Source organism: Lutra lutra, chromosome 9 (assembly GCF_902655055.1).
Source record: "Lutra lutra chromosome 9, mLutLut1.2, whole genome shotgun sequence".
In the NCBI taxonomy this organism is placed as follows: domain Eukaryota; kingdom Metazoa; phylum Chordata; class Mammalia; order Carnivora; family Mustelidae; genus Lutra; species Lutra lutra.
In genome coordinates this window covers 108335600-108835390 of record NC_062286.1, presented here as the reverse complement: position 1 = coordinate 108835390, position 499791 = coordinate 108335600, and the positions used below count along the sequence as shown (strand labels likewise).

The window sequence follows — 499791 nt, the reverse complement described above, 5'->3', positions numbered from 1 at the left end:
GTGATGGTGGCAGAGACCAGAGAGATAGTGATGAAAATGGTGAGAAGTGGTCAGATCGTGGATCTAGTTTATAAGGAGAAATGGTAGGACTTGCTGATGAATTGGATATGGTTGGTATCTAAGCAATTGGAGTTGCTGCTAACTGTAATGGGGAAGGTTGAGAGGAAGCAGGGATTTAGGGGGTGGGAGCAGAGGGGAAATTTAGAGTTCTGTGTTGGACACTGTATTAGTCCAGGGTCTCAAAGAAACAGGTCAAGTAGAGTATGTGTATATAGAGAGATTTATCTTAAAGAATTGGCTTGTGCAATTATGAATGCTGACAAATCTGCAATCTGCTGGGCAGGAAAGCTGGCTGGAGATCCAAGGAAGAGATGATTTTGCAGCTCAAGTCTAAAGGTGGTCTGGAGACAGAATCCCTTCTTCCTCAGGGGAACCTCAGTCTTTTCTCTTATGGTATCAAGTGATTGAATGAAGCTCAGCCACATTGTGAAAATAATCTGCTTTATTCAAAGTCTATTGATGTAAACGTTGATCACATCTTGAAAACATGCCTTTACCACAACATTTAAACTGGTGTTTGGCCAAACATCTGGACAGCATAGCCTAGCCAAGTTGACACATAAAATTAACTATCATGGACATGTTAGATTGGAAATGCCTTTATATATCCCAGTAGGGATGCCTAGTAGGCATTTGACCTACTTGAGGTGAACCTGTGGGTTCATCAACATATGCCTTTCATTTAAAGATACAAGATGGAAATATTAAGTGTAGGATGAGAACAAGTTTGAAGAATTCCAACTTTTAAGAGTTAGGACGGATGAGGAGCAACCACCAGAGGGAAGTGTGAAGAAGCCAGAGAGTCACCAGAACAGGGTAGGACTCTGGTAGCCAATAAGTAAAATGCTTCCAAGAGGAAGAAATGACCACTGTGTCACACTTTTGCTGATAGGTCAGGTAAGACATGATAATTTTTGCCATTGGATTTGGCAACTTGGAAATCACGGACAACTTCACTTATTAGGATTCAACCAGAGAAGTGGAGATAGTAGGAGAAAAACATTAAGAGACCTTTGCAAGGAATTGACTTATGAAATTGTGGGGGCTGACTAAGAAGTCTGAATTCCAGAGGGCAGATCATCAGGAAAGATAGGCTGAAACTAAAAGGCATGGGCTAAAGCTTGTGTCCACAGGCAGATTTGTTTTCTTCAGGAAGCCTTATGACCTTCAACTGATTAGATGTGGCCCACCAGATAATCTAAAATATCTCCCTCACTTAACATCAACTGATTTAATCACACCTACAAAATATCTTCACAACAACACCTTGATTTCTGTTTGATTGAATAACCTAGCTTAAACTAGTTGACACATCAAAAGACCATCACACCTCAACAAGACCAGCCTCAGGGGACTATGGGACAAAGAGCCCAATTGAAGTGGGTTCAAGAGAATGGGAGGAGAGAACGTGGAGATAGTTAGTGTAGATAATTGTCTCAAAGATCTGTACTATGAAGGGAAGCAGAGAAATGGAGGAGTGACTGGAAGGAAATTAGAATGTGGGTTAAGAGGCTAAGATAGAATATAATGTAAGACCATTGGTGGAGAGGAGCTTGAGGAACTAGAGGCTTTGGTGTTATAAAGTCATCTCAAAGGACACTGAAGCCACCTAAAAGAAGTAGGAATGACAGAGAGTGACAGTGAGTTGCTAACATATTCAGGGAACAAGACGTGCTTAGGTTTGGGTAGGGGTAACAGTACATGGTGGTATAAGAAAGGAGATTTGGAGTTACAACCTGATGACATCAAAGTCAAAGCTGGGGGAGTAGGAGACCAGAAAAGAAGTGAATCATCTGGGAAAACTGCAATGAGGAGCAAAGAGGATACATACCCCCCTTTAAGCCCAACACAGGGAGTTGGGGAGGTGACTACTCTCTCTTGAGAGGGATGCACAGAGAACCATGTCCTCATGTGAGATCCAGATCTGAGCTAGAGCAAGAGGTGTGGGGAATTTTAGAGAAATTGAGGATTTAGGGGAAATGCTGATAACTGAGTTTCAGAAGATGGGGTGGAGAGGGAAGATGACATCAGCAGGGGTTTTTCAGAGCTGTATTGGGAGCAGCCAGGGGTCTACTGCCCTGGGCTGTCTGACATTGACAGGGGTAAAAATCACATGAGAATACTCTTGGTGGCTTCCAGGCAGGTGATGATCATGAGGCTGTGAATGCTGAGGATCAAATAAGGATGAAAGTCTTGCCAAGAGCACAAGTTCTGGGGCCCAGTTTCCTGTTTTCACTCTTGCTGCAAGGGATATCCAAGATGGAAGCCAGGGAGTGGTAGACCAGCACTTAATCCCCCTGGGCCTAGGTTTCCTTGCTGGAACAATAATTTGGCTGCAGAAATTCTCTGCAACAACTTCCAGCTATGCCAACCTGTGATTCTTCTTTAAAATAGTTCCATAACTTGTGTTTGGCATAAGTGTTTGATTCCCGGAACACTCACTTTTTTGCATTTTTTTGGTCCTTGTGAAAATCATTTTTAATGCCTTCTTGGCCTGTCCCATGACAAGACTGAAAGAACAAAAACATGTCATCGGCATCAGGCTCCTCTCCAGATTTCAAACATTTAATACAAAAATGCAAAGTACACTTACATTTAATACAAAAGGTAAAGTACCTCATCACTATTTGTTATTGGTTAATGTTGAAATATTGATAATTCTAGATATATCCATTTAAATAAAATCTATTCTTAAAATTAATTCTACCCTTTTATTTTTTACTTTTTAAAGTGTGGGGGTACCTGGGTGTGCAGTAGGTCAAGCATTAAACTCTTGGCTTCGGCTTAGGTCATGATCTCAGGGCGGTGGGATCAAGCCCTGCACTGGGTTCCACACTCAGTATAGAGTCTTCTCAAGATTCTCCCCTCTCTCTCTCTCTCCCTCTGCTCCTCCCGCTAATGCTCTTCCCTGCTCATGCTCCTCCATGTCTCTAAAATAAATAAATAAATCTTTAAAAAATAAAATAAAATGTCACTGTACCAGACTCAAAAACAGGGTAAATGGTGGTTACCAGGGAGTAGGAATAGGAGAGATATTGTTTAGGGGTCCAAACTTTCAGCTAATCATTAAGTAATTCCCTGAGATCTAGTACACAAAACATAGACAACAATGTTGTATCATAATCATCAAACCTGCTAAGGGACTAGATCTTAATTATTCCCACCACACACAAAAAAATGATAATTATACGAGGTGATGGAAATTACAGTCATATTACAATATATAAATGTATCACATTAACACATTGTACCCCTTAAATTTATACAAGGTTATATGTACATATATTTCAATAGAAAATAAGTAAATAACAATTGTAAGAATACAATGTGGCTACTGGAATATTTAAATTTACAATTGTAAAAAAAATAAATTTACATTTGTAGATTGCAGTATATTTCTATGGATAGTATTGCTGTTGAGATTTCCACCAGGCTCAGAGCAAACCATTCATGTGGCACCGCAGTTTGCAGAGTGTGGTCCCCTCTGACCAGAAGCATCTGCATTACTTGGGGGTTTGTTAGAGATGCAATTGCTCTGCCCCTCCCCAGATCTACACAATCACAGAATCAGCATCTCGTCCAGGTATTTTCATTCAATGGCTGCCATGGTTAGCCACAGAACTGCAAGAACACTAGGCTAGTGCTTCTGGAATTGCAAAAATAAATCTTTGCAGATGACTAGGTTTATTAAGTGGCTAGGTGATATAAAATATTAGTTTTCACGTTCAAAATATTGAAAAAATAGACGTGAATATTGAAGCCAAGCCAAGCTCTTGGGCCCTGGAAGAGGACTGCTTGGGACAAGGGAGGGGAGAGAGAAATCACTAGGCTTAAAATGAGAGATTGAGGACTGTGGCATTGTAAGTGAAGATTCATTTAATTTTATTCTAAACGTTTGGTTCTACATCTGAACCCCACCCTTTGTGGTTGGGCATTATTCTCAACACCATTTTACTAGGTGAGGAAACTGAGGCACAGTCAGGGTAATTAGCTGGCTCAAGGCCACTTCTGCTGGGGCCAGAGTGAATCTGGCTATAGAGCCAGTGGTGTTCTCCATTGTACTCACAGTCTTGCATAGGATCCAAGCTGTATCTCAGTGAACCTGTAAAGGGGGTTATTTCTATATTAGTTCTTCTTGGCTATTAGAATCATCTGGGACATTTACAACTGCATTCCTGCCAGGTTCCACCCACTAGAGATTTTCATGTCATTGCTCTGAAGTGGTTTCAGGGGTGCTAAAGAGTTCCCCGGGGACCTCAGAAACACCTACCATTTGACGGAGGATCAAGATGAGGCTGGGAGACACAGGCAGTATGAGTTAGCAGGGGTAAACTGGGGCTCTGTAAATTAGGCCAGGGCTTCTCCGGAAGGTGCACCGGAAGGTGCACAAGTCCCCAGGTTAGATGCAGGGAGTGGGTGGGGCTGGAGCTTCTGCAGTGTCCAGGTGAGGGCGATGCTACTGGTCCACAGACTTCAGCGTTTGGACAGTGTGCTACCTGGATGCCCTGACCCCTGGGGCACTTTCCAGGCAGAAAGTGGCCTTAGGAGTGAGTCCCCACTTCTCCAGCAGGTGGGGAGTAGGCTCTGGATACTTAACCCAAGTGCGCTATCAGAGTGGGGATTCCTTGAGGTGGCAGGTCTGATGGTCTGAGCACCCGACAAGGTCCAGTTAGCCTGGGCTGAACACTGAGAGCACAGTCCACGTAGAAGTTCCTGAGACTTGCGGGAAATTCTGGGAAGCTGAAATGGAAAAATCCCCACAGTTATAGCCCTGAAACAGGAACCCCAGTGGCCTCACCCTTCTGTTCAATCGTCCTCCTCTCCCCTAACCTGAGCCTCGAGTTCTCCCTGGGCTTCTCACCCCCTCCCACTCCTGTCTGAACTGTGGGACAACGTGCAGGGATGGGACTACCGACTTTGTCTCCCCTAAGGCACACGGTTTTCTTGGCTAGAGGTAGGACAGCCGGGATGCAAGCTTCTCAATGTGTCTTTCCTCTCCTCAACAACCCCTGACTCTCCACCCCGGTCCCGCCATCTCCCTCCAAAGTTCCCAGCACTCGGCGAGAAGCTGCCTTTGGACGGACCCGGGATGGAGGTTTTTTCCTCACCCACACGCCCCCTGCGGCTTGCACACCCCGGAAGAGTCCCTTCCGAGCCCCGTCCTCCTGCAGCCTTGCGCAGGAAAGGATGCCAACGGTGCGGTGCCGGCGGACGCTGGGGCCCCCAGGAAGGAGGCGGCGCGGTGCCTGGAGCTCCGGAAAACCGCCACCGCACTCACAGTCACGCAGTCCTCGGGGACCGGGGACGAGGCGCCTGTGCCCAAAACAGAAAACGGAGGAAGGGATAACTTCGTGTTTGGGGTGAGGGGCGGGGGCGGGAGGGGGCGGGCGGGATTCGAGCTTTTTCTGCAAGATCTTGCATCGTAACTTAACCAAACCAAACCAAATCCAGCGGCCAGAGCCTCCCACCCAGCCTACGGAGGTCATCCGGCTGGGTCCCTACGCGCACCCTCTGCCCACCGGCCTCGCCAGCCCAGGTTCCGGCCCATCAAGTCGGGAAATGAGACGATCCATCAGCTGGTCCTGACTGCGGGCCCGAGGCGTCCCCCATCTGTGCGCTTCACAGTCACCCGGGAATAACCGCGTAGCAGCAGCCACCGAGACTCCCGACCTCCGGGTGACAGAGGTGGCCAGCGTTGCTCTTGGTGGCTTTGGTGCTCTTGACTCTGAGGCCCATTTGGCTTGGCTTGGGTTTCATGAGGCTGCGAGGCTGTGGGCGAGGTGGTGACTATGACCTCTATAGATTGGACTCTTTCTTTGACAATGGGGGTGGGGGGGCCCGGGAGAATCAGAAATACAAAGAATGTCCCAAGAAGGACACAGATCTGGGCCGGGAGACAGCACTTGCGGGTGCCACCTGGGCTGCTGGGCCGGGGGAGACCTCTGACAGCCAGACCTGGGCGGCAGGAGGCCTGGGGGATTTTACAGGCAGAGGAAGGCTGGGACATCCGCAAATTTGCTTTTGAATTAAAAAATAACCACAGAGTCGCCCTGGAGAAATAACTGAAGGTTAATGTTATTTTTAGTGTTATTATCCGGGATTTAATGTAATTTTTATTTTGAGGGGACTCTCAGGAGGGTCTCCACGGTGCTATTCTGGATGGGGCCTCTCAGAGTTCTTATCCAGCCCTGTCCACCGAAGAGGAGATAGGCGGGGACTGGCCACCCTCTGGAGCCACCAGAGAGCTGGTCCTGTGTTCCATCGGCAGCATGGACTTGCATGCAGGAGGGCTCCACGGAAGGGGCAGTGGGTGCACCCAGGGGCGTGGGTGCAGCCTCTGGGCCTCAGACTTATTGTTGAGAAGCAGGCTCCCGGTTTGTCCCTAAGGACTCCCATTAAGGTAGAAGCCTGGGCTTTTCTTCCAGTTGCAACCCGGGGTGGGGAATGCCCTCTGCTCCACTGCCACCCTCTTTCCCAAGTTGATTGATTGATTGATTTTCTTTTTCCCTCCTTTTTTCCCCCCTGAAGCTGAACAATACCCTAAGCTCACAACGCTGGGAACTGTGAGTCAGTTTACCATCTCACCTTCGCCTTCCGGGTCTGGAAACTGCCGGCTCCAGGGCGGCCGCCAGCCCGGCCCTCAGAGGCCGCTTTTCCCAGGGCGCGCGCCTCTCCTCTGCCTGCGCACCTGGAGCCTTGTCTGCGGTCTCAGCTTCGATCGCCTCTCAGTAGAGTCTTTTCTCCGTGTGGAAAATCTCGCACAGGTCGGGAGTTGTCCACGGACCCGGCTGCAGCGTAGTATCCCGTGTACCCCTGGCCCTGGAGCGCGCCTCCTTCCAACTTCTGTTCTGGAAGCCAGACCACAGGGGAACTTCGGGGGCCTTTCCCTCTGGTGTGGATATTGTGCTGGCGGTTTGGTAAGGAAGAAAGGGAGAACTGCGATGCCTTGTTTACCTGGTCTCCCCTCTCACCCAAGTTCAGCATCATACTCCCCCTCCCCCCGCCAATTCTCCGGGCTTTTCTCGGGATGGGGGAGGGACCCGAGAGAACCAAGGATCAGAGAATGCCAGGGTCTCACCTCCCACCCACCTCTCCCCAACTCTGGGTTTGCCAAGACTTCCTGCGGCATAGGAGCTCCGAAGACGGTCGCGGAGGAACCAGGGATTCGCTCTCTGCTAGAGACTTTCAACTACTCTCCACGCCCAAACACAAAAGACCCTGCAGATCCAGGAGCCCGTGGCCGAACTCGCTCAATCCTAGCACCTTTGTAATTGATCCCCTTTCTCCGCTTTGGAGCCTGTGTGGACCTCACCTTTGCAACTGGACAGGGGGTTCTGTCCCCTGTCTACACCAGGAGCGGCTGCGCCAATGTATCAGGAGTCCAACCCAAGTGCCAGGCGCCAAGGTTTTTCTCAGATTGAGGTCGTTGTGAGCTCCGGGCGCTAGGAGCCGGGCAGCAGCTCGCATCTCCCTTCGCTCAGGCAGAAGTTCCCATGTCTGGAGTCAGCAGCCTGCGGGCCCCGCGAAGCTCCAAGTCCTGCGCAATCAGCCCACCTGTGTCGGTACCACCCAAAGGTAATGCCACAGGTCACAGTCCATACATCCTGACCAGCACACACTTACCGACGTCGAGACAGTACGCTTTAATAATGGAATTCCCAGCAGGTTTTTCCCTAAAGGAATTGTGCAGATCACCTCCCAACTAAGGTCACTCATGGAAGCATTGTGTTTAGTCCGGGAGGGATCCTTTAGGAAAAGGCATTTTGATGATGAAAGTGGCGAAGCTACTGCACAGAAGTCCGTCGCTACTAATAACTATCATATTGCTTCCTAGTTGCCATTCCAAGCACCTTGGCAATACGCTGAAGACTTCTTCCTCTTTCCCTTTCTTGGTTCCTGGAGCATCTTTGTGGTGTTATCACAAAAACAGCCACAGACACATCCCAAACTTACAACATCAGAACAATGGAGGACATTCCAGAACTCCAGCAAGGCTCTCACAGAAGCTGGGAGGAAACCGCAACAGACTGGCTACCCCACTCTCACCCTCCTCTCCCAAAAGCAACTAATATAAATCGTCCTCAGTCCCAACACATCTTCAAGTCAATATGCAGATAAGATCAAATAGGCAATTAAAAGAGTAGTTAGCTGGGGATCAAGAACCCAAGTAACACATCATAAAAGAGATTTTAAGGAATTGCATTATCACAGAATTCAGGTAGCAAACTGTTTTAAATGAGCCACAGCTGGCCTAACCTTAGGCCCAGTGAGGTAGTTATTTCCTGGAGAGAAAAACTTCTAAAAGAATTTTTTAAAAATTCTCAGTTGACACTTGTCTTTTGCAGAAAATTTCCCTGCGCCCAAGTTAAGATTTTCCTCAATGCTCGGAAAGCAGAGAAGACTGTGTTCCACGGCCTAAAAGCTTATATGTTGGAGCTTAGTGGTAACTAATTTAAAAGCAGGTTTTAAAAAATCGTTAAATAATTACTGCTTCATTTGCTACTGAACTTTTCAGGAATGATTACCAGGCCTTAACCATCTGCTTACTCAAGGTTTGTTTTATGGGCTTTGTCCCCGGCGTTCTCTCTTATGTGAAGGCATTTATTCTAAGTGAACCCATCAAAGGACATTTCCTAAGAACTTATCCTGAACATACTTTGCTAATGAAAAGGCCATTATTCTGGTGCCTTGCCTCCTCCACTGGTTACTCTCATTGCAGAAACAGCTCTTGCTTCATTAAAGTAGGTGCATTCCAGACCAATGAGATGAAGGGATGAGGAAAATTTTTAGCAAAGTCATGCAAGCTGAGTGCATCAAAGCCCAGACTTAATTTTCTGATTCTTTCCAAATATTCTAGGGTATGGAAACTTATGAACAAAATATTGTTGTGTACACTTAATTTTCAGTTCCTATCCCCAAAAGGTTTCTACCCTAGAAAGGGTTTCAACAATATTTAAAGGCAGTAAATAAATTAAATGAAATAACTGGTCAGTGATAAGCTAAACACAAGAAATGGTCAGTAGTAATTCTGGCTTAACCTTGCTGTGCAGTTTGTCTAATTTAGTTAAATTATCCTTGCTTCCATTATCCATGTGTACTCCTACTGTGTGTGCACCTGTCTGAGTGTGTGGTGTATGTTTTGGAAGCTTTGGGGGACAATAGAGCCAGAGTACATTTTTACATTTTGCTGTAAGGTGGACTGAAACATCAAGAAGCCAAATTTCAGCTGTAACAAGCCTAGTTCTCTCTTTTGAAGCTTATAAATATGGTTTCTAATTAGCATTTTTCCTGATTTTTGTAATTTTGTTGCTTCGTCTACAGATACAAGTCAATTGTTTGTGTGGTCAAGTATAAAGAAGTACACCCAACAATTTGAATATTTAATTTTATTTAGGATACGTTTTACATATGCCTTTTTAAAAAATATATATGCCATATGTAGGGTATATTATAAAATAAAGAAGTTAAATAGGGGCTGTGTAGTTTATAAACTATCGTGGAGTTTTGGACTTAATTTCTTTTTCATTGAAAAATTGACAAACATGGAAGGATGAAGAGTTACATCTTGGTACTGGCTTTCCTATTTAAAATATATTTCTTCCATTGGTATCCTTCCTTGGCTGTCCCCCCCCAGGTCAATCTGTTCATGTTTTTCAAGGCCCACCTTCTCCAAGAGGCCTTCTTCAACCAGTTAGGATAGCTGTTTTACCTAATCTTTCCCTAAGCATCTATGCCTACCTTGTGCCAGGCAACCTACATCTTCATGTATCTACATCATCATGTATCATGTATCTTTCTATTTTCTCCCATCTATACTGAAAGGTCTATACACACAGGGCCCTTTTCTTCCACTTCTGTGAAATAGTAACCACCCAATGGCATGAGATTCATTAAGGCTAATTCAATAAAGAAATATATGAATTGAAAAGAATCCTTTGAAGGACAGAGAATCTAGAGAAGATTCCAAAGGCAACACGGTTAGGTCATACTTACTTCTGACATTTGTTTAGACCACCAGCAGCAATGACGGAAATGACACAACCATTATCCACACAAGTGTACGTGTTTATGTTTATGTCTTCAAAAAATGAAGAATGAAGCAAATTTTGGAAAACATTGTTACTATCTTAATGTATTATTTAATGGTAAGCTTTACTCCTTTATCACCTCTTTGTTGATTTCAAAGAAGTGAAGATATTTTTAAAGGATGATTAGAGGGACACATGTGTGGTGCAGTTGGTTGAGCATCCAACTCTTGGTTTTGGTTCAGGTCATGATCTCACAAGCATGGAATCAAGCCCTGCCTTGGCCTCTGTGCTGAACATGGAGTCTGCTTGAGATTCTCTCTCCCATACCCTCTGCCCCTCCTGCTCATGTTTTCTCTCTTTCTGAAATAAATAAATAAGTCTTAAAAAAAGAATGATTAGAAAGTTATTTAATTAATGTAGATGAAAGTTGTAGGAAATATGATTCAATTCTTATTGTAACATAAAATTCACTGGGGATAGCTTAATAAGTTAAGGGGTCTTTTGTAAGCTACCTTTAAAATTAAACACCTAAAAGGAAATTTAATTACATTTTGAGGATAATCTTCCCAGGAAGAAAGGGTTAAAACTGCCTCCTTTTTTTCTTTTAACTCATTTAGGCACTCTCTGGTGTCAACAAAGAGATCATTTATGTCATGTATGAAGAAACCATTTCAAAGGAACGACCATTTGATTTAAAATGAAATCAATAATCAACTACAACAGCTCAAGATTGATGATCCATGTTACTTCCCATGTATATTTTCTTATTAAAGCAGATAACCATCAATTAATTCAGTTGATCTCTTAATAACCTATAAATGAGGACATCTGCAATAATGTATCACAAGAGAAATTGTCATAATCTTTTACAGACATCTCTTCTGCTTGGATAATGGTATTTGTTTATCTTTGGGTTCCCAGAGCATGAAACATAGTGCAAATAGTAGGTATCCAGTTAATGTTTATGACTAAATTAATCTGTTATTTGTTTTGAATGATATTATACTCATTGGCTCACTTGGCCCAACCAGCCATCTCCTGAGGTATTATTCCAATCTTTTAGTTGAGGAAAATGGTAATCTGTAAAAGGTTATGAAAATAATAAGTAATGAATCTTGGACTAAATTCTTTCCATTTCTTTCCTCATTAAAGTACTGGAGGAAAAGATGGAGGGACAGAGACTATAAATGTTTCATTACATGTGACTCATTTTAAAAATTTTTACAGTACTGCAGGAAAATGTGTAATAACAAGTGCTAACATGAAGAATTGTAGGGCATGTAAATTTTGCAAATTCTAATCATAGCCAATAATAATTGACTTTTATCAATCACAGTTTGGCCTCAATTCTTCTGTATATAGACATTTATGCAAAGTTCTTGAGATATGCTTGAATGAAATATAAAATAACAGAGATAAAATTATGATATAAAATATAGTATCAATTTAAATATTACTTCATAATTTGAATTGCTATTGATCTAAATAGAGATTTGGATTTCAGCTTGTTATTTGGTCATTGAATAAGGATTTTATGGAAATAAACATATGGTATATTTTGTAGTCAAAGTATTATATAAGGAAAAATGAAGATGATCCCTATGAAGTTAAAGCATGTGATTTTTCTATTTTAATTCTAACTGACCATGTGACATTTGGGAAGGTCATTTAATTTTCTGAGCCTCAGTTTCGGGAAGGTACAATCACAATAAGGCATATTTTTCCTTGCCTACCTTCTAAGGTGGTAGGGAGAATCAAACTTGGCAATGCACATGAAAATACTTTGCAATTTCCCCCTTAATATGATGTTATGACGTTATTTATTTTATGACATTGTATTACCGATTATTGACATAATCACATATCCTGTAAGACACAAAATATTTGGACATCAATACAATTGATGAGGACAACATGCTTACTGTTGAAAAAGCTTCATTCTGACTTACAAAGCAAAAAAATTTAAAAAGCAAGCTACCATTTTATGTAAATATAGGAATTAGCCCAGTAGTATTTGTTTTTTTTCATCCCATTAGAGGCTGGAGAGTAGTATCTGCTTGTGTGTACGTTTGCATAACTATATAACATTACTGTCCTAGGAGATCCTAAAGAACCCTCACAACCTTCTGGTTCACTTACTTTCTTCTTGGCCGAAAAGTTGCAGTATATTGAGAATAGGTGACCCCAAAGTTTATAGCCCTCATGCAGTCAGAGAGCAAAACTAACAGAAAATAAGCCAGACTACTGCACTGACTGACGGCCTCATTTAGGGAGGCGTCCGTCAATTTAACTTTAAACCCATTAGCTCATTGAGAGCAGGGGAGAGAAGGGGATGTCTCCAAATGCAGGAAACTGTTGCCATAGCATTTTCCTTCTCTATTTCTGCCTACTTCTCCTCCCCCGAAGCAGCAACAATTTGTGCTCTCCCATTTTCTTTCAGCAACCAAATGCATTTTCAGAAACCAGGACTCCAGGGATGTGATATCTACACCACCTAATAACTGTACCTGGTAGGGATATTGAATAAGTCTGAGAGTGTTGTTAAGTTTCTCCGGACAGAATCATCTTTGCGGATGCAATTGCAGAACAGGAAACAGACTCAGGGAAAATTTTAGCCCCCCCAAAATCTTATTGGCTATCTACCCAAGCTAAGGCACAACAATCACTCCTGCAACACAACAGATCCCTTTCAGTACTCGCAGCCGTGGACAGCTCCCTCACCTCGCGGTCCGTTCCTCCGCAGTGAGCCTCCTCGCGTTCAGCCTGCACGGGTCGGTGCGGCACCCGCCACCAAGTCTTCGCCAGCGCGCAGGGAACACGCGCTCCCTCCCTCCTCCCTCTCGGTGCCCCCGCCCCTCGCTCACCCCGGCTCACTCCAGCGGCGACTTTGAGGGATTCCCTCTCGGGCGGCCTCTGCTGCAGCACATCTGGCCTCATTCTCTGCACGGCGAGCATGGATCTCAGAGGAAGAGCCTTTCCCAGCGTCTACAGACTTCGAGTTCTCCTGATGCTGTTCCGTGAGTAGTGTCTGGGAGACGGCGAGGACAGGGTGCACTATTTGTTGAGAATAGAACAGGCAGAGTAAAACCAGTAGCTTAAGGTCAAAACGTGGCCCTTACATTTTGCTATTTTCTTTCTGGGGGTTGGGAGGGGTGGGGGTGGAGGGCCTTCCCGCCACTGGCAGGGAATTCCCCAGAGGGCCACACACCTGTACCGCACAGCCCAGACACAAAGCTATGCGAGCCTGCTTCGTGGGGTCAGAGCATTGACAAGAAAGATTCGGTTTAAAAGCCTAAGATGAAGGAAAAAAGCCTTACAAAATAGTAAGGCTTTACATTTTTTAATTTTTATTTTTATTATAAATTAGCAGCAGTGGAGTTAAAATTGTCGGCGCTAGGTTAGAGAAACGGCTCGCAGAGTACACAGCAGCAGGCAAGGAACTTTATCACCCCAAAGCCCGCAGACCACGATATTTCCACCCTTGTGCCCGCGACGCGTGGGCTTGCTGAGCCTGGAATCGATAGGATTTGGGGGGGGGGTGTTTTTCCGCAGATACAATGGCTCGAATCACAGCAGAACAAGAAGTGGAAAATCTCTCAGGCCTTTCCACTAACCCTGAAAAAGATATATTTGTGGTGCGGGAAAATGGGACGACGTGTCTCATGGCCGAGTTCGCAGCCAAATTTATTGTCCCTTATGATGTGTGGGCCAGCAATTATGTCGATGTAAGGAACCTTTTCCCTCCCGGCTTGCTCCTAGGGCTCCAGGGGCGAAGGGTACCCTCCCTCAAGGCCCCGTGAAGACCTGGGTCGCCCGCCTTTCCCCTCTGCGCCCCTGCAGGCTGTTCCCGAATGCTGCATGGGGGTTCCGGCTTGTAACGCCTTCTGCTCACCCTGCCTGCTTTGAAAGTAAACCCCCTTTCTCTGCTTCCCTAACCGCCGGGTCTGCACGTAGAGCATCTAACCGCATGTTCCCGGACCTGGGAGCGCGCGCGCAAAGGAGCGCCCAGGCGTGCAACCCCGAGTTTGGACGCACTGCCCTTTACAGCCCCGCGGAGGCCGGGCTCTCTGAGGGGGTGCGGGGCGTCTGTGTTCCCAGCTGATCACGGAACAGGCCGATATCTCACTGACCCGGGGAGCGGAGGTGAAGGGCCGCTGTGGCCACAACGAATCCGAGCTGCAGGTGTTCTGGGTGGATCGCGCCTATGCGCTCAAAATGCTATTTGTGAAGGTAACCCGGAGCGGGGCGCTCAGAGGCAGTGCTGCCTCGGGGTGGGTGTCGGCGGGGGCCGCCCCTCGGTTTCCTCACGGAGCAGCCGTGGGGGCGAGTGACACGCGCCTCCCCCGCTCGGCAGGAAAGTCACAACGCGTCCAAGGGACCCGAGGCGACGTGGAGGTTGAGCAAGGTCCAGTTTGTCTACGACTCTTCGGAGAAGACCCATTTTAAAGACGCAGTCAGTGGTGAGTAGAGGCCTCAGAGCTGGGAAGGGAGACTGGGAGACCGCGGGCACTGCAGAGAGCACAGCCCTGGAGAGATTCGGAAATTTTATGGAAACTGATCCTAACTCTGCCCTCCCAGGCCACGTCCTCCCTGGGCTTTCTCACCAACGTAGAGGAAAGCGAGAGCACCAGTGCGTCTGTGCCCTGGGCCTTAGGCCTTGTACATGCGCAAGGAACCAAGGACCAGCCCGTCACCTAGTCACCCATAGCTTGATCCTGGATGAGTGGTCTCTGGAGGGCCTGTCATCTCCTGGCTGCTTCAGGACGATCTCTTATGCTTTGTCCTTTAAAGGAGCACGGAGAAGGGCAGAGCTGGTTTTTTCCCTGCACCCTGGTTTTTCTTCTCATGCGGGGAAACTTGAAAGGGTCCGTGTGGCTTCTCTTGCTCAGGATTTGATAGCCTCCAGTATCTTTCTGCTCCTGTCCCCAGGGCTCACACTCCATCTTCCGTCATGGACTGCAGCCACCCCAGAGCGGATTCTGAATGTGTCCTAATTTATTAGCTTTTCCTTCCCATCACTCCCACAACTCACCCAGATCCTCCAAAAATATCGTGGCAAGAACAACAGCCATCCCCCAAATAAAGTTCCCATGTGCAGGCACCATCAAAGACCACATCTGAATTAATTAATTACCTAACTTATTTATTTATTTAGTAAACTGTCTAATCTCCTAATGAGGCCTTCCATCACCTGGGCATCTAGGTTCAGAAAAGATTTTTATTGAGCACATGAAAGAATGTTCATGTCATTTTTCTCCCTTTCTACCTAGTTTTAATCATTATAGTAAAAAGCATTTTCTTTTTTTCATCAACTCAAATACTTCCCCCAAGTACAGTAGATGCCTCCTCCCACCACTGCAAAAAAAAAAAAAAAAAAATGGAAAAGAGGAAAAAACAAAACAAAACAAAACAAAACAAAATCCACAAACATGTGCCAGAAAAAGAGAAAAAGGGGGCAGACCTCCAAAGAGTATATGTGTGTACCAAGACATCTGCCCAGCACACCAGCAATTAGCCCTGCTTTATTGAGGAAAATATTTTATTCTGTGTGGACCAGTGTGAAATGTGGAAGATCAAGTCACTCTTTCTTTGGAATTTCCATTGACAGTGTTTATATAGTAAAAAAAAAAAAAAAAAATGGTTGGATGTTTAGGTAACACTCTACTCTTCCAGACAAAAAATTTCTAATCAGTGTTTAAGGAGCTCATGAAACAATGGGTGTACTTGTCCTTTGTCACCGCTTGATTCCTCTAGCAGAGCCCCAGCTCCTGCAAGGCAACACAGGGGATTAGAATGGTGACTGGAGCTGAGAGTCAGGAGCCAGCTCTCTGGCACAGGAGATTAGGAGGTTAGGATTCTGCCAGGAAGCGGGTCCTAACATTTGCTCTGGGTCTTCCCTGTAGCTGGGAAGCACACGGCCAACTCCCATCGCCTCTCTGCCTTGGTCACCCCAGCTGGGAAGTCCTATGAGTGTCAAGCTCAGCAATCTATTTCACTAGCCTCCAGTGATCCACAGAAGACAGTCACCATGATTCTGTCCGCAGTCCACATCCAGCCTTTCGACATCATCTCTGATTTTGTCTTCAGTGAAGGTAGGTTGGTGGGGATTGCAGTGGGAGGAGAAGGCTGGAGCCAAGGGAAGGCTGACATCATGGGGAAGGGGACCTGCGGGGGTCCCAGGCTGTTACTACTTGTATTTTCTTTAGGCTGACATGACACTTCCTTTCACTGTAATATTTTAGGAACAGTATCAACTTCCTTCAATGGCTTCTTCTCCTTTCCTCCTTCTCTCCATTCCTTCTTCTCTCACTTTCCCTTCCCTGCTCCCTCTGTCCCTTTCTTTATGTTTTCATCTTTCCTTTCCTCCCATCCTTTACCAAAGAGGAACCCTGATGGAGAGAGAGGTAACAGGGTCCATTTGGAAAACCTGTATATAATTTTGATGCAAGTTTTCCAATGAAAAAGCAGCTAAAATCTCAAGTACTTCTGTAGTGAGCCTTGGATTGCAGAAGGTCCTCTGCTTCTAGAGGTCTCAGTTTCTCCATATTATCTCAGGCACTTTCAGCTGTAGGTTTTACCAGTCTTTTTTCATGTGGCTAGAATGTAGTCAATGATGTGTGTGCGTGTGTGCACGCGTGCACTTGCACACACTTGCACACGTCACAGAGAGACAGAGAGACTCAGGAAGACCTGTGCCCCTCCAACACTCACCCTTGTGGGGAGGAACCCTGTTGAGGACCTGGGAAGGGAGGGTCCCTGATCTTTTCCTTCTGGGGTGTGGAGAAGGACTTCTTCTCAGTCTGTGCTGGTCTCTGAAAGTGGGTCAGGCAGGATATAGGTGGGCAGGTTCACGATGTCCACATTCTCTTGGTTCTCTGCAGTCCTCCAGAGGTTGGGCACATTTCTGTAGCTTATCTGAATCTAGCACAAATTTACACTGGGCAAATGTAGGGTAAGTAAAATTTTAAATTCGTTTGTTCTTTCTTGTCTGGAGAAGGTCGTTAAGAAATGGGGAGAGATTCTGGTTGTTTTATAGATACCTTCCTTTGGGCTGGGAGTCCCCAGGTGAATACAACCATTGGTATATATGGACTATCAGGGAATCCCCATCTGTATCATACACAAATCATTAAATCATTTCCCGGGGAATCCAGCTTTCATAAAATTCCCCTCCCAACTCAAAGTGTACTGAATACAATCTACCGCACCTCTACAAGGATGGTTAAGGACCCCTTGAGCATTCTTAAGTTAAATAGTCTTTGACAGAAGACCCAACTTCTTCCTTTATTTTTGTATTTTTACCACCTAATACAGCATTTGGCACACTGTAGATGCCCAGGGAAATCTGGCCGAATTGATATTCTGAAGCCATGGACACAATTAACAGAGACTTCCAAATGCTTGAATGCCAGATGAAGCAGAATTTAATATATTTTCTATTCGATGCAACACTTACTTCCACACACTTAGGGAAGAATGGACCATTCCATTTTAATGGATCTTCCAGAAAAAGTAAAACTAAACTCTGAGTATCAAAACCATTACATTACAAAAAAATCTGATTATGGAAGTATTTCTAAAATGTAACAGTCAGTGTCTTTCTTAAACTGAAAATACTAACTATAATTAAATGCAATTGAGCTATGATTACTGATGACCAGGAATTCAGGAGGAACATAAATTGGACTGTGTAGAATCAGTCCCCATGGTCCCTCCGATAGATACTTTTGAGTTTATAAGGGGCCTTTGTATAGTCTCTATTTACTCTTTGTAAACAAACAAACAAACAAATGGTTAGCTGTTCGCAGGCATGTCCTTACTTTTCGGTGCTACTAGTGCTCTGATGGCTGCCTTTAGGTCCTTCCCACAACCTCACTTTCACTCATTCTCCCTTATTTCCATATTGATTCTTACAGTCATTTTCGAACTGAGAAACCAAATCTCATTGATGTGTGGGATCCTATGCAAAGTGAAAATAAATGGGTACTGAGTAAGAGCCAGAAGTATTTTCCTGAACATCAGTGAAGTTCATGGCATGGCCTTAATGGCCATCTTTTGTTTGAAAAACAGTTTTTATCCACTTCCCCGTCCTGGACTGGCCCGGGTGCTGGGTAGACTTTAAGAGTTTGTAAGCATATAGAACTTTCTAAAATACAGATATATTAAGCATCAGCCAATTGTACTTATCTCACCCAGGCTTTTCTGGGTAATAATTAGGATGTCCCCTCCTGTAGGGTGCCCTGGGGCTCAAAAATCCTGCTCCTGGGAGGAGGCAAGCCTCATTCAGAATCAGTCACTGGATCCCTGTGCCTTTGTATGGCAGGGGCACTTTTGTTTTTCCGCTCCTCCCATCTGTGCCTCTCAGCACCTGCCCCCCACTGTGTTTTGTAAGAGATCATTTTATTTGATTTGGTAGAGTCCAAGGCATTCCTTTTGGGGTGCTATTTTGGGACTTGGCACTTGCCTCTCCCCTTTCCCAGAATAGAAGGTCAGGAGGCTCTGATGTGTTGCCCCTACCCCAGTGGGGGAGGCAGCAGTATTTGATCATACATGTGCATGCTCACTGCAGGGGTCTGTGCCTGTGGCTGGCAGGTGTGTGCAGGACCTCCAGCCAAAGGGTTTCCAATGAAGGACTTAATTCTCTGTGTAAGGGGGCCATACTGACTCTGAAATTTCATACCTGCCTGCTTAATAGACTCTGAGAAAAACAAGGAAGGGTCAGTGAAATGGATGACTGGATACCCACGGGGCTGAAAGCAGCTCTAGTAGAAGTTGACGTCTCTATCCCATAAATCCCTTTAGTGCTTTGAGCTTGGCTACAACCCTGATCCTCAACAGAGCTCTCTTAGCCCAGCACGTCTCCAGCTGCAGTGTGCACACGGATCTTCTGCTGCATTGTGCACAACTGTGGTGATCTTGTTACCATGCCGAGTCTGGTTCAGTAGGTCTGGGGGCGGGGCCAAAGGTGCTCCATTTCTAGCAAGCTCCCTGGGGATGCTGCTGATCTTTGGAATACTGTAGGGGGTTTGAGGGATCTTGAGCTGATCAAGGAGAGGCAGTAACATACAAGCTTGATTTGGTGGTACTTGGACAGGGTTGCATGAGAGGGGAAGCTGCTCAGAGCATGAGACTGTCCAGAGGGAGACGTATGGGGACCACCATCCGGAAGGGGAGGAGGGCAAAGGACATCCCGGGGGGGATAGGGGGCATACGTGTCTAGGTGATATAGTTCAGCAGCATGATAAGGAGTCTCTGGGTCAGAGAGCTCTGAGGAGCAGTGGAAGCTAAGGCCTTATACCTGTAAGGCCCTCGCTTATCAATGGGTAACAGCAGGCTCCAAGTAGCTGAAGATGTGTTTGTTTGGGCCGGTTTTTAAATAACTAGATGTGTAAAAATTTGAGTTGGGCATGGCAGGCTTTCGAACTAATGGTCTCAGCCTGCAGTGAAGAAATGAACCACCTAGGGGCCAATACACAGAGGCTACTTTGGCTCATTTCTGTAACCAACACACTTTCATGGCCAATGACCAGCCTGTAGTTCAAGGCACCTCCTGCTCCGCGGTTGGTTGGATTTGATTAATGTGTCCTTCCACAGTGAAGTCCCTGTAGTGCGTCTCTCTGAGCGCCCTAGAAGATTTCTGGCTGGGATGGGATGAGGAATGCCGCACTGATAGGCAAAAAAGTCAGCCTGAGAACTGTAATGGCTTGAATGAAAGGCGAATTTTACGTATGCGTAATCACAGAAGAAACATACGGAACACAGAGGGTGTCTCTGTTCCCCTTTAAAGAAGATTCAGGTTTAACAGACATTTAAAAGTGACCACATAGAGGCTGGTCCCTTTTCAGTTCTCAAGGGGGAGAAATCAGCAAACTAACCAACCAACCTGTAACGAAGGCGCTGAGATCCCAGATTACTGCAGAGAAACCGAGGCTCAGAGAAGTGAGATTCTTGGGGAAATCCACCCTCCTGGTGGCTGCTGGGGCTGGGCAAGAGCCTTTGGCGATCAGATCCTGTGCTCTTATCCTTTCAGAGTTTCAGCTCCTCCTGCTGAGCAGCTATAATACACACGTGAACGTGGGAGGCGCCTTTACAAAGGGTGTCAGGTCGCCTGAATTCGTGAGTTTTTATTAGTATTCCTAACAGTGTGATTGGGAGATGCCACCTGATCTGTATTTTACCCAGATCTGTGTTTTAGCGGTAATGAACATGCCTTACTTGCTCTGTACACCAGTCCTTAGTAGAGCCCCCTGTGGCTAGCTGTCACACCTCACCTCAAGTGCAGGAAGGTTTAGCTCATGATGATTCAGAGCCTTGTATAGACCTGTGGTTTACTTAGCATCTACCAGCCAAAAAATGGGTCACCCTGGGTGGTTGTTCCTCAGGATCTCCTGGGTAAGCATCAAGGGGGAGATAATCCTGTTAAGTACTGCTAAGAACTATGTCGAGGGCTGGGATGTGAAGCCCTCATGTGGGGCCTTGGAGTTAAGCCATTTGTAGAATTCAATATTCCTGGTGCTGTCCTGGAACACAGTGTTTCAAGCTGGATTCTCCTAAGAGCAGATCCCATGCAAGTATGTAAGTGCAAGTGGTTTATTTAGGAGGTGATTCTAGAAAGCACTGATAGGACGCTGAGGAGGTGAGATAGGAAGGCAAGACTACCAGTAACAGGAGCATTAATGAGCAGGTGTCCACTGTGGGTGCTGGGGGTCACACAGCTGGAACCTCTGGGAGTGTAGAATCTACCTCCGACTATCTGGCCTGAGATAGTGGGAAAATGGCATTTACCCACTGACTCTCATCCCATCATTGATGGCTGCTGGGGTTGGGGGCAGTGTAGACTTTCTTAGATTTCTAACCTGCCCTGTAGGCAAAACCTGCTGGAATATGTGGGACTAGTGAATGTCAAGGCAATAAGACACTGTCTAGGTCTGCTGCACCTAGGTACTGGGATATATGAGCTTACCCTGCCATGCCATATGCCTCGTGCACAGTAGCATCTTTCAATAATTGCTCTTATTATCTTTTTTTTTTTTAATTGCTAGTGCTTACATCTTGGTGAGAAGAACTGCTTGTCTTCAGCCAGGGGTCTCCAAAGCCCACTCATGCTAACAGTCTCTCAGTATACAAAATACATTTTGCTGAGGTTATTGGAGTCTAGAGCCAGTCCAGAGAAAATGGGAAGAGGGGTAAGCCCTTCCCTCCAGCTGCCCTGTTAGTGTGGAGGAAGCCCAGCCAGGAAAAGATTTGTCCTTTCCTCGAACAGAACAGTCTGTGCTGTTAACAGAGCTTGAAAAAGCGGGCAGCTTGCCTTTTTGCCCACTGCCCATCTCAGTGCTGTCCATTTGGGATGCAATGAAGAGTTTTGGTAGTTGGACAGCCTCTGGGAGTAAATACAACATTGAGATGGTCATCAAACCATCCAACACACGAAAAATGGTGGTCATCAAACAAATAAATGAATAATAATTAATTAATTAGTTAATTAATTAATTAAAACATGGACTAAATAACAGAACCTAAGATGAATCAGGATTTTAGTGGGGGCATTAGATTTATGGTTGAGGGAATCTTATTTGGCCACTGACAACTGGCAACAGATTACCCTTCTGCTGTCTGTTCTGTCTTCATCTGGTTCTTTCCAATGACTAGACTAGACTGGTTCTTGCCTTTTCCAGCCATATGCCATTCTAGGACCCTGAGCCCAGCCAGGGCAGAGGCATGAGGGACCCCAAACCCTGTGGAGATGAACAGGGAGTTAGGGCCTCTGAGCATTCAAAGTCAGATTCAGTGTAGGCAAAGCCAAAGAATATTCTTCTCCCAGGCAGAGATCTAGGGCCTTCCTTGTTTTAGAAGGAATTGCACAGAATCTTAATCCTGGATTCCATAGGGGCTGTGGATAGTATTCTGGAGTGTGTGTATTTTAATGGGAAAAAATTGCATCTTTATTTTACCAATTTCTAATTTTTAATATCCCTTTCAATTATAAATGAAAGTAACAACTTGCAGTAATATTAGTGGTAATAATTAATTAATAATTAATAAATAGTGGTAACCTTGTCACCAAGAGAAATCATAGATATTTTTATCCCACATTCATGGGTACAGAACTTGCAAAGTGGTAGTGATGCTTCTCATTACTTTGCATTTACTTTGATACTCCTCATTACTCATTATTTCTCATTACTTTACCCCAGCCAGTATGTGTACTTATAAAGGAGTACACACATGACTTTCTCCCAACTTATTTAAAGATATTTTGATAGCTGAATTTCAGTGTATCTGTTTCCTTTGTAGTCCTATGTGTTTTCTTTTTCTGCATTTGTAAGCAGGATTCTGAAAAAGGATGATGGTTTCATCATTACTGGTATAAAAAAGGTGGCACCTCTTGTCTTAGTGGGTCATGGCCAGTACCGTTATAAGTGAAAGAGAATGGACTGGCATGGAGAAATTTTTAGATGCACAAGGTCAGGAGACGTATTGTTTTGTGAAGCTCTGGTTTTAGTTATGTGTATATACCTGTGTTCTGAGTTGAAGTGTAAAACATTTTTCCCCTCTCTGGGTCAGAAGCAGAGTTTGGAAACACTAGCTTGAGCCTGAACGTGGAGAGTGTGATCTATGATCTATGGGCTCACAGCCTCTCATTTAGAACCCCTGGGGATAGATGGGTTTCAGACTTCAGGATTTTAGATTTTAGGAAGACAATATTGTAGTATTGTCCATATATTATGGAAAAGCCCAGAAGAGTCCAAGCAGGCCCTGTAATCAGATATATTAATATACTCTCTTCCCTCTGGAGAAACTGGTGAAACTTCTTGCTAAGTACAATGAGAATCATGAGCATCATGACATTGGTTCAAGTCCAGTGTTGCTGCCAAATGAGTAATACAGAGTACTTTGAACTTCCAGAGCTCTGTGGATTTTGGAATGGTGGATAAGGGATGGCAGACTCACTAATTCCCCCTTATTTGACCACCTAGTAGATATGGGTGGCTGAAGATGGGGATTCAGTATTTTTCATGATAATTTTTGACATTCCCTTATTTTCCCATGATTATTATTATTATTTTTAAGGGGACCCTATGGCATCCCTTTATTTCCCATGATAATGATAATAATAATTATTATTATTTCCCATGATTATTATCCCATGATTAATAAAATTATTATTATTTATTTTCCCATGATTACTATTACTATAGTTTAATACTCCCTTTATATACCCCTTTCTGTGGTGTGTTTAGTTCAGGTTTTTCCTAAGACAACAAAAAATATTTCTTAAGAAGTAAACCACAATTATAAGGCTAAGTGAAATAAGTCAGAGAAAGACAAATAGCATACAATTTCACTCATACAAGGAATTTAAGAAATATACAAACAGGGGTGCCTGGGTGGCTCAGTGGGTTAAAGCCTCTGCATTCGGCTCAGGTCATGATCCCAGGTTCCTGGGATTGAGCCCCACATCGGGCTCTCTGCTCAGCAGGGAGACTGCTTCCCTTCCTCTCTCTCTGCCTACTTCTCTGCCTACTTGTGATCTCCATCTGTCAAATAAATAAATAAAATCTTAAAAAAATAAAAAAAAAGAAATATACAAACAAAGAGAGAAAAAAACCTAAAGACCAGACTCTTAACTATAGAGAACAAACTGATGATTACTGGAGGAGAGGTGGGTGGGGGGCTGGGTGACAGGGATTAAGAAGTGCACTTGTCATGATGAACACTTAGTAATATATAGAGTTGTTGAGTCACTCTGTTGTACGCCTGAAACTAATATAACACTGTATGTTAACTATACTAGAATTAAAACAAAATTAAAAATTAAAACAAAACAAAAACAAAAACCAAAAAAAGAAGTCAATCACAATAGTTTTTTAACCATAATATTCTTTGTCAGAATACATTATGCTTTTCTCCAGTGCCTTCCTTAAAGGATGAGATATGAGATGTCATTCCCCCCGTAACTATACCAAAGTTATTATCCATTTAAAGATAATACTTTGGGCAGTATGATTCTGACACCAGTTCTGATGTGCGGGTGTTTTTCCCAACCACTATGAAATTCTCTGACAGCAGCTGGGTGTTCTGCAGTTCAACTTACTGCTGACACTGTCTCTCTAGAGATACCATCAAATACCACTGGTTAAGGGCTTCTTCCTACAAGACTGCTCCCCATCCCCACTTCACACACAAACTCCAAGTCCAAGTTATCACCAGGACTTCTGATCACCTTGCTATTGGAGGTTTCCATGACCTTCTCCTTGAATTCTAGAGAGGCACACAGAACCCAGAGAAACATTTTACTCACTAGATTACTGGTTTGTTATAAAAGGATAGAACTCAGGAACAGCTGTTGTAAGAGACACATAGGGGAAGGCATTGGGCAAGAGGGTGGAGCTTCCATGCTCTCTCCAAGCCCACCACTCTGCCCAAATCTCCATGTGTTCACCAAGCAGAAGCTCTCTGAATCCCATCCTTTGGGGTTTTATTGAGACTTCCATAGGCTCGAGTGATTAAATCACTGGTCATTGGTAGTTGAACCCCATCTCCAGGCACTTTCTCCTTTCTGTAAATCAAGGGAGTGGGATTGGAATTTCCAACTGTCTGATCAAAAGGTTAGTTCTCCTGGCAACCAAACCCCATCCTTAGGTGACCTAGGTGTTTTCCCAAATTGACCACATTAGCATAAGCTCAGGTGTGCTTGAAAGGGGTACGTTATGAATATCAGGGTGTTAAGTTTGCAATAAGCACATAGAAAATGAAGAAAGCCACAGTCTACATTAACATTACACAGGCAACAGTTGTTATGAGGAAAACAAATAGCCTTTGTTGGTAACAAAATCCCTGCACCAGGAAACCCCATTTCTACTCATTTTTCTCTTTAAAGAGGCAATATGGTATCATGGGGAAAAATCAGTCTTCTGGGTATGGAGTTCTGGGCCCATAGCTGTCTCTGGTATACCTTGTAACAACAGCTAGATTTTTCCCTGGAGAAATGGGTATGTTGGACAGCAGGCTGATGCTCAAAGTGTGGGACTCATTAGAGCTGAACTAAATAGTGAAAAAGAAAATTCCCTACTAATTCTTTTTAGTTCTCTGGTTGCAATAGAGAAAGGTTCAGTTCAGTGCTAATAATGGGTACTTAACATTTCCCTGAATTTGTCAAAATGTCTTTTTAAAAATCTTCTTTGTAAAAATATCTTTTTTTTTCAGTTGGGGAATGTATGTATGTATATGTTTACTTATTTATTTTAAATAGTTTTATTAAGGTTATAATTGAAATACAATAATCTGCACATACATAAATGTATGATATGATAAAAATTGACTTCAGAGGGCACCTGGGTGGTTCAAAGCCTTTGCCTTTGGCTCAGGTCATGATCCCAGGGCCCTGGGATGGAGCCCCACATTGGGCTCTCTTCTCAGCGGGGAGCCTGCTTCTCCCTCTCTCTCTGCCTGCCTCTCTGCCTACTTGTGATCTCTGCCAAATAAATAAAATCTTTAAAAAAAATTGACTTCAGAATACACCTATGAAGCCATCACTACCATCCAGAAAAATCAACTTATCCATCCCCTCCAAAAGTACCCTCCTACCTCTTAGTAATAAATACATACCCCACTGAATTCTCAGAAACTGAACATACCTAGGTGAGCAGTATGTAGAGCCATGGAGCCCAGAAGCCCTCCTTTCTGCCCACCCTGTGATTTTGTAGCCTTTAAATGCCAGTAGCTCAGGTCTGCTATGGACCTGACCCCAACTCTCCCCCCAGCTCCTTTTTGCTAAGTGCCACCCTGCTGTGCTGTTGAGTTAGGCTGTTGGAATTCAGATTGGGGCTTCATTTCCCCTGGGCAAATGACTTAGCCTCACTCCACCTTATCAGTAAAATGGGTACAATACTATTTATCTCATAGGTTTGTCATGGGGATTAAATGAAACAATCTTTGTTCTTAGAACTGGAAGTTAATTTAGAAACCAAGCATGTGAAGTATGCAGCTTTTCCAAAGCTGTATGTTTGTCTGCAGTCTTCTAGGTTCTACTTAATAGAAAAGATTCCTGAGGTTCTGACCTTATACTCCTTTCTGCTGGGCTGAGGAGAGTGGGAGGAAGGACTGTGTCAACGTGGATTCTGGAGTAGCCTGGCACACAGTTGGTGCTCAATAAATGTTTACTATGTCACCCTGACTTAAAAACTTGGTCTTTATGAAGAGATATCGAAGCCTATTTTCTCTAATTGTGGTCAGAAGTTCAGGGAAAAGGCCACCAGTTACCCAGAAGGAGCAAAGGCACCTGAGCAAATGTCTCCTGGTTTCTAGGAATAAGCTTTTTTTTTTTTAAATTTTTTTATTTTTTCAGCATAACAATATTCATTATTTTTGCACCACATTTTTTTTAAAGATTTATTTATTTATTTTAGAGAGTGGGGGTGGGGAGAGGCAGAGGGAGAGAGAAAATCCTCAAGCAGACTCCTTACTGAGCACAGAGCCTGACATGGGGCTCGATCCCAGGTCCCTCAGATCAGGACCTGAGCTGAAATCAAGAGTCAGCTGCTTTGCCACCCAGGTATCCCTCTAAGAATGCAGTTCTGCTCTAAACTGTGTGATCCCCAGGTTTCTCCAAAAATTGCTTTTCTGGTTCTAGGTAAAAACGGAAGCATAGGGTTATTAAACTCTCTTGAGGATAAGGGTGTAACATGGAATTAGCACCAATGTGCTGGTAACATTTTCTTTCCTGAACTAAGTGCTGGTTACATGGGATGTTCACTAGTGAAAATCCATCAACTTCTGCACTTTCTTTTGTTAAAATTGTAGTATAAGTTACATATACTAAAATGAACAAATCTGAAGTATTTAGCTTAATGCATTTTTACCTCTACTTGCAACCATGTAACCCTTACCTAGATCAAACTATAGGATATTTCCATCATACCCGCAAGTTCCCTTTCCTGTTCCCCATATGTAAGTACTTTTCTGATTTCAATCACCATAGACTTACCTGTTCTTGAACTTCACATAAATGGAATCATATAGTATGTACTCTTAGAGTATGTGTCTTAGAGTTTTCACTCAACATAATGTTTTTGAGATTCCTCCATTGTGTTAAGTGTAGCCATAGCTCATGCCTTTTCATAATTGATTAATATTCCATTGTATGAATAGACGGGTCTGTTTTTCCATTCCACCTTGATGGACATTTGGGTTGTTTCCATTTTAGGCTATTGTGAATAAAGTGTCCATCAACAATTGTGCTCAAGTCTTTTTGTGTACATATGTTTTCATTATTCTTAGGTAAATATCTAGGATTAGAATGCTGGGTTATAACATAGGTGTACATTTCCCATGACTAGAAGCTCTTAGAAGTAGTTGTACCATCCTCCACCAAGGAGGTATAAGAGTTCTAGTGCCTTCATATCATTATGAACACTCGTTATTTTCAATCTTTTTGAAAGCTGTATATTGTGTGCAATTCTCTATGTGAACACACACTTCAATAAAAAGTCAAAAAATTAAGCCAGCAATAAAAATGGTGGTTGTGTTTAACGCTGAAGCTCTGAAAGTGCAAATCAATCATCTGGGTGTTTCACTGGCACCTGCTAGGAATCCAGTGACTGAATGTTGCCTTATTTAATTGATGCCTTTTAATTTTACAGTGTGCAGAAATATTAAGTGGTACATCCTTATCATTGGTCAGAGAAACATTATGTCTAAGTAAAAGTTCTCCCCAAATGTTCATCGAGAAATCTTTTCACCTCCACTTCCAACTAAAAAGGATTTTAGCTTTGAGAGGAGGACTTGTGATTAAAAATATCTTGACAGGAGCTGATCACTTCTTCTTTCCCATTTCAGAGCATAAGTGCCCGGTGGATGAGCGAGAGCAGTTGGAGGGAACCTTGCCCCTGATTTTGGGACTCATCTTAGGCCTCGTCATTGTGGTAACACTGGCGATTTACCACATCCACCACAAAATGACGGCCAACCAGGTGCACATCCCTAGGGATCGATCCCAATATAAGCACATGGGCTAGGGGCCATTAGGCAGGCAGCCCTGGAGACCCCTCCCCCAGTTGGATCAGGTAAAGAAACAAAGCACTTTTCCACCTTGTACATGGGATACACCAACATAGCTACAATGCAACAGGCCTGGGTGTCCAAGGCTTGCTTGGCCTGCATCCATGCTTAAACCCAGGGATGGTGGGAGGGATTCTTTCGGATTCATGGGGTGAATGGCAGATCTTCTCTCCACACTGGGGAATGAGGAGGGAGGGGTCAGCCAGCTTTCATGCTCATGGTGGCTTGGCTTTCTCTCTCCAAGAAGCAACACATATAACTCAGAGGAGTATCTTGCTCTGAAATTTAAGGATGAAAAGACACTTCTTTTGGAAAGACACCCCTTTAGTTTCAGAGAAATAGGGGGTGCTTTGCTCCCTTGGCCTACCTTATACAGCACACAAAATACAGCCTCATGCTCCCTATGACAAGACCCCTGAAAGTGATCCATGCTTCTGGCTGGCATTCTGCATGTCTAGTGATTGTCTTGGGAATGTTTCACTGCTACCTGCACCCAGTGACTTTGCAGCACAGACCCCATTTAATGTAACTATGCAAAGTTGTTTGGGCTCTAGTATGTCAGGTCCAAGTAAGGGGACCTGAAGAATCAATCGTGTGAGTTTGTTTTTCAAAATGAATTAAAACACACTACTGTCTAACATGTGGCTGCTTTCTTGAAACAAGAAGACAATATGGTTTCTAACATGGGTTCTTTGGCACCCAGAGAAGCGAGGGGTATGGTGAAGATGGGCTTTCATTTCTGAAAGAGGAAAGCAAAGAAAGGGCAGGGAAGCCAAAAGAGGGAGGTTGTTTTTTCAGGTTAAAAAAAAACCCATCGATTTATTTTGGCAAACATAGTTTTAATAATGGCCCTTCTTGAACGACTGGTCTAATAAGGCTTCTTATGCTTTCTGGTCTTGAGTTTGGCATTTCACTTCAGATAAAAACGCTGAACCTAGGGAACCTAGGTTGAGTTGTGTTTGAAGTAAAATAGAACTTGCTGGAACTTCCCAGAGAAATGTGCAGAGTTTAAATTTCACTCACTTTCTAAATAATCATTTTTATGAAAAATCTGAGTCAGGAGAGGGGAAATCCTTTTCTCTGATGTTAAGGATGGGAATCTCCCCACCCACCATACGATCTCTAACATGAGAGGCAACTCATGAGTTCATCTCCCCAAATCCTCAACTGTTGAGAGGAGCATATCCTTAGGAGTTCATTATCCCAGGAAACCTTGGTAAGTATTGGTCAATTGCTGTTCTATTACCTGTTTGTTTGCTGCTGCTCTGTCAGTCTGTCAGTCTTTTTCCCCTGCATCATCTGTCTTCAGTGTCTGCCTGGTACCAGGGAGGAAGACAGTTGCACATTGTGCAAGGAAAAGGAAATACCTTCTATCAGCTGCCATCTTGTCACCCCCATGTCCCAAAGCTACCAACTCTTTCTTTTTTAGCATCTCGTATATTTTTTAAAGACTTCCTATTTATATGGAACCACCCAAGAATTTGGGGGTAGAAATGGACACTTAGATGTATCAATGAGTTACCTTTGCTTTCTGTAACTCCTTCAGAAAAAATATTTCGACCTGATTCATATTTCTGTATACTCCATATTTCCTTTTTTTCACTTTTACAAAAGTAAATTTGTGTCTTGAAAATTTCACTTTCACAAAACATGGGACTCATGATGAGTTTTGGAATTGTCATCCACTCAGCAAACCGTCAACAAACAGGTTTTGAGCACCTACCGAGTGCAGTCTCTGTGCCATGGATACAGTAGTACACCAACAACTCAGAGTCTCTGGGGTATGACTGACAGACACCTGTCCACCAGTTGTTCCAAAAAGAACTAGTGCCCTGGCTCTTTTTCCAGTGTTATCATATGGCTGCATCCCTGTGGTTAAACAGATCAATTAAATCCTTCCAGAATCCAACTTTCTGAATTTTCAAATTTTGGTGTTTTTTTTTTTCCCCCTTGCGACATGCAGTCTATATGAAGACACATTACCAGGACTATTATTGCTCTTAATCACAGCATCTCCATTTAGTTGTCCTAAAATTAGGTCTCTAGCTTAGCCTAATTTCTTTGGACCTCATCTTATTTCTCTCAGTCCTGCCTTTCTCTTATCAACAAAGCAGAATAAAGAGGAGCCTCGGGGTCACCCCAGATGCAGTGGTCTCTAGGTGGAGACCATAAGTTGTCTAGAGGGACTGACTCAGCCCCTGGACTCAGCCCCGGCTCCTCTTTGGCCCTTCCCACTGTCCTGCATTTCACAGCTGCCCCTGTACCTGGGGCAAGCCGAGATGGTGGCTCACGTCCCCGCATTGTTTCTCAAGCTCAGAGAAGATAGAGAAAACAAACAAACAAACCACAGATGCTCCATTACCCCCTTAACTGTCATTTTCTTTTTTACTGCAGTTTTAACCACAAATGCCTCTGGGCACAAAAGGATGCTGGGTCTGGTTGCTAGTCTGTCTGCCTGGAAAAGCCCAGCCAGATGAACCATATGCAGATTTCTTTGTTGGAAGGAGGAAGAGGGGTTGATTTAAATTCTGAGTGCCTTTCTTTGCAAGATTCTCCACTCACCCCATTCTCAGGAAGTAGCTCCCAGGGAAGCTGTCTCAGGGGTAGGGGAGACTCTGGTCTCCAGCCTGAGAAAGCCCTCTAAACTATAACCACTCTCTTCTCACCTATTGGCCAATCTTTTTGTTAACAAAGGCTTGGCAAAGCCCATTAGGTGTGGGAGACAGTGGAGAAACACAAATGGAGAAATGGGTTGGGGGATGGGGAAGAGGTAGGACAGACCAGCAGTGTTTCCTGGAGGCAGCATGCTGTGTGCTCAGGAGGTGTTTCTCTGGGGAGGTGGTCCAAGCTGGTACTGGGCACAAACACGTCCCTGGAACAGAAACCTGAGGGACCAGAAACCAGCAGGTATAGCTTTGCATCAGTGTGTCTCCAAGTGCGGTTTGCACAGTGTGCATCAGTCATCCCAGGGGGCTATTGAAAAGCATTAGTTCTAGGGGTGCCTGAGTGGCTCATTTGGTTAAGGGTTAAGCATTGGACTTCAGCTCATGTCATGATCTCAGAGTTCTGGGCTTGAGCCCTGCTTCAGGGTCCCAGATCAGCAGGGAGTGGAGTGTGGTTGTCCCTTTCCCGTGCCTCTTCCCATGCTTGTGCTCTCTTTCTCTCTCTCTCAAATAAACCAATAAAATCTTTAAAAAAAATAAACAAGAAGAAAAACGTCAGTTCTAGAGCATCATCCCAGACTGATCGGGGACCTCTCTGGTGAGACCTAGAATCTACAATTTTATTATGCTTCCCAGACAATTTTGATGCAGTGGGATGAAAACCGGTGAAAAAGCCTTGCTCTCAGCCAACCTGCAGTGTTGGACGCGTCACCAGGCTTCTCTGTACTCTCTAATCTGAAAATGGACCTTGCTCCCCAATCCTTGCAAAGTTATCTGGGGATTCATGATAGTACATTTCAGTTTCTAGCACAATACCTGGCAACCTGGAAATGCTCCATAAAAGCTAGTATTAATGACTGCTGTACTAGCACAATTCTTCACATGTGCATTCAAAGTTCACCTGCCATCCAAGTTCAGGAAGGATCCAAAGGGACTGATGAAGGGATTTTTAACCTGGTGTTCACAGTTTTCCACACCAGTTTATTGTGAATTCAGAGTATGTTTCTAGGCAGCGACTTCCCCCCCCCCCCCCGCCTCCCCCACCCCGCCCCACTGCCCAGTAAACCACTGGGGAGGGGGGTTAATTTACAGGGGTGGGACTATCAGAGTGCATGGACTGGGATGGGAAAAAAAAAAACACCTTTAGTTTTTACCAACCTCAAATGAAAGGCTGCATTTCCTTCAATTACAGACATAGTCACCAAACCACTATAGTATAGGCGAGAACTGTCATTTCTCTGCATTTCTCTGAAATCACTGCATTACACCTGTTGGAGAGATCTCAAAAAATCACATAGGCTTATTACTTTGAAATTATGGTAGTTACTAGACCCATCATAAGAACTTGTTATTTAAGAGACACCTGGGTGTCTCCATGAGTTGGGCGTCTGCCGTAAGCTCTGGTCATGATCCCAGGCTCCTGGGATCAAGTCCCACATTAGGCTCCTTGCTCAGTGGGGAGCCTGCTTCTCCCTCAGCCTGCTTCTTCCCCTCTTTGTGCTCTCTCTCTGACAAATGAATAGATAAAATCATTTAAAAAAAGATCTTGTTAATTAATACATAATAATGACAAAATTAAAATATTTTGATAACTATACTTCTCTTGGTTCCCTATGTATTTTACTTTCGCATTTAAAGACATTTTCCTGGAGAGTCCAAGCTAAGAGGGTCCAGGGTATAAAATTAGGCTAAGAACTCCAAGGCTAATGGCTACTTCAGTTGTCATGTAAAGTGATATTTACATCACCTCACACCTGTTAAAATGGCTATCACCAAAAGACAAGAAATAGAAAGTGTTGGTGAAGATGTACTTGTTGGTGGGAATGTAAAGTGGTGCAACCACAATGGGAAATAGTAAAAAAGGTTCTCAAAAAATTAAAATTGAAATACCATATGATCCAGAAATCCTCCTCCTCTACTTATCCCAAGGAAATGAAAACATTAACTTGAAAAGATGCCTGCACAGCCATGTTCATTGCAACATTATTTATAATGGTTGAGATCCAAATGTTACCCAAGTGTCCAATGATAGATGAATGGATAAAGGAAACATAATGTGTGTGTGTGTACACACACACACACACACACACACACAATTTCTCAGCCGTTAAAAAAATCCCAAAAAAGGAGGAAATCCTGCCCTTTGAGACAAGAATGGACTTTGAGGGCATTATGCTTAGTGAAATACTTCAGATAATGACAAACATTCACTTATATGTGGAGTTAAAAAAAATTGATAGATACAGAAAACTGATGGTTGCTGGAGGCAGAGGATGGGGGGTTGGGTGAAATGGATGACAGGGTCAAAAGGCTCAAACTTTTTTTATTTTTATAAAATAAATAAGTCCTGTAAGATAATGTACAGCATGGCTATGATTAACCATACTGTATTATATATTTGAAAGTTTTGAAGCATAAATCTTCAAAGTTTTCATAAGGAAAAAAATTGTAACTATGTTGTTGATAGATGTTAACTAGACTTATCATTCCACAACATATACATATAGCAAATCATGTTGTACAAATGAAACTAATATGTTAATTATCTAAAAAACAAGTGACTGAACTTGTCAGGTTGTCTGCTAGGGAAGGATTTGCAAAGACTCATACCACCAATGAGATAACAAGTGTTTGTTGACACTGACTGACTGTGGATTTTCTGGACCTTGGTCTGGATGATGAGTGAACAAAATAGGTAAAAAATCCCTGCCCTAACAGTACTGAAATGTGTGTGTGTGTGTGGTCTATTTAGGCAGTATGATTCATTTACTGACACTGCCTAACTTTGGGAACCTTGGTTACCTCAATTAAGATGGATCATATAAGATCTTGGAGTCTCTTTTTGCTTTAAATTTTTTCAATTGCTGACAATAATCAAGCATACTTACCAAAACATTTGCTACATGAGCAAACCTTTCAGGATAAGGAATCCCTTTGCTTTTAAAAGTGTATTTTGTTCCAGAAATTGGCAACCCATAGAGTTTCTCAACATGTCTTTTTTTGTCCTTCGTTAGATCTATTTACGTAGATGTTGGTTTCTCACCCATATTCTCTCAGCCCTTCTTGGAGGCCATTTGCTGACAGTTTCTGTACAAGCTTCCCATATCTCTCTCTCTGTCAAAGGGTACAAACTTTGTCCTTATACAGGGCAAGACAGAAGTTTAAGAATTGATGTACTATGAGCAACTCTCAGCCAATGAGGCATAGAAGATGGTAGAAAGGGACTACTTAAGCATCATCGCCTCCAAAAGGACAATTCTACAGTGTCTCTCCCAGAAGTTTTTCAGTGGGACTGAGCTCTGGTTACCCAGAGTGGTAAGCCATTCATTAAAAAAGGCTTTAAAAAAAACTTCTCTCCCTTTTTCATCTCACTTCTCCACTCTGCCATGTTGAGTGAGTTTCCTGGGATCTTCTCTCAAACAAAGTACTTGTATCTAAGCATCTATCTTAGGCTCTCCTTTTGGCAGAACCCACAATAAGTTAATATATTTCTTTGGTCTGGAAATACGGCTGAAGAAGCACACACGTGAAGGCTCAAGTTGACCGACTTTCCCAAACAATTTGGATTTGTACTACATCGTGTCACTTTCACAGAACTGGTCCTGCTTGTACATTTTGTACCTGCTTCAGACTGAATTGATTTTTTTTCTCTGCCTGGAATCTCATTATTGTTTCTTTGATGACACAGTGTGATTCGTTTGACTGGTTTGACCAAAGAATCTGAACTCATTGAGTTGTTAACTTCATGGAATGATTTTATTTTTTTTTTTTCAGTAAAATGCTACTGAGTGTCTTCTTCCCAGTGGGTAATGGGGATACAACCATAACTCAGTCTGATTCCATCTGTTTAATCCATTAAAAAAGTCAATCTTATTCTAATTCAAAATGACCCCCCTCTCTTTTGCTTGGGCTAAACATGTATCAGAGAAAGAGGTAACAGTAGATAAGTAGTGGCAGGAGACATGGTATGCATTCTTGTTCTTCTTTTCTTTCTTCTAGATTCTTCCCCCAAACCATGGGGGGGGTCTCACACTAACACATGGCCCAAATCTATGGGGAGCAGCCTGGAAGGGAACTGCCAGTAAACAGCTGGCTGAAGTCAGCTGCCTTGGAGATGCTGCTGGAAGAAGGGGAGGTGACTGACTGTCATTTGAGTCAGCCTAAGAAACTAAGGCCCCTGCTATTGAGACTGGTCTTGGTGTGGATGGTCCCAGTAGGTTTTAGAGTAAGGTTCAGCTCCACCCTGAGCCCATCCCCCTACAGAAAAGTTGCCTTATCTCCCGTTAGTTCCCCTTGTGATGCCTGTTTCCAATGCACTGTCCAAATTAGGCATATAATTATTTGGTTAAATGGTTTGAGATCTTCCCTTTTCCCTCTCCATGGCCCAATGCAGACAAAGAGACCTGGTGTCTTCTTCCACATCTTGCAATGGCTTCATACCTGGGGAAAGATGCTTCCATCTTACTCTTCCCTGGCACATGATATACTACATCATTTCTCAGACTGCTACCTGTGGCTATTTTCTTAGGGTTTCCTCCTTCTGAAATTTCCAGGTTAAGAAATGAACTCTTACAAAAAAAAAAAAAAAAAGATTTCACTTATTTATCTTTGGGAGAGAGAGAGAAAAAGAGAGAGAGAGAGAGCAGGGGGAGGGGCAGAGGGAGACGGGGAGAATCTTGAGCAGACTCCGCACTGAGCTCGGAGCCCAATGTGGGGCTCAATGCCATGATCCTGAGATCATGACCTGAGCCAAAATCAAAAATCAGTTGCTTAACTGACTGAGCCACCCAGGCACCCCAAGCAATGAACTCTCTATATGCAAGCGTCCTTCTCAACATCATGGACTAAATGTTAATGCCTCCCTGGTCCCCCAAAGAAGAGGAGACACCCAACACTGTCTTTCTGTCTACTAGAGAGCCTTCACTACACCTGCTCTAATCCATGTCTTTATGTCTTTTGTTGGTAAAAGTCTCTGGATCAGTTCAGCATCTCTGAAAAAGAGAAGTGGAGAGTGGAAGTCTTTAGTCATGAAGCTGGCTTTCCTTGCATGTTGCCTTCCGGACTTCAGTACTTTTTTTTCTCAGTTGTGGTATCTTTACCACAGTCTTCCACTCTATGTGACCTCTAGGGATGGGAATATTTATCTTCTGTTCATGTCATCATGATGTTACATTCTAACTTTATTCTTACTCATTTGCATTCCCCAAGATCACAGAGAAAGCATTCTTGATTATTGAAGAAAACAAATTTAGGAAATCATTGGATTTTCTAATAACATTTGGGAAAAAGGCAAACATTTATTTTTATTTGCAAGTGCAGTTTCTGCCAATAGTTAGTGCTCACAAAACCTTTTAAGCTACAGTAACTTTTGTTAAACTCAATGAATATTTATAAAATACCCAGTGATAAGAAAATTACAGAAAAATTTCCATTACACTGTTGAAAATGTTTGGAATCCAAAATCCATAATTTTCTGCAATGGTTTTTAATATTTGATCTGGTTAAAAAAAGATTTTCTTTTTCTTTCTACTTCTACATAGTCCTGGTTAAATTAATATAATATGTTCATGAACTTTTAGGACGGCCATTTTCTGGATTTAGATTTTTATTCATACATTTTATATTAATATTTTAATATTTTACATAAAACATTGATTTGTTGTGTTTTATGAAACAAAATTATAGATCCTATTCATGGTGAGACATTTCCAGTTTGGGGGAAAAAATAATCTAATCTGTAGAAGGTCATTTTATGCCTTTTTTTTTCTTTTTAGCTATAATAAATAATTAGCAACCTATTCATTACAAAAATTCTTAATTATGCTTAGACCAACCAGAGAATTTTCACGAATTTAAATTCCTATTTGTTACAGTATGTTGAAGTCATTAAGAAAAGCCTCTGGTTTTCCAGTTTGGTAACAAATGGCTTTTTTTTTTTTTCTGATGCATAATTAATAGAAACTAATGATGACTATGTAGCTCTTCCAGAGTTTTTAAAGGCAAATCTATATTGGCCTACAGTTAACATGCAAATTCATCCAACAAGCAACACAAAATGTATTGTAGTAGTCATTCATTTTTATCAACATTCAAGAAGATCTAGTCAGCAGCACAACTCCCCTATGTCGGAAACACATTATAACAGGGTCACAACTGAAGTCAGAACACACCTGGTAAAATACCCCTTTCCTAATTCATCCTCTAAAGTCAGTTCTGACTTCCAGCACGATACAGGAACAATAGCAATTAATACTGCGGTACGAAGGTAAATACAGACAAGAGTTTGGTGTGCTAGCATACAGAGTTTTCAAAACAGTGACAAACAAAACCAAACATCTTGCCCTGTTCTCTCTCCTTTCCCTTGGTGAGACTGGAATTCTCAGTCTTCCTTCAACATTCAGTTTGGGGAACTGGGTCCAATGATCCTAGCACTGAAAACTGTTTCCTTGGTGAGAAATGTGGCCACGCTTGGGGAGGGGGAATATCACACCCACTGGAGAGAGGGCATGGGGAAGGGGAACACCCTGCTGTGCAAACACTGGTCTGCAATTAATAGCCTTGAAGGAAAATTTGAATTTTCCAAAGATTAAGCTTTATCCCAAGGAGTGGCTTGGTGGCTTACTGTGGCTCCAATTTTGTTATTTTTGGTTGGATAAATGAAATGTGCACCTCCATCACCATCACTCTTAAATCTTCCTCCATCACATAAGACACTTGTTAAGATAAGAAAGATATTCTACTAAAGCTGACGGTGATTGAGAATCATTCAGTATTCAAAGTTCCTAAAGAATCGTTGGTTCTCTGAAAGGGATAAAAAAGTAGGAAAGGCTTTGTTCAAACTCTTGCTAGTAAACAGGTATTACTTCAACTGATACTATGGCTACATGACATCAAAGTACTATAAATTATCAAAACTATTGTACAGAAAAATTACAAATTCATTGCAAAATACATTACACTGCTACCATTAAGAAAAAAGTGCTTTTTGTTTTCCTTTCTTTTTTTTTTTTTGCCAGAAAATTATTCTTTCAATATAGAAAATCCTATGCATTACCCTGCATGTGGCTAGGATATGTCGTAACGGAGTTTGTACTGAGTCCTTCTGATTTGCTGGATGAAGGGCTGAAAAATATAATAATGACTATTAAAGCCGTGTTCCAAATGACCACGCCAGCTGTCAGTGGAGAGATGCCTGTTTTAAGACACAAGAAGATGCCCTGGTCTGTTGAACCCTGCCTGTCATCACATTGTCCCACCGATCAGCTGGTTCGAGTACACAGGCCTTTTTCATGTTCCTCACGTTCTCCTGAATTATTGTCATGTCCTCATCTAGCTCTTCCACCTTGATTCCACCAGTAGAATCCTCTACTCAGTGATGTCTGTATTGTCTCATAAGGGGAACGATGCAAGATGGCGGACCTGCCAGTTTCAAGAATGGATGTCCAAGGAGTTCCTGGGCTGTGGCTCTTTGGGAGGGTTCCCTCACCAGCATCAGGTCTAGGAATCCCCGGAGCACTGAAGAAACCTGTGAGAATACAAGATCCCATCCTGAGGACTAACACAGAAACCCAACCCAATTCCCCAAAGTGGTTTTCCAGCCACTTCCCAGTTAAGTCATCCTATCAAACAATAGCAAATTCTAGAAAGTCAGCTTGAGAAGAAAGTAGTTATGGAAGCAGTAAGCATATCTTACAAACATTCAAATTAAGTGTATGTCTTACAGTGGTGTGTGTGTGTGTGTGTGTGTGTGTGTGTGTGTGTGTGTATGTACACACATATATACATATATCTATTTACTCTCCAGTCCCACCACAACACAGAACATTTCTACCACTCCAGGGGGCTACTTTGGGTCTCCTTCCTGTTAATACTCATCTTTCTCCAAAGGTTCACCACTGTCCTGACTTCTAGTAGCGTAATTTTGCCTCTTTTGTCCTTTCTAGAGATGGAGTTATGTACTGTCAGCTCTTCTCTGTCTGGCTTCTTTTATTCAATGTTGTGTCTGTGGGATTCATCCCTGAGGTGTGCAGTAAAATCTTTAACCTTCTCACTGCTGTATAGTATTCACTGTTAAATTATACCACATATTATTTATCCATTTGGAAAACAACCTTGGGTGGTGTTTAATTTCTGACGATTAGGATTAAGACTGCTCTTGTATGTGACTTGGAAGAACACCATGCCATTTCCATTGGGTGTAGGACTATTTTGATACCATGCTATTTTAACCACTTTTGATTATTTAAACTTAGTCCAATGCAGTAAAACTCTTAATCTCCTGTTCAATTCAAGCAGTTTCCTGTTTTCCTAAAAGTTTACACAACTATAGGGGTGATTCTGTAGGGGTTCTTCCTTAAGCTTTAGGGGTAAGGGGAGAGGGTAATTCTCCCCTAAAAGGCAGACTCAGTTCCTCCCAGTGCCATGTAGTAGAGGGGAGGGCTAGGAGTGGTGTGTGTATGGTCATTTTTTATATGACCTTGTGGAAATGGCCACTCCCTTTTAGCAAGCCCTTCCCTCCACCCCTAACCAGTAAGCAGTTCCCAGACTGCTGTTTCTTTGACTCAGCATCATTATTTTCTGAGCTTGAACCTACTTGGCAATCCTTGGAAAACAGAAAGACCCTACTTGATTCCTTAACCATGCTCTTCATTGCCCTGTGTGATCTGGCCCCTGCTCCCCTCCCTGACATGTCTTACCCTTTACCCTGGCTCACTTTGCTCAGCCACAGAAGATTTCCATCTTGGCATAGGGCCTTTGCACCTGTTGTTCCCTCTGCCTCAGACATTTTTCTCCCGGATCTTTGCATATCTTGCTCCTTCCTTCTATTCATATTCCAGTTCAGATGATCTGTCCCCAGAAAGGGCTTCTTTTACCCTTCAACCTAAACAAGTTCCCAATCCTCTCTCCTGCATACTTCATTGCATTACAGTGTTTGCTTTGCTTCGTAGCATATATCAGTCTCCGAAATTATTTTGTTCATCTGTTTGTGGTTTACCATATGCCTCCCCAACTAGAACATGAGGCCTTATGCTGCAATATTCCCAGTAATTAGAACAGTCCCCAGTATGTCACAGGTGCTCAGGACGGGAGTTCTCGTGGAATGCCTGATTTATTCTTCTGGCCAACCCTACAAGAGATGAGCCAGTTGTAACCCATTTTACAGACAAACTTCAGAGATGGAGAGGCTGACTCCCTTGACCATTGAGTGAACAGGAAAAGCAGAGATCTGAATCCAGGTGATTCGAATTCCAAAATCCAGATCCATCAACCAGGATCTACTCCTAGGTATGAAATGCCAGTCTTTGAAGCTACAGAGAGACTAAAAATGTCTAAGAATGATCTTTGAGCTTCAGCAACAGATGGTGCTTCTTACCTTGTGTAGGTCCTTCACTCTTGGAGGTAAACTGTCCCGAATCCTCCGCATGGCCTGGAGGGGAGGCTCATTGAAGTAGGGCGGTTCGCCATCGATCATTTCTATCACCATGATCCCGAGGGACCAGATATCTACCTGTTAGGCACAATCCAATGGTTATCTCAGGAAAGGAGAACATTCTGAAATGTTGGATGTTTCCAGGGGACCCAACAGATTCATACCCATTTATAAATTAAGGTGGTATTTGTAAACTTTCAAAACTTATAGCCCAGATTTACAGACTGAAGTGCCCAGTTACCCAGTTTTTGCTAATGGTCTTCATTTGCTTTATTTTTATTGTTATTTTTATTTTATTTCAATTCAGTTTAACTAACATACAGTGTATTCATTTGCTTTTTAAAGACAATTTCAGTGAAGATTCTGCCATTTAGGTACACATGAATATCTTAACATGCTCGAGTTCAGAACTTTTTTTTTTTTTAACTGCTAAATTAGGTAGTTCCCTATCTGGGCAGATAAGAAAAACACTCAAATGTTATGTTATGAACACAGAGAAGACAATTGCATTTAAATCATAAAAAAATGCATCTGACATATTCAGAACAAACTGCAAAAAGCTACATTGCCCAATAACACGATATATGCTGATCCTTTTATTAATTTTTTAAAATAGCTCTTCCTTGGGTGTGGTGCAAAAATAATGAATATTGTTATGCTGAAAAAATAAAAATTAAAAAAAAAATAGCTCTTCCTTCCCTACGTCAGGATTCTTTCCTTTACATTTTATCATTTTGAAGTAGTGTGCACAAAAACCCTGCTTTACAAAACCATTTTCAGGTAACAGGGAAAAGAAAAGGAAGAGCCGACAAGCAATTCTTTCTGAGTGCAGAATGGGAAGTCAGGACAATGAGAAGCCATAGCTGGGCTATTGGTTCCCAGGTACAGCCACTTCCCAGTCCCAGGCTCATTACACCTCTTATCAGTGAGCTGCATTCCTGTTATAACCCTTGCTGGGATCTTCACTGAGAATTTATGCTCTCAGGACCACAGTGAGACAAGTCGAGTACTCATTCAAGGGCAAGCAAACAAGGGAAAGAGAGCGGAGCCTCCCTTCATTTATGCTGATATCCTTAGTTCACTGGTCCATGCCACCTCTTCATGCTCCCCTCTCTTAGAATCGCCTTCTGCACCAGAATGTGTGGAAACGCTGTGTGCCCGGCTGGAACGAGCTCCTTACTGCCATGTGTGTGGAGACTTGCATGCCTCAGGGCTTTGCTCACAGTGCTCCCTCTCTAGAACACTTTTCCTCCACTCCTTCTGGCCCCTCATTTTCACATACCCAACCTTATCCCTTAACAGATTACGAGCAATTGCTTCTTTTCCAAGGGAAGCAGAAATTGTGCCCTATTTTTAAATGCGTTATAATATTTGTATATAATTTTTTTCTAGGGGAAAAACATTATTGCTCAGCCCCAAATATTACCTCTATTCTGCAGAGCTGTCTCTGACCCTTTATCCTTTGAGTCATGACACCTGCTCATGTGTGCATTTCTGGCCACATTTCAAGTTGTGTTGCCCTCTTTAGGGTATGCCTGCCACTGAGGGTGGGGTCAGAGTTTGCCTGATTCCCCCTACCCCGGTGTCTGCTTAGGACCTCGATAAATACCTCTGGATCAACGTTATGCCAATTTCCTCAATGGTGGCCGGTCCCCTTCCTGCCACAACCTACTCTATGACAAGTTTAGTGAATGGGGGTCAAATATGGAGTCAAACATCATCGCCCTGATCTGTGGTCATTAACTCTCTCAGAACCACTGCATCCTTGAGTCTGTCCAGCCACCCTCAATGACTGCTACCCCCTTACCTCTGTCCCATAAGGTAGCCTAGAAATCACCTCGGGTGCCATCCAGTAGGGAGTGCCAACCAGTGATTTCCTCTTGGGCACCTCTTTAGAAACTTGAGCACAAAAACCAAAGTCCGATAACTTTATCTAAAAAGGAAAGGAATGCAACGAGGTTAACAATCTAAAAATACCAGCTTCCAGATGGAGAAATACGGCTTCAAATTTAAAACAAAACAGTCTCATGAACAGGCCTTGGAAAAATTGGTGGTTGTCAGACCATTTTATTAGAAAGGCAAGATCCATTTTTTAAAAAGATTTTATTTATTTATTTGACACAGAGAGAGAGAGAGATCACAGTAGGCAGAGAGGTAACAGAGAGAGAAGGGGAAGCAGGCTCCCCACTGAGCAGAGAGTCCGATGCAGGGCTCGATTCCAGGACCCTGAGATCATAACCTGAGCTGAAGGTAGAGGCTTTAACCCACTGAGCCACCCAGGCACCCCAGGCATGATCCATTTTAATGGAGAAATCTCCCATCTTCCACCAGGGTTCACTTGCAAATGGAAAACCAATATATATATATATAGTACAAATTACACTCCAAATGACAAATTTGTTAAAATTCAAACCCACAACTATAATTTAATGTACAGATGATGGTTTAGTGTAAGTAATTGCTAGGGTTTTGTTTGTTTGTTTGCTTTTTTAAGTAGGTTCTATGCCTAGCATGGAACCCAACACATGGCTTGAGCTCACGACCCTGAGATCTGAGATCTGAGCTGAGATCCAGAGATGGATGCTTAATGATTGAGGCCCCCAGACACCCCAGTAAATTGCTATTCTTAAGGTGAGTTTTGTACATACTGCTGCTGTTTAGGTGGTTTTGCTTTGAACACATTCAGATTTCCAAGTACCATGAGAGGATTAAAATGATCAACCCCATTTCTGTATTTGAATTAAACCAAGACCCTATTATGTGGAACACTGAGATATCATTTGAAGTATTGGCTCTTCTTTTTGTTTTCCTCCTTTGCTCCCAACAAACTGAATTTGCCAATGTAAACGTCAGTGTGGGCAGAAATACAGGTGTAGAAACTGGGTGTTAGCACTTGGTCACTCGGGGTTTAAGTGGCCATCCTAATGACCCCATGTATATATATGTTATTTATCCTAGATGTCATCAGAGAGAAAAAAAAAAAAAGAAAACTGAAAATCCTTGCACAGAATTTTTACGATTATCCTTAAGAACCATTAGGCTCCCTGCAGGTTTATATACTCTGGAAAACCAGGATTCAGTTTATTTCTGGGGGCTGTGACTCCTGTTGATGATGGCTTGTCTGAACTTCAGATGGCCTCACTGAAGAGGACTAGGGTTTCGGGTTCCTGGTGATGATAGAAAATATGCAATGAAAATGATGGTTCAGAGTGGGTGTTTGAAGGTTAATTTCCATAGATTAAATGTATGGTCTCTATGGCACAAGTTCTCTCTTAATTCTCTTCAGAACTCCCTGAACTTTTTCAACACTTTTCTCTGGCTCTTTCTCTGCTGCCTGTACCTTAAAGACTGGGCTTCTGAGGGTTTGTGTCTTAACCCTCACCTCTTGTCTTTATATGCTCTTCCTGGATAGTCTTTCTTCTCCCATGGTTAATGCAGGACCTCTCTCGTCCTTCTCGGCCTGTATTTCCATTGAGTCTGTGTTTCCACATAGAGTTAATTTTTATGAAAGGTATAAAGTCTGTGTCTGGGTTAATTTTTTGGATGTGGATATCCACTTGTTCCAGCACTATTTGTTAAAAAGATCATCTTTGCTCCATTGTATTGCCTTTGCTCCCTTGTCAGAAATCAGTTGACTCTATTTATGTGGGTCTATTTCTGGGTTATTTGGTGCCATTGGTCCATCTGTCTTTCCTTTTGCCAATACTACACTGTCTCAATGACTGTAGCTTTCTCCCATCCAAGTACTAACCAGGCCTGACCCTGCTTAGCTTCCAAGATCAGACGAGATCGGGCGCATTCAGGGTGGTATGGCCGTAGACTGACTGTAGCTTTCTAATAAGTCCTAAAGTCAGGCAGTGGTAGTCTTGGATGACTTTGTTCTTCTTTACTATGTTTTGGCTATTGTGTTGGTCTTTTGCCTCTCCCCATACACTTTAGAATCAGTTTGTCAATTTCTACAAAATTATTTGCTTGGATGTTGACTGGGATTGCACTGAATCTACAGATTGAGTTTGGAAGAAACGACATTTTGGGAATATTGAGTCTTCTTATCCACAAACATTGAGTATCTCTCCATTTATTTAGTCCTTTGATTTCATTCACACTTAGGTAGTTTCCCTCAAATAAATCTAGTATATGATTTGTTAGATTTATGCCTAAATATTTTAGGGTGTTTGTATAAGTGGCATTGTGTTTATAATTTCAAATTCATTTTCATTGCTAGCATATAGCAAAATGACGAACTTCGGTCTAAAACCATATATCCGTCAACCTTGCTATAACTGTCATTAGTTTTAGTTTTTCTTGTCAATTCTTTTGAATTTTCTACATGGGTGATCATATCATCTGTAAACAAAGACAGCTTTATTTCTTCCTTCCCAATATGTTTACCTTTTATTTTTCCTTTTCTTGAATCACTGCATATTCTAATACTTGGGGGAACATCTCTGTCTACTTCCTAGTCCTAGAGGGAAAGTATATTCAACTCTTAATTCAAGAATATGAAATTCATATTTCAAGGCCCTTGTCATTTCTCACTTACTCCAGAATTTTTCTCAGGAACCCATATTGATCTCTCCTCTTCAAATGTGAGAGAATTTAACGTTCATTCAATCTTGAACTATTTTTTTGTTAAGATTTTATTTATTTATTTGACAGAGACAGGTCACTAGTAGGCAGAGAGGCAGGCAGAGAGAGAGAGAAAGAGGGAAGCAGGCTTCCTGCTGAGCAGAGAGCCCAATGCGGGACTCGATCCCAGGACCCTGAGATCATGACCTGAGCCAAAGGCAGCAGCTTAACCCACTGAGCCACCCAGGTGCCCCAATCTTGAACTATTTTCTGATGCTGATTTTGTCCCTCCGGCTAGAAATGAAAGTCCTCAGAGGCAGAAGCTCTGCCTCCTAATTGTGAAGCCTCACTGTGTTCCTTAAAATCTGGGAAAATAGTAGATACCCAAAAAACACATATTACTAGATTGATCTTATTTTATAATGACACATACATATATGATAGCAAATCATGTGGTAGAAGACACACTGGTACTCTTTCTGAAACCATTATTACTTGCTGAAGACACCTACTTCTAGACTCAAAGTTGGAACACAGATGAAATGGGGGTAATGTTTTGGAAATTGTATCTTTTTCTATTTCCTTGTTCATGATCTCCTCTCTAATCAGGCCCAGGTTAGTGGTGGTGTGGGTTGGGGTGGGAAGAGATTGGATTGTTCTGGATGGAATGCTAGAGAAAACTGGCTTAATGGTAAAAACTTACTTTACTCAATTGCTTTGGCATATCAAGAATCAAACCCTAATGTGTCAGATCACAGATTTCCTATGTGGTACAAAGAAGAGAGCCCTGTGGCCATGGTAGCTGGTCCATAATCCTTGTTGCTTTCCTGTCAGAGGAGTCTACAGTTCAGAAGTGAAAAGCCTATAGTCCATCCCTTTCAGCCTATGATTGTTTGCAGGCGAAGACAAAGAGAAGTCATTCGATTTAGGTCCCAACTCTTTATTATATTCACTTCCAGCACCCCAAGCAGATGGCAGTGACCTTCAGAAATACCTGAGTAGCATACAACCCCAAACAAACAAGGGAGAGGAACAGCCACATGCATCTGTGTTCAGAGGTAATATTAAAAATATTTAATAACCAGAATCATCTAGATCAATCGGAGTCTAGAAATGAAGTTGAGCTGTGTCCTAGAATTATCCTACAAGCTTTACCATCTTTAATGAGGTAAGGGCATCCCAGTAAAGAGCTGTTGTAATGGGGGATACTCCAATGACTTGAAACAGTGGGTATTAATCAACAAGCATGAATATATTGCAATATTTTAATAACGGCTATAGACATACTAATGAATGCTGGCTGAATATTAGCTGTAGCTATGCCCAATGTGGCCTCTGGGAGAGATGGCACAACAGAGTGGGTGGCCGTGAACTTGAGGCAGTGCTATTGGCTTCCATGGTCTCTGTTGTGCAGGGTTCCAGAAGATCCTCCAGATCTCAATGAAGGAATGGAAAAATGCCTGGCACAGGCCTGTGGTTGACATGAGGAGCCTCAGGATGGCTTTCAGGACAAGAGGCTGGAGTTGTGACATGGAGCGGATGCACTCTTCTGAAAAGCCCAGAGCTGTGGGACCAAGGGTCACCAGTCCTGGTAGCAGAAGAGGCCAGTTATGCCAAGGCAGGGACCAAAGAAGAACAAGAAGATGGGTCTTACATCTGTCACCTTGAGTTCTCAAAAGCCACATTTGTCCCTTATTCTCCCAGACTCCTTGAGAAAGAGAGGGGTGGGAAATGAGAAGAGGAAGTAGATGGTGGCCGAATCTTAAAGTCTGAGGTTCTAAAGCTATCAATTAAGGCTTACCATAACGTGGTTGAACTTTAATAGACAATGTTTATTTAAGTAAACTGAATTTAATAGATTAAGAGTTGCCTTTGTTTGTTTGTTTTAGTCAGTAGAGATTTGTGAAGAAGTCTAGATCAGTTTTAAGATACAGATAAACTATAATTGGGTGTGCATGTGTGTGGTTATTTCCAAAGCTTTAATGCGAATAAATTCATAACCCTACTATGCAGACAGTGGGGGAGGAACAAATTCGCTAAAACATTTTTTTTTTGCCTGTAAATTTAAAAAAACCTGAACTAAGCAGGTGAATGTATCAGCATTTTGACGTTGGCAGCTTTTAATTTCAATACCTCTGGTGTGGCTTTCTTTTTCCAGACAGAAAAAAAGACCCCAAATCTGCCAGACTAATAATTATCTCCCGACAATATGTAAGCTGAGAAACTGAAACTCAACACAGGAAGCTAGGTCTGTTCCTCCGCTGTAGATGTGAAAGCACTTTTATGTGAATTTTTTACTCCTCCAAGGACATAAAAGAGACAATTCTCTAGAAGAACATAATTGCACACAATACTCATCCAAACCAATCTGCAAGTAGATAATGAGAACTCAAATAATGAGTACAATAAAGCACCATAGGCAGATCTTCAAAGCAAATCACACAGACTTTAAGCTGAGCCTTATTTCACGGAGAATGGTACAACACGGTGGATTAGGAAATGCTTTGTCTCACTAATGCAGCTAGGCTAAGAGAAGTGCAGCTAGCACACCGCTAGCCCCTTAAAAGGAGGTGATGCAGCTTCTTCCCCAGGGGACAGAGGAGAAACTAGAGCTTAGGGCTTAAAGCTGCTCTTTAAAGCTGAAATCCTAGTCATCTCAGCCGGTCCTGGCTAGGAATCAGGGGCTGCACAAAACCATGGCTGCAGGAGGAGAAGGCTGGGAGAGTCTATCCACAAAAGAACTACAGGTTTTAGAAAGAGGGTAAAACCCTCATTTTTTAAACTGCCTTCACTCTGAAGAATTCATGCATCTGCTCCAGGTTTTTGCTAAGGCAAAAAGATGGATCCGTTTGTGCCTGGTTTCTGGGTGCTTCTTATAAGGCAATGATACTCAAAGTGGGTAGCACTGGCATTCCCTGGGGACTTGAGAGGGATGCAGTCTTTTGGGCATCACCCAGGCTGGCTGGAATCAGAATCTCTGGGGAGCGGACTCAGGAATTTGTTTTTAAGCCAAAAACTCCATTGGTTTTCATGCTCACTATAGTTCTTAAATTTGTTTTAAGAAGAGCAATGATCAGGGACAAAGGAGTGGAGAGAGGTACTAGAAGGGGCTAGACTGATGAAGGGGTCTCTAGTTTTGGACCCACTTCTTCAACTGCTAAACTGAGGAGGAGAGGGAGGGCATTCAGAGCACCTAAGCTGGATCAATATGGAGGCCTCAGCCAGTTCTCTGCCATTTGACAGAGTGGGACAGGATGGGAACTTGCCCAAGACTGTAAAACAATAGGAAGACGATAGAGAGGAGGACTCACACCCAGTCTCTTGACTTCTCAGTCTGTGCATCTTGCAGGGAAAGGAAGAGGCCTAGAGTCTGGGAATATCTCAGATGCTGTGGTAAAGGAATCAATTTACGCATGCTGTGTAATATGTTCACGTCTCTCTTCATTTATGAACAGCTTCTGGGAGATAAACTTCAGGTCTTCTTCTAACTGTAGAACTCTACGTATTCAAGACACAAAAACACTCAAATGCCTAACGGTGCCAAAAGACAAATTTAACAGGCCAGGTGGAGACTATGAAAACTAGGGGTATATGTCTTTGGTGAAGAGACACTGTCCTGGCTGTCAGGGCCCAGGAAAGGGGGTGTGGAACAGTCTCAAGGCCCTAGTTGCCTTCTATGGCCCCATAGCTATCCTTTACCTTGGTTTGCAATCCTGTGAAAGAAGAGGGCGCACACACATTACACTGTACATTGGTTTAGTCCCCTCTCCCTCTGAGCACGTCACAAGACAAGGAATCAGCGCAAGTCATTTATTGGGGAGATACATGAAACACTGGTAATGAAGTGGGCAGGGAAGGCAGCCAGGCCCCAGCAATGTGGGAACCAGAGCTTACTCCTGACGAGGAAGTCTGGGAGGCTGGGTAGAACATGTCTATCCAAGGGCAAGGCAGCTGGGGTGTTTATACCCCAGCTTCCATCAGGTGATCCTGGGCTGCCCCAAGGGAGGGTGAACGTTAATTCCCTGGAATTTCTAGCCTGTTCTGGACTGGGAGACCAGACCACAGAGGCTGGAGAAAGTCTCCAGGAAAAGAGATGCCAGGGGTGGCACTGGGAGGGGGAGTGAGTGAGCACTGGAGGAGGAAGTCTGATGAAGATGAGGCAGCAGCAGCATCGGCTTAAACGCCAGTCACCCTAAGCACACCACCGCCAGGACCGCCATGTGTGAAGGCAGGCACAGCGTTGTCAGATACTTTGATTTTTTTTTTTTTTTAAAGGAAGATGGGAATCTGAAATTTTCTGTGACATCTCCTGATTCTTAAATTGTGGCAATAAATTTTTAGTCAAAAAAGGGGGGGGGACTATAAAAATCACTGTGTATGTCCCTTTTCAAAATAGGCACTGGGCTTAATAGGTCAGGGGTTTGAATTCCATTCTAGCTGGTGAATTTGATAAAAGTTAAATCACTCCCTGTCAAGTGGCTCCTAAGTATCATATCTCAAATGTAAGCCTCAGGCCAAAAAACAATTGTAAATGAATTTATTCTACCCTTAAGTTCCAGGGTGGGGGGATCAAGCTTTTTGAGCTTCTGTGTTGGAACCGGTTTACTTCTGATGGTTTTACACAAATTATTTCATGTAATTCTTGCAACCACCTGTGATATGCTATTTATTTTCTCTTTCAAACTCCAAATACCATATCCCCCCACTTAACACAAATTAGTGACTCATTAGCTATCATTTATATCATAGACAAACAGTCAACAATTTACTCTGATCACAATTTCCCTTCTAGTCCTTTTTAGAGGCCACAAAGGATGTATCCTTTTTTTTTTTTTTCTTTTTAAAGTAGGGTCCACCCCCAGCATGGAGCCCAGTGTTGGGCTCAAACTAACTCATGACCCTGAGATCGAGAGTCAGATGCTTAACTGCCTAAGCTACCCAGGCACCCCCAGAAATTTATCCTTTGAAAAAAACTTAAGCAATTCACTGTCTCTTTTAGTTTTTTTTATTTTAAAATAACTGTAGATTCATAAGAAGCTGCAAAGCAATGAGTAACCAGTCCTTCCTAATGTTGGCATCTTGTAAAACTATAGTACAATATCAACACCAAGAAACTGATGTTGGTACATCCCATAGACATTGTTCAGGTTTAATCATTTGTACATGAACTCATTTATATATGTAGGATGTGTACCTACATCCCTTTGCAATGTGACTCTGCATCTTCTCTCATCAAGAGGTGGAATCCATTTTCCCATCCCTTGCATCTAGGCTTGGCTGTGTGACTCACTGTGGCCAAAAGGGACATTAGCAAACAAGATATAAGGATAGGGTTCAAAAGCGTGCCATGGAGCTTGCCTCTCTTGCTGGTCTGAGTAATCTTGCCATAGGCACCATGGGAATAAGCCTGGGAGAATCTGCTGGGAGATGGGGGACCCATGACAAAGCTCTGGGCAAATGAATGAGACCATCAACAGCAGGCTGACCACAAATGCAAAAGTGAGCTTGGCTGATGGCCATGGAGTAGAGACAAGCTGTTCCAGCAGAGGTCAGTACAAACGCTGACTCACAGAACTGTGAGCAAATACGTGATTGTCCTTTTAAGCCATTGAGTGTAGAGTGGTTTGTTACGTAGCAAGAACTGACTAATGCATCCTCCCATACCCTCTTTCTAAAAAAAAAAAAAAAAAAAAAAAAAAAAAAAAATCAGCCTGAGTAATGCAAAAAGCAGGACTTAAACTACCCATTAAAAATAATCCCAAGTTTGCAAGTACAAGTACAGGGAAATATGGGGAGAATGGGAAATGCATTAAGGGTGATCTTTATTTTGTCCTTTATACTTTTCTGAATTTCCTGAATTTTCCACAGTAGAATTGACAATCTCTTTAAAACAGAAAAAAAGCTGAAGTGTTGGGAAGAATTTCTTTTAGCTGCCCTCTGATTGTCCCTGGGCAATTCTGCTGTGATGTGAACATTTCCCAGATGGCTGAGATTGCTGGGTTGTAAAAGACAGGTGTACTAATGGGATAACTGGCTCCCTGCATGCCAGTGCCATTACCTGTGGTGGGAGTTTCTAGGAGATTAAAAGGGTCTAGATGATAAAAATCTATGCTTCAAAACTCTACCGTCTAACTAAGACTGCTTTGAAATGCCAACTCATTCTTTCCTTGGCTACTGTAGTCTATATTCTTTGTAACCTGGTGTGGCTGATGAGTTTCTGCAGACTCCCTTGAGCTGGCTGTGGGGATGGGAAATGCAGCAGTCTGGGCCTCGGGATAAACTGGGTTGATGGATATCTTTCATTTGCCTTTCCAGATCTATTCTCCTCCCCTCTGAGCCCTGGGACGCCAACCTGTGTTGACCGCACTGATGGCTTCTGATTGGGTTCGACCAATGGGAAGTACAAATAGGAGACTGGAAGGAAAGAACGGAGGTAGTTCAGATATTGATCCTCCCAGCTCCCATCATGCAGCTCCACTGTGGCCTGTCTTCCACTGAAGATCAGAGTTCCTGCCAGGCATCCCTCTTCATATAATAATCTCTGTTTTCAGATTCCAGTAGCCCGTTCCTGGCCTCCCCTCCTCAGGCATGAGGCAGTAAGAGTGGCACACTATTCTAGAATGTCACGTGAATTGTCATGTACTCCTCCTTCTGACTTGTCTACATGTGCCCACACCTTTATTAAACTCTCCTCAAGCTGTCCACTGGAGTTTGCCTTCTCTTTCCTGCAGGAACTCTGAGAGATACTGCAGACATGCACAACTCCACAGACAGGGTAGACAAAACCCCAGAAAAGTCATCTCTTTTTCTCCAACAAAAATAAGAACATAGAAGAAAACGGAAAGAAATTTCCATAGTTTCTATCCCTTCCTACACTCATTGTTAAAGTGAGAAGTCATCCATCAAATTCAGATCACAGATAATCCTGACTAATAGGATGACACAGAGGATGGTAATTTCCTTTTTGGTAAGCTTTCTGGGAAGGGCAGTGGGTGACTGTGACCAGGGAGACTTAGAATTATGAGAAAGGGTTCTTAGGAGGATAATGCCCATGACAGACAAAGTGGCAAACTAAACTATAGAGAGGCCAAATAGGAAATCTTACCCGGCCATCACTTGTCAGGAGGATGGAGTCACTCTTTATGTCCCTGTGAATCACTCCTTGATTGTGAAGGTAGGAGAGAGCTCTTAGAACTGATAGACAGACGGTAGCTATCTGTTCTTCATTCATTCTGGAAAGGAAATAACATTTAAGGAGCAAAGACAGGTTTGAGAACATCTTTGAAATGATCAAGAGAGGTAGCTCCCTTGGGGTCTAGTGAACCAGTCTATGCTCTCCGACCCATGTCTGGAAAATCTACAGGCAAGCACAAAGAAGTCTTGGGATCTGACTCCTAGAACCTAAGGTTTGGCAATGAGGATGACAGAGGCCAAATATAAGCCAAAGGAAATGGTTTATTTGCTGGCTTTTGGGTCATTAATACAAATGTACTTCCTTAGACTCTCATGGGTAATTTCTTAGGTATTGATAAACCTCCAGGGTTCTACAGAGAGACTGCACTGCATAGAGCCAAGGTTCCAAGTATGCCTGATAGGTGACCTTGAGCAAGGCTTTTTAACTTCCTCAGGTCTATTTTTTCCTCATCTTGGAAATGAGGACACCTACAGTTAAAAGTTGGACTTGGACAACATGGTCTTTGGATCTCTAAGATCCCCTGCCTTCAGGAGCTGAAGATTCCTGTTGCCCTAGGTCCATTAAGAAGGAAACTGGACTTAGTTACTAATAACTAAGCATGACTGGATGATTCTTGAAGAAATTGACCTTATGAATGAGAAAGGCAAGCACAGTGTTGGATATGTGCTCCCACATTTCATGGCTGCACCCTTCTAAAGAAGGGTTCTGGCTTCAGAAGAGACTTAGGTCAAGTGACCTGCCCAAGTTAACCCAGCTAAGAAAGTGACCAGATTATGAATGCAACCCCACCTCTTTTTGAGTTCAGACCCATGCTTTTCCAATGTCCCCACTGTATCACACTGCCATTGCAACTCATATGAATGGATTTTCAGCCATGAAGAACCTATGTGGGAAGAATTACTTGGACATCAGTACCATCAAAACAACCCCCAGAGGCCTAACTCATCTGGGTATAAAACTTCCCTCGCACAGAAACAGTGTGAGGTTCAAGCCAGATAGCAAATGTGAAAGAGCTCCTTAAACAGTCATGCCAACAGAGGAGACTGTCAGGAGAGACAGAGGGTGTAACTGACAAGAGTCCAAATTCAAGGATAGCCTTGGAAAATCACCCCGGGGAACTCATAATTCAGCAGGACAAGGAAATGGATGGCCCTGAATATGTGTCAGTCTTATTGATGCCAGCAAACCATGTCTGAGTAAAATTAAGAGTCCAAAGTAAAATCCAAGGAGGTGGCCAATTAGGAGAAGGTCAAAGGTGAAAAGAGAATGGGTACCCTTTCTCTTTGAAGACGCTTCTTCCAGCAATGCCTCATTCTCCTACTAAGGCAGGCAAGAAGAAAATGTTCTTGTCTGAGAGACTTCTGTGCTCTTGGTTTTGTGTGAATGGGTTGGTCATTGTGCTGGATTGTGAAAACAATGGCTAACAACTCCCACATCTGCCCACCACAGAGCCCTCGGAGACTTAGAGCATCATCAGCAGGGATAAGCTCAAATATACTTTAAAAATAATTCAGGAGCAGGAATCACCTTTTTTAATAAAATTCATTTTTCTAGGATTTCATGGGATTCCAGTTATTGGAAGCAGGCATTAAAATAGTTTACAGGTCAGCGACAACAAAAGTTAATGGAATCTGAGCCCCTATCAGTGACTGGAAAAATCACCTTTAATTGGCATATGTGACAAATAGTACTGATTCTGAATTCAGTGGCTTTGAAATGTATAAGACCCACTGTAGAAAGACTGTGCTTTCCTACTTCTGCAGAGAGGAAGCCTAAATTGGGATTAAAGTTGCCTCAGTTCTGGAATCAAATCCAAACTCAAATCCTGGCTCTGTTTCTTAGAGGTTACAGGAGTTAATGTTTGAAGTGTTCGGCACTTTCCTTTGCCTTCTAGGACCCTCTGTTCCTGGAAACCAGTAGGATGTCATTTAACAAGATGCTAGGTAGGGCTAAAACATTGGTATCCATAGGAAATGCCCGAGTACCTGGTTACCTTGTGTATGGTCAGTCGGGTAGAGCCTGAGATTCTGCATTGCTAACAAGCTTCTAGGTGATGCTGATACTGCTATTCTCCAGACCACACTTTGAGTAGCAAGGGGTTATTTTATTAATCAATCAATCATTCAGTAAAGCCTTTATTGAATATCTACTATAGGAAAATCTCTCCAAACAACTCAAGAATTAAATTCTAAACTTAAGATTCAAAGGATTTCAAGTTCTAAATATTCAAGAGTTCCTTGACATACAACTTCTCTCCATTCCCTGGAGCTCTCTGCCTTCAACAGGAAATTATTGACAAAACTGGATGGAGAGGATTAGAGAACACAATGGATTCCAGAGAGGCTAGCTCTTAAGTGGATCCCAATGACACACAATAAAAACTGAAAAAAACTGTGACAAAAGAGAGAGCTCTGGAGAGACATGTGTAGTTACCTGAAGTTTTTGGGGCAGGAAAAAAAAATCCTCTCCTCTGGATATATTTTTATTAATTGTTTTAGATGCAAGTCACATTTGTCTTAAGCTTAGGTTTCTTCAGTATATTTGTTCCTTTAAGTTAAGATGCTCTTATATATTTTGGGGAGGGTTGGGTCACATGGGTTTACCAACAGGGATCTGCCATCTGAAATGTTAGTGATAAACCTTCAGTGTCTTCCCTTATGTTCTTTTGTTTTTAGGTGGTCTACTGAGACTGAGAGCTGTAGAAGGTCATGATTGAAACACCACCTGATTTTAGGGAGAAACAGCATATTCTATCTCTCACAGTGTCCCTCAATACCTTCTTGCTACCTTGCTTCCCCCCTATTTTTCACCTAGATTCACTTACAGTTTAGGCACCATTTCGGTGATATCAGCTAACATCCAGTGCCTTTCCTTCCTGACAATCATCTCTTATCCGTTTGGAGCGTTATTTACTACCAAGAGCAAATTTATAAAGTTTCCCAAATGTAACATTTGTTTGTTTGTTTGTTTTTTAATATGTCTGTTCCTTAGAACCTTGCTTCTCCAATGTGGTCCGTGAACATGGAGGATTGGCGTCATCTGGGAGCTTGTTAGAGTAGAATCTCATGCCCCCTTCTATTGAATCAGGATCTGCATTTTACTAAGACCCACAAGTAATTTGTATGCATATTAAAATCTGAAGAACACTGTCTTAGCACATATTTTGTCTGCCTTCAATGCCCATTTCCTCCCACTTGTCTTCTTAGCAAACTCCTACACAACTCTCAAAACTCATCTTGGTTAACCCCTTATATTGGAAATCTTTATTTTCCCTGTTAGAGATACTTGGGTATTCTTTGCTGCTTCAATATATCTTTCTACTACTGCACAGATATTATAATATATTTATTTCTAACCTGTGACATCCTTGAGGGAATATATTTGAGACTTTAATTGTTTGTATCTTTTGTGTCCCCAGCACTCAGGAAAGAGCCTGGCACATAAAAGGTGATCAAGACACACTTAATTCAATGACCACAACTGACACATCAGGGAAGCAAGTAGTAGAGGTAATAATGATAATTAACCATTGTTACTTGCAAGACTATTTAAAAACAGAATCGAAGAATTTCAATTATGTAGGTTTCTTATTATAACATAAAACTTTGACTCATCTTCCATCTGCCTCTTCCTCACTCAGGTACCCTTGGTGGTATTACTACAGAGCAATAGCATAGCAACTCAGAATAAAATTCAGTTTTAGCAAAATACCTAAGAATGGGAAATTCTATTGTTTGACACCAAAAGTCCTTTGTCATCAATTTGCTGACTTAAAATCATTAGGTGTTAAAGAACTTCTGGAGGACAAGGAGAATGTTAACTGAATGAATGAACTAAACATACATGATATTAAAATAGGCATTTAGGGAATTTAAAGAAAAAGGGTCGTCATACTCCCTGACTTCAAAGGGCTTCCAATTTATAAAGAGTTTGTAAAAATAGTCATTGAGGGCTTACCCTGGATAAGAAATAATAATCATTTGGAATTATTTGTCTGGAGAATGAAGAGACATACCTGGTATGAGTGACAATGTCTGTCAAGGCACCACCTTCTAGAAATTCCATGACCACCCAGAGCTCATCGCCGACAAGGTAGCTGTTGTACATGTCAACCACGTTGTCATGGTGGTAATCCCGCATTATCACAACCTGGGCAAATGGAAAGATGCTTTTTGACTTGTGATGGTGAGATTTGGCTTTCTGTTCTCTTGTGGCCACAACTGTGCTGTGAGTATAACTGATTAAGAAATACTGATGGGGGGATTTATTCAGGAGTCTACAATAGACAAAAAGACAGGATTGAGGGTAGCTAGCAACAATGAAAGGAATCCAATTAGTCAATTCAGAGAAAATGATAGAGCAACCAGATGCTAGGTTTGGGGATAATGAGAGTGAAAACAGGGAGAACTCTGGCAAGGTTTGTACTTACAAGAGGGAGTTTTGTTGACTGTTTGCGTTGAGGGGGAGGGTATAAACAGATATCCCTAAGGGTCTCCTTTAGAATGCACTGTTCATACTCCACCATTGTTTAACCTGGCAAAAGTCACCAACTCTAAATGGCAAATGAAGAGTAGGTCTCACAAGTGAATGAAATGAACAGTAGGAGTGGGGCCACATGAGGCTAACTTAACATCTTGGGAGGAGGTCTGGGTTGAGTGTGAGAGAGGTTTGGGTTGAATACAAAGGATAGGTCTTGAAGGTAAAAGCAAACATGATTCAGGTATATACAAGGTTAACTTGAACTTACCAGAGAGAGCTTTCAAGAATTGTTGCCCCGTGGCTGCTTCTGGTGACATTTTCAGATTTAACATTAATTAATAAATTACAAAATTATCTACATTATGTTGTCCTGGCTGTTCTGGCACTGTGATTGGGAAATAAGTTCCAGAAATCAGTGTTGTGGAAGTGACAAGCTGAAGCCCACTCACCTGGGGCTGTCTTTGCGATGTGGAACATAGCGAGAAAATGAACACCCCTGGGGGTTGAAGCCATATGTGGCTTCATGTGAGCCTCCATAGAAGAAGAATCCAAAGTCATTCTTGATTGCATTTTTATAATGTCTGTTAGGAGATGTGTGTGGTCCATCCTTTGCTAGAGACTGACATATTATCTAACATTGGAATCCTGACTTGCCATCTTATTCAAGACCTAGATTTTCCATCCACGGAAGCTCATCTCTCTTCCCTAAATGCTCATAAAATCAATAGAGGAATATTACTCCAAAATATTTTATGTCCCTAGACATAGGTATTCATGTTTTTCCTCCTATGTGCATTTTAGAACTTTCAAGTAATAAATGTAAAAGGCAACTAAACTGGAAAAATATGTTCAACAAACACATAGAAAAGGGTTAATTCCTTAATATATCAAGACCTCTCACTTATCAATAAGACAAATGTTACCACCCTAATTGGAAAGTGTGCAAAGGACATATAGTTTAATAAAACAAAAATGGCCTAAAAACATATACAAGTAATTTTACCCTCACTAGTAATAATAGTGTTAATTAGAGCAGGAAGATTTACTCATGTCTACCAGATTAACAGAGATAATTTGACAAGTATCCAGTGCTAGGGAGAATGAGACAGGACCGTCAGTGAGGGTCCTCATTGTTAAAAACTTTCTGGAAGTCGGTATTATATATTACTTTCTCTAAAGAGAAAAAAATACAGAAAGGAAATCCTGAAATATTAATGTGGGCTATTTCTTGGTTGTGAGATTATGGGACATTTTCTGTATTTTCGCTATTTTCCACAGGAAGAATTCATTAGTGCATGTATCTTAAAGTTCTAAAATAGTGGTTATCCACTGGTAAACTAACCTCTGTTTACTGAGATTAAAAAAAAAAATGGCTACAAAGGGCAAACATGGTATCACAATCATGTATATACACCCTTGTGGATAGTGTAACATGAGTCTTTGGAATCTGCTAGAATTCAAATCCCAACTATGCCATTGACCTGCTGTGTGACCCTGGGCTAGTCACTTCACCTGAGTCCAGATTTCATCATGGCCATGGTGGTAGCATCTTTCTGTCTCACAGGTTGTGTGAATCAAGCCAAGGTCAGTGCTTAGCATGGTGACTGATCCACATGAAGCTCTTTAGAGAACCATAACCCGCAGAGACAAAGACCAGAGGGAAGGATTATGGGAATGTGATCTTTGTATTTATATTTTCGGTGCTTTCTGAGGTCCTAAACCCTACAGGTAATATTTTTGAAATGGGAAGTAAACGTTACACAGGAGAGAAAGAGTGATCCGAACACACCATCTACCTCATTAAAAAGTAGTTCCCGCCTCTGTTGCTTCCGGAGGTCCATCTTCTTCACGGCGACTTGTTTCCCTGTATGTTTCTCGGTTGCGATGCACACGATGCCGGTGGACCCTTCTCCGATCTTGATAAAGTTGTCCAAATATTCCCTGGGGTCTCCTGGGCTGACCACCAGCTGTAGAGCAGCCCGAAACTGTTCGTGGGACACCCTGGAGGGCTGCTGGTCTGAAGAGGAGCCCCAGCTGGGTGGGGGATAGGTGCTGGATGAGATACTCAGGGAGCTCAGGTAAGAAGCCGTGGAGATGTACTGGGAACTGGTCTGCAGGGAGGGGTGGTGGTACAGGGTGGCCTTGTGGTACCCAGATGGGTACTGGTGGCTGCTTGAGGAATAGCCTGCTTTGCTTTGACTTTGAGGTAGTTTGGCGGGGCCCCTGGGGTAGGTGTCAGACCCTGACAGTGGAGGGCTGAGGACCATCTGTGCTCGATCGTAATCCACCTGGGAAGACAGACACAGATGGAGAGGATTCACATGCTAGGTCTGAATGCCGCAGTGAGCCAAGCCACAGCTGGCCTGACTGAAGAGCACCGTACATGAGATGGTTGTGGGTGATGCTTGCCTTGTGAGTTCCGAGCTTGCTCTTGCTCTTGCTTCTTGCCCTTTACCTACCCTACAACCACCCCATCCAGCCGCTCTTTTCTCCTTTCCCTACTAAAAATCCAGAAGCATGGATGCCTGGGTAGCTCAGTTGGTTAAGTGATTAAGCATCGGCCTTCAGCTCAGGTCATGATCCCGAGGTCCTAGAACCGAGTCCTGCATCGGGCTCCCTGCTCAGCAGGGAGCTGGCTTCTCCCCCTACTGCTCCCTCTGCTAGTACTCTGTCAAAAAAAAAAAAAAAAAAACTTAAAAAAAAATAAGAAAAATCCCCAGAAGCAGACGATGAGGCCTGAATTTAAATGCAGGTAGTAGAAGGTGATTCTAGGAGTTATGAAGTGAAGACAAAGAAGGGGAAAACCAATGAAGGGTGAGTCATTGAGTGTGATGGCTAATTTTTATGTGTTACCTTGGCTAGGCTATGGCATCTGGTTATTTGGTCAAAAACTAGTGTAGATATTACAGTGAAGTTATTTATTTACTTTTTAAAGATGTGCTTAACATTTAAATCAGTAGATTTTGAGCAAAGCAGATTGTCCTCCATAATGTGGGTAGGCTGCATCCCATCAGTTGAAGGCTTTAAGTGGAAGGATTTATGTCATCCCCAGAGGAGAGACTCTGTGTACACATACACATCCCCTTACGTTATCTCTCTGGTGAACCCTAATACACACAGCACATCACCAGTCAAGCAAGTGGAACCTAATTCCACCAGGTAAGCGGGTAAGCGTCCACTCTGGGAGACTATGTTAAGCATGTACCTTGGAGCTGTCCCATCTGAAGGGCCAAGAGCTGGGGTATTTATGAACTGCCTCCCTTCAAAACATTGTTTAATACCAGAGGAGAAGGGAGTTGAGGGAAATTGGAAGGGGAGGTGATCCATGAGAGACTATGGACTCTGAAAAACGATCTGAGAATTTTGAAGGGGTGGGGGGTGGGAGGTTGGGGGCACCAGGTGGTGGGTATTGTAGAGGGCACGGATTGCATGGAGCACTGTGTGTGGTGCAAAAATAATGAATACTGTTATGCTGAAAAAAATAAAAAAATTAAAAAAAAAAAACAAAAAAACAAAACAAAACATTGTTTAATACCTACTTCCATGAATATTAATTTCCTGGCATTTCTGACTTCCCATGTCCTGGGATGAGCAGGCTCCAGTGGGTAGTGACAGCTCTTAGACCAGAATTTCTCAATCTTGGTACCATTAATTCTGGGGTCCAGATAATTCTCTGATGTGGGTGACAGCCCTGTGTGTCCAGGACGTTCAGCATCTTCCCTGGACTCTACCCACTAGATGCCAGTAGCAGCCACTTCTGCCAGTTAGGACCAAAAACATTGCTTGAGATGTTACCAAATGTCCCCAAAATATGGGCAAAATTGCTCTTGGCAGAGAACTACCACCTTAGACAAAGAAAAGCAGTGTTGGCAGACAGAAACAATAGGTGGATGAAGGGAAAAGGTTGGGGCACCAACTGTACCCACTGCTCCTAAAAAAGGACCTTCTCCACTCAGGTGAAGCATAGGGAAAGTTTTAGTTAAAATGTGCCTTATCCAAGGTGTTATTTGGTGTTTAGACCCTATTTTCTTTTTTAGGATTAAAAGATCCCATCTGTCATTAAAGGATGTTAGTCTTCAGTGAGAAATCTCGGGGGTAGAATGCTTTCCCCATGCCTTTGAACTCATATACTAGAGGGGAGTATGGGCCATACACATCACCTAGCAGGTATAGGTAAAAGGGAAAATATGACTCCCTGTGCTAAGCAGCTTTTCAGTACGGACCATAGGGTAAACACACGCAATGTTCTCATCAAATAAGTGGAAATATAATTGAGACTAGCCAAAATTTGCAGGAGCATGTGTGTGAAAACCAATTTGGTCATTCCTTGAAAGGATTCCGGCAGAGAACATTCTACTCTAGTTATGAAGACTGGGTTGAGGGAACTCAGTGGAGAATAGGGAGGGCAGGCAAAGCAGGGATGGAGGAGTCAGTGAGGGTTTTATAGGACACTAGGTGTACATTCCAGCAATCACTCCCTGGGAGGGATCAAGAAGGACCTCTGACTAGCTCTGGAACAACTAGGGTCACATATGGTAAATATACCACATCATAACACATTCACCTCTTTGCCCAGGACCGAAGGCACTAATCAATCACTGCACTCTTGTGTGATATCCTGATGACAACACAGTGCTGGGTACACAGAAGGTGCTCAAAAAGATTTTTGACTGGACTTCAGGCTCCTTATTAACACAGCACCCTAGGAAGTCTCTACCGCTCTACTGGGATGTACATGAAATGACATGGACATGTCTCCATGCCCCATCCATGCCAAGGATCTAGATCTACTCTAATATGGTAGCTACTGGCCACATGTAGCTACTTTTATGAAATAAATAAAAAAATAAAACTAAAATAAAAATTTGGGTCCTCAGTCATATTAATCACATTTTAAGTATCTAATAGGCATCACATTGACAGCATGGATACACAACACTTCCACCACTGCAGAAAGTTCTATCTTTCCAAATAAGTGCATTGTTCCCATGTAGTACATTCATTAGTTCATTTAGTCCACAAATTAATCCTTGAGCTACTATTATGTGCTAGGCATCATTTCAGGTTCCAAGGGAAGGTCCAGCAATAATAAAAATGGATGGTATTTGTGCCCTCATGAGGTTTATATTCTAGAGAAGGAGACAGATAATAACCAAGAAAACCAGTAAGTGTATAGTATGCAGTCCAGTAGTAATAGAGATATGAAGGGAAATAGAGGAAAGGATTTAAGATGAATGAGTAGAAATCTGGCTGACACGAGGGAACAGGAGAGGGGTCATCTGGGCAGAGGGCACACACAGGATTCTAGGCAAATACAGGCTTCACAAACAGCACAGGGAATCTTCTGGTATGAACGATGGCCAGAAAAGAAGCCAGAGGGATGATCATGTAGGTCATAGCAAGGGCACTGGTAGTCACTCTGATTAATGTGGGAACCACTACAGTTTGCTGAGGAGAGAGGAGAGATATGAGCTTGATGTTGATCTCTGGGTGCTAGAGGGGAAGAGACCTTTGGGGCAAAGGTGGAAATAGGGATGCCAGTTAGCTTGTTGTGGTCAATGTGAGTTGAGATTAGAGAGGGTGCTCTAGTTGGGATAAGAAATGCTGGGGCCTATGGTAGGATCTGAAGATAGAGCTGGCATGATTTTTGGTGGATTGGCTTAAAATGTGAAAGGAAAGAATCAAAGATGACTCCCAGGATTTTGGCCTGAGCAACAGGCCATTTAATGGTCTGAGGAGTAGCAGGGCAGGGGTAGGCTCATGAAGTGTGGCAATCAGCCTCCATCCAAGATGGGGTCTGAGGATCCTTGTGTCATCTCCTCCTACACCATATCAGGCTCCTCTGTGAGATCAAAAGAATACAGTGGAAGTGATAGCCAGTGACTTCTGGGACCAAGAAAGATATCGTGGCTCCATTGCCTTCTGTCTTGGATTGCTTGCTCTGACTCTCTCCTGCTATCACGTCATGAGGACACTCAAGAATCCTATAGAGAGGCTGAAGGGCAAAACCTCCTGCCAAGAGTCAGAAACTGAGGCCTTCCTCCAACAGCCACGGGAACCATCCTAGAAGTGATCGTCTGGCCCCAGTCAAGCGTTCAGAGGAGTAGCCCCAGCAGACATCTTGACTGCCACCTCTTGAGAGTCTCAAGGCCAGAATCATGCAGCTAGTTTAGTCACAGAAAACTGACCCAAAGAAACTATGTGAATGTTTATTATTGTTTTAAGTCATTAAGTTTTGTGATAATTTGTTTCAGAGCAAGAGGTAACTACTGCATGGTAAAGCCAAGAATTCTGGCATGGCCATGTTCAGATTGGGAGAACTATCAAGCATCCATGCAGAGATGTTGCTGAGGGGACTTAGACATGCTTTGAGTCTAGGAAAGAGCTGAAACTAATGCCATGCACCTGGGAGTCATTGGTGAGAATCATACCATTAGTTGGTATTAAAAGCCAAGATGTTGCATGTGTGAGAGAAGGTCCAAGAATTCCAACATTCAGAGACCAGAAAAAGCAGAAGGATGTTGCATAAAGGAGCAGAGAACTGGCCAGTGATACAGGAAAGAAACGAAGGGGCTAGGGGGTCCTGAAACCAAGGGAGGAATACATTTCAAGAAGGAAGGAGTAATGAGCAATTTGGATGCCAGAGAGAAGTGAAGTAGGATGGGGTATATCGGTCATTGGACCTGGCAATATGGCGGCTGGCTAGAAGAAGGCAGGTGTCTCAAGCTCCTTCTCCAACACACAGCATGAACAAATGTCTATTCCATGATCTGGCAGCAAGAGCTGTACACAGTGGGCTCCTTAACATTGTTGCCATGGCACCGTTCTCACTTTTGTCCCATTCACTGGCTCCCAAGTGACAGTGTAGCCCTTCCCAGTCTGCAGAACACCATCATCAACTCAGCTGAGCTCACCAGTTAGACAGCCTTGCACCAACCAGCAGAAACCAGCAGGAACCAGGCTACTGCAAAGCCAGCACCCTGTCCTGATTGTTCAACAGAGAACACATGCTTTTGAGGGACATACATAGGGTTCAGCTCTGACTCTGACAGCTTTGTCAAATCACTGAGCCACTCTGAGCCTCAGTTTCCTTATCTGTAAGAGGAAATCATAAATACCTCCCTCATAGGGCTTTAAGGAGGCTAAACTGTGGCAACCCAGAGTGACCTGGTGTCTAAGAAAAGAGGCTCTTGGTTCAAAAACCTTGCTGGCCGTTTACCAGTTGCATGACATTAGTCAAGTTATTTCAACTCCTGTGCTTCAGTTTTCTCACCTGTAAAATGGGAGTCATCACAATAATAATGACTTCTTTAGTCACGTTGAGCTCTAAAGGACAAAACACACATCAAAAGATTTTGATCTGGCCAATACATTCAAGGCTCTGGTATCATTATAGAACGTCCTTAGCAGAGTGGGAACATCAGAGAAAATAAAGAGTAAAATATTAAAAAAACAAACCCAACCAGCCAGCATTTATTGAAGATAACGTACCGGTAGCGTATGTATTCCTAAACACCAGTCCTCAAAACAATCAGAAAAGGTGCTTTGAGTTATAATATATTGAACACCACATTATAATTAAGATGCTGTATTTGGAATGACGCTGATGTTTTGCTAAGCCTTTGGATCTGGGCTATACACAGGAAAAATGGGGGTGTTTATGTGAGGTGGGGAGGGGGAAGAAAATGTCAGTGTAAATTAAACAACTGGGTTCTTCCCTTAAATTAAGTTTGAGATTAGCTAGGCCCAGGCTAATTACAAGGCCAGCATGTGAGGCAAGTGGGGGCCATGACTTTTATTTCTGAAAGTATGTCCTGGGAGCTATCACACGCCAGCATCCCCCAGTGTCTTCCATGGAGGATTGGCGCCTGTACGTTAAGTGAAATTGAATTCATTCCCCACAAGCATGTATAACTGATCTCTGAAGATATATTAAAAATAAGGAAGCTGTATCCAGGAGGAGTCGCAGACATCGCTCCACATTGCCTCGGGCCACTTTTCTTCTTTATCGACTGTCAACAGCATTATCAGCGTCTGCTCTTGGCAGCCAGTGTGTGGCATAAAGAAGAGGAGCCTCGCCTGCATGAACGGGACCATTTCCAGTCATAGAGGAAAGGCTGAGTTGTTCACTGGGAGCTAAAGGTCTTGGAAAGTAGGTCTTCGTGACAAAACCGTGCTTTTGTTTTTCATGGCTGCCAGTAAGAGGCACAGACTCAAAGAAATAATGATGGATGAGGAGGAACCACTCTCATAGGGATCATTTTTGGAACCAAGCTTGAGGTGTACCTATGGAAGGAGAATTGACTGCCTCCCCATTGAGAGAACATGGGGTCCTCCCTCCGGGCTTCCATCCGCTCAAGGAGAAGATGGCAGACAGATAGCTGACTTTGGGAAGGCGAAGGGGATGAGTGACCCTGTTCAGGCCCACCATGTTGCTGACTTACAGCCCTCAGTTGGGTCTTAGCTATTGCTAGCCTGCATATTTGTGGCACCCTCATTCTTTTTCTGAGAGCCAAGAAGGGGGCAATTTGTCCCATTTAATTGTTGATAAAATGGAGGTTCAGGGAGGTGAAATTGCCACCAACCAGCAATCCAAGGTGAATGGCCCCATAACCCTAAGAAGATTGTGCAACCTAGTTCTTCTGCTCTGGTCTGTCCTTCACTCTCAGGGAGGGTGTCTACATGTCCCAGGTGCAAGGCACACTGGCATCGCAGGCTTGGTTTCTTGCCTGCTTTGGCATTTCTACCATTAGCTGTCACTTCCTCAATCTGTATTATCAAGGCTGGGGCACTCATTCCTGGAGAAAATGCAGGAGCATGTCACTGGGAGCCCAAGGACGGCCCCTTCCATTCACCAACTGCTCTGTTAGGAGTCTATCCTTGTAGGAGTGATACATACGAGTGTTAATTCTATTTGACATTCGTTGAGTGCTTTCCACGTGTGTGGGAGACTGTTCTCAGCACTTTATATATGTGAATGCATTTAAACCTCAAGTTAAACAATGAGACAGGCCTCATAATTGTCCCATTTTACAGATAAGGAGACGGAGGCAGAGAGAGTTTAAGCAGCTCATGCAAAGGTCCCAAAGCTATTAAGAGGCACAGTTGGGATTAAATCCAGATAATGTCACTTCAGAACTTGGGCCTTTGATATGTTCAGACTTATCCTTCAATGATAAGAAGGTAGACATGGTCAGGACAGAGGTGGGCATGGTGTGGAAAGAAAACTACAGAGCCAAAGTCTGGTTAGGATGTTTCCCTGGGGGCTCAGCTGTCTTCTGGGGGCAGCTGGGAGCAAGATACAAGAAATCCAAGGGCCAGAAAATGATGAATGATAATGCCTGGCTGGGGGAACAGGGTGGTAAAGGAAAATTAAGTTGTTTTGTTTGAACAGTCTTGGTTTAGAGGAACCAGCTCCAAATACACAACAAAGAAATAACCATCATGGCAAAATGAGCTGATCATCTACATACAGAATTTATTGCTTTCATTTTCACATTGGCCAGATCAGAACTTTGTGTTCAGATATAATAATACACTTTCTTCCGCTAAGAAGCAAGCAAACCCAAGCTTTCTTCCATAACAAGGCCTCCTGGCCCTCTTATGTGGCTCTTAAACAGTTCTAATTATTTCATTGTCCTACGCTAAATCATCATGATGTCCTATATTTGGAAGTAGGTGAAAAAAATCTGATGTATCCATATATGTTGTTTTGCACAGACATGAACCAGAGTTCATGCATGTAAACACAGGAGTAAAACCTGACCTGGTGATTGTTTTTACAACCTGACTTTCAAATATATTCTAAAAAAAAAGAGAGAGAGAGAGAACATTTGGAATATAGTTTCCTGAGACAGAGGTAGGGTTTAATTGTTGAGTGAAACCATAATAGAGTGGAGTTGGAGCCAGCGAGAGATACAGATATTTAATGAGCAAATCCAATGTACCTACCACCACCTGCACCATTTCCAAAATATCGATGTACGGACATGGTTCACCTTTGAGGACTTTATCGCAAGGGCATGGGATGGGGATGGGGACGGGGAACAGGGGTAGGAAAGTCACTATGCAGGAGGGAGGACAATAAACACCAGAAAGGCGTTCTTCCTAGCCCTCCTAAGAGAATGGCCTGGGGGGATTTTGTGAAAGAGTAACTTCATGGAAATGGGACCAGTGACTTTCAGGGGATTTCCATATGGAGAGATGTAAGCAGAGAAGACCAGGTCCTTTTGCAGTTTATCCCCCATCCTGCCTAACGACATAGTGGCAGTGCTCGAGGGCCACTAATAGTCACCGAAAATCAAATACCGTCTGAAAAGGACTTATCTCTACAGGAATCTTTAAACGTACGAAAAGAACATCTACGCAGTCTTGGTTTCCCTTCCTCCTTGAAACGGTTAATCACATACATTCCTAGTTTAGTTTCCATTTTCGTTGCCTTTTAGCATACCATTCCAAGGGGTTCTTTAAGAATGTGCTTTTTCAAGTCGAGTCAAACCCCATCAAAAAATAATGGCACAAAACAAACAAAAGGCTCCATGATCTGGGAATAAATAATCCGGGGCTAACGACTCAGCTGGACTACCCTTCCACAATGGGCACCAAGTCCCCAAGGACGGGGTCAGACACAGGCTTGCGATGTATCAAAATTATAAATAATTATAGCAATGAATTCATCTAATCAATCAATTTCACCAGTGGTACGCAGGGGTGGACGGGGGATAAAACTCCACATAGCTATCAATTGCTCCGATTACAGCTGGCTGTCAGCCAGAATTCCCCTGATCCATGTTCGTTAAATGCACATTAATCTGAATTTGGCAGTGTAATCAAGGACCTAACTGAACTGTGAAATTGAATTCTGCAGTAGAACATCATTTGACCATTTTATGCCAAGGCTGGGGGGAAAAAAAGGTTTGGTTGGGGGTAGGGCGAGAGAAAGAAAAGGAAAAAAGGAGAAAAAAAAATATCCTGCCGCAACATCTATTTGTCATAGTGGCTTTCTGTACTGGTGACAGGGAGGCTGTGGCGAGATCACGCTGGGCTGGCGGGGGGTGGGGTGGTGGTGGGGGAGGGGCCCAGTGAGCATGTGTCCGTGCGGGAAGGATCGGGGCGCAGGATGCTCGGTGAAAGATGGCGAGTCTCTCTTTCCACTGCCCACAGAGCTACAAGGGACGGGAGGCGGCTGCTGGCAGCTGCTTGAGCGTGGTGCTCCAATCCACCTTTTCTGAGTACAATAAAGCAGAGACTGCTCAGCTCAAAGAGGAAAAAAGCCAGACCGCGTGTTGTTCGCTGTACATAAATCAAACGTGGGATAAAAGCGAATCACAGACCCCTATTATCTGAACAGGGAAAGGACATCTTAAATTGTCCTTACTTGACTCAAAGGAAAATATATGAGGACCAGCCTCGGCTTTGGGAAAGGAAAAGGACTGCCTATAAGAATTCCAGAGAGAATCTGTAACTAGCTTTCTCTGCAGGGATGTTTTAGAGGCTGGCAATTAGGGGAAAGGGATTCATTCAGTCCTGTGTCTTGAATATGTATTTACTCTCCTGTGTCCCTCTGGCTGTGTCTTGCTGTGCTGATTCTCCCGGCCGGCCGTGGGCAGGACTGACACTGATGGGGGCTGTTCCCCGCCTACCCTCAGGTGGGGGTACATTGCCGCATACTCATGGAACAGTGGCTGCTACTTCTCCTGGAGGCAAGGCTTCAACGCGTGCCTGTCCACAGTCAGTCTCCTCCGAATTACTTATTTTCATTTACACAATGGAGTGGCCCTGTTTCACCGATGACAAAGGGACACAATGCACGCTATGAGCTGCCATTGGATTTCGGTTAAGAAAGGCAATCAGCACGTGCTGTCACTGCCAGGGAACAGAGGTCATGAGCCAGACCTCTGGGGACCTAAAGAATCAGGTGTCTGCTTAAGATTCTAACGCGGGGGACTTGAAAGTAGCTTAAGTTCGGGATAGTCAGACGCCGGCTGGATTTCCAAATTGCATGTAGCAGACAACCATTCACCATGTTTAGTGTTTGGCAAGGAACTCTCCCAAACCGTGACACTGGATTCCTAGTTAGGCATGTAGGAACTTAGACCTTGTGACGTGAAGTTGGAAGAGTTGTGCTTTTCTTTGCCTTACAGAATATACGGCAAAAGGACGCTGAGAGAGTCTGGACACATGGCTTATGACCTGTACACGTAGGCAAAGCCTAGTTAAAGAAATGAATAGGTCTGCGCTCAGTCAGCAGGCTCAAGCGTACAGGTCTCTTCCTCCACCTCTGGACTGGTATGTCCAATTAACACCCCCCCCCCCCAACACATGCTGTTCCAAACTCAAAGAACGCATCTTCTGTTCAAGAGCAGACGACTCAGACCTGAGATCTGCCCCCATCTGCAGCAGTGAGGGTGGGGAGGGGCGGTGTCTGTACCTCTGGGGACGGCCTGCCTGCTGCGGAATATGGTTCAAGTACATCAGGGCCTCTAAGACAGCCGGGACAGATACTGCCAGGTCAAATTAATTTCATTTTAATTTGGTAATGGAAAACTCACTCACAGTGACTAAAACACAATTTACTTTAAGCCACGAGAACATTCGCGGGAAGATTTGTCTATTTATATGCAAAGGCCCCATGAAGCCTGATGGATGGACAAGTCTTCGAGATGTTCTGAATCACCTCGTTGGATGTTTTCAGGTTTTATGAACCTTAATGAATATCCTATAAGAGCTTATACATAAAGAAAAAAGTCGAAATAATACCCATGGTTAAGTGATTAGCACCTCTCTCTCCCACTCTCTCTCTCTCCCCCACCCCACCAACCTTTAATTTTTGCTGTAGCCCGTAAGATTTCCCAAGTATTGCCATCTTGTGACCCACTGGGCCCTAACAGGATCTCAGCAAGAGTTCAGCTGGGATAAGGAACTGCAGTTTTGTCCCTGGACCTTGGCTGAATCTGGGTGTGCAAGTGCTACAGAGAACAGTGAGTCCTTCAATTACTGGTGCAGGAAGGCTGAGCACACCGCCTCAGCTGCTTTTTCCTTCCGGGGAAAGCAGAGTGACAGCTAAGCAGTGGAAAGAACCATTGCACTGGTGACCCCAGAAGAAAGATCTGGGGAATCCTGCCAGTTTTTCTTACACCCTCTATCTTTGCTCAGATCCCTTTAATATGTCATCTGTTTGGACTGTGCTGGGATACAGCACTGGTCACTTGGCTGCCTGGGACACAGGAGATGGTAGGCGTAACATGGAGGGGTTGTTTGGAAAGAACCTTCATCGTAATGACAGATGTAGTTATGGATGGTGCTTCTTGCTTGAATGCTGCTGGATACTCTGGTCTCTCTTAACATCCGGGAAGTCTGAGAATTTCATGCCCATTCTAGAGGTAGAGCAAGCAGTAGGGTGATGGGGTTGGGGTCCTCAGGCTAGCTCACTGAGGTGTGGTGGGGCCTTGAGGAAGTCACACAGCTACTCTGGCCTTCTGTGACCCGCATCTCTGAGGTGAGGACGGCAGAACTTATTAGTCTATACAGAATGGCTGTGAGGTCAAAGTTACATGGAACTTGTTCTCATATGTTGATAATATGTAAAAGGTTCCATGGCTGGCGTTAGCAGATCTGGGGACATGTTTTCCAACCAGAAATATGTCGGGGAATTGGGGCTAACACTGAGCGTCTGCTGTGTGAGGACTCCTTTACATTTACTCATCTGTTTTCATCTGTAGAAGAAGGTCAAAATAGTCATGGAAACACTCTACAGAGGAGGGAACTGAGGCACACACAAGATCCTACAGCCAGTAAGTGTGTGAATCCAGGGAACTGGATTCTAGATAATGTCTCCTGTAATGGGTGAGAACATCTGGTTGTCATTCAGAAAATGGAGTAAGACCATCAGTCAAGGTAGAGTGAATGCGTACGAGTGTCTCAGGGAACTTCACTCTTAAGGCCTCCTTTTGGTCTGTGGTCCTAGCTTTTCACATGGTCTGGGTGAGGCTAAGGAGATTCTCAGAGGATTTCCCCTCACTGAGAACAGAGAGAATCAAGCACATTCTCTGTGTGCCCCAAATCTGTCTGTGACTCATCACCGATTCTTCACCAGCGAGATGAGGGCTGCCTGTGGTGTGCACCTCTGGGCCCCGAGGCCTCATACCCATCTTTCTGGTCCTCAGTTTTCTTCTGGGGAAAAAGGAATGTTCTGGAATATATAGACTGTGCAGTTAGATGGACCTAATTTTGGGTCCTGACTCAGCTGTCTGCCTGTAAAGAGCTAGCCTCTGAGTCTCAGCTTTCTAACTGTAAAAGGGAGATGATCTTGAAGTCTTCCAGCATTGCCGTGAGGTCTAAATCGCGTAGTGCTTACAAAATCCTTAGCTGGGTGCCTGGAGCACAGTAACCCTCAGCTTCATGTCACAGCTGTCTCCTGTCCACACGCTAGACTTACAGATTCTTGTGTCGACTGTGTGCATTCGTAAGTAGACTTCTGCTAATTATCAACTTATTTAACCCTCACACAACATGATTATTCCCATTTTATAGACAGAGGAGTGGAGTTTAAGCCATTTACTCACCCAGGTTTAAGCCGGGGGTAGTTTATCTCTAGGACCTACACCCTTGAATGCCCAAAGTACTTGCAAAATGGTTAGCTATGGAACAGTGATTTCTCAGCTGGGGCCAGCTTTGCTCCCTGCTGCCCCATAGGTCATTTGACGGTGTCTGGAAATAGCCTGGATGTCACAGGAAGGGATGCTACTGGCACGCAGGGACAGAAGCCAGGGGTGCTGCTTACCCTCCTCCAGTGCACAGGGCAGCTGCCTACAAGACAGAACCATCAGGCCCAGCATGTCCACAGTATGGAGGCCGAGAAATCCCGCTATTGAGTGGGACAGGACCACATTCCCCAAGGGAGCTTCATGGCTGCAGGTATTTAAAGGAGTTTGCAAGGTGAGGTGAATGCAAAGGCTATTCCTGGGCCACGGGGGATGTGTCTAATGTCTGGTGTAGGGGTTGAGCCTGGAGAGCTGGATGCCAGCTCAGCAATGAGTTCAGATGACTGACTGGGCTGTTTCTGAGTCCCTCCAAGCCCCCAGATTCCTCAGAGGTGCAAAGCAGGCAAGAGTTCCTGCCTTCCAGGACTACGAGGCTCAACAAGGCAACATGTGTGTCTGGCACGCAGTGAGTGCTTAGTGAGCTGGCAGAACTGTGATTATGGGGGGGGGGTGCAGGGACGGGGGGGGGCTTCTTGGGGCTGGAGCTAGAGCGGGGACGGATTGCTGGGTCAGCACCAATACACGCTAGCTGGAGGCTGCCTGCTCCCTGGAGAGCAGTGGAATGAGCAAAATCAGATGCCTGGTGACACTGTCTCTAGCCAGTTTCCCTCCCTGTGAAGCAGACTTGTCTGCAGGGGATGGTGGAAAGCATCCTCTCTCCACATCAGGCTGTTTTTATAGTTGTGTGATGTGGATGGATTTTGTTTGGCTTCATTTGTTGCCCGAGGTTTTATCTGCCCAGCCCTAGCACCAGACATTCAGAAGTAGGGAGATAGACGATACCTACAGGTTTATAACATCCTTGATTCCTGTCTTGTGAATGGGAAAATCAGGTAAGTTGACAGCACTGGAGGAGTTTTTTCTATGGGTTAATGGTATTTTCTTCTCCATTAGGCCAAAATAGAAAACTGGTGTCTGTTACTCTCTTTCTCACTTACGCATACCCATCCCTCCTCATTTTTGCTCTGTCTGGAGACCCACACAAACTGCATGCTTTCATGTATTATCTGAGATATGAACATAACCCACCAGCTTCTAGGACTTTCCATGAGGCACAGCCAAATTATCTGAGTCGTGATCTCTATTTCTTCCCTCAATAGAAAATCCAAATGTGATTGGTAGATTTTTAAGAGTACAGCTCTAAAGTCACAGGCACCTAAGTCTTTTTAGAGAGATGTTATATTTTTAATCAAGTAAACATTTTAATTACTAACATGCCTCCCACCTCCTACCCTCCCACTAATTCTGCTTGTGATTTTCTCATGGGTCTCCTGTGAAATGGAACAGCAGCTTACATCTTTGGAGCCCTTGATTATGAGAGCTGAAAAACCCTTGGTAGAAGTTCCCAAGGGCTAGTATATTATTATTTTTTTTTTCTGAGCCACAACAGTTTCTGCATTGTTTCTGCTTTATGTATTTCTTTTCTGAGCCATAATAGTTTTCTGCATTGTTTCTGGGATTAACAAAACTAGATTTCAGAGCAGATCTGCTTTGCCTTATATTTGGAAGTCTGTAGGAAGAGGGATCTAGCAAGGAATGAATCAAATTATCCCCTCCCTCCATCCTCTTCCTATTCCTTTACTTAGCCTAGAGTTCTGGTGGTCACTGGGGCCTCTCATGGGTTTTACTGGCAAATGCAATTGAGCCCCTTAAATAACATATAAAGGGAAATAACATATAAATATAACATATAAATAACATATAAAGGGAAATATATAAATATAAATATATAAATATATATATATATTTATATATATTTATATATATATATATAAATAACATATAAAGGGAAAAATGCACTAGGAGAAAGACCAGACCTGGATTTCATCCTTGTTTTGCAACCAACTAACTATGAAAACTTAAGCATTCTACATGACTTCCCTGTCTTTGTTTTTCCTTCTGTGAGATATGTGGTCAGGGGTTGTGGGAGGAGTGGTGGTGGTGGTCCTATTAAATCCCAAATGCCTTTAGGGATTAGGCTAATGGGGAAAATGAATGAAGTGGGCTAGACAGGGCCTGTCCCCTCTAATGGGGAGTCTTTTTCTCTAGCCAATTCCATTCCCAGTGCTAGGTGAAAATGCGGACCCAGGGGTATCAGATCATTCCCTCCCCCCCCTTTTTAAAGAGAAGCCTAAAACCCAGAAGCTGAAGATTTTAAATGAAATATCTTGATTTATCAGAAGTTGGGAATGACTATTTGGTGGATAAAATAGATCAATGGATCAAATATGGCCCCAGGGCTGAAACGTTATTTCCTCTGAACAGAACTTCCTCTATGATCTTGACCTAAACAGCTTCCTACCACGAGTGCTCAAATACGTCACACACACAAAAAAGTCCTATTTGATCCTAACTAGCCATAGCAATCCTGATAAAGGAGAACAAAGCTTCCTGATTTCAAACTACATTACAGGGCTATAGAGATCAAAATAGGATGGTTCTGGCAAAAAAAGCAGACTCATAGATTAAGAGAACACATTAGAGACCAGAAATAAACCTACATATACATAGTCAGTCAATTTTTGACAAAGTTGCTGAGAATATAAAAATGCAGAAAGGATAGTCTTTTCAGTATACAGTGTTGTGAAAATTGGACAGCTACATGTAAAAGAAGGAAACTGGACGCCTGTCTTAAACACATACAAAAATTAACTCAAAATGCATTGAAGACTTGACTGTAAGACCTGAAACCATAAATTCTTAGAAGAAAAATAGGAGGTAAATTCCTTGGCATTGGTCTTGGCAATGATTTTTCATCTTTGACGCCAAAAGGCAACAATAGCAAAAGAAAACAAGTGGGACTACATCAAATAAAAAGCTTCTGTCCAGCAAAGGGCAAGATCAGCAAAATGAAAAGGCACTGATGGGATGGGAGAAAATATCTGCAAACCACATGTCTGATAAGGGGTTAAAAAATATATAAGGAACTCACACAACTCAATAGCAAAAACAAGAAACAAAAAACAAACCAAATAACCCAATCAAAAAACGGACAAAGAACCTAAAAACACATTTTTCTAGGGATGATATACAAATGGTCAATGGTACATGGAAAGGTTCTAGACATGACTCACCATCAGAGAAGAATCAAAACCACAATGAGCTGTTACCCCCTACCTGTTCGAACAGTTAGTATATTAAAATTTAACTTTAAAATGAACTTTATTAAAAACTTACCATGTAATCCTGACTTTTTTTTTTTTTTCCTTTTCAACAGGTTCTTGTAAACTTTGCCAGAAGGCAGGAACCACTGTATTCTTCCATCTAACGGCTTACAATCATATGCTCCTTAACAGAGGACTTCGTATAATATGAGCACCCAATATTTAATAGTAGTGTATCAGGATAGCTTTCAAATAAAGATTTTTTTTTTTTTGCCTTTTAATCAGAAACCCTGTAGGAGATCTCCAAAGACTTTGATTTTAATGAATAAACGTGCCTTGGCTTATATCCTTTGCCCTACCAGGTAGGGTTTCAATATGGATTCTCACTTAAAAGGCAAACCATCACATTAGAATCTGACTATGTGAGAATGAGCACCGCATTTGTGGGGTGCCTGCCCATGGGAGGGAAGAAGAACTTTACCTTTGGAATGCACATTGTGGGCTCGGACAAGCGAGGGTAGGTGTAGGAGTTGTATGAGTGTCCTTGGGGGTGGGTTTTAAATGCACTTCCTCCGAAGGGCATCATGGGTTCCTGGAGCCCTGAGCCTGACCTGGACCTCTGCCGCATGGTGGGCTGAGGGCTGGTCTGATGCAGGTAGGACGACTTTGGCCTCCTATCATAGTCATCCAGGCTGGGTCCCCACTCGCTTTCGCTGAACACTAGGCTCTCCTTGGAGCACCCACTGGTCCCCGCAGTTCTAGAAGGCGTGAACTGGAATGGGTAATCTAGAGGGGAACTGCTTGAGGCTCTCTGGTACTCCCACTTGAGGTCGCCGTATTCACTTGGTTTGCTCAGTGAGTCCAAGTGTGCGTGATAATCAAGGGGAAATCTGGAGAGATCGGATTTCCAAGGCTTCATCTCAGGATAGTGGACCTCTCCGTGTTTGGTCTTGGTAACATGCCCGTTTTGCTTGGCCACGTGGCTGCTCTTGTAAAATGGATCCAGGTCATCACCATATAGACTCTTTTCTCGATACTTCTCGGTTGTGTACTCAGCAGTGGTATCAGATTCGCTGGAATACTGTGAGAAGGTGATGAAGCCATTTTCTTCCCGATGGCCTTGACCGTGGCTGGAGGCTCCCTGGTCTGGGGTGGGCGGGCTTTCCTTCCTTAGGGAGTTGGAGCGAGTCACGGAGATGTTGTCAAAGTCCTCTAGCAGGCCGTTGATGGAGGTTTCCTTGCACGGTTTAGTTCCTCTAACGATTGTCTGGGAACGGTAAAGGGAATGCCATTTAAAGAAAACATTTCATGCTTTCAAACTGATGCTGGAATCCCGCCCCTACTCCATCTAATTTAAACCACAGAGGAAAAATGACCCCAGGGAATCCCCTCAAAAGTGATAATAAACAAAAATTGTTGACTGATTTCAGTGGTGAAATAAGTCACATATTCTTAAATTGCAAATGATCTTAAGCTGCAAATTTTCTTTTACCTCACTTGATCGAGAGATCAATTAAACATCGAAAAGCCGATTATTTGCGCATTCACTCACGCTTGAGGGTGGGGTGGGGCGGGGGGCGTGGGGACGGCTAAGATGTGGCAGAAAAATTTTTTTTTAATATTTTATTTATTTATTTGACAGAGATCACACGCAGGCAGAGAAGCAGGCAGAGAGAGAGGAAGGGAAGGGCTCTCCACCAAGCAGAGAGCCCAATGCGGGGCTCGATCCCAGAACCCTGAGATCATGACCCGAGCCGAAGGCAGAGGCTTTAAACCACTGAGCCACCCAGGCGCCCCAATATGGCAGAAAATTTTAAGAGCTCTGAGGCATTAGTCCTTCCGTCGCTAGTCGGGGAACCTAAGCTTGGTGAATTTTGGCCCCAACAAAGAACAATCCGAAACCGAACGCTTGGTCTCAGTGCCCTTCTTGGGCTCCTTCCTGCCCTCCTACTCCTGCTGTAGGTGGAAACCTTTTATAGGCTCTTTGTGACGCCTCCCCAGGCACACCCAGACGCTAAACTGCAGTGAAAAACATGTCCCAGTTCCTCGGTGAACACGGAGTTAAATATGTATCAAATAATGCCAGGTACTAAAAGGGAAGGAAACGTGCCCGAAAACCTTTATCCTCGATATTATAAAGTAACATTTTCTTTCTTTTTTTTTTTAATTATTAAAATATAGATTATTTATAAGGAAGCCTTGTAAACAGCATGTGGCTCCATTAGCCCCCAAATAACTTCTACTTTCTAATACTCATCTCTGAAATTCAAAACAAGTACACAAAACCCCAGAGGAAGCTTCTTAGCTCTGGAAATATTTACACATCCTGGGGAAAGCAGATGGGCTGGTTTGGGTAGATCCTCAAACTCAGTTTTATTTTAAAAAGAGTTTTAGAAATTTAACTTAAAAAAAATTATATTGGGGATCTGTGGGAAGGATGAGGGACACACGTCCAAACAGCATTTGACCAGGGCCCTCGCACAGTCTAAAGTAACATTTTCTTAACCACATCTTCCCATGTGTGTTTACTGGCCATTATTTAGTAATACCAGCTTTTATTGTAGCTAATTATGTTACAAACGGGGAAAAAAAAAGAAAAAAGAATAAACATCAAAAAGCCATTTAGAAGACTATATGACTGTATAAGCAATTATTGTCTTATTTGCCAGTTTAGGGGAAACCTCCTCCCCACCCCATCCCATCCTTAAATAATAAACCCTAACCACCTAACAATAGGCTGATTATAATTTTAAGTGTATAACTTGTAAGAAAAATCATATTTATTATTTTTTACATTCATTATTCAGATTATTTGCAAAACCAGCAAACACTGTCACATGAGTATTAACATACCCAGGAATGGGCACACTTTTTTTTTTAAGCGTTTTATGGAAGACATGAAAATTGAAGTTACCAGATTTTAAGGAGGAGGAAGGCCCTTTCTGAACTGTAAGTAAGTAAGAGCATGAAGATTCCTTGGGAGATTTCATTTGTGATCACATGTGATATTCTCATTAATCATCTAACTATAATGCCTCCTAGAGCTAGACTTTGGTATCATCATCACTGACGTCCGGACGGCTTAGTAATTGACACAGTCATACTTGAAATCTTAGTGACAAACTGCCAGGCCCAAATGTTCCCTTTAATGAACCTAAATAACACCGGAATACCAGGAACAGCAAGAAATCACAAACCATTTACAAAGCCAGTCAGCTGTGCCTTCACAATGACAAGGTTTGCCGCAAAAGAAGACGGGGGTGGATCAAAGAACAAAGAACAAAGTGTTGTGACTTCGGTCTTCCAGGATTTTAAGAGAAAAATACCTTTGAGCATGTAGCAAAGGAGTTCAAAATCATCTCAGTAGAAGAGAGGGTTTCAAACTAGAGGGAAAAGTCAAAGTTATAAAGCTTATACCTTATAAGATCAGTATTTCTCAAAGTCTCCAGGATGAAAGCCAAGGTTTTGTTTTTCTCTATCCAATCAGTCTGGAACTAAGACTTTTGGTCTATACTCCTCTTTTAAATAAACTTTTATTTTTTTAATTTTAATTTTTTTTTAAATATTTTATTTATGTATTTGACAGAGAGAGACACAGCGAGAGAGGGAATACAGAAGAGGGAGTGGGAGAGGGAGAAGCAGGCTTCCTGCGGGGTGGAGCAGGGAGCCGGATGTGGGACTCGATCCCAGGACTCTGGGATCATGACCTGAGTCACCCAGGTGCCCTTTAAATAAACTTTTAATTCTGGAATGTTTTTAGATTAACAGAGAGGTTGCAAAGAGAATATACGGAATATACTCATATATCCCTTACTGTACTTTTAACATCTTACACTGTTATTAACTAAACATGAGCTCCTTTCCTAGTGTTCCAGGGTCCCATCCAGGATATGATGTGTCATGTCTCCTTAGTCTTCTCTGGCCTGTGATAGTTTCTCAGATTTTCCTTGTTTCTGATGACCTTGCCAGTTTTAAGGAAGAGTGGTCAGGGGCTCCACAGAATATCCCTCAACCAGGAATATCTGATATTTTTCCCATGGTTAAACTGAGTTTATTGGTTGGGGGTGGGTTGTGCGGGGAGATCATGGAGTGAGGTACCAATTTTATCACATCATGTCCAGCGTGCCTATGATCAACGTGGCTTATCACTGATGATGGCGGCCTTGGTCATCTGGCCCAGGTAGTGTTCACCAGGTTTCCACATGTAGAGTTACAGTCCCCTCCCTTCCCTGCTTTCCAAACCATACCCTTGGAAGTAAACCACTCTCCCTCCTTGAGTTGGGTATCTACATAACATATGTGGAATTCTTCTGCACAGGAGACTTGCAAATTCTACTTACTTATTCAATTATTCAGTTTGGTCAGTATGGATAGAAATCATGGATATTTGCTTTATTCTTTGCACTATAACCCTAAACTATGTTTTGTTCTGTTGCTCTAATTGTTCCAGCTTTATTTATTAAGAGTTATTTCAGACTGGCTGCTCTGTCCCTTTCCCAAACCCCATCTTCTTATTTTTTGAGCCCTTCCTTACCTTTTGGCTCTACAAGATGCCCTGGGTTCATCTTGTCCGTTCCCTGCCCTTGCCCTAGAATCTACCATTTATCCAAGAGGCCTGGTTCCTTGAACTGGATAATGACACTAGAAACTAGTATCTGGCTGCTGGGTGTGCTCATTGCTACTGGGATGACACTGGTTTCAGACCGTCTCTGTGAACACAGCCAGGCAATCCATGGATATACACACTTCCCCCAGTAGGCACAGAAATTTCTAAATATATCCATCCATCTGTAATTATATTAAGCTAAACATGAATTCTTACTGTTGTCTCTGAATTTCATCTAGGACCACATGGTTCATTCCAGCTTTCTCTCTTATTTGTTGGTGAAAAACCTGAATCTTCACCTGCCATTCTTTTGGATATTCAATCCCAGTGTATAGATGTAGCCATTTCAGAATTATGATCCCACACCACCATGGGAAACACTGTTGACTGCGAGAGTACAGTGTTTAGTATGGGCTTTGGGCTTAAAGCTTCCATTCAAAGAAAGCCTTGTTCTCCAAAGTTACTTAGGTAACACCCTCTTCAATGACATTGTAACAGGTACATTCTTCTTCCACAGTTTGTATTCCATCCTGGGATCCTCTTGATCTCCTGGTTGGCTTAAAAAATTACTCTTTGTGCTGGAAAGTTCTGTGGGTATTGATAAATAGGAAGCATCATGTATCACCATTACAGAGTCATACAGATTAGTTCTACACCTGCCCCCTCAAATTCTCCTAAGCTTCCCCTGGTGAGACACCACCTCCTCCCCAAACCTTTGGTATACTGCTGATCTGTCTTCCACTGTTACGGATCTGCCTTTCCCGAATATCATATGAAGGGAATCAAACAGTAAGGAGCCTTTTGGTCTGGCTTCTTTCATTTACTATAATGCATTTAAGGTCAATCCAGGTTGTTCTGTGAATTAATAGTCAATTTTTCCCTATTCTTCTTTAAAATCACTGAATAGTATTCCATTATATGGAGTGTTATGACTGTTTGTGGGGGCGGCATATAAATGGATTGTCCAAAGAGGTGGTATTTTGTGTGAGCATCCCCCAGAGAGAAAAAGAACCAGGTATCATATATACATCAGGACCTCTTCTCAGAGCAACAACATCTATGCCCACCACAACAGATGAACTTGGGAGAAGCAATACCTTGCACAGGGAACAGTGAGCATAGGGGAGAGGAAAGGAAGAAATGGACATCTTTTGATGCATTGAGTACGAATGCTAGAAACTCACCCTCAAAACTCTCATGTCTATCTGAGCAGCTTCCAACTGCATCTCAGGTGTATCTTAGCTGCTTATAATTTCTCTTTCTATTTGCTCAGGGTGTTCTTCAAACTTTCCTAGACATAGGTACTCTTACTTTCTGTGGATTTAACAACTGGCCTCCTCTCTTTTTCAATAATGCTTTGTACAAATTTTTTAAAAAGACTTATTTATTTATTTGAGAGAGCGTGAGTGAGCAAGGGCATGAGGGAGGGTAGGGGTAAAGGGAAAGGGAGAGAGAGAGAACCCTAAGCAGAGTTCTTACTGAGCAAGAAGTCCAACGCGGGGCTCGATCCCATGACCTCTACATCATGACCTCAGCCGAAATCAAGTCTGATGCTCACCTGACTGAGCTACCCAGGCACCCCACGTTTTGTACACATTTTTAAGAAAATGGTATTAATTTGTTTATATCACAGTGGACCAACTAAGAGTCTTTTTAGCCAGAATTCTGGATAGAGATTGTACTCTTGCACATTCCTATTCTCTCTAACAACACCTGGCAGATTACTCAATGAAATGTTCTCAGGGATTTGCGGTCTTCCCCAAAAGTAGCTTCCTGGTATTTCTAATCCTGGGCATTCATACTGACTGATATGCCATGTGAATAATGACTATAAGGTATGCCAAGGCCTTTAAGTACCTTCTCAATTATTGGACCTGCCTGGATAATCCTTTAACCAAAATATTATCCAGACTTTCTCTGAACTTGACAAATAATCATTAACTATATTGCAATTTTTCATGTTCAATGTAATCTTCGGGTCTATATCCCAGAAAATAAAAATCATTTTTCTAAATTCTATCCATCTTAAACAATATTAATCTTTCTTGTCTGCTTCCATCCTTCCTATCTCTGAATACAGCTCTTGGATGACAGAATCACTTCTAGCATCTTAGTGCTGGAAAAAATCTAGAGATCATCGAGGCCTCCTCCTCTCTTTCCTGAGTGACACTAAAACTCAAAGCTGACTTTGCCCACTGACATGTAACAGATCTGGGATTCAAACCCAAATCCTCTCTTTTCCAGTCTAGTGTCCTCTCTCTCTCAAAGTACAGCAGACCCATGATGAATGCTGCATCACTTCGTTAGTCTAACTCTCTTTCTGAGATACTCTTCCGACTCTTTTGAGCTAAACAAAATAGCACCAGTTGGCAATGTAAACACTTAGTGTGTGACATCACAATCCATCAAAAACGGGTCAATAAAATATATATTTTCTACTGTTCACTCCATTCCCTAGCGATGAGTTGTTGAATTTATACCATATGGGCAATTCTAGGTTCTGGTTTTAATTTCAGCCACATTTGCTTTGTGATTTAGTTTCATCCTTTTTTCATGACCTAGTCTCCAATTTATAAAAAGGACACTATCACTTGATAGCTAGTGATAGCCTTCCCAGCTACCTCCAGGAACTGTAGAGGCTGATGGAGGGAGGGAATATATAACAGTTTTGAAACATGTCAATGTACACATGTACTGCCTTCCAGAGGACACAGATTTGTAAATCTGAGATGAGTAAAGAACATTAAACACAACTCATCAATGAAGGCTAGTTAAGCTATGGAAATTATGGAGTAAAGAAAAGATCAGAGATGAGCGAACTAAAAATCCTAAAAAGTTTTCAGGAAGAGTGAGTTACGAGCTAGGTCCAGGAGGAAATAATGGATACAGAAGGGAAAAAAAGAAAGAAAGAAAGAAAAAAAGAAAGAAAGAAAGAAAGGTGATTACCAGCTCATCACTTACTCGATGATGGAGGCACAGAGAGGATCAGAGTCTGTTAAGATGCCACCATTCTTAGGGCTATGTGGATAATTATAATAACAGAAGAAAATGTTCCCCACTCATACCAAATTAGCATTTCAATCACTTGTCCTGGGGAATTTGTATCCAGAGAACCTGTTAGTTCATCTTCAGCAAATTAACAAATGGCTATGATAGAACTGCACAGTTAGTCTTAGAAATTCACTACCAGGATACAGATATTTAGAAGGAAAAAATCCCTCCCCGTGTGATTCCTTTGTGATTAGAACATTATTGAATACTTCCTTTGAAACTACTGAGTCCTTTAAATTGTCCTGTTTTCCCACTAAAACTCTTCCGATTTCATTAATAAGCTGAATATGCAGGCTTGGAACACAGTCACTTTTTTCTGGGGAATACTGTGAGAAAGGAATTTAGATTTCTATCTATCATCTATCAATATATCCATCCAACCACCTATCCATCCACTCACACATCCATATAGTAACTGCTAAAGCTGTAACAGAGATTTAGAATGTGCCTATATCCATACTATCTGTAAGTATTTTTTAAATGACTAAGTGATAACATCATGAAGTTCTGTTTGGAAGAGTCCATTTTTTCTCTCATTAATTATGCTTTAAATATCTTACTGATATTACTCTCACTGAATAAGAAACACTTTTAAAAAACAATGTAGTACTTTTTATTCTTGTTTCAAATCAGGCTCACAGCTCTTACCAGCTATGTGACAGTGGGCAAGTTACCTAAGCTTTTAAAGCCATGGTTTCTGAACCAGAAGATGGCAAGAATAAATCTTTTCCTCATCGGGTTAATGTGATTCAATAATATGGGTAAAACAGTTGGCATAATTTCTAGAATACACTAAGTACTAGTAAATGGTAGATTTAACTATTTTATAAGTTAAAATTTACTTTTATTTTTTTTTATTTTTTGTGTCTTTTATTTGAAATGGTTTCTTTTTTTTTTTAATTTTTTTATTTTTTTCAGCATAACAGTATTCATTATTTTTGCACCACACCCAGTGTTCCATGCAATCCGTGCCCTCTACAATACCCACCACCTGGTGCCCCCAACCTCCCACCCCCCACCCCTTCAAAATTCTCAGATCGTTTTTCAGAGTCCATAGTCTCTTTAAATCAGATTGATAATAATTTAGGGGGAAAAGCCTCAAATAACAGAATAAATAAATAGCTTTATACAATGGAAGAATTGATGTTTTAGACCTTTAAAAACTATGATTTGTAACTTGGGATACAAAACACAAGCTTCCTCAGTTTAAAGATATATCATTAACTACAATTGTTATATATATCAAATAGGTATTCCTTATAGATCTAAAAAAAAATGGGATAGTTTCAAGTCATGGTTAGCACTCCATTGGTATCTTTCTTACAAAGGTAGTGTCTGAGTCATAAAAATTAACAAAATTAGACTTTCAACCATTTAAACTGAAAGATATATATAGAATAATAAAATTAATAGAAATACAATAAAGTATTGCCAGTGGTCATCTCTAGGTGGGGAGATTAAGGGTGCTATATATTTTAGACCTGTGTTCCTCAAGTCTTAATGTGCATACAAATCATGGGCAGATCCTGTTAAAGGGAGATTCTCACGCGTTAGGTCTGAGGAAGGGGCTGAGATTCTGCATCTTGAATGAGCTCCCAGGCAGTGATAACCCTGGTGTTTTGCTCTTCACACTGTGTACTCAATGGGGTTAGTATATTTTCCAGATTTTCCACAACTAGGGTAACTTTTTTTTTTTAAGATTTTATTCATTTATTTGACAGACAGAGATCACAAGTAGGCAGAGAGGCAGGCAGAGAGAGAGAGATGGGGAAGCAGGCTTCCCGCTAAGCAGAGAGCCCGATGTGGGGCTCGATCCCAGGACCTTCAGATCATGACCTGAGCCGAAGGCAGAGGCTTTAACCACTGAGCCACCCAGGCACTCCTCACAACTAGGGTACTTTTAAAATTTAAAAAAAAAAAAAAAAATTAGACTGGCATATACTTTTCAGTTTAATAGGATTCAGGATTATATATATGTGTGTGTGTGTATTAAATATATATATTTTATTAAGTATATAGTTAAATATATTTTGTATCTATATAGTTAAATATATTTGTATATTTTATAATAAATATATATTTATATCTAAATATATTTTGTATCTAGATAACATTATATATGCATATACACACATATATAGTATTACATATGTATATACTGTGTTAAAATTATTTGATGTTACAGTTGGCTGCTAGGAGCTACACTCTTCAACATTTTCCTGTTCCCTATAGGGGTGAAATGTTTCTAATGGTTCACTAAAATGAATACTTTAATAGGTTTCACTATTTTGGCACACCTGCCTCTATAGCATCATGATCTTAGTATCAAACTATAAATCTTAGTTATTGATGAAAAAAACCCGAGTGCCATGGAAGTAAAGTTGTGGTTGTGGATATTGGAAAATTTCAGAAAGAAATTTTATCTATAGCAAAAACAAAAAAACAAAACCAAAGACCAAAAAAACAAAGAAACACCCCAAGACACTGTAACAGGCCATATAAGGCATGGTCTTTTCTTGGATCCCCTTTTTAGCATTTGGAAATGTTTCCAGATGGTATACGTGTATTACTCTTAAAGGTAGTACACACTTTTCTCTTTCCATGAAAACTATTACATCAGTGTTAACAAGCAGGGGCTTGCAAAAAATATATATCTATTAAAAATAAATTGTTGACCTGCCTAAAAGGAAGACAAAAAAAGAAGAGTCAAATAACCTTATTCAATCAGGAAGACCAGTGCAACTAGAAGGTTTCACTTTAAGGAATCATAAACAGCCAAGCAATGATAATACAATCCAAACATCTAGAATTTTACATGGTTTAACCAGGCTTCAAAATGTAAGAACCACTATTTGCGGCCGTCAGTGTCTGATGTTTATGAAAGCAAGATTGTGCAGTTTTAGAGATCAATAATGTAATAACTACAAGAGTATCGGTGAATTTCATGCTGCGGAACAGCCAGGCATTAAAAATCAATGCAACCCAATCTATTTGAGCTTGACACCCCGGTTCTCATTGTCTTTCCATTGTGCCTGAACCAGCTCAGCGTCTGCTCTCTCGGTGACAGCGGCCATATTTCATGGCGCTCCTTCCCCAGGCTGCCGGCCAGTGATAAGCTATAATGGATCTGTCCGTAAGAACAGCTGTCTCCCTGTGTTCCGAGGAAGAGATGAAAAAGGGCCTCTGCTCTCACAGACTGTATTAACCTTGACAATAATGAAGTGTGTTAATTAACAGCTTTGCCCTAATAAGACCTTGCATTTCTTTAAAAAAACAAAACAAAACAAAACAATGTCTTCCATCGTCTTCGAGAATGTGTTCCATTTTGTCGTTCTGGGTAAATGCTTCTTTGGAGGTCAGTAAGCTAAATATTCCCATGACTCAAGAACAAACCAGGAGTCTCTCACAGAAAGTATCTACTTTTAACAATTTATCTGAATTCTCACCCTGTTTGCAGAGAACCGGTTCTCTTGTTTCATTAGGGAATGTGGCTGGAAAGAGCTGTGTACATAACAGACAGATTTGACATACTTGAATCCTTATGGCAAGAAATGTTAATTCTCAGCTGTGTTTTTCTAACACCAGAATACTATTTCTATTCTATTCTATTTTCTTTCATCTTTCTACATACATCTTTTTTGGTAACCACGGGGGTGGGGCTAATTGGGTGAAAAGCTAGAATCGCATATTCCTGGAAAACAGAAGCATCAGGACAGCACATCTCAAAGTGGCAGCAGTGGTGAAGATTTCTAGTCATGAAGATCTCAGTAAATATGTAATGATCACACAGTATCCAAATAAGCTAATTCCTTGATTAACTAAAATTACTGTTATGTTCTGCACAAACTATCAGGAGTTACAATGTATCTAAGAATGATTTTGTGAATTCAGTATACAGCAAGACTCCTCATGAACTGGAAAATGATCTTTTTTTTCCCCCTGCCTCTTTAAAGACAGGGAATCCAACACATTTAGTGACCAGTTGCATACAAGGATAATCCCTAAAGGTGACTTTCTGTTTATTGTTAATCTGGCAAAGCAAAAGCAGTGTACAGCCCTGGTACTTGCTTGGAATGTGAGGCAGTCGGGGGGCTGACATCAATGGGAGTCAGTTTGACTGCGGGTAATGATCAGAAATGTTTCGTGGATGTGTTTAAAGTTGGTTTTCGACTATGAGTATTCTAGTTGGGAACTTAACTAGTATTTGCTTGCTGTTTTCTGGTTCAGGGTCTAGGTAGCAATGAGTTCTAAGGAAGTATCTCTGTTCATGAACTTACTCATTTGCTTCAACAAGAAATCATTTCTAAGGGCAAGGAGTACTTGGAGATGAGACAAGGGTCCACCCGTCTACTTCTTAATGTGGGTAGTATGTATGAGAATTTACTAATACTCTTTAACCTTCTCATATGCTATATTCATACCCGAGCCTGTGTTCCTCAAAAGCAGAGCTGAGGCAAAGGCTTGCTTGCACTTGAGTAGTCCATTTTGGAAAATGAGGTTAGGAATAGTTAGGAGGTGCCACAGAGATGGGGAAGTCAATTCAAGGGTGTGTTATCAAGCTAGCTCTCTGTGGACCATGGGACTTGGTTTTCCTGAGGAGCTGTGAAGCCCATCTCAGAAATGTTCAATCATAGGAATGAAGATGGAAGGATTCATCAACCTGCTCCCATCTTCTGTGTCAGAAAGGTTAAGGGGACTCCCACGTGTGCCCCCTGAGGTGGCGATGAGGAAACCGCCATGTCTGGTAGAAAGGTAAGTGGTATAACAGAGGGGAGCAGCAGGTTGCCTCAGCAATTTCCGGAGGGAAAAAGGCTGGCCTGAAAGGCATGAGATGGGACACAAAAGGCAACCAGCACACCATTTAGACATAGATATCACAATTAAAAAAAATTAAAAATGAAGACAGGACGCCCTTCTCGAAAACCCATGGGCATGGATATCAGTATGCTTGACTGATGCAGCAGAGAGGTTCAGTGGCTACCACAGAGCTATACTCCCCTTCCGTTGTGTAAAGGTATTGCTGCAAAGCTGTTCCCAGCCAGGACCACATTTTCCAGCACCCTTTGCACCTGGACAGACTGAGGGACCAATTCTCACTCATAGAATGAGAGCCGGGTATAATATGTATCCCAACCAGGCCAGAGCCACAGAGAAATGCCTTTTCTCCTCTTTATTCTCCTGCCTGCCAGCTGAATGGAGAAGACCTGGCAGGCTCCTCTTGGTGGTGAAGGGATGCCGGAGCCATGTGGTAGAATGTGCGTTACTGAATGACCACAGGGCATATCTACCATGCTCTCGGTAGGAAAATCCACATTGGATATTAAGAGAGACATAAACTTCTATTTTATTGAGCTTATTTACTAAGATGTAAGGGTTAATAAGTTACAGAAGCTAGAGTTTGCTTAACTAATATAATAATGATTAGAGCAAGTCCAGAATTAGAGAATAGATCAGGAATTAAAGAGCATAGGTAGGAACAGACTTGACCTTAGTGTTCTGGTCACATGTGCCCACGCTGACTATAACCGGCCACATCAGCTGCAGGGTTACCCAGGAAAGCACTGTGACTTATGAACCTTAAGCTCAGTTTCCAGAATAAATTCACCCACAAGCCTTTGTCTCAGCTCTACTTTTGAGGAGCCCAGTCTAAGATGTGACTAGAGCACATGGAAAGTTTAGGGAACATGATATAAGAAGTTAAAAGAAAGGACACTAAGCATCTGAACCCGAGTAGAGCACTGAGAGCTGTGAACAGAAGTGCTTATCTCAGCTGGATTCGAGGGTTTCAGTAAGACAGGAACCACATCTGAACAAATGTTTTATTTTTCAGTATTTCAGGATGAGTTATAAACTCACTGAGGGGAGAGGAAGAAGGCACACTCGTTAAAGCCTATCACACTGGCCAACCTTAGAGTTTGATATCAGTCTCTGTGATGGGTTGCTTCTGCAATGGGCACAAGTATTCCCCCTTTCTACGTAATGTGGATTTATAGTCCTTCAGACCAGGAGGTGTTGAATTCTATGTTCCCACCCTTGAATCTGAGATGGCCATATGGCTGGCTTAGACCGAAGGGAGTGGACAGAAGAGGCATTATACCAATTATTAGCTTGGGCTGCACGGAGTCTTGGCAGCTGCTACCCTCCCTGTCCCCTGCCTCTCCTGGCCAAGCTTGGGCCAGGCTTGGGCTGGCCTGTTGGAATATCAGAGATGAGTCATCCAAAGTCAGCCAGCACCAATTCAATTCATTCATATGCCCCATCTCTCCATGCTGTCCAGAGCAGGGCGACACAGAAGGGGAGTCAGAAAAGCTGGGAGTGGGGCCCATTTATACAAGGGCACATGAACCAGACTGCCAGGGGACGACAGGCTGGTGTCCCTATGGATAGGGCATAGGGATGGTAATCCTTAATGTGGCCTGAGAACAAGCATGTATATGAGTAGAAATTCCTTAGAGATGACTCCTGGGGTGGCAGCCTTCTCTGAAGCCTCAGTGAGCCACTCAACACCTGCTTTTGCTCATAAAGGATGAGTCAGCATGGAGTTCCAACAGGGCCTAGCCAAGGCTTATCTCTGAGTTGCTTTTCGGATGGCTAAAATTATTTGTAATTGGCATAACTTCATGGTTAGAATTTTGGTTCTGTTTATATAGACCATAAAAAAAAAAATCAAGGGCACCTGGGTAGCTCAGTTGGTTAAGCAACTGCCTTTGGCTTAGGTTATGATCCTGGAGTCTGGGGATCGAGTCCCGCATCAGGCTCCCGGCTCAGCAGGGAGTTTACTTTACTGCCTCTGACTCTCTCCTCTCATGCTCTCTCTCTCAAATAAATAAATAAAATCTTTTTTTAAAAATCAGCCCCAAATGGGCATTTTGGCAAGTGTGCAGTTTCCTATTACCACTTAAAAACTTTTAAGCCATTAGACAGCAGGTTACTTTGGCAAATTTCAGTTACTATTCCAAGATTTGTTTTATTCTATCTTTTCAGAGTCTAAAACTTCATATGTTAACACATATATATAACACATATATTATGAACTTTAAAAATGTGGCTACCAGATAGAACATATGAAATTAAATATGGCTTCACATTATATTTCTAGGGGACAGCATTGATCTAAAATGGGAGATGGCAGGCTACGGTCTGTGGGCCCAATCCAGCCCGTTTTTGTAAAGACGTTTTTGTTGGAACACAGTTACGTGCATTTATGCATCATCTGTGGCTGCTTCTGGACCACAAGAGGTGGAGTGGAGCAGTCACGACAGAAACCACATGGCCCATGGCCCTCCACAGGAAAAGTCTGTTGACTCTTGAACTAGACTCTTAGCAGTTGTCCCTGTCTTTTTTTTGGCCTGGGGGTGGGCTGTGCTGTTCTAGTAATTGATTTATGGGCCGCACCAAAAACAAAACCAAAAAAAGCCTCCTGGTGATTTGGGTGTGCCGAGTGTCAGTGGGATAGGATCCCTCGACACCAAAAAAGGACTCGGCTCATTTATACTCTATACTTCTATGGCAAAGGGGGACATGAAACACAGGTCATCTACTCCTGATTATGTTTGTGGGCCAAGTTAATTGACTAGAATAAGAGATCCTATCCCTTGTCAAAGGAATTTTCAAGCAACAGCAATCAGAGACGCAAGCTGGCTGGGTTCTTGTTCACTGTTGGGCATCACAGATACAATGACAGAGACAAGTGCTGAGCACACTCCATGCAGGATCTGAGCTTTAAATAATTTGTGAGATCAATGAAATGACTGCCAATATTCCATGAACTGGCTTCAAACACCTTCTAGTTGCCCACATTGACCTAAACACTGTGTGCCGAGACAATCAGAAGTGGTTTCCCATATTCAACCTTCACAAGACCCTGAGATAGATGACATTATTACCCCTGGGTACACAGGAGGGAAATGAGGCTCAGAGAGACCAAGCAATTTGTGTCACTCAGTTGGTAGAGTACTGCTTCTCAATATATATGAAAATCATAGTGGAACCCTTCAGCATCCTCAACTTTAACCTCTCAGGGTGTGGGAGAGGAAGCAAAGCACACAGGGACAAGCTCCACCCCCTCTGGGAGATAAGGAGAGGAAAGTAAGCACACCCAAGGCAAGGTAATAGAAAATATTTCCAGAAACAAACTTCCTTGGGACACCTGGGTTCCTCAATCAGTTAAGAGTCTAACTCTTGATTTCAAATCAGGTTGTGATCTCAGGGTTGTGAGATCAAGCCCCGTGTTGGGCTCCATGCTGGGTGTGGAGCCTGCTTAAGATGCTCTCTCTCGACTATGGACTCTGAAAAATGATCTGAGAATTCTGAAGGGGTGGGGGGTGGGAGGTTGGGGACACCAGGTGGTGGGTATTGTAGAGGGCACGGATTGCATGAAGCACTGGGTGTGGTGCAAAAATAATGAATACTGTTATGCTGAAAAAATAAAAAATTAAAAAAAAAGATGCTCTCTCTCCCTCCTCTTCTGCCCCCTCTATAAAAAGAAAAAATATATTTTTAAAAGATTTTATTTATTTATTTGACAGAGATCACAAGTAGACCGAGAGGCAGGCAGAAGAGAGTGAGAGAAGGAAGCAGGCTCCCCGCCAAGCAGAGAGCCCGATGTAGAGAGCCCGATGTGGGGCTCAATCGAAGGAGTCTGAGATCATGACCTGAGCTGAAGGCAGAGGCTTAACCCACTGAGCCACCCAGGCACCCCAAGAAAAAACTTTTTAAAATTAAAAATAAAGAAACAAACTTTCTTATGGAAAGATGTTTAAATCTCAGAATTATGGGAATTGGGGGAAAAACAAGGTGATTGCTCTTTGAAATAATTAGCCTTAACAGCAACTTCAAAATTCTGTCACCACAACAAAGGAAACATCTTGTTACATCGACTTTGCTCAAGATTCTGACATTTGAAAATTTAATAGCGAACAAAATGTGTAGTCTACACATCAGTTGCTATCCTCCCCCTGTAAAAACAAACCAACTAATTACACGATTCTTGAAATACAGCTACTCTGCAAACCCAAATGTCAAAAGTTTTTCTTTCTTATAGACTATATAAAGATGCACAAGGCATATTTAATTTGGTAAACAAAATTTTACCTTTAAGTGTCCAAAGCTTCCATTTTTTTCCACCTGACATTTTAAGCAATTTTAACAAATATGAAAAGGATCTCTTCGAGGCATAATAAATGTTAAGAAACTTGTTAATCTGGAAGTAAAACTGCTAGGCACTTAAATAATATTTTAGGGTATAAAGTTGGTACTGTCATTATGCACTTAATATTTCAGAGATGGACTGGGTCTTCGATGGCAAGAAATAATTATGTTTCCCCATGAAAAAAAAAACGTAGACAAAACCTGGGCTCTAAATAGTCCAAAAGTTTCAGAAACATTAAACTTCAAGTCCATTAAATATTAAGGTCAGCTTTACCAAACATTCCTAGCTGTTAGTCACTCATTGCTCTTTAGTGATGGAAGTCAGACAGATGATGGTTACCTCCAGGGGAAGGACGGTCACTGGGAAGAGGCCCAAGTGAATTTTCTGGGTGATGAAATGTTCTCTATCTTGATCTGGGTCATGGTCATTCCATGAATGCATACATATGTAAAAATATAGCAAGCTGCACATTGATGATCTTTTATGTAAGTTATTCTTTTGTTAAAATACATTGGGGTGACACCCAACCAAGTGGTTGCTTGTCTTTTTCAGCATATATGTGGTACCCTGAGGGCAGCCTCTGCAAAGGCGGGGGTGGGGGCACTGGATATATCCCAGAATCAGTGTTTGCCAGGTGTTGGCAGTAGGTGTAGGGTCAGTATGTGCTACGGTGTGGATGAGCTGTGGAGTTTAATCTGAAAGGCAATTCATAAAGAAGGGGCTGAGAGGTAAGCATAAGGCAGCAGCACTGGTAGACTGGAGGGCCAAGGGAAGGAGAAGAACAACTCTTATGGGGTATGGTTTTGAGTGAGTGACCAAGTCAGAGAGGAGGCAAATCTGATCAAAGATACAAGACTGCACACTGAATATTCTAGTAACTTAGCAAGTGCCAAGGAAAGAATGCTCTTACAAGTGGGGAGGCCATTTTCATCCTTAATTTCTTCACCTTTCCCATTGGTGGAGCCTACTGCATCTCTCCCTGCTAACTTGACTTTGCCCAGAGAAACCTGGAAGCCTGTGAGTTCTCTCCAGGGGAGGTACTAATTCCTCATTTCTTTGGTTTCTACAAGCCATTTACGGAATAGAATCAAGTGGTTTCTCTTTCCTTTTGCAACATGAGATCTCTTTTCCCTCAAAGATCTCTCGCTATCTCCATCCGGCCATCTTTCCATCTATTCAAGATATAAGACTATCCACATTTCAAAGCTTTTATCTCTTTGAAACTCAACGAAGGGTTTAAGAATGCACCATGGGGTTTTCTAACAGCGGAGGCAGTGGAAGGCTCTGCTCTACTGGTGGCTTCAAAGGCAGTGGCTCTCAGCAGTGGCCACATGCCGGAGTCACCTGGGGGAGTTTATGAACATTCGTGAAGCCAAGGCCTCTCCCCACACCAATTACAGCTCTGGAGGTGACTCCAGGTGACATTAATTTCTCAAGCTCCCAGGTGAGTCCCACATGCAGCCAAGCCTGGGAATCACACTCTAGGAGAGCTTCTCCCCTTACTTCTCAAAGTGTGTTTGCAGATCAGCTGCCTGGGACTCCCTGGGAAGCCTGTTAGGGTCACAGATTCTCAGCCCCTTCCTCCAGAGCTACTAAGTCAGGATTTGCATTTCAAGGAAACTTCCAGTGAAGCCTGAGCTGCACTGGTAGACCATTTGCCTGAGGTCCCCTTTTCACAACTGAAATGATTTCAATTCAATAGATAGTTTGAACAGTCAGTCAATTCTCCATGAGACCTACACTCATAGATGCACACTATATCGTTTGCACATTTAGATGTGTTATGCATATCTATAGATCTGTATTATCAAAGACAAAAATATTCCTTAACCCTTGAATTCCAGATTAATAGGGTCATTTCTTTATTCTATATACAAAAAAAAAAAAAAAAGAAAGAAAGAAAGAAAAGGAAAGAAAAAAGAAAAAGAAAAAAAAAAGGAACTGTTCCCAAACAGAAGGGAAAGACAACTGGGGAGCTCCGGGCACATTTAAGGCTAGAATGCCACAGTGTGAAAAGAGTTTACTGGATAATTTTGTTCCCTCACTCAAGGATATTAACAGAACAGAAAGAGTCCTTCCATTAGCACAGAGAGATAATAATCCACTTCTCTCCTCTAAGTGGGATGCCAGCTCCCTGGACAGATGTAGAGGGATTTTACAACTCCCCTTCTCTGAGTTATAGCTTAGATGAAGCTGGAGACACACACACACACACACATCCCAGAAGAGGCTCAAACAACGTCTTTCCTTTTCCTATCCATTCTTTCACATTATGAACAGATTTAACAAAAAGACAGTACAAGAAGCATGAAATCCACTCCTGCTTTTGCCCTGGGAACCTTCTTTTTTTTTTTTAATTTTTTTATTTATTTACTTGACAGACAGAGATCGCACATAGGCAGAGAGGCAGGCAGAGAGAGGAGGGGGAAGCAGGCTCCCCGCTGAGCAGAGAGCCAGATGTGGGGCTCAATCCCAGGACCCTGGAATCATGACCTGAGCTGAAGGCAGAGGCTTTAACCCACTGAGCCACCCAGGTGCCCCTGCCCTGGGAACCTTCTTGAAGACACAGTTCACTAATGTCATTCCCTGTCCCTACAGAAAGACCTCAAGGAACTTTTCTTTACAAATTAGAGTTAGAAAAGCTTTGCTTTCTTGCAGGAAGGACTTTCTCCCACTCCCTTTTCCTATAGATAAGAACTTTGTAACTATTGCATTCCTAGGAGGGGAAACTTGAAAAAAAAAATCAAATTCATTGCTTAACTATTGTTCATGCTCATGTTCATGTGGGAAGTTAGCACATTTGTGTTCTTTTTTATGGTCTTTTCTCTCTTCCATGATTTATATTTTTCTGGTCCTTCATCTTTGATTGTATTTATAATTTGCCACATTTTTTATCATTTGGGATTTCCCTATATATTACTGCCAAACCTTTTTTGGGAACAAAGTTTTTTTTTTTTTTTAATTCCTCACAATTACCAGTTCCCGTGTTTAACCATCCTTCCTTATAAAAACACCTTTAAATAATTGTCAGCAATTTGTAAATCCCTTAATCCTATGGGAGCAAGGTCATCAGTTAGGGTCTTCTGGTGGTGGTTTTCACTCGTTTGGAAAATACTAGCCTATTGCACAGAAGGAAAATGTAATAAAAAGCAGTCAATACGGGCGTCTGGGTGGTTCAGTCAGTGAAGCATCTGCCCAAGCTCAGGTCATGATCCCGGGGTCTTGGGATCGAGCCCCACATTGGGCTCAACTGCTCAGCAGGGAGCCTGCTTCTCCCTCTCCCTCTATATGCCACTCCTCCTATTTGTGCTCGCTTTCTCTGTGTCAAATAAAGAAAATCTTGAAAAAGAAAAAAAGCCACCAGTATCTTCAGCATATTAGAGGTGGGCTATGGAGAAGTAGTGGCTCAAGGAGCTGTCAGAAACATGCCAAGACTGTACCCACGAACACATAAATAAGAATCTTTGAGATGGAGCCCAGGCAGGAGTATGTTTAAACCTCTCCCAGCTAATTCCAATGAATAGCCAACATTGAAAACCAGTGTCCCGGGACAGTGCATCTTCCTGGCTTCCATGAATGCAAATGCCCTGGGCATCTTATCAATTTGCAGACTCTCATTCAGCAGGTCTGGCTCGGGGCACAAGATTCTGAATTAATTTCTTCCTTCCTTCCTTTCTTCCCTTTTTTTAAAGATTTTATTTATTTATTTATTTATTTGACAGAGAGATAGCACAAGTAAGCAGAGTGGCAGGCAGAAGGAGAGAGAAGCAGGCTCTCTGCTGAGCAGGGAGCCTGATGCTCGACTCGATCCCAGGACCCTGGAATCATGACCTGAGCTGAAGGCAACTGCTTAACCCACTGAGTCACCCAGGCACCCCAGATTCTGAATTTCTAACAAGCTCTCAGGCGAGGCTGATGCTGCTGGTCTGCAGAGCACACTCCAAGTTGCAAGGTCCCCAAGAAGAGAATCAAGTTCCTCTTCCACGGGCTGAGCTGGGACTTACATACCGCCAGGAAAAGACCACCATCGTGTCGTAGAGAGAACACTGGACTGAGAGCTCAGCAATCTGGGGTCTAGTCCAAGTTCCGTGGTTGGCAGCTCTGAAGCCATCGTCAAGTGCCTTTACCTGGCTAGGTCTATGGTTCCCTTCTCTGCTGAAATGATCTGCTTGGCTCCCTTCAGGCTCCCAGATTCTGCTGTCATGAAGACTCTCTCCATGTCTCAGCTTCTCCAAAAAAAATTACAGCTCCTACAAAGCACTAAATCTGCAAAGGAGCTGGCTTGACTGCAAACAATAATCGGAGAGATACTTAATGTCTGGGAGAGAATGGTATGGGCACTAAGTGCAGTCTGTGTATACTTCCCTACACTTTGAAATTCTGAGAATAAGCACTTCCCCTGTACTCTAAACAACTCTTAGATTCATGAGCCTGTCCTGTCACAAACGATCTGGTGTCGTGACACCAAATTCTCTAGTAACACTGTCAAATTGCAGGACATTGCTGCAAAAAAGTTGCCAGCTCTCCTCTCCTGTCTGTATCCTGTCTGCATGCAGACCCTGCAGCTCCTCCCATCAGGGGGTGGGGTCTGTTTCCCTTCCCTCTGAGCCTGGCCTTGACCACATGACTTGCTCTGGCCAACAGAGCACAGCCAAAGCGATGCTGTGCTTCTTCCAGCCTCCATTTCTGGAGACTGGGCGGTTGTGGGCCCTGCCCTGCTGCCTGTGCTAGCCTGGGGAAATGACGAGACTCGAGAAGCAGAGAGAGGGGATCCCAGCTGAAGACACCGTAGCCCAGGCAGCCCCCAGTTCCCTCAGCAGCTGACTACAGACCCATGAGTGAGCCCAGATGAGACTAGGAGAGCTGCCAGGTGAGCGAAGCCAAATTTCCACCTTGCAGAACTGTGAGGGACAAGTGCTTATTGTTGAAAGCTCTTTAAAAAACTACAGCAATAAAACAAGATTTAAATTTACCTTTTTAATTCTGTTTAAATGTGTATAATCCAGTGGCATTAGGTACACACTGCTGTTCAACCACCACCACTATGCATTTCCAGAACTTTTTTCATCATCCTGAACAGAAACTGTACCTGTTCAAAAATAACTCCCCCTCCCCTTCTAATCTATTTTCTGTCTCTATGAATTTGCCTATTCTTGGTCCCCCATATAAGTGGAATCCTAGGATATGTGGCCTTTTGTGTCTGGCTTTTTTCACTTAGCATGGTTTCAGAGTTCATTCATGTTGTGGCAGGTGTCAGAATTTCCTTCCTTTTTAAGGCTGAATCATAGTCTATTATATGTATAGACCACATTTTGTTTATCCATTCATCTGTTGATGGATCGCCTTTTGGCCATTATGAATAATGCTGTTAACACTGGTGTACAAGCATGTATTTGAGCCCCTGCTTTCAGTTCTCCTGGGTATAGAGTGATAAGCAGAATTGTTAGGAGTGTGTGGTCAGTCTTATGTGTAACTTTTGAGAAACCACCAAATTGTTTTCCACAGTAGTCATACCATTTTATATTCCCAAGACCAATGCATGAAGGTTCCAATTTCTCCATATCCTTGAAACACTTATTTTCCATTAAAAAATATTTATCTAGCTATGTATAGCTCTCTTTATGTAAGAGCTATCCTAATAGGTATGAAGCGGATCTCATTATAATTTTGATTGGTATTTCCCCAGTGACTAGTGATGTTGAACTGTTTTTTCAAGTGCTTATTGGCCATTTGTTTACCTTCTTTGGAGAAATGTCCTCTCTAGTCCTTTGCCCACTATTCAACTGAGTTGTTTGTTGTTGAGCTGTGGAAGTTCTTTATATATTCTGGATGTTAATGCTTTATCAGATATTTGATTTGCAAATATTTTCTCCCATTCTGTGGCTTGTGTTTTCACTTTCTTGATTGTGTCTTTTGATGTACAAAGTTTTAAATTGTGACAAAGTCCATTCTTTTTTTCTTTTGGTGCCTCTGCTTTTGGTGTCCTATCCAAGAAATCATGACTAAATCCATGTCATGAAGCTTTTCTCCTGTGCTTTCTTCTGAGAGTTTTATAGTTATTTATTTTTTTGTGCTTATGTTTTGGTCTTTGATTCATTTGGAGTTAACCTCCATATGTTGTGTAAGGTAAGGATCCACCTTCAGTCTTTTGTATGCAGATATCCAGTTTTCCCAACCATTTGTTTAAAAATATTGTCCTTTCTCTGATACATGGTCTTGGCACCCTAGCAAAAATCATTTGACTGTAATATATGTAAGGGCATGTTTCTGGGCTCCATATTCTGTTCCATTGGTCTAGATGCTTATCATTATGCCAGCACCATACTGCTTTGGATTTTATTGTTCTTTAATAGTAAGTTTTGAGATCAGAACATATGAGTCCTCCAACTTTGTTCTTTGGAAGAATGTTCTGGCTATTCTGGGTCCTTGAGACTCCATAGGAATACAAGGATGCATTTCCTTTTTGTTTGTTTGTTTGTTTTAGAGACAGCAAGTGAATGATGGCAGGAGGGGCAGAGGGAGACAGAGAATCTTAAGCAGGCTCCACAGCCCAGCAAGGAGCTCAGTCTCACCACCTGAGATCATGACCTGAGCTGAAATGAAGAGTCAGACGCTTAACCAACTGAGCTAGCTACCCAGGTGCCCCTAGGATGTGTTGCTGTTGTTGTTATTGTTGTTGTTTTTCTACTTCTACAAAAAAGTGCTGTTGAGATTTTGATGGGGAATGCACAGGTTCTGAGGATGGCTTTGAGAAGTACTGCCATCTTAACATTCTTCCAATCCATCAACACAGGATGTCTTTCCACTTATTTATGTCTTTCATTTCTTTCAGCAATTGTTTTGTAGTTTTGCGTGTGTTTGAAGCTCTTTAGCTTCAGAGGGCCTTGTTATCCAAACCTTATTTATGATAAGAGCTGACTGATCCTTTGTTTATATTAGACCATGACAGTGACTCTAACCCCACAGATTTCTCCACTGGCTAGAAAGCTCCCAGCAAGGAAGTAGCTGTCCTCATTTGCAAAACGGGTTGGAGGTGGGGTGCTCCTGGGTGGCTCAGTCGGTTGAAGGTCTGACTCCTGATTTCAGCCCAGGTCCTGATCTCAGGGTCATGAGATTGAGCCCTGTATGGGGTCCACGATGGGTGTGGAGCCTGCTTGAGATGTTCTCTCTCCCTCTGCTCACATGCTCTCTTGCACGCATGTGCTCTCTCTCTTAAAAACAAACAGGTTCTGAGGGCAACAGCTTCTTCCTTGTCCTCATGTTTCATGTATCCATGGAGGGTCTTCCACTGGCGTGATGCTTTTTTTTCCCTCTTGCCTTCCCCACTCATTTGTCTGGATGTGACTTATCTGATGGAGGATGGAGAAGGACTATGGCACATGCATGGCACTAGGCACTATCTTCTCCTTTCTCTGGACAGTCCTCCCATCTGCCTGGCTTGTGTATTCTGCTACTTTCATGGGGCAAGGACACAGAAATTTCTCTCCTAGAATTTGGCAGTCTCACTGACCCAGCGCTGACCGATGAGGACTGTGCCAAAGTGATTCCCCCTGCGGCAGGCTGGGTCAGTATCAGCTCTGCAGAACGCTCTCTCATATGTAAGCTGCAAGGTGAGGTGGCGGTGTGTACTGTCGGAGGCCTCATTAGTAAAGGGAACTTCATAATCACAAAGCTAATATCTGCATCACAATCTATCTTTCCTGAAGGCTAAATACAAGGGAGAGTCTGCAAAGATACGCACACTGCCTTAACCTCATGAGCAAGTATAGTAATTTTAATCAGTCCTGTAAGTGAGAAAAGCATTTAGGAACTGGGGGAGGGAGGAGCTGCTGGTGGGTTGGCAAAGGGAGGACATCAGGAGAGAAAAAGTGTCCAGGGGTGCCTGGTTGGCTCAGTGGGTTAAAGCTTCTGCCTTTAGCTCAGATCATGGTCCCAGGGTCCTGGGATTGAGGCCCCAATTGGGCTATCTGCTCAGTGGGGAGCCTGCTTCCTCCTCTCTCTCTGCCTACTTGTGATCTCTGTCAAATAAATAAATAAATCTTTAAAAAAATAAAAAAAGTGTCCAAATTGGAATGTGTGGATTAGTTACTTTGTCACTCTTTACGGATCTCTCACTATGTGCTACCCTCTCTCTTGCTTTTAAATTTTCCAGCAGCCCTAGGGGGCAACAACATATTAAACATCATGTTACAAATGGAAAAGAAAAGTTACAAGATTATCCAAGATTCTAGAGTTTGCTAAGGGTTGTCAAAGGCTGAAATATTGTGCAATTCTTCACTCCCTCCCTATAACGATTAGATACTCCGCTCTTTGCATGTGCCTTTTTAGTTTCCCATTAGAGCATGTGCAATATATATCTCTGCTCCATTGACTGTGAGCTGGACCACGTGTCTTGCTTTGACCACTGGAGGGTTGGTGAATGACACAAGCAGAGGCTTCTAGTGCTTGTCTGGTTTGGCTTTGTTCTTTGAGTTCTTGCCATCTTCCATGAAAAGAGCCTGATCTGGGTAGTTGCTTACCCAAGAATCATGCCAAGAAGTATCCAGAGCAAACTTGAACCCTAAACTAAACCCTATAGTCGGTTTCAGCTGTCCTGAAGCTTGAGGTAGAGTGGCCCACCAACCTGCAGACCCGTGGGCAAGAAGACTATTAGTTGTTCTAAATCATTACCTGCTGGGGACTGTTATACAGCATTTTTACCACCAGAGTTGACTAGTAAAGTAGTGAAGTCAGGATTAAAATCTAGGAATGTCTGAATTCATAGCCCCCACCTGGAACTTCTCCAATATCCAATGGCTGCACGGCTACCCCTGGCTAGCTCACTTGTACTCAGGGGAAACAGAGCCTTCTGGTGTCTGGGATGTGACTAGCACAGATGATCACCGGCTATGCATTCGTCCCCTTTATGGACAGCTTCAGGCTGATTTAGCACTCAGGTCCCAAGAATCTGAAGGTTTCTTTTGTGGTTCATCCTATTCTCACTGTTATGCATTGCAGGACTTTCCATGCTAGATTGGTAGCTGGTAAAAAACTTGGTTTACATGCAACATTTGACAGAGCTGCTCCAAATCAGTCAAACGTGACCACAGCATCTGAGCAAAATGCAGGAAGGACTCTCTATCAAGCGAAGTTGGGTTTCCTTTTAAGGAATAATTTGAACTTAATCCAAGACTCCAGCTCTTCATCTTGCCTGAATGTCTATGTCATAAGGTGTTTGCAGGCAAAAATACCCACTTGCTTACTCTGGTTTCTAACCAGAGAGCAACACAGAACAGAAAACAAAGCAAGTGACAAAACAAAAATAACACACATTATTGGTCTGGCGTTTTAGTTCCTATTCCTCTGAGTCACAGATGGTTGAGACAGAGGTGGCTTTCATGGGAAAGCCAACTTGATTTATTTGGCCCCATTTTTGTCTTGGCAAAAAACACAGGAAGCTGGGTGGGACACCTTTCGACACAGAAGCATCGCAGACCGTGGCAAGCTGGTAGCTACCGTGGCCTGGAGAGCAAATGTCATAGATGTCTCTAGACAGAGAAGCAGCCAATCGCCTACAAGCTACCTGCCCAAGGACACAATGGCTTTCTGGGTAAATGGAGCTCTCGGGGAAACATGCAACCTTTGGCCTCTCCTAGGAAGTGCATCGTGCTGGGGAGGGAGGACACGTAAGCAGCAGGCAGTTTTACTGGTGGGGAAGAGGTAGTGGTCCATCTTCCTAATCTCTGTCAACTCCACCTCTTCTGTCTTCTTCCCTATTTCTGAGAATCGCTTCTTGGGTCACCTCATTCCCTGAAGGCTTCAAGCTCTGCTCTCCTTTGATCAGAGAATCAGCACATCCTGGCACCGCCGGAGAATCAGCACATCCTGGCACCGCCGGGTTTCAGCCTTTCCCTGGCTAGTGTCCAGCTCACACAGGGCTTCTGCCCCCAGGGACAATTCAGGACTGACTTTCGACATTGTTCTTCTTGACCAGCTAACATGCCTCCTGCAGACTGGTCAGCCCAAACCGGCTGGAATCTAACTTTCTGTTTCCAAACAGCTTTTGGATGCAGGTTGTTTTTCTAGAGCGATGGATAACGTTACAGTGCTTTTGATGTGCTGTGCACTGTCTGAAGTTTTATCTCTCTGTTTTTCTATTTAATCTTCCAAACAAGTCCAGGAGTTCTGTCCTAGCATTAATCCCCACTTTACAGATGTGGAAACTGAGACTTGGGCCAGTAAATAGAAAAGCTGGGTAGCTGAACATAGTCCATCTGGCTACAGAGTCCACATCTTAGCGTGCACAGGGCTAGATTGCTAGTCCCATTGCTAACATTAAAAAAAACCCCAAAAAATAAAAAAATTAAAAAAACATAAAACAAAAACAAAAACAAAACCACAAAACTGTATCTCCTAGGAGCTGTGTTAAGGGCTCTACATACACCATCAAATCGAATCCACTCCCTAACCCTATAAGATATCCACATCGGACATAAGGAAACGGAGGTATGGAGAAGGTTAAGAGACCCAGTCCAATCCACACAACCAGTTTCAGTGGTGGGACCAAGCGAGGCGTGAAGCTCAGAGGACAGCTGGGCGGTCCCAGAACACGAGGTGGAAGGGCTCTTTCCTGGCATGGGTCTGAACCAATCATTTAGCCTCAGGGTTTTCTTTCTGTTTGATTTTCAATATCCTTTTCAAAATCAGAAGAAAAATATTTTAAATATCAAATCTCTTCTCTACAAAATCTGACAAGGTATTTTTGAAAGAGAAATGTGTACGTAATGTGTGCATATTCTCAAATTAAAGCGAGATGAATAGGGGGAAGTCTAAAATTAATTAATTTATAGGAAGCTGCTGAAACACTATTTGAATCATTTAGATTAAATCTGCTTTGCTGGACGAGTCCACTTCCACCGTGTTCTATTATCAGTGGTAGATTGGTCCTGACAACTCTAATAAATTAAACTGTCCAGCTGCTGCTCCTTCATCTGATGCCACTGGTAACAGACACAAGAATGAAGGAGGAAGAAGGAAAACTCTGGTAACGGAAGATATTCAGGATGGTGACGGAAAAAGCAAAACACGTGCAAATTCAGCGAATGATGGATACCTCGTCACCAAGTTATGTCCATTATCTGAAAGTATGAACTCAACGCCCCTACTCAGGTTGGGAGAAAGGGTTCTTTCTGCAGCTGGACACCAGGCTCCTGTGACAGGGTACTGGGGACCTCATGGTGATGGGGGTGGGGGTGGGTGCGGGTGGGGGAGTGATGCGAGGAAGGTGGTGAATTACACTCTGTAGTCTCTCCAGGAATGAAAAGTTACCTGCCTGCACTTCGCCGGGCCCAGACCTGTGGCTCTCATTTGCCAGCTGACTTGATGGTCTTTGGGTTGAGCCACAAGAATGAGTCCAATGAAAAGGTTACCGGCAGGTGAAGTCCCTTTGCACCACCTTGAGCAACTAAGCTAGGATGTCACCTAACAGATTGACAAGAATCAGAGATGCAGGGCACTGGGTGGCTCAGTTGGTTAAGCAGCTGCCTTCAGCTCAGGTCATGATCTCAAGAATCTTGGGATCAAGCCCTGCATCGGGCTCCCTGCTCAGTGGGGAGTCGGCTTCTCCCTCTCCCTCTGCCTCCCCCACTCTCCTTCTCTCTCTCTCTCAAAAAAAAAAAAAAAAAAATCAGAGACACCACAGTTTAATCCTGCACAGGTGCCCACATATGCGAGCTGTGAGCAAAGCATAGGCATAAAAACACTGATGTTGGGGCGCCTGGGTGGCTCAGTGGGTTAAGCCGCTGCCTTCGGCTCAGGTCATGATCTCAGGGTCCTGGGATCGAGCCCCGCATCGGGCTCTCTGCTCGGCGGGGAGCCTGCTTCCCTCTCTCTCTCTCTCTCTCTCTCTGCCTGCCTCTCTGTCTACTTGTGATCTCTCTCTGTCAAATAAATAAATAAAATCTTAAAAAAAAAAAAAAAACACTGATGTTTTCCAGACAAGACACCAACAGGGACGGAGAAGGCAAACCATTCCTTTCCCCCTGTGAGGCAGGTGTTTACGGTGAGGGACTGTACTGGGCAACTGAACCCATCAACCTTGAGCTCTGAGACCAACCATCAGCCACCAGCAGTGAAAGCCACTAGGGGTAGGGACATCAGGGCTCTTCATGTGGCCACCGTGCATGCATTATGGAAAGGTTTTATATTAGCAAAACAAGAACACATTAAAAATGACCCGTTTGGGCAGATTTTCTATTCTAGGAATTTGGGAACCATGGCCCATATTAACTGGCTGGTCTTTAACACAGGTAGTTATATCTTCATGTTCAAAATTCAAACGAATCCTCAAAAACTGTCCCAAATAAAGTAGAAAGAAACCCAGACAGGACAAATGGACAGTAACACCTTTAAAGCCAGCCTAGAAAAGGTTTGTAATCAGCAAGTGACAGTAGAAGAAGTAAAATGCAGAATGGTAATTTTCTTGAGGTAGCTAAGTGTAGCAGGTTTGTTTTGTTTTGGTTTGGTTTTTTAAATTAGATCCAGTTATTGTTTTTTAAGAACCACAGAGGATGGATTTCAAAGACTCAAGTCTGCCCCCTGGTGTTGAAAGTGGATAAAAGCAACTGGAGTTGTTCAAGATGTTTTTTAAAAGGCATCTTATATACCCAACTTTTGTAGCAACATGGACGGGACTGGAGGAGATTATGCTGAGTGAAATAAGTCAAGCAGAGAGAGTCAGTTATCATATGGTTTCACTTATTTGTGGAGCATAACAAATAGCATGGAGGACAAGGGGAGTTAGAGAGGAGAAGAGAGTTGAGGGAAATTGGAAAGGGAGGTGAACCATGAGAGACTATGGACTCTGAAAAACAACCTGAGGGGTTTGAAGGGGCGGGGGGGTGCTGGGAGGTTGGGGGAACCAGGTGGTGGGTACTGGAGAGGGCACGGATTGCAGGGAGCACTGGGTGTGGTGCAAAAACAATAAATACTGTTATGCTGAAAATAAATTTAAAAAAAATTTTTAAAAAGGCATCTTATTAAAGTCTCTTGCTGATAAGGCTGAAATTACTTTACCCAAAACTCATTGTGTATAGTGGGCCAATAAAGCCCACCACTGTTTTTACGCTCAATGTATTCAGAACCAGACTAGCCACTCTGGAGGTTTAACAGAGGACTGGAAGAATTAGCCTGTGCCTTCCAGATAATCAAACTCTTATTAAACCCCACCCTTATATGCTGCCCCAGGACTCTGAATGCAGCTTAGCACACAGGGCCTGCACTACTAGCTATCTCTGCTATATTTTTTTTGGTTTTCTCAAACAAAATCACTGGCCCACTCCCTGACCAGAGAGCCAGCTCCATAGCCCAGTGTGTTTGCAGCATGCAGAATATTATATTTCATATCTTTAACTGAATATAACCCAGGAGATGTGCCTGACATTTCAATTACAGTATAAGGTGCTGGCATATTTATAGGACTCTAAAGTATTTCCTCTTTCATTTTGTAAATTCCCGTCTTTGTAGCAGACGCTGTGGGTAATCTGCTGGGATCTATGAGGATCTCTTTTACCGTTCCCATGGGTCCCCTCCCCAGCTCCCCTGTGCTTTGCTTGCTGCTAACTGCCAGTCCTTCGAAGGACTGCCCGGGACTGTTGGGGCCGCTCAGCCTGCACAGACGGACAGCAGAGGTTCTTGCTGGAATTCCCATCCCACCCTGTTCATTCCTGGCGCTGTCCTCAGCCCACCCGCTCTGCTCCCTGGTGGAAGTGTGGAGCCCAGCTCTTGCCCCAAGTGGGAATCAACCCTGAGGAATGATCTATTCTCCAGAGCACACCCACCCACCCCCGCCCCCGTGGGACTGGGCTGAGGCTGGAAATCTGCCACAAGCTGCCCATTGCTTAGTTCCTTTTTTCTTTCTCTCTCTGCCTGTTTGGTACACCCTCTTACCAGTCTTTCCTGGGAGCACTTCCTTGGAAAATCCTTTGCTTAAGAAAGAAAGCTTCACCTTAAGGTCTCCTTCCATGCAATGCCATCGGAGACAGCCTGGTTCTTTTTAAATTCTTTAAACGAGTATGAACAATGTCATTCTGCCACCACGACCCCCAACCCCCACCCCTACTAACCCTTCAGGCAAAGCTGTCTGGTCCTTTAAGGAAAATGCTTCATTGGAACGTCTTATTTAAACTCTGAAGCACAGTGGACAGTGGACATCGAAATCCAAAGTTCCCAGGAAGGCCTGCTCTCAGCTCCTACCCGGGGAGCTCCTGGCTCTCACTGCACCACAGGCCAGCTGCCTCTCTGAGCACACCCCACCTTAACAGCTGTCGTCCCTGTCTGGAAGCAAATTGCCCCATTCCCCCCAACTTGGGCCCTCACCCCATTCCCATTTCTGCAGAAATGTCACCTTATCTTCCCCTGCCACCCTTCCGATTACTCTCCTGGTCCCTTGTTGTCCCATTCTTTATTCTTCCTCCTGGCACTTACCATCTCTCCCTCACTAAAATATAAACTCCACAAAACCAGGACCTTTATTTTACATATTATCTGATCCCTGTCAACTAGAAGAGAGGTCAGCAAGGTCTTTCTGTAAATGTCCGCACAGTCAGTAACTGGGCCGCTATGGGCCAGGCGGTCTTTGTGGTGTGTACTGAAGGAGCCATAGAAAGTATGGAACTGAAAGGGTGTGGTTCTGCACCAGTAAAACTGTATTTACAAAAACCAGACTTCTGGTTTCTGGTCCAGCATCTAAGAAGCTTGGAAGCTGCCCCTCAGTCCGAACAACAGGGGAACAAGATGCACATACTGAAAAATTGACAAGTCTCCCAAGCTCTGTCGGAGAGGTGAGGTCACAGGGCGGACTGCTGCCCCAAAGTTGGAGACACAGGCAGATCCAGAGAAATGCAACCGACCAGAGCAGAAACTCTTTCTGAAACAAGTACCAGGATGGGAAAACCTGACCTATAATTGACCAGTTCCTGGAGGCTCAGTCTAGATACGTCTCAGAGTTAAAAACTTTGTAAGGTGGCGGGGGGTACCCGCTTTTGTGTGTTTTACGTCCAGGTGGTTCTCACTGTGAGTATGGGAAATATGGCCCCGTGCTTCCAGCAGGGGGAGGAGGAGGAAAAGGAGCCACTTCGGAATATGCCAGAGCACTGTTCTTAACAAGTCTTGCCTTCAAGAGAAAGGATTTCAGCAGAGACCAAATGATTTCTTTTTCCCTTCCAGAGGCTAACATTTAAGGAAGGAATTATATCAATTCTTTTTTTTTTAAAGATTTTATTTATTTATTTGACACAGAGAGAGAGAGAGAGGGATCACAACTAGGCAGAAAGTCAGGCAGAGAGGAGGAAGCAGGCTTGAAGAGAGCCAATGTGGGGCTTGATCCCAGGACCCTGAGATCATGACCTGAGCCGAAGACAGAGGCTTACCCACTGAGCCACCCAGGTGCCCCTATAGCAATTCTCTACAATCTTTTCTAGATGACGGAAGCAAAAGGACTACTTCCTGATCCATTCTATGAGGCTGGCATTGCTCTAATACCAAAATCAGACAATGACAGAATCTGGAAAAAAAAACATAGACCGGTATCTCCCATGAACATAGATGCAAAAATCCTTAAGAAAATATTAGCAAATTGAATCCAACAATGTATGAAGGGAATCAAATACCATGGCTACAGGTTTATCCCAGGTATGGAAGGCTGGTTCAACATTCAACAACTACTGTAATCCACCGCATCAACAGGCTAAAGAAGAAAAAATCCACGATCACATCAACAGATGCAGAAAAAGTATTTGGTAAGATCCAACTCCCATTCATAATAAAAAATCAGCAAACTAAGAATAGGAAGAACTTCCTCAAGTTGGTAAAGAATGTCTACAGAAAATCTAAAGCTAACTTCCTACTTAATGGTGAGAAAATAAAAGCTTTCCTGCTGGGATCAGAAACAAGGCAAGGATTTCCTGGATATCTTACTGGAAGTCCTAGTTAATGAAATAAGCTAAGAAAAGGAAATAAAAGGTAAACTGTTTGGGAAGAAAGAGATAAAACCATCTTTGTTCACAGATGACAGGGTTGTCTATGCAGAAGATCCAAAAGAATCAACAACAATAAAAAAAAATCCTGGAATAAAGGATTACAGTAACATTGCAGAGTGCAACGTTATTAAACAAATTTGATCACTTTCCTATAAACCTGCAATAAATAAATGGAATTTAAGATTAAAAATACAATACCACTTACACTACCATCTCCTAAAATGAAAGGTATAAATCTCAGCAGGCATAGGTTAGGCATAAATCTAACAAAATATTTACTAAATCTATTTGAGGAAATGTCTGATGAAAAAAAAACCAGAAGGATAAATAGAGAAATATTCCATGTTCATGGATGGGAAAACTCAGTATTGTTAAGATGTCTATTCTTCCCAACTTAACCTATAGATCCAGTGCCATCACAATCAAAACTATCCCAGCAAGTTGTTTTTTGGATATTGACAAACTGCTTCTGAAGTTTACATGGAAAGCCAAAAAAGCAAAAAATAGAACAGTCAACAATTTGCAGGAGGAGAACAGAGTTGGAGAATTAGCACTGTCTGAGTTCAAGACTTACAATAATGCTATAGCAATCAAGACACAAGACAGTGTGGTATTGCCAAAAAAAAAAAAAAAAAAGATAAATAAATCAGTGGAACAGAAGAGAAAGCCCAGAAATAGACCCCCCAAAATACAGTCAACTGATCTTTGACAAAAGGCAATACAAGGAAGCAAAGGTAGTCACTTCAACAAATGGTGATCAGATAATTTGACATCCATATGCAAAAAAAAAAAAGAGAAAGAGAGAAAAGAAACTAGACAGAGACTTATACTCTTCATAAAAATTAATTCAGAAGGTACATAGACCTAAACATAAAAATGCAAATCTATGAGATTCCTGGAAGATAACAAAGGAAAACCCTACACCACCTTGAGTATGATGATGGCTTTTTAGACGCACCACCAGAGGCACTTTATGCCATTGGTGGAAATAATGGATAAGCTGGACGTACCTACAATGAAAAACTTCTGCTCTGCGAAAGACACTGTCAAGAGAACAGGAAGACAAGCCACAGAATGGGAGAAAATAGCGGCAAAAGACACATCTGATTAAGAACTCTTGGCCAGAACATAAAACAAAAAACAAAAAAAAAAACAAAACAAAAACCCTTAAAATTCAACAAGAAAACAACCCAATTAAAAAATGGGCCACAGGAGGAGTCAAGATGGTGGAGAAGTAGCAGGCTGAGACTACTTCTGGTAGCAGGAGATAAGCTAAATAGCTTATCTAAAGATTGCAAACACCTACAAATCCAACGGGAGATTGAAGAGAAGAAGAACAGCAATTCTAGAAACAGAAAATCAACCACTATCTGAAAGGTAGGACTGGCAGAGAAGTGAATCCAAAGCGAATGGAAGATAGACCACGGGGGGAGGGGCTGGCTCCCGGCTCCCGGCGGAGCGACGGAGCACAAAATTGGGACTTTTAAAAGTCTGTTCCGCTGAGGGACATCGCTCCAGAGGCTTAACCGGGTGAAGCCCAGGCGGGGTCAGCGTGGCCTCAGGTCCCGCAGGGTCGCAGAAGGATCAGAGGTGTCTGAGTGTCGCAGAGCTTACTGGTATTAGAACGGGGAAGCCAGCTACAGAGACAGAGCCGAGGAGTGACTCTCAGCTCGGGGTTGCCTTGAACCAGTCACAGGCTCGGTCAGCTCGGAGCGCGGCCGGAGGCCAGGGTGACGGGAGTCATTGGGCGCTGTTCTCTGAGGGCGCACTGAGGGGTGGGGCCCCAAGCTCTCGGCTCCTCCGGGCCGGAGACCGGGAGGCCGCCATCTTCATTCCCGTCCTCCGGAACTCTACGGAAAGCGCTCAGGGAACAAAAGCTCCCGAAAGCAAACCCAGCAAACCTGAGCAGATTACTCAGCCCAGCCCCGGGTAAGGGCAGTGCAACTCCGCCTGGGGCAAAGACGCTTGAGAATCACTACAACAGGCCCCTCCCCCAGAAGATCAATGAGAAACCCAGCCAGGACCAAGTTCACCTACCAAGGAGTGCAGTTTCATACCAAGGAGAGCGGCGGAATTCCAGAGGAGAAGAAAGCAAAGCACGGAACTCATGGCTTTCTCCCCATGATTTTTTAGCCTTGCAGTTAATTTAATTTTTTTTCTTTTTCAATTTTTTTTTCTTTTTCTCTTCTTCTGCTAAATTTTTTTAACTTCTACCATTTTCTTTTTTAATGTTTTTTAAATAGTTTATCTAATATATATATTTTTTCCTCTTTTTATATTTTTTCTTTATCGGCTTTCTTTTTTTAATAGTTTCTTTCTTTCTTTTTTTTTTTTCTTTCTGAACCCCTTTTTATCCCCTTTCTCCCCCCTCACAATTTGGGATCTCTTCTGATTTGGCTAAAGCATATTTTCCTGGGGTTGTTGCCACCCTTTTAGAATTTTACTTGCTCCTTCATATACTCTTATCTGGACAAAATGACAAGGAGGAAAAATTCACAACAAAAAAAAGAACAAGAAGCAGTACCAAAGGCTAGGGACCTAATCAATACAGACATTGGTAATATGTCAGATATAGAGTTCAGAATGACGATTCTCAAGGTTCTAGCCGGGCTTGAAAAAGGCATGGAAGATATTAAAGCAACCCTCTCGGGAGATATAAAAGCCCTTTCTGGAGAAATAAAAGAACTAAAATCTAACCAAGTTGAAATCAAAAAAGCTATTAATGAGGTGCAATCAAAAATGGAGGCTCTCACTGCTAGGATAAATGAGGCAGAAGAAAGAATTAGCAATATAGAAGACCAAATGACAGAGAATAAAGAAGCTGAGCAAAAGAGGGACAAACAGCTACTGGACCTCGAGGGGAGAATTCGAAAGATAAGTGACACCATAAGACGAAACAACATTAGAATAATTGGGATTCCAGAAGAAGAGGAAACAGAGAGGGGAGCAGAAGGTATATTGGAGAGAATTATTAGAGAGAATTTCCCCAATATGGCAAAGGGAACAAGCATCAAAATCCAGGAGGTTCAGAGAACCCCCCTCAAAATCAATAAGAATAGGTCCACACCCCGTCACCTAATAGTAAAATTGACAAGTCTTAGTGACAAAGAAAAGATCCTGAAAGCAGCCCGGGAAAAGAAGTCTGTAACGTACAATGGTAAAAATATTAGATTGGCAGCAGACTTATCCACAGAGACCTGGCAGGCCAGAAAGAGCTGGCATGATATATTCAGAGAACTAAATGAGAAAAACATGCAGCCAAGAATACTATATCCAGCTAGGCTATCATTGAAAATAGAAGGGAGATTAAAAGCTTCCAGGACAAACAAAAACTGAAACAATTTGCAAATACCAAACCAGCTCTACAGGAAATATTGAAAGGGGTCCTCTAAGCAAAGAGAGACCCTAAAAGTAGTAGATCAGAAAGAAACAGAGACAATATACAATAACAGTCACCTTACAGGCAATACAATGGCACTAAATTCATATCTCTCAATACTTACCCTGAATGTTAATGGGCTAAATGCCCCAATCAAAAGACACAGGGTATCAGAATGGATCAAAAAACAAAACCCATCTATATGTTGCCTACAAGAAACTCATCTTAAACCCGAAGACACCTCCAGGTTTAAAGTGAGGGGGTGGAAAAGAATTGACCATGCTAATGGACATCAGAAGAAAGCAGGAGTGGCAATCCTTCTATCAGATCAATTAGATTTTAAGCCAAAGACTATAATAAGAGATGAGGAAGGACACTATATCATACTCAAAGGAACTGTCCAACAAGAAGATCTAACAATTTTAAATATCTATACCCCTAACGTGGGAGCAGCCAACTATATAAACCAATTAATAACAAAATCAAAGAAACACATCGACAAGAATACAATAATAGTAGGGGACTTTAACACTCCCCTCACTGAAATGGACAGATCATCCAAGCAAAAGATCAACAAGGAAATCAAGGCCTTAAATGACACACTGGACCAGATGGACATCACAGATATATTCAGAACATTTCATCCCAAAGCAACAGAATACACATTCTTCTCTAGTGCACATGGAACATTCTCCAGAATAGATCACATTCTTGGTCCTAAATCAAGTCTCAACCGGTATCAAAAGATTGGGATCATTCCCTGCATATTTTCAGACCACAATGCTCTGAAGCTAGAACTTAATAACAAGAGGAACTTTGGAAAGAACCCAAATACATGGAGACTAAACAGCATCCTTCTAAAGCATGAATGGGTCAACCAGGAAATTAAAGAAGAATTGAAAAAATTTATGGAAACAAATGATAATGAAAACACAACGGTTCAGAATCTGTGGGACACAACAAAGGCAGTCCTGAGAGGAAAATATATAGCGGTACAAGCCTTTCTCAAGAAACAAGAAAGGTCTCAGGTACACAACCTAACCCTCCACCTAAAAGAGCTGGAGAAAGAACAAGAAAGAAACCCTAAACCCAGCAGGAGAAGAGAAATCATAAAGATCAGAGCAGAAATCAATGAAATAGAAACCAAGAAAACAATAGAACAAATCAACGAAACTAGGAGCTGGTTCTTTGAAAGAATTAATAAGATTGATAAACCCCTGGCCAGACTTATCAAAAAGAAAAGAGAAAGGACCCAAATAAATAAAATCATGAATGAAAGAGGAGAGATCACAACGAACACCAAAGAAATACAGACAATTATAAGAACATACTATGAGCACTCTACGCCAACAAATTTGACAATCTGGAAGAAATGGATGCATTCCTAGAGACATATAAACTACCACAACTGAACCAGGAAGAAATAGAAAGCCTCAACAGACCCATAACCAGTAAGGAGACTGAAACAGTCATCAAAAATCTCCAAACGAACAAAAGCCCAGGGCCAGACGGCTTCCCAGGGGAATTCTACCAAACATTTAAAGAAGAACTAATTCCTATTCTCCTGAAACTGTTCCAAAAAATAGAAATAGAAGGAAAACTTCCAAACTCATTTTATGAGGCCAGCATCACCTTCATCCCAAAACCAGACAAGGATCCCAACAAAAAAGAGAACTACAGACCAATATCCTTGATGAACACAGATGCAAAAATTCTCGCCAAAATACTAGCCAATAGGATTCAACAGTACATTAAAAGGATTATTCACCACGACCAAGTGGGATTTATTCCAGGGCTGCAAGGTTGGTTCAACATCCGCAAATCAATCAATGTGATACAACACATTAATAAAAGAAAGAACAAGAACCATATGATACTCTCCATAGATGCTGAAAAAGCATTTGACAAAGTACAGCATCCCTTCCTGATCAAAACTCTTCAAAGTGTAGGGATAGACGGCACATACCTCAATATGATCAAAGCCATCTATGAAAAACCCACCGCAAATATCATTCTCAATGGAGAAAAACTGAAAGCTTTTCCGCTAAGGTCAGGAACACGGCAGGGATGTCCGTTATCACCACTGCTATTCAACATAGTACTAGAAGTCCTAGCCTCAGCAATCAGACAACAAAAGGAAATTAAAGGCATCCAAATCGGCAAAGAAGAAGTCAAACTATCACTCTTCGCAGATGATATGATACTATATGTGGAAAACCCAAAAGACTCCACTCCAAAACTGCTAGAACTTGTACAGGAATTCAGTCAAGTGTCAGGATATAAAATCAATGCACAGAAAACAGTTGCATTTCTCTACACCAACAACAAGACAGAAGAAAGAGAAATTAAGGAGTCCATCCCATTTACAATTGCACCCAAAACTATAAGATACCTGGGAATATACCTAACCAAAGAGACTAAGAATCTATACACAGAAAACTATAAAGTACTCATGAAAGAAATTGAGGAAGACACAAAGAAATGGAAAAATGTTCCATGCTCCTGGATTGGAAGAATAAATATTGTGAAAATGTCTATGCTACCTAAAGCAATCTACACATTTAATGCAATTCCTATCAAAGTACCATCCTTTTTTTTTTCAAAGAAATGGAACAAATAATCCTAAAATTTATATGGAACCAGAAAAGACCTCGAATAGCCAAAGGAATATTGAAAAAGAAAGCCAAAGTCGGTGGCATCACAATTCCGGACTTCAAGCTCTATTACAAAGCTGTCATCATCAAGACAGCATGGTACTGGCACAAAAACAGACACATAGATCAATGGAACAGAATAGAGAGCCCAGAAATAGACCCTGAACTCTATGGTCAACTCATCTTCGACAAAGCAGGAAAGAATGTCCAATGGAAAAAAGACAGCCTCTTCAATAAATGGTGTTGGGAAAATTGGACAGCCACATGCAGAAAAATGAAATTGGATCATTTCCTTACACCACACACGAAAATAGACTCAAAATGGATGAAGGATCTCAATGTGAGAAAGGAATCCATCAAAATCCTTGAGGAGAACACAGGCAGCAACCTCTTCGACCTCAGCCACAGCAACATCTTCCTAGGAACATCACCAAAGGCAAGGGAAGCAAGGGCAAAAATGAACTGTTGGGATTTTATCAAGATCAAAAGCTTCTGCACAGCAAAGGAAACAGTGAACAAAACCAAAAGACAACTGACAGAATGGGAGAAGATATTTGCAAATGACATATCAGATAAAGGGCTAGTGTCCAAAATCTATAAAGAACTTAGCAAACTCAACACCCAAAGAACAAATAATCCAATCAAGAAATGGGCAGAGGACATGAACAGACATTTCTGCAAAGAAGACATCCAGATGGCCAACAGACACATGAAAAAGTGCTCCATATCACTCGGCATCAGGGAAATACAAATCAAAACCACCATGAGATATCACCTCACACCAGTCAGAATGGCTAAAATGAACAAGTCAGGAAATGACAGATGCTGGCGAGGATGCGGAGAAAGGGGAACCCTCCTACACTGTTGGTGGGAATGCAAGCTGGTGCAACCACTCTGGAAAACAGCATGGAGGTTCCTCAAAATGTTGAAAATAGAACTACCCTATGACCCTACAATTGCACTGCTGGGTATTTACCCTAAAGATACAAAAATGGGCCACAGATCTTAACAGAAACCTCAGCATAGTATATACTTATACACAGGTGGAAAAGAAGCATATGAAAAAAATGCTCAGCCTGGGGCACCTGGGTGGCTCAGTGGGTTAAATCCTCTGCCTTTAGCTCAGATCATGATCTCAGGGTCCTGGGATCGAGCCCCAAATCTGGCTCTCTGCTCGGCAGAGAGCCTTCTTCCCCGTCCCTGCCCCCAGCCCTGCCTTTCTGCCTACTGTGATCTCTGTCAAATAAATAAATAAACGCTTTTTAAAAATGCTCGGCATCATGTGTCATTAGGGAATTGAGAATTAAAGTAACAAGATACCACTCTATACCTATTAGAAGGAGAAAAATCCAAAATACCGACACCATCAAATGCTGGCAGGGATGTGGAGTGACAGGAACCCTCTCATTCATTGCTGGTGGGAATGCTACACAGTGTAACCATGTTGGAAGACAATCTGGTAGTTTCCTATAAAACTAAACATACTTTTACATGATCCAGGAATTGTGCTCTTTCATATTTACCCAAATGAGTTGAAAACATATGTCTACATAAAAACCTACACATGAATATTCATGGAAGCTTTGATTTTAATAATTACCAAAACTTGGAGTCAACAAAGATGGCCTCCAATAGGTGAGTGGATAAACTGGTACAGTACAGCAACAAAGTATTATTTAGTACTAAAAAGAAGTGAGCTATCAAACCATAAGAAACATGGAGGAACCTTAAATGCACATTACTAATGAAAGAAGGCAGCCTTAAAAGGCTACACAGGATTCCAAACTATATGACGTTCTGGCAAAGGCCAGACTAGGGGGATGGTAGAAGGATCAGTGGTTGCCAGAGGTTGGGGAAGTAGAGGGAATGAATGGATGGAATGGAGAGAAGTTTGGGGCAGTGAAATTATTCTATATGATACAATAATGATGGATACACGTCAGTGGACGTTTGTTAAAATCCATAGAATCTGCAACACCGAGCGTGAACCCTAATGTAAACTATGGATTTGTGGTGGCAAGAGCCTGCCAGTGCTGGTTCGTGGACTGGACCAAAACTACCCCTCTGGTGGGGGGATGCTGATTGTTGGGGGATGCTGTGTGTACGTGAGGGGAATGGGATGTAAGAGAATTCTCTGTTCCTTCAGCTCAGTTTTGCTGTCAACCTAAACATGCTAGAATAATAATAAGGTCTGTTAAACAACAACATAACCGTCCTGCCCTGCCCCCCCCCCCCAAAAAAAAACAGATGGTAGGCTAGATTTGGCCAGTAAGTCATACTTTTTGGACTCCTAGCAGGGGTCCTTTGTTAAAGGAATGAAGAAATTCTAAAGTGTGTTCTAATTACTGTTGCTGCATCAAAACAACTGTTTTATTTTGCTTGCAATTGTGTGAGTGAGGAATTTGGGGAGGACGTGGGCTGGGGGACCGAGGTTGCAAGGCTGGGGGAGACATCCACTACGCTCACTCACCATGCAAAGAGGTGCTGAGACTAGCCTCAAGGACACGTTCAACTGAAGCCAGGCTGGGTAAGTAGAGAAAGAAAGCAATATTTATCAAGGACAGACAATGAGACAAGCATTAGGTCAGCACTTCCCACAGGTCAGCCCTTCCCATCTCTTGCAGTATGTACCAGAGCTCCCACGTTTCCATGGGGGAACTAGAGGCAGAGAGAGATCAAGGGGCTTCCCCACATCATATGGACAGGAAGCAGCGGATTCTGATGCCAAATCCAGATCGGCTGCGTCCTCATCCTTCCAGACTAGTTTCTGTTCCCGGGAACACAGCAAGGGAAGCAGCTCGTTGGGAAGGGAATCTGTGAGCTCTCTCTGGATAAAACCTTTGTGTCCTCCAAGATGGTGCTTAAGGTTTATCCTGCACACGCCTCCCCTGGAAGTCTTGTTCAAATGCAGATTCTGATTCAGCACGTCTAGGGTGGGCCTGAGGTCTGCGTCTAACAAGTTGCCAGGGATGGGGAAGCTGCAGGCCCATGACCAGCACTGTGGGAAGCAAGGCTCTGGGGCACAATAGGGCGAGAGGCAGGGGGATATGAAAGCTTGTCTCCTTCCCTAGGAACCTGATAGCGTTCACTTTCTGCGGGCAGTCAGGACCCAAGGATAGAAAATATAGGGTGGGTGGCGGGTGGAGTAAAACCCTGTGAAATTCCGTAGTGGTCTCAGTAAGAATGGGTAGTTAGAAACTGCAATTTTCCTTTGCACAAGTCCTGCCTTTTCAGCCCTTCACGCTGGTCTTCCCAGAGTTGTGTGCAAAGCTGGTAAGAGCAGAAAGCTAGACTCGGGCAGCTGTGTATGATTTCAGGCCCACTTTCAGAAAAAGGCTAACTCACAGATCAAAAGAGAGATCATACCAATTATTCCAAGTGAATTGATGGGATAACGTCTGCTTACCTCATTACAGCATTGGCTCCCCTAATTAAATGCAAATTTGGTTTGTCTTTATAAATAGAGATGCTGACAAGTGAAAGTTTCAATATGTCCATATTGGAGGGAGCAACATAAAAAGTACAACGTGTCAGCCACTACTGTATCCAGTTCATTCTGGGAGTGAGACTGTATTGATTCTTCACGGACACTAGGTGGCACCCTTTGCTTTTTTTTCCTTTTCTTTCTCCCCCCCCCCCCCCCCCCCCCCCCCATTGACCAAATCCTCTTTTTAAAGCTAGAATCCAGAGAAAGAAACCTGTTCCGTGATTCTTTGCGAAATCCTGGGACTGAGCCCAGGGAATTTGTATTTTAAGTATTTCTTCCCAGATGAGTTTTCTTTTTCTTTTTCTTTCTTTCTTTCTTTCTTTTTTTTTTTTTTAAAGATTTTATTTATTTACTTGAGAGAGAATGAGTGAGAGAGAACACGAGAGAGGAGAAGGTCAAAGGGAGAAGCAGACTCCCAAGGAGCTGGGAACCCGATGCGGGACTCGATCCTGGAAGTCCGGGATCATGACCTGAGCCTAAGGCAGTCGCTCAACCAACTGAGCCACCCAGGCGTCCCCAGATGAGTTTTCTATACAGCTCATTGATGGGCTGCCCCCGGCTGCCTTTAGAGACAGCAGACGCCGTTAAACCCTTCAGTGAAAAAAAATGAAGAAACAGAGGGTGGGATTTACTCAGTTTGCAGGGATGAGACTAGGACCCAAGAATTCCGACTCTTGTTGCTTTTCCACCAGATCAGGGAAAACAGGAAGCAAAAAATTTAAACGAGTTTGGCTGTCGAGCCTCCAAATCATTAAGCCCTCAACTGTGTCCTGAAATTGAAGACACACCATGGAATAAAATGTTGAAGCTATCAGAAGAGTTATACGACCGTTTCAACCTACAATTAGGCTAATATTAATGTAACAAAAGAACCCCACCAAAAACCCTTCGGTTAAGTACATGAAAGATGGGAAGCCTTAGAAAGTGGCCCTGAGTCCAGTAGGTGGCAGCCCACTCTAAGGAAAGTACTATAGGAGGTGACAGAGAGGAGTTAAGTGCCGAATGCATAAAGTCTAATGTTACTTTATGTATATATACAAAACACATCAGGAACCTCCCAAATGTTATCGGCCAACTACATTGTAATCTGACTGAAGAGACGCGGTTCTATGCCATGTGGCTTCAGTGTTTCCTCTGTTGAGATCCGCTTCCCAGTGTTACTGCTCAGACATATGTTAATACATATGACAAACAATTATGGGCTGGAATCTACCAATTCAATCATCAAATATTTATTGAGCACCTGCTTGGTGACAGGCATGTTTCTAAAAGTAGAATGTACAAGCAAATTAAACAAAGCTTAGATAAATGAACATGTTTATAACATAGCGTATGCTTCAGCACTGAAGGTTTTTTTTTTTTTTAAGATTTTATTTATTTGACAGAGAGAGAGAGAGAGAGAGATCACAAGTAGGCAGAGAGGCAGGCAGAGAGAGAGAGGAGGAAGCAGGCTCCCTGCGGAGCAGAGAGCCCGATGCGGGGCTTGATCCCAGGACCCTGAGATCATGACCCGAGCTGAAGGCAGAGACTTTAACCCACTGAGCCACCCAGGCGCCCCAGCACCGAAGGTTTTTGAGCAGAGATAAGGAAGGGAAGGCTCTCTTTTCTATTGTTGCTTTACTGTTGGCAGACCAGAGAGGAAACCAGAAGAAAGAGAAATTTGGAAGGAAAAAAAAAAAAATCATGGCTGTATTCAATCTTAGGAACCAGAGATGTCATCTAGGACTTGATGAGAGAGAAGTGAACAAAGAACTCCATTCTTTGCTGACTTCTCCTTGAAGAACCATGGCCTCACTTCTCACATCTCCCACCTGTTTCTCCCTCCTACCAATGCTCCTTCCTCTCAGACACTAAATTCCCAGGTGGAATTCTCCACCCTAGTCCCACCTGGCTTTACCCCTACCCCATCTGCTGTTCCAGGTGCCTCTTGTGTGCACAGGTGGGTCAGTACTGGAACCTTCCTAATGATGAGGGTCTCACTACTTTCCCAGATGGCCCCTTCCATTGCTAGAGAACACACACCATTCCCGAGTCCTGCTCTGCTGAGGGTCCGTGCAGTACTGACCCCTCTCTGTGCTTTCTTCACTTAGCTCTTCCTGTTTCTCCTCCCAGGGGATTCCTAGAGGATCCTGAATTCCCCTCCCGTAGGCAGTCACTTGGTGACTGAGGAAAGCCATCTTGTACCTCCCTTCCTGGCGTCTGCAACTGGGAGTTACCAGTGATCTCAACTGCCTCCCTCCAGATTCTCCATCATCCTGGCCACCTTTTTCCAGATCCACTTGTTATGCACTGTCCAAGGATGAAATAGAAGGAAACGGATACCTTTACGGTACAACTAACATGGCAGGTTCTGGTGTGACAACTATGTGGGTATCGAGAGCAGACGTGTGGGCTAGGACTCACCACCATTCCACCATACCCTTTATATACCCCTTCACAACACTCTACAGTTACGTCTCTGGGTCACGTCAATAAAGCATTTCCCCTCTGGAGTACATGTTTCTGGAAGGATAGATTCATGCCTGAGTTATTCACTGCTGTGTTCTCAACTTGCAGCATTGGGTCTCATCCTTGGCAGCATTTTTTGAAACACAGTGACTTGAAAAAGAAGAATGGTAATTTGAGTACAGGTCTTTTCAGAAGGATCGAAGACAGTATGAGTATTCTGGAACCAAGAGGATCCAAACATCATTCCCTTCGTCTCCAAGTTCAATTTCAGTGTGTCTGCTTCTCTCCATGGGACTATGGGCAAGTGAACATTAGCCAGGCTTGGATGATGAGGACATCTGAACAGAGAACACTGATGGGCTTGTTTCCCCCAGGCTGGGAGAGAGCCAGAGGTCTGGCTGTGTGTGAGTGGAAAGCAGGGGCAGACCTCAGGAAGAGTATGGCCCACAGAAATGTGTGGACCTAGAGGGAGGTGGACTTTGTCAGGATAGTCCTCCCTGCTCTAAAGAGCTGATATAAAACTGAGATATTCAGTCTCTGCCTTAAGGCTGGTGGGGGGCGCACAGAAACTGTGGGAGAAGTGAGGGCTTTCCCTGGGGGTCTCAGTGGAGCTCTGTGAGCACCCCTGCATCTGATCATTAGTCCCAAAGGACAGTTCACTTTGCTCACCTCTAAGAGTGGGACTACTGCCACTTGGAAAGAAAACAGCCAGACCTGGGCATCACCAAACTGGCATATGATTATGAATGTGTGTGTATAAAATATATATTCCTCACAGCCAAAGAGAGAATATGTTCACTCACAGCAAATTAAACTCATACCCAGCAAAAGAGAGCAACTGTGAGAGACAGAGGATGACTTCCGTGCAGTAAGCCAGAGCACCCCTGAAGACCCAAGCATGGCACCAAGAGTGCACCTGGAAGCAGGCAGTCCAATGTGTGGACTGAAGGAGAGGATGCTTGGCTGCTGTCACAAAAAAACAGAGACTGACATGTGGAAGAAACTGCACAGAAACACAAAGAGATGAAAATCGTGATGAGAAAAAAAGAGTCAAAGTAATAGCAGGGCAGACAGAGTAAAAGGGAACTGACGGAGGATGGAACTGACAAATAATAGACGGACATTTCCCTAAGCTGTAGAAAGACCTAAGTAAACAGGTTAAAAGGGTTCACTGAGTTCTAGGTAGTACTGATTAAAAAAAAAAAAAAAAAAGTCACCTCAGCATATTCTTGAAGATTCTTAACTCTAGGAAAAACTTCTATACTTCTAGGAAAGGAAAAGTAATGAGAATGTCAATGGGATTATTTGCTAAAGTCTAAAGTGCATGGAATAGGTATTGGGTACCTGACCATATCCATCCCCTGTACCAGGGGCTGAGTGATGGTGGCTAATAGCTCATTGCTACCTACTTTTTCTGGGAACTGCCCTCGGTGCTCTCGAAAAGGGCTCATAGCCTGACCCAGCAGGGCCCAGGAAGTTGTGTCCTTCTTTGGGGTGACCTATAGCCAACTACAGATTGATAAGTGGGAATAAAGGTCACAGATGTTATGTTGCTGTGAGATGAGCCCTGTGGTGCCTTTCACACTCCTGAGCTCTCTATGGGGCTGAGGCTGGACCCCTGCAGGTGGCATCTCTTCCCAGCTCTTCCTTCCGTCCTGCCCATCTTCCCTTATTGTCACAAGTTTCTCCTGAGAGCTCCCCTTCAATTAATTCACTTGCACATGAATCCCATCTCAGGTTTTAGAGAACTCAACCTGACAGAGAAGGCCTGAGAGGCCTGTACCTCAGCAAAACCAAAATCAAATCTACACATGCCCCTATGTTAGAATTCAGAAAGAGAGAAACAGGGGCATGTGGCTGGCTTGGTTGGAAGAACATGTGGCTCTTAATCGGGGGATCATGAGTTTGACCCCGAGGATGGGTGTAGAGATTACTTAAATAAATAAATGAACAAGTAAAAACAAACAAACAAACAAACAAACATTCACATACTCATCTTAGAGATAACACTAAAGTCAAGATTCTATCTGAACAATAAATTATCTGGGTCTGTCCTACCTGATTTGGTAGCCACTAGCCATATGTGGCTATTTAATTTTAAATTTAAATTAAATAAACTTGAATTTAAATTAAAAATTTAATTCCTGAGTTATACTTGCCACATTTTCACAGCTCATTATCTCCAGGTTGCTGGTGCCTATCCTACTGGAAAGTACATATATAGGGCATTTCCATCATCACAGAAATTTCTCTTGGATAGCATTAACCCAAAGCACTGACCTCAACACAAGATAAACAGAAGGAGAGGAAGAGCTTGAACAACACACCCAGTGTGTCGTCGGTCTCTATCTCTCTGTATGTCTCTTTAGGTATTAATTCTGGCAGATAATAAAGGCAACTGTCTAGGCACGGTGTATAGCAAAATTACTAAATAAGGAATCTTGAAATAATGTAAGTGAAATCCTAATTTATGCTAGAAAGGTCAAATAATTCTGTCAAAATTTAAGAGTTTGGGAGGTATCAGAGAAATAAAGGTATCCATAAAGAGTAGATAAGGAGAACAAAGGGAATGGAAGTTTTTACTAGAGTGTGAGACAGGAGGAAATACAGTACCTTCTGAAGGGGAACACAGTGCATCTCACTGGGGGAATTAATCAGTGTTTTGTTTAGAAGATATATATAGTGAGGAAGAGGTATGTGATCCCAAGAGCAGAGAAATGGGGAAAATCCATGAGTGAAATTGAAAAATAGGGAGGGGCACATGAGATGTTCAATTAGTTAAGCAGAGGACTCTTGGTTTCTGCTCAGGTCATGATCTCAGGGTCCTGGGATTGAGCTTCACACGGGGTTCCATATTCAGCACACAGTCTGCTTGTCCTTCTCCCTCCCTCTCTGCTTCTCTATGTATACCAAATAAAACACTAATATGGAAGAAAGAAAATCAAATCTATGACTGTAATACCAAATATAAATGTACCAAATTCTTCTGATAAATGACAGATTTCATGAAGACAAAATGACATACAACCAAGTAACTTCATGCGGTTTGCAAGAAAACACACACACACACGAAGGAAAATATAGTATTAGAAAAGATATATCATATGGACATGGGGGAGGGTATGTGCTATGGTGAGTGCTGTGAAGTGTGTAAACCTGGCAATTCACAGACCTGTACCCCTGGGGCTAATAATACATTATATGTTTATAAAAAAATTTAAAAATTAAAAAAAAAGATGTATCAGGTAAAAAAAAAACAAAACAAAAAGTAATCTGTTTTGGAAAGACAGGCAAGAGGTCACTTGAAGTTAAATGCACCAAGTGAACTTACTAATGCAGAAAGAAGTCTTGCCAACAGACACCATAGGCAACCAATATAAAAGTTGGCCAAGGACGGGGCACCTGGGTGGCTCAGTGGGTTAAGCCTCTGCCTTCAGCTCAAGTCATGATCCCAGGGTCCTGGGATCGAGCCCCGCATCGGGCTCTCTGCTCTGCAGGGAGCCTGCCTCCACCTCTCTCTCTGCCTGCCTCTCTGCCTACTTGTGATCGATGTCTGTCAAATAAATAAATAAAATCTTAAAAAAAAAAAAAAGTTGGCCAAGGAGTTGGACAGAGAGACTGAGTGGCCCAACGGTCAACGGTGGCATGAAGAGATGATCAAACATATTTGCAATCAGTGAAGAGAACTAAAAACCACAATGATACTCTCCTCATAGCTGCAAATACTAGAATGGCTTACAATGCCAAAGCTTGGTCAGACTTTAGGGAGACGTCTGGCCGCCTGGGTGGCTCAGTTGGTTAAGAGACCAACTCTTGTGGGTCATGAGATCAAGTTCCAGGATGGGCTCCCTGCTCAGTGGGGGGTCTGCTTGAGATCCTCTTTCTCTCCTTCTGCTCCTACCCCAACCCCGTGCACACACACGCTCCCTCCGTCCCCCTCTAATAAATAAATATATCATAAAAAAAAAAAAAGACTGTAGAGAGTTGTGTAGTCGTCTTTACCAGTGGTGTGTCCATCCTGGAAAGCTTATTAGGCAGTACTCATTCAATGTAAGGGTATATATATCTATAACCCAGCAGTCCCACTCTAGGATGGTAATATGCCCTATAGACATGGAAACTGTTACTTATTTTTTATTTTTTGTAGTTTCAGGTTTTTATTTAAATTCCAGTTAGTTAATGTATTGTGTAGAATTTAGTGATTCATCACGTGCTAATAACACACACGTGCTCATCACAAATGCCCTCCTTAGTGCCCATCACCCATTTAACCCATCCCCGTCCCTCATCTCCCCTCCAAATCAAGGAAAATTTTAATTCAAAGCTGCATCTGAAATCCAACATAGAGAATGAAAGATTACAAGGAAAACTTACTAAAAATCACAATCCTGGAGAGGGACTTACATCTTTTTCAGAATTTGGCAGAGGTAGGGAGTTTTTGCTATAAAAATAAATAAAACCTAGAAGAATCGTATCAGGAAATTCAAATTTGGTCCAATCCTGTAAACATTTTAGCTCTGCTGGTTATCAATATCTCAGTTACAGACATATACATCTCACCTCTCAGCAAGGGCCAGCAAAGAGCCAAGCTTGCAGAACAAAGAAAAAGGTATTGCTGTGGCGAATAAATTGGAAAACAACGGAATCTGAACACTTGGAAGGTGTTTACAGGGAGGTTTTTTCCTGCAGTGCTCAGGACGGGGTGGATATATCAGAGAGGTAAAGCAAACAGAGCTTCCTCCAAGTTATCTGTTTTCCTGAAATTAAGGTTGATTTTCTCCGCACATCCCCATCTTGTAATATGCTGTTAAGTCTGCTCTACCCTCAGCAAGTAGCGTCCTTCTTAAACACAGACTGGCTGCCTGGAAAGGCCGTGACATCTCAGGAGCTGGGTGGGACGTGTTTCAGCTCTGCCATTTGATGGCTGTGTCCACCTTCAGCAAGTCTCCTGTGTGCTCTGAGCCCCAGATAACAGGTCTATGGTATAAGGATAACAATAACATACCTAACTTTCCATAGTAAAACCCAGATAACGTCATGTCCATTCAAATAATGAGTACTATTAGCCCCAGCCTGCACCCTAGAATTCGTATCCTACAGAGAAAACTGAACTCTGAACCTATTATCTGCAAATTTGGGAGGAGAACCCATACCCTTAGACACATTGGTTTGTGTACAATGGAACTTTCTAATTGGGCATAAAATAATTGTGGGACTTTCACATCTACAGATAGCCTTTCTTGAAGGTTAAAAAAAAAAAAAGGATTATTTCTATTGCCTTCTCCCACCCCTACTACCACCAGTCACCTCTATTATCACCTTCAGTTTATAGAGAACTCTTATTCTTGTTCTTCCTTGTTTGACTTGATCCACATAACAACCTTCCAAGGCAGGAAGATGCCGTTTAGAGCCGAGGGTACATTAACCCAGCACAAGGAAGGGATGTCTTCTTAAGAGCTAATTCCCAACCTGAATCCTTGTCTAAAAACACTACTCCAAGGAGAGAAGCAAAAGGCTGAGGGGCACCCTGATGTATTTTCTTGCTGAGCCAAACTCACCAAGGGGGTAGGAGACCATTCTGAGCTCAGGTTTTAGGTATGAAATTATCAAAAGTCAGAGTTTGGGGTTTTATAATCATTTTTATTTGTCTACATTTTCCTCCCCTGGGTTCTAGGCTACATTCTCTCTAGTTGTTGCTAATTTATAAAGTCTTATCAAATCCTTGGCTTTATTTTTACTCATTAACTTGGAAATTGAAAGCATAGATGATGGGTTAAAAAATAAAAGCTTCCTGTTATAAGCTCATTGTTCCTGAAGCTGAACCACTGACAAAACCAAGAAGATCAAAGGAGTTGGTGGAAAATCAAAGCATTCAAGATGGCAGGTGCCATCAGGTAATTGGGCTAATTGGGTTCTGATTCCACAAGGTGAGAATATAACAGAATATAGCTATGGGTAGTAACTGTGTGTTCAGAAATTCCACCTCTACATGAAAGAACGGAACTTCTTCGCCTTTTGAGGGCAATGAACATATCAATAGCAAACTAGCAGTCAACATAAATTCCTAACAACAGAAAAGATTTCAAATCATATTATGCCCGTCTTAATGTTGCCACTAAAAATAATGTTGCAGACAATATAACACTATGATTCATGGTTCCCAAAATGTATGCTGATCTCCCTCCAGAAGATTGTCATGAACTCACACGGAGTGACAGGATATTTCAAACTTTTGAAGGAAACAGCAATATCTAACCTGTCAGAAGCCTTGTAAATCACCAGCTCCAGGTCATTCGTTTCTGCACTGGATTCCCCTCTATGCTTTTTGATGACATCATTGAATGCTAAGTTGGAAAAGCAAGTTTTCCAAAGTTTTCCAAAAGTTTTCCAAAAGAGGAAAAAGCAAGTTCTGGGTGAAAATCAATGTGGAACAGGAAATGAGGCTGCCGTATCCAACCTGGCCCCAAGGTTGAAGAAGTCACGTGTGCCCAACAGATGTGCACATTTCCTCAGTGTTTTAAGAATTACATCCATTTATTTTCATTTGTAGAAGTATTTGAGAGAGAGAGTGCATGTGCGAGCAGGAGTGGGGGAGGGGCAGAGGGAAAAGCAGACTCCCTCCTGAGCCTGATACAGGGTTTGCTCCCAGGACCCTGAGATCATGAGCCGAAGGCAGATGCTCAACCAACTGAGTCATCCAGGCGCCCCAAGAATTACAGGAATTTTTAAAAATCTCAATTTAAATGTGTTATTTTTACTTCCTAAGCTGTTGATTGAAGTTACTTAATAAATGGAACAGATACTTCTTTTTACCTAGGGGGTGCTGTAACAAAACTGTTGACCCCTGAGGGGTGCTGTGAACAAAGTTTGGGAACTGCTGCAGTAGGTGAAAAAGTGAAATAAAATCTGAAAAGGCACTGTAATCAGTCCTGTTCTCCCTAGTGTGTGTGTGTGTGTGTGTGTGTGTGTGTGTGTGTGTGAAAATGGAACAAAATACATCAAGATTAAATAGTGGGCAGTGGAGATATACTAGGTCTTCCTTCTCCATGGTTTTCTATATTTACTAATGTAAACAGCTATTACTCTCATATGCTGAAAAAACCTAAAGGTTATTAAAAATGACCCTCCCCCCAAGCAGCACATTTGCTTCTAGGAATAAAAATATCTGTTAAATATACCAGAGAATTTCATTTTGGGAGAAGGTTTGATTGCACTCCACTAAACTTCTCCAGCTTCCTGCTCTACATGTTTGGGATCTGGCTTTAGGGCACTGAGATTTTGAAGAAACCTGTTTCTGAATGCATCTCTCCCTGGCGCTGTTAGAAAATGCCCGTTTCCCACCCCTGCAGCCTTCAAGAAGTGAACTTGGCTTGGGGTTTCAGCCGATCTGGCCTCTCAGCCTGAGGGGGAGCAGGTCTAACCAAGATGGCAAAACTGACCCGGTGGGGAGACAGGGCTTCCCGGTGTCAGATGCAGCTGCTGGGATACCCATTTCTCTGGCTCCTGCTCCATGTGAAAAAGAATGCCCTGTGCCACGGGAAACATGCCTTGAAGAAATTCACAATTGAAAGCCCCCGTAAGAGAGAGAGAGACAGGGTGTTTTGCTGTTAAAACTGACCAACAGCTGTTTCAGCTCAGGTCATGATCTCAGGGATCGTGGGATGGAGCCCCATGTCAGTTTCTGCCCTCCATGGGAAGTATGCTTGAGAATTCTCTTCCTCCCTCTGCCTTTTCTTTCCACCCCAAATTAATAAATATTTCTTGGAAAAAAAAAAAACAGACCAACACCTGAGAACTTTTATATACCTTAGAGCGTTATCTATAAAACTGAGACATATATATGTCTTTATGAACTGTGAAGGAAAACAAACTTAAACTATTGTTGTCCTCAGAAAAAAAGGGCAATTTTCATTCTACTCTATACTTGTGATAATTGGGTTTGTTTCACTTTATTGACTACTAATATTTTAAATCTATTTAACTGTTAAACCCACACACTAGACCTATGAGGTAGTGCTATTATATCTACTAGGAACAGATGAGGAAACGGAAGTTCACAGAGCTGGTGAACTTGCACAGGGTCAACTAGGTGAAATGGGTAGAACGAAGCTTTTGGAATTATTTTGGATAGTCTGGCTCCAGAGGGCTCTTACCAAGACACTGTCACTTCTTCTTTGTAACAATTTCCTTACTCAGGGGTATCCTTCCATTAGGCACCAATATATGACTATACACTTTCAAAATCCAAGCTCAGGGGCGCCTGGGTGGCTCAGTGGGTTAAAGCCTCTGCCTTCGGCTCAGGTCATGGTCCCAGGGTCCTGGGATCAAGCCCCATATTGGGCTCTCTGCTCCGTGGGGAGCCTGCTTCCTCCTCTCTCTCTCTGCCTGCCTCTCTGCCTGCTTGTGATCTCAGTCTGTCAGATAAATAAATAAAATATTTAAAAAATTTAAAAAAAAATCCAAGCTCATACCTTCCCTAAACTTTCTGGGAAGTACAGCCATTTCGTTCTCAAAGCTTTCATAAAAGCTTTTATATGTTCTACTGTGTTACATGTATGTGTCCTATATCCTTTTGTGACATTATATTTTGTCTTTACTAATGTGATTCCCCACTAGATTGTGGGGAATCTAGTCTGTAGAGAGGGGGACCAAATATTGTTTTTTTCTAGAGCTTCAGTTTTTGGAACAAAGTCAGTACACAATAAATATCTGACTAGAAATGAAAGCTGATGTTTGACAGCAGTTACCATTGGTGACATGCCTTTATGCCCTCTGCCCACCTCAAAAGTCACCTGCAGACATTTCCCATCCATGCTCTATGTTTCCTGAGTCTTTTCTACCTGAAGGCATTCTCTGGCTACTAAGGAATGCCTAAACAAATGTGGGAAAGGCTGGAGTTTGCCAGGGAATTAACTCCCAGGAAGAACCCACAATCACTGAGGGGTTAAAGTTGGTAGACAGTTGCTTCAGCTTCCTCACTGGGGCAACTCTGAGCTGTGTTCTACAAAGTCTCTCGGGCCATTCCTGGAGGACTGAGTCCCTGGTGCCCACAGCAGTTACCTGTTCCTTAACACTACCCCCACTTTTTTTTTTTTTTTTAACTTTACTTCCTTAGTGGTCTGAGTACTCCATTCCCCCAGAGCCACAAGGAAATGAATTCTGCCAACAACCTACATGAGCTTTGAAGCAAACACATCTCCAGTTGGGCCCCCAGATGACATGGCAGCCCAGCTGACACCTTGATCCCAGTCCTATGAGATCCTGAGCAGAGGATCCAGCTAGGCTGTGCCCAGCTCCTAACCTATGAGAACTGGGAGGGTATTAATAAATCTTGTTATTTTAAGCTGTTGAGTTTATGGTCATTTGTTAAACAGCAATACAAAACTAATGCAGATTTGGGTACCTGGAAGTGGGGTGCCACTGTAAAAAATTTGTAAGAACATGTGTGTCGGTTTCCTTGGGGTGCCGTGACCAGTACTACAGATGAGGTGGCTTAACTAGCAGAAATTTATTTCTCACAGTTCTGGAGACTGGAAATCAGAAATCAGGGTATTGGCAGGGTTATTTCTTACTGAAGCCTCTGTCTTTGACTTGCAGATGGCCTCCTTCTGTGTCCTCACCTGGTCTTCCTTCTGTGTCTGCTTGCCCCTGGGGTCTCTTCCTCTCCTTACAAGGACACCAGTCCTACTAGATTAGGGCCCACCCTTATGACCTCATTTATCCTTAAATGCTCCATCTCCAAATGCAGTCACAGTGGCCATTAAGGCTTCAATATATGGATTTTGGAAGGACACAATTCAGTCCATGACAACACATGGGTTTTATAACCAGAAAATGAGTAGAGGTTGGAGGAACTTTGAGGAACATGGTAGGGAAAGTCTAGGCTGCCGTTTCTTAGTAGAAATCTGGACTTTGAGGATGCTGACTATGAGGGCTCAGACGCAAGTTAACATATTACTGGAAACCAGAGAAAGGGGGATCCTTGCTCTGCATTGGCAGAAAGTTTGGGAAAATCATCTCTTGGAGTTATGTGGAAAGCTGAAGCTCGAAGTGATAAACTTGGTGACAGATCAAAGATTTCCAAGGAAAGTGTGAAAGGTGCTGCCTGATGTCTTCTTTCTGCTTACAGTAAAATGTAAGAAGAAATAACTTTAAAAAAAGGAACCAGAATCTCAGGACTTAACAATTCTGAGATCTCTAAATGGCAAGAGTTGGACTCTTGGAAAAGCATGCTCCAGAGGAAAGGATGAGATGTGACTGTACAACTCTGATAAAAACAGAAAAACTACAGGTCAGAATATGTAATTATACAAAGGGCTTTTTAGAGAAATTAAGGGTATGGCCCACAGATCTTCTCAATCAAACCAGAGAACCTCTAGGAAGCTTAAGGGCACTGTCCCTCAGCCATCTTAGCAAGAGGCCAAAAAAGTACAGAAGGGTTTATCTTAAAAAAATATCTATGGAGATACTTTGGAGATAAATGGAGTGAACCACAGTGAAATCTATATAAGGTCTATAAGTTCTTGAGAAACTGTTTCTATAGAAATACTGCTAGAGGGGCGCCTTGTGACTCAGTTGTTAAGCATATGACTTCGGCTCAGGTCATGATCCCAGGGTCCTGGGATCAAGTCCTGCATTGGGCTTCCTACTCAGTGGGAAGCCTGCTTCACCCTCCCCCACTCCCTCTAGTGGGTTCCCTCTTTCACTGTCTCTCTGTCAAATAAATAAATAAAGTCTTAAAAGAAAAGATAAGAAAGGAAAAGAAAAGAAAAGAAAAGAAAAGGAAAGAAAAGAGAAGAAAAGAAAAGAAAAGAAAAGAAAAACTGCTAGCTTGGACCAAGGGACAGAGAGATGACAGAAAAGAAAGGGAGGCTTTCAGGCTCCCCAAGTTCTACTGGCAGGAGAACACAGGTTGATAAAAACTGTTCTGAAACACAAGTTTTCATGCTGAGTAAGGGCAGAGTCAGTGGGTGGAGTCCAAGCCACATAGGATTATTCCAAAGCCTTAAAACCTAATCAAGGAAATCCCAACACTTGCCAGGCTGGATTTCAGAACAGCTTTGGACCAGTGATTCTGTCTTATCTTCCATTTCCCCTGTTTTGAACTGGAATGTCTATATCTATTACCCTATACCACCATCATAAGCTGGGAGGAGGAGTGGAGGGAGAATGTGGATAGATGTCTGTTTAGTTTCACAAGTCCACATCTGGAGAGGACTCCAGCCCCAGCAGCTGCACTTAAGAGATTACACCCAAGTGCTTTATCCACACCTGATCCCATGCTAACTTGAAGATGACACTTTAATGGGAAGATACTTTGAGAAAGAGCTGGGGTGAATGCATGTGGGAGGCATATCAGGGACCAAAGAGGGTGATCCCTACCACCACCAGTGATTCCAGGCCCTTCGTGTTCATGCCTTTGTGTAATTCCTTCTCCCTGAGTGTGGGCAGGACCTGTGGTTTGCTTCAAACCAAAGGAACATGGCAAAGGTGGTGGGATGTCACTTCCACAGCTGTGCTATATTATATGGCAAAGACAATGGGAGGTGCCTCCCATGGTGATGGTACATGATATGGCAACAGTGATAGGATATAGCCTATGATTATGTTATGACATATACACAAGACTGCAGGTGGAGTAGATCTGTCCTCTTGCTGACCTTGAAGAAGCAAACTGCCATGAGTTCCATAAACACAAAGAGATGACTTTTGCCAACAGCCTCAATGAGCTTGGAGGTAGATTCTTCCCTAGCTAGGCCTCCTGATGGCAATGAAGTCCTGCTGACCTCATTATGGTGGCCTTGTTAAAGCTTGAGCAAGGAACCCAGTTCAGAAATGCCCTGGACTCCAGACATTGAAACGGAGGGAAAAAATGTCTGTTCTTTTAAGCCATTATATTTGCGGTAATTTGTTATGCAGCAGTACAAGCTAGCTGATACAAAGATTCCCCACAGGTGATGGATTGTGCCATCACAGAAAATACTTAGACTAGTGCCATCTTGGCAGAGCTGTCTTCATTGAAATCTTAACCTTCTAGCTAACAGAAGAGTCAATCAGTTGGATAGTGGCATGCTGCTTAGACATGATCAAAGCATTGGTAAACTGCTTTATCGCTGGTTTAAATAGAGTCAGCAATGTAACTGTTCTATTTAAAATGACTCAACAGAATGATAACAATGATAGGATTTGCCAGTGTCCCCAAAGAAGCCTGTGGCTGTCATTTTAGTGCCCCAATTTCTATAAGATGCTAAATGAGAGATAAAATTAAATCTTTCAAGTTCCAAGCATATGTGGGAGTCACAGAGAGCCACATGCTTTTTTTTCTTTTGATTTAGAAGGAATATTTTCAGTTAGGTCACCTCTGCCAGGAGAGAAGAGCTGGGGCAAATAAGGCATTCCCGAGAACATCATCTCCCTTTATATAGAATCTGCCAGTTATCAAAGCACAGCCATTCTCATTTGTGAGTTCAGCTGTCAGGAGTGGAGAGCAGGTCACTCAGTGGGAAAGGAACCCAAGTCCGTTCCTTTCAAGGAGAGAGGCTTGTGATCGGAGGGTTCATGGTTTGACCTTAGGCATGATCAGCCCATGGAGCAGCAAGGCCACCCTGGAGAGAGTGAGCCACATGTGTCGGGATGCGTATTCTTTGCTTTTTGGCGCACACTTGCACAGACATTTCCTATTTAAATATTCTGCCTTATTCACAGGAGAAGACTTGTAGATTACAAGCAAAGTAAAAGACGCTGCAAAGGACACAGAGCACTCTGCAACTAGAAAGTAAAATCATGTGGCAGTAATGAGAAATCACAAGGAAGCAGGCATTTAAGGGACAGGCTTTCAGATTCTCAAGAGAGTGCCAGTTTGTGGGCCACATCTGAGCTTTCTAAATGCTTGAATCAGAAGCACCCCCCTTTTGCTTAAAGATTTTATTTATTTGACAGAGAGAGTGAGAGAGCACAATCAAGAGAAGCAGCAGAGGGAGAGGAAGAAGCAGGCTCCCCGCTGAGCAGGGACCCTGATGTGAGTCTTGATCCCAGGACCCTGGGATCATGACCTGAGCTGAAGGCAGATGCTTAACCATCTGAGCCCCCCAGGCACTCCAGAAGCACCCCTTTTACTCAGAGACAATATCTGACATCTAGCACTAACCTGCCCTCTGACCTTGGGAAAAATCACTCTACCTACATGGGTCTCAGTGGCCTCATCTGTTCGATGAAAAGGCAGGACTGGGTAAGAAAGAAGTAATTTTTTGACTTAGCATCATTTATACATGCAAGACCTGTTCGTGCCCAGATGTACCCTTATCATCAGGAGACAGGGTGATGTGGTGGTCACAGCCTGAGTTTTGAGTCAGACAGGTTTGGAGTTTGAAGCTGGGACTCTTTCAGTTGCTAGCTCATGGGACCCTCAGCAAGTTCTTTAGCCTTGATGAGCCTTGCTTTCCTCCCCTAAGAGATACCACCCACTTGAAAATTTGAGATGAATGCTAAGGGAGACAGTGTTATCAGTCAGTTGTCCAATAATGCTGTGTAACAAATCGCTCCACGCTTGGGCTCACACAGTATGCCTGGGGCTGGAGCAGCTGCTTCAAACTGTAGAGATGCAAGTGGGCCAGGGTGATTTTGCTTTGTGTGTTGCTAAGTCTTCCAGATTCCCCCAGGTACCCAAGGCATGTTCTTACAGTGATGGCAAAAGCCCAAAGCTCAGCTATACCTTTTGAGCCTTTGTTCATGTTCCTGGATTGGCCAAAGCAAGTCACATGGGCAAATCCAAAATCAAGGCATGGGGAAGTCCTTAGTCCTCCATGAGGCTGTGGCAAGAGGAATGAAGAACTGAGTTTAATAACTCAGTCTGCCACAGATGGTCCATGTGAAGCACCCCTGCAGCACAGGTTGTACTTGGCCATGGACATCTCTGATTATGCTCACTTTGTTTTGTTTTGTGTCCACCTTCTCTAGGCCAGTCAATCTTTCATGCGTAACTTGAAGCAAACTAAAAAATTTCTCTGGCTCACTACTCTACTCACCTGATACAACAATATAAGGTCCTCTCCTTGGAATGATTGTCTTTTTCCTATGGTCCTCTTATGAAAAGCAAATACTTTGGAGGTGAGGGGTATACAAAGTCATCTTTAGCCCATTGAGAAAGAAGGGCAGAGAAGGAGGAGAGAAAGGGTATGGGAGTGTGGGGCAACGAAATGCAATTGGCTCTCTGACATTAGATCTGCGTTCAACTTAGAAATTGGGTGGATTTCAACAAATGATCAACCATGGCGCTCTCCATGGAAGAGGTAATTTCCCTCCACCTCTCGGGGAGTCTACAACTTTGGCCTAAATTCTAGAGCATTGGTTTTAGGAATGAACTCAGCATCTCCACATTAACACCCCCACTCTGGCTTCCCAAGTGAAGGAGAAGGAAATGCTCACCTCTCACACTGCATGTGTGTGGGACTTTCTAACACTTCCGAAGGGGCCTGAAGGGTTTGGAGCAACCCCATCCCTCAGGTCTCCCTGATGTCACCCCCAGCCCTTCCTGTCTTCCCATGATCTCTAGCTCCATCAGCTCTGCCCCTGAATCCAGACTCTCCCCAGTTCCTTTCATCCAGGAGAAGTAATGGCCCACCCATCCCATGCCTACAGTCTTGGCTCTCTCTTTCTCTTTCTCCCTAAAACTTTTTCAATCCGGACTCCCAGGCTGGGAAGCTTTACCCACCAACCACCCACAAATCTGCTTGTTAACAAGGACAGGGATTGGGACCCACTTAGAGTAGAGCATGAGTTTCTTCATCTATACAACTGTTTACTTCATCGACACAACTGGATTCAAACTATTCAATGGTTGTTATGAGAACACCACAAGATAATATTAAAGATGTACTCTGTATAAACATCTCTAGTGTTTGGTTACAGGTCAGGCCTGTTTCCTAGGGTATTCCTATAAAATCCACAGATTATTAGACATTTGATGTCTGCCTCGCTTCCCACCAGCATCTGCTCTGGCATCAGTCCTGGGATCAAACAATCACAATGAGGTGGACGCAGAGCCCCTGCATGCATCCTGTCCCTGTGTGGGAACTGCCCGACCTCCTCTCTGGAGTCGGAGGAGACCACAGTCACAGCAGGGATGCTGGCAAAGGCAGAAACCATAGACGTAACTGTCAGTCCTAGATTACTTTCCAGTACAACCCACTACTGACAATTACTTGATACATGGAACATTCTATTTAAGTCTACCTTGGTCTTGAGGGTGACTGCCGATACTCCGCTCTTAAGAGGGAGTGACTGTGACCATTCTTTTATGAGGTCTTGGGGGTCCTATCCATTTTTTTTAAGATTTTATTTATTTTTTATTTATTTATTTATTTGACAGACAGAGATCACAAGTAGGCAGAGAGAGAGAGAGAGAGGAGGAAGCAGGCCCCCTGCTGAGCAGAGCGTGCAATGCAGGGCTCGATCCCAGGACCCTGGGATCATGATCTGAGCCGAAGGCAGAGGCTTTAACCCACTGTGCCACACAGGGGCCCCGGTCTTGGTGGTCCAATCTTAACTGGAAGCCTAGAATCCACCTCCTAAGTTCCAGGATCATGGACTAGGAACGTCCAATTATTTGGGGTTTGTTTCAGTGAGTCGCAGGTGTGGGCTCCTCTTGGGGTGGATACAGAGCTGCCTGGGCGTTAAGATGAACAACCTGGAGGCCCAGAAGAGGAGTGAGGCTTACATCCTCCCTCCTGGAAAGGGAAGAAGGGGTGAGGATCCACAGTGATCACTTTCCTGCGATGGATCCCTCTCCCCTGAAACCATCAGCTGCTTCTGGAGGAACAACATCTGAGTTTAAAGCTGCTCCACCTTGGAAAGGAAATGTTAAGGTAGAGGTAGCTGAAGTAAAACCCTGCAGTGAAAAAGAAGAAAGATGGTACTTACAAGTGGTTGATGATGATTTTATATTTTTCACTTTCAGAGGGGTCTGTGGGCATGCATGTGCACATGGTGGGGGGCGGGCATGGGGCACATCAAATCCTAATCTCACTGATACAAGGCAAAACTGCTCTCAGAAGCTTTCAGATACGACTGGATCATAGAAATGAAGGTATACAATACATCTGGCTTTGGTCTTGGCTTTGTCTACTCCTCTGGAACAAAGAGTACACCATGTCCAAATCTCCTGACTTTAGGCAAGTGAGGGAATTTAAGGCCACTGTGATGGGTTTCGTCCACATTCTCTCCGGCTGTGGGAAGGTTGAGAAGGCATACTGAAAATAGAAGGAGAGATTCCAGGACATAATGGGCACTGAAAGAATTGTTATCCCCAATGGTTTTGCAAGTGTGGATGGAAATACTAGTGATAATGTCCGCAAAGGATTAACAACCCCTTCTCTTAGGGAATGTCTTGGTTTCAGTCAACAGACCCTGCTGTAGGTTTTTGTGGTTGGTTGGTTTGGATGAGAGGCTTTAAAATACAGGTGATGTGCCCAACAGATTTCATGATTACATTTTCCTTTCCAAAAAAATTAGGTCTTTAAAACACACTATTTTTTTTGTAAGAAGATTTATCAAAATCATATAATCAGAAGGATTCCTTGAATCTCAACTCTTATACCCATTTAATTAATAATGTCCCTAAACGCTGCGGGATGGCATATCAAATCAATATAGTTGGGACACTTTAAATTGGATTGTGTTTTTATTCTTTTTAAAGATTTTATTTATCCATAAGAGAGAGAGAGAGAGCGAGCACACAAGCAGGGGGAGCAGTAGGCAGAAGGCAGAAGAAGGCTCCCACCTGAGAGGCTCAGTCTCAGGACTTCAGGATCATGACCGGAGCTGAAGGCAGACACTTAACCGACTGAGCCACCCAGGCGTCCTGGATCTGACTTTTAAATGAATCAATTCATTTCATAATGGAACAATTTCTTGATCTGAAACTGGAGTCCTTCATGCACTGGGGTTTAACCAATGGCAAACTCCTGACTGTGACTTCTGAAAGCCCCAACACCATCCAGACCCTCTTATCTACCTGACCATTATCTCCCACTCCTCCTCCCCATCTTATCTACCTGACCATTATCTCCCACTTCCCCTTCCCCATCCCCCATTCACTGTGCTCCAGCCCCAAGAGGATGTGGTTGTCCTTTAAAGTCTCTATATTTGTTCCCACCACAGGGCCTTTGCACTGGTTTTTTCTTCCATCTGTGAATTTCTATCCTCCTGGGCTTCTCCAGGTTCCCTTATCACCTTCCCAGTAGGACTCTACTCAAGGACTCCAAATAACTTCCCCACGCCCTCAGTTCCTTTATATTTTATGTTTGATATTCTTCATCTCATTTATGCTATTGAAGCTGGGTTGTTTACTTATTTACATGGTCATTATCTATTTCCTATGAGGATTCAGGCTCCCCAGAATAGGCACCTGGCACTTCTTATTCAAATAGGAAGTTCCTCACCCAGAACTACCTCTGGGACAGAATGAGCACTCAATAAATGAGTGAGTGAAATTAATGTAAAATTTTCTGCATCCTGTGGGTTTTAAAGATACAGATCTCAGAACTGGTTCTGAGTTAATAAACAAGGATTGGCAACCCTTGGTACATGCTTAACAATGACATTATCAATATTTTTATAGGAGGCTAGATATTGGTGTAACAATACATTTCATGGCCTTATGATAATTTATGTCTTTTCTCTCTTTTGAGATTCTATTTAAATTCAAGTTAGTTAACATACAGTTACATACAGTGTAGTATTGGTTGCAGGAGTAGGATTTAGTGATTCATCCCTTGCATATAAAACTCAGTGCTCAAAAAAACAAGGGCCCTCATTAATGCCCTTCACCTATTTACCCCATCCCCCTACCCACCTCCCTTCCAGCAACCCTTAGTTTTTTTCCTACAGTTAAGAGTCTCTTATGGTTTGTTGCCCTCTCTGTTTCTATCTTATTTTATTTACTGTTTTTGTTGGTTTATAGGCACTTACTCTTTTTCTAAAAATGTTTATGGTTGAAGCAGGCAAGAAATCTTGATTTTCTTGAAATGCTTGGGAGACTCTGATGAATTAATATCTAAATATATAATTTGATCAACAGAATTAATTCAATCATAAAATATATTTTTCTAAAGAACTGCTTACCAGATCTGTAATTTTATTCCATTATTAAACCGAAGTACAAACTGCAGAACGCATTCTTCTCCACACACTAAAGCTCCTAGAGAGTTTGGATCCTGGCCATATAAGCTGATCCTCACTTTATGGATAAGGAGATATCTGTTCAAAGAAGTCGGTAGGCTACTTATCTAAAGACACACAGAACTGGCAGATCTTGGGCCTCCGTTCCAGTGTCGGACTCCCTGAACCCTCCCTCCTCTTTCCAATCCTAAGTGCCTAGCAGGGTGAGCATCTGGGCACTGGATTTCAGCTTGTAAGGAAGGTGCTTCTATGTTCAGTAGGATATTTTAGTGGGAACAGACCTGAAAGGAGGAAGATCTACAGCCACACAGACTTAAGAAGAAAATCATGGGGGGTTCTGTAAGAGGGTACCCGGTGGAAAACATTGGGATGAAAATAAGAGAGTAGGAGCCACTCAGTGCAGCTAGTGGTGTAGGAGGCTTTCAGATTATAAGACATGAAACAGGCACAGGGGCCCCCAAAGTCATGAAGGGGCAGCCTTCGACTCTCACAGCTGTCGTGAGTGTCATTCGGCTACGAGCACGACAACCATCTGATGCCCAGTTTGACCCCCTGGTGACAGCTCTCGGAAGATGAAGGTAGCACTAGAAGAAATGATCTCTCCACACTTAAGTCTGAGCAGTGAGGAAGAGCCCCTCAGTGACATGGAAATGAGAAGGATCCTTAGGAGACCCTGTTCCCTTGGGTCAAAAGCAAATCAATGCCAGAAATGTCGGAGAGTTGCCTTGTAGCTCAAAAAAGTGGATGGCAAAACTTTCCAAGCAAGTGGTGAGTCCCATGGAAACAGAACTAAATTAAGGATGACGTGGCTCTGAAGACATAAATCCTGAATGTGAAATTGTGAATCATGAAAAGAGACAGAGGGTGGAGAATTAGAGAGTAATTATGATGGGAGCGTTCTGTGATGAGCTTTCTACATAGGCTCTGCTGGGGGGAGAATACGAAACAGCAGCACAAGCCCTCAAGAAGGACAGTGTGGCCAGACCTGAGCATTTCCCACTCCTGATTTTCCCTGTTTCTGAGAGTAGGATGCTTTTTGACGTGATGGCCAAGGGTGGGGGGTAAAGGAGGAAGGAGAATCTCACTTTAAAGGACAATAAAACACCAAAGATGATGAAGACGAAGCAAACCCAGGCAGAGCCAGTTTTGCTCTGGTATTCTTTGTGCATCTTCAACCTTGAAAAGATAAAGAGAAGACTGTCAGTAAGAATTTGAAAGATAAATTAGAGAAGGGGTGGTGAGCAAGGATGTAACAATTTTCAATGATGTCGAAACTCTTGGTTGAGGCAAATTATATTCTGTGACACTGAAAAGGATGGAATATTATATCTAAGAATCTCAGATAGTTGGAGAGACTTGAAGATTACCAGCCAACTAAAGAAGACAAACATCTCTATTAAAAAAGAAAAACCACCCAAAACCATCAGTAGAGTGTGAGGAGCAAATTGTAGAAGCCACATATGATAAAATTTGACATCAGCCTGGGGCACCTGGGTGGCTCAGTGGGTTAAGCCTCTGCCTTTGGCTCAGGTCATGATCTCAGGGTCCTGGGATCAAGCCCCACGTTGGGCTCTCTGTCAGCGGGGAGCCTCCTTCCTCCTCTCTCTGCCTGCCTCTCTGTGTATTTGTGATCTCTCTCTGTCTCTGTCAAATAAATAAAATCTTTAAAAAAAATCTTTAAAATTTGACATCAGCCTAAACAGAGTGGTTCTCAAATTTTTGGTCTCCAGAACTTCTTATAATTATTGAGGACAGACTCTGAAATACTTTGGTTTATGTTTTATCTATCAACATTTACTGTATTTGAAATCAAAACTGAGAAACATTTAGAACATAAGAATACAAAGCATTGCTCCATTGGGTATCAGACCAATGACATCAAGACATGTCATGTAGCTCCTAGGAAGCTCCACTGTACACTTAGGAGAGAGTGAGAGTGGAAAATGCAAATGCAAATGACCCCATGGTATTATTAAAATGAGTTTGATCACGTAGACTCCCTCAAAGAGTTCAGACCACACTTTGAGAACTGCTACAAGAAAACTCCTCACCATGTGCCCAAGGAGACATGGACATTCATGACAATATTACTCACAAATAGCAAATACTTGTCAATATCCCTTAGTAGAGAAACGGATAAACTGTAAAAACAAACAAACAAACAAAAAACAAACAAAAAAACCCCCCAAACCCTCTAATTCCTAAATAAACTCATTTTCTACACATACATATGATTTATCTCAAAACAATGTTAAGCAAAAAAAGCAAGCTGGAGAATATTAGATATAGGATGACATCATCTAATAAAATTTCAATATACCAAATAATACTGTTATATCTATAGCTCTATACCTGAAACTGAAAACCAAATATGAAGCAAATATTAAAATATGCTATCTGTTCACATTAGGTAGAAGCTACAAAGGCTTTTTAATATCATCCTTTATATTTATTTTTAGCATCTTTTAAATGATTTCTAGGCTGTTCCAGAGAGTGATCATTAAATTCAAACTTCAGTCCAGCTAAAACAGTTGTTCTTAAAATGTGCCCCTCCCCTCAATCATCAGCAGCATGAGCAGCAAATGAGGGCTTGTTAAACATGCAAATCACCAAGCACCCCCAGATCTACTGAATCTGAATCTCTAGGTTGGGGCTGGGGAATCTGGGTTGTAACAAACTCCTTAGGAGATTCTGATTAAAGTCCAAGTTTAAGAAGCAAGGGACAAGAACAATGTGACCATTCAACCTGCCATTTATATAAATGCATCTCATTCAGAAGTAATTTTGGTAATATTGCTTACGATGTTCCGTGGACAAAATGATGTTGGACAGAAAAAGGAGTTTCCCAAAGGTACTTGCCAAATGTTTTAAAGGGATCTCCCCCAAACCCCTCCACCGCCTCTGGGGGCTCAGATTTTCTCAGTTTGCCTACATGCCTTTGGCTGAGTACATGCATTTTAACTTCTGATGCAAGTCTGAGCTAACCTGTGCTTTTGGTTACATTTCTGAGCATTTGGAAATCCTGACCAGCATAAACTTGTATTGATTATACCTTGTGCAGATAAATTCCTTTATAATTACCTAAATCAAAGATCTTAAAGTGTGGTTTCCAGACCAGCAGCATCAGCATCACCTGAAAACTTATTAGAAATGCAAATTTCTGACCCCAACCGAGTCCTGCTGAATCAGAAACTCTGGGGATGAGCCCAGCAATCTGTGTTTTATCAAGCCCTCCAGGGGACTCGGATGGACTATAGGTTGAGAAACACTTACCGAAATCGATCTACATGGAAGAAGGGTGATCTGGCAAGGGAGACAAGCAATTTAAAGAAGGTTCTGAATTGGAACAGCTGAAACTCTAATCAGAGAAGAGTTCATTGTGATGGTGAATTTCCCTTCAGAACTAGCCTGCCCAAAGCTTAATGACCAGTACCCAGGAACCGGCAATTTGCCACAGTGCAAGGCGCTATGCATTTCTTCCATTTACTGCTTTCACGTCGCGATCTCTCACTGTTCTTTGCCCCCATTACAAGACAACCTGAGCAAATTAGAATTGTTGCTTCTACTTGAAGAACTTTGTGAAAAAAAGCTTTAAATCTGCACAGCTCTTCTCACTCCTTTCTGTCAATTCCTTCATAACTTGTTTCAAGGGTTGTTCAGACTTCTGAATAGAATCTGTATGATTTATTATAATATGTTTAAAATAGGGACGATTTCTCCAGAGAAGGCATTTCCAAAGTATGTCATCCGAACCACATGACATACTTTGGTCCCCTGAGCCTTTTATTTTCTTTATTCTAGAGGGGCTGGTGGAGTCTGCAGGACTCCCTCGGACCACCAGTACTGCCCAATAGCATCAACTGCACTGAGGATCAGGAGGAGAGTATCAAGTATGGATTTATTGGGCATCCTTCAGTTGAAAGCATTTGATTAACTTTACTTCTTCTGGGGAAAATCCAGCCTAGCTGAATACTGTTTTGTCACTCCCCATCTGTATTTACTTTCTTTCTCACAGGCAAAATTGTGCCTGAAGTCCCATTTGCAAAATTCAGGTCTGGGTCTATACTAGAGATGTATTTTCCAGTCATCTTGTGGTTTGCATGTAAGTGTCTCTAACAAATATTTTCATTTCATATAGACTGGAGGCTCACTCATAGGGCATCAGGGCAAGAAGGCCCCTCCCATGATTAAGAGAATCCTGGGGCTCAGGAGCTCAGCAGGTAGGAAACCTTGCTCCGACTTTCCGTGGGGCTGACAAATTCTGTCAGAGAGGATATGGGCCAGCCCACCTAAGAGACGGAAGAAATGAACTAGAAGTCTTGTTAAGTCCACCATCCACCAAGAACAGTGGATTATCACTGAGATAGGAGTGTCCTCCTCTACCACCAGCCAGGACCTGCTAGGACTCAGATGAGTGAAAAAACCACAGTGAATAAACGATGCTCTCTAGTAAGACAGCACACATCCTGGGCCTTTAGCTAGGATGTTATACTAAGACTGCCTCCTTCTAGAATGTTCCTCATCATCTGATAACCACACTCAATAACTGTATTTCACTTGGGCATTTTACCTTCTCTGTGACGAACACTGGCAGAGAATTTTCTGGGCACAATGCATATTCCAATGCCTGAGTTTTAGAAAAACTTGGGATATGAGAAAAAATAAAAATAAATAAAAAGCAAATTCTTTCTAATCCCAGTTTCGTATCAGATATGCCCCCCCCCCAAATTATTTAGTCATTCTGAAGCATTAGCCTTCCCTTAGGGAGAAAATGTTAGACAGGAATCCATCAGAATCCTAGAGGAGAACATAGGCAGTAACCTCTTCGATATCAGCCACAGCAACTTCTTTAAAGATATGTCTCCAAAGGCAAAGGAAACAAAAGAGAAGATGAACTTTTGGGACTTCATCAAGATCAAAAGCTTCTGCACAGCAAAGGAAACAGTCAACAAAACAAAGAGGCAACCCATGGAATGGGAGAAGATATTTGCAAATGACAGTACAGACAAAAGGTTGATATCCAGGATCTATAAAGAACTCCTCAAACTCAACACACACAAAACAGACAATCATATCAAAAAATGGGCAGAAGATATGAACAGACACTTCTCCAATGAAGACATACAAATGGCTATCAGACACATGAAAGAATGTTCATCATCACTAGCCATCAGGGAGATTCAAATTAAAACCACATTGAGATACCACCTTACACCAGTTAGAATGGCCAAAATTAGCAAGACAGGAAACAACGTGTGTTGGAGAGGATGTGGAGAAAGGGGAACCCTCTTACACTGTTGGTGGGAATGCAAGTTGGTGCAGCCACTTTGGAGAACAGTGTGGACATTCCTCAAGAAATTAAAAATAGAGCTTCCCTATGACCCTGCCATTGCACTACTGGGTATTTACCCCAAAGATACAGATGTAGTGAAAAGAAGGGCCATCTGTACCCCAATGTTCATAGCAGCAATGGCCATGGTCGCCAAACTGTGGAAAGAACCAAGATGTCCTTCAACAGACGAATGGATAAGGAAGATGTGGTCCATATACACTATGGAGTATTATGCCTCCATCAGAAAGGATGAATACCCAAATTTTGTAGCAACATGGACGGGACTGGAAGAGATTATGCTGAGTGAAATAAGTTAAGCAGAGAAAGTCAATTATCATATGGTTTCACTTATTTGTGGAGCATAACAAATAGCATGGAGGACAAGGGGAGATGGAGAAGAGAAGGGAGTTGAGGCAAATTGGAAGGGGAGGTGAACCATGAGAGACTATGCACTCTGAAAAACAATATGAGGGTTTTGAAGGGGCGGGGGATGGGAGGTTGGGGGATCCAGGTGGTGGGTATTGGAGAGGGCACGGATTGCATGGAGCACTGGATGTGGTGCAAAAACAATGAATACTGTTATGCTGAAAATAAACTAAAAAAAAAAAAATCCTATTCAGTAAAAGGATACTGCCTAATATCAACCAGTAGAGTTGGTTAATTGGTCAGTTTCTATTAAATATCATTACCCCTTTTGTCCCTAAAGATGTATCTTCTCAAATATCCATCTTTCGAGTATTTTACTCTTTAGCTTCCTGAAAAATTTCAAAATTATCAGAAAATCAAACTGACAAAATGCACCATTAGAAGACTCTGTATTGGGCGCCTGGGTGGCTCAGTGGGTTAAGCCGCTGCCTTCGGCTCAGGTCATGATCCCAGGTCCTGGGTTCAAGCCCCACATCGGGCTTTCTGCTCAGCAGGAAGCCTGCTTCCTCCTCTCTCTCTGCCTGCCTCTCTGCCTACTTGTGATTTCTCTCTGTCAAATAAATAAATAAAATCTTTAAAAAAAAAAAAAAAAGAAGACTCTGTATTTATCTTTGGGTTGAACAGACCCACCCATTTCAATAACAGAACAGAAAACAAAACAAAAAAAATGCCAAAAGAGAATGACAAAGACTATGCTTGAATGATGGAATCACAGTGCTAATTTACTCAGCCCCGGTGATCTAAGAATTTCCAGTAACTCACCAGGTAGGCTTCTTTCTTTGCATCCTCTAAAAACACAACCATTCCTGTTTTGCCTAAATACTTAAACACAATGTATTCAATATTCAAGTTTACTCAGAAGGTATTTGTAGCTCAGATGTCTGCTAATGTCATGAGCAAGAGACATAGAATGGAATCTAATCTCTTAAATAACAGGACAATAAACTTCAATGACATTTAACCCCCATAGATAGCTTTTGGGCAATTGGTTGGTGGTCTACAGAATTCATACCATTCTGAGACTCATAAAGAAACAGCAATGAGGGGCGCCTGGGTGGCTCAGTGGGTTAAAGCCTCTGTCTTTGGCTCAGGTCATGATCCCAGGGTCTTGAGATCAAGACCCGTGTTGGGCTCTCTGCTCAGCAGGGAGCCTGCTTCCTCCTTTCTCTCTGCCTGCCTCTCTGCCTACTTGTGATCTCTGTCAAATAAATAAATAAAATCTTAAAAAAAAAAAAAAACAGCAATGACTGGATTTTCTCTATACTCACTTGACATACCTGAAATTCCCAGTGATGGGTGTTATATGTAAACAATGAATCATGGAACAGTACATCAAAAACTAATGACATACTGTATGGTGACTAGCATAACATAATAACTAATACTAATACTAATTAATTTATTGGAACTAATTTCTGCTTTAATGCAGTTACTCTCATGAACATCCCTTACCAAAAATCTACTAGCCCTTTCTTTAAGGTAAATTATATCCTAAGACTCAAGTGACTCATTTTTATTTGAAATAGCTAGACCATGAAGACAAATATGAATATATATGTATTTAAACATGATTACATATAAAACACACACACTATTTTGGGTATGTAGGTATATGTGCATGTATATACATACATATGAATCATTATTGTTGAAAATCTGTTAGTATTAAGTTTTATATACAAGTTTAAACATTCTGAGGGCAAATGCAAAACACCTAAAGGTTGCCTATTTATTTATTTATTTATTTATTTATTTTTTAAAGATTTTGTTTATTTATTAGACAGAGATCACAAGCAGGCAGAGAGGCAGGCAGAGAGAGAGGAGGAAGCAGGCTCCCTGCTGAGCAGAGAGCCCGATGCGGGGCTCGATCCCAGGACGCTGAGATCATGACCTGAGCTGAAGGCAGAGGCTTTAACCCACTGAGCCACCCAGGCGCCCCAAGGTTGCCTATTTAATCAGAAGTTACTGCCAACACTTACCAGAGGGGCTCAATAATATTCTTCGGTATGAAGACTAGCAAACACCATTTTAAAGTAGAAATAGGGCTTCTCTATTTTGTGATTGCATTTTATGTGTTTTATGTGTTTGATTTAAAAAAAAAATCTCACATCTGAAAGCTGAGGTTCCTTTTCATGTGCTGCAATTGACAATAAGTGGGGAACATTATACTCATTGGAGAATAAGTACGGATCATCAGCGGAGATTTAAAAACAAGTGCATGATTTAGGCACTTTTCTAGCTTGCCTGTAAAGATGGTGCCCTGCTTCAAATGAGAACATGCCTCTTGAGCCGACTAAAAGACAGAATCCCCACCATACCTTCATGGGCGCCAGCTGGATGGGTGTGATGCAGGAAGGGTCCACCATGGGCTTCGGCCTGTTGGCCGTGTCCGCTAAGAGGCTGTGCCACTGCTGGGGGAGGCCCGTGAACTTCTGTTCTTGCGGATCAAAACCGGTGTGCACCCTGTGTTCAAAGTTGGAGGGACCAGATATTTCAATCTTTTTCTTTTTCTTTCCAAACATGATGCAAACCTGGGAAATGCAAACAGAACAAGAGATCGCTGGTTAGATCTCGCTGGCATAAGATGACAGGAAAAATGATTCCGTTGCAGTTCTAGCTTTTCAATGATTCCTCTCTGTCTCAGCTGCAAAAGACAAAAGTTGGATTTTCAGGGTGCATAGAGGAGGTATTTCGTTCCTAATCTGTTTTCTCCTTGCCCTTGCCATGTGGAACATAGTTCCCTGTCCCACTGATCTTGGATTTGGCCATGGGACTGCTGTGCAGCCCAGGGTGGAGGGTTTTGAAGGCACTGTTTATCTCCACTTTCCTCCTCGTGCTTTTGCCATCTGGCAAGAAGACCTGTATTGTGCATATTCCCTCAGCCTGGATCCTGGAAGGAGAGATGCGTGAAACCGACCCAAATCCAACCTCCAGTCTGGATCCAGGCGCAGATGAGTCACAGGGGACTCGGGGGTAAGAAAGCAATGTTTATAATTATGCCACTAAGATTCCAGCCTTGTTATGTGGTATTAGCAAAGCAAAAGCTGACAGGTACACAGGGAGAAGCAGCTCAAAGTTTGGCGTGCGCTTAATATCTGAACACTTTTGAACAAACAGGGGTATAGATGAAAAATGGGGTTAAGAATCACAATCACCATTAAGTCAATCAGAGAAAGACAATTATAGGATCTCTGATATGAGGGATTTCAGAGGCAGGGCGGGGGGTCGCGGGGAGTAGGGAGGGAAAAAAAATGAAACGAGATGGGACTTGGGGGGGAGACAAACCATAAGAGACTCTTAATCTCATGGAACAAACTGAGGGTTGCTGGGGGGTGGGATAGGGTGGCTGGGTTCTGAACATTGGGGAGGGTATGTGCTATGGTGAGGGCTGCGAATTGTGTAAGACTGATGATTGACAGACCTGTAGCCCTGAAACAAGTAATATGTTATATGTTAAAAAAAATCACATTCACCATATACAATTATTACGAGGCTGAAACAAACAAACACTTGTAAAACACTCTGAAAGGTACCCGGCACAAAGTTAAGTGCTGCAAATATTAAATAGATCTCTGAACAAATATGCAAGAAACCTGAGTGGCACTGCCTGCAGAGAAGGAGAGAAGAGCGCCTCAGGGACAAGGCAAGGAGGAAGACCACTTATCAGTGGCTATTATGTTTAGAACATTGCACAGTGTATTTTGTCTATTTGAAACAATGTAGTTTACCTAATGGAAACATATTCTGTGACCAGGATACCTTCAGGATACCTGTAAAATAGTCACTGTGTGCTCAAAGGTACTGAAAACATCTAAGACATCCTGGGTTTGAATCCCAGGCTGGTTCACCTACCCACTAGGATCTTGGGTGTAACTGCTTTTCCATCTCTTAGTTTATTGTGAATAGGACAATCATGATCGTTTGGGGAATCCTGAAAACCCGGCTTTATATAAAGGGAGATGGTTTGGTTTCACTGTAGCTTTGCTGGGGAAGCCTTATCTCAGCACTCAGGCTTAAATAAGCAGCTTATACACTCATACAGCTCCATGTACCTATTCTTCACAGCCTACATCCACTTGCTGTCAATTAATTAGGGATAATGGTGTGCCTGGTGCCTGTTTTCCCTACTAGAATAGAAGATCCACCAGAGAAGGGATACTGTTAGCTTGTTCATTACGATGTGCCAGTGCCTGGCATACAGAAGGACTCAACAAATATTTGCTGATGGACTAAAATAACAAGCACGGTACATTTATTCATGACTAGCACCTAGGGTAAGAGCTCCACGGATGTTAGCATCTTCCCCTGCTCTTCCCCTCTTCCCCACCCTCTCTCTCCCTTGCCTTCATCTTCTATTCAAATTTGTTTCTTCTTATAACCAGTTACCCTGCTTGGCAAACAGGGTCTTCCTGCTGCCTTCAAGCTTTCTAACAGTCCCATTCCATCCTCTACTGATATCTACTAGGTCTGTTGAGCTGCAATAGCAAAATACCCCAAACTGGGAGGTTTTTTAAACAATAGCTGGTTCTTTCTCACGGGTCTGGAGTCTGGAATCTAAGATCAAGGTTCTGGCAGATTTGGTTTCTAGTGAGAACCTACTTCCCAGATGGCTGTCTTTTCCCTAGGACCATGTCGGAAGGGAAGAGGGAGCTCTCTCTGGCCTCTTCTAATAAAGGCACTAATTCCATTCACGAGATTCGACCCTCATGAGCTGGTCATCTCCCAAAGGCCCTACTTCCTAACGCTATCTCTTTGAAGATTAGGAGTTCAACATATGCATTTTGGAGGGACATATTTAGACCACAACACTGGATGGACATGTATTCTCTTGACCAGATTCCTCACAGCTTTAACTCCTCCAGACTCTATCAAAACCCATTTCCCCATCCATCCTGGTTGTTACTTTGGACTAATTTGGAAAATGCATCAAGTGATTAAGAAAAATCAGTGAAAGATAAAGGCTCAAAACACCTTGATGTGTTGTCTCTTTTGGAGAGCATAACATAATTTTTAAAAACTCTTTAAGTACCCTACAAAAGTGGATTAATAGATATAAGTCAGCTGATTTTAAACATTTGAGGACACCCCAAGCCAAAAATGTAAAGAACTAAAGGAATCCAGCTGTGGCTGAGGACCCCTGGAATGGCCTCCCAATGTTTCATGCCTCCCAGTGTCCATGCCCCTGGGTGGGTCTCTCCCACATGACTCTGGGCCTGGATATATAATTAGCTGTGGCTAATGGGACAAAAGAAACCATGACACAAGCATGAAATGATCTTGCACATTGGGGCTTGCCCACCTGCTGCTCTTGGAACCAGCAGCCAGCTTGGGAACAAGGCCAGTCCATCCTGCTGAGGATGACACACTTTGGTCTAGCCACCCATCAGCCCAACCAGCAACTGGTCCAGGTAGCAGAGCCACATAGCTGATCAGGTGAGCCCAGTCAAAACCAGCAGAACCACCATGCAGGTGAGCTAGGTCCAAAGTGCTGGTCTACAGAATCAGGACACACTAAATGTCTGTTGCTTTACGTCATTACATAGTGGAGTACATTTTGGCACAGAAATGCTAAGAGCAAAGACTTGCTTATCATCCCATATCTTGTATCTTCAGATGCCCATCATTTTTCTTCTTCTACTTTAGCTGCTTCAAAGTCACAAGTAATAATGTTCAATCTGGGTCACTACATTAGCTGCTATACAATTCTATCAACTCAGAGGAATCTTAATTGTGATACTACTCTCTGGTTGGATATCTGGCCAGGATATTATGCCAAGTAAGTAAGTGAGTCTACATACCATCTTTCGGTGTTATTTAGTGAAAACAAAAATAATTTGAAAATATAATTTGGTCATCTGTTGGCTGAGTCCACCTGATGTTTTAATAAACTTTATGACCATTTTTAAAAAACAAGATAGCAATTATCTTAGAAAAAATCACATGAGATGAAGTGGGGTTTTTTGGTTTTGCTTTGTTTTGTTACATGAATTCACACATGAACAAGCACTGAAAATGCTAGGTCAAATATTTTTAGAACCAGAATAGAAATGTTTTACTCTTCCCTTCCTGACTGTGAATGTCCCAGGGGTTGCCATGCCACTCAAATGAGAATGTAAAAAAGAAAATATCAATGAACAAATACTGTTCCTTGTTCTAAAATAAGGCAGTTGTGGAGAGAAAAATCTGTGGCTGAATTAATTTTCCTACACTGTACCCTGCGATACAACTGTAACAACTGTTACAAATACAGCGAGACATATCTAGTAAGTTTGAGTTGAAGAGTTACAGAGGAAGAAACCAGAAAGGAAAATTAAGAAGTTCTACCTTTTCAAGCAACGTTCCTGTGAAGCTCACACTTGACTAAATAGAGAGAGAGACTCTCCATGGTGGACGGAGATATTTCATTAGTGTTGGCCATTACTCTGATAGCAATGAGGAATCTCACAGTCAGGTGAAAGAATCCTGATGTTTTTTACACCATGAAGCAGAGAGATACAAGGTAGGAGGCCCTCCTAAAACCCAAGATCTGCTTGATAAATTGTCTCTTCTCTCTGAGAGGTCCGTACTTAGTCTGTCCCTGGCATAGTGCTTAAGGTTCATTGCGTCCACTCGCACTTAAAACTCACAATAACCCTACGTTGGCAGTGGGACCGGGAGGGGAATGTTTCCAGACCACTGTCAGGTTCGATCTGCTAGGAGAACTCACAGCAACTTAGCATACAGTTCCACTCCAGCTGTGATTCATTACAGTGAACGTAGGCAAAGCATAATCGGCAAAGGGAAAAGGCACATGGACAAAGTCTGGGGGAAACCAGGCGTAAGCTTCCAGGGGTCCTCTCCCAGTGGACTCACACAGGACCTGATTAATTCCTCTAGCAATGAATTGACAATACATGAAAAAATGCTGTCTACCAAGGAAGCTTTTTTATAGACTCAGTGCCTGAGGATTTTATTCAGTATTAGTCACATAGGCACCCTTTGCGTGGCCCATGCCAAAATTTTAGCCTCCAGAAGAAAAGCAGGGGTTCAGTAGAAACAGTTCAGTCACAGTGAACCATTTTTATCAGGGAAAGGTGGGAACCCTCCTGGAATCCGAGCTCCCAGATGCCACCCAAGGGCCAATCTTGCAAATCGGCTTTTCTAAGACATGCTCAGGCCTGCTATGTTAACTCTTCTCTGAACAGGAGGTGTTATCGTCATATCTCCATGGAGGAAACAAAATCTGAGAAGTTAAGAAATGACAAAGCTGGAGGCTCAGAACCTCCCAACACATGCTTTTAATTACTACATAATTCAATGTTGTCCTGCACTAGCCTTCTTTACCACATATCCCTACCCCTGCCCTTCTTAGGAAACTTGGTCCACTAGAGATAGGCCTGGGTGGGGATGGTGAGCTCGAATAAGGGAACTATGAGATTCTGGAAATCTGGGGATCCCCTTATGTCTCTCCAGAAAGACCCTTTTTCCTGACCGAGCAGGACTCTGTCACTGAGAAGGGGCCAAAGTGCTGCTGGGAGCCAGGACAACCTCTCCCACAGGAATAAAGACCCTTGCTGCTCAGCCTCCACATAAAGTAAGGGCACAGAACTCCTCATACTGCTCCTGAGTTCCAACAGACCTGTTTCCAGAACGTTCTGGTAGCCATCATTCAGCACAGAAAATTCTGCTAATGGTGTTTATCTTTTAAAAAGGTCTATTTATGTGAGAGGATGGGTGCAGAAGAAGAGAGAGAATCTCCAGTAGATTCCCCTCTGAGCGTGGGCCTGACACAGGGCTCAATCTCACGACCCTGAGATCATGAACCAGGCCAAAATCGGGAGTCAGAATCTTAACCAACTGAGCCACCCAGGTGCCCCTGCTACGGGTTTTTAAATCAGGCATTTCACGACTTTATATCTGCTATTTCCTAATTGCTTTGTTTCACTGTTAAACACACATGTGAACGCTTATCTGCTAGTTTGTGCATCAACCAAAGTGTGTTCCTGAGCACACCAGCTCTCTGAAAGGTGAAAACTGTGCAGGATGAAGGGTAGTTCCTTAGTGAATTACATTTGGGAAACAATGGGTTATATATATCTTCTTTGTGGGACTTCTCTGCTACCATGTAGTTTCATTCTTAGAGGAAGACTAAGCAGACCCCAGAATCCGTGTTTCCGAAAGTTTCTTGCAAAATTCAGAGCAAACCGCACTGCTATGATGGACAGTTTTGGCCAGCATGTATTTTTGCCTGGAAGTGGAGTCGTGGAAGAAACTGAAGGAAATCCAAACTCCTAGACTCCAACGCAACACTCTGGCAGTTTCCCTGTCATCTCAGCCCGTGAGCTGCTTTCAGCAACATCACAGCTCTCAGCTCCAGCTCAGTGCTGCCTGAAGCACACGCCCGGGCTCAAAGCCCTCGTTATGTGGCATCTTGTACCTCACATGAGCAGAGATTCAAGGGACTGGTGAGCAAGAGAAGGGCACCTGGGATCCTTGGTGTCAGGTTGCTTGGTGTGGTAACACATCACCTCCCTGGGGACCAGAAAATGCTAAAATTGACTTAATAGAGGACTAACTATGCCAGATGCTGTCCTGTCTGTATAAACTCAGGTATCCTCTTCATGGTAAGTTATGTTGTAAGGGCTATTGTTATTCTTCCCATACAGATAAAGAAATGGAGTCTCAGTGGGGTTAAGAAGTGCCCAAGTTCACCCAGGTAGGAAGGTACTGAAATGGCATACAAGCCCAAGCAGTCCACGTGCTCAGAACAGGCTCATCCGTGCTGCTCTACACTCACTGCCTTGAATACCAGACCGGTCTTCACTTTCACTATGTGGCCTGTCCCATGGCCCTGGCTGCCTGAGATGGAGCCCTCCTCTCTAAATGCATACTCCAGATTTGCTGAGCTTCTGGAATAGTTAGAATTACTAATTAAGGAGGCATTGGAAGAAGCCCTTTGAAAAATCAGTAGTCATAGTAGGTAACATGAAATGAGTATTTCCTGGAATCAGACATTGTCTAACCTAAGTGGAACAGCCATTCTCTTATATCCTCACAACTCTGTGAGGTATTACTTTTATTTTATAAGGGCAGGGATCGAAAGTTTGGGAGGTTAAATCATGGGGTTTCCCATGGTACCAAGATTAGCAGTGACAGAAATGGAGAGAAATCCAAGTCTACCTAATTTCAAGACTTGGCCCTTAAGGGCCATGTCTGACTGTCTAATTGCAAGGTCCTATTCCATTATCAGTATGCAATTTACTGTCATTTAAAGTGAATTTTAGGCAAAACCAATACCTGTGTGTCTGGAACTAGCCTGGGGTGCATAGACAGGCTGGGAGACTCTCCCCAAACCCAGGGTGACATCACAAAGTAGCAGGGAATTTGGAGATAAACAATAAAAATGCATGTCACCTTACATTACAAGATGTAATAAGCAAAAATAAATGATTATTTACAAAGAAGCCATTACATTACATTACATTACAAAGAAGAGAAAGACAACAAGATATTTTGGGAAAACCCAACACTGGAATGGAAACAAAAGATAAGCATAATGCAAGTCTTGGCTCATCAGTAAGCAAAGACAAAAATCACAAAATGTAAGGACCACTTACATATACAACCAAAAATAGTTGAAAAAATTATACTGTGAAAGGGTTAGAGGCAGATTATGTAATAAAGCTAAATTCTATCTACACAGCAGAAAATACTGGAGATGGAGATACCTAAAATTGTTATAGCTACATACATATATCTTTGGCTCCGTATAAAAAACTGAGGGGTACCTGGCTGGTTCAGTCTGTAGAGCATACAACTGGATCATGGGGCTGTGAGTTCAAATCCCATGTTGGGGATAAAGATGACTTAAAAATAAAATCTTAAAAAAAAAAGCCAAAAACTGAAGAAATGTCATGGAGGCTTCTGGTAAGCAGAACTTGGAGTTATCATGGGGGGAGGGGCAGGCAATCATTAGAGTTCTGGAGTTTTTTGTAAACCACATGTGGTATATTTCTCTCCTGAAATATCTTTGAACCAACAGAAAACACACACTTGTCAAAATTAACATGTATCCAAATATACTCAAGTAAAATGTTAGAAATCCATCCTTTGGGTTAATGTTCAGAAAAAGAGATTGATCTACATGGGTAGCAGAGTACACAAGGTGCTCCGAACCATCATTTTGAAATATGGAGAGTAGCAATTCATGAATGACTGAAGAAGTTGCTGGTTCTTGACAAGTATCACAGATGACACCTTGGGTTTCCAAATGATTTCAGTGTACTCAGATTTCTGTCTTGCCTGAGAAGTGGCAGTTCATACAGAAGGAGTGTTTGTTAAGGCGTTTGAATCCCAGTTGATTTCTAATCCTGGGCCCTTTTGCCCTTGTTTCTATTGTTCTACATTACTTGCTAAGGCTTTTGAGTGCCAGAAAAGCCTACTTAATTTTGTGGTGGCCATGTTCACTGAAAGTGGTGTGTAGCTTGGGAAAGAAGTTTGTCCTCTGATTTTTGAACAGCACACTTAGATGACGAGCAGATGGAGACATAGAAAGAAGCCACATCTGACATAAACTGGTATCCCCCATTTCTTGCCTCTCCAGGAAGTCTCTTAGCTCATACTGCCTGCGGCTCATGGCATATGCCTTGTATTGGTCAGGCTTCTTCCAAAAAACAGAACCAACAGGACTGACATAGATGTACAGAAGAGGAGATATATTATAGGAATTGGCTAATGTGGTTAAGTTGGCCAAAATGTCCCATGATCTGCTGTCTACAAGCTGAAGAAAGCTCTAGTGTCATTCTATCTGGGTCCATAGGTTTCAGAACCAGGGGCTTATATGATGGAAGTCCCAGTCTGAATCTGAAAACATAAGAACCAGTAGCACCAAGGCCAAAGGGCAGAAGATTGGATGTCTCAGCTCAAGTAGGGGGTGGGGTGGGGGGTGGAGGCAGAGGGAATTCACACTCTTCCTTTTGCTTTTTGTTCTGTTTGGGTCCTCAAGGAATTGGATGGCGCCCACCCACCTTGGAGAGGGTCATCTGCTATATTCAGTTTGCCAATTCAAATGCTAATTTCTTCCAGAAACAGCCTTACACACACACTTAGAGTTTACCAGCGATCTGGGCTTCCCTTCCACCAGTTAGTTGTCACATAATATTAAATATCACCAGCATGAGGCAAGAATTTATAAGAACATTCTTGTTTTGGTGGGAAATGAAGTGACCTTACAGGTAGGTTTGAAAACTCTACCTGACTCAAACACGCTTACTGGCCCTGAAAATTGCCACTAACACTTGATTCTCCTGAATCTTTTTAGAGCAAAAAGTCAGTTTTGGGACCATGAATTCCATTTTCAACTTTCTTGCTCAAAGTTTAACTAGTTACGTATATGTTTGTACAGCTTGAAAATATATATATTTTGAAATATATTTGAAAAATGTATATATACATGTACATATATATATATTTTCAAGCTCTACAATTTAATAAAGAATGGCAGAAGCTATTAAAATTACCATGGCAATCTTATATTTTTTACAGTTTTTGCCATTCTTTATTAATTTGTAGAGCTTGAATATTCAGTAAGAATATTGGGAATGGGAATATGAATGGGAAGCATCTGTACTTTCCAAAATGCTGGCATGCTTGTAAGGGTTTTGAATGGACTTTGGGCCAGAGGATATGAGTTCACTAGTTAATGCTTTTCTAGAGTATTCAAAATTATTGAAGATACTTGAGACACATGATACAACGTGGATGAATCTTGAAGACATGCTAATAAAATAAGCCAGACACATAGGTTCAAATACTATAGGATTCCACTTACCTCAAGTACCTAAAGTAGTTAAATTCATGGGGGCAGAAAGTAGAATGGTGGTTGCCAGGGGCTGGGAGGACTTACTGTAAAATGGCATACAGTTTCAGTTCGGGCAGATGGAAAGGTTCTATAGATGGAGGGAGGCGATGGTTGACCAAGAATGTGCATAGACTTAATGCTACTGAGCTGGATACTTAAAAATGGCTAAAAGGGTGAATTTTATGTTACATACTTTACAACAAAGATAAATAAATATAAAAAATAATAGATTATAGTATGAATATGTTCCAGGAGCTTTGACCAGGGAAAGTACTTAGCAGAGAAGGGTCACGGTGGAGAGGGGATAGGGTAGGGACAAGATGAGCAGAGTGGGAGCCAATCTATTAGATAATCTTCCATTCACATCTCCCCTCACCATCAAAATGGTATTGGTCTAACCTTTGGCACTGCCAGCTGCTTGGAGGTATGCTTCCAAGCCCTACAGCTGAAGTGAGAATTCAGTGGAATGACTGAACTCTTAAGGTTTGTTTGTTTTTTTTTAAGATTTTATTTATTTATTTGACAGACAGAGATCACAAGTAGGCAGAGAGGCAGGCAGAGAGAGAGGAGGAAGCAGGCTCCCTGCTGAGCAGAGAGCCCAATGCGGGGCTTGATGTGGGGCTTGATGCGGGGCTCGATCCTGGGACACTGGGATCATGACCCGAGCCAAAGGCAGAGGCTTTAACCCACTGAGCCACCCAGGTGCCCCAACTCTTAAGGTTTTGAGCTAGACAGACAGTTGGCTCCTTAAAGACCACAGAATTAAGTATGGTGCCTTTAATGTACATCTCAAAAGTGATTCTTTCCTTGCTGGTTCCCTCATGAAGAGGATTTTCTTTTCTTAGCCTCAAGGCTGTATTGAAGAGCTTGGTAAATGTAATAATGGGTACTTAAGGACTTCAGAAATACCTAGCCAGGTTCCGATAATTTCAGTTTAATGACTAGCCTGTCACTGGCAGAAGAAAGATGGCTGTTTGAGAAGCTGTACTGCAGAGGGGTTGGCACCAATCTATCTCCCTGTTGAGATGCCATTGCTCAGACACACCTCTGTCAGAGCCTCAGGATCAGGCTTTTAGTCATGTTGCTTTTAGGTAAAATATAACATGGATCTCACATTTGTGATTCAGAGGAAAATAAAAACAAACTTGAGATGGGGTCAATCTAAAAATAAACTTATTCTCTCAGACAAATTATTACAGCACCTAAAAAGACATAAATGACATACTTTCCCTTCCTCAGATTCTTTTCTTACAGTGTCTCCTGGACATCACCCATGGGCCAGTCACTATGTTCTGGCAGGGGCTTCCCCCTCCAGAAAAACTTCAGGACATGTTGGGTCGGTACAAAAATGATTCTTGTATCTGGTCCCCACTTTTATTGCACAGACACTTGTGATCCAGCAGCTCCACACTTCCAGCCTGCATTTCTGACCTCAGCCCTAAGCCAAAGGCATCTGCCTTCTCAACAGCTGTAGCCCCTTTCTTCTCTTGGGGATTGGACTCTGGATTCCAGTTTCTATCCTTTGCATTTGAACTCAGCCCCCATACTGGACTCCTTGCTTCTTATCTGCCCTTCTCTACTGTAGGACTCTCTTAGGCACATCCTACTGATTTGAGTTGTTTGAATTTCACCTATTTGCTGGCTCCTTCTCATCTAAGCTTCCTGATTCCATCCTGACTCTGGATTTAGTTAGATTTATCACATCCAGGCACCCAACTCCACACTGTCTGGACCATCAACATCGTGAGACCACTCTGGTCCAACCCAGCTCTCCATCCTGGCTTCAACTCATCCCTCTCATATTTCTGCCACCCAACACACAGGTCTGACAAAAGGAGTCCTTTGGGGAAAACATTAAATTCTAATCATTTTTACGGTGTCCAGAGTGATAACGTAATGTTAAAACAGTAGCAAGAAGACTACAATAGTTTAAAGAATAGCATCAACAGAGTAGCCACTCAAAAATTGCAGAAAAATATGTAAACGTTATGGTCAGAAGCTACTTTTTCACCATGGTCTTATCTCGTACCACGAGTTTACTCATTCTTTATGCTGATGATCCCAAACATCAAGACATAGTCCCAGTTCCTCTCCTAAGTTCCTGACTTATGCATCCAAATTCCCTCTTGGATTCTTCCCACTTTTGACATCTCCAAAACTCAAGTCACAAACTTCCTATTTGTTGAACTGGTTCCTTCTCTAGATAACTCAATTCTAGTATACAGTACCACATGTATCAAATTGTTGAAGCTAATTCTGGGAATCTACTTTGACTTCCCCTACATCCTCTACAACCAATCACCACCAATTCCTGCTCATTCTGCTCCCCAATTGTCCACTACATCTGCACGTCTCTCTAAATTCTCACTGCATTAGTTTTCTACTGCTGCTGTTACAAAACGCAAGAGCTTAGCAGCTTAGACAACACAAATTCATTATCTTACAATTCTTGATGTCAAAAAGTCTAAAATGAGTCCCAGTGGGTGGAAGTCAGGGCATCAGCAGAGCTGTATCCTCTGCTGGAAGAGGAGAATCCATTTCCTTGCCTTTTCCAGCTTCCAGAGACCACCTACAGCCCTTGGCTTTTAACTCTTTCCTCCATATTCAAAGCCAGCAATATTGCATCTCTCTCTGACTGTTCTTTCCTCCACCTAACTCTCTTCTTCTGCTCTGTTCTTCCACTTTTAAGGACCCTTGTGAGTAACTGGGCCCATCTGGGTAATCTCCTTATCTTAAGGTCATTTTTTTTTTTTTTTAGCATCCATAATTCCACCTGTAGCCCTAATTCCTCTTTGCAATGTAACCTAACATATTCACAGGTTTCAGGAATTAGCCCTTGGACATTACTTTGAAACATTACATTCCCAGGAAATTGCAAAGATAATATAGAGAGGTTCCCTGTACCCTTCACTCCATTTCCACCCATAGTCATGTAATTATTGTATGATATCCAAACCAGGAATTTGACATTGATGCAATGTGCACATAATAGAATATTGTATCACACATATAGAGTCATAAAACTGCTAGTACAATCAAGATACAGACCTGTTCCATCACTACAAAGATCTCCTTCTTGCTATCCCTTTTACAGTCACCTCTATCCCTTTACCCTTGTCAACCACTAATGTTTTCTTTGCCCATTAATTTGTAATGTTGAGGCTGTTCTATAAATGGCATTATAGAGTGTGTGACCATTTGAGCCCCATTTGGGCTTTTTTGCTATCAGCATAATGAGATCTATCCAAATTATTTTGAGTATCAATAGTTCCTCTTTATTTCTGAGTAGTATTCCATGATATGGCACACTCCAGTGTGTTCAGCCATTTACTATTAAGGGATAACTTGGTTGTTTCCAGTTTGGGGCTATCATAAATAAGGCTGGTATAAACAAGAGTGCTCAGTTTTTTTGTGGTCTGAAGACTTACTAATTTTTTTTATTGATCATTTGTTGAATTGACAATATTTTGGATTAGTTAAAATATATCAAGATCACTTTTATTTTATGTTTTAAAATAAGGATACTAGAACATTTAAAATTAAATGTGGACCTTGCATCATATTTTCCTTTTCCTTTTATTTATTTATTTTTTTAAGTAGCTTCTGTGCCCAGGATAGAGTCTAAATTGGGATTTGAACTCACAACTCTGAGATCAAGACCTGGGCTGAGATCAAGAGTCAGATGCTTAACTGACTGAGCCACCTGGTGCCCCTTGCATCACATTTCTACTGAACAGCACTGTGATAGAGTAACTTTGAGGAGAGTAACTATGTGGCTACTTGTGATATAGATACTGATGAAGAATGTTTAAGTAAGATAAGACTATGGATGAAGAAGAAAGTGTAGGTCTTGCAAAGTTGAGACACAGCATTCCAGCAGAAGGAACACCAAGGATAATGGCTCCAAGAGAGAAAAGGACTTGCCTTTTCAAGAAATGGAAGCAGTCCATAGGGCCTAAGCTGTACAGATCTAAGGGAGAATGGAACAGCTCACCATTTTTAGACAGAAAACTGAGGGCAACAGGTAAAAAGTATTCCAAGGTGACTCTTTAGGCAGAGTTTCCCAAATAGATACTGGCCCATACATTAATCCTAGCAATACCACTGATGTCTGTTTGCTTAAAAATTACTGGGAATTATGAGTAGATTAGTTTACCAATTAGCTTTTATTGTAGTAACAAACCACCTAAAGGTTAATGACTTAACCATTTATTTAGCTCCCGATATGGGGTTGGTAATTGAGGCTGAGCTCAGATAGGTGGTTCTTTGGATCTTGGCTGTGCTGGCTCAAGTGTTCTGTAGTCAGCTGTGGGTTGGCTGGAGATTGACTCACCTAGGATGGCCACGTGGACCCTAATCTGTCAGCAGGACAGCATGGGTACGCTGTGGTGATGTCCGAGTTAGAAGGGACTGAAGTGAAGACTTTTGAGACCGAGGCAAATAACAGGCACATGGCTGGTTCCACTATATTCTATAACCAATGCAAGACCTGAGTCCAGTCCAGACTCAAGGTACTGGGAAACAGAGTCCACCTCTTCAAGAAAGGAGTTGCAAAGTCACATTACAAAGGGTGTGTGGTTACAGGGAGAGGCAGTGAAAGAGGACCAGGTCTAGAATCTATCACAATTAGTAACTGGGTGCTGGAAAATGTTTAACAGTTGGCTGTGGGAAGGGGGCAAACAATCCGTGACTGCAATGTTTTGTCAGATTCGGTGGTGCAAATATTCCCAGCCGTGGTTGATTTCAAGCTACCAATGTGACACCGCTGAATAAGGAATTTTTAAAAGAGACGCACAATTGGCATCTTTTATGAAAATGAGCCCATGTAAGCAAGCTCCAGCATAAATCTGGGAGTTGGAAGTGGAATGCTCAAATTTCTGGCACTGGCCTATTCAGGAGAGCACACCAAGATGCTTACCCTCTCTTACAGAGGCTGCTGCAGCAAGACACGTGTCCTGACAACAGATACAAAGGCCTCTACGTTCCCATATTGGGTATAAAGATTTTAGAAGTCTCTGCCACAAAAATGAGGAGATACACGGTAGCTGGTTCACCATCTAATTCTCAAACTTCCCAGGCGACCGAAAATAGGATTGTGTTTGCACATATACATGTGCTGGCTATCAAAATCAGATTTTCTATAAATCACACTTGGAAATGCTGTCAAGTTTAACAACATTAAAGACTGCTTTCTTTCCTTCAGTCTCCAAGCTGATAAAATTTGATGCATTGGAATTTCACACTAAGCCAAAGAAACTTAATAACCTTAAGTAACCTTAATTATGATTTATTTAGATTGGTCCATATGGGTCACAACAACACTTCCCTAATTTTGCTTTTTCTCATCTGAGGGTCATACGTTGACACCATCTCCTGGTGAGAATATGGGCTTCACCTAGGCAAAGCAACGGGCCTGGTCTTATTTCCAAAAGTTAGTTATTATTATCCTAATAATAATATTCAAGTATTTGTTGAGCTCCCTGCTCAATGGGAGCTTGCTCCTCCCTCTTCCACTCCCCCTGCCTATGTTCCCTCTCTTGCTGTTTTCTCTCTGTCAGATAAATAAATAAAATCTTTAAAAATAATAATATTCAAATATTTGAAAACCTCACAGAGCACTTGCTTGAGGCTATGGGAAGCGCAAGTTGGCAAGTTGCCCACTTCTAAAGCCTGGGATCATATAGATTTACAAATAGGGTATTGGATGTAAGAAACTCCTTCCTGTTGGAAAATATGGGTCAAAACATCAAGAAGGGTTTTCGCTGGTATGAGTAAAGAATAGAGCCTCCTTTGTAAATACTACAAACCTGTAGAATTTCAGACAGGCTTTTAAAAAATTTAAGCAGTTGGGTGTTATCGGGAACTAATGAATCGTTGAACAGTACATCAAAAACTAATGATGTACTATATGCTGGCTAACTGAACATAATAAAAAAATTTTAAAAATTAAGCAATTTGAATTATTGACTATTGTTCTGTCTTCAAACCATCCAAAACTCTGAACATTAGCTATATCCCTGATGGTGCGTCAGCTTTAAACTAAAGTTTCCATCCATAGAAACCCCTGCCCTGAGGTGAAACCTGTTAGCTTCTGGCTCTCCTCCCCACATTTGCTTCTCCATGACAGCAAGCATGCCAAAGGGGAAGGGCCAGAATGGGCTTGGTGCAGGCAGCCCAAGTCAGACCAGCTGAGAGGTCCAATAATAGCAGCAAAAATAAGAACTAGCTTGTGAGAGCTTAACTCCCTTCCAAACCCAAAGATACTCATTCCTACTATCAGACCATTCCAGAGTATCTCACGTAATGCCTGTCACCTGTGGCTCTCACACCCCAAAGAGGCCGAGGACAATGCTGGTAACGGGGATAAAGGTAACCAGTGTTCTAAAGACTTTCAGAATTATACAACGATGAGGCAAAAATGATGCAAGCAAACCATACAGCAAACGGACTGTGTGTACATGAAATATGATCGGCATTCCGAGCTGACTAAATTGGTTACAAAGCAAGATTTTCTTGCCTTTCCCCTCTTTCTTGCCGCAGTGCTCACTCCCTCTTTTGACAACCACCTTACTGAGCACCTGCCAAAGGTCAGGCACTGTTCTGGGTGCTGAAAACTCAATAGGGAGATGAAGATCTCTGCGACCCTAAGGGGCTCATCTCTCTCCCATCAGGAGAGAAAAACAACGAACACACAGGTAATTTACTTAGTGTAGTAGAGGGTGATAAGACCAGGAGAGGAGACAGAAAGAGAGGGAAGGGGAGATAGTGAGTGGTGGAACAGGGGAGTAGAAATTTTCAATTGTGTGGTCATGGAAGAGAAGGGCTCCCTAGGAAGGTGCTATTTGGGCGAATATCTGAAGGCAGTAAAGGATGTAAACCAGAGGAATATCTAGTATGAAGCAAACCAAATAAATGCACAGGCCTGGGTAGATGGACATGCCTGGTGTGATCCTGAAATAGCAAGGCGGCTAGTGAGTTGGAGAACGGTGAGCAAGGGAACAGAGTGACATGAAGACAGAGACAAAGGAGAAGTCAGAGAGCAGACGGCAGGTCTTCAGATGTGGTCCCCAGACCTGCAGCCTCAGCAACAATGGCTAGTTTGTCAAAAATGCAAATTTTGGCACCCCATGCCAGTCCCACTGGGCCAGCAACTCTGGAGGGGTGGGGTCCACAGGTCCGTGTTTGATCAAGCCCTCTGGATGATTTCTGAGGTACACTAAGTTTGAGAAGCAGTGACATAAGGCATCAGCTGCCCCTGTAGGACTCTGGTTTGTGGTTGTGTGTGTGTGCATGTGTTTTCTGCTGAGTGGGACAGGAAGTGATCCGAATGTGCGGTGACTTGACTTGAAGAAGTATCTGATTTGGGTTATGATGTGATTATCTTATTGTAAGTTTTCCAGGCATATTCGTTTTCCTAGATCACGAAAGACAGCGTGGTTGGGAGAGGGTCATGTAGGACCTGCCTCTGTAGCATCGCCTCCTTGGGCCTCCCTTTTGCCTCTGCGAACAGTGGCTGGTCCTGGAAAAGAGGATGCCCATCCTATACCAATACACTGCAACGAAAGCCTGGGTTTATCTGCAGATGTCCTTCCCTGTGACGGCTGAATCACTGTAGCAGAGAAATTTTTCTTTCCATGGTAGTTTGAGATTTAGCATAGTTTGATTTCTGCCTGATGAGGAACAATTTGTTGACTCACAGCAAAATACTGGCAGTGGAGTGTACCATGCCCTGGGTATTAACAGCAACCATATTTCTTACTGTAATCACTCCTTGGTCATTCCTTTCTAAGATAACATGGCCGTGATAGTCCATGTGATTTTGGGGATGCTGGTATGGAATGACAGTACTATAGAGAAGAGCATCTAAAATGTTAAGAACCACTACCCAAATGCCTTATAATGTGTGTGGATGTCACATGGTCCCCCTTCTGAAGCGTGGAGCTCACTCTAGAAAGTGTGCGCCCAGCTTGGGACTGCAGGCCCTCAACTCCCTTTGTAGTCAGGTATTGTCACATGATTTGGCCCAGCCAATGGAATATGTGCAGAAGTCAAGTCAGTCAGTTCTGTTTCAGGGCTTTCAAGTTGGCTGGAGGCAGGGAGAGATGAAGTGCAAGGAGGTGGTAAACCTGAAGACACGTGGAGACCTGGGTCCCTGGACTGTTGTATGGAAGAGACCCACCTGCTGACCAGAAGCACCTGCACTGCCCTTCAAGCCAGAGAGAAATACAATTCTCACAGATGAGCTAAGCTTCACTGTTCTAACAGCGAGCATGACACTAACATATGTGTCATTTTTTTTTTTTCCTGATATCAACACTATGCTGTCAGGGAATAGCATTAGCCTCCTATCAAACAGGGAAAAGCTGAGAATTAGAACAAATTCACTGCCTCAGTTCACGGGGCTAGCTGGTGGCACGTATAGGGCCCATGTTAAACTCTTCTGACTTTTAACGTATGGTTTTTACATTAAATTTAGTGAGTCAAAGAGGGACACACAAATACAAAGTAGTAGGGCCCCAGGATGGTTCAGTCCGTTGAGCATTCAACTCTTAATTTGAGCTTGGGTCATGATCTCAGGGCTGTGGGATGGAGCCCCGCATCAGGCTCCATGTTCAGTGTGGAGTCTGCTTGTCCCTCTGCCTGTGCTCCTCCTCTCTCTCCTAAATAAATGAATAAATAAAATCTTTCTAAAAAAATACAAAATAGCAGCAATGGTGATGAGGGCTACAGTGCCAAGCTTCAGTAGGAACAGCCCAAAGAAGATGACCACTGCCATTGTTAATAAAATCATTGTCTGTTTTAGAAGATGGACTCTTTTGTGATGTTTGACAGCGGATAGAAGTTTTACTCCTTTAAACATATAAATTAATAAAGCAAAACCAGTGCAGTGGTAAAATCCGTGGTGGTCTGGAGCAATGTTCTGTTTTCACCAAACCTTGGCTTTAATCTAGACATTTTGTGTTTCTATGAAGCAATTCCATGAGGCAGTGGCTAGTAGCCCTGTAAAATAACCTCCAGGAAGGAAATATTGCCAGAATAGTAACTCCTAATTTCTGCATCTTGAAACTGTGTCTAAATGTACTTAATGTGAAGTTTCTAGAGAGGGTTATTTAAATAGCATTGTCATTTCCCTCTCTGTTATGCATAATAATAACCTTTTGAAATTCAGATCTTTGAAAAAGTGCCAAAATGAATTTTCTTCTCAAACTGAATGCTACTGTTTAATTTGGGGAGGTTTGTTGCAGAGAATGGTGAGATTTCTGTCTCTTTTAAAATGGAAAATGGGTTTATCCGTTCCCACTTTTTATACTGTCAGAATCATGAAATACATAAACTCAGCAAAGATTGCCCTTCCCTTTGAAAAGATAAGGCAAAAAAGTGAAGGGAACTAAGAGGTATAAACTTCCAGTTATAAAACAAGTCACGGGGACAAAAAGTACAGCAACGAGAATAGAGTAATACTATAATAACATCATGTGGTGACAGACTGACCATGGCGAGCTCTGAGTAATGTACAGACTTGTCAAATCACTATGTTGTGCACCTGGAACTAATAGAGCACTGCAGGTCAACTACACTTTAATAATAAATTAAAAAAAAAAAAGATGCTATATTGGGGTGCCTACGTGGCTCAGGTCACCAACTCCAGGTCCTGGGATCAAGCCCTGCATCTGGCTCCCAGCTCAGTGGGGAGTCTGCTTTTCCCTCTCCCTCTGCCTCTCCTCCTCCATGTGCTCTACCTGTCTCTGTCTCTGTCTCTCTCTCTCTCCCAAATGAATAAATAAAATCTTACCAAAAAATGTTTCTTTAAAAAAAAAAAAAAGATGCTATATAAACCCAAGTTCAACAACAACAACAAAAAGGGAAAGAAACAAAGAAAAAAATGTAAGGCAGAGCTTCACTTTGGAGCCCATGTCCAGGATTTTTATGAGCTCTGGAGTAGAGATAGGGAACTCAGATTACCACTGAGAGGCGAAGTTTTTTTGATTTTATTTTTTTGAGAGAGAGGGAGGGAACACATGCAAGTGCGTACAAGAAGAGGGTTGGAGCAAGTCACAGGGAAAAGCAGACTCCCCACTGAGCAGGGTGCCCCAAGTATGCTGGGGCTCCATCCCAGGACCCTGGCATCATGACCTGAGCTGAAGACAGAAGCTTAACCAACTAAACCAGCCAGGTGCCCAACAGGGACAGTTTTAAACTAAGTTTCCTCCATATAAGAGGGGAGCTCTTTGAATGAAAAGAGCATGTAATGTTATTGCTTTACACGTCTACTTTTCCACACATAACTGGCTGTCATGACCTACTTGCTCAGGAGTCCCAAACTGGAAAGCACTCATGTAGCCATTAGCAGTAGCATGCATAAATTGTGCTGAACTCCTACAGAGGAATGCTATAGGCCAAGAGAAGGAACTATAGAGTCATACTTAATGAACGTCACCAACATAATGCTTACTGAAAAAAGCCAGATACAAATGAATGCATACTTAATCCTATAATAGGAGGCTGTAAAAATAATAGGTGAGACACAGGCAGATAAGTCCCTGCCATCAAGGTTATACTATATGATGGAAAGAGCCTCAGAAAACATGTCAGAACTCTGAGACTCAATGATCTCACATGAGCAAGGTTTGAAAACAAGAGCCTGTAGATCCTAACTAGGGTACAATGCTTTAATCCAAACAGAAAGCAACTAAGCATTTCCCCTTATCTCTCCAAAGGGTTCAGTGCACTGACACGCTCTTTTCTACGTGAACAAAGTGATCACAAGAGATTCCTCAACTTCCAATAGTTTCCCACAGTAGATCAGACCTCCAATGATCTCATCCAGCTTTAAAATTCTATGATTCTTTGATGCTTTGGGAATTTGGACTCGAAAATTAACAAGGTGTATATAAAAACATGGCTAGAAAATGGCAGTATTATGGTATATGGCTATACAGAAACCATTTTGGCCAGATAACAGAACTTTGCCGGTATCCTTTAAATATCATGGACAATCATTTCATTTTTTCATAAAAGAACCAAGGGAGTATTTGTTGTTGCTGTTGTTTTTAATTATTTTCCCACACTCTCCTGTAGTTACCCTACTGTATCCTTGGCAGATGAAAGGCAATAGTCATGCATGGGTGATAGTTTATTGTTTTCAAAAAAATGGTTCATAGCCTACAGCTTCAAGTATGTGTCATAGCCGCATAAATACAAGGCCAAAGGATATTAAAAATCAGAAAAATATTCACTGAGACAAAGCCCTGACCCATAAATGTCAAATTATTTTCCTAAAAAGCAGTCTCAAAAAAATGGGCACAGGGAGGCTAACTTGGCAGTTAACGTGTGGGGCGTAGAGGAACAATTGGGTAATCATCTTTGGGTATCTGCTACTCAAAAGCCGAATTATTTTATAAGACAGCAAATGTGGCCCACAGTTAGCTGTAAGCACAACCACCTACCCAAGTAACCTCAATTTCTGCCTGAATGTAAATCCCCCATGGCTGGAGGAATAATACAATGTTGCATTAACAGATATGCCTTCAGCAAGATGGCATAGCTTGGGGGTTGAGGCATTTACTTTTTCTCCCTTGCCCTTGATTATGACTGGGAAAAATGGTCAGGATTAGGTGGGGAGTGAAAGGATAGATCAGCAAAAAGGCAATTGGCCCCTTGGAAAGTGAACCAATGAACTCTACTACAGCATAACATTGAGAGTTAGAACATTTCGTACATTGTCATTAGTGTCTCCCTCCAACCAATAACCAAAACTACCTTTTAGAAGCAGCATTAGCTGTTTCTGGACATGAGGGCACCATTTCCCTGATGAAGTAATTATCTCCATCCTATTGGAAAAATTGATTAAGCTACTTTTAATTTCGTTAGTTCCATCTGGGGTTGCTGCATCCAAGGCACAGTTCCCTAAATGCAGAAATGAAAAGGAATGTGCATTTACATAATGGACACTGTACTGGAGGAGAACCCCCCCCGGGGGGGGGTTGCTTCCTGCAGCCAGCACAGACTCCTCCAGTGGCGTGTCAGTGCCCAACAGCCATAGCATACTCAAGAGAGTTCCTTTCTTTGGACTGCAGCATCATAAGAGAAAACTTTTAAAATTTTATTTATTTAATTTTCATGTAATCTCTACACCCAGCGTGTAGCTCAAATTCACTACCCCGAGATCAAGAGCCGCGCGCTCTTCTAACTGAGCCAATCAGGTGCTCAAGAGATATTGTTAATGTATGACAGAATACAAAATCCAACTTGGTGCTCATGGTGGAAGTCAGTGGAAATTTCTATAAGAAAAGCCATTTGGTATAAATATGGTTATAAATGTAATTATACATGTTGTAATACATGTACAACATATCTTTTAAGACATACACAGAAAATGTTCAAATGGAAGGCCATATCCATGTTTTAGAGATAAAAAGTGATTTGGTTATTATATTTATTTAAGTATATTTACGATGGTTTCTCCTGAACTCAGATTACTATTATATTTACACCCTATTTTAACTTTTTTATATATTTATCTCTATACATGGCATTGTTAAATATATAATTAGTGTCCTTTTAGAAATATCTCAGAGAAACTGAGTTTTCTTTCCTTACTTCCCTTTTTAGGTGGTTGTCTTATTTTTAAGAGGTTCACATATGCATTTTCCTCTATATTTAGGTGCAATCATATTAAATGCCCTCCTTTCTCTAGTCTCCTCTTGGTTATAAACTGAATAAATCCCACATTGTGGGTTTGTAAGAAGATATGTCAAGGAAAGGATTTCATTTTTCTCAGAGAAAGGAAGACCTTCATGTATCACCTAAGCAACAACCAAGCTGGAGCATCTCTACCATGGTCTGAGAGGAGAATCAGCCATTTTGATTTGGTGCCAGAATAGACATACAGTTATTCTCAAGTTTTAAAATTTACCCTAAGAGGGGCACCTGGGTGGCTCAGTGGGTTAAAGCTTCTGCCTTCGGCTCAGGTCATGATCTCAGGGTCCTGGGATCGAGCCCCGCATCGGGCTCTCTGCACAGTGGGAGCCTGCCTCTCTGCCTACTTGTGAGCTCTGTCAAATAAATAAATAAAATCTTAAAAAACTAAAAAGCTTTATTAAAAAAAACTTACCCTAAGAGGGAAAAAAACCCACACAAGAGTAAGTTCTTCTAACGGTAGCTCTGAGTTTAAAATGGAGCCTGCTTTTATACCGTGTAGAAAGTTAGACTGGCGAGAGCTTTGTTCTTCGTCTTTGAATGTAGAATTTGTTGAAGGAAGGAAAAACAAACAAAAGAAGAAAGGAAAAAGAATCAGAGAGTGAAGAAGAAAGAACCCTACGTTCTTACAGAATTAATGTCAGGAATGGTCATACATTATAGGTTATTCTGGTTTTGAAGGCAGCCTTGAAACCAAGAATTCAATTTTCAAAATGTGGACATGGACATTTTTTTACTCCAAAGGTTCCTTACCTAATGTCACTGGAAATGCAACCGATTTATACACTTAACATTTATTGAATGCCTCATATAGGTCAGAGCTTATGGTTATTTTATCTAAGATATGCAAAATCTGGGCACATACTAGACACTCAGTAAATTCTAAAAAGCAAAAGTTAGAAATTTGTATCTTCTCTATTCCAAAATTATAATAGTGAGTTTTGTTTCTTTTTCTTTTTTTTTTTTTTAACTCTGTGCACATAAATAGTAGGAGCATAAATACAAACAGAAGGCTCCTGAACCATGGTCTACCTTTTGTAACTCTTGAGCAAAAACCTCACTCTAGGGACGCCTGGGTGGCTCAGTTGGTTAAGCAGCTGCCTTCGGCTCAGGTCATGATCCCAGCGTCCTGGGATCGAGTCCCACATTGGGCTCCTTGCTCATCCGGGAGCCTGCTTCTCCCTCTGCCTCTGCCTGCCATTCTGTCTGCCTGTGCTTGCTCTCTCTCCCTCTCTCTCTCTGACAGATAAATAAATAAAATCTTAAAAAAAAAAAAAAAAAAACCTCACTCTAGAGGGTGCAGAAAGCACAGTTGCTGCATTAGATAGGGATGGTTATAAAAACACCCATGAGGTCCCTTCCACTAAGGAACAGAGACTCAAAGAATAATGTCCACCTCGTCTTCTATCCATTCATCTCTGTGCAAAACTATTCCCCACACAAAAGAAAGAATTACATGGGCAAGAAAGAAATCTTAGCATGGAGGGACACAGAATGTTTTTTAGTGTGTTTGACATCCTATTGCATTTAAAATAACTACAAAATGCCATTTGTCCTTCCTTTTATAACAGATGGAAGGAAACTGACACCTTGTCTTTAACGTTTCCATGAAAGGGACTCAAAATGTGTTTATTATCTTATTTATCGGAAAAGAGAAAAAGAACTAAAAAGAAATGAACCTCTCAAATTTCTTCCCTTAAATAAAGGAAATAACTTTTTAAAAGGGCTGTTCAAGACCTTCTACAATGATGCATATGCCACTTGCAACTTTTGAGGACTGGAAATAAGTTTGTGCAATCAAGGAAATGAGCTTTTAATTATATTTACTTTTTTTAAAGACTTATTTGGCCGGGGTAGGGGGAGAAAGGTACAGGGAGAGAGAAAGAGAGAGAATCTTCAAGTAGACTCCCTGCTAAGTGCAGAGCCCAAAGTGGGGCTTGATCCCAGGACCTGATAATGCTGTGATCGGAAACCCAGAGTCAGACACTTAACTGACTGAGACATCCAGGCACACCTTAATTATATTTAATTCTAATTAATTCTATCACATTTCAAAAGTTACATGTGCCTGGTAATTACTATACTGGACACTGTATTTCTAAAGACGAGGACTTTATAGGTTATTTTAGGAGAAGTTAATAGTACAAATAATTCCCTTATAACTTACCTGATTTAATTAGAGTTTATCTGCCTCCTAACTTCTCCAAGTATCTGCTTGTTAGAATAATCAAGTTGAAAATTCTTTCCTAGGGATGCCTGGATTGCTCAGTCAGTTAAGTGTCTGCCTTCAGCTCAGGTCATGATCCCAGGGTCCAGGGATTGAGCCCCACATTGGGCTCTCTGCTAAGCAGGGAGCTTGCTTCTTCCTATTTAAAAAAATTAAATATATCTTCCTTTCCCTCTGCCTGCCACTCCCCCTGCTTGTGATCTCTCTCTGTGTGTCAAATAAATAAATGACAATCTTTAAAAAAAGAAAAAATTCCTTTCTGGTTCCTACTTATTCATCAGTGTACTGTATTACTGATTTTATGGGACATTTCTGCCTGGAGACCCCTTCTGGGAAATTTGCCTCCACTCAGAGTCCTACAGAATAGGAACCTAATTATGGACTATTACAGGACCTTCCCCAGCACTCCCAGGAGGGCTACTGACCCCAGCTCCATCCATTCATAAGCTGGCCAATTAGTAACTTAAAATCAGTGAGGAAAGTTAAACTGGGCTCATCAGAGGCATGGGTTTGCCATCAGAACTCTGGGAGATTCCGTTAGTTAGCATGCAAACGGGACCAGAGTAATGTAGTATGATTTGTTGTGCTATAGAAGGATCTGTGCAGCATAATCGCACCATGTAAACTGGAATTATGAGGGAAGAAAAGCTCCAAGGAAGCAGAAACAGAACGAGAATGGCACAGTCACACTGAAGGAAGGACAGAACTGCTTCAGCTCCTGACAGGTAGGATTAGCTCCAAAATCTGTTTTTACTGGGGTCACTGTTTTACATACTCCCGAGACCCACAATTCTAAGAACCACTCATCTTTTTTTTTACCCCTGAGCTAAGCCAAACCTGTGAAATTCTCTGTTCCCTAGGATACATAGATTGAACACACACAGATTGAACACCTCCCCCTCCCCAACCAGAACAACAAGAACTCGAGACTCCATGGGTCCTATAGGTGATGAACCTGGATCAATCCTAGAGGAAGAAGCCTTACAGAGTGGGCTGCCTTACATGTCTCTCTTGGAGGGTCTTCCCTCACCAGTATTGCTGCTGAATAACCTCTGCCATTGGAATCTTAATTTGTATTAATGCTGGAAAGACTCTTCCTAATTTTTGTTAGTGTTTTCACTTTTTTAGGTTTTCATAGGACTTAATTCTTTTTTAAAAATTATTTTTATTAGCATATAATGTATTATTTGCCCCAGGGGTACAGGTCTATGAACTGTCAGGCTTACACAATTTACAGCACTCACCGTATCACATATCCTCCCCAATGCCCATAACCCAACCACCCTCTCCACCCCTGTCCCCCCCCGCCCAGCAACGCTCAGACTGTTTTGTAAGATTAAGAGTCTCTTATGGTTTGTTTCCTTCCCGATCCCATCTTCTTTCATTTTTTTCCTTCTCTACCCCCAAAATCCCCCACTCTGTCTCTCAAATTCTTCATATCAGTGAGATCACATGATAATTATCTTTCTCTGATTGAGTTATCTCACTCAGCATAATACCCTCTAGTTCCATCCACACCATTGCAAATAGCAAGATTTCATTTCTTTTGATGGCTGCATAGTATTCCTCTGTGTGTGTGTGTGTGTGTATCTATCTATCTATCTATATATATATGTGTATATATATACCCCATCTTCTTTATCCATTGATCTGTTGATGGACATCTAGGTTCTTTCGATAGTTTGGCTATTGTGCACATCGCTGCTATAAACATTGGGGTGTGTGTGCCCCTTCAGATCACTGCATTTGTATCTTTAGGGTCAATACCCAGTAGGGTGATTCCTGGGTTGTAGGGTAGCTCTATTTTCAACTTTTTGAGGAACCTCCATGCTGTTTTCCAGAGTGGCAGCACCAGCTTGCATTCCCGCCAACAGTGTAGGAGGATTCCCCTTTCTCTGCATCCTTGCCAACATCTGTTGCAAGATGGCGGAGGAATGGCTAAAATTAACAAGGACTTAATTTTTATAAAGTACCTCCTAGACTGTAGCATCTGCAGGCAGATACTCCATTCATTTTAAGAGAGGCAAAACAATTAGAGCCTGTATAACTGCTAAGTGACTAGAAACAATAATAAATACACAGACTAGGAAAATCGCAGAGGAGCTACATTTTCAGAAAAGTCCATCTGCCACTGGAATCTTAATTGAATCTGTTATTTGAATATGAAGAAGGTTATGTGGAAGAGGCTAGGAGACCCTGGTATGGCAAAACCTGGCATGACTCTTGTCCTCTTAAGCTGGGTTCCTAGAAGCAGAGCCTGAAGGAGGGATTTGGACGCTTGTGATTTACTTACGAAGGGAGTGATTTCAGGGAAGCATGGAGCTGAGCAAGATGTGTCTTAGCTGGGAGTCTGGTCTCAGCCTAATCCCAGGGGGAGCTCTGGAACACTAGCCGCCTCACAGCCAAGGGAGACAACATTTTGTACTTTTGTGTCAGCAGTCATTGCTTTGAGTGTAGCCTATTGGGGGGAGAAGCTCCTCCTGGCCAAAGGCAATTCTGTATAAAGGGGACCAGCTGTGAGCTGTGGCATCCAGCACTCACCACAGCTCAGGGATGGTACATGGGCTTGGTAAGAGGATGTGGGGATCCAGGCAGGGCACATACCACAACCACAACATGTTTCCTTAACCAGGAACTAAAGATCCCAGGAGAAAATGGTACATCTGAAAATTTTAAGTATTGAACTGAGCAAAGGAGTTTCCTCAGACTGAGAATGATTGAGGATACGGAGATCCTGGGAGAATTTTTAAATAGGCAGAACTGAATATAAGTGACAAAAAACAAAGGAATACAGAGAGGGCAAGGTTCATAACAGTTCAGCAGAATGGAGCTGGAGAGTATTATTCTAAGCAAAATAAGTCAGTCAGAGAGACACAAATACCATATGATTTCACTCATGTGGAATTGAATAAAACAAAACAAATGAACCAAAAAAAAAAAAAAAAAAAAGAGAAAGACAAACCAAAACCAGAATTTTAGAGATCTGATGGTTACTGGAGGGAAAGTGGGAGGGGAGATGGGTGAAACAGGTGATGGGGACTAAGACTAAGGAGGGCCCTTGCAGTGAGCACAAGGTGTTGTAAGTGATGAATCACTAACTTCTACCCCTGAAACTAATATTACACCATATGTTAACTGGAGTTTAAATAAAAACTTGGAAAAACAAGACAACAACAGAAACAGTCTGGGGGAACACGCACAGAAACAGAAAGACATCTTTCTCTAATGCAAGAAAAAGAAAATGAGGGGTTATTACACTTGGTAGTGACAGAGATTCAATTTGGAATCAAGAGCAAATAGGACCAAAGTAGGTTTTTAAAAAAGTAGGTACTTTGAAAGATTTGCTCAACATTTGATCATAATAATGAAGAAACGAATGGGTAAAACTCTACAAAGGTTAATAATCATCATCAATAATCATTTCTTTCCCATTCTGTTTACATCATTCAGTTCACATTGTCTAAATTAAAATGTACCAGAGAAAGGAATGTTTTTAAAGAAGAAAAGGGAGCTATACAGTCATCCAAAATATTTACGGATAACAAACCAATTAGTCAACTAATACGATGGGTCTTGTTGCCTGTTTGACCAGTCACAAGGCTATTTGATGACAACTTGTTAAGAGCAATTTTTATTTTCCAATTCTACAACACTTCCTTGCAGCATAGCTATAACTGCAAATCAGTAAAGCAAGGCAATGAAACAACTGCTTTAGGCAATATATGAATTATCGAATTTGGATCAATACACATTTTTGTGAATATATAAAATACCACACATGGTATTTTTTTAATTTTATAACTTACTTTGAAAGACCTAATAAAGTATGATTACTGTCCTCCTCCCCCAAATAAGAAAATCCAATAGGATCCTTATTCCTCAGAACGGTGTGCGTGTTACTGATGTCATTTTTTAATAAACATGAAAGAAAAGCAGGTGGTTTCCATTTCAGCTTTGCTGGAAAATGTGGTTGGGAAAGAGAGATAAAGGGGGAAAAAAAATGTTGTGAAGTCTTACATTTAAGTTCAGTACAAAAATTCTTTCAAAAACATAAAAATCTTTGGGAGAATGTGGAAAGGGTAGGTCAATATACGTACAGATATACAAATATGTACATATCTATGAAACAGTCTTCTATTTGGTATAAAATCATCCTGGTTGGTGATGAATCATTTCCCAGAGGGAAAAAGAAGTTGCATCAGTCAACTCTAATTTTGTTCACAGTTTTGCATATTGGGTGATGTTCAAAATGTTTTTATGTTTTTATATTTTATATGCTGAAGACATATTTACTTTCAGGTGGTAAATTTTAGGTATGACATATGTAACTGATAATCTCACAATAAAATAAGGGAAGGATGGATCCAAATGGTTGTTGGCTAGTGTTTCAGGGGCTCTAACATTTTACCACTTTAGAATATCTAAAGTGAGAGGAAAACAAATGTATCTTCCTAAAACAACTAAGCCACATCCCAAGGGGCACACCAAAAGGGTAATTCTTTTTTCTACAGGAAGGGAAGAAGGGAACCTTCTCTTTCATTTTACAAAGTTAAGAGTGTTGCCTTTCACTTGGTGCCATATTCCATTAATATGAAGCTTGGGTTTTCCTCCACACTTGAACTCTCTCCTCTAACAAATCTCACCTGCTTGGTATGCTAATGAGATGCATCACATTAGCACCCTGGCTTCGACACCCCAGCCCCAGCCGAGCACTCCATACCTGCTGGAAGGAACAGCAGAGTGCCGGGGCTGAGTAGACCTTTAGTGGCATTCGCTGCTTCTTCCTAGTCCAGTTTGAATGACTGGGAGCTTGGGCCTGCACCCAGGCTGTAGCCGGCAGTCCTGCACGTGAGTTTACCAGGAGAAGCCTGTATGACCACACTTATGTTTCTAAGACAATGTTGATCACCGCAATCCCACCTTTCCAAACATGCACTGGCTCCCATTTGCTTGTAGACTAAAAAGTCTAAACTCTTTTGAATAGCGGCCGATTTCTCACCCATAGGTGCTTAACCTAACCCTGAAGGGCAGGAGCTTGGATGGGAAAAGTTATAATTTTATCATTATTAACCATTAATAGCAATGGATATTATGCATGGAGCCAGAGACCACCATAGTAGTAACAGTACCTGTGATCCTTCCACTCGTTGGAATCACAGCTATTATTGTATAAGAGTTTTTTCAACATTTTGATAAGTGTAAGCTCAATATAATTGAAATTACTCTGAGAAGGGCTCACGGACCTCACCAGTTTGTCACCCTGTGGCATAAACAAAAGTTAAAACTTCATTCCAGTCTAGCAGCTATGGATTCTCTCTGCCTACTTCATGCTTCTGCTGTAACAAGATGCTTGTTCTTCTCTAAACACTCCCTGGTCTTTTCATGACCTCATGTCCTGATGTCCTAGCTCCTGGCTTGAGATCTTCATTCCTGCTGGAAAATGTGCCCTTGAACAGTGGTTTGGGAAGAACAAGCTTGATGAAGCTTTCTCTTAAGTTACCAGGCAGAGTTTGAATCTCTCTCCCTTGGAGATCTCTTTCCTCTTCTTCAGTCTTCAGCATTTTCTGAGTCTGTGTGTCTGTCTGTACCAGTTACACCTCTTCCCTAGATTTGGACTCAGACTCTTGCCTAAGGGTCTGCTTCTGAGACCCCCAAAGATGCTATAGGAACAAAGGAAGGGCTATTTCCCCAGGGATGCCAGATTAAGAAAGCATTCTAAATAGGGCACAATGGAAGAACCCACTTGCTCTCAGTGACAGTTTCTGAGTAGAGGACAGTGCTTTCATTTCCTGACTTCACTGTTCCTTTTTTGTTTGTTTTTTTGGTCACTGTTTCTCTTAAAATCAAATTACTGATTGATTGCAAATAAAATCCCAATACAACAAAGCATCTTCTCAAGCCTGGCTCCAGGCAAAATTGTGAGAGACAAAAGCCCATCGCGGAAAACTTGACATCTGTCATCAGCCTTGCCCATCTTCCAGAAAGGTTCTAAGTGTGTCTCCCAAGCCCCCGGGGCTCTTCTGCCATCCCAGTACCTGGATGGAGGATATTCCTCGCAGCATGTAACCCAGGCCTGTCCTTCTAAGAGTTCAGCATTCTTTCTACTCTTTTATTTTTTTTTTAAATTTTTTTTTAAGATTTTATTTATTTGACAGACAGAGATCACAAGTAGGCAGAGAGAGAGAGAGAGAGAGAAGATGAAGCAGGCTCCCTGCGGAGCAGACAGCCCGATGTGGGGCTTGATCCCAGGACCCTGGGATCATGACCTGGGCCGAAGGCAGAGGCTTTAACCCACTGAGCCACCGAGGCGCCCCTCTTTCTACTCTTTTAAAAACCCTGTCTGTGTGGGTTGTTCAGGAAGCCCCGCCTGGAGAGCATGGGGGATGGGTTTCAAATCAAGCTTCACTCATCAACGTTAAGATGAACGTCAAGACCGCTATTGAGCACTTGTGGAATACGTGGAATGCACCATGACCTAGGACGCAGAGGCAGAGTCCCTGCCATCCAAGAGTCCCCACAGGAGATGGCCAATTGTAATGAAGTTGGTCACAACTATATTAGGAAGCACAGAGGGGCGCTGACTTAGTTTGGGTTCTCAGAAGCAGACCCTCAGACAAGAATCTGAGTCCAAATCTTTTATTTGGGAGGTAATCTCAGGAGGCACGGAGAGCTTGTGTGAGGGAATGAGACAAGAAGAAAAAAATCCAGCAGAGGGTATGTTTTTAAGCAAGTTATCATGCCAGGAGCAACTGGGGTTCCATCCTGTTGAGGCTCCGTGGAGGTGTGGAGATAGTTGAGAGGTAAAGGGGTCATATATTTATTCACTTTTTATTTATTTTTCTGAGAAAGAGAGCATGTGCACACATGCATGAGTGGGGAAACGGGTAGGGCGGGGGGAGAGGGAGAGGGAGAACTTCAAGCAGACTCCACGCCCAGTGCAGAGCCCAATACCAGGCTCGATCTCATGACTCTGAGACCATGACCTGAGCTGAAATCAAGAGTCAGATGCTTCACCGACTGAGCCACCCAGGTTCTCCAGGATGTCATATTTTCATGCAGTGATCCCCACTATTTATTGGTTGGGAACTATAATGGGCACGTTAACTCCCTGGCATTTCCAGGCTGTGATTTTATGTTCTTTTCTATAGGTGTCAACCGTTTTCATCTCTACACTTCAGTCTGGGTATTTTCTATTGACCTATGTTCTAGTTCATTAGTTCTACCTTCTCTTTCATCTCTTACCTTAAATGTAAACCCGGTTGTCGAGTTGTTAATTTTAGTCATTCTTCCGGTCAGTCACACAATCTCCAGTTGAGTCTTCAGACCGATTTCTATTTTCGGAAGATGTTCTCCACTGGATTATCTCTGTTCTTGAACATATTTGACCGCTGTGTTAAAGTCCACATAAAACAGCCCTGATAACTGGGTGTTGTTTCTTTTGCCTGTTTTGTTTCTTGTATTTCTTTTAGTTATTTGATCCCATTCTTAGCATTTCTGCTAAATTTTTATTAAATGCTCAACAACAGATAAGAAAATGGTAATAATTTGAAGCTCTGGTGGACCTTTTCTTCTTACATTGAAGTATCCCCTTTTTTATGGCAGGCAGTTACAATAAGGTGAAAAAGTGAATTCTGTCGGGCACCAAGCTTGTTCTAAGCTGCTTTCAGAGTGTGTGCTTGATGGCTAGTCTGTAACTAGTATGCCTCCTTCTTGGGCTGGAGTCCTGCTTACTGCGTCTTTTTCTCTTGTTGTATTTCCAGAACTGTTATTTCATCAGTCAGGCCCCCAAGAAACTGAGACTGTTGAAAGCTCTTAGCTTTGTAAGCTCCTAGATATGCTTTCTGCTGGGTTTCATCGTTTTTCAGCCCTGAGCCACTTATTTTAAATGCTGAGAGAACTATGAAGAGGAGAAATCCACGCACATTTTATAATTATATTATTTGAGCTACCTTCATATCAAATGATGGCACAGCATTACCTCTATGCTCCAGATGAAAAGTATTTTTTTTGTAAAGATTTATTTATTTGAGAGAGAGTGAGAGAGCATAAGCAGGGGAGCAGCAGAGGGAGAGAGAGAAGCAGGCTCCCTACTGAGCAGGGACCCTGATGTGGGGCTCGATCCCAGGACCCTGGGATCATGACCTGAGCCCAAGGCAGATGCTTAACTACCTGAGCCACCCAGTTGCCCCATAACTCATAGTTTCCTTAAAGACAATCCTCCTAGAGCCTTCCATCTCTCCTCAACTGTGGACACACTGCACAGTAATCCTGATGCTCTACTGTCTTATTGTTTCTCTACACCATCATCTGTGGACCTCTTTCCTCTCCTTTCTGGGGGATGAAAAGGGTGAATGAAACACAGAGAAATGAAGTAACTGGACATCGTCACACTGCTGGTATGTTAGCAGAGGGTCGATTCCACCCCACTCATGGCTACCAAAGCCTTATGCTTTGAAATGTTGAAGTGAAAAATTAACAGAATTTCCAGGATCAAAGAAAGCTGATGGTATTCAATGTTAATAACCAATATGCATACAGTCTTTTGCCTGACATACCAATGGCACTTAGTAAATGATATAAAAGAAGTCACAGAGCATAGCATAGGACTATTTCATGGCTTTTTGTCCATTTTTAGAGTTTTACTACATGCATTTCTTTTAATGGTACATAAGCAAATTGGAGCCAGGATGTCTGGGCAGATTAGTAGAATTCCTGGTCACTGACAGGTTGTGCTTGGAAAATCTCAAGCAAGTTCCCCTTATTGTCATCATTTTTACCACCGACCTTTTCCTGTGGCTAGAATTTCACTATTAAAAAACACCTTAATTTTTTTTTCATCTCTGAAAAGGGTAGAGTACAAACTCTTCCACCTAAAACAACTAACAAAGCTTGACAATTTATGAAATTATGTTCACAGACACCGGAAAGCTCCTAAGGCAGCCAGAACTTGAGAGACCAGGCTGTTGAAGAAAAGTGAAGTGTACGAGGTGACATTCTGAGTTGCATTTCCTCTCTCTCAAGGCATTTACTGATGCAGAAAAATGACAGAACCAAAGCCTGAAAAGCCAGGCACAAGGTAGTGGCCAAAAGGCTGAGATGCCAAACTGAGGGTACAGTAGTCTTATTGGTCTGAGAGATAAAAACTTCAATGTTAGGGCGATAAAAACTTGAGGATCCACCATCCTGAATAAATGGAAAAGATGATGTGAGACCCACAGTCTGTGCCAACTTGTGCTCTTGAGGTTATGGTTTTTTTGTTTTGTTTTGTTTTGTTTTTAATTTATTTGACAGAGATCACAAGCAGGCAGAGAGGCAGGCATGGGGAAGCAGTCTCCCCGATGAGCAGAGAGCCCAATGCGGGGCTTGATCCCAGGACCCCGGGACCACGACCCGAGCCGAAGGCAGAGGCTTCAACCCACTGAGCCACCCAGGCGCCCCTTGAGGTTACATTCTTACACAGATTGAAGAAGGGAAGTCTATTGCTACAGACTGCTTTAGCAAGAGGCAAAGCGGGGGGTTACCATCTTGAGAAGAGCTCCTCACCCACTGGAATGATAATGTTCCATAAATGGAAGGATCCATGGATCAAAAAATCCTAATTGTGTTCAAGCTCTAGAAAGGAGCTTTGTGGATTCTGTGAAAGCAAATGCGGGATTCACATTTACTCTAACCCTTTCCAGATGTTAGGGTAACAGTGTTTAAAACTTCAGGCTTGGGGCACCTGGGCGGCTCAGTGGGTTAAGCCTCTGCCTTTGGCTCAGGTCATGATCTCAGCGTCCTGGGATCGAGCCCCACATTGGGCTCTCTGCTCGGTGGGGAGCCTGCTTCCCTCTATCTCTGCCTGCCTCTCTGCCTACTTGTGATCTCTCTGTTGAATAAATAAAATCTTTAAAAAAAATAAAAATAAAAATAAAACTTCAGGCTTAAGGAAACTGCGATCTCACACCACTTGGGTACTAAGAGGCTGGCTGATACTCTTCTCTTGAGAGAGGGATGTGATCCCATATTGTTCATTAGAAACCTCTAGAGGAGATTTCACAAACCTACAGAGGCCTCCTGCTCAAACATTCACATATATTCTCTCTCTCTCTCTCTCTCTCAAACTTCTGCTTAACCAAAAATATCTCTTGCTGTAATTTAGACTACTGCCTCTGGTTCTGTTCTCAGAAGGAATGGAAAAATACATGTCTCACACTCTGAATAACTGTATTTTTACGCAGAGTGAGACCTCAGTCAGCCATCTCTTGGGAACGAAGTTCCTATAAACTAACTCATCCATGCTGAAGATAATTTTTATTCCTTGGAAATCTCGGAAAGCAAAGTTGTCTACGTTTGCAGCTGCAATGCAGTTTCTATAAATGCAGGACCAATGAGGGTAAAGAAGATTTTTACAAGATATAGGGGCACCTGGGTGGCTCAGTGGGTTAAGCTTCTGCCTTCGACTCAGGTCATGATCTCAGGGTCCTGGGGTCAAGGCCCCAATGGGGCTCTCTGCTCAGCGGGTAGTCTGCTTCCCCCTCCCCCTCTGCCTCCCCCTCTGTCTACTTGTGATCTGTCAAATAAATAAATAAAATCTTTAAAAAAAAAAGATTTTTACAAGATATTATGGAACTGGGCAGGGGGAGTCCGTATCTCCCCCCTTCCCTCCTTTTTGGATACACACGCCTTGGTCTGAGATACAAAGTTGTGATGGAAACAGTTTCCTTTTTCTCCTGGGCACACAGTTAGATTGCCCATCCCAGCCATCCTTGCAGTTAGGTGCACTAACGTGGTTAAGTTCACCTCAGTGAAATCTGATGATTTATCTACTTCCAGGCATGACCCATAAAATTCCCCAGAGGGATTTTCAGCTCTTTTTCCTCATACACTCGCTGAATAGAGAAAGGAATGGAACCTCAAGACAGAAAACAGCCTGAGTCTCTTACTGTGCTAAGACACTGGGAATTAGGATGCTCTGTTACAGAAGTTAGCCAGTTATCACTCTAGAGAAGGCAGAGGCAGGACCCAGAGCTTGTTGAGAACGCTGGCTCTCTCCGGAAACAGCCTGGGTTCAGAACCTGGTTCTGCCACTGGCACTAGTCATGCGACTCTGGGAAACTCCCTAAGGATTCTGGTTCCTGATGGAGTCTGTGGAAGGCTGCTAGGCCAGAACCCCCGGGATGAGCCTGGAAATGAAGAATCAACACCTCTCGCATTAAACCATGGAGTTCTGAACCTGTTTATTACAGTGACTTACTTAAAATCCGACTATATCAGAAGGCGCTGAAGATATAAAAAGTCATCAAGACAGGGAAGTCTGCAAGAAAGGGCAGTGTCCAATATGGCAATATTCTTACCACCTCCTGAATGGCCTCAGTGGCTTTCTATAATTAAATCTCTCTCCTTGGAGTTGAGGGGAATTGGAAGGGGAGGTGAGCCATAAGAGACTATGGACTCTGAAAAACGATCTGAGAATTTCGAAGGGGTGGGGGGTGGAAGGTTGGGGGCACCAGGTGGTGGGTATGGTAGAGGGCACGGATTGCATGGAGCACTGGGTGTGGTGCAAAAATAATGAATACTGTTATGCTGAAAAAAATAAAAAAATTAAAAAAAAAAATCTCTCTTCTCTACCCCCATGAAAAAACTAATGACCAAACTAATTAAACCCATTCATGCAACGTGTTTCTTCAATCAGGCATTTGTATTTTTAAGCCTCTTAGCTTGAAGTATAGAGCTCCTCCGGTTCCAATAAATAGGGGGAAGATTTTCTTAAGAGGAGTAGCTGGCTGGAAGGCAGATCTGATGGCAGTGTGGGGCCTCTGGGGTGGGGGTGGAGCTTGCTTCCCATGGCAGATGCCCTTCACTCTTGGAAGGGCTGCTGTACAGAGGAGCTACTCTGACTCTCTTCCTTCTTTTAAGACCCCCTGCCAGGCCCAACCTCTCAGGGTCTTCAGCCCCACATTTAACCACTCCTTCTTGAACACAGCTTGGTCTAATTTCTCTAATCTCAATCCAACTCTGTCTTTACCTTCCCAGAATAATGACCCCATGTTACTGACATTTTTTCCTTTTTCTTTTTCTTTTTTTTTTTTTGAGGATACTGGATACCCTTAAGGAATTTTCTAGTTGGGTAAACTCTACATTGTCTGAATTCTCACGGATTTATCTGACAATGGTATGTGCTCAACTGTGACCCCTTCCGTTCTTATGTTTAAGTCCTAACCCCCCCATGCCTCAGGGCAGGAACCTTCTTTGAATAAGGTTGTCATAGATATACTTAGTTCAAATGGGATCACACTGGCATGAGCCAAATCCAATACAACTGGCATCTTTCTAGAAAGGGAATATATACACACACAACAGAAACACCAGTGAAATGAAGGAAGAGACCCACAAGCCATTGATTGCCAGCAAAGCACCAAAAACAAGGGGAAAGGTGTGGGACAGCTTTTTCACTCAAAGCTCTCAGAAGGGAGCCAACCCTGCCAACACCTTGAACATGGATGTTTCTAGCCTCCAGAACTAAAAGCCAATAAACTTCTCTTGTTTAAGCCAGCTAATCTGTGATACCTGTTCATAGAAGCCCTAGCAAACTGATTCAAAGGAGATGGCATCGACGTAATTGGGCAGTTTGACAGATTTCAAGAGGTCACACATAGGTGCTTATAGCACAGTGTCCAGCCCATAGCAAGTACTCAGTAAATGTCAGCTATTGATGCTACTTCTGCTACCACTTATTTTCCTTATTCTTTCATTCTTACTCTCCTTTCATTTGTCAGTTGCATCATCTATGTTCTGAAGTGCAGCCCCATTCTGCCTGCATTATTTCCATCCCTGCCCTTGAAGCCTTTGATTAAAAAATCTATTATGTTGGAATCCATCTTCTTGATTAGCAAAGCATTGCTACATGCAATGAACAATATTAATTGATCCTTCAGACTTCTTTTCGTTGAGCTAAATGAGCCTTGATTTTTTTTTCTTAATAGGTCTTAATGCTTTAACTTTTTAATCATCCCTATAGTGGCTAAGAAAGGCTCTCCAAGTTCCTTAGTAAAAGAATCTATAATCTGATATGGTATCAGCAGGAGGCAAAACACTAATGTGTTAAGGGGGAATACCATATGGGCAATTTGTCTTTGGGTGCTCTGCCAAATCCAATTATCTGCCCTCCTCTGTGCCCTCAGAGGCTGACCCATGTGGACTACGTGGTCCAGCTTTCTCTGGTGACCGATGTCCAGATGGGTTTGGCCACAGGGGCAGCACTGGCAGATGACATAAGGGAGAGAGGAAGTGAGGTTGGGGTGTTTCTTTCCTTCTCCCCTCCTCCTTCGAGTCTTTGTCTCTGGAAGTAGTTGCATCCTTCCTGGGAAAACACTTGCACTCCCTGTCTCTTTAGACCCAAGGACAGAAAAGGCTTCCTATTTTTCTTAGTCCCTGGACGACTTACGGTCTTCTGTTTGCTTCTTCAAACCTGTCCACGCCTCTGTGGGCATCTCTGGCACTGAAGTCCCTTCCTTTGAACCACCTGGAGTGGAGATTCTTTCTTACCTGCACCCTGACTGATGCATTTATGAAGTGAGATCCTGAGGCCGATGCTGAGGCCAGGACTGAGTGCAAGTTAACTGGGAAAGTACAGGGGACCAGTTTTAGGGAAGTTACATAGGAAGAGGAAGACAGTTAATTAAGGCTGTACAGCTTCACCCAGGATGGAAGAGAGCCTTCAGCCCTAAAGCTGCACGAACTGGCAGCTGGGAGCCAACGGGAAGGCTCAGAGTAGATGAGTGGTGCTCGGGGTCCGGCCATTACATACAGCAAGTCTGCACACTGCCAAGATTCTCATTTTAGGGATGTTTCAGTCATGTCATCCCTGTTGAATGTTATCAAATGACACTTGATCATTTTCCATCTCACTTGTAAACTCCCTCTCCTTCCCAAACATGGTTCCCTGTGCTTTTCTGAAGTGGGTTTTATCTGACACTGGTGATTTTGCCATGGCACTGTGAGCTCTGATTTCCTCCAATGCATACTAAAAATATTATTTTACATGATTCTCACCATTGAAGGGCTACTCTGGATATTGATTGGGTCAGGGTTCCCATAGGTTTCACATTTTTCAAAAGCATGGGGCTAGACATATAAATATAGGGTGATTAATTTCAAATGCCACAACTCTGGCTCCAGATATGGCCACGTGCATTTCTGGGTACTAGGGTGAGTTCACATATCCATTCATCACTCCTGCTGTGTCCTCTGTGTGCTCAGCGCGCGCGCGTGCGCGCGCACACACACACACACACACACACACACACACTGAGTATACTGAAGCATGTTATAAGGTCTTTGTCCTCATGAGTAGTCCAAACAAATAGATAACTGGAGTGGAGTGCGATAAGTACTTGCATGAAGAAAACACTGTGTGTGGGGGGTTGTGTTTAAGAAAGAAGGGGATTCATGGGGGGTTGAGGGGGTAGGAGAAGAGTAAATGAAACAAGATGGGATTGGGAGGGAGACAAACCATAAGTGACTCTTAATCTCACAAAACAAACTGAGGGTTGATTCGGGGAGGGGGTTGGTAGAGGGGGGGTGGGGTTATGGAAATTGGGGAGGGTATGTGCTATGGTGAGTGCTGTGAAGTGTGTAAACCTGGCGATTCGCAGACCTGTACCCCTAGGGATAAAAATATATGTTTATAAAGCTGTAAAAAAAAAAAAAAAAAAGAAAGAAAAAGAAAAAAGAAAGGATGAATACCCAAGTTTTGTAGCAACATGGACGGGACTGGAAGAGATTATGCTGAGTGAAATAAGTCAAGCAGAGAGAGTCAATTATCATATGGTTTCACTTATTTGTGGAGCATAACAAATAGCATGGAGGACAAGGGGAGATGGAGAGGAGAAGGGAGTTGAGGGAAATTGGAAGGGGAGGTGAACCATGAGAGACTATGGACTCTGAAAAACGATCTGAGAATTTTGAAGGGGTGGGGGGTGGGAGGTTGGGGGCACCAGGTGGTGGGTATTGTAGAGGGCACGGATTGCATGGAGCACTGGGTGTGGTGCAAAAATAATGAATACTGTTATGCTGAAAAAATAAAAAATTAATAAAAAAAAAGATATAATAAAAAAATAAATAAAATAAAATGAAAAATTAAAAAAAAAAAAAAGAAAGAAGGGGATTATCTGTTCTGGAATTGAAAGTTGGATCAAAGAATTCTCTGGGCTGAGATGGGCGATAAGTGGACTGAGGACGCTGGGGGTACCAGGTGGGGCAGGAACGGGGATAAAGATGCCCCAAACATTGAAACAGGCACCAAGGTGAGAGAGAGGCTGGTGCCTAAGATGTCTCAAACACTGAAACAGACACCAAGGTGAGAGAGAGGCTCCTGCCTTTTGGGGAAGTGGAAGTAGTCTAAAACTGGCTAGAACACAGCCATGGTGGAAACCAAGGGGAAGGGTTGGGCAAAAATGCAGAGTTAGCAGATGGCAGACTCTGCTGCTTTTCTATTTCCAACCTAGGTTTTTTCTGAGAACAAGTGAAAGGTCTTGCTCAGATTCTTTTCTTCTTCTGTGTGCACTGTGTGTCACTGAGGAGATGACAGAGAGTTCTCTGTGAACCTGAGCAGCTTTTTCAAAGTGGAGTTGAGATCGCCCAAGGCCTTTAAGAAACAGAGGGAAAATGCCTCTGCGTTCACTCGCCTGGTAATCAACCTTGACCAAGGTCATCTCCATTTTGTAGGCTGCCCGTCTGTCCTGGGAGGGCACCGGGCTCTCCTGCATGAGGCTTCTTCTCTGGTGCTGATGGTCCCTTCCTCTTAGTCTCCCAGCAAAGTCAAGTACAGGCAGAGTCTGGGAAACATTGTTGATTCCTTCCAATGCACAGGGAGGTGGAAGCTCACAGAGCTTGCAGACAAGGTAGGAGTGAGGAGTGAGTTAGGGGCACTTAAACATTTCAACCTTAGATCTCTTTGCCTCCTTGCAAACCACTACCCAGCATTGGTGTTCCATGTGTTATCATCTAAAAACAATTTGCCTGTCAAAAATGAGCACTCCATGAGTTTTTAACTCATCATCTTTCTTAAGCCCCTCCTACAAAAGTGATGACTGCCAAGTGATGAGAGTCTTCAGTGAGCTCTAAAGTCCAGGAGTGTCAGTGAAGATACAGCCCCAGCACTTGCAGGGGCGGTGACAACGTGGGTTCAGTCCCATTACTGCAAATGTGCCTTCTGAATCATTAGAAAACAGTCCCCTCACACTAACAATTGCCTTTACATCAAAGTGATATTTCAAACTGTTCCCAAAGAACCATGAGCCTTTATTGCCTTTGTTTCTTATAATTAAGGTCTGTAGCTGAATATTTCTCTTCTCAGGTACTGCTTCCTTTGTCCCCTGTGTCAGGAGATGGCACTGCTCTGTAAACATCCTCCCCTCAGCAGAAGATGTGGGAGGTTGTTTGCCATGTCGTGCTCCCCAAACCCTGCTTCAGAAAGAGAGGGGACCAGGATGCAGGAGGAATTCAGCAGTGGGTTGCTTCTTTTCATTCTGCAGCCAGCCTAATTATCTACTCAGCCAAATACCAATTACCTGTAATCAGTGTTACCGTGAAGTTCAATGGCAGATGGGCACTCAATTGATTTCACACAGACTCTTAATTGTTTCTCCTTCTTTACCCCTCTTCTTCCTTTGTGTCTATATCTGGCAGTCGAACTCTCTTGGGTTCCCTAATCTCCCTTGCAACTTCACCAAACCAACAATTAGTCCCTTCCCCAGCCTTCACGCTTCAAGTGTTTAATGACTTGGAACATAGCAATGAAACTTCCGATAAGCAAGAGACATCCTGCGAACTGGCTTGGAGAAAGCGATCTCTGTCTGGTAAGTTGAATAAGATAAATGGATTACGGAGATTCTAAGACATCATCCAAAATGACTGTGATCCCTTGTATGTCATACTTGTTATTGTGGGGTCTGAAGTATACTGGAAGTTAAGGTGAGAATAATTGAAGTGCCCAATCCCTCTTAGGTAATCTCTGTGAATTCATGGGTAGATACATACATGTTTTTATAGTCCTGTGTACTGATAACTAGAACACATCTGAGCTTCTAGGCCATTTCTATGGCTACACGATTAGTAAATCGACCTGCGGGCAGTAAGAGCTTTCAGCAAACTTCATGTACAGATGCTCACAGGTAAAATTCCTGAGGACAAGATGTTCTACTCGAGATCTTTAAAAGAGCTCACTTGATACCACCCTCACAAAATTGCCCCCTTTATCTCGTACGTCAGTCAAAATATCATATAAATAAGAGGGTATTTAGAAGTGACTCACTTAGGTCAGTTGATAGAAAAGTTGTCAAGAGTCTGCCCCTGGTCAGAAAGACAAAGGACAGTTGTGGTCATGGGGTGAGGAATCAAAATGGCAGCCAGAGTCCTGTGGAAGGCAGGCTGACAATGGCAAATCAAAACACACCCCTCACCCCGCCTACTGCTGGGGATCTGTGGTCACTGCTCAATACTGGGGAGTGCTAATTCCCAAAGAAAAGTCCTTCTGACCATAACATTGGTATGACATATCATGGCGTTTCTGAAAGGAAAGATAAGTTGTCCTTGGTTGGGTTTCCTGAGGATGCAGATTCGAGGGCAGGGGTTTGAGTGCAAGTAGTTGAGCTGTGAGGTAGTCCCAAGAAGCAACGGCAAGGGAGGAAGGACATGTTTCAGGGAAAGGAGGCACCGACACAAGCTCAGTTAATGAGCAAGTCACTGCTGTGGGCAAATGAGTCTCAGTCGTGCTGGGAACCTCTGGGAGATATGATAAAGAGGTTCAGAGTTGTCTACTGCCCCTGTCCCCTACAACCCAGCCAAGAGCTAGGAAGTTGCAATTTTTCTACATTAACTCTTGTCCACCACTGGCTGGACAAGATAGTAGAGAGATGCTGCCCAGGAGAATTAGTTTTTCCCCACTTCAGTCTGCAGCCCACATCCAGGTTGGACAGCCAGAGAAAGCCAAGAAGACAACAGCATCTGTGCCTCTTACAGCTGCCTCACAGAAACTCAGCCTCACAGGCTCAGACATGCCTAAGAAGATATGCACTTGGAGAGGTTTCAAATGCATGGGGCCCGTGGGTTACCAAGAGAAGACCAGCAGGGTTACAATAAACAGGGTAACATTTGTATCAAAGAATGGCTGCACTTGGTTACTGAGAATGCTCAGATGTGGGTGGGTGAGGAAAGAAAGAGAGTAAAGAAGAAATGCTGTTTGGGGGAGTGAAAAGTCATCCCAAGACTTCAGGCAACTCTGGCACCCAAATCACAGACTGTCCGGAAAGAAAAGGACACTCTCTCAATCTCACATCCAATCAGTAGCATGGAGACTGAGTGGCCTGAATTTGGTAGAGTTTAAACAGAAAAAAAAAATCACCTTATTTTCCTACCACCACTCTAATTGGGTTCTTTTGCATGGTCCTTGTCCTTTCTGTCCCTGCTCCAGACAAAAAACGTATGAGGAAACGGGGCATCTTTGTGGCTCAGTTAGGTGTCCAACTCTTGATTTGGGCTCAGGTCATGACCTCAGAGTGGTGAGATCAAGCCCCATGTGGGTCTCCATGCTGAGTGTGGAGTCTGCTTAAGATTCTTCTTCTTCCTCTGCCACTCCCCCACTGCTTGCCCCTTTGCATCCCGCTCTTCCCTCTAAAAAAGAAGTCTAAGAAGACAGCATAGATTTCTGGTCATTCTCAGATATAAGGATCATTGAATTTTAATAATTAAGATACACAGAAATTAAGTCACAAATCTTATTCTATGATCTAATATAGGGAAAAGAAATACAAAATCACAAGGACATGGCCCTCTAATATTCTTTATATTCAGAGAATATTGTCCATTATTTCATCATGAAACAACACTTATTTCCTCTCAAGAGCATCTCATATTCAGTCTTCAATTTAAGATATTTTATTTTTTGTAAACACTTATTTGGATCATTTTAACCTTTGACTTAAAAACAATTTGTTTCCAAAAGATCTGACAGGTGATCACAAGTCTTAGTTGTGCCTTACCTTAAAACACCTGCTAATTCCTCCTCCATAATCTCCTAAAATGGCTAAGCCTACCTTACTAGCAGGACCAAATTTAAATACTTAAACAAAGATCACTGAACCTGCTAATGTACAGACATCACTCATTGTTCAAACTCTGATTATATACCTTCTCTTTCAAAGAATTAGTATTTAGTAATTGCTCCTTCTAATATAGTTCTTGGGCATTTTTAAAAAATTTCATGTAAATTTCACTCATTTGAGTAATTTAAGCATATGATCAGAGGGGAAAAAAGAGAGATGCAAACCAAGAAACAGATTCTTAACTACAGAGAACAAACTGATGGTCACCAGAGGGGTGGTGGTGGGGGCATGGGTTAAAGAGGTGATGGGATTAAGGGATACCCTTGCGATGAGCACCAGGTGTAGTGTTTAAGTGTTGAAGCATTAAATTGTATACCAGAAACTAATATTACACTGTATGTTAACTGGAATTTAAATAAAATCTTTACAAATATGAAAAAAAATAAATAAAAATTTCATGTAAAATAGAAAGTCACAGCAGGACCCGCTTTGCCAATATTGCTTCTAACTTGACTTTAATGTCAAGAAATACTAAAGCCACATCCATTGTGTGAAAGCAACAAGGAAGTTGCCACTTATATGTGTAGGAATTTATCTAATGGTCAACCATGATTTTATTTCAACTGGGAGTTAGCTAGGTTTTAGTCCATGGATAAAATTCCATAGGACTTAAATGAAGTTATTGGATGCTAAAAATTCCAACTCAAGTGATATTTTTTGAAGTAGCAGATTCAACTTAATTCAGTTAGCTATTTTAGAGATGGGGAGCACACTGGGAATTGATCATTACTCACTGTCACACGGGCATGATGCCTTTTTACCTAGTTAGAAAAGAGATACTTAACAAATTTTGGAAATGCACAATTATGGAATTTAGAAGACTTAGGAGTGGTAATGACTAACTGGTAAACCTGGAAGGCTGGATATTATCCTGGGAAGAGTGAGAGACTTATATGGGCCAATACCAACTTGCAAGTCATAAACCTCACACGCAAATCTTGGATCAGTTCTTCATTCCAACAAAACAAAGCAAGAAAACACCTCCTCCCTTTTCCTGTCCAACACAAAAAACCCACAGCAACACAAATACCCATATTTTAGTTCCTAGCAGAACTAAATAAAATCAAGTATATAAAGCGACTACCACAGTAACAAGGCTAGTTACTCCCAACTAGCAAATCATAGTTCAATATTATAACATATTCCTCCTTTATTCTGTGTACCATGCAATTTGAGTGAATGAACGTCCGGTCCCATGAATGATAAAGAAGTCATTTATGATGAGAGGATGTAATTGACTGTTTGTGAAGGTAATGGTATTCCTTTTTCAGGAAGGGGATAAAAGCCTCATTTTTTATAAATCTGACATTATTCTTGATAGCCTAAGAGCAGGATAAGCCCTTCATTTAGAGTGACGCTCTGAAGTACAATATGCCAACGAGAAATTGATTTGACTTTTTAATTCCATCAAATGAGGAGGTCAATGCAGCAGTGAGTTTGATTAAGTGAGTTTCTCTTTCATCTCTATCTCCATTCTTTCCTTCCCAGTGTCTTACCCCTCCATTTCCATCTTTTCCTCCTGCCTGTGTCTCCACCTTTCTCTCCCACACACACCCCAATGTGTAACCTTAATAAAGCCAAAGAACAGTAATTACGGTCATTTCTAACTCAAAGAGGCATATGACACATTAAATTAGGGGAAACTTATCAGTAATGTAGCATTTCAAAGTAGTTGTGCATAGATACTATTAACAAAGTATATTGCACTGCAATCATAAACTCATACACCAAAACTAAAAATGCATTTCATCAAATGAGTTTTGAGTCATACCCCTTTAGTTCATTAGTACTTTATAAAAAGATGCATTAAGACCAACTTCCTGTTGGTAAAGAATACATCAGTACACTTTGAAGGTGGTGTTGAACAAATTATGTTTTCTAAAATAATGCTTCCATATAATTTATCATTTCAGTGTAATGCAAATTACTGGATGACAGCTGTATAAATGTATACTTGTCATGAATCTTTGGAATCTATAGAACATGCTTGCTATTATGGTCTTTATTTTCTTGGACAGGTTGAATCATGCAGGCTCTCTATAAGCTACAGGTCTAATTGAATATAGAATGCACTACTTAAACTTTAAGCTTCCATAATTCATGGTTATTATATTTCTGATTTCCAACAATCTGTGTTTAGTGAGGAATTCAGGATAAATAAAATGGTTAGTTCCAAAATTCTTATTGTATTAAACAATTTCAATAAGTCAATTACAAGTTAAGAGTTTAAGATGTCATATATAAACTATACCTCTGTGTATTTTAAAGAGGTAAGTTACTTTTAGAAGGCTGTCTGTCATAGACACGGACTTCTCTGTTAAGCATTTTATTAAAGTATAGATTACATAACAAAAATGTGCAGAAATCCAGGGTAGAAATTCATGAATTTTCACAAAGAGGACACATTCCTGCAATCACAGTGCAGACCAAGGAGAAAAGTGCCAGAAGGCTCCCTCGAGCAATGCCTGAGTCATCAGCTCTACCAAAGCTCTACCAAAGACAGACCTTATCATGACTTCTCCCACCAGAAATTGGTTCTGCTTGATTTTGAACTTTATATACATAGAATCACACAACATGTATTCTCTTAGGCCAAGTGTCTTTGATTCAACAGTTTGTGAGATTAATTCATGTTGTTGTATGCCACATTCTTTCCCATTGTTGTGTGGTATTTCACTGCATGATTATACCACAATTTATAAGTTTGCTCTCATGTTGATGAATAGTTGGGTGGTTTCCGGTTTTGGACTATGAGAAGTAATGCTGCCATGAATGTTCTAGTACTTGTCTTTTGATGAACACACATATGATGCTGCCACAGGGTATATATGTACATGGGAGAATTGCTGGGTCAAGATTCTGTGTCTATTTGGCTTGACAAGATAGTTCCTATCAGCTTCCCAGAGTGGTTACACAATTTACACTCCCACCAACAGCTTCTCAATTGTTCATATTCTCATCCACACTTGCTGTTGTCGATCTTCCTCATTACAACTATTTGATTTTCATTATCGTGTGTAGTGGCATCTTACTGTGGTTTCATTTTGCATTTCCATGATGATTAATGAATCTGAGTGTCTTTCATATACATCGACCATTTGCAGTCTCTCTTTCATGAAATAGCTGTTCAAATCCCTTGCTCCTTCTCCCATTGGATTCTCTCCCTTTTTCTTACGTATTTGGTGGACTTCTTTATAAATTCTGGATAAAAGTCTTCTGTTGCATACCTGTGTTGAAATATTTCTTCACACTATGATTTTTTTCATTCTCTTAATAATGCTTTTGATAAACATGTAATTGTAAGTATCCCAATTTAGATATCTTTTCATTGTAGTTCTTACTCTCTGTGCCCTGTTTTCAAATTCTTTGCTTTTGCCAAAGTCATGAATATGGTCTCCTAAGCTTAGATTTACAATCTATTTGTAACTGATTTATGTATATTACAAAGGTGGTCCAAATGGATTCAAAGGAGAGAAGTTCAGTCACCTTTCAGCCTTTGCTTCTGGAGCATAGCCATTCTTAGCAACTCCAAGGAACTAAAGAAAATACAGGAGAAACTGATACAACAGCTGTATTAAGGTAGGGAGATGGCCAAGCATCTACTGAAGGAATCTTCTACTGATTATTATCTTATTGTTATTCAAAGAAAATCAAAAAGGGTATTTTTGAAAAGTATATCCCTTATTTACAAAGAAAACAATACCTTCTTTTCCTCCACTAATAACCCTCAAATTCTTTTTTTAGAAGATTTTATTCATTCATTCATTCATTCATTCATTCATTTAGAAAGCACACAAGCCAGGGGAGGGGGAGAGGAAGAGGGAGAGAGAGATCCCAAGCCGACTCTGGGCTGAGCATGGAGCCCAACGGGGAGATTGATCTCACAACCTGAGCTGAAATCAAGACTCAGATGCTTAACTGACTGAGCCACCTAGGTACCTCCATCCAAATTCTAAAACAAAACAAAAAATCCTAGATGCACATTTAGAAAAGCTTCACAGAATAGTGTTGTCCAGTAGAAATATAATGCAAACCACATATGTTAACTTTAAATTTCCTAGTAGCCATGTTAAAAAATGAAAAAGATCAGGTGAAACTGATTTTAGTAATATATTTTGTTTAACATAAAAGATCCAAAATATTTTCATTTCAACATGTGACATGAACCACACATAAAGAGCCCCATAGCCACATGTGGCTATTGTCTACCATATTGGTCAACCCAGCCATAGACATTTATATGAATATAATGGCTTTAATAAATATTACAAGGTACATATCGACAAGTCAACCAATTTTATATTCATGTTATGTTTACATATTTATTTTTTTCAAAGATTTATTTATTTATTTAAGAGAAAGAGTGCTTGTGTAAGCAGGGGAGAGGCAGAGGGAGAGAGAATCTCAGGTTGACTTCCTGCTGAACATAGAGCCCAAGGTGGGGCTCGATCTCATGACCCTGAGATCATGACCGGGCTGAATCCAAGAGTTAGACACTCAATCAGCTGAGCCACCCAGGTGCCCCTCATTCCATATTTAGAGAATAACACAGTGGTTCTCAATATATAGCCTCTGGGACAGTTATCATAGCATCACCTGGTATTGTTAGAAATGAAAATTCTCAGCTCCACCCCAGATTTTCAGAATCAAAAAATCTCTAAGGGCAGGTCTATCAATCTGTGTCATTGTGATTTTGATGTGTGCTCCACAACTTGAGAATAACAGGGTTATCTGTTTTATACGATAATATTAACTTTGTATTAGAACATTATAAATATACTGTCTTTTCTGAAGCAGAAGCATTTCTGGGGTGGGGTATAACCTCTTAGGTTATCATCTTGCATATTCCAAATGAGAACTCTCATGGCATGACATATGGTCTGCTACCCTCTACAACAGATATGTGGGAGAATTTTGTTTGTTTGCTTGCTGATGATTCCCAATTGCCACAGGCATCTATTAAATTTTCAGAAGACTTGGGCCCAGATTGTAATAATCAGAGCAAGAAAATTCTATCAGAGAAAAGCAAATAGCTACTTTCCCCTTATTAGCTCTGTATGAATACAGTGAATATGTAAAGAGATGCTTGAAGAACCCTTACGATTTTTTAATATTTATTTGTCTTTAGATATATGATCTTGGAAAACCCAATTTTATTAGATTGATATTTCCTTAAAGGTAAGGAGCTTTTCCCATGTTTATGACTATGGTATCTCCAGCACATAGAACAGTTCCAGGCACCCAGTAGGTTCTCAAATAAGTATTTGTTAAATGAATGGATGGATGCGTGATAAACCCCCTCCACATCTCAGATTCTGGTTTAGGAAGACAGTTAGTTCAGTTAGTGGGGCTCCCTCATTATTTTAACACAAAATGAGCTCAATCATTCTGCTCTAATCTTTTTAAACAGCATTCCGCTTCTTTCCAAAAGGCTTCCATCTAAAGGTTCATATAGGAAGATTACAAGAAATCCTCATAATAGAGAATTTTAAGGAAAGTTCTTAAAATAGATTAGATTGCAAATTCCCTAAGGGTAAAGATTTTGTTTCATTCACTGCTGAAATCCTAACGTTCAGAACACTGCCCATAACACAGATGCTCAATAAATATTTGTCAGAAGAATAAATTTTACCCTTTCAAAGTTTCTTTATAGCTCTTTCTCTCTCCTTTCTGCACACAGCCAGGAAACTCATCCATTTTCGTATTTTCCCAGGGCGTTCTACTCGCCTAGAATGCCACCCACTGTGCTTTCTCCACATCCACTGAGATCCCATTAGTCCTCTCAATGTGGTTCAAATCTTCCTCTCCCAGAGAGGCTTCCCAAAACCTCATGGTTGGCTGAGCCTCCACACTTCCGTCTAAGCTCCATAATTCTACCCTCTTCAATCCAATACTTGCTAACATGAGGTCTTTCATTCATTCCTTCTTCACCATTGCATTCTATATAGACTCTGGCTTCTTGAAAGCCAGAACCACTTAGTTGGATTTTTTTTTTAAATCTTCCCCACAGATGAGTGCTCAGAACATATTAGACATAATTATGATTTGACTTAAAGGGGAACCTTTCACAGTTTTGGTGAGGGGGGGCCCAGAACAGTCCTACTTTATTACTGTTATCCTGGTATGACTATTAAAAAACTGTCCTCTTTACTCTCAAACCAGTCTGGGTTTGGACAAGATATAATCTGTTTTCTCAAGTTATAGCCAACATTGATACAATAAGATATTGGCCATAAAATATCTTTGAGTTCTTGACAATTTAGAGCTGTTGGACCATTGTAATGAATCTGACCCATGCAATGTCTTTACTAGTAGTGACTGTATTTATTTGGATTTGGAAAAGAAGGAAAACAAATTCAAATAGTATGGAAGGTGGGATAGCTGGCTTGATGAATCTTCTCTTATCTCTCAACATATTGTTTAGAAACCTTCCTGAGAAAAAAGAGGAAAAGGTGGTACAAACCCTCAACTACATGCTTTCTTACTTCGTACTTTTAAACCTTTGCTCACGTGTGATTTCCTTTGATGTTTACAACACCCCTCTTAAGTAGATCAAGGTGGTAGATACTGGTTTTCCTATTTTGGAGATAAAACAACTTCATGGAGTCAATACCACTTGGCCACCCAGCAAGAGATAGAAGCTAGAATAAAGTCAGGATTTATATTAAAATTGGACAGCTCCTTTTCCCCCATTAAAATACATGTTCTTCAGTTATCCTTCTACAGCTGAGGACAATCACGTCCTTCTCCAATAAAAATGAAAACATTTGTAGCAAGAATCAAGGAGCACTTCATCCGAGGAATATTTGCAAACATGCCATTGGGGATGCTTTCTAAGCCGTAGAGATAATTAGGATCACACCTCCCATTAATCCCGTCTTTACGCTTTCTAGGGTGCCTTTCACTTTCTTTCATACCAAACTCAAGGAATAGGCAGACTAGGTGTTTTCACTTTGCTTCACTCAGCACTCAAGAGAGGGGAAGAAGTGAGCTCAAGACTGCGTTGAGGCCTGTAAGGGATGCAGCTAAAAATGGCGCAGGTCACCTGACTCCTGACTCCCGGTTCCTTTGGCTTTGCCAAATGAAAAGATCACAGAATAAAATGCCAAATTTCCCCATGAAGCTTACTGTGGTGAGATTTAACCTGCCTTTAAATTAAAAAAAAAAAATAGGAAATTGACACAAAGATCATTTTAAAATTTCTCCTGTCTTTATGTAACAGATCAACAAAGGAAGAGCTTTACAGAGTTGCTTTACGTTTTGAGCTTCACATGTTGATATAACTGGAACCTTCCACGGGGAACAACACTTTTAGGAACACAAGCAGGAGCATCAGCCTAAGGCTGACGTTGTATAGCACCCTGCTCTGCATCCCCTGAGCTCCAGCCAGCTCTCAGGCCCTCACACTTCATGCTGTCTAAAATAAGCTGCAACCAGCAACTTCGAATATAGTCCTGACTGTATCACCAGAAGCCTCTCCTGGCTTAAGGACTCAGTGTGTGGTTCCACTTCTGTAGTTATTCCTTAGGTTTCTACAGATTCTCTCCTTGGCCCACTTTCCAACCAAAAGGGGAGATGCTAGATAAAAGTGACTGGGAGTTCTTTGAGGTCACTGCTCATTACTTCCTTCTGGGGTATGAGAAACAACCTGTGTGGCAATGAATTTCTAGTAGTAGAGAAAGACTGGGGTGCATATTTTTTTTCCTCCTAAGTCTATTTCTTAGGGAATTTTGAGGAAATGTTAAGCTTGTGAATGAAGGGAACAGGGCTGTTCTCCCATGGTATTTTTTTTTTGTTTCGTTTTGTTTTGTTTTTTTGGTGGTGGTTGTTGTTTTTAAAGACATTAGGTTGCTGCAGGTAAAGATCTATAAGTAATGTCCCCAAAAGCACCACTCCTTCCAGTTTAGTAAGTTTTACAGAAAACTCTAAATTTCTATGATGACTGAAGGAACTCACACTTCACAGATGGGGAACCTGGAACAACGATCACACCACAGGGGGAAGCAGCTGGCCTTCCCTATGGGTGTAGCTCTGTACACTTACTTGTGTTTGCCATGGAGACATCTCAGGTTAGAGGGCAACGGGGAGAATTAACGGGCGAGCACCCAGTCCTCGAACATCTAGGTTAATGGGGATACCTGAAAACCTCCTTCATATTGCTCAGTGGTTATCCCTGGGCCACAAGGCCAGAAGGTGAACTCAACGCCTCCACCATGGCTACCCATTTGGCTACTGACTTTTATTGCACATAGAAAGCAGACATTTCAGTTGCCTGTGGTCATAAAACCACTTCCTGGATGGGACAGACATTACTAGCACCCTATGAGGCCCCTATGTGTCCCCTCTAGTGTTCTGTCCCCATGAAGCAGTTTATGGAGTTCTATCATCATAGATTGCTTTCACCTGTTCTTGAACTCTGTAGAAATGGAATCACACATGACATCCTTTTTGTGTATCTGGCCTCTTTTGCTCAATGTAGTATCTGTACGTTTCATCCATGTTGTTGTGTCTATCCACTACACATTCTATTGTTGCACGCTCTTCCACTGAATGACTAAATCAAGATTTATTTACCATTCTTCTATTGCTGAACATGTGGCTTAATTCCAGTTCTGGACTATTAAGATATGTTGGTGATGCACTTATTTTCCTGGGTTATCAATCCAGGGGGCTATTGCTGAGTCACAGGGTAGCTCTGTCAAGATTCTGAGTTGTTTCCTTGTTTCCATGTTACACACACACACACACACACACACACACACACAGAATCTGCCATGTGTGTAGGGTATAAGTAGCTTTCATTGATGTGGTATCCACTAGGCTTTTAAGTTTTACCAAAGGGGAAAAGATCCCAAGGAAAATAACAAGCAAGCAAAAGCAAAAACAAGTAAGACAGAAAAGTTACTTTCTTGGACACAAAATAATCAAATTGCCATGCAGATAGGATTTACTTATGAAACTGGTCAATCTTGAGCTGCATGTTGTTTATTTGAAGTTGTCTGCAGGCTAGATCGCATTTGGAGGTTGCCTACAAACATGTTTTTTCCCCCTACATAATCAGATTCTTTAGTTAGCATGTTTTTGTTTTTAATAAACCAGTGGTCAAAAACTGGGAGATTTCCTATCAGAAAACTCCAGCTTTCAAGCTTCTCCTAAAAAACTGGAATATCTGGTAGACCTGAGGCCCCATTGCCATCAAGCAATAACAGAGTAAAGTAGGTACTACTGCACTGAGACAAACACAAAGGTCCCTGTTTGCACAGTGCCTTCCACCACCTATGGTTTTTTACACTGCCTGGTCTCTGTAGGCTTGAGAACCTCTACCCTATGACCCAACAGTAAAGCTCATTCACATTTCTCTCATTTAGAGCACAGGGATTTGGCAATTCCCAAGATGAGAGTGTTCTAGAGAATTAAAATTTTGTCTTTTTACATGCCAAATTTCGAAATGTGTGGAAATCTTCCCTAAAACGTACTGTACCCTAACCCACCTCCAAGAAATGGCTGACTTAAGAGAGACAGGTCAGATTATGTTGAATCTGTGTGCTAAATGCATCAGAGGGAATATGGACAGGAGAGTAAGCGGAGCTTGTTCTCCTGATGGGAGAAACGTCACACAGGATATACGCCCTCGGGACCAGGCTTCTGATCAACATCTGTTAACCATGAGGGCAGGATATTTGACAACAGATGAGAAAAACGGCCCCTCTGATCCATTCGATTAACTACTTCCTGGACCAGACTCAATCCCATTATGATGAGTGCACTGGGCAGTTGCTAACTGCATTCATATATTTTCCTCGTGCCAAAGATTTTAGTAGGGAGCCAATGTTACTTCATTTTGGCAGTTTGCATTCTAGATAATCTGAAGATTCCTTATGCTAAATTACAAATATATCCTGGTTACATTTAAGTTTTGATAGGCTCACTAGACAGTAAAGGAAGTATCTGACCATCCCCGATGCTGCCAGAATGAAAGAAAGAGAAAAGAAGCACGAGAACCTATGGAAAGAGTAATGAAAAAAGCAGCATAGTCCTAAGGGAACATGGTAATAGCACCACCAATCTGGAGACGAACTCTCAGTGCCTTTGCAAAGCAAGGCAGGGCAGCTAAACTTGAGAGACCGAACCTAGAATGTAACTTTGGAAAAGGAACAAAGTTATCCCTGACTCCTAGAGAAAGCAAAGCAATCCTCACTGCAGGAAAACATCCCCATTCAGGCAGGCCCTAAGACTTCCCACATATTAACATCAATAATCAAATAATCCTATCACACAAAGAAAAACACCACCAAGCCAGCCTAACAGTTGACAATATAACCCATTTTCTGTATCCTTTGTACTTCATCTTGGAAAATGAGCAGCTAAATACAAAGTAACTATGTCTAAAATATTTTTTAAAAATTTAAAAATGGAAGATGAGCGTGAGCTGACATAATAACTTCTTTGTCCTCTATGCACTCAGATGTGGAAACTTGCTAAGGGACCATGCTATTTCATGATTTGTAAGCTTTTGACTTTTTTTCTGATTATCCCAATTGTGCCACATCCCTATCAGCTGTCCAATTAATTTGTCCCAAAGATGCCCATGCTCTCGTGGTCACTGTCAGATCCCTGTGCTGGCATTTTAATTGTGCTCCCCTGTGGCAGTTGCAACCACACATCACTAACAGTAAGTGCAACTACTCAACCCCATTCTGGATCCCATCCTCTTGGTAATATTAGGAAGCTTAACTCCCAGACAGTGTCTTTGAACAATCCACCCAGGCCACAGACCACAGCCCCCATGGAGCTTCTCAGAGATGCCAGCCCCCTTCTCTAGGGAATGCCTTACTGTCTTTATGAAAGGAGTACTCTCAGGGTCAGTTAGGCACATAGTCAAGTGATAGGTTCTCAGACTGAACCTAAAACCACCTCAACATTCCTCTTCCCTGAGCCATCTGACCCTTTAGCAGAACAATCAAAGAAGCTATGCAATTTTCTCCTTACTTGCTATAAGCCATCACAGCATAAAGACTTCTAACAACCATCCTAAGAAAACTGCCAGGGACAACTTCAAGTGTCTTTGACAAAAGGTTAAATCTTGGGGTGCCTGGGTGGCTCAGTCAGTTAAGTGTCTGCCTCCAGCTCAGATCATGAACCCAGAATTCTGGAATGGAGCCCCATCTCAGGCTAACTGCTCAGTGGGGAGCCTGCTTCTCCCTTTTCCTTTTCCCTCTCCCTCTGCCCCTCCCCCTGTTTGCATGTTGTCTCTCTGTCTCAAATAAAAGATTAAATCTTGAGTTATGTGTGAATTCCCCATGTCAATAAATCCTTGCAGTTCCAGCTTCCCTGTGGGTTTCACCCTCCCCCTTCCCTCCATACACTCAAGGTCAGTTCCCACGCAGGTTTCCTTGGTTCTGATGGCACCTGTTAGCCAGGTACTCCAATTTTTCAGCAGGTGGGCTCTTTCTTTCTGAAGAAGGGCTGATACTCCTTCTGCTCATTATCAGCTTGGAGCAATGAAGAGTGACTGAGATATATCTTAAGGAGAATGAGAATAGTCTTAGGAGGCACCTCCTTCAAGGAAAATCCGGGCACAGCCATCAGGTGAGTGAGGCTGTTCTTTGTCAAGGGAGAAGGGATTGCTCCTGTCTTCCAGGATGGTTTAGGGGGATTTAGGAATTCAAGGCTGTCAAGCTCATCAACCTGATGACCCATCCTTTCTCAGCCTCCATGCTAGAGCCCTGAGTTTGAAACAGCAAATCCTACAAAGCTGTGTGGTCTCTTTTGAAAGCTCTGCCAACCTTACAGTCAGACCCCAGGCCCAAATTTTATCAGACTCTGCCCTGCAATAGCCAGTGAGAATTCTTCTGTACAGCTGCCATGTATACCCTCCAACTCTCAGAGCATGTATTAAGTTGGCAATTAACCATCCTCAGCCTAGCATTCCCTTCTTGCCATGTCCAAAGTAGTCACCCTGCTGCACAATCTGTGTACCCATCGCTGCCCTACTAGTTACTGTATGTTGCAGCTGCTAAGTATCCCGACACCTGACCCTCCATGTAAGTCTTACCTCAATTTACTACATGCGAAAGCTTAAATGATTGTGATGCTGCAGCACACCAGGGTCTGTTTTCATTCCAATTTGCCACAGAAAGATGTGGTCCTCATTGCTTTCAATGAGTAATCCAATTCCAAAATCCTATCCACAGAGTATCCCTTTCTAAAACTACTTATTTTAACTTAGTTTCCCTGGGAAATGGACCTGAGACAAGCATTAAGTGCTAAAGATTTCATTGGAGCATGCAATCCCCAGGCAGGAGAAAGAAGAGAACAGAAGCAGGTCCGGGAAAGATAGGAAGCTAAGGTAATAGGTTACGGTTCTGGCCACTACATGACCATGAACCATGAAGGAGCACAGCCAGTAGCCCAGACAAGGGCATCTGCAAAGTAACATGGAACACCTTTAAAAATGTGGTACAAGGACATATGTCCTAGAAGAGGCAATCAGATGAGGAGACAAATGATTAGGGAATTTATCTGCCTTGATTCCTCTTCTCTCTCCCAGGAGCCAGTTGCTAAGATCTAGGTCAGTGGTTGTCCACTAGGTATAATTTTGTTCCCCAGGGTGACATCTGATGAGATATGTGTGTGTGTGTGTGTGTGTGTGTGTGTGTGTAGAGATTTTTGTTGTTGTTGTTGTCATAGCTGTCATCTAGTGGGTAGGGGTCAAGCATAATGCTAAATATACTATAATGTACACGAGGTTCCTTACAACAATTGTTCAGTCCAAAATGTCATTAGTGCTTCTGTTGATAAACCCTATTCTAGGTGATGGTAAAGCCAAGAGAACCCAAAGAAGTGTATGAGACATATTTAACAAAATCACCCAGCAGAAAAAGACAAAAGATATGGAAGACATTTCACAGAAGAGAAAACACAAATGGGGAACAAAACACGAAAAGATACCAAACCCTGTTAGTAATGCGAGAACTCAAATCACGGTAAGATACCATCTCACACTTAACTGATCAGCAAAAATTAAGATATCAAGAATACCAAGCATAGGGAGGAAGTCTCAAGGTGATTCTCATTTATGGCTGGTTGGAAGGAGAAACTGCTACCAACTCTCTAGGAAAGAGTGTAGTATTATGTTGTAAAGTTGAACATGTACACATTTGAGGTGACCACTCATTTCCATTTGCCTGGTATTTTTCCTGGTTTTAGACCTGAAAATCCTGCATCCTGAGGAACCACACAGTTTGAGGCAAGCTGGGGTGGGTGGTTTCCTATATCATGTGTTCTAGTAACTCACTTCTATGTAGATATCCCTGAAAAACTTACACACACGCTAGGAGACACATAAAAAATGATTGTAGTATCCTTGGTCATAGCTGAAAATGCAAAAATGGAAACAGAAATGCCAATCTACAGAAGAAGATATGTTCACACGATGTCACATTATTTAGCTGTGAAAATGAGCTATAGTTACATGTAACGATGCAGATGTATCTTAGAAATATGTGTGAGGAAATGAGCGAATCTTTAGACTGAGTATAAAATCATTATCATTACTATTAAGCTCAAAAGGAAGCAAAAATTAATAACATTACCTAGGAATATACTCATGTTTGGACCTATTTTTTTTTTTTTAAGCAAAATAATGGTAAATGGTAGATGTGAATTTAGGACAGTGGTACAAGGTACAACTGTAAACTCTGGAGGGTAGGTGGGGAGATGGAATGGGGAAACACTCTGCTACCTCAGAGAAAAATTAATAATAATTAGGTCCCCAGAGACTGTTCACTGGATTTTGTGTCTTCACTGTCAGCTTTAACTATATTAATTTGTCTTTGGCTATGTTATTTTTTGTTTATTTTACCTTTTCTGAAAAATATAATCCTTATCTTACTTTTTAGAAATAGGTAGCAAAGAATCACCAATATATCTGCTAGACGAGAAAAATGGAATATGTTCCCCAAGCCAACAAAGGTGGGTATTTGGGCCCTGGGTTCTCCATTCAGGGGTCTGGCCAGCATTTACTTCCAGAGTCTAGTTCCCATCCTGCCTCCAAGGAGCTGGTGATGCGATCTGGTATCAGCATGTTAAGTCTCATGCTACAAGGTGCTGTGCCTGGTGGCTTAGAAGAGCACCACATCGAAACACAGACCCAAGAGAACTAGAAGTCACTTAGGAAAACAGTAAAATAAGGCTTCTGTTTAATTTACACAATCCAGTTTCAAAACGAAATACCCATGAACTGAAAATTACCATTTCACACACACATCCCAGTGGAAACATACACGGACACATCTCTTTCTAAATACATCCCTGGTGTCAGCTGCATCAGAGACCTATTCAAGAAACTTGTCCTCATGAGGCTCTGGAGCTTTGATATTTTGGTTTCAGACTATAATCCAAGATCTTTTATTTGGGGGACCCTTTGTTTTGTGGGTATGGGAGGTGCACCACAGAAAGAGTTTCCATCGTGTAATCTACATTATCACCTGACCTCTCTGAAGCCACAAGTTGCATACGCTGAATCATGCATACAACTGTTCTTGCAACCAGGATCTCCCTCAAACTCACCTCTCTCTCCAAGTGCCAATCAACGTATTTCCTTCCTCCCCCTTCCTTTTTGAAATGAGTATCAATCTTACCAATCACTTCCCAAGAGAAATCTTATAATACTGTTAACCCTATTGCTACAGCAACCCGGACAGCCACCCATCCACTCATTAACCTGACTTTGCTCGTCTTCCCATTTGCTTAACATTTTTTCTTTCTTAAACCTTATTCTTCCTACAAATTAACTTTTCTTTGCTTGAATTCTGCTACATTTCCCTACCTCTCTCTAGTCCTTAATGTTGCTCTCTCTCCTGGTGCTTGCCTCCTGCCCTCAGCACTGTATGTCTTCATTATGGGACACTGGGTGTCTCTGAAAACATACTACATGCCTTGCCTCAAATTTCCTTCCTGCTTTATCTGGCTGAGGAAAACCTACTTACCCTGTAAGCTTTAATCCAGATGTTTCTTTTCTTGGTAGATCTCCCCTTCCTGTCTCAGTGCCCTTTTGCCATGTGACCCTGAAGTTCCTCTTACCAAGAGGTGGAGTCTACTTCTACATCAGGGCTGGTCTTATGGCTGCTTTGACATATATAATGCAGTGGAAGTGACTGTTCTGAGCCTCAGCCTCAGAAGTCTTACACACTTTCATTCACTCTCCAACCCACCTCGGCCACCATAGGAATAAGCCCAGGCTAGCCACTGAAGAACTGAATTGATTCAGCTACATTCACTCAGTTACCAGGTGTGTGAGGGAAAGCCTCTTAGTCTAGCCAGTCCCCGGCTAATGTTAGCTGAACGCAGATCAATGAGTGAACCCACTTCAAACCAGCTAAACCTGGCCCACATCAGAAGAACTTTTTAACTCATCCACAGACTTGGGCAGCAATAATACATACTTGTGTTCAGCCACTAAGTCGTGGGACTACTCGTTACACAGAAACAACTGATACCTTCTTTCTTCATCCTACTTAATAACAGTAACACACTTCCATAAGGCTCTTATTACATGCCATGTCTTCTGGTCTTTCTCTTCCGGATCTCCTTGAGAACATGGGCAATTTTTTGGTATCCCCAAATCTAAATGGTTCCTGCCAACTTTCAAATAAACAGGTATCTGAAAAATAATTAATTAGTTAATTAAGGACTACAGCAATGCCTGAGAGGTGGTTTTGGAGGCAAATCAGAATCTGAATCCTGGCTCTATTTCCTATATGTATTACTCCTGAGAATTTGGTTACCTTGCTCAACCTTATCTGGTCATCTATACATGGAAAACCATAAAAAATATATATGCTGCAGGATTATGGTGATAAAATACCTATTTCCCCTCCCCTCCACCTGATAGTAAGTGACAACTCTCTGTTCAACAAATGAGAATTAAATGATAAAATGTAATGCATTTATTATAGCGCATGGCTTCAAGTATTACAGTATTTGATAAATGACAGCTCTACTAATATGATCATGAGCATCCCTGTTGTCACTTCTTAGAGCAGTAACTCTCAGTACTCCATCATACCCTCTTGACTTCATCTGTGCATGCTGATCTAATGGCCACTTCCAATGGCAAACACCTGGGGTCTTTGCCTGAGGCTTCCTCTGGCTGCTGGAGTCCTCTTGGCCCACATCTATGGCAGGCCACAGATGCCAGGGAATTAACATCCTTCACTTCTATCCAGGGGAGCAGTCTTCCATCAAGGCAGATGGGAAAAGGTGGCTGATTGCCTTGTCCTTGGTTAGGATAAATCCAAGTTTATATTCTATATTGCAGCCCAGAATTGCCCAATGGGATCATACTCCTCTTGGTCACAGTAATAATAAGGTATTTTTCTGTTTTCTTTCTCTTCCCCACCCCACAACCTCATTTCCCTATAAAGGTATACTGCCATCACTTTCCAATAAACACCAGTATCCAAACTTTTTGTCCCACTATTTGATTCCAGAGAAATCAACCTAAATCAACTACTAATCTTTCTGTTTTATTGTATCCTTATTGCTTCTGCATACAGTTACTTGTTCAGGAACTTTGATTCCATTTGGAAGCCTAGCCTTGTAAAGATGTCTCCAACTAATCAAAGAGTTGTATCTGATCCAGTGGATGACAAGACCAATCACAGAATGTGGTATACTACCTTTAGGTTTTCTTGGATATTTTCATCATGGTTCCATTCTCTGAGTACATCAGGATGGGGTTAACTTACAATCGATCTTGGGTAGTTCCATGCTTATGCCAAAGGGCATGTGGAACCATGGTATTGATTCCTGGCCAAGACAGAAGTGACATGTAATAGCTAGTGATTTATAACATGCAGTTAGAAGTCTGAAACTCCCCACCAAGGCATACTGTACCAGCCTGTCCATGCTGCTTATGGAAACTGACGGACTGATGGTTTACACCTGTTGACCTGTTCACAAAGCCTGCTTTAAACTCCCTGGGCCGTGGGTTATAAAATTTCCTAGGTAAGCCTGATACTTGGTTTCCCTGAGACCATGGTGTCACACGTGTATCTTGGTGGTTCATGATCTGAAGATGAAGGGCATCAAGTGTGATGTAGAAAAGGCCCTGAGAGCCACACCTAGAAGTCTTGGTCCCCTCCAAGGCTTGCTGTGCTTGCTTTCTCCTGCTATACCCTTTCCTTTGTTTTATTACAGCTGTATATGTGTAATCTACCCGGCCTGTTTTCTGACAATAAAAGGCTTTTGAGAAGGGTTTGGGGGTAAAGAAAGGAAGGGTTCTCACAGCACCCAATTTAAAAACCCTTCCAGAAAGTGGTAAGTACTGGAAAGCAGTGCTGTGTACCTTGCTGAAGCTCTTAAAACACAGTTTGACTGAATTATCACAAAAAGTCTTCCGAACCCAGGGTGTGAGGTTGGTCTATGCTCTAACAGTGGCTGCTGGCTTCTTGAAATCTTGGACCTGCCTGGCAAGGTCAATGCACAATTCTTTGCCCTCTCTTCCCCTCCTCTGTGGCTTTGTACATGCTCACTTGGGTCAAGACATTAAGCCCTCACGGAGAGCTTTCGATTCTCTGGCAAACATTGCTCAAATTCTCATATTCTTGTCTTCTTGGAACATCAATTTTAAGGTGTATTTTAGTTATTGCTTCAGTGTTCCAACTAGGAGGAATCCAGTATGAAGTTCTAGTCTTGAAGTCATGCTTAAGGGACTTAAGCCACCAGTCCTTAAAAAACGCATAGGTTTCTTATCTAGAAGGGCACCTGTCATATGGGTAACCTCTCTGTGATGGGAGTAACAATGTTCTCAGATGTCAGGAACCCTGCTGGAACCAGAGAGAAGTTGCACAAGAATCTGGAAGGGTCATGTCTCCAAATGTTAGGAGATGACCTGTCTAGAAAACCTGAGCTTTCAGAACGGAATTTTCTTTCTTTTTCACTACCTGACATTAGCCTCCTCTGAGTTTCAGAACCAGGCTACAAACAAACATATCCTAAGCTACTTTTTGAAACTATAATACAAAAAGTAACACTGGATGAGTGTATATTAAAATACAAAAGAACAGCATATCCTTCATATGGAACTTAGAGTTACGTCTGGGGATTCATAGCACTGGTGGTCATCTAGTTTAATCTACCTGAAGCAGACCCCAAATATATTTTAAATCCATTTATCCCCAATGTCATGTCCCTAAGCCAATTATCTCTTGCCTAGGCAATGGCACTCTGTTTTCCACTATTACAGAGCCCCTATCCCTTTGCTAAACATACCAGAAAGGCCTTTTTAAACTACAAAATAAACTCACTCCCTTGCTAATAACTCTCCAATAACTTCTATCTTCAGTGGAGAAAAATCCAGATACTTTTCTTTGTCTGAAAGGGGCTCCAACTTCATCTCCTACACAATGCTTCTCCAAATCCCCTCTCCAAGCAATGCAGATCTGCTTCCCAAGCTTTGAAAGTATCTGTCTAGATCCTGATTTATGGCACACGCCAAGGTTTTATCTCAGCTGGGTCTTTTCCATCATCCAAGTCTCAAGCCAAGATTCTCTGAGTGGTCTTCTCTGATACCCAAACTAAAGTAGCTTTTCAGTCACGCTGCATCTTTTTACCTTGTTTACTGTGTTTGCAAACTCTATTAACAGCTACCAGTTTCCCAAGCACATATTGACTTATTTCCTCCAGCCAGAATGTCAATTCCTTCAGGACCATACCCTTGCCTTCTCTGTTTCCTACTGCATCCCTAAGGTCTAGAATGGTTTGCTAACATGGAGAAGCCACCCAATGAATAGATGTTTAATAAATGTTCTCCTCTGCTTTTTTACTATTACATAGTTTTTACTTTCTTTAGTATATGTGCTGCCGAAGCGAGCACAGTTTTTACTTTCTTTAAAAGATTTTATTTGAGGGGCGCCTGGGTGGCTCAGTGGGTTAAGCCGCTGCCTTCGGCTCAGGTCATGATCCCAGGTCCTGGGTTCGAGCCCCACATCGGGCTCTCTGCTCAGCGGGGAGCCTGCTTCCTCCTCTCTCTCTGCCTGCCTCTCTGCTTACTTGTGATTTCTCTCTGTCAAATAAATAAAAAATCTTAAAAAAAAAAAAGATTTTATTTGAGAGAGTGAGTGAGAGTGAGTGGGCAGGGTTGGGGGAGAGGGAGAGGGACAAGCAGACACTCCTCTGAGCTGGGAGCCCAATGCAGACCTCGCCCAGATCCCAGGACCCTGGGATCATGACCTGAGCCAAAGACAGATGCTTAGCTGACTGAGCCACCCAGGCACTACTACATATTTTTTATTGTGATATACTTGACATATATCATTTGTCTGTGTTGTACAACCTGATTTGATATTTTTATATACTGCAAAATGACCACCACAGTAAGTTGTTAACATCCAGCATCTCACATGTTAATTTTGTGTGTGTGTGTGTGTGTGTGTGAAGAAAACTTTTAAGATCTATTCTCGTAGCAACTTTCAAATACACAATACAATATTGGTTAACTATGGTCACTGTGTTGCACATTACATCCCCATGACTTATTTTACAACTGGAAGTTTGTATCTTTTGGTCACCTTCACCATTCCACTGATTCCCCATCCTCCAACCCACCTCTAGCCACCTGCAATGTACTTTTTGTAACTTTTAGCTCAGATTTAAAAAAAAAAAAATTTGTGTTAACTGATTCCACAAATAAGTAAGTTCATACGGTATTCGTCTTTCTCCATGTGTGACTTATTTCACTTGGCATAACGCTCTCAAGGTCCATCTCTGTTGCCTCAAATGACAAGACTCCCCCTTTTATGGCTGAATAGTATTCCACTGTGTGTGTGTGCATGTGTGCAAGTGTGTGTGTGTGTGTGTGTGTGTGCATTATATAAAATAAAATTTAAAAAAGCAAAACTGTAACATAATTCATTCCCTACCTTTTTTTGATGGCTGTGGATGAATCAGACTCCAGAGGAGTTTGGCTATTTCTGTCCTGCAACTTTTTGTTAGAGTTCTTCAGTGCTCTTCATTTTTCTTCAGTGTTCATTTTGGCAAGAGGTGGAAGCATTTTGCCACAGTATATTTCTGTAACAACATGGTAGCAACATGCGTCAGAAACCCACCAACATTATGCTCCGTTTAAAAATAAACAACCTCACTTACTTCACATTCCTCTACATGCTGCACATCCTTTCTCTACTGTTTCAGTCATTCCCGCAGGCATGCAGCTCCTGACCTGTTATTACCTGGATCCCCCCAGCCATGTTAGGCTCCCCAAGCACCTTGCCTGCATCTCTCATAGCACTGTCCCACCCTGGTCCGCTGTGAGTCCAACTCTTCAATAAGGAGTGAGCCTATGGACGCAGGAACTGTGCCCTTGGTTCCTGATTCTCTGGGGCCAAGACCACCTCTAGAAATTCATACAGTCAATTCCCATCATTTGCAGTAGACACATTCTAGACAGTAGCCGCAAACACCAAATTAGCGAATGCTGAACCCATAACCTTGTTTTAGAGTTTTATGTGTGTTTCTTTATGTGTGTTTCTGTTTAAAGACACATCATATATATATATATACATATATATGATGTGTATGTGTGTGTGTGTGTGTGTGTGTGTATTTGATTCATTAACTTTCAACTTAGCCAATAACACCAGAACTCACACCTGAATGAAGATTGCCAAGGACATGTATTTTTTCCTCAAGGCACTTCACACTGAGAAATACGAAACAGAACCTCAGCACTCTGCTCGGGGACCATTTCAAACAGCAAAACCACCAGCAAAACCACAGAAATGCAAACACACATGAGATGGTGATTTTGCACATACAAAATCCACGAATCATGAAGATTGCCTATCTATACATTGGCTGTAGATCTGTAAGTTCCTAGCCTTGCTTATGGTCCAGCACAAGCTCTGCCATTTAAATGAGCAAATAGGCAAATCCCATCAACTGGGTAGGAAGGGACTAAATACAGATTTCCTATGCTTCATGAAAGATCCAAACTTAAAAGCAGTTACTCTCTCCTATCTTATTAAAAGGACAAATCTCAGGTCCTAGTTCTTTTCTCTTTCCTGATATTAATCATTGCTCATCCAATTTTCCGACAAGTTCAAAGAAAACGTCCCTGAAAATAATTATAGGTTGACAGTCTACCCTATCCATTATGGGACAACCCAAACCGTTTCCAGAAGACAGCTCCATTTTTCTCCTTGAATAATAAGAAATACCTGCTTTTATTTCATTACATGCATCAGTTAACTGTAGGTACACAGTATACATACTTAGTATACTTGTATTTTCTGTAAAAATGCCAGTACTTTATGACATAATAAGTGGAGGTATCATACTTTAAGTATCTACTTTTCTGTACCTTAAAAAAGTGTTTAAGTCTTCTTAATGGACAGAGATTTATGTTTTAAAGCTGTTGTAAGGCTCTTCCCATTAAGTTTACTTCTTAATATTTTAAAACTGGTTAAATTTAAATTTGATTTATTTGTATTTCATGGGAGGTAATTTGCAGATAAAATCGTCATCTTAAAAGCATGCCTTATGTTTCCAACTACCATTGCTAAAATCAGAACTTGCTAAAAAATGCATGTCTTGGATAGGTAACAGAAAATCTTAGATGGTTCTGAAAGCCCAGTTTCTTGTATGCTTCTGTTGTTTTAACAGGTTTTTAATTGAGTTCAAAATCAGCTAAAACATAAGTAGACATAACTTTGTTTTAAAGTCTTGTGAGATACTCTTCATATATTTCAGAGTAGCAGAAGATAAGTCACCTTGTCAGGAAATGCAGTTTCATGACTGATACAGCCATATGGGCCTCTCACATAACAATAATTCAATATATTTTATAACAGAAATAACTTGATCCAGAAAAGTAAAACAAAATAAATACATCTTATTTTTACACTTTATTAGTACTATCATATTACATTTTCTATACAATTACCCAATATTTTTGTTTTAAATTTTAAACTTTAAGTTTATTTTATAATTAGCTTTGTTTTTAGTTGTCTATTTATTATACAAATAACCAAATTAATTTTTAAAATTGGATGTCATAAATTTAATGTGCTTAAATCATCACTAAAACTCTCCTCTCAATTTTTTGTCTTTAAACATGCTGCTTAGAAACCTTTATCTATATATATCCCTAAAGCCATATTACCACTGTTGACCTAGAAAAAGCAATCTGAAGTCTCAGTTGACTATATTCAGTTAACAGCTACACTACTCTGAACCTGATAATATACATGAGGTACATTATGAGGTACTGATGCCAATTAAGTTTACTATCTCCAGGGCACCTGGGTGGCTCAGTTGCTTAAGCGACTGCCTTCGGCTCAGGTCATGATCCTGGAGTCCTGGGACCGAGTCCCACATCAGGCTCCCTGCTTGGCGGGGAGTCTGCTTCTCCCTCTGACCTTCCCCCTTCTCATATTCTCTCTCTCTCATTCTCTCTCTCTCAAATAAATAAATAAAATCTTTTAAAAAAATCAATAAATTTACTATTTCCAAACTTCAAGAGGAAGGGGTTGACTCTGAAACCAATAGACTTGGCTTCAACTTGTAGTAGCTGCACAGTTAGGGCCGATTTGTCATTCCTCAAGTTTATCCATTCATCTGAAAAGTGGGGATGGACACAATTTTCCATAATACAGAGGGGTTCTCAAGATAAAGTGAAAATGTCCTATGTAAAGTACCTGGCCAATAGTGAAGAGTAAAGAATGTTAGTTCTGGTTTTTACTAAGTATAAAAGCAACCCAAGAAGCATTTCAGACAACAGAATATAGCTCTTAAAACCAAAAATCAGTGACCTGTCACCTGTGAATAATTTGTAAAATATAACAAAAAACCCAAGAAACAAAACAAAACAAACCCAAGTTCTAGTTTACCCATACTTTTTCCTCCCAGCAAAATAAGCATCTCTATATGTGTGTCTGTTATAGAGATGGACCCAAAGAAGCGTAACTTTTTTACCCACAAGTCTATGCCATTTTGTACATTTCATTTTCAGAGATTCCTAGATTCATTTCACTGACTCAATATGGCCTCTCCATATTGGGTTCCTTGACCATGAGCTCAAACAAAAAAACTCTGCTCCCAATGGCACCTGACTCAGAGATAGAGGTATTATTGGGCTCCTGGCCAATTACTGGAAAAAAAAAAAAAAAAAAAAAAAAACCTAAGTTTCTATCTTATGTAAACTAGAACAAAGTTTTGCCATCAATTTTATTAGTACAAATGCTCCTATTCCCTGCACACTTGTTTTTCCCTCTCATTCAAGAAGGAGAGAACTTATGCAGATCATTTTGATAAGGAAAATCTGTGTTCTAAGATGGCCTACTGAGTCAGCAAAGGAGTCCCAGCCCCTTCCCTGGGGTTCTTCTGGTTTCTTCTCACTACTCTGTTTCCTACACACACCAAAAGTACCAAGTAATTAAACTTCTAAACCTCCAAGGTCTCCAAGAGCCACTTGGTTCTTCCATCAGGACCCAGTCCAGGTTCTGTAACAATTTCAGGTGGTTTAGACCCAGAACAAAATGAGACCCCTCAGCCCTGCAATCCTAGAATGTCTGTTGCATTATTCACCCTTTTATCCGATAATTTCTCCTTGTACCCAGAAATTTAAATATGAGTGGCAGGTCTGATATGTGGCCATATGTGGTCATATGACTCTTATGTTAAAAAAACAAGACTTTGTTTTCATTCTCTTAAAGAGAATAGACTATGACCTTGTCCTCATTAAATAGTGAGTTTTGAGCAAATAAAGTCCAATGGATTATGAAATCATGAAAGATGCTAAATACCATCAGGTCAAAATCTTACAACAATGCTGAGACATTGAGATAAGAGGAGAGAAATAAATTGGATTGTGTGGAGAAAACCTATAATTTATTTTTTAACCTTTATTTTATTTATTTATTTTTTTTTTTAGCTAGGATAACAGCTTTCCAAAACCAAACTAATATGGATCATCGTTCTTGAAAATTTATCTTCATCACTGTGTCATTTGATAATAGCTTTTTCTTTGTGTATACTTGATAACAGGGATAATTCTATACTTTCAACTAGATGTAGCACTGCTCATCTAATAGGAGAACCCTTAGATACACAAAAGGGTTTCATTGCCAGGTTTGACAGTATAAAAGCCAAGGGAAAAACAAGCGGGCAGAGACAGTTTAATATAAACCTCTTCTGAGGACTTGCAAACAACATCACATTTGTTTTCTGCTACTCATCTGCCCCTCTATGATCTCTGTCTCTCTATATAATAAAATATTCATAGCCAGAGCTCAGCAGTCCTTCCTCTCCCTTCACTGTTGGAATAAGGTGTGTTCTGCTCCCTGGGAGCAAAGAACAAATAGAAACACTACAACTCTGAATACATAACTTTGGGGGAGAAGAAAACCTCATCCACGGAAAAACAGATTTTCTTGCATTCAAACCAAGATAACTGTGACATATGGAACTGCCTTTTTTTTTCAGTAATTACTTATGTACTTGTCAAGTGCACTGAATCCTCTCTAGGGAAACTTCTAGGGAGTTTACGGAACTGTTCCTCTCTTTGGATTTCCTCTAATATGAATTGTGCACTATTTTGTTTTTCTTTTCAGGGAATAATGAAGCTCGACTTTCTAAAACCAATCTCATCTTTTCCTAAAGGAAATTATCCAGTTTGAAAGTCTGGCCTCTATCTACGCAACATTTCCCCAGAGACAATGGAAGGATTGTGCTTTTTAGGGCTGAACTGTAGGTAGTATTCTTATGTTAATCCTCCTTTCATCTGCAAGACCAGTTTGCGTGTTGGCTTTTATTTTAAGGAGTAACCATTCTTTTCCTTTTTCTTTTTTTTTTTTTAATTTTTATTTTAATTTCTTTTCAGTGTTCCAGAATTCATTGTTTATGCACCACACCCAATGCTCCATGCAATACGTGCCCTCCATAATACCCACAACCAGGATCAACCATTCTTTATGCTAACAACCAAACAATTAAGTTTGGATATATTGGAATATATTGGTTTTCTAGTTGAATAGAAAAGGTACTTGTACTTTGACTTTTTATTTGCAAAATGCCCCCAAGTTCTAGTTCCACGAATGATTACTTGCTTTTCAAACTTGATTGACTAAATGAGTCTGTATCTGGGCTTCCTTATCTCATACTCCTGGTCATGAGATGCTCTGTCACGCAACTTTCAGAGGGTTAAATGAGAGGGTGTACGGATAAGACCTTTAGATACTCTGAAGCGCTCTACACCATTAGAAGAGTTATTTTAAATCCTAGGTGTTTGAATGATATAAACATTAATCTGATACAGGAAACAGAAAAGGTAACAGCTCAAAAGTTGGTGATAACATCTTTGGAATTATGAAGGGTCTCTAGCTTCCACCTCAGTCAATCTGCCCGTCTGAGCTGATGCTGCGGAGCTTAGATTTCCTGAGCAAGATGATGACATGGGGAAATAGTGGGGAGATAGACACAGAGAAAAGGGGCCACCATGGAGTTCTGTGTTTATAACCACTCCCCTATTTAAAGCAGGGAGTTCTTAAGTGGGGGGGGGGGGTCTTCACTTCAAGTTCTTGGGATCATTTAGATAGGATTTATGGGTTCCATGAATTTGGATGAGAAAGAAATTACTTCTCTATTATCATCAGCATTGAACAGGCAACAAAACCCAGGAACATGCTAAGGACTGGTAATCAAGAAACATAAGCCTTTCTATACCACATTGTAAGTGCTGCAGACACTTTGAAACATCATCTGCACTCTACACTACTCCAAATGTAGGGCAGTTATTAGGTCTGCCATTAGGTGTTATATTTCCAAATCAAGTAACTCATATCACCATAACACCAATTTGTTTTATTTGATGTTTTGATAACTTTATGCCAATATAATTTGTTTCCTTTATTACCCTAGGTATTTTATTCTATGCATTTTGAAACATACGTTGTCACCTAGGTAACCTAGTGACTCCACTCCTAGGTATCTACCCAAAAGAACTGAAAACCCATACTCAAATTCTGGTACAGGAATGTTTATAGCAACGTTATCTGCAGTAGCTGAAAGGTGGGGACAACCCAAATATCCATCAACAAATGAAAGGACAAATAGAATGTGGTATTTCTAGACAACAGTATGATCCAGGCATAAAAATGTATGATACATGCTACAATGATACATGCTACAATGTGAATGAACCTCAAACACGCTCAGGGAAAGAAGTCAGACATGAACAGTCACACGTGGTATGATTTTATTTATCTGAAATACCAAGAAAATGTAAATCCAGAGCAGGAGAAAGCAGACTGCTGGTTACCAGGGCCTTGGGGGTCAGGATTATGAAGAGAATGGCTTCATGGGCACAGGGTCTTATTTTCGAATGGGAGAAAGGAGCTAGATGGATGTGGTGGTTGTCTAACTTTACAAATGTTAAATGCCAATGAGTTGCTTATATTAAAATGGTTAATTTTATGTTACGTGAATTTTCTCTCAACAAATAAAACCAAACACAGTATTAAAAATTGGCTCCCGGGGGATGCCTGGGTGGCTCCGTCGGTTAAGGCGCTGCCTTCGACTCAGGTAATGATCCCAGCATCCTGGGATCAAATCCCACAACAGGCTTCTTGCTCGGCGGGGAGCCTGCTTCTCTCTCTGCCGCTGCCTGTCACGCTGCCTGCTTGTGTGCTCTCTCTCTTGCTCGATGACAAATAAATACATAAATAAATAAAGTCTTGGAAAAAAAAAAAAGGCTTCCGGGGGCACCTGGGTGGCTCAGTTGGTTAAGCATTTGCCTTCGGCTCAGGTCATGATCCCAGGGTCCTGGGATCAAGCCCCACATGGGGCTCCCTGCTCAGTGGGGAGCCTGCTTCTCCCTCTGCCCCTCTCCCTGCTTATGTTCCCTCTCTCTGTCAAATAAATAAATATAATCTTTAAAAAATAAAATTGGCTCCCAGTCTTCCTGAGGCTGCCAAAGGAGTCCACGGCACAGCGAAAGGATAAAATTCCCGAGTTAAAGATTTCCACAATGACACGGCCTCCTCTTCCTCTGGCCCAGCTGAAGATGCTAGCCTTACTCCACAGTTATTCAAGTTTCCCTAGAATACCAGAGTACCCCAAACCCTGAAGTTAGAGTTAGCAGAAAGCAAGGATACAGCCAATGAGCATTAAGCTCGCTGTTGAAAAATTTATATTTGCCTCTATACTTCTCATAAACTCTTACAGTTACATTCCAAAAAACAGAGAATGACCAAAAACTTTCCAGATAAAGGTGGTTATTAGCTATCAAAACAAACTACATCTTTTAAATGACCAAAAGTAGTAGACATCCTTTGTCAATGGTAAGGATTCCCCACACTATCAGTTCTCCTGTATAATATTTTAGGAATATCTTTATGCTAGGTGCAGTGCTGTACTAGGTCCACTTCCTCTATGTTATTTTTTTCATTCAACAAATATACATTATAATATCCACTAGTAACACATGTTGTGAAGAAAAAGACTGGGCAGGAAAGAGAATGACAGAAAGTTACTAGAAAAAGAGATCAAGAAAGAGACTTACAAGAGGTGGCCTTTGAACAGAAACCCGAATGAAGTGAGTATTTGATACTCATTTGATACTCATAAATATTCATTTGAGTAATACGGTGAGATCAATAGTATCCTAGGCTATGGAGATAGCATGTGCAAATGTTCTGAGGTCAAGAATGTTCACAGAACAACACTGAAGGCCCATGTGGCTACAGAAGAGTGAGGAAAGAATGGTATAAAAATAAGGCAAGAACATGTAGCCACTAACCAGACTCTGGATGGCCTTATAGGCCATAGTGAAGATTTTAGATTTTATTGTAAATCTGATGTGTAAGCAATTGGAAAGCCTTGAGCAGAAGATGGCATGATCTAATTTGCATTCTGAAACTGTTCATAGATGTAGTAGAGATACAACAGGTGGGCAAGGTTGAAACCTTAAGAGGCTATTTAGGTAGCAGAGGCAAAAAGAAAAAAAAAATGATAACAACCTGTATGAGGGTGGGAGTAGTAGAGACATTGAGAAGTAATCTGATTTGGGGCGCCTGGGTGGCTCAGTGGGTTAAAGCCTCTGCCTTCGGCTCGGGTCATGATCTCGGGGTCCTGGGATCGAGCCCCGCATCGGGTTCTCTGCTCTGCGGGGAGCCTGCTTCCCTCTCTCTCTGCCTGCCTCTCTGCCTACTTGTGATCTCTCTCTGTCAAATAAATAAATAAAATCTTTAAAAATAAAAAAATTAAAAAAAAGAGAAGTAATCTGATTTTAGATATATTTTGAAAGTACAGATGACCCTTTGATGGGGTGGCTACTTGACCCTGAGCGAGGTGGACAGTAGTACCACCTACAGCGCTGGGAGGCACTTGGAGAGGAGCAGATTTAAATGGTGCTGTTGTCCATTTGAGCTGCTATAACAAAACATCACAGCCTGGGTAGCATATAAACAACAATAATCTATTTCTCTACAAGGCTGAAAGCCTGAGATCAGGACGGCAGCATGGCGGGGTGATGACTGTCTTTTGGGTTGCATTTTCACATGGTAGAAGGGGCTCAGAGCTCCATGAGATCTCTTCTTCAAGCACACTAATGCTATCCATGAGGGCTTTACTCTCTCAGCCGAATCTCCTCCCCAAAGCCCTACATATTTCAACACATACTTTGTGAAGAGGACACAAACATTCAGACTGTAGCTATGTGTTAGTCAAGAAAATCAAGCAGTTAGTTCAGAACATAAGAGGTATTTCATCACATAAGATGGCCCAAATTCTTTGTCTTTTGCATTCTTTTCACCAAGTAACAATTTAGGTCCCTCCGCTCCATGGTTTGGCTATGTCACTTGATTTGGCCAATGGGACATTAGCCGTTTTCCTGTTTTTCAAAGACTTATACATTTCTGACTTCTCTTGTGCGTCTGCCATTACCATGAAAACATATCCAGGACAGTTGGATGCAGAAAGAGAGACACAAGGAGAGAAACAGTATGGCCCTGATACCCCAGCCAAAGCCATCCCAGACAAGTTAGCAGCCACCTGGTAAACATATACAAGTCCAGCTAACTAATAGTAGAGTAATCAGGTCAACTTACAGTTGACCCAAGCTTAGATCAGTGGAACCCTGCAAAGCTGCGAACTTAATAGATATATAAATAATTGTGCTGCTGGTTGTTACACAGCATTTTCATGACAGTATATGGCTGACACAGGATGTACCCAAATATGAGAAATATACCTCATCCCAGCCAATCCAAAGAGGCTGTTCTTATATTCTAATCTGCTTGTGGGTTGCAAATAGAAAGTGGTAGGAAATCAGTAAGAAAAACTGAATCATAAATAATGAAAAACCATAAAATCCAGGTTCCCTCACTTGTATAGGCCCATTCCAACAAAGGCCCAGCCCGGGTGATTGAAATTAAGCTTTTAAAAATCTATAATTTAGGGGCGCCTGGGTGGCTCAGTGGGTTAAAGCCTCTGCCTTCAGCTTGGGTCATGATCTCAGGGTCCTGGGATCGAGCCCCACATCAGGCTCTCTGCTCAGTGGTGAGCCTGCTTCCTCCTCTCTCCCTCTCTGCCTACTTGTGATCTTGGTCTGTCAAATACATAAATAAAATCTTTAAAAATAAATAAATAAATAAAGTTCTAAAAAAAAATCTATAATTTAGGGCAGAAGACATGGGCAGATATTTCTGCGAAGAAGACATCTAAATGGCCAACAGACACATGAAAAAGTGCTCCACATCACTCGGCATCAGGGAAATACAAATCAAAACCACAGTGAGATACCACCTCACACCAGTCAGAATGGCTAAAATTAACCAGTCGGGAAATGGCAGGTGTTGGAAAGGATGTGGAGAAAGGAGAACCCTCCTACACTTTGGTGGGAATGCAAGCTGGTGCAGCCACTCTGGAAAACAGTACGGAGGTTCCTCAAAAAGTTGAAAATAGAGCTACCCTACAACCCAGCAACCGCACTGCTGGGTATTTACCCTAAAGATACAAACACAGTGATCCAAAAGGGCACGGCACCCCAATGTGTATAGCAATGTCCACAATAGTCAAACTATGGAAAGAGCCTAGATGTCCATCATCAGATGAATGGATAAAGAAGATGTGGTGTGTGTGTGTGTGTGTGTGTGTGTGTGTGTGTGTGTATATATATATAATTATATAAATATAAATATATATAACATATATGTATATATTTGGTGCCACTTTTTGATGGCTTCATCAAAAGATACATATATATCTTGCTATTTGCATCAACGTGGATGGAACTAAAGGGTATTATGCTAAGCAAAATAAGTCAATCAGGGAAAGATAATTATCATATGATCTCTCTGATATGAGGGATTTGAGAGGCAGGGAGGGGGGTTGTGGGGAGAAGGGAGAGAAAAATAAACAAGGTGGGTCCAGAGAGGGAGACAAACCATAAGAGACTCAATATCAGGAAACAAACTTAAGGTTGCTGAGGGATGGGGGGGAGGGATAGGGTGGCTGGGTTATGGACATCGGGGAGGGTATATGCTATGGTGAGTGCTGTAAATTGTGTAAGAATGATGATTCACAGACCTGTACTCCTGAAACAAATTATATATTATATGTTAATTAAAAAACCTATAACTTAGGAAAGTTTATTAAGTCTTTAATACTGGGATATATTTTAAGGATTATTGTTAAATTCAAGTCATTTCTCTCAAGTGCAAGATTTTAGTGCATTTCAGAATTTCTTCAGATTGCCAACACTCAACTACTGATTTGTCATAAAAACCCTCATTGACTTGGCTTCTCATACCTATCATGCATAATAAGGAACAAGGACAGATGTATCATGAAGCCTAAGGCTCAAGGCCATTTACTTGTTTTTGGACATTGAGACCCTGAAACAGACTCTAGCAATATGTTCACATCATTGTATTTTCACAAAACATGCAAAAGTAAGATATTTTACCAGTAAATAGTTAGGACAGCTGTCTCTTTACATTCCAACTTCCTACATCATACTTCCCTACGTGTTGCACAGAGTTGGGGTGGTGATGGTTATTTTGGGGCTCTAGCTAAGGGGGAACTTGAACTGAGGTTGCATTTGGTTTGTAGTGAGTGGGCCATATTTATGTGTTCTGCAGTAAATTTCCATCACAGTTCAGTTTCTGTTGGGTCAGTCTAATGCAGCAATGGCTTTCAGGAATACCAGGGGCTGAATGACCCAGCATAACAGCACAGAGATGCAGGCCTGGGACACTGCAGTGTGAGTGTCCCCTGCAGCTGTGGATGTGCATGCATGGAGGAAGTCTGCCTTTTCTAAAGCTTCTTAAGCTCTATGACATGGGGACAACATTTCCCAGGCTAAGAGGTATTTCCAAAGATTCACAACATGTTTATTCAGAAAGTTGATAAGGTTTGAACTTACCATCTACCGCGATCTGGTAAGTTGTCATGAAGGTCTCAAGAAAACAAGGGAGACATTAAAACTCCCTACTTCAATCACATAAGAAAGGTATGCTTTTATGTCATCTTTGTATTTATTAAAGAATGGAAGAAAAACAAAGAAAAAAATTAAGAGACTATGAGACAAACCATTAAAATGTTAAGTCAATAAAAATCATTCTGACATAGAAGAAACCTCTGGTACAAAAAAATTTTCAGACCACTGTGAAAGCAGTCATTAGAAGAAAAATTGTGGGGCGCCTAGGTGGCTCAGTTGTTATGCCTCTGCCTTGGGCTCAGGTCATAATCTCAGGGTCCTGGGCTCGAGTCCCTCACTGGGCTCCCTGCTCAGCAGAAAGTCTGCTTCTCCCTCTCCTTCTCTCATTCTCTCCCTCGTGGCTTGTGTTCTCTCTCTCTCTCTCTCTGTCTCGATTACTCAGTCTCTCAAATAAATAATAAAATCTTAAAAGAAAAATAGTAAAGGTTTGAAAAATATAATTAGGGTTTGTCTGGGTGGCTCAGTTGGTTAGGTGTCTGCCTTTAGCTCAGATCATGGACCCAGGGTCCTGGGATCAAGCCCCTCATTGGGCTCCCTGCTCGGCAGGAAGCCTGCTTCTCCCTCTCCCACTCCCCCTGCTTGTGTTCCCTCTCCGGCTGTGTCTCTCTCTGTCAAGCAAATAAATAAATGATCTTTAAAAATAAAAAAATAGACAGGTAGAAGGAAAACAGTGAGGAAAAGTAACAGATTGGTTCTTGTTTGATTATTCAATTAATAAAAAGGAGCAGATCATATGAATAATGGAAAATACTGAAATCCTTCCTGATTTGACACAAATGAAGATTATGAAGAGAACATAAAACCCATCACAGTCACAAGGAAGACATTGATGAGTAAGTGGTGATGCAATTCATCAGAGAGTATTAGATTAGTATTAGATTAGTCATTGCACAAGCAAACTTTAAATGCCCTGGAATCTTAGGCCTCCAGTATTCAAAAAATGTGATAAAGATTTTCCAGAATTTGATAATTAAAAAAAAAAGTTTTCATGTCATTACTGATAAGCTATAATGCCAAAATAAACTTTTCTAAAGTGTATTTATGTAAAATAAATCTCAATCAGACTCCTTAACAGAAGGGCTGCTTTCTGTTTCTATTTACACTATAAAAAGATATCTCAAAATAAATTTTTTTTTTAAGAGAAAGAGGGAGGGAGAAAGAGAAAGAGCAGACAAGCAGGGGAGAGGGAGAAGCAGACTCTCTGCCGAGCAGTTAGCCTGACTGACGTGTGGCTTGATCCCAAGACCCTGAGATCAAAACTGAGCCGAAGGCGGACACTTAATCAACTGAGCCATGAAGGCGCCCCTCAAAATAATTAAAAAATTTTTTTTTTCAGTGCTCCAAAATTCATTGTTTATGCACACACCCAGTTCTCCATGCAATACGTGTTCTCCATAATACCCATCACCAGGCTCACCCAACCCCCAACCCTTCTCCCCTCCAAAACCCTCAATTTGTTTCTCAGAGTCCATAGTCGCTCATGGCTTGTCTCCCCCTCTGATTTCCCCCCAAAATAATTTTTATATATAAAGGTAAAGAGATAATTGGAGCATTTTCAGCCAAAATACGTATGGGTCCAGGTATCACAGAAGTGGAGTGGGAAGTCTACTAATAAAAACACACTGCTTTTCTGATTTTGTGATGTTTCTATTATTAGCTTTTTAGCTTTGTAATTTTGTTATGGATGATTTTGTTCTAAGTATTCACATCCTTACTTAAATTTAGTGTCCACTGGCATCTTTAGATTTATGGATCTTGTTTGCTGGGCCATCGGCTATGTTTTCCTTACTGTGATTGCTCAAAGTTTAAATTTAAAAAGTTAACGAAAATGTATATATAAAGCATGACTAACAGTTCGATCAAATTAGAAATGTCACAGTCAAAAAGCAGGAGCTTTGGTAACCTTGTCTGCCTTTGGGATGGCTACCCACAGCAATTTCACTTCTGGAATTCATCTTCAGCTGGGTGGCGTGTGTCAATAAATTGAAATCCTGATAAGGGTAACTGATTTTAAGTGAAACCGAAATTAATCAAATGCAGGCAACATGGAGTATAGGAATTTTTTTTTAAACAGAAAATTATGAATAGATCTTTGATTGTATGGCTGAAAGGAAAAAAAAAGCAGAAGGATTTTTATCACTTGGTTAAGGGGTTATCTGCCATGTGGTAAAATGTTATTATTTGTCCCCCTTTGTAGTTAGTAAATATCTGGGGGGGGGGGGGATAGATACTTTGTGACTAAGTAAATGCCCTCTTCTCCCCAAACTTCAGCCCATTAACTTTAGCATTCATCAGTGGATTGTGTCTGCAACAATGATTACTGTGGTATTTGTCTAAGGGGAATGTCCTTTCTTCTCTTTCATTGGAATTTATTTAATTCCATTTATTTAAATGGGATTCTTCCCTAAAGGTAAAATGCCCCTTCACTCCATGTATATATTCAATTATTTATTTATATCTGCATGTACTTAGGGACATTTATCATTTTTCTATGGGTTAGAATCCAAAACTCTCATCATATATTTGGTAGCTCAAGTTATCCCAGGTTTGTCTATTTGGAACTCCATCAGGTTGGTCCCTGTATCCTGTTGACATGCTCTTGTTCTTTTGAGAGTGTTACCTTACTTTTTGACAACACAAATATTCATTCTGGGCAGTTCTCATCTTTTCCCGGCCCCAGGCATGGAATCACTTACTTTTGCAAAGAGCCCTGGTTCCTTTATCGGGAAATATCGTTAAGAAATCAAGATCTGGGTGCTAGGTATGCTCTTTTTTCCAGAGGGGTCACTGACTTTAGACTCTCTCTGTGGACAAAGGTAGGAAATGTATGTATGTATACTAACCCATGCATATACACACACCTGCATTTGTGCATACCTCAATCTAATCATGAAAAGGCATCAGAGAAATCCAAATTAGGAGATTCTACCAAATAACTGAATAGTGTACTTCAAGTGTCAAGTTCATCAAAGGAAGGAATGAACAACTGTGTTAGTTTGAAGAAGACAAAGACATGACAACTAAATGTAATTTGGGATCTTGGATTGAAGAGAAAAAGAATATTAATGGGAAAACTGATAAAATCAAATAAGGTTTGTAAGCTTAGTTTAAATGTTATAAGTTTGTAAGCTTAGTTTATAAGCTTAGTTTTATATAAACTGCTTAGTTTATAGCAGACGTTGGCAAATTACAGGCCATGAGCGAAATCTGATCCACCACCTGTCTCTGTAAATAAAGTTTTATTGGAACACAGATACTCTCATATGTTCATGTAGTCTGTTTCTTTGTGCTACAATGGCAGAGTTAAGTAGTAGTGGCAGATACTTAAAATAATTACTGTCTGGCCCTTTACAGAAAAAGTTTGCTAACTCCTGGCTGATAGGTTTTTTGTTGTTTGTTTGTTTTTAATGTAACTTGTATTTTTTAAGAGGATTTTTTTTTTAAATTTTTTTTAAATTTTATTTATTTCTTTGACAGAGACAGATCACAAGTAGTCAGAGAGGCAGGCAGAGAGAGGAGGAAGCAGGCTCCCCGCTGAGCAGAGAGCCCGATGCGGGACTCGATCCCAGGACCCTGAGATCATGACCTGAGCCGAAGGCAGAGGCTTTAACCCACTGAGCCACCCAGGCGCCCTTAAGAGGATTTTTATGTTTTCATATTAACATATAATATATTATTTGTTTCAGGAGTACAGGTCTGCGAATCATCAATCTTATGCAATTCACAGCACTCACCATAACACATACCCTCCCCAATGTCCATAACCCAGCCACCCTATCCTTCCCCCCTCTCCCCTCCAGCAACCCTCAGTTGTTTTCTGAGATTAAGAGTCTCTTGTGGTTTGTCTCCCTCCCCGGTCCCATCTTGTTTCATTTTTTCCCTCCCTTCCCCACCCTGTCTCTGAAATCCCTTGTATCGGAGAGATCATATGATAATTGTCTTTCTCTGATTGACTTATTTCACTTAGCTTAATACCCTCTAGTTCCATCCATGTCATTGCAAATGGCAAGATTTGGGGGTTTTGGTGACTGCATAGTATTCCGTTGTATCTTCTTTATCCATTCATCTATTGATGGACATCTAGGTTCTGTCCATAGTTTGGCCATTATGGACATTGCTGCTATAAACATTTGGGTGCACGTTCCCTTTTGGATCACTACACTTGTATCTTTAGGGTAAATACACAGTAGTGCGACTGCTGGGTTGTGGGGTAGCTCTATTTTCAACTTTTTGAGGAATCTCCATACTGTTTTCCAGAGTAGCTGCACCAGCTTGCATTCCCACCAACAGTGTAGGAGGGTTCCCCTTTGCTTCCTCACCAACATTGGTCATTTCCTGACTGGTTAATTTTAGTCATCTCCTGGCCCAACAGTTTTATACCATTTTTAAATTCCTATTTTTGGCAATTGTACTACAGTTATGTAAAATGTTAACATTAGGGATGAAAAGTATAAGGAAATTCTTTGTATTATCTTTGCAACCTCTCTCTAGATCTAAAGTTTTAAAATAATAATTTTAAAATATTTCAAATTAAGAGCTACCATAAAAACTCAGGAAATTTCCCATAAAATCGGTTTTTTTTTTTAAGCCAAGTCATTTCATAATATTTTCCAACAGTCAAAGTAAAATGAAAGTGGGACCTATGGTTAATGTGTCAGATACTGCTAGTTATTGACTCATTAGTGGCTTCCATAACATGAGAACCCTAATTTGTTTGGCACAAGGTGTCTGTTTAAGATCATATTTCCTTGTCTCTATGATAGCCAGGGCTGGGCAATGATGTATAAGCACAAGTGTTTCAGTGAGACTTTAAGGAACACTCATTAGAATACGGCCTCAAGGGCCCTATTTGCCCTTCTTCCTACTGCCTCTTGCGTAGAAAATCAATGTGATGGCTCAAGTTTCAGTAGTTTTATCAGACCATGAGGTGAAAAGAGTAGTTAGTCATGGATCCACCCCCTCTTCAGGTAGAGCTCAAAGACAGTAGAAGTTTATGGTAGATTTATTATGGCCTAATTTTTCATGCATCAAACCCTAGTATTCAAACCCTTTGCAGTATTTCCCATCAAGAACTAGAACCTGTTTCCCAGCCCATCTAACCTGGGCTGGACTTAGGACATGATTTGATTAATATAATATGGCAGAAGTGACAGAGAATCACTTCTGAACCCAGACCGCAACAGGCCCTGAGGGGTTCTACTCTCTTTTAGAAAATTTCCACTGATATGTGAAATATCTTATGCTAGAGAAAGGTGAGAGGTAATGTAGGATGGGACATTTGCCTTAGTTGAGGACATTCTGAAACCAGGCCCCCAATTATAAGAGATGACCAAGTCAAGATGAACAGACCTACTTACGGAACCCAATGCTGATTGCAGATACAGGTGAAACCAGACTAGAAAATTCTCCCAGTTGATCTGTAGATTTATAAGCAAGGGTACATGCTTGTTTTAGGACACTGAGTTTATGATAGTCTGCTATGTGGTGATGGTGGCTTGATATAAAACCTATATCTCTGATAACCATGAAGTTACCACCGTGACCTGAGACTTTGTGCCTAAGGTCATTTTTTAAAAGTAAACTCTGCCCACAATGTGGGGCTTGAATTCATGACACCAAATCAAGAGTTACATGCTCTACTGACTGAACCAACCAGGTGCCCCATAAGAGAAAAAATCCACCTTGACTAAACCAGTTTTATTTTCAGTTTCTCTTCTTTGCCACCAAATAGAAATCCTAACTGATACATAAAGGGCACGAGATGTCTACTTTTCTATAATCCCCATGCATCATCCATTTATGTTACCTGCCTCTCCCCCCTCATCCCCGGAGCATCTGAATGTGTGACTTCTACTCTACAGCCACATTTTTGAGAAAGAGGAAGAAAGAGTATCTTTTGGTCTCACTTTGTACTTCGAGGCTCACTTAATTTAGTGGATTTTTTTAAGGGAGCATATTTGAGGATAATTATATATTTTGCTTCATAAAACTCATACTATACCCCAAACCACCTAAGCTGGTGGCTTGTGGCTCAGGACAACAGTGGAAATACCCATGGGAAAAAAAAGAAATAACAGAAATGATTTTTTTTAGAGCATTCAAAACTTATTAAATTCATGTCAGCCTCCTTACATTGTCAAGTGTTACTGGAAGTTCAGTGAAATCCCTTTAGAGAGAAAACATTTCTCTTGGAAAGAGCAGTATAAATCCACCTTCAAATAATATTACCCCAAAATGTGAAAATCCAGGCTATCATTTCCTTTAACATATATACATAGGACTATATATCAAAAGAATTCCAAATTTCAAACAAATGTTAACCACATTGTCCTTATATTCATAAAAATGTATATGTAAAATGATTAGCTATATGTAAATCATAGCAGAGTTAAAATAATTGTTAACATAGTGATTATTTAAAATATATATGAAGTGGGCCCCTGGGCGGCTCCTTCAGTTTAGTGTCCAGCTTAGGTCATGATATCAGGGTCCTGGAATCCAGCCCTATGTCAGGGTCCATGCTCAGTGCAGAGTCTGCTGGGAATTCTCTCCCTCCCCACCACTCATGTTCTGTCTTTCTTGCTCTCTCTTTCTAAAATAAATAAATAGGGGTGCCTGCCTGGGTGGCTCAGTCGGTTAAGTGTCTACCTTTGGCTCAAGTCATGATTCTGGGGTCCGAAGACAGAGCCCCACATTGGGCTTCCTGCTCTGCAGGGAATCTGCTTCTTCCTCTCCATCTGCCCTCCCTCCCACTCATGCACACGCTCTCTCTCAAACAAATAAATAATCTTTAAATAAAAAATCTTTAAAATATACAAGAAGTGACAACTTATGAATTAAAATACACAGAAGCAATTAATTATATCTAATGAAAAGTAGTACAATTCCTTTTATATTTACTTTTTAAAAACTAAATAGCAGTGTATCAATATAATTGCCACAAAAAAAGATGCTTTAATTTATAACTAGTATTCTGCCATGTTTTCAGAAAAAAATTAACAGACACCCTTCTCTTATGGAAACCTCTGCTTTTTAATATTATTTCAGGTATGTGAGAAACACACGAATACCAAGCCCAAGTTTTGAATTTGGGTATTTATCATTTCATTCTGCATGACAAAAAAAGTCAACAACAAAAAAGGAAAAACACGCTCAAGTATGGTCAAGTATGTCTTGGGCTCCAAAGAGTCTTTGTAAAACATAAAAGCTCTTAAAATCTGAAAAAAGTATGCTGCAGATGTGTTCTGACATGATATGCTGAGTCCCTTGGAATGAATATACATGTATATCCACACTAAATTGCAGATACCAACAACCTCTGGTAGTCCAAGCAAGTGACAGTCTATTCCATTGTTTTTTTTTTTTTTTTTAAGATTTTATTTATTTATTTGACACAGAGAGAGAGAGAGAGAGATAGCTCGAGCATGGGGAGTGGAAGAGGGAAAAGCAGGCTCCTTGCTCAGCAGGGAGCCCCGATGTGGAACTCCATCCCAGGACCCCAGGATCATGATCTAAGCCGAAGGCAGATGCTTAACCAACTAAGCCACTCAGGCATGCCATCCATTGAGTTCTTGATTGCTGAGTTCATATTCCTCTCAGTTAGTTTTCTGTGTTAACCTTTATCTGGTGTGTAGGAACTCAACCTCATCCAATGTAAAATGAGATTCCTGATTGATAGGAACAGTTTCTTGAAAACATATCTCAAAAGTCAGAAAAGGGAGAATTCCTGTGCTGCAACATATAGCAAGACACAATTCAAACAGCTCCAGTGGACACTAACATAATGACAGAGAACTTGGATACCATTTTGCCAAGTCCTATGGCATTCATTTTACCAACAGATTTTGGTAGAACCTGTCTTCTTGGTAAAGAAACAGGCTCTAAAATAGCACTGTCCAATAGAAATATAATGTGATCTACAAAGTTCCATCACAAATGTAAGTTTAAATTTCTTAATAGCTGCATTAAAAAGGTAAAAAGAAAATGGGTGAAATTAATTTTAATATTTCATTTTATTTAAAATAAAGCCAAAATATAATTCAACATATATTAATAAATATTTTTGTTTATTTAAATAAACATTTCAATTTGGAACAGCCATATCTAAAGTTCTCAGTCACTGGGGTCAGTGGATCCAAAACTGGGTATTGCAAATCTAGAGTCCTCTGTGAATTATTTTGATCATTTAAAAATCTAAGGAGTGACAGTAACTGGAGAAAAAAAGAAAGAGGTTTCAAATACAATGGGTAAATGAATTTTCTAAGAAAAATTTGATAGAAATTATACTAACAATTTGATAGAAATTATACTAACAAGTTGACATCAACCAGCTGGATTTTTATTTTAGTTTTTAAATACACCATGTTAAAGCAGATACTTCACAGAGAAATTACTAGGACATTGAAGTATGCCAAAATGATTCCATTCAACTTTAATGAAACATCCCAAGCAAATAATGAAACACATTTATTTAGATTCTACAACATGGATAATAAAACATAAGAAGCCTGAAGTGAATATAAAATGTCAAATCCAATAGCACACTCTTATAATCACAGCCCCCAATCTGATGATTAGTCTTTAGGTCAGAATTTATCTACAGTAAAAACAGACATCGAAATATGTTTTTCCAGAGTCAAATTAGTTAATTAAAATGATACATACATCCAGGAGGTCAAGTATAAGGTATAGAGGTCTGGTTGCACGTCAAAAAGCCATAAAACCTCCAGGCAAAAATAAGTGCCATCCAGAAAATGAAAAGCCTTTCTAAAAGTTTTTTAAGTAAAGGTATTTAGGTATTTCAACAGCATAAGTACTCTAACATCAATAAAACACTGCAAACCTCAAGGCTGTCAAATTACCTGATAACTCATAATACTGTGTGCTTCTCAGGGCAGATTTTAATTTGCATTCCATGATATTGTGAGACAAATAAGTGGCACCCAATATAAATGGCAAATATTATAAATTTTTAAAAACTTTCCTTATCTACTATTCATGTGTTTGTTGTAGAAAAATTGGGAAAACATATAAAAGCAAAAAATAGAAAAAAAAAATCACTCAGAATCCCAGCATCTAAGACACTGTGGACATTTTAGTCTATGTTCCTCCATGCTTATATTAATATAATCATTACTGCCAGGTCTTCGTGATATAATAAACTCAGGTGGGCTCTCTTGTAGATCTAATTCTCTCAATAGATCTGATAATCCCACTTGGCACATATGTACCCACACACTTCCCTTCCACACAGCTGTCTATTCAAAGGTTGTACAGAATCCAGGAGCACTCTGATCTGGGGTTGATCTGTCAATGTCTTCTGTCCTTTTTCTCCCACTCCATCCCCACCTCCAGCCATACCCCCAACACCCATACAGTACGATCTCAGTCTAAACGTACTTTCTTCCAGTTAACTCAAAGCTTTGCGGTGCTCTCTTAAGAAGAGAGGTGTTTCATAAAACAATGACTACCAGTCTACTTATTTACAACCCTCAAACAGAATTCTTAGGAAAAGACACCTTCTTCTCTCTTACTAACAACGTTGGTACTGGCTGATGAACATAACTTTTTGGTCACATTTGGCTTTACTTTATGCCTGAAATAATCTACTTTCTCAGGCAAATCTTTAGATTCAACAATAAACATCTGCCAAGTGCTTGAAAGGGCAGACATCGTGTTTAGGACCAGACAGTGAACTGTGGATGAAGCAGACATGATCTTTTGGTCTCACAGAAGTAATATTTTAGTAGAGAAGAGAGTCTGCAATCAAGTCAGCAGATAAATACATAATTATATACTGGGATCAATGCTACAAAGGCAGTGGACATGGATGTTGAGATAGAGAACACAGCATTGCCTATCTTAGTTTCTGACACAATGACCTGTCTGAAAGACTGGCAAGAACTCAGGAAGTTTCCCACCCACTCCGTCAACACTGACCTTCTGCTCAGAAGCATACGACTGTGCTAAAGAGACCCCACACTGGTTGTAACAATTTTTGAATCAATTACCAAGGTTAAGTCATTCAAGAAGCTTCTATTAGACTTCCTATTATAATAGAGGAATGTCTCCCTTTAACACAACTGTGGACATCCTGCCTATGAAGCTGATCTCATAAACTTTGCAATAGGACACCTTTTTTTTTTTATTAGAGAGGATGGAAATCTGGAGAAATTTGTGAATCTTTGTTGAGCAAAAGCACTATTGTGAATGTGCATATATCCAAAAGAAGGCCTATAGTGTTGATGGGATAAGACCGAGAGCTAGTTTGCCCTCCATGGAAGACTAAAAGGAATTTGGAAGAAGTGAGTAGGCAACTGGATAAATCTGAGAGAACAGAGGATAAGTGGGGAGACAAATAGAGACATAAAGACTAATAGAGAATGAGGGTGGGAAACAGGAGGGACAATAAGAGAAAAACATAAAGAAAGAGATACAAAGAGAAAGAAAAGGTAAAGAGACGTAAGACAGCAATGCATGCATACACACAGGTACACCAATGCAAACACACAGAGAGCAGGGGGTGGGAGTGGGAGAAGAAACCCCAAGACAACACCTAACAAAGTTGAGGCCAATAATGTGAGCACACAGTCCGTGAGAATTCCCCTCTGGCTGAGAATGTCTGATGTGTCCAAAATATTAATAACTAACTAAATTTAAAGTTCTCACTCATTGTCTGCTATAATTTCTCTCTGTTAATCTTTACTAAAGTCTGCTAGCAATACTCCCCTTATGATTAGAAGTGTTTTGAGGAATGAAGAAAGAATAGAGGTAACCATAGTGGGGCAAATACACTGTTGAGAGAAGATGCTAGAGGATCCAAGGGCCATGGAAGAATGAATAAGAGAAACAGGCTTTCCTGTGCGCTGCCTTGGCAGTGGTGAGTGAACTGCCATTCCTCAAAACTATTCTTGAGAAAAGTATATGCAATATATAATACTATATAAATGAAAACGAATTTATATATACTGAGTACCTGTTACCTCTGTGCTTTATAGATACAATCTCATTCTTGAAAACAACCCTACCAATTGGTTCTACATACTTTGGTTTTTTTCAGATCAGAAAACCAAGAGTAAGTTTCCAGGCTGGGTAGTCGGGAGGGGGAATCCCAAGAGAGGACCAGCAGACTCCCTGTGCTGTGAGACAAGAGAGACCAAAGCAGCTGGAGTTTTTAGCAGGAAATACCAGAGATGAGAGAGAGCAAGGGAAGGACGGAGGAGGGATAGGGGAAAATTATACATCCACAGATTCAGAAACCTCAATAAAACACAAACACACAAAAAAATGTGAAGAAAACTTATACTGTTCAAACACAGAGATAAAGAGAAAAATCTTAGCAGAAGCCAGTGGTGGGGGGGGGACACTTATGTATGGAAAAACTAAGATAAGGATGACATATTTCTCATCAGAAACTATGTAAATAAGATTAACAGTGGAATAAAATCTTTAAAGTACTGAAAGAAAAATGTTAAATGTTACATAATTGAAAGTAAAATAAAGATATTCTGAGAAACACCCCCCCACTGCCAAAAAAAATCCCTGGGACAACACTGGACAAATAGAAAAGAAATAGCAGGAGACATCAGACTTAAACTTAACCATATTAATAACCCATTAAATGTAAATAGTCTAAATATTCTATTAAAAGGCAGAAATGTCAGATTGGATAAAAAAGCAAGATCTAACTATATGCTGTCCATAAGAAACACATTTTATAGGTAAAGAGACAAATGTAAAGAATAGAAACAGATATGCTAAAACTAATTAAAAGAAATCTAGAGTGCTATATTAATACTACAGAAAATAGATTTCAGGGCAAAGAATATTATTACCAAGATTAAAACTGGTCATATTGTAACAATAAAAGGGAAAATTCATCAAGACCTAACAATACTGAATGTTTATACATCTAAAAACAGTCTCAAAATACACGAAGCAAGGGACGCCTGGGTGGCTCAGTTGGTTAAGCAGCTGCCTTCGGCTCAGGTCATGATCCCGGCGTCCTGGGATCGAGTCCCACATCGGGCTCCTTGCTTGGCGGGGAGCCTGCTTCTCCCTCTGCCTCTGCCTGCCATTCTGTCTGCCTGTGCTCACTCGCTCTCCTCTCTCTCTGACAAATAAATAAAATCTTTAAAAAAAAAAAAATACACGAAGCAAAAGCTGCTAGAACTGCAAGTAGAAATACACAAATCTACAATTATTGTTAGAGACTCAATGTTAACTTCATAAAGGTATCTCAGCAAGGCTACAGAAGACTTGAACAACACTAACAACCAATTTGGCCTAATTAACATTTATAGAATAATTCAACAACAGCAGAATAAACATTCTTGACAAAACCACATATGACACTTACCAAGATAGACTATATTCTGGGCCATAAAATTAGCTTCAATTAGTTTAAAAGGATTCAGTACAAAGTATGACTCATACAGAAAAGATTCATACCAAGTATGCTATCTGACTATAACGGAATTAGAAAACAACAACAGAAAAATCTCTGGAAAATTCCCAAGTAGTTGGAGACTAAATAATGTAATTCTAAATAAACCAAAAGTCAAAGAAGAAATCAAAAGAGAAATGAGAAAGTATTTGGAAGTAAATTAAATTACACATATAAAATTATAGATATGTACATAATATAAAAATATGTGGGATACCACTGTTATAGTACCTAAGGGACAATGTATAGCATTAAATTACAAAAGAACATAAGGGTGCCTGGCTGGCTCAGTTGGTTAAGCAGCTGCCTTCCATTAGGGACATGATCCCAGGGTACGGGGATCCAGCTGCACGTTGGGCTCCCTGCCCTGTGGGGAGTCAGCTTCACCCTCTCCCTCTGCTGCTCTTTCTCTCTCTGTCAAATAAATAAATAAAGTCTTTAAAAAAAAAAAAAGGTCAAATCGATGACCTCAGCTTCCACCTTAACAAAGAATAACAATTAAACCCAAAATAGAAGAAAGTAAATAATAAAAATCACTATAGAAGTCAATACATAAAAAGTATAAAAATAATGAAAAAATTGATGAAATATAAATCTGATTAAGAAGACTGATAAAGGGACGCCTGGGTGGCTCAGTTGGTTAAGCAGCTGCCTTCGGCTCAGGTCATGATCCCAGCGTCCTGGGATCGAGTCCCACATCGGGTTCCTTGCTTGGCAGGGAGCCTGCTTCTGCCTCTGCCTGCCATTCTATCTGCCTGTGCTCGCTCGCTCTCCTCTCTCTCTGACAAATAAATAAAAATCTTAAAAAAAAAAAAAAAAAGAAGACTGATAAAACTGATAGCAAGACTGAGCAGGAAAAAGAGATAAATTCTAATAAAAATTTTAGTGGATGAATCTAACAGTACATAACTTATGAAATAGTATAGATAAAACAGTATATAATCTATAAAATAGATAATACATCATGATCAAATAGGATTTCAGAAAAGCATGGTTAGTCTATATTTGAAAAATTAATGTAATTCATATATTTTTTTCTCCAATACTTATGTTTTGGGAGAAAGAGTGCAAGAGTAGGGGGGAAGAGCAGAGAGAGAGAATCTGTCAAGCAGACTCCCCACTGAGAGAGGAGCCTCTGGAGAGGGAGGTTTAATCCCACAACCTATGAGATCATGACCTGAGCTGAAACCAAGAGTCGGACTGAGCTACCAAGGCTCCCCTGTAATATATTAACAAGCCATAAGATTATACGTCTATTCTCAATAGACATATAAAAAGCATTAACAAAATCCAACATCCATTCCTGATGAAAAAATATCAGCAAACTTGAAATACAAGGGAATTACCTAACTTGATAAAGGGCATTTATGGAAAACATAGAACTAATATCATATTTAATACTAAGAGGACTCTTTTTTTTTCCCTAAGGTGATGAACAAGAAGAGAATGTCTGCTCTTACCACATCTATTTAACATTGTTCTGGAGGGTCTAGTTAAAGTAATAAGGCAAGCAAACAAAATAAAAGGCATCTGTATTAGGAAGTAAGAAGTAAACTATCTTTATTCATAAAAATGGTCTGTTAGAATCTATAGAAAAGCTATAGAATATACATTAATTTATCAAAATTGAAGAATACCAGACCAATATATTAAAACATATTTTATTTAAAATACTAGCAGCAAATAGAAAAAGAAAATTTTAAATGCCATTTAAAATAACTTTAAAAACTATGAAATACTTAAGGATAAATGTGATAAATTATGTTGTAAGCTATAGAATATTACTGAGAAAAATTAAAGACCTAAATAAATGGAGAAATATATCTTGCTCTTAAGTCTCAAGTCCTAAAATTGTTAAGCAATCAGTTATCCCCAATTTGCTCTATAAATTAAATGTGATGACCATCAGAATTCCAGGAGGCTTTCTTTTTAAGAGAAAATGACAAATTGATTCTAAAATTCATACTGAAATTCAAACAACTTAGAATAGCTGAAATAAGGCTGAAAAACAACAGAGATGTAATCACTATAATACACTGCAGTAGACAAATAGATCAATGGACAGAACAGAGTCCAGAAATAGAACCACAGATATATGGACTACTGATTTTCAGCAAAGATGGGAAGGCAATGCAGTAGAGAATGCAATTGCAACAATTACATATCCATTTGCAAAAACATGAACTTCAGTCATAATTATCACCATATAGAAAGATAACTCAGAATGGATTATAGATCTAAATAAAACCTAACACTAGAAAGCTTCTAGAAGAAAACACAGTGAAAATCTTAGTGGTCATGGGTAAGCAGAGATTTCTTACACAGAACACTAATGACACAAAAGAATTTTGAAAAATTAAACTTCATCAAAATTAAGTACTTTTATTCTTCGAAGGACACTGTTAAGAGAATTAGAAAATAAGCCAAAGACTGAGAAACCTATTTTAAAATCATAAATCTGATAAAGGGCTTGTATTGATAATATATAAAGAACCCTCAAACACAATCATAATTTTAAAAAAACAATCAATCCAATTAAAAAATGAGCAAAAGACTTGAGCCAACTTCATGAATATACTGTATACTAAGAAGCATTCCCATGAAAATACATTCAATGACATCAGTCATTAGGATAATATGAGAACACCATGTGGTACTACTCCATTCCCACTAGAATTGTTATGGTTAAAAAGATTCACAATACCAAGGCTTGGTAAGGATGTGGAAAAAATGGGAGTCTCGCACATTCCTCAGCGAATGTAAAATCCTGTAAACACTTTGGAAAACATTTGGCAATTTCTTGAATTGTTAAACGTGGGTCCACTATTATGGTCCAGCCATTTCATGCTTGGGTATTTGAGAAATCAAAGCATATGTCCACACAAAGACTTGTGCATCTATGTTCACAGCAGCTTTACAGGTAACAACCAAAAAACCAAAACCAAAAATAACAAATAAACCCCACCCCCCTCCAACCACCACTAACACAACCTAGAAAAAAGCTACCTGTCCAACAGATGAATGTATGAACTACCTGTGTAGGATATGCATACTCTAAACTACTGTCTAACCATAAAACGGAATAAACTCTTGATACATGCTACAACAGGTATGAATCTCAGAATAGTGATGAAATGGGCCAGACCAAAAAAGTGTACATACCACATGATTCCATATATATAGGTCTCTAGGAAATGCAATCTAATACATGGTGACAGCAGTAAGATTTGTGGTTGCCTGGGGACAAGGGTGGGGGTGGGTAGATAGGGAGGAAAATGAGAGACTGAAAAAGGCCACAGTAAAACTTTTGGGGTGAGGGACATGTTCACTGTCTTGATTATGTTGATGGTTTCATGGTTGCATACATTCATCAACACCTATCAAATTGATTTCCATGTCAGTTATACCTCAATAAAGCTGCCTTTTTTTTTTTTAAGATTTTATTTGAGAGAGAGAGAGAACGAGTCCCCATAAGCGGGGGTTGGGGGGGCAGAGGCAGAGGATAAGCAGATACCCTGCTGAGCAGAGAGGCTGACATGGGGCTTAACCCCAGAACCCCAAGATCATGACCTGAGCTGAAGGCAGAAGCTTAACCAACTGAGCCACCTAGGTACCCCAAAGCTGTTTTTTTTCCTTAAAAAAGGAGTATTTTGTTCCTCAGTTGTACTAGCCATATACATACGCTCAATAACCTCATAAAGTTAACAGCTACTGTATTGTCAGTACAGACACAAAACATTCCCATCAGTCGGAAACCCAACAATAACAGACTGTCTTGCAAATGATTTTAAATGTTGCTATATTTTGTGCCAGAGATAAGTTAGAAGATCACGTGGAATTACCCGAAGCCCAAACCCTGGCATGATTCCCAATCAGTCCAATTAACATGTTATGTTAATGTCTATATAGTAAATGATGCAGATAGAGATAAAAAGTAATCTAATCCTGGGGCACCTATGTGGCTCAGTCGGTTAAGTGATGGACTCTGCACCCTGCACTGAGCACTGTGTTGGGCTCCAACTCTGGGCATGGAGCTTACTCAAAAAAAAAAAAAAAAAAAAAAAAGTAATCACTTCCTATGTATTTGGTGTCATTCAAAAGAAATACATAATGATCCTAAGAAATCAGGTTAAATCTGAAATACAGTTAAGAAAATAAAAAGCAAGTATATTTCTTTGCCTTTGGATTATACAAGGAACTAGCTCCTTGTGAACAAATATATGAAATGATGTGCTATGTTTATGTTAAGAACATCACCCCAGAGGAAAGATTAACTGTATTTAAATGAAAAGAGAACAGATATGATGTACCTCATGTAATTACAACCCAACCTTGAACAGCTCATGTTATGTTAACTGATAACAGCTGAATAACACATTTTGTATGTTATATGTAATATATACTATAGTCTGAACGTAAGCTAGAGAAAAAAATTAGGAATAGAAAATACATTTACAGTACTGTATTTAATTAAAAAATCTGCATATATGGAGCACCTGGGTGGCCCAGTCAGTTGGGTGGCTGACTCTGGATTTAGGCTCAAGTTGTGGTCTCGGCATTTTGGGATTAAGCCCCAAATCTGGCTCCACACTGGGTGGGGGGTCTGCTTGGGGATTGTCTCCTCCCATTCCTCTACCCCTCCCTCTGTTTGGGCATCTGCTCTCTTTCATTCTCTCTCTTTCAAATGAATGAATAAATCTTTTTTTAAAAATCTGCATATAAGTGGACCTACACAATTAGAACTTTTGTTGTTTAGGGGTTAACTATATTAGTAAATTTGAAAAGGATAATGTTTACATGGTCACAGATATGATGCGGGAGCAACTGTGCAGCTGTATAAAGAGGCAGAAGCCATCTTTGCTGTGTCATTACGGTACGTTGGTACCTTGCTCAGCTCACAATCTTCAAGGACACAATCTCTGCTTCTCCAAATTAAAATATGATAACCTTAAATATATTATACAATGGATAAACATGTTTTAGGGGGAAATATTGAGTAAAACATTCCCATCAAAGCAAAAATTTCTATTAGACAGCACTTTTCTCAGTCCTGTATCTTAATTAAGGAGTGATAAATGTTCAAAAGCATACTGGGATTACTCTCCACCTCACCAATGCCTCAGGTACTTCAGCCAGTATTTGCAATATTCTGTGACATACGCAAAGTCCTTCCAATATCAGGATGCCACACCACACTGAAAAATCCCTCTTTCCCAAGTTGGATTGAAAGAAGGTTTTTTGTTTGGTTGGTTGGTTGGTTTTTGTTTTTTTCAGGGGTTTTTGTGTGTGTGTGTGTGTGTATGGTTTTTTTAATCACAACTCGCAACCACTTTCAATATGCTCATTTACCTCTACTTGGCTACAGTCATAGAAAGAACCAAATATTCCAATGCCTAAATGATCTCCATATTTGACCTTTCCCATGACACAGAGATAAAAGACAATTTGCATGCATTTGGAACAGAATCCGTGCATGTGAAGTACAGCAGTAAATTGCAACTGCTAAAACTTCTAAAACCACCCTTGGCATATTTTATGCAAGTTGAATTTCAAATCACCAGAAATTTACAAACACGTGAACTAAATTACCTGCCCATGAGAGTGCTCTTTTTAATTCACCCTACCCTTTCTCTTGATTTTTAAACAGACTTTTCCCAGAACTAAATGACATCCGTTTCTAATATGAACCTCTACCTCTGTCTCAACTTGTTATCAGAGGGCAGATTAATGACCTCTGTGACTGAGACTGAATAAATATTCTCTTTTTAGTGATCAAGTTTCCGTGCCTCATTTGAGAAAACCCCAGACTGAGCGACTGATAGAAGGGAGGGATCTTCTGTCTTCAGAGAGGTCCCGTTAGAAGAAAAGGCTGAAGACAGAGGCGTATCTTGTCACTACAACTCAGCCTGGAATCAATGAAGATAGGGATGAAAACCAAAAAGGCCTGACCACACTTGGGCATTTCGCCACAAAGTGCAAGTTCAAGCCAACTGAAGCAGGGACAGTCTTTATTTTTGTCTTGCTTTGGCTCAGTTCAGCATCTCACACCAATGAGAAGTTGTTTAGAAGTTTGTATATGCTTCATATTTTTAAAGGGAAAAATAATTATTAAGAACTCTGGCACTGGGCAGTTTCCAAACATGGAGTCTACAGCAAAAAGAAATGATCAATGTTCTTTGGTGGTAAATATGTTGAAGCCACCGCCGGACATTATCAGTGAACACCTTAATTAAGAGCTCATCTTGCGGCAGGGATCAGGGGAGTGCTGGCAGAAAACAAGGCCATGCATGGCACAACTGGAGAATGAGAAGAAAACCTGGCAGCAAACCCAAGGCCCTGAATACCTAGGGGCTTATTTGGGGTGAGGGGCACGTCTAAGACAAATTGAGAGTCTCTGGAAATGAAGTGAGAGGCATTTAGGGGTGGGGCAAAAGGCCTGGCTCTATCCTGTTCTTGTTCCTAAATGGTTAGGTAACTGGAATTGACTGTTAGGAAACTGGGATTAACTTCTTGTACCCATATGTTTTGCCACTTGACTTTGAAGCTGTTCGCCAAAAGGTGAGGTGTATTTCTCGACCCAGGTGACTTGCTTTGTCCAACAGAATAAGAGTTTACTACTCCAAGGTCCTGAGACACCAAGCCCGGGCAAGCCTTTTCTCAGCCGCCCTGCTCTTCCCAGCTGAGGCCCACCTAGATCAACCAAGAGCCGGCCAATATCTTCTAAGCGCCAGAGTGGACCCGTGGCTCATCTAAGCCCCAAAGGCAATAAACATTTACTGCACTACGCCCCTGAGGTCGTGTGTGTTAGGAGGTATTCCTTTGGTAGTAGAAAACCAATCCCTCTAACACCCACACATTCTGAAGTGCTTGAAAATGAGAGTTTAACCACATGGCCTCTCAGTCCCATATAGCTCAGATTTCTGCCATTGAGCCAACAGAAGGTCTTGGGCTCACCTGTCGAAATCTTTTCCCTGTCACTTTAGACCTACCTATCACATACCATACTGCCAAACATGACCAGCAATCAGCCTCGAGTCAACCTTATTCATGCAAGGACCCCTCCTGGGTAACCATCACTTATGTTCGCACTGCCTGAAAAGCTGAAAGGCCGGAGTGACAAATGTCTGGCTCCATGAGGCCCAGGAAGCCTCCAATAGTGCTGACAGGGCATAGGGGAAGAAAGAAGGAAAGAAGAACAATTATAGAATTGTTCACACTCCTTTAGATCATCTGTGAGCACACCACTTTCTTTCTCTCCATCCAACATCCCTCAACTGTTATCCACGAGAACCCTGAAGGAATGTATGTCTATCACCGTTAACAGTAAGACTTTTGGATTAAGTTCCTGTGGGAATGAGTTCCAGCCTCCACTCTGTTAAGTCATGTCATTACATGATTCTGGGCAAGCTGTTTGACCTCTCTTAGCTTCCATTTTCTCATCTATAAATTGAAGATTAATACCTGCCCAGACTACTTCAGAGGACTATTCCAGGAGAAAATGCGCTAACATTTATAAAAATGCTTTTAAAACCTTAAGGCGCTCTACGAAATATCAGGCTCTATCATAAGCCCAGTTGCGAAGGGCAAAGGTCTTTGTTAGGGGCAACTAGTTAAAACGTGGGGGTCTCTTGAGGTCTTGCATAAAATCTCTGAGACCCGCTTTTTCAAGCAACACTAGGTAGGATCCCAGTGATCCGCAGAGAAAAACATCCTCTTTCTTCCCTCTACTGAAAGTGATACTTTGAAAACTGTCAGGCCAAACATTGAATGTAGCTACTCAGAGATCTTGCCCTTTTGTCCTTGCTTTAAATCCTACCTTAACAAGATAAAAAGAGAAGTTGGAGACCAACAGTGGTCTTACAATGAGCAGGTCATCCTAAGGTAGAGAGCAAGGAAACCTGAATAAAGCAATGTGGTCCCCAACTCCCACCACCCAAGGGCATTCAGACACCACACAGAGTTGACCTTCTTAGAAAAGATTCTGGTAACGATTTCCTCCCCACACATGACTGTGAATCTGTTCACAGCAAGAAAACCAACAGACAGATGGCAGTGTAAATATCAGGTGCCAAGTATACACTGTTCCTCCCATGTCAAAGCCAAAATCAAAGGGAAAGAGAATCACCTTACTTTTATTATTGTCTCCATAACAAAGGTTAACTGAAACTAAACTCAATCTGTCCATAAATAAAAATAGGAGCTCCATTATTCCATCCAAGTCATTCTGCCATTCCTCAGATGGATATAGGTCTTTAATTGTTTTTAATCTCTCACAATAAAGGCATCTAAATATCCCATAAATAAATTACACACACTGATGATCATTCTCTTAGCTAAAGTCCCTGAGGCATCCTGAGTATAAGCAAATATACCAAATTCTGTTCAAACAGCAGACATGATGCCCACAACCCCTTCTTTTTAAATGGTTCCTATTCATTCCTGCTGTGTATACTATATCCTGACGCAGACAAAACCTATACCAGCCAAGTCATTTCAGGATGGACCGAAGAAGATTGTTTTCTGGATTTACTTATATGCTTGGTCTCCAAATAGTAAGGTTTCAAAAATGAATATTCTCTACATCGAAGCCACAATTCATGTGTGAGGGAAAAAAGAGAATTAACTGTGGGTCTATCACTTCTCACTCTTTCTCTCCATCCCTAGATGGACCTCCGACCCCTTACTCTAGGAAGGGTTGACCTTGATAAAACCAGAACTTCTTGTCAACTCTATGCTGGGATTTACTAGCAGGAAGAAAACCCAAAACTTTTTATCTAAGGTTTTAGCAGGCCATTCCTGGTCTGCCTTGATTTCTTCAAAAAATTAACCCAGAATTTTTGGATTTATGGGACACAGCCTTCTGGAGAATGGACACTGGTTACATTGGCAGAGAGTCTATAGGACCAATCAAGTATAAAAGAAGTAGGAAGCCCTAATGCTAAATGGCTTTGCCTGAACTAACTTGTACCACACTCTAGGCCATATTATCAGTTACTCCTAAACCAAAATGCAACCCAGTGCATAAAAATAGTTTGAGGAAGCTGTGTCAGAGGTTCCAGACCCCTTCAAAGACCGACATTGGGATGCTGAAATTGTGCTTATGCTTTCCTCATAGTCTTCATTAATTATCAGTAACACTTGATGTTGGATAAGACCCACGATCCTTTGTGGAGCAACATGCTGGACACAGTGTCTATTCTTTAATAAACATTTTAAAGGGGAGTGTCCTAATTCCCTGAAGTCTGCAGAAGGCTGAGAAAGGATCAGATGTGATTAAGTTCAGGATTTTACAATGGGGAGATTATCCTGAATTAGCTATCACATTGGGGAAGAGGAAGACACAGAGAAGAAGGCAATGTGGAGAGAGAGATTTGAAGACTGGAGTGATGTGGCAGCCAACACCTCTTCCACCTGGAAGAGGCCAGGGACAAATCCTCAGGAGAGATACATCAATTTCAGCCCATTGACCTCGATTTCAGACTTCTGGCCTTCTAACCTATGAGGGAACAGATTTCTACTGTTTTCAGTCCGTGAGTTTGTGGTAACTGGTTACAGTAGTCACAGGAAACTAATAATACATACCTTAAAAATGCCCTGTAACAGTACATTAAATAGAATAACCCGAGAATGAAATATGGCTTCTTCTAGAACAAATAATTTCTGTTATTAGCTCACTCAACTGGCAACAATGGCATGTGCTCCAAGGTCCTAAGGTCCTGAAGACCTAAACCATGTAGAAGCTAGACCATGAAGGCTCACTACCAGCAATGGCTTTTCTGATTACATTGGCACCCCCCCTACATGCCCCCTTCCATGAGCATTCCTAATATGGCTAATGAATGTATTTTTTTAAAAAAATGAACAAATAAAGAGTTTGAGGGGAAAAAAATCATCGAGTTCATGCTGGGTGACCAGATGGCTAGCTAGAAGTGGATTATGGATTGAACAGAAGACTGGCAGACCATTCTGACTATCACCCTGATGACAAGCAACATCCTGGCAGAACTCTTTCACCTTATGAGAGCTGTGTGGTGGGATAACAGCCCTGAATGATGTTCCACACAAGTTCAAAGTTATTTCTGTTGTGACCAAAGCCAGCCTTGGTCTTGCCTTTGGGTTCAGCAGTTGGCACAGCCACTGCACTCAGCATTGGTTCTCATTTTCTTTCCATGTCACCCGAATATCAATTTTGTTGTCCATATTTGTGATTTAGCAAAATCAGCCCATTCCAAATAAGGTGGGAGACCTCTTGGGGAATGTACAATTTATTTGCCTATGATGTGAGCTACTGAAAAAGTTCCAACAGCAGGTGAATGGCAGGAGGGAAGAAACTTCCCAAGCAGAGGAAGCTTTGTTCTTCTCAAGTCAGGTTTTCAGAGTATATCCCTTAGTACTTATCTGAAATGAAGTCATCCCTTAGTCAAAAGTAAGCAGGACATGCATTACACAAAGCCAACTATAAGTAAAATTAATTATCTGACAGTTGGGGTTATTCATTCTTTTTCTTCTTTCAATTTCAGAAATTAATTGAAAGCTGTCAGTACCCAGTTATTTTTTAGTAAATTGCCATTACCTTAGTCAAAGGCTTAAAATGGTGCACTTATCTTTATATGTCATTTTTCACTGTGAGTGACACTACATCAAAAAGCAATTTTCACTTCTAATACCTAAAATACATTCGACATCTCCCATGCCTATTAGAAGATGGACCGCAACACTGGTGACTCAGTTTCTTTGTGAGATGAAAAATCCCACAAGGAGGAAACCACCTTTTATAGCTGTTAAATTTAGCTGACACTAGATAGTCAATTTAATATCTAGAACTCATCTTGGCTAATGGACTACAGAACAACCAACCTAATACAGTAGTGCAGTTAATGCAATATCCTGGGTGCCTCAGATGATTTTCATCCATTAATTTCAGACTCCTACACAGTGCTTTTGCTCTGGCCACAAGGTATGCAGGAATCTCCTTTTGAGATATAGGCTCTGGCTTATAGGTCTGGGGGAGGGCCAGATAACCTGCATTTTACCAAACTCCCAGTGACACCAATGCTTCTCCCCAAACTCCATCTTGAGTAATAAGGTTTTAAATGAATAAAGGATAAACAAGTGCATTAACTTTACTTAAGTACCCAAAATATGAAAAGGAAAAATAAAAGGAGGAAGCATTTATGTAAAAACCACAAGAAAAAGGAAATTGTGAGGCTAATTTAATGTATTATATTATTTTCTCACTAATTGTTGTCCCAGCACCCCCCAACTGCTCCCATTGACATGATCAATGAAAAGAATGTCTGCATCAAATAAGCAAGGTTTTAAAATGACTAAGAGCGAGCCAAACATTGATAAAAAGTGTCTCCCATTTCCTACGTAGAGAATAAGGGCTCCTCTGGGAATGATCTTCCAAAGACTGTTATCATTTTTTAAAAAAATATTTTATTTACTTATTTGAGAAACAGCCAGAGAGAGCATGAGCAGGGAGGAGAGGAAGAACCATGCTCCTTGAGAGCAGGAAGCCTGACATGGGGCTTGATGCCAGGACCCTGAGATCATGACCTGAGCCAACGGCAGATGCCTAACTGACTCAGCCACCCAGGTGCCCCAAGTCTGTTACCATTCTTAAGGTGTCCCGACTCTCCCCTTTAGGCTGATGGATCTGTGGCAGCCTTTGCCCTGTCCCATACACCTTTGACACCTGCTCCATAGAGGGCCATCTGGCTCCATGGAGCACACCTGGTGGAACACATCTTGGAAATGGGTCTTCTCTATCTCAGCTAAGTTCTTCCCAGACTTCTCAGTATCCAGAAATGGCAGAGACATCCCTTGAACTGAACCGAAAAAGCCAATAGAGCCAAATCTCTATCTTTTTCATTATATACTTTCCACACTAATATATAACTTACTACAATAAGTCTTAAGTGTAAGACTTGATGAATATTGACACTCAATATTTGTATACTAAAGCAACAACCCAGACCAAGGTCTAACATAGTGCTGTCCAATAGGACTTTCTACAATGATGGAAAGTTCCATAAAGAAATATAATTATGCACTGCCCATTCATTAGCTATTGCCTACCATGACACATTGAACACATCAAATTGGCTCGTGCAACTGAGGATCTTAATCCATAAATATATTTATTTTAATTAATTTACGTTTAAAAAGCCACAGTGGCTAGTGGCTACCATGTTGTACAGCACAGGCCTAGAACATTTTTAGCCGCTCGAAATTTCTCTTGTGCCCTCTCCCTGGCAAGATTCTCTAAACATGACCTCTCTTCTTCTTAATTGAAGTACAGTTGAAACACAAAATTACATTAACTTCAGGTGTATATAACCTCTCTTCTGACCTCCAATATAATACCACAAGTGAATTTTGGATGTCCCTGGTTTAATGATGATCAAAAACTTTTTCAGTTTTTAGATTCGGTGCTTTATTTGAAAGAATGATGGGTAAATATTAAAAAATGACTCTTGGGGCACCTGGGTGGCTCAGTGGGTTAAGCCGCTGCCTTCGGCTCAGGTCATGATCTCAGGGTCCTGGGATCGAGTCCCGCATCGGGCTCTCTGCTCAGCAGGGAGCCTGCTTCCCTCTCTCTCTCTCTGCCTGCCTCTCTGCCTACTTGTGATCTCTCTCTGTCAAATAAATAAAATCTTTAAAAAAAAATAAAAAATGACTCTTACTTTTTTATCATTTTTATCCATAAAAACTGTTTCAGGGGCAAATAGTTTAGTTTTTCTGTTTGTTTTTTTTTGGAGGGAGAAAGAGAGAGGGCATGCAAGTGGGACAGGGAAGGGGAGGGAGAAAGGGAGAGAATCTTAAGCCAGCTCCATGCTCAGCACGGAGCCCAACACAGGGTTCAATCTCAGGATCCTGAGATCATGACCTGAGCCAAAATCAAGAGTCAGACACTTAACCCACTGAGCCACCAGGTGCCAAGAGTTTTTTAAAACCTATTGATAGCTATCAGTTCTCACACACACATGAGATAAAAATGTTAACAGTCAACTTATCCAATATTCATTCAAGGTACTATATAGACAGAGCTTTCTAATAGCTATAATTCTTATTAAAAACAACAATCTGGTATTTGAAACATATGCAATTGTTTTTCTATCTTTTCCCACTTGTGAAGTTGGAAAATCCTGATGACCACGATTATCTTGGATGGTTTTGTAAACCCAACAAAATCCAGAGTAGTGTTTTGCATTTAACACTTGTCCAAGGTTTACTTACAGAAAGAGGATAATTGAGTCCTAAAGTGAGGACTAATTTAAGTGTTTTGAAATGAACATTAATGTGAGATATTTTGCTGTTCCATAGCTTGATGTAATCACTAGTTATTCTTGCTTTTTGTAAGATTTATTAGCCACACAATTACTGCTATATACAAACTTTTTGTTACGACCGATGACAAGATAAGAAACTTGCACAAAGATATAAATCAAGTCAAAAAATAAAAATTTTTAAAAAGATATAAATCAATCACTACTTCCTTCAAGAAAGTCTTATACAAGAAAAATATCAGCTGGACTGAACAGTGTACTGAATGATTTATGTTTCACATTTCATTGTTTGACCAGTAACAGTGCTCAGACAGCACAGGTCCATGGACCACACTTTGAGTACTATTGCCTTAGACTATAAATTCTGGAGAGCTGTTTTGTAAACAGGAAGTACCCAAACATTATTCAGCTCTTACTCTCTGGTGCTTCATAATTCCTGACTTTCAGCAAGTATCCAATGAAATATTATAAACAAATAGTTGCTGAGCCACATAGATCTTCAAGTATTTAACACGTTAATCTTCATCAGTTTCTGCTCAAAATTTTTACCCAGAGGAATTACTCTCCTGGTGGCAGCAGTAAATGGTTGCCCCCCGAAACCTCCTAAAACACAAAATGAGAATGATCAGACTCCACACAAAATTGTTAAATAGACTAATTCTATTTAATGAAACTATTTTAAGAAGAAAGTGACACCTTCCTCAACAGAGTGAAGCATAACATTGACTTAAAGTGCTCTACTTTTAAAATCATGGTTATGATTTAATTAATAAAAGAACCTGGAAACCAATGGAACAAAACCTTTAAATCCTCCTAAGTAAAATTCTCATAATTTGGGTCATACATGACAACACTAACTTACAACTCTGTTTGTCATAAGGGACAATATAGTTAGTGAAACAGAACTACTCACTGCCTCGCAAGCATAATTAATTGAAGGTAGTCACGGCTCTTATGTGTAAGCAACAAAAAAGGACCCTGTTTTACCAAAGAGTAAAAGAATTTATTGAAAGAATCATAATCGGAAACACGCAGTATGGCTGAAAAGCCTGAAGAAAGAACCAAGGAGAGACAAAGGAGGCTAACAAGGACCACAGCTCTTAGAATTCCACCCCAATCTCCCCAGTGAGGACAGGTATGTGTTGTCCTATAATTTGCAATGCCACCAGCGTCTGCACTGGTCATTGTTCCTCCTGGGCCTGTAGCCCCAACTGCCACTACCTCTACCAAGAAAATGGCTTCCTTCCCATGCTGCGCTCATCAGAGTCTAGGCCATGTTTATCTGATCACCCAAACCCAAACCCAGGCCACATGCCTGAACTCCCGCTGCAAAGGAGGCTGGGAAACCAAGTGTCTGGCTTACCTGGCATCAACAGAATCCAAAAGGGAGGAAATCACCCAGCTAGAAGAGGGACTGTGGATATCTGGCAGCTCTTCCAAATGACAAATGTTGACCGCAATGTGTTTCCAAACTATTCATGCTAAGAGAGGGTATGACTAATTCCTAACATATAGAAGTGAAACATTACTAATGTATAGAGGACCTATAAAAATTAAAAGGGTCCTCTAGCATCTTCCAAACACCAGATGTGCCTTGTTCAAAATGTAGTTTTTGCGACTCAAAGCATTTTAGCATAAACACTTCAAGACGGGATCCACCTGGGGAGAGGCTGTGCAATGTACCACTTCCTCCCCCATCCCTCCCTCTCACAGTGTATTTCCCAAGGCCATCATCTCATTAACGAGCACGAACCCTCCCGCAACCCAACTGCCTATCAAACGGCTGGCTTCTTCATTAGCTTGCATCTCTCTCCATCTCTTCCGATTAGCAGCTGATAAAAGGAAATCAAAAGCACCTGATACTCATTTTTCATGATGGAGAGATTTCATTTCTTTCTGAAGCACAAATAAAATTCAATTTCAGAGAGCTCTCTTCTCCATTTGGAAAACCAGGCTCTGACTACCGAGGCCTTTATCTGACAAAGACTCCTCTCGGAAAATGTTTACTTGTGTCGTATTAAGCAAGGTACTACTATGTTTCTTCTGTAAATGTCATCATTTGATACGAAGCATCGTATATTGGGATTGTAATTCTTTGGACCATTCCAATTCCATTTCCATAATAGAAGATCATTTGTCATGATCAATATTTATGATGTGTGGCTGAGTCTATTGCCATGAAAATCTGGCAAATAAAACACATTTGAAAAGGAAGGTTACTTTTCATTATTTAGTAAAACTTTCATGGAGGGTTTGCTCTGGAGGGAATCAATGAACATTTAATAAGTGACCACTACCCAATGATGTGTATAATCAGATACTGTCTTTGATTTTATGAAGCACACATTTTGGTGGAAGAGCTAAGCAATAAATATGTTAAATTAACAAATCAAACAGCATTCTTAAGGAAGTGCACAAAGCAATACAACAGAAAGTAATCAGAATAGTCCTATTTGACCCAGGTAGTTAAGGATGTGGTTGTATTCAAAAAGAAGTTCCATGAAAAACTGGAGAAGGAACATACCAGGGAGCGGGTATAGCAGTTACAAAGTTCCTGAGACAGAATGGGCATGATATGCTCCAGGAATTCAAAGGAGGCAGATAAGGCTGCAGCTGCACAGAATTCAGATCACTATAGGATATGTGGGCCATGGAAAGGAGTACAGATTTGTTTGGAGAGGAAGAATGACAAGAGACAGGAATTGATTTATATTTTTAAAAGGTCACCATGCCTGATGTGTGGAAAACAGATTAGAGATAGCCCAAAGTGGAAGTAGGGAGGTCAGTCAGGGAGTTACTGTGGTCAGCCGGGTGAGATGGTGGTCTGGATCAGTTTTGGCAAGAAAGAGAGAGAGAAAGAGATGAATTTTAAAAAATATTTTAGTGAGGGACTCCTGGATGGTTCAGTTGGTTAAGCATCTGACTCTTGATTTTGGCTCAAGTCATAATCTCAGGGTCATGGGATAGAGCCCTGTGTCAGGCTCCATGCCCAGGGTAGAGCCCACTTAAGATTCTTTCTCTCCCTCTGTCCCTCCCCCCTGCTCACATGCTCTCTAAAAAATAGTAATATTTTAGTGTTAGAACAGGTAAGGATTACTGACTGATTCAACACGGGGAATCAGCATGCAGCAGACTACAAAAAGACCAGCAATTCTCTAACCCATTGTAACAGGACTTTGCACCTCCTCCTGCCAGGAAGGTGGAATCTGTTTCTCCACCCCTTGAATGAATGAATGAATATATATAGATATATCTATATAGATATATCTATATATCTCCATCCCTGACAGGATACTGTGAAATAACATAAAACATCATAACTGAACCCCCAAATAAGAGAATAGGAATGTGTAAGGTCTCAGGTAATAATACCAAAATTGGGCAGCTTCAGGATTCATCCAACAATGCCATGTCAGGGTTACCTATCAGCTTTTCAGGGATTTTTTTGGCTTTTCACTGGTTACACGATGGCTACCACACCTCCAAGCACCATGTCCTCACATGGCTTCATTCAAAGCAGGAAGAATAGGTGTTGGGAGTTTCCCTTTCCCTATCTGTTTTACAAGGGACGAATCCTTCCCAGAAGGTTCACCTCCCTAAAGAATTCTTGTCAGCACTCACTGGTCAGAATTGGGTCATATGCCTCTGTCATGGGTGCAGAGGATGCTGGGAAAGTCACTATGTGGCAATTTTTAGGTTCTTTTTGTTTTTTTAAAGATTTTAGGATTCGGCCATCAAGGAGGAAGTTTAGAAAAAAAGCTTAGTAGAGAAGTAGGCAACCAACAATTTCTGCCGTCCTATATAAAGTAGCTAAAATAGCTGCCAGCAAATCAGTATTAGCATTAAGTAAAAAATGATAAATTTTAGTTCCTTTTGTTACAATTATGCCAACTTCCCCTCCACATGTAGTAAATCTTGCCATTGATGTTATGCAGCCTCCATTTCCCACCAGTAAGTCTTCCCCAGCCTCCTCTCTGGGAGTCACCATTCCCCCAGTCTTGTATCATTTTGGTAGAAGTTCAAACTTCCTTCTACTACTGAAGGACAGTGGACTACATCTTTCCTCATACTTTTCTGGTAGAATCAGAGGGGGGCATGAGCTTTAGGCAGTGCCAAGACTGCATTTTCAGTGAGTGATGTAATGGTGGCGAGTGAACCACTAGAGAGGCAGCAGAGGCAGCAATAGGAGCCAGCCCGCTGACCTTCCTGTTCCTGCTCTGGGACGCTTTCCATGTTTCCTATGTTGCATCAGCCTCTAGATGTTTCTCAGATCTTTTGTGGGCCAGTGCCCCTATCCCCCAGCTGCTATCAGCTTACAACCACCCCTTTCTCCACAGAACTGCCCTCGACACCCAACAAGTCCCCCTTCAGGAGATGCCTGGGAATGGAGATTTGCTAGATTCAGCTAGCACTGGCTCACAAGAGCTTGTTGTACAACCTAAAACTCAGCTTTCTCCTCAACTTCCTATTCAGTAACTTCACACTAGTGGCCTAAAAGAAGCCATGAGGAGAGTATTTACACCCTGGAAATGGACCAGTGCAAATCTCTTTCTCCCCTCCCCCAGAGACCCTGGGAGGCTATGCTCCATCTAGAGGCAACCCACAGCCAAGCACTGACTGACAGAGGAGCATGAGAGGCTGGCACTATACCTCTAGGTAGAACTATTCTCTGATGAAAACCTCCAGAGCTCCCTGTGGAAGCCAGCTCCAACCAGACTTTACCTGAACCCTCCTGTTTGCTCCACTCCTCCTCAAACCTATTCTGTTTCCTTTACTCCCTTAAATATTTCTCCGGAGGGCATTCCCTCCTTGAGTCAACTGCACAAGAACCTCCATCTCAGGGTACGTGGGTGGCTCAGTGGGTTAAGCCGCTGCCTTCGGCTCAGGTCATGATCTCAGGGTCCTGGGATGGAGTCCCGCATTGGGCTCTCTGCTCAGCAGGGAGCCTGCTTCCCTCTCTCTCTCTCTCTCTGCCTGCCTCTCTGTCTACTTGTGATCTCTGTCAAATAAATAAATAAAATCTTTAAAAAAAAAAAAGAACCTCCATCTCAGGGTCTGCTTCTAGAAATCCCAACCTAAGTCATCCCTATTTTACCCCTTGGCTCCTGCCTGCCTGCAATGCCTGAGGCTCAATTTCTATCAATTCTCTTAATCCCACTCTTTCCAGGAAGTCTTCTTTACTTATGACAGTGTCCTTTTCTGTTTTTCTCACATCCATTGAAGAATTAAGAAGATATAGAGAAAGGAACCCAATAACTACCTTTTATCTACTGGGAAATGGCTTAAAGCAGCTTCAGAAAGCAACACATCCTGGAAAATGAGATCTATGAAAACAAAACAGAGGATCTTCAATAACTGAATCCACTGACCCAGTCTGATGTGTTAAAGATGTTTAAAACTAAATGTAATATTTTCAATTAGAGTTACATTAGCACTATTCCAATAGCCAAATGAAAAGTTCACATCCGTTAAGGCAATTATTATGTAATAAAACATTCTATTATACTCAGCCAGTTAAATCCTACTAAAGGAATTTTCCTAGCATAACTCCAGAAATACCCTGCATATGTAATCAGCTGAAGCAAAATCTTTCCAAGCGCCATGCTTAGAGTTATCATTTTTCCTTTAGCATCTCAAACCTCAAAAGTCAATTATGCTTGAAAACATCATCTGTAAATTATTAAATGCTTTCACATTTCAGTCAGTGAATAAAACAACCTTAATTAATAGAGAAACCATAGCCTTTTTCACATTAGCAACTCAAATACCTCCTAGGGTTCAACAGGAAATATGCAAATACAAAGTCTTTGACCTGCCCTGCTGGCAGCTACTTTTCAAAGGCCTCTAAAGTTTAGGCCAGAAAGGTGGCACAAACAATGATTCTCAGCCATGTATCTGACAGCCTGGGGAAAGCAAAATGCTTGAATTCCCATGGATTCCAAGGGATCCATAATATGGCAGTGTAAATGTCCTCCTAGCCAGACTTAGTGCAACTCATTTTACGGTACAGGTAAATCCCTACAAGTGTCTGTAAATTAGTCCAAAGAATATGAATCAAGGCTCTAGGTAAAAGGAACTGCAAGGTGACAAGTTCTGAAAAGTGAGAAATCCCCTTTTAAGAGTATTTTAAACAACAACTATCCAACTTGTTTATTACTACACATGATATTTGAGTTTTATACATGGCATTTGACGAAAATAAGATAAAGTTTAGTAACACCCTTTCAAAACTATTTGCTAACACCTGTTCCTCCTAATGTAAACTATAGGCTGTGGGTAATTATGGCTGTGTCAGTGCAGGTTTGCCAACTGTAACAAATGTACACTCTAGTGGGGAATGTTGATGGCGGGGAGACTGTACATGTGTGGGGGTAGAAGGTACAAGCACACCTCTGCACCATCCTCTTAATTTTGTTTTGAACCAGGGGTGGATGGGTGGCTCAGTTGGTTAAGTGTCTGTCTCTGGCTCAGGTCATGATCTCCAGGTCCTGGGATGGAGCCCAAATCTGGCTCCTTGCTCAACAGGGAGTCTGCTTCTCCCTCTTCCTCTGCCCCTCCTCCTGCTCAGGCTCTAGCTCTCTCTCAAATAAATAAAATCTTAACCAATTTTTTTTTCTGTGGGCCTAAAACTACTCTAAAATAATAAAGACTTAAACAAAAAGCAAACAAACAAACAAAAAAAAACAGAACAAGGACTCTGTTCTTCAGGGAAATTATTTCTATGGTATTCTGTCTACTGTGACTAATCAAACTGTAAGCTCCATGAAGACAGAGAGCCCTTGTCTCTTCACTGAAAGCTCACAGGGCCAAAACCATGCATGGCCGAAAGTACGTGTTCCATCAATATTTGGCTGCTGGGTTTTATATCTTGAGAAATCAGAGGAATGTAATCTAATTGAGAAAGTAAAGCATCAGTTGGGCCAAAAACTCAATTTACGTACTTGGTTCCCTGGTATACTGGATAGAATTAATTTCGGGAGTTACTCCAAGAATGACTGACACATGCTCCCCCCACCCACCCCGCCAAATGCAGTAGAAAGTCAAATGCCAATCCATTCCCCTAGAACTGCACTGTTCCGGAGAGTTCACTCTTCACATGGGGCTAGTGAACATTTGAAAACTGATTAGTGTGAAATGAGATATAAGATGTGCTCTCAAAGCAAAATGCATACCACATGTCAAAGATTTGGGGGCAAAAATGTAAAATATCTCAAATTTTATACTGGCTCCAGGATGAAATAAGGTTTTGGATGTACTAGTATAAAATATGTATTAAGTTGAATTTCACCTGGATCTACTTGATTGGCTCTTAGAAAATTAAAAATTACATAGGTAGCTCACATTAGGGGCTCACATTAAACTTCTGTGGATAGGCGCTACACTAAGGAATATCCTTCCTCTGCACAGTGAAGACTCCTTACTGCAAATACCTGGAACTTTCTGGCCAAAGAGCTTCTATCAGGCTAAAGCAAGAAAGTAGTCTCACATAGTTGAAGACCTTGGAATCCACCTTCAACGAGTGACAGAAAGTGAGCAGAATCAATATACCAGTTTTCTTGCCTTTTCACTTGGGACAATTCAGAGTCATGTTCTCCCTGTTTCATGGAATTCCCCAGAAGGACTGAGTACCAGTTGCCCATCAGGGCAGCTCACTTGATAACATACTATTCACTGAAGTCTTTCCCTTTCCTAACTTCTACTCGCTCAGATATTTCCTGGGAGTCCTTCCAAGAGATTAGACTTCTGTTAGAATCTGCATCTGGATGAACACAAATTACAACAATACCAAAGACACGACAAACCTTTTAGGCACATCCCATACCTTTTAATCTGCCAAGGAGTTCCAGTTCAACTCTTCATAAACCTAACTTATTAACATGCAAGTGTTGTAATATTTTTCTTGTGCCTATCACACTCATTGTCCTGCTTTAAACAGGATGGAATTTTTAAAATGTGAATAAAACAAAAACAGATGTTAAATTTTATCAAATCTAATATGGAGTTGTTTTCCTCCTAGAAATTTTATTGGATTCCACTCGACCCACTCAGTAAGATTTTATAGCTCTGTTTTCTTTGATTCTGTTGGGAAACTTCTGACTTTTTGGAGATACAAAGTTGAGAGATACTGAGATTCAATGAAGAATTCTGTCATACTCCAACATGGACCTATAGCTCAGATGCCTCATCATTCCCTACCCCCATAAAATGGCCTTATTCCAAGAGCTGTGTGAATTGATGAATACACTTACAAAACAAACTTTCCAGATTCCAGGTCTTCAAAGAGCATTCTTTAAACATTTTCTTGAATTCCTTTCCTCCTCTTTCCAAATACCTTGGTTACTCAGGTACTGACAGAAGTAAATATGTACATTTGCTGCTCTTGGTATATAAACATGATTCTTTGAGAAGGAGGAGTTTGCTTCAAAAATTATGCTGCCCTGGAGGCTACTTCCTAGTCTTACTTGGACTGCGGACTCTTACTACTTCCTACAAGAGCAAATGTACATATGCAAATGTACATATGCAACAATGAGCTGTTTTGCACACATGCCTTTTACTCTTGGGGCAGCCTTAGCTGGGAGTAAGGGTGGTTGCTAAAGTCATGTATGTGAAAATCTGAGGTGTGAAGTTCCTCTGAGCCTTATGCTTTGAGGTGGAACTCATCATATTAATAGAAACACAGAATCCGACTTTTTGTTTTTTGCTGCATCTACCCTAGAATCCAAAATTTTAAAGCTCCCCAACACAGGGGCCAACACATTAGCATGGAAAGGAGTTGGCTCAGACACATGAATATATTTTCTCATCTACTGAAAACCAAGAGCTCCCCACAGGCTTTTTTCCCCCCAATTTTGGGTAATACCACAGGCTGATCTAAACTGACAAAAATGATAAAGGGGGAAGTTATCTCTGGCTTTACTCTTCCTGACGCCCTTGTTTCTTCTAAAAAACTAATCCTAAATTCATCTTGATGCCATATTAATCCAAACATACCAGCTCCCCACAGGCCAAACCTGTGAACCCAAAAGCGATTTCTCCCCTCCTATCCACATCCACAAAGGGCTAGTTCAATTCCCAACTACTTCAATCTGAGGGCTGGGAAGGGCATACTTTGGACAGTGCTATGCTCAGGCTAGCTGGCACAGGACAGCAACAGCCGGTTGTCCCAGCTCCACTCCAGCAACATCACATTGGTAAGCTTGAAATTGGCCACGGTGGGAGTATTACGATCACAAAAATCAGCCAATGCTACAGTCCAGGACTACCGCCCACCCCAACCCTGCACAGCAGTTTGCTAACATTTAACAGCACGCTAGTAAATTTGGGGAGGGCTAGAAACAACAGAGCAGTTTATCACAAAATGTGTTCTGCCCACTCAGGAGAAATCTCTGCCCTAATAAGGACAAGAAATGCCTCAGTCCAGTCCACAGGTTTACTTATCCATGAATTGTCTGCTTTGATGTTAGCCAAGAGGCCATGTCTAAGGAAAATTTCGAAAGGCAGTTAAAGGCTTTTATCAACATAGAAACAGGTTCCAGGACTGAGTTTAGTTCAATGTCTTCTTTTCAAAAGGGACTGAACCTTTTGTGATTCTAGACATAACAGGGTCCCTTGAGGAGTTACACACTAATATAACCTTTGTTCAGCTCCTTAAGAACTCTTAATGAGAAAGCAAGCAAGTAACCCTTATAAGAAAAAACTCAAATGAGGATCTTACTTAACATCATGTCCTACAATATAACAAGGAAAAAAAATTTTTCTAAAAATCTTAAGTGTAGGGGCATCTGGGTGGCTCAGTTGTTAAGTATCTGCCTTGGCCCAGGTCATGATTCCAGATTCCTGGGATCCAGTCCTGCGTCAGGCTCCCTGCTCTGTGGGAAGCCTGCTTCTCCCTCTCCCACTCCCCCTGCTTGTGTTGCCTCTCTCATTCTCTCTCTGCCAAATAAATAAATAAAATCTTTTTTTTTTTTAAATCTTAAGTGTATGGCAGTTACGCTAGATGCTGCAAAATTTAGCTCTGCCTCTTCATATTACTCTTTTCACTGCTAAGTATCTAATAATGCCATGTTTTAAGGAAATTACCTTGTAGCACATTTCCATGTATAAGAACCTACTTCTTATCATATCTTAAGTGTTGACTCATTTGAGTCTCTGGGAACAACTCTTATTTGCAGGGTAAACAGGTGATCAGGGTGATCTCAGGAAGTGTAAAGCTCTACGTCTGTGGTCCCCAGCCCCCACTGGAACTGTAAGGTTAGACTTCAGATAATTACCAGGAGCCCTGCTCCCGGGGATTCTGAGTCAGTAGGTGGGGCCCAGAGCTAACACTCGAACAAACTTCCAGGAGTTGATGATGCTACTGGCCCAAGGACCTCAATCTGAGACAGTGCTCTACCCGACACTGCACTTTAGGTGCAGAGGATGTACACTGAACAATGTCCAGAAAGGAGGGTCTTCCGGTCCCATGCATGTGTCTTCTATGAAGCCCCCAAGTAGTGTTGTTCCCATGTTTCCTCAAACACAGGTGGGAAGGACTCCCTGGATGCAAAAGGACCATGTTCCCTGGTGACAGAATGCTGTTAGGTCTTGGAGCAGAGGACCTTATCAAACACCAAGAGACTATTTTAAGCTCTGCATCTAAGGTTATGTGCAGATCATAATATATATACCAACCATGTCATTCTCTATTCAATATCTACCTATGAGCTATCAGGTCAAAGAAAAACTTTCAGGTAAGTATATCTTCATTTTGTGTTAAGCTGCTACTCCCCTGAGAGGGGTCCCCCTGCCCTCATTTTATCCAGGGCTTGTACTGAATGCTATTTAAATATTGGCAATTAAATCAAACAGCATGGATACCCTTTCCATGTGTTTTAAGGAGAAGCTGTGGCAGCCAGAGCGTTCCAGCCCTACCTGACATATTTACTGCAAATAAACACAAATAATGAAGGCTTTATTTTTTAATGTGTTTCCAAAAGCAGAATAAAAAAAAAAAAAGAAAGAAAGAAAAAGAAAACTAAAGTAAAATTAAGGGAAAATTAAAAGGCTCATTTCAGGGGCGCCTGGGTGGCTCAGTGGGTTAAGCCGCTGCCTTCGGCTCAGGTCATGATCCCAGGTCCTGGGTTCGAGCCCCACATCGGGCTTTCTGCTCAGCGGGGAGCCTGCTTCCTCCTCTCTCTCTGCCTGCCTCTCTGCCTACTTGTGATTTCTCTCTGTCAAATAAATAAATAAAATCTTTAAAAAAAAAAAAGGCTCATTTCATACTTTAAGGCACTGACAAAATAATGAAAAAATCTTAAAATATCATCTTTTATTTCTCTGTGCTATCCACAAGAAGTTCCACTACTGAGCATTTAATGATTACTTTGAACAACAATTCTTTCTGGGAACAACCTGAAAAGGACTCCTGTTTTCAATTCTGAGCAAAACTAGCCACACAAATCTACTGTTCTTCCATTAGGATTTGGACTCATAAAAGGCATGGTAAGTATCAATATTGCTTCTACAAATCCATCAACCTATTTCTCACAGAATGCTTCCAGAAGTTCCCAACACAGAATTTCAAGTTTCCGATAGTTTACCGAAAACGCATATTTATCTGAGTTTAGCTTTTTGAAGTTCATCATCTGTATCAATTCAACTGACATTGATACTCTTCCCACGAAATTACAGGGCCTGTTGTAAAAAGACAGCTTATTCATTTAGCACCTCAGATTATGCTAAATCATTTTTCTTATAACACAACCATATCAAGTATCACCAGTGTTGTTAAAGAATTAGACAAAGATTTTTTCCTCCAATTTTGGGTAATACCACAGGCTGATCTAAACTGACAAAAATGATACAGGGGGAAGTTATCTCTGGCTTTACTCTTCCTGATGCCCTTGTTTCTTCTAAAAAACTAATCCTAATTTCGTCTTGATGCCATATTAATCCAAACATACCTGAGATTTTCTCTGGGTAGTCTCTTCCCCTTGCTCCATATATCTTCATCTTAGGGAGCTGATTGTTAAGAATTCTTCCTCTTAAAGCTCAATTCAGTGCTCGATTGGCAGCACATATACTCTTAAAGCTCAATTCTTTTTTTTTTTTTTTTAAAGATTTTATTTATTTATTTGACAGACAGAAATCACAAGTAGGCAGAGAGGCAGGCAGAGAGAGAGAGAGGAGGAAGCAGGCTCCCTGCTGAGCAGAGAGCCCCATGCGGGGCTCGATGCGGGGCTCCATGCGGGGCTCGATCCCAGGACCCCGAGATCACGACCCGAGCCGAAGGCAGAGGCCTCAACCCACTGAGCCACCCAGGCGCCCCTTAAAGCTCAATTCTTACCAGATTACTAGACAAGTATAGGTTAAACACAGTGGAGTTGATCCCATTAAGACTTCGGCCCAAATATTAGAGAATGGATTGAGTTATAAAACTTCAGAATAAATGGAATCGACAGTAGTTTCGCAACTCTTTTTATTTTGAAAAATTTCAGAACTGTGGAAAAGTTGCAAAAGTAAAAGATTTAGGCCTATATAACCTTCACCTATAGGAGTCAAAAGTTAAAATTTTGCCACATTTGCTTTCTCTTCCTGTTTCTGTCTCCCTATCTCCATGTACATGTGTGTGCTGTGTACACAAGCACACATGCTTATATATAGAAATATATGCGTATACTTTAAGGGAAATCATTTGAATGCTATTTGCATATATGACACTTCACTCATGAATATTCAGCACATTTCTCCTAATACCAAAGTCATTCTCCCATGTAACCACAATATACTGATCTATCTGGAAATTTAACATTGATATAATATATTACTTAGTCTATAATCTAAATCTCCACACTGTCCCATATAAACGTTCTTTATAGCTTCATTTTTCCAGAATCCAATCCAGAACCACACTCTGCATTTGATCACAATGGAGATGCCCTTAATCTATACCAACACGCCGGCTTCTGTGGCATTGACTTTTTTGTTATATTTTCTTTTTTCTTTTTTTTTTTTTTTCCTTTTTTTAAGGTAGGCTCCATGTCCAGTATGGAGCCCAACATGAGGCTTGAACTCATGACCCAGAAGATTGAGACCTGATCTGAGAAAGAGTCAGATGCTTAACCAACTAAGCCCCCTGTTGTCCCTGTGACACTGACATTTTAAAAAAGAGTATAGGGGTGCCTGGGTGGCTCAGTGGGTTAAAGCCTCTGCCTTCAGCTCAGGTCATGATCCCAGGGTCCTGGGATCGAGCCCCGCATCAGGCTCTCTGCTCAGCAGGGAGCCTGCTTCCCCCTCACTCTGCCTACTTGTGATCTCTGTCAGATAAATAAAATCTTTAAAAAAAAAAAAAGAGTATAACCGAATTTTTTCAAGGATGGTCCTCAATTTGCTTCACCCAAGTTTTTTTCCTCACGATTACCTTAAGTTTTGGCAGAAATCCTGCACAGATGACATTACATCCTTTCTCAATGCATCTCATGAGGCACGGGGTTTCATTGTGTCCCGTAACTGACAATATTCAATTTGATTAGTTGGAAAAGGCAAGGTCTGCTCAATCTCTCCATTTTAACGGTAGCTTTCCCTCGTTGTAAGTAATAAATAACCTGTGGATGACACTTTTAAGACGATGTAAATATTTCTCTTGCCCAACAACCTGTAACCTGCTGGTTTTAGCAGCCGCTGGTGACTTGCCTAGATTACTATGGTGTTTACAAAATAAGTATTATGCTTCAACTACTCTAGTCCAACACAAACACCTTTACTTGTATACAGAAAGTATTCCTTACAACGAATCCTATTATTGTTTAATAAAGAGTTTCTTCTCTTTCCTCTTTTCTGAGAAAATGCATCACTAGTGGGTAATTCTGTGAGTACAGCTGTCAGTTATTTTCTTAACTAACTCAGATAAATGCAAGAATGGAAATAAACAGAAATGATTTCAATAAGACTTAACAACAAAACTAAAATGAGCGGCCCTGAGTGGATGGTCTCTGTGGTAGACACAGTGATAGTGCATCAAAGAGTCCACAAGTCTTCCCATATTTACCAAGTGCCCTTGCAGTTGGGAGGACCACGTAACCAGTTCCAGCCAAATGACCTCTGAGTGGAACTGACAAGTCACATTTGAGCTGAAGTCCCTACAAATCCATGTATCACCGTCATGGCTTCCCTTTGCTCCAACAATGGCCATGGAGCCTGAGTGTTGAAATGACTGTGTCCCAACACAGGAGCCACCCAGGCTGCTGAATCACTGCATGGAGAACAGTAGCCCAGGAGGGTTATTTGACCTACAGAGGACATGATGTGAGTGAGAAATAGCCTATGTGTTGAGCTGCCAGAATTTGGGTTATAACAACATTTTAAGTCTAGTCTATCCTAACAGTGTCTAAAGGCCAGGTTTCACCAATAGTCAGAACTTTACAAGAACAATCTTGGGAAGAGAATGGTGTTTTATTAATTTATCCATAATAATTCAATACGGATGTGAAAACACTAGCTGCCTATAGAAGAACCTTCTCCACTCTTCCCTTGGCCCTCTTTTTTTTTTTTTTTTTTTTGGCAGAGCCAAACTTCAGCTTCAGTGAATGAAAATGAGAGCTAGCAGTGTGTGGGAGCTGGCCTGTACTAGTTTGGGAGAGCTGCTTTGCAAGCTGGTTGACGTAACATTGACACCTTGAAATTGACCATGGTGGAAGCATCTACACCAAGGAAACTGACAAATGCTACAGATCAGCCCCACTTCCCAAATCTTCATGCAGAGAGCTGGCTGCTGAACATTTAATGGCACATCATGGGCTACTTTTTTTTTTTAAGATTTTATTTATTTGACAGATAGCAGATAGAGATCACAAGTAGGCAGAGAGGCAGACAAGAGAGAGAGGGGGAAGCAGGCTCCCTGCTGAGCAGAGAGCCTCATGTGGGGCTCGAGCCCAGGACCCTGGGATCATGACCTGAGCTGAGGGAAGACGCTTTAACCCACTGAGCCACCTAGGCACCCCACGGGCTACTTTCTTTCCTAGGTTTTGATGCAAATAGGAGGTGGGCATAAGACTCCATATTGGTCAATAAAGCTTGAAAGGAATTAGAATACAGAACATCAAGACTTCTCTCCATATTAAAAAATGAAACCATCTGTACAGTATATCCAAAAAAAATGCAGGCATATGATCACTAAAAGACATGAACTAGAATGCAGCACTACTCACAACAAAACCGGTCACTATTCAAATGTTCACGAACAGGAGAATGGACAATACAGTGCTTACTACACAGCCATGAAAGCAATCAATATACAACTGTACACACAAAAAAATGCCTGTAAATCTCAAAAACAGGAATGAAAAAAAGCAAACACAACACAGTACATGGTATGTGGTTCTCTTCTGAATAAAGTTCAAAACAGGCAAATTAATCTGTGGTGTTAGAGATTTAAAATGATACAGCTAGTTACACTTGGAGAAGGCAGTCAAGGAAAAGGGGCTTATGAGAGACCTCTTAGGTGAGAATTATGATCTGCTTCTTGACCTGAGTGCTGGATATCAGATGTTTAGTTTGTGACAATACATCAAGCTGCACACTTAGGACCTGTACATTTTCTGTATGTATAAAACAATTCATTTAAATACTGTTTTGAGAGAAAAAGGAGAGAGCGAGAGAAGAGACAGGAGAGAGAAGAGATGAGACAGACTTTATTTTTCCTTATTATATTAAATCACATCTATGTGAGACCTGGAGGCCCAGAACTATGGTCGCCATCTTAATCAATGCCCTGCGGGTAGCAGAGCTGGCTGTCTCATGAAAGGGTTGAATCCGGCACCAATCTTAGAAGTTCCTCTGGGTCTCTTGTTTTGGAAATAATATCACTGTATTTTTGGCCTAGGGTATTTGTGTCATCAAAATTATTCATTCTGATCTTCAATGAAGGCAGCCTTTGGTATTTGATAAGGAAAAAATCTGAATGTCAAGATTGCAAAGCAGAATGGTTAACTATATAAGTGAGTAATTTTCAACACTGTATCAAATAAGCAACAAGGCTGTCTTAGTCCATTAGGGCTGCCATAATAAATTACCACAGACTCGGTGGTACACAAACAACAGGTTTATTGCTCTCAGTTCTGATGGCCAGGAAGCCCAAGATCAAGTCACCAGCAGGGTCATGTTTTGGTGAGGGCTCTCTTCCTGGTGCATAAACTGGTACCTTCTCGCTGTATCCTCACAGGGTGAAAGGGACTGGAGAGTTCTCTGGAACCTCATTTATAAAGGCACTAATCCCATTCACGAGAGCTCCACCGTCATGATTTAAGCACCTTGCAAAGGCCCCACCTCCCAATACTATTATGTTTGGAGGTCATGATTTCAACATATGACATGGTGGGGGGGGACAGAAATATTCAGATGATAGCAAAGGTTCTCCTGATCATTCTGTTTCTAAAAATTGGGTCCCCTAAGTTATATTCACTTACCTATCTACTCAGACGTCACCCCCTCAATGGAATTCATTTATAAATATTTATTCTGTAATAATTTCTTTGCCCCTGTTACGTATTTCTTTCCCATTGCCCTTTTATTTTTCTTCAGCATACCTATGTCTCCAAAATCATATTTGTGTGTTTCTCTTCTGGAATATAAGCTCTACACAAGAATAAACATAATAGAGGGGCGCCTGCGTGGCTCAGTGGGTTAAAGCCTCTGCCTTCTGCTCAGGTCATGGTCTCAGGGTCCTGGGATCGAGCCACACATTGGGCTCTCTGCTTGGTGGGGAGCCTGCTTCCTCCTCTCTGCCTGCCTCTCTGCCTACTTGTGATCTCTGTCAAATAAATAAATAAAATCTCTTTAAAAAAAAAAAAAGAATAGGGACGCCTGGGTGGCTCAGTTGGTTAAGCAGCTGCCTTCGGCTCAGGTCATGATCCCAGCGTCCTGGGATCGAGTCCCACATCGGGCTCCTTGCTTGGCGGGGAGCCTGCTTCTCCCTCTGCCTCTGCCTGCCACTCTGTCTGCCTGTGCTCACTCTCGCTTCTCTCTTTATGACAAATAAATAAATAAATAAAATCTTTAAAAAAAAAAGAATAAATGTAATAGAGAGCCCTTTTCCATCTTGTTTGATGTGGTCTCTCTGACATCTGAAACTGGCCTGACAGATTGTGGACAATCAAGAAGTGCTTTAAAAAAATGTAAATAAAGAAGGAACACACATGTCCAGGCAATATTTAAGCTCTTCAGTGGACACCTGTTGACTTGTTCCAGATTTCTCTGTTCTGTGGTTTTTCAGTCCCCCTGCTGCTTCCCTTTATTCCTTACTGCTACACACAGATACCAGGCAGGCCTTTTGGCACTGGGATCTGTCCTATCTGTTCTTGGGATTCAAGGGGACATACCTTGTCTCCTGGTTTTGTTCTAACCATTGTCTATGTGTTTCCAATCTAACTGCCCCATGTTTGTAAGAGGATTGTAAAAAGATAACCAACTATGCCTTCCAGACTGCTGACCACCTACCCAGAATTCCCCCTAACTATAATTTTTAAACATTTTCAAAATAACTCAGTGGCAAGCATGCCTTTTAACAAATCAAGAAAACAGAGTTGTTATACCTTCTTAGGGCCAAGCCTCTGACTAACCAGAAGCCCAGAATAGCCAATGTAGCACAATTACCATCTGTTAGATGAGTGAAAATACAGGCAGACAGGGTGTGACTTGAACCATGGCATTAATACACAGACTCTGAAGTAGGACACAGCTCCAAGGATATGCACAGGAAGCTTACCTTTCCCATCATCAGTATGGTACATCTTACCTGCAAATTCTGCCCATAGAATAAAACATTCCATCAAAATACAAGGCAGGGATTCTAGTAATTCCTCTGTATCCCTGCCAGTCTGCATCAATACACAGGTGTCCCCGTGACATGCTCTACCCCTCAGCCATCAGGACTAAAAATAGTTCTTGGCTACAACCGCTACAGGGTGAAGACTTTGACTTTGACATAATTTATCAGATTGAGCTATATCTCTTCCCCCTTTTCCTAACTTTCAATGACGCTCTGAACTCTTCTGCACAAAATTGAATCTGACAATTGCAAACCAAAGAGATTTAAGGGAACAAATGGTCTCCAAGCTTTCCTTCAAGCCCAGTTACACAGACTTAATGTGCCTTTAGCTCAGCTGTGAGCTAGGGAGAGCACACCCAAGGTATGGAGAAAATTGAAATGCTTCAACAAAGGTGATGGAATGGAATGGTTTCACTTTTCTCTAAATATTTGGGGGCTTTTCCTCTGTTTTAAACCAACAACCAGCCATTCCCCCATGTGATGTGGCCTCTGGTATGGAGATGAAATATTTCTAGAGAGAAGTTCTTTAAGAACTAAAAATGGTAGAAATAAATCAGTAGTAGCTGGTGCTTCCACCTACTCCTACAGAAGTAGGAGACCATGGAATGATCTGACTACAGAAACAGATGAATGATTCTATTGAGGAATTTTGTTCTAAAGGGGAATATAAAAATGGAGTGATAGATAGAAATTTCAGATAATTTTTCTAAAAGGAAAAAAAATGGAGCATGCATGTGGGTGATGCAGAAAGGTAAAACCAATGATTCGGGAGAGAGGGAAGAGTTGTGAGAGCAAGCAAGAAAGCATGGCACTCTGCTCACTAAGTGGAGGGTTTGACCCTATGTCCCTGGCAGGAGCACTAACAGTCCAGAGAAAAGGGAACAAAGACAGAGACCATGGGTGCAGAGGCAGGGTCGGTAGTGTGATGGTGGGGGCGAGGGGGCATCCTATTCTGATGGCTTCTCTTTTCTTCATGAATCAAGACTATCAGCTACAAGTGAAAACGAGACAGAAGAGAAGATATGGAACAGTTACCTAAGCCAACAAGAGACCAAACGGACTTAGGAAATAGGACCAGGCTACTCAGGCACTCAAAGGGCTCCTGAGTGGTTTGTGGTCATGGATAGAAAGGGAAACCAGCTAACACAGTGGTATGTTTTCTCCAGCCATTTTAGCTGGGCAAGTAGAGGCAATGAGTGAGTTAAGAGTTGAATGTAATCAGAGCTAAACTTTGACCAAGTGAAGAGAAAAGGAGAAAAGGGCAATTGTGTGCCAAGTGGAGGCAAGAGAGTAGCTATCATAATGGAGACGAGAACCTGAGCTGGAACCGAAGGGTAAAGACATGAAGGAGACAAGGAATGGTGAGAACGTGGTAGCATCAATGGATTCCAGGTCACAGAGGGACTGAAAAAATATTGAAATGGAGCCACTAGAGGGAAAAGGGCTCTCAAGAAAGTATCCTTGCTGCCACATAGGACTTTAATATTAGCATAAATGGAGAAGCAAGGGGTCAAGGATATACAGTGGAGATAGTCCCCAGTTGCCTGAGTCTGCCATGGGAACAGACATCTCAGACTGGAGTGGTCTGAGGGAAAGAAAACTGTCCCATAAGGAAGACATTGGAAAGGACAAAGGAGACTCCTAGCTATAAACATATACCTGAAAAAAACATTTTCTCCTGTAATATTGTAGATATAAAAAAAGATAACAAGAAATAAAAACATTCTTGAAACGGGATTTCTTGTGGCAGTCATGACAATGACCCATATCCTGGAGCCTTCCTGTCTCCCTTAACATTCAAAGACCGCTACTGTTGAAAAGCTCCTTTGGAGTCTTCTAGCCAGACCCATTTTACAGATGTGTAAATAAGACCCAAACAGGTGGGAAGGGGGGAAAAGCCACATTAAAGCCACATAGTTCTAACAGAGGCATCTTGACTCAGTTTTCTGTCTTTATATCAACTGACCCATATGAAACTGGTATTTTATAGGCCAAAAGAGGCTGCATATTGCTACATTCACATCATTCAACCTAATGTACTCCAGAGTTCTCTCCATGATAGCAGTGTCAATAATAAGCAGGTATCAATAATTTTTTTTATTAAATTAACTATTGCTGATCCCTAATTCTCTAAATTTTGTCAAGAAAGTATTTGCCGGAACTAAAGTGAAGCTAACAGCAAAGAATCTTTTAAAAGTGAAGTTACTGTTAGTAAGGAGATGACAAAAATCCAGAAGTCACAGAGAAGAGCAGCCATCTGGGGCTGTGACTAAGAGATTACTAGTGTCTCTAAGAACTTAATTAAGGTGAGCTGGGAGAAGTGTAATTGGATTAGGATTATGAATCTAATGCTTATGGCTGAGCAACTGCCTGGTTAGCAGGAAGAGAGTGGTCAGCAAGGGGTCTACAGTAAAAGTAGAAAAACAGAATCAGATTCCACACAGAGGGTTTTGTCGAAGTCTCCCAGACCTTCCCCATGGAAGAATAGCCCCACTTGGGCATGGAGGCCATTGCTCTACAGAGCTCAAGGATACCAGCCGAGAAGCTCATGTTGCCAACTCTGAAAGCCCCAATCTCTTTGAGAAGATAACCTGGCCTCTCACCAGGACACAACCACAAGGAGAGGCTGCCATCATCAGATCACACATTTGGGATTCCTGGTGGTTATGTATCTCACTGAATATTAATAAAGTAGCACTATCACTTTCCATACATTAGTCTCTGTTCTTGATAAATGTGGTTTGTCATGCACTGGTGCTTGAGAAGTAATAAAGCTCAGTGTCCGTGCATATCCACTGGGCCCACACAGAGGACACCAGCAGAGACTTTCCTCACATGCCAAGGTGTTCTTGCTTCCCTTGGTTAGAGGGTCAAGAAGGTGGTGCTCAGCCAATATGCGAGGCCAGCTGGATATGCCAGGGGGTTAATAGCCCAAGAGCAACCCACAAGCCAATCAAGTGTTGTTAATATCCCAACTTCATCCCCCTTTGGTGGGAAAATTCAGGTACACCCTACATTGTCTCCTCAAGGGTCTTCAGGGAAAACTCAAACTAAGATAGGCAAGTCCGCATACTGAAAAAGCAGATTTCTCACCCTTCAAAATTAAAAAAGGGCACTGGTGAATTCAACAAGGCATGGAAGGCCACCCATGAGGACCTGTCTGGAAGACAAGCTGGCTTTGCCCAAAGAACTACACCATGGAACAAAAAGAGATGCATCTTGTTCTTGTATTTTTTCCTCTTTAAACTCTACATTAGCAATAGACAGTGCATGTTATTCATGTAAATTATAGGTTACTGCTTTCTCCCATTTGGTTAGAGGTCACATTTCTCATGATTGGTCTTATGAATGAAGAAGAGAAGCCCAAAGCCTGAGTATTACACATTGAGTTAATGGAGCTAAGGAATATGCCAAAAGGAACAGAGAAAGAAAGAAAAAAAAGCATGTGGGAAGCAAAGGCAGAAGGTAGGAAAGAGCCAAGTTAGTGGACACCAGAGGGGACAATGAAGATGTTAACATTCTCACAGCCACCACCATAATAACGGACAGCAGAGCTGGAGCCCTGAGGTAGCTGTAGTTATGGGCTTTGAAAGCTTGACTCTCACTATAACATGTTTTACTATTTTATTCTCGCATTGCCAGCACTAGGTAGCTACAGCTGGTGTCCACCTTGCAGGTGAAGGAAACAAGGCTTGAGGTTAAGTGCCAGGTAAACAACAGGTAAGCAGTCGAGTTAGCAGGTGTGGCCAGGGAGTTCGAGTCCTCAGTGTGTGCTCTGCAACAACTCTTTTTCTAGTGCTCTTTTCTCTCTCCTGACAAAGTGAGGGACAGCAAGAGAAAGGTTTCAGAAGGTTCTGAGAAGCAGGGGTGGGAAGAAGAGAGAGGAGAGCCACAAAGCAAAGCAGGATGTGGGGTCACCTACTTACTCTGGCAAATGTTGAGGCCATCCCAGTCTGGAAGTGACAACAGGCTGGAGACCTGCCCTGGAGTGGGACCATCACCAGCATCTGGTGGCAACACTTCCAACTAGTAGAGCTTGGGGGAAGAGGCAAACAAAGACAGCCCAACGTTTCTCTTGTGAAACTACAGCACAGGCTGTAGAAGATGGAGAAATGAGATTATGTATGTAACCTAAGTAGGAGAGATTGTGGATACCATTGCATACCCACCAGAATGCCTAAAAGTGGAACAGTCAACATCAAATATTAGGAGCATGTGGAGCAACTGGACAGCTCCTACCCTGCTGGGTGTAGGGGTGGAGGTGGGGGAAGCTTAAAATGGTACAAGCACTTTTAATAATGGCTTGGCTGTTCCTTCTCAATTTAAACACCAACCTTATTACCCACCAATCACATTCCTTAGTATTTACCCAAAAGAAAAGATATGCAAAATAGTTCATAGAGGCTTTATTCATAATAGCAAAAAAAAAATCAGAAACAACTCAACTGTTCAACAGATGAACAGATCAACAAACTGGTATACCCACATATTGGGATTTTTTTTTTTTTTTCAAAGAAAAAAGGAAAGAACTACTGATAACATGCAACAATGGACCTCAGAGGTATAGTAACAGGTGTGGCAGTACACACTTTCTAGATCAGGCTAAAGTAAGGGATGACAGAAATCCAATCAGGGGTTACCTTGGGGGTTGGGGTGAATGACTAGAAAGGGGCATAAAGAATGTTTTAGGGTGACACAAATGTTCTGTCTTGATTAGAGTGTGGGTTGTACGTATCTATACATTTGTGAAAACTCATAGAACCATAATATTTAGATGTGTGCCTTTCATTAGTGTAAATTACAGCTAGAACAGCATCAGTAGACTCATTCATATGTTGACAAGTTTCAGGACAGCGTGGGTGAAGTCGTTGTAGTCTGGGATTCCATCAAAGTTGTTGAGCACCACTCTTCCATGCACAGGGTCCCATGGCCTCCTTTCCCCTCCACTAAATAATTTCCCAAATTCATCCTACTCTACGTTCACACATGAGTAAATGATGTAACTACAGATGAATCCTTTGATTTTTCCTTCAGGTTCAAGTATTACCACATTCATTTCTTTCAGACAGAATAACGGGTCTGAATTACAGCTATGTTCCCTTTACTAAAAAACTGTTCAACGTTTGTTGTACAGATTGGAATTCTCTTGCAGGCACATAATAGGTGGAGATTATGCATTCATATTAAAGTTCCTCCAGTGTAATGTAAATTGATTTTTCTTCAAAAGACTGAACATTCAGTCATTCATCGTGAGGAGAGTTATATTTAAAATTCTGACCTTACTAGTAAAGAAATGGTTACTGTTGAGAAATGGGAAAAATGGAAAGATGGGTGGGGGAGGGGAATCGGGTAAGCTAACATTTGAATAACATTTGAATGCTCACTTTGCACTGAACAGTTAAGCATATGCTTTGCATATGCAATCTCATTTCAGCCTCATAGTACCCCTGTGAAACAGGTGTTAATAGAACATAATGGGCATGATAAAACTGAGGCTCATAGAAATTAATATGTTCAAAGTTCAGAACCAATAAAAGGTGGAGGCAGAATTTCATCTTTGGTCTACACAACTCCACAGCCTACATTTTTACTGACTAGGAGGACATGCATCCATTTACTCATTCAAAAGATGTTTATCTCCATACGTCCTTGGTTTGCTCTGGGAGAAAGCACACTCTAGCAGCCTTATAGAGAGGCCCATGTAGTGAGGAACAGGGACCTCTTGACGATAGCCATGGCAGTGAGCTTGAAGGCAGACCCCCAAATCCCAGACAATATCTTCAGATGGGACTGTAGCCCTGAGCACTCAGACTCCAATCTAAAGAGGAGCCCAAACCAGAGTCATCCAATTAAGTTGCTCCTGAATTCCTGATCCACAGAAACCATGAGATGAGAAATATTTGTTGATTTAAAGCATTAAGTTTGGGGGCAATTTGTCATGCAGTAATTAAATGGACAAATAAAGATACATTCATTACAAGTACATAGAATAAGATGAGCTGGGAAGAAAAAAAAAGGGCTGAAAGAAATGGAAAGGTGCCAGTGCTACTTCAGGTACAGTGGACATGGGAGGCATCTCTGTGGGTTTCATATTTCACTGGAGACATAAAGGATGAGAAAAGAGAAGTGCTCATTGGATTTGACAGCATGAAGATAGCTGGTTCCCTTGATAAGATCAGTTATAGTAACTGGAAGCCAAGGCCCAAGTAGAGTAAAATAAAGAGTAAATGGATAGAAAGAAGTAGAACTGTATGCATAAGTCTTCTGAAATTTCAGGGGGGAAGGACAAAAGAAATGGCAGGAAGCTAGAATGGAAGAGGACGGCCATTGCTAGTGGTGGTATCTCACTGTCGCTCTTTTGAGATGAGTGGTATCAGTGTATATGTATAGTGTGAGGAGAAAAGCCCAGTGGAAAGGGAGGAAATGACCAAGCTGAGGATGTACAATCTGGAGCACAAATTATGGGATCAAGAAGGAATGACATTTCTTTCATCACAACAAGGCCTGAGAAGGCTGAGCATTAGGGTAAGTTTTCTGTGAAGCTCTGTGTATATGGAGATGAATTGGAAACAATAGGGCTATTGTTTTTATTAGTAGGGCAAAATTCCTCTAACAATGTGTATTAATTTTTAAGTCTAAAACTTTTAATTAAGATATTAACCAAAAGAACTATAAACGGGTTAATTTTTAATTTACCGATTTGGGGTTTTATGTCTTTCTTAACATCTCCCATGCCTCTGGAGTGTAATTTACCATAATCCTGAACAAGTTCTCCAACGTTGTTTTTTGTTTTTGTTTTTAAGTAATCTCTACACCCAACGGGGAGCTCAAATTCAACCCCAAGATCAAGTGTTGCATTCTCTGCCAACGGAGCCAGCCAGGTGCTCCTCCAATGTTATTTTACAATACTATCTATCTATCTATCTATCTATTTATTTATTTACACTTAGTTCTTTGACTTTTATCCTAGCATACACAATGGAGCATAGATGATCTTTCTACTTGGTCCCATTTATTTGATTGTTCAACCTCTCTACACTAAATGGAAATGCTACCCATGCTAAATTCTCATATAAACATGAATCCATTTCTGCACTACCTATATCTTCCCACTGATCTATTTGTCTATTCCTGGGTCTAGACCATATTTTTTCTACTGTGAAATACAAAGTAACACAGAAAAAGGGGAATCCATATACATGTACAGTTTAATGAATAGTACAAAGTGAACTTCCAGGTAAGAATTTACACACGCATATTTTAGATAATATATGTATCCCTAAACAATAAAGTTTATTTAGACTTCCCCTTAAAAACTTGGTATCTGGCTGCATAAACCTTGTGCACTATTCTTTTTTTTCACCTTTTTCCTTTGTTTTGTTTTGGGAGCATTTTATTTTGTGGATAAATTCTGGAATTAGATTTTACAGTTCATAAAATACATTAGCATTTTGGTTAGTACTGCATTCAATTAATAGATTTTAATTCTTCCTGTCAGTTCTAAGAACTTGATATTAGTGGGGAAAGGGATGCCAATCCCTCCCTTATATATTTTCCTACTTTTGTATATTTATATTTAAACACATATACACCCACCTTTATGTATTTTAATTATGTTTATGCTACATTTAATACTTCAGATGAAATTAAAGTCATTCCTTAAAGTCAGCCCCTTAAAGTCATTCCACTACTAAAACTAAAAACACTTAAATAGCGTTATTAGAAGATCATCTACTGAAGACCTCTGTTTTCAATTAGCAGCAAAGAGGAAATGTATCAATATACCTTAACTAAAAATATGTTCTTTTATTAATAGCTCAAAGAACAAAAAAAGCATAAATTCTATATAAAACAATATGTAAGAATTTGTACTGAATATCCATTTCCAATACATACTTTCTATAATAAAATGCATGTTTGAACATACTAAATTCTCAAGAGCAACATTTCTAAGATACCCTCTCGTGGAGCTACCGATACCAACAGGCACGTTTTCTGCACAGCCTGGAGACCAGGCCAAAGTACGAAAATCCATTTTCTAGACTCATGGGGAAAAAGGAGCTCCTAGTGAGTTGCTATCAGTGTGGGGCAAAATCAGATGAAAAATACACATTAAATAACCCTCCAAAACTCTCTTCACCACTAGTTCATTTTTCCCAAACACTAAATCACATCAGGAAAATCATGGACAGAAGCAGAAAAAAATGGGATATAACAGGGTGCAAATTTTTTTTTTAAGATTTTTTTTTTTTAATTTGACAGATCACAAGTAGGCAGAGAGGCAGGCAGAGAGAGACAGGAGAGGAGGCAGGCTCCCTTCTGAGCAGAGAGCCCGATGCGGGACTCGATCCCAGGACCCTGAGATCATGACCTGAGCCGAAGGCAGAGGCTTTAACCCACTGAGCCACCCAGGTGCCCCAACAGGGTGCAATTTAGAAAGTTAGGCCAATATTTACCAAAAATGGGGGGAAAAAATCACTTCATGCCTCTTCAGCTTTGATATTCAAAGCAACATTTACTTATTCTGTTACTAACTCTATTTCTAGTTTGAATATAAAATATTCTCTCAGTCAAAAGCAAATGTTATGCTGGTCCTAGAGGATGCAGAGACATTTATACCCATATACCTCCTCAGTCAAATACAATTGGGCATATCCACCAATATAATCTACGTTTACTTAGAACCATATTTGCATTAATGCTAATCTGTACTTTAAATACTAGAAAGATTAATTTCTGTATTTCAGTTAAAATCTGTATCTATAACTACACATCTTCGTTGCTTTCTTTCCACATCCCTTCTATCGTGTAGTTCACGCATAACCCCTTGGAGACTGTTCCTCTAAACCATACAAACATTGTACAGTACCTTCCTTTGAACAAGCCTTTTTCTATGCTATAACCATTTGAATGTTAAGCAGATAGATATCTAACTTCCTAAGAATGTGTTCTATCCATGTGCCATGTGCTTTAAAGGTTATAATCATATAGTAAGTTATGACTTCATCTTCTCATCAATCACATAACCCTAATGTGCTTGTTCCTTTACTTATCTGGCTATTATCATGATGATGATTATTTTTCCTCTATTGTCAGAGGTCTCAGCCTTCGTCTTTCTCATGAAATGGACAGTGCCTGTTACAGCATCCTCGGCAATAAAGAAAAATATAATAGACAATAGACACATTGTCCATGTGAATTTTAAGTCGGCAGCTATCATGGATACAAATATTGCTGTATCGTTTCTGTAGGGTGAAAGACCTCCTTCTCAGAGTATTAAATCTTAACTGGCTACATTTCTAAACAGATCCCATCACTAACTCAATTCTGGATTTGAGGAACAGAAGTGGGCAGGCCTGGAAGAAAGGTACATGGAATCCTTCATGAACTTACCACTGTTAAAAATGACAGTCCAGGGGCACCTGGGTGGCTCAGTGGGTTAAGCCTCTGCCTCAGCCCAGGTCGTAATCCCAGGGTCCTGGGATTGAGCCCCGCCATCAGGGTCTCTGCTCAGCAGGGAGCCTGCTTCCCTTCCTCTCTACCTGCCTCTCTGCCTACTTGTGATCTCTGTCAAGTGAATAAATACATTTTTTAAAAAATGACAGTCTAAAACAAGGTATCAAAAAATGGAAGGAGACATTTTAGAAAAGTTTTGTGGGACAGGCCTAAATGTGACAGCACCCCCAGAGAAGGCTATCTTATCAGGAGAGTACAGAGGATGCTGCCTTTGCTTGTTCCAGAGCCTCAAGGAGCAAGTTTAAGTTAGGGCAGATATTGCGCATTGGTATGTCCTGATTTCAGCAAATACAATCTAAGGAGTATCAAGACCAGACCTCTTTCCCAGCACAGGGACTTCTTTTTTTAATGAACATATAATGTATTATTTGTTTCAAGGGTACAGGTCTGTGAATCATCAGGCTTACACACTTCACACTTCACCACAGCACATACCCTCCCCAGTGTCCATCCCCCAGCCACCCTATCTCTCCCCCAACCCTCCCCTCCAGCAACCCTCAGTTTGTTTCCTGAGATTATGAGTCTCTTGGGGAACCTGGGTGGCTCAGTGGGTTAAGCCTCTGCCTTCAGGTCATGATCTCAGGGTCCTGGGATCAAGCCCCACATCGGGCTCTCTGCTCAGCAGGGAGCCTGCTTCCTCCTCTCTCTCTGCCTGTGTCTCTGCCTACTTGTGATCTCTATCAAATAAATAAATAAAATCTTTAAAAAAAAGAGTCTCATGGTTTGTCTCCCTCCCCAGTCCCATCTTGTTTCATTTTTCCCTCTCTTCCCCCCATGATCCCCAACCCTGCCTCTCAAATTCCTTGTATTAGAGAGATCATATGATAATTGTCTTTCTCACAGGGACTTTTAATATCCAACATTCTCCTCAACATCTTTTGGATCACTTGCCATCAGGCGTCTGAGAGAAAACTCAAATCCAGCATGTCCAAACCTGGACTCCTGATCTTTTCTCCCAAACTCATTCTACCCAAAACTGTCCTTACTGAGGTGAGGTTTCAGACACCATCAGTTGGGAATCCTACCATTATCCTAGGAGGACACACAAAACTAGGACATGGCACTCATTTTAAGATACCTCTGGGTTTTAGGGCTGTTAAAATGTGAAAGGTTAAGTACTCTGGAATCAATGACATATGGGTGGCAGATGAGAGGGGGCTAGAAATAAATTCAGTTTGGGGTGTATTTTTAAGATCTCACCCAGATGGAAACAAGATGGAAACACAGCTTTGTTGCCCAGGGAAGAGGATGGAGTTAGAGGGACAGACTGGATGACAAGTGTTGTGGAGATGACGGAGAGCCCCGAGGCTGGACATGATAGCAGAGGGAGATGGGAGCTTATGGAAAAAGGCAGAGAGAAATCTCCTCAAAGAGAATGAAGAAAACCACAAGGGAATGGTAAGCGAGGAGAGCTGAGAAGGAGTGATGGAGAACCTTCAGAAGTCCGGTGGATGAAGGCTTAAAATATTTTGTTGGGCTTGGGACAGTTTTTTGCTATCAGGAAGAATTCGGCCATTGATGGAGTCACAGGTGGATACCTAGGTGAAAGGCAGATGAGAAAAACATTTGCCTGAGCCTGAACAGAAGACGGGACTATGCATGAGCACTTCAAGATGTTTGGAGGAAAATCTCTCCAAGATTCCAGTCGCTTGAGAGGAAAGGCAAGTTGCAGGAAGACCTGATGGGATATGTGGGTTGAAGACGAGAGGGCAAGAAAGACATACTTTGAATATACCGGTAAAACACAGGGCCCACTGGGAGATGAAAAGTCCAAGATCATGTAGGTGAGGTCAGAGCTCAGGGTTTGCAGTAAATTTGATGTTAATACAAGAGCGCCAAGGTGGGTGGGGTGGGTGGGTGGAAGCAGAGACATGAACCACAGATGGACTGCATTCACGGTCAAGTGAAAGGCAGGACCATAAGCAAAAAGCAAAGGTAGCCAACCATCGTGTGGCATCTGACAATCCTCTTCAACTAAACCCTCTCACTGTTTACAAATGAATAAAGGGAACAGATTGGTCCAATGCATGTTAAATTGAACTATATGTGTTTCAGTTTCAAGCGAAAAACGTTCTCCTTATTTTAATATAATAGTCCCTTTCTCGGGTATCTGGATGGCTCAGTTGGTTAAACAGCAGCCTTTAGCTCAAGTCTGTTCCCAGAGCCCTGGGATCAAGCACCACATCATGCTCCTTGCTGGGCAGGAAGCCTGCTTCTCCCCTGCCTGCCACTCCCCCTGCTTGTGCTTCTGCTCTCTCCCTCCCTCTCTCTGTCAAATAAATAAATAAAATCTTGAAAAAAAAAATACTCCCTTTCCAATAAGTGCAGTTCCTCTTCATATTATATTAGAATCCCTTTTACTTACATTTTATCTTCCAGCTTTCAAAACACCTCTATCAACTTATATGTACCTTTAACTAAATATCATAATCCTTAAATGTTTCGGGACACCTGGGTGGCTCAGTGGGTTAAAGCCTCTGCCTTCGGCTCAGGTCATGATCCCAGGGTCCTGGGATGGAGCCCCGCATCGGGCTCTCTGCTCAGCAGGGAGCCTGCCTCCACCTCTCTCTCTCTATCTGCCTGCCTCTCTGCCTACTTGTGATCTCTGCTGTCAAATAAATAAATAAAATCTTTAAAAAAAAAAATGGTTCTCCAGTCTGTATCCTTATGATTATGAGACATCCTGACCTTAATCAAGTATTCTAGGAAAGGATGTAAAAAGTGCATCCATAACTATTAAACAGATTGAAACCATTTTTCTCCTCAAAGTTGACAAATTAACATGTAACTGTTTGCACCATTTAAATTATCACCATGCCTTCGAATGCTTATACAAGACATGTACCATTACAAAACAGACCGCGAACAAACAAAAAGTTTGGTGACGAACGACAGTGAAGAATTTTAATGTTCAGCTTCAAAATGGCTGTGATAAAATGTGCTAGCTCAACCAAAAAAAAAAAAAAAAAAAAATCACAGCATCTGTTCTGTCAACTTTCCAAGTTATCAAATTCCTTCCCAGTCTTTCCATCTCCCTCTGAATACATCTTGGAAAATTATCCAGGCTCCAAGTAAAGATAAAATATCCTCTTCAGATATGGAAATTTGAAAATGTTTCATTTTCTATAGAATTGCTCCACAACTAAGAGGACATAAGATTACCATCTTGGGGGAGGGAGAGGGGAGTCCAAGGAGGAGGAGAGAAAAGTGTGTGAATCAGTAAAAACCTTCTACCAGTACCTTTGAGAAAGTTGTGGAGATCAACAAAACCTGGGCTAATTTCATCACATGTTCTTGCTAGCCAGCGTAGGTCCAGTAATGTCAAAACAAACACGTAAGACATTGTTAGAGAAAGTAACAACTGTATAGGAAGGTGTCAAAATTTCCAAAGAGGAATGTTTTGGGTAGCCTCAAGGTCAGAGAGACAGGGTCCTAAAATGGACTGTCCCACACCCTCTGAGCCACTGGGCCTGTCAGTTGGACTGACCAATCCACAAGAAGCACAGGTCCCGGGGACATCCCACTTCCCATTTATCCATCCTCCATTGTGAGTATAGAGGCCTCTTTCCTGAAGCTTGGCATACCATGGTTGAAAGACAGCTGACCTGATTCCAGGCACCACTGCCCTATTCCAGCCAGAGGAAGAAAAGAGAAGGCAAAAGACAGGATTGGAAGGTATGCCCAGTGAGTCTCCTTCTTTTTAAAAGTTTTCTCCAGATGCCCTTTCAACAATTTCAGATCACCATGCCTGGCTGGAAGGGTTAAGAAACTGAGTATTTTTTTTTTTTTAAGATTTTATTTATTTATTTGAGAGAGAGAGAGAGAGCACACAAGCAGGGGGAGGGGCAGAGGGAGAAGCAGGCTCCCTGGTGAGCAGGGAGACCGATGTAGGGGCTCAATCCCGGGATTCCAGGATCATGACCTGAGCCGAAGGCAGACACCAAATGACTGAGCCACCCAGGTGTCCCAAGAAATTGAGTACTTGAGCTTTGTGACTTTGAGAAAGAAGGGCAAGCAAAGAAGATGTGGGCTGTCCATTAGTTTAAGGTTCCCATCCCGCAGGATCTTCCAGGTGGAACAAAGGAAGTGTTCAGTGACCACTTCCACGTGGTGCCATGGTCTGTCTCCTTGCTGGGACCCATGCATGCCACATCCATCCTCGCCCTGGCCTCGTCTCATTTTGTGTCCTGCTTTTGTGGTTCAGTAGAGCAAGCACTTTCCGCTCTGTTGAAACCCTACTCGTTCTTTAAAGATTTTTTTTTTTCATTGCAGTGTATCGGGGCGCCTGGGTGGCCCAGTCGGTTCAGTGTCAGAATCTTGGTTTCGGCTCAGGTCATGATGTCAGGGTCCTGGGTCTAACTTAAACTCTAATGTCCCCATTTCTCCGTGTACCAAACAGACAAACTGATGCCTACTCTGCAGGATTGTGGGAAGGACTTGCATGCACACAGAACGGCGTACGGTGTTCGTCTCCAGTGCTGCACTGGTAAATGCTTAATAACAGGCTCTCCGGGAAAAAGAAAAAAAAAAAAGTTCCCGATGCTACCAAATACAGATGTGCAGCAACACACCATTATGGAGTCTTCCCTGCACAGGCCACACACGTGGAAACAGCAAGAACAGTTGCACATAGTAAAATAATGAGGAAGTGGCGAGGTTTTAAGTGTTTGTTACTTTTTAAGTTAAATGTCATTGTATGTTTACATGGTTTGTATTAGCGGCTGAAAACGAGTTGGCTCTGTGGTATCATCGTGTGCATACAAACACCCCTGGAGAAACCAAAGCCCAGGCTAGTTACAGAAATGAAAAACTACAGTATTTTCTTCATTTTCTCTAAACAGATGTAAAGTAAAGGAAACACTGATTTTGTTGAATGTGATCTTGTACCGGTGATGTATCAGAAGGTTTTATCACGGAGCTACGGCCTCCGCCCCAATGCTAAGGCGCGGAAACTCTGGGATATGTTATACTCAGAATTACAGAGGAATCTCCAGCAAGGAAATGCTGAACATGTGTCTCCAATAAAAAAGCAGGGATCACAGGTAGGCCTTTCATAGCAGGAGATACCGAGTCTCTTCACTGAAACCACATGCTGACAGATCCCCCCAAAACTTGTCAGGACACGTTACAGACCCCGACAGGCTTTTTTTTAACTTTCTATTTAAATTCAATTTAATTAACATATATGTATTACTAGCTTCAGACGTAGGATTCAGTGATTTATCAGTTGCAATACAACACCCAGTGCCCTCCTTAGTGCCCATCACCCGGTTACCCCATCCCTCCAACCCACCTCCCCTCCAGCAACCCTCAGTTTATTTTCTATAGTCTCTTATGGTTTGCCTCCCCCTCTTGGTTTTTAGCTTATTTTTCCTTCCCTTCCCCTATGTTCATCTGCTTTGTTTCTTAAATTCCTTGTGAAAGAGACAAGCCTTAAATCAAGGTATGAGTGCAGTCCTTCCACACCCCCATCCAAACGCCAAACCATCAACCTGCTCCAGCTGTTGTGAAATCCCAGTGGAGGGGGAGGGGGGAATAGGATCAAAAGAGGGGACAGAAGCCTTAAGAGCTGGCCCCGGATGTGAGAACCAAGAGAACGCTGACGCTCCTGCGGTCAAAGGTATGTTAGGCAGACGCAGCACACAGATAAACATGGCCATTACCCGGCAAAAAAACCAAGCATCATACTGACCATCCTGTCTTCGTATTCTCTGCTCATATCTAAGCCACTGACATGCTTTTATCTCTATGGAAATTAGGTATTTGGACCAATTTATGCATGACTCCATCCATCACTTCAAGTCCCCCTGCCTTCTTCATGTGATACAAACCAAACAGGTTCCAAGATTCAGCATAATCCTAGGGTTGTCCCATCTCCACAAAGCAAACAGAGGAGCAGTTAAACCCGAGTGTAAAACTTACCTTGAGCCAGGCAGCAAGGGGACACAGCCAGGCCAGTGAATGTCAGGTGTTAGAGCTTCCAGTAGGCATCAAACACAAACTTAGGATGTATGAGGGTATTCAAGTGAATAAAGACCCAGACCCACCCTCAGAGATCTCGCCATCTACTAAGGAGCACCTGCCAGGGCATGGCCTCCAGACAGGGGATGCACCTGCCAAGGGACAGCCTCAGAATAAGGCCACCAGAAGGCCTGAAGAGCACTCCTGGCTGAGCTGTACTGGAATCCATCAGTATACAACTTGAACAGAATTAATCAATTATTTGTAGAAGTATGTGCTCCACTGCCACAAAGTCAAGCCTCTGGTCACTCAAATACATCGCATTCAAGTTCATTCAAATACTCTGAAAACTGCTGTAATCTCTCTCCTTGGTGTGCTTTCTTTACAGAACACTGTAAGTGATGGGAGCTATGCCTAATTCATGACTCTTGATCCAAGCCAGTGTCCTTTATGCTTCTTCTTGCTGCCAAGGCTGCACTTCTGGCAGACGGATGGCTATCAAACTGCTCTTCCATTCAGAATACACAGCAGATACCCTCACAATCCCAGTGAAATACTAGGCTTTTACAGGTGTCAGCATGTACCCTCTCAAGTTTAAAAACTCAAGCTAACTTTGAATTCTTCTAATAGGAGGAAGAAGAAATTTCCTTTAAGCCTTTCTTTTCTGTCTTTCATTAAACACCACTTAAATGAAGTTAGCTCTTTTCTGGAGTTAACACTCAATGTGAATTCAAGGACAACGCAAACCTGACCTCCCTGGACCAAGAAGGGTTCACCACATTTAGTGGAGGTTGCTAGCACCAGCCTGAATATGCATTCCCGGTCCCATACGTGGTGGTCTGGAGAAGATAGAGCAGATCAGGATTTCTAGGAGCAAGCAAAGGAACGGTCTCCTGAATTTCTTGCGGAGGCTCCAGGAGAGGCCAAAATAAAGCATCCTCTCTCCATGAACCTCCAGAGACTTTCAAAGTCATTCCTGAGGACCACGTGGGTTATCATCACTCAAAAACTGCCCCAGGAATGACACCAACAAGACTAAACGGCTCATTTCCCCATAAATCTTAACCACATGAGTTTGCAAAAAGATGTTGATGCAAATGAGGGAAGGAAGCAGGGCAGGGGGGAGGGGTCCTCTCCATACCCAAGATGCAAGCAAATGAATAAGCATTGGCCGCGGGAAGTAGCTGCAAGGGCTGTCAGAGAATTCACCTTCTGGAACCTTCTTCCCTACCATAGCTTTCTACCCAAACTGCAGAACAGCAATCTAGGATTGCTAACAAGCCTGCCTCTTGCTGAGGCAAAGCAAACTGTACCCCCAAAGTTCCTAATGGGTTCTGCTTCTGTGCTGGTAATTTCTGCAACCAACTGCTTTGGCTCACGTTTCTGAGATCCAAGTGAGGGCATAGCTGTACCACACCACTATGAAGCCATAGCACCTCATGCAGTACAATTTACCAATTTGTTTGTTGTCACAGAACAACTGGAAAGAGAAGTTCCTATTTTGAGGTGAAGCATGGGGAGAGAAAGAAAAGGGAGTGAGAAACGTATTCCAGGACATGAGGGAGAGGGAGGACAGAAAGCTTGGTGGGGGAACATTACCCATGGGGAGAATGGCGGCTAAAATAAGCCACCTGTGAAGAGTTCTATTTTATAGTCTGATCTTGGATCAAAGATGAGGAAAGGGGAGAGACTCGTTCTGGAAATAAACTTCCACTACTGCACAGTTGGTCACAGATCCAATCAAGGCTAAGGGAAAAGAAGCAAAAGTTAAGGCATCTCAACACAGAATGGGGAAGAGTGCCACCCTCTAGGACCAAGGGGAGGCTTCCAATAGGGTATGCCATGCCATCCAGGTAAAAGGATGGGCCATAGACACCACCCGTGCCCAACTCCCTTTTGTGTTATACATGGCATTTGTGATTTTCTTCAAAACCCTGTCTGGTCAGTGCTCCACCAGATTATTTTGCTTTTCATCCCTGTATCATCAAGCTCCACACAGGTGTGGCATTCTCGGGGGACATCTCATTCTGTATCACCCCCTGCCACTGCCCCTTGACACTGCTCTTACAACAGAGTTGATTGTGATTCCCTATTGACCAAAAGCCGTGGGATCTGGTCCTCCTCTTCCTCGTCTCTCTGCAGCACTGGGAATGGGGGGGTTGCATTACTGGTCTTCCCGGACCTTCCTTCTACTGACTTTGTACTTCCTCCATGAGATCACCTTTCCAGGCCCATTTTCATTTGCCCTCCTCTTATGCAAGAGTAGCATCCAATATTTGGCATCTTTTTCTTGGTTTTCTGTCCTTGTTCTATTGTGCTGATTTGCTGTGGTTAGCCACAACTCTATCGTAGACCTCAAAAGCTTTAATTTTTTAGTCCAGACATTGCCTCTAAACCCTTGACATATAGTCCAGATTTCCTGCGTCCTGGTCCATCAGCATGCCTTTAGGCACCTCACAGTGCACACGTCTGTCTACAATTGAACTTCCTGCTAGGTCCTCGCAAAGATGTTCCATCTTCTTTTCCACAAGGAAATTCAGTGAATGTCCCACCACTCACTCAACCATCCAGAGGAAAACCTTCAATCGTCTTGGATTCCTGTCTTTCTGACACATGCCAATAAAGGCAGGGGTGTGTGCCATTCATACCCTCCCTATTCACCACTTCACACACACTGAGACTTCCAAATACCAGTCCTACCTCTCTCTGGGCCATCGATCAAGTTTCTTTGCCCACCTGTGTAGGACTGGCTCTCCACCCGGGATTAGCCAGTACAAGCAACCCTATTTTTTTTTTTAAGTAGTCTTCTTACCTAGCATGGAGCCCAACAAGGGGCTTGAACTCACAACCCTGTGATCAAGACCTGCGCTGAGATCAAGGGTCAGCGCTTAAGCAACGGAGTCACCCAGATGCCTCAACCCATCAATCCTTTTAGAAAAGTATACCTTCAAACAAAAGACTGGTTGCTTAGACCAAACCACTCTTATAATTACTTTGCTGAAATCGCTTTCTATTCAAGGTCTATGGGCTAGAGATGCAGCAAAGAGAGTCCTTTAAGGAGGCATTTCATGGCTGAGCCATGGGCCTCATGAAATCAACTTTCCCAGGGACCCCATCCTACTGACTGGGTCACACTTCCATGGCTTTGCTGAAGCTGCTGGCTGTATTGGTATTGTTCCCTCTCACATCATTGGTGGGTTTTGTCTTCAAGGATTTGAAGCAAGTGCTACCTTTATGAAGCTGCTTCTGTCCGCAAACCCTTTCGTTAGCAAGGTCAGGGGCATTTGGGAGGGAAGAGTATATTGCAGCTCAGAATCTCTACCATGGTATTCTTCATCTGCCTAGCTCCCTCACTAGACCACAGGCACCTTGAGGGGCAGCACTGGGTTTGTTAACTATTTTGGATCCTGCCACCACACATGCTATGTGTTGTACTTATTAGAAGGATAGATTTAAAAATGAGTAAATGATTTATGAAAAGATAACATTTCTGACTGCTTTACACTGGCAGAAAAATACATGGGGAGGTGTTCAGTATTTACAGGATCCATTCTGAGTAACAAGAAAGTCACAGAATCCCAAATAACCGTATCTAAGAGAGGAAAGGCAGCTTGGTAATCAGGGTGGGCAAGATCTCCGGTCCTGAGCCCTGAACTGAGAGAGTATCTTGCGTCACCAAATCACAATAGTTCTACAACAGAGCCAGGAGTCAAGTGCCTTTCAGAAGTGCTGTTGCCGTTGTCACAACCCTTAGTCTAGGAATGGCACCAGGGGTTATCTTCATGTGAATATATATCCAAGAACTGCCAGGAACCTTTTAAATGGGATGGTAATTTCTGGCAGACACATCTCTGAATACATCTCCCATTTCGTTTTCAAGAAGCCTAAGTGGAAACAATCCTTTTGAGAATACCTAATAACAGACCCCAAAGAAGCCCAAAGAAACATATTCAAATCGAGAGCTGGAGAAGATATTACCATTTTGGGGATGACTGACAACCCATTTATATTTTACTACATGTTATAGTAGTAATCCCGGCAATGCAGTATTTTCAGAAAGCGAGACTATGTGAGAGATTCATCGGTTACAGGAGATATAATTAACCTCGGATCAAGTGGAAGTTGGCACCTGAAATCCTTCTAGGAATCAAGCAGGGTATGACTCAATCAATCAAGTACGCTGGCAGAGTTAACAGGCAGGTAACTTGGATTGCTTGCTTAGAGAAAAGGGACTAAATCAAGCTCATTCTATTGCATCAGCAGAGCACCTTGAAAACATAGGGGGAAGGTTTTTCAAATAACTGTGATGGTGCCTGGACAATTTCTCAGCACCATGAGGAGGCCATTTTGTCCCTTACAGGCAGAAGAGCTGGTAAAGCCTATCCACCCAGTGGCCCCTCCCTGCGCTGCTCAATCCTTTCATTAGAGCTAACTTCATTTATTCAGCAAATATTTGAGTATTTACTCTGCAGTTGACAATGGGCTAACTTCCTAGGGGATATGAACTATAATCTTAACCCTGTGATTATCAATCTTTGGTAGCAAAAGCATGAAACCAATGAGTAAACAAGTGTTTTAAAAAAATAAAAATGGGGACGCCTGGGTGGCTCAGTTGGTTAGGCAGCTGCCTTCGGTTCAGGTCATGATCTCAGCGTCCTGGGATCGAGTCCCACATCGGGCTCCTTGCTCATCAGGGAGCCTGCTTCTCCCTCTGCCTCTGCCTTCCATTCTGTCTGCCTATGCTTGCTCTCTCTCCCTCTCTCTCTCTGACAAATAAATAAATAAAAAAAAAAAAATCTTAGGGGCGCCTGGGTGGTTCAGTGGGTTAAGCCGCTGCCTTCGGCTCGGGTCATGATCTCAGGGTCCTGGGATCGAGCCCCGCATCGGGCTCTCTGCTCTCTCGGGGAGCCTGCTTCCTCCTCTCTCTCTGCCTGCCTCTCTGCCTGCTTGTGATCTCTCTGTCAAATAAATAAATAAAATCTTAAAAAAAAAAAAATCTTAAAAAAAAAAATAAAAATGGCTTTGTTAAAGAACAGCAGTTTGTGCTGGTACCAAGTGACCTGCGGGTCAGTCCACCTACCCCAACAGGTTACCTAGAGGAACCATTTAAGGGGGGGAAGAACTGACTCAGGGTTCTAGAATTAGGAGAAGATTCAGAGGGAGAAAAAGTCACAAGGGTTAATGGAGACGAAGGATATGGATGTAAATCATTGAATCTCTCTGCAGAAGTAATAAAGACAAACAGGACAGGGCTAGAGAACAGAGAGAAAAATATGGATTAAAGACCAGTGGTCTTAATGAAGGAGGAAGGTTTCTTGTAGGAGAATATGGCAAGTGATCTAGGAGAAAAGTTTTGGTCACAGAGCAGGACTCATGCAACCATGATGCTGAAGGCAGTGGTGTTTCCAGTCACAACAGAACCTCTGGTGCAACCTTAGGAGTGTTGTTAAGGTAAAATGCACAAAAAGGTCACTGGAAATTAGAAGATGGAGGAATGAGAAAAGAAATATGGACACATTGTGCTTGTCTGTTTTTGAAAAGTTGGTCACAATGATACTGGCAGGAAGAAAGCATTTCATCTTCCATTAAGGCAAGAGTCTCCAAATCTGACAGTTGTCTTTTTTACCTCCAAGTTACACGTTGCAATAAAAGAAGAATCACAGCTTTTGTCTGTGAGGCCCTGGTTGGCCTGGGCCTTCCCTCTCATACTGGAAATTTTTGTCTTTTTTCCCCATCAGACTCACATTCTCTACATCCTCCAGACCCCCAATGCACCCATTCCCCTTACAACTCACCTCCCACCACCCAAAGAGGTTGGCCCTTCTGGATACCCATATATATCCTCAGGTGTGTATTACACATCTTAGCAATTAACAGAAGATCCTGAACCTCCCTTGGGTACTCATTTTTCAAGATGAATATGTCACCAGGTATGTTAAATCAGTCTCTAGACAAAGACAAGCAAGAATGAGTTTTGTGTCTCCTACTGGGAACCACTGCATATTTATAAATTTTCCAAGCTGTAAGTACTACACATATTTTTATAACTGTACCTACACCAAAAGTATTTATACAGTCAATAATTTTTTCTTCCATCAAAAAGGATGCACCTGGCCAAGTGAACAGTTCTAAAAGGATTAATGAGTATTTTCCCATATAAGCATTTAAATGCCTCTAAAAATAACTGGATTACAACCTTGATTGTGTTTGTCATCAAAAACTTGGAAATAAGAAGGCACAATGGAATCCAACCATAATTCAGCACCCTCAGAGATTAAACCCTCAAAATATTTACCATCCTTTTCAGATATCCAATTATGGGGCAAAAAATGGATCTCTACTGTATAGCGGTGCCTGGAACGTAGATGGTGAATAAATATTTGCAGGCTGAATGTCATATCCATAAGTTCTGTAGTCCACTTAAAAATGTCATTCTTCTCAAACGAGGATATTACAAAAGGACCCCTTGTAAGTTATAAAAATTTAAATAGCTAATAGTTCAAAAGGAGATGAAATAAGAGAAATGCTTTTCACTGCAGATTGCCATTCCCTGGAAGAAATTCCAGTAGAAATCCTGGAAACTCACACAGAAAGAGAGAGAGACGCACGGAGATATCAGTACAGAGCTACATTTAACAACAGCTGGTATATATTCTACATGATGTTTAACATTGTACTTATTCCACTTAATATTGCTTAAACAGATCTCCCGTATCTGCACGCAAATGTACTTCTTTCTTTACAAAGGCTTCATGTGGATTGTCCTGTAATTTTACCATTAAACTGGTGGACCTGATGTAGTGGCCAAGATTCTCGGCTGTTAAAAGCAGTCCTACAATAAACACTCTCCAGTCTCTCAATAAATACTGACTGAGCACCCACATGCCATACCAAGAACCCAGTTTTGGAGACTGGGATGTGCACAAAACAGCTGAGATCTCCAAACCTCACAGAGTTTGCAAGAGGAGAGTGACAAGAAGAAAACAAAAATGAATGTATCCTTCCCAATTTTAACTTGTACCATGAAGGAGAAGGAGAGAGAGAAAACTAAAAGGAAGTGATGGAAATCGGATAGGCAGGAAGGTCCCTCTGAGGATGTAACCAGTAAGATGAAAACGAAGCTGGCTGCAAGGTCTGGGGCATCTAGGCACCAGAAGTAGCTGATGCAAAGGGTCCAGTGAGAGAGCTCATCTCCAAGCAAGACAGTCAATGTGGCCACAGTATAGAGAATACAGACCAAGGCTGGGCTGGAGAAAGGAGAAAATGGGTCAGTCTTATAGGATGCTAAAAAGAGTTTTCATTTTATTCCAAATATTATAAGAAACTACCAAGGAGCGATTAGCAAGGGAGTGACACGATTTGAGTTGCATTTTTAGAAGACCCCTCTAACTGCTGTGGAGAATGGACTGGGGAGAAGCGTGCATGGGGAACTACCACAGGTTGCTTCAGGGCACAGGTAAGAAAGAATGGCAGGGTTTGGTCCAGAGTAGGGGCACTGGATGGGGAAAGGCACAGATCAAAGTCACAGTCTGGGTTTGGACCGGACAGAGCAGAGGAAACAGGGAATTGTCTAAGAACATGGCTGGGCTGTGAGCAACTGGGAGATACATTTTTCTGAAATAGAGGACAAAGGGAGGAGGAATAGGGTTGGGGAAAAATGCAGAGTTCTACTTTGGATAGATCAGTTTTGAGTTGTTGACTGGACAACCAATTGGAGGTGCCAGTTACACGTGCGTGAGAGTCTGGATTTCAGCACAAAGGTCTTTGCTACATAGAAATGATTCCTAGCTTATGAAAGGCTGACTGTCATCCATAGAGATATGAACTGGACTATGTGGGAAAAGTGGGTTTAGAGAAGTAAAAACCAGTAGAGACTGGAGAAGGTAGCTCTAGCAAAGGCAGAAGGTTAACTGGGTCAAATGTTACCCAGAAGAGAACCAGAACTCAGTGAGAGGGAGACCAGAGGGAAATCCAGTTTAGTGGCATTTTGGGGGCAAAACTGTACTGGAATGAGTATACCAGTTATCGGAAGGTAGGAGGATGTATATGAAGACAACTCTTAGAAGTTCTACTTTTTAAAATCTGCCTAAGAATAGAGTAACCGTAGGAGTTATAAGATCAAAAATGGTTCACAGTTGTTACTATGTGTATAATTGTAACATGAGAAGTCCTACAGCATGTTTGTGTATTCATGGGAGTAATCCAATATGGTGAGAGGAGCATAGTCAAGCAAACAATGAAACCTGGAAAAGGTTAGGAAGGATAGGATTCAAAGTACAGGGTTTGTCTTTGACTTCCTTCAGGAGAGAGGATGGATGAAGGAGAAAATGGAATGTCAGACCCCAGCTGGTTTATGGATTTGTGATAAGATGTCAAGAATCTTCTCTGCCCCTATTTTCTCAAGAAAGCATGAGGTGAGTCATCAGGTTCAAGTGCATGTATTTGGTGCCTATAAGAAGAAGAGACAAGTCTGGAGGGGGGAAAGCAAGATGGTGAATTTTTTGTGGACCCTGGAGTGGAAGCTGGATAGATTCTCCAACTAGTGTTTTCCTTCCGTTTTAGTTGGGGCTCACAAATTTATAGTGACACCCATCTTTCAGCCATGATTCTGTCCAGTAACACTGACAAAGCATTCACCTATGGCAGTGTTTCTCAAAGTGTCCTACTTGGATGAGCCCCACGGGCTTCACCTGATAAGTCATGAAAAATGCAAATATCCAGCCCCACCCCAGACCTACTTATGTCTGAATGCCTGGGGGTGGGGCCTAGCCATCTGTTAATATGCCCTCCAGGCAATTCTGATGCACTGGAGTTTGAGAACCACTCATCCTAAAAGAGCTCTTTTTATTCTCTTTATTCTCTCTCTTTTTTCTTTTTTTTTTTTTTTGGCCATGTGAATGCAAAGGAGGGAGAGAGCAAAATAATTAAAATGCATCTGCAAGAGTAATTATACTGATGATCCACAGAATAAGAAGTAGATAGGCTGTGAAGGCATCCTTTATAAATACAATGGCCCTTCTTGGATAAATACTTAAAAAATAGGCTTACTTCAAATTTTAAATTGTGATATATATTATACGATGGCCCTCCAAGAACTGTATATACATGTCCACAGAGGGGGTGGGGGAGAAGAAGCCCCCTGCACTGTATGCCACCCAACATTTTTTTTATTGAAGTATAATTAACTTACAATGTTCTGTTAGTTTCAGGTAAACAATTCTTATTTCATTTACATCCATTTAAAAAGTGAAGAAGGGGGGCGCCTGGGTGGCTCAGAGTCCTGGGATCAAGCCCCGCATCAGGCTCTCTGCTCAGCGGGGAGCCTGCTTTCTCCTCTCTCTCCCTCTGCCTGCCTCTCTGCCTACTTGTGATCTCTGTCTGTCAAATAAATAAATAAATAAATCTTTAAAAAAAAAAAAAAGTGAAGAAGGGATACCTGGGTGGCTCAGTTGGTTAAGCGACTGCTTTTGACTCAGGTCATGGTCCTGGAGTCCTGGGATCGAGTCCCACATCGGGCTTCCTGCTCAGCGGGGAGCCTATTTCTCCCTCTGAATCTCCCCTTTCTCATGTTCTCTCTCTCTCAAATAAATAAATAAAATATTTTTTTAAAAAAGTGAAGAGGTTGTCTCTTGGTTATTGTTCCTGTGTTGTTGTTGCTTATCTTTTATTGCACTTAGGTCCCCAAAAGGAACTGTACAAGAACAGGATGGGGGTACCTTGCAGAAACATGAGAGAAAACAGCCAAAGGAGAGTGAATCGCCACAGGCAAGAAGGCCAGAGTATGGTATGGCTCCATGGATAGCAATGTGTGTCCTGTTCCACTGCAGAGACATTCCCATTCAATCTGCCCAGGGAAAATGCCCAGAGGTCTTCCTATTCAGTTCTGGATATCACACTTTGAGAGAGATGTGCTATCTAAAACTCTACCATAATGAATAAGTGTCTTCCGGAGACCACTGAACATAAGGTAGAATTGAATGGTTGGGGAATATTTGGCCTAAAATAGAGACTTCTGTGGAGGGAAAAGAATGCAGAAAAAGAGACCAGCATGACACCCATAAAGAAATATGAATAACAAATGAAAGACAGTGTAGACTTCACCATCATAAAGCTTTTTAAAAGAATCAGGGGTAGAATTTGTAAGAACACAACTTCTATTACGACCTATAAGAATACTTCCTAATAAAACAGAATCATCTTTCCTGATCCTCTAGGTTTTTGGCCAAGGTTGAATGACATTAGCTAAGGTCTAAAACAAGGGTCTTTACCTTCTTCTCAAACTTTGGAACCCTCACACCCTTATGTCTAAGAGTGTCTGTTCTCCAACCAAACATTTTGAGTTTCTCATTTAGCTGTAAGGAAGGAAATACAGGTCACTTTCATTTTTCAAACTTTATCAAAAAAACTTTTATTAGGGCATCTAGGTGGCTCAGTCGCTTAAGCATCTGACTCTTGATTTTGGCTCCGGTCATGATCTCCAGGATGTGAGGTTGAGCATGCCAGTCTCCCCACTCCCGGCCCACTGCCCAGGCTCCTTGCCAGGCGTGGAGCTTGCTTATGATTCTCTCTTTTCCATTTCCCTTTGCTCCTTCCTCTCTCTCTCCTTCCCTCTAAAAAAAAAAAAAAAAAAAAAAAGAAAGAAAAAAAAAAAGAAAAGAAAAGGAAGAAAGAAAAAGCTTATATTTAAAGTCACAATTGTTTATCATGAATCTTAACATCTATTTGAACTTTGTGCCTATGAGATAGCAAGAGAAATATACTTGGAGACCTTCTACTTCCCAATATTCTTGCATAGTTTTGACACAATGATAAATACAACCAGCAAGTCAGAAATGAATGTGTAATACCAGACCCAGAGTCTGAATCTATCACGATGCAGTTCACGGTGGCTCTTCGGTAGATTTACTTCCAACATCTCCATGGCTGGTGAAATGACGGATTATGGACTAATGACCTCCGCTATCTCCACTGCTACCTTCCAAGAAGTGAATCTAAGTCACAAATGTCAACCTCCCGCCAACCCGCTCTTTTCCTGAAAAGACTAAATAAACCAACATCACTGACATACTAGCCTCGCTCATCTACACACCTCCCTCCACCAAGGAATTTGATTCTAGATCATGCTTCCAGCTGCAGAAAGGATGGAGATCTCTGGGAGTGGCAAAATGCAAGGCAGAAACTGAATAGCGTTAAGAAATGACTATAAAGATGCATTCTGAAAATTCAAAGACTGTAGGAGAATTTGGAGAAGTCCTGTAACAGAAGCACTGTTATGTAAGAGGGATATCTAGTTAACCTGTTAGCATCTAAACTTCTTTCTTTACAGTAAGATATGGAATCAGTGAAGAAAGAAAACAGGATTAGAGAATTTGTACTTCAATAATACTATTGTCCCTATGGGAAAGCAAATCATGAAAACCTTATATATAACCCCTGTCAAGAAGGTTTTCAGGTCATGGCTGAGAATAAATTTAGTGGGTCACTCCTCCCTTCACTGCAACCTACAAGGAGAAAAGGGATGCAAGCTAAACACATTTATTCACCAAGGGTGAAAATATTAGGCATAACACCCAGTTAACTCCTCCTTTTCTTCTTGTCCATGAAACGTCTCAAATTTTCAAACTCTGCTAGTGTCAATCTTAAAATTTTTGATCTGCTGAAGACAATAATTAGATAGCACACCCCATGTATCTCACAACAATATCCTGGTGTGTTCTGAATGAAGATTTTCTTCCTCTGTACTTAAAGAGGTAGCCAATTTTTGGACAAAGCTTCTTAAAGAGCTTATCACTTGGGAAATATCTCTGAAACTCAGTTCTCTAAGAAGAGAAGACAGAGTTGTATTTGTGTGTGTAAAACACATATAAGCAGGTAAACTATTTCTGCCAACTAGAAAAAAATAAAAATTTTCTTCTCTCCATCCCCATGATTCCAAATTCTGTTTTAATTGAATGTGATATTGGCAAGATTTATAATTCAACATTTAAATATAAATAAACCCTTACTAATTCAGACTAGTTGTAGGAATGGCCAGTGTAAACTACAGTATCTCAATTCTCAATAGCTTGTGACAAATTAAGGTTAATTCTACGGATCCAAGTAACTCAAACTGAAGGCCATCAAAATACAGCAGAGGAGGAGGGCCTTGGGCAAAGGTTTGTGGGCTGCTACTTTATCAGGGAGTGCCATCTCGGGAAGGGACAGTGAGTGATAAGCCAACTACAACAGGGAAGCAAGAGTCAATAAAGAAATGCTTCCCAATGCTGACCACCACTAAGGGGGACAGATTTCACTTGATCTTGCAGAACCATCACCTGAAAACCCATTAAAAAAAAATGCTGATTAGGATGGTCCTTCTGCAGGTAGAATTTTTTTTTTTTAAACGTGCTCTTGTTTCCCATCTATCAAAGATAAGCCCTATGGAATGTTCATTTCCCACAGTTCTGGGTTGTATGTGTGCAGTAAGTAAAGATCTCATGGAGTTTCCTGCTTTGGGTACAAACAAGGGAGGCAAAAGGCATATGGCTCCCGCACATGATGTGGGGCCTGGCTAGACGCATGGGTGGCTGCAGCAGAGACTCAAAGGAGAGACATGTGAGCCCAGGAGGACCTCGAGGACCTCAAGTGGCTTATGAACAACACTTCATGTGGACATCACTGTAAATATGGCAGAAGGCATCTGTGTCTACACATAGCTTTCATGTTCACTGAAACCATCTAGAAGGGTAGCCCTTGAAATTATTAACATCACTTACCTCCTGGGGGGAGTAACTCTGTAACTGGGGTGGGGAGAAGGAAGAAGCCTAAACTGGGTATATTTTTATGTTTTGATTTTGAACCATATGAATGTGTTCCCTACTCAAAGATAATTTTAAAAACTTAGAGTTCTGAAAAAGAAACAGGATTTAAGCATATACTTTAAGGTCATGAAGGAGAAATATATAACTTTGGGAAGTGGGGAAAATGGGAGTTGGAGAGGAGTGGGAAGATAAAAGTTAGAGATGATGTAATTGCTCTAAATTCTCCATTTTTCCTCCCTGAGTAAGGATTGAAGAGAGCCTGCATCAAACAAGAAAGAAGGGTGTCGAAAGAGCGTTTAAAACAAAGCAGAGACAAAAGGGGGATGGGGTGAGGAGGAGGACAGTCAATTATCATTTTATTCACTTCTGTGCCATTTGATATTTTAAACATGTTCATGCATTACTCATATTAAAAACACTGTTTACTAAGAAGGGAAAAAATATATGTTCTAATCCATTCCCCAAATTACAGACTAAATACAGAGCTACCAAAGGTGGTCGCACCAAGATGACTTCAAATCAGAAAATCACCACCGACTGTACACTTATCTGAGAGCACCAATGCTTCCTGAGGCATTCAGAAAACAATGAAGGACAATAACAAACAACAACAATGCCAGTGCTTGTAACTGAGAACACTGCCACTGTTATGAACACTAACAATGCACAAAAAGAGCTCCTTTTAAATATGTGGGTTTACTAGAAATTGACATCCAGAATTAACAGCTGCAGTTGCCTGAAATGATAAAGCCCCTTTACCAGGAAATCAATGGCCACTTACTACACCAAGCCCAGACTAGCATGAAATGATATGCAAGGGCACATCCCAGCACACATTCGAGGACTGCAAAGTGCCAGCCTCACCAAAGTACTTGAGAAACAGCAGTTTCTCAGAGAGGAGAGGGATAAATTCTCCTTATGTGAAAAGGGAGATACTCAACATCCCAATAATTAGGATGACTTCCTAGAGGCAAGCGGTGAGAAAAGGAAACATTGGGAAGACTCTAGTAATATCATTAGCCTTCCAAACTGATCATCTCTGAAATAAAGGCAGATCCAGTGGACGTTGGAAAAGCTGATGTAATCCAACACCATTGGCTTATGGAAACCAATTATTTAGGCAAACATGCTGCAATAATTTATCTGCATTCCAGTATCAACTGCAAGAGAAAAATAACCTGCCAACAGGCAGCTTCTGGGAAAAGGTAGAATTAAAATAAACGGGAACATTATGGTCAGTATGTTGTTCAGTAACCAATAAATCCCGTTCTCAATTAGGAATTCCTGGCTCCACAGGTCTCCTGCATGCGCAGAAATAAAGTCCTGAAGCCTTTTCAGAAACCTTGGACATCCTCGGACATGTGGGCTCCATATACCAGCTAGAGGAGTTCATCACATTGTCAGTGCTAAAATAAGAGCAAAGACTAATAAGGAAGAAATTCCACGTATCTGATGAAGCCTACTGATGCCTCAGAGGCCCACCTGGAAGGCATGAGTCATAACTATTGTAGGAGACTCCCGAGCACCCTACCACCAACGTGTGGTGCCCAGCAGCAGCAGCAACAACATCTGAGAACTTGTTAGAAATGCAGAATCTCAGATCCCAACCCAGACTGGCTGAATCACAATCTGCATTTGACAAGAGCCCTAGTGAGTCATACGTTCCCTGAAGTTTGAGAAGCAGTATCACGGTTTCTCAATCTTGACCCTGGTGGTGCTTATACAAAAATACAGATTTCTAAGAGCCTTCCCAGACTGACTGAATTTCCAGGCATTAGCCACAAAGAGATACTAAGCAAGAACTTGAGGTAATCTTTCACACCAGGAAAAGGATAGACATAGATGTGAATGAAATAGAAATAATGAAAGTCCTGAGGCGCCTAGGTGGCTCAGTGGGTTAAAGCCTCTGCCTTCGGCTCAGGTCCTGATCCCAGGACCCTGGGATCAAGCCCCACATTGGGCTCTGCTCAGCAGGGAGCCTGATTCCTCCTCTCTCTCTCTTTCTCTGCCTTCCTCTCTGCCTACTTGTGATCTCTGTCAAATAAATAAATAAGATCTTAAAAAAAAAAAAAGAATGAATGAAAGTCCATAAAAAACAAAAACATGTCTCTGTGGTCAATTCATTTTTTTTTTCTTAAAAATTGTGTCTTGGGGAGCCTGCGTGGCTCAGGGGATTAAGCCTCTGCCTTCGGCTTGGGTCATGATCTCAGGGTCCTGGGACTGAGCCCCACATCAGGCTCTCTGCTCAGCAGGGAGCCTGCTTCCCCCCTCTCTCTGCCTACTTGTGATCTCTCTGTCAAATAAATAAAATCTTTTAAAAAAAAGTTGTATCTTGACAGGCCCAAGTTTTTTTGCTGAGTCATCACTTAAATATAGAAAGGCTGTATGTACTGAATGTGTATATCTTGATTATTCTGAAGTATATACCCATGATACCATCACCATAGACAATGGCATAACCTTAATCATCACCTCTAGAAGTTTCCTCCCCATTTTTGAACACGTAAAATATCTATCCTTTCAAATTCTTAAGTATGCAATATAGTACTATTAATTATACTCTATTGTACAGTAGATTCTTAAGACTTGCCAGTCTTGCACAGGTGAAACTGTACCCGGTCACCAACATCTCAAGTCCTCCTCCTCCCCCTGGTCCCCGGTAACTCCATCCCATTCCACTCTAAGAGTCTGACTATTATAGGGGTGCCTGGATGGCTCAGTCCGTTGAGCCTCTGACTCTTAATTTCAGCTCAGATCATCATTTCAGGGTTGTGAGATCAAGCCCCATGTCTTGCTCCATGCTCAGTGGGGAGTCAGCTTCTCTCCTTCTACCCCTCCTCCAGCTTGCATGTATGTCCAAGCATGCTCTCTCTAGAGCTCTAAAATAAATCTTTAAAAAAAAATCTGACTATTACAGATTCCTGATATAATTGGCATCATGTAGCATCTGTTCTTCTGTGACTGGCTTATTTCACTTAGCATGTTTTCTGAGTTCATTCATGTTGTAGCAAATGGCAGAATTTCCTTCTTTTTAAGGTGGAATAATATTCCATTGTATGTGTATACTTCATCCATTCATCTGCTGATGGACACTTAGAGTGTTTCCATGTCTTTGCTATTGTAAATAATGCTACAATGAACACAGGAGTGTAGGTGTCTTCTCAAGATCCTGATTTCAGTTCTTTTGATTATATACCCAGGAAGTTGCTAAGACATTTCAATGAAGGCAAGAATGGTATTTTCAATAAATAGTGCTGGGGCAACTACATGCAAAAGAATGAATTTGACCATACTACCTCAATACCACATGTAAAATTTAAATATGGATCAAGACCTAAATGCAAGAAGTAAAACTATAAAACTCATAGAAGAAAACATACAGGGTAATCTGCATGATCTCAGATTACTTGGCCATAGTATCTTAGGACATAAGCAACTAAAGAATAAATTTGACTTCATCAAAACTAAAAACTTTTGTGCAAAGGACACTCGAGAGAGTGAAAAGACAATGCATTGAATGGAAAATATTTGCAAATCATATATCTGATAATGGTGTAGGATCTAGAACATAAGAACTCTATCATTCAATAATTTCTTTACCTTTATTATTGAGTTATAAGAGTTCTCAAATAGCCCAATTTAAAAATACATTTTTTCAAAGAAGATATACAAATGGCCAATAAGTGCATGAAAAAATGTTCCATATCATTACTCCTGAGGGAAATGAAAATCAAAACCACAATGAGATACCACTTCATACCACCTAGGATGGCTTGAATCAAACAGATCATAATAAGATGTGACAAGGACTTGGAGAAACTGGATCTCTCATGGGAATAAAAAATGGTACATGACTTTGGAAAATAGTTTGGCAATTCTTCAAAATAAACAGTGACCAAACAACCTAACAATTCCATTTTAGGTTTAGACCCAAGAGAATTGAAAACATATGTTCACATAAAAATTGACAGAAGCAGCATTATAGCCAAAAAGTGAAAACAACTCAAATGCCCATCAACAGATGAATGGATTAGCAAAATGTAGGGTACCATACAACAATTAATTGGTCATAAAAAGGAAGGCAATTCTGATAGATGGTATAAACATGGATGAACCTTAAAAACATTATGCTAAGTGAAAAAAAGGCTAGTCACAAAGGACTACAACTAGATGATCCTATTTATATAAAATGTCTAAAATAGGTAAATCCATAGAAGTAGACAGGAGACTGGTGGTAGCTTAGGGTTTAGAGTTTGGTGAGTGCAGAGAAGAGAATGACTGCCAATGATTACTAGGTTTTTTGTTTTTTTTTTTTTAAGTTGATGAGAGTGTTCTAAAACGGATTATGGAGGTGTCTACACAAATCTGAATATCACTGAACTATATACTTCAATTGCATGGAATATTAATTATATCTTAATAAAGCTGTTAGTTAAAAAGAAACCAGGAGTGATTATCTCTAAGGGAGAGAAGGTGATACAATTTGGGGACTAGTACACAGCAAGATTTCAATAATATTCATAATATTTTATTTTTTATGCTGCTGGTGGGTATATGGGGTACATTAAATTATTCTTTCATGTCAATAAATCAGTTGTATGTCTTGTAGGTCAATAAATCAGGTGTGATAATTTTATTTACATCAATAAATCAGTCAATATGTATGTCAATAAATCAGTTGTGATAATTTTATTTCAAAGATGCTCCCAGAAGGGAGACCTGAATGCTGACCAGTATGGGGAAACTCATCACCATCACTTCCAAGTTCTCAGTCAACACTATAAACCCTTAGTATGCACCAGATACACCTACAATGTTTTCATAAAAATGCAGATATTCAGGCCTCACACCTGATCAATCAAATCAGAGACTCTGGAAAGGTAAATGGACTGAAAAGTGGTCCGGTCATTTGCTGAACAATTCAGTTAGAGAAAAACTCTTACTACTGATCTGTTGAGGCCATCCAAAATTGTCTTTGGCAGCCTCATAATGATGATGACTCACATTCTGAGTTTTGGGGACAACCCTGTGTTTAAAAAAATAGAAAAGAGGTGTTAATTTTAGTCATTCTGACTGGTGTGAGGTGGTATCTCATTGTGGTTTATGATTTGTATTTCCCTGATGCCAAGTGATGTTGAACATTTTTCATGCATCTGTTGGCCATTTTATGTCTTCTTTGTGTCTGGGCAAGAACACAGAGAAAGGGGAACCCTCTTACACTATGGATGGGAATACAAGCTGGTACAGCCACTTCAGAAAACAGAATGGAGCTTCCTCAAGAAGTTAAAAATAGAGCTGTCCTATGACCCAGCAATTGCACTACTGGGTATTTATCCAAAGGATACAAACATAGTGATTAGAAGGGGCACCTGCACCCCAGTGTTTAAAGCAACAATGTTCACAAGAGTCACACTATGGAAAGAGCCCAGATGTCCATCCACAGATGAATGGATAAAGAAGATGTAGTGTGCGTATATATATACATACATACTCAGAAGCTCACACACAATAGAACATCACTCGGCCATCAAAAAGAATGAAATCCTATCATTTGCAACGATGTGGATAGAACTAGAGGGTATTATGCTAAGCAAAATCCCTCATTAGAGAAAGACAAATACAATATGATTTCACTCGTGTGTGGAATTTAAGAAACAAAACAGATGAACATAGGGGAAGGGTAGGAAAAATAAGATGAAAACAGAGAGGTAGGAAAACCCTAAGAGACTCTCAACTACAGGAAACAAAGTGAGGATTGCTGGAGGGGAGATGGGTGGGGGTTGGGGTAACTGGGGATGGGCATTAAGGAGGGCACGGAATGTCATGAGCACTGGGTGTTACAGGCAACTGATCACAAAATTCTCTCCCTCAAACTACTAATAGAGTATATGTTAACTAAATTCAATTTAAATAAAAATTTTTAAAAGAAGAAAGGAGGAAATAAGAACAAGAGGCCACAAATATCTGCTTTTAGAAAGGAAAGTAACAGCTGAGACAAATGAATGATCACACAGGAAAAAACTTCTTTTTTCCTACCATCAGAGATTTAGTTGGATGTGTGACTGGATCCTATCTTTGCCTAATCTCTGTTGGGCTTAAATTTGGTTCTAGTTCATTCTGTTTGGTGGGGGAAAATCAGACGTGAATAGTTTTGACATGAATAGTTTTGATTTGTCATCTCTACCTTCTACCATTTGCCTCTTCAGAAGTAGGCTTATCCCTTCCTGGTGTTTTTCACTGAGAACATCATTTCTTCAAGCTTTTAAATTATTGCCTTTTGGGGGTACCAGGGTGGCTCAGTGGGTTAAGCTTCTGCTTTCAGCTCAGGTCTTGATCTCAGGGTCCTGAGATCCAGCCCCACATTGGGCTCTCTGCTCAGCGGGGAGACTGCTTCCCCCTCTCTCTCTTTCTGCCTGCCTCTCTGCCTACTTGTGACCTCTCTCTGTCCAATAAATAAATCTTGAAAAAAAAATATTGCCTTTGCATTTGTTTTTTTTGTTTTGTTCTATTTTGTTTTTTGGTCCCTTCACATTTGTAAGTACTGTTTCTTCAAAACTCTGATCTCAAGGTACCATTTTTTTTTAAAGATGTACAGTCTTTGCTGACTTAATATTTCTCAAATGTTTTTTAAATTTATTCACATCCTACATTCCTTATTTATACCATCTATGGAATTATTTATAATTTTGTTTAAATCAATTTTAAATTGACTCATTTTTAAAATTTTATCCTAAAAAACTTATCCTAACCTACTACAGATAAATTCACAAGTTTAATGTGCCTCTTTTGTTTAGTGTGCATTACATAAATGCATAAATAACCATTTTTAAGTTTGTGAGCTATACGACATCATAACATGTACCACATATACTATAGAAACTACCATTTGGAGAACACTGCTTGAAAGGCTGTAGGGTCAGAAATTTATTCTGAAGAAGCCTCTTCATCCTCTTGAGTTGCCAAACATAGAAAACCTCTGGCCACCAGATCCTACTTCTCTTTCCTGGGACTTTCCAGTCCGTAAGCATTTTCCTAACACTGAAGCTCTACCTTCCAACACTAAAATGACAGCCACTTCCTCCCAAGAATCACTGGCTTCATTTCACCATCTTCCCCTTATTGGTCAGAGTTAAGTTCACAGTCACAGATATTCCTCATTGCTTCCTCTACCTTTTGGTCAAAGGTTCTCAACCTCCTCTGCACCTGGAGGGCTTTCAGAAATCCTGATGTCCTATAACAATGATGTCTTATAACAATACTCTCAACTTTTATTGAACATAATACTGAATTCCTAGCCACAGCAATCAGAACAAAAAAAGTATTAAAGGCATCCAAGTTGGTAAGGAAGAAGTAAAACTTTCCCTATTTGCAGAGGACATGATACTAAATATTGAAAACCCAAAAGATTCCACCAAAAAGTTTGTAGAATTGATCAGTTCAGCAAGGTTGCAGGATGCAAGATCAATATACAGAAATCTGTTGCATTTCTATACATTAATAATGAAGCAACAGAAAGAGACATTAATAATCCCATTTAGAGTTGTACCAAAAATACTACCTACAAATAAATTTAACCAAGGAGGTAAAAGACCTGTGCTCTGAAAGCTATAAAACACTGATGAAAGAAATTGAAGATAACAAACAAATGGAAAGATATTTCATGCTAAGGGACTAGAAGAACAAGTACTATTAAAAATGTCTATACTACCCAAAGCAATCTATAGATTTAATACAATCCCTATCAAAAAAACCAAAAGCATTTTTCACAGGACTAGAATAAATATCCTGAAATTTGTATAGAACCACAGAGGACCCAGACTAGCCAGAGCAATTTTGAAAAAGAAGAACAAAACTGGAAGTATCACAATCCCAAGTATCAAGCTATACTACAAAGCTGTAACAATCAAAACAGTATGGTACTGGCACAAAAACACACACATAGATCAATAGAACAGCATAGAGAGCCCAGAAATAAACCCTTGAATAAATGTTCAATGAATCTATAACAAAGGAGGCAAGAATATGCAAAGGAAAAAAGTCTCTTCAACGAATTTACTAAGGAAAATTGGACAGCAACATTGCAAAAGAATGGAACTGGACCACTTTCTTACACGATACACAAAAATAAACCCCAAATGGATTAAAGATCCCAGTGTGAAACCTGAAACCATAAAAATCCTGGAGTAGGGTGCTGGCAGTAATTTCTCTGACATGAGCCATAGTGACATTTTCCTAGACAGGTTCCTGAGGCAAGGGACACTAAAGCAAAAATAAACTCGTGGGACTACATCCCAGGTTCTACACTGTAAAGGAAACAATCAGCAAAACTAAAAGACAACCAACTGAATGGGAGAATATATTTGCACATGACATATCTGATAAAGAGTTATTATCTGGGGTCCCATGGGTGGTTCCATCGGTTAAACATCTGACTTCAGCTCAGGTCGTGATCTCAGGGTCCTGGGATTGAGCCCTGTGTTTGGGGGTTTCCTGCTCAGCAGGGAGTCTGCTTCTCCCTTTCCCCCCACTCGTATTCTCTCTCTTGCTCTGTCAAATAAATGAATAAAATCTTTTTTAAAAAGTTACTATCCTAAATATATAAAGATTTTATACAACACCACACCAAAACACAACCCAATTAAAAAACAGGCAGAAGACATGAACAGACATTTCTCCAAAGAAGACATACAGATGGCCAACAGGTAAATGAAAAGATGCTCAACATCACTCATTATAAGGGAAAGCAAATCAAAACAACAATGAAATATCACCTCACAACTGTCAGAATGGCTGATTCTACCACTGGGTATTCACTCAAAGAATACAAAAACATGAATTTGAAAAGATACATGCACCCCTATGTTTACTGAAGCATTATTTACAATAGCCAAATTATGAAGCAGGCCAAGTATCAATGATAGATAAATGGATAAAGATGTGATACACACACACACACACACACACACACATATATATATAAATATATATATAAACACAATGTATATAACAATGTATATATATAAACACACACATATATATACATAAACACAATGGAATATATATAAAAACATATATTTATACATACAAATATATATATATATATAAACACAATAGAATATTACTCAGCCTTAAAAGAGAATAAAATCTTGCCATTTCCAACAACATGGATCAATCTAGAGGATAGGATGTGAAGTGAAGTAAATCAAAGAAAGACAAATACTGTATGATTTCAATCATTTGTGGAATTTAAGAAACAAAATGAAGAAAGAAGAAAAAAGCAAAAGAAAGAAAACCAAGAAAGACAAACCAAAAAAGGGACTCTTAACTATAGACACCTGATGGTTTACCAGGGGTATGGAGGTGGGTGGGAGATGGGTGAAATATGTGAAGAGGATTTTAGGAGCACATGTATCATGATGAGCACCGAGTAATGTATGGAATCGTTGAGTAACTATATTGCACATCTGAAACTAATATAACACTGTATGTTAACTACACTGGAATTAAGGTATTTTTTAAAAGTAAATAAAGGCTTTAAAAAAAATCCTGATGTCCTAGCCATACCACAGATCAATTAAACCAAAATCACTTGGACTGGGGCCCAGACATCAATAATGTTAAAGCTCCCCAAGTGACTCCAGCATGTAGCCAAAATTGACAGCCACTTCCTTAGAAAGACACAAATACCAGCAAGGCAAACCAAGAATATATTGAAGGTAGTATTTAAGTAGACTTAACTGGGCAGATATTTGCTTTTCTGACATCTCCAGACACTACCATTTATAATTCCAACTCTGTGATCTCAAACTTGAAATGACCCTTTGACCATTAGCTGTTAAGAGTATCTCTTCAAAATGTACTCTGCCTGCTATTCCCCCGTTGAAGTTTCTTAATATGGACCAATAAGAATGGGCAAAGTCAGGTTTCCCCATTTCTTGAGATAGATGAATGAAAACCTTACAGAGTTTCACTGTATACACACCACATACACACACAGTTGGAGATATTCAGGAAATGAGTCTTCAGATAACTCAAGTGATAAGGAAAACACTATCCAAGTCAGCTCACAAAAGACATCTGGTAGCCACATCAGCAATGGAAGAAGTATAACAATTTATATAGATAGCATGATTTGTTGCGCATTTTCATACATTCTCTGCTGTCTAAGCACTACTTGAGTATTTTTAATGACTGTGGAATGTTTAAATTGAGTAAAATGAGCACCAGATTGTTTACAAAGTGCTGGTCAACGATCGCCTCCTTACAAATTAATCTGCCCCCCCAACTGATCCAATGTGATTTCTTGAAATGTACTATCCTACCCAGTTTTCCTTTTGATGAGACTTACCAAAGACCACCTGGCAAACCCTAAATGCTACTAAGATACATACCCTCTTCCTCTCTGTCCCCAAATAAATGTATTCTGATAACAGAGGGGGGGAAAGAGGGAGAAAAATCTCTTGGTTTATTTTACTAATAAAGAACAATCTAAAACATTAAATCTATACCCGAAACACTAAAAAGCAGGCCAACCAATCCAACTTGGGCCCAGTGAAAACCACTTGTCATCTGCAGGCATCAGGTCTAACAACACAGATGGAAAGAGAAGGCAACGATGCCACTAAGACCAGGGGCTGGTGGGCAGCCACCAGGTAGCCACTGTCCTCCCAACTGGTCTCTACAAGTAGAAACTCAGACATGCCTTTGCCTTGAAATTGAGGAGCCCAACTCCTGAGTAAATGTAATTGTTTTACAATATTATCTTCAAAAAAATAAATAAATAAAAGCATATGCTCACACAGCCCACGAAACAATGCAAAGTTGCATAACAGAAATGTCACTGTGCTCCTTCCAGTTGTTCTTCATCTCTTCCACACACCTGCCCTCCATGGACTAAGGAGCTGGAATAGCTCGCTCCAAAGCTAGCTTTCCGTTTCCCTCTTAGTGGTTTTGGACCAGGTGTTTTCATCTCCATCAGCCTCAGATTCCTTACCTTCATAAGAGGTGCTATCATTCATCCCTATCTTGCTTTTTTTTTTTTTTTAAGATTTTATTTACTTGTCAAAGAGAGAACCTGCAAACAGGGAGAGCCACAAGCAGAGGGAGAAGCAGGTTCCTGTTGAGTAGGGAGCCCAAAGTGGGACTCAATCTCAGAACCCTGGGATCATGACCTTAGCTGAAGGCAGACGCTTAGCAGACTAAGCCACCCAGGAGTCCCCTCACTTCTTTAATGAAGGACAAGGGCTTAGACCAGGGCCTGGCACAGAGTCCTTTCTCAGAACATGTTAGCTATTATTACCAAGTCAGAAACTCCTTCAAGTAAACATATTACATTATAGACCTAGTATACATGCCCATGTGTCTAATGTATAGGATTCAAATGGGGAGTCCTGGGCTTGGTCAAACCTGATCTGGAATCTGAGATGTCTGCTAGGGGACCACCTTTCCCGAAGCCCAGTTTTCAAGGAATGATTTTTGAGCACCAACGCGTGCCAACCATTGCTCTGGCTTCCAGTTAGAGTAGAAAACAAAAGATACTGCTGTCAGAATGAAATGGCAAGCCGCAGTCTGGGACAAAATATTTGTAAAATATACATCTAACAAAAGCCTTTTGTGTAAAATATACCTTTAAAGATTTCTAATCTCTTTAATAAGAAAATCCCCATTTTTAAAATTGAACAAAAAATGTTAACAGAGACTTCACTAAGTAAGATAAACACATGGCAAAAAATACATAAATAGATGCTCAACATTAGGGAAATGCGAATTAAACCTTGAGATACTGGGAAGCCTGGGTGGCTCAGTGGGTTAAAGCCTCTGCCTTTGGCTCAGGTCATGATCCTGGGGTCCTGGGATCAAGCCCCACATCAGGCTCTCTGCTCAGCGGGGAGTCTGCTTCACCCCCACCCCCGCCTGCCTCTCTGCCTACTTGTGATCTGTCAAATAAATAAATGAAATCTTAAAAAACAAACAAACAAAAAAAAACCTTGAGATACCGCCACTCCCGCTCATTAGCTAAAATGAAAAAAACAAACAAACAAACACACAAAACAGATCAAAGTGCTGGGAAGGCTGTGGAGCCACTGGAACTCTTACATGGACTGACAGTTTCTTATAGAATTAAGCAGACACCTACTGTTTGTCTCGGCCATTTCATTCCTAGATACGTACCCAAGGGAAGTGAAAGCACATGCATGAAAGCTTATACCTCAATGTTCAGAGCAGCATTATTTATAAGAGACAGAAAGTGGGGGGCGCCTGGGTGGCTCAATGGGTTAAGGCCTCTGCCTTCGGCTCAGGTCATGATCCCAGCGTCCTGGGATCGAGCCCCACATCGGGCTCTCTGCTCAGGGGGGAGCCTGCTTCCTCCTCTCTCTCTCTCTGCCTGCCTCGCTGCCTACCTGTGATCTCTATCTGACAAATAAATAAATAAAATCTTTAAAAAAAAAAAAAAAAAAGAGACAGAAAGTGGTATCAACTCAAGTGTCCATCAACAGATGAACAAACAAATGGCAGTAAACCCATACAACAAACTGCTACTCAGGGATAAAAATCTACTGACACAGGCAATGTGAATCTCTAAATAATGATGACGAGAGAAACAGAAAAGACTTATGATCCCATTCATATGAAATTCTGGAAAATGCAAACTAATGTATGGTGACGTCAAATCTGTGGTGGTCTGGGATGGGAGGCCCAGGGACAAGAGATCATGAGGAACAAGCAAGCTTTGCGGGTGACTGATTTGTTCAGTATCTTGATTGCGGTAATGGATCTATGGGTATACATGTAAATCGAAACTCAGATTGTAAAAGTTAAATATACAGATTATCATATGACGATTACCTCTCAATAAAGCTCCAAAATAAACACAAATGAGTCAAAGTATAAGCCAGTTCTTTACTTTCCTAAGATTACTTTTTAATAGGGGCAGAGCTAGACAGAAATGTTTAAATAAGTACATACCACGTAGTTCTAGTAGAATTAAGTTGATTCCCATGATACTCACCAAAAAATATATTCAAGAACGTTCACAGCAGCACTCTTTGGAATACTCCCACCAGAAAACCAACTAAATGCCCATCGACAGTAGACTAGAATAAACAGATGGTCTAGCCATACAATGAAATATGACATAGCAATGAGAGTGAGTGAACTTCTACTTGCAGATGAAATATTGAGTGAAGGAAGCCAGGCAAAAACAAGGCCTTCTGGAGGCACCTGTGTGGTTCAGTGGGTTAAAGCCTCTGCCTTCAGCTCAGGTCATGATCCCAGGGTCCTGGGATTGAGCCCCGCATCGGGCTCTCTGCTCAGTGGGGAGCCTGCTTCCTCCTCTCTCTCTCTGCCTGCCTCTCTGCCTACTGTCTAATAAATAAATAAATAATCTTTATTTAAAAAAAAAAAAAAGGCCTTCTGATCCCAATTTTACTCAGTGCAAATATGAGGTCAGGGTGGCAGTTACCCGTAAGGTGTAGTGACTAGAAGGGAACCCGGGGTGGGGGGGTGCTTCTAGGTGCTGGGGATATTCTGTCTTGAGCTGGGTCCTGGTATGCAGGTGAGTTCACATTGCAAAAACTCAAGTTATCATCTTAAGATATGCAACACCTGGGTGGCTCATTCGGTAGAGCATCAGATCATCATCTCAGGATCCTGGGATCAAGATCTGCGTTGGGCTCCTCGCTCAGTGAGAAGACTGCTTCTCCCTCTGCCCGCTGCTCCCCCTGCTTGTGCACTCTCTCTCCAACAAATAAATAAAATCTTAAGAATGTGTATACTGTTTGGGGCACCTGAGTGGCTCAGTTGTTAAGCGTCTGCCTTCGGATCAGGTCATGATCCCATGGTCCTGGGATGAGCCCCACATCAGTCTCCCTGCTGGTGGGATGTCTGCTTCTCCCTCTCCCACTCCCCCTGCTTGTGTTCCCTCTCTCCCAGTCTCTCTCTCTCTCCCTCTCTCTCAAATAAATTAAATCTTTAAAAAAATGTATGTTTTGTATATATGTTAGGATTAATAGAAAATCTTTTAAATAAGGTTAAAATGAAGCCACATGATGGGAGAGGGATGGACTGTCTGTTTTAGGCTGAATGTCAAACACCTCTCTGAACAGATAGCAGTTAGGCTGAGATGGGAATGACAAGCATGAGCCAGACAGGTTCAAGTTCTCGGACAAGCATATTCAAGGCACAAAGAATGACAAGTGAACATCAACAGTAAAGCCAGGCAGGGAGATGAGGTGGGAGAAGTGGATAGGGGCCATATCATAAAAGAGCAGCAGAGTCTAAGTAAGGAGTTTAGATTTTACTCAGATCCAATGTGAAACCACTGAAAAGTTCCACACAGAAAGATTATGAAATTATTTTTATCTCTGTGAGTTGTCTCACCTTTTTAAGCCATAGTTTCATCATCAGTGAAATGGGAATAAGAAAATAAATGACATAATGCATATAAAGGGCTTAGCCTAGTGGTTAGCCATCAAAAACTGCTAATGGTTAATAGTAACATATTTCATTGAATTTAACACAGCAGGAATTACAAGGTGCACCACTGTTTTAGAAGTCATTAAAAAATATATTTTTTTTATTTTTGGTTAAAATATCCCACTAGTACTTTATCAGTTAGGGTTTTTAGTTTACCTTGCAAAAGCTTGGGGTCCTAGGTCACTTTTTAGGCATAGAAGGTAAAAATATAAGGTAACAGAAACATCTTCTATTCAAAACCTCACTGCTCTGAATCTCTTTTGAACTCTGAATCCCTCCAACTTCTTGTTCTGGGTGCTGGGGCAAGGCCATAGTAAGGACATGAAGGTGACCAGCTCGAAGTTGTGCAATACTTTTGTTATCCGTAGTGTTGGCCATATAAATCTGGTTTAGTATCTGCACTGAAAACAGAAATAGGATTACCTGCCTCCATTCCTGGGGAAAGTAGGGAACGAGAACGGACATCCATCTGTGGAATGCTTGGAGTTTCTTGGGAAGTGAGGCACTGTGAGGGTCCGGGTGATGTTACTGGGCCGTCCCCCCACCCCTGGAGCCGCTCTTCAAAAATCACACACCGGGGCGCCTGGGTGGCTCAGTGGGTTAAGCCGCTGCCTTCGGCTCAGGTCGTGATCTCAGGGTCCTGGGATCGAGTCCCGCATCGGGTTCTCTGCTCAACGGAGATCCTGCTTCCCTCTTTCTCTCTCTGCCTGCCTCTCCATCTACTTGTGATCTCTCTCTGTCAAATAAATAAATAAAATCTTCAAAAATCACACACCACTTGAGCTCATACACACTGCCCCTCCCCCAACGCCAGATCCTCCCCAAGTCCTACAGGGGATGGTAATTACTTTCATATGCCAAATCATTGTTCAGGTATAATTTTATCCCGGTCCTATTGATTCTTTGTGTTCTGAATAATCTGTTCTCACTGTGGCCTCTGGTGATTCACAGCAAGTCCTTTATTATGATTCAAGGTCTACTGTAGCAATACTTTTTATTTCCACTAGGTAGAAATTTTTCCTTTCTTCTACCTACTAAAATGGTAATTAAATTTAATCCCACCAACCTACTGGGGGGGGGGAGGGAACAATCCAATCCACTTTTTTTTTTTTTAAGATTTTATTTATTTATTTGAAACAGAGAGAGAGAGATCGCAAGTATGCAGAGAGGCAGACATAGAGAGAGAGAGGAGAAAGCAGGCTTCCCGCTGAGCAGAGAGCCCGATATGGGCCTCGATCCCAGGACCCTGAGTTCATGACCTGAGCCGAAGGCAGAGGCTTAACCCACTGAGCCACCCAGGCGCCCAATCCAATCCACTTCTATTTCACATGCCAGATGCCAGCTCCTGCCTGACTCTCCAACCCCTCAAACCAACGGAGTTCCTTCTCTGGGTTTCCCTTCCCCGAGGCCAGACACCCAGCTTCTCACAGCACAAGGTGAAGAGGGCTCTCATAAAGCAACAAACACACACACTATCTGGGGAACTTGAAAGTCACACTGCAGTGGAATTGCAGGTTTCGAGTCACTGGAGTGTGAGGGTCAGTCTGCTTTAATAAAAGTTCTCAATTCTGGGAACTGGCACTCTGGGGTCAATACTGCTTAATGGCAATTGACAGCAGGCTCTGTGTGACCTTGACCATGTTCAGGAGTGGCAGCATAACCTCAGGTAAGTAACTCCCTCAAACCTCAGTTTTGCCATCTGAAATATGGGGATTACTATAGTACCAACCTCCGGGGATTACTGTGAGCATCACATTGATGTGGGAAACAGAGGCAGAAGAAAAATTGTTGAATTTCCTTACCTACTGACAAGCCCTTAAAACAGGCAGAGTGACTCTCCTCTAGGGACTCAACTACCCCCACCTTAAGGCTTTGCTAAGGGCAAAGGGCAATCCTAGCCTAACTGACCCCTACCCCCAACCAGGATCCTGTAAGTCTACTTTAACAATTTCTTTGGAAACCTTATCTCTAAACGTCCAAGATAGTGTCAACAATCATTCCCAAGCATTTGGCCCAATGATATACATCTAAAGGGTCTCACGAAAAGGTTTTATTATTGGTAATGAATAGCCTTCTCCCCAGACAATAACTAGCCCCCCAAGGTCCTAGAAACCTTGCTTCCAAAATTCATTAGAGTCTCATGCCATCCCTAACCCCCTCCCCAACTTACAAGTATATAATAGACCACTCCTCACGTCCCCAGGTCAGCAGCTCTTCCTGACCACGGGTCCTGCCACGGGTCCTGTCCCCGTACTTTAATAAACCACCAATTTGCACCAAAGAGGTCTCAAGAATTCTTTCTTGGTCATCGGCTCCAGGCCTCACCCCACCAAACCTCACCTACATTCTAGAACTTCATCAACATCAGCCACAGGGAAGAATGAAATAAAGGTTGGCCGCCATTCCCATTACTAATACTAGTTTTACGATTCTACTAGAACTACCACTACACAGATGTGCCCTAGAGGAACAATAGGACAGCTGAATGCACTTGTAACTGAACAAATTCTCTCAACTTTTCTGGGATTTCTTTGAAGCAAAATCATGGTTTACTATAAATTTACTACAAATTTACTAGACATGTACGGACATTCAACATAATTACAGTTTGTGGTGGATGTGCAATCTTAGAATCACTACAGCTTCAAACTCTTAGTAGAATTTTATATCGGTATAGTCAAAAAATCTTATATCCCAATAGAAGACTTTCAAGCTCCACACAGAAGAGCCTCAGGTATCAGCAAACGACAGTGTGCATTTATCGAGCACCTGCTGTGTGCCAAGCATGGTTTATCCATTCAGTCCACAGATAGGTACTGATCCCCAACAGATGTTCCAGGCCCTGGAGATAGAGGGCTAAACCAAATAGACAAGGTCCTTGATCTTGTAGGGAAGAGATTTTAATGGCTGAGGAGGAAAATAATAAAAAAGTACAAAATAATAGTAATAAGATTTCCTTTATGAGAGGGAGACAGAGAGCGAGAGAGTGTAAGCAGGGGGAGTGGCCAAGGGAGAAGTAGGCTCCTCACTCAGCAGAAAGCCCGACAGAGGGCTCAATCCCAGGACCCTGGGATCATGACCTGAGCCGAAGGCAGACACTTCACTGACTGAGCCACCAAAGCACCCTGAAATCATAGTAATAAATAATAAACAGAAAAGTGTGTAGAAAGTACACCAGAGTCACATTGGGGGTTGGGAATGCTGCTAACCCACAGCAACCCTATGAGTTACCTAATAGCATTATTTTTTTTAATCCTTAGGAAATCAATGCTCAGAGTAACTTATAAATTGGGTCAATTTGCTTAGCTTGCAATGGTCCAGACAGGGCCAGGGACCCACACGTGCCAAATCCAGATCCAATGTCTTACGCACTGTGCAAAGTGCCTTTGTAATAATGAGGTTTTGCTTAGTTAACGGTCATGGCTAGTACGAGTCACACAGCAGGTTGGCCCCTATGACTTACATCAAATTCCCTAACTATCAGTTCTGAATTAATGAGGTTGAACCAGGTGAGGGCCAGACACAACCAGACTCAAGCAGCAGGACCCTCCTCCCCACCGGGTCACAGAGCAGTTGGGGTCAGCAGCTTACCTTTGTCACAGAAAAATTCAGCTGCCATTTCCAAAACAAATACTCAACTGCTTCTGTTGTGAAAATTAAAGACCACAAAATCTTTTTGAAAAGAAAAACAAAAATAGGAAGAAATGCAAATTCAGAATGAATAATGCCTTCAAACAGTTTTCTACTCAATGTTCTTTCTGCTCTATGGGCTGGAGGAAAATTGTCCCAGGGGAAGAATTTCACTCCCCACCTCCCCCCAGAAGGACCTCAATCTTCTCTTTTCTGGAGGACAAAGTAGAAGGACATGCAGATTTTTCAAGAAGGCAACCCAAAAGGAGGTTAAAGGAAGGGAAATCGAGGGATCTGGAACTACCAATCCATCGACCTATAAAACTCACAGAGCAGAGTTTTATAGAAGACGGACAATCTACAAGAACCACAAACACTAACCATGTCAGGGAAAGTGAATATAACCTAAACATGCTCACAAACCTGATGTTCCGAAGGCCACTGATGTTTCACCCCTGAATGATGGATGAATTTATCATAAAGTATTTATCTGATAATGTTCCATGGAAAAGACTGAAAACATGGTTTCAGTGGGGATGAAGGCAGTCGTCAGGTGGGGTTATAAGTTTGCCATTTTCTCAAGAATTCGCAGACATCCAAAGCCAAGATAATAGTAGGTGTACAATGTTAAAATAGATTGTAGGTTAGCAGGAGGACTGTAGAAATAATATAAGAGTGCTGGACATTTCAATTAAATAATAACAGGAGTAGTTTACCAAAGGTGCTTTCCAATTTGTCCTGTGCAAAAGTGGAACAGACCTAACAAAACACAAAACTATGGAGGGCATTGCGATACCCAATCGTTAAATCATGGAGATAAAATACATTCTGCATGATAAAACCAAAGAGAAAATACCAGGAGAGGTTGAGGGCCTGGGTGTATACATTGCATGGTAGTTTGGTGGGACATTATGTTCCCACTAACCCACATACGTTCATTTCCCTGAGAAACAGGTTGCAATTATCACTGATTTTCTTCCCATTAAGATAGGTTCTGAATATGCAAATGACTTTTCATTTTAATTTCATACTAAGTCAGTATATGCACACAAATCTATTTCTTACCAAGGTTCCAAAATAGAAGCAGCAGTACAATGGCAAAATTAGGACACAAAGATAAAAAGCGAAGATCACAAGAGGATGAGGAAAAAGAATCTATGTATAGTGTCTTTGGAAGCCAATTCATTTCCAGGAAAAAATAGAAATTTTTAAATACAATTAGTCCAATAAATTAGAGCTGCCAAAATCATGTGACCAGAGAAATTTCACTGGGCCAGAAAACTTTGTAGGGAATAGAATTGCAATGGTCAATTTTAATTTTATCCATTCTAAGGGCAAAATTTTTTTCATGATGACATCCATTGCTCCTGTTTCGGATAACATCCTGATACTCCTTGTGAATCCTCTCTACATTCCCCCCCCCGAAACCACACACACACACACATACTCATGGTCCAGGTAGTTCAGGAGATAGGAGCTCCACTCTGACTTCTGAGTCTGGGGACAGGTTTGGGCTCAAGTGGGGTCAGAGGGTAATACATTCCCCCAAGTAATGAGACTAGGAAGAAGGACTTTCATGTGACCCCCCACAGAATTAACACTGAAACCCAATTCTGAGACTTTTGCTGGAATTCCTGGGCATTCTGGCTTTTAACATTAGTAGGCTCTAAACCTACAGCTGGAGGGGGCCATCTTGCCAGAAAAAAAATGGGAGAACCTGCTTGAGAATGAAGCCCATCCAGAAACATACAAAGCTGGGAGATGATAAGAAATGGCACCATGATAATACTTCTAAGCTCCTAATCCAGAGGTATCCCTGGACATTTTAACTATTCAGGTCAGTAGAGGCCTACTTCGCTTGGTATACTGTGAGCTACACCCCTTTGAGTTGAGTCTTTTTCAAGCAAAAGAATCGCGTTGAAGACTTTCAGTCTGTGCTTCCCATAGCTTCAGGCTGCAAAAGTTCAGCCTACAGGGAGTCCATTCGTTTTTCCTCCTCTTAATACCACCTTTCATGAAAATGAATCAATAGTCAGAAATCAGTAGAAGTAATGTTTATTTCCTTTAAATGCATTTGACAAAATTCAAATTTCCCCTATGTGCCCAAAGCCTCTCTGCTTTTATTTTAGATTCTAATTAAATGGGCCAAACTTTTTTTTTTTTTTTTTGTAGATACAAAGAAAATGTGTACTTAGAGTTTTCACTCGCAGCCATGGTTTCATTAATAGAAATTGATGGAAAGGGGCACCTGGGTGGCTCAGCAGGTTAAGCCTCTGCCTTCGGCTCAGGTCATGATCTCAGGGTCCTGGGATCGAGCCCCACATCAGGCTCTCTGCTCAGCAGGGAGCCTGCTTCTCCCTCTCTCTCTGCCTGCCTCTCTGCCTTCTTAAAAAAAAAAAAAAAAAAAAAGAAATTGATGGAAAGACATGGAAATGCTACAGTCTCTTAGCAGCTAAGTCTCTCTGAATTTCTGCAAAGACCAGTGCATACTTTCTCCACTCTCCTTAAAACTGCCATCACCATTGTCAAGACCGCACAACCTTCCACCTCTAACTGAGTAAGTCACTTTGCCTCCATCTTTGAAGATAAATAGAGATGGCTCCGAACAAGAACGTTCATCTTCCCACCACCAAGCTTCCCTGAAACTACTCCATTCTGTCCTTTACTCCTCTTCTAGGAGAACAGTCCTCCTGGCCACTCCTCCAGGGGTCCTCTGGGTTCACCTCCCTACTATATCAATGACCAGCTCTTGAAAATATCCAACAGGGTGTTTGTTTGGGTCAAGGAACATCAACAGACAAAACAATTCACACAGGGCCTAACACCTCATCAAGCCTCCCAAGTCAGAGCATTATTCTCATTCATGTGTTCTATAAAGACGAATTGAGCAACTCACACAAGGCGTCACGTGAGAGGCTTGATCAGGAATAGCTAAAGTCTAGCTTCTTCCCTCAAGCTTCTTCCAGTCCACCAGGAGCAAGAGGGAAAAGGAACAGGAAACATGTGATGATTACAAGGCATGGTGATCCACCCTACCAAGTTTGGATCAAACCAAGCACATTGTAAGCGTTGTCCCTGCAAGAGGCCCATTCAGGCTGCGGACTACACCACCAGGAGGCGCCATTCACACGGACCAGAGGTGAATGGTGCCCCTGAATTTTTACAACACAGACGTCCTGAATATAAAGGAACTGAACTGTGAGCCCTGAAGTTCTGAAGAGGGAAGGGCAAAACTGAAATCCTCAGGGTTTCCACACTTAGAGCAACTGAAGATGGTAATGAAGGGCTCAGTGTTGATGGTCCAAAGCTACCGAGGACCACTCTTCCTCTGGCTCTGATAGCTCTCTTCCGCTTCCTCCTCCTTACCCCTTTAGGCACCCCAGAAATTACGGAAGGACTCTACATGCTTCTGCCATTCCTGGTGGGAAGCTCTAGCATTCAAGGTGCTATCTGGTGTGAGAAAGAAACCTAGAGGGCTCCTTGCTATAACAATGAGGAGTTTCTTAAAACCATACCTCAAATCCAAGGCTTAACAGACATTATTTTGAAGGTGCAATGATTTGGGACCTGCCAAGCGTGAATATCCTTACTGGTGATCACTATTACGACCTCATCAGCTTTGGATCCCTTTCTTGTGCCACACTGTTTGAGGCAGAGGGCCAATTTTAAAACACTTTGCCTACAATCCCAAACCACTTCAACTGGTAAGTTTTATCAAGGGAACCATCTGGGTTATTTTCTGAAACCCCACTACAGGCTGCTAACTGCCTATCAAGTACATTTCAACACCCCGTTAAAATATACCAACATTTACTGTATACCCATATATAAATATGACTAAGCCTTGTCTCTCTGCCCTTAGCATATGTGTTACACCCCCTTCTTTCTCTATGCAAAATTATTTTTGGTTTGGGGTTTCTAGCAAGGCCCAGACTCAAGACCATTTTTATTATTCCTGCCAATAGATACAACTTTTATTATATTTTCTCCAACGTTTCCCTGCTTTCGTGTTATCTGCTGCTAAAAAATGATCATGGCATGAAATACCTTTATTTGGGACACAGAGTTCTATTAATGCCTTGGAGGAGATGGCTTACCAACTGGTCCACCAGTATCTGACAAGAATGCAATTGCATTACACATGGGTAAATGATTTACTCCTGGGGAATATTTTATCCTCTGTTTTGTCACAAGGTCAATTGTAGCCTTACTTCTGTCCCATTTTTCAGTATCCAGTACATTTAACAACTGCATGTTTAATTACCTAAGACCCCAAGTCAGTACTGACAGTTATATGACTGCATTCAATTGGAATGACCATGACTATGAGAGCAACTTACCTCTGGTTCAGTGTCCTTTTCCATTGTACATGCAGTGTCCTTGTCTATGCTGTTAGATCATCCAATTAATTTACTCACCATTGGCTAGCAAAAGATAGGGTTTTCAAAAAAATAAAAACAACAACAAAAACTAAAAAACAAAAACACACGGACCTGTGAAGTTCTGCAGGCACATGCTAAGGAAAAACCAGGTATGGACATATCAAGCCCTTTTAATGCCATCCATATGCCTCCTAACTTCCAATGGCCTGTATCTGTGTTCCTAGGAGCTTTTTCCATACTACATAAGGTTGGAAATACAGCTGAATTAACATCCCCTGGGTACAGTCTTCAACCAGTTCCAGATGGAAGTTGGTGTATAAATATCTCAGCTCTTCATTTTTGGATGGAATCATTCTGAAGCATGAGTTATACACCATTTCCAGTTCCGCCAGTAGTAAATTCAAGTTCTGGTAGCTTTTCCTTCCTTATGTTACTTCCCCTTCTCTTCTAATGGTGTTCCCGAATTTTCCAAATAAACTACTTGTTCCTGACTCCTTGACTCAAGGTCTGTTTCGGGAGGGGTGTGGGGACCCAATCTAAAACAGAGGAGGTCAGAGGAATTAGGTTTTAGAACTTAAGAAAGTACTTTCTAACTTCATCTTTTATGCTTGCAGGAGAATAGTTTTAATAAAGCAAAGAAGATCTGCTCCTGGATGGGGACTCTGCCAGTCACTAGTCATAAAATGAGAATAATGAGAGCACCTCATTTATAAGCCCAATGGAAGCACTGAATAAGATAGGGCACGTAATGCACAACAATATCTGGCAAGTAATAAATGCTCAGATGATCTGTTATGGTAAACACCATCGTTCTAACTCTATAGTATAGCTTGTCTTTTTATAGCCACATAAATAGCTTCTTGAGCACCTACTATGTGCCATAACTTCATCTCAGAAATTATTAAAACCCCAGGAGCCAGAGCTGTGGTTCAAATTCTGTGAACATGGAACTGCATGAAAAACTATTTTCACCAAGAAAAATCTGGGAAGTTAGCAGGGCTGCAGTAACAGTGTCCTCAGCAGCTCAAGAATGAGGCTGACATTTTACCTGAAACTTAAAATTCTATTTCCAAATGAAAATTTCTGAGGGTCTTTGCAAGCGGCCAATTGTATGCAAATTGGAATACACTGCAAAATGGCCATAGCCTCCACCTCTGCATCCAAGGCCTTTGCAATGTGACTGTGCAGCAACTTTAAGTAGCGTCCACTTCCCTACCCCTTAAATCTGGGCTGGCCTCGAAATCTGCTCTAAGAGAATGTGCCTACAGTGACCATGTACCTTCTCCCAGTCTGGGCCTTAAGATGCCTGTGTACCTCCCTTTTCTCTTGGATACCTGCTCAGGTGCATGGGAACAGGCTGAGAGTAGCCTGCGGAGGATCAGGGTCACGTGACCCATTCAGCCCCCATCACCCTAAAGAGCAGCCTGTCAACCACCCCGTCCATGATTGGGTAGATCCTACAGCAGCTGGCTCTGCTGGTTCTACTGGATCCACCTCTTCTACCCACCTTCCACCCAGAATTCAACCCTTGGATTCCTTCTCTATCTAAACTCACTTGCTTTGGTGAGGTCATCATCTCTACCTCCAGCCCAAACTTTTTTCCTTAACCCCAGACTCAAACTACTCAACATTTCCATCAGAAGTAGGTGTCCACTGTTTAAACTAAACTCCTAATTGAGCCCCCAGAAATCTCCTTCTCCCACAGTCCTCCCTTCCTTAGGTGAAGGCAACTTCATTCTTCCAGGTGCTCAGGTCAAAAACGTTGGAGTCTTCCTTGACTCTTCCCTTCCTCTCATAAACCATACTGAATCCTAAAGAAACCCTGCCTGCAAAATGTGTAAGAACTGGGTCACAACTCACCACTTCCACAGCTCTAAGTCTGGTCACACCACCATCTCTCTTATCTGAATTATCAAAATGTTCCCCTGATCAGTCCTCCCACTTTCATACTTGCGCCTTCTCAACAGGGAAGCCAGAGAACTCCTGGTAAAATAGGTCAGATTCTGTCCTCTGCTCAAATCTCTCCAGTGGCTCCCCATCTTACTCAGAGAAAAGGCTAAGGTGCCCTGCTGACTCTGACCCCTCCTTCACTTTGTTCTAGCCACACTGGTTCTCCCCAGACTTCCTCCCACAAGCCAGGCATTGTACCTTGGGGCCTGCGCACTGGGTTCTCTCTGCTGGGATGTTCTCCCATATGCCTTACAAGGCAGACCTGCAGGAGTAGTTCCTTCCTCTTCTTCAATGTCACCTTCTCAACAAGGCCTATCCTGACTCCCCTCCCCCACACCCATTTAAAACTGCACCCTTTCCTGCCACCATCCCACTCACTTCCTAACCCCTTGATAGCACTCTCTTTCTTTCAAAGCTCCAATCACCTTCCAACATTCTATCCGTTTCTTCATTTATTTTTTACTGTCTCTCCCGCAGGGGAGGGATCTTTATCTACATTCACTGAAGTGCCACCCCAGTCAACACTGCAGTACTGAACTCAAGTCTGTGGGATAAATGAATGACTAGTGAGGAATGGTCACTGTGTATCTACTTTTATCCTATTTTTAAAATTTTATCCTTTAATCCTTTTTATCTAGCCTGTCCAAAAAACCAAACCAAAACAAAACAAAAACCCAAAAACCAAAAAAGCAGAAGCAAGCAGGCACCACCCTAAAAGATCCAATTATTTTTGTTTTTGTTTTTTTTTTTAATCCTACCACTTAAGTGGTTAACTTCACGAAAGTTTTTGTTTTATAGGGACATCAACATTCTTTGCACAATCGGGTTTACCTAGGAAAGAAAACCCCCTCTGACAGGTAGGCGGTGCTCTGTGTTTAAAATCAGGCTTAAGGAGGGCACCTGGGTGGCTCAGTCAGTTAAGCATCTGCCTTTGGCTCATGTCATGATCCGAGGGTCCCAGAATGGAGCCCGGTGTCAGGTTCCCCACTCAGCAGGGAGTCTGCTTCTCCTTCTTCCTCTACCCTTCCCCTTGCTCCTGCTCTCTCTCTCAAACAAACAAGTAAAATCAAGCTGAGGTCTGAAAAGAACTGGGAAGCCACTTTCTAAAGTCTTCTCTCATGCTCCTATTTCAAGCAAATAGTAACTCTATGGACAACTCTGGAATTTTCTATCTCATTCATTTTTCATTACTTTTTAGTAAGGTACAGTGATATCATTATTCTCAGTTGCCCTGGGTGATTCCAATATTGATTTTGAGCTTCTCCCAGCTATTCTATAGAGTGCATATCATTTATAAGGTTCTCCCTCACTTCTATGGGCATATTTGCATTCTGAATGTTTTATATTTTCCAGATGATAGTATCACATGAAATATGATAGCATCCTTCTGAGTTTTGATAATCCCTACCTCCAGCAAGCTCAAGACCACAGGATTTCCTTTTCTATTTTGGCTTAATTCAAATGGAACACAGAGGAAGTTTTTAATAATTACCCCGTATTGCAAAAATATTGAAGTTGAGATGCTGAAGCTTAACTATGCAAATATTCCCAGCAAATATTAAGAAGGCTTAACTCAATATTTTTTTTGCTAGGATGGAACTGTAAAAATATATCTTTCTGATGGGGCGCCTGGGTGGCTCAGTGGGTTAAGCCGCTGCCTTCGGCTCAGGCCATGATCCCAGGTCCTGGGTTCAAGCCCCGCATCGGGCTTTCTGCTCAGCAGGGAGCCTGCTTCCTCCTCTCTCTCTGCCTGCCTCTCTGCCTACTTGTGATTTCTCTCTGTCAAATAAATAAATAAATAAATAAAAATCTTAAAATATATATATATATATCTTTCTGAAATCTCATTTGCCTTATATTTAAATTATTAAACAAATAGGCTTATATTTTCAGGAAATGAGATTAAGAAGGAACATTGTATAATAATGACTCAAAACCATAAAGCAATCCTCTACTGTAATCCAAAGATGACAAATTCAAAAGACTTCAAGGGACAAGACAGCAACTTAAACAATTAAAATGGCCTGATGGGATCCCTGAGGGAGTGATGGAAACGGTGACAGACTGCAGACTCCATTACCTGTCTATGATGAAGACAGCTTCTCAGCTACGGTGAACGGGTGCCATAAGAAAACCTCGCACTGCCAGATTTTGTACTTGTGTATATATCGGTTTTCTTTTAAAAGAGAAGAAACCTGAATTTTTAGGGGAAATTTCACACCATGTGTGCCAAAAAGAACATATCCAGACCACAAGGCTCTGCTCTAAAATGGCATTGTCAAGTGTTTAGTACCTAATTCACAGTGTTCTCCCACACTTTCCAGCTTTCAAAGGACAGCCCAACTATATTTCACAGATAGTAAAAGTCTCCAGTCGTGTCCCTGATTCCTAGTTGTTAGTGGGCTCTCTGGGTGTTGAGTGTTTCTTTCAACCAGAGTAGAATGCTAATGTTGCAATGCAGGTACCCGCCACAGGAGTCCAAGCTGAAGTCAACCAAGTAATTGCTGTCACAGTGTATCTATATACAGTCTTTAAAATCCCTTCCAGTTATCACCCTAGAATAGTCTCTCTCTGGGCATCCTGCCACAAATATCTGTGACCAGAAGCCTGAAGAGACCTCGGTCCCACATTGGGGAACCCCTTACTCGAACCACTTACTTTGATTCATTTCCCTCCCCAGTCTTCCTGGTTTTTCTCATTTTTTAGTGCATCTGTTACTATGGAAACACGTGGTACCAAAGACCAGAGCAGAAGTGAATAAAACCCCAGCTTTCCATATAAAATATCAACTAATATTCAAGCACCATCAACCATGCATATTCATACCAGGTTTGAGACATCAGCGAAGTGTAAGTTGCATCTAGTAATCAAATAACTATTTGTAATATTTTTTTAAGAAGCTCAGTTTATTTATTTATTTTAAGATCTTATCTATTGGGACACCTGGGTGGCTCAGTTGGTTAAGCGACTGTCTTCGGCTCAGGTCATAATCCCAGAGTCCCAGGATCGAGTCCTGCATCGGGCTCCCATCTCCATGGGGAGTCTGCTTCTCCCTCTGACCTTCTCCCCACTCGTGCTCTCTCTCAAATAAATAAATAAAATCTTTCAAAAAAACTTATTTGTCAGAGAGAGAGAGAGCACAAGCAGAAGGAGCGGAGGCAGAGCAGGAAAAGGGAGAAGCAGGTTCCCTGCTGAGCAAGGAGTCCAATGTGGGACTCAATCCCAAGACCCTGGGATCATGACCCAAGCCGAAGGCACCCACTTAACCAACTGAGCCACCCAGGCGTCCCAGAAGCTCAGAAGCTCAGTTTATTTACTCTATTCCTGGAAAGTTGGCTCTTCATTTATGATTTGCTTCATTACTTTCTTTTCAATGTATTTAGAAGGTCTACTTTATACCCATATCCAATATTAGAATTTGTCTCTAACCAGAAACAGAGTATCAATCTTTCCTTCCACATGTTTTTCATTTATAGAAAGTAGAAGAAAAAAAATTCCATGCTAGTATTAAGGAAATGGATTAGACCATTTCTAGGTCCCATCCACAATTTTAAACCATCGCATTACTCTTTTGCTTCTAGACTCATTATTTAGCCTAGGTAACATGCATTTATCCACAAACATTTTTTCCTCCCACAAACATTTATTAAAGACCTGACATACATATGCATAAAGCTTGATGCTGGGGATATAGACACCGAGAGACAAGTTACCTGCTTTAGAAGAGTTCTTGGTCTAGTACAAGAAGGGGGGCACCTGGGTGGCTCAGTGGGTTGAGCCTCTGACTCCAGCTCAGGTCATGATCCCAGGGTCCTGGGGTCAAGCCCCGCATTGGGCTCTCTGCTTAGCGGGAAGCCTGCTCCCTGCCCCCCACCTGCCTCACTTGTGATCTGTCAATTAAATAAATAAAATCTTAAAAAAAAAAAAAAAAGGGAACCAAGTAAGAAAACATCTACAAAACAGTGTGATGACTGTTTTGAGAGGGGCAAGCTAAAACCAGGTATGAGAAGATTTTGGGGGTGGAGGGAGGGAGGGTAGGACAGGGGAGTGGTAGTTGGGTAGGAAGTTTTCAGTGGGATGGTGATATCAAATGATCTAATGTTTTTGTTTTTGTTTTGTTTTGAGGTGAGAATGAAGGCAGAAAAGATAAAGAGGCTGACACAAGGTCTAAAAGATGCTATGGCAAGTGGCAGTGGGACAGGGAAGGGCATATACAAGAAAGTTGAGATTTAAGGACTCCTTGGATAGGAGGGGGTAAAACACACTAAGAGTACTATTTAACTCAAGTCACGAATGGCTGTTACTCAAATACTATTAGAAATTTCCTTTTTATTATTTGTTTCCATGTCTCTGAAACCTAGACATCAAGAAAACTCTACATCAGTTTAAGACTTTTTTTTTTTTTTTTTTTTTTTTTACTTTAACCACCACCCCCCCATCCCTGTTTATATTTTTAGAGATTAAGTCATACCCACGTAGCAACTGTCTCTACTTTGGGGGAAGAATCTTTTAAACAAATGAAGTTTTCTAGTCTTCACTACTAGGAAGTTCTTTTCCCAGGTCAGTAAATTGCGGTACAACTAAATCAGGCAGGTGGGCAACTCAGATAACACTTCAGAACAACTTACTTTGAAAATCAGTGTGTTATACAAATATCTATTTGCAGGACTCAGATGATCATCCTCAGATGCAAAGGGGTCAAGTTCCATCAGAAAACAGTTAAAGAGTTTCTTAAATAGTATGTCAACCTTGAATTTGAAAAGTGAAACTAACAATTGTTGACTCTGTCATAGAATTTATATTTGGGACTGAAGGTGTGAGTGAGCTCATGCCTCTCCTCCCTCCCTCCTTCTAGAACTTGTTATTAAAAGAGTGACGGAACCAACGCTTGGATAAAGCCCTCTTGATTCAGTTGGACAGTGGGGGAAATGGAGGCTTGGGGTTAAGAACCAGTGCTTTATAGGAAAAAGAAAGGTACTCTCCATTGCTAATTTACCTTCATCACCAATGACGTAAGTGGCAATTCCTGGGAAAACTGGCAAAGGGACTCTCCTGACATCTGTTTTAAAAAATGTCAACCAAATGTGTTTCTCCTACAAGCAACCAGATATTGATTTTTACTTTTGATCATTCAGTTAATCCTAACACTGAACACAGCGAGGACATCAATGCATTTACTTTCCCTTTTCATGGGGAAATTTGCATGAACAGAAATGCTGAATCAGAGGATTGGAGAGTTAGAGTGGGTTGATTAATCCAGTGATTTGTACATTATTGAAGGTTCAAGGACTCCAAACAAAACTTTTCTTATCTACTGACATTGGATTTCGATGAGCCAGAGTTTGACTCCTCTTCACTATCCCACCTAACTTGAATGACCTATTTTATAGAGCCCTTCTGAAGATTAATTAAGATATACAGTTAAAGTACTGGGATGAGGATTTAATGCATCTTGTTCAGTCTGTTAGCTATAATCACAGGAGTGCAACCCACTTTTCTCCTGCTGTTTTGTTGCACCAGTAGCTAATTGTTGTGTGTGTTTGTGTGTGTGTGTGTGTGTGTGCGTACACAACTGAGTATCATCTTTCTAAAAGACTTAACTGAGCAGGCCCAAGCCTAACATTTCCCTTCCCTTTGCAAGTCTTTTCTCAGGGAAGACTGTATTAAATAATTACAAAAGCATAAATGGAGTCTTAATTATTATACATTTACATATGATAAATCAAGCTAAAACTTATTAAATATGTTCTATCTGCCTAGCTTGACAAGCATGCCTTTATAGCAACCTAGAAGCCGAGTTTAAATTCCGATTTCTTGAATTCCAGAACCCAGCCAAGTAAGGAGCACCAGCCTCCTGCCTGGTCCCCTTGCTCTTTCCACCCTAACCTCCAGCTCCTGTGTGTGGACTATAATTTCCACCTGTCCCGAGCTCCAGCCACACCTCCCACGAACAGTCTCTGCTCAGCCACCCTCGGGCCCAGGAGTCTTTTGAGCAGGGAAATCCAAGACCTGGGTAAGCAAAGCAGAGCACAGAGGGGGGCCATGGGGCACATGGGCTCTTTGGTACGGGGCGGGGTTGGGGGTGGCTGTGCAGGTACACAGAAGTTGGGGGACAGAGCAGCTGAGTTCTCTGCAGGGCAGTGTCTAGGGTGGGGGCCTCTCCCAGTAATTTAAGATTTTCTCGGTCCTGTTTTTAGTGCAACTGAAGAACAATTTCCCTTTTTCCCTTCCATTTGCAAGTCTTTCCTTGGGGAAAAGTTTATAAATAATTACAAAAGCAACATGAACCTGAGCATGAAATTACCCGGATGGCCACAGACATTTGCTGTTTATGACATGAACTGTGGGAAGAATACCAACTTACCTATGGATGTTTGGAATCACGTACCAAGCTATTTGAACTGAGACCACAGTGTTCATGGTGGACAAGTTCAAAAACATAACTACAGGACTTGCTAAATGTAAGTCAGAATAAAAACAGGCTTAGACTTGTGCTGGCACCCCCATCCATTTCTAAACTATACCTCTTGCTTCTGTGAAACTGGTTCGGATAATCCTTCCCACTGGTTCTTAACTCACTGGAGAATGGGGCCTCTCCTCAAAACTCCTGCCCATACCCAAAGATCAAGTCTGAAAGCCATCTGCAGGACATGTCCCTGCTGACTCCAGGAGAAAACAGCATCTCCTGGGTGACGGACCACCACACACACACAGCATCATGAACCTCGTAGTAGCTGTCTGTCCACATCTCAGATGTTCTCTGAGGAGGAGGAGGAAGGCAGGCTGCTATTCAACCCTGCTGGCCTATAAATCCTGGGGATAATGGGCATTTTAATTGTCTTTTTCGTGTTGGTTTGGTTTTGGTTATCACCCATGTTTGCTGTTTCTTTGTTAGTAAAGGGGGCAGTGGGCCTGCTAATTGAGGTGCCCTTCCCTCCTGGATGCCCAGAGGCTGAGTTGGTTGGTGGGGGGGGGTGGCTGCAGGGGAGGTTGAGTCCAGGTATAACTACCCCAGACTGTGGCCCAGCCCTGAGCAGCCCTATTCCTGGCTAGAGCCTGTTTCTCTAAGCTCCTGATATTTAGAGCCTGGAGCTAACTAGGTTCTGGTTTGCTTCCAAGACTGTTTTTTGTTTTTGTTTTTGCCATTCACCCTGCCCCCATTCCTGGCAATTCTCTTAGCTATCTGATAACCTTCTAGTAAATTCTTTTTGCTCAAGTTAGACAGTTTCTTTCATTTGCATGCAAACTAAGAGTCATTGCTGATACACTTGGCAGAGCTCCTGACAGAGATAATCAATGAATGTGTTACATAAATGAATAATTATAACCTGAGTGTGTATCACTACCATATTTGTAAAATAATCGGGTTTTTTTTTATTCATAAGACAATGCTATTGACTTTTTTTTTTTAATTTGGAAAGGTATAAAAAAAGAAAAGCAAAGCCATAATTCTACCATCTAGACACAAACTAACTTTGTTTTTGTTCCAGCTTTTACATACCTATAGGATATTTCCATCTCACAAAACACACATCATTGTGCACTGGCTTATTTCCACTTGAAACTAAAGTTGGGTTGTCTGGGTGGCTCAGCAGCTTAAGCCTCTGCCTTCAGCTCAGGTTGTGATCTCAGGGTCCTGGATCGAACCCCGCATCGGGCTCTCTGTTCAGCAGGGAGCCTGCTTCCCATCTCTCTCTCTGCCTACTTGTGATCTCTCTCTCTCTCTCTGTCAAATAAATAAATAAAATCCTTTAAAAAAAAAAAAAAAACTGAAGTTGTTCCACATCACTACATAAGCTTTGAAAGGATCACTTTTAATACTCCATAATTGTCTATTATCTTGGGACCTTCAAATATCTTCAACCAGCCCCCCAATTTTTAGTTTTAAGGGTAATTTCTTTATTGCTTTTGCCTGCAACGAATTCCTCAGCAGAGACTAAAATAAAAATTAAAAACCAGAGAAATAACTATGTCAAATAATTTGAACTTCGAAAATATTTGTCAAATGCTTTTAAAACTGTCCTCCAGGAAGGCTGTAGCACGTAATTCTCCCACCAGCAGTAATGAAAATGTCACTGCATCCCTCCTGGTACTAAGTTTTATATTCATATATATATACATATATAGGACTATATATTGCTTGTTTAATACATGGAACATGGCATCACATTTTTGTTTTAATTTGCATTTCTGTGGTTAATAGTAAAGATATTTATTAAATATGTGAATTAGCCTTTTTATTTCATCCTTTCAAATCATTTCTTCAGATAATTAGACAATTCTATTGGGGTGTTATTTTCTAGTTACTGATATGCAAGAGTTCTTCAGTGCAATTATTCTATTAACTATTCTGTCATGCTTGCTGTTAATATTTTTCTCCATGATTATTTTCTACTCTAAACTGTATATTTTTGCATATGAAAGTTTAAAATATACTCAAAGCGATCTTTTGCTCTGCCATTCTTTGCATTAATTGTTAAGTATTTTCTTCTAGCTTTGTTTCTCACCTGGCAGATCAACTTTCCAATATATCTGTAATTCAGTGAATTGTGCAAACAGAGGTTCTTAGTTGACGGTGTTCTACTTATTGGTGTAGTGCCTTGGTTTTGTGGAATACTTCCCCCTGCTTCAGAACGCTTTACCCATCACACTTCCGTTCCTTAGAACTACCTGAGTCTGTTTCCAGGCTACTCTATTCCAGTGAGCTATCTATTGATTCCTCTACCAGAACTAACGTCTACAGTGACGCTCAATGACCAGATTTTTATTTCTGTAAGGGCAAACCACATCAGATACATTCTTTTTTTTTTTAAATTTTTTTAATTTTTATTTATTTGACAGAGAGAGAGATCACAAGTAGACAGAGAGGCAGGCAGAGAGAAGGGAGAAGCAGGCTTCCTGCCGAGCAGAGAGCCCGATGTGGGGCTCGATCTCAGGACCCTGTGATCATGACCTGAGCTGAAGGCAGAGGCTTAACCCACTGAGCCACCCAGGTGCGCCCCCCCCCCCCAGATATATTCTTTAGCAAAATCTTCTTGACTCTAGTCCTGTAGTAATTCTTGTGGCTTAATGTTAGAATCATTTCGTCAAGTTTCCCCAAATCCCCAAGCAATAAAACTGTAGGATTGATTGTAGAAAAGTAACTATTTCATAAAATCTTTCTACCCTAAGAATAGCATGTTTTCATTTGTTCATTTCTGATTTTATGTGTTTGAGTAAAATTTTACAGCTTTCTAAACAAGTCTTTAGATGTTTTTTATTCCCAAATATTTTCCATACATTTCGTATGTTTCTTGAATTTACATTTTTGTGGATTCATGAACAAAATCCTTCTCTATTATATTTTGTAGTCAGTGAAGACCAGTATTTCGGGGTAGCCCTTGATTTTTTTTTTTTTATTTTCTTCTAAAGATTTTATTTATTTATTTGACACAGAGAGAGAGATCACAAGTAGGCAGAGCAGCAGGCAGAGATAGAGGGAGAAGCAGGCTCTCCACTGAGCAGAGAGCCCAAAGCGGGGCTCTATCCCAGGACATTGAGATCATGACCTGAGCCGAAGGGAGAGGCTTAACCCACTGAGCCATCCAGGTGCCCTACCATTGATTCTTAAACATGAATTTTATAACTAACCATGTCACCAAAATAGCTCTTTTTTTTTTTAAGATTTTATTTATTTATTTGACAGAGAGAGATCACAAGTAGACAGAGAGGCAGGCAGAGAGAGAGAGAGAGGGAAGCAGGCTCCCTGCTGAGCAGAGAGCCCGATGCGGGACTCGATCCCAGGACCCTGAGATCATGACCTGAGCCGAAGGCAGCGGCTTAACCCACTGAGCCACCCAGGCGCCCCACCAAAATAGCTCTTATTAGTTTCTTCAGGTTTTAATTGACTTAGTTGTGTATCTATCACTTCTACACATAATCAAGACACAATATCCGGGCTTTTTTTGCTACTTAGGTGAAAAGTTTTACTTAAACATACGCATTAAATGTTTATTTAAAAAAAATCACTTTTCATGAAATAAGATTACATGAAATTGCGGCCATCCTAGAAACCCAAAATGTAGCCTTGTAGTCCTGCATTGAACCACATTCTTTTCCACAGGGTACTCAGTTTTGCTTTTCTCAAAACTACCCAGAAGTGTGCTGAATGAGCCATTCGATCACTTCTCACTTGATTTAAATAGACAAATGGAAAAATTTAGCAGCCAATTAAGAATTGTGATTCCTGTGGAAGTCCAAGAAACATACCAGGAACTTGCTCATGTATGAACAGCGGTCTCTTATTTAACCCCAGAGATAGGATTAAATAAGAGACATAAGCAGGGGGCGCCTGGGTGGCTCAGTGGGTTAAGCCTCTGCCTTCAGCTCAGGTCATGATCACAGGGTCCTGGGAACGAGCCCCGCATCGGGCTCTCTGCTCAGCAGGGAGCCTGCCTCCCCATCTCTCTGCCTGCCTCTCTGCCTACTTGTGATCTCTGTCTGTCAAATAAATAAATAAAATCTTAAAAAAAAAGAGAGAGAGACATAGGCAGGATGATTTTTTAAAGTAGAATAGGGCTCACCTGGATATATTCAAAACACAAAAGCATGTTCTTCTGTGTATGAGCAGGTTCCTTTTTCCACAGATAAGCCCAAGTTTCCTATTTTCAAAGATCAGGATAATAGTATCTACTAATTATTAATTCATGGGGTATTTATCGTGCATCTGATTTGGGTTCTGTGTTATGGGAAAGACAGAAAGCCTATCTCTAGTAATGAGTAGGGATAGGGACTGAGGAGAAGCTGGCATATGACAGAAGCTGAATAAATGTTATTACTACACATTATTATTTACTATTAATCTCTAGAAGGCTAAAAGTCTAGTGCTCCATTGTCCCCCTAAGGCCTAGCATGGCAAATATAAATGTCTAATAGATATCTGTGAAGTGTTTGTTGACTGACTGATGTGTTTTACAAAAACATCAGTTGTTAGAAAATATTTTGACTCAATTCTCAACTGCTTGTTTAAAAGCAATTCTTCGAAGATGCATTTGTTAAAGCCAAGAATACTCCTCTTTTGAAATCAGAATGAGTTTCTCAATTGCTCTTTTTATACAAGTTAGTAAAAAAAAAAAAGTTTCTAAAAAATCAGATCTTTAAGTTGGCACAGGAAAATGCTGTAAGAATATTCATTCTTTCACTCATTTGCCAATACCGAGCATCTTCTACATGCAAGACACAAAACAAATGGCCACTAGAGTTTACAGAAATTAAATATCCAAAGAAATAAATAGGAAATTACAAATAGAGGTAAGTGCCTCATGGCTATGGAAGAAAATTAGAAGGGTGATAAGGAGAATGGGGCTGCTGGGGAAGAGAGACCAAGGAGGCCTAAAGGATGAGTAGTTTGCCCTGGCAAGGTATAGGAGAAGTGCTTGGGATAGTCAACAGACATGAGGTCAATGTTAACAGCAATAAGAGGGGATGCCCAAGATAAGGCTGGCTAAGTATATCCAAGGCTCAGACCATCTCTGGACCCCATCTCAAGTATGTGAATGCATTTTATGCAAGGAACTGACACGATCTTATCTGTTCTCGAAGAATGATTGGAGGGGCCAAGCAAGGAGCCAGGGGTCTTCCTAGAAAGTTATGCTAGTGATCCAGGAGAGAGATGATGACTTGAGGTTTGATGGTGTGGTGGTGGGGATGGAAAGAAGAATCTATCTAGAGATATATGTAGGAAACAAAATTTATGTAACTTTGTGATGATTTGGGATTTGGAGGGCACGGGATGAAGGTGTCAAAGACAATTCTCGAGTCTGGCTAAAGAAACACCATGGACGGTGGTGAAAGATTAGAAAGGTGTTAAGATTGGGGTGTATCTGTTGCTCTTGTCATTTTTCTCATTCAATTTGGTTTTCTGCTGCTTATTTGCATTGTAGTCAGTGGGGTAACAAAAAGAGAAGAGGCAACATTAACAAATGCCATTGGGACAGGGTGTGTCAGGTAGGTCACCTGTAGGAGACTGAGATCCTGGAGCAGCTAGGTTTTCAGATAAGTGGTATTTGTCTAGTACCTCTAAATACTGCTCTTCCTTACCATGGTTGGGAAACATCAAATAAGTTAACTGGATTAAATAACCTTGAAAATATTTTCCAAAACCATAATACTCTACCTTCTAGTCCTATGCTGAAATAATCAGGTCATTAAACACAGATCACAGGAGTGTTGACACATAGCGTCCTCCAAATATTATTCATGCCTAACCAGAACCTATAAATGTGACCTTATTTGGAAACAGGATCTTTGCTGATATAATCAAGAGGAGGTCATACTGAATTGCAATGGACCCTAAATTCAATATGGTGTCCTTATAAGAAGGGGAAACTTGGGTGGCTCAGTGGGTTAAGCCTCTGCTTTCAGCTCAGGTCATGATCTCAGGGTCCTGGGATCGAGCCCCACATCGGGCTCTCTGCTCCACGAGGAGCCTGCTTCCTCCTCCTCCTCTCTCTCTCTCTACCTGTCTTTCTGCCTACTTGTGATCTCTGTCTGCCAAATAAAAAAAAAAGGGGAGGGGGGACTTTGCCATATGAAGATGGATGCAGGAATTGGGAGCTATGTTGCCACAAGCCAAGGTACACCTGGGGCCACCACAGGCTGGAAAAGGGCAAAAGAGGGTCCTCCTCAAGAGGCTTCAGTGGGAACATGGCCTTGTCTGCATCCTGATTATGGAGCTCCAGCCTCCAAAACAGTGAGAGAATACATTTTGTTTTGAGCTCCCTGGTTTTTGGCAATTTGTTATGGCAGCTCTAGGAAGCAAACAGTTGGAGAGTTAGATCACTTGTTTGGGGCTGACTAGCATTAACACAGGGCACACTGTGAATGTTAAATAAATATCCATTTTCCTTCCTCTTCTGAGGGTCACCACCATTTTTCTGGTGGTTTAGGAGTCATCCACACACCCACGCATTTAGGTAAATCTCTGTCCCCAGGATTGTTTAACAGGGGAGGAAGCCAAGGTGCCACAAAGTTAAATCTGCCCAAGATCAGAGAGTTAAGAACAGAGGAGTCAGAGCCCAAACTCAGCTGTCTCATCCCCAAGATGGTACCACGCCCAGGAACACCTGCCTCTCACACCTGCAGCGTTGAAGCGAAGGAGAGGAGCTGCCAAACTGTGTTTTCAACGCCTGCAATTAAAACTCACATTTATTAACAAAATTCCAAGTTGCAGGCACCTAGTATACCAAACTTCACCCTTTCCCAGAGGAACACAAAAATCTTATTCTAAGACCAATACTATCAATAAACTTGCCATCAACTCGATTGCTTCTATCAGCAGCGTTTCTGCTTCGCACATTACGTATTCCACCTCAAGGTATTACCATCAGATTGGACATGTACGGCTTTAATTTACTTAGACGCATTTTCCTCAAGCACTCCCCATTTCATTTTGAGGATACTGACTCATTCTTGCCACCTAAGGAGACCAAAAGAATACATACTCTAAGTACGGAGGAAAGGGTCTCTAAACTTCATAATCACAGAAGACCATCCTTTAAATGATAAAGTAAAAAATAAAAGCATGTTCTAAATTTACCTTCTCTCCTTAACTCAGGGAGTTGTGCTGAATATAACAGATATAGAACTACAAGGCGGCAGAGCTGTTATTCTGGGGTGCCAGTTTCATAGACTTCTAGTGTAGGAGGGGCTTTTCAAGAGTGTCTTGTCCATCTGGACTCAGGTGAGAGACATTGTATCTACATACGACCAAACCCCAGAAGAGAAAAGGGACATGCTGAGAGATTTTGTGAGTTATCTAAGACTCCATGGTTATTTCTTGGTAGAACCCTGTACAAAGCCAGGTTTCCCAATTTCCCCAAAAGCGTATTTAACCTCCCAAACTGTCACCAGCTATTAAAGATAACACTTTCTCCTGGCTTCCTGCCAACTTCTCTATTAATTTGACCTTAAAAAAAAAAAAAAAAAGACCACCACAGGCAGCCCCACTGGTTCAAATTCCTTTAACGGATACCTAATGTTGAATTAACTTGAGTCCCATGTTTAAACCTCCAGCCACACACACATGGGTTCGAGAAGGGCAAACACGCTTCTCCAAACCGGGCACAGATGATCTTTAGACTTTTCAAGTTTACCCTCCAGGAGGCCGACATCACACGCGATTTTGACAAGAGTTTGGAACCGAGATCCTCTTCCACACTCTGCCCACACCCGTGCCCACGAGCAGAAGTTCTCTCTCCATTACAACCCACCACGCGCGCGCACACACATACACACACATACACACCAAGGCAAGTAACAAAGGAAAACACAGCCCCATAAAGGTTCAGCTATTACATCTTCCAGTCCACACCTGCCAAGAGACAAAAACCATACGGAAATCCTGCCCTGGCAATGTGTGCAACACGCCTGGGGAGAAACACCCTGGCTCCCCCCTGGGCGTGCGCGGCTGTATACACAAAGAACCGGTGCGGGGCTTGCTAGAGGTCCGGGGGACCAGCGCACTCCCAAAACTGGTATCCGGGGGTCTCCCCCTCGCCCTCTCGCCCGGCAGAAAGGAACTATCCTTTATTTGACCCGCAGAGAGCCCAGGCTGGATGGCAGCGCATGGGGGGTGGGGGCGGTCCCCGGATCCCTGCCCTGCAGCCCGCCGGTCCCCAGCCTCTGGCATCTCCTAGGCGATGCACAATCGCGCGCTGTCAGATGCCCGCTTCGCATCCTCCGCCGGCGAAGCGAGATGCCCGGGGTCCCAGCCGGGCGCATCCCCCCAAGCGCCCCTCCCCGCGCGGCTACCCACCCAGGAAGCCCAGCCTGGCGCGCCTGCCTACCTGGCGGCTGGCTGTCAGCGCAGCGGCGGCGCCTCCTCCGCTTCCCCTCCGCGGCTGCTACATCGCTCGGAGCGCCATGTTCCCGGTCTCCGCGGGCGCACGCCGGGCAACTACTACGGGCTGGGTAGGTGCAAGGGGGGCGGGGGCCAGAGGGAGGGGGTGGGAGGCAGAGCCGCGGCTTTCTACTCTCCACCCAAGCCTCCCCCAGCTACTGAGCATGCCCAGCTGCCCGGCTTCGCCCCTAGGAGGACTTTCCACGAGCGCACGCAGCTGTTCCGGGTTTTCGCGGCAGCCGGCGGGAGGCAGGCAGTAGCAGCTGCGGTGGGGGGTGGGGGGGGGGAGTCGGGGGGAGTGTCTCCACTCTGCGGAGCCTGGAGCCGGGAGAAAGCAGCCTCTTGCCAAGCCAGTTACCCAGCTGCCCTACCCCGGCGCCGGGGCAGCTCCTGCACGCCCCCTCCGCACACACTGGGGGTTCGCAGAAATTTTGTGCAAGACCAATGCGGGGCTGAGCTTTGCTAAAGAGGAGAGTAAACGGAGGGAGGAGGCGGGGCTGAGAGGCAGATCCCTCCGCTAACCCTCTTGCTACCACCTGGACCTGTGCTTCTCAAACTTCAACGTGCCATAGGATTAAAATGCAAATTCAGAGTCACTGGGTTTGTCCAGGTGCCTCAGGTTCTACAAGCTAAACAAGCTGTTAGGTGATGCTGTTGCCCATGGTCCTCTGACCACACTGAGCAGCAGGAATCTAGAGAACACCCCCTATGACCTTTGTGTGGCCATCCTTCAATATGATGTCTGTGGCATCACAGAGGCTCCTTCTGCCTAGAGAGGGGCCTTGGCTAGTAAGTAAAGGTCCTGCAGCGCGCGCGCGCGCGCGCGCGCACACACACACACTCACACACACACACACACACACACACACACACACACACAACTGGGTTGCTGTGCAGCCCTGATAGAAATCACACTAGGGCTGGCTCTGTGCACCCAGCACCAACTAGCTACTTTCTGACTTAGAAGTTGAGGGTTAGGGGAACAATGGGTTCCCAGACCTCTCCATGCTCATTTTGCTAGTTGGCTAGCGAACTAGTTGCTGCTTGAGCTGCTCTCCTGAAGTCTGAACCAGTCTCCCTTGACTTTATTGAGCTAGGACAAAAATTCAGTCTGGGCATCCAAGTGCCGAATTTATTACACAAGCCATGATAAGGCTGGGCTTGCCCAATTAAGAAGACTGACAGATTGTGACAAAGGAGGACGTTTATATACCAAGAGATTACAGGGCTTTCTGATGAGTGATGTTTGGGCTGAAGCTTGCAATGGTATCTTGTGGATCGTATTAAATCCCCTAGTTGTCCACTCTTCCCAGCTTCTGAAGGCTCACGCAATGTCAAGAATATTCACTGTCCTTGCCATAGTGAGAGAGAGACATTCACAAAACCAGTCATGAGTTTCCAACCTTGGAAATGAAGAAGTTCTACCCTTGTCTGTCCTTAGCTGCCCCAACAATATTGTCCTGAGTTACTGATACGGTATCTGATTCCATAACTGCACAGCAAATTAAAAAGAAGGGTTTGTAACCATCTGTACCCTATTATACTCAATAACTCAACTCTAAACAGTTTTATAGTTAATGGTACAGTATTTATCATTTCTCTCTTGTTTTCCATTCATTCGGTACCCTCAATACAGTAGCTGTAGTATCAAAGCAGGAACCATAGGATAAATGAGTAATTACTTTTCTCCCTCAATACTCCTATGTATATCAGCCTTGTTTTTCTGTTTAAAGGAATAGGAATCTCTAAGTCTACCTCTTTATTTTCTAAGCCACACACATAGGCCTAACTATATACCCACCACTCCTACTCCCACCATTATTTGCATAAATATTTTCTATTTTTGACCTTTTTTTTTTTAAGATTTTATTTATTTGACAGAGAGAGATCACAAGCAGGCAGAGAGGCAAGCAGAGAGAGAGAGAGGAGGAAGCAGGCTCCCTGCAGAGCAGAGAGCCCGATGCGGGACTTGATCCCAGGACCCTGAGATCATGACCTGAGCTGAAGGCAGAGGCTTAACCACTGAGCCACCCAGGTGCCCCTATTTTTGACCTTCTTGTGTGTGCTTGCACAGATGCAAGAACTAGAAAATATTTTCATAGAGGTCTTCTTCGTGATTGCTCTCAATTAGAATTTTGCTTTGAAATACTGAATTTTAATCACAGGAAAAAAAGCTTACCTGTTAAACAAAGCTTGCATTTGCGTGGTTATTACATACCATGTGATTACATACCATGATTATTCATCGTTGTCTTTAAATTCATTTAGGAGTTATGCAAGGTAAACTTTATAAATGAATAATAATACTATTTCTGGACATACCACATTGCATTAAGACCTAGGGAGTTTCTTTTTATATAGTATCATTTCTTGAGAGTTTGTTAATTAAGGACCAAGAGGTATGGGTGAGAAGTGCAGGAAGCAGGAATGGACAGAGGTAGAAGTCAAGTTATGATGCAGGCCGATGAGTCTTGGTCAGCCATCCAGGGAGCTCTGGAGCGAGGATGACCCTTCAGAGTAGTCGAGAGTTGGTTTGAGTTGTCCGGTCCTTTCTATACAAACATTAATCAATTGCCTGTATTGGAATGGGCATGAACTTGAAAATGAAGCAGCTCTCTGAAGCCAAGGCCGTCCCTAAAGGAGAGAACACCTGAAGGCCATCGGCCATCAGTAATCCCTGCAACTGGGATAACAGGTCTTTCTCCTAAGAGGGATTTGGGTAGAACATTACTTTGTCCACCACATTAAGAATGATCAGATATAACACTTGTGAATACACGAAGTAGGACTGTATCAATTTGTCAGAGGGATTTAAAAACTTTATTTTTAAATAAGTAATAGACTTTTTCCATGGCTCAGAAATTTAACATTTGGAAGATAACCTATAAGCAGCGATTGGGAGTTGTTGGAGGCAGTCACTGAAAGGACGTGACTTTTAATTAAACCACAATCTGGACCTGGGCAATCAGAGACTCCTTGCCCCTGAATGTACATTCAGCCCACGGTTCCCACCATAGTAGCCAGTTTCAAGGACACAACCTTAGAGAGTAATGTATTGTTGGGTCCATCCGCTGAATATGTGACTTAACCCAGTTAAGGCCTCTGTAAACTTCTAAGATTCTGGTGCGTATGTGTGGAGATCTGCTCATCTTGCACCAGTTAAGACAAGCCTCACATGTAAATTCTCTTGCTTATTAAAATTGCTGCCTCCAATCTGGAGTGGCCTCTTCCTTTGTTCTCTCCTTGCCCTCTATGTGTGGGGACCAGTTTCAGATTTCACCCAGGAAGCTCCCGAGTTTACAAACCAACAAGAGTACATTTCTTTCTCTCTATTTTTAGAGACATATTTATTTATTCGGGGGTGGGGTGGGGGAGAGCACATGTGAGTGGAGCGGGGAGGGAGCAGAGGGATAGGGGGAGAATCTCAAGTAGACTCCTCCCTGAGCACAGAGTCCAACTCAGGACTCAATCCCAAGACCCATGAGATCTTGAAATCAAGAGTCTGTTGCTTAATTGACTGAGCCACCAGGCACCTAGAAATAGATTTTCTATTTAGTTATCTGGCTCCATACATCTTTTATGTGTGAAGTGATGAATTATGACCTCCTGAGCTGACATGTATTCATTCCTTAACATTTAAGACATGATTTTATCCACTATCAAAATCTGTATTTGTGCTTTATAATTTCTGAGGGGGGAGATAGCAGTTAAATAGTAATTAGAAATGTGCATTTTTCAATACAATAAAGTTACCTACAAGTGAATATTTCATGAGAAATTAATCCCAACAAGCCTTATTAACACAAACAGTGAAAAGATATATATGAGCGGTAGAGAACTTTGGTAGATTGTTTAAGACCACACTGTGGAGTCAAGATTCAGACTAACCCCAGCTTACATTCCCTCTCAGCCATGCTATTCATCAGCAAATAGCTAGAATCCCTCAAGATTCATCACAATTACAAGGGAACCAGCATGGATTCCAGAAAGAAACAGGACACTTGCTCAGATAAGAGGGGAGAGGCACGACAGGGGTTGGAAATGAATGTTTCAAGAAGCAGAAACAAAAAGCATAAGAGAAAAATTCACCTGAAGGAGAATTACCCCCAGGAAACAGAACAAAAGATCAGATAAAAATTTCTCCAAAGTTCTAAAAAGGTAAAGATTATATGATCTGACAAAAAAAAATTTTTTCTTAAAGAAATACAAGGATTTAAGGAAGAAAAAAATCTGACCAGAAATGAAAGGGACCCTGGCAGAGTTTTGGCAGGGGTGGGCGTGGGGGAGAGGGAGAAGTTATTAAACAACTCAAAAGGTAAAAGAATAGGAAATTAGAATAAACACAACTGAAATCCAGTGATAGAACTAGCTACCAAAAAAAAAAAAAAAAAAAAAAAAAGGTATAAAACCCTGTAGGAAAATTATATGGAAGTCAAACAAAGGAGATCCAACATATGTACATATAAAGGATTGCACCAATCTGCAAGAGCTCCTAACTCCATATTTGGTAACAAAACTGATAGCTTGAAATCAACCATTGTGGGAGACTTTATAGCATACAAATTGACAAACAGTACATATCAGAAAATTTTAGTTGTTTTCATTTACCAGCATACCAGCCACTTTTTACAACCTGTGTTGTTAAAAGCAACAACAACAAAGCAGAATAAAATGGAATAGAAAAATTAATCAAAGATATTATAGAAGTTAAGTTCTTGAAATAGAGTCTTAAATTTTCTGAACAAAAGGACATAGTTAAAATATACTCTGGTGGAGGTATAGAATTTCAAAGACAAATAATCTTTGGTGCATCCAGGCAGAAAAGGCAATTTACATACAAGAAAAAGAAAATCAGGCTGCATTTTGATTGCTTCGGCGTCGCACAATGCCTAGGGGAATGTTCTGAGTGAAAAAAACAGTGACCCAAGGATGTCTGTTTTGCCTAGCCAGTCTGTTCTTCAGCTTTTCAAGATAGCAGTTAATTGTTCTCAAACAACAAATCAGGATATATAGCACACTTAAACCTTGAAAAACAAATCCTACTTGACCATGACATTGACTCACCCAAGAAATAAATTTAAAAAACAATTCCTAAGAATGATGAAACCATGGTCAAATGTGATGAGGAGGATTATTATATCTGTTTTTAAATACATCTGAGACTAAAAACTATGTGTTTGGGAGCTTTAAAACAGAACAAATATTACAACCTTGACAATATAAATGTTTTTGTGTAATTTACTAAGTTCTGCAGATAGAGAGAGGGGAGTTCTGAGGAGATTTAAAGACCATGGTTTCCTCATTTTCCTCAACAAGAGGTCAATGGATATTATTAATGTTGAAGCACATAGTTACATATGCTTCATATAAACCTGATATATATTGATATCTTATGAAATCCTACCTCCAATCTCACTGAGCTCTTTCAGTCTTTTTTCTTATCTTTATTTCTTTTTTTGAAGATTTTATTTATTTATTTGACAGACAAAGATCCCAAGTAGGCAGAGAGGCAGGCAGAGAGGAGGAAGCAGGCTCCCTGCTGAGCAGAGAGCCCGAAGCAGGGCTTGATCCTAGGACCCTGGGATCATGACCTGAGCTGAAGGCAGAGGCTTTAGCCCACTGAGCCACCCAGGCGCCCCTTTTTCCTTATCTTTAAAGGACTAGTTTAGAAATTTATCTTCTCATGAAAATAACTTTTTTTTCTGTGAAAGTAACATTTTTTCTGAAGTTTAGAAAATGCTGTAGGAACATTTTCATTTCTTTTCCTTTTATTTTTAAATTTAATTTTAGTTAAGATTAAATATAATTTAGTTTTAAAATAACGTAAGTGGTACCACCCATGTATGAAAAAGAATACCTTTCAGTTTATTTTCATTATAATCTTACACTTTTATTTCTCTCTCTAGAGGAAGATTTATAGAATATTATAAACCAAGGGATATTTCTTCTTTTTTTTTTTATTAATTTCTTTTCAGCGTAACAGAATTCATTGTTTCTGCACCACACCCAGTGCTCTATGCAATACGTGCCCTCCTCAATACCCACCACCTGGCTCCCCCAACCTCCCACCCCCCACCACTTCAAGACCCTCAGATTGTTTTTCAGAGTCCACAGTCTCTCATGGCTCACCTCCCCCTCCAATTTCCCTCAACTCCCTTCTCCTCTCCATCTCCCCATGTCCTCCATGTTATTTGTTATGTTCCACAAATAAGTGAAACCATATGATAATCGACCCTTTCTGCTTGACTTATTTCACTCAGCATAATCTCTTCCAGTCCCGTCCATGTTGCTACAAAAGTTGGGTATTCATCCTTTCTGATGGAAGCATAATACTCCATAGTGTATATGGACCACATCTTCCCTATCCATTCATCTGTTGAAGGGCATCTTGGTTCTTTCCACAGTTTGGCGACCGTGGCCATTGCTGCTATGAACATTGGGGTACAGATGGCCCTTCTTTTCACTACATCTCTATCTTTGGGGTAAATACCCAGTAGTGCAATGGCAGGGTCATAGGGAAGCTCTATTTTTAATTTCTTGAGGAATCTCCACAGTGTTCTCCAAAGTGGCTGCACCAACTTGCATTCCCACCAACAGTGTAAGAGGGTTCCCCTTTCTCCACATCCCCTCCAACACACGTTGTTTCCTGTCTTGCTAATTTTGGCCATTCTAACTGGTGTAAAGTGGTATCTCAATGTGGTTTTAATTTGAATCTCCCTGATGGCTAGTGATGATGAACATGTTTTCATGTGTCTGATAGCCATTTGTATGTCTTCATTGGAGAAGTGTCTGTTCATATCTTCTGCCCATTTTTTGATATGATTGTCTGTTTTGTGTGTGTTGAGTTTCAGGAGTTCTTTATAGATCCTGGATATCAACCTTTTGTCTGTACTGTCATTTGCAAATATCTTCTCCTATTCCGTGGGTTGCCTCTTTGTTTTGTTGACTGTTTCCTTTGCTGTGCAGAAGCTTTTGATCTTTTTTTTTTTTTAAGATTTTTATTTATTTATTTGGCAGACAGATCACAAGTAGGCAGAGAGGCAGGCAGAGAGAGAGAGGAGGAAGCAGGCTCCCCACTGAGCAGAGAGCCTGATGCGGGGCTGGATCCCAGGACCCTGGGATCATGACCTGAGCCGAAGGCAGAGGCTTTAACCCACTGAGCCACCCAGGTGCCCCAGAAGCTTTTGATCTTGATGAAGTCCCAAAAGTTCATTTTTGTTTTTGTTTCCTTTGCCTTTGGAGACATATCTTGAAAGAAGTTGCTGTGGCTGATACCAATGAGGTTACTGCCTATGTTCTCCTCCAGGATTCTGATGGATTACTGTCTCATGTTGAGGTCTTTTATCCATTTCGAGTTTATCTTTGTGTACAGTGTAAGAGAATGGTTGAGTTTCATTCTTCTACATATAGCTGTCCAATTTTCCCAGCACCGTTTATTGAAGAGACTGTCTTTTTCCACTGTATATTTTTTCCAAGGGATATTTCTGATGGGAAGAGTTTGGTTGATTATTTACTCTCTTCTCTATATTTTTTGGAATTGTCTGAAATTTTTAATAATGAATGTATATATTTTAAAAACAAATCATTATTCTTTTCAAAAAAATTTAAAAATATCATCCCTTTCTGTGGCATACTACAACATCACAAATATACAAATTGAATGAAAATAGATTATCAGAGTCAGCCTGGATTAAAATCACTCATTTAGACAAAAACAAAGGGAAAACATAAATCACTAGTATTGGGAATGAAGTAGGAGTAATAACTGTGGTGTCTAAATGGAGTGTCTCTCCCCATGAGATGGGGGACCCAAATGGGGGGCAACAATCCTTTGGAGGACAGGGGTTTGGGCAGTGAAAGGATTCACCTGAGGCAGAACAAAGAAGATAGAAGTTTATAGGATACATTGCAAGGAAATGGTGGGCATTACGACAGAAGAGAGGCTGGCGACAATGAGGCAGTGGGTGAGGGCTGTTTTTAAAGGAGGAAGATGAGAAGGTGTGGCAACATACAGAATTTTCCCTTTTTGGTTAATTGTGCCTGGTTGTAACTAGCCCATTGGTTAGTTAGGGCCTATGGATATTTTCAGGTGGGTCACCTAATGGCTCTTTCTAGATTACATCACTCAAGCCTGTTTGCCTAAAAGCAGCCTCTACAATAACTATAGATTTTACAGCCATTAAAAGGATAATAAACAAATTCTTTGAACATCTTTATGCTTACAAACTCAACAAGAAAAATCACAAGAAATGGACAATGTCTCAAAATGACACACTACTAAAATCTCAACTAAGATGAAATATATAATCAGAATAGTCCTCAAAATATTAGTATTTTATTAATATAATCACTAATAAAAATTGAACTCATAATTAAAAAGTTCTTCTGAAAGAAATCTCTGGGCCCAGATGGTTTCATTGGAGAAAACTACCAAACATAGGTAGAAGAATTAACACCTCTCTCACACAATCTCATTTAGAAAATAGAAGAGGAAAAAGTAATTCTTAACTTATTTTATGAGGCCAGTATTACCCTGGCATGAAAACTAAACTAAAATTTATCCTAAATTCTGTATGGAATCTCAGAGGACCGAAACAGACAAAGCCATCTTGGAAAAGAAGAACAAAGCTGGAGGACTCACAGTTCCTAATATCAAAACTTACTACAAAGCTGAAGTAATCGAAACAGTGTGGTACTGGCATACAGATATAAAGTCTAATGGAATAGAATAAAGAGCCCAGAAATAAACCCTCATGTATATGGTCAAATGATTTTTGACATAGGTGCCAAGACCTTACAATGGGGAAAGAACCAACTTTTTAAATGGTATTGGGGAAACTGAATGGATATCCACTTACAAAAGAATTAAGTTGGATGCTTAACTTACACCATATATACCAATTAACTTGAAAGGGGCAAAAATCTAAATATAAGAGCCAAAAACTATAAAACTTTTATAGGAAAACAAAGAGCAAAATTATCATGAGTTTCAATATGGCACTGATTTCTTAGATATGACACCAAAAACACAGGCAACAAAAGAAAAGTTACATAAACTACACTCCATCAAGGTTAAAATCATCTGTGCAAAGGACACAATCAACAGAGTAAAAGGTAACCCATAGAACAGGAGAAAATATTTGCATATATATGTTAAAGGTTAATATGCATAATATATAAGAACTCCTAAAACTCAACAATAAGAACCAATCAACCCAATTTAAAAATGGGCAAAGGACTTGAACAGATTTGCCCAAAGAAGATATATGGCTGGCCAATAAGTACATGAAAAGATGCTCAAAATCACAGTCAGGGAAATGCAAATCAAAACCAGAGTGAAATGCTACCTCATACACATTAGGATGGCAATAAACAAACAAATAAGTGTGAGTGTGTGTGTGTGTGTGTGTGTGTGTGTGTGTAAAAATGCAGAAAACAACTGTTGGCAAGGATGTGGAGCAATTGGAACCCTTGCGCACTAATGATGAGAATGTAAAGTGATGCAGCCACGGTGGAAATCAGTATGGCAGTTCCTCAAAAAATTAAACATAGAATTACCCTAGGGCCCAGCAATTCCACTTCTGGGTATACATCCAAAGAATTGAAAACAGGGACTTGAACAGGAATTTTTACACCAGTAATCACAACATTGTTTACAATAGTCAAGAGGTGAAAACAAGGGGTACCTGGGTGGCTCAAATGGTTGGGCAACTGCCTTCGGCTCAGGTCATGATCCCGGAGCCCTGGGATAGAGTCCTGAGTCGGGCTCCCTGCTCAGCGGGAGTGTGCTTCTCCCTCTGATTTCTCCCCCTCATGTCCTCTCTCTCACATTCTCTCCCAAATAAGTAAATAAAAAAATTTTTTTTAAATCTTGAAAAAAAAAAAAGAGGTGAAAACAAACTAAACGTCCACTGACAGAAGAATGGAAAAACAGAATATGGTATATACTTACAATATCAATCCTTAAAAAGGAATGGAATATAGAGACATGCTACAACATGGATGAACTCTGAAGACATTATGCAAATGAGACAAACACAAAAGGACAAATAGTGTGTGGTTCTACTTATATGAGGTACGTGGAATAGGTAAATTCATAGAAACAGGAAATAGTGTGGACTAGGGCTGAGGGAAGGACCAGGTGGGCGGGGGAGTGGGAGGAGGATAGTTATTATTTAGTGGATACAGAGTTCCAGTTTGGGGTAGGAACAAAGTTCCAGATGTGGATAGTGGTTATGGTTACGAAAGAAGATAAGCATACTTAATATCACTGAACTGCAACCCTTAAAAATGATTAAAATGGTAAATTTTAGGTTGCATGTATTTTACCACAATAAAAACAAAATAAAACAAAACAGATGACCTAATTATGTTTGCATCTTTAAAATACCATTCTCCCAGCAATGCCTTGGAATAGAGCAAGACTCTGCGGGGAGCTGTTGATGTAGCTTCTGAGAGGAATAATCAAAGGCTCAAATATGGCAGTGGAAAGGAGTGGGAAAAAGGAAAGAGATTCAATAAATATTAAAAAAGCAGAAGCAGGGTGCCTGGGGGGCTCAGTTGGTTAAGTGACTGCCTTCGGCTCGGGTCATGGTCCCGAGGATAGAGTCCCGCACTGGGCTCTCTGCTCAGCAAGGAGCCTGTTTCACCCTCTCCCTCTGCCTGCCTCTCTGCCTACTTGTGCTCTCTCTCTCCCTGTCAAATAAATAAATAAAATCTTAAAAAAAAAAAAAAGCAGAAGCAGAAGGATGTTGTACTCAAAGGGATGTAGGCGATAAGGGGTAACAAGTAATTGAGATGGTTCCCAGGCAATTGACTGGGTTAACTTCCTGGATGGTGGGACTACTGACTGAGATGGCTAATGAGAGACAAAGAATGGCTTTGGAGCAGAAGGCGTGTGGCTCAATTTTTTTAAATGTGCTGAGATCAAAGGGACTGAGAACATCCCAGGACTCAGTGGATGTCAAGTAGTCAGTGAGAGGAATAAAATCTGAGGCTCAGGGAGGAAGGCAGATGACACACCTGTTTTGGTGTCTGCTCAAAACATAGACACAGCTGAAAAGACTTTATTGAGTGAGAATGGTCAAAAATGGAACTTGGGCAAACACCAGCATGGGAGCAGTTGATGGAAAAATGGCTACAAAAGAAAAAAGTGGCTGGAGAGATGTGTGAGGAAAAGCGGGAGCAGGGCTCGAGAAGACACATGGAGCATGATTCTGGGAGGACAGAGGATTCTATGTTGACAAAAACTCATGGAGGACTTTTCTTTTTTTCTGGCCTGAAGGAAACAGAAATGAAAACATTTTGCGATCAGGTCATGAAATAAAGAGACATCCACAGAAGAGTCCAAAAATAAACCCAACTCTATATGGGAATTTCATTTGTAATAATGGTGGCCTTGTAAGTCAGTGGAGAAAAGAAGGATTTTTATTGGTGAAAAAGTACAGCTGAATTTCTGTGGGATTGAGCTTTCAACGCCAATGGCCTTAAGCAACAGTAAATTACTTTATTCAATTTAGTGAGCGCTACCCTCTTTCTGAAAAGGAAACCTGTGTACCTTTAAGGTTATGGATTTCAGTGAAATTTGTATGAAATCCCTTTGAATGATTTAGGTTGAACTTCATTCCAGAGCAAACTTACGAATTCCGAATAAGAAGCCAGATTTTGAAAAATTAAAATATTCACTGCTTATATATTATATATACTGCTCAGAAAGTACAAGGCTTGCTAGCCAAGCAATTAGGGCCTTTGCTTGTGTAAATTACTCATACCTAAGTGTGCATAATTGCTTTTATCTTGCTAAAATCCCAGCATGCCCACGGATATCAATGCTGGGGTTTCTTTCTGTAAGAGAAACATCATCAACACCACCATGTAGAGGCTATCCCTTAATGCCTGTATAAGCCATTGTTTAGTTTTGAGGTTGAAGAGTGGAAAAGTGGAAAATAAAGTACAACCTCATCTACCACAGCTTATCCACAGCACCTTAGTCATGGTCCCTAGGCCATGCCTATGTGATGGAAGATTGTAACTCACTTGTCATTTAGCAAAGTTGTCAGCATGGAGAGCAGCATGGATTCTCTTGGAGGGATTATTGGCCACCTTTCTTTGCTTTGCGCAGACCTAGTGGTTTAGACAGGATCAGAGAGTTGATCAGAGATTTGAAGGAGGCACCATGTGCTTCCACCAAAAAAAACCCCCCAAAACAAAAAAGACCCACCAAAAACAAAACAAAGCAAAACAAAACAAAACAAAACAAAACAAAAACAGGTTTGTGGCCCATTAAACCTACCCCATCTTCATTTTAACTTGTTTTTTGTTTTTTTTTTTTTTTTAATTTAAAACACATCCTTGGGGCACCTGGGTGGCTCAGTGGGTTAAAGCCTCTGCCTTCAGCTCAGGTCATGATCCCGGGGTCCTGGGATCCAGCCCCGCATCAGGCTCTCTGCTCAGCAGGGAGCCTGCTTCCCCCTCTCTCTCTTCCTGCCTCTCTGCCTACTTGTGATCTCTGTCAAATAAATAAATAAAATCTTTAAAAAAAATAAAAAATAAATAAAACATATCCTTGCTGCTGCCACCTAAAGCCTAGGTTGACTCTTAGAGGGGAATTTAATAGGCTCTCTGTTTTCTGGAAAAACCCACTTGGTCTTATAAAGATCTAGGCAGGATTTATTCAGAGCAAACAGATGAGAGAGCATTGCAGTTTCTTTTCAGTATCTGGTATTGTGAGTTAAAGGAAAAGCTATTGCCAAGATCAAAGTCGGCACCACAGGACCATCTATGCCAGATAAACTGTAGGGGTATCTGTTATTACCATGACAGGGACAAGCTTATATTTTTACAAGAAGGACCACTAATACAACATTAGAAAATTTTCTAAGGATAATGAGGGCATTCATTTCATTTCACAAACAATATGACTTATACACAAGTAAATTTTAAGTGTATGAGATATGGGAGAGCAAGAAAAGGAAAAGAGGGAGATAGAGAGAGGGGTAAGACAGGGGGAGCTTGGAGCAGAATGGAAGAGTTTGAGCCTCAGTAATATTTAGCAGCTGTTTGACCTTGAGCATGTCACTTAAGCTTTCTAAACTAGTTTCCTTACCTGCAAAATACAAGGAAGATACTTTGAGGCAGGAGAGATGCCCTATAATTAAACAGGAGAGACACCCTATAAGCAAAGGACATAGGCCTGTCCCAGAGTCCTTACTCGAGGGTTTTGAATGAATTTCTAAAAGAATAATGATCAAACTTCTGTGCATCAGAACCATCTGAGAAGTTTATTTGAAATAAAAGTGTCTGGCTTTCTTCCATGTCTACCAATTCAGAGGGAAGCCTGAGTTTCTGAAGGCCCCTAAGTGATTTTAAAGCATAGAATTGATGGGGTGGGTATGTGATGTGCCATCTACCTCCCCTTTCAAGGAAGAACTTGTTGCCCAGCCCCTTGAAGGATGGTTGGCAGATGATTTTCAAGACAAGGCAATTCAGGGATGGGCTCAGCTGCAAAGAGGTCACAGCCCTTCCCAGTTCACCTACAAGCAATGACAAATCAATGTGGAAATACCAAGACCTGGTAGAGTGACCTCTATGGGGTCACTCTAGCTCCAGAGCTCCCTCTGGGGTTGGCCAGGGCTGTTGGCCAGGGTCTGCATTACTCACACCTTGTTTTTCTGCTCACTCTTCCTCCTTTCCTTCTGCCCTTAGGTAATGTCATCTTAATATACATCTCAGACATTAAACTCTGCCTCAGAGTCTTCTTCCTGGGGAAACCAACCTGTGACATTAGGGTATCTCGGATGGAAAACCGGAGCTGATTATATCTTCCTCATCCTAAAAGCCTTCTTAGTCCTCATTGCCTACAAATTTCATTTCATGGAAGTTTAAGACCTTCATGATTTAGTTCCAATCTTCCTTTACTGCCCCCTTCTCCATATGCATTTCTTAATCCTCAGGCCAGCAGGAATGGACCAGTTTCTGTAAAGCTGAGCATCTCACAATGGAATCCTTTGCTTAAGTGTTCCCTGGACATGAGTTTACTCTTCCCTTTTGAATTGGAAACCTGTTGGTTCATAAAGGTGCCTTTCCAGGTGCCACCTGATCCATAGTTCTTCCCTATTCCCCAGTCTCCTCTCACTCTTGCCTTACTCTCTTGCTAGGAATTGTGTTATGTGTATGTTTTGCTCACCAAACTGAGCCCCTTGAAAACAGCAGTCCTTTGTTTTCCAGCATTTCATTTCCCCACATCAGTTAACCCAGTGCCTTGGTCATAGTAGATACACAAAGCATTTGTTGGATTAGTCAACGGTAGTGAAACCATAACTTACTAACTTGTACTGCTAGAAGGATCCCCTGGACTGTATCATTGGAGCTCTTGCTCCCTTTTATAGCACAGATAAGAAAAACTGTTTTTGTTTTTAAGATTTTATTTATTTATTTGACAGACAGATGCCACAAGAAGGCAGAAAGGCAGGCAGAGAGAGAGAGGAGAAAGCAGGCTCCCCACAGAGCAGAGACCCTGATGTGGGGCTCCATCCCAGGATCCTGGGACCCAAGCTGAAGGCAGAGGCTTTAACCCACTGAGCCACCCAGGCTCCCTGAAAACTGGGTTTTCTTATAGAAATGTTCTGATGTTTTCTTAGACATCAGAGGGTTTGCCTAGAGTCGTATAATTATTAAACAGTAAAATAGAACCATAACTCAGATCCATTGACTTTTTATTGTGCATATATTTCAATACTCAATTTTAAAATTAAAAACATACGAAGTAAGTATTTGAAAACCCATTTTTGGTAACTTTTAACAGATTATACAATCAACTAAGTTGCTGTATACTGAATACCTCAAACACAAATTTGTTTGTAGTTTAGTTATTTTGACCACTTTAAACACATTAAAGAATAGATAAAACATCCAAATACAATTTTTTTCAAAGTTGTTGGCTACTTACACATATTCTGAAACTCAACCTCATGAATTTGACTCTCTTCCTCATTCTCTTGACATCTACTTCCATAATTCTTAGATTTAGAATCACTCTTATATTTGGTATTCCCCAATAGTTTTCTAATGTTATTTTGATAACTTCCCAGGTTTCAATAATCTTAAAAGAACTTGGGAAAAAAAGTATTTTCTCAAATGAGTTCTAATTTATGGTTTGGGATTGCACTTGGCTAATTTTTTTTTTAATGCTTAAAGTACAATATCTGTAAATAAGCATAAGCATAAGCTAAACATATCCATTTGATCCGTTTGATCAGGAGCAAGAAAGGTAACATTGGGTTACAAAGGTAACTCATTGGGTCAAGATGAACCAGATTATCAGCATGTTTAAAATAAATATCAAGGTTCATGATGTACACTCAGGGGCTGGTTTTGGGTTTACACCATAGCTAGTCATTTGGCAGGGATGTGACCAATTCTATTTAAGAACTGTGGACCCCAAGATGCAAGCCAACTGTCCTAGACATGAGAGCTCATTAATGCCTTTGTACTTCACAACTGAAAAAGATGCACCCAAGCATTCCCTGCAAAGGATATACAAGAATGTCTGCACTTGACCTATGTATATATTTTTTTCTGTTTTTCCTGCACTGTATCCTTTGCCGGAATAAATCTTAAACCATGAACTGTTACTTCATGTTGAGTCATATTAGTCCTTCCATCAAATTTCCAAAGTAAGGGATATTCATGGGACCACGGAGACAACTAGCACCTCTGAAGAAGTCCCCCTTTGGTCCCATAAGATTAGTATATCCCCCAAGAATAACTACCATCCTGACCTCTAACAGCATAAAGTAATTTTGCCTGGATTTGAACTATATGTATTTGAAGTCATAGTTCATATTCTTTTATATTTAGCTTTTTTCATTCAAATATTATATTTGTGGGAGTCATACATGTAGTTTATGCAATTATAGCTCACTCATTTTCATTGCTGTGGAATAATCCATTGATTATACCACAATTTATGTCTTCAGGCATCTGGATTGTTCCAAGTTTGGGGTTATTATCAGTACGTTGCTATGTGTATTTCCATTAGTGTCTTTGGGTGAACATGTGTATGCACTTCAGTTAGTTATAAACACAGGAGTGGATCTCTTGCATCATAGGAATGTGTATGTTGAGCTTTGGTAAATATTGCCAGAGAGGTTTTCCAAACCAGCTGAACCAATTTATCCTTCTGGCAGTAGTGTATTAAAATCCCAACTGCTCCACATCTTCCCCAATATTGCCATTGTCTCTCTTTTCATTTTAAACCAATCTAGTCAGAAGACATGGTATTGCATAATGGTTATAATTTGCATTATTCTGATAACTAATCAAGTTGGGCACATTGTCACATGTTTATTAGCCAATTAGATACAATGTGAAGAAATTTTTTGCCTTTTTTTCCCCCATGGGGTTGTGCTTTTATATTTGATTTATAATTTTCTGCATAGTCTGGGTTGCAGTCCGTTATTGGCTATGGATTGCTAATATGTATCTTCTCCAACTCTGAGATTTGTCTTTCTATCCCTAATGGTGTGTTTGATCAACTGATCTGCTAACTTTCCTCCAATTCCCTCTTTACCATATTTTTACTCAACAAATATTTATTAATTCAGTACTATGTATTTGGGTACTTTGTAGATATTGGGGGGGAAATAATAAGCTGAATGATTCCTGTTTACACGCTTCTTAAAGAAATTAGTGTAGCTTGCTTTCACCCTGAGCCAATTCATCTGAATTATTTAAAGGATGTGGGAATATACTCTTCCCAGTGTTTCAGGATTATATTTTCCAAGCACATTTTTTACTAACCAGTTTTTTATTTTCTTTTAGGGGTGTATTAAGTCGTGCTCTGTTCTATCACGAGGACTGAAATATAATGAAAGAGGAAAGATACTCTAGGCCTACTTGGCAATCATGTCATGTCCCTGTTTATATCATTCCCTGGCCATAAATGTTTTTACTGCCACTCACACAATATACAAATATTCTGTCTTGGCTCCAATGCCCGAAAAGCAGACCCTGAAATGAGGATGTATGTGCAATCGTGTATTTAGGATGTGAATCCAGAAAACAGTAGTGGAAGAGTGGAGGGGTGAGGCAAAGAAAAGCAGGTAGCCAATAAAACCTATGCTATCAAGCTAGTTTACCACTCTGGATAACTGGATCTAAATCTTGGTGGGGAACTCTAGGAACCAGTGTAGAACAAATGCCTTTGAGTTAATCCACCTGGTAGGGCAAAGCAACTGGGATATTTATAAGTGGTCTCCTTTTGGCATTGGTTCAGGGCTCTCCTGATTTGGGGGTCTGTGTGTTAACTCCCCCAACACACCCAGCCTGTCCATCCTCATGAAGAGCAGTTTCTGTTGCCAGATCAAGCACTCTGCAAGAAATCACAGGTGCTGAGAGCTGGAAGTCAGATTTGTTGGTGCTGAGTTATGTAAGTTCGATTTCACTAGGTGGAATACCAAAGAGGAACTTGAAAAAGAAAATGAATCATACAGGATAAAATAACTGCACAAAATTTCATTGTCTTTTGGTCTTGTCTTCATGAAAGAAGATCTCGATGACATAGTGCTTTTTCTTAAAAATGTCCATTGCAATATACATATCAATACTTGGATCTTGGAAATGACATCTGCTAGAAGCTCTGATTAGTAGGACACTATCCAATTTTTCTAAAATATGTATACAGATACTAGGCTATGAATAAGAGTCCAAAATAATGATATAAGAATAGCAATTTATGTTGCCCTCACATTCAAGGTGTCTGATTCAGGAAGTCAGCCAACGCAGGGTTAAAGTGATGTCCCAAGACCCGAGCTCTTGTTATCTTCCTGCCCTGCTGGCCATGGCTTCTATCCCCAAGGTTATCTACTGTCTACCCTGGCAACTGGCACTCCAGCCCCTCCAGTCTCTTACTGCTGCCTAAAGAAAGGCAGAAGGTCGATAGAAGAGATGCAGTGTACTTCCCAGAAGTTGTACATCCTACCTCTGCTTATATGCCATTGCCAAGAACTTGGCCATATGACCAGATCTAGTTGCAAGGGAGGCTGGTAAAAGGATCTTTATTCCAAGTGGCCACATGCCCAACTGAAACTTTACTACTGAAGAAGTGGGGAAAGAGATTTTCAGGACAACTCTCACTCTCCCCCTCATGAATTCAAAAATAGGAAATGTGGATTTTTAAAAATTTAAAACAAAAGTAACTTCTAGCAGAAAGTTTTAGCTTAACCCAGTGATTATTTAGACTTAAGAGGACACCAGTGTTTTCTTTAGACTCCTGAATTCATTCTTAGGTCAAAAACCTTATCAACTTAAAAAATATATATGTTCAATCAAAATATAGTATGCAAATAGCATGGACCTATTCCAAGGAGTGTGTGTGCGCGTATATGTGCGTGTGTGTTGGGATCCTACATGGAGTCCTTTCTTTTTGATGCCAGCAACGTTATGGAGATGGTCATACAACTTAACCTATGTGAGAAGGTGACAACATAAATACAATGAGTATATGGGGGAAATTCTCAAACATGAACCTGCTTCAATAGGTCTCATTTCTCATCAGAGTGGTATTCCAATTCAAGCCATTTATTTGACTTCCGAATGTGGAGTACTCTTTAAGCTGTAGTAATATAATAAGCCTTTAAAGCCTCATTCTTCCTGAAAGCATACATAGTCCCTCAGAAAACTGAGTGAAAGACAGTGACAAGGAAGAGGAGAGACATTTTCAAGCCAGACTTCCTGGTCACCGTAAGAAAGAAACCCCAGGAAAAACAGACGGTTGGCATTGCTATCGTTCATAAATTCAGAAGCAGATCTCATGGGTAAAAATAACACCATGAGCCTCTTGACAAGAATGATGGTAGAAACCAAAAAATTGTGACTCTCCTTGGGTGATTTGTGATGGATAATCAAAGGCAGCTTTTTTATATTGATCGGCCTCGCCTTTCCAGAGACCAGAAATGGAATCCATCTGGACGTTCGCTAAAGGACAGCAGATGGAGTTCTACCACGTGACAACGAGCTGTTTTCTGTCTCTCTCATAACCCACCAGTGGTGTTCTTTGTAAGAATAACAGTACTGGAGACGTGGAAGATCATTTTTTTTTCTTATGGTTTAGCTCCAGATTTGTTATGGTCGTGCATTCTCCACTCCAGAAGAGAAAGTTTCTTAAATATTCTCAGTGCTTTCCTTTTTTAAATTTGGAAAATAAGGGGAGACTAGGCAGCATGATTTTGGTATCTGAAAAGGTTCTGGAGCAATTCATATACACAATATACATATACACAATACACAATACAAAGGCTCCTTTGTAGACAACTTGAAAATAAATGTATGTTCATGAGAGGCAATAATCATTTTGCTTAAGTGAATTATGCCAAATAAAGCAAATAAACTTTCTCAGTTGTATGTTAGTCTTCATATACTCATATGTATTAATAACATATTAATATGTGTTATTAAATCATATGTTAAATTAAATTGGTTTCACCTATTTGTGATTATCTCCTTTTCCAAATCTTCATCAGCATGGACCCCAGATCTAGATTTACATTGGTCTTCAGGACCCAGTTAATATTTTTTTTCCTTCACTAGATCTCTTGTTATCATCTGCTTTTGTTTTCATCATTTTAATATTAGTCACTTTGTTCCTATTTTCTTGACTTCTGTCTTCACCTGACATTCTAGACTTACCAAATAGGTTTCAGCCTCCTGTGGTTTTCCTGAGGTCTCCAAATTAGTACTCTCCAAGTCTTACAGAAGGAACATCTTTATCTACTATAAGTCCTCTTCTCCCAAGAAGCTATGTCCATTTCAGATCCCCATTCATTTCACCAAGACCCCTAGCCTTTCTTTTCAAACTCCCTTCCCATGCTGTACAAGGGCCATATTTGGTTTTACTCTTTATACGACAAAATTGTGAAGATTCATGTAGCTCCTTGGGTTTGTCTTCAGATTTCAAGGACAGAGAGGCATGGAATAATGGCATTCAAAACAAAGGCACTATTAGATGTTCTCAAAAACAAAAACAAAAACAAAACCCACAGAGGCTGAAGCTTGGTGAAAAACAGTTTTTCTCATCAGGTCACTGATCAGTCCCTCCAGGGTCCATTGAGGTGGGCATTAGGTAGTATACCTCATTCATACTTTTTTGCTGGTTCCCTCCATGGTTTCATCTCTCTGGACCACCACCCCCCAACCAGGGTCTCTCTCCTCCACAACAGGTTCTCCCTGGTCTTTCATCCACCCTATGGAGATGAAGAATCCCTACTAGGTCATTCAATATTCTGAAGCCTCTGGAGATGCTTTTAATTTCTCTAGTTCTTCCCGGAAAAATTCCTCCAAGTTCAACAAAATGTTCTCCCGTTGATATAGAACAACTCTAAAAACATACATTTAAGGCAACTTTATGCTGAGGAGCCTTCTCTGGAGGGTGGAAAGAGAAATTAAGATGGCTTGAGGATGCTTTAGTGATCTATACAAGAATGATCATCTCTCAACATCCTATACTCCCTCAGGCTTCTAATTTGCTATATTCACCATGCTCAGCTGTAAATAATCTGCTTTATTTTTATCTTGTTATCACTTTGCTAGGGAAAGTCAGAGACACAAGCAGATTTGACTCACTACATGTTTCTGTTCTGTAATTTTCCTCTTATTAGGGCAAAAAGATAATTCTTTCCTACATGGAAATTTAACTCTAGATTCCTTCTTATGTATCCTTTTCTGCTCCTTCAAAAGCTGTGCTCCTTATTCCCCTCAAAAAAGCATATCTACTTCTACAATGACACATGCAAAGTTATGACACATACATTCTTGACTCACCTCCTCTTTCATTCATTCTGCAAATTGAGCAGTTATTAGGTACACATTATTGTGCTAAGAACTAGAAATAGAAAAGTGATCTGAAAAGGACCCAGTCCTTGGCATTATAGAGGATATTGTGTAGACAAGACTAACTCTCATCAAACAACCAGTGGTATAAATATAAAAACTAAATTAGGGAAAAGTGTACATTGAGTTACATAGTTCTAGAACAGCTTATAAAAGATTTTGAACAGAATAAGGCATGTTTGGGAATGTTTTAGAGTAAGTGATTCTGGATCTGAGATCTGAAGAAGATTAGGCATTAAGTAGGCAAGGGGCTAGGTGAGGAGAAGATTGCAGAGAAGGATTCTTCTAGGAAGAAAAAAACATAATTACAAACATTCCATAGTGCAAGGAAGAAAGATATTTGGAGGATTGAATGAAAGACAGGCTGGATGGTGGGAGCGGGTAAATAGGTGATGAGGATTAAGGATGCACCTGTCATGATGAACACTGAGTAACGTATAGAAATGTTGAATCACTATATTGTACACCGTGAAATTAATATAACACTGTATGTTCACTAATTGGAATTCAAATAAAAACTTTTGAAAAGAGGGAAGGCTCAATGCATGGAAAGCTGAAGCTAGAGGAATGTGGTTTAAGGTGATACTGGAGATGTGAGTTGGGGGAGACTCCAGATCATGTAAAATCTTTCATGTAAAATATATAATACAAGAGAGATGAAAAGCCATTGCTCTAGTCAGCTTGGGCTGCTATAATACAATACCATAAACTGGGAGGCTTAAAAACAACAGAAATTTATTTCTCATAGTTCTAGAAATTAGGAAGTCCAAGATCAAGGGACTGGCAGACATGGTGTCTAGTGAGAACCCACTTACTGGTAAAAACAGACAGCTGTCTTCTCACTGTGTACTCACATGGTAGAAGGGGTGAAGGAGCTCTCTGGAGCCTCTTTTATAAGGGCACTAATCCCATTCATGAGGATTCTATCCTCATGAGCTAATCACCTCTCAAAGGCCCCACCTCCAAATATTAGCACCACAGGCATTGGGATTTCACATATGAACTTGGGGGTTACAAACATTGTAGCTATTGTAGCTATTGAAAGAGTTATAAGCAGTATGCAAGATGTGGAAAATCAGACTTGGCTTTGAGAAGTTCGATGTGAGTGGAGAATGGATTGGAGGAAGACCACAGATTGGAGGATGTAGACCAGTTAGGAAGCTGGTATAAAAGTCAAAGTGGGAAATGAGGTATCCAGGCCTTGGTCTATGTACACTGAGAAGGAGAAAAGTGGATTCGAGAGAGATTTATGAGGTGAACTTACAGAACTCAATGATTTGAATACAAGATGTGAGGAGGCGGAATTGTCAAAGATAATTTTTAAGTTTCTATTTTGGGGAATTGGGTAGATAGTTGGTGGTTATACTGGATGGGGTCCAGGTTTATAGGGAAGATAAAGGCTATGTTGAGGGATTCTATTTTTTTTCCTTCTTCTGCAGAGGAATTTGGCTTCTCGGTGTAGGCTCAATTCTACCAGAAGCAAGGATTTGAGTGCAAGGCATTATTTAGGGGAAGCAAATGTGGAAACTGAGTAAGGAAGAAGGAAATAAGAAAGGGAAAGAAAGGAATACTTGTTGAGGAACAGGTTAGTGCTATGGACAACTGAGGCTCCTGCTGAGGCCCTCTGAGAGGTGGGTAGACTGCCTCTGATTTGTCCCATCTGGGGGATGAGGAATCTAGAATTTTTAAGTGCCAAGGTCCATCCATTATTGGTTGAAGGATCTCCTACATCATTAATTTATGGCACTTATGGCCTGTCCTGTGCTTTAGTCAATAATGCTCTGGAATTCAGAGGAAACCTCAGGCTTTCTCAAAAAGACATCATCTTGCATTGGCAGAGGGAAAGCTGAATGGAACCAGAGGAGTACGGACAAGTGTCTGCTGCCCTTGAATTCCTTCCTTTAAGGTGTCAAAGTGCTTTTCTCTACATGCATTTCCTCTGTCTTGATGCTTTTGTCCTTGTCAATTTCTCAGTTTTCTTTCATTGCCACATTTTGAGTTAATCATTGATCCACAAATTCTTTTAAATTCAAGTTAAAATGGTACTTTCTGTAACCCTCCACACCCGTAACTTTATCTTTTTTATGAGATGGTAATTTATTAAGTGCAAAGCCACACATGATTCTTAGAAAGCTGTGATAAAAAGCTAAGATGGACTCATAGCCAGGCAAACAAAATATAGGTTACAGTGAAATAGTGCTATAAATAATGTTGACTTAAAAATGTTCAAATGGAGCTGTCAGTGCTTTGGTCTCAAACTGGAAAGAGAAAGCAATTGGGGTGCCTTAAGGACCTAAATCCAAAATTACTTCTTATTTTTATTAGTGACTTCTATGATGGAATAGAGAACACATTTTTTTAACTTCTGCTGATATTGCCAAGTTGGTAGTAACCACAGCACTTTGGAAAGTGAAAATGTAATATCTAATATACCACTGGGCATAGACTAGATGCTCTTATAAGCACTTTATGATTGGTGGATTAAAATCTAGTACAGTCTTTGTAGACATCCTTCATAGATCTCATGCCAAAACTTTCCACTCTCTTGGGTCCCCATCCCCACCCCCTCCTTCTTTGAAGAGAACCTGATGTCCAGATTTATTAAGTCCAGTCATCTGATTTTGGCTTCCCTCATTTTTATGCTCCATCAAAGGAATTTCTAAATTAACACACCATTCTCTCCTCCTACCATCCCCCCTTCTCCTTCCATTAATTGTTTTTCTCCTAGCCTCCTCCTGCATGTTAAGCTTTTTCTCATCATTCCTTTATTCTCCCTATTGGAAACCTGCTCAAGTGTCCCTAGGTTCAAAACTCATCTGCTCACTCTCTCTCATGTTACTCCTCGGAGCATCTAAGTGCTTCTCTGGAGAATTATAACCTCCACATCCACCTCCTCACTTATTTGTTAATCCCTCTTGCCTTAAAAGAAGCTTCATGTAAGAAGTCTGGTTTATAATCTTCTATCTCCAGCCCACAGGGGTGGCACAGCTCCAGTCCCCTGATAGGCAATGACTGACGGCTTAGTGAGGGCGTGCCAGTCAGAACTTTGCAATTCATCTTCTTCCCACCCCACTACTTCTTGAAAGTCTCCTTTGCCGTCTTTGTTCTGCTGCTTCAGAGCCTTTCTAGGTCTTTTTTTCTGGTATGTTGGAGTTTCTTCCAAAGCTTTCTTCTGTCCTTGGTCCTTTTCCTACTTTCCCTAAATTCTCTCAGGTGAGAATTCTGCTTGGATAGGATCCACTATCACTCCATATCACCTAGTCTCAAGGTCTTAGGTATCTAGGAGCTCTTCCTCTGTGTGGCTTCTCTCTCGCCTTTATCTCTCCATGCTCCCTACCCCTTGTGCAACTTAGGCTGTTCTGAAAATTTAACAGCTTGATGTTTCTCTAGCACATCTTGAACTTGGATACCTCCGTGCCTTTGCTTATGCAGGTTCCCACTGCCTCTATATTTCTTCCTTTGCCCTGTCTCCGATATCTGCATTCCAAAGCCTGTGCATTCAGGAAAACCCAACATTGCAGTGACCTCCTTCATATAATCTTTCCAGGGGTCCTCCAGTCACAAACAGTTATCCCTCACACTGCATTATCTGAACTCTCCCACACCATTTATTGATGCTCTCTGTGCACAAGTTATATGATTACGTGACATCTTCTCATGCTTCAGCCTGTTGGAGCACCTGGAGCCCAGATCCGTCAGATAGGGGATGGTAAAAATGCACAGCACGTTTAGGGATTCATTTCTGCAGTTATGACAGACCCACCTATCTCTGCCCCCATGTTCTTGTTCCCCCACCTTCTGCTTTCTAATTCTCATTTACTTCATCATGTATGTTCCTGACACTTTGTCTGCTACTAACCCTCCACCTTTGCAGTCCAGGTAGACACATGTCTCTACTATCTTTGGTATGACTTACATTACATATCAGAAAAATGAGCCAAAGACACTCCAAACCCCACCTGGGAATTTCTAACACTCTGGATTCCAGTGCAGCTGATAAAGGATGTCTGGCTGATAAAGAAACCAGAATCCCTTTGACATCAAGGACCAAATCCTTTACATTTTCCTATGCTCATTACAGTTAACACTGATTCTTTAATATAGTGAGTAGTTAATAATAAAATTTTAAGCAATATATTACTTCCTTTGGCATAATACATATCTGAAGAGATGGAACGTAGAATTAGGTGTTTTGAAAGGCAAAAAAGGGAGAAAATGTATGTGTTTGGTAAATCTTCTGGGAAAACTTCTGTAAAGGGTTCTGTGTAGCTGAGGAAACTGGACAGGACAGCTAGAATGTAGTTGGAAATTTTACAGTTTAGTGATTAGGTGTGAATGGTCAGAGTTAAATCTTTTTTTCTTTTTAAAGATTTTGTTTATTTTTTTGACACAGTGAGAGAGCACAAGCAGTGGGGGCAGTAGGAGGAGAGGGGGAAGCAGGCTTCCTACTGAGCAGGTTGCCAGAAATGGGGCTTGATCCCAGGACCCCGGGATCATGACCTGAGCCGAAGACAGATACCTAACCTACTGAGCCACCCAGTTCCCCCAGCATTTAATGTTAATTCCATTGTCTCCTAGGGATCTGTAGCTTTCACCTCTCTGTGCTTTATTTCCTCAACTGTGAAATGAGATTAATAACAGATTGCACTGCACAGGGTTGATAGGGAGATTCAATGAGACAGTACCTATAATTAGTATAGAAATTAATATAATGTCTGATATATGTTAAGTACTCCATAAATGTTAATTATTATCATCAAAGGGATGAGGGTGTTGAAAGAGGAATAGAGAATCAGAGAAAAAAAATATTTGCCTTCATAATTCTATCTAGCAGTGGACTTGTCCTTTATAGCCACAACATGGCCATGGCATTATTTAAAAGAGAGCAGATATCTACTTAGTTACTGAAGGGATCTAAGTTCTTTCCATGTGTGTCTCCCATCAGGGTCCTGGAAATCTGCTCATTCAGTCAGTAGATGGGAAAAATAAGATGAGTATTAGGAGACCCAGTTAACTTTGTGGCTGAGGACTAGAAGTGGCACTCATGCCTCCACTTACATGACATTGGCCAGAACTCATCACATGACTGCTTCTAGCCCAAAGAGAGCTAAGGAGATATAATATAGCTGAGACCAAAGAGAAAAGGAGAGAACACAAATGTTAGTGAGTACTTGTGCTACTCACTTTATAGGCACTTCTCCTCAGGAACTAGGGGACCATTTCCAGAGCATGATCATCACAGGAAGTACAAAGCTCATGTTCATGCTCACGACTGTCCCCCACATCCTTTATCATTGCCCCTCACCTCCTCACTCATGGCCACATTGGGTTCAAGGGTACTAGGAATCAAGGAGCATAGAAACATGATAGGGAATGTAGTTTTCCATTTCAGTTAACAGATGATTACAGAATGCCTTTACATGTGTGCACTAGGAAAAGAGATAAAGGAGAAATAGCCAGATCCACCTGCAACAAAAGCTTCTGACCACAAAGCTGAGTTTACTAGAGTAACAAGTGTTCTGAAGAATGAGGTGAAACTATGAATGTGTGTTTTTCTCACTCAACAGTCCTGGATAGAGTTTCCCTTAAATAATCTTGAGCTATTTTCAACCTTTGCTGCCTAATGTTTTTAGAGCTATTATTTTGTGTTAAAATGACAAAGACAAAACAAAACAAAAAAAGGTGTGTGGGGGGGAACCTGGGTGGTTCAGCCAGCTAAGCATATGACTCTTAATTTCAGCTTAGGTCACAATCTCAGGGTCGTGGAACTGAGCCTTAGTGCTCTGAGCTCAGCGGGAAGTCTGCTTGAGGTTCTCTCCCTCTTCTTCTCCTTCTGCCCTGCCCCTGCTCTCTCTCTGGCAAATAAATAAATCGTAACATGATAAAAAATATTCAAGAATAATGTAAACTATAAAAACATATTTGAACATCCATATTTTCAAGGCCAAATTTCAAATTCAAATCTATAACCCACTTGGCTTGCTTTGGGAATCATGACATCAAGGAAAACATTCATTTCACATAGCATTATTTTCACTACAGAATAATCATAACTAGAACTTACTATTGTCTGGGCATTGTTATAAGTGTTATATGCATATTACCACACTGAATTTTCACTATTGTCCTGTGAGGTAGATATTATCATCTCCATTTTAAAGATGAAATCATCCTGGGACACATAGGTGGCTCAGTCAGTTAAGCATCTGACTCTCGGTTTCAGCTCAGGTCATGATTTCAGAGTCGTGGGACTAAGCCCTATGTGGGGCTCCTCACTCAGCAGGGAGTCTGCTTGAGAGTCCTTCCCTCTGTCCCTCTGCCCACTCTCTCTCGTAAAATAAATAAAGAAACCTTTAAAAATAAAATAAAGATGGGGGCACCTGGGTGGCTCAGTGGGTTAAAGCCTCTGCCTTCGGCTCAGGTCATGATCTCGGGGTCCTGGGATCGAGCCCCACATTGGGCTCTCTGCTTAGCAGGGAGCCTGCTTCCTCCTCCTCTCTCTCTCTGCCTGCCACTCTGCCTACTTGTGATCTCTGTCTGTCAAAAAAATAAACTCTTTAAAAAAAAATAAAATAAATTTCTATTTTATTTTCAAAGCCTGGCACCACACCTAGTGCTCATCACATATCTGTGGTAGAAAGGTTGTTTTCTCTCCTGAGGCCCATGTGGAGAGAGTCCTCCCAGGCCCGCTGGTAAAAGCCCCAGAATTTGCCAAAATCCTGTATCATTCCCGCCAGAACCTGCTTAGAAATCACCAAGAACATCTTCATTGAAACAAACAAACAAACAAACTTAGCATCTTTATTGAGGCATAAATGACCTTCCACAAATGACCCATATCTAAAGGATATAACTTGGCAAATTTTGATATGTGTATATACCAGGAAACAATGTCTATGGACAAGCTGTAACCAGGGCGAAAAGCCCAGTTGCTCCCAGGCCACAAGGGTCCCCACACAGACCAGATTCATCCACTCACAACTAACAAAATCCAAAGGCAGAGAGATGAGCGGAGAGGAAACAAAAAAGGAATTTATTTCAATGAGGTCAACCCCCGGAGGACAGTGGACGAATGTCTCAAAGATTGTCTCCCAAGTGCAGAAAATACTTCTAAATTCACATGAGGAAAATGTGGAATACATGTTGGTGGCCCGTGCAAGCAGACAGAAAGATCATTGTCTTGGGGTAGATCTTGCTGACATCAGAGCAGTCGTTATTGCTTAAGCAGAGAGATTTGGTTACCATTATGGGATGCTTTGCCCACTGTGTCTTTTTCTTGCCTGAGTTAAGAGACAAGCTGGAAAGAAGAACTTAATCAGTTAGAGAGTACAGTCCTAGGTCAAAATGGAGGTTGTTGAAGTCCTCTTTCAAAGATAGTTTACCTATCCATCATCCCCAAAAGTTTCCTGGTGCCCCTTACAATTTCTTGTGTTCCTTCCCCAAAGCATGCCCCCTGTCCTCATGCAATTTAGTTTCTAGTGCTTATTGACCATGATACCACTGACATCGAACCCAACTGAAGGAGAACTTCATGAGAGACATAGTGGCCCCTTCAGTGTCTCAAGAAATAATTGCTTTATCTTCTTAGTCCAGTGACTTCTGTAAAGGATTTGGGATGGATCTCCCAATGACCTTGTCTAGTACTGGTTAAAATAAATAATGGAATTGTCCAAGTTAATTCTAGGACAACCAAATCACATGCATGTGATTTTACTACTTGTAGAGCTGTAATCCTTGGTCTCCTTTGACTTTTCCATATTTTAACATTTCTTTTTATATCATCTTTATGATTCTTTGAAAGAGCATTATTTGATGGGAGTGGAAAGGGAAAAGGAGGAACCTTGCAAGGTGCTGTCAGCTGCTCATTCTACTCCTCTGAAGCCTCCAAAATAAATATGTTTTTAAAAACCTTCCAGAACTTATTTCCTGGAAGCATCATCGCTGGCTAAACTACCTGGTTGGGATAACAGATGTTATTTTGTTTACTAAGACTAAAGTAAGAATCTAAGTGTATTTTTCACAGAATGTCCCATATGGATGACACAAACATTTAATTAGTCCACACAGAGTTCTTGTTTTATTTTTATCTGAATATTTTACCTAATCCATTTTAGGTATGCTCTAATATTATGTTGTGGGTTATTTTTTAAAAATTAAAAGTAAATGTATTAAGTATCTCCATTGAGTCAAAACTTCTCTGCTGTGCTTAACTAATTTCATATCTCAGTGGGAGTGGAGGAGAGAGCTAATATTTGAATTTATTAAGAGCACAGACTTTGGGACAACACTATCAAGGATTGAGTAACTACTGTGCCTATTACGAGCTGTGTGACCTTGAGCACATGGGTACTTAACATCTCTGAGGGATGATTTCATCTTTATTTTATTTTATTTTAAGATTTTATTTATTTATTTGACAGACAGAGATCACAAGTAGGCAGAGAGGCAGGCAGAGAGAGAGGAAGGGAAGCAGACTCCCCGCTGAGCAGAGAGCCACCCAGGTGCCCCAATATAAAATAGAAATTTAAAAAATAAAAGATAATATATTATAATCAAGAAACAAAATTCACCAATCTGCAGAATATACAAGACAGATCTAAAACAGAATTACAAAAAAATTGGGCAAAAGAGGAAGAAAGTTATACGAAATGTAATTGGGAAACAGAGATCACAGTCTTAATACCAGGCCAAGTTGAATTTACAGACAAAGTATTAAATTAAAGGACATTCATTTGCCATCGTGACAGCTAAGGAGCTGAGAAGAACTCAGTGGACCCGCTGGGGGGGGGGGGGAGCACAGAATAATAATCATCAATTAAATGAATAATTTTTAAATTAAAAAGTGTATTAACATTTAAAGTCTCCAGAAATGATAGAAATGACAAGGGTATATAGTACATGAAGAAATGCCTGTTTAAGAAAATCTATCAAATTTCATTAAGAACAGTGCAAGTCTGTGCTATTTGGACTAAGACAATTTCCTCTTTGCCTTCTGGTTCAGCAGGACAAAGCTTCACTCCAGACGGGGGCAGAGAAAGAAAACACAGGGTTCCCTCCACACGTCTGTTCCCATTCCAGGCCTATCTTACTGGGAGGGGAAGGCCTTCCATGTTTCTCACCCTACCCTCTAGCTCTTTGTTGCTAAGACTAAGTTCGGGGAGAGTTTACCCAAGAGGTGGGGGTTCCTCATTTGCCAGTCCCCACAGGTGAGAGAGAGGCTGTAGGCTCTACTTGAGCACAGCACACCTGAAAATGCTGGGGTCCCCTGCCTTGGCTTGCAGGGCCAAGGTTCCATGCCAGGATATTCAGGCTGAGGTGGACTGAGACAGCCTGAGACAGAGGCCTCTTCCTTCTTCCTTGGTTCAGTTCCTAAAGCAGAGGCATCACTCTTCCTACCCGCAAGCTCCAGAGTCCCGGATGTTGCCCTGGGAATAAAGCAGGCTTTAAAACAGAGATCTCCTAATCTCTTCACAAAGGTATGAACTTCATGTGCAGTAGGGTGTAGAGACAATGCAAACCTTAGGGGGCTCTCAAAAACAATTGGAGGCTGTGCTGAAAGGTAATTGGAAGGAGATCGGTAGAGTCATTGGAAATACAGATTCAATTGTGGGAGAGGTAGTTTGCCAGAGAGAACTAGAATCCTTCTGGCGGTCGGAACAAATCTAAAACATTGACTTTAGTAACTGACTTTTCAAAGGAGCCTAAATTTGATGGTATTAGTTTGTACAGCCTAGGACAGTGTTGCAAACAATGGAGCACTTGGCCACCAATCAGTGGCTTTTTTTTTTTTTAAAGATTTATTTATTTATTTGACAGAGAGAGAGAGAGAGAGAGAGAGAGATCACAAGTAGGCAGAGAGGCAGGCAGAGAGAGAGAGGGGAGCAGGCTCCCTGCTGAGCAGAGAGCCCGATGCGGGGCTCGATCCCAAGACCCTGAGATCATGACCTGAGCCGAAGGCAGAGGCTTAACCCACTGAGCCACCCAGGTGCCCCCAATCAGTGGCTCTTAACTGCTGGTTGTGGTCAGGTAAAGAGCCAAAGAGAGTATCACTATGCTCTCAGGGTGACTACTGGCTTATCCAAGACAGCACCCTCTGCACCTGACCCCACCAACGGGAGCATCAGCAGACATTTCACACTGTGGGAGAAATAGACTCTACTAAAACACTCCATCCAGTCACTAAACAAATACACAAATAATAATAAGCCCTGGAAGTTAAGGTTGGAGGGAGGGCAGTGGGGGGATGGAGGTGGGAAGAAGTACCCAGAATGACTACAATATCTTATCAAAACCAACCATTTTCCAGCAAAATATCACAAGAAATGCAAAGAAACAGGAGTGTATGACCCATGCACTGGAAAAAGAACAAGAAACTGAAAGTACTTTGGGGAGTAACCAGATGTTGAATTTAACAAAGACTTCAAAATAGTCATTGTAAATATGCTCAAAGAAGGAACGGAAGCTATGATTAAAGAGCAAAGGAAGGGGCGCCTGGGTGGCTCAGTGGGTTAGGGCCTCTGCCTTCAGCTTGGGTCATGATCCCAGGATCCTGGGATCGAGCCCCGCATCGGGCTCTCTGCTCAGCAGGGAGCCTGCTTCCTCCTCTCTCTCTGCCTGCTTCTCTGCCTACTTGTGATCTCTGTCTGTTAAATAAATAAATAAAATCTTTAAAAAAAAAATAAAGAGCAAAGGAAGGTACAATGACAATGTTGGGTCAAACAGAAAATATCAATTAAGAGAAAGAACTGGATGGTTGAAATGTATAAGAACTAAATCCCAGAGTGTAGATGACATGCCCTTTCTGCCTTTGGTCACTCTGAGAAGGACCTTTCCAGCATTTTCTTGTCCTCCTCTTAAAGTAAGCAACTTCAATAATTTGTCAGTTACTAGTGCCACTGTGCGTTCTCCTATATAAACAATCATTTTTTAATATTTTAAGGTAATGAATTAAACTGATTTAATGGGAAAAATATTTTCTTTAACATCAGTGGGTTTCATGAATCTGGCAGAACTACCCTGGTGAAAAATGTTCTTAAAATAAACATATCAATAACAAAGGAAAGGAACTAATATTTGGTGAATGTCTCCATCATCTCGGGTACCTCCTCTTTGCTCTCTCATTGAATCCTCATTAAATGAAGAATTCCTCCAGGAATCACCAACTTAGACGTCAGGAAACTGAAATTTAAAATCAATGAGCAATAGCAAGTGGTTGGCCAGGTATGACTCAAAGGTTATCTCTTCTAAAGTACTTCCTTAAATTTATGAATATTTACTTTACTTCTTATATATCTGAAAAAATTGTTTAATTCCAGTTCAGTTAACAGAGAGTATTATATAATTTTCAGGTACATTATATAGTGATTTAATAATTCTATACATTAATCAGTGTTCATCATAATAAGTGTACTAACATCTGAAAATTTCTGACTCATCCTTCTAGACCCTGTGAAAAGGTTAGCTGTCTTGTGACATTCTCAGTTCTCTGAGGGTATCACCATCCTGGTACCTGGAGAGGGTCCCACTGTTATCTATTCACATCTAAGGTCCTTATGGAGGTTCTGAGCTCCTGAAAGGAAGAGATGATATCTTATTTGTCTTTTTTATCCACAGGACCTAAGCAATTTAGTCCATAGTAAGAACTCAATAAATGTTTGTTGAATGAACAATTTATGTAATCCTCCTATGGGAAATTCCTTTGAGTTATGTGAATCTTAAAACAAAACAAAACAAAACAATTTACCAGCAAAAATGGGTTTATTTGAAATACCAGAGAATTGCAATTCGGAACATACAACCTACTGCAAAACCACAGACAAGTCCAGCAAACAAAGGAGAGAAATGTTATTTTATGGAGAAGAAGAAGGAAATTGGGAAGGGTTATTTTGAACAAAAGTCCATTGGAAAAAAGTGAGAGTTCAGGGTAATAATGGTTTCCCACTGGCCGGAGGTACTGAGGTAGTAGATTTCTTGTAGGAGATACAATGTACATTTTGTCCTGTCGGGGCCTGTGTTGATGATTTTTTCCTGTTGAGGATTCTTCTGGTGGGGTCTGTGATTGACAGTTTTTCCTGTGATTGATCTCAAGTGGTACGGCACGAGAGCTCCCCCTTCTGGCCCCCAGACGACATAAGGTTTCCCTTATTAATTTTCACAATTAGTAAACTGATTTGAAAATGAAAATTGACTAAGGTAAATATATAAATGGACATTTCATTAATTATATGATGATGATTCTTCTTGCCTCGTTGACATCGGCTGCTCTGGAGAAGTAGCTGGCTTACCCACGAGCTTGCAGATGCAGTACAGTTTGAGGGCAGGACAGTGTGGGCTGCCTTATTGGGATGGCAGACCACAGACTGTGGTGGAAACCATCAAAAACAACTGGTGGAAACCACCAGAAACAATTCTGGCGACCTTAAGTTTAAAAAAAAAACAAGGTTTAAAAAAAATTTTTTTAAAATAAAATAGGGATGCCTGGGTGGCTCAGTGGGTTAAAGCCTCTGCCCTTGGCCCGGGTCATGATCCCAGGGTCTTGGGATTGAGCCCTGCATCGGGCTCTCTGCTCAATGGGGAGCCTGCTTCCTCCTCTCTCTCTGTCTGCCTGCCTCCCCCCCTTACTTGAGATCTCTATCAAATAAATAAATAAAATCTTTTAAAAAATAAATAAAAAGGTTTGCAAATATATTTGTTAGCTTTTGGAATAAAAGAGAGTTCTGGAGAACTGATTTTGGAAAATGAGCAGTAACCAAAGGGAGTGAAGTGGTGGGAGCACAGTCAAGGCTGCATCGTGCAGCTCTTTTTGGGGCACCACGGTTGATCACTAGATACCTCTCATTGATCTGGCTCAGTCCCACAGCTGCCGTGACAAAAGGTCTGGCATTTTCAAAATCCTGGATTGTCCCAAATTAGGTAACATGGTCATGTCCTAGGTGCCAGCAAGTGAGGAAAGAGAGTGCTTGCCCCTTTATCTTCCATGGTGGAAATTACGCTCTGTATTATACTTATTTGGGGATGGATAGTTACCAAATTGGAAGGGTATTTGCTTGCTGATAACCACAACAATTAATGGTCGTAATGATAGCTCAATGGCATTGATGGCTCCAGGCCCTTAATTCTGGTACTGAATCCTGAAGAAATATTTCTGTACTGCATCTCACACCTTCTTTCTACTCCCATGGTGCCATTTGTCCTCTCATTGTTTCTGTTCTAGGAAGTGGGAATGGCCTACTATAGGCTACCTGTTCTCTGCTCCCCCAAATCATGATGCTGTACCTCCAATTTACCTTCTCATAGCTTCCAGAGTAAACTTCTTGAAGTCAAAGACTACTTCAACATTTAGGCAAGAACCATGTAATTCCTTCCTCCAAAGACCACTTCACATTACCCTATGCTATGAAATATACTAAAAACTTTTTGGGGTGGAATTGGAATATCTCTGTGATCTGGTGCCAATTAATCTTGCCAGTGTTTCAACACTCTCTAGTTCACATGGACACCTTAGATGCTGGTTATCAAGGACACTCAAGATTGCTGAAGCACACTCTTAGCTACAGGCATTCCTTCCAAACATTTACTGTGTGCCTAGCTACTGGAGAGGTAACCATGAATAAAGACTGGTTTTCTGCACCTCAGATGTGCTATTTGAGCTATGTAAACTTAAAGGGGGTATCACCTAACTATAACAGCCAAGCAAATAAATCCGAATTGGTTGTGACTATAAGCCTACCACCTTGTACCAAATATCAGTCCTATTCTCATTGTTTCTTAAATACCTGGCCTGCATAATCTTCACCCAGGTTTCAAGGCCCAGACCCAACACAACCCAAGCTATAAAAGAATTTATGATCATCTTCCTTTGGAGCAAGTCTATGTCCTTTCCGTGCTCCTAGAGCTTCTGTCGATACACAGCTCTACTACCTTGGACACCATGTCTGTAATTTATCATACAAGCCTGGCATTCTTCTCTCAATTTCCAGCTTCTTGATAATAGGGACACCCCTCCCCCCAGCTTGTTCACCATTGTGTTCACCATTGTGTTCTTCAAAATATGTAGCTTGAGACTTTTCACGTGGCAAGTAAGCAACAAATACCCATGAGATTGAAAGCCGTTGGATTTAAGTAGAAGATAGAGAATTGAAAGGTTTTAGCACAATACAGTCTTCAGTACTTTGAGCATATGTCATACTGACAACATGTTATTATTTTGGCCTCTGTTACAGGGTTACTGCAGGATATCACAAATCGTGGAAAGTCACAATTGCTAACATTGAATTTAGCTTTGCTGAAATGTAGGGTACTTTTCAAGACTTTCGAAAATTCAATGGAAATGTCAACATACATAGACCACTAATGGTAAAAAATCACTTTTCCTTTGCCTGGTAAAAAGGAGAATTTAAAAATTCAGTTTACTGAATAATAGCAATGAATTATGCATGTAACATGTACCATTTCCTCTTCTAAGTCCTTTAACCTAATAAACGCATTGATTCTCATGACATCATCACTTTGAGATTGAAAGCATTATTATAATATTTTTACAGATAAAGAAATAAAAACTCAGAGGAGTTCAGTGAGTTGCCTAAGGCCAGGTTAGCTAGTAATCGGCCCGGCTAGGATTAGGTGTCAGAACTGTCCAATTCTATTTTCTACACTACACTTCCTCCCAATGTGTTCATAGGGAGAAAACTCTAACTCAATTTGATTGGAAGGCAACAAAGTTAGTACTGACTTAGATGGGATTTTCTTTCTTTCTTTCTCTCGTTTTTCCATTTCAAACAAGTCGTAGGAAGACTCCTAATACTTTTGGGCAGCACTCTTAGTTGTCCTGATTTGAATAGGAGGGTTCGATATTGATGTAAATGAGCAGTAAAAAGTTAAAAGGAAAGCAAAGGTTCGTCGTCTTTGGGAGAAGAGGTGATGGTGGATTGTTGCTCATACAATTAACTGCCATCACGTTATCCTTCAAAGAGGCAATGAGGCCCCTGGGTGGAAAGTAACCTCTGGAGTTGGAGACAGAATCTGCGGTCAAATTTTGACTCTACTGCTTACTATGCGGATGCCCTTGGACAGTTTACCTAGCTTTTAATAAATTTTTATTTTCACTGATAGAAAGGAATAATGTGTGGTCCATACACTCTGGTGTGATTTGAAGATTATAAATGGCAAATATAAAGTTTTCAGCACACAGCCAATACATGGTAATAATAATAATTTGCAGGATGTCCTTTGCATAGAGACCAGATTCAAAGCAATTGGCTTTTTACCAGGGGCATAATATGTTACCACTTTCCTTGATTATATTGATTTTTTCCCCCTTTAATAGAAACTCACAAGCAGGCCTTGCTGCTCTGGAGTAACTATGGTATAATGGAGAGAGGATCTTTATTAAGCCCAGTCCCCCCTGCTTCCCTCCATCCCCAGGATGCAAAGTCTCCTCTTGGGGCAGTATGTGATACTCTTGATTGAGTCTGCGTTGGCTCACGCCTTCTACAGTGTATGGTGTTTAAATGGTCATCCTTCTAGGGTGCCAGGGTGGCTCAGTCAGTTAAGGGTCTGACTCTTGATTTCAGCTCAGATCATGATCTCCAGGTTGTGAGATCCAGCCCCGTATCCAACTCTGCACTGAGTGTAGAGCCTGCTTAAGATTCTCTCTCTCCCTGCCCCTCTGCCCTTCCCCTACCATTCGTGCTCTTGTGTTCTCTCTCTCTAAAACGAATGGCCATGATGCCACATGCTTTACATCAGGTTCACTCCTGACTTATTTGCACAACTTGAAAAAAAAATCTAAATATTAAAAAAGCCCTACTAATTTACTGGAATAAAATTCCCTGAGTGAAATTTTGTACGGGGACAACCTAGACGGGAAGCCAATTTAAACTATCAAGTGTGGGATGTGAGTAGTTAAAATGCCGGACGTGGCAGAGGCGTCTGGTAGAAAGCTGTGGAAGACATTAGGATGTTTTGGAAAGACTGGATGTTAGCTTTTTGGAGATCCAGAAATTCCTTTCAGATTTTACATCACAAGGTAATTAGTCTCTGACTCAAGCCCAGCAATCATTTGATAGTGTCAGATGATTTCGATTGGCTGGCGATACAATGAGATGAATAAGCCAGAGATTTAGCTGTGTGGTTAGAGTTGTATTTTTCTCAATATCGAGCTGGGATGATCTCTTTACATGTCTCAAAGGTCCTCACATTTTGAGAGGTCATTTCTAGCACCCCATCTACTCAATTATAAAAGTCTTCTTATCTTTGGACCCCCCAGAACCGGAAGCACTGAGGTCTTGTACTTGAAAGATTCGGAAAGGAACTAAAAGCATGTCATACTTAGCCCCCCAATCCCTGCCCGTGATGGAAGTGAAAAAACTGATACCACCTGGTACGAGAAGAACTCTGGGGAGAGGTGGAATTGAGGAAGCATTGGAGGAACCAAACCGTTCTAATGTCCCCACCCCAATTTGGCCCACACCCATTCGATGGCATCTCAGCCTACAGCACTAGGTTCTTCTAGCCAATTTCCCCAAACCTCAGTCTACCATTTGTGTCTTGTGCCTTCCTCCTTTTGTCCCAGCCTGAAGGGCTTGGCAGTGACCTGCTCTTGGTTTAGAATCTGGTGATGAGAGGCCTAATCCCGGGTCTGCAGACTATGGATAATGTTCTTTGCTGAAAGTCTCACGATGCAGTGTCCCACCCACCCATGTCAAGTCCTCCAGATGGAAATGGTAGCCCGAAACCCTCTTGAACTTGGTAATGCCTGAATTTGGATTCCCACTTCTCCTATCCCTCTTTTGAAACTGTGCTGCCAAAATGCCAGGATTCCTTAAATATCTGTCAGAACTGTGACTTTTAATTTCACAATAGAAACTATACAAACATGTGCAAACAGGTTTAAAATATAAATCTGACTTGTAACAGACAGACATAGATAATTACATCCTAAGTGGGGTTTTACTAGCCCCAAGGTAAGAGTGGTCACACTCTTCTCATTCCTCCGTTGATCAATAAGTCTCATTTGTTTCCATGTCTTCTCTACATTTGATTTTTTAAATGTTAAAGTCCAGGACTTCTGATTTTCACAAGACCAAAAACATTTCTCTCCTCTATTTCCTGAAACTTCATAAGATAAACTACAGGTATCTTTTCTTAAACCAATTTCCTTAAGAGAGACCAGGAGAGGAGACATTTGCAGGTAATTAATGCCACTACTTCTTAATGCCTCTCTTCAATGAAAACTAAATGATACTTTAAAAAAAATTTTTTTTAAGATTTTATTTATTTGACAGACAGAGATCAGAAGTAGGCAGAGAAGCAGGCGGCGGAGCAGGCTCCGTGCTGAGCAGAGAGCCTGATGCAGGGCTCGATCCCAGAAACCTGGGATCATGACCTGAGCCGAAGGCAGAGGCTTTAACCCACTGAGCCACCCAGGCGCCCCGAAAGCTAAATGATACTTGAAGAAACACTCTTAGATGAAAGGGAAAAGAAGAGTTGAACAGATATATAGAGAAAAGGAACCCGGAGTAGAGAGATCGAGTGATGGAAATAGAAAAAAAGCAAGGCAAATAAACAAAAAACCCTTTAAGATGAAAAGTGTCACACCCTCAGATGAAGAAGAAAATGTACATTTGTGGCAGGGGAAACAAATCCTATGAAAAAGAAAAAGCAGGGCAAAAAAGAAGATCTTGAGAATTTTTTAAAATTATGGATGCTGCAACATAAAAACATACTTGAAGTTTAGAAAATCTCCCAGAAAGGTGACCAAAAAGAAAAACAAAAATAAAAATAGAAAATAGAAAGATAGGAAAGTTAGCTAGTGCTGAATTGTTTTACTTGTTTTTTGTTTACTTGTTTACTTGTTTTTTTGTTTCTGTTTTGTTTTTGAGAGAGAGAGAGAGAGAGGAGGGACAGAGTGAGAGGGAGAGAGAGATAATCTTAAGCAGGCTCCACACCCAGCACGCAGCTCGACACAGGCCTGGTCTCACAACCCTGAGACCAGGACCTATGCCAAAATCAAGAGTCAGACACTTAACTGACTGAGCTACCCAGGCATGGGTACCCAAGTACTTGGTTTTTGGAAAGAACATGTTTCAAATTAATATAGTTGTGTGGATGATAGGATCTCAAGTATTCAGAAAAACAAAACAAAAACAATTCACCAGGTGATTGCTATGAATATAAAGACAGGTACACATGTTCTATCAGCGTTCCAGGTAAAAATGTGGATCAGTAATTCCACTAAGCTTCATATTCCTATCGTCCTCAGCTCATGAAGCATTTCCTGCCATGTCATACTCTTATTCCGATGCTGAGCATGCTTGTACCTCCAACCCACCCTCCTATCTCAAACCTGCCCCTGTCTTGCAGATGACACCACCATCCATCAAGTTACCCAAATCACAGCCTTGAGAGTCATCCCAGCACTGTGCTTCTCTAACCTTAGTATTGTGAAAATGCAGTTTCAGATTCAGGAGATCTGGGCTGGACCCAAGAATTTACATCTCTATCAAGCTACCAGGTAAGACCTGTGGATGCTGATCCAAGAGCCACAGTTCGAGTAGCAGCACCTAAGCATCTGTATTCCTTCATCCCCTCCAACCATGAGGTGTTAAGCTCTGTAGTTTCCCCCTATGCCACTGATGAAGGCAGGCTGGTGTCTCTTCTTGCACAGATTAAAACAATACCTGCGAAGCCAATCTTCCTGCCTCTAGTCTAGCTTCTCCAAAAGCCACATTTTTGGCATGGACAATTGATTCTTTCTTTCCTCTTCTTTCCTGTTCACCTCCCTCCCCTCTTTCCTTTTTTACTTTACTCTGGGTTTCATAAAAAGACAGGGGTCATGGCCATAAAATTGGTTTTGACTGAAAAGGAAGAGGTCAGAAGGGGAGAAGCTGAGTTAAGTGGATACAGGATGGTGATTGCTTTTCCCTCTGCTCCTCCCCTTGTTCATGTGTGCTCTCTCACTCTCTCAAATAAATAAATAAAATCTTTTAAAAAGTAAAATAAAATATTTCAAAATATCAACAATCCATGACCATCAGGAGATAGAGAAGAGGCAGGAAGTAGACACAATGATGAGCCCAAACCACTTATTAGGAAGCTGAATAAAAGGGGAATAAAAAGCCTATTAAGCAAAATAGAATAAGATTGATTAATGTATCTATCTATCTACCTACAGTGGCAATTTAGTAGAAGGCCATGATAATATCATCTAAAAGCTAAAAAAAAATATATATATATGGTATAAATTTAAATATAAATATAATATATAATATAAATATATATAATATAAGACACACACACACATGAAGTTTCAGAGCTTCTCTATTACTAATTCAATGCTTAGGGTTAGTCTGTCAGGAATGTTTGAGTAAAGATTGAGGAAAGAGACATTTGCTGATGAATTCCAGGAAATGTGTGTAAGGAAGCTGAAACCAAGCGTGAGATGCCCAACCGATTCTGCCACCCAGGCACTCCAATCATAATTTTTGATGTGCTATCACCAATCCATACACAGTCCTCGTTTACTTACTCATCTATCTATTCCCTATTCACTTGTTTTCAGATGATGTAATGGACAATCTTGTCTCCTTCCCTCAATTCAAGAACAAGAAATTAACAAATATTTATGTCTATCTATGTGCTTCTTCCCTCTCCCATCCTTCTCCTCCCCAAAAGGAGCACCCATCTTGAATTCTGTGTTGATAACTTATATAACTTTTCAACATTTATATGGATTTATCAAAAATGGATATGTTAAAACAACATATTGGTTCATTTAAAATTGTTCTTAGATTTTTACAGAAGATTATTGTGTTCTGTGTAGTCTTCTGAAACTTACTTTTTTCACTCACTACTGGGTCCCTAAGATTCATCCATGGGATTGCTGTATAATATCTTGGGAGATTGACTTACCCTATTTATGCCTTCTCTGTCTTTGGGCAGCTGGAGTGTTTTCCCCCACATTTCTATATTACTAAACAATATTTCTGTAAATCTTGTGTATAAGATGTGTCTGTTCAAAGTGCTCTCTACTATGTAGTTACTATTTTCTCTTCTTTAATTAAAGACTGTCTTGCAGGAGATACTTTGAGACTATGTAAAAAATCCCGTTTCTTCTCAAATATTCACCCATTAATTTTAGCATCCTTTGGTGGGTTATGCCTGAGCAATTATTACTATGGTGTTTGTCTAATGATAACTTTGTATTTCCCTCATGTCTTCTACATTTATTAATAATAATAATATTATTAAACCATGTTAATATATTTAATGATATCATATATAAATGTTAGGTATTAATAGTAATTTATAATATATTAATATTTGAATAATATAACAGTATTAATTATAATTATATGGAAGAGCTATCTGTGCTCTTCCATTTATTTGCATATTTAAATATTTATTAGTTTTGCACTCATAGGTATTTATTTTATGAGTTATCATGAAATATCATATCAGCTAGTTTTGGCTTTGGCCCTTGGATGCTCATCCAGGTGGCTTCTGTACCCTTTTAGGATGACTCATCCTTTTCTAAGCATTTTCTTACTTTCGTACACTATAAGATATTCTAAGGACTTGTGCTTGCTCCCCAGGAATCTTGTGTTTTCCCTGCCTTGTTCCTGAAATCAACCACTTTTAAAGGAGCCCTGATTCCTTTTATTGAAGAATGGTGTTTAGAAACCAAGATCTGGACACTGGGTGTGCTCATTGCTACTATGTCATCATTGTCTCTAGGTCCTTTCAGTGGACAGAACTACATATATATTCCCTTAGCTTTGAATGAAGTGTTTGTCATGTCTACATCTAACCCATTCTTTAATATAATTTTCCTTCATCCCATGAAATCAACCCTGACACCAATGCTAGAAGAAGTATTTGACTTTTCTGAAATTGCATAAATCTTAACCTGTACCACAATTTGCCTTCCCCCATGGACTATGTTAATTCTTATATCTACATTATAGTTGATCTTAGACCATAAGGTCTCTCAAAGAAGAACCCAGTTTTGTAGAGGACATTTTATAGTTTTTTTGCATATAGAATAAATATTAGAGCCACCTTTTATGGGGAGCTACACTTTTTGAAACAGGTAATTTTATTTGTAAAAGTGAATTTCAAAAATCATTTTAAATTTTCTCAATAATGTAAGACTATTTCGGAGGAAACAAAATTAGTGAAGCATGTAGAACAATGTTTACAATATTATAGTTATAAAATACATGTGAATTATTGCTCTTGTCCATTATAAAACTACTTTCTCACAGGGAGGATTTAATGATCTCCTAATAATCTATAAACATTAATCTAGTCTAAGAAAGCAGCTAGTTTCTTATTCCTTATTATGTCTAAGGAAGTAAAAATGTCACTAGAAATACATTAAAAAGTAGGACAGAACCAATTAAATATTGTAACATATATTTTATAAATAAGACTGTAATTTTTAAAAATTTAATTATGAGAAATGATCAACATTGGCACTTTCCTCCTATTAAGAATTATTTTCTCCATTTTTATATTTTTACGATACTGAGTAAGTTAGACTCTTTAAAGAATGTTTGATAAGCCCTTTGATTTCTTTTACACATACTGTTTAGGAAGCCCAACTGGTCATATTACCATATGTTATCTTACCAAATTCTTTTGAGGGGTGTGTGTGTGTGTGTGTGTGTAGAAAAACTCTTTAGTCAGAAGTTCTGTTTTTCCTTTTCTCTATCACTGAATTGGCACAGTATGTCATGTAGATCATATTTCTAGGCCAACAAGACATTCATTCAGCATCCAGTCAAACATCTTTATTACTTTGTGATTCTGATCATATTTCCTGGCACTAGACCATATGATATTGTGGATGACAAGGTTAATAAATACCATGGCTCTAAGAATTGCCAGAAAATGATCCGTTTGTCTTCCCCACTTGCCTTTTCTTTTCAGAAATAAGATAATCTGACCGCCACTGTCAGTCCTTTAGAACCAATTTTGACCTCAGAAAGAGAGATTTAAAGTGTTTAGAACTCTCTGGCACTTAGAATTGAAGACTTCCTGCTCTAATTCTGAATGATGCTGGGCCTCTGCAACATTTTCTTGGGGCCAGATTTCCAATTACCAACCCCAGTTGCCCACTATTGAATCTCATGTTGTTCCTTATTATTGCAAACTGCCTAATTTCCAAGCTTCTCTAAGAATCTGCCTTCCTCTCATAAGTCAACCTCCCAGAGTCTGAGGATTGCTCCTCAGGAATCTTATCAGCAACTTGGGCACCTGGCTGCACTTCTCAGAACTGCTAGAAACATTATGTAAAACATGAACTGTGTTCAGACTCTAGGAATATACTTTCATTTCTACTCAGTTCAACTCAACAAACATTCATTAAGCAATTTCAGAGCCCAGCCCTGTACTAGAGTGTGGGGATGTAAAGATAAATGAAACAAAATAGTGTTCTCAAAAATTTCCTAGTCTTGTTGAGAAAACCACAATGCAAATACACAAGTGTGTATTAAGAATTAGACATATATTCCTAGTCAGAGAGAGAAGCAGCTCTAAAGGAGTAGGAAATCTGGTAGGAAAATCTGGAAATTACATAGTTTTCATGTGCAGTGATGGCATAGCCACCATGTCTGAGTTTTATCCTTTGGCAATTAGAAGATATGGTAGATTACATTACTGGTCCCAGTATATACCTTCTCATATATGTATACACTGTTTGACATGACTTTGTGGGGGTAGTCACCTGACACATCCTTTAACTCTTGAGACATTAGTATACATAACATAAGCAGGGTTGTGGAAATTGATTTGCATAATGGAACTTGTGCTTTTGTGTTGCCACCATTGCCATAAAGAGATACTCAGGTCAGTCTATGGATCCCAGGAGGAGATTGAGAGACAAATGGAATGAAGGTGCTCCAACTAAGCTAAGTCAAGCTAGCCTACAGCAGCACCTTCAACTGATGCATGAGAAAGCCCAGAGATACATGAGAAAGCCCAGCTGAGATCATCAGTTCATCATTGACCTCATGATCCATTAAAAACAAATTATCATTGTGTTCAGCCTCTTAATTTTTGGTGGTTTATTATGCAGGAATAGCTAGCCATATAGGAAGATGATGCTCTTGAAAGTTTACCAGCTGTATATTTTAGAAGGATCACTTGAGAAACCAGTAAATTTAAAGGGAGAGACGAGAGATGGACAGACAAGCCAAAAAATGACAATATTTAGCTAAGAATTATGAAGCTTGAACTACAGTGACAGTGAAAAAAAAAAGAAAGATTTAAGAGTGATACAGGTTGTAGGTCATAGGTATTCATTGGATGTCAATGAAGAAGGAGAGGATGAGTTGAGGATAGCTTGCTGATTTCTGGGTTAGATTACTGACAAATCTGACTGTGATAAATGGAATATGCAGGAGTTCAAGCAGCTTTATTAATGGACAGGAAACAGCAGCAGGCCAGTAACCCATTCCCTTCTTAGCAGAGATACCTAGAAGTAATGAATTCAGTTAGATCTCCATGTAAACATGGTAAAGGCTTAAAAACAAGACCTCCTGGTAAACATACTAATGTTGGTTATTGGTGGGACAATACCAGGGAGCTCTTACCTAGGGTTTTTTTCCATGTGATATACGTGGTCTCTCTTGATTACTTATTGTTCACAAAACTGGAATTTGTGGATTTGTAGGTCATGAATGACTGAAGAATGGAAAGTTGTACTGTAGACTGTAATTGATGGAGTATAAAATAGGCTTTTCTTTTTTAAAAGATTTTACTTACTTATTTGACACAGGAGAGAGAGAAGAGCACAAGCTGGGACAGTGGCAGGCAGAGCAGGGGGAGCCCGATGTGGGACTCAATCCCAGGACCCCGGGCTCATGACCTGAGCCATAAAATGGGCTTTTCTAAAATGGAGATGGGTCTCTTTGTGTGAGTGGTATCCTCATAGAAATTGCTCAGAAGAACCTTCTCTGTTAAATATGAAACCAAAATTCAGCGACATGAGGGACAAAAATGGTGATCTGCATCTAGTCTTTCAGAATCCTCCAAGAAATGAATGTTTCACCAGTGACTGGTGACTTCCTGCTTCCTTTGACTTATTATACATTTCAGTATTGGGTAGGACTCCCAAAGAGTCTCCTTTAACAACTCAACAGTTTTTTCCTCAAATTCTGGAGCAAGGAAAGGGTGTGACAACTTGGATTGAGGCCAATGTTAATAAAAGAAGCAGAAGCCACCACAGGGACCTGACACTTCTTTGATAATCAGTGAATGTTCTCCAAAAGACAGGTTCCTCCTGGAGTGTAATGAACAGGGCTAGGGGCTGACTTATGTAAGATAAAAAGACTTTCTTTGATTACACCATGAGGACAGTGTGGATGGATTGAGTGCCAGAAATTGCCAGAAGTAGATGGTACACTTCTCACAAAGAGTCAAAGATATTTGGCAAACAAACAATGGCTGTCTTCATGAAATTCTCTCAGGGTTGGCACACAGTTTTGATATCCAGGTAGATTTGATGTCAAATCCTTTGTTATTCTGGAATTATTTGAAATGTGTATGTTCACTGTTTTGCTCATTTTAATGGGTTCATGCTTTATTTCTCTCCAAATATTAACTTCTTGTGAGCAAGAGTATGTTTTACATCAGTAATTCTCAAACAGAGTGTACCAATCACCAGGGGATCCTGATAAGATGCAGATTCTGACTCAGCACATCTGGGGTAGAGCCTGAGAATCTGCATTTCTAACAACCTACCTGGTATAGTTGATGCTGCTGGCCCATGGACCACATGAGTAACCCCAGTCCAACTCTAGATATTCATCTAGAAGAGTAAGGGTATCTCACAGCTGTTTATTATGGGTTCTTAATAATAGGAATTATTCCAATGACTACCTCCCATTAAGAAATTCTCCATTTGGAGGTACCTGGGTGGCTCAGTTGGTTAAGTGACTGCCTTGGGCTCAGGTCATGATCCTGGAGTCCTGGGATCAAATCCCACATCGGGTTCCCTGCTTGGTGGGGAGTCTGCTTCTCTTGCTGTCCTCTCTCCTCTCCTGCTCTCTCTCACTGTCTCAAATAAATAAATAAATAAAATCTTTAAAAAAGAAAGAAAGAAGGAAAGAAAGAAAATAAATTCTCCATTTGGGTGAAGGCCCTTCATGGACTTTTGTCTTCCTTCTGAAGAGCAGAAAGGGACTCAGGGAGCAAAACAATGCTTTCTTCCTACGCACTACAAAGTGGCTGCTAGCTGCCTTGAGATGAAGATATGACTCCCATCAATGGCAACGTGTTAGTGAATTGTCCTCAGCAAACTGAATGACAAGCTTAAAAAGGCTTTCGTAGAAAAGTGCTTTTGAAGAAATTTCAGGACACCTAATTTCTCTTTCTTTTATACCTCACTGACTTCATAGGGCACAGCTAAAATCCTCCCCTACTCTCCAGTCCCTACTTGTCCCTGTTATATTCATCAGCCGTACTGATTTAGAGATATTATCCACTACTAGATTTCACCATAATTTACACATTTCCCATGCTTGACTTGGCTCCCCAAGAAAATGTTAAACTCTTGTAGGTCAAAGACAGTAACAAGAACAACGGCACCAGTTAACAATGAAATATTTACTATGTGTCAGGCATTTCGTATTTTCTTCCTACCCTCTGTGCCCAACTGCATGATATGTACTTTATATGTTCTGCTTAATTTGGTTTTAAGAGTGAACACCTTGGGCACCTGGGTGGATCGGTAGCTAAGCGTCTGTCTTCAGCTCAGGTCATGATCCCAGGGTCTTGGGATCAAGCCCCACATCGGGCTCCCAGCTCAGTGGGGTGCCTGCTTCTCCCTTCCCCATCTCCTCTGCTCCTGTTTCCTCTCTCAAAATCTGTCAAATAAATAAAAATCTTAAAAAAAAAGAGTGAACACTTTATTAAGGAAGAAAACAAACAAACAAAAAAAACCCTGTGTGTTTTCTGTGCTGAAATAATCCTTCTCAGGAGTACCTTGAAGATCCAGCAGATATACGGCATCCCCTAAACAATTAGAAAATGCCATAAAGGTATTTCTTAAATATAGGAACTGCTTGTGAAGATCCTTATTTCATTTATTTGTATTTTTGTACTCTGCATTTTTCCCATTTGCAATTCATACATCTGAAGTTGCCGTTATCCTGTAAATATTCTTTGGCAAATATTTGTTAAGTATCTACAATATGCTAGGAATCGGTTAGTTGCTGGGGACAGAAGAGTGAACAAACTAGGTAATACCCCTGATATTTTGGTGTTTGTAACCTCGTGGGGATGGAGGAGGATATGGGGAGAGGGCAGACAATAAACAAACAAATGATGAGTCAGATAGGTAAAGGGGATAGTGTTGCCAGGATTGGGGTAGTTACCTGAAGTGGGTAAGAGAGAAAATCAAGGAATGTTTGTGTTCCATATATGGCTGTCCACATACATTTTCAGTTTGAGAATGAACATATATCCTCGTGACAGAATACTGATACATTTCTGTCTATGGCCATACTACCCTGAATGCGCCCGCTCTTGTCTGATCTTGGAAGCTAAGCAGGGTCGGGCCTGGTTAGTCCTTGGATGGGAGAATATGGACACATTTCTGAAAAGGTTCTACATTATTCTTGACAACTTGAAAAACTTTCTGTGGACTTGCCCGAGCATTTGTTGTCCAGCAACACCAATTGGTCAATAACCAGTTTGCTTTTTCTTTTCTTTTCCTTCCGCTGTGAATGCGATGTCATTCCATCAGGAACCCAACTCCTTCCTTCCTCACATGAGATTTTACCTTATTAAACCAACTTGGAGAGGGGAGGGAGGTGGATGGGGTGGCTGAGTGATGGACACGGGGGAGGGTCTATCCTACGGTGAGTGCTGTGAATTGTGTAAGACTGATGAATCAAAGACCTGTACCCCTGGAACAAATAATACATCATATGTTAATAAAAAAAAAAAAACAACTTGGAGAAGAGAACTGAGTAAGTGAATAATGAGTATACGTGGGAACATGGGGGCCTACCCCAGATGACAAGTATATAAAAAATGGGAGCTGGAACGGATAATCCTGATACTTCCCTTGGATAAAGATTGATATTCCTGAATTTCCAATCCTGATTCATCTTATGCCTCTTTACATGTGAGGCATGACACTGGTCTCTGTGTTATGTGGTTTGAAAAGTAAGTGGAGATGGAAAGAGAGTAGAAGGGGATTTGAAAGTAGTAGAAGGAAAGGTAATGAGACAGCTGCTAACGTTTTTGCAAAAGGGCAGGAAGACCGTCCTTCCTGTTTAGAGATATGATCTTTTGGATTTTTCCATTTCCATTTCATTTTTCTTATCTACTGAATATATGAGAATCCAGATGATCTGTATGTCAAGCATTTTCTAGAAATAAGAAGTTTACAGTCATTGGCTTTGTTCTAGCTGTGAAATCCATCTGCCTAGCACAAATCAACAGAAACCCACTTTCCTGTCTTCATTCACAGGAAACCCCTCAAAAGCCTGTGGTGACTGGCAATGTTTATCATTGGAATTAAAATTGATAACTTCTGATCTCCAATGTGGAAATGTACATACTTCTCAGATAGTATACTGTTGTCTCTAAAAATAACTACAAATTGAATTCTGAGTTTAATTGTAATATACAAATCATGAAGTGCCATTTCTGTATCATGGTACCCTGATCTAGTTTTACAAAATCTGACTGCACCCTCCCGGGCTGATATTTTGCTATTCTCTGCTAAGGAGACAATTAGTAATAAATGTTTTGTTGGTCTTTGTGTTTTATGTTGGTCAGAAGTCCCTAGAACTCTGAGACTGAGATGGATTCAGGAGTAGGTGATTGAGGAAGATTTCTTAGGAGAAAAGGTTTAGAACAGTGGGGGGGAAAAGTAAGCAAAACCATGGTCTTAGCTGGAATCAGGTCTCAGTCTGATCCCACAGGGAGTTTAAGAGCATGAGTTGTATCTTTTCTTCTTGTCTTAGTACCCGTGAGTCTATAAGTTGTTGGTTATAGGATGTCCTTCTCCCCCTAGGAAAAAGGTCTATAACCTACAGTAGAAGGCAGCTCTCACTGACTAAGGGCAATTCTATGCAGCTGTGAGCCATAAGCAACCAATGGTTAGAGAAGCTGGGATATATGGGTACCCTGACCCATGAGTCTACCAGACTGGTAGTGGCGATCTAAAAGCATCCACATTTCCCTTTCTTTTCTTTCCTTTTTTTTTTTTTTTTCCATCCAGGAAAACTCCCTGCTTGCCTTCTGTTGTAGTATACTCTCACAATTCCTTTCTTATTTTCCTTTAGTGCTCAAGCTTTTCTTTGTTCTACTCCTGAAAGATATGAATGATTGCATTAGTCCTTGTATAATTGATGACAATCAAGATTTCCATATCTATCTATATCTATCTATCTATACATACATACATGTACATATGCTGACCTAGATATTTTGACTTTTTTTCAAGAAAATCTAGAAATTTCTTTATTTTTAAATGTTGATGACTAACTGAAAAAAACAAACAAACCCCAAAAACTAACACTGTCAGAACCATGCCCTACATTTATTAGCTGAACTTCACCTGGGAGCTTTTGAGATTTTTTTTTTTAATTTATTTGACAGACAGATTACAAGTAGGCAGAGAGGCAGGCAGAGAGAGGAGGAGGAGGCAGGCTCCCTGCTGAGCAGAGAGCCCGATGCGGGACTCGATCCCAGGACCCCGAGATCATGACCTGAGCCGAAGGCAGAGGCTTTAACCACTGAGCCACCCAGGCGCCCACCTGGGAGCTTTTGATTTGTATCTACTGCCATGAAGTATATCCAGATGGACAATTACCATTTCTACCTGTTTGAGTTGAACAACAACAACAAAAGGAAGAACTAGAGGGTGATACTCTTTGTCATCTTCTGCTGTTCAAAAGCAGCTCAACCAAGAGCATCTTTTTTTTTTCCCCTATACAGCTCTGCTTTGAGTCATTTCCCATACCAGTGACAGCTTCTTCTTCTACCTTCTTTACTCCTGTCTTTTTTTAGTGTTACTATTCTTAAGGCCTCAATTCCTTAACCCTCTTTATCTTCTTACTCAACACCTGGAGCCCCTAACCACTCTTTTGGAAAGCTGGAGGAAGTCCATGGCTGTGCTTCAAAGGGGGTCAGTGAACACTTGAAAATTCCTCAGCAAAATTGTATGTATGTGTTGATGTGTGTTTGTATGTGGAGGAGTTTGTAATTTTTCTCAGCTTCTAAAAGTGGTGCCCCCTTGTCCTGGCTTATTTCATTCACTCCTGAAGCCTCATCCATGCTGGCAGATACCCTGGTCTCTCACAGCTAGGCCACAACACGTTCTCTTCCCTTCCTTTAAGAATGCTTTCGTGGATCCCCACTGCTTTCCAAATAAAAGGCAGACTTTTTTGATTAGCAGACAGGATCTGTTTTCATCACTTCCAGCTCACACCCTATGTTCCATCAGATGTAACGCTTCAGTCTCAGTTCTCCTCATGCTTCCATGTTTGGGCGCATGTCACCAACACTTCTCCCCACCTCTCACCCATGTGCAAATGGACGGCTCATATTTATCTTGGGGTTGAGTTCTCCCAGAAGCTGACCCTAAGACAAGAACTTGAGTGTGTTTTTTGGGGAGTTGATACCACGAACTAGCAATAGGGGAGTGCATGGGAAGAATCTAATAAAAGATACGTTATCAAGCCAGTTACTGCTGTGGGCAGTTAGAGAGACTCTAGTTTACCTAGGAGCTCTGACAGAGTAGAAAAACTTCATGGGGGAACTGGGGGGACTCAGTTGAGCATCTGACTCTTGATTTCAGCTCAGGTCATGATCTCAGGGTCATGAGATGGAGCCCCCTGTCTCCACACTCAGCCGGGAGTCCGCTTGAGATTCTCCCTCCCTCTCCCTCTGCCCCTCACCTATGGCCCTCTCTATCTCTTGCTCTCTCTCAAATAAATAAACAAATCTTAGAAAAACAAACAAACCTTCAGTTATCTCATCTGTAAAACCAGGCAGTCGGGGTGTTTATCCACCAACTCCTGGAAATCTCCGGTTGAAGGCTGTTCTTGGGGGTGACTTCTGGCGGCAACAGGGTATGTCTCAAGGGAAAAGCCCTCAGGTGGTGAGTCTTTGGTATTCCAGGGAAACTGCCTGTAGCACAGAAGCAAGTTCTGAGGGGAGGTAGGCAAGGTAATGCCAATTTCACTTAAACAATCCCAAATATACGGATTCGTGGTAAACATACCCAGTCAAAGGAAACACACCCCAGAGGAAGATCTCCACAGGTTTTTCTCCTGCATTTGAGGTAGATAACTATCCATTGTGCTCTCTTAGTAGCTATAATAAATTTGATCAACATATTAGCTACACCACTGAGGAAATATTTATTAAGTAAACGCCGTGGGCTGGTCATTGCCATGGGCAACGAGGGTGTAACAGTGAAAACAGCAGGCAACCACCCATCAGTCACAGGTGCATGAGCATCATACAACTACAGAAATTTAAACATTTGCCTGTCTCCAAGTCTAAACAATATCTTTCATGTCTTAATTCTCAGGCCTTACTCATGATCTGTCACAGAGTGAGCATTTAATAAATGTTGACCAATGATTAGTGAATAAATGAGTATATTCCTTAGGCTTTTTTTGGAGCCCTTTACTCGAAATTTGTGAGCACAAGGAACAATGCCAAGTTGAATTAGGCATTTAAACTCTGCTGATAAGCACAGATCTGGGAAATCACTGAAATCACTGCCTACTTTGGAATGTGTCACCTTGACTGGGGCATTTAAGCGAAGTAGTAATCCCTGATTAGCTGTCACCCAGAAAGAACACTCTGTATGATTCCATGCATGTTTTTTTTTCCCCCAGTAGACTCAAAGCAAGCCAGCTTTGCAGCAGGAATCAGTGCAATTGATCAGCAGTAATTAAAACTAGGCCTAAAAGACAGACTTTTCATCTTTGAAGTAATTCCCAACGTGAACCTTTAAAAATATCTGCCCTAGTAAGCCCAAACCTGAGCAGGATGGATCGTCTCCTGACCTTTTCGGTAAAGACAAGTGCAGCATTATGGATGGAGCCTTTTTTGATCACTTTGTCTTGGCAGACCTGAATCTTTCTGGAGAAGAAATGCAGCTTAATATGAAGCCTATTTTCAGATCCGAGAATGGAAGTTTCTACGTATTTGTCTGGAAGCATCACATATTCAAAAACATTACAGAAGAAGGGCATTCGAAGTATTCTAGAGATGTAACTGCAGTATTATTTCCACTTACTACTGATTTCTCAGGAAATGCCTTGATATGCAAATGAACCTCGTTCCCTAACCAGTGTTGTGATCCTGTGAGCCACCTTCTGGTCACTACTGACAACTACACTAAAATTAAGTCACTTTTTTTTTTTTTTTTTTTTTTAATTTCAACGTGGCCTGCTGTAGAGTGATTATTAAACTTTGGTGGGTCTCAGAATCACCTGAGAACACACACAACTAAGTTTCCCAAAGAGGACCGAGGGCCTGGGGCTTTGTATTTTTACTAAGCTTTCATATCCATTGAATTTGAGAATCACTGCTTTACATTATACACACAAGTTTTTCTCAAACATTTTGAGCAGTTATTTTATACAAAACACCTCTGGAAAAAAGCCTTTAAGTTTACATCACTCCAAAAAACTTAATCAAAAACACAATAATAAAAGAAAGTCAAAAGATTATCTTGCAAAATCGAATGGAAGCGAATTAAGTATTATTCTACCTAAGACTATTTCATTTTGTTTTGATGCTATACTTGAATTGTGTGCTAAATGCAAGTTATTCACAGAATAGTGGTTTATTAAATACTGATCTAGAATATCATAACCTTCTTTTATTAATTTTCCTTTGGTTTCCTACTTAAGTTTTAACCTTAAAGCAAGACTACCCACACTCCATATTCCAATTTTTTCTTCCAGCCTATATTTACTTTTCAGAGGATTTCAATAATTTTTATTTAAAAGGTATTTATTTATTTTCATAACATTGTGACTCATTTAAATTTACATAATCTAAATAAATAAAAATAAACTAGTTCAATCATATTGTAGGAGACTGAAGCTCAAAAGATGATTTCCACCTATAGTAAACTTTAAAAACATTACATACACACCTCAGAATTAAAGAACTTGGCTCAAATATGGATAATTTCAGGTTGGCATCCAGTGAAGAAAAAATTCTGCAAAAATAGTAAATGTTACCACTCAAGCTTACTAGTATGTTTAAAATGAAAACAACTGGCCCATGCTGGTGAGGATATAGAGCTCCTGGAACATTCATAACAGCCGTTTGGAGTGTTAAATGATACAATTATCTTTTATAAAAAAGTCTTTTATAATGTTAAACACTTATGGGGCGCCTGGGTGGCTCAGTGGATTAAGCCTCTTGATTTTGACTCAGGTCATGGTCTCAGGGTCCTGGGATGGATCCCTGCTTCTGGCTCTGTGCTCAGTGGGGATTCTTTTTATATTGTCGTATTAATTTCAATTTTTTAAAAGTAGGCTCCATACCCAGGTCTCAAACTCATGATCCTGAGATCAAGAGTCGCACACTCTACCAACTGAGCCAGGCAGGCACCCTCTAATTTCAATATTAAGCAGTGATGGCTTTCTTATCATGAGTTCCATATGCTATTTCTATTATCTGTAATTCTTCCTCCATTTCTTGAATTGTCTGCCTGTAGGTTTTCATCTCCTCTGCAACTGATGGCTTTTTCTCTTTCTTTTCCCATTTATTCTCTTTGCAAATCAGCTTTTTATTTTATTTATTTATTTTTTTTTAAAGATTTTATTTATTTATTTGACAGAGAGAGATCACAAGTAGGCAGAGAGGCAGGCAGAGAGAGAGAGAGGAGGAAGCAGGCTCCCTGCAGAGCAGAGAGCCCGATGCGGGGCTCGATCCCAGGACCCTGGGATCATGACCTGAGCCGAAGGCAGAGGCTTTAACCCACTGAGCCACCCAGGCACCCCCAAATCAGCTTTTTAAAAAGATTTTATTTATTTGATGGAAAGATAAAGACAGAACACAAGTACACAGAGGGAGAGGGAGAAACAGGTTCTCTGCCAAACGGTGAGCCCAATGTGGGGCTTGGTCCCAGCACCCTGGGATCAACTCAGGGTCATGAGTTGAAGGCAGATGCTCAACCAACTGAGCCACCCTAGTAAATCAACTTCTTTACAGAGTGTCCTCTTTATGTGTTTTTCAGGATGATGACACTGTGTTGCAGGGTTTTGCATTCATTTTCCAGTAGAACTTTGTTCAAGTCAGTGAACAAATCTCATGTTCTTTATTTGTTCTTCCAGCCCATGCCTGGTTGACACCTCATCACTCAGTTTGGATAGGAAATGGCCTCAGTCTTTTCCAGCTATTGTTAACAAAGATTATATCCAGGAGATATATATCATCTGTCATTTCTGATTTATTTTATCTCCTCACTCTGGTGATTTACCCATTATTTCAGCTGCCCAGTGCAATTATTCAAAACTTCAAATTCATTTTTTTTTTCTTTTTTTCTCAAGGTCTTTCTGAATTTAGTAGCAAACTAATTTGATTGGTTTGCTCAGCTAAGTTTCATTCAAATTTTCTGCTTTCTGGAGTAAATACTCCATGCTCCCCTTAGGTCTTGATATTTTTCTTTCTCTTGAACCTGCCAGAAGTCAGACTTGCTCTTCTCTTTGCTGAATTTTGCTTCATTAAGGCTTCCCCCACCCCTTGAAAGTTTTGGAAAATCCCTTGAAAATATTTGTTGTGTATTTCCAATGTCTTGTTCTGTTTGATCTTGTTTCCTTTATGTGTTTGCTTTTATGTTTTATACCTACTAAGTTTCCCAAAACAAGTACAGTTTCTAGCAACACTTCACTTATTATTTAAGACATCTTAAAAAGACTCTGGTAAGAACCTTTATGTGCTTCCTTCCTCAGAGAAATGTTTATTTCAAATCCTGATTTTTACCTCCTCCCCCAAAGCATTTGCTGCTTTAATTTTCTGTTCATATTTGACAATTTTGTTTAATCTTAAGGTGTTTTTACAATCCCATAAATCGGTTTTGCCATCATTTGTTATCCTCAGCTCTTCATGGAAAGGAATACTCTCCTGCAGAAAATGGTCAATGAACAATTTCTCAGTAAGTACTATTAATTCTTCACTCATGCCGTCCTTCACCAAAATCAGACCTGGCTCAGGGTCTCCAGGGGATGTAGAACTTGTAACATCTCAGAATCTATTGTTTCAGCCTCCACCCCCCAAATGGCTGAAAAAAGTCATTCTTCATCCCTGAAATATGCCATGGTTCTGGATTTGCTTCTGTATTTTTTGTCTCTTAGTTCCATAGACTCACAAAGCCTCTTTTAATAGTTCTGAATCACCTCTCAAGGACTTCTCAGCTCAGTTTCTAGTACCTGGCAATCTATAGCTAGCGGGTCAAACCTGGCCCACCACCCTTTTAAGTTTTTTTTTTAATAAACTTCTATTGAAATACACTTATGCACATTTGTTTATTATCTATGACTGCTTTCATGCAATAAGAACAGAGTTGAGTAGTTGTAACAGAGACCATGAGGCCTGCAAAGCCAAAAATATTTCCAATTTGGCTCTGTACAGAGGCATTTTGCAGACTCCTACTCTAGAGTTTTATGCATAGCGAGTGCAACTCTATGCTCCAATGAAGAGGGTTGGTGCCTGGCCATGCTAGGTCATTCTCTGATTTCCTGTATGGCTCCTTGGGCTTGGTCTCATGGACCTCATCTTGGTTTTTTAACAGGTTCATGTCTTTCCTTCCCAATTTCAACTGTGGGCTTTTTCAATAGGGTGTCTATTGAGGAATGGTCCATTCTGCCCTCATTCTCACCTAAATCCTATTTTTCTCCCTCTAAAGTATCAAAGCTTCATTTCCTCTATGAGGACGGTCTTTACCTATTGATAACACTAGCATGAAATCTCATCATCTCTCTTCCTCTCCCTCCTTCTCTCTCTTGTACTGCATCACTAGTTGGATTAAATCATTTGGAAATTGCCTACCACCAAAACTCCCCTAGCTCATAGCACACATGCTGTTTCCTGTTTCTAAGTTTTTAAACTACAATCAGGTAGGTGAAACCCTGTAGGACTTTACCCTCACATGTTACATGCTGAATTTCTCAGTGGGACATTGTTTCAGCCCAGAAACGCCCAATCCCATTCTGCCTTAGTAACTGTCTTGGCAGTTAGAACAACAACGCTGAGGAACAGCTAATTTAGAGATCCTGGAATCAAGGCTGGGAGGAAGTATGGAGATGGGAAAGACGTGGCGAGAGGTTGGGAGAACTAGGCAAAGCTATTGGGGCAGGAATCCAGGGGCAGAAGTGAATCCTTTCTGGCCTTAGCAAAGGGATTTTTACAAAGTCTTCAGGCCTGACAAGTCTGTCCCATCCACGTACATGAGAGTGGAAGTCCCCTGGGTTTCCCAAAACAGCTTCCTTATTGAAAGGATAATGAGATCAATCCTAAGGGATTGCAGCCAGTGGTGTCCAGCTTTGAGTCCCTTCCTTTTGAATGCAATCCTCTGCCACTGCTTTTAGGACTAGAATCAGGGGTCATTCTTCTATCATATGTTTTGAGATAACTGGAAAGCTCAATAAAACTTTATAAAATTTTATGTTTATAAATGGTAACTAAGATTGCAAGAATTTATTCTACTGAGTAAATTTTAAAGCTTGCATGTAATGATTATTACATATTTCTGGAAGTACTCTATCAAATTTGGACAGATTCCTCTACTTCTAGTTGGCTAATTGTGTGTGTGTGTGTGTGAGAGAGAGAGAGAGACAAAGGGAGAGAAAGAGACATGGATGGGGGGGGATGGGTATTATATTTTATCAAAATGTAACATCTATTGAGGAGGTGATTTTTTTCCCCTTTAACCTAAAAATTAAGATATTTACTAAGAATGGTAATATTGCATCTTTGTGTTAATGGATGCAAATAAGTGAATAAATATATATTGATGAAAGCTAACATTGTAATTTTAATATCTGGAAAGAGAATAGAATGAGACAATGTTATTTTATACTAAAATCATAATAATTACAAACATGTGTATATGAACTATCAGTCTTATGACAATATTAGAAATATTGACAAGACCTCACATATAACAAGATACTTAACTAAATTCTCATAGTTTGGGATGCATTAAAAGGCCAAAATCAAATAATGAAATGTAACCATTGAATACCAAATAGTATTGACTAAATTGATAAATAATTATTTCCAATATTCTATGAAAATTTGATGGGGAGGAGTATCCAATCAAGAGTGGAATGAGTACACATACAACACATACATTTTATATAGGTTTATCATGTATCCAGCCATTTTATTGAGCTTTCTGAATAAGGCCATTAGTGTTTTTAGCTGAGTTTCTTATTTGTTGCAGGCATGAAGTCATATCGTTTGAAAACTGTTGTATGAATTTTGAATATTTCTGATTTTGAACATTTGTTCCTTTTTGATCATTGTTAAGGAACGAACGGTACAAAGCTTCAGAGAATATGTGAGTGTGCTGTTCAAAGGGAACAGTCCAGTGTCCTGGAAAAGGGAGGACACCTCTGAGGGAAGAGGAAGGAGGGACAGTGATGGGAGAGAATAGTGCGCTGGGCAGCATGTAGGAGGGGGAAATGCACAATAGCTTCCCTGTAGAGACTGTGTGTTTGGAAATCTGGATGGCCTATTTGTTAATATCTGAGGTGCTCTGAGAGCAGAAACTGTCTCATGATTATTTTCTATTTAAAATAACTGTTGCATTAGGTGAACACCAAAAAGAAGGAGAATTCAACCCACGTAATTGTTAATTTTCCACTTTCTGCATCCTTTGATGCACATTTTGCTCTGAGGATATATATAAAGATAGCCTGAGAAGTACTGATACAAAAGCTAAAGTGCAAAAGTTCCAGAAACATCAAAACAGAATCTATACTAAGCCTATAGTTTAGCACATTATAGCAGTCCTCACTTACCTAGGGGTGAGGGGATGCAATCTAAGACCCCTGGTGGATACCTGAAAACACAGATAGTACTGAACTCTGTGTTTCCTCCTACACATACATATATACCCATGGTAAAATTTCATTTATAAATTTGGCCGACTTAGGAGACTAACAGCAATTACTGATAAAACAGAACAATTATAACAATATACTATAACAAAAGTTATATGAATGTGACTTCTCTCAAAATATCTTATTGTACTGTACTCACCCTTCTTCTTGTGATGATATTCAATGACAAAATGCTTACATGATGAGCTGAAGTAAGGTGAATGATGCTGACATTGTGCCATTGTGACCATTGACCAGAGGATCATCTACTTATGGCCCATGGTTGACCATGGGTGACTAAAACCATGAACAATGAAACTGTGGATAAGGGGAACTATGGTATAGAGATGGTTCATATTCTGTCTCTTCCTAAATCTACTTCCTTTCTAAGGTGATTTTGCCACTCTCCCACTAATATATTTCCCCACCTAATGACCCTGGGCTGGCCTTGGGATTGATTTTGGCCAATAGAATGAGGCAAAAGTACTGTTGTACCAGTTCTGAGCATGGGCCTCAAGAGGCTTTGCTTTATTCTTTTCTTACTCTTAGATCCTGGCTACCACCAGGAGAGCAATCCTGAGCTAGCTTGCCAAAGATGAGAGACCATAAGAAAGAGAGCTGAATTTTCTATGTCAAAGTCATTCTAGATCAATCAGCCTCACACTGACCAAACAGTGAATCAGTTCAGGTCATCAGGAGAGACCCAACCCAGACCATCAGAACCAACTAGCTAATCTGTAGATGCATTAGAAATAATAAAGGGCTGTTGTTTTAAGCTACCGAATTTTGGATAATTGTTACTTAGCCACAGTTAACTAATGTAATAGCTTCTTATAAAAATCCATCAGTTGTTGAGTTGATATGCTGGGCTAGCCCATATTTATTACAAACGTATGTACTCGGGTTTTCACATCTCTTCCCCCTTTCGTTTACTCTTCCTCCAATCAAATGATAGTTCCCCCATTAACTCTTTAGATATCAAAGCCCCCAGTCTGATGTCCCCAATCTCTGACTTCAATGTTTGGCCTTCATTCATACTAAAGTGTTAATGATTAACTGAAGATTAAAGTAATTTTCTTCTTAAGGGACTTCTGTACTTTAACTGAGATCAGAGATGCTTGATTTTTAAATGGCTGTATTTGTCTGCTAGGGCAGCTGTACTAAAGTATCACAGACTGGGTGGCTTAAGTAACAGAAATTTACTTTCTCATAGTTCTGAAAGCCGTAAGTCCAAGACCATGGTGTCAACAGAATTGGTTTCTTCTGAGGCCTCTGTCCTTGGGTTGTAGATGGCCATCTTCTCCCTGTCTTCACATGGTCTTTGCTCTCTGTACATGTCTATGCCCTAATATCCTCTTCTTATGATACCACCATGTTGAATTAGAGCCCAGCCTCATGGCCTCATTTTCACTTAATTACCTTTTTAAAGATCTTAAAGTGAACAGTGACTTCAATGAACATCATACAGCAAAGGGTGAATGCAGCCAAAATCTCCAGAGTGGAGGAACTTGCTGGACTGAATGCCAATAAATACCAAACCAAATGAAGCTACTGGTTTAAATTGAACACTGACTGTTGCTCAGCACTATACTAAGCTTATTACTATGATGTTTCTTTGGTTTCTCACAGCAACCTTATTAGGCAATTCCTATTATTTTTACCACAATAGTTTTGTCCAGGTTATACTGGGATATAAGTAGCAGGGCTGGGGGCTTACACCACTCTGTCTGAAACTCATATTCTTTCATTTAGCAAATACAAGTAAGAATTGGGTTTGGAAACAGAGTTGAGTAATTAGCAGGTATTTCTGGATCATATCCAGGGGCCAAATCTGAAGATTGATGAACTAAAAGAGTAAATGAAATCAGATGGGAAGCAACATCAGAATATAATTTTCTAAAACTTCAAAAGCACTACTTTTTCACAAATATATAAGGAATATATATCAATTAAGAGGAGAAACTCATTAATGGCAGTATTCGCAGGATGGTAAAGCTGGTTCAAAGGAGAGTTCAAAATGCTGAAGCACATATTGTCAGTAAAAGCAGAAATGTTGAAACGATATTGTTAATTAAACACAAAACTGGTTAATGTGCTACAGGGCAATAAAACTGTTTTTACAGGACAGGATAGAAATCATTTGCCACTTATCAGTCTTTTAGAAGTTAACATTTGGGGCGCCTGGGTGGCTCAGTGGGTTAAGCCACTGCCTTCGGCTCGGGTCATGATCCCAGGTCCTGGGTTCGAGCCCCGCATCGGGCTTTCTGCTCAGCGGGGAGCCTGCTTCCTCCTCTCTCTCTGCCTGCCTCTCTGCTTACTTGTGATTTCTCTCTGTCAAATAAATAAATAAAATCTTTAAAAAAAAAAAGTTAACATTTAACTTTGGAGAGTCTGGGCCCTAATCATTGGTAAATAGTAATTCAAACAAGAGGCTACACTGTGCTAGAGTTGCTATGTCCAAGATGGTGGCCAAGTCCCATGAGGCTATTTAAATGTGAAATGAAATTAACCTTACATAAAGCTAAAGATCAGGTTCCTTAGTTGCACATATTTCAAATGTTTGATAGACACATGTGGCCAGTGGCTACCATATTGAATGACTCAGATACAGAACACTTGTATTATCACAGAATGTTCAGTTGGATGCACTTCTCTAGAATATCAGGTGAACCTCAGGCAACCTTGTTAAAGAATACCATGATACAAAAAGAGCAAGGTTTTGCATAATTTTCTTTGATAGCAGAAGCCGTGAATTTCAGGAACTTGGCCTTTTACTCGAAGAGCATTGAAAACTGAGATGAGAGGTTAGCTGTGCTGGCTGCTGCTCTGATGAAGGTTTATTCTGAATATTTATCTGGACTTTTACCATGGCCCAGACCAGTTTCAAAAACATCCCTCCTACATGGTGGCTGAGATGGCCCTAGTGCTGCCCACACATGAACCTGTTTCTCTAGAAGTGACATCTCAACACAAAGGTCTTGCTGCCATATCCCAAAACTAATAGTAAAAATTACAGATGCCCTCTCAAATTTTAAGTTGAGTCCAATGAGATAACACTACCAGTACATCATATTTTAAGTCAACAAAAGGAATCTAAATATCAATGGCATTGAAATTTGGCAACATCAATTAAAAAGAAGAAATTCTCCAGTGGTAGAAAATTCACATTATTTCTCTTACTACTTGAAATCAAATTTTTATTATGGTCTCCTGGCATGATTTTATCAAAAGGTAATTTGTTTATATTTGAAATTTTTTATTTATCTTTCTATATTCTTCGAAACACATCATTATCCAATGGAAAAAAGACAGTCTCTTCAACAAATGGTGTTGGGAAAATTGGACAGCCACATGCAGAAGAATGAAACTGGACCGTTTCTTTACACTGCACACAAAAATAACTCCAAATGGATGAAAGACTCCAATGTGAGAAAAGCATCCATCAAAATCCTTGAGGAGAACAGAGACAGCAACCTCTTCGACTTCAGTTGCAGCAACTTCTTCCTAGAAACATCGCCAAAGGCAAGGGAAGCAAGGGCAAAAATGAACTACTGGGACTTCATCAAGATCAAAAGCTTTTGCCCAGCAAAGAAAACAGTCAAGAAAACCAAAAGACAACTGACAGAATGGAAAAAGATATTTGCAAATGACATATCAGATAAAGGACTAGTATCCAAAATATAAAGAACTTATCAACCTCAACACCCAAAGAACAAATAATCCAATCAAGAAATGGGCAGAAGACATGAACAGATATTTCTCCAAAGAAGACATCCAAATGGCCAACAGACACATGAAAAAGTGCTCAACATTACTCAGCATCAGGGAAATACATATCAAAACCACAGTGAGATACCACCTAACAACCAGTCAGAATGGCTAAAATTAACAAGTCAGGAAATGACAGATGCTGGCGAGGATGTGAAGGGGAACCCTCCTACACTGTTGGTGGGAATGCAAGCTGGTGCAGCTACTCTGGAAAACAGCATGGAGGTTCCTCAAAATGTTGAAAATAGAGCTACCCTATGACCCAGCAATTGCACTGCTGGGTATTTACACTAAAGATACAAATGTAGTGATCCAAAGGGGCACATGAACCCGAATGTTTATAGCACCAAAGTCCACAATAGCTAAACTATGGAAAGAACCTAGATGTCCATCAACAGATGGACAAGATATATATATATATTGATGTGACATATATATATATATATCTATATATATATCACATCTTCTTTATATATATATATATATATCACATGTCCATATATATATATATCACATGTCCATATATATATATATCACATCTTCTTTATATATATATATATATCACATGTCCATATATATACATATATCACATCTTCTTTATATATATATATCACAAGTCCATATATATATCACATCATATATATATATATATCACATCGATATATATATATTGCAGCCATCAAAAACGAAATCTTGCCATTTGCAATGATGTGGATGGAACTAGAGGGTATTATGCTAAGCGAAATAAGTTAATCGGAGAAAGACAATTATCATATGATCTCTCTGATATGAGGAATTTGAGAGGGAGGGCGGGAGGTCTTTGGGGGAAGGGAGAGAAAAAACGAAGCAAGATGGGATACAGAGGGAGATACAGAGGGAGTCAAACCATAAGAGACTCTTAATCTCATGAAACAAACTGAGGATTGCTGGGGAGTGGGGTGTGGGGAGAGGGTGGCTGGGTTATGGACATTGGGAGGGTATGTGTTATGGTGAGTATTGTGAAATCTGTAAGCCTGATGATTCACAGACCTGTACCCCTGAAACAAATAATACATTATATGTTAATAATAAGTAAATAAATAAATAAAAGCTTAGAATCAAGTACATACTGGTTATGAAAATATGCTGGGGTTTTCTTTAGCTCAATCTTTAGCATATTTTACTATGGAAGATTATTTCTGTCAATATTAAGAGCTACCCAATATTTCAGTTTCCAAATATAATGGTTAAATACAATAAAAAATGTGTCAAATAACATTGCAATCACTGGTAATTCACAATTAATAAAAACATTATAAATTATAAACTTTGATAAGTAAAAGAAACAAAAACAATTTTTTTGCAAGTGCATCTCTTTAATGAGGTAAATGTGACTTATTCTCAATTTGTTTATTTGTGGATATTTATGAAGAATGCAAATATTTCTTTATTGCTCCAAGGACATGCATCTGATCATGGATTCTACTTCTATACGTCTTTTTTATAAATATAAATACTATGAAACTTGTTCTCATAAACTCCTTCCAAATGATTAGAAAGAGTTTTGTTATGGTGATGATGTTCAGTTACTTGAACTTTGCAAATATAGGCAAAATCACAATGTGATCTATCATAAAAAAACTTTTAATGATCAACTATCAGTTGTGAATTTGACAAACCCCTCCTTCAATTTTGCCGAAAGTTCATGATTAAAACCCTCTTGCAAAAGGATTTCTAATCATTACAGTTGTTCAGTATCTCAATTTCTGGGAGGAATAACAAAAAGGCTTACCGGGAATAATCAAAAACTATTAACAAGGCTTATTACTCTTTCAACTAGAGATATAGTCTGAAAAATCTTGGGAAATCAAAATATTGCCAATTTCTAGATTCCTTTTTGAATAAAATATTTTTATAAGATGTCTTAAGGTATTATATTCTTTAAATACATTTTCCTTTTTTATCAAAATCTCAGAGCTACAGATCAAATCATGGAAAAGTCCCCTGAGTTATCTCATTGACAAAACCAAGACTCATATTTAAATTCACCAGCCAAACCCATCTTACTGTCAGAAAAAAAAGTGAGACATTATTTTTCCATACAAATAGATATGTTATGATGCATATCGAAATAGCCATCTTACAAGATGCATCTGGTAAGGCATATTATTGAAAACATGATATAAACTTATTAATTTTATGGTAAATTATGAAAACAAGTTAATAAATCAGTAGCCTGCTTTTCATTTCTTAATTTGTAACGATTGAATGTAGCTAAGCTATAAATTATTTGTGAAATGTGATAGCATGATATTTCCTTGAAACTCATGTTTGTCTGTGTGGGTGCACGTGTGCACACATGTGTGTGTTATATTCTGGTGTTCTGTTTTTGAGAATAATGAGACAAAACTCAGGTATTACAGGGGCGCCTGGGTAGCTCAGTGGGTTAAGCCGCTGCCTTCGGCTCAGGTCATGATCTCAGGGTCCTGGGATCGAGTCCCACATCGGGCTCTCTGCTCAGCAAGAAGCCTGCTTCCCTCTCTCTCTCTCTCTCTCTGCCTGCCTCTCCATCTACTTGTGATCTCTCTCTGTCAAATAAATAAATAAAATCTTAAAAAAAAACTCAGGTATTACAAATTAGAAAGAAGTTATTAGATCTCATTAGGTATCATGATCAAACTATCTCTATATATTTAATTTAAAAGAATAGCTAGACTGCTGAAAACAAATTGACCTGACAATGAGCACATAATTTAATTTTTTTAATTGCAAGAAAAACAATGTGACATTTATAAGATGAAACCAGATAAGGTTACTGTAATCAAGATAAATAGCTAATGATATTATTTGATAAAGTAAGTTTTAATTCTCTTATTTAACAACAACAAATAACATTTCATCTCTGATTTGTACCCAGAACAAGGTGATATTCCCAGAAAGCAGTCTAGTTAATGTTTAAATGAATTAGAATCACTGAAATGTCATCTTTCCTTCATTCAAAGGTTCTTTTCTTCTCTTTTCTAGGGATGAGGATAGAGAATAGTCATGATTTACATTTAAACACATGAAAGAAATTGGCATTTTAGATTTTCTTATTTTTTATGATCTTTTTGCTTTGTTCTCATGCAATTTGCCTCAAGAGGAATTTATTCTTTGACAATATTCAGGGATTTAAGAGGTTAGGTCATATGCTCTCACCTTCCTACTCTGTAATACATCTGAATTAAAAAATGTTTAGAAAAAATTGGTAATGAAACACCTGTGACATAACAAAAACTATGTATTTGATCTCTGACTCTGTTTCCTTAAAACACTTGGAATCTCCAAAGTCAAAAGTACCTAATGACATTAGCAGTGGCTGGGGGCTCCAGGATAACCTCAGGATGGGGACTGGTTGCCAAAGGAATCAGCCATAAGATTAGAGGGTTGGAACTTTCAGCCCCTAGGGACTGGAGGTGACTTAATCACCATTGACCCGTAATCTAATCAGTCATGCCTATGTGATGAAGCCTCCATAAAAACCCTAAAGGAAGGGATTTGGAGACCTTCCACATTGGTAAACATATGGAGGTGCTGAGAATGGAGCCCCCCGAGAGGGCACGGATGCTCCACACTCCTTTCTCCATGCCTTCCCCTATGCATGCCTTCCATGAGGCTCTTTCTGAGTTGTATTCTTTTATAACAAATGGGTAATAGCAAGTGAAGTTTTGACTTTTGTAAGCTGTTCTAGCAAATAATCAAACATACGAAGGGTGCTGTAGGCAAGCTGAATTTATAGTCCGTCAGAAGTTTCAGAGGTCTAGATTTGTGACTGGCGTCTAACGGGAGGGCGGGGAGGACACTTCTGTGGGACTGAGCTCTTAACTTGGGGGATCTGGATGCTGTCTTTAGGTAGACAGTATCAGAATTGAATTGAATCATGGAATACTCAGGTAGTATTGGAGAATTGGTTGGTGGGGAAAAAAAACCCTGCATATTTGGTGTCAGAAGTGTGGTGGTGAGAGAGAAAGAGAGTTTTCTCTTTTATACCACATGTCCAATTCTAAGGGATGAAAAATCAGTATCTGGAAGGAAATATCTGGCTTTAATACATATGTCAAGAAACAAAAGATGTTAAAAAAAAAGCAAGCTAAACATGCAAATAAATAATATGAAAAATAGCAGAAGAGCAAATCCAATAAACCAAGACAAAGGAAATATTAAAATAATGGCAAAAACCTATGAAATTATAAGCAATAGAAATAGCAGGAAACGGCAGAGCTTCATAAGAAGGATAGATTTCAGTTAAGACTGACTTGGGGGGGGGTTGCTATTTGTTATTTGCAAATCCATAACATAAAGGAGAAGGACTATACATGCAATGGAAATTTAAAATAAAGAATATTATGAAGTACTCTATGTCTATTAATTTGAATACCTAGATGGAATGAATAAATTCTTAGGGGAGTAACTGCAAATATAATCAATATAGACAGAAAATAAATGAACCAGTAAGAATTAGAGAAATTGAACTGATTGTCAAAGACTTCTTCTAAACCATCCCATGTCTAGTTTTATAAGCATTGTCTCCCAAATATTTAAAAAATGGTTAATTTCTATTGTTTAACCACTTTTTTCAGAAACTACCCAAAGTGAAAAGTCTGCCTCCTTATAACCGACAAAATAAAACAGAGCTTTAAAATGACTGCAACAACAAAACATCATTAAAAGAATGTAAAGAGGGGAACAAGGTGACCAGATTTACAACTGAAGATCACTTTCCCTGCTTAGTAGGGCATGGACTAGATGAAATTTAAGTTGGGGGAGAAGGAGGTCTTGTTAGGAGCATATCGCAGCAGTCAGGGCGAGAGATGGTAAGAACCAGAACTAAGACAATAACATGGTGGTGGAAGAGCTCTATTAAAGAGCTTTTAAAGAATTAAATTAGGCCAGTCTTAATAACTGATTAGCCTTGAGAAGAGATGGTGAGGGAGAGCTCTGCAGTGACTACCAGATTTCTGGCCCAGGAGACAGAGAGAGTCACAGTTCCATTAACCAAGGAGGGGGTGGAAATGGTAACCAGAGAGAGCAGTACTTGATTAACCACAGCTAGGACTAGAGGAGCAGGAAGACATTTGGTGATTTTTTTGGATGCTAGAAGTGTCCAGGAAGCAGGTGAATGAAAGGATCCGATCACAGAAGGGAAATCTGGGCCAAAGAGGAAGAGGATTAGATAAGGAGAGAAGAGCATGTGCAAAAAGCCTGTAGGGGGAGGGAGAATGGCAAGATAGGAGCCTTAGAAGAAGGCTCCAGAGACTGGAACAAAAAGAACCCAGTTCAAGAGCTACAGACTAGCTAGGCATGGGTCAAGGTATGTAGGCTTTGCTGGCCATCTTAGAGGGAGCTGACTTTATCCCAAGAGCAAGAGGAAGTCTGAGAAATATAAGTGGGGTGGGGGTGAGTGGGTGTCAGGGTAGCAGTTAGGAGTGTGACATGATCACTGTGGCTCCAAGTACTGAATGGATGGAAGGGAACCATAAGGGATGAGATCTGGTAGAAGGATACTACAGCAGTCCTAGCAAGAGATAGCAGTGGCTGGAACTGGCACTGTGGCGAGGGAGATTGAAAGCATGGAAAAATTCAAGGTATATTTAGGAGATTGTTAGGTCTTGTGTCTCCTGTGGAAATAGGAACTTAAATAGTCCCAGAATGAGAGCAAATGAGAAAGAATCCGGAAGTTACCCAGACTAGAGTGGCAGGGTGAACAGAACATACATCATCACATATCATAGCACAGGATGGGGTGGGAGAATATTTGCAGGTAATTGAGTGAATACAAATTGTATCACCCAGGTCTATAAGGTCAAGTTCTGGGGAAAATGAGGTGATAATTACAGACAGGGAGACCTGCACTGGGGCAAGTGGAACCCCGCTTTAGTGTCAGGTAGGTAGAGATTCTCAGTGTTGCAGGATTATCAAAGCCCTCAGAAGATCAAGAACCAGAAAGCCCGTCATCTAGGTCCATTTTCTACCAATTGGCTATGTGACATTCATTTGTTTATTCACTTATTTGTTTGTTGATGTATCAATTCATTCTCTTATTCAACAAATATTTATTGAGTGCTAATACAGAAAGGTTATGTGTTATATGCTGAAGAAATGAGGAAAAAGACAGACAAGCTAGTGCTTTCATGGAAAACATGACTAGTTCTTCTTATGCTCCTCTCCCTAAATCAAAGATCTGCTTTGTAGTTTATGCCAATTTATATGGAGTAAATATTCCTGCCATGGTTGATTTCAAGTTACCACCATGATGTCAACGGGGCTCACGAAATTCCTGGGAATGTAACAGTTGGTTCTTACACGCTGGTAAAGCCAGCCCAGTATCACTGGAATTGACAATGTAATGAGGGAGACAGGGGAAGTCAATGGTAGGATGTAAAGTGGGAAAGTAAATATTACTATTATTTCATTACTGGTATCTAGTGGTTAAGAATGAAGGGGTGCTGGGACGCCTGGGTGGCTCAGTTGGTTAAGCAGCTGCCTTCGGCTCAGGTCATGATCCCAGCGTCCTGGGATCGAGTCCCACATCGGGCTCCTTGCTTGGCAGCGAGCCTGCTTCTCCCTCTGCCTCTGCCTGCCACTCTGTCTGCCTGTGCTCACTCTCGCTTCTCTCTCTATGACAAATAAATAAATAAAATCTTAAAAAAAAAAAAGAATGAAGGGGTGCTGTGACAGAAAACCATAAGGTTGGAAGAGTGTCTAGTTAGATAAAATGGTGAGTCAAGACCTCTTCATAAAAGAACATTTAAATTGAGACAGAATGAATGAGAGAGAAACCAAATAGGAGGCTTCCATTTTAAGGGAATAACTAAGTAAAACTCCTCGTTGGGGTATTTCTCCATCTTGCTCTCTATTAGAATTCTTTCATGTTGTCTGAGTTTCTCCACGGAGGTTCGCAGATGCTTTTCTTACTCTCTTCTATACCCACTACTTTGGTAATGCCTTCCCACACTGACATCAGCCTTGGTCATGTGACTTGTTTTGGACATTAACAAGCACAGGGCAAGAAGCGGCTTGGAAAAGGATTTGTTCATTTCTACTCTAACTCATGGTTCCCTGTCCTTCCTGTGAGAACATACCTGTGCCAGCAGGCTGGAGAATGAGAAATATGTAGGACAGAGCTGAACTGGCTCAGTACAGTCAAGGTTCAGACATGTGAGAAGTTCCAGATTAGATCACCAAACCACCTAGATGACACCAGACCATAGACTCACTAGTAAGCCCTGCTGAGCCTAGGTCTTAATCAACAGAACTCCTCCCCCCACCCAAGCCACTTCTGACAAACAGTAAATGATTACTATCAAGCCACGAGGTTCTGAAATGGTTTGGTAATTAACTAATACAAATGGCTTCTTTTATCTAACTATCCATCTGTCTTCTATCTATCTAGACTGACAGATAAACAATGTAGAGATTAAGAATTTGTGAGAACAGTATCTTTCGCTAAGATGACAATTATACAGAAACCCTCAAATGTTTAGATAGGTAGTGAAATAGTGCCTTTTTAATTTATAATTAAGAATTCAGTGACTTAAATACATGTTCTCAGGGTAAAACAAAAATGGGAATCAGACTCTGCAGAGATTTCTCTTTCAGCTCCAGTTAACCTTAGACAGTATACCTGATGGTTTCATCTTCTGGTTATTAAAATTAGACATGCATGCCTTTACTGGTTTCTCCATCTTTCCAGAAGGAGAGAAATCTTATTTTGTAAGAGGGAGAGAAAGCTTTAGAAATAACTTACTCTAATTTCTACCAACTTGCAAAATCTATGCTGTCTCTACCAACATTTGATTTTCCCATTTACGTAACCAGGAATCTCTCTTTATGCTCTGTTGTTCAGAGAAAGTCTGTGTGCTTCTTTGTATACACACCCACACACTATGTTAACTCAGATTCCTTGGAAAACCAAGCAAGCAGATCTTTTTTTTTTTTAATTTTATTTTTTATAAACATATAATATATTTTAATCCCCAGGGGTACAGGTCTGTGAATTGCCAAGTTTACACACTTCACAGCACTCACCATAGCACATACCCTCCCCAGTGTCCATAATCCCACCCCCCTCCCAACCCCCCTCCCTCCATCAACCCTCAGTTTGTTTTGTAAGATTAAGAGTCACTTATGGTTTGTCTCCCTCCCAATTCCATCTTGTTTCATTTACTCTTCTCCTACCCCCTTAACCCCCCATGTTGCATCTCCTCTCCCTCATATCAGGGAGATCATATGATAGTTGTCTTTCTCCGATTGACTTATTTCGCTAAGCATGATACCCTCTAGTTCCATCCACGTCGTCGCAAATGGCAAGATTTCATTTCTTTTGATGGCTGCATAGTATTCCATTGTGTATATATACCACATCTTCTTTATCCATTCGTCTGTAGATGGACATCTAGGTTCTTTCCATAGTTTGGCTATTGTAGACATTGCTGCTATAAACATTCGGGTGCACGTGCCCCTTCGGATCACTACGTTTGTATCTTTAGGGTAAATACCCAGCAGTGCAATTGCTGGGTCATAGGGTAGTTCTATTTTCAACATTTTGAGGAAATGGATGGTACTTTGATAGGAATTGCATTAAATGTGTAGATTGCTTTAGGTAGCATAGACATTTTCACAATATTTATTCTTCCAATCCAGGAGCATGGAACATTTTTCCATTTCTTTGTGTCTTCCTCAATTTCTTTCATGAGTACTTTATAGTTTTCTGAGTATAGATTCTTAGTCTCTTTGGTTAGGTTTATTCCTAGGTATCTTATAGTTTTGGGTGCAATTGTAAATGGGATGGACTCCTTAATTTCTTTCTTCTGTCTTGTTGTTGGTGTAGAGAAATGCAACTGATTTCTGTGCATTGATTTTATATCCTGACACTTTTCTTCCATGCCTTTTTCAAGCCCGGCTAGAACCTTGAGAATCATCATTCTGAACTCTATATCTGACATATTACCAATGTCTGTATTGATTAGGTCCCTAGCCTTTGGTACTGCTTCTTGTTCTTTTTTTTGTTGTGAATGTTTCTGCCTTGTCATTTTGTCCAGATAAGAGTATATGAAGGAGCAAGTAAAATACTAAAAGGGTGGCAACAACCCCAGGAAAATATGCTTTAGCCAAATCAGAAGAGATCCCAAATCGTGAGGGGGAGAAAGGGGATAAAAAGAGGTTCAGAAAGAAAGAAAAAAAAATTAAAAAAAGAAAACCAATAAAGAAAAAGTATAAAAAGGAAAAAAAATATATATATATTAGATAAACTAGTTAAAAAATGTTAAAAAAGAAAAGGGTAAAAGTTAAAAAAATTTAGCAGAAGAAGAAAAAAAATTGAAAAAGAAAAAAAAATTAAATTAACTGCAAGGCTAAAGAATCATGGGGAGAAAGCCATGAGTTCCGTGCTTTGCTTTCTCCTCCTCTGGAATTCTGTTGCTCTCCTTGGTATTGAAACTGCACTCCTTGGTAGGTGAACTTGGTCCTGGCTGGGTTTCTCATTGATCTTCTGGGGGAGGGGCCTGTTGTAGTGATTCTCAAGCGTCTTTGCCCCAGGCGGAGTTGCACCGCCCTTACCCGGGGCCGGGCTGAGTAATCCGCTTGGGTTCGCTTTTGGGAGCTTTTGTTCCCTGAGCGCTTTCTGTAGAGTTCCGGAGGACGGGAAGGAAGATGGCGGCCTCCCGGTCTCTGGCCCGGAGGAGCCGAGAGCCCGGGGCCCCATTCCTCAGTGCGCCCCCAGAGAACAGCGCCCAATGACTCCCGCCACCCTGGCCTCCGGCTGCGCTCCAAGCTGACCGAGACTGCGACCGGTTCAAGTTAACCCCGAGCTGAGAGTCACTCCTCGGCTCTGTCTCTGTAGCCGGCTTCCCCGTTCTAATACCGGTAAGCTCTGTGACACTCAGACACCCTCGATCCTTCTGCGACCCTGCGGGACCTGAGGCCGCGCTGACCCCGCCTGGGCTTCACCCCGGTTAAGCCTCTGGAGCGATGTCCCTCAGCGGAACAGACTTTTAAAAGTCCCGATTTTGTGCTCTGTTGCTCTGCCGCTCGCCGGGAGCTGGCCCCTCCCCCCGCGGTCTATCTTCCCGTCGCTTTGGATTCACTTCTCCGCCAGTCCTACCTTGCAGAAAGTGGTTGATTTTCTGTTTCTAGAGTTGCTGTTCTTCTTCTCTCCGATCTCCCGTTGGATTTGTAGGTGTTTGTAATCTTTAGATAAGCTATCTAGCTGATCTCCCACTACCTGAAGTAGTCTCAGCCTGCTACTTCTCTGCCATCTTGACTCCTCCCGCAAGCAGATCTTTTAAAAGAAAGGGGGTATATGCTAAATTTCTCTCAGACCTCTGCTTTTTATTTGGTTTAATTACTCCAAAAAGTTCTCAGAGTTGGGCAGATGAAAATAAATAAATTTAAAAAAAACGTAAAAAATTTATAGTTATATATCACTAACAGTGGTTCACTGATCTATACTGACTTGTAGTGAACTTTGGACCTGGAACGTAGCAGGTCACCAAGAAATTTTTGTGGAACAACTGACTTAAAATGAACATGCCTAGAGACCTATTTAATTAGGTGGGCATTGTCAACATTAATGTTTGGATTAAGTGCTTATCCCCAAAATAACATTCAGAATGTTCCTATAAACCTGTGTATTTTTATCACATTTTATCACTAAGAAATTTACAGCAGTCTCAAGAAATATATCAAAGTAATTTTCACCCCCAAAGTTCAAGGAGGTAGAATTTTTCTCATTAAGTGCATCACATTAAGCCCACATCATTTGTGTCATGAAAAAAGGACATGCTTTTGAAGACCAACTGCTGTGAATTTAGCCCTTTTCTTTTATGTCAATTATTTTTACACAGCCTAATTGCCTTAAAAGCCGATGATCACACTAGCAGGACAGGGGCAAATTGCTAAAATGTTTACCACTGAACCATAAGCACAGGTTTTCTGTCTGTTTTTGTTTTGTTTTGTTTTGTTTTGTTTTGTTTTTAATTATGATCTTGAAATGCTTTTAGAAAAACCAAAGCAGGTTAAAAAGCAAAGCCCCTTTCTCAGTGCTATATTAATTTCAAATGAGTGTTTGTCATCTGAAGACTATACTGAGTGAAGATTGCTCAAAAAACCCACTTTGGTAGAGATTCTCCATTCTCAAAATGCATTCTGTATACACACAAATCAGTATACGAATAGAGTCTTTTAAAGACACATGGAGCTTTGCAATACTACTTAGTAGTAGAAAGGAATCCATTACTGATACACAAAACAACACAGATAAATTTTACAGCCATTGACAAGGGGAAAAAATGGACCCAAAAGAATATACCATTGACCCTTGAACAATGTGAGGGTTAGGGCCACCAACCCACACACAGTCAAAAATCCATGTATAACTTTGACTCCCCAAAACCATAACTAGTAATAGCCTATGTTGACCAGAAGCCTTAGTGATAACACAAAAGTCAATTAACATATATTTTGTATGTTATGCGTATATATACTGTTTTCTTACCAGGTAGTAAGTTAGAGAAAAAAGTAAGAAAATTATAAAGAAGAGAAAATACATTTACAGTACTGTACCATATATACCAAAAAAAGTCTGCATATAAGTGGGCCCATTTAGTGTGAAGCTACATTTTTCAAGGGTTAACTATATACTGTATGATTCCACTTACATGAACTCTAGAGCAGTCAAAACTAATCTTTGGTGACAAAATTCAAAAAGAGGTTGCTTCTGGGAAAGAATTTGACTAGAAAGGGGCACAAGGGAAATTTCTGGGGTGATGACAATATCCTAGACCTACTTTTGGGTGGTGGTTACACAAATGGTGGTTACCCTATGCAACTGTCAAAACTCATTGAACTGAACACTTAAGAACTGTGTTTCATTTTATATAAATTATACCTCAACAACAACGACAACAATTAGGCACGCAGGAATAATTTTAGTTTTGCTACTCTGATTATATAGAAGAAAGGTTCATTTTATAACCAGAAAAAAATATTTCCAACAAGGGAGCAGTTATTATCCAAATACACACAGTACTAAATACATGGCGGCCAACTAATTATGTGTGGTCTACTGGGAATACTGCTCAATTTTGTGTTATACAGTGAAATAGGAAAATTCACAAATTGTGAAACTTGGTAGAAAGTCAAGTACATATATAAAGATTATGGGTTCTCAACTGTAGCAGCGGGGACTGGCTGACCCGTTCCATATGTGGTGCCTTGTAATGATTGCCGCTATCATACAGGTGTGTAAACGTTCCCACAGGTCATTCATTGTCTATATTGCTGCTGGGACTTTATCTTCCAAGGTCGTGCTCAGGTTAAGGGCCTGCCGAGTTCTGGACCCATAATTTTCTGACTTACTTTGTAAAACTTCTCTTTTTTTGTTTTATATATGAAGATTCTATATAAAATTTCATTTGGAAAAGAGGTTTTGTGGTTAAAATAAGGCTGAATTTCATTGTAGAACTAGTATTTTAATTCTTCTAAGTCGTATAAGAGAGCAAGTTTGAGGTATTTTTTCCCCAGTAACACATGGTAGGTAGCCATTATGGGTTTTGCTAACCCTCCATCCTCTCTTGATTAGCCAATTTCCTTTTCAGAATGGGAATCACGACTCAAAGTCTTAAGAGATTCCTATATTTTCCCGCAGATGTTAACTACACATGATACTGCTGCCATAAACTTGGGTTACGAGTGTAAGGGCCCAAAATTTTCTCACAAGGTACATAACCAACAGCATTAGAATATAACAGGATTTTGCATGCTTCTCAAATATTCTTTTTAGAAAAGTAAATTTTAGTTGTTAATATCTGGATCTTTGTACTAATATTATTCCATATTTAAAGGCATTAAAAAAAACTTTTGATCTAGCATCAGTTTGCTTTCAGACAAGCTTTACAATAAAACCTGACTTACTAAACAAAACCAGAACAAAAACAGAGCTTCTATGGTTGAAATAGGATTGGGGAACCTGGAGTCTCACTCATTTGGTTTTCCTCTTGTTTTCTGCAGCAGACCTAAGGAACTGTAAATAACCATAGAGACCACAAAAAGGATATTGAGGTGGAGAGGTGATTTTTGAACTAGAGGCACTTTGTGTCCTAGAGGACATATGACAATAGGAGGAGACGTGTCTACTTGTCCCCCTATTCAGTGAGTCACACTCTGTCACCCTGGCATCTGGCAGGTAGAGGCCAGGGACGCTGCTAACCATCCCAGAGGGCAGAGGGCAGTCCCCACAGCAAAGGAGTGCTTGGCCCCAAACATCAGTACTGCTGAAATGGAGGGACACAGAATTGGAGCAAGATTTAAAGAGATGCAAACACTTAGATATAATTTGTTCCATTTTTGAGGCTGAGTTAATGAAAATCCATCTAAATATTTTGTTTTATTATGAGGTGAAAATATAGAGCTTCTCTCTGATACTTACATTTCTGGGTAGCTGCTTATAGCATTTTTCTTCTGTCTATAACTACTTACCTAGAACTAATTAAAAAGAATGCTTTTAGTTGTCTCCTTAGTGCCCTCAATTGGGTCTCGACACACTTTGTCTTCATTTCCTCTAGCCAGGGGTCAAAAGCACTGACCTCATCACATCGTTCTAATGCAAAAGGGAAACTTTTGCCAATTTTCTGAAAATACTGCATCAATTATGATCCAAATTCCTAGTTATGGTACCATTAGGACTATGTGAGAGCTAATAAAAGCAATCATAATTATTTATATAAGAGTGTTTTTCCTGGAGATGGGGAATAATACCTCTCTGCCAATAAAATAAGTAACATATGTCCATTGTTTTTGATGACAGAACTAGGCAAACATTTCCATCAGGTCTTATTGTTATAAAAAACAATCCATCCCAATGCACAGGAAATTAAGTAATAATTAATGAAAAACAAGAGAACATTTTATTAGCACTATTTCAGTACAGAAAAACAAGGGAACATTTTATTAACACTCCTCAGCACAAAAAGCAATCAAGGCTGCTTGCCAACATCATATATTACTTCTAAAAGAAAGAATTTTTTAGAAACTCTTTATGTTGGCACTTGACTAATTAGAAAACTGATTTGCAGCAATACCTTTCAGTCCAAAGATACAGTGTCATAAGCAAGTTTCCAAGCTTAGAGCCTGAAAGCATGAACCTTTTCAAGTTTTGATTCCGTAAGTATGATCTACTCACTCACTTACAAGCTCACTCTATCAGTTATTGCTGCATAAAATAGGTAGCTATTGCTGCATTAAAGCTATCCCAAAGCTTAGTAACCTAAAACAACCATTATATATTTAGCCCTTAACTCAATGGATTGGCAATTTAGCCTAGGCTTAGCTGAATTGTTATTCTTGTCTTGACTAGCACCCACCCGTATGCATATGTAGCTAGAAGTAGATCAACTAGGTGGCTTACCTTCTTGCATTGGGCAGCTGTTGGCTGGAATAAAATGGAGAGGACTGGGTCATCAGCCACCAGGCTAGTCCTGGTTTATTTGCATGGAAAGACAAGGATCTAAGGAGGGAGAGAGCAGAAGCAGCCAAGTCCTCTTGTAGTCTAAGCTCAGAACTGGAGCGAAATTGCTTTTGCCACATTGTGTAGGCTAAAGCAAGTTAAAAGGTCATACCAGATTCAAAGCATGGAGAAATAGGTTCTACCAATTAATGAGAGGAACCGAAAAGTCGCAATGCAAAGTGTATGGATACAAGACCAAGTAGGGTATTGAGGCTACCTTTGCAGTCAATATACCATACTCACCCAGCATGCTGCTCTCATCTTTACCCTTATTTTATTTTATTTACTTTTTTCATTCTTTACTATAACTTTTTTAACTTTTTAAAAATTGGGTTATGTTATGAAAATAAGGATGATGATGTACTGTATCATCTTTATATTCATAAGCTTGCACCTGGCAGGAGGACAGTGCGACACAATCTAGAAATGCATGGGTATTAATGCCTAATGGAGCACACTTGGACTAATAAGAGAGAGGAGACGAAAGTGGCTGGTAGATCAAATATCTTCTCTTCCTTCTTTCTGACAACCTGTTCCAAAAAGCTGCATACAGATTAGAAAGCTGACACTACAGACATTGATTCAAAAACCATTGGTCTATGTGTCTGTATTGTGCCAATACCATGGAACAGAATAGAGACTCCAGAAATGGATCCTCAACTCTATGGTCAACTAATCTTTGACAAATCAGGAAAAAATATCCACAGGAGAAAGATCTCTTCAATAAGTGGTGCTGGGAAAATCGGACATTGTCAGAATAGAAGAATGAAACTGGGCCATTCCCTTACACCATACACAAAGATAAACTCAAAAGGAATGAAAGACCTCAGTGTGAGGCAGGAATCCATCAAAATCCTAGGGGAGAACATAGGCAGTAACCTCTTTGAAATGGACCACAATTACTTTTTTCAAGACATAGCTCCAAAGGCAAGGGAAACAAAAGCAAAAATGAACTTTTGGGACTTCATCAAGATGAAAACCTTCTGTACAGCAAAGGAAACAGTCAACAAAACTAAGAGACAGCCCAAGGAATGGGAAAAGATATTTGCAAATGACATTAAAGATAAAGGGATGATATCCAAGATCTATAAAGAACTTCTCAAACTCAGCACTCAAAAAACTAAAAACCCAGTCAAAAAATGGGCAGAAGACATGAACAGACACTCCTCCAAAAAAGACATACAAATGGCTAACAGACACATGAAAAAATGTTCATCATCACTAGCCATCTGGAAAATAAAATCAAAACCACATGAGATACCACCTTACATTAGTTAGAATGGTAAAAATTAACAAAACAGGAAACAACAAATATTGGCGAGGATGTGGAGAAAGGGGAACCCTTTTACACTGTTGGTGGGAATGCAATTTGGTACAGCCACTCTGGAAAACAGTATGGAGTTTCCTCAAGATGTTAAGAATAGAGCTACCTTACGATCCAGCAATTGTACTACTGAGTATCTACCCCAAAGATACAGATGTAGTGGAAACAAGTGGCACATGCACCCCAGTGTTCATAGCAGCAATGTCCACAGTAGCTAAACTGTGGAAAGGGCCAAGATGCCCTTCAACAGATAAATGGATAAAGAAGATGTGGTCCATATATACAACGGAATATTATCCAGCCATCAGAAATGATGAATACCCATCATTTGCATCAACATGGATGGAACTGGAGGGGATTATGTTAAGTGAAGTAAGTCAAGCTGAGAAAGACAATTATCATACAGTTTCACTCATATGTGGAACATAAGCAGTAGCATGGAGGACCATAGGGGAAGGGAGGGAAATCCAAAGGGTGAGAAATCAGAGAGGAAGATGAACCATGAGAGACTATGGATCCCGAGAAGCAATCTGGGGGTTTCAGAAGGGAGGAGGGTAGGGAGAGGGGTAACATGGTGATGGGTATTGAGGAAGACATGGGCTGTGATGAGCAATGGGTGTTATATTTAACTAATGAATCACTGAACACGACATCAAAAACTAATTATGTATTATACAGTGGCTAACTGAACAAAATAAAAAAATTTTAAAAATTAAAAAAAATAAAAATATCGAAGAGTTTGTTGAGCAAAAAAACCCCCTGAATTCAAACAACATTATTCATCTTAGGCAGAAATAAAGATGATGAAGTGATATAATGAGCACTAGGTATTATATAAGACTGGTGAATTGCCGAACTCTACCTCTGAAACTAATAATATATGTTAATTAATTCGATTTAAATTAAAAAATTAAAAGAAATAAAGATGACAGCATTTTCTCTGAAAATTTTGCTCTGAAATTTATATTAAGAGATCTTAAAAACAGCTTCATGGAGCATACAACACATATCAAAGATGTATATGAAATGCACTTCAGACTTACACAATGTTATATGAAAAATTGTAATGTATTTATTTCACAAGATGTGAATGAAAAGGCTTATCTCTGAACTGACATGTTATTTTTATAATGCATGGTTTTTTTTTTATAAAGATTTTATTTATTTATTTGACAGAGAGAGATCACAAGTAGACAGAGAGGCAGGCAGAGAGAGAGAGAGAGAGAGAGGGAAGCAGGCTCCCCACTGAGCAGAGAGCCCGACGCGGGCCTCGATCCCAGGACCCTGAGATCATGACCTGAGCCGAAGGCAGCGGCCTAACCCACTGAGCCACCCAGGCGCCCTATAATGCATGGTTTTAAATAAATATATTTAAATTAGAAAAAAAAGAAAGAAAATCATACCACCTGCACCACAAGTCATATTTGCAAAATAAGTGTCCTGGACCCTGCCTCTTCCTTCTCTTAAGAACAAATTACTCTGTAAGTACATCTGATTGGTGGCTCTTAACATATGTTCAGTACCCAAGTTTAAAAAAACCTGACAAATCTGTTTTTGACATTTCCATTTTTGCATGCCAGAAGTAGGTTGGAATGAAAGTTAAGTGAGTCAACCCAGAGTATCTACCACAATCTCTTCCACACGAAGGGTTCCTATAAATCATAAGAAAAGAGACTGTGGACTCTGAGAAACAAACTGACGGTTTTGGAGGGGAGGGGTTTGGGAGGTTGGGTGAGCCTGGTGGTGGGTATTGTGGAGGGCATGTGTTGCTTGGAGCACTGGGTGCGGCGCATAAACAATGAATTTTGGAACACTGAAAAAAAAATAAATTAAATTTTTTAAAAAAGAAAGTGCTAGGGTAGGTACCTATTAAAAAAAAAAAAAAAAAAAAAGGATGGGTCACCTGGGTGGCTCAGTGGGTTAAAACCTCTGCCTTTGGCTCGGGTCATGACCCCAGAGTCCTGGGATCGAGCCCCGCATTGGCCTCTCTGCTCAGCAGGGAGCCTGCTTCCCTCTCTCTCTGCCTGCCTCTCTGCCTACTTGTGAACTCTGTCTGTCAAATAAATAAATAAAATCTTTTTAACAAAATGGATGATGAACTGATTGCTAAAAGTAATTCACAGAAAAACAAATAAAAACAACTTATATACCATAAAAGAATGTTTCTTTTCAATAATAATCAGGGGATGACTTTACATAGTTTTAAAAAAATCAGATTGGCTGAAATACAAAGTAGTATTTAATATTGACAGGAAGGAACTCTCACTGACCTATGTTGAGAGTGAGTTTATATGTTTTTTTTTCCTTCCTTTTTTAGAGGCTAACTTGTTATTATCAATCTGTATTTAAAATCTTTTGACCCAATAGTACTTCATCCAGTGATCTGTCTTTTAGAAATGCCTGTAATGCACAAGGAGATATATGTATAAAGTTTATTGTATCATGGTTTGATATCAAGTAATTAGAAAATAATCTAAATATTCATCAGAAAAGAAATATTTAAATTGTACAGTCAGGTTATAGAATTTTATACAGATTTTTTGAGAACTATATTATAAGGACTGTCATCAGAAAGGCCCACAAAAATTAGTAACTATAAAAGCAAGTTACAGAACTATCTACAGAGAGAGATCGCATTTTTAAAAAATAAAAAATATGTGTAATCTATTCATCCTTATTTTTCTACAAAAATACCTTAGTAGTATTTACATGGCTGATCTGGTGTGTGAGGTGGTGGTGGTTGTGTGTGTGTGTGCGTGTGTGTGAAAGAAGAAAGATTCTGGAAGAATAAACACTATATAGTTAATGATAACTTCAAGATAAGGGGACAAGAGGCAGGGAGACTAGTTTTTACCCTGCATATTTTTACATTGTTTGAATATTTTATAAGTTACAATGCTCTTGTAACTTGTAAATAAAAATGCATGATTCACCAAGGAAAACTCTGTCAACAGTTACTCAAACTGTTATACTATTCCTTAAAGCCCTCACTCCAAATGCTGTCAACAATAATTTCCAACAGTATCATCAGAGAATATCCTGGAGGCCTAAAAATTTGCATATGAAATCTTCTGAGATTTGTCTGCCTGATAATCATCAAAACTTTCCACTTAAATTAATTAACTTTGATACTTCCGAGGGCCTACCCACATGGCACACAATCTTTGCCCATTTTAGTGCTGTTTCCAATTGGCAGTAGCAGTAAATACTGCTGCTAAAAGTGCTCAGAACCTCACTAAAAAGAGCTAAAAATACAAATCCTCAGTGAAATGAACAATTATTTTGGCTACTTTTTGACCTAAGAAAGTAAACATGACCCAAAGCTGTTCTAGACATTTAAAATTAATAATAAAAAGGGCTAATAAGTCTGCACTTACTTTTGCTTTAATTAAGATGCCTGATTTCCTCAAAGCTCACACTGGTTTGTTTTTGGCCCTGAGTATTTAACAAGAATGAAAATCATACAAAGCAACTTTGGGAGAGAGTTTGCTCCCTTAAGTGACCAAACCTAGACATCACTGGAGATGACATTGGCCATTTTCATTATAGGCAAATGTCCTGCTCTTATCAAAGCCCATGACGGCAAACCCAAACTGTGACTATATTTTCAAAGACCAAAATCCACTTCCGTTTTGTACAAATCCTGAAGCTGATTAGAAAAGCTGTCCAAACCACTTAGAGTCTATGACATACTGGATACCGGATAATTCCCAGCTCATTTGTATAAGCCTAGGGTAAGAACCATCTTGATAAATTAATCTCTGAACAAGGTGGAAATACAAAAATTTGTCTGTTGGAGATAGATCATTATCATAACAAATGTAGGAGAGTTTAAAATGAAAACATGGTATTTTTCCCAAACAGAATTTCATTCAGTCACCTGGAATTCTTCATAGAAATAAACATATTCTCTAGAAATTAATGTTAACTGAAATACATATTTTTCCTCCTTTTCAATTGATAGTCATCTCAGGCAAAGAAAACTTGATCCATCTTGATTTGATTTTTAAATCCCACCTAACATTTATCCTTTTATTATTTGGAGGGAAATCTCAATGTAAAAACAAATCTTAATTCCCAAAGTCTCAAGTTACATCACATTGAGTCCTGATTTTGAAGCATGTTTCCCATGTGATCTTTGCAAATGGAGGTCTTTAAATGAAGTTAGTCTTGAATCACATAGATGTGAAAAGAAGCAGTAAGCTTGGGGTCCTCTGTGTTGTGGAGACCATTCTGGAGGACTGTTTCAGGCAAAAGCAGTTAGGCAAGGGAGGATGCCACATTCCTGGTGGCATTGGTTTTTATCAACAGTAATAACTACCATAGTCACATGTTTCCCATTGCAGCCCCATTGGCTTCCTTCCTTAGGAAAGCACACTTAGGAAAAGAGAACAAACTTTCCTGTTAAGATTACTTTCCCTGCTTAGAGAACATATAACAGTTTCATCCTAAGGATGCTATTTAAAAAACCAAAACCAAAACCAAAAAAGTCCCAATTCTTTGAAAGTTGAATATTCATTTATGGCACATGTTGTCAACTGTTAGTGGTTATTGGTTAGCTAGTACAGTGTAACAAACCAACCCCACATTTAGTAGCTAAACAAAACTTTGTTTTGTTTCATTTTGTTCATGAGGTCTCAGGTGAACTGGGCAGTTCTGATCTCAGCTGGTTTCACTCTGGTCTCTCTAGTCAACAGTTGGTTTGTTGACATCTCTGCAGACCCGAGCCAGTCTCCTTCACACAGCTTGGCTGTAGGATCTTTTAACATGGCCTTGGCTAAGACTACTGAGTTATCATCGATGTTACATTTTTCAACCCAATAATCTGGCTTTTCATGGCAATGCAAGAGAAACTGTTGACATACACCCAGCTCCTTACAAACTAGCAGACTATCACTTCCACAACATTCCATTGGCCAAGCAAATCACAAGGCTAGCCCAGATTCTAGGACAGATAAAGACTCCACTCATCAATGAGAGCTGCTACATAGACACATTACATACAGAATGCGTATAGGAAAAATGAAGAATTAGAGCATTTTTGAAATCAGTCTACTACACTTATAAAATCTGAGTGTTCAATTAATGAAAACATCTAATTTTCCTAGAATTCTAAATAACTAAAATTTTTACTTTATTCAGCTCATGAACACAAAACTAATTAAGCTTCACACTTCATTAAAAAATGTTGTACTTTCCCTAATGAAAAATGAAAACAACTTCATTGGATCCCTTTCAATTTAATAAACTACATATAACCTAAAGCTAAGATGGTACCATTGTGGTCATCTGTCAGTTATTCTTGCCAATACCATTGAACCCATTTTTTTTTTAGTTTTTTTTTATTTTTTCAGCATAACAGTATTCATTATTTTTGCACCAGACCCAGTGCTCCATGCAATCCGTGCCCTCTACAATACCCACCACCTGGTGCCCCCAACCTCCCACCCCCAACCCCTTCAAAATTCTCAGATCGTTTTTCAGAGTCCATAGTCTCTCATGAACCCATTTTTTTAAAAAAAAGATTTATTTACTTTTGAGAGAGAGAGAGAGCGCGAGCACATGGAGGGAGGGGCAGAGAGAGAGGGAGAAAGAATCTTAAGCAGATGCCATGTTGAGTGTGGAGGCCGACATGGGGATTGATCTCTTGACCGTGAGATCATGACCTAAGCTGAAACCAAGAGTTGGATGTTTTAACAAGTGCACCTCCCAGGCGCTCCTACCTTTGATTCCATTTAAACAAAAAAAAATATTTAAATGATTGTGTAAAAAAATTGAAATAGAAAAAAAAATAAAGAGGAAACTAGTTTGTAACTTAGGATTCCCTAACATGTCTTTTTTTTTTTTTTTTGAAGGGGGTGATTTTATGAAGTTACACATGTACATAGTTTAAAGAGTAAAATAGTTTTCCAATGTTTTTATCAAAAACAACAGTTCCCTGTAACCTTGCAGGTGCCGTGCCCATGCAACCTACAGGCATTTCAAAACTTTTACAACTATTTTTTTTTTATTTAGACATCCATATTACTTAAAACTGCATGCTTATATTTATTGTTCCCTCTTAATTTACAGTCTTGGGCATTATCTATTTTCTCCCTATAATGGAGAAGGATTACTTTGTATGATCTCTCCTGTATCTTCCCACTCCCTTATTCCCCCACCGAATGCACCTTTTCGTTTTCCCCATCTTCTTAGGATAGTTATATCCCAATTTGTGTTAGAACAATATGTATTTATTGTACAAATACTATCCACAGCTGGCCCATGTGATATACTATAATTACTTTTCCTTTCTTGCAATCTTTATGTTTTGTTTATAATTAATAATCATGTTTTATTTCCTTAATCCTCCATGTATTTTTTCAACAAACCAACCCAAATAACCCAAATACTCTTACATCACATATATCTCCTCTTTAAATGTTCAGCTATATAAGAACACCTGTCTGGCCCAGCCAGTAGAGTATGTGACTCTTGATCTTTAGGTCTTGAATTCAAGCTCCACATTGGGTGTGGAGCCTACTTAAAAAATAGAATAGATATATAGGTAGATAGATAGATAAAAATTCAGATATAACCTTATACAATAATTTCATTATATCAAATAAATTTCTCCCAAAACCTTCTGGCAAACTTTCAAGGGGAGAATTGACCTGTGCCTGGTGAATCATGGTGCCAAGGTTTAGAATTCTAGGCTGAAAATAAATTTCTTTTGGAATTTTGAAGACATTTTTCTGTCATCTACAGCTTTAAGGGTTAGCTATAGATCTTAGTGTTAATCATGAAAAGTTCAAGACCCTTCCTAAATTTTTTCTTTTACTGTGACTTTTTTTCTCATGTGGTACCTTCTGTTTGTCCCATGCATTTGACTTATCTCCAGTGTCTTGGCATAGGAATGTTTTCATCCATTGTTCTTGGCAGTTGCTGAGTTTATTTAACCTGGACATTTGTCCCTTCATTCTGGGGGATTTCTTGAATTATGTTTTTGTCCTCTCTGCTTCCCTGATATCTCTGTCTGAAATTCCTACTTCTTTTTGACTTTGAGACCCGGACTGGTACTCTAGCTTTCTTTTTATTTTTCTCTCTTACTTTACATCTTTGTCTTTATATTCTTCCTTTTGTAGAGATATTCCCAACTTTATTTTCCAGTATTTACCTGCAGTTTTTATATCTATTCTCATATTTCAATTTCTAAGGGCTCTTTTTTAATATCTGAGCATTTCTTTTAATAACATCTTGTTCTTTTGCCCATGAATTCAACATCTTCCTCTGTAATTCTGAATATATTAATGTAAATGCTCTAAAATTTCTTCTGTTGGCATAATATCTTTCCTTCTAAATAGTTGTTTTCCTTGTTTTTTTTTAAGGTTTTATTTATTTATTTTACAGGCAGAGATCACAAGTAGGCAGAGAGGCCGGCAGAGAGAGGGGAAGAAGCAGGCTCCCTGCTGAGCAGTGAGCCTGGATGGGAAGCTGGGCTCCGGGGCTCAATCCCAGGACCCTGGGATCATGACCTGAGCTGAAGGCAGAGGCTTTAACCCACTGAGTCACCCAGACACTCCTGTTTTCCTTGTTTCTTTTGGTCTTAATCTTTCATGTTAAGGCTTTCCTGAATGTCTGGCGATGCTTGGCTATCTGCTTATATTTAATCATAGGCCTCTGAAAAGCTGATGGGATGCTCTGAACTAGTGGATGGGCTTTGTCAACTCTGGGCTTTACTGTAGAAGCATCTAAGGGAGTTCTCTGGGGGAATCATTAATGTCAGAGTCTTTAGCTCTTTCCTCTTGGGTGGATAAGATTCCTCAGAAGAAGATTTCTAATATTCTGCCTGGAAAACATGGTCTTTGCTGCCAGCACTCTGGAAACTAAATGGGAAGAGAGGGCTGGGGGTTTCAGAGTTAAGTGTGCAAATACAGTACTATTCTTGAGCCTGGTAGGGTGACCAACCATCATGGTTTGCCCAGGACTAAGGAGTTTCCTGGGATGTAGGGCTTTCAGTGGTAAAATCAGCATGGGACAGTTTATCACCTTGGATACTCTTTTTAAAAAATTTTTTTAAAGATTGTATTTATTTATTTGAGAGAGAGGGAACTGGAGAAAGAGATCAAGCATGAGTGGGGTCAGAATGAGAGGGAGAAGAAGGCTCCTTGTTAAGGAGGGAACCCAATGCTGGACTTGACCCCAGGATCATGACCTGAGCTGAAGGCAGTCACTTAACCAACTGAGCCACCCAGGTGTCCCACCTTAGATATTCTTTAAAGGACCCTGCTCTGGCCTTTCTCTGTAGTGCCCTTCCCCAATGTTAGGGGGACCTGCCCCTCATTTCTAGACCATGCTTTAGAATTCCTGCCCAAATGACCTCAACCTTGCCTCCAAGGACTATGTGAAACTCTTCTCTCAATCTATCCTCCTTATAATGAGCAATTTCATGCATCAGTAAATGTTCTCCTGAAACCAAGTCATGGACAAGGAGTGAGAGTTTTGGGGGATTTGATAGAGCTTGAACAGAAGGTCTGGGTCTCCACAGGTTCTCAGTGGAGGCCTTGACAATGAGGCAAGGGACCAGGATGGGAAGAGAAGGGAAAGTAGACCAGAAGCCATGTTCCCCATGGGCACTCTCTCTTTGGGCTCTGCAAATGCCAGACAAAGGCCTGAAGCTCACTGCTTTCACTGTGATATTTACTCTCCTTCCAACTGTGCTTAGAGCCCTCCAGTCCGGGGACCTCTCAGTTATGTGTTCCTATGACTCACCTTCTTGTATTTTACCAGGATTCCAAGGGACAACAGCCCAGCTACATAGTGTAGACAACAGGATCTTAGATTCAAACCACCTTAAGAGACTTCCAACCAATTGCTTATCTTAGTCCCATCTTCATTCCTATTTCCGGAAGTACACAACATGGATCATCAATTGGATTGCTTCTCATCTGACTCCTGCTCAGATTTCTAATGTAGCTTTCTTTAGTTTGCTAATTCAGTTCCTCTCATTCATCCATTTTCCAGCTTCTAACATCCAAGTAGTTGCTTCTCCTGTCCTTTGTAGGCCTTACTCTTTTTTTAAAAAATTGTTTTATTTTCATGTGAATAGGGCTTTGGAGAGAAAGAAAGCAAATATATATATTCAATCACCCATTTTTGCTAGGAAGTTGAAATGTCAAAACATTTCCAGCAAAGCAGTAAACAGGAAGAGAAAGAATAAACTTGGGGTAAGGGTGTATGTGAGATATTAGGAGAGAAACAGTCAATTTCCATTTGCTCCACTAATGAAGCAATATCCTGAAATTACATGAGATAACATCAACCAGTTTGTTTGCCACTAAATGTTTTATATCAGGCAAACATGCAGCTGCTCTGGAATGGGCTGAGAAAGCAAAGGGAATTGGATTTCCTTCTAAGACATTATTTCCAAACTCGGTTGGGGATAAACTATAGTGATTGTGCTGCTTTATATATAGACGGAGGATAGAGGCAACTACAAGCTCTCAAATTAGGGGACACATAGGTTTTAAAAAATATTTTTAGGAGATGAAATGTTTTAGGATGGTACCAGAAAACCAGACCATAGCTTCCTTTCAGCCTCTGTTCTTAGTCATGTTACATTTCAGAGTAGTGAAGGCTGTTGTCAACATGTGCAAATCTCGAACCCTCATGGGTGTGGAAGGACAGGACACTCTGCTGGGGAGAATCCAGGCATTCTCTACAGCCCATTTTTGGGGGCATTAAGGTAGGCCCTGGCCAGGTGAGCAACGGGTATTGTCATCAAGGCCAAGCCAAGCCCATGTTAGCTCAGGGAAAAGGCACTAATCTTGACTTCATGCTTTATATGGACTCATCTAATGCATGATTTCATAGAAAACTTACAGTAATCACACTCTCCATGCAAGGAAATGGAAGGCCAGAGAGGTTAAGTAATTTACTCATGGCCCCATTGGCCAGCCAATGTGGGAACTCGGAATCCCATCCCATTTTGTCTAGTTTTTTAGACCATATGAAAATAATCACAAATCTGAGCAAAGGCAAGGACTTCTTGTTACAGTTTCCCAGGCAGCAAGGAGAAGAGCCTTTGGACATAGCTTTTGTCTACCTGGATACAGGTGCCCTAGGCCTGCCCTTCGCAGCTGCAGCAGCCTGTGTCTCTGGCAGATGCAGCCTTCTCTGCTGGGCAGTACACTCAGCTTCCCTCACATATAGGGCCCAGCTCCTCTTCAGATTCCAGATCTTCTGTCTGCGGGTCATCAGGGGATTATTATTTTAGGGGGAATACATTCACACCATTGAGTGTGCTGACATCTCCTGGCCCATGACATTCTGCCCTTTTATTTTTCTAAGTGTGGCATGGTGTGTTTGTTTCATATTAAGGAATTTAGCTGATTGAGATCAGATGGTGACATAGGATAAGAATAGGAAATCTTTACCTTTGGGGGTTTAGTATTTATTTTTAATCATTTTAGACAACTTTTATCCAATCCTGTACACACACACAACCCAAACTCACTGGGTGAGGTTTTTTTTCTTTTTCATGAAAGGAGCATAGATATTATCTTAACTGCTGGAAGACAGTAAAATACTTGAGATAACAATGCCCATGGACATACCAACTGTCATACCAATAGCTATTCACTCAGTTCTTGAGAAGAGTGAACAACCGAGTAAAGCTGGACCTCAGGTCTCCTGCAGCATAGCTCAAGGATTGCAGGATGAAGGACTTGTCCAGAGGAGAGGACAACTGTGAGCTGTTTGCAGCCAGCTTTTGCAGCAGAGGGTAATGGGTGCAGTGGTGCAGAGAGCAGAAGGAGCAGATCTTAATAGCACCCTCTTCTCCCCCCTTCAATGCACAGTCAGCAGCCTGAATCAGCTCCTGCTTTTTTCTTGTTTTTTTTTTTTTTTCCCTATCTGCTCCCATTGCCAAAGAATTGACTTCACTTCTGTTATTTGATTTTTTAAATTTTATAAATTAAAAGTTACTGAGTATGATTTTAAAAACAGGACAAAACACTCACATGGTCATCATCCAGAATTAGCAATTGTTAATATTTAGTTACATTTACTTTGAGAAACAAATAAAACATTATACAGTCCCTTTCCATCAGAAATCCCCTAGGTCCCATTACTTAACCCCCTCCCCAAAGGTAACAATAGTCAATGGTGGGTTTCTTTCCACTCTACAAACAAAAACCAGTGTCTGTTTTGGCACAGGTCATACTCTGACTTCTCTCCTTCATCTACCATTCTGTGTTCTACTGCTGTCTTCAAAATCTAACCAAAAGCCAGAAAATAATGGATTCTGGGCCAGGAAGTCCATAGGAATCATCAGCCCTTCCCCCAGGGCACACAGCAAGGGCAGAGAAGGAAGAAAATCAGTTAAGTTGGAGTGGAAGGTAGGCAAATGGAGAAGAACATGCAAAAAGGAACCTATAGAATGTTTTCTGTGACATACTGGTAAGTCACTCCAATGCCCTTTCCATACTGGCCTCGAGGACATAACTGCTGGGAAAATAATCTTTCCTCTCCCCACCACCCACCACCCACCCTGCTCATCTTACTTGTGTTTATGAGACTCAGAGGGATGCCACTCACTCCTCCCCCATTTCAGTAAATGAACTGAATGGGGCGTCTGGTGGTTCAGTCAGTTAAGTGCCCTCCTTCAGCTAGGGTCATGATCTCAGGGTCCTGGGATCTAGTCTCATGTCAGGCTCTCTGTTCAGCGAGGACTCTGTCCTTCCTCTCATTCTCCCTCTGTGCTCTCCCATCTCTCTCTTACTCTCAAATAAATAAATAAAATCTATTAAAAAATAAATGAACTGAGTAACTTCTTTCAAAATGTCAAATCCATATGATCCAACTTCACATCTGACTTCCTGCTTATACCCAACACAGTCACACCTTTGAACTCCTTAAGAGTTCTCCATTGCTCTTTCTTTAATGAAGAAAATCCTATTTTTGTCTTCTATTCAAGTTTGACACCCACAGTTTGGCTTCACCCATCATCCTCAGATATTTCTCCTATTATTTCTCGAAAAGAAATAGAATCTTTCTGCCTATTCTTTTACCCACATCCACTTGTAAAACTTTTTACTTTTTAAGGGCCAAGTGAAATGTCACTTGGTCTGGTGGTCTTACTGTACTCAGTTTCATTATGCAGGAGTTTCCCTTCTGCTATGGCCTGTCCACTATCACTCTTGACCACAATCACGGGTTGGGGGAAGGGTTAAGATGAACATACACTGAGATTGTCTGGAAGCTCACATGTATTATCTCATTTATTCCTAGTCAACAATCCAATGGAATTAGATATCTTGATGAGGTCAGGTAGCTCAGAGGGGCACAGAGTTTATTATATGTGGATTACATATCCTCTCACACTACTGTGTAAAGATCTTGCATTTTTTGTTGAGGAACTGAAACTCAGGAAGGTAAGTAACTTTCTCAAGAACTCATAGCAAATAAGGCAGAGGCTAAATTCAAACTCAGGTCTGTGTCCTCAGGCTGTTTGCCATGGTCCCTCACAATATCAGAAAAATAAAATTACTTGTCCTCTCTGGCCCAAGAACAATGTTGGGGGTTTGCCTGTAACATCGTTTAATCCTAACTAGAACCTCGGGAAGGAAGGAATATTAACGAGGAGGGGAAGCAGAGCACACAGAAGAAGTCTGGAGTCTATCAAAGAACTGCTGATGATTTTAGGTTAAGGTCCTTTTCTCCAGCCCTAAATTAACTTGATCTTTTGATTAAATCACCCTTTGAAGATGAAGTTGCAGAGTTACAAAGAAAAATTTGTCTACTTTATAGTTCTTCTAAATGATGGTCTTGATAGCCTTTGTAATGTCAGGTCTTGGGAGAGAGCAAAATGCGGGTATACTCTGGCTGCTGATTTTTAATCCTGATTTCTACGTTAAAATTCAATGACCCACTCAAACATATTCTGTGGGAAAACAAATATCCAGATTTTCTAGCCCCTTCACCTAATCTGACTCACACACACACACACACCCTGGCTCACACCCATGTTGGGGCTGACCTGCATCTTTTTTTTTTTTTAAGATTTTATTTATTTGACAGAGAGAGATCACAAGTGGGTGGAGAGGCAGGCAGAGAGAGAGAGAGAGGAGGAAGCAGGTTCCCTGCAGAGCAGAGAGCCCGATGTGGGACTCGATCCCAGGAGCCTGACATCATGACCTGAGCTGAAGGCAGAGGCTTAACCACTGAGCCACCCAGGTGCCCCCTGACCTGCATCTTTATTCCCACTAATTTTTTCATTGTGATACCTCAATCTTGCCTTCCACTCACATTTCACCTCTATGGTGGTCAAGCAAATATTCTGAGATCTACCTTCCTTTTCTAGATAGACAACAAGGTTACATAATCTTAAAATAATATCTAAATTCATCGCTATTTCCCTTTACTTACAAATAATCTATTGCAAACTCCTATTTGATTATAGTATAATATCTCCTACTATTTTAACCAAAGTTATACAAAGAAAAAGCACTTTTTTTCCAGATGATTCAATAAAAAGACTATTTACAGGGGAGTGGGCAGCATTAAAAGAACCAATATGGAAGGCTGGAGCATGCAGAGACTGACAACAATGAGAAGCTGCTATCATCCATAGGTTTCAAAGTTTGTGGAACATTGATGATGCTACTGATGGAGCCATGGAAGATGGGTAGCCCCTATAATTATTGATGGACTCAGCCATTTCCAGAACTGAATAACTAAGGGCAACAGAGAATAGGGAAGGAATGCTCTGAGCTCTTTTCTCTCTGTGATCTCTGGCAGCTTCCCACTGGTCAAATTCAGAAAAGCACCATATAACAAGAGAAGCAGCTAATGTAATCCAGAATGATCAGCCTCCTGAGACACAGAGCAGAGGGGAGGAGGCTGAGAATGATTGGGAATGGAAATGGGAGTAATGGGAAAAATGGGAATAAGAAAATAACCAACACACTAATCTTCTTAGTTCCATAGATCACTACCATCAACAGTGGCTCTATTCTGGTGATATCCTATCTCCCAATATCTTCATTCATTCATTCAACATAGATTAAGTGACTGCATTATTAAATTATGGAAAATATAAATAAATTTAAAAATAAGAATAACTTTTCTCTTAAAAAATATATGATTTGGACAAGAGAGAAGATGTATCCAGTTAAATATACATTAGAAACATTTTCTTGACTCTCTTATATTCTGTGGTGAAACTATATCATGAAATTTGTTTTCATAATAATCAGTATTATCTCCTGGTAATCTGTATCTAAGCTTTATTGCAGATCACAATTTAGTTAGTGTTGAAAACCTGCATTTCTGGTATGTTTTAGGGAGTTCACTGTAAAGTATGTTGGTCTTGGAAACCTTCCAATAGCAGGCAACGGAGCAGAAACTCAAGGGCAAATTTTTCAGGAACTGGGAATTCCATCCTAGCTTATATTCTTAAAACCTTATCATTATGTTGAGTTGGTATATCCCAGAAAGAAATTCTCCTAAGCTAGCTTAGCTCTCTACAGAAAACTGTCATTAATCTATGGTTTAATCCTTCAGGTTTAACTGAAGGTCAGTATGAGAAATAGTCATGTGAAACACGTTTTTGCTTATGCTACAAAACTACGTTTATAGATGACATCTATAATATTCTGTGACATTCCTCATATAAGAAGCCATATAAACTCCTAAAAGGTTCTCTGAAAATGTAGTCTCTAGTTTTCTTTTCTATTTGCCATAATTGCTAACGCAACTTCAATATATCAGATTTCTAGAATGTTGCTACCTTAAAATTGTTCCTCCATTCTTTTCAATATTTACTTATAATGATCCACTTTGTATCTCTGAAAAATGTCACCTCAAATTCTTTTTATAAAAAGTTGAATATAAATGAGGAATTAGAGTGAGTTTTAATCAAAATAAATCACAGGGATATAAAGTTTAGCACAGGGAATATAGTCAATAATATTGGGGTTTTTCTTGTAGTTTCATTGAGATATAATTGATATGATCATTGTATAAGTTTAAAAGGTACAGTATAATGACTTGTCATCCATATATTGCAAAATGATTACCACAATAAGTTTAATTAACATCACCTCATATAGTTTTTCTTCTGATAACAACTTTTAGGGTTTAGTCTCAAAGCAATTTTTTAAAAGATTTTATTTAATTATTTGTCAGAGAGAGAGAGAGCACAAGTATGGGGAGCAACAGGCAGAGGGAGAAGTAGGCTCCCTGATGAGCAAGGAGCCTGTTGCAGGACTCTATCCCAGAACACTGGAATCATGACCTGAGCTGAAGTGACTTCAGTGACTGAGCCACCCAAGCATCACAGTCTCTAAGCAATTTTCATATGTACCACACAGCAATGTTAACTATAGTCATTATGTTGTACATTACACTTCCAAGACCTATTTATCTTATAACTAGAAATCAAAAGGTAGAAACCTCTAGTTACAAGGTGAGTCCTTTGAAGGGTTTTAATGAAAACATAAAATGGCTTCATGTTCAATTGACCTAGAGTTGAAAGCTAGGTTCACCACTACCCAGCAATAAAGTCTGAGCAAGTTTCTTAAGCTGTCTGATCCTCAATTTACTTATCTTGCAAGGGCTTATGTATCCTTACTGGTTGGTAGAAAGCAACATTAGAGAATATAGTCAATAATGTTGTAATAACATTACTGTAATAACATGTTGTAATAACATGTATGGTGACAGATGGTAACTAGATTTTTCATGGCAAGCATTTTGTAATGTATGCAAATGGTGAATCACTAGGTTGTACACCTATGATTAATAAGATATTGCATGTCAACTATACTTTAATAAAAAAAGTATTATTTATGATGAGGTAGTTAATTAAGCTAAATAGCAATGAAATAACTAAATAACCACATAAGACATAAAAATCTGTGTGTATACATATGTATTCATATGGATATATACACAAAGACATATGTGTGTACATATGTATAAGTATGTATATATCTGCAATATGGTACATTATCATGAAGGGAAAAGTTTGTAGTGAATGATAAAGACAATTCATAAAATAAATCATAGGAGAAAAATCACAATGTGCTGAAGAGGGCAGTGAGGGCTTCATCCATTAGTTTATAAATTCCACAAACTTTTATTATACTGCTTCTATGTGCTAGGCTCTGGGCTGTATGATTCAAAATTGCATCAGGCAATAACTCTCTTCTCAAGGAGTTTTTAGTCCAGTGGGGCAGAATATGGTGGGCAGACAAGTACATTTGTTATATGAGTGTGCTATAAGAGGAACACTGGATGCTAATGAGAGTCTGAAGTTGACACTTGAAGCATGGAAAACATTTGGAAAGGTGGAAAGGCCATGCTATAGATCAGTTACCACCAAAACAGGGGTGGAGATCAGGAGAATGAGAGGGTAGATTTGAAGTCAGCATGCATGCATACTGGTATGTCTAGAAGAGAATGTTTACAGAAAGTCCTGAATAGGTATCTTACTCCAGTAAAAAGTCTATTCCTAGTGTTAATTTTTTTTTCTGAACTATTTTCTGTCACTTCCTTGGCAACTTTTATGTAATCATTAAAAGGTAATTCTTAGTGCAAGATGGTAGTAGATTGCAAAATGACCATGCCTGAAACCATACCCCTTGCAGTGTGAGCTTATAACTCCTCCCTGGGGGAGGGGGAAGCTCTTTCTCCCACCCTTGAATCTGGGCCTGATTCGCTAATTCCTTTGGGCCAATACAGTTTAGGGGAAGTTATAGTCTGCCAGGTCTGAGGCTCAAGAAAACTCATGTACTTTTTTCTCTCTTTTGGAACCCTGCTTTGCCATGAGAACAAGTCCTGGCTCTGCCCTGGAGGATGAGAGGCCATGAGAAGCAGTGATAAATCATCCCAGCCAAGATCCCCAGTGTGTCAAAGAGTACAGCAACAATCAATAAATTAACTTGCAGACTAGCAGCTGACCAAGATGAATGAGGGAGACCCACTGAGCCCAGCTCAAATCAGCAAAACCACCCAGTTGACTTGAAGACCCATGAGAATTGATAAATGGCTGATGTTTTATGTCACTAAGTATTGAGGGATTTTGTTATGCAGCAATAGCTAACCAAAGAATTTAGTGGAAAAAGGAAATCAAGGTATTATGGAAACAGAAGGGCAAAAGGGAATAAATCGCCTTCATAAATTCAAAGAGACCTCTGTTCTCAGCTCTGTTGTTAAGTGGTGCCTCTGAGCAATTTATGTAAGTTCTTTGGACTTCATTTTTCATGTCTTTGGTTTCGGTAAGATTATTTCTGATTAAGAATGGAAGAGTAAAAGCATTTTTATTTCACTTCTCTTGAAACACACCAGGAAAAGAATAATAAACAGAGAGAGAAACATCCCGTCTATAAAGAGAAAAGACTACCCCTCAAAACTGATAACATGTCTATACAAAAGTTTACACATTGAGTTTATAGCATCACTATTCATAACAGCCCCAAAGTGGAAACAACCCGAACGTCCATCAGAAAATTGATGAACGAAGAGCATGTGGTATATCCACACAATAAAGTATTATTTGCCAATAAATATAAATTATTGATTCATGCTACAGCATGAATGAGCCATGAAAACAGGCAAAGTTAAGGAAACCATACGTAGAAAATCATGTATTTAAGATTCCACTTCTATGACATTTCTAAAATGAGCAAATCCATAGAGATAGTCAAGTAGAGGTTTTCAGGGACTTGGGGGAGGAGATCTAATAGGGTGACTGCTAACAGATACAAAGTTTCTTTGGGGGGCAATAAAATGTTTTGGAATTAGATAATGGTGATGGTTATATAATATCATTAATATACCAAAAAAAAAAAGCTGCCCCCAAACCCAACCCTACTGAGTTTTATACTTCAAAAGGGTGAATTTTATGATATGTGAATTATAAACCTAGTTTTTAAAATGTAAAAATAAATAAATAAAGCAGGTTGCCTGCTAGCTCAGTCAGAAGAGCATGCAACTCTGGTCCTCGGGGTTGTAAATTCGAGCTCCATGTTGGGTGTAGAGATTACTTAAAATAAGTAAACACACAACACACTTTAAGAAAATGTAAAAACAAAGAAGAGAACAATGGAGCTAAAACCTCAAATCATAGACTAAGAAATACAGTGCCCCAAGCTATCCAAATCTGCACTAAAATGACAATGCATTACCACAGTCATGATACTACATGCAAGAATTCTGCTTGCAATGCTAAAGGAAGAGAATGTGAGTTTTCAATGAGAAATTAGATTTCAGGAATTTAGTTGTGGGACACACTTGTAAGGCCCAAGGACAAACATATTTCTTGAGAGGATGCTGGAAAGAACAGATCTTGTAGAACTGCAACTGTCCCAGAGCACTTCTTCCTCCCCTGCTACAGTATTATCCATCATCTAGCCATCTCTAATCAAAATGAGAGTTAGGGACCAGCTTGAGATCTGTTCACAGAGTTTAGCTAAGTTATTCCAGATCATTGCTACCTCAGCATCCATCCTGTTTGGTAAGGTGGCCCGCAGCTACCTTAATGGACACTAGCCCTTGCATGCAGGCACATGCCTTAGATAGCAGCACTCAGAATTTTTATAAGCAAATGCAAGTTTCTGATGTGATTTCCCCAAGTCCTCATGATAAACAGTCTGCCTTGCCCCCCAGGTCTGGTATGCCTCATGTGTTGCTTAGATAAAACCCTGATCTTTGTGTTTGAATTAACCAATACAGCCTTAGCCTGGAAACCTTAAATCACTCCAACCACAGATCCTAATAAAGGCATGTGCCCCAAGTCCTTCCTTGTTTTTTGTTTGCACCCTGCCTTGACCTCACCACCCGAGGCTCCTGGAAGGATGTTGTGCTCTTCCTCCAGGACCTCTGAGTAACGAACTTCTCTATTTCAATTTCTTTTGTGGCCTCTTGTTGAGCAGCTTATCACCAGCACCCTGTGCTCTACTTAAGAAATGTTAATTTAACAAAGTGTGACAGCTCTTTGTAGATATTACCAAATAAAGATGAGGGAATGAAAGAATTTAAGTAAAAAGTAGGTGAGAAAAATATTCCATAAGAGGACTCCTGGGAAGAGATATTGTTCTCCATATATTTTTTTAAAGATTTTATTTATTTATTTGACAGACAGAGATCACAAGTAGGCAGAAAGGCAGGCAGAGAGAAAGAAAAGGAAGCAGGTTCCCTGCTGAGCAGAGAGCCTGATGTGGGGCTCGATCCCAGGACCCTGGGGTCATGACCTGAGCCAGAGGCAGAGGCTTTAACCCACTGAGCCACCCAGGCACCCCTCATTCTCCATATTTTAAAAAGAAATGGTTGGAGGGAGCAAGATGGTGGAGGAGTAGGAACCCAAGTTTCATTGGGTCCCAGGAATTCAGCTAGATAGTTAACAACCCATCCTGAACACCTACAAACTCAACAGGAGATCCAAGAGAAGACCAGTAGCAATTCTATGGACAGAAAAGCGACTACTTACTGGAAGGTAGGACATGCAGAGAAGTGAATCCGAGGCCATATACCAGAAGAGCGACTGTGGGGATAGGGAGCCTCCATCAGCTGGCCACTAGCAAGTGAGAGAACAGCAGAGCACAAAATCAGAACTTCCAGAAGTCTGCTCCGTGGAGGGATGTCGCTCAAGTGGCTAAGCAGACGGTGGAATGCTCACTCAGTCAGTGTAGTTTCAGGACCCTCAGGGTCACAGAAAGACTGAGGGTGTCTCAGTGTGGCAAAGCTCTCAGGTATCAGAGTGGGGAAGCAAGTGGCAAAGATGGAGCTGAAGAGTGGGCTGTCAGCTTGGCGTTACCTTAAACCAGGATCCAAGGCACAGTCATGCCACTGATCTTTGAGCAGGGACCCCACAAGTGGCAGATCCAGGGAGACTCACTTTCCTCCACTGGGAAGTGGCATGAGAGCGGTGCAGGAATCTGCTGGGTTTGGAGACTCCAGACGGGGCCGTGCACCAGAGATAGAAACGCTTGGTCACAGGCCATGTGAGCTCGGAGCGCAGCCAGAGACCAGGGAGAGGGGAGTGATTGAGCACTTTTCTGCAAGGGCACACTGAGGAGTGGGGCCCTGAGCTGTTGGCTCCTCCGGCTGGAGACTAAGGGGCCGCCATCTTCACTCTCAGCCTCCAAAGCTCTACGGAAAGCATTCAGGGAACAAAAGCTCCTGAGAGCGAACCTGAGCAGATTACTTAACCTGGCCCCCGGCGAGGGCAGTGCAATTCCGCCTCAGGCAAAGACACTTGAGAATCACTACAACAGGCCCCTCCCCCAGAAGATCAGCAAGAACATCCAGCCAAAACCAAGTTCACTGATCAATGAGAACTACACAATACCAGTGCTAGGGGAATACAGTGCATAGAATTCATGGTTTTTTCCCCCCATGATTCTTTAGCCTTTCAAACTTAAAGTTTTTAAACATTTGTTATTTTTTCTTTTTTGATTTTTTCCTCTTCCCTATTTTTAACTAACATCTTATCAATACCTTTTTTAAAAAAATTTTTATTTATTTATTTGACAGAAGTAGGCAGAGAGGCAGGCAGAGAGAGAGAGAGAGAGAGAGGAGGAAGCAGGCTCCCCACTGAGCAGAGAGCCCGATATGGGGCTCGATCCCAGGACCTGGGATCATGACCTGAGCCGAAGGCAGAGGCTTTAACCCACTGAGCCACCCAGGTGCCCCTCTTATCAATACCTTTAAAAAAATCTTTTTTAAGGGGTGCCTGTGTGGCTCAGTCATTAGGCTCAGGTCCTGGTCCCAGGGTCCTGGGATCGAGCCTCTCACTGTGCTTCCTGCTCCAAGGGGGCCTGCTTCTCTCTCTCCCACTTCCCACTTGTGCTCTCTCCCACTTGTGCTCCCTCTCTCACTGTGTCTCTATCAAATAAATAAATAAGATCTTCTTAAAAATATTTTTTAATTTTCATTTTATAGTCATATTCTATCCCTTCATTGTATTTAACCTTATTTTTTGTATACACATAAGTTTTTTATTCTTTAAAATTTTGGGATACAGTTTCTTCTAACAGACCAAAATATGCCCTAAATCTAGTGTATGCCTTTGTTCTAGCCTCCAGCCTGATCACATTCTCTCCTTTTCTTTTCTTTTTTTTTTTAATTTTTTCTTTCTTTTTTCAACCATCTTTTTAATCAATTATTTTTTAAAAAATCTTTTAAAAATTTTCATCTTACAGTCATACTCCATCCCTTCCTTGTGTTTACCCTTATTTTTATTTTTGTATGTATATAAGTTTTTTTCTTTAAAATTTTGGGAGGCAGTTTCCTCTAACAGACGAAAATATACCCAAAATCAAGTGTGTGGCTCTGTCCTATACACCAGCTTAAATATATATATATATATATATATATATATATATATATATATATACACACACACATAGATAGATATGTCTATAGATATACACATATCTAGATATGTGTATATGTCTATAGCTATACACATATACACATATCTATGTGTATAGATATAGATATAGATATAGATATAGATATAGATTTCTTTTTTTTTTTCCTTCTCCCTCCAGTTTTGGGTCTCTTCTAATTTGCTTAGTACACACTTTTCTGGGGTCATTGTTACCCTTTTAGCATTTAGTTCTCTCATTCATCTATTCTTCTCTGGACAAAATGACAAGGCAGAGAAACTCACCTCAAAAAAAAAAAAAAAAGAACAAAAGGCAGTACTGATGGCTAGGGACCTAATCAATATGGACATTAGTAAGATGTCAGAACTAGAGTTCCAAATGAAGATTATAAAGATGGTAGTTGAGCTTGAAAAAAGCACAGAAGATACTAGAGAATCCCTTTCTAGAGAAATAAAAGAACTAAAATCTAACCAACTTGAAATTAAAAAAAGCTATTAATGAGGTACAATAAAATGGAAGCCTTTGCTGCTAGGATAAATGAATTAGTGACATAGGAAACCAAATGATGGAGAATAAAAAAGTTGAGAAAAGAGAGATAAACAACTACTGGCCCATGAGGGGAGAATTCAAGAGATAAGTGATACCATAAGATGAAACAATATTAGAATAATTGGGATCCCAGAAGAAGAAGGAAGAGAGAGGGGGCAGAAGGTATATTGGAGCAAATTATAGCAGAGAGCTCCCCTAATTTGGGGAAAGAAACAGGCATTAAAATCCAGAGAATTCCCCCTCAAAATCAGTAAAAATAGGTCCACACCCCATCATCTAATAATAAAACTTAAAAGTCTCAGTGACAAAGAGAAAAATCCTGAAAGCAGCTTGGGACAAGAGGTCCGTAACATACAATGGTAGGAATATTAGATTGGCAGAAGACCTATTCACAGAGACCTGGCAGGCCAGAAAGGACTGGCATGATATATTCAGAGAACTAAATGAGAAAAACAGAAGAAGAGTATATCCAGCTAGGCTGTCATTGAAAATAGAAGGAGAAATAAAAAGCTTCCTGGACAAACAAAAACTAAAAGAATTTGTAAACACCAAACCAGCCCTACAGGAAATACTGAAAGGGGTCTCTAAGAGAGAGTAAGTAAGAGAGAGCCTAAAAGTAACAGAGCAGAAAGGCTGAGACAATATACAGTAACAGTCACTGTACAGACAATACAATGGCACTAAATTAATATCTTTCAGTAGTTACTCTGAATGTAAATGGGCTAAATTCCCCAATCAAAAGACACAGGGTATCAGAATGAATGAAAAGAACAAGACCCACTGATATGCTGTCTGCAAGAAACTCATTTCAGAACCAAAGACACCTCCAGATTTAAAGTGAGGGGGTGGAAAACAATTTACCATGCTAATGGACATCCAAAGAAAGCTGGGGTGGTAATCCTTATATCAGACAAATTAGATTTTAAGCCAAAGACTATAATAAGAGATGAAGGACACTATATCATACTTAAAGGGTCTATCCAACAAGAAGATCTAACAATTTTAAATCTCTATGCCCTGAACATGAGAGCAGCCACTTATATAACCCAATTAATAACAAAATCAAAGAAATACATCAACATCCAATGGAAAAAAGACAGTTTCTTCAACAAATGGTGTTGGGATAATTGGACAGCCACACGCAGAAGAATGAAACTGGACCATTTCCTTACACCACACACAAAAATAGACTCCAAATGGATGAAAGACCTCAATGTGAGAAAGGCATCCATCAAAATTCTTGAGGGGAACACAGGTAGCAACCTCTTCGACCTCAGCTGCAACAACTTCTTCCTAGAAACATCGCCAAAGGCAAGGGAAGAAAGGGCAAAAATGAACTACTGGGACTTCATCAAGATAAAAAGCTTTTGCACAGCAAAGGAAACAGTCAACAAAACCAAAAGACAACTGACAGAATGGGAAAAGATATTTGCAAATGATACATCAGATAAAGGGCTAATATCCAAAATCTATAAAGAACTTATTAACCTCAACACCCAAAGAACAAATAATCCAATCAAGAAATGGGCAGAAGACATCAACAGATATTTCTCCAAAGAAGACATCCAAATAGCCAACAGACACACGAAAAAGTTTTCATTCAACATCACCCTGCATCAGGGAAATACATATCAAAAACACAGTGAGATACCACCTCACACTAGTCAGAATGGCTAAAATTAACAAGACAGGAAATGACAGGTGTTGGTGAGGATGCAGAAAAAGGGGAACCCTCTGGGGCGCCTGAGTGGCTCAGGGGGTTAAGCCTCTGCCTTTGGCTCAGGTCATGATCTCAGGGTCCTGGGATTGAGTCCTGCATCAGGCTCTCTGCTCAGTGGGGAGCCTGCTCCCCCCCCGACTACCTCTCTGTCAAATAAATAAATAGAATCGTTAAAAAAAGGGGGGGTACCCTCCTACACTGTTGGTAGGTATGCAAGCTGGTGCAGCCACTCTGGAAAACAGTATAGAGGTTCCTCAAAAAGTTGAAAATAGAGCTACCCTATGACCCAGCAATTGCACTACTGGGTATTTACCCTAAAGATAAAAATGTCATGATCCAAAGGGGCATGTGTACTCCAATGTTTATAGCACCAATGTCCACAATAACCAAACTATGGAAAGAACCTAGATGTCCATCAACAGATGAATGGATAAAGAAGATGTGGTACACACACACACACACACACACACACACACACACACAATGGAATATTATACAGCCATCAAAAAAGTGAAATCTTGCCATTCGCAATGATGTGGATTGAACTAGAGGTATTATGCTAAGAAAAATAAGTCAATCAGTGAAAGACGAGTATCATATAATCTCACTGATATGAGGAATTTGAGAAATAAGACATAGGATCATAGAGGAAGGATGGAAAAATGAAACAAGATGAAACCAGGGGCAGACAAACTATAAGAGATTCTTAATCTCAGGAAACAAACTGAGGGTTGCTGGAGGGGAAGGGGGTAAAAGGGATAGGGTGACTGGGAATGGACATTGGGGAGGTTATGTGATATGGTGAGTGCTGTGAATTGTGTAAGACTGATGAATCACAGACCCGTACCCCTGAAACAAACAATACATTATGTTAATAAAAAAAAATGATATGCACCATGACAACTCAAAAAAGAAAGAAAGAAAAGAAAAAGGAAAAACAGCCTGGAATCAAATGAAATATGCACAAGTTTAAGGATATTGCAAGACAACAGAAGGAGATGAAAAATTAATTGACTGAGTCTAAGGAAAAAATGGAATGGAAATATAAAAGTGTTATTGAAACAAAGAACATATTAGTAGTAACAAATGTTAAAACATCACTACTAAAAATGTGACTGGGATCATGATGGTCAAGTTTGAGAATATCATACAAGACAAAATGAAAAAGAACAAGGAAAATCATTGTAGGGTAGTTGATAGATATGGAAGACATACAAAGGAGATGAAGTAATGGTTGACACTGTATTAGTTTCCTATGGCCACTGTAACAAATTATCCCAATCTTAGCAGTTCAAAACAAACAAACTTATTATCTTACAATTCTGGAGGTCAGATGTCACTGATCTAAAATCAAGGTGTCTGTAGGGCTACATTCCTTCTGGAGGCTCTACAGGAGAATCATTGCCTTGTCTTTTCCAGCTTTTAGAGAATGCCCGAATTACTTGGTTTGTGGTCCCTTCTTTAATTTTCAAAGCTAGCAGTGTAACAACTTCAGATTTCTGACTCAGTTTCCATCCTTTCACATTCTTCTCTGATTTTTGAAGGACTCTTGTGGTTAAATCAGACTCACTTGGATAATCTAGGATAATCTCTTCATCCCAAAATCCTTAGCTGCATTTACTAAGGTCCTTTTCTATGTGAAATAACAGGTTCCAGGGATTAAGGTGTGGGTATCTTTTGGGGTGGGGGTGGGGAGCATTACTCTGCCTACCATAGAAACCAACATATATCCTGGTGAAATTTCAGAAGTTTAAGGGTAAAAAAATACATGGGAATCACAGGCAGGAAAGATAAGTGACATACAAAAGAAAAGTTAGTTTACCTCGTAGTTTTCTCTGGAAATAACAAAAGAAGACTAAGGCAATATTTATAAACTGCTGAGAAGAAAAATTGGGACTTAAGAATTTTGTAACCCCTAAACTGTCCTTAACATTTCAAGTATACAAGCCATCCTGCCTATGAATTCTATTTGCCAAAAGGAAATTCCTGAGGATCAAGTCCAGTCAATTCAGAGTTGAATAAAAATAAAGAACCCAGGAATTGAAAAGTTAAATAAAATGACCGATGGTGAATTTGAATGCATTTAAACATAAAACTAAGACCAAAAGGGTGCACTGTGGAACACACTTTGAGAATCCTACCCAGAAGCCCTTTACCCAGATGCCCCAGAAGAGCCAGAGTGCCCATTTCCCAGCTGCTGTGAATATTAGACACTAATGAACACCTGGTTATCAGCCACTCTTTCTCCAGAGAATTGCCCTCAACTCTTATAAGATATTTTGTGCCAGGGAAGTTATGTCTACCCCTATGCAACAGGGGACAAACTTAGAGCCAATGACTGACCAATCCGGGGATACACACTTGTGATGTGACTTCTACTCCAGAGCTCAGCCATGGCATAGGGGTGAGACTAGCCTTTACTTAAGGTCACATTCTTGTTATCCTGCTGCATCCCCTGTGTTACAGGATTTTCCTAGAGAGAATGGATCCCCTTCTCAGGCTCTGCTTTGGGCTTGACGTAGATGTACTATGGTTTGATAGTCCTTGTACTCACTCCTTCTTCTCTTCCTTTGTTTTTCAAATGTATCCATTCGTTATTGTGGGCAAACCATTTGCTTTTATGGGGTCAAACATCAGGAAGCTGTGGTGACACTGGGCACTCACTTTATTTCTTCAGAAGTCAATCTTGGTCAGGGGTTCTTTACACCCAGCTTTAAAACAATCTTGACTTGTAGATTTGGTCAGGTCAATCAATTTCACAATTCAGCAAAAATAGGTATAAAAGAGAATTTCCATGCTTTCTGCAATCAGGATCTTTACCCTGATGAGTAATCTCTTGATAAAGCTCTTCTAAGATTCTTTGCGTCCATGCACCTAAGATACTCTCCAGCTCCATTTAAACAAGAAGTTAATATGAACTCATAACTGTTTATGTCTGTTCTTACAAGCAGAAACAATACTTGGGGTTGAGGACATAAAACTGAATTGGGTTAATTAGCTAGTGTTATTAAGCAATTCACTTTATGTACCTCCCAGGGTGACTCATTGATTCACATTATACTGACTGCAACAGAAGAACTAAAGAATCTGTTACTTACGGTACTTCTACAATTTATAATTTCAAAAGAGTTTACGAGCTAAGAAATGGCTTATCTTAAAATGTCTTTTTAATAGCCATGAGCTATTGAACTAACCCCAAAGCTGCTGTATAATAAAGCCACTCAGTAGAAAACAAGAGGTGGGTGATAATAGGGAAACCATAAGCTGCATTCCCTATACCTGTCAGGGCCATAGTTAGCAAATCTTCAGGACAGCAAGATAGCAGATGGAATAGGCCAATAGGTGGTGCTATTGCTATGTGGAACGCCTGAGAAAGACAAAAGGAGGAACATGCTGTGGGAAAATATTTGCTGGAAAAAACCGCAGGACAAGAACACACCCCCAGCTTCTGAATTCTTCAAGAAGTACATTGTTGTTTCCTCATAATTCCTGTCTGAGCTTGAACCATCACCTTATCATTAATTTATTGAGTTGAATTGCTCAATTTTTGTGTCCCAGGCCAATGCCATAGCCACCATGTCCATTCCATACACGTTTTAAGGAAGGATGTCTATTTCAATAGACCTCTGATATTCCTCCCCTGACTTGAAAAGATTTCTTAAGCCACGTGCAGAAGTAAATATACACCATGACAGAGGTCTTTAAAAATAGAGGACAGTGGAAAGCTCCAGGCGTGTTGGGGAGGGGGGGCATCTGATTTCTACAACTTTCCGTAGAATGATTCCATAGTAATTTGAGGGGGGCTGGGAATTCAGATGAAATAATTCTTTAACTTCCTAAACTAAAATGACAGACAAGTTTCAATAAAGTTTTGTAAAATTTGAAATAGTTCTCACAAGAAGCATTAGCTGTGGGAAGGGAAAGAGGACAATATAAGTTAATAAATCGTGAAGAATCTTTCAAGCATTGTTTTATGCAAGGAGAATGGATTTTTTTCTTTGTTCCTTTGTGATGGGATTCATCATCTTAGTGTTTTTCAGAAATAAGTCTTCATGGTTTGAAAAGAGACCCAGGTGCAGAAAGGAAGTCACCTTGGGATAAAAATTGGATGCAATTAATCAACCAAATTGTGGAGATTTTACCACATTTGGCATGCATTTTAAGACTGATTTGTGGAGACAAATTATTTTTGACTCCAATGGTCTCACTAGAAGGTATTGGTCTCATCAAATGAATCTAGTAAGCATCCTAAATTATCGCTACCCTTCAAAGAATCACAATCAAAGAAAAATAAGTCGTGTTGTACAGCAAGGTAAAAAAAATAAGAAACAACAAAACTGATGCTTCATAAATTTCATGAAGTTCTTTCTTAGGCAACTCATTGTCTTGCAACCTTTAGAGATAGGCAAAATAGCTAATGATGTTAGCTTTCATTAACTGAATAGTTACAGAACTATTTCAGCATTTTACCTCTTTAACTCGTATAATTCTTGCAATGGCCATATGAGGTAGGTCATATTATTGTCCTCCTTTCCTAACAGAAGACATTGAAGTATAGGAAAGTTTAAGTAGCTCCCCAAGGGTATACAACTAGTAATCAGCATTGCTATAATTAAAACCCAGACAGGTTGACTTGTGCAATCATTCAATCGCCATTTTTAAAGACAAAAAGAGCATTGAAGTTTATATAATAATCTATTAAATGTGGTATTGAATTTAGAGCTAAAGTCTTAATGATTTATGGCCTGATGGCCTTTCCTGAATTGCATTCCATTTTGATTTGGACAACCCCAGAGGTGTCAAAAATTACATCCCCCTTGAATATAAATGCTGCCTGGACCGTACCAGTCTAGCTGGTCTACCACAGATACGTCTTTGCACATGACCAGTAAATTGAGTTATTCTGCTCTCCCAGGAACCTCCCCAGATATTAGCTCCCACCTGAGAATTTTACTGTGGCTGGCTTAATGTTGCTATCAGCGGATAAGTGCTGTGAAATCTCTAGACTTTAAAGAGTCCAGACTTGCCTCCATTCTGTCAAGAAAATGGGAGAGTATGAGATCACCTTTAGGTACAGGCATCTTGCATTTCTGAAAGCAACATGCCCAATCTCCAATATTTTCCAAAGGACAAATAAAAAGGATAGACCAGCAGTGCAGAAATCCAAATCTCAAGAAATAAGACAGCACTCTTATTGGCCAAAGGTTTGGTGACCTTTTTCGATTTATTCATACTTGGGAGGTTCTTACAGTTTCTATAAATGATACTGATTTAAAAAAAAGATTTTATTTATTTATTTGACAGAGATCACAAGTAGGCAGAGAGGCAGGCAAGGAGAGAGGGGGGAAAGCAGGGTCCCCACAGAGTGGAGAGCCTGATGTGGGGCTCGATCCCAAGACCCTGAGATCATGACCCGAGCCAAAGGCAGAAGCTTAACCCACTGAGCCACCCAGGTGCCCCTAGGTTACTGACTTTTTATCAGTCAGTTTGGACTGAGTTATGCTACAGTAACAAAAGATACCTTCTACCCTCAGACCTTAGTATCTTACAACAGCAGAATTTTCTTCTTGCTCATTTTATATGACAGTTGTAGGTTGGCTTTGGCTCTTCCATCCAGAGCCCACTCAGGCGGCATGAGCAGCCTCCATCTGGGACCGGCCAGCCCCCTGGCTCTGGAAAAAGAATGATGGTGACATCCCACAACAGCTCCTAGAGTTTTTGCTCCCAACTCACATCTAGCATTTCTGACCACATTTCATTGGCCAAAGCAAGTCGCATAGCCAAGCCTGATGTTGTGGACCTGGAAGGTTTAATCCCTTCTTGGGGAGAAAGAGTTACCAAATATTGGGAACAACAATGCAATCCTCAGATGTACTGAATTATATTGTATAGGTTTAGGGAGGCACCTATCCATAAATTAACAGAGTAAAAATGCAAGCATGCTCCAGCAGCTTCAGGTTAATTTCATAAAAGAAATATTAAAGAAGCCCCAGCATTGAAGTTCCTCTCAACCTTTCCCTGCAGTAGTCATGTCAAGCTGCGACAGCTGACTGCAGAGGGCAAGCAGCAGAGCTCAGGGGGCTTCTGAGCCCAAAGTGCAATCACTCGTCCAGCACCGGCTAGCCAGCGTGGGCCAGGTCACACAGCTTCTTATCTTGTCACATTGGCAAAAACCCAGCCTTTGCTTTTAACTCATGGCATTGCAATTCTTTTCAAGTACATTGCCAGGACTTTATAAAGATTGATGGAGTGCTGGGAAGTCATTGGGTTGAAAGTCCAAATGTACATAAATCACGTCACAGCGTCATTTAATTCAGAATGTTTCTGCCCAAGTCATTACGGGATGGAAGTGGAGTGTTTTATAGCGAGTCTTTGGGGATTTGCTGATCTGAAAGGCAAGAGATAGTCAATGTATAATTTTGCTTCAGGAGTCACTGCAGTTGTTTTAAATCGACTGAGACCCTGATTGCTTCTGATTTAAAGTCTATTTTAAATGATTGGAAATATATTTGGGGGACAGTTTAAGATGAAGTGTTGAGTGTGATATTTGGTGGTCCAAACTAAAGTCTCATTTGCACAAATAAAGAAACCTATCCATCGATAAAAATTATGTCAGCAAACCTCTCTTTATTTTAAAGCACTGTTCTCCACCTTAACTTGTCCTAGATCTGCTGATTTTTACATAAATTTACTTTGGGATAAGAACCCAAAATCTTCACGTCGGATGAGAGAATTTCCCATATCCTTCTAGTCTCGAGTCTACATTTAAAATCATCCTAGTTGTCACACTGAAGGACATGAAAGGCTACAATCCCAATTTATGTCCTCAGGGTCTCACACTAGCCACACAACTTACATTTTAAACCTGCAAAGTAGGTGGGGTTTGCCATGGTTTGCCAGAGCCCATTTCTGTCTTTCTTCCTTTGTTCAAATCTCTTGATGTTCTCTAATGCCTCATTTCCCCTTTTGCCCTTTTCCTATCAAAACCTATTCTTTAGAATAAATTATTTTTATTAAAAATTTTCCAGCAAATATCCATACCTCACTGACAGGAAATTACATCTGTTCACATAGGCTGCAGCATACGGCTATCAATAAAAAACCGAACATTTTAGCCCAAGGAATGATGTTCGAATGGGAAATTAAAGACCATTAAAAGTGAAAGTGGGGTACATTTCTCTGTTTTGTAAAAATTAGTGGAGAAAATATAAAACCAATGGTTTGTATTGATATCACATTTCTGCAACCCCCTTTGAGAAGTCTAAAGGAATTTTTGATAGAACAAATTCTTAAGGGAAGAGAGAAATTTCCTCCCCAGTGTGACCTCTGAAAACATACTTTCTATCAGGGAGGAAAATCTAAATTTGTATTTTTTTCTAATTAATACTATAACTAATTTAATTTTATATAAATAATGTGTCTGAGAAATTTTGAATATACACATTCATTAATAGTTTATGTAAAGTTAGTTTTATTTAATGTTCCTTAAAAAAAAACTGTCCTTTAATTGCAATTACAATAGAAAATTTGAATTTTTCCCCTGACTGTTACTTCTCTAGCAGCTTTGTAAAATCAGGAAGTTGAATTTGAGAGATAATATTTAAAGGTGTTTGGTTTTGAAGTTGGTTGTTCATTCTTTCAGTTAAGGACAAGGTTCTTCAGTAAGGTGAGTAAGCATAACAGGGTCTCTCTGTTAAATTGGGAACATGTGTGTATCATTTAAGCTACATACACTTTTATTAACCATCACAATGCATGGTTACAATATAACTGTACAATATAAACCTAAGCAATATTATTCCAATAAAAATTATTTTAGGGGCGCCTGGGTGGCTCAGTGGGTTAAGCCGCTGCCTTCGGCTCGGGTTGTGATCTCAGGGTCCTGGGATCGAGTCCCGCATCGGGCTCTCTGCTCAGCAGGGAGCCTGCTTCCCTTCCTCTCTCTCTGCCTGCCTCTCTGCCTACTTGTGATCTCTGTCTGTCAAATAAATAAATAAAATCTTTAAAAAAAAATTATTTTACATTTATTGTTTAATCTCATCTGTGGAAAACCACCAATTCCTAACATAGATTTTATTGCTCACTATAAGACATTTCATAACTTGAACCTCCCTTCCCAATTATAATTACCTACCTTTCCTTTCCTATATGTGGAGAGGGTATATTATTTTCTTTGTATTTTTTTTAAGGTTTATCTATTTATTTGAGAGAAAGAGAGAGAGAGAGAGCGTGAGCCGAGGGACGGGCAGAGGGAGAGGAAGTAGACTCTCAGGGTCTGATCCCAGGACCCTGTAATCATGACCTGAGCTGAAGGCAGACAATTGGCTGAACTGCTCAGGTGCCCAGAAAGATATATTGTTTTAGAGTTTTATTTACATTATTCTCCTTCTCTTTGTTTTTTTGATTTTGCCTCCAGTTCACCCACCTAATTTATTCTTTAAAAAGTATTATCATCTTTATTTATGGTACATTATCTTTTATTTGTATTTTATCAAATGTTCACTCAACAAATAATAGAGGGACCTGATAATAAAAATTTGGACCATACGAAAGGGCACAAAATGAAAACACAAAGTCTTTCCCTCCCCCCACACCTGTCCTAATCACCAGAGAGAACTAATTTAACATTTTTGGGTTTTGATGCTCCGTGGTGATTAGCTCTAATTAGTCCTATCCAATACGAATATAATGTGAGCCACAATTAACTACTTAGTAGCTATATTTAAAAGGGTGAAAATAATTTTAATGCTATATTTTATTTAATCCCATCTAACCAAAAGGTTGTCATTTCACATATATTCAATATAAAAACTATGAATGAGCTATTTTAAATTCTGATTTTTTAAATTTTAAGTGCATTTCATAGTTAAAGCACATATCAATTCAGACTAGCTACATTACAAATGTTCAATAGTCCCACGTAGTTGGTGATACCATATAGGATATCACAAGTCTAGAGAATATACTTATAAACCTAGTGTGTTATTTAGCAATTTTAAACAGTATTCGTTAGTTTCTTGCCATGAAAATGAAAAACCTAATACCTTCTCTACTCGTTTTATCTTACAAGGCTTGTTAAATTTGTATTTTTGGTTCTCCCATTTGTCCTTCTTATTAATTACAAAACTATACCAAATCTTTATTTCTTACACCAATTGTAAACAGGTATTCCTTGAATTCCAACTGTGGAAGATGTAGAAATCCATATTTCCTCACTTCTCGTCATCTCCCTCACTATAACCTCTATTATTTTTAAATTGTCAAAGGTTCTAACCTCTGTTTTCTGTGCTATGACTATAATGAATTTTCTTGTCGTGTTTTAGGTTTCCAGAAATGTAAAACTAAGAGATAGCATTTAGAATGTTAAGCATTTAGAAATATCTGTAAAGTCAAGCAGTCTGATTAAAACCTTTGGAAATAGAATCTCACACTCTTAACCTATATTACATGGAGAAGAACATTCTGAGTATTAAGGACCAATAGATTCTCACTTCCAACATTGTCTAACTCAAAAGTACCCTTCCTGGGGTGCCTGGGTAATTTAGTTGGTTGAACATCCAACTCTTGACCTCAGCTCAGGTCATGATCTCAGGGTTGTGAGATTGAGCCCCACATCAGGCTTGGTGGTCAGCTGGGAATGCACTTGAGAGTCTCTCTGCCTCTGCCTCTCTTCCATCTCGAGCGCACAAGTGCTCTCTTGTTCTCTCTCGCTCTCTCTTCCTCTCTCTAAAATAAATAAATAAATAAATACATGAAATCTTTAAAAAAAAAAAAATAGCACATTTCGGGGCACCTGGGTGGCTCCGTCAGTTAAGCTTCTGACTCCGTTTAGGTCATGATCTCAGGATCCCAAGAGCAAACCCGTGTCAGTTTCCCTGCCCTTCAGGGAGTCTACTTTACCCTCTCCTTCTGCCCCTCCCTCTACTCATGGGCTCTCTCTCTCTAATAAATAAATAAAATATTTTTTTAAACGTGTATTTCAGTTTAGTTTGCCTCATTTGAGGACAAAGCTTCATCATTCAACTTTATGTATTTTCTTGGATTCACTTATTACTTTTCATTTACCTTGTTAACTAAGAAATATCCTGGTCCTTTTGTTTTTAGATCATCAAAATTTTTAATCATGCCATTTAATACAGGAAGGTGACTGTCTTCTCAAAAGCTATCTCTGGTAGCCTACCAGCTTCCTTTTCTAATTTGAATTTATTACCTTGTATGTCTGCTGCTGAGCTGTGATTCTGGGATTTAATTCCATTGCCCCATTGGTTAAATTCAGTTTTTTATATGCCAGGAATTCTTCTTTTTTTATATATATATTTTATTTATTTATTTGACAGACAGAGATCACAAGTAGGCAGAGAGGCAGGCAGAGAGAGAGGAGGAAGCAGGCTCCCTGCTGAGCAGAGAGCCCGATACGAGGCTCGATCCCAGTACCCTGGGATCATGACCTGAGCCGAAGGCAGAGGCTTTAACCCACTGAACCACCCAGGCACCCCCAGGAATTCCTCTTTTAACAGAGATATTTTATTGGATTATATTCTCTAATAAATTTTTTTTTTTTCAAACACATGCAGGAGAGGTCAAACTGGCATATTTTAATTTCCCAAGAACTATCAAATTTCTACTGTAGCCTTACATGTTTTAAATGCACACCATTAGTGTGTTCCTATCCCCTGGTGATTAGAAACCATATGAGTCAGTTACATAGTTAGGGTGATAAAAGAAATCCCTGAACTTCTCTCCACTAGAGAAGCAAGTGGTGAAGCAACATTCCACGCTTTACCTTTAGCCACTGTTTCACACCAGTTGGGAAATCAAAATTTCATTATACGACCCTCCCGGCAGATACTTGTAGGAATTACAACACACTTCAGCATGTTTAGAAATGTCCTTTTCCCTGCCCACATCTTACAAAGACATAATTGCATAGTGGGAGCCTTTGGGACGTTTTAAATACCTTCTGAGAACGAGGAGAAAGTGGACATGTTGGCCAAGCTGACCATTTTCATGGTGGATCTCACCCTTGCTTTGGCCACTTTTGGTCTCCTCTATGCTGTTTCCTTAATAGCAACCACAGCTATATTCATCTTCGTCCTCTTCTATCTTTTCAAAGGGATGGACAAACACTGTGACTTCAGCAAAGGAAGAGTCCGGGGACTAGATTCAAGCAGTGCTACTGGGAAGGCATTTGCGGGCAACATGGGGAGAGTCAGTTCCGGGATGCTCCCCGTCCATTTTCCAGCTGCAAGAGAAGAGGCACAAGGAGTGTGTTTTTGCCTGCCAGAGAGTGAGGAGCCCTCTGTGGTGGAGGAGGGGTGCGGGAGGACCTGCCGGGAATGTCGCACCCACCCAACTGACAGGTATTTTTTTTTAAAGGCATCTTGTCCCCTAAATTAGATCAGCTTCTAGTCCCATTAATTCTGGGTTCATTACTGCAGAGTGATATCTTTTATGAAATAAAGGAAACTTGTGTGCAATATTACATCTTATTCCGTAAGGAATTTGGACCCACCAGCATCTTCTGTACGAGGTTTTTTTTGTTTTTGTTTTTGTTTTCGTTTTTTGTATGAGGTTATTTTTAAGGTGGACAGGTGTCATGTTCATTTTAATTATCTCTTTTGTGAATGAGATCATACAAGTAACATGTGTGTTTGAGGTGAGAAGAAGAAAACCAGTGTTCTGTATCGCTGCCCTTCATTTTTTTCAAAAATGGGAGTCAGCAGCCTCTGTAGGGACCACAAACCATTTTTGTTTTCAGCTGAAAGTCTCACTTACCCAACAAATCAGGGAATCCTACCTGTATAATTTTCTCTCCCAAGCATGGGTTAACCACAAGTCAAAAGTAGTTGAAACTTTTAAATCTTCTCTACCAGTTTGACTAAAAGGCTTGGTAGAAAAGGAAGTTTGAGAAAAATGAATGTTTTTTTCTCTCTATGGGTTCCTTCCTTGACTCCAGGAAGCTGTCCTCAAGAGGACAGTGTATTTTCAAACGGCCCTTGGAGCAAAAGCAGTATTTTGGTGCCCTGGGACACTAGAGATTTTAAGGGGGAAAAAAGTCATGGTGGTGTAATGATAACGCTCCAAAATCTGAAATAGGACTCCTTTGGAATTACTGAGGTGTTCATTTTTTTTTTTTTTTATCACTTTGGTGCAGTGAAGACCGATGGATCAGTTTTGTCTTCTTTTTGTCAAGTAAATGGCCACCATAGGTGCTCTGTGTTTGGGTGTTTATGGTATAAATCTATACAGTTTAGGGCATATAGATATATATTCTCAGGAAAAAATATCTGGCTTGTTTGCAGAAGACTGTGGTAAATTGTTTCCATTTTGGCCATCATGATTAGAGCTTTTTTTTTTTTTTAAGATTTTATTGATTTGACAGAGAGTGAGAGAAGGAGAGGGTGCAGCAGAAGGACATGGGGAAGCAGGCTTTCTGCTTAGCAGGGCACCCGATGCAGGACTCGATCCCAGGACCCTAAGATCAAGACCTGAGCCGAAGGTAGAGGCTTAACCCACTGAGCCACCCAGGTGCCTCGATTACAGCTTCTTAAAACCAAGCCCTGGCCTCATATTTCATCTTCATTGCCTTGTGGACTTTTCGTGTCTAACCTTTTTAAAGTATTTTTCCCCAACAAACTGGAAAATCATTTGTCTATAAGTAAGATAACTTAAATGAATCCTTACCAAAAAAATAGCAAAATTTGACTCAATAAGGAAAAGAGAATGAGCTTAGTCCCACAAACAACGAATACTTCAACCTTTAGTTGATCATAAGCATCCTCGCTCCATACACACACACACACACACACATACACACACACACACAAACACCAGAAGGAAAGTAATTACACGAGATGTTGTGTTAACTAGTTTGATTGTGGCAATTACTCCACAATGTATACATATATCAAAACATCAGGTTACACACCTTAAATATATGCTAACTATGTAATATTATGGGTTGTTATTATATTATTATAATTATAGGCTACACATAAAATGTCGCATTGTACTCATTAAATATATACAATTCCTAATCAATAAAGTGAAAAGAAAAGGAATGGGAAAAAAATAAACGCACCAAGAAAAGAAAAAATATTTAAACTTTTAGAAAACAGTGAATTGACTTTAGGTTAATAATGTTACCCATGTTTCAGTCATGGTGTTTGTTCAAGAGCATAATACCTGCTCCAAGAAATTGATGCATTTTGCTGAATGAGTACAGACTGTAGTAAGGAATTTATTTTTTTTAATTTTTAAAAATATTTTATTCATTTATTTGATGCAGAGAGAGAATGAGAGAGAGCACAAGCAAGGGGAGCAGCAGGCAGAGGAGAAGGGAGACTCAGGCTTCCCGCTGAACGAGGAACCGGGCACATAGCTCGACCCCAGGATCCTGAGCTGAAGGCAGCCACCCAACCGACAGAGCCACCCAGGTGCCCCCTTAGTAAGGGATTTAAAAATAATCCTCCGTTACATATTTTCCAATTTTAGGTAACAGATGTAGCATGTGGAGTGTACAACCAGACCATACTTTAAACCATTGCCTCTGTTTCCCACTTGCGTTCAATTTACAATCACAGAGGCATTATTTTGTGAAATGGTTTTTCAATTCTAGGAAAACTCAACTACCATGAAATGCCACAAAAGCTGTACACAGAGTGTGTATGTATTTATCTTTAATTCTTAATTCACTCACCAAATTATCTAGAAGGCGCAGAAGGATGAGACCACAGCTTAAGTCAATTTTGATTCAAATGAGGCAGAGGAACAGGTCTTAAATATGAGGCATTGCCTGAAGTCAAGGATCCTAGGGAAGAACTAAGGGCAGGGATGAGGGAGAGGAGCATGGAGAAGGGAAGAAAGGCCATAACATCCGAGGCTCGGGTATGATTAAACTTAAGGGCCCTGGGACGCCTGGATGGCTCGGTTGGTTAAGCATCTGCCTTCAGCTCAGGTCATGATCCCAGTCCTGCATTGGGCTCCCTGATCAGCAGGGAGCCTGCTTCTCCCTATCCCTGCTGTGACCCCTGCTTGTGTGCCCGCTGTCTCTCTACCTGACAAGTAAGTAAATAATCCTTACAAAAATAAACTGAAGGGTACCACATCGAGCAAAATACAAGTTTGCCTTGTAGAGCTTTTGAGTACCTAAGAAACTTCACTCCACTGTGCTAGCATTCCTAGGTAATGAGTCACAGTTGTACCCCAACAAAGGTTTCTTTTACAGTCTCTGCCATTTGTCCTAGAGTTCTCTTAGCTGCCATGTATTCCTATTGGAAAGGATTAGGTCAATGGTAATGATTTTATAGGAATAGAAACCAAAGATGCTTTACATTTTTAATATCTTGAGACTTGCCCTCAGTCTCCACTGTACACCTCCTTACAGGTGCCTTTAGAGACCAGCTAGCCCTATGGGGTTTTGGGTGTGCATGCTTTGCCAGGCTCATGCAACTCCCTTGAGATCTTTTTTGCATCCTATGCTGTGACTGTCCATTAGCTTCTATGTGGGTTCCAGAAACTTCGCTTTAGTTGAGTGAAATTCTAAATGCCGTTAAGTGAGACTTCACTTCTAAGACATGTTATTTACCCGGGATTCAACTAGGGCTCCTTTTAGCTCTATCTTACAGAATGTAGCAGCTCAGTCTTAAATTCAAAAGGACCTTGAAAGTCTTTGAATACACTTCTCATCCAATTAAGAAATATATTCTGCAATATCCCTGAAACACGGTTCTTCAACTTTTTCTTAAACATTTTTTCATGAGAGGCACAAGACAGCCATTGTTAAGAAGTTCTTTAAAACATCCAGTAGAAGTCTGAGCCCCCGCAACTGCCATCTCTTTGTCCTATTTTTGCTCTATTAGGCAGTCTAGAAAATAGTTGACTAAGTACAATGACTTCACTGGAACCACAAATCCCAAGAAGAAAAAGGAACTTCCCTCCTGATTTTCTACTTGCTACTCACACCATTGAACAATGTTGCCCTTTGCAGTGCAAATAGGCTCCATTTAAAATCATAACTCGTAAAATAAATCTAGGGTTTATTGTGTACTTTGATAGAGGATTCTTAATTTGTCTTTTCTGACTTCTTGTACAGATTTGTTAATCGAGAATTTTGAAATTCATTTCTTCGAAGCTTCCGAAGTCTGGGAGAGTTGCCAATTTGCACCAAAGAGCGGCATTTTATTAGTGCATTCATAACTATTAAAACGCAATTCTAAGGCACTGACCCAATTTCACAGCACATCAAAAATTTAATTCAACCCCAGATGACTCTCCAGATGTCTGATAATTTTCCAGTGGATGTTGTTATTTAGAAGGTCAGATGAATTTGAACATTTTGGAAGATTGGCAAACTTGTCAATATAATTTTTTCATGTGAATTCAGAAACAGCAACACTTCAAGTAGGCTAATCTTTACAGAATGAAGCCCCCTTTATCAAAGATGGCTGAAAGTGGAGAAAATCGGGACAAGGTGCAGCCATCCTGTTTCTGGTGGCACCGAGAGCAGCTAAAGCCTATCCTAGGCTCGTGAGGGGATGTTCCCATGGCTAGGATCCGTCTGGCTTTGTTACTAAGCTGGGGCAGTTAGAAAGTTAGAAGTCAATGATTTTTCTGATTTTGTGGATGGCTGAGGGAGAGCAAGATTTCAGAAGCTGCAAGACAAGGAGGGAATTCAAGTTTTGGAATGCATACCTGGCATGCATTATCTCTTTTTTGTTTCTGCCTTTGGTGACATTCCTAAAAATATATGAGCTTTTTGAATCTGGGAGTCCAATTAAGATCTTGACCACACTCCATTGGCGGTTTGTGTCAAGTCACTGTCTCCTTAGGCTTCTGTTCCCTGATCTGAAAAGAAGACAATATGAACCCAATGACTTGGAAGGTTCCTTCAGGTCTATAATACTGTGAATTTTATAGAATAACATGACTTAGAAATATGAAATGTGGTCAACCAAGATGGCAACCTGCACAGAGGATCTCTTAGCATTTCTCAAAATGTCTAGTTAATACCTGGAGAGTGCATGAAATGTGGGAGCCCCCAAGGGACAAGGTGACAGTTTTCTGGAGCATTTATAGAACTGAAATAAAATCTCTTGGGATAAGTTTTCTTAGAGACCCCAAATTTTTCCTGGCATTCCTATCGCATTACCTGTTCATAATTAAAGGTTGACTTCACATGCACATCTGCATCCCACAGGCATCAATTATCCCATTAGTTCAGACAGGCTGTCCAAACTTCTACAGCTTTGCATTCGTGTTCTATCTGCAAGCAAGACCTCTCTTTTGTATTCTCTATTGACCGCGTCATTACTTCTCCTTCAGGATCTCAATTAGTTCATCCACAAAATAAATACATGGTACAAATAATGTTAATTGCCACTTCTGGGCTAATATTTTATTATTTTAAGGCTTTAGTGAGTAGATGCTTATTGCTACTCAGGGTACTAGAGAGTTTGGCAAAACCAAGATCTCTAATATGGAAACTTCAACTTCAAATGGGTTTCCATTATGTTCCGACTTGAAAGAATCTATGAACTAGACATGAATCAGAAAACTCATGCGAAGTTATAACTACTTAAATAAGATTTAATACTTTTTCAAAAATTAAAGTGTCAGTGAAAGCTCAGAGATCCCCAACTTTGATTTATTCATTTTTAATAGTCTGTGTTTTGAGTGGGCAAATTAATCCAGGTTACCCAACTGATTTGCATTATAAATCGTCTTTGTGCCTTAGAAGGCAGGCTTTGCTAAAAGTAAATAGATTGTTTCTTGACTCTGGTGCCAAAAGCACAGACAAAAAGGTAAAAAAAAAAAAAACCCAAAAAACAAAAAACGGACTGCATCAAAATTAAAAACTTCAGTGTATCAAAGAACACAAACAACAGATTGAAAAAGCAACCCATGAGATGAGAGAAGATATGTGCAAATTATGTATCTGATAAAAGATTAATGCCCAAACTATATAAAGAACTTTTACAACTCAACACCACGAACAACAAAACAACCTAATTATAAAATGAACAAAAGACTTGAACAGACATTTCTCCAAAGAAGATATATATATGGTCAATAAGCACATGAAAAGATGCTTAATCTCACTAATTAGTAGGGAAATGCAAATCAAAACTGCAGTGAAACACCACCTCACACTCATGAGAATGGCTACCATTAAAAGCCAGAAAAGAACCAAGAGTTAGTAGAGGTGTGGAGAAGTCTGACCCCTTGTACAGATCAAATGGTGCAGCCACCATAGATAATAGCATGGTAGTTCCTCAAAAGTAAGAAAAGATGAGCCAACAATTCAACCTCTGGATATTACACCCCTCCAAAATTGAAAGTAGGGTCTTGGAGAGACATTCATACATCCATGGTCATAGCAGCGTTACTCACAATGGCCAAAGGGTAGAATTGTCCACTGACAGATGAATAGCTAAACACAATGCAGTATGTATATACAACGGAATATTATTCAGACTTATAAAAAAAGGAAATTCTTCCAGGTGCAACAACATGGATGGACCTTAAGGATACGTTACAAAATAAGTCTGTTACGATAAGTCTGTTACAAAAAAGACAAAAACAGTATGATTCCACTTATAGGAGGTACCTAGAATTGTCACATTCATAGAAAGACAGGAAGTAGAAGACTGATTGCCAGAAACTGGAGGGAGAGTCAAAGGAAGAGTATAGGGTTCCAGCTTCACAAGATTAAAAGAGTTCTGGAGATGGTTGGTGGTTATGGTTGTGTGACAATAGGAATGTCCTTAATGACACTGAACCACACACTTAAAAATGGTTGGGATGGTAAATTTTATGTTATGTGCATTTTATCACAACTGAAAGCAATAATAAAAAGAAAAGTATGGTTGCCTGGGTGGCTCAGTGGGTTAAAGCCTCTGCCTTCGGCTCAGGTCATGGTCCCAGGGTCCTGGGATCGAGCCCCACATAGGGTCTCTGCTCAGCAGGGAGCCTGCTTCCTCCTCTTTCTTTGCCTGCCTCTCTGCCTACTCGTGATCTCTGTCGGTCAAATAAATAAATAAAATCTTTTAAAAAAATTTTTAAAGAGAAAAGTAAGCAAATTATAATATTAGCAAAATTATATTAAATTTCTGAATCAATATCTAGAATTAGTGTACAAATTAAATTATGTTCTTGGTTTTTGTTTTTGTTATTTTTGTTTTTCTTTTCTTTTCTTTCTTTCTTTTTTTTTGCCTGGCTGTAAAAACTAGGCTTTAGGATATGATGTTCTTTATGGGGCATTTTGTGTAGGTAAACTATTCAGATTACTTGGCTTTTTATTTTTTATTTTTTTAAGATTTTATTTATTTATTTGACACAGAAAGAGAGAGATCACAAGTAGGCAGAGAGGCAGGCAGAGAGAGAGGAAGAAACAGGCTCCCTGCTGAGCAGAGAGCCTGATGCAGAGCTTGATCCCCAGGACCCTGAGACCGTGACCTGAGCGGAAGGCAGAGACTTAACCCACTGAGCCACCCAGGCGCCCCAGATTATTTGGCTTTTTAAAAATTGCATGGAAACATACATGCCTTGTCTCAACCCTGGCTGCATAGTAAAATCATCCAGAGAGCTTTTAATAAATAATTATTGTTCGGTCTGGGGTAAAGCCCCAATATGGGAGGTTCGTGTGGTTTTGCTTTCTAAATATCCCCAAGTGGTTGTGATGTATGGCCAGGATTGACTGGCCAGGAAATAACTAATCTAAGCTCTCCCCACTGAATTATCTTTATCAACCAGTGATCATTTGGTTTGTTCTTGGTAGTAATAAACATGGGGTCTCTCTCATTGATTAGCTCCTCGTGATGAAGAATTCAATACTGGTAGCCCCCACCATGGAAATCTTACAAATAAGTACTGTAGGTTCTTAAGTAAATAGAAAACAATTCATAGTAGGTTTCAACAACATTTATTAGATTTTCTTTCAGTCTTGAACAAGATAAGACAATAATTCACTCGATGCTCAGATGTAGTTAATTCTTAGGAAGGCCACCTATTAACTCAATTAACTTAACAATTAATTGAAGGCCTCATTTGAAGGTTCCTACCAATACAGACTAAGTGGAGACCACAGAAAACAAGCAATTAGAGAATATTTACTATGTGATTGTTCTTGTTCAAGACACTCCAGGGGCGCCTGGGTGGCTCAGTGGGTTAAGCCTCTGCCTTCGGTTCAGGTCACGATCTCAGGGTCCTGGGATCAAGAACCGCATCAGGCTCTCTGCTCAGCAGGGAGCCTGCTTCCCCCTCTCTCTCTGCCTGCCTCTCTGCCTAGTTGTGATCTCTGTCTGTCAAATAAATAAATACAATCTTTAAAAAAAAAAAAAAAGACACTCCAACTCGGTGAGAACCGTATTTCCAGAGGTTCCGATTCATTATTTCCTTTGGGTATTAAGCCATCATGTTGCAAATGTCCAACCCTGAGTTCTTCACATAGTTGTAGCCATTCCTGGTATTGCTTTATGCATCTAAAAGTTTGGCATCAGAGGCTCCTATGTGGTTGAGTCAGGCAAATTATTCCATCATGTGTCCTCTGAACTCTTTCTTCAGCCTCAGTCATCACTGTTGGAGGCTCAGCTCCCCGACGAGTGTACAGAGGTAGGACCAAATGTCAGTGCTGTCTTGGAAAACAGGGGCTTTGAAGCTGCAACATCCTGGGTCTGTCATAGTCTGGCTCTGAACTTGGGCAAATCATATGAACTCACAAGTTCATAGTTTATTTAGTAAAATTTGCCCAAACTGACAAATAGGTTGCTGTGTTGATTAAATGAGATAAGATAGGTAAATACAGTTCAAAATATTAACCAGAAAATACATATCCTATTTATAGCTTGCTAGACTGCATTCTCTATGGGTTTCTTTCTCTTCTACTGTATTTACTCAATTTGTCTTTGCTTAGTAGTAAGGTGTCATTAGGAGCAGAGAAAATTTTTTACTTTACGGATAAATAGCTAAATAGCATTCTTGTATTAATGAATATAATGAATTGTTCTTAGAGACTATAGGCAGAAACAGATTATAATAAAAATAGTGAATTATTTTAATTTGGTTTTAATAATATGGTATACCATACTTGTTTCAAAATTTCCACTTTGGAATATCACCTAAGAGATATTGACCGCAAATGAGCTCACTCATCGAAGCAAGTGATTTTTCTCTTTTTTTGTTAAAAATGGTAATTATTCCAGAGTGCTTGAGTGGCTCAGTTGCTTAAGCATCTGACTTTGGTTCAGGTCACGGTGCTGGGGTTCTGGGATCTAGCCCTGCATGGGGCTTCTTGCTCAGCGGGGAGGCTGCTTCTCCCTCTCTGTCTGCCCTTCCCTGCCTTTTGTACTCTGTCTCTCAAATAAATAAATAAAATCTTTTAAAAATAAAGAAACTAAAAAGATACTAAAGATACTAAAAAAGAGAGAAATGAATAAAAGCATCTCTCAAATAATCTTTTAAAAAACAAATAAAATGTTATTTTATTTTATTTTTAAAGATTTTATTTATTTGACAGAGAGATCACAAGTAGGCAGAGCAGCAGGCAGAGATAGAGGAGGAAGCAGGCTCCCTCCTAAGCAATCGCAGGACCCTGAGATCATGACCTGAGCCGAAGGCAGAGGCTTAACCCACTGAGCCACACAGGCGCCCCTGTTATTTTAAATATAGTATATTTGGCAAGGTATTTCCTGTTGCTCTTGGATGTCAAGGAGAGCTGCATTAAGTTATGAGGACAGACAAACAGATCACCTTGGGGTGTTATGATTCATTCTTTTCAAACACCAAATGCTTCTCTTCCTCTCATTACATATTTAGAATCCAAATGTAGTCATATGTACTCACGTGCTAGATAAAATGAAGAATGAACCGGCATATTTAAAACAATGGCTCTCTTCAATCAAACCTAACTGGAAAATCTAACTAATAATCCTAATAGAGAACAATTATTCCCTCTGGAAATATGACCACTTTGCCGCATTAAAATTATTTTAGTTGACTAAAATTTGGAGTAGACCAAGCAAAGCTAAGTACCATTACCATTACTGCAATGCAAAATCGAATGTACAGACCGAAGTTTATAATGTGAATACATTTCAGTTTGCTTTAAAAATATTTAAGTGTTATCATATGGTTTCACTTATTTGTGGAGCATAACAAATAGCATGGAGGACAAGGGGAGATGGAGAGGAGAAGGGAGTTGAGGGCAATTGGAAGGGGAGGTGAACCATGAGAGACTATGGACTCTGAAAAACGATCTGAGAATTTTGAAGGGGTGGGGGGTGGGAGGTTGGGGGCACCAGGTGGTGGGTATTGTAGAGGGCACGGATTGCATGGAGCACTGGGTGTGGTGCAAAAATAATGAATACTGTTATGCTGAAAAAATAAAAAAATTAAAAAAAAATAGTTAAGTGTTTTATTTCCAGTGCATTTACCTTGACATTTAGAAAAAAAAAATCTAACATTTCAAGGGCTGCCGATTCCTGCTCTGGACCTGTGAAGAACTTGGGGTTTAGTAGGAGCAGATAGGATTACACATACAGTCACAATATAAAACTAGTGCTATGCTTACAGGTGTGAGCCGTTGTGGTTTATTTTGCCTGAGGAAAATCTGCACCAAAATGGAGGTATTTAGTTTAAACTTTAAACTGCTTTTTAGTTTGAACCGGGTTTGGAGCTTACCAAATAAAGAAGAGAGGAAATGAACAAGTAAATGCCCTGCTCATGAGAAGCTGCAAAAGCAAAGGCAGGAAGAAATTAACACTCACTGTGGGAAACTGGAAATAAGATACAAATCGTGTATTGTATTTCAGTGTCAAGTGACTGACAGGCCATATAGTATCTATGTCGCTTGTTTAAAATGCACTTTCACATGGAGGAAACAAAACATTGTATTTCAACTAACCTGCTTCTTTTATGAGTGAGGAACCTGTGCTTTTTCATTTCCCATTTTTGGTGTGGAGGGAACAAAGAGGTTTGCATCAGCGACTGTCCTGGTCGGTGTAATATGCAAGTCCCCAAACAGGAGCACCAAATCCAATCACGCTGACACTCAGTTATGTTAAATAGAGCTCATTCAGGGATTTGCTACAAAATGTAAGCAAATATTGACAAACAAACAAATACACATAGTGCATTTTACAACTATGAGAGAGAGTGATGGCCAAAACGTGAGGCTGCAAAGATAAGCCTAATGCAGGCTCACTTGGGGGCTCTAAGGGGGTCTCTGCCCAGCAATGGGCCCACTTTCATGCAGGGGCTCTGTTAGGGGCTCTCTCTGTCTGTCTTGGCTTGGCTCTGACCCCTAGCTAGCTACCTCCTCTTTCAGCCCCTTCCTTGCGTCCAGATGAAACTTGCCCAGAATCTGTTCTCTGGGTCCTTTTCCTCCAATTGCCACCACCCTGCCTCCCTAACCACCCCACCTGACTTCTTTTTTTTTTTTTTTAAAGATTTTATTTATTTAGTTGACAGAGAGAGATCACAAGCAGGCAGAGAGGCAGGCAGAGAGAGAGGAGGAAGCAGGCTCCCTGCCGAGCAGAGAGCCCGATGCGGGGCTCGAACCCAGGACCTGGGATCATGACCTGAGCTGAAGGCAGAGGCTTTAACCCACTGAGCCACCCAGGCGCCCCCCCACCTGACTTCTTGATCTCCAACCCGTGTGCCCAACCACAGAACCCAGAAGATTAAAAACAATAGTATATAGGCATGACTCGAAAGGAGATGAAATGGAAAGTGCAATTCTGTCTCTCCCCTACAGGTTTCTTTCTCCAAAGGGTAAATGTTGTTAATAATTTTTTATGTTTCCTTCCAGGAAAACTAATGGGTAAATACGTTATATTCTCTGACTGGGGTCAATCTTGTGAATTCTGCTTTTCAAGGCTATCCTCAATGTCACCAAAATTTTCAAGTTTAAAGCAGTTTGCAAAATACTTCCTTTGGGTAGTTTTAAGTTCTTCTGTATTTTTTAATTCTCCATTTTGTAATGTTAATTTTGCTTTTTCTCCTTTGTTAATTAGGTTTGTTGGTACGTTACCCATTGTATTACTCTTTAACCCCTAGTTACTTGCTTTTCAATTTCTTTATCCACCTTTATTTTTCTGTTTTCTAGTTCTTTCTTTTTTTTTTTAAGATTTTATTTATTTATTTGACAGAGAAAGAGATCACAAGTAGGCAGAGAGGCAGGCAGAGAGAGAGGGGGAAGCAGGCTCTCCGCTGAGCAGTGAGCCCGATGTAGGACTCTATCCCAGGACCCTGAGATCATGACCTGAGCTGAAGGCAGAGGCTTAACCCACTGAGTCACCCAGGTGCCCCTAGTTGTCTCTTTTTATAGTTATTTTCTTTCTTAAGTTTATGTTGTTATTCTTTCTACTTCTAGGCCTTCCATAGTTCATTCTTTTGCTTTTACTTTTTCTTGTTATTTACTTAGATACATAAAGCTATGTATTTTTCTCTGCTCTTAAGTTTCAATGTTAATTGTTTTAATCATAATAACCTTGTAAATACTCTGTGATTGCAATTTCAATTACTTCTTTGATCCCAGACAATTCATGGGAGAAAAATTTTAAAATTCTAGATAGTTTCAGTTTTTCTCTTTAATTTTGGTTATTATTTTTTTAGTTTGGCTTTGTTTCTATTTCTACTTTTTTCTATTTCTATTTTTTATTATTTTTTATTTTTTACTATTTTTTAATTTTTCTATTTCTATTTTCTATTTTTATTTCTACTTTTGTTTCTATTTCTACTATTTCTACTTTTTGTTCTAATTCCTGGAAATTATTTTGCAAATATGATTATTGAAATAAAGCATATTCTTTGTTATTAGGATATAGCATTTAACATACTTGGATTACTGTAGCCTTAATTATTTTGTTGAGAACTTCCAATTCTTACATATCTATAGTCTGTTTTGTTTCTAGCATTTCTTAACATTTGCAGTTCATTTTTTTGTTATGATATTTATTGGTTAATTTTTTTGCAACTTATTACTTAGTAATTTTAACTGTGAATTAGACATTTGTCTTTCTCTGTTTTGTCTCTTTCCAACTTCTCTTCCTCAAATTTGAACTTCTCCAATATTAATACCACACCCTCAACTTTTTATTAATGTTTTCTTGGTCTGGATTTGTTTAGCCCTTAAAAGTTTGCCCTTTCTGTATTTCCTTATATTATCTGTATTTTATACAACATGTATCTGTTGCTTGATCTGTCATAATTTTTTTGATTTAATGTATATGTTGGCATTTTGAGAGAAAAGTTATATTCAGACTTAATTCTGTCTTCGTGACAGCTTTTCTGCTTTCATTACTGTGATCTCAACTGAACCAGCCTTTAAATCTGCAAACTAATATCCATTTTATTAAGCTTTTTTATTTTGGAGGGGAGGGGGAATTTGGACTCTTCACTTTTTGATATTGTTTAGTTACTTCTTTGCCAGTGGCATGATCAGGCTTCTTGTAGCCTAAGATATAGGACAAAATGATATCAGACAGGAGTTTCTGTGAAAACAGGCTTAAGCCAAAGAATTCTGAAAAGTACAAAGCCAATGTGAGCTTGAGAAAGTCTAGCACGAAAATAGTTTCTGCTGAAAAAAAAAAAAAAAGTGAAAACAAAAGCAAAAACATTTAGATCTTTTAAGAAGCTACATTCTTAATAAGTTAGAGCATCCCCAAAACAGTGCCTAAAGAATAATGAGTAGGTATTTACTGCTCAAAGGTTTATAAGCCATTGGGGTGGGTCTTCTGTTCTCACGGCACTCTCTTACACATCTGTGGTTGGGTGGGGTGAGACAGGTGGGCTCGTTCCCATGTTTGGGGGTCGCTGGCTATCGACTGGTCTAGTGTGGCCTCTGCTAGGACAAATGGGCTCTGCTATATGTGCGGGCTCATCCTCTAGCAGCCTGGCTGGGGACTTTTCCCAACGTGCTGGGGTACTCCCAAGAAAGAGCATGGACATGGGAGGTCCCTGACACCCAGACCAGGACTGACTTGCTCTCACTTCTGACACGTTCTGTTAGCCGAATCACAACCAAAGGCCAGACCAGATTCAAGAGGTGGGAAAACAGACCTAGCCACCTTCTAATGGTGGTTGTAAAGTCACAGGGCAAAGAGGATGAAGGATGGAAGAATTGAAACACAGTAGCCAGAGATATATTACTCCTTGGAATTAAAAGCCTTTTGCATTCATCTCTTCTATTTCATGCACCTGAGGCTTTCTTAGAGGCTTGAGCATTCTTCATTAAAAGGAAGACAAAATAAAATTGAATGAAATTAAATGAAATAAATGAAGATTTTTCATCATGTTTTAAAAATGGAAAGAAGCCTATCATGCAGCAATTCGTTTGGAGGCTTTTAAAATGTATTATTTTACGTCCTGATGTCAGCATTTCCACTTTGAAGTTGTGAAATTTTCTTAACTCTGGGAGTATCAGAAATGTTTGCAGAGCAACTTACAAAATTTGCAAGCACCTGTATTTTCCAGATAAAGAAATTGGAGAAAATTAATATTTATTCATACATTGGTGTTTATAAACACTAGTATAACTTAAGCAAGATGGATTTTACGTAGCTACCAATGGGTTTTATTACAGTCATGTCCATTTTCAGAAGTTGTTTTTTGTTCCCGGATGATTAACTTATATATCTGAGATTTGAAAGCATATGAACTATTCCCTGATTCTACAAAAGTTATGTTATATTATTTTTCTCATTCATACTATAAGCAGTATTCAGTTAAATAAACCTGGCTGGGAGACACATAACCTTTTGAAATAAAGAAACTTTCCAGATATATTTGTCTAAATTGGGCAGGCTGTTTCAGATACATTAATCATCTTCTAAAAGAAATCTGTGATTTGCTCCTTTTGAACTTGTCAAGAACCAACAATGACTTGAAATCATAGTGTTTCATAAAGATACTATTTGGTAAAACTGCTAGAGATCAAAACTAGAGATGAAAAGAAAATATCCAGAATATATGCATCAAACATTTTCTTGTTGAACAAACCATTCACATGAAAAAACAAAACAAAGCAAAAACAAAAACAAAACCATTCACATGTAAAGTGAAATGGGGAATTCTGACTATTTTTAAATACTTTAAGAATGCTATTTGATTAGGTTTTAATAAGGCTGGAGTTAAATATTGGGATAATTATCTTTTTTATAAAGATTTTTTATTTATTTGGGAGAGGGAAGGGGAGAGAGGGCATGAGCAGGGGGCAGAGGGAGAAGCAAAAAAAAAAAAAGGTGAAAATATCCTAGAACTCTTTCAATCTCTAAAAGACCCTACTTTTCAATTAAAATTATTTGAATCATGATTCTGATTCAGCATTCTCATTGCCTCTTTCCCCCTAGTTTTCTGTACCTTCTTAAAAATCAAAGCTCTTAGAAAAACAAGCTAATGCATAGAACTCTCCAATGTGTCCCTCAAAGGAGTGCCATAAAACAATTTAAGATAGTATTTTCTTACTTAAAATTTATGCCCCTTGAGTCATGGAAAACACACAGTTATATCCCTTCTCTCGATATTTTTTTACCTTTCATATGCCATTAAGATGAAATGAGAATATGGGATAGAATTCCATGCCCTACTTTGTTTCCAGTTTGGAAGGTGTCTTATATAAACATCCCCTTCCAAATTCACCCTTTATGCCTTTTCACAAACCTAATTACAAGGAGAAATTTTTTTTGAGTTATTTTATTCTCAAAGGGAGATTGAAACACTGGAGGAGTTATAACTCCACAAAGATGTGGAGTATGTTTTTAAAAAAAACGAATTTCACTGGTTCTCTTTACACTTTTTAAAATTTGAAAATATTTGGGGACACCTGGATGGCTCAGTTGGTTAAGCATCTGACTTCAGCTCAGGTCATGATCTTAGGGTCCTCGGATCAAACCCCATGTCAGGGTCCCCACTATGCTTGTCCTTTTGCTCCTTCCCCTACTCTCTCTCAAATAAATAAATGAAATAATATCTTTCAAATTTTAAAATATTTGGGAATAAAAAGGCTTACCATACCATATTCTCACATTAAAAACAAAATTCTAGGGGCACCTGGGTGGCTCAGTGGGTTAAAGCCTCTGCCTTCGGCGTGGGTGGTGATCCCAGGGTCCTGGAATCCAGCCCCACATAGGGCTTTCTGCTCATCGGGGAGGCTGCTTCCCCCTCTCTCTCTCTTCCTGTCTCTCTGCCAACTTGTGATCTCTGACTGTCAAATAAATAAATAAAATCTTTAAAAAAATAAGTAATAAAAAAACAAAAAAAAACCACATAACAAACAAAAAAACAACAAAATTCTATGAAAAGAAAAAGTCAAAAGGTTGTTCTCAAATCTCTTGCCTTTGTGATAGCCGTTGTCAAGAGCCTGATATTGATTCTTCCCAACTTTCTCTTATGCTTATTCTGACATATATTATGTACTTACAAAATAGTATCAGGCTACCCATATTGAGCTTGGTTTTTCCATTTAAAAATATGTATCTTCCCATCATTATGTCTATACCTACTTGTGATTGCTGAATATTAGCAACCTTTTAATTTTTTTATTTTATTAAAGATTTTATTTATTTATTTGACAGACAGAGATCACAAGTAGGCAGAGAGGCAGGCAGAGAGAGAAGAGGAAGCAGGCTCCCTGCTGAGCAGAGAGCCCGATTCGGGGCTCGATCCCAGGACCCCAGGACCATGACCCCAGGACCATGACCCAAGCCGAAGGCTGAGGCTTTAACCCACTGAGCCACACATGCGCCCCTATTAGCAACCTTTTTAATATTGGCAAATGTTTTGCCAGCTTGATAAGTGGAGAATGATGTCATCCTACTTTGCATTTTGAAAAATCAACATCACTCATCATCCAGGGAAACACAAATCGAAACCACAATGAGATACTACCTCACACCTGTCAGAATGGCTAAAATGAACAACGTAAGAGACAGGTGATGGCGAGGATGTGGAGAAAGGGAAACACTCTTGTGCTGTTGGTGGGAATGCAAGCTGGTACAACCACTCTGGAGAATAATGTGGAGGTTCCTCAAAAAGTTAAAAATAGAATTACCCTATGAACCAGCAATTGCACTACTGGGTGTTTAAACAAAGGATACAGATTTGAAGGGGTACATGCACCCTGATGTTTATAGAAGCATTATCAACAATAGCCATACTATGGAAAGAGTCCACACACAATGGACTATTACTCGGCCATCAGAATGAAATCTTGCTATTTGCAACAGTGTGGATAGAGCTAGAGTGTATGATGTTAAGCAAAATGAGTCAGTCAGAGAAAGACAAATATCATATGACTTTACTCATATGTGGAGTTTAAGAAACAAAACAGATGAACATATGGGAGGGGGAAAGAGACAAACAGAGAGATAAAGAGAGAAAGAAACCACAAGAGACTCTTGAGAACAAACTGAAGGTTGATGGGGGATGGGCTAGATGGGGGATGGGGATTAAGGAGGGCACTTGTTAGGACGAGCACTAGGTGTTGTATGTAAGTAATGAATCACTATTCATTCTATTCCTGAAACCAATTCTATTCCTGAATTCTATTCCTGAAACCAATATTGCACTGTATGTTAACTAACTAGAATTTAAATACAAATGTGAAGAAACAATATAAAGTAATAAAAATTGAATATCAGGGGATAAAAGGTTACCTGTGAGTTTAGTGTCTTATTTCACCACATATCTTAATCTAGTAGTGGAAAACATATTAATTTAGAAATCAGATATTTCCCAGAAACCCTATAGCTGAGAATTGCTAAGAAGTATCCCTTGAGCAACTCTTGAATTTTTTTTCTATTTTTAATTTCTTTGGATTGCACACAGATTCTGAGATTTATAAGCCTATCTTCTCCATCTAACAGTGCATAATTTCTTGGGGGCTAAGAGGAAGACATTCAAAAGAAAAATATTTCTAAGTTATACATTTATTTTGATTAAAAAAATCAAACAGTAGATAAACTGCAAAATAAAAAATCTTCTATCCTCCCGCATACCACTTCCCAGCAGCAGCCACTGTGAACAGCTTGGTGTTTATTCTTATGAGCATTTTCTATGCCTAGGCCTATATCTGTGGCTCATCTAATCTGTGTCTGTAATCTCCATATGTATCTGAATCTAATTATATATATCTTAGACACTAGCTTATCTCTTCCTCTTTAATAGCTACATAATATTTTACTGTATTAGCTTGCTACAATTTATTAAATAATTTCTTAGTGCTGATAGACATTTAGGTAATTCCAGCTTTCATGTTTATATAAATGGTTCAGGACACATTCCTTTATGTATTTCTTTGCAAACAGATGGGAATATCTCTGTAGAGTAAATCTACTTTGTGGAATTTTTGGTCAGAATGTAGGCCCACTGAAAAGTTGATAAATGTGTCCTCCTCCACAAAGTTCACGTCAATTCAGATCCTTGCCAGTTGTACATCAGGTTAGTTTCCCTTACTAAATCCTGGAGTAATGATGTCATTCATTACTCAATCTGATGGGTAGGAAAAAATTACATCTTAAAAAAATAACAACAACAGTTTAAAAAATGCTAAATATGGTTGAGCATCATTAAATATACTGTTGAAAAATGTTCTTCTACTCTCCAAGAGCTATACCAAATATGTGACCATTGAAGTGGTTTTAAGTTTCTAAAACCTAAAACATTTCCCTGGGAATCAGTACACAAATGATTAGCACCATGGAAAATGGGCCATAGTAATGAAAGATCCTTTAAACCTGTATGCTGGTTTGTTTTAGAAGGAGCAAAAATAGGGGGACCTGGGTGACTCAGTCCGTTAACCCTCTGACTCTTGTTTTCAGCTCAGGTCATCATCTCAGGGTGGTGGAATGGAACCCCCACATCAGGCTCTGCGCTCAGCAGGGAGTCTGCTTCTCTCTCTGTCTCTCTTTCTCTTCCTTTTCCTTTGTCCCTCCCCCAGCTCACACTTTCTCACTCTAAATTAAACATATCTTTTTCTAGAAAGGAGCAAAGGTATTTTTATTAGAAGTTAATATTTCAAAATACATTGATACATTTTAGAACCCAAGTACCATGGTCGTCTGGTGTCTTGGGAGTATATCCTTAGATTATAACTGTATGTGTCACATACAGTTACAATTAAGACCGAAGTTAGTTCTTAAAACTTGTTCTAGAAAACAGATCAGGGATTTTCTAATTTTAAAGTGCTCATAAATCACCGGACATCTTGTTCAAATGCAGATTTTGAGTCAGTAGTTGTGGGGTGGGGCCAGGACTCTGCATTTCTAAATACCCATGGGTGATGCTGCTGCTGCTGGTCTATAGACCACACTCTGAGTCCAGAATGTTCTAGACTTCAACTAGTTTTGCTCCTCATTTTGTAGACCCAAAAAATTACAGTTAATATACCCTGGTACTTGCTTTTTTTAGATTCAAGAAACACACAGAATTTGCTTGTTTTGAGCTAACAGACATCCTATTTGTGGGACATAAATATGTGAACAGACTTATGAATAATACAACATCTGTAGCTCTTAGAAAATAAAACATAGTTAATTAGAGATCACATGAATTATGTAATCATTATTTTTAATGTTTTGTTCTTTCTAGGTCATTCAAACTGCCATCCACACATGAATAACAAAGAAAGTCTCATAAAGAAGCACAAACACCCAAGAGGCATGAAGAGTTTTAATACTTCAAAGATGCGGGTCTTATGATAGTACAGATGCAGAGAAGATAGATTTTAGAACTCTAAAAACTCAAGTACTGAAACTTGTCAAAATGCCTTTGGAGCTTGAAATACCTAGAGCCACCAAAACGTTCAAGAGTGAAATTGAAAAATGTTTCTTCAGAATGCCTAAGCCAACCAAATGTGAGCATATTTGCCATCATGGCCAAATGGATAATTGCTTTTGTGGGTCTCAGCCTGGGCCAAGTGGGGCATCCTTCATGACCAGACTGAAGACCAGTGTCAAGTCCATGCTTCCTTCTACTTTGCCCAGGTGGGATTTCTCTCTCCACCATGACACACTGTCAGCACTGTACTTGTCACACGAGTGCAAAACATTCTCTGCTTTACGTGCTTTGGTTATTTGTTGTTTTTGCGATTTCGTCCTTAGATTATCCTTAAACTTTAACAGCTATCTCTTAGCTGTTCTGTATGATCAACAGTGCCAATCCAAGTGCTGCAAATATTAAGAAACACATTTTTTTAAAGATTTTATTTATTTATTTGACAGACAGAGATCACAAGTAGGCAGAGAGGCAGGCAGAGAGAGAGGAAGGAAAGCAGGCTCCCCACTGGGCAGAGAGCCCTATGAGGGGCTCCATCCCAGGACCCTGGGATCATGACCCGAGCTGAAGGCAGAGGCTTTAACCCACTGAGCCACCCAGGCGCCCCGAAACACGTTTCTGAATCAATTCCCTCATGAAATCTACAGCTATAGGGATAAATGCTGTATATTGCAAAGAAAGGTGATGATGAATGAAGGAGGATCATCAGCTGAGGAAAGGGCTTATCAGAAATCCCCAAAAATTCAGTAGGAAGGAGCAGAAGTTAGAGTCTTAAAAATATGTTCATGTCTTACTAACAGTTAATTCCTTAAACATAGTTAGTCAGCAGCAGAATTCTAGATTTTAGAACCCTAGTTTCTACCTTTGCTACCCAAGAAGTAAACACAAAACTGTGTGACAGTGTCAGAAAAACAGCTGGGCTGGAAATGTGTCTGAGGAGTCACTGGGAAAGGAGACAGGGGACGCTTGGCATCCTACAGTGTGGACCTAACCAGCACTGGATTCTCCAGGAAGCTGAGCTGGACACAAGAGTGTGTATCCAGGAAGTTTACTTAGGGAAGTTTCATCCCAAGGAACAGGATTGGGATACTGGAAAGAGGAATACAAGGAAAGTATGGGATCACGCTCAACAGTACCATGGGCAATTGGGTCTCCATCCTCCAGGGGGCGCTCTGAGAAGGTGGGGAGAACGCACTCAAAGCTGTCCACCGGTTGGTCATGTTGCGGTTGGTCACGTTACGGGGGGCAGGGGCCACTGTTCATGACCTTGCAATTCCAGGATTGCACCTGCTTCAGAATAGCGGAATGATTTCCCTAAGGGTTCTTAAGACATGGCAAAGGAGAAGGCGCAGAGCAGAAAGCAAGAGATAGGAACTGTCACTGATGCAAGGTGCAGGCTGGTGACATCTTCACCAAGCTGGTGGTTGCAAAAAGGTGCGCAAAGAGGATGTGATGGAGGGCAGAAGAGGGGGTGCTGCTACCAGCTCTCAGAAGCACATGAGTTTCATGCAAATCTGTCTGCTCTGGCAATCATGAGCACAGGATCACACCCATCCTTTCTGAACAAAAATCAGAGAAGGGGGCATGAAGACCAAGGATTAGCCAGAGAGAGAAACTAGTTGGGGAGTGGAAGAAGCCAGGACAAAAGCCAGGTGGACCAAAGTCCACCTTTTCTATGCTTCAAACACAGACCAACAATAGGTGGGTGTTTTTCTTTCTCCCTATTTACATTTTTCATACTTGGTTGCTACTTGTCTCAGCTGGCAACTCTGATACAGCCATGCCATCTGCCAGCTTTTTTAACCTGCTCATTAAGTTACTTTATTGCTTCTGGTGCTCTGAGTTTTAGGGAACGCTGTCAGCTTTTCTGCTCATACCCTGTCTTAGTTTGGGTTGCTCCAAAAGCTGACCCTGAGGAAAGAATGTGAGGACAAGTAGTCTCTTCCTGGGGTGTGAGTGACCCCAGGAAGTGCTGTGAGTGGGGAGGAAGGCAGCCAGTAAGCCTGTGTGCCTGAGCAGGTTATTGGCATCCAGTTTTTCTGGGAATTTGCTGCACTGAGGGACAGGGAAGCTGGGGTGTCTACGCACGGGTTCCAATTCCTCAGGAGCCCACTGAAGTTCCCAGCTGCCCTGCACACGGGCAGAGCAAGCTTAGCACTAGGGTGCTAAGAAAGCCTCTAGGCAGAGAAATTGGGCAGAGACGTGTGGATGATTGGGGGGAGGGAATGGGTGTATACTACAGCTGCAAGGAATCCAGAAGATGGCAGAAGGGATCTAGCTTGCAGCATCGGTAGTGTCCACTACACACTCTGAGATGTTGTGGCAAAGGGCCAAATATCCAAACATGGAGAAAACCAAGAGCAACACCCCCTGGCGGCGGACGGAAAGAATAGTTCATTAGTACGGGATCTGAAGGAATGAAAATTAGCTTTGAAACTGATATTATTTATCAGACTTTGCAGACAAGAACTTCAGAACGGCATTGAAAAGAGACTCAACGTCACGAAACAAACTGAGGGTTGCTGGGGGGTGGGAGGGTTAGGGAGAGGGTGGCTGGGTGATGGACATTGGGGAGGGTATGTGCTATGGTGAGGGCTGTGAAATGAGTAAGCCTGATGATTCACAGACCTGTACACCTGGGGCTAATAATACATTATATATTAATTTAAAAAGAGAGAGAGAGAAAGAAAAAGGAAAAGAAAAAGAAAAATCCCCTTTGTTATTACTGAAAAACTAATTGGGAAAGAAACCATGTTTTTGCTTTGGCAGAAAAACAAAGGACCTCACCCCTGTTAAATACCCACTGCTTGGCTCTGTTTCTACGTGAACACATGAAAACCTGGTGTGGGGGGGGAGGGGTGGGGGGTTGATTCTTTTATACTAGTCATTGCTCTGGAACACCACCAACATGGAGCCTCTCAAAGATCAGATGGAGTTTCACCTTTTTTTTCTCCACCCGATGCTTTCTGTTGAAAAAGCTCGATGACAACATACGCAATTTGCCAAGGGTTCAGTGGATTTCATTGCAGATGGAAGACTGCACAGAACACAAAAGAGAGGCTACAAAGGAAATACTTTCAGTGGCTTCGTAGATTAAAAATTCACCTTGATTTTTCTTCATTTTCTTTACACCCTTCTGCCATAGCCTTAGAGTGAGCTGAGACAGCCGTTTCTTCTGTCCTGGGCTTGGCCACATAGCAGACATGACATAAACCTGAATGTTGGGCTTGTCTTCTTGGCCATCGTGATTCCCCATGAGAAGAACATGCCCCCAGTAACCGCCACTCCTCCTTCAGCCTTGGAGACAACTGGCCCCCAGTCCCAGCTGGGAGCTCCCGTCATGAAACACAACAGCTGTAGTAGAGCTGCCCAACCAAGACTCTTCTAGATGAAACAAAAGCAGTCAACTTAAGGTCTCAAGCATGCGGATGGATGCTTACAGTTGTAAACCTCTGAATTTGGGGGTGAATTTATCATGTAGCGTTATGGCGGCTTTATAAAAGTTCTCAATAAATACCAAAGATTTCATTATACAATTCCCATTTGTTTTTATTTCTATATACAGAGTGTTTATTATACCAAAGTATTTATTATCCACAGAGAAGAGAGACTGAGGGAGAAGAGTGGAGAATGAAGATGGTTTTTTACTTGTATTCCGTCTATTTCAATATTCGTTTTTCTATAACTATGTACTACTTGGTGTAATTTATGAAGGAAAATAAATCTGACAAAACCTGTTTCCACAAATAAAGAAGAAAAAAATATTATTATAATATATCTAGTCAACATTTAACTACTAAATTATCATTTATGTAATGAATTAAAATCTTGCTACTCAAAGTGGGACTCTGGGACCTGAAGCAATGGCATTACCTAGGACCTAGGTAGAAAGCCAGAATCTTGGGGCATCAGGGTGGCTCAGTTGGTTGAGTGTCTGCTTTTGGCTCAGGTTGTGATCCTGGGGTCTTGCTTTTCCCAAGCCCCGTATCACATCAGGCTCCCGGGGAGCCTGTTTTTACCTCTCCCTCTGCTGCTCCCCCTACTTCTGCTCTCCTTGTCAAATAAATAAAACCTTTAAAAAAAGAAAAGAAAAAGAAGAGAAATCCAGAATCTTAGGCCTCACCTAGACCAGCAAAATCTGTAACAAGATCCCCAAGTGATTCTTGTGTACAGGCAAATTTGAGAACCAGTGCTCTAAAAATTTAAACATTTTGATTATTGCTTTAATCACTGAAAAAGAAATGGTTTAACAAGTAAAATTTTATTTAAAATTCTTTCCTATTATGTGAAAAGTATTCGGAGGTCGTTTCCAATAGCAAAGAAAATTTGTGAAGATAATCCTTTCACAATAGTGAAAAAAAAAAGTTGAAATGTTAAATGCAAAACTTGATTTTTTTTTTTTAAGCAGGACAACAGAATGAAAACAAAACAAAAAAATGGGTCTTTATGTATTTCAAGAGGAACAGGGTGAATTTGGATATCGCGCTTTTTCTTTTCACATTAAAAATCAATGCTTCGATGGGGCGCCTGGGTGGCTCAGTGGGTTAAGCCGCTGCCTTCAGCTCAGGTCATGATCTCAGGGTCCTGGGATCGAGTCCCGCATCGGGCTCTCTGCTCTGCGGGGAGCCTGCCTCCTCCTTTCTCTCTGCCTGCCTCTCTGCCTACTTGTGATCTCTGTCTGTCAAATAAATAAATAAAATCTTAAAAAAAAAAAAATCAATGCTTCGGGGCGCCTGGGTGGCTCAGTGGGTTAAAGCCTCTGCCTTCGGCTCAGGTCATGATCCCAGGGTCCTGGGATGGAGCCCCACATCGGGCTCCCTGCTCGGTGGGGAGCCTGCTTCCTCCTCCTCTCTCTCTCTCTCTGCCTGCCTCTCTGCCTACTTGTGATCTGTCAAAAAAAAAAAAAAATCAATGCTCCCCCTTTCTGAGTGGAGAGTCAGCCAAACCCAGGCCATCTGGATTCTGCATTCCAGGTGAACTTGCACAGCGTAGCGTGGGGACAACGGAAGGTAGCCACCTGGTTAATTCTCCAGTCCCAGACACCCTGGAGGGGCCTCAAGTTCCTGCTTTCATCTGGAAGTCAAACCCATCTCCTTCACAACCTCTCATCAATCCTACCCTAATTTCTGCCTTGCTCCGCCTCTAATTATTCATGAATTATTTGCATGTGCATTTCCTCATCATATGTCATTAGGGTCATTAACAAAAGGAGATGGTTCCTGTTGCCTGGGCAAGCACAAGTAACACATCCATTATGCCTATTGATTGGACCCTACTTCTAGTTTTTCTGTTATGTTCGTACTTTTTTTTTTTTTAATATTCATTTATTTTAGAGAGAGAGAGAGAATGTGCTCACTCGAGCAGTAGCGGGAGGCAGGGAGAGAATCCAAAGCAGACTCCCTGCTGACCCTGACTTGAAGCTAGATCTCATGACCCAGACAGAGATCATGACTGGAACAGAAATCAAGCGATAGTTGCCTGACTGAGCCACAAAGGGGCCCCTGTTATGCTATTACTTTTAAGATAAAAAAATGTAATTTGTCCCTCAGTCCTGCCTCTTGTTTGTGGTGCTCCCTGAAGTGTCCAGGTGATCTGTCTAAGTTCTCTTGGATTTATTGCCTTAACTCCTCTCATTTCCACTAGATAATGCTGCTGAGCTTTTTTCCATGGACTTTTTGGCCATTTGTAGATCTTCTTTGGATGAGAAAATTCAAATCCTTTAACCATTTTTAAATTGGTTCACTTGTCTTTTGTGGTTGAATTGGAGGAGTTCTTTATATATTGCGCATTCTATAACATTATCAGACATATTATTTGCAAATATTTTCTCCTATTGCACGGGCTGCTGTTTCACTTTCTTGATAGTGTTCTTCGGTGCATGAATTCTTCTTGTATTAAAACAAATTTGGGATTCCTGGGTGGCTTAGTCGGTTAAATCAAGTCAAGATCCCAGGGTCCTGGGCAAGTAGTGGGCAATAGGACTGAAAGTATGCAAAACTGATTAGACTGTCTCTAGAGTATTTCTTATCTCAAGTGTAGTTAACAAACTCTCCGTACATCGTTATAACTAGATGACCCATGTACTCATACACATCTGAGCTTATGAATAGCATGAAATGAATTCAAAATAAAAGCTTCTTATAGTACAAGACATGGCAGTCATTAAACTAAGATGATGCAAATGTCATGAAGTATGAAAACATGGTATTTGAGTTCTATTTATTCAAAAGTCTTCACTGAGCTGAGCATGTTCTTTTAGTAAATTCAATTACTGATTTGAATATGTATTATGTTTTAATTATTGCAGCCATGAAAAGAAGCAGTGGTTAAGGATGCATTTAATAAAAATATCTATCAGTTTGAGTTAGTCAATCATTTAAGGTTTTTTTTTAATGAAGATCTAATTTCTAGAATATTTGTGCCTATATTTTTTATAGGTATATCCCTATACTCTGGTATGTTGAGTATACAAATTATTGTAGAATTATACTGGTTATCTCAACTGCTTTTCTAGAGAAGTGTTAAATGAAAGAGAAAGGTTTTGGGTTTTTCCATAATTGTTATACAAGTACAATGAAGAGTAACTTCCTGATTTCACTGCTCTGTTTTGTTTAATTAACATAATAATGCGGATTTACTCTGCCCATATATGGCATAGTAAAAGAAGTTTGAGAAGGAAAAACTATCAATTAATATAGGCCCTATGATACTTATGTATTTTAGACCAGCTTTAATTTCTGGATAGATATTCAGATCATATGTATATTACATAGAAGAGACAGACATCAAAAGATTTATTTAATGAACATATCTAATATCGATGAGCATTTCATTGGGTACCAAGAGGATGCTGTGTCATGATGTCTTTGTCTGTAAGAAGACGCTCATCTCAAGATGGCTTAAAAATATGACAATTTTTATCTCACATAGTATAAAGTCAGAGAGAGAGCTGATCCAAGTTAATTCAAGTTAATTAAAGCTGACACATTCTTGGAATTCGCTCTCCTAGTCTTAGCTGGTTGGCTATTATCCTCAGGCTTGTCCCCTCATGTTCTAATGGTTGCAGTTCCTCCTAACAAGAAAGCCTGAGTACAAGGTATAAACCAGCTTGTCCTTGTCAAACCATTTATACAGGGTTAACCGGTCCTTAACCAATCATATCATCCATTGCAAAGCCCTCATTCTCACTTGATGGGAAAATTAAATGCTTTCTTATTTAATAATCTAATCTAATCTAATCTAGAGTTTTCTGTCTAATCCTGTTATAACAATCATAATTAATTAGGGAATGACATCCATGTTTTATCAGACTTAGCATGTTGTCCACCACTGGTGTGTTTTGGTGGGAGGGAGTAGGGAGAGAGAGGGGAGGAAAGGGAGAAAAGAGAATCTGCTTGGATGAGTGATGGTCACCTTCCGTGGACACAGCTGGGCTCTGCTGTTTTCTACTGCTGGGCTCATCAGCTGGTCCTGCCCAGGGGCTCAACAGATAGGGGTGTCTGACTTTTTTACTTATAAGTAGGCTCCATACCCAGAATGGAGCCCATGTGGGGCTTGAATTCAGGACTCTGAGATCAAAACCAGAGCTGATATCAAGAGTCGGGCACTTAACTGACTGAGCCACCCTGGTGTCTCAGGGGTGCCTGATTTTTAAATGATTACTGACATGCTGGTTTCAACAGAGGGGGTGGACATGCTATTCTAGACCTCCATTTAACCTTATCCTGGCTGCATTTTTCTTTTGAACTCCTAAAGCATGCGCACTCCTGTTTCAGGGCGTGTCCCATTGTTCCATGGTGCCACCATCATGGGTAGCCCACAGCTCCTGCTCCTCAGCTAATCTCAGCAAGCTCTTGTTTGGGAAAGTGGAAACTTGTGGGGTCAAATTTGCTGCCCTCCAAGAGTTTAGGAGAGTGAAGAGCAGGGTGGGCAACTCTTTACTCTGAGATCCCAGCCTGTCCTATTGGTTCGGACCCTTCATGAAACCCCTTGCCTTCTGTAATCTCCCAGGTGAGAAGCAGGTACCATCTCTAGGGTCCAGCATACATACACACTTCAAAAGATTGACATTTAGGCCTCTGTCTACTCTGCCTGATCCACTTGGATTAGGACGTGTTCAGGTGCCAAACGAACTTCCCTAAACTCTGCCTCCTCCGGAATATTTCTCTCTCCTGTATCTGCTGTTTATACCTCTTGTGTCATGGTTAGGAACGGGATAGGAACAAATCAGTCATTTTGTGGCAGTCCCCACTCATCCTAGCCACAAGTCATCTAGGCTGGGGAACGAGCTTGAGAGAGAAAAAAGCCCGATGTCTCCCACGTATATCATAAGTAACTTTATGCACATATATTTTATTACTGACTTAACTTCGGCCACAGAGTGCCAGACTCCCTTAGTTGACAGGTACTTGCCTTCCACATACTCTAAATCAGAATCTGCATTTTAACAAGATCCCCAGGTAACGCTTATGCATTTGTAAGTTTTAGAAACCCCGCCTTACCAGTTCTGGGGCTTTCTGGATCCAGAGAAACTAAAAGCAATAATTAAGCAATCGATAAAATCATACTTATTCTGAACTGAAGATTTAAGTTCGTATATTGAAAGAGGCTCCTGACTTCTATGCAGAATTGATAAGAAAAGATAGCAGCTTAAACACATCCTGATTATATTTCAAAATTTAAATAACAAAGGGAAATAATAAAAAAAAAACTTGAAGGAAAAAACAACTGATATACAAAGCAAAAAGGAAATACTATCTGGTGACAGGTATCATCCACTAGGCAGAAGTAGAGTAATTATCCAGTAGAGGAAAATGAGAGCAACTAGAAGGTAGGAGGATAACATTAGAGAGTGCTGAGGGAAAAGGCCTTCCCCTGGAAATTCAATACACGACTAAGATGCCATTTACCTGTCAAGGTAAAATAAAAATATTTGCAAAGATATGCAACGACTCAGAAAAATCTAGCATTTATGTACCCAGCTTGTGGAAAATTCTGGAGGCACAACTCTAACTGAAAACAAATGACCCAGACAGAAATGTCAAGAGGGAGAGATGAAAAGGAGAAAGTGATTAGGAGAAAATCTTTCAACATAACTTGCTGGGTCAAATAATAATACTAGCAAAGTTCTTTACTTGCTCTATCTTGCTCATTCCTCATCACACTTCTGGAAAGTGGATACATTAGTTATCTTTTGTTATTTAACAAATTACCCCCACATTTAACAGTTTAACACAACAAACAGTCATAATTTCACACTTTCTGCAGGTCAAGAATCTGTCTCAAGAGCTTTCTTGGGGATGCAGTCAGAATGTCAGCCAGGGCTGTAGGCATCTGCAGGTTTGACTGTAGCTGTAGGGTCTGCTTCCTCGAGGACCTCACTCACATGACTGTGCTGGAGACCTCATGGGCCTTTCCACTGGGCTGCCTGAGTGTCCTTGGGACACAACAGCTGACTTCCCCCTGAGCGAACATTGTGTTTGAAGGAGAGAGATTCAGAAGTCACAGTGTCTTTTATGATCTCATCTCTGATGTTACACACTGTCATTTCCACTTTATTCTAGTCACTAGAAGCAAGAGATGAAATCCATCACCCATTAGAGCGGGGGAGAACAGAATTGGGCTTCACTTCTTTGAGGGGAAGGTCAACGAACGTGTGGACCTTTTAACCGACCACAATGGTATTATTTTCTACACTGAGGCACAAACAAGTTATTTAACTAGCTCAAATTTACAGGATTAGTAGACAGGGCAGCTGAGACACAAAGCCCAGGGATTCTGACTCATGTGCCCAAGCTCATAACTGCACTGTGAAACTGTCTTTCAATGAAAAATTTTAAGTTTCCTGGAAATGTGTCGTATGCATTGATATAGAAGATGGATACTGCCAGTGATAACATAATAAATACCTGAAATTAAAAGTACTAATTTATTTTGGCCAAACTCAACAGTTGGTATCAACTCTTGAGAGAGATGTGGAGAAATGTGACATCCCAAAGATCTAAGAGTAGATGAGTATTTGGGGAAAGGACAGTGGGGAAAGCACTGAGAGAACAGAGCTTCTGGAAGTAAGTGGGGAAGAGTTATCTTATTTTTATAAAATAAAAAGTAGAATATTAGTGCCTGAAAATGCAAGGTGATTATTAATGGGATGGAAAAATCCACCAGATTTCCCAAGTCAACAAAAAGGAATTTGAGAAACCAGAAAAATAAGGGGAAAAAAGAGGTGACAACAGAGAAAATGAAATAATCAATAGGATTAAGAGACTAAAATCAAGTATATCCCTTGTTACACTAAATGTCAATATATTCCATGCTCTCATCAAAAGATGAAGATAGATTGGACATAATAATAGAAAAAGCTAGTTATTTAGTATTTACAGAAACATACCTGTAAATTGATAATGAAAGTTTAAAAATAAGACATTGGATGGAAGACACACAAAAAGATTATTAGACCACAAGGAATGAAAGGTGCATGGGCAACTGGAAAAGTTGAGAAAAGGAGAGACATTACATAACAGTAAAAAAGCATAAGCAATAACCAGATATGTCATAAATCTGTATGCACAAACAGTATGGCGGGGAAAATGACTAGAAATGGAAGAAGAACTTGATAAAAGTATACTGACTGTGAGACATTTAATATAGTGTTAGAATTAGATTGATACAGTACAGTTAAGCAAGTACTTAGGAAATCTGAATAATACAGCAATGGCGTACAAATATTATTAGTGTTCAGGGACAAGAGAACTTTTGAAGTGTTTATTTCAGATTTACAAACATTTTTCTCCTTGATCTTCGAAGGCCTTACTCCAGGACAGAGAAAAGCACAGATCCTGATGCGAATACATTTATCCATTTATCCAGACTTGTCTATGCCGGCTCAACATTCATTCCTTCAAGAGGTGTTCTGTGATTGCTAAGATATAAATGAAGTGTGTAGGTCCTTAATGAAAGTAGTAAGCAGTGCTCTATGTTGTCAATCAATTTATTTTCCATTGCAAATCTTTTTGACATGTTTTTATTTCCCTTTTGGAAAGAAACAACTAAATATGTTAGGGATCTATCATTTACTTGTACAATACATGAGGCTTTAAATCAGTGTGCAGTGCAACATAGCCAACAGCCTCCCCCATAATTCTCTGGCACCCTGAAAGATTAATTTTAGAGGGAGAAAACATAAACACACGGGTAATATCAAAGATGAATTTTGTAAGTATTTTTGGAAAGGTAGCAATAATAAACTCTACAAACTCTGCCCCAATCTTATGAAAAGATCCATAACAACTTAACAGATTTTCTTTCCAGTCTCCCCCACTAGAATGCCATACCAGTTACTAACTCATATTTCAATTATTTCCACATTTAAATTATATTGTATTGCTAAGGAACAGCGAGTCTGTGGCCAGTCTTTCAGACTGGTAAATATGAATTTAAGGGCTCTGGTAGCTAACGCAATTTATTATTGGATTTTAATGACAACTTTTATAAAGATGTGGGAAGTAATTCAAAAGAATCACTTTATTTACCAAGCATTTTGCAGAATGCCTGGGACTGCATAAGAAGTACTAAATGTATAATCCCTTTGCGTAGTTGTAACTTAAAGATAAAATTTTATTGAATACCAGATAAAGACGGAAACACAAATTTGATCACTGGTAGGGAGCATCGCCCATGCATCAGTCTGTCTCTTAGTCTCTACCGGTAAGAACGACATAAACTTTTCTGCCACTTTTTGATTAGCTTTATTTCAAGCAGTAGGGCTATTAGCACCCTTTACTCCCATTCTTCCTTTGTGTTGCCCAAGTTTGGATGACTTAACTGCCAAATGGCTAAGAGCAAAAATATAAACAAAGTTCAAGTTAAGAACTTTAATGTTTTGGGGCGCCTGGGTGGCTCAGAGGGTTAAGCCTCTGCCTTTGGTTCAGGTCATGATCTCAGGGTCCTGGCATCGAGCTGGGCATTGGGCTCTCTGCTCAGCAGGGAGCCTGCTCCCCGCCCCTCTCTGCCTGCCTCTCTGCCTACTTGTGATCTCTCTCTCTGTCAAATAAAGAAATAAAATCTTAAAAAAAAAAAAAAAAGAAAGAACTTCAGTGTTTTGAAGACTTTTGGTGAAAGAGGGGAAAGGTCATGTCTATTTACTAATCTGTGGGGTTGCCAACCTTTCCCCAGTGTTCTGCCCACCCCCTCACTGACAGGAAGCTACTGTGTAAGTAAGTCAGCATACCTAGCTTCCTTAGACTGCAAAGTTTGAAATCAAATAGGATTACCACAGAGAAGCTACTTTTCAGCGGCTTGCTCCTAAAAACAAAGAGCATTTTTCTGAAACTCAGAGAGTATCCTCTCAGGGGGAAAAAAAATGGCCCAGGAACCAACTGAGGACGGTGAGTCAGACTGGTTATCTCCGAGATTTCATTCAACTCTCAGATGTCTACTCCATGGTTACTCAATATTTGCCACAAAAGTTGTAATAAATTCAAGTGCAATTCACATTGATCCTGTTAAAATATCGAAGAGAGTTATGGGGTATGTAGGTGAGGGTGAATAGTGTAGCTTGCCAGTAAAGTCACACTCAAGTATTTCCCCCCAAAAATCGAGCTCTTAGACTAACAATCATTAATCATAGCACGTCAAGTGAAATCATGAAATACCAATTTATACTCACTAGATTGGCAAAAGGTTTAGCGTGACAAAACCAAGTCTTGGCTAAGACACACTGCTGATGGGGCATCTGAATCGCTATATATACTTGGAAAGCAAGTCGACATTATCTTGATGTTATAAATAACTTATGATCCAGAAACTTCACTCCTAGGCATACACCCTAGAAAAACTCCTGAATGTCTATCTATAGACAGGTGCAAACATGATCACAGCAGCATTCCCTATAATACCAATTACTGAAGACATCTCTACTGTCCATCAGTAGTAGAGTTGATTCAAAAGGGGTATGGAATGGTAATATAATGGAACAATATATAGCTCTTAAGATAAAAGAGCTATAATTAAACATAAAAAAGGTATATTTCAAAAACAAGATGTTGGAAGGAAAAAATGTCAAAACACTACACACCATTCTACTCCATCTTTTATAAATTCTCAAAATATGCGATACTAAATACATATTTTTTTAGGGATGCATTCCTATGAAGCAACACATTTTTAAAAGGCAAGGGGGATGCTAAATGCAAAATTCAGAATAGTGGTTACTTATGGGGACAGGAAGGGGGAGGATGGAGTTCGGGGAAGAAGTATACAGGGAGTCTGGCAGTAGAAGCAAACATTTTTTTATCTTTAAAGATTTTATTTATTCGTCAGAGAGAGAGAGAGAGAGAGAGGGCACACACACGAGCAGGCAGAGGCAGAGAAAGAAGCAGGCTCCCTGCTGAGCAAGGAGCCCAATGTGGGACTTGATCCCAGAATCCTGAGATTATGACCTGAGCCAAAGGCAGCAGCTTAACCAACTGAGCCACTCAGGAGCCCCAGAAGCAACCTTCTTTAGCCATGGTGTGCTTTGTGTCTTCATCCTTTCCACATGTTAAATAGTATATTCTCTTGTGTTCATGAAATAGTCCTTAATCATATTTTCAGAGTCTCTGGGTAGAAAATAGAATAGATTGGGATGGGAGAACTATTGTTTTTAATCAGAAGCCATTGCGGGGCGCCTGGGTGGCTCAGTGGGTTAAAGCCTCTGCCTTCTGCTCAGGTCATGATCCCAGGGTCCTGGGATAGAGCTCTGCAGCGGGCTTTCTGCTCAGCAGGAAGCCTGCTTCCTTTCCTCTCTCTGCCTGCCTCTGCCTACCTGTGATCTCTGCCTGTCAAATAAATAAATAAAATCTAAAAAAAAAAAAAAAAAAAGGCTTTCAGAATTTGCCTGCAAAAAAGTGTTAGGGGTTGGGATGTTAGGGCACCCTTGCAGGCCCTGAAATAAAATGATCTCCTTGATAGATTTGCTGCCATTTGTGTATAAATATTTTTAAGCCTATATGCATCCTAGAGTATGCAAAGAAAAATTCTAGGAAGATTTACAAGAATCTGCAGCAGTTGTCTCTAACAAGTAGATTTTTTCATTCTATTGTACAGTGTATTTTTTATTTAACTTTGCTCTTTTTTGAAGATTTTATTTATTTATTTGACAGGCAGAGATCACAAGTAGGCAGAGAGGCAGGCAGAGAGAGAGGAGGAAGCAGGCTCCCTGCTGAGCAGAGAGCCCGATGCGAGGCTCAATCCCAGGACCCTGGGATCACGACCTGAGCCGAAGGCAGTCTTTAACCCACTGAGCCACCCAGGCGCCCCTACTTAACTTTACTTTTAAGATCATTTTATTCTATATTGTAACCGATTGGTTGGTTGGTTGTACTACAGGGGCTTTACGTTTCGAATTAGCATTTTAAAATAAGGGCAGGGCGCGGGAGAAGAGGATGAAAGAAGGCAGGACTGTGCGGACGCCGGCGTCGGGCGCCAAGACTTCCTCCACCCGCTGTGCTGGGAGTGCAGAGCCCTGCTCTAGCATCCCGGCCCGGCGGGCCACCTGGCGGGGACCTCGCCACCTGGCGGGGCAGCGCAGCTGGCGGACCGCAGCTCCGCCCCGCCGCGCCCCGGAGCCGTTGCCCTGGCAGCGGGGCGTGCGTGGCTGAAGCTCACAATCGGCCCTGTCTGGGAGGCTCCCACCCCGCCCCCTGCGCTCACCTGACAGCGGGCTTGCCCGCGGCGGACCAGGGGCCCATGGACACACGCACCCCCTCTCTGCTGCCCCGCGCGCCGCCTCGCCTGCTCTGCCCACGAAGACACCATTCAGGGCTGGGAGCCCAAGCCGCGCTCCGGGAGCCCAAGGTCGCGGCCGGGGCCCCAGCCAGGTGGCAGAGAACAAGGGCTGGGGCCGCAGAGCGCCCCCGCAGGCCGAGGCCCGTCGGTGCCTGGTCATCCGCTGCTCCTGATCACCCCTAGGACTAAGAGGTGAGCTTGGCACTTTGCTCCCTGCCACCTGACCTTTCCCTTGAAATTACTTCTTAACCGCCCCACTCCCCTCCGGATTTTTTGGAGACTTAAAACTGAAAGGGACAGGGGTGTCTGGGTGGCTCGGTGGGTTAAGCATCTGCCTTGGGCTCAGGCCCCGATCTCAGGGTCTTGGGATCGAGACCTGCATGGGGCTCCCTGCTCAGGGGAAAGTTTGCTTGTCCCTCTACCTCTGCCTTTCACACCCTCTGGTACTCTCTCTCTCTGCCCTCTCTCTCTCAAATAAAAAAGTAAAATCTTAAAAAAAAAAAAGGCTGAAAGGGACAGTAAAACATACACACACACACCCCAAAAGTACACTGTGGTTTATGGGGGAGTTGAAACCCAGGGAAATTTGATTATAAATCAAATAGCAAGCCTGCATTGAGGGAATTTGCTAAATATTTTACTAGGATTACCTCATTTTCTCTTCACACTGGTCATCCCTATTTCACAGATAAAGAGGCTGAGGCACAAACTAGATGGATAATATGTCCAGGTTTATGTAACCAGTTTGTATAAATGATACAGAGTAGTATCACAAAACAACAACAGATTTCCCCGGCTGCAATCCTACACTCTTTCCACTGTTCCAAGCGTGTCTCCTGCCATTCCTCTTTCTAGCAAATCACCCTGGTGTCACAGACTCCTTGGAGAAGTTGATAAGTTCTATGGATCTTCCCTGTACCAAGACCCACACACAGACACACACACACACTGCAGATTGTCATATAATTTCAGAGGGTTCAGACCCAAACATGGACCTTGGGTCAAGAAATCCTGTTCTATTCCCCATCTTTTGAGACTGTCCATATAGATGATGAGATGGGGGTACACTAAGGTGGCTCCAGGGCCATACAGAGGTAACGTATACATGGTGGGGCATGTGTATATATGATGACAACCCCCCCGACCGAAGACCAGAGGTGCTACACAAGTTTTTGCAGAACCCAGAACTAGAGCATATTATGCTAAGTGAAATAAGTTTTTCAGAGAAAGACAAATACCCTATGACTTCACTCATGTAAGGAATTTAAGAAACAAAACAGGTGAATGTAAGGGAAGGGAAGGAAAAATAAAATAAGATTAAAACAGAGAGGGAGGCAAACCATAAGAGATTCTTACCTATAAGGAACAAACTGGGGGTTGCTGGGTGGGTGGGGAGATGGGGTAACTGGCTGATGGGCATTAAGGAGGGCACTTGTGGTAATGAGCATTGGGTGTTATATGCAAGTGATGAATCACTAAATTCTACCGCTGAACCTATTTAAAAAAAAATAATGAAACTGAAGAACCCAGTACTAGAGGGCAGGACTTTTGTTGTTTCCTCCTGAGGGGGCGAGGCTCTTGGTCAATCTTGGCAGCAGGTCATGAAGGACGGCACTGAGCACGGTTCTCCCTACCCGGAGCCCTTCAGGGCTTCAGCCGGAAGAGTGCAAGCTGTAGAACCCGCCATGGACTCTGGAATTCACCCATGTAGCTCGGTGGGTGGACACCACGTGTTGCTAAGTCTCTGTCAGGGGTGGGTGCCTCAGAAACAGCCCTGAAGTCATTGATGAGGATGTCCCTGTTCGCACAAATGAGGGGACGGAGATTCGGGAGAGTCAATGAGCTATTTGGAAGCCCCAAATCCTATTGCGTGTACCTTGTGCCTCCGTAGGCGGTATGACACAGGCCCTAACTAGATGACGGCTGGCAATAGCAAGAGAAACCATAAACAGCTGCTAAAGTAAACATGACCACGACATGCAGCAGAGGCCAAGAGGGTGACTTTTGGGGCAGCTCAGGACTGAGTGGGAACCTAGTTACACACATGGCTCTAAGAAGCTGCGTTATCTGGTTTCCTAGTCCACCACATGTTATAAACAGATTAGAGGGGGAAGAGAGGGGCCACAGCAAACAGGACATTAAAGCCACAGCCATGTGATGACTGATGTCTCAGTGACAAAGGAGGAAGCACGAAGTAAAAACAACAGCCAGAAGAGTGGGAGGAAAAGGACGTGGCAGCAGCATGAATTTGACAGTGGTGGTCACTCTTCACCCTTGACATGCTCTCTTCTATGATGTCGCCCAGTCTCAGGCTGCCCTGCGGCCACCAAACTCCCGCACAGCTCTTCACAGGCCAGGCTCTGATCTCTCTCTTGAATTGTGTACCCGATTGCCTTGTGGATGCTGACTCAGCATGCCCAAAGCGTAACTGTCTACACTCTCTGACCAATCTGGACCACACCTTGAGCTCCCCATTTCAGACACAGGTAGCCAGTGGCTCAAGCCAGGAACCTGAACATTTTCTTGGGTTCCTTCCACTTCTCAATCTTAAAACTTTCAGTCATCCTTTATCGAGCAACCACTGCTTGAATGCCTTGCGTGAGTTAAGTTCTGGGCGATGGATAAATAAAGGTCATTATAAAACTTCTGTTCCATGAAGGCTCTAGACTAGTGGGGAAGTCACATGACACATAAATTGGATATACCTGTACCTATAGATCTATAGAAATGTAATATACAGTGATGTTTCATTATGAGGAAAAGAAAGGGATGAAGTGACATGGTGGTAGCAGTTTGAATGGTGAGAAGGACCAACTGACCAATTCTGAGCCAAGGGAACCCCAGGCAGAGGGAACAAGAAGTTGCAGAGGCAGAAGTGTGCATTTGTTCCATAAATAGAAAGGGGGCCAGTGTGGCTGGAGATCACCTTATCAAGGGAGGCTGGAGTGAAGTAAGCTCAGAAGGGCAAAGAAAATGCTCTTCAAAGATCATCATGAGGTATTTGGATTTATTCTGATGATGACGAAAAGCAATTGAACTGCTTTTAAAAGATAATTTGGAGAGAACTTTCTGACGTGAACATCATGTCCTATATCCTAACAGGAGTTTGGGTTACATAGATGTGTGCATTTGTCAAAACCCATGGAATGGTACACTTAAGACTTGTACATTTCATTATATATTCAAAAGACAAAAAGAAAAAAAAGCTGTAAGCAAATATTGAAATCCAGATATTATATGCTGGAATATGTCTGCAATTTACTTTGAAATGGATCAAAAGAGATGGATGAGTGGATAGACAGAGGGATGGATAGATGTGTGATAAAGCAAGTAAGGCATTCATGGTAGGATTTCAGTACTAGATAGATACATGAGTGTTCAAGTTTTCTTTATGTTCAGAAATCGTTATGCTAAAATGTTGGGGGTGGAAGCTTGTCTGGTCTACATTTTAGAAGATTTTTCTGGGGACTGAATAAAGAAGGGGCTCTGGAGGGCTGCTGAAGAAGCGGTGAGACAACCTAGAGTCTGGGGCAAGGATTTGACTAAGGAGGGCACCACTGGCAGCTGATGTTGGGTTATATTCTGGAGGTAGAAATATGGGGTTTGCTGATGAATTTAAAGAGTAGGGGACCTGTGGGGAAAGAAAGAATGAAAAATAATTTCTGGTATCTTCCTCCGAGTAGACTCATGGATGGTGATGGCATCATTGGAAGTGGGGAGAACTAGAGGAGGTCAGGGTTACATTTACATGCCTAGTAGAGGTCCGTGTGAGAATGAAGAGTCAACAGGTAGAGACCTCACTTTGGACTCTGGGGAGAGCCAGAGATGGCTGTATAAATTTGAGAATGAATGATCAGAAGCCTCAAATTGGGATGAAGGTCATGAGATGGGATGAGACCATCAGGGCATTGTGTGGGAATATAGAAGGGTCCTGAGGGCCAAGTCCTGGGCACTCCAACCCCTAGGCTTCTCACAGAAGAGGGGAGCCAGCAAAGTGGGGGATGAGGAGTGGGTGGTGATGTGGGAGAGGAGCAGGCAATGGAGATGGGGTTGCCTGGAGAGATACAGCTAAAGAGGAGCAAGTGGGGCTTGAGCCCCACTTGCTCCTCACCAGTGCTCCCCAGGGATGGTAGGCGAGGGAGCAGGTTTGTGGAGAAAAGGTGACACAGTTTCAGATTTTGCAGTAAGATGGAATCCTTTCCATTGCAAACAACAGAAGCTCGGCTAACTAGCTTATGCTAAGTTAAGAGGGGTGGGGAGGGCATATTTACTCCTGCAGCCCCGAGTTCATGTTGCCCTAACATGTCGTGTGGACTCACTTAAGTGGGAGGTGAATTCTGGCACAACGAGTCCCAAGTTGTGGGACTTGAGACATTCATGGTACCCAGGGAGAGAGTTCACTCACACTGGCTAAGCCTCTGTCTCAGACCCATTCCTATCACAGGGGATAGAAGAGGCAGCCCCATCCAGAATTTGGGGGTGGGAGCTTGCTTGACCTCATCTGAGATACACTTTTAAATTTTTTTCTGAGGACTGACCAGAGAAGAGGAGTTAGGGGCCCATTGTGGAAGCAGTAAATCAAATTAGAAGTCTGGGCAATGATTTGTCATCAGATAGCAGGAATGGATGATCTGGAATGGATCCCCAGTATGACAGTGGGGTTCTTTTTCCAGAAAAATTGAGGAAAGAAAAGCAATCTGGGTATACCCAGCATGACCTATGACTCAATTCAAAAGATTGTTTTTCCATAAACAGTAAAGGAGAGATAAAATTACATATCAGAATGCTCATCACAATTTAACTGTGGGATTATTTATGAAAATTATAGTTGCCTCTCAGCCATTTACTTATCTCATTCCCATGTGAGGTGACACGAATCATCCATCACATTTGGTATCTCACCAAGCCCAGTAGATTCCTGCTTGTAATGAGCACCTCAAGATTCTACAAGTTCTTTGTAACTTTTGTTAACTGCTAAAACCTGTATGGTTTCTAGGTTAGGAAGGCATGCTGGTAAGATGCCATAGAGTGGGGAGCTCAAAAGTTGGCACTTTTGTTAGCCTTACCTTCTTCATGGATAAAATAGAGAGGCTGTGTCAAGCAAAGAGGGGTAAATGAAACAAATTAGATTAACAAGAAAGCTCATTAGCAAGGCTGATATTAATTATGATGGAAGATTTGTTTTGAAATATTTTAGCTTTGTGCTAGCTGAATATTCTCTGTATTTATGTGTAATTTATACTTTTTGTGACATCAATTGCAATAAATTGTGGTAATAACATTTCGTGAGAAACAGCATCTCTTCTTAGGGAAGACTTAAAATATTATTATTTATACCAGAATAAAGATGACCAAATTAACTTGGAGTTGTATATTTCTGTTTTTGTGCTATAGTTTTTGTTTGGTCCAGAAAAGCATTTCCAAGAAGGTGGTCGAGTATGGCTTTAGCCGACAGGAGACTTGAGAACTTGCAGATCTACAAAGTTCTTCAGTGTGTTCGGAACAAAGACACGAAGCAGATAGAAAAGCTGATCAGGCTTGGATACCCTGAACTGATCAATTTCACAGACCCCCTCAATGGAAACAGTGCTTTGCACTTGGCCTCGGTTTCCAATGACACTGATATGGTCAGCTTTCTCCTTAGCCTTGGTGCTCACCCTGATGTGCAAGACAAGATGGGTTGTACTCCGACAATGAGGGCTGCAGAGCTGGGGCATGAATTGTCCATGGAAATATTAGCCAAGGCAAAGGCTGACATGACTATAGTTGATAATGAAGGAAAAGGTAAAAATCCCGACATTTTATCCAGTAGATGCAATTCACTCTATAGCCAGTAGCCAGAAATCCGTAAAATTTACTGTTTTGCTTTCCAACTGTAGAAGTGAATTACTCCTAAGTTTAAGTGAAAAGCCATGTTCACTTCTGTACCTAAGGACACTGTGTCCCTATAATTTGAAAATGGTAGTAAGTTATATCTTAGGGAAACAAGTTCTGAGAGATGTCTCCCTTAAAAAGAAGATTAAAGTTAGATTAATCTGTGTTTGGTGATTTTTTTTCTAAATGGGGAGAGTTTTTAATGATATACACTGATATTAACATAGTCGTAATTATCAATTATAAAATATAAAATCTTGTTTAGAACAAAAGGGGAGTATTTCTTATTCTTTTTTATACTTTAGAACCTCAAATAGTACTTGACTTGGACTCCAAAAGGATTTTTCCCCTTCCAGTAACAGTCTGATGTAGAAAGGGGCTGCAGTGGGAACGGGAAAGGCTAAGGTGGATTCTAGCATAAAATCCGATTTTCTAGGATCAGTTTAAATGTAGAAATATAACTTGAGAGTTGAGACATGGCATTTCCATGCTTTTTCAGGTGAGACAGCCCTACTTCTCCACTCTATTCTCCCTAATCACATCTCGGCACCATGTCTGGGAGCTTCTTGCCCAAATAACTCAAGGTTCCAGAAGGACTTGACACAGCCCCCTGAAAATCACCAAGAAAATTACCACCAGGCTTAATATAAATTGGTAGATTTAATCAGTTGTCCCAAGGAGTTGCTTCAAGTAAAGCCATTAACATCAGTCCCACACTGGAGAAATAAATCCCATTTTTTAGTGTTAATGTTTTCTGAGAACAACAAAATCCATTTTTAAAATTCTCCCCAGACTTGGTTATTTGATAAGTGACTTTCTTAAAACAATAGGAGAGGACAAGGAAAGGAACAATCATTGAATTACTTAAAAGCACCACATAATGAAATGAACTTCAGAGGCATTCAGGGATCAAATGTGTTTTAAAATGTTAAATCCTGAAAAAGAAGAAAAAAAAAAAAGGAAGCCTCTTAAAGTTCTATAGAATATTACTTCCCAGTGTGTGTTCCATGAACCACTGAATTGCTGGGATATTGATAAGCATTACATGCAAAATTGGTTCCACTGTCAAACTTGTTAGAGAACCATTGGATACAACAAATTGAGAAATGTTGATTTCACATTTGTCAGACAGACTAAAGACAGTGACATTTTCCTTTTGTCTTTGACCCTTGAAATAGTTTTTCCTTGTGGTCACTTATATGCTTGGAGTTTTGTGAAATATATTTTGGGGAAACACTGTAGTGAAGAACAGTTTACCTTCTGGAGTTTGAACCAGAAATAGAAGGTTATAAAAAAAAGTGAGAAATTTTATCATAAAAATCTAAAATTATAAAATTAAATCAACAATAGCAAATGCATTTTGCAACATATTTGCATTCTGTAGCAAATGCAACAGCCATCTGGTTAATATCTAAGCTCATTCAAATTAATATTAAGCCTGTCAACGTTCTGGGAGGTCGAAGTATGAGAAAACAATCTGACCAATCACATAGGAAGAATTCAAAATATAAAATAAAGCTTGGAACAAATATAAGTCATGTTGCATGCATGACCTTGTTAGTTCTGCCCCACAGATTCTTGATTCTTTCTAACCCACAGTGGGCTTATTGCCCACTGCCAGCCCTGTCTTCCCACAGCAATGAATGGAGCTAACCTTGCACAGCTCTCAGTTCGACTGCCACGTGCCCAACTGCTTTGTTATTCCGCAGAAGTCTCTGCCATTAACATCCTATTTTCCAGCAATTGATGAATCACTCACTGCACGTTGGTCCTAAAGGACAAGCCAACATTTTTATGGTTAAAATACTTACTGGATCATGAGAAAGATGTGGGACATACTCTAGGCTAAACTGTACTTAGAACAATTTTGTAGAACATGGAAAAGCTAACTCTCTAAGCCAGGAAACTCTTCCCTATATGTTGTCCTAGTGGAGTAATTAGGGTCTGTCCATTCTGGAGAACAAAATGGTGTCTATTCTCTTCAAGGGTTAAGCTAGACTAGCTCCCAATAGCACCCATTCCATTGGTTCTCCCATTTATAGGAATGTATACCCAGTCCGAAGTGCAGTATGCGGATTCTACAGTCTATCATCTTTGCCCTCTTTTGTTGCTTCAGTTTTAGAAGGTTGATTCATGTTATTTGTGGCTTAGAGTTAGCCCAGATAGATTGTAGTTGTGAGTTGCACCTGCCATCATTATAAAATATCCACTTCCTAAGTAACTTAGGGACTTTTGTAATGAATTTGGCCTCACATGGTGTTCTCAAGGTGGCATTGTTTGTTGTTATTTTGGCCCACTTTTGCCTGCTATGAATTGTTGTGTCTTTGATTTTCTATTTTAAACCATGTCCTTGGCCATCTTTCTGTTTTTAACTGTTCTGAGTAATCCTATTTTAGATGCATCTGTTTATATGAAATGTATTTAGATTTTTATTTTAATGGTAGAATGTATCCAATTTATATTTATCTAGATGGCCCAAAGGTGTGGCCCCAGAACTGTCATTTATTTTATGAAATGAAGATATATTTAACATATATAAATATATAAATAAATACTTATAAAATATTTTCCTATATGGTCCATATGTTCTTTATTTTGGTGTGTGTGTGTGTGTGTGTGTGATATTTTCTAAGGTTAATGGTCTGCTTTTAGGTCTTTTTTTTTGGTTGTTGGAATGGTAGTTTTATTTACGGTTATTATTTACTTATTGACTTTTAAAAATTGAGGTATAATTGACATCAACATTATATCAGTCAGTTTCAGGAGTACACATAATTTGATATTTGTATACACTGCAAAATGATCACCAGAATAAGTCTAGTTAATACCCACCACCATATATAGTTACAGATTTTTATCTTTCTTCAGAAGAGAACTGTTTTTGGATTTTTTTGATGGCAAGTTTGATAGCTTTTCATATACATAAATCTTTGTTTCTTGAATTAGCACTTTCCATGGTATTCATTAATATTTTTCTATGGAAGAAGAGATTATTATAACTTTTGCACCCTTAAACTTACCTGGCCACTGCTTTTATATATGTACAACCAGCTTGGTAGATACAAAAAAACTCCCATTTTCTTTCTCAAGTGATATTCTAAAGATCGTTTAGTTATTTTCTAGCACTGAATGTTGCTGTGGCAAAATCTGGAGGCCATCTTGATTTTTCCTCTTTAGAGAGGACTTGAATTGTTACCTAGATGCTCACAGGACATGTCCTCTACCTAGCTTTACCTAGGCACACCTTATTGATTGTTCTTAATCCATTTTTCCTGAGACCTCAGTATGCTTTTTTAATCCTTCAAATTCAGGTTTTGAAGAAAGTTTTCTTCTATTGTATCTCCATATTTTTTCTGTTCTACTTGGTGTTTTATTATTGAGCACCAATTACATACATGTTAACTCTACTTTGCCTCTCAAGACCATTTCAGCTTCCATCACCTGTTACATTTTCCTTAGCTCTTTCAAGTTTTTCCTTCACATCCATGGTTTTTGTGCTGTCTTGCCTCCAGCTTCACTTTCCTTTCTTTGGTAGTTATATTTTCCTCTATCATTCCTTCCCTAAACTCAGCTGGTTAAACTTCATCTTTTCCTTCTATTTATCTTCTATTGTCCTAGAAGCCCTGTTTTTAGTCTTGATCCCTCTTTGCACTTGTTTTAGAAAAAAAAGTTTTATTTAACTTCTTTGCTGTCATACAAATAGGACAGTCAGTAATTCTCACATAGTATCATTTTTTCTAGTGTGTACTTTTTGCCTAGCTTTTATTATCAGGTTTCTTCCTTTCGGTATCTGTATTTTTCATAGGTCCCATGCTAGTTTTTTTTTGTTGTTGGTGGTTACTGTTCCTCTTTGAATGAATCCTCTGTTTAGAGTGAGGTCATTACAGTCAGTTTGGAGTTTGACTGTTGTGTGCTCAGATTATAACACTACCCCTAATCTGTAGTTTATTTTTGACATGGATTATGTGGAGGGTCTGTATGTCCGAGGTCCTAGGTGGGGGGATTTCACATTTTCCTCTCTTCATTGGAACAAAACAAGTTGTCAAAAGGGCAGAGCTCCTTGTCATCTACTTGTTCTTCTTAATGCTGTGATACTGACAACCTGCTTCTAATAAATATGACCGGTCTGCACATTTCATCATTCAGTACCATCTGCTTTGTCACTCTGCAGTTTCAGAGGGGACACAGTAACCCATCACCAGCTCTACAACAGACACAGTCTTACACGTGGGGTACAGACTGCAAGATGCCCAACACCCAAGCTCGACAGGGACTCACAAATCAGCACTCAGATTATTCTCTGAGCCAAGTCCTATCACATTTGGTTATGACTGTTTTCCAATTCTATCAGAGGTTGACTCTTGTTTTCCTGATTTGGTGTTTCAGCTGATTTCAAGAAGGCAAAGCAAGGCTCTGCCACATTCAACTAGCCAATTATGGTTTCCAAAATTGTTACTTTTTTCTTTGCTAACCAGTTCAAATATAGAGAGACTATTAATGAAGTACTCTTTGGGGATTCTATTTTTCTACAGGTATTCTGTTTTACTGCATTTTGCCTACTAAACGGCATTATCGCTGTGCATTGATTGCCCTGGAACATGGCGCAGATGTCAACAACTCTACCTATGAAGGAAAACCAATATTTCTTAGAGCTTGCGAAGAAGCACATGATGTTAAAGACACATGCCTGACATTTTTGGAAAAAGGAGCCAATCCGAATGCTATCAACTCAGTATGGCTATTCCTGAGATTATAAATATTCCCACCCCCGCCTTTTTTTTTTTTTTTCATTTATAGAGTCTTAGTAGTGCAATTTTTGCATTTAAATATGGTAAAATTATCCTGTCAGCTTACAGACTGTTCATTTCTATTCAAAATGCTTTATGATGATATACCCTCATTATCTTTATATTGCCATGATTTTACGGTTTATTTCCTAATTACGTTTGGAAAATTGGTATTTATTATGCATAACGGTAAAGCATTAGAGAAAATAGAGAAGATATCACCAATGCCTAATAAAAATTTATCTTTTTTGGAAAGAAAATATGTAGTTGTGCTATTTCCCTTATCCATTTTGCTCCCTCTCCAAATTTGGCCAATTTTATTGAGTTTTTTTAATTCTTTAAGAGGTATTTCAAGACAATAATTATCAATTTGTTTCTCATTAGAAAACACTTATAATCTAATTTTAACATATATTTTACTCTCTTTTTTTTAAATTTTATTTTTTATAAACATATATTTTTATCCCCAGGTTTACAGGTCTGTGAATCGCCAGGTTTACACACTTCACAGCACTCACCATAATAGCACATACCCTCCCCAATGTCCATAACCCCACCCCCCAGCACCCCTCCCCCCATCAACCCTCAGTTTGTTTTGTGAGATTAAGAGTCACATATATTTTACTCTCTTTTCTCCCCTTTTGCTCTACTTTCTTTGCAAAAGAAATTGCATTTTAGCATGATTTTTTTCACAGGGACATAGTGTGACCTTGACTTTGATATTGGAACTCTCTACATTGATCCACTGCACTGACTTCATTTTTCCCATTTGCTTCATGGAACTAATAAAGATACAGAGAACTATACCTGCCAGTGTGATTCTAAGGTCAAATGGATTTAGAACATATGTATACCAAATGTGTTATTTAAGATGTCAAGTATAACCAGAATTTGATTTGCTTCTCATCCAGTCCACAGGTCGAACTGCTTTAATGGAAGCATCAAGAGAAGGAGTGACAGAACTAGTTCGAGGGATATTGGAAAGAGGAGGTGAAGTGAATGCCTTTGACAATGAGAGAAAACAAGCTGCACATTTTGCTGCCCAAGGAGGCTTTTTTGATGTAATAATCTGCCTTTTGCTTTAAAATTTTTGCTCACCATTTCTCACTTTTTCCTCAAATTTTTAAATATCATACGGGTTACACTAAGAATTTATCCCATGTTACCATCTTGATGTCCCTAAATAATTCTAAAATTATATTTTTTATACCAAATACTATTTTTAAAGCCTTTTCCTAGCTCCTTATTCAGCTTTATCTGCTTGCCAAGTTTATTCATCTAATAATATTAACAATGATTTTCTGTATTTTTAACTATGGCAATTTAAAAGTTTTGCCAACCAAGACTACTTTATTTTATACCTCCATTACATTTTAGAACCTTCATAATACACACAGCATGACCAAATTGTGGGGAGAACAATGTCAACATATTCTCATCTCCCTGATTTTTTTGTGTGTATCTAATGACTCACCTCAATTTTAAACTCTTCAGTATTCTGATTATCTGGATATAACAGCAAAGGGTATCTCATAGGTACAGTGATATTGCACAAATGAGATAGATACCAATGCTCTCCTTTTTTTTAAAATTCTCAATTATATCTAGAATTTCTTTACTCAATTTTCTGAGCTTTAACAATTATCTTTGTTTTGGTCATTGAGTTTCTTCCTTGCAATGAAAATCTACACCACGATAGAAGCCACATTTGGTAAAGAATGTGCCTCCCTGATGATATTTCTCATAGGCTGATGTTTTCTAGAATTATTGGAATTCACTAAGATGGCATGTCCCAGCTGAATATAGAATTTTCTAAACTCTAGATCAACACTATTTGATAGAATTTTTGGCAATGGTGGAAAAGTTATAATAATATAGTATAATATAGTAGCCCATGTGGCTTTTTAGTATTTTAAATATGGCTAGTGAAACTAAGGAATTGGATTTTTAAAAATTGTTTTCTATTTAATTCAATTTAATTTAAAATAGCCACATGTAGCCTAAGCAACTATGGAATAACAACGTTTAGGTGCCAGTCTTCATTCAATGAATGTACATTACTATTCCTCTTTTCCTCTAAATATTTTGCAGATATTGAAGCTTCTTTTTGCTTACAACGGAGACATGGGGCTGATTGCAATGAATGGGAACACACCACTTCATTATGCTGCCATGGGTGGTTTTGCAGATTGCTGTAAATATATAGCTCAGCGAGGTAAAATTACCTAGCAATTTTATGCTTAAAGTATTTATGATTTACCCATGTTGTAGATGAGCAGGGAATCTGGGCCTATCACTTGTCAGTTGTTTATCTTTTTCAACAGCCAAACCTCAGTTATATATGTAGAAAAAAAAAATGAAAATCTTTTCTTACTCTACCTTCTGTCAAATCATGAATCTGAATTTAAAGTGATGAAAATATTCTCAAATATTTTTAGGTTATTAAAAATCTAAACAGGGTTGTTCATGGGCCAACTAATTATTAAAACGCTTATAGTTATTAAACTCCTTAAAAAAATGTTGACATCAATCTGAAAGACGAATACTGAAAACTACGTCTTTTAGTCTGAAGTCTTAACTGTTTTATTTTAAAAAGTTCAATTGTATCAAGTGTAAAGGGTAACTTTTGTAAAGAACTTGAAGTTGTGGGAGAAATGTTTTAGGGAGAAATATGAAATAAAATGAAAATTTTCATGGAAAACTTGAAATGTAAGTAATATTTTAGGTTTTCCTATAACTTCTATGTAACTATTAACTTAGGAATATGAAGTATGTATATATAGCTTAATGTATTCCATAAAGGGAATATTAGCTAATCAAGTTTATGGACCAAATTGGTGTTAATTACATGCTGACTGGATGTACATTAAAAGTTTTTAATTTACGGCACCTGGGTAGCTAAGTCAGGTGTCTGCCTTCATCTCAGGTCATGATCTTGGGGTTCTGGGATCAAGCCCCATGTGGGGCTCCCTGCTCAGTGGGGAGCCTGCTTCTCCCTCTGTGTCTGCCCCTACCCCCACTCGTTGTCTGTCTTTCTCGCACACACAAATAAAATCTTTATTTAAAAAAAGTTTTTAGGGGTGCCTGGGTGGCTCAGTGGGTTAAAGCCTCTGCCTTCCACTCAGGTCATGATCCCCCAGGGTCCTGGGATCGAGCCCTGCATTGGGCTCTCTGCTCGGCAAGGAGCCTGCTTCCTCCTCTCTGCCTGCCTCTCTGCCTACTTGTGATCTTTCTCTGTCAAATAAATAGATAAAATCTTTAAAAAAATAAAATAAAAAATAAAAAAAATTTCTAACTCTTCATCAGATCTGGAACTGTGTTACGCTGAATTTTATGGTAGTATTTTTTTTTTCCAGTTTAAAAAATAGTCAAAAACTGAGTGTCTATTCTACAAGTTTAGAATAGAGCGGAGAATTTCAGAAGTCTCTGGGACCTAGAGATCCTGCATTGTGACCACTAATATAAATAAGACTAATGTGCCTGTAAAACTAATAGTATGATAACTGATTCACTTCTACTTTTATGAACTTATACAAGCTTGTACTCTTTCCCTATCCCCCTAAATAATAAACACTTAACAAATAAAGGAAAATATATCAAATTCAATATATATCAAATGCAATATATCAAATGCCCCCATTAATTGTCTCATCAGTCTTGTTTTCAAATTTGTCACTAGCAGCAATTTATTCTGACATTTTTAACACTGTATTTGTCTAAAAACTATGGATCTGCCCAGGTTAAGATAAGCTTCTACAACTCTAACACTTTGACCACTTTATTATTGGGACAAACATCACCAGACATCTACTCTGTCATTTATGTACTCTTGGGAAAAAGTCACAAAAAGCAAATTGAGAAGCACATTTGGTCAGAGCTTGCCCAATGATGCCGAAAAGTATTACCCTCCTGACAGAGTCATGAGCCTAGACGGTGTTTCCGAAACAAGGGTCTGAAAGCATTCTTTTTTTTTTTTTTTTTAATTAATTAGTCTGAAAGCATTCTAAATTCTGTAGCATGTTTCGAAGTACAACCACTTCACTGGATCTCAGGCGGGGGATCCAGTTCCATAGCGGAAGCGGGAGCAGTTACCCGTCCAGCTTTTGAGTCTTCGATCTAAGGCAATCAGAGCAGCAACAGACAATGCATTAGCCAAGAAATGCTCATTTCTGAGTCAACTCCCCGGGTTTAGTGTCTTCTGCACTTAAATTTGAAGGCTGGATTCCTTTGATACATTAAACTCTCTTCTTCAATGTTCTCCTCCCTGGCCCCTGGTCCTGTTGCTGGAGCAATTTGCAAGTCCTGTAAGCAGTGTGAGTACCTAATGCAGGGCAGCTGCTGGAAGTTTGGAGCAGTTCTAGGGAAGCACCGCACGAGGCTTCTCTTTCTCTTGGGCCTTTGGTGGCTGGTGCTCTGCCGCACATACCAGCTGTAAACTGAGTACCCTGGACCGCAGATCATACATCACAAAGAGAATGAATGGATCTTTGCTTTTACTAATTATAAGGAGGAGACCAAAAGTCCCAAGGCAAGAGAAGAAAAAGGCCTTCAGATACTTAAGCTGGAACGTTGGAGTCTCCCCCTCATCCCCCACCCACGCGCGCGCGCACACACACACAGGTTTCTAACTAGGAGGAAACTAAGAGCTGAAGGAGACAAGATAAAACCACTTTAAAGTCCTTTGATCCTTGTGGGTGAATATAGAAGGAGTGGCTTGGGAGATGGTAGATAAACACACAGACACCTTGAATCAGCAAAAGAGCTAAGTAAAAACAGCATTCTCAAAATTGCTCTGGAATTATGCTATTGAGAACAGTCTCAGGTCCCCTTTTCAATAAGTCACTGCTCTTAAAACTGTTCAGTATGGACATTTTAGAATTCTCATTGTTGTAATACTTTTTCTGAGTTCTTCGACCACTAGTAAAATTGAGTCTTAGTATGAAATTTTAAGTTCTGACAATGCCAAAGGAAGTATTAATCTTAAAAATCACTGGTCATTCATTTTCTTTCTTTCTTTTTTTTTTTTTTTAAAGATTTTATTTATTTATTTGAAAGAAATCACAAGTAGGCAGAGAGGTAGGCAGAGAGAAGGGGAAACAGGATCCCCACTGAGCAGAGAGCCCAATGCGGGGCTCAATCCCAGGACCCTGAGGTCATGACCTGAGGCGAAGGCAGAGGCTTAACCCACTGAGCCACCCAGGCACCCCCTCATTTTCTTTTTGTCAAGGAATGAAACTATAAAGTATTGGAGGGGCATGCCGCTGCCTATACAACTTGGTTGCTAGACATACTGATTGAGTAGCAATCTTTTTGATTATGTGATATTGGCAAAGCAAGAGAAGAGCCTTCTAGATTCAGAACAGTAGAAAGAGCTGCTTCCATCATCAGATTTACTTACATATGCAATGTATTTTTAATGTCTCAAGATACTTAGAGACAGAACAGCCTTTCCTAGGGACACTAAGTAGACTCCCCAGTGCACTCGGAGAAGTTTATTTATTTCAGGAATACTTAGATATAATATTGGTGTCGTCATTTTAAGGAAGGGTCCAAGAAGGCAAATGAATATTCATGCCTAATTTGCACAAGTATAATGCTGGAATCCTTTCAGGTTTGATGAACAAATGACTTTGTCCTCTGTCAGGTTGTTCACATGACCTATCATCACAAAAAGCAGATTGATATAAATTACATTGATTGCATGGAGAATACACATAAATACAGTTTAAGATGCAGACTTGCAGACTTGCAGTCATAATCATTCCGACAGAAGCAGGTGTTCAGCATTCTGAGTTCCTAAGGGCCTCATAAGCTGTCTGAATCCAGCTTCTTTCCAAATTCAAATGCCACCCTTATTCTTTTCCTGTTGGGCAGGAAGTCTCCTGAGCAAGTATCCCAATATGAAATTTGTTTCAAGCGTCTGTAGGGATTCATGTCTTAATCCTTTAGTGGGCAGAGAATGTAAATTGAAAACATATTTCCCACAGAATTCACCAAAGTGAAACTCACAGAAAAAAAAATTCAGTTTAATTTTGTAATTATAAGAGCTAAATGTACTCCTCACTCTATACAAATAATTTAGGGATAAACTTCTGACCAGTAGTTGGAACTACACATAACGGTTGCACAAATGTCTTCTGCAGAGCCAGGCAGATGCCTAGGCACTATTTCATAATGATGATGCTTCATGTTTTAGGATGCGACCTGAAATGGAAGAACTTGGATCATCAAACGCCCAGGACTGTGGCCAAGGAAGGCGGCTCCAAAGCAGCAAGCAAAGAAATACGGCGGGCAGAGCGAACCGCCAATAAACTGGCGAGGCCAGGAGCCAAAAATCCAAATCCACTCTGGGCCCTGAGACTTCACGACTGGTCGCTGGAACATGAGACGTTCCTTCGGGAAGCATTTTCGTTTGTGGACAGAGGCGACGGGACAGTCAGCAAAGAGGACTTCGTGTTGACGCTGGAGGAGAGGCAAGAATATGTGACCTCAGAACAGCTGGCTACTATAGCTCAGTGTCACGAAAAAGTGCGGGGAGCTGGGGTCAACATTAACGATTTCTTTAAAGGAACCAAGTACTTGAGTAAGTCTTATGTCTTGGGATCCTATGCGCCTAAGAAGAAGAAAAAAGGGATGGCCCAAAAGCCAAAGAAAGGCAAATTTGTCTTACCTCTCCCAATCTGCATTATTCCTGACCATGTGTTTCCCCACTGGGCCGACGGCGGGCCGCCCTATTACATGATTGAAACCTACAAGAATGTAACAGACAGCAGTCGGTTTAACCGAGACCAGCCACCGGAACATCCCATTCAGGATGACTCTGCTTGGTACATTGATGACCCACCGAAGGTATTTTCCAATATTAATTTCATCACCAAGGCAGGAGACCTGGCATCTCTGAAAAAGGCGTTTGAATCAGGAATACCTGTGGATATGAAGGATAATTATTACAAAACGCCACTGATGACCGCGTGTGCCACTGGAAACATAGATGCCGTCAAGTTTCTTCTTGACAAAGGGTATGTTTTCTTGGTTCGGCATCCATTCAACTCCAGAATTTTAGGACAAAGAAAGTGCTTCATTCCTGACATCTAGATTACAGACAGATCGTGTATGGGAAAGTGGGTTAATGGGAACCTGGGAATGTAGGCACAGAAAGATGGCTTGCCAATGACAACTGGGAACGAAGTTGCTTTACCTAGAGATTTATCTATGTGGGGTGGAGTCGCTTTTTATTTTATTTTAAATTAACGAAAGAATTTTTTTGAACTATTTTTAAAAAGATTTTATTTTTTTTATCTGAGAGAGAGATGATGAGCAAGGGAGAAGGGTAGAGGGAGAAGCAGACTACCTGCTAAGCAGAGAGCCCAGCAAAAGAGGTTGTTTTTTTTTTAGTAGGTTTTTTTGTTTTTGTTTTTGTTTTTGTTTTTTGTTTTTTTGCTTCAGGGGTACAGGTCTGTGAAGATTTTTTTTTTTTTTAATTGTGATAGGAACAGATAACATGATGTACCCTCTTAATAGATTATAAGTATACAGTAAGGTACAGTGTTAACTATAATCACAATATCGCACAGTAGATCTCTAGAACATATTCATTTTACCCATTGCTTTTTAATCTGTCTCCTGTGTGTGGGGATCCTAACAAATTCAAACAAGGGGGTCAGTGGTCATGATGACAAAGGGCATGTCTCTTTCCCTCCCCCAGAAGCAGCAGTCTTTTCCTTGGTTCATTTATAAATATCTTTAAGATAACCGGGCATGACATTTTTAGTGAACTTCTAAAGCAATTACTCAGGTTTAATTCCTTCTTTTCCCAGAGCTGAATGAGCCGGCATAAGTTTCTTTTTTGTGTTCACTTTTCTCATTTTTATAATGGCTCTAATAAGACTCAGCTTGCAGATTTTTTTTGAAGATTAAATGAATTAAAATATGTAAAGCACTTATTAGCAAAGCAATTCCATATTCCATAAAAGGGTATTATTATTATTACTATAATGGTCAAGGTCAAAGAAGCATTCAGATTTGTATATCATCAAGAGGGAATATAAAGCAATTAATGAGAATTTGAACTTTTGGACAGTGAAATCTTAAAGAGGACTAACATTTGGAGCGCCTGGGTGGCTCAGTTGGTTAAGCAGCTGCCTTTGGCTCAGGTCATAATTCCAGGGTCCTGGGATCGAGCCCCACATGGGGCTCCTTGCTCAGCAGAGAGCCTGCTTCTCTCTCTCCCTCTGCCTGCCGCTCTGCTTGCTTGTGCTCTCTCTCTCTCTCTCTGTCAAATAAATAAATAAAATCTTAAAAAAATAAAAAGGACTAACATTTAAAATAATATGTTTTCATGCTTAGAACTTTAATAATGAAGGTGCATTTAAAAATCTATAACATGTAGAGAAAGTAGCTACAAAATGAAATAATAGGACTTTTTAAACTTCTTATCAGCTTTAACCTTCATTAGATCTATTTATACAATTTTCCTTAATTTTAACCTTTGCAAAAATGTGTAACCCCTGGGATCTAACTAAGTGCCTTTTAAAACTAAACAAGATAGATGTACATATATATGCAAAGAAATTAAGACTGTTGGATAATGCAACACGAGTCAAGAAAAATTATGGAATGGAGTTTAACTTTACTAGGAGCTTCCCTGGCTCACATTTGAACAACTTGGTAACACTAATATAAAATCTTGCTTTGCATTTCCAGGCTCTGGCACTTGGTTGGGACAACCCACGTTTTCAGCTTATGCATCTATCTTATTTTATAGGGCTAACGTTAATGCAACAGATAATTTCCTGTGGACTCCGCTTCATTTTGCATGCCACGCAGGCCAACAAGACATCGTCGAGCTTCTTGTTAAAGCTGGAGCGACGATAGATGCAGTCTCTATCAACAACTCCAGTCCTTTGTCTAGAGCCATCGAGAGCTGTCGACTGGATACCGTAAAGTACCTCCTCGATATCGGCGCTAAATTCCAGCTGGAAAATAGAAAAGGTGTGTGTGTACGCATGATCGGTGTTTAGGGTCAGAAGGGGAGAATTTATGTTAGAGTCCCTTCTGATTCTCTTGTACGACCACATTGCCCCGCGAGTCGCTACTGCAGTCGCAAGCCCAAGTTGCATGTTCGGGAAGTTGGTTTTATACACAGTGCCTCTCAAATCACGGGTGTGAAAGGACCAGTTCTTTATGTTTGCAATCTGTCATAGGTGGATACTTTTGTAAATATAGCAAAAAGTGATTTACTAGAAAACGAAGTGGGGAAATAAAATACAAGCATTATTTTAAATCACTAGATTGAAGTGATGGAAAGTTCTATCAAATCCATCCAAAAATTTCTAAATGCTCACTCTTTTAAGACTTCTTTTTTTTCATGTATTTATTTGACAGACAGAGATCACAAATAGGCAGAGAGGCAGGCAGAGAGAGGAGGAAGCAGGCTCCCTGCTGAGCAGAGAGCCCTATATGGGGCTCCATCCCAGGACCCTGGGATCATGACCTGAGCCGAAGGCAGAGGCTTTAACCCACTGAGCCACCCAGGCTCCCTGTAAATGCTCACTCTTGATTTCTTGTTATTTCACCATGGCCCAGGAAGCATTGCTTTGTGGGATTGTACCAGTTTTCAGACTATACTGTGGGTTATGACACTGTCATAACTACCACGTCCCTAGGAAGTAGAATAATTTTAAAAGCTGTAGAAGTTGGATTCTTTATAAAGCTGAAAAAAATAATAATTCCTGAGTTAGAGGCTCTCTCTAGGAAATAAATGGGAGGGGCCCGTCGTATGTCATAAAAATATAACCTGAAAAATAGCATTTGAGTAAGTGTTTGACCTCATTGGTTGGAGGTGTCATTTTCTTACAGTGGAACCCATTGTTTCCTTTTGACTGGGGAGAGCACCAACTTTTCTGGCTGCTTCAGGCTTCTGCTGCGTCACTGGTAGTATTGTTCCAGGCCTGCCTGAGGATATCACAGGTGTCATAATACCCAGCCATCTGCATAGAGCACTGTGACACCAGCTTCCCCAGGCCTTTTTGATTACACCTCCTTGCATAAGGGGAAGGGGAGGATAATGTAAAATTGTCACATGAAAGGAAATGTGTGCAAAGTGGGAAGAGAGCCATCAATCATATACTCAAATGTAAATATTCTACCAAATTTCCTATCTACTTCTTAAGAAACATGCTCAGAAAAACTAACAAGAAAATGTGTTGCCAGTAAGTGGCACTTTACATTATGAGATTTCAGAGTGGGGCCCACCTTAGAAGGTATCTGATCTGGCTCTGTGACCTTACATATAACCACTGGCTGTAGTAATCACCCTTACTGTCACATGCTGAGGGCTGGTGCGCTGAGGGTTTTCTGCATGGTTTCTTATTAGTCTGTTTATTACAACTCTGAATTTATGTCTTGAGCAGGACATACTGCCATGGATATTGCAAAGGCGTATGCTGACTATAGAATAATTAGTCTGATTCAAGAAAAGCTGGATAACTTGCCAAAACCAGCAGAAAGTCAAAAACTGAAAGGCAAGCCCCTTCCTAAAGCAAAGACTGAAGGCCCTGAGGTTAAGAAAGAGGAGGTAAGAAAAGTGATTGACGACCCATTAGTAACTGGAACTTAAAAACTTACTGGGGGTAGGGCAGCGTTACTATTTACATATTGTTACAATACAATATTATATATTGTTACACAACATGGATAAAATAATACACAAGCCATATTTTCAGC

General features: G+C 40.9%; 3 protein-coding genes across 6 annotated transcripts in view; 2 read left to right on the top strand and 1 right to left on the bottom strand.

Moving 5' to 3' along the window:
* Nucleotides 1-12515: 12515 nt before the first annotated feature.
* On the top strand, nucleotides 12516-28766 carry LAMP5 (lysosomal associated membrane protein family member 5). The gene is made up of 6 exons (XM_047746870.1): nucleotides 12516-13105; nucleotides 13641-13813; nucleotides 14187-14318; nucleotides 14443-14548; nucleotides 15992-16180; nucleotides 27927-28766. The coding sequence occupies exons 1-6, from the start codon at nucleotides 13042-13044 to the stop codon at nucleotides 28103-28105; spliced, it is 843 nt and encodes a 280-aa protein (XP_047602826.1). The 5' UTR covers nucleotides 12516-13041; the 3' UTR covers nucleotides 28106-28766.
* A 7332-nt stretch (nucleotides 28767-36098) lies between these two features.
* PAK5 (p21 (RAC1) activated kinase 5) lies at nucleotides 36099-331857 on the bottom strand. Of its 3 annotated transcripts, none has more exons than XM_047746869.1 (11): nucleotides 331571-331857; nucleotides 330322-330481; nucleotides 208913-209060; nucleotides 145396-145608; nucleotides 74832-75617; nucleotides 58281-58772; nucleotides 56021-56154; nucleotides 51916-52042; nucleotides 42049-42174; nucleotides 40185-40319; nucleotides 36099-38336 (listed from the first exon to the last, which is right to left on the bottom strand). In XM_047746869.1, the coding sequence occupies exons 4-11, from the start codon at nucleotides 145597-145599 to the stop codon at nucleotides 38181-38183; spliced, it is 2160 nt and encodes a 719-aa protein (XP_047602825.1). In that variant the 5' UTR covers nucleotides 145600-145608; nucleotides 208913-209060; nucleotides 330322-330481; nucleotides 331571-331857; the 3' UTR covers nucleotides 36099-38180. The 3 variants fall into 3 exon arrangements, with proteins under 3 accessions (XP_047602825.1, XP_047602823.1, XP_047602824.1); XM_047746867.1 differs by having other exon boundaries at nucleotides 330322-330455; XM_047746868.1 differs by lacking the exon at nucleotides 330322-330481.
* A 146429-nt stretch (nucleotides 331858-478286) lies between these two features.
* The window catches only part of ANKEF1 (ankyrin repeat and EF-hand domain containing 1), a 23923-nt gene continuing 2418 nt past the window's right edge, over nucleotides 478287-499791 (top strand). The window contains exons 1-8 of one of the 2 annotated variants that reach the window (XM_047747064.1): nucleotides 478287-478597; nucleotides 483800-484189; nucleotides 488812-489011; nucleotides 489978-490127; nucleotides 491158-491281; nucleotides 495263-496085; nucleotides 497831-498057; nucleotides 499479-499642. In XM_047747064.1, coding sequence (XP_047603020.1) covers nucleotides 483844-484189; nucleotides 488812-489011; nucleotides 489978-490127; nucleotides 491158-491281; nucleotides 495263-496085; nucleotides 497831-498057; nucleotides 499479-499642 — 2034 coding nt within the window. In that variant the 5' untranslated portion in view covers nucleotides 478287-478597; nucleotides 483800-483843. The remainder of the gene's footprint in view (nucleotides 478598-483799; nucleotides 484190-488811; nucleotides 489012-489977; nucleotides 490128-491157; nucleotides 491282-495262; nucleotides 496086-497830; nucleotides 498058-499478; nucleotides 499643-499791) is intronic. The other variant, XM_047747065.1, reaches the window with a different exon arrangement.

What these genes read in the sequence shown, in the direction of transcription:
- PAK5 (XM_047746869.1), bottom strand. Translation starts at nt 145,599, where the DNA reads ATGTTTGGAAAGAAAAAGAAAAAGATTGAAATATCTGGTCCCTCCAAC. An exon ending in GGCTACCTTATGGGACAGAG is followed by an intron (nt 40,320 to 42,048) that starts GTAAGGGGGTAG and finishes TGTGCCTAACAG; the next exon opens with GTAGATATCTGGTCCCTCGG. An exon ending in GAGTGAAGGACCTACACAAG is followed by an intron (nt 38,337 to 40,184) that starts GTAAGAAGCACC and finishes GTATTCTCACAG; the next exon opens with GTTTCTTCAGTGCTCCGGGG.
- LAMP5 (XM_047746870.1), top strand. Translation starts at nt 13,042, where the DNA reads ATGGATCTCAGAGGAAGAGCCTTTCCCAGCGTCTACAGACTTCGAGTT. An exon ending in TCAAAATGCTATTTGTGAAG is followed by an intron (nt 14,319 to 14,442) that starts GTAACCCGGAGC and finishes CCCGCTCGGCAG; the next exon opens with GAAAGTCACAACGCGTCCAA. An exon ending in TGATTTTGTCTTCAGTGAAG is followed by an intron (nt 16,181 to 27,926) that starts GTAGGTTGGTGG and finishes TTCCCATTTCAG; the next exon opens with AGCATAAGTGCCCGGTGGAT.